A 576,716-nucleotide genomic window follows, 5' to 3' on the forward strand; every position below is an offset into this window, starting at 1 on the left:
GTAGAAATTTAAGAGAGTCCATTGGGAACCAATTTTCAGAGGGAAATAAACAGCAGAAATGTGAAGGTTTCTTAGGGACCACTTGCGTGGGTTCTGGTTAGATTTGTCCCACTAAGATTGAGAAAATATGGTAGGGTAAACAAATTATGGTTGAGAAGAGAGGTGGAACAGTTATCCAAAAAGGAAGGAGGAAGAATACATAAGGTTAATAAGGCTCATAAGGTAGCCAAAAGAAGGACTAAGGAAAGCAAGGAAGGGGCACGAGAAGGCCCTGACAAGTAGGATTAAGGAGAACCCTAAGGTATTCCACATGTATGAAGAATAGAAGGATGACTGGAGTGAGTGTAGGGATAAAGGGGGAAACATACATGTACATGGAGGTAGAGGAGGTAGAAGTCCTTAATGAATACTTTGCCATTTTGTTCATCAGGGAGAGGGACCTTGGTGAATGTTAGGTCAACACAGAGCAGCCAGACATGCTGATTCCAATGGTGAACCAATCCTTTATCTATGCTAATCGGTTACCGCAACTCCATCCATCTTTTTCCCATGGATGGTCTTTTATGTGACACCTTATCTTAAACTCTCTGGAAATTCAAGTATACAACATCCACTGTTCCCCTCTAACTGTTGTGCTCATTATATTCTCAAATAACTCCAGTAAATTTGTCAAACATGACCTGCCCTTCCTGAATCAATGCTATATCTGTCTGATGGAACAATTTATTTCCAAATGTTTGCCATTTCTTCCTCAATGATAGCTTCAAGGCATTTTTCTAACAATAAACTTTAAATTGACAGACCTATAGTTACCGCCTTTTGCCTGCATCCTTTTTGGATGTGACATTTGCTGTTTTCCACTCCTCTGGGACTTGCTTGGAGTCCAGAGGACTTTGGTAAATTATCAAAAATGCATCTATTAAAACATCTGCCATTTCTTTCATCACCCTGGGAAGCATTAAATTAGGACCTTGGGACTTTTGTGCCTTTAGATCCACTAGTCTTCTCAGCTCTACGTCTTGAGTGATAGCAATTATACTGAGGATTTCACCTCATATGACATCCTTAACATCATTCTTTTGCATGCTAACATGCCTTTCATTTTAAAGACCAACACAAAATAATCACCCTTCTCATCTTCCAGGGAACATATATTCATTTATGCCACTATTTCCTGCTTTATAATTATTTTTTAAAAATTTGTTTTTATATTTTGTGCTAATTTACTTCCCTAATCTATCTTTCTTTTCTTTATTACTTGCTTGGTGGTTGTTGCTTTTCAAGGTAGAGGAAAGCACTAAAAAGTAACAGGGGGAAAGGATTGCTCTCTGAGGAGAAGGGAAGAGGGTAGGAAGCTGGAGGAAAGGAGACAGAGGGATAAGGAAATAGACAAGGGAGAAACTCTTCCCCTATGTCTCTCTCAATCTCTATTCATCTGTCTCCTTTCCTCCAGCTTCCCACCCCCTTCCCTTCCCTTTTCCTCTCAGAGAGCTACCCCTTTTTAGCCATTTGCCCTTTCCCCATCACTTCTTGGATTTTTTCTCTTCAGCCCTCCCCCCAATATCAACCTATTACTTGTTAGCCTGAAAACCTTCCCCTTCTTCCCTCCTCTCCTCCACCCCACATCCCCCACCATTTTTTTTTCTGATTTCCAGCAAAGGGCTCAGGCCAAAAACGTTGGTTACATTTTAATTCCTATGGATAATGTGTGACCTTCTGAGTTTTTCCAGCACATTTGTCCATTGCATTTGACCCCAGAATCTTCAGAGGTTCTTACTTAAAAACAAAACAAGCTTCTCGTGGAGACACATTTGGGGAAAAGATCTGAAGCTCTGATTCCAACAAGGAAAGACAAAAAAAGGCAATTGTTTTTTTTATATAATTGTTGAAGGAATCTGTTTGTATTTGTTTTTGAAATGTGAGGATTGCAGTCAGCACCTATTGGCCATGTTCATTTATTGTTGAGAAGCCTCTTGCATTATTGCAGACAGTGATAATGATACTCTCACAGTCCTGTTTGGTTCTGAATTCTAAGATTTTGATCACTCCAAAACTTCTCACAGAAAGGATTACTGGTAAGGATGTCTACGATTTAATGGAATGGTTCCAGCTCTTCATATCTCAGCCAACATTGTGTTGATCAAAACAACTAACATCCTTTGAAGATTTTAGAGGTAATCAGTCTGATCTCTAAATTGAAGAATATCCTTCAAGAATTATTAGGGTTAACAAGCTAAGAATTGAACATGGGAAACTAATCCATTTTTTTAAAACTGGGCTACATAAATGCAGGTTCCTTCAAGCGTATATTCCTGTGAGGCTGGAGTTGCAAAAAAATTCAGAAACGTAGCATTTTCTTTAGGGATTCCACATCACCTATTATCTTTACAGAATGAAGGAGGATAACAGGATTTCAAAAATCTATGGAAAATTCCTTAAAAGTCTACCTCTGACTATAAATATTGATCATAAAATTTTATTCCCCCAATCATCTGAAAATGCATATCTTCTTTACAGCCACAAAATAACTATTATCTACGCACTTGGATGAAAGCTAGTTCTTAATTTTTTTAATTTTTCACTACCTGTACTAATGATAATTAAACTAAATGCTGCAGAAGGGGAAAGGAGATTCCGGTTCTGATTTTAAAACAGACTCAAACTATTTAATTGCTATTTTGAATAACAGCTATGTTGTCGATTGATGATGTGACATTTTTATTTGCAGTACTATTTTTGAGCATGGAGGATGTGAGGTTTCAAGGTCTTGGAATTGGAGGCTGTGGTGATAGTGATCATGTTTGCAATGCAACTAGCAATACCTTACTGTTTGATTAGACTTGGCTGCCATCAGGGGGCTGGCACACAGTCTGCAGTATCTGCAGTGGAGGCTTGCAGCCTCATGGCATGCCTCATGTGCTGTTAACAACAACTTTAAAGTAAGGAACCTTTTCCTTCATCCATGTGTTGTATAAGAACTCACATATATGAATACAAGATGAAAAATGGTGTCAGAAGTGGGATGAAGGAAATACATTAAAAGGTAAAATCTAAAGTCAGCAACTGATCAGTGAAGAGAAACTAACACAGTGAAAAATGGAAGGATTACACCCACCAGTGAAACTTCAGATGACAGGTAATGTGGCTGATAATTGGAACAGATTTAAAACAGCATTTTGGATTGTATTTAGTAACAGTCGGAGCTGACGAGAAAAGTGATAAAGTGAAAGCGTCAGTTTTCTTACATGTTGTGGGTGATGAAACCCTGGAAGTGTATAATAACTTCACATTTGCTGCTGAAGGAGACTAAGTGAAATTGGAAAAAAATAATGGAACAGTTTGAGGCGTACTGAATACCCAAACATAATGTGATATTTGAGAGGCACAGATTTTTCACATGAATACAGAAAACAGAAGAAAATATTGATCAGTATGTGACTGAATTGCGAAACCGAAGAAAAACATGTGAATTTGGTGGATTGACTGACTCACTGATAAAAGTCAGACTTGTGTGTGGTATTCCAGAGAATGGTCTAAGGGAAATACTGCTAAGAGAGCAAATTCTAGACCTGGAAAAAGCCATAGCATTTTGTAGGGCTACAGAAACTGTAAAAATGCTGGCAAAAGAGCTGTTCAGTGAAACTTGCTGCAACGTGGATGCAGTCAGCAAGACAGACATAAACAGTTTAACAAAAAGTGCACCAAAGTAGAAAGAGAAGCATGGCCAGTGAACAAAAATGAAAGGGACAATTGAAATCCATGTCATGGATGCAGTTTGCAACACCTACCAAAACAGTGTCCAGCATATGGTAAAACATGCTTTATGTGCAACAAAAGCAACCATAATGCCAGTTGCTGTAGGAACCAAGTGCAACAAAGCAAGGTTCATGCACTAGATGAAAGGGAGATAGAGGAATTCTATGAAGATATTGTGACTGAAGACAAGAAAGAAAACAGAGACTGGATGTTGAGATTAAATTGGATACTGGAGTACAAATTAATGTAATATCAGAGACTGATTTTAAGAATATTAGACTGACACCAAAGATGTATGGAATAAAAGTGAAGGTGACAGATATTCAGGTACCAATATACCAGTGCAAGGAGAATGCATGGTCAAAATGAAACGCAAGGACAGAGCACATGCTAGCATTCATAGTGGTACCAAAGGATGTACAGGCAATACTAGGTTTAACAGCCAGTGAGAAACTGAACCTGGTAAAGAATCCTCATTATGGAAAGTGAAGGAGAGACAGTCTATGATGAACTCAAAAAAGTACAATGACCTATTTCATGGTCTAGGCTGCCTTCCAGGAGAATACATGATCAAAGTGGATAAACATGTGCCACCAATAATAGATCTATGCAGAAAAGTTCCTTTTGCACTTCAAAAGCAACTAAAGGCAGAGTTGAGCAGGATGGAAAGCCTGAACATGATTAAGAAGATAGATGAGCCAAGGAATGGGTGAGTTCACTTGTCATTGTGGACAAAAAGAATGTTAAGCTTAGAATTTGCATGGATGCAAGAGATCTAAACAGAGCAATAAAGAGAGAACACTTTAAACTTCTGGTGTGTGAAGAAATCATGTCATAGTTTGCAAATGCAAATTTTTTCAGCAAGTTAGATGCATCATCGGAATTCTGGCAGTTGAAATTGGATGAAGCAAGTTCAAGACTGTGCACATTCAATAGTCAATTTGGCAGATATAGATTCCTAAGGTGACCATTCGAAATTGCCTCAGCTCCTGAAGTGTATCACAAAACTATCCATATGGACTCTGAGCACCTGGATGGAGTTGATACCTCAATGGATGGGATCATACTATGGGGAACCACAAGAATGGAGCATGATGTGAGACTAAAGAAAGTGCTGGAAGCAACAAGGAAAGCCAACCTGATGCTGAATAGAGAGAAATGCCAGCTCGGGGTGACAAAACTAACATTTGTAGGAGATATTATTGGCAGTGAAGGGATCAGACTAGATCCCAGAACAGTGCCTGCAATTGGGAGCATGCCAAGGCCAGAATGCAAAAAGGACATACAGAGGTTTAATGGAATGGACAACTATATGGATAAATTCATATCTAACCTCTCAGAAAAGATGGCTCCATTGAGAAGACTAACAGAAAAGAACATTGAATGGGAGTGAAATCCTGATCATGAAAAGTCATGGAGTGAACTAAAGAAACAGCTCACAGAGGAACCAGTTCTGAGGTTTTACAACCCAGCGAGACCCATCAGATGCATCACATAGTGGGCTCAGTACAGTTCTTCTGAAAAAATCTGATGACTGGCAAACCATTGCGCATGCATCACGCTCAATGACAGACTCAAATTGAAAAGGAGCTGCTCAGCATCACGCACAACTGTGAAAGATTTCATCAGTTTGTGTCAGGACAAGCAATCGGTGTAGAGACTGACCATAAGCCCTTGATTGCATTGTTCCAAAAGCCATTAAATGAATGTCCACTGAGAATACAAAGAATGATGATTACCAGTAGGGTGCAACCCTATACACTGAATGTGGCGTACACTCTGGGTAAGCTAATGTACACAGCGAACAGGTTGTCTAGAGCTGTTGACACGAGAGAGCCCGCAAACACCAAAAGTGCACTGCCCATATCAGATGCAAAAATTGAGCTAATAAAGTCAGAGACAAATAAAGATGAAACATTGAAACAACTGAGAAAAAACATCTTGGATGGATGGCCCAACATGAAGCAGGACTGCTCACCTGACATTTCAGAGTACTGGAACTGCAGGGCAGAATTATCAATAGTTGAAGACATCTTCTACAAAGGAAGCAAATTCCAAAGAGTCTGAGAAAAGAGATGGTAAAAAGCATCCATGGAGAACATCTCAGAATCGAAAAGTGTAATAAAAGAGCACGAGAAGTGATGTACTGGCCAAGAATCAACAATGATATAATAAATGAAGTGTCAAACTGTACAATATGCAAGAGATATCAAGCAAGCAATCCTGCAGAACCACTAAAGCTACATCCAGCACCATACAGACCTTACCAGAAGGTAGGCGTTGACCTATTCGAATGTCAAGGGAAGGACTATCTTGTAGTCACAGACTATTACTCCCTGCATCCAGAGGTGTGTAAACTGAACACCACCACTGCAGAAGCTCTAATAACAGGTATGAAAGTCATATTCTCCAGACATGGTGTGGCAAGTGAGGTCTTCTCAGATAATATACCCAAGTTTTGCAATTTAAAGTTCCTACAGTTTGCCAAAGAATGGGGCTTTGTACACACCTCGTCAAGTCCTCATTTTCCACAGTTCAATGGTCTAGAGGAAAAATCAGTACAGACAGTGAAAAGACTGATGTACAAGACAAAATGCACTTCTACCAGAGCATGCTAGTATACCACACCATGCCTCTTGAGTGTGGTATGTCACCAGCATAACGTCTGATGGGACGTAGGCTAAGATCAAACCTACCCATTTAGGAGAACCTCCTAAGAACAAAAGAGGGGGAGAAAGTGAGGAAGTTCAAAGAACAACAAAAAAAAAGCAGCAGTATTACTTTGACAGGGAACAAAAAACCTACTGGAACTCTACACTAGTGAACAAGTAAGGCTAAAAGACAAAACAAACTTGTTGACTCAGAAGGGAACTGTCCTTAGTGAAGTCCAACAAGATCATACACCATTCAGATAGATGAAGGTGCTGTTCTGCAAAGAAATTTTCACGATCTTCAAATGGGACCAGCCACAGTAGATGGAAAGACAGATATTGTTAAACAACCTGAATGCACATATGAGAAGACAACATCTGAGCAACAACTCAGATTCAAGGACAATCAATCAGGAGATCGCCAAGACATGTGAATCCTCCTAAGAGACTCGTTGAGCAAATTTAAAGACCCCGTTATAGAATGAAGTAGTGCGATCTTATTTGCTCTTCAAGTTTTAGTGTATGTAAATGTGAACACACAAAACAAGTTTAAAAAATGTTAACAATGTTGATAATGATGAAAATGTAAGTTCTTGGTGTTAAAGTTAAAGTTGCAGAGTTATACAAAGAAAATATGTTAGTTAAAAGTAAGTACTTTTGTTTTAAGAAAGGGAGATGTAAATGATAGTGATCATGGTTACAAGGCAACTAGCAATGCCTTACTGTTTGATTAGACTTGGCTGCCCGCAGTGGGTTGACACAGAGCAAGAGACAGTATGTTAGATCTGTAATGGAGGCTTGCAGCCTCATGCTATGCTTCATGTGCTGTTTACAACAACTTTAAAGTAAAGAACCTTTTCCTTCGTCCATGTGTTGTCTTAGAACTCACACATATGAATACAAGATGAAATAGAAGCCAATGAATATCCTATATCAAATCTTTAATGACCATCCTATGATTAACTTTGGTGTAGCTTTTGCATGCTATTGTTATGAATTTGATATTTTTTCAGTAATGTTTTACATTTACTGCCATTCTGTCAAATTTCTGAAAGACTGTGATATAAAGGAAAGAGTTGAAACTTGCATTTACAGAACTGTTATTGATTTAGAAATTACAAGGCTTCAAATTTCTATTCTGATTTTTTCCATTGCCTGAACTGTGAATGATTTATATTGAAAGTAATTAACCAGGGATTTATTTTTTTTCAAAATTAACTCAGACTTTGAATTCAGAAAATGTGAATTTATCTTTTGCACATGTGGTAACTAAGATCTCTTTTCAGAAGAATGTTGATATCATGTATATTAAAGCAAAGGTAGCCTGAACACATCAGTTATGTGGCCACCGTTACCAAATAAGTATTTTTCTCCAAGTGATTTTATTTCAGAGTTCCACCAGCATTTGCACAACTTGATGTTTTCCTGTGAATTTATTTATTTGTACTTCACCAAGGGAAGGTGACCAACTCTTCCTGAATGCTACTGATGAAACTCATTTGATTTCACAGCAGACGGCTAATGTATATCTCTCTGGATCAAGAAACAGTCTTCTCTGACCCCATTCGAACAGCTTTTGCTTATCAGATCCTTCACGGGCACCGCAAGGGGAAATGTTTAGGGTGCGACGAGCTTCACTAGAAAACATTATAAAAATCTATCAATGTTAATCACTTTACTGGACTGGAATTTGAGGCTTTAGCATTTACATTGTTTTATGATCATTTTTTTATATGGAAAGAGAGCAGCTAATAGAAAAGTAGTGTGTGGGTGAAGAGTATTTTAAAGCAGTGTACTTGTTGCACAATTTGATTTCCATGTTATATTATAGGGAAGGGTAGTAAATGATTTCAAATAAACACAAGAGCTCAGCTTTCATCATGAAGAGTTCTCTCTAACCTACCCCGGTCTATAAGTTCGAGTTGAAGGATTCTGTGCCACTCTGCCATGGTTTCCAGTGTGTGTTTGAAATATGACTCAAGATAATATACCAGATGGGTCTTTGTCAAAATGCCTCCACACAATTGAAGTGATTTCAGTGCAGCTGTTTAAATTCATAGTAAAAAGAGTTTCTAAAAACTGTAGTTTGATGGTCCCACCCAATAGAATGCCTCTTCAGTGTCCTGGCAGATAGATTCAGTGCAAATATAAGCAAATGACTCCATGCTATTAAGCACTGCAAAGCTGACTTATAGTTCAATTCAGCAGGAAACAGAATGGGAGGTGTTTTCATCCACCCAGCTGTCTCCACAGAAGTGAAAGCCAAGGACAAATAGAACATGAGGGTCTTGATACCTCCCTTCATGAACTCCGAAGAATTGGATATCCTCCAACACCGCCTGGCTTCTCTCTGTTACAGATTCTGACAACCCTATTGCAGATCCACCAAAATCAACAAAGTGAAAAGCATGTGTCCAATGCAACAACAGGAAAGAAAAAAAGGAAGACATATTGAACAACTGATCATGTTTTGTTATACTTAATAATATATTAGTTGATAAGGCATGAATAAAGTGCCCTGACCTGAAGCAATGAATGGCCATTTCCACCCGTGAACACTCGCTGACCCACTGAGTTCCTCCAATGGCTCACTGTTTGCTTTACTGTTTGTGTGTTTCTCTCATTTTAAATTGGTCGTGAAGTTGCAAGAGTATAGATAGTTGCCTACAGATGAGTTCTTTGATGTTCAGATCTACAGGCAGAGTAAGCTTCAACTTACTCTCAGTTTAATTCTGGAATGGTGATATTTCCTGACTTAAGAAAGAAACCCTAACCCGTGAGATCTCCTGAAACTAAGAACCTCAAACTACTTTGGATTTAGGTCGGTCCCTAATGCGTAATAACAATTGTTGCAGACCCAGAACATCTCCATTCACATTTCCACAATAAGCACAAAATAAAGAAAGTACAGATGTTTGTTGGGAAAAGCTCAGCAGGTGAGGCAGTGTCAATGGAAAGAGGGACCCGACCCTGATTGACTTGCTTTCCCTCTTTCTCAATTCTGATGACGTGTCCATGACCTGAAATATTAACTGCTGCTTCCTATCAAAAATGCTGTCTGACTAGTTGAGTTTTTCCAGCGTGTTCTCTTTATATCCTACAACACTGTTAACCTTCCTGTCCAGCTCTCGTGTTAGCCAAGTGCTGCTCTTCTTTAAATTTCAATCCCTAGCTCTGGTGTCCTGGAGAAATGCAGTTTCATTTCCAGTCCTCAAAGTCAGAGTTCAGATTTATTGTCAAGAGTACAGATGTGACATCACATACAACCCTGAGATTCTTTCTGATCAATCGTGCAAAAAACTGCACTCAAGAAAAGATACGTACACAAAAAAGAGAAATGTAAACAATGAAAGAATTGTAAACAAACTGGCTATGTAATAGAGAAGAAGAAATAAATACTCGATAATAAATAATGTGTAATGTAAGAGTCATTAAATGAGTCTCTGATTGACTTCCTTGTTTACGAGTCTGATGGCGGAAGGATAACAACTGTTCCTGAACCTGGTAATACAAGTCAAGTGGAACCTATACCTCTTTCCTGATGGCAGCAGCGAGAACAGAGCGTGTCCTGATGGTGTGGATCCTTGTTGATTTCTGCAGTTTGCCAATGGCAGTGTTTCATGTAGATTTTCTTGAAAGTGGGGAGAATTTTGCTTGTGATCTACTGGGCTACGTCCACTACCTTTTGCAGGGCTTTCCACTCAAAGAAATTGGAACCCCCACACTGGGCCATAATGCAGCCATTCAGCACACTTTCCACTAAATATCTGTAGAAGTTTGCCAAGATTTCTGAATGTCTTACCAAACCTCCGCAAACTCCTGAGGAGCTTTCTTCTTGATGACCTTAGTTTGCTGGGTCCAGTAAAGATCCTCCGAGATGATTCACAGGAACTTAAATTTGCTCACCCCTCTCTACCTCTGATCTCCCAATGGTCACCGGAACATACACTTTTGATTTTTCCTTCCTAAAGTCCACAATCAGCTCCTTGGTTTTGGTGACATTGGGTGTGAGGTTGTTGTTTGAACATCATTTAGCCCTTGTTTCCCCTCTAAAAGTTTTTGAACTTGGCCATGAATTTGTGAGGCTGAAATGTCATTACTGCAACATTTGTTTCTATTTCTACAGTTGGGGTTTTGACACTTGAAAGGAGACAGTGAGATGACCTCTTGGGAAAGTATTCCTGTAATCTTATTGGGTAGGGAGACTAGGAGTTAGGCCAGTGATGGTGAAGGAATGTTGAGGATAAATTGTGACTTCCAAGGGAATGAGCATAAAATGTTGTTGTAATGCACTTGCTGCCTTGACTTTCTTGATAGTGATGTTTGTACATTTGGGAAGTGCTTCTGAAGAAGCTTCAGTAAGATCCTGCCCTGTGTTTAGTGGCAGTGTTTGAGAGAGGGAGTTACAGGCTTAGCTTCATACATTTTCTTCCTCTTGTCCATTTTGATGGACACAGCCTCAAGATTCAGGGGAGTAGATTTAATACAGAGATGAGGAAAAACTTTTTTTTCCCAGAGAGTAGTGAATCTGTGGAATTCTCAGGGAAGCGGTTGAGGCTATTTCATTAAACATATTTAAGGTTCAGTTAGATAGATTTTTACATAAAAAATAATTAAGGGATATGGGGAAAAGGCAGGTAGGTGGAATTGAGTCAATGATCACATCAGCCATGATCTTATTGAATGGCGGAGCAGGCTCGATGGGCTGGATGGTCGACTCCTGCTTCTATTTCTTGTGTTCTTATGTTATGTTGATACGTTCTACAGCAATAATAGCAATATGTCCCCCCTTCACATTCCTTTTCTGGTGACATAATAACTGATAATTGGCTCTAGATCTTGAAATATTCATCTGTTTGTCTTTGAGCTATGATCATATCATCAAAAATAATAATTAACCACATTTCTAGGTAATATCCATGCTAAACTAAAAGCTGATTATCTTTATATTATTGCACATATTTCACCTGGATTGTACAGATATTGAATCCTTGATACATCTGTGATAACCAATAGAATTGCAATGCAGATTTCACATTGGATCTGTAGGTGGGAAAGTATTCCTGTAATCTTATTGGGTAGGGAGACTAGGAGTTAGGCCAGTGATGGTGAAGGAATGTTGAGGATAAATTGTGACTTCCAAGGGAATGAGCATAAAATGTTGTTGTAATGCACTTGCTGCCTTGACTTTCTTGATAGTGATGTTTGTACATTTGGGAAGTGCTTTGAGTTATAATATGTGTTGATTCATGAAAAATACAGCACAATAAATGTGGTCTGCAATTTATAAAGAATGTTACTAAAGATAAAGTATTCCGGTGTACATAACCTAACATTAAGTGCAGTTTGAATTTAACTTGTATTTAAATTAGAGTTTCAGCACAGTTACAGGCCCTTCCAATGTCTTGAACAGCGGAAACACGACTCACTATTTCTGTACTCAGTGCCCTGACTGATGAAGACAAGCAGGCAAAATGCATTCTTTATCAGCCTACCTCCTGCATCAGAACGTTCATAAACTATGTTCTCTATCTCCACTGTGACATTCTCCCCCTCTCACTGGTATCTGTTCTGGGTTTAGTTATTTTGTTTTAATTCTTCTCCTTTTTAACATTTTTTTTATTGTGTCATTTTAATGTCTAACTCGTGACTTTTGGGGCATTTCCAGATTTGAAGATGTTTTCCCTGACCTGAAGTGAATCATCATATTTATTCCATTTATCTATTTATTTATTTCATTTCATTTATGGTAGCATCAGTGTGGCCTGCCATTAAACCACTGATACATCATCCAGCCCACGCATGGTAAAAGGTTACCTACCCCTGCCTTAGACAGTTCAATAATAATTATAATGAATTTATTGTTAAATAGTTCTACATATGCCCAAAATTCTGACTTGCTGCATCTGAATAGATGTCTAAGTATAATAGAAAAAATAATTGAATTAAATAAAAAGAGACATTAGATAATAATTACAGTAATCCTAATGTAAAAAAAGTGACTTGCAGGTGCTGAGCTTCAGGCTTCTGTCCCTTCTGCCCAAAAGCAGTAGTGAGAAGAGGTGGTGACCAGGATGATGGGGGTCCTTTATGATTTCGGCTGCCGTCTTGAGGTAGCACCTCATAAACAAATTTGCAATGCATGGGAGTTCACTTCTTGTGATGGAACTTGCATTGTTTGCTACCTTCTGTAGCTTTCAGCATTCTTGGGCACTCAATATTTCTAAGTAGTGCAATGTTTGTGTCTGTGTCACTCTCTCACCTCCATCCAGGGCTGCAAAGAGACCAACCAGGTGAGGCAGAGCTTTACATTCATATCAACTAACATGATCTACTGCATTTAAAATACTTGGTGCAGCTTCTCTACATTAGTGAAACCAAATGAAGATTGGGTAGCACCTGCACTTCCTGTGGGTCTAAGCCAGAACTCTCTGTAGCTAGCCATTGTAATTCATTTCACCATTTCAATGCACACATGTCTGTCCTCTACCTCATCTATTGCCAGAAAGAGGCCGAATGTATACTTGAGGAACAACATTCCTCTTAGGCAACCCTAAACAGTGATATGAATATCCATTTTTCTCATTTTAGGTAACTCCATCATTATTGGTTTTGTTTCGATCTTATAGTTACCTACTCTAGTTCTTATTGTTCTCTCTAACCTTCCGACCCTCCTTGTAGTCTCTCTATCTAGCTGTCTCTGCACCCCGCACACCTTCTGTCCAATATCCTATCATCTCTTAGCCCTTCCCCAGCTTTTCCCCTTTCTTTTTCCACTTGATAAACCTGATATTATCCCCTCACACGCTAGATTCAATAAAGGATCATGACCTGAAAAGGTTTAAATTCTGCATTTAAATTTTTTAAATTTAAATTTAAACATACAGCACGGTAACGTGTCCTTTTGGCCCACAAGCCTGAGCCACCCAAATACCCCATTTGACTAATGATTTGAAAGACAGAAGGAAACCCGAGCACCCAGAGGAAACCCACAGAGATGAAAGGAGAATGTACAAACTCCTTATAGACAGTACCAGATTTTAACCTGGGTCACTGGCACTGTAATATTGTTATGCTAACTGCTATTCTAACCATGTCACCATAATTATTTCTACCTCTAGAAATCTACAGCTACTCATTGTTGGCTCAGGATTCCAGCATTTGCAGTTTTTATATTTTCTTTTTTTAATTATATTGGTTGGTTAATTGCTGCATTTTTCAAAGGTGTTTCATTAGGGCTAATAATATGAATATTAGTGTCCTGGTGAAATAGCGGACAACTGTCAACAAGTACTATTCTTTCCTGACCTGTCTTTGAGATTACTAACAGTAGGAAATTGGCGATAAGCAGCAAGGATTCTGAGACGGATTTTTTTTTTTAACCTGTTGGTTTTTCTTTTGTCTCTTCTGAAACTGAAATGGAGAAATGTCAAAATCACTAACAAATCTCTAAACATGCTATATATATTTATAATTATCTGAATAAACACATTCTTTCCATCAATGTCATGGACTATGTCATGTTTTGTCACCACATTTGTACATCATTCAATATTGAAGGTCTACATTCAATTACTTCTAATTGTATGTCCCCAATGACGGCCATGCCTTGTAGGTTCCTCAACCTAAAATGTAGTTTCTATTATATTGCCAAAAATAACATTTCAAATAAAGCAAAGATAGCTATGAACAAAATTTGTGGGCAATTGCATTCTGTCCATATTTGCTACTGATCCATTTATTTTGTGCAGTTCCATGTGGGGAATGTGCTATGGAGTTCGTTTTGTAAGCATTTGGGACTCAACACTGAATTCAACAATTTCAGATAACCACATTTTCTTATTTGTGATAGGACTAGCCAGTTCTAATGTCAGGTCATGCACTTGTAAAATTAATTCTGTTTCTCTGATCTGGTGACTCTTTCCAGCATTTTTTTTTATTCCAGATTTCCTGCAACTCACAATTTTAGCATTTCTGATTGCTACTTGCATTCTTCTTATGTCAATTCTTATTAACAAGCATTCATTTCCTTCCCCTAGACAACAACAATAGCATTTGTGTCACTTGGACCGCACTCTATCACACAGAGAACACCTTTGTCTCTTCATCTCAATCCCTCTCTGCCTTTTAAGACACTTGTTTTCTCCTTCTTCCATTTCTGATAGAGTCATTGAGATGAAATATTACAGGACCATTGATGAAAAATATGTGAGCTCATATTTAATTATGAATTAGCACAAATTTTGTTTGGTTTGAAGAAATGAGCATGAGTCATCAAACCGAAGACAAAGTCTGTCTCAACATGCACAAATGGTGTCTGACCTGCTGAATATCCCTGCTATTTTCTTTTTTTTTTAGATTTCCTGCTTCTGCAGTTTTCGTTTCTGACTTTGTAAATCATAGGTGACATCGCACTGCGTAAACTGGCCATGAATCAGTCTCCTACAGGTCATCAGAGCAATGCTATGAGATCATTTAGTAAGATCTGTTTAAGTAGTAATACACTAAAATGCTTCATAAAAGCAGAGTTTCTGCTCTTTTAATTATTATGAATAATTGCCAGGAAGGTCATTCCAATTGCAAAGCATTCTGCAATAAAACATCATCTATAAACCATTACAAAGATTTAATTAATTTTGTATTCTGTATTCAAATTAGTTGAGAGCTACATTTAAAACCAAAAATGACTGGATACCTTCAGCAGGCAGACACACTTAAAAGAGAGTAAGAGCTGATATTTCAGAGCACTTTTATCTGTGACACTTACATATCTATCTCCATCTATTCTATCTATCCATCCATCATTTTACTTTTTTTTGTATGTGTATACATATAATATATATATGTGTGTGTGTGTGTGTATGTTTGGCGGGCAGCAACCTCCTTTGAAGAAGACCGCAGAGCCCACCTCACTGACAAAAGACAAAGGAGGAAAAACCCAACACCCAACCCCAACCAACCAACTTTCCGCTGCAACCGTGTCTGCCTGTCCCGCATCGGACTTGTCAGCCACAAACGAGCCTGCAGCTGACGTGGACATTTACCCCTCCATAAATCTTCGTCTGCGAAGCCAAGCCAAAGAAGAGACATATATATAATACAGGTATGTGTGTAACTTACTCTCTTTTAAAATGCTGTCTGGCCTGCTGTAGGTGGATATATAGCTGTTGAAGATAACATTGGCCTGTATGTTTTTGAGTTGGAAGGAGTTTCAGCTGAACTTTATTATTATTAGCCTACCAAGTGACACTATTGGTCAATTTTTGGTGAGATATGATTTGTACCATAAATCAGACTTTATCTTACTCTTTTAGGAACAATATAATTTAATCTGTTGCTTTCTCGAGGTTTCAGAAAAGTTGATAAGTAATGGGAGTCCTAAACAAACAATGGCATCATTACCTCCCAACCCTAATATGTGAGTCGTGGATTGAGGAAGAAACACAGAAAGGATATGTAGAATCTGTCACTTGTTCCTGCTGTGATTTGTGATAAGACCATAGCTGGCAATAGGGCCAATTTCTTTCACCTGCCCCACATCCCTTGATTTTCTTAACATTCAAAGAGAAGGATGAGCTTTCAAATCAGGTTTCAACATAGAAATAATCAAAGGAAAAATTTACTGGAGTAAAAGAGCGAGAAAAGAGAAAGGAAAAAAATAAGAAAAACAAAAGTGAGATTTGAAAATACATATCAAAAGGACTTTTTGTATATGAAAATAAGACTCAATGGTTTTAATTGTTTCCTTTTTTGGCCAGATATGTTCATTGGCCTTGTGAAAACAACTTGCATAAGTGTTCTAAGCATACTTGTTAAGAATGAATGCTAATCATTTCAGAGTTTAAAAAGTAACTGAAGCAGAAATCCACCCAGTTCTGATGAATAGCAGGGAGTTTGAGGGCAAGAGGCAGTTGACTGCCTGGCGTAAATGACCTGAATTCCCTGGCTAACTTCCATCTATGGTTTATAGATGATGTGTAACTACAAAGTGTTTGCAGGAATGCTGGGTCTAATATCATCCACACTTCACTTTAAAATAATGAATCTTTTTATTCCCAACATAGCACACTTGCAACATCTTAAAAAAAGTGATCTGAGGGATTCTCAAAAAGACACAAAATCTGATATGATTTATGCTTTTAACAACCATGCTCAGAATTTCTCGTAAAAATTAATTGACGTATGAATACTGTTTTAATGGTATGGCTTGATTGAATGCAGGAGTGATTGGACCAAAAAAAAGACATGACATTTCAGTAGGTCAATGCAATGGGAATATTATCACCATGAAAATAACTGCTGCTGCGAGAATGTGCAGTTCTCAGCACTCTTCTCTGCCTTTTCCTCTTTGGAATTAATATCATTGGTATTTCAGTATAAAGGCCTTAGAAAGCACATTGAATTGTTTATTATTATTATTATTATTATTTATTATTACTGAAACTGATTCTAAGAAATATTATAAATCTTTAACATGGTTATTTGAAAACTGTAATATCTTTTTTCCTTTAGAATATTTTTAGGAACCGCCATTTCAATCTTTAAATCATATTTGTGGATTTATTAGAAAAGGTCAGATGTAAGCAATTTTTCCAATGATCAATTTTCAACTCATTCACAGTTTAATAATCTCAAATGAAACAATCAATAAGGGATGAATGGCCACAGGCTTCACATGTCAGCTCAGCTCCTTGTGAAGGATGAGTCGAATGCAAGATCAAAAGAGAGCGCAGGAAAGGAGAAATACTCTTCCCAATTTAAAAAGGGGCACTACTTTCCGAATTTTTAAAAAACCTTCTCATCTGGTTAATTTCTTGCTGATTTACGAAGAGATGAATTGGAACTTCACAATCACGAGAGCAATTTGCAGATGGGATGTCAGCATCTGTATATTATGCATCTGTATAAATGCTCTGAATGTAAGCATAACTTACTGTATCATTAAATAAAATATAACTGAGTTTTATACAAAAACTCAGTAATGTTGGCTCAGGTTTTTGGAGGTACTAAGCAATGTTCAGATTTAAGCCCCAGGTCCACATAAAAATGCAGTAGATTTAGAGCAATTAAGTCCACCATTGTGTTTTGTCAGTGTAGTGGGTCCAGTAAGGAGTTTGTAAGTTCTCACCATTTCCACATGGGTTTCCTTCGGGTGCTCCGCTTTCCTCCCATGTTCTAGAGACGTACAGGGGTTAGCAGGTTAGTGGATCACATGAGTATTAAGTTTGCAGATTGCAAAATAATTGTGATGTTGAAAAGTACATCACAGACAAAACTGTCCCCACCATTGAGAAATCTACATGGAACACTGCTTTCAGAGAGCAGCATTATCATAAAGAATCCACATTACTCTTCAAACAGACGGTAGTTGCTACAGCCATCAGGGAAGTAGTGAAGGTGCCACAAGATTCATACCACCAGATTCAAGAACAACTGCTACCCCTCCACCATCAGACTCCTCAACAACAAACTCAATCAGAGACTCAAATAATGCTTAATTTGCACATTATTTATTACTGAATATTTATTTTCACTTCTGTATCGGACAGTCAGTTTGTTGACATTTCTCATTGTTGTATGCATATCTTTTCTTGAGTATAGTTTTTTTTGCACTACCTTACCTAGCCAGCAAGGTAAAAGAATCTTGTGGTTGTATGGGATGTCATGTATGTAGTAAAAACATGCATGTATTTTGACAATAAATTTGAAGTTGAACATGAATTCTAGTCTTAGAGTGCAGGATGATATTGGTCAACTGGCTCTGTGTGCAGTAGGGCATGACCTAAAAATCTTATAGCTTTTTTTTTGAGGAGGTTATCAGGAAGGTTGATGAAGGAAATGCTCTGGATGTTGTCTTCATGGATTTAGTAAGGCCTATGATGAGGTCCCACATGGGATGTTGGTCAAGGAGATTGAGTAACTCAGTATCCAGGATGAAGTGGTAAACTGGATTAGACTTTGGCCTTGTGGGAGACGCTAGATAATGGTAGTACAAAATTGCCTCTCTGACTGGAGGCCTGTGACTAGCAGTGTGCCTCAGAGATTAGCACTGGCTCCATTGTTGTTTGTCATCTATATCAACAATCTTGGTGATAATGTAGTAAATTGAATCAGCAAATTTACAATGATGCAAAGCTTAGGGGCACAGTGGGAAACAACAAAGGTTTTCAAAGCTTGCAGAGGGATCTGGTCCAGCTGGAAAAATTGGTTACTAAATAGAAGATGGAATTTATTGTGGGGAAGTATGAAGTTTTGCACTTTGGGATGTCAATCCAGTGTAGAACATACATGGTAAATGTTAGGGAACTAAGGAGTGTGGTAGAACAAGGGATCTGGAAATACAGGTACATAGTTCCTTGAAAGTAGCATCACAGATAGACAGTGTAAAGGTTAAAACCTTGTTTATTTGATTCGTAGTTAATTTTGTGCCTATCCCTTGAAGAAAACATTGTTTGTAGTGTTACCATAGTGACTGTGACATCATATGCCGCAATATCCAAGCGGACCGAGAGCTTGCATCTCATTCTTTGAAGCATCATGACAGAGATTTGAGCTCGAGATACTTTTATTTGAATTTGTTTTAATTCATCTTAATTTGTCTATTTCTTCTTATATCAGCTAAAAGTTGAATATCACTATACAGTGTATGCTTTGTTAATTCATCGTTATGAGAATCTCAATGCAGTTATGCAAAATGTTTATCCGTTTTATCAATAAATTAAAGCTGCATCTACAAAGTTTGGTTTATTGGATTAATGAGATAGTAATTTGGAATATCGTTGCATTTCCTTGAAGATGACATGTTTTGAAAATGGGAAATACTAGAACTTGGAAAATGTTGTCTATAGACAGGGTTGTAAAGAGAGCTTTTGGCATATTGGCCTTCATAATATTGAGTACAGAAGTTGAGATATTTATGTCAAAGTTGGTGAGGCCAAAATTAGAGTACTGTGTGTTGATTTGTCACCTACCTACAGGATGTTGATGAGTCATGAAGTCATGAAGAGCTGGGTTATGGGGAAAGGTTGAATAGGTTAGGACTTTATTTCCTGGAGCAGGGAATGAGGGTAGATTTGATACAGGAATTCATAATACATAATTATTAGGGGGATAGGTTAAATGTCAGGAGGCTTTTGACTGTGAATGATAGACCCAAGACAGTATTGAGGAACGGGAGAATTCAATGTACAAGTGCAAAGATTCCTTCAAGTGGCAGCTGAAGCAGAAAGAGTGCTGAAGAAAGCTTATGGGATACTCTCCTTTATTAGCCAAGCATAGAATAAATTGGTACAAATTTATCAAACATTTGTTGGACCACAGTTGGAAGTCTGGGTTTGCTTTCCTTGGAATGGAGGAGACTGGGGACAGAAGAGGGGATCTGACAGTAGTATACAAAAATCTGAGAGACATAGATAGGGTAGATGGTTGGAAACTTTTCCTCATAGCTGATGTGTCTTAAACTAAATGGTTAGGGTAAAAGCTAAGAGGTGTAAAGAGAATCTGAGAAACAACTTATTTAACCAGTTGGTGGCTGGGATCTTGAATGCATTTTATAAATGGATGATGGGAGGAGGTACTATCACATCATTATCATGGAAGGCCACCGACAAGTGCTGGTTATCCAGATGGGCACAGATAGGTATTTGCTTGTCAGCATGGACCTGGAATAATCACATTTTTGTCCTTTTTATCAAATCCATCATCATGAACACCAACATCAAACCTACTTTTAAACTGTACCTCAGAGCACATAATAAAAAAAATGAATTTGAACTGCCTTAAGTGAATTTGGATAGTTTTGCAGGGTCAGCTTTGTTGGCATCTTCCCAATACACTGAAGAGTCTACTGAAGGTGTTACATAAGCAGCAATGGCAATGACTGAGATCATCAAATGCTCTCATCCTCAAATAACCAAATTCTGTGATGGCCAACGAATATGGTGGAGAATTTCATCATCAAATCCTGGCTTCACGGAATAGTGGACCAGAATATGGGAAGCACTTCATCTTTCCCAGAGTCATGTTGTGGGCTTTTATTGTCAGAGGGCAGTGTCATCAAATAGGGAAAGATTCATAGATGAACTTCATTTTGCAGCTATTTATAAGAAGCACAGAACAGTACAGCACAGGAACAGACCCTTCAGCCCATGAGTCTGAGTCGACATGATGTCTAAAACAAACTAAAAATCTGATTGATATCCCGCCACCCCTTTCATATTCATGTGTCTCTGTGGATGTCTCTTTAATATTACTATTGTATCTGATTCCATTACTATTCCTGGCAGCCCTTTCCAGGCACCTACTACTCTGTGTAAAATATCTGTTCCACATATCTCCCTTAAATACCCCCCTTATCTTAAACACACACCCTTTAGTGTGAGACATTTTTGCCTTGAGGAAAAGATTCTGACTGTCTATCCTATCAATGCCTCTATCAGGTCTTCCCTCAGCCTCCTACATGGCAGAGAAAGAAACCCTAGTTTGTCCAATCTCTCATGTTAATTCATACCCTCTCAACCAAGCAACATCCTAGTAAAACTTCCGTATCCTTTCCAAAGCCTCCAGATCCTTCCTGTAAAGGAGCAGTCAGAAATTCATACGGTATTCAAAGTGCAGCCTAACTATAGTTGCATATATCTGCAATATGTTCTCCTTACTTTTAAACTCAATGCCCTGACTCATGAAACCAAGCATTCCTTACACTTCAACCTTCAGATTCCCAATATATCAATAGCCCTACCATTAACTGTATAAATTTCCCTTATATTTGATGTCCCTGCAGTGAACTGGGATTCACTGGGAGAGTGCTGTATTGATGACTGTCCCTGCATCCCGGTTACACCCCCATTTACCCATATATAACCTTGGTTTCCCGCCTAACCCAGAACCCCTCTGAAGCCTACTAGTGAACCTTACCCATTGTTGAAAGCTAATAAAAGCGTTTGTTCTCCCTCCAGTCGTGTGAGTTTTTATCTATGCTACAATTTTATTAACTTTCAAAACAAGGATAGAGGTGTTATTCATGCTCAGTAGGCTGTAAAATACCCCTAGTTCCCAGACGCAGCTGAGGAGTTCGCATGTTGGCTAGACTGCTTCCAGGCCTACCTGAATATGACCTGGGACATCTTCCACACAGACAAAATCTGGAGGTCAGCACTCATCTCCAGGGTAGGAACGAAGGAGTTTGCATTTGTCAGAGACTGCCATTGAGGTGCTGAAGACTTGCAATGTGAAGGCCCTAAACAAGGCACCGGCTCGCTCTACATCGCCAATGGCGCAGAGAATCATTCGATGACTTCCTGCTGGATCTGCAGATGCTTGCTACGAAGTTCAGGTATGAAGCGGCTTCGGACCATGTCCAAGAAGATGTGCAGATCCGGGACACTCTGGTCGCAGGAGTCCGCTTGAGGTACGTGAGGTAGCAACTACTCGAGTCGGGAAAGAAGGGCCTCGCTGGTCATGTCGAGTTGGCCAAATCACTGGAACAGGCCAGGCTCGAAAATGATGATCTCGAAGTCAGCGAACTCGTGCTTTCAGCTGAGCACCACCAAGGACCAGCTGCTCCTACTACAGCTGTCCCTGCTCTAATGGCTGCCACTTCCTGCACCAGGGAGTGCTTTTTCTGCAAAAATGGTCAGCACCCCTGAGCCCGTTGCCCTGCTAAAAACTCGGCATGCTCCAGCTGCGGAAAGAAGGGACACTGGGTGAGGGTCCACCATACGAAGGGAGGACTGGGGAAGTCCACGGCCTGCACTGCTCCTGGCTCCGATTCCAGCACCAAACTGCCTGCCCCGAACTCACCTGAGATCGCTTGCTGCACAACCCGCCACCTTTGGAAATGGCGCAAAAAGGCTCAGCAGCCATCTTGCCGCGGCCTGAATTCATATTCGGCTTCATCATGGTCAAAGGAGGAAGGAGGGTGGTCATCTTGCCATGCCATGAGGTTGGCACCATCGTACCTGCACAAGTCGACTCAGAACAGAGGGCAAGAAACAAGGCATCTCTGGCGAATTGACATCGCTGGCCCTCGATCAGAACAGACCTCATCACCTCAGTAACTTTATGGTAATGGTGAAGGTAAAAAGACATTCTACCAAGTACCTAATCAACACGAGATCCACGGAAAGTTTTATAGACTCACAGACTGTACAAAAGTATAACTTAAAAATGTATCCTTCTAATTATCGAAACTTCCTTGCATCTCAGTCTCATTCGGCGCATGTACAAAAACATTGTATAGTTCATTTATCATTCGAAGAGGAGAAATTTTGTAAATTTTGGATGAATTGTGTGCTCCTCTACTGTTGGGTCTGGACTTCCTGTGTCACCTTAAAAACGTGAATTTGGAGTTTTCTGGTCCCCTCCCCCTGGTAACGGTTTGGAACGGAGGGCCCTCAAAATCAGGACCCACTTGCAACCTCTCCACGCTGAACATTGACCTTCCCCCTCTATTCCCAAACCTATATGCCAACTGTAAGCCCTTCACCACCGAGAGCAGGAGTACAGCACAGCAGACAGGGAGTTCATAAAGACGAAGGGGATCATCAAGCCCAACACCAGCCGGTGGAGAGCACATGTGGTGGTTGTAAAGGGGGAAAAAAGTCCAGACTAGTAATTGACTATAGCCAAACTATGAACCGATATACATTCCCCCCTCGCATTTCAGATATGATGAACGATATCGCACAATATCGGGTCTATTCAACCATCGACCTGAAAGCTGCCTATCACCAGCTGCCAATCCATTGAAAGGACCGCCCATACACAGCATTTGAGGCTAATAGTCGATTCTATCAGTTCCAGAGGGTTCCTTTTGACATTACCGATGGGCTGTCTATCTTCCAGCAGCAGATGGACTGAATGGTGGATGAGTATGGGTTGAAGGCCACCTTCCCCTACCTCAATAGTGTCACCATCTGTGGCCACACCATGGAAGATCATGGTGCCAATCTCCAGAGTTTCCTCCATGTGGCAAGACCCCTGAATCTCACTTATAATTCCGACAAATGTGTATTCAGGACTACATGACTGGCTATCCTTGGCCACATGGTGAAGAATGGCGTCATTGGTCCCGATCCCAATAGGATGCACCCCCTGTTAGAGCTCCCCCTCCCTGGGACCACAAAGGCTTTGAGGATATGCCTGGGGTTTCTTAATATGCCATCAAGGTTCACCACTCTTAAAAGCCACTAATTTCCCCCTCTCAGCTGAAGCCCAGATGGGTTTCAATTACCTCCGAAGCCACATTGCGAAAGCCACCATGCACGCTGTGGATGAAAATGTACATTTCCAAGTGGAAAGTGATGCTTCAGACATAGCCCTGGCTGCTATCCTCAACGAAGCAGGCAGGCCGGTTGCCTTTTTTTCACAGACATTACAAGGCTATGAGCTCCGGAAACCTCTGGAAAAGGAGGCTCAGGTCATTGTAGAAGCCATAAAGCACTGGAGGCACTACCTGGCTGGTAGAAGATTTACACTCCTCACTGATCAGCGTTCTGTCGCATTCATGTTTAGCAACGACAAGAAGGGCAAAATCAAGAATGACAAAATTGCTAGCTGGAGGATCGAACTCTCCACTGACAATTATGACATCGCCTATCGGCCAGGAGCCCTTAATGGCTCTCCAGATGAATGGTCCAGGGGATGCTGTGCCTCTCACACACCAGCCAACTGTGGACCATACATAATGAGCTTTGCCATCCAGGGTCACCCGCATGGCTTATTTTGTTGAGTCCCGCAATTTGCCCTACTCAGTAGAAGACGTCAGGAAGATGACCAGATCATGCCAGGTCAGTGCAGAGTTCAAGCCGCACTTTTATAGCTCCACAAAAACACACCTGATCAAGTCATCCAGGCCCTTCGAATGGCTCAATGTCGATTTTAAGGGACCTCACCCCTCATGAACAGGAACATCTTCTTTCTCTTGGTCATCAATGAGTACTCCCACTTCCCGTTCACCACTCCGTGCTCAGATATGTCCGCCTCATTGATTATGAAGACTCTAGACTCCATTTTTGTGCTGTTTGGGTATCCGGGCTATATTCATATTGCTCATCCTTCATGAGCAACGAGCTACGTCAGTACCAGCTGGTGAGGGGCATCACGTCCAGCAGGACTACCATCTACAACCTCCGGGGGAACAGGCAGGTTGAAAAAGAGAACGCCACAATCTAGAAGGCTATCAAACTTTCCCTGAAGCAAAAAGGCCTTCCAGACTCACATTGGCAGGATATACTCCACATCGCACTCCATTCCATTCGGTCACTATTCTGTACTGCGATCAATGCTACTCCTCACGAGGTACTGTTCATGTTCGACAGAAGGCTGGCATTGGGGACTACACTCCCAGTCTGGCTCACTAGTCCTAGTCCGGTCCTTCTTAAGAAGCATGTGAAGAGAAGCAAGACTGACCCCGTTGTGGAGAGGGTAAAACTGCCTCATACCAATCCCACGTACGCCTAAGTGGGGTACCCAGATGGCAGGGAGGATACCGTCTCCATCGGGGACCTGGCACCCGCCGAAACTGAGGGTTCATTGCCTGAGATGTCCCACGAGCTACCGAACTCTTTCACTCAACCCCCACTCAGGGCCTCAGGGGATCCGGTTCAGGAGGAGAGTGAACCCCCCTCCATTGTTGAGTCGGAGTCCCAGCCCACTACTTCTCCATCACAGGAGGACAAGGAGACCCATCGAGCCCAAGGCCCCCCCCCCCAATGCTAAGGTGCTCCAAGATCTCCAGACCGCCTAAATTTGTAAATAGTGTATGTACTGCATATTTTTTTCTGTCTTCTTCTGACTTCTGATCCCATGTTCTCTTCATCCACAGACCCTTAATTCTGCAGGAACTGGGATTCACTGGGAGAGTGCTGTATTGAAGACTGGCCCCACCTCCCGGCTCCACCCCCATTTACCCATATATAACCCTGGTTTCCCACCTAAAACCAGAACCATTCTGAAGCCTACTTATAAACCCTACCCGTTGTTGAAAGTTAATAAAAGCGTTTGCTCTCCCTCCAGCCGTGTGAGAGCTTTTATCTATGCTACAGTCCCAAAGTTGTCTGGATTGAACTTCATCTGCCATTTTTCTTTTCATATCTGTAACTGTTTTCTTTGATAACCCTCTACACTGTTTACCACTCCATTGATCTTTGTATCAGCTGAAAACTTACTAACCGTCATTTTCATCCAAGTCGGTTATTTATATATACAAAAAACAGGGATACCAACACTAATCCCTGCAGAGCACCACTGGCCACAGGATGCTGGAGAAATCTAATTTAAAGGATTGATCTTTAAACCAAATATTATAGTCAAAGTTGGAGACTTTTATACTAACCTCAAAGTGTTAACAGATTGGATAAATGTTAAAGAAAAAAAAATATTTGAATAGTTCAGGACAACATCATGGGCTGAATAGCCTGTACTGTGTTGTAATGTTCTATTTGCCTATTTCAGAAACAATGAGAATGTAGTTCTCCAATGCACAATATTAATCAAACATATTTTTTAGCACTTCTAGCCCTGACAGTCATCTGATCTAAAGAGCAGCATTCAAATGATAGGAAATAGGTTTTCACCGGAAGTTGGACACTTCTGGTATGGATCCAGACGTGTGCAGGTGGCCAATCTTACGGGAGAACTAATAATTTGAGTCAGTTTCCTGCCTGCAAATATGTACAGAATGTTAAAGAATTAGTGTAAGTATTTCTGTGCATTAATCAAAAGCAAATGTCAGGGAAACTGCTCTTTATATAGTAATGGTAAACAGCGAAAGGTAATTTAGCAATACACATGCTCTCATAAGTCAAAGATCAGACTTGGCATTTTGTGGCAGGATAGCAACTTGCATTTATGTAGCACCCTTTACACAGGAGATTAGGAAGGATTATGGAAAGATTAGTCACAGATTTAAGTATTAACAAGGATGCTAGAGAAGAGGAAAGTGGAACCTTGCTCAAGTTTCAATGGGGAAATGCTTTTACAGCAGATAAATTGGTGAGTTTGAGGTCTGGTACATTTTATTCTCTTACCATCTGCTGTAAATCCAGTCTAGAAATTATATTGTTTACCCACTCTAGGAATTATACGTAGAACATGGCCAGTACTTAATCTGCACTGGCCTCCTGGATGAAGAGCATTGATGTTAGTCAGCCCCTAAAACATTCTGTGTCCTTACTTCTCCCTCAAATATTATTTGATGTGCCATTCAATATGGAGAACTACTGATTGTTCAACTGATGAAAGGTTACAGGTCACAATCAAGAGTTGATATATTTGACCTAAATGATATGGTTGAATACAAGCTAAGCTATTTTATTATGAAGAAACAGTGGCTTAAATGGCACATAGCAGCAAGATCATAGAAAGACAAAGAGAAGATAATAAAGTTATTGCCTGAGAGCAAACATGAGCCACAGCATGGGTGAGATTTCAGTGATGGGAGTGAGAACAACTCAAGATTGCCAACAATAATGGTATTAAGAACATTGAAATGAAAGATACAGTGTTCTATATAACTTTGAGTGAAATTTACACTTCAAGTAAAGAGAATATATTTTGTCTTTCTTTTACTAAGTTCCAGCATCAAACATTTCTAAGTCTAGTGAAACTTTTTTTTATTTTACCCAAATAATAGCTAATGAATTGCATCCACTTTTAAAGTAAAAGTTGTGTATAGTAATGATTTGCTACAGGGAAGACTGTATAAACAATTGTGTCAAGTGAACCTACACTCATCTGGAAATCTTGGTACATGTGACAATAAACTCGAATTTGGTTTCAGCTCATAGCTCAATACTTCTCACATTTCCCAGAGTCACGCGTCCACCTAGAGATGTCCCAGGTCCTCCAATGAATGCTTCCTTCCTCACCCCAAGAAATAGGAGTGTTTCAATGCAATATGTCATCTTGATTGAGCATTCACAAAACATTGTGTTGTGGTTACCAACATGATATGAATTGTAGAGTCTCCATTTCTTATTAGCTTTCAATGTGAGGATATTCAGCACCTCATAATTAGGTGTTCCATCACTAATTGCAGTAATGCACTAATTCAGTCATTATTCTATGAATATTACGGCTGCATGCTTCCTCATTGGTTGACCTGCACCATGCAGTTGTGTGGGGACAATCAGGATAAAAGATCATATGGTGGATAACCACACTTAAAAACCACACTTCACAATGACACTAACAAAATCAAAGTTTAAAGTTCAGATCTATTGTCAGAGAACAAAAATGACATCATATACAACACTGAGATTCATTTTCCTGCAGGCCAGGCGGACTTTCTACTTATTGGTGGTGCAAAAAAATGTACTTATGAACATATACAATAGAGAAACGTAAACTAAGAAAGAAATGTAAACAAACTGACTGCAATACAGAAGAAGAAATAAATATACAGTAATAAATAATGTGAAAAGTAAGAGTCCCTAAATGTGTTTCAAATTAATTTATTGTTTAGGAGCTTGATGGTGGAGGGGTAGCAACTGTTCATGAACCTAGGGTACGTTTGTGGCACCTATACCTCTTTCCTAATGGCAGCTGTGAGAACATAACATGTCCTGGGTGGTGTAGATCTCTGACAGCAGCATTCCATGTAGATTTTCTCAATGGTGAGAATTTTTCCTGTGATATACTGGCTGTGTCTACTACCTACAACAATCTTCCTTCAACTAATATGCCACCTCCATGGTAGCATTTTATGTGTCCATACTGCAGCTGCCTTGAGGAGAGTCCATTTCAGGTCTGGCACTCTTCCCAGTGCAAAGAAGCAGCAGTTGGGAACTTCTTGTGCTGTATCCTTCAGGAACTGCACAAGTCCTATTTAATGATATGATTAATGTTATAAATCACCTCTATTTCCAACATAACTAAATTTTGTGAGAGATCTGACCACACATTAGTGCAATATGCAAGATGGGCTAAGAACATAAAAATAATGCAATATGATCTTTGGGCAAACATTTCCTTGATCTGTCCTCAAAACAGCACCTCCACTGTATATTTGTGTTTTACTTTACTTCATATTTATTTTGTTTTAATCTCATGATCAATAAAGAATTTTCCTTTGTCTAAATCAGTATCAGATCAGACATTTTCAAACTAATTTCTCAGAATCATTCTTATGAGGGAGGATAACTGTGAATTGCTACTTCTTTAAGATGAATTTGTAACTAGGTTTCAGAAAGACAAGCATCTCCAAAATTGGTTCCAGCAGCCTGAATGACAGCTCCTTGACTCACTACAACAATTTCTCACTTTGGAATGTTGTATCGTTGTTGTAAATACAAGATCTGTAGCACTGGGATTTATCTTGGCACATCCTTCAAAAATCTGCATGGCTTTTCGGAGCCTTTCCATTTCACCACAGGTGATCCTCCTGGCAAATGCTGAAACTTCCTTCCCTGCTGGATCTTCTAATTTGGCTCAGAGGAGCTGATGCAACATCAGCTATAATTATACATCCTGTTGTGATCTACAAGATAGGTGACCAAATGTCAAAAAGTCAAAATGAACATCTGTCCCAACTTCTATAGAACAGCGATCAGATTCAATCCGTTACCTAGTCAATCTGCAATACACTCCACACTCCATGGACCACAGGCTGCACATTTGAACATACACTTGCCAGCAAATTCAATATATTATTTGCCAATGTTTTGATAGATATGAAAGCATTCAAAGATTTTAAATCTGTTTCAATATTTTTATTCAATTTTTCAATAAAAATACAAAAAAGTAGAAGCCATATTAATTTAAATATGAAGAGGTAATATAGAAAAGGAAATATACAAAAGAAATAATTATATAAGAAAAATGTTACATAACACCAAATTAAAAAAGGAAATAATCAAGTAATCATTTAATCAGTTACAACAAGTGACTAATTCAAAAAGACCTTTAAAAAGTAAATGAATGCTATACGACAAATACTATTCCCTTCCCTTCCAAAGTTATTTTATTAATATATACAATTTCACTACCATTTTAAAAAAAACAAACAAGACAAGATCTAATGATCTTACAGATTATAAAAAAAAAGAAAGGATCCCATGAATTTGAAAAGTTTAATTCTGTTACTTTAGAGAACATCTGATTTTTTCCAAAGTTAGACATGCCATCATGTCACATAACCAGTGATTATGAGTAGAAGGAAAAGCATCTCATCAATGTTGATTGTCTAGCAATAAGGGAAGCGAAAGAGAATATATGGGATTGAGACAATAGTTGATCCAAAAAGAGCAATTAGAGGATTAGATATAAGGATTACATTACAAACTAAGGTGTGAAAGACATCTTTCCAAAATGTAGAAAGGAAGAAAAAGACCAAAACATATGTAATTAACTATTTTCTTCAGTCTTACATTTATCACAGAAATATTAGGATAAAATTTAGTGAATTGAGCTTTAGAAAAGAAGGCTCAATGTACTACTTTAAATTGTAGAAGTGAATGACAGGCACATAAAGAGGAAGAATTTGCCAATTTTAAGATAGAATCCCATGAAGTATCCGAGATTCTGAGGTGAAAAACTTGCTCCCAATATTTTTTTAATTTTATCTAGGGAGTTATCCCGAGATTTTAATAGTAAATCATATATACCAGATATCGGCTTTTTTTTTTTAAACAGTTTAAATTATAAATCGTCCCTACAGTATTTACAGCAAGGTCCAGAGGAAGTCTCAACAATAGTGATTTTTTTTTTAAAAACTCCTAATTTGTAAGTATCTAAAGAAATGATACTTATATTATTTGAATTTAAAATATAATTGTTCAAATGAAGCTAAATTATTATCAATCAATGAATCTTGAAAAGATTGCATGCCCAACTTAAACCATTCATGAAAAGCAGAATCTTGAACAGAAGGTGGAAAAAAAGAATTAAATATAGGAATAGTAAGTAAACATCTATGAAATCCAAAATATTTTCTAAAATGAAACTTATTCTCAGAGAATGTTTATTAGTTAATTTGGAAGCAGAAAAAAGTAATGACGCTCCAAATATCAAAATAAGAGAATACTTTTGGTACAATTCATTTCTAAATTAATCCAATTTGGAGCATCCATTCTATCTTTATAATTAATCCAAAAAATTATACATCTAATATTTGCTGCCCAATAATAAAATCTAAAATTAGGTAAAGCCAATCCCCCTTTCTTTTTAAAGTTTTGAAGGAAAACTTTTTTAAGACAAGGATGCTTATTATTCCAAATATATGAGGAAATAATTAAGTCAAGCGAATCAAAAAAGGTTTTAGGAACAAAAACAGGAACAGCTTGAAAAATGTCCAAAAATTTAGGTACTCTTAATAACATTAATTCATCCAATTAAGGACATTGAAAGAGGATACCATTGAGATAAAGACTTCTTACATGATTAACATCTTTAATAGTAACACCTAAATAATTAAATTGATTTTTAGCTATTTTAAAAGGAAATGCGGTATCTAAAGAAAGAGAAGCAACTCGCTTTTCTGAAGATTTAATTTAATTGGTCAAATTGATGAAGCAATGACAAAATGGATAGAATTGAATGATCAGGATCTGAAATGTACAGCAAAAGATCATCTGCATATAAGGAAACCTTATGAACACTTCCACCTCTTAAGATTCCAAAAATATCAATAGATTGGCAAAAGGCCACAGCAAATGGTTCTAACGCCAAATTGAATAACAAAAGGCTAAAAGGACAACCTTGCCTAGTTCCACGGTAAAGATCATAAGGTTTGGATTTTAAGTAGATGGTAAGGATTGAGGCAACAAGGGATAAATATATCAATTTAATCTCATTGATAAATTTAAGGCCAAAATTAAATTTTTCTAACACTTTAAATGATAGTCCCATTCCACCATGTCAAAATCTTTTTGGCATTTAAGGAAATAAATGGATGAGACAGAAGGAGACTAGAGAATATTCAATAAGCGACCGATAACAAACTGCGAATAATGACCCTTAATAAAACCAGTTTGAGCTTCAGAAATAATAAGAGGCATGATGTTTTCCAACTTACAGGCCAATATTTTAGACAAAATTTTAACATCAGCATTCAAAAAAGAAATTGGTCTGTGAGAAGAACAATCAGATAGATCCTTATTATTTTTGGGAATAAGTGAAATAGAAGCTTCATAAAAAGTAGCAGGTAATTTCCCATCAGTAAAATATTCAGAAAAACACTGGATCTAAATAGGGAGCCAATGATTGTGGAAAAGTTCTGTAAAACTCAGCTGAGAGGCTCTCAGGACCAGGAACTTTGCCAGATTGTAAAGAGTTAATAACTGCAATTATCTCCTCAGAAAAGATAGGCTTTTCCAACACTATCTGGTTTTCTAAAAAGAGTGAAGAAACAGTCAAATTCATTTATCTCCACATGATATGTAGTAATAATCCCATTATTTTTATGAATTCCTGAAATAAGTTGCTTAGCAGAGTAATCTTTCACTTGACGAGCTAGCAGATATCCTGCTTTATCACCGTGAATATAAAATTTAGATTTACTTTGCAAAAGTTGAGTCTGAATAGGATACTGTTGTTCAGAACAGCAAGCTAACAAGAAAAAAAACAACCATCCACCACATCTCCCTATTGGTAGCACTCCTAATTAATGGAAAAATAAACTATACTTCCATAGAAAACTAGACTTATTTTGATTAGAAAGAAAACAACAAGGATATAAAAAGTGTACCAATGGCAATATTGCCAAAGTTGAAATTATAAACAAAGTTTATAATATTTCAAAGTAATAACCTGACAAGAAGTCCGAACTAATGAAGTTCTAAAAATATCAAAAAAAAAGAGAAATGAAACATTAACAATCCTATAAAAGGAATAGAAATTATTTTTTTTAAACTGACTTTCCCCAAAAGTAGGATGGTCAAAAAAAAACCCAGAAATAACCTAATTCCAAAGAGAATTATATTCAAACAAATTTAAACAGTCAAACATAAACTGAATAATAATGATCAGAATGAGATACAGTCAAACACAGAATATCAGTGCTTTACCAAACAACTGAAGCAGAGGGGAATTTTTCCAGAAAGCGCAGAGTAACCTTAGGGAAACTCAACCATTTCCTAGACTTATCCGGCAAGGTGATACGCAGTCAAGCTGGAAAAAGCAGAAAAAGTTTGAAATTGCCTTTATAAAGTTGAGACATGACTTCTTTGCATTGAGTGCATTCCTCATAACCTCCACAGGGTAGTCATCAACAATCCAAATTTTCTGCCCATGATCAAACTAGAGGATCACATCATGGAGGTACTGTGTGAATGGGACTTAATGAAGGTAGCGACCCCTCATGCCAGCAACTCTCCCAATGATTTTACTTGCAAATGTACGATCTCTGTAAAATAAACTGAATTACATGTGGATGTATCTGAACCAGAAGTAAATGAAGGGCTGCTGCATTCTGGTAATTACAGAAATGTGGCTCCTGGACTCTACTCCAGATTCACCCATCCAGCTAGCAATGTGTTTGTTTTGATTGTTTAAGTGATTGTTGTGTACTGAGTATTGTGTGTGTTTTAATTATCCACCATGGTCCAGAGAAACACAGTTTCATTGGGTTGTGTATATACAATCAGATGAAAATAAACTTGAACTTGATTCTGTGGTATTGTCTGCACACAAAGCAGTAGAAGCTACCTCATTAAATATATTTAAGACTCAATTACATAGATTTCTGAATAGTAGGGAAATTAATTGTTATGGGGATCATGACCAGATCAACCATGATTTTACTGAATGGCACAGCATGCTCAATGGATCAGATGATCTGTTCCAGCTCCTATTCCTTAATTTCTAGATTGTGAAGGTTTTCTCTATGCTTGTTTATCTTTATAAGTTCAGTAATTGCAAAACACATCAAGGAATACTGCAAAATGTTCAATTAGGTTTTACAATCAATCATCACTTTTTTTTTCTCTTTTTTGAATATTCCAAGTTGAGGAGAAGGGGATAATACAGGCATTGTTCCATATGTTATAATAGTATAAATTGTATTATGTATTGCAATATATTGATGTTTCTATTTTTACTATTTGATTCTGTATTCTGTTCTCCTCATGTTTACTATAATATGTTTAATAAAGATTGAAAAAGAAAGGTTTTACAATTAGTAGATACTATAACAAATTTGTTCTTTCATTGATTCGATTTAACAACAGCAATGTGAGATAACTCAATCAATGCACAGTATTTCTGTGTGACATTGTAATGTTATGGGTCCAAAGGACCCCAAAACCCAGCAGCAATAAAAATTCACTAAGACAAATGGTTACTTAAATAAAAGTTGCTTTTAATTTTCTTTAAACATAAAAACAGGATAAAACTTTAACTTAACCTAACTTAACCCCCTTCTAATTCTAAGCGCACGTGTATATAATATGTTCAGGAATGTTTTTTGATTCACAGTCCAATCTCACTTCTCACTCCTCCAAGTTCACCAGTATCAGGCAATTCTTGTACTTTATGAATTTTCACCAGGCTCTGGTGCTTAAAGGTAAATGGTTACCGCTCAGGAAGGTTCTTGATTTCCTTCCATCAGTCACTTCAGTGTGATGGCTTTTCTACAGAATTCCTCATGATACCCTAATTTCAGGAGAAATACTCTAGCCAGCTATTTCCTCTTGTAAGGACTACAAGGGTTTTTCAACAGGCTGAACTCAGAATTTACAACCCATCTTCAAAATGGAGTTTTCAACAAGCCTGCCAGCTTGCCATGTTGCAGCCTCCAAGAGCTATTACAGAACTGTTGAACTAAATTCTCTCTCTCTCTCTCTCTCTCTCTCTCTCTCTGCAAAACCACATGACTCCTCTTAGAACAGCAAACTGCAACCAGGCAGATTGCTGGCATCTGTTGTTTTAAAGTCAGTAGTCCATTTACTCTACAACATCAGTCCAATTAACAACTACTTGTTAAGTCTCCATAGGCATTCTTCAAAGTTTTTGTAAAGTCACTGTGGACATGAAGTCTCTACTTCTGCATAGCTCATTTTAAATGAGATGTCTTTTATGAAGTTTTACTTATTTGTGAAGTGACCTACACACTAAACTCTCACAATCTATCTCTTTTAAAGACATATTAATATATAATATAAAATATAATATACCCCATAACAGTAATAAATTATGCAGCCTGCACTTTGTCAACAAAATGACAGGATCAACTGGATACAAATCATTTACTTTGATATTATTTCTTTCAGTGCTTCCTTAGTCTTCTACTTCGGCCTCCAATAGAAAACATTTGTTCAAACCAAATCAGTTAAAAGCATAGTTCCTATATTTATTCTGTAAATGTATTACAAAGTAATAATAAGCCTTACCATTTTTGGTCAAATGTTAGGCAGTAAAACATTACAGCTTCAACATTTCCTGTTTTCAAAATGTTGTATCTGATCATGTGGTAAAACTGAACTGTGTGTGTATTACCCATTCTGTGGAATTGGCAGGTAGATTTGCAAAATAACTAAATATAGGTCTGGGTGGCTGTTCTCAAACAAATTCAGAATGATTAAATGTTCTCTATATTTGGAGCCCTGCAAGTCCCACCCATCTTCCTTGAATTCCTGATGGCCTTCTCATCCAGAACACCATAACAAAACATTTTCAGGAAAAACACAAAAAGGAAAGGGAATAGATACTCGGGGAGAAACAAAAGGAATTATTGTTATTAAGGTCTGTTTGTGGTTGCATTGAACAGCTAATTTGTACACAGAACTTTCCACAAACAGCAATGATCTAATGACCCAATAATTTCTCCATTTTTTTTCGAAAGGAATAAATGTTTGTAAGGGAAATTCCCTCTTTTCTTCAAAATTGGTACTTGAAGTTTTAATGTTAGCATTTTGAGATGTCCTAATGCTGTGAAAAATGCTGCATAAAACTATGACTTTTGTTCTCAGTCCAAGGCAGGGTGGTAAAATGCTTCATGGTTGCATAAATCTGATCTAGAATATTTTTACCTTTATCACACACCTTTATTTTCCACCTAGCTAGCCCATGGACTTCTCACCTTTTCCTGGTACAGCAACCCAACCAGTCTCCATCCACTAATATACACCATGTGTGGAATGCTACAGTCACTTGCACGTGACTCCCTGCCTTTTCAGCATTTTGAAGGGTCTGTTGCCCCATTAGCTCTGGTAAACTAACTCTGATATCTGATCCCTTTCCTTTGGTACCTTCCCATCCATCATCACCCCTGTCTTTCCCTTCCTTTCTTCGCAGTATCCAGGGCCCTGCATTACAATTACTGCTGTTAACAAATTGCCATACTAAATTCCCTACCTTATTCCCTGTTCTGATGCATTTGCCTCTCTCACCTGAATGTCAACTAGATTGGGTAACTTCCCAGTGAAATGTTACAAGCATGAACTTCTGCTCGCCATTTTAATTCTCCAACTTCAGTACCAAGATTAGACCTCAATCACCACAATCGTTTTTCTCAAACCTTAGGTGCGAATAATTGAGGATGGCATGACCAGCCACATTGTGAAGGAAATGTTGAAGAGAGGTGTCAGGATAGGCTGGTGCTTGGTATGATCTATACCAGTTTCAAACTTTTTTTTTCCATTCACATACCACTTTAAGTAATCTGTATGCCATAAGTAAACTGTGATTAGTAAGGGATTACTTAAAGAGGTATGTGAGTGGGAAAAAAAAATAGGTTGAGAACTACTACTCAAGACCCAATTGTTACTGAAATATTTTGCTTGAGAAAAGTTGCCGTTAGCCCATTTCCTTTGGAGTTATGAAACCGTGCACATAACAAGTCAATTAGGTACGATTAAAACAGTGGTTTGCAAACTTCTTTCCACGCAGATACCACATTAAGTAACCTCTTACTAATCACAGAGTGCCCCTATGGCATAGGGATTATTTAAGGTGGTATGTGAATGGAAAGAAAAAGTTTAAATACCACTGATCTATACCGTGGGATCTAACTACTGTAGAGACCTTCTCTCTTCCAGAGTGTGAATGCATTCCACCCCTTTCCCACTATTTTTCTGCACTTAAATTTTAGAACTACTGAATACTACAGCACAGAAAACAGGTCATTTGGCCATTCTAGACTGTGCTGAAACATCATTCGACAAGTCCTACTGACCTACACTCATTCCACTCCAGACCTCTCCAATCCTTGTACCTATCCAATTTATTCTTAAAACTTAAGAGTAAGCCTGCATTTACCACATCAGATGGCAGCTTGTTCCACTCTCGGAGTGAAGAGGTTCCCTCTAATGTTCCCCCTAAACTTTTCTCCTTTCTCCTTAAAGCCATGTCCTCTTATATTTATCTCTCCCAATCTAAGTTGAAACAGCCTACTCACATTTATTCTGTCTATACCCCTCATAAGTTTGTAAACCTCTATCGAATTTCCCCTCATTCTTTTCTTTATTATCTCATTAGCAGCTCTTTCTGCCTTGCACCATAATCCATTTTGTCATTTACTCTCCTATTGCTCATCTTCTCTTTTGAATTTTTACTGTTGTCTTGTCGCCTGGCATGACATATACAAAAGGTATTCTAATATCTTCCCCTTTTATTGGAGGTCCAAAAACATTAATCCCAATTCTCTCACTGCAGATAAAACCTTATTTCTGAGAGTGATCTGCTTTTTCAGTTTTATTCTGATTTTAAAAGCTTCTTTTATTCCTTCATTTTTGTCACAATACAAATTATCTGTAATTTTGAGTCAGTTGGTATTTATGCAGAGGAAGAAATTAAGTTTGGTCACTTAATGTAAGTGAATCCAGGAGTACTATCTCCCACTTCAGCTCCCTTCTGCACATTATGATTCTTAGAAGTAGTTCAATACTGCTGACAGCCAATATGTTAATGTACTGTATGTTTAGCACTAACAAACAAACAAACACTAATTTATCCTAAACATGCTTTAAATTTACCCATATGTTTTGGATTTCAACATTATATAGTGGAGCACTGATCATGTAATTTTTATGCAATGTACATTGCAGAAAATGAATTGTATAAAAAGAGATCATTTAAGTTTGGACATATGTGTTCTATGTACCACCTTAAATTGTAATAAGCAAAATCTTGCACAAAATGAAGAAATCATCACTCCAGGTGAGAGTGGAGTACCAATCTTCATCTGAAAATGTTATGTTCAAATCTTATTCCCAATTGTTTTTAATCCCAGCCATTGAGGCTGACCTTAAATCCAATAAATCATAAGAAATGTATGATATCAATCCACACTGGAAAAAATGTAAGTTAAAAAATGAATCGACAATATTCGTTTTTGAGATTCGAGGAAAATTGGAAAACTTGAACTGAACAAAATGTCTAACTTGTAAATATCTAAAAGAAATGTCCGTTAGTAATTTCATTGCTCATTGTTCAAAAGAGGCAAAGTTATCTTGAATAAAAAGATCCTTATAACTTTGGATAATTAATCTATACCTTCCTTAAAACCTACGTCCGGCAGAGATAGCTGAAACAGATGATTATCTATAATGGGACCAACCAGAGAAAAACTAATAAACCCAAATAATTTTCTAAATTGAGCCCATATTCTCATCTTATTTCTTGAATAAAAAGATCCTTATAACTTTGGATAATTAATCTATACCTTCCTTAAAACCTACGTCCAGCAGAGATAGCTGAAACAGATGATTATCTATAATGGGACCAACTAGAGAAAAACTAATAAACCCAAATAATTTTCTAAATTGAGCCCATATTCTCATCTTATTTCTTATTAATGGGTTATGTGTCAATTTAGAAAAGGAAAATGGTAAAAAAAATCCTAAAATTGTGAATGTAGATTTTTTTTTAAACTTTATTTCCATTTCTACCCAAGAGGACAATTCACTGACTTATTCAATTCTAATAATAAAGTAAATTATGTATATTAATCATCCAATAATAGAATCTAAAATCTGGAAGTGATAATCCTCCATTCCTTTTAGTCTTTTGAATATGGGCTTCATTTATTTGTGGTTGTTTTCTCTGCCTTGTGTAAGTAGAAATAACCAAATCTATCTTGCTTTTACACAGATATTGATCCATTATGTGAGAAGCGTAAAATTTTTGAAGCTTCATGATCCATGTTTTGGGAGTGCCCAAATTTAAGAGAGATTTTGGAAACTTTATCAATGATTTTTAAGATCAAAATAGAATCATGTCCATTAATTGTTTTGTTTGGATCTGCATCTCATGAGAAAGTTTTAGCTTTTACCACATTGATACCCAGACGAGAAATATTATTGAAATGGAAGGATGACTCTTCACCTACTCAAACAGTGGTTACATGATGTAATGTCCTATTTAATCTTGGAGAAAATTAGATACAACATTAAAGATAGAAAATTTCAATTTGTAAAGATATAGGGCCCATTCATAGATTACTATCACGATTGGCAGAATTAAGAATTTTGAATGTTCCAGATTCTCTGTTCGATGCCTGGAGGTCCCTATCAGATCCATAATTTCCCTTTCTTTGACAAAGATCACCTTGATTCGAGGGAGGGGTAGATTAGATTTAGTTTTTATGTGTTTTTTGTTTGTGTTTTTTTTTTATTTTAATCAATTTTTATTTGGATTAATTTGGAAAATATGGGTTTTAACATGGTTATCATAGTTTAATTCAATAATTTCTTTCTCATGCGGATTAAGGAACTATCTGATCTAGTTTCATCATTTTTCTGGACGTATGCACTGTATATGACTTGTTATGTGTTTTCCTTAAAATTTTGTAAGTTTATGTGTTAAACTCATATAACTATTTAAAAAAGAAAAGAAAATTAATTGTAAATTTAGCTGACAGTTTTCAAAGGAATATGTGTTTAAGTTATTGAACTGATTTAAAATCTTCAATTAGATATGTCACTTGCTTCAGTCTCCACTGTGGGGAAGATGATATAAAGAATGGATGAAGTTCATTAAGAAGCAATAGAAACCATTTATTGCTCTATTTCTTTTCAGCTGACAAATATTTAAAGCAAATCTTTAACTACTGTTCAGTAGATTTGCCCAGTTTATAAAGGATGAAAAAATTTTTGTTACATTAAACCTGGTACAGCGAGAAGGGTTCATTTCACGAGCAGTCCAGCAAGTCAGCTCTAACATACAAAGTAGAAGACCAAGAGCACAATATAGAGCATTGTGTTACAGTGAGAGATCAGTTAGTACATAGCAAGGGCAGTAGAAGGTCACTATTGTAGGATTCATTTTGGAGCCTAATGGCTGCAGGGATGAAAATGACTTTGACCTGTTGCTGCATGATCACACTCTTAAACCTTCTCCCCCATGGGAGGAGGGAAAAGAGATTGTGGTTGGGGTAGGACAGGTCCTTCAGATTATTGGCTGCCTTTCTGAGGCAGAAGGAAGTGTGGATGGAGTTGATGGAGGGGAGGAAGGATGAGCGATGTTCTGAGTTGCATTCACCACTTTTTCCAGCTTTTTCCAAAGGTCAATAATAGGAGCAGAATTAATACAGGAGTCAAAATAAAAAAGAATGATTTCCTGTTGCATGAAGAAATTAACAAAGATATGTGGCCCTATGAAGTAAGTCACAAATCCATGAGATTTCTCTGGTCCAAAATGTTGATTATATATTTTTACCTTCTACAGATGCTGCAAAACCTGCTAAGTTTCTCCATCATTTTTGTGTTTTAATCCAAACCCACGAGCAGCTGGAAATATCTTCAAGTGTAATCTAAAATTCAGGTGAGAAAAAAGATGTATATGTGAAAGTTTGTCAGTGATTCTACTTACTTTAAAAAAAAATATATATATATTTATATATATATTAAGTATATATTTTATTTATTTTTTAAATTTAAATTTTGACATACAGCACACAAAAAGGCCATTTGGACCCACAAGTCCATGCCGCCCAATTTACACACAATTAACCTACACCCTGGTACATTTCGAAAAGTGGGAGGAAACCGGACCCCCCCCCCCCAGGGAAAACCAACACAGACACGGGAATACATTCCAACTCCTTATAGACAGCGCAGGATTCAAACTCCTGTCCTGATCACTGGCACTCTAAAGCCATTGTGTTAAATGCTACACCAACTGTGAAGCCCCATGCAGCACTTCATCTCAAGAGTGGGATCACAGCTGAATCACTAAAAATAACTGGTCAGTCTTGGGCTATAGGTGATGATATATGAATTGTGAAAAGGTTCCAACCTCATAAGTAAGAAACAAATTGCATTTCCATCCCATCTAAGCTTGTATATTATAGAAAGACACTAGTTGGCTCCAGATGCTGGAATCTAGAGGAAAATAAGAACTGTTGGAGGAACTCAGGAGGACAGTGACATTTCAGGTAATCCCCTCCCCCTCCATCCCTTTCTCTCTTCTTCTGATCTACTCAGGTCTGCTCACTTATGAAGTAGAAGATCTTCTTTCCAACATCCACTCCCAAGCCCACATTACCTAATTTCTTTCCACTCCCACACCTACTCCATCTGCCCATAACTTACATATTCTCTGCTTTCACTATCCAAAATACCCCACTTCCCCGTGATCCCATCTGCTCCCCTTTCTGCCTTTGTTTGGTTTCACTCTTCACTTTCCTTTGTTATCAAATTCAATCATCTACAGCCCTGCATTGTCTCCACCACCACTTCTGCCATCTCCACCCTTCCCTCCCCACCTGACTCTATCTATCAATATCAACCTCTCTTCATCTGGACCCACCTATTACTTCCAGCTCTTGCTCCATCTCTTCCTCTCATCAGCTTTCTACCCTGACTCTAGATGAAAGATGGTGACCTGAAGCATAAGCTGTCTGCTTTCCTCCACAGATACTAGAGTTCCTCTAGCAGCTTGATTTTTTGTTGTTTAACAAGCATCTGGTTCAATTGCACCAAAAGAGAACCCAAACATTTGGCTCTGTTGTATTTTAAGAAATTACAAATCTAAAAATCTTTTGATCCTGAGGGAGAACAGTATATGCATGCAAGATTGCCTCTTTCAGTCAACCTTTTTCTTTCCACTCACATGCCACTTTAAGTATTCCCTATGCCATCGGTGCTCTGTGATTAGTAAGGGATTGTTTAGGTGGTTTATGAATGGGAAGGGAAGGTTGAGAATCACTGCTCTAGACCCAATTGTTACTGAAATATTTTGCTTGAGAAAAATTGTCATTGGTCCATTTCCTTTGGAATTAAGAAACCGTGCACATAATGAGTCAATTAGGTATGATTAAACAGTGGTTTTCAAAGTTTTTCTTTCCACTCATATACAACCTTAAACAACCCCTTACTAATCACAGAGCACCTATGGCATAGGGAATACTTAAAGTGGTATGTGAGTGGAAAGAAAAAGGTTGAGAACCATTGTTTTCGAAGATGCACTAATCACATGTAAAAAATCAACGTCACTTTTCTGTTTGATTTTGGTGAATATCAGCCAATATTCTGCTGAAACTTATTAAAAGGTAGGGAGGATAGGGAAAGGGTACCCTGACAGGGAAGTTGTAGGAGATATAAGGTGTATGCAGAGTTTATTGGAAACATTAAGTAAAGGAGTACAACAGCATAGAAAAGTTAACTGGTGTCTCTTCCATAATTTTATTGCCAGTAGTGCTAATTGGAGTAAGACTAACAGCAATCTTTTGGGACTGCCTTGCACTAAACAAGTCAGACTAATTGCAATATTTCGATCAATTGGATATTAGAAGGAATATTAAACTAAGAGTGAGTAGGGAGAGGAAATAATAGAAGAGGAGGAACACAATGGAAAAGTAAGGAATAAGAAAAGGGAGACTGAACAGGAAATAGGATAATAATGAAGAAATGGACAAACAGAAGATTTAAGGTAAGTTTGCAACAAGAGCGATATTAGACCAGGGAAATATACAACAAGGTTAAAGAGGAGGAGGAGAACTGGAAGGAGCACAAGAAGGAAAGTTGTGGGAAAGATGTTGGGTGATTTGGGGGTGGGCAGAAAATAGTAGGATGAAGAGATCAGGCCCAAAATATTGATTATATGTCTTTGCCTCCTATGGATGTTGTGAGACCTGCAGAGTTTCTCCAGCACTTTTATGTATTTACTGCAATCACAGCATCTGCATACTTTCTTCTTTCACTGAATAATTAGGAGGTTAGTGGGAAGACAGTTTTGGCAGGAACAATTTCCCTGCTCTTTGATTCACTAGGCAATTAAGGTCATTTGCCAGTGATTTGATGATACTTACAAGGGTGTGGGGATAGCAAGGGGTGAGCTACTGTTCTATAGCAGAGGATGTTTGACAAAATTATTACTTAGTGGGAGACAGATTAACGGTTGAGGAAACGGAGGAGGAGACCAAGGATCAGGTTGTTGCTTAAAGGGGGAAAGTGTCAGAAATTCATCACTGTAGAGCAGTATAAGAATATAAAGGATACTTTATTCATATAGCTGCCATCAAGAGAAGCAATTAAGGGAGGTCGTTCGGTAAGCTTGTGAAAACAAGTGCAGTTGGATACAATAAAAGGCGCACAGCCTGGGTGTGAACAGGAGATCTGAGAGAATTGGCTGGCTTGATTTCTCAGTGTCAAGGTGAAGATGATAATGTGGGATTGGCTGATTAGGTCGCCGGCACTGAAAGTTTCCATGGGAAAAGGACATTAGCAGGGAGAGATGGGAGGAAGTTCAACAATGCAGAGAAAGGGCCAATATTTTTACAAAAAATATTAGATTTCCTTATGAGCTTAAATGCATACCTCCTGTTCTTATCTTCACGAACAAGGATGGTAGCTTAAAAAAAACATAAGTTGCTACACAGCAACACCTAATGGCCAAGGCTTGCAAATGCATGCTGATACAATTTATTTTGGTGTGAGCTTTCACTATCACTATTTTAAGATCTAATATTGCATGATAGCTAATATTTGAAACTATTAAGTTACCACCTAGTGGTATGACCGGTATTACCATTGGATGTTTATTGCCATTTATTATTGTCTTAGATGACTGGTATTATGTCCCAACAATAACCCATATTAACTTCAGGCTTTTCTGTGCATCTCTGCAAGTGTGTGGCACAATTTATAAATGTGTTCTGGAGTGCTAGGAGGCAGCAATGTTTAGACTTGGCACAGGGGCACCTTCTATATTAACTTCAATGAAGAAAAATGGCGATGAGAAACTAAAGTGAGACCGACTATTTTCATTCTTTCACTCGCTTTGATTTATTTAAGTTTTTAAATGTTAAAATTTTCAATTTATTTGTTTTTCATTGTTCATGTATATTAGATGCTTAAATATTATTATTAGTAAACCTAAGATTTTTTAAAATTTCTGAATGTTTTCACGGCTGAACCAAGAGGTGTGACTTAACTGGGTGTCAATGTTTTTTGGTGCAGTTTTTTGCTGATGTTGTGCAAATTCAATAATTTCAGATAATCTGCCATGCTAGTTCCATATTCACATTTCCAGCATGGTTTTGACTTGTTTCTCTCTCACCTCTCTTCTAGAATTTCAGATGTCATACATTCTTCCTGTTAACAACAGCGAGTAGCATTACCAATACCAAATACCTGCTTTCACTCCCTCCACTTCTCTTGTTCGCTGTAATTTAAAACGTATCCTTTCTAACATTTCCCTATTCCGATGAGGTCAGTGACCTGAAATATTAACTGTTTTGTTCTCTCTATAAATATTGTCTGAGCTGCTGAGAATTTCCAGTAGTCAAATTTCCAACATATGCAGATATTTTTGCTTTTCAAGCCATATTTCTTTCAATGTTGGCAAAGAATTCATAGCTTTGATGGAATGCATCCCATCAAAGATTAGATTCCACTGGTGTTTGCAAAATAAGAGATAAAATGTGAATTTTTCCTTTTGGTATCTTCATATTACCAGTATAGAGCTTTATAGGTATATTGCACTAAGAAATATGAAGGTACTCTACCTCATTCATGGCTACCGTACATCTAATTGCTGAGTACATTTACTAGAACATGACACTGATCTTCAGGTTTTCCAATGCATCAGTATTTTTAATTATATATGTACCTCAAGGTGAAAACAGAGCTTAAGAGTTGGCTTATCCAGCTGCCTGGTATATACCTCAACACTTTATTCCTGTACATGGTTGATTTAATGATCTTGAAGGCACAAATGCTTTAGGGATATAATAATCATGGCAGATAACACTGATCAGAATTTTTTGCCACGTTAATTGTGAAATCCATTCTGACATCTTCAAAAGACTGGTCTAGTATTCACTGTAAGCCTGTATACACTGTACTCTATGTAAGCCTAGAAAATGCCCATATTATATTCACTGAAAATATTCAAGTTCCAAATATAGCTCTTTAAGAGCAGGAGTTCAGCTATCTTTAGAACCTTGTCAATTGGATAATTCACAAAAGGATTCTGTTGAAATACATGATGCTGTCAACCCCTTGATGGAATACCAAGATTCTCATATCAAAAGTGCAGCAGTACTTCTAAAGCATTCTTGAAGAGGAATAAAACAGTACAGATGCATTCCATTGAAAATTAGCTCAGCCAACCTCCATACCATCAACCTCTTTAAATCTTCATCAAGTATTGGTGTACTCAACATCAACAGTAATTTTCCAATTAAATTTAGAGCTTGCGTGGACTGATGAAGCCAGTGAATTATTTTTTTTTTAATGAACAAAATCAATAATTCTGTAGAGAGTGTGGACAGTTCTAGTCTCCATATTAGACAATACTAGAAAATGTGCAAAAACCATGAACTTAGTCCCAACCCAAAACATTTCTCTCCATGGTTGTTGATTGATCTGCTGCATTCATCCAGAGTCTCCTTTTTATTTAAACAAGAATTATGCCTGAACTGAGGCTATAATCATCAAGAAGGACTAAAAAAAAACTGGGCTCTTCCCTCTAGGAGAAAACTGAAGAGTGTCTTCATTGTGGTTCTCATGACATTGTGAACATTGCAGAAGAGACTTGGATGATGCGTAGGCAGGATTCGCATGTTCCGAGGTTTAGATGTTTCAAAAGGGATAGGGCAGGAGTGGCGTTACTAATTAAAGATAGTATAAGAGTTGCAGAAAGGGAGGATGTTGTGGAAGGATCATCTACTGAGTTGAGTTTGAATTCAAGTTTATTTATCATCCGATTGCACAAGTACAACCAGATGAATCAACGTTCTCCAGTCCTCAGTGCAAAACATGCCAGCACACAACCAGGCATAAGACACATACAAACATTACAAATTTACAGATAAAAAAATAAATAGGTATGCATTATTTAGTAAATATTACAGTCTCAAATAGTTAGTGTGAGCAGTTCCTTTGGTTGTATAGGATTCTCACTGCCCAGGGGAAGAAGCTATTTTTCAGCCTGGTGGCATAAATTCTGATAGTCCTGACTGAGTAGAGATATATAAGTTTATGAGAGACATAGATAGATTAGACAGCAAGCAACTTTTTTCCCCCAATAGAAAATACAAGAAAACATCTGTTTAAGGTGAGTGGAGTAAAGTTTAGAGGAGATGTCAGTTAAGTTTTTTTTTACTCAGAGCAATGGTACCCAGAATGTAATGCCAGGTGTAGTGGTGGAGGCTGGTACAATAGTGACATTTAAAGACTCTTAAATAGGCACATGTTGTGAGAAAAAATAGAGGGTTATGGGTGTGAGGTAGAGAAGGAGTCATGATGTGGAGTAGGTTTATATACGTAGGTCGGCACAACACATTCTGTGTTATAATGTTCTTTGTTCAAAGGATTTGCCAGGGTAATCTTTCCACGTGAAGGAGTTGACAACTGGAGCCTTGAGAAAACTAGTCAATAATTAATCTAATGAAGTCAGAAGAAATCTCTTTTACATATGATTAGAATGCAAAATTGCTTCCTCAAGAAGTAGCTCAAGTTAATTGAGATTATGCATTTCAGAAGAAACTAAACAAATACATAGCAGAAAGGAATAGATAATTATGTTACTTGGATTATATATAGTAAGGTTCCAGAAGGTTATTGTGGAGCATTATAAAATTTGGACTGAATGGCATGTTTCTATGATGTATAGTATGTCTTACTTTATGTTAGAGATTGACAAATCTGGATCCTGAAACCACAGAAAAGAAAGAAATTATTTAAAAGAAACCAGTAGTTTGACTTGCATTAGCACACTTCGGGTTTGGGATATCTATTTTAAGAAGATCTATATTAACATGCATAGCTCTTTAGCTTTCTGTATCAAATACCACCCTGATTTTCTCCCCTATAATCCCCCCATCCTCAACCCCCAACCCCCTCCACATCCCGCACTAACTACCCCAGAAGGAAGAAAGATGAAAATGAGGAGCTCAACACATATAACAATCAACCAGTTGCCATGTTTGTTGCAACTCCAACAAAGGAGAAAGAAAACATGACTACATATTTAAACCCATAAATTTCATATTCGGGCTCCACACCTTGAAAAAAAAGGAATAATTATTACGTAGATTATATTGTTATGAGCCCAAAGGACCCCAAAACCCAGCAGCAATAAGCATTCACCAAGACAAATAGCTACTTAATTTTTTTTAATGATCTTTAAACATAAAAACAGAATCAAACTTTAACTTATCTCTATGAACTTAACTAAACCCAACTTAACCCCCTTCTAATTCTAAGCACACATGTATGTGATGTGTGTGTAAATGTAAGAAAATTTATTTGGTTCACAGTTCAATCTCACTTCTCATTCTTCCAGGTTCTCTGGTTGCAGGCAATTCTTATACCGTGCACAGAATTTAACATGTATAAAGTTCGTCAGGCTTTGGTGCTCAAAAGGTAAATGTTTACTGCTCAGGAAGGTTCTTGTAGGTTTGCAGAGAGAGATTTGTTGTTCCAGGATTTCCACAACTGAGGTACCACCATTAGTCACTCAATGTCTTGCTGATGAAACTTGCCCCATCAGGATTCTCCAGATGATAACCTCTTTCTTTCAGGGTATCACAGAGTTCCTTTCTGTTCTCCTTATTCCAAGAGAAACATCAGACAGATAGCACTTCCAGCCATCTGCCACTCTGGAGTTTGTTTCAGTTCCAACCAGCTTCTCCTGTTTGGTTCAGCTGTCTGTCTGTATGTCTCTCTCTCTCTCTCTCCAACTGTCAGAAAGCCCATGTGACTCTCTCACTTGCAAAACCCATGACCTTCTCCATGAAACAATAAGAGTTAGTCTTCTTGGTCAAACTGTTGCCTTTAGGTAAACAAAACCCAGGAGTGACCTTTCTGTGCACTCTGTCATAACCCTTGCTTTTAACAGGCAGAGCTTCTCCTGCTTGTTGCTTTAATAACGTCATTTTAATTAGCACCTACTTGTGAAATGTGCACAGCATTCTCCATAGTTTCTGTAAATTTACTGAAAATGAATTCTTCAATATTTCAAATAAGATGTGTTTTAAAGTGTGTATATGTATGTAACTTACTCTAATTTTACCAATTTATCGCCCAAATATTCCAGTACAATATGTTATTTTTTTCCAATGGGATACAAGACCTTATTTCCATATGCCATCTTTGGATACTTAAATCAGTTTCATTTTTCCAAGTAATAGCTGAACATTTCTCACCACTGCCAATGCTAATCTTAAAAACACAATTTGAAATGTATATTATGTACATTTATATTTTATCTTTGATTGTATGCCTTATTTTGAATAATAAATAAAATATGCAAATACCACCCCGATTTAAGTAAATGTATTTCATTAGAATTGAACAAAATTGCTGCAACGCTCCAATAAGCAGCATAGAAGTGCCTTCAGCAAGTAAACTGCAGCAGAACACAGAGAGCTCACCAGCATTTTTACATAGATAAAGAAAAAGATGGATTAATGGAGCATTTTATAGAAAATCTAGTTGCCAAATTGCAGAAGGTAATATTCCACAATCAGTGATGTGATCATGAATATCACCATCTTTCTGTTCTCATGATGAGTTGAAGAATAAACATGGGGTTGGTCATGAATGAGAGCTTCCATTCTGTTCACAACACAAAGCTCAGTGATGACCAGTTGGAACATCGAGTAGGAGAATCCCATCAGTATCATTCCTCAGCTCTTTAATTAAAACTTGAAAATCATCCTTTCTGAAGTACATTCCCAATTTTCTTTTGGAAACTGTTGTTTTTTTGATTTTCGCCAAGCCCAGATTATGTTTACTTTCTGTCTAAAAAATAGATTTTACTTTAACATTTTTCAAAATTTTATGGCTGTCCTTGAATGATCTTGAATTATTTGCTAATGGGAATAGCTTCTTTATAATGTTTCCAAGGATTCTATTAATTCACTTGAGAAGGCAAACATGGTGTTAGTTTCATCTAAAGAGCAGCATCTCAAACAATATTATGCAGGAGTGTTGAATTTGATTTTGCGCTTTATTCTCCAAAGTTCAAACCAAACCTTCAATGTTGAGTCTAAGAAGTGACCAAGCATCCATGAGGATAAATATCTAGAAACTAATTTTGGGAATAAAAATCTACTCTAGAACTGGCCAAATGTCATAGATTAATAGAAAGATCTCTTGGCTGTGAATCCTTGTATACATTCTGCATTGATCCTGAAAACAAGTTCTCAGTGAACTTGCTTTACTGCTGGGTTCTCTTTTCTATTGAGATAAATATCTATCAAAGGGGAATGCTTGGACTTTGCACTATTCTCATCTGTTTAATGTCATTTATGACTTTTGAAATAATTATATAAACCCATTTGTCTCAATAATATTACTTAAAAATTTGAGTCATTGATGCCACAGCGCAATAGAATACAGACAACAAAATGTAGATAGTCATTTATCTTTTCCTTGGTTTTCAAAACGTGGGAGTCATTGGTAAGACCAGCATTATTACCTTTCTACAGTTATCCTGTGTGGATAGTAAAGAGACACCTTCTCCATTTGACATAACTAAGCATTATGTCTAGTCATTCAAAGGCAGTTGAGAATCAATCACATTACTGTTAGATTGGAGATGGAAATTGGATGAGATCTGTAGGTTTCACTGGGTTATTTGAACAATTCAATGTGATTCTTGCCATATTTTGCTGATATATATTCTTTTTTATACATTTAAAATCTGATTCTCAAATTGCCATTGTAGTTTGAACCTGTGCACCACATATTTATTTGAATAACATATTTAAGGATGGAGAGAGGAATTTTAACTGCAAAATATCATGCGATGGAAAAAATATTCTGGGAAGGCTGGGGAAGAGTGATGGAAAAAGGATATAATCAATCCACAGTATGTGTGCATCGAAGAAAAAAAAATTTACACAATGGGTATAGATGTGAAGAAGTTATTGTTATGTAGTACCATGATATAGTAAATCTAGATTCAATTGTGTCATTCAATGGAAAGCAGCTAATTGCAGCTTGGCATTTGTTGTTGAGAAGATGCTGATGTCCATATTCAAAGAGAAAAATACTGGTCATTTAGAGAAGTTGATGGAATCAAACTAAGTCAACATAGATCAAAAAGGAGTGTTTTTGGGGCTTGGAGCTTTAGGGGACCAATTTATTCGCGAGGAGAGTGTTACACACAAGTCGGGGAAAAGAGATTAAAAAGGAGGATTCAGTTTCACAGGGCTCGGCACATTAGCAAGCCAATCAAACCATGATTCATTATCAGGAACAAATAAAAGTGAAGTAGGCATGAGTGAAGCCACCACTGTTGGAACAGCCATGGTATCAGTGATCCAGTGTAGGTATGGAGAGTTGGAGGATTTGGCTTGAGAGGCTTCAACAGCAGAGGCTGAGGATATGCTACAGGTATAGTGGAAGGTCAAGTAAGATCTTTTGGTAGTAACCTAGAGCAGTTGTATGCTCAAATTGCAGTGTGTGGGAAATCTGGGACAGCACAAGTGTCCTTGATGACGACGCCATCAAGAGGTGTCGTCATCAAGGTGCAGCTCCTTACAGACCATGTTAGGGAATTGGAGCTGAAGCAGAATGAACTCCGGAACATTCAGGAGTCAGAGGGAGTGATAGACAGAAGCTACTGTATAATGAGACAATCACATCCAAGAGGCAAGAGATGGGTAACTGGGTGACTGTTGGAAGAGAAATAGACATTCAATGCAGGGCATCCTTGTGACCATTTCCCTCAACAATAATACTGTTGGGGGAGGTGATATACCAGGGACAAGTCATAGTGGTCGGGGCTCTGGCACAGAGTATGGCCCTTCAGCTCAGAAGGGAAGGAGGAGGAGGAGGAGAAGTATAGTGATTGGGGATTCAATAGTTAAGCAAATAGATAGGAGGTTGTGTGAACAAGATCGAGACTCCTGGATGCTTCCAAGTCTCACGAACATCTCAGATCAAATCCACAGCATATTCAAGCAGGGTGGTAAGCAGTCAGATGTCGTAGTCCTAGTTGGCACCAATGACAAGGATAGGAAAAGGGATGAACTACTGAAAAGGGAATATAGGGAGTTAGGAAACTGAAAAGCAGGTCTTCAAGGGTGGTAATCTTTGGATTGCTGTCAGTACTATACACCAGTGAGGGCAGGAATAGGAAGTTATGGCAGATAAATGCTTGGCTGATGAGTTGATGCAGAAGTTCAGATTTGTGGATAATTGGAATATTTTCTGGGGAATGTATGACTTGTATATAAAGGACAGGATGCACATGAAGAGGATGGGGACTAATATCATGGCAGGCAGGTAAGAGATGTTGGGGAGAGGTTAAACCAGTGGTTCTCAACCTTTTTCTTTCTGTTCACATACCACTTAAGTATTCCCTATGACATAGGTGCTCTGTGATTAGTAAGGGATTGGTTAAGCTGGTATGTGGGTGGAAAGAAAAAGTTTGAAAACCAGTTTTAATCATACCTAATTGACTCGTTATGGGCACGGTTTCATAACTCTAAAGGGAATGGGCCAATGACAATTTTTCTGAAGCAAAATATTTTAGTAACAATTGGGTCTAGAGCAGGGATTCTCAACCTTCCCTTCCCACTTACATGCCACCTTAAGCAACACCTTGCTCACAGAGCACCAATGGCATAGGGATTACTTAAAAGTGGTATGTGAGTGGAAAGAAAAAGGTTGAGAATCACTGGTTTAAACTATTTTGGCAGGGGGCTGGGAAACAGAATGAATGGGCAATGAATATGGTAGAAGGTACACAAGTATGGTAGAAGGTACACTGAGGAGCGAGATTGTGAGGAAGGACAGGCAATCAATAGGCAAAAATGCAAGTGTAAGATTAAAAATTTAATTTGAGGTTCTTTGGAAACATAATTGAAAATGGTGATGAATCTAGCAGTGAAGGTCTTGTATTTAATTGCTTCTAATAAATAATAATTATGATCCAATAGCACAGCAGGACATTACCAGGGATGATATTGTGGCCATCACTGAGTCGTGGCTGAAAGATGGCTACAGCTGGGAACTAAATATCCGTGGATACACAGTGTATCTGAAGGGCAGGAAAGTAGGCAGATGGGGTGGGGTGGTTCTACTGGTTAAGAACTGAATTCTATCTTTGGAGAGAGGAGACATTGGTCAGAACATAGAATCCCTCTGGATGGAATTAAGAAACTGTAAGGGTAACTATACCCTGATGCAAGTTGTATACAGGCTTCTAAACAGTAGCCTGTATACAGTAGCATAGGGTGTGCAAATGACAGAGGGGTAGAGAAGGCATGCAGAAAGGGGAATGTTAGAATAGTCATGGGGAATTTTAATATGCATGTTGATTGGGAAAACCATGTTGATACTGGATACTAAGAGAAGCCTTCAGGATGACTTTTTAGAACAGCTTGTGGCTGAGCCAACCAGGGAGATGGCAATTCTAGATTGGGTATTGTGTAATGAATCAGAGTTGATAAGGGAGCTGAAGGTAAGGGAACCCTTTGGAGGCAGTGATCATAATATAATAGAATTCACCTTGCAGTTTGAGAGGGAGAAAATAAATCAGAGGTGATAGTAAGCCAATGGAATAAAGGGGACAACAGAGGTATGAAAGAGAACAGGCAAAAGTTGATTGGAAAGGCACATTAGCCAAGAGGACAGCAGAGCAGCAGTGCCTGGAGTTACTGCAAGAAATAAGAACAGTACATTCCAAAAAGGAAATGTTTATTTTTAATATATTTTTATTGATTTGGAAGAGAGAAATATTACATGTTGCATATTAACCACACATTAATCCACACAACTTTATACAATACATAATAATAATAATAATGATAAAAAGTTTATACATCATCTGATATACAATAGAAATTCCCTAAGGAAAACTTCACCTCATATTCTAATATTACAACATATGCATGGTAAATTATCTAATTAGAGTAATATCTCCTACTGACAAAGAGAAAAAGGAAGAGAAAGAAGAAAAAGAGTAATAAAAGACACCCCCAACCCCCATTCTAATCCTACCCCTCCCACTAAACACAGTCCCCAATGAATTTAATGTAAAGAATCGAGTCTTGACTCCCGGACATCAGACAGGAAATCCCCCGAGTACCCACGCCTATGTATTCAAATTATGATAACAGTCCACAAATGGGCCCCATATCTTGTTAAATTCAATCATGATCTCTTTAATGTTATATCTAATTTTCTCCAAGCTCAAGTAAGACATAATATTCTGTATCCATTGCATTCGAGTTGGTGGTAAACTATCTTCCCACTTCATCAAAATTGCTCATCTGGCTAATGATGAAATAAAGGCTACAATTCTTTTTTGAATTAAGTTCAAGGAAATATTTTCCTATTGATAATAACCAAAGTTTGGAAAAATTGTTCCCAAAAATCTTTCCGTTTTGGGCATTCCCAAAATATATGAATCAGAGAGGCTTCAAAGATTTTTCATTTATCACATAGTGGATCAAATTCAGAATAAAAACGAGATAGTTTAGCTTTGGACATATGTATTCTATGTACCACTTTAAATTGTATTAAACAAGGCCATGCACAAAATGAAGTATTATTAATCAGGTCAAACATAGTATCCCAATCTTCATCTGGAATTGATGTATTCAAATCTCATTCCCATTCATTCTTAATTCCCCACTCTGAACATATTCTTAGATCCATCTAAATAGTTTCTATCAATCCACCCTGATAAAACTTTATATCAAAAAGTAAATTAATGATATTGGTTTCAGGAATTCAAGGAAAATTAGGAAGTTTGGACTGAGCAATGTGCTTAATTTGTAGGTAACTAAAAAAAGCCTAAATATCTAAAAAAGGAAGAAATCTTTGATCAGAAAAATGACACAACTGTGGCTGATAATAAGTCATAGCCAAATTAAAAGCAAAAGAAAGGATAATAACAAGGAAGCAAAAATTAATGGGAAGAGAGTGCACAGGTAAGATTTTTTTTTAAACATTCAGAAGGTAACTAAAAAGATCATTAGGAAGGAAAAGATAAACTTTGAAAGGAGGCTAGAAAAGGGGCAGCATGGTTGGCGTAGCGGTTAGTGCAACACCTTTATGGCGCCATGTTGTCTCTAAGGAGTTTGTATGTTCTCCCCGTGTTTGTGTGGGTTTTCTCCGGGGGCTCTGGTTTCCTCCCACCATTTGAAATGTACTGGGGGTGTAGGTTAATTGGGTGTAATTGGGCGGCATGGATTCGTGGGCTGAAATGGCCTGTTACCATGATGCATGTCTAAATTTTTTTTACAAAATTAAAAATCTAAAAGTTTTCTTAAGTACATTGAGAGTTAAAAAGACCAATAGAAAATTACAATGGAGGAATTGCAATAGGAGTCAAGGAAATGGCAGAGGAACTGGATGATTATTTTGCATCAGTTTTCACTGTGCAAGATATTAGCAGTATACTAAGGGTGTCAGGGAATAGAGGTGAATGCAGTCATGATCATCAGTGAGAAATGCTTTGGAAGCTGAAAGGTCTAAGAGTAGATCAGTCTGCCAGACCAGATGAAATACACCCTTGGGTTCTGAAATAGCTACAGAGATGGTGGAGGCATTGGTAATGATCGTTCAAGAATCAATAGATTCTGGCATGGTTCAAGAGGAGTGGAAAATTGCGAGAGTCACCCCACTATTAAAAAGGGAGAAAGGAAATTATAGATCTACTAGTCTAACATTGGTGGTTGGGAAGTTGTTGGAGTCGACTGTCAAGGATGAGGTTACGAAATACCTGGAAGTACATGACAAGCTAGGCCAAAGTCAACATGGTTTCCTTGGGGGAAAATCTTGCCTGACAAGCCTTCTGCAATTTTTGCGGAACCCACAAGCAGGCTAGACATAAGACATGGAGTGGATATTGAATATCTGGGCTTTCAAACAGCCTTTAACAAGGTGCCACACAAGGCTTCTTAACAAGATGTGAACCCATGCATGGAATTATAAGAAAGATACTAGCATCTCTGCACTGTCGATGATCTGATTTTGCTTTTTGGTGTATCATTCACTCCATACTCTGTTAATATACTCCTTATAATTTCAAATCTTATTTTCAGCAAAGTTTAATATTTCTACTTCTCTCTTAATCTTATGTACCTGTCCAAATGTTTACTTTCTGTGATATGATTTATAAAAAGAATTATGATTAGTGTTTATTACTTTTTAAAATGCTGCTCGCCTGATTGATGACTTCACTATTCTTGGATTGTTGGAAGTTCCAGATAGTTACTGATTCCACCTGCATTGATTTCATCCATCGTTATTGAATGAAGATCTACCGGGACCAATGCCTGAAGAGGGCGCACAAAATCAGTGAACGGTGCGGACTCGAAATGCCAACATGGCCTGTTTCCGCTCCGTAAATGGTTATATGGGTAGAGCATTGGCTGTTCGGCAGGAAACAGACAGTGGGAGTAAAGAGATCCTATTCTGGTTGTTACTAATGGTGCTCTGCAGGGGTCGGTGTTGGGCCACTTCTTTTTATGTTGTATGTTAATGGTTTGGCTTGCAGAATAAATAGCTTTGTGGCTAAGTTTGCAAATGATGGGTGGAAGAGCTGGCTGTGCATAGGACTGGAGAGCTGCAAAGATTTAGATAGATTAGGAGAATGGTAAAAAATGCAAATGAAATACAATGTTGGAAAATGTACAGCCATGTACTTTGGTAGAAAGAATAAAAGGGCAGACTATCATTTGGATTAGGAGAAAATTCAAAATTTAGAGTTGCAAAGGGACTTGGGAGTCCTCATGCAGGATACACTAAAGGTTAACCTCCAGGCTGAGTCAATGCTGAAGATGGCCAATGTAATGTTAGCATTTGTATCTAGAAGATTAGGATACAAGGGCAGGGATGTGATGTTAAGGCTTTTTAAAGCATTGGTGAGTCCTCACTTGGAGTATGGGGTACAGTTTGGGGCTCCTTGTTTAAGTAAGAATGTCCTGCCATTGGAGAAGATTCACAAGAATAATTCTTGGAATGAAGGGATTAACATATGAGTAATGTTTGATGGCTCTTGGACTGTATTCCTTAGAGTTCAGACGAATGAGGAAAGACTATAGAAACATTTCAAATATTGAAATGCTTAAAAGACAGAGTGGATGTGACAAAGTTGTTTCCCATGGCAGGCGAATTGAGGATAAGAAGGCACAACTTCAGGATTAAAGGATACCCTTTGAAAATTGAGATGCGGTGGAATTTCATTATCCAGATTGGTGAACCTCTGGAATTTTCTACCACGGGCAAATTGTTGGGTGTATTTAAAGAAAAACTGATACGTTTCTGAATAGTCAGGGTATCAAAGGTTATGGGGAGAAGGCAGGGGAGTGGGGCTGAGTGTAACAATGGATCAGCTCATGATGGAATGGCAGAGTGGACTCGACAGGCTGAATGACTATACTCTGCTCCTTCGTTTATGGTCTTATGGTATTATAGTCCTATGATTGGAAAAATGAGACAAACAAACAGTAAGGTCACAGAATCTCCACAGATTACAGAGGAGGAGCTTGGTGTCTTAAAGTGAATAAAGGTGGATAAATCCCCAGGGCCTTACAAGGTATTCCCTTAAACTTGAGGGAGGCTAGTGCAGAAATTGTAGGGACCCTGGCAGATCTATTGTCCTCCATAATGTTTGGGACAAAGACACTTTTTTCTTCCTTTATTTTCCCCTGTGTTCCATGGTTTTAAGTCTATAATCAAACAATTCACATGTAATTAAAGGGCAAGTTCCAGATTTTATTCAAGGATATTTGTATACATGTTGGTTTAAACATGTAAAAATTACAGAACTTTTCATACATAGTCCCCTCATTTTAGGGCACCATATTGTTTGGGACATTTGGCGTCACATGTGTTTGCAATTTCTCAGGTATGTTTAGTTGCTTCATTGGTGCAGGTATAGTAGAGGTAGCCTTGCTTCTAAGCGTTTTATCACCTTTGGAGTCTGAGGTTGCCATTTTTCAACATGAGGACCAGAGTTGTGCCAATGAAAGTAAAATAAGCCATTATGAGGCTGAAAAACAAGAATAAAACAGTAAGAGACTTTGACCAAACCTTAGAATTACCAATATCAACAGCTTAGAACATCATTAAGAAGAAACACTGGTGTTCTCAGCAATCGCAATGGGAGTAGTATTCCAAGGAAGACCTCTATTGTTGACGACAGAATTCTCATCATAATGAAGAAAAATCCCCAAACACATGTCTGACAGTTCTGAATCACTCTTCAGGAAGCAGGTGTGGATATGTCAAAGACTACTGTCTGCAGAAGATTTCATGAACAGAAATACAGAGGCTACAATGCAATCCTCTGCAGAGAGACAAACCAGAGGACATGGGTTAATGGATAAAGGGGGGAAGTTTAGGGGGATCATGAGGGCAAATATCTTGACACATGAGTGGTGGGAGTATGGAGTGAGTTGCAGCTGAAGAGGTGAATGTGGGCTCAATTTTAATATTTGCAAAAAATTTGGACATATACATGGATGGGAGGGGTATAGAGGAATATGGAATGGGTGCAGGTCAGTGAGATGAGGCAGAATGATAGGTCAGCACAGACTAGAGGAGCTGAAGGCCTGTTTTCTGTGCTGTAATTTTCTGTGGTTCTCAAATCATGTTTAACAAACTTGCAAAGTTGCCTCAGAAATTGATTGTAGTTTGTCATCACACAGGAAATTAACTGTACATTGAAATGAGACCTCAAATACACTGGGAAATCCGGCGCTCTTAATCAAAAATTACTTTGAGTCATTAGCTGACCGATAAATGTTCACATATTTATTCAATAAACCAACGTTACAGTTAAAAGAACTTGGCTGTTCTTTAAAAGAAATTTGACTGTTCATTCAAGCAGCCCTATTATTTAAGATTTAAATTCTCCTACTGTCTCAGCAAGAACACTAAACATTAAGTAGAGAGCTGACATACTGGCTCTTATTTATGAAAATTCAATATTCTTGGGAAACAGGCATCAGAATACAGGGCTGAAATGTCTGATGCCTCCTGTGCACCCCCTGTATGCCACTATAGGATTTCCTTTTAAGCAGAACTGACTTTCTTTCACCCATAAAAGCTACTGGGAGAACAGCTTCCTTCATTTGAGACAGAATTTTGAGTGTCACTCTAAAATCTTAATTTTTCTTACCTGACCTGCACTGGGGTGTAAAATCCCACAATCCAGTTGAAGATAATGCGGAATGAAGTAGTAGGAAAAGTTATATTTCCAAAGTGCCAACAAACCATTGGCAAATTGATGGTGTGCACCATTCTAGATGCTTGCTAAGTTTGCCTTAAGTTTTTTGACACAATACATGGTTGTATAGCAGCTTATCGGAGGCTTAATTGAACCAGCTCAGGAGGTTCTGAGTGACGTCATGACATCACATCGCGACAATGTCATTTAGAACTTGTGGGGTTTTAAAAAGCTGTGTGATTGTTTGAGTAAATGACTTTTACTGAACTGTGACTCGACTACGTCTGATAATTTTCTCGTTCTTAATTTCCCACCTTGACACGGTTGCTACATTGGTGACCTCGACGGGCCCAAACGAATTTTGGACCCAACATAGACAAAGCAGTCATTTCGCTCTAACTCCCTGTCTTTTGGACCACTCAACCTGAACTTTGGTTTGGACAGGCATTTCCACATTCACAAGATAGTACTTAGTGGTGTCCACTTCTTCTATCATGTGGTAAGCGCCCTCAACCAGGACATGGCTGGTTGAGTAATGGATTTCCTTCGGGACCCACTAGTTCTTGGCAACCACAAAGCCCTAAAAGGCCTTCTTCTCTGGATTTATGGTTTCTCACGATGTGAGTGAGCTGCACAGCTCGTCCATAATCGATGGCCTGGGGGGCCACGCCCCTTAGGAGTCGATAAATGACATGTTGGCACTGGCAGATGGTTGTAGGCCTTGCTTGCTCTTCGAGCAGTTGTTTTTAGAGAATATGCTAAAAGACATCCGCCTCATGTTAGCTAACGATGACTTTGATAACCCTTGAAAAGTGGCTGCCCATGCAGACAGTCTGTGGCACGTGAACAGCAAGGTGAAAGGCCCACAGAAATTAGTGCTGCATCACAGCCCAGGCTCCACGACTACGAGCAACGATGGCACACATTCCCCCAGACAAGCATGACTCCATGACAATGGCTACTGCGGCAGGCCACCGTGACAGCCTACTCTATGTCTGGGACAAACTCTCCCAGCGCAAATTTTTAGTTGACACGGGTGTGGAGGTTAGTGTTCTTCCTCCTTTAGACTTTGACACCCGTACCAGGAGTGCATAACTGAATAACAGTTTGATTCATATGTATGGCACACAGACTATACCCCTGAAATTCGGCAACAATAAGTTTACATGGAAGTTCATTCTTGCTTATGTGTCCTGACCGTTGCTGGGTACCAACTTCCTCAGAGCTCATTCACTGATGGTGGACTTAAAAGGGTGCCTGGTGAACAGCACATCCTCACCCAAGTACTTCCTCTAAATACCTGAGCACGACGCCTGCCGCCCGACAAGTTGCAGCTTGCAAAACTGGAATTCCACAAAATGGAGGAACTTGGAATAATTTACAGGTCTGATAGCCCATGGGCTTCCCCACTACGTATGGTACCCAAAGCCATGGGAGGCTGGAGACCTTGCAGGGATTACAAGCATTTCAATGATGCTACCACTGCAGACCACTACCCTAAGCCCCATGTACAGGACTTTACAGCTAATCTTCATGAAACCAGGATATTTTCTAAATTGATGGTGCGTGGGTACCACCAAATACCTGTAAACCCGGATGATGTGCCATCATAACACCATTTGGCCTCTTCAAATATTTGAGAATACCTTTGGGCTCAAAAATGCTACACAAACATTCCAGTGACTGATGGATGCAGTGGGGAGTTGCATGGACATCCTTTTCATATTCTTAAACGACATACTCGTTGCCAACCATTCCCACAAAGAGCACCTGCAGAATCTGCGTTTACTCTGCTGCCACCCACAGAAGTTTGGGCTAACTGTGAACCCTGCCAAATACAAGTTCAGACAGTCCTCTATCGAGATGTTGGGACATCAAAATAGTAGCTGGGGTGTCGTTCCATTGCCTAGCAAGGTGGAAGCCATCCTCAAATTCTCAAGGCCCGATACCATCAAAGGACTCCAGGAATTTGTGGGGATGGTCAATTTCTATTATTGCTTTATACCATCTGCAGCTTATATTATGAAATCCCTCTTTGACCTCATGTCCAGCAGACCAAAAACACCCTAGCTAAAGCAACATTGCTGGTCCATCCACAAATGAATGCACTAACCGCCTTGACGATAGATGTGTTCGAAGCGGCAGTAGGTGGAGTCTTGGAACAGTACACCAACGGAGCCTCTAGCATTTTTTAGGAGAAGCCTCCACCCTCCGGAAATGAAATACAGCACATTCAATAGGGAGCTGCTGGCGCTGTACCAGGTGGTCAGACATTTCCACTATTTTTTGGAAGGTAGGGACTTCATGGTTTTTACTGACCACAAACCGCTAATGTTCACCTTCGTGAAAGCATCAGATCCATGGTCAGCCTGTCAGCAAAACCACATATCTTACATATCCAAGTCTTCAATCAGGATTAAACATATCTCCAGTAAGATTAATGTGGTGGTTAATGCCATGTCCTGCTCCTCCGTTCAAGAAGTACGTGCCCTTTCTCCAGGTGTAGACTACATGGTGCTCATAAAAGCTCAGTACCAGGACAACGAACACCCGCTTATAGAACTGCTGTTATGAACCTGCAACTCAAGGATCCCACCTTTGAGCCACAAGGTACCACACTCCTGTGCGACATTTCCACAGGTCAGCCTTGCCCTATCGTCCCTGCTGCGCGGAGTTGCTGCATTTTTGATGCCATTCGCGGACTGTCCCACCCCTCCATTCGAGTGATGGTCCACCTGGTAGCCAAGTTTGTTTGGCATGGACTCAAAAAGGAGGTCACGTACTGGGAAAAGACATGCATGGACTGCCAATCTGAAAAAGTGCAAAGGCACGTGAAGGCACCGCTTCAGCCTTTCCTGCCACTGCAGCGCAGATTCAACTACGTGCATGTCGACATTGTCAGCCCGCTTCTGGTGTCACGAGGGTCTAGGTACTTGTTAACAGTTATCGACAGATTCACTAGGTGACCGCAGGTGGTTCCTACGATGGACTCATTGACTGATTCATGAGCTAGAACTTTTATTTCTGCCTGGGTATCTCAGTTCAGCCTACCCACACACATCACCTCCGACAGAGGCCCACAGTTTACTTTAGTCTGGGATATTTTGTTGTGACTGCCAGGAATGCAGCTCCATCGCATGACAGCCTACCACCCACAGTTGAATAGCCTGGTGGAGTGGTTTCATAGGCACATGAAGACTGCACTGATGGCCCCCCTCCAGGGAACTCATTGGGCAGACAATCTTCCCTGGATCATCCTGGAATAAGAACAGCATCCAAGGAGGATCTCATCTCCTCATAGGCAGAGTTAGTTTATGGAGCCCCAGTCATTGTACCTGGGAGTTCATGCCCACAGCTCGTGCGTGCCACCGACTGAAGTCTTAGGCGGACTGCGGGAGCAGCTTGGAAAATTGGCCCCAGTTTCCACGTCACAGCATGCAACGATGACACCCTTCAACTCAAGGAACTCTGGGACTGTGAGTTTGTGTTTGTGTGTAGAGGTTCACAAGGGCCACCCTTACAGAGGCCATATGAGGGTCCCTTCAGAATGCTAGGAAACAATCATACAACTTATGTACTGGACAGTGAGGGGCACCCAGAGACATTTACGATTGACTGACTAACTAAAGCCCATACATCTTGACCTTGATCAGCCCTTGCCATGATCCCTGACGTGAAGGCGCAGACAAATGCCCAAGAACAGTGGACAGTAATGGCACCAGAGATTTAACCTCTTATTGCCGGTTCAGGGTGGGGAGGGGCACTGGAGGCTTAATCAAACTGGCTTGAGAGGTTCTGAGTGACATCACAATGCGATGATGTCATTTGGAATACGCGATGTTTTAAAAAGCTGCGTGACTACTTGAGTAAATGACTTTTACTGAACTTCAACTTGACTACATCTGATTATTTTCTTGTTCTTCATTTTGCACTGTGATACAGTTGGTACAGTTGACTGATTTCGATCTCAAATTTGAGTTTTTTTCCTCCTATGGTACTTCCATTGGAAATTCCTGGATCTCTAAGATCCTGAATCTTTGACATACAACAGGGCACAAATTTAGAAAAAAAATTCAATTGAACCTCATCAAAAACTTCATAATCTCCTTAATTCATTTTTGGAGTATCAGAGTTGGTACTTTTATTGTTCATCTTTAGTGACCAATAAAAAGGTGGGACTGAGTCCCTTTATTGAATTTGTACTGAAGATACATCCATAATGCTACAATGTAGACAATCCATTCTTTCAATCCACTGACAATGAAGAAATGGCAAAATTATGGTAATGACCTGAAGGGGGTGTGGTGGGCCATGCAATTCTCATGTACTTGCTGCCTACGTCTAACTTTGTAGCAGTCATAGGTTTGGAGATGCTGTTGAAGTAACCCAATAACATGCAAAATGTTTTGTACATGATACTCACATTAAGACAGAAGCAAAATGAATGCTTAGGATACATGTGGTGTCAGGCAAGTAGGGTGCTTTGTCATTCATTTTCTTGAATATTGTTACAGCTGTATTCTTCAAGGCAAGTGGACAGTGTTTTGGCATTCATGACACCAGTCATTTAAATCAGTCATTTAAATAAGCCTTCTCAACAGAGGGGCGTACAGCCCCTTTGGGGGCCACAGTACATTTATGGGAGACCAAGAACTAAAATCATATTTTTTTAGGTTTTTTATGTAGTCGGTAGGAGAGAAGTATGGAAGAAAGTAACTAAACCTGACTGCTTCACAGGGAAGTGGAAGGGGGGGGGGGGGGAAGCACCTCATAAACTTTGAGCAGTCCTAAGGGGACCAGCGCCAAAAAGAATTTGAGAATGGCTGATGTCAATGACCCAAAGACTTTAGGGTGGAGAATTAAATTGGTGATTTTAATTAAATTAATAGGAATTAATTAAAATTAAATTAAATTAATAGGGATCTCAGATATAGATGTTCTACAAAATAGTCACCAATATGTGTTTGGTTTCTGCAGTGTTACAATAACCATATTGTGATCACTGAATGCAAAAACTGGATTGGAAGAACTGAATCTCTGATTAACGGATGCACTACTCTCACATTCTTCTTTCTTGGACCAAACAATAAAGTTCCTCTGGTCCTCACCTTCCACCCTAGTAGCACTGCATTCAATAAGATTCCAGCACCAGCCACATCTTCCCTTCCTTGCCCTTACTGCATTTTAAAGTAACCATTTCTTTTGCAATTGCCTGGCCTGTTCTTCCATCTCCACCTACTCCCCTTCTTCCAACCCTTTCTCATGAAGACAGTGTGGATGCAATACTTGTCCTTTTACTTCTTTCCTTCTAGCCATCCAGGAACCCAGAGTCCCACTAATACGATAAATGTCAATAGGGTTTTCTAGCTGCTACTACTTTACACAACAGCACCACCAACTGGTAACACAATATAAATTTTTATCCAAATAAATACATCAGAGATGTATTCAAGATCTCAAACCAAAAAAAGTGGTTGAACTAAATGGTTCTGCAATTATAATTATACTGCATAAACAAAACAGAGTTTAAAATTCTTTTAAATCATTCAAAGTTATTTTATCCTTACCAATGATCATGATCTATTACACTGGACAACATTTTTTTTTACAAAGGTTTGCTTCCTGAAAAAAATTGGCGATTAAAATAGATGACATCACACTGAACACAAAGATCATTTCAGATTTGCTGGATCACATAAGAAGATGGAGAAATATTAAATTAACTTTTATTGTATTTGCATGTTCAATCACATAATGATGCTGACACAGTTAGCCTTAGTTCAACTGACCTAAAATGTTTTACCGCTGATTTTCGTTTGTTCTTATGATGCCTCTCATGTCAGTATCCAACAATAGTCAGCCAGTATTGATGGATTCCAGTTGCCCTGATACCACTTTTCCATGGTTTGCAGTGTCCTGGTGAAACCATTCACCGTGTTCACCACTGACTGCACCAAGATCAGAAGGGAAGAAATCCAAGTGCAAAAACAGAAAATTAATTTTCAATGACATGCTGCACTTTATGGTTTTGTCTGCTTGAAGTAGACTTAAAATATGACAGGAGATCACAAAAGTAGGTTAGAGCTATAAAAATAGTACACAATAGGAAAGTTTTAAGGCGATTTCTATGATCAGCACCCCAAAATCCATAAAGTACACTCAAAGGTGTCCAGGAAGCAAAATCTTCATTGTCCAGTGTTATTTCTGATAGCTACTTTTTTTATTCAATCACAGTCTGGAATTTATTGCTCATCCCTTATTACTCCTGAATAAAGGAGGAAGTTAAGAATCAACTATATCATGGACATGGAATCGCATTTAGGGCAGATCAGATTTCTTTCCAAGAAGGACATTAGTTAATTAGACAGACTTAAAAAGCAATTTTGTTCATTCATTATATGGTCTTGCTTATTTTAGTATTTACATATTTTCTATAAAAACTTATTTTTAAACTTTGTGGTTAATTTGAACATGCCCTTAGTTCAATGATTTGGACACTATAATTTCATTTTCAAATGAGGTAACATTGCACTTTGACATTGTATCAAAAGTTCTTTCTCTAAAATACTTCTTGCCTTGGAGTATGGTTAATTTTAAAATAATGTTTCAGCAGTTACAAGTTTAAAATTTAACATTTATGCAAACAATTGAAAACACAGCAATGGCAAAAAAAAAAGATGTTTACAATTGTTCAGTTTCACAGCTATCAACAATCACTTTAAAATTATCTGCAGTGTGCACCCATACTGAAATATAAATTCAAAGTCCTAAGAAGCAAACTCATTCTCAAAAAGTAGGAATTGGCTGCAATTCTTTTAACAGATAAAATAAAAACTCCAAAAGCAGCAAAATCCCGTTTTCAATGAGAATGTTGGTTCATGGAGAGTATTGTTCCTTTCCCAGGTTTTGTGATAATTCAGAAGGAATTAATTTTTTATAATAAATCAACTTGAATACAGGGGACCAAGGCGACACTGTGTCCTGCAGCGATAAGCGAGTTATAACAAATATATACAATAATTTTTAAAATATCAAAAATAGTTCAACTGACACAGAGTCTAAGGAAGTAAGAAAAACAAGCAGTGAGGTCACGGAGCATACACAAATTAAAGAGGAGGAGGTGCTTAAAGCAAATACGACCAGATAAAACCACAGGGCCTGACAAGATATTCCCTTGGATTTTGAGGGAGACTAGCATAGAAATTGCTGTAGAAATCTCTGTCAGAGATATTCAAAATGTCCTTAGCCACAGGTATAGAACCGTATTATTGAAGGGTAGCTCATACTGTTCTGTTGTTTAAAAAGTCTCCAAAAGTAATCCTGGAAATTAAAGACCAGTGAGCCTGATGTCAGTAGTAGATAAGTTATTGGAAGGTGTTCTTAGGGATCAGATACACAAATATTTGGATAGCTATGGACTGATTAGGGATAGTCAATTTGCCTTTGTGCATGGCAAGTCATGCTTAACCAATCTTATAGTTTTTTGAGAAGGTAACCAGGAAAGTTGATGAAGGAAAGGTTGTGGATGTTGTCCACATGGACTTTAATAAGGTCTTTATTAAGATCCCACATGGGAGGTTAGTCAGAGGTTAGTAGGGAGGTAGTAAACTTGATTCAACATTGGCTACTTGGGAGGAGCCAAAGTAGTCATGGATGATTGATTCTCAGACTGGAGGCCTGTGACTAGTGGGGTGCCTCAGAGATCACTGCTGGGACCATTGTTGTTTGTTATCTGTATCAATGATCTAGATGATAATGTGATAAAAATGGATCAGCAAATTTGCATAAGCACAAAGATTGGCAATGTAGTGGACAGCAAGGAAGGCTTTGAAAGCTTGCAGAAGGATCTGGAGCAGCTGGGAAAATTAGCTAAAAAAATGAATTTAATGCAGACATGTGCAAGGGGTTGCAGTTTAGAAGGACAAACCAAGGTAGAACATACACAGGAAATGTAGGGCACTGTGAAGTGTGGTAGAACAGAGGGAATACAGATATATAATTCCCTGAAAGTGGAGTCAAGGGTAGATAGAGTTGTAAAGAGAGCTTTTGGCATATTGGCCTTCATAAATCAAAGTAATGAGCACAGGAGTTGGGTTGTTCTAGCAAAGTGGTATAAGACATTGCTGAGGCCAGATTTGGAGTTATGTGCAATTTTGGTAACCTAACTAAAAGAAAGATATTAATAAGATTGAAAGCGTGCAGAGAAGATTTACCAGGATGTTGCCTGGAACTCAGGAAGTAAGTGACAGGGAAAGGTTAAACAGGTTAAAACTTTATTCCCTGGAGTGAAGAAGAATGAGGGGAGATTTGATAGAGGTATTTAAAATTATGAGTGTTCTAAAGAAAGTAAATGTAGATAGGCTTTTTTCACTGAGGGTTGGTGCAGCTCTATCAATTAGACCCAACAGACCAGAAGTTGAAATTAATAGGCTTTAATCGCTATAAACTTGCAGTCATAGCTTATATGCTGTTGGCCTGATTCCAAGGCAATACTGAGGGAGGGTATTGGACAATACCGCCTTTCTTAGAAATCCTGAAGGGGATGGAGTTACAGTATCAGGGACGGGCCAACCAGTACAATACCTGTTATACAGTGTTCCACCACATTCACCCCTTCTTTTGAAACAAAGTCCGGTGGGGTGAATTGTCAGAGTCCATTTACAGGTTGTCTGTCCACTGGTTTCATCTGTCAAATGAGCATTACAGTGCCGGCTGTGGTGTTGCCATAGGCTCCTGGGCAGTGCTCTGTGAGATGGGCAGTGATTTGGATGACTGAACAAAATCATTTGAGGCTGGATTGAAGTGGGGGGAAGGGGTGTGGGTTGGGGTTGGGGAGGTGCAATTGGTGCCAATGGCGGGGTTGGATCCTCAACCGTGTCTCTGGTAGTCATGCAGAAGGGGGAGGTGATGGTCGATCGACCGTGGTCAGTTCAGCGAGCTCCCCAGTGGCGGAGACTCCTGCACATGCCAGGTCCCAGATGGAGACAGTGACTCTCTGCCCATCCTGAAACTGCATGTTGGCATACTGAGGGTTCGCATGGAGGAGGATGACCTTCTCGACCAAGGGTATTGTGAATTCAGGTGTGACTCAGGAATAACACAGGCCCTGGGGTCGTCAGCCAGATTGGTAGCGTTGATCGGGACGCTGACCTCTTGGGGAAAGAGAATAACTTTTAATGCGGTGCCATGGAGCACCTTTGGTAGTACATCTTGCCACTGGAAGAATGGCAGTCCTTTTGACTTGAGGATCAGGAAGACTACCCTCCAAATGATGCCGTTCTCCCACCTGGCCATTCCCTCAGGTGTTATAACTGATGGTCTTGTTTGTGGCCAGCAGGTATTGGCACAACTCGTCACTTGTTCACGAGGACCCTCAGTCATTGTGGATGTAACTCGGGTATCGGAATAGTGTGAAGCAGTTATGCAGGGACAATGATAGTGGCCATAGTCATATCTGGGCAGGGGATGGCATACACAAATCATGAGTATTCGTCAACAATGTTGAGAAAATACACATTCCGGTTCATGTAGGGGAGGGAGACCTTCAAGTCCTTATTAGACATTTGAAGGAGCAGGTGGCCTTGATCAGGTGAGCTTTCTCCAGCCAGTAGAGGTGTGGCTTGCACTTCGTGCAGACTGGGCAGCTGAAGGTCAGCTCCCTGATATCCTCAACTGAGTATGGGAGATTGGAGTCTCTCTCAAAGTGTTAGAGCCCGGTGACCCTGGGGTGGTAGAGGCTGTTGTGCAGGGTTTGGAGGCCATCTGATCTGCTTGTGAGTTGGTGCAGGTACCCCAGAACAGGGCATCGGGAGGCTCATTGAGCTTCCTGGGCTAGTACAAGATCTTGTGGTTGTAGGTAGATAGTTCAATTCTCCACCTCAGGATCTTAACATTCTTAATTTTTCCACTCTACTTGTTGTTAAAAATAAATGCGACTGGATGTTGGTCAGTCAGGAGGGTGAACGATTTGCCAGCTAGATAATACTTCCAGTGGTACATAGCTTCCATGATGGCCTGGGGCCCTTTCTCAATGGCTGAGTGCCGGAGTTCGGGGCCCTGGAGTCCATCATATTCCATCAGAACACTTTTAAGTTAGCACTGAAAGTCACAGTTGTGACATCACAAGAAATTTAAAATTCTTGTACTTGGTGCCACCCATGGTTAGCATTATTGTGCAGCTCCCTCAGATTTCAGTCGAATGGGACTGGAGACCAATGAGAATTTACACTGGACTGAGGTCATTGTGAGGGAGCAGTGCTGTATAGTGCTGGGTATGATAAAGCTTTCGGTGCTTCCTGTGCCACACAAGCAGTTTTCAATGCAGCCGTTTACCTCAATGTCCATGGTGGACTTTGCTAATTGATGTGGGCTGCTCTGGTCCAGAACGATGGATGCCAGTGTCAGTTCATTGTCTGACTCACTGATACTGTATGTGTGCGCTTTGGCAGGACAGTTCTTCTACAGGTGCTTTATCTGGCCGCAGAAATGGCACTTTAGGTGCTCAACGATAGCGGGTGCTGTTTGGGACCCCATGATCCAAGATGACGGTGCCCAAGCTCCCCATGTGATGGCCACACTGCCAATGGAGTAAGCTTCTGCATTCTGTTGAACCATTTCTAGTGCCTTGGCGAATTCAACCATGTCCTGCAGGGTCCAAGAGCTTTTGTCTGATATGATCAGACTTGAGATCATCCACATAGGCATCCCTAATCAGCTTCTCCTGATAGACGGCTCCTGTAATGTCGGTGCAGCCACAAGCTCTTGAATGTATTCAGATTACCAGGTGCTTGGTGACGGCTGCCCAGGAGGTATCTGGCATCTATTACATTCTTCGGGGCCAGATACTGCTTTTGCAGGAGCCCCATAGCAGCTGAGATAACTGCACCATTTCATCAGATGCAAGGATCGACAATGAGATAGACAACAGACTCGCCAAGGCAAATAGCGCCTTTGGAAGACTACACAAAAGAGTCTGGAAAAACAACCAACTGAAAAACCTCACAAAGATAAGCGTATACAGAGCCGTTGTCATACCCACACTCCTGTTCGGCTCCGAATCATGGGTCCTCTACCGGCACCACCTACGGCTCCTAGAACGCTTCCACCAGCGTTGTCTCCGCTCCATCCTCAACATCCATTGGAGCGCTTACACCCCTAACGTCGAAGTACTCGAGATGGCAGAGGTCGACAGCATCGAGTCCACGCTGCTGAAGATCCAGCTGCGCTGGATGGGTCACGTCTCCAGAATGGAGGACCATCGCCTTCCCAAGATCGTGTTATATGGCGAGCTCTCCACTGGCCACCGTGACAGAGGTGCACCAAAGAAAAGGTACAAGGACTGCCTAAAGAAATCTCTTGGTGCCTGCCACATTGACCACCGCCAGTGGGCTGATAACGCCTCAAACCGTGCATCTTGGCGCCTCACAGTTTGGCGGGCAGCAACCTCCTTTGAAGAAGACCGCAGAGCCCACCTCACTGACAAAAGGCAAAGGAGGAAAAACCCAACACCCAACCCCAACCAACCAATTTTCCCTTGCAACCGCTGCAATCGTGTCTGCCTGTCCCGCATCGGACTTGTCAGCCACAAACGAGCCTGCAGCTGACGTGGACTTTTTACCCCCTCCATAAATCTTCGTCCGCGAAGCCAAGCCAAAGAAAAAAAAGATAGCAGCTGAGTAAGTCTCAGTCTCTAATCATTTGGAAAAGGTGGTGGCCGACCTGTGCAAACAGCAGGTCTCTCTTATTGACTTCTTCCTGAATGTCGTGTCACCTCATAAAAGTGTTCAGGCAGTGAAGCTACTGATCAAATTTTACAGAGGCCTCTGGATCCTTGGGTTCAATGTCCAACTTCTCCACTCAAATTGTCTTGCCTGTGGCACATAGGTATAGGGATTAAATTGTAGTGCTATCCATTAGACTCGATAGACTAGAAGTCGAGATTAATAGGATTTAATCACTATAAACTTACAGGCATATTTTACATGCTGTTGGCACGATTCCAAGGCAGTACTGAGGGAGGAGATTGGGCAATATCACCTTTCTTAGAAATCCTGGAGGGGGAGAGGTTATAGCAGACCAACCAGTACAATGCTTATAATAGTGTTCGACCACAGTAGGTGAGATACAAACCAGAGGACATGGGTTAAGGGGAAAAGTTCAAGGGGAACATAGGGGGAACCTTCACACAGAGAGCGGTGGGAGTGTGGAATGAGTTGCCAGCTGAAGTGGTGAATAGGGGCTCAATTTTAATTTTTAAGAAGAATTTGGACAGGTACATGGATTGGATTGGTATGAAGGGCTATGGTTGGGGTGCAGGTCAATGGGAATAGGGAGAATAATAGTTCAGCATGGACTAGAGGGGCCAAAGGGCCTATTTCTGTGCTGTATTGTTCTATGGTTCTAAATTCTAGCTGCAGGGGGTGATATTCATAAAGTTTTAGATCATGGAGTTGGGCTTTTCTTGCCTCCAGAAACTGATATGTTTGTAATAGATCACTATTAAAGATGGCATTAGCAAATTTATTGGTTGTTCCTAAAATGCTCCCATGCTCATAGCACATGCAACAACTGAGCAATGTTTAACTAAGGCAGAATTGAAGGATGGTTGATGATTTTAATTATTTTTTTCCATGGAAAAGCTCATGAAAGATGATAAAGATTAATATTATGAGCCATCTTAACTACGATTTGATTTGCAAATTGAGATGAATTGTTTGTGAATCTGTCAGGAAAGAAAACAGTAATTCATACAAGTGAGCCATTAAAAATCAAACTTCATAGTTCGTTTTCCAAATCCTTTTAATCCAAGATGTACAATTCATATTCATTTCCAGCTACTAACTGGAACTGGGTTTGAAGAAGTTAAGTAACTTCTGGTTCTATGAGAAACAACAAACTTACGATGTCATCACACAAAATTAGAAGAATGAAAATCAAAAGTTGCTAATTATTACACTAGTTATGAAATCACATATTGGATATGGACGAACATCATATGCGATGGTGGATCCTTTAATTTCCCCCGAGTTTTCAATCTATAAACTTGGGGAAACAGAGGGTACAAGTGCACAGCATTTCAAAAAAAACATATCGATCACAATTATTGTTAAGAAGGAAAACAAAAATTGCTGCAAAAACCAACCAGCGACCAAGATGAAATAAAGTGAATGATCATCATAGCATTTATTGCAGTTGGACCTGTGTCTCAGCTCTCCTGGATCCACACCAGCGGCAGCGCTGGCATTACAACAGTTTCTTGACCCTCACTTGTTACACTAATCCAACTCCACAAAAAAAAGGATACTGGCTTAATCACTTTTTTTTTGAACAAAGATACCTGTGAATATTGGCTTTCTTTTTTTTTCTGTGCATTGTGTCTTTTTAATTCAATTAAATATTTAGTGTGCAGTTCTTTTCTTTACAAGGTGCCGGTTCAGCTTCAGCAAGTGTAAGTGTACATTGCACACTGCACATGATCATTTCAAAATGACGATATTACTTCCATCATCGAGACCACCCACCAACCGGCCTTTTGCAGATTTACACCTTCCTTCATCGTGCACATTCTTTGCTCCTTCTCAGACTTTCCCTCCAGGTTTCCTGCACTTGTTTCATCTCCCCCCCTAAACCCCCACCCATATTGCTGATGAGCGGACACGGAACCGAAACGTTCCCTCTGACCTGCTATGTCTGCACCGCTTCATCCCTCCTGCCTTGGGCTTTTCCCTCTTTGCTTTAAAACTTTGCTCGAAGTTTTCTGGATTTCTGATGAAAGATTGAGGCTTGAAATGTTACCTCTGCACAAGGACCCGTGTTTGTTCATCGGTTCCGAAGTTTTACCTCACTCCGGGTCGCACCCGGACTTATTGAGCGTTAAATCTCCGGTCGCAGCGCCCGAACAAGCGTGACCCCGGCCTCACAGGTGCCCACCACCTGGAAACGGACCGCGCTGACCTCCCCCTGACCCGGAAGCTGCTCTCGGCGACGCGTCTCCCTGGCAACGCGGTGGCGCCGCTGTTTTCAGTGGCAATGATGTGAAATCAGCGCGTCTCCCGCCGCTTCCTCTCCCGGCCGGAGCATGATCGCGAGGTAAGCTGCCGCTCCTCGGGGCCCAGAGGAAGCCCGGGAACCGAGCCCCAGAGCAACAGGGTCGGGGTGGTTGGGGGGGGGGGTGGTTGGGGGGGGGGGGTGGTTGGGGGGGGGGGTGGTTGGGGGGGGGGGGGTGGTTGGGGGGGGGGGGTGGTTGGGGGGGGGGGTGGTTGGGGGGGGGGTGGTTGGGGGGGGGGTGGTTGGGGGGGGGGGGTGGTTGGGGGGGGGGTGGTTGGGGGGGGGGGGTGGTTGGGGGAGGGGGTGGTTGGGGGGGGGTGGTTGGGGGGGGGGTGGTTGGGGGGGGGGAGCAACACCGGTGGAAGGGAGAAGGTGAGAAAGGGTGGCAGCCAGTCAGGGGAAGGGAGAGGGGAGTGGATGGGCAAAGGGAAGAGTCCAGGATAAAGGAGGGAATCCAGGACAAAGAGATAGAAAGGAGAGGAAAGGATTAGAGCAGAGGGGAATCCAGCATAGAAGGAAAGTTGGAGAATAGATGGAAAGGAGGGATTGAGGGATAGAATGCCCAATGTAAGCATCCCAGAGCGATTCACAATCATTGAATTATTTTGTCGGGATAGCAGATTCACAGCAAGCCCCCCAGAAGCAGCAATGAAATACATTGGTTCATTTGTTACTGTGGATGGGACAAGTCTTCCACCAAGTCTTGTATCCACCTGAAAGAAGCTGACATGCCACCCTTACAGTTGCCATGGACTGTCCATTGTATTTCAGTGGCAACAATTTCCTGAGGGTTATTTGTATACCCTTTGCAAGGTTATGAGATCGGAGTATTTGAATTCTTCGCAATCACAAACAGCAAGTTATGTTAGGACATTGAATTACATCCAAATAACACACGGGGAATGAATTAAAAGATGAAATCAGGAGAGGATGAAATGATGGGTTTAAAACAAAACAAACTCGATGAAAATATGATAAAAATTAGTGAATGAAATTCCAAATGTACACAATATCATGAAGTTTGTTAGATCTTTTGAATTCACCCAAACATTTTTGGTTCATTTAGTTGGTCTTTAATGAGTAAGTGCCACTACTTCATATGTTTCAATGCCAATTCTTTTCGTGCTGAGGAATCACATAGCACATAAACCATGTTTATGTATGCTAGACATTGTTTGATTTACTCCTAGTACTGATGAATACAGTGAGTACTAGTGGGTACTAGTTATTATCTCATGTTAACATAACAATTACAGCACGGAAACAGGCCATTAGGCCCTTCTAGACCGCACCGAACCAAACACCCCTTTCTAGTCCCACCTCCCTGCACAATGCCCATAACCCTCCATCTTCTTCTCATCCATCTACCTGTCCAACCTTTTCTTAAATAATACAATTGACTCCGTTGCCACTATTTCTCCCGGAAGCTCATTCCACACGGCTACCACTCTCTGAGTAAAGAAGTTCCCCCTCATGTTACCTCTAAACCTCTGCCCCTTAATTCTTAACTCATGTCCTCTTGTTTTAATCTTTCCTCCTCTTAACGGAAATAGTCTATCCACATCCACTCTGTCTATCCCTTTCATAATCTTAAATACTTCTATCAAATCCCCTCTCAACCTTCTACGCTCCAAAGAATAAAGACCTAATCTGTCCAATCTCTCCCTATACTCTAGATGCTTAAACCCAGGTAACATTCTGGTAAACCTTCTCTGCACTCTCTCCACTCTGTTTATATCCTTCCTATAATTAGGCGACCAGAACTGCATTTTTTTTTATATAACAAGGCAACTATGTCAAGCAAACTGTTTACTTTGTAGTCATGGGAGAGGGAGCTTCTTACATGATGTACCCTCCCTGGCAAAGCCTGTTTTTTTCACCACCGCCCTTCATGCAGCTTGCACATGTGCAGAGCGCTGTTTCGAGTACGGTGGCTGCCATGCAATTGCAGTGAGTGCAGAGCAACCGATGGCAGTGGCTGCCTACATCCCCTTTCTTGAGTTCAAGCTAATGCTCTGCATTACGATGGTGATGTTCAAGGAACAAAGCAGCCAACCCAATTCAGTCTCTATACCTCAGGTTAAATTTGGACATCGCCCAAAGCATGTCCTGTAGTAGCCCTGACAGCATCACTAATAATGATGCAATCTATAAGTACTGTACTTTACTCAGGTATTAACATGAATTACATGCAAACATCTTTGAAATGCAGCTTAATTCTATGATCCAAGAAAATGTACTGTCACAAAACCAAAGTGTTTTAGTGATAAGGGATTTAAATATGAAAGTTTGCAGATACTGTGATTGTAGTAAAAACAAAAAAAATGCTGGACGATCACAGCAAGGCTCACAGTGTCCAGAGGAGGTAACGATATGCAGTGCCCTCCATAATGTTTGGGACAAAAACATTTTTTCCTTTATTTTCCCCTGTGCTCCACAGTTTCAAACTTGCAATCAAGAATTCACATGTAATTAAAGGGCATATTCCAGACTTTAGTCAAGGTTATTTGTAGACACTTTGGTTTGACCATGTAGAAATTACAGCACTTTTTATACATCGTCTGCTCATTTCAGAGCACCATAATGTTTGGGACATTTGGCTTCACAAGTGTTTGTGATTACTCAGGTTTGTTTAATTGCTTCATTGCTGATGGTATAAGAGAGCTAGGCTTGCTTCTAAGCTTTTGATCACTTTTGGAGTCTGTTGTTGTCATTTATCAATATGAGGACCAAAGTTGTCCCAATGAAAGTCACAGAAGCCATGAGGTTGAAAAATATGAATAAAACAGAAATAAGCATTGCCCAAACCTTAGGATTAGCAAAATCAACTGTTTGGAACTTCACAGGAAGAAAGAGTATACAGATGAGCTCTGTTATTGCAAAGGGGCTGGTAGGCCAAGGAAGACTCCACTGGTGTAGACAGAAAAATTCTTATCATAATGAAGAAAAGTCCCCAAATCCCTGTCAGACAGATCAGAAACACTCCTCAAGAGGCAGATGGGAATGTATCAATGACTACTGTCCACAGAAGAATTCATGAACAGAAGTACAGGGACTACACTGAAAGTTGCAAATCACTAGTTAACCTCAGAAACAGGATATCCAGACTACAGTTTGCCAAGAAGTATTTCAAAGACCCTGCAGAATTCTCGAAGAAGGTCTTGTAGACAGATGTGATGGAAAGAGCAAAGTGTGGAGGCGTAAAGAAACTGCCCAAAATTCAACATACCACCTCATCTGTGAAACATGGTGTTGGGGTGTTATGGCCTGAGCATGTATGGCACACTTATCTTCATTGATGATGTAATTGCTGATAGCAGTACCAAAATAAATTCTGAGGTGTATAGAAACCTCTTATTTGCTCATTGGATGGTGCTTTATCCATTGATAAATGGATAAATGGGACATTGATCCCAAACATGCTGCAAAAGCAGCAAAGGAGTTTTTCAAAGCTAAAATCTGGAAAATTCTTGCATGGCCAAATCAGTCACCTGATCTAAATCCATATGCTGAAGAGAAAACTTTGAAACAAGCAGGACCTGAAGATGGCCACAGTACAGGCCTGGCAAAGGATCACCAAAGAAGATACCTCATGATGTCTATGATTCACAAACTTCAAGCAATCAGTGCTTGCAAGGGATATGCAACAAAGTACTAAACATGACTACAGTACTTTAATATACATACCATTTCTCTATCCCAAATATTATGGTACCCTGAAATGAGAGGACTCTGTATAGAAGTGTTTTTATTTCTACACAGTCAAATCAAAATGTACACAAAACCTTGAATAAAATATGAAATGTTCACTTTAATCACATGGTCTGTTTGATTACAAATTTAAATCTATGGAGCACAGAGGCAAATAAAGAAAAAAGGTGGCTATGTCCCAAACATTATCAAAGGCACTGTATAACCAATGTTCAGAGCCTGAGCTTTCTTCAAAGTATGAGCAAAAAGCAGGCAGGTGCCTGAATAAAAAGGCTGAGGGAGGATGGAAGAAAGGGTAGTGGGAGGAGCATAGACCAACAGGCAATAGGTGATAATTGGACATGGATAGGAGGACAGGAGAAGAAAGGTGAGAATTGATTGGAGGAGGGGGTGGTCTATGAATACAGAGCTGGAGGAAAGGAGACAGAAGAAAATGGAAAGACAGAGAGAGAGAAAGAGACTGAGTTAGAGGAAAGGAGGGCAAGGAGACAGAGATAGGGGAAGAGGATAGATGGGGGTGAGGAGATAACATAAATCAGAGAAGTCTATATTAATGCCATCTGGTTGGAGGGTGCCTAGATGGAAAATGAGGTGTTGTTCTTCCAATTTGCGGGTAGTGTCAGTCATGGATAGATACCTCGTTGTGGGAATGGAGCAGGAAATTGAAATAATTGAGATCCACGCTATTGCAGCAATCAGAACGAAGATGCTCAACAAAGTAATCTTCCAATCTCCACCGAACCTCTTCGATATAGAGATCACAATGGGAGCACCAGTTGCAGAAGATGACCCCTACAGATTCACAAGTGAAATTTGTTTCACTTGGAAGGACTGGGTACCCGAATGGTTGTGAAGGAGGAGATGTAGGCACAAATGGAGCATCTCATGAAGTCACAGGGGTGGGTGCCAAGGGGGTGGTGGCTGAAAAGGGAGGAGTGGACAAGGGAGTCACTCGTATTTCCTCTGTTCTACCATAAACTCGGTCTTCACCCACATAGCCTCCATTACCCACACATCTCCTCTGGCCCCCTCCGCCCCCATGCACAACTAGGAGAGTAATCCTCATCTAACACTGCACCAGGCTGTGGATCCAATATATCATCCATCATTTCTGCCACCTATTACATGATTTCACCTCAACCTTCTGCAGGGACAACTTTGGTCCAGCTCTTTTTCTCTCTCTTTCTCTTTCCCTCTGTTTCCTTTCCTCTGATAAATTCTCACCTATTCCATGTCCAATTATCACCTTTTGCCTGTTGGTCTGTGCTCTTTCCTCACCCTGCCATTTCTTCCCTCCTCCTCTAGCCATTTTATTCGGGTACCTGTCTGCCTCTTTACTCATACCTTGAAGAACAACTCAGGCCCGAAATGTTAGTTATATATCTTTACCTTCTATGGATGCTGTGAGACCTGCTGAGTCCCTCCAATATTTTTGTGGTTTTAGTAATGAGGCTTCTTTGTGATCTTTACTAGATGTAATATCTGGCACAGGTGTTTGTCTTTAATTTCTCCTGAAAACCAATTTCTATTTAGGCACCCTCTAACCAGGTGGCATTAATGTGAACATCTCTAGTTTTCTAACATGAGGCCAGAAAAAAACACTGCAGATACTGGAAATGTAAAAATTTTTTTAAAGTTTATCTGCAAATATTTAGCAGATCAGGCAATATCTTTGGAGAGAGAAAATTAAGCATTTAAAGATTATGATTTTTTTAATCAGGATTGAGAAAAGTTATAAATCATACATGTGAAAAGCTGAAGAAGAATGGACAGAACTAGAGGATGGAGATCAAGAGAGGGTGAATCACACAAGTGGTTGTGGTTCCAGTGAATGACTGTCCATATAGCCATAAACATTCTGTGGGGCACATTTTGGCTCACTGCTGTTCTTATTTCTGAATTAAAGATTTGGAGTTAATTTTTGAGAGTAGTATTTATAATGGTGACACTTTTGGCTGCCTTCTCCATGCTAAATCAAATAATGTTTTTTTTAGGCTGAAAAGCTTCAATAGGTCCTTTCTTCTTTGATACATAATTTATGTATCAAACCCTTATTTACTCCTCAAACTTATTATTCTTTGATGTGTCTTTGAGTGCAACAATATAATTATTCAGTTTCTCCCAAGTTTTGATTACATGTGCTGAATGTTTAGCTCCGTGATCTCACAAACAACTTAGGATTGAAGTACTCATCTAATCTCTGGACTACAGCTACAAAAAATTGCTGTTCATCCTTCGAGAAAGTCTAATTTAGGGAGTGTATGATGCACTTCATATTTCTTGTATGATTTCACCACAATCCATAGACAACTGAATGATTCACAAGCTTTGTGATACATCCCCAGGCTACCCACGAAGCCTACTCATGGACTTCCTTTTCCACTTTCTAATCCTCTTGTTTTGGTTCTCTTCAGATTCCACCTCATCCGCCTCAATCTCTCTGTTCCTCTTTGGGTACCAACAGATTGCCTCCTTAAGAATTAAGAAGGCGTGTGCTTCCCATAAACATGGCACTCTACCAGAGGAAATTCTTCTTATGACTATAACTGCTGCATATTGAAGGTGTGCAAATCTTACCTGTTGATGAAAAGGTGAAAGTTCTTCAGTGAGTGCCCTTGTAAGCACATGGAAGCAGGGAAGGGCTGCATGCAATAATGGGCTGCAGGGAGGTTTGTAAATCCCAGTGCCTAAGATGCCATCACCTCCTCTCTGAAATGAAATAATTTCTCTGTGGATAAAGTGCCTGACTGATGTCTCAGATATAATAGTGAAGAGCAAATTGAGAATCCTCTTTAAAGACTCTCTGCAAGGAGGATTTTCTCTTGGGTATGTCTTTGTCTCTTCCATTAAGGATCCTGATCTATTTTTAGTGGCCAACAATGCCATTAACAACACCTCCAGTTAAGGAATGTTGCCTGCAGTGTCACAACTTAGACACATGGGGTGATTATCTCAGGCACTAAAAGTTGGAGAAAATTATTCCTCTCAGTTTTTTTGGAAGATGTCTGAGCAGTCTACAATCAGTTCTGAAGCTACTCAGCCAGTTCTCCCAATACCAACAAGGGTCCATTTAAATCATGAAAAAAACCAAAAAATTATTGATTCATTGTACTTATTTTACTTAAGCCCCTTTCACTCTTGCATCCCACTGAATTGGCTGTTCAGTGCCCTGAAATAGGAATAGGGGTTTGGCCTTTCACACTTGATCACTACTAACTGGGACACTGAACAATTTCACACTTGCAAGGAGCCATCCCTGGGGTTCGGACTGTTCTTCATTCTACCGATGACATCATGATGCATCGAATGATGGTGGACCTGCCCTAAATCCTGATCAATGTATTATAATCTTATATTTGAACAAAATTCATCATGCCAAATTATAACATAATTAAGCTTTATGTACAGCACAGTATGAGCCCTTCAGCCCCTGTTGTTGTGCCGACCTATATAAACCTTTATAAGGGACCGTGGGTAAGTGCAAGCATAAATAGCAATAGTGGACAATTTTTAAACAGGGTGGGAAAGTTGGTAATGCTATAGTGCTCAATTTATATACCTTGGGAAAGTTTGTAGTGCTATACCACACAATTTATATAGCATTGGAAAGTTGGTAGCGCTATCGCATACAATTTAAACAGTGTGGGAAAGTTGGTAGCAGTATCGCGTACAATTTATAAATACTGTGGAAAAAAGCGATGGTGGACCTGTCCTACCAGAATTCCATGTGACAGAGAAAGGGCAGTACGCCCAGCTGCATGCACGGCATTCTGGGAAGTCATGTCTGCTATTTCTTTTTCCCCACGGTCTTTATAAATTGTGCGCTATAGCGCTACCAATTTTCCCAAGCTGTTTAAAAATTGCTATCCATTGCTATTTATTTCCTCTTTAACTCTCTCCCACTGTGACTTTCCCACAGCAAAGTTTATACCTTCCTTTTAATCTTTTCTTCCTTCATGATCCTGCACTCAAGCAAAAACTTGGGTCACTTCAATCCTGCAATGCAATTACTCATTTCACACTTGCCTGATTTCAATGCCAGCATCTGCAGACACCGGGTATTGTACTAGGTATTGAGGTTGTTAGTCCCTGGCATGAGATGACATCATCTGACCCTGCCGTGGAGCTGATGTTGTATTTACACTAGACACTTTAAAAGCCGATTGGCAAGTGTGAAAGGGTTTTAGACTCTTTTACATTGGAAATATTGTGGAGACTTAAAATCCATTGATGTTGTTACTGGTGGAACTGGGCAAATAATATCAAAAAGTCCACATCCAGGTAAAGTGTCCGAAACCAATGTGGATCATGCATCTCAGCATCTTGACCAGTTTTGGAAATGGCATGATTTCACCCCAAAATAATTGCTCGTACAATCTTCTCAGATGAATATTAAGATGTTGAATGTCTTGACCATAAGATTTGATACTTTGTGATTGAATTTCCAATGTAGAATAGGTTCCAAACAAATGAAACAACCACACTTCTGAAGATAAAGGATAGTGTGAGTCCATTTCCATAAAAGTATGACAGGCATATCTTTTACAGAAGTGGCTGATTTTATGGAGTCCCAAAATAAATCTGTGGAAAATTATAAACTTGTATCCCCGCCCAAAATTAAAACACTACAGCTTGATTTAAGTAAATTAACGCAAATGAACTTTTTCTCTGGAATGGAACACTCTGGAATGAATTGTATAACTTTACTGACATTTTTTTTTCCAGATCTATATAAATTTATGAAGTTATCTCACCTTACTTTTTCATCATGTCACGAGCAGCACCCTTGAGAAGAACTGTAACTGATTTGGTTATCAGGAGTCAAGATCAGGCACTCAATACAACAATCTATATTTTGAGAGAATTAGGCCCTGTTGGATTTCTTCTTAAAGAAGAAGGCAAAGCTAAATGTTTTAAAGTAAGTGTAAAATAATCAACAAAAATTCTCCTTGTTTTTTTTGCAGTTGATTCAATAAATTAATTTTTACTATTTTAACTTTACTGCATTTCTCAAACTTGATATTTAAGACAATGACACAAGAGCAGAAATGGGCTATACAGCCCATTAAGTTTGCCCTGCCATTCATTCATGAGATTATTCATTTTCTCACAGCGCCACTATCGTTTGATGTTTTTTTTAATAATTTTAACTGAATTATAAAGAATTGAGCTAGTTTCTATTAATTGCACCTACCAGTGCAAATCATATCAAAATCTTTCTACGATTTAAAGTATTATCTTTTTCCCATTTTGCCTAAAGTTCTCAGCAATATTTCTGTTTTCCATTCAGTTATTCATCCCATTCAAAGAACTGAGACATAAAATATATTCAGGTTGCTTTGAATTCACACGACGAGGATCTTTGCAACTCTACTTGCATTTGCCTATTGGTAATAGTTAATAAGAACATAGATTTTACACGTGCATACCACAAAAAAATAGGCTTAATTCTGTAAACTCAGTTCTACGCAATTTTAATTTTAATTATTGGTTTGAATTCCCATATTCCTATCGCTATTCATTGCTTTCTGGAGAAGCTACTGGATTTGCCATCTCAGCTGGATAAAAAGTTGTCTGTCTTTGCTTAATCAAACTATTCACATGATGTCCAACAAACCAAAAGTAATCAATGAGAAAGGAAAAATAGACAAGTTTTGTAAAGGCCATCCATCACTGTTTAAAAAATATTGAAATCGTTGTACTTGTTTTTTGCTGTTTAAAGTAAGATTGTATTTGAACTGTAATGCAAATGAAATAACCAGTGAGCATCCATAACTACATGATCTTCCATAGAAATAAAGTGAAGAAATCTGTATGTAAATAGACAGTGTTGTTTATATTTAGTAATAAGGAAGTCCATTAATTTCTCTTCTGTTTTCTGTAAGGTAAATATAGGAAATCCTCACAATTGCAGCTGTTCCACATTTCTCAAAGAAAATGACATCTGTAAACATATCTGCTGGTGAATTAATTTTCTTGTATTGTCTCCAATTCATGGAACATTTTTTCTGTATTTAAAGGCTTGAATACTTATCAAGAATGCATCTTTAATTGATTTAATATGTTTTTACCATCTGTTATATATAAGAACACTACTATCGAATTCAAAGCTATACTGTTAAGTGGGGAACATCTGAACTGGACCCCTCCGTATTAGTCTAAATTAGATTATGTGGCACAGGCTAAACACAGTGTTGCTCTTAATTGTCTTGAAAACAATGGAAAATGACTCATCTTCAGAAAAACACAGCCATTACTAACTGGCTCTTTGGCACAGATCTTCTGAGAAAATTAATTCCATTGAATTAATAAAAGGTCATGAAAGGACTAACAACAAAATGTCCATGCTTATGCACTTTAAGCAGGAAAATCTCATTAAAATCTTCAGTAAATTTTCAAAAAAAATCCTGAAACATTGTCTTTTCAATAAAACAGAAAAAAAAAACACTTACTCTGAGCATACAATGAACACAAGGAGAAATGTTTCATAGATATATTTTTATTTTTAATCGAGCATGTGACATTGGTACTTAGTTTAGTTTGCAGATTGGAAAGTACAGCTGTTTACAGTTCTATCAATTTTAGTGTAATATTTTTTATACTCATTGTATTATGTCAATAAATATTACATAAATTATAATACAAGTAGTCACAAAGGAAAGTTTGAGGAAGAGGCAAATGCTTTCAGTAGAAATCATGTTGCTTTTTTTCCTGCCATTATGGGCTTTGTCTCTCATTAGGGAGTAGCTTTTTTGCTTGGACCTGATCAGCATTTTTTTCTTCCCTTCCTGTATCTAATTTGAAAGTATCGGAACCAGGAAATCCAACACTAATTGAGCACTGATGTGTATTTGGCCTGTCCTAAATTTTCCCAACATAGGCACCTCCCAATCTGCAGGCAGGAAAGGAAAGGATATCAATCACTGTTCCTTCCAAAGGAGAGAGTTGCACAGCTAATATCATTTGAGTTGTTCCTTAACGGGAGGGTAAATTTGAAATGAGTCTCCAGAGGACAAGAAAATAAATGTCTCTCAACTAATTAGGTAATAACCTTAAATTGAGGGGAAGTAATTTATATTTTAATTACTCCCTTTGCCCCTTTCTTTTAACATATAAGCTCTCAAAGTATATTTAGTAAGTTAAAGAAAATATCACTAAGTGTGTGAAAATTTTGCTTAAGTTCAGTGACTAATGGCATTACAGACTGTTCAACGTGGTTCAGGTTTACTCTACAGTTTATGCCAAGTTGTCTGATCTAAAGTGGAATGGACAAAATTCTGTCGTGGGCCTTATTCTCCTGCACCTATTTCCATGCTGTGGAGTTTTACAGCATGAAAACAGGTACTTCAGCTCAACTTGTCCATACAGACCAATGCTAGTCCCACAAGAATGTGTTTGGGGCATATCCCTCTGAACCAGGGGTGGCCAACCTTTTAATTTTTAATTTAGACATACAGCACAGTAACAGGCCATTTCAACCCACAAGTACATACCAGGGGTGTAGGTTAATTGGGCAGCATGGACTCATGGGCCTGTTACCATGCTGCTATGTTTAAATTAAAAATGAAAGGGTTGGCCACCCCTGCTCTAAACCTTTCCCATACATGTACAAATCTAAATGTCTTTTAAATGTTACAGTTATACTCATCTCTACCACTTCCTCTGGCAGCTTGTTCCATATATCCACGATCCTTTGTGTGAAAAATGTGCCCCTTGAGTCCCTTTCAGGTGTTTCCCCTCTCACCTTAAATTTATCCTCTCTACCCTAACATTTGCCTACCCTGGGACAATTAGCTTATCTACCATATTTAACAGCATATAGGACCCCCTGCCCTATTTTTAGCATAAGATTTCAGGAAAAAATTGTTTTAGTGTATTTACCTTCACTCACCTTGATGGAAACCCTCCAGTCTTGCATAGCCGAGATGCTAAAGCCTCCTCGCACACAAACACAGCAGCAACACGTCCTGTCTGCCACACGCCGATCCTCAGGTTGTTTCCTCACCACCCCTCCCAACCCACTGTACAAACACTGATTGATTGACAGGTGTGCTGTGACCTTCGGGCACATGAGGACTGGAGGGAAAGAAACCAGGGCAACGGGCAGGGCCCTGACCCACCATCGCGGGGAGAAAGCGATAGATTGCTTGCTTTGAGGGGAGCACTGGTCCTCAGTGATCAGGCTCCATGCTGAGCACAGCTCCTCAAACAGATTAAATCAGGCATGGGGTTGGGCTGTTTGCTCACTGCCACCCACCCCCACATCTCATTCAATTTGTTCAGGGGCTGTGCTTGTCAAACAAAACCTAATCACTGAAGCCTAGTGAGAGAAATCGTGTGAGCAAATGGGAAGGAGGGAGAAAGTGAGTGGGAGGAAGGGAGCAGGCGACTCTGGAAGGCATGGGCCACCCAATGGAAAGTGGTCCACAAAGCTGTGGGCCTGTTTCCTGGACAGACGCAGCACCTCCATGGGCTTCTTCAAGCTGGGTGAGTAGTTTGAGCCATCTTGCGGATGAAAGCTTCCACTCCATTTGTACTTCGGTGCCCAAAATGGCAGCATCAAAATGTCACCTTTGTATATAGGACCCGGGGTGGTTTTTGATATGATTTTGGGGGGGAAATGGGGGTCCTATATGACGTCAATTACGTTATACTCCTCATGATTTTCTAGGTCTCTGTGAGGTCTTTCCCCTCCCCCGTCTTGTTGTCCAGTGCTCCAGGTAGAAAAAACAGCCAATCCAGATTTCAAGCCCACATTATCAGAGATCTTATTTGCTCCCTTTTCAACTTAATGATATTTTTTGTATATCTGGCCAGAAATGTGCGCCAACTATACAGGATGTCTCATCAACATTTTGTAAAATTGAAATATGACATCCAAAACTTTTTACTTTATGAAAGCAAGCATGTCAAGCATGTTTTTCACCACTTTCATGGAATTATGTACCCCAAAGTCTCTCTGTTCTACAACACTCTCCAAGGCCTTATCATTTACTGTACTGGGCCTGTCCTGGTTTAACCAATGAAAGTGCAACATGTCTTACTCTTCTGAGTTAAACTCCATCTTGCATTCCTTGGCCCATTTTCCCCAATTCATTTAGATCTGTTAGATAGTCTTCACTGTCTTTTACCATCAATTTTGGTGTCATCCACAGACTCAATAACCATGTTAACTATATTGTTATCAAAGTCATTAATTTATAATACAAGCAACAGTGTAACTTGCAGCACAGCACAGGTCAAAGGCAATCTGAATACAAACCACCACCACCACTCTGTCTCCTACCATCAAGTTAATCCTGTATCCACTTGACCAGCTCACCCTGAATTTTCTGACCTTTTGGACTAGCCTACTTCATATTACCTTTGTCAAAGGGCTTGCTAAGGTCCCGACCTCATCAATCTACTTGGTTACCTCTTCAAAAAATTCAGTCTAATTTGTAAGATACGATTCAGTCCTTTCTTTTACAAAAGCTGTCCCTTATAATCCCCTCCATTAATTACCCACTATGATACAAATATATCTACCAGGGTTCCTGCATTTTTTCCTCTACGCTTCCCACAATATCCTAGGATACACTTGACCTGGCCCCTTATGATTTATCAATCTTTGTTTCTTAAGACCTCCAACACCTCCTCACCTCTATATTATCTCTCCTGAATATTAATTCCCTGAACTCCCTAGCATTCATTTATTTCTTGGGTAAATAAAGATATCTCCTTAGCTCCACAAGTTGACTACCTTGTTGGCCTTAAGGGAGCCTGTGGTCTTTCTAATTATTATTTTGCCCTTAATCTCTGGATTTTCCTTTTACCTTATCTGCCATCTTGAGTACCCTCTTTGGTTAAAGAATAAATAATGGTCAGGCAATAAATTACTACAGTGCCAGAAATTCTTTGGATTAATCTTCATTAAGGAGTGAAATGTTTTTAAAAGAGAGGGGCACATGGAATTCTGTAGTTGTTTTGATATTGACATTTTAGTATTTTAATATATATATTTTTTAAATTCTTTAAACAGGATTTTGTTGAAGAAGTTCAGGCTACCACGTGATCATGAATGTGAGTATGTAATTCATTTCTTAATTTAAAGAATTACAGATTGTTGCTCTCTACTTGGGTTTATGCTTAATCATTATGGAATATTCTGAATACATCTTCACAAGCCTAAGTAAATAAAACACATTAGCAATCCAGTAACTTTCAGATTAAAATAGATTTTTGTATTGTGCTAATCTATCTTGTACAAACTGAGTAGGTTTCATCAACAAGAGTTTCCCATAAACTTTCTCAGCAAAACATATTCAACAACATCCTTAAACCATGCAATGATTTTCCTTGTTATTTAGCAATGGGGACATTACTGCATCTTGATGGTGCTTCATCAATGACCATTTTACAAAAAATAATTTGGACAAGGTGTGCCTGCTGCAAATGGAATATACTCATCATATGCTGCAAGAATATGTTCTATGAATTAACTTCTCCAACAAAAAAAATTAAACAAAGATTGATATAGAATTCTCTTGCATTACTGTAATGTCTCACAATTAAATCTAAAAAATGGCTTTGAATATCAGGCTGTTTTTTTTTTTGTTTTGTTCACTATTTGAATGGATTTGGAGCTCTGCATTATAATGTTATCTGAAATGATTTCAGTATCATCAAATCTCAAGAAATACTAATAAGGCCAAGGCTCAGAGGGTGTTTTTGTTCAAAATGATTGTTGTTGCTTCTAAATGTATTATGTATGTTATAAGAGAGGGGTGGGCAACCTATGGCCCACGAGGCAGATCCAAATTTATCCGGCCCGCAACCCAAAGCGTTCGCCCAACCACCCTCAGCCACTCCAACATACATCGTTCGCTGCACTAAACTGTCAGCCTTTGTCATCGGTGGTTTTGGGGACTGTGTGCGTGGATTAAACATCCCTCAGCAAAGGAAATACTTTGTGGCATTCCTACAAGTTCATGAACTGGGCAGTAAAATAATTGTGTTCATGCGGAATGTTCACTCTCCACATCATTATGGCCAGGAATCAATCATCAACTTCATCGCTTTCTGCCCCTTGGAAAATAACTCACCCTGGTGCTCCCAGGAACTTGCCCTCAAGATGGGCTTGAGAGAAGCCGTGCATCACTGGCCAGCCGTCCTGCTCTTGGTCCTAGTCCACTCACCAGTGTATGTGGAGCCAGGTGACCAACAGGGCAATCCTTTCAGAACAACTCCAAAGCGCCCCCTCCCTTGAGCTGCCACCACCACCACCACCCTCCCTGCTCTCCCAAGCCATCCCCTCTCCCCCAAGCCACCCCCAAGCCGTCTCCCTCTCCCTGCTCCCCGAGCTGCTCCCATCCCCTCTCTCTCTCCACTCCTGAGCTGCGCCCTTCTCCCTGCTCCCCCCTCTTCTCCCCTGAGCAACTCATTAAGGTGCAAAGCCAGATGTCCATGTGTGAGACGCAGCAATGTTCCTTCATCTGACTGGCTGAAAGCAAAACTCATTTAGCCCTAAGCAAATTTCATTCACTCGGCAATGGGATTTACCTCACATACTCATAGTTCAAAACACACCTTAGAGTGCAGAGAAATTAAATAAAAGCAGGAGATCTGGATCAAAGGCAGAAGATGAGAAGAATACACAATAGCATCTGCTGGGAAAAATTCAAGATGCTGTATTCGACGAATCTGTTTGTGTCTGCAATTTTGCAAAACAATGATTATTATCGATTATTTTTAAAACTCCTGAACTTCTTGAAGAATTATTTAAAATAAACCAAGTTTAAATGACAGCAATCCAAACGCCTGTCTGAAATATTTATATCCATCAAGGGATGATTTTATCACTCCTGCTAAATAGTTCATTCTACCAGTGGTTAGATTGATAGCACAACTCCTTGAGATGATGTCTTGCTATTGGCATCAATGATTATGTCACCCAATATCTAAATGCTTTCAAACAACAAACAAAATCAAGTTTCCTATTAATTGATCTGCTGTGGTTATGGGATTAATCCTGAGGATGTCTGTCCGATTTGCCAGGAAGAGTTATTGAAAAAGAAACAACCTGTGACGTATTGCAGGTCAGATTTGTGCTTGTTAAATTATGGTCTGTTTTGGGGTTAGTTATTTTGTTTTCATTTTTCTCCTTTTTGACTTTTATGTTATTTTATTGTGTCATTTTTATGACCAACTTGTGATTTTTGGTGCATTTTCAAATATGAAGATGCCTTCCCTGACCTGAAATGCATCATCTTTTTTTTTGGAAGGAATACAGTTGATCTCATTACTTGAACTTTTTCTGATAAATTGTCATCAGTTATGTTCATAGATTGTACCATTACGTACTTCAAACTCAGAGACAATCAAAAACTTAAATTAGATAATGTCTGTGTTTCAGTGTGGCCCATCATTCATCCACTGACACACCATCTGGCCCATGCATAGTAAAAGGTTGCCTGCCCCTGTTACATGGTCACAATATAAATCTGTCTAACAAATGAAAGCAAGATGATTGCACTACAATAAATATGTGTATCTCTGAGAAGGGCTTGTTGGAAGAATTACAGTTGGTCTTATTTTTAACTACACCTAAATCTTAACAATAAAGTTGCTATATTTGCATGGAATTATTCCATGATCTTCTGAATTGAGTGACATAATTTTACAACAGTTTTTAAATGTATTTCTTAGGGTTTTCTTTATGACTGTTTAAAAAATTAATATAAATAAAATGTTTAAAAGCATACTTGCCAGTTCCACTTTTAGTTCTTGTGAATCAGTCAAGTTTAGCTGCCTTGTAGTGCAGATCACATTTATCTAAACTTAGACAATTATAGTATGCTACCACTGAGTTTGGTGAGTCTGAGCTAGGAAGAGATAACTAACTGAGGTTCATGTTGTCATCCCTATCTAGTGGAAGCTGCAGCGTCAGATACTGTCATCGAATAACTAGTGGCTAATCAATGTCAATCCTTGGACATTACAAAAAAAGCCATTTGGTTGAGATACAAAGAACCACCAGTGCCAGTAGAATGGTGCTGCAACACAATTTTGATATAATAACTGAACATGCTAGAAATATTTTGTGGGGCAAACAGTTTTTGTGGAGAGAATAACAGAGTTAAAGTTACAGAGCAATAAACTTTCCATCACATGAAAAAGTTAGAGGTCTTTCTAACCACAACTTAATACAATAGGGAAGACAAATTGAAAGCAGAATAATTTCACATTTAGTACTATGTTCAGAACCTAAGTCAATGATGGAGTAACATTGTATTCATTTTATAACTACAAGGAACTTGGTGTGGGAAAGAAGTTCTGCATTAATTGTAAATGTAAGAATCTCCATGAATTTTAGAATGAGTGTCATTTTTGGGATTGCCCTCCTTTCAGGTGCCTTCCAACTTGGCCTTGTGGACCGAGAAATTGAAATACTACTGAATAATCTCCACGCAGATAAAACACCACAACTTCCTAATGGAAATTTTAAGATTAAGCAAAATTTTGGAGAAGCAGTTGGAGGAGTGCTTCAGAAGGAAATTAATCCTGAGGATGTCTGTCCGATTTGCCAGGAAGAGTTATTGAAAAAGAAACAACCTGTGACGTATTGCAGGTCAGATTTGTGCTTGTTAAATTATGATTTTTGAACAAAAATACAGAATAAGAAAGAAACTTGCAAAATATCTTAAAATACATTTTGATCAACACTAGAAAATTAAATATGTAGATTGCTTTCTAAACTCAGATATGATGATAAGAAAACAGGTTTCTTTATTTTCATGTGTTTATCATGGTTCACAGAATAGTCAAAATGTAAATACTATTTATAATTGGAGTGTACTTATGATTTGTCCATTAATTATTAGAAATATTAAAATATTTATTCAATATGAATTTTATATATTTTTTAATTGCTTTTTTTTCCTAACATTGCTATGTTAATGAAACCTCTGATGTGCCCATAATCCCTGCCTCTTGCTTACTCTATTAATTTGAAGAAAGGTAATTTTGTTGTATTTAATAAAATCACTGCTTTAAGAACAATGTTGCTTTTATCATACTCTCTCAGAACTTTACCAGTGAAATTATGTTTCAAAAACATAGGTCTAATTTCTCACAGTTGATTTAATTATAGTTGACACTGGCTTTGATCATTATCTGAAACATCATTAAATGACTGATTGTGGAGTCTGCATGCTTACTTAACAGAGAGTACAGATTGGAGTTAAATCAAGAAGGGGAGTAGACAATTGATCACTAATGATCTCTGATATGAAATACTAAATTAGCTGAAACTGGGACCAATGAGGAAAGAAAGTGATGCTTAGATTATACAAAAACCTTATGCAGTTAAATTCCTATTAACCAGCCCTCAATCAACCAGCAAAAAAGGGTCAGGAAAATAAATAAATAAATGCATTCATAAATAGATTTTAAAATAAATAAATTTTTAAATAAAAGTTTTAAATTATAAAAGTAATTGTTCTCCAAAGCAACAAAACCCCCTGGGAGCAAACATTCCTGATTGTGTCCCACCCACAGCAGCTGTTTGAATAAAGTTTCAATAAAGTGGTGTTTGAATAAAATGGCATTGGACAGGATGAAGATCTGGCTGACGCCAACTCTCCCAAAATGTCTCCTTACACCTGCCTGATAAGAGTTTTTATCTTGATAAGTATATTAGTAAGGATTTATGTGTAAACAAGGGGGAGGCGGGTTAATTATGACCGCTGCACATTTAGCACAGCAGTTAGCGCAACACTGTTTGAATGTTAAGGAAGGTGCTCCAAGAGCCTGACTGGGACATTTGCATGGTGATTAGTTTGATTGTCAGTGCAGGGAAGGTACACTGAAGGCTTGACCGGGACACTGGTGTGGAAATGAGCCGGGTTGCACTGAGGGTCTGACCAGGACACAGATGTGGAGGTGAGTCAGATTGCGCTGAGGGGAAGGGCTTAATTATGATAGCAGCATGGTTAGCATAGCAGCCAGACAACACTTACTGCGCTGCAGATTGGAGTTCATAGTTAAATTTTGTAAGTTATGGGAATTACCTGATTAAAGTGAACTTTCCATAATCAAAGATTACAATATTGATTTTTTTTTTTTGCAAATTACATTTTGCACTGTCTTTTCACTTCTAAATCATGTATTTTTAATACAGGTGTATTAGTTAGGCATTGCAAGAGAGAGGTTCAAAATTTGCATATCCAACATCTGCAATCCCCGTAGGTGCCAGATTGTATTGTGTGGTATGGTATTGTATGGTACTGTATTACTTACATAATTACAAGTGATATTATTGAAAAATAAAACTGATTTTGATTGTTTGGTAACTGAGGGATAAATTTCAAATCATACATTTTAAATATAGCAAACTTGAATAAACATGCTGTTATCCTACCAATTTTGCAGTCTAATATTTCAGTTAATAGTCATCAAGGGAATCCTGCAATGCATTGGAAAACTAAAATCATTTTATGCATGCAGTATCAATCCTTAAATAAATGTTTGAAGACTGATGGAGATTATACTTTGTCTACTACTGTCAAAGAAGCAGGCATGCCAAAAGCTCAGACTCAGCAGAAAGCAGCTGATTGGGCAATCGAGGTCATGTGACCCAAGAAGTTGGAGGCAAGATTTAAAAAGCTCAGTCTTAGCAGAAAGCAATTGAGGTCAGGTGACCTGACAGAAAGGTGATTGGTTGGAGAAGTAATTAAGGTAAAGGGCAGTGATATATAAACAGAGCAGCTAGTGTAGGAATCAAACTCTTCCTCTGCTCAAAGATAAGATCTTTGAATTTAAATTAGGAAGGGTTCACAGAGACAGCAGCTAAGGCAGTTAGTTGAGAGCTCTGATTGCAGCATATGGGAAATCTGGGACAGCACAATTGTCCCTAATGACTGCACCTGCAAGAGGAGCATCCAGCTGGAGATCCTGTTAAGGAAGTGGAGCTGGATGAACTCCAGACACTTGGGAGATGCTTCTAGAGAGAAGCTTCAAGGAGACTGACATGCCTAAAAGTCAGGAGACCAGTAGCTGACTGTTAGGAGAAGAAAGGAGAAGAGCAGACAGTGCAGAACACCACTGTGGCCATTCCCCTTAACAACAAGTATTCTATTGGGGGACACAATCTACAAGGGATGAATTGTGGAGCTCATGTCTCTGGCAGAGAGGCTGGCCCTTTAGCTCAAATAGGAAAGGGGGAACTCGTTGGTTTCAAGAGCAGATAAGAGGTTTGGTGAATGAGATTGGCTGCCACATAATATGATGCCTTCCAGGTGTAAGGGATGTCTCTGATTGAGTTCATAGCATTTTGAAGGGGGAGGGTGAACAGCCAGATGTAATGATCCAGGTAGGAACCAATGACTTAGCTAGGAGTTGGGATAAGGTCTTGAAGAGGGAATATAGGAAGTTGGGAAATCATTGAAAATCAGCTGGTAATCTCAGGATTGCTGCCTGTGCTATATGCCAGAGAGGGTAGGAACAGGAAGTTATGGCAGATAAATTTGTGGCTATAGAGTTAGTATAGGGGGGCAAAGGTTCAGATTTCTGGATCATTGAGATCTCTTTTGGGGAAGGTCTGACCTGTATAAAAAGGATGAACTGCACTTGAACTGGAAAAGGACCAATATCCTGGTGTGCAGGTTTGCTAGAGCTGGTAGGGAGGGTTTAAACTAGTTTGGCTGGGGTGGGAATCAGAATGTAAGTGTAGAGATTAGGGTAGAAGGACAAAATATGATGTTATGTGCTCTGACTTGGTGAGGAAGGACAGACAAGGGACAAGACATAAATGTAGCCAGTTAGGAGGTTTCAAATGTGTCTATTTCAATGTTAGGAGAATTAGGAATAAAGGGGATGAACTGAGCATAGATCAGTACATGAAACTAGGATGTTGTGGCTGTTACTGAAACTTGACTGCAGGAAGAGCAGGATTGGCTGATGAAGGAACTGGGGTTTAGGAGTTTTAAAAGGAATAGGATGGGAAGTAGAAAAGGGGGAGAGTAGCATTACTGGTCAGCAAAAGTATCACAGCTATATGAAAAGGAGGATGCTGCAGAGGGAGTGTCCACTGAGTCGATGTGGGGGGGGGGGGGAGAATTCAGAAATAGGAAGGGAGCTATTACTGTACTAGGAATAGTCTATGGCCCCCAAATGGCCCTTGGGACATTGATGAACAGATGAGCAGGCAGATTTTGGAATGGTGTGGAAAATACAGGTTTGTAGTTATGGGTGATTTCAATTTACCTAATATTGACTGGCACCTCCTAACTGCAAGAGGGATAGATGGGCTGAATTTGTCAGGTCTGTTCAAGAAGGATTCCTGATACAGTATGTGGACTGGCTGATGAGAGGAGAGGCACTTGTGTACAGAGCAACAGCAGTATATGCATATCACTTCAAGTAGAATGGCCATTTTTGTTATTAAGAAGACTACATCTGTATTCTCTGGAGTTTAGAAGATTAAGTAGTCTCATGAAAAAGTTGCAATATTTCTGCCTGGGCTTGTTGAGCTGAATGTGGAGAGAATTCTTCCAGTGGCCATGGAATCTAGAATCAGGAGTCTTGATCTTAGAAATAAAAGATTTTTTAACTCAGTCAAGACCGAGATCAGGGGAAACTTTTCTGGTCTGTGCGCCAGTACTCCTGGGTCTTGACTTCCAGAGCCAGTTTTAGAATGTAACAATGGCGTTCGGAGGACCACAACTACCCATAATGGTATACAACTCCCAACTCGCAACACTCTTCCCCCCGACACCCAGCCCCCACCTGCAGCCTCTCCACCCTCTGCATATCCCCTCCGTTACTATTCAAGAACCTGACCCTGGACTGCCGGCCCATTGTGGCAAAAAGTAGGTGCTAGAGCACTAAGGATCAAGCATTTATAAAGTCCGAGGTGCAGTGATTCCTGGCGGAAGGATCATAGTTCCCACTTCGAGCCTGTGGTGGGCCCAGGTCCTGGTGGTCAGGGGCGATTAATAGATGGCATAATGAGATGAGATATTGTTTAATAATGGAAAAAATTACATATGTTTCACGTAATTATAATTTTTTTTATTAATAAGTGGTTGTTATATTCAGAATATTTACATTTCAATTTACATTGATTAGATCTTGATATGTATATTTAATTTTTCTTTAATTTTTTTTTCTTTTTTCTTTATGGCTCTCCTTAGGAGAGTTGGCTGAAGCGGGGGGGGGGGGGGGTCCTTTTCTTTTTATTTCTATATATTAAAAAAAACTTTCATGTTTATGGTTAATTGTTGTATATGTCATATACTATTTGTTTTTTGAATGAATAAATAAAGTTTTTTTAAAAATGGTGGTCAGGGGCGGAAGCAAACCCCGCATCGTGATAGATTACAGCCAGACGGTCAGCCACTTCACCCAGCTAGATGCTTTCCGCCTCCCCCAGATAGCCGATTACAGTCAATAGAATAGCCCAATACAAAGTGACCTGAAATCGGCATACCACCAACTTCCCCTTTCGCCCATGGGCCTGAAAATACACTGCCTTTGGAGCAGATGGCAGGCTTTATTACTTCCCCGGGGTCCCCTTTGGAGTCACCAACACAGTCTCAGTGTTCCAAAGGGAGATGGATCGGATGGTAGATAGGCATAAACTGACAACGATGTTCCCCTACCTTGACAATGTTACCACCTGCGGCCATGACCAGCAGGACCACGACGTAAACTTGGCGAAATTCCAACATGGTCAAGTTCCCTAAATCTGACTTAAAAACAAGGAGAGGTGTGTGTTTAGTACCACTTGCCTGGCCCTCATTTTTGCAGCGTGGCACTTGGTATCATTGCCCCCAATCCCAACTGCTTGCATCCCCTCATGGAGCTCCCAATACCACACAACCTCAAGGCACTGAAACAGTGCCTGGGGTTCTTTTCTTATTATGCCTAGTGGGTGCCCAATTATGCTGATAAAGCATAATCAGCAGAAGCCCGGGCAGCATTCAATCAAATCAGACATAGCTAAAGCCATGATGCATGCCGTGAATAAATCCATCCCATTCCAGGTGGAGAGCGATGCCTCTGACTTCGCCCTGGCTGCCACTCTCAACCAGGCGGGCAGGCCAGTAGCATTTTTTCCCAAACCCTCCACAGCCCTGAAACACGGCACTCTTCAGTCGAGAAGGAGGCACAGGCGATCATTGAGGCTGTGCATCGCTGGCGTCGCTACCTGGCCGGGAAAAGATTTAGCCTGCTGACAGAGCAACGGGCCGTCGCCTTCATGTTTAACATAAAACTGCAGATAAAATCAAGAATGATAAAATCCTGAGATGGAGAATTGAACTCTCCACCTATAACTACGATATTCTGTACCAGCCAGACAAACTCAACGATCCCCCAGATGTCCTATCCCGGGGAACATGCACGAGCACACATCGCAAACACCTCCAGTCCCTCCACGATGTCCTCTGCCGCTCTGGAGTCATGAGGCTTTTCACTTCATAAAAGCCCGGAACCTCCCATACTCCATTGAGGACGTTAGGTCCCTGACCAGACACTGCCGGGTCTGTGTGGAATGTAAACCACAGTTCTTCAAGCCCGACAAAGTGCACCCCATCAAGGCCACATGCCCTATCAAACGGCTGAGTGTCGACTTCAAGGGACCCTGCCTCAACTGATAGGAGCATCCATTTCCTTAATGTCATAGATGAGTTCTCTAGATTCCCATTTGCCATCCCCTGTCCCAACATGACCTCTGCCACAATTATCAGAGAACCTCAGCATATTCACCCTCTTCAGGTTCCTGGACTATATTCATAGTGATCAGAGGTCCTCGTTCATGAGCAACGAGCTGCGGCAGTACCTTTTGGCTAGAGGCATAGCCACTAGTAGGACTATGAGCTATAACCCCAGGGGAAATGGCCTGGTGGAGTGAGAAAATGCCACCATTTGGAAGGTGATCCTTCTGGCCCTTGTCGAAAGGCCTGATGGTGTCTCACTGGCAGGAAGTCCTGCCAGAGGCACTCCATGCCATCTGATATCTCCTATACATTGCTACAAATATAACCCCTCATGAACGCATGTTTTCCTTCCCCAGGAGGTCAGCGACTGGAATCACTCTGCCACCCTGGCTTTCATCTCCAGGACCCGTCCTGCTGAGGAAGCATGCGAGGGGCCATAAGACCAACCCATTGGTGGAAGAGGTGCAGCTCCTGCACACAAATCCACAAACACCTATTCCAGTACCCAGATGGCCAGGAGGACACAGTCCCTGTCCAGGACCTGCCGCGTGTTGCAGACACCCATCTACCCCCACTCCGACCACTACATACACATACATTGGCCCTTACAGGGACTTGGTACAGGCTATCGACACCACCCCCGGGCACCCACACCACATGCCCGGGACCTTTGCCCTGTCGAGCTGACCGCCACAACCACTCCCACAGACAACCAGACCCCACCCCCTATGGCGATAGCCTTGCTGCCCACCCCCCCCATCTCAAGACACCCGACCAGCAACTGAGCTGACCTGTATGCCCCCGGCAGAGCTGCGCAGGTCACAGAGGCAGAGGAAGCCACCTGACCGGCTGAACCTCTAGGACTGGGTCTTGTTATTTGTAAAGAGTGGGTGAATGTAGTGTTATGTATATATGTATAAACCATACATAAGTGGCTGGCCTGCACACTGATGACTCGACCCTATGTAACCCCTCCCCCTATGACCTGGCCATAAAGGTCGACCTCCCTGCCCCCTTCCATTCATTCGAGCACATGGAGTTGGGCCAGCTGAAATCTAATGTGTATTAAAGCCTATTGTTCCTCACTCACTCTTTAGAGTCATTGATAATGCACATCACTACTGGAGTTGCTGACCTGGGAAAGCAGGGAATGGAGAGACAGTGCTGCTCCAAGGGTCGAACCACCTGATCCTAAGTTGGTGGCTCTGTACAGGCTTTAAACAGCCTGTTAGAGGGGCCACCAGTGTCTAAATAATCTAATTGTTTGTTATTCGTTTATTTTGCCTTTCAGTGAATGTGCGTACATCCATCTAGGTTCCTTTAAACATCATTAACTACCCAATTTCTCACCATTTAAAAATATCTGCCTTTTTGTTTCCTGTATCAGTGTGAGTGACCTCATTTTTTCACATTACTGTCCATCTGCCATGTTCCTACCAATCATTCAGCTTGTCCTTATTCCCCAAAAGCCTCTTTACATGCTCTTCCATTTCTGCACTCTGACCTAGTTTCCTGCAGTAATTCTGTCCTATTGAAGCTCGTGCTATCCATGTTAGGAATCTTTTCAAAAATAAAATCCAGAATTATACATTTTCCCTCTTCTATCTTTGTTGTAATCTTAATAAGTATTGGAAGATCAAAATTAATGCAATCATTCTAATCGTCCAGAGCAAGATAAGCCAGATGCTAAAAATCTGAAATAAAACACAAGTTATGGGATATACTCAACAGGTTGGGTGATAAGTAATTAAAGGTTATTAACATTAATCCTCTCCAAAAATCAGTCACATCTAATGCAGTTTCTACAAAGTCATTTCTCTGATGTTAAATGTATTCAGTTTTTAATTCAGTTAGTGGGCTTTTTGAAGCATCCAAGCTTCAAGCCTACTCAGGCAAGGCCCCTCAACATTTCCTCCAGTATATCAATGACGACATCGGGGCTGCCTCATGCACCCATGATGAGCTTGTCAACTTCATCCACTTTGCAGCCAATTTCCAACCTGATCTCAAACTCACCTGGTCCTTCTCTGACAACACTCTCCCTTTCCTGAATCTCTCTGTCTCCATCTTGGAAGACAAGCTTTTCACTGACATATATTATAAACCCTCTAACTCCCACAACTACCCTAGTTACATTTCCTCACACCCTATCCCCTGCAAGGATTCCATCCCCTTCTCTCAATTTCTCTGTCTCCAATGCATCTGTTCCCAAGATGAGGTCTTCCAGTCCAGATCTTCCAAAATGTTTGCCTTCTTCCATAAGTGTGGATTCCCCTCTACCACCATCAACTGAGCCCTCACCCGCATCTCCTCCAATTCCTGCTCATCTGCCCTCACCTCCTGTCCCCAGACCATCATAACTTTGTTTCCTGCAGCTATCTGTTATCTCTTTACAGATTTACTCCTCCAATTCTCACTGACTATTGGGTATCAATAATCTTCTTCTTTGGCTTGGCTTTGCGGACGAAGATTTATGGAGGGGGTAAAAAGTCCACGTCAGCTGCAGGCTCGTTTGTGGCTGACAAGTCCGATGCGGGACAGGCAGACACGATTGCAGTGGTTGCAGGGGAAAATTGGTTGGTTGGGGTTGGGTGTTGGGTTTTTCCTCCTTTGCCTTTTGTCAGTGAGGTGGGCTCTGCGGTCTTCAAAGGAGGTTGCTGCCCGCCAAACTGTGAGGCGCCAAGATGCACGGTTTGAGGCGTTATCAGCCCACTGGCGGTGGTCAATGTGGCAGGCACCAAGAGATTTCTTTAAGCAGTCCTTGTACCTTTTCTTTGGTGCACCTCTGTCACGGTGGCCAGTGGAGAGCTCGCCATATAACACGATCTTGGGAAGGCGATGGTCCTCCATTCTGGAGACGTGACCCATCCAGCGCAGCTGGATCTTCAGCAGCGTGGACTCGATGCTGTCGACCTCTGCCATCTCGAGTACTTCGACGTTAGGGATGTAAGCGCTCCAATGGATGTTGAGGATGGAGCGGAGACAACGCTGGTGGAAGCGTTCTAGGAGCCGTAGGTGGTGCCGGTAGAGGACCCATGATTCGGAGCCGAACAGGAGTGTGGGTATGACAAAGGCTCTGTATACGCTTATCTTTGTGAGGTTTTTCAGTTGGTTGTTTTTCCAGACTCTTGTCCGTGAACTACTCTTTGCAGATGATGCCGCTTTAGTTGCCCATTCAGAGCCAGCTCTTCAGCGCTTGACGTCCTGCTTTGCGGAAACTGCCAAAATGTTTGGCCTGGAAGTCAGCCTGAAGAAAACTGAGGTCCTCCATCAGCCAGCTCCCCACCATGACTACCAGCCCCCCCACATCTCCATTGGGCACACAAAACTCAAAACGGTCAACCAGTTTACCTATCTCGGCTGCACCATTTCATCAGATGCAAGGATCGACAATGAGATAGACAACAGACTCGCCAAGGCAAATAGCGCCTTTGGAAGACTACACAAAAAAGAGTATCAATAATACAACCTCGTTAATGGGGTCATACCTTTCCCATTCCTCAGCTACACACATATAGTCTCAGTAGACGAGCCTTCTAGTCTGTCTGGTCTGAACACAGCTGTGATATTTTCCCTAGCACGCAATGTTACTCCTCCACCTTTCATCCCTCCCCCTCTATCACATCTGAAACCACAGAACATTGAGCTGCCAGTCCTGTTCCTCCTCCAAACAAATTTTACTCCTGACCACAAAGTCATAATACCACATGCCAATCCACTCTCTAAGCTCGTCTGCCTTTCAGACAATACTCCTTGCATTGAAATAGAAGCAGCTGAGAACATTATTTCCCCCACGCACAAACCTTTTGATTTTTGTTTATGTGTTGTCTTTTTCCTCCCCCACTCCCCTGTTGCTCCCCTGCAAATCTAATTTAAAATCCCTGGAGCAGCACTCACAAATCTTCATGCAAGGACATTACTATTCCTCTTGTTCAGTTGCAAACATCCTGGTTCCACCTTCTCTGGAATCTGAAGTCTTCCCTCCTACACCATCTCTTTAGCCATGTTTTAAGTTGCATTATCCTCCTACTTCTAACCGTTCTGCTAACCCTGACAAAACAAACCAGGCCAGTTCACAAGCAGATCAGGAGGTGGAGGCTAAACACAGCAGCACTATGAGACAACTTTGAGACCATGCACTGGAGCTGTTTCAGAGAGGTGGCCACCTACAACAGTCATATAAACATTGAGGAGTACACGAGCTACATCAGCAAATGCATTGAGGATGCCACCAAGATTAAATGATTCACAATTAGGGCTAATCAGAAATCACAGCAGAGGTCCAGGTACCTCTCAGAGCTCATTATGCTGACTTCAGGACAGGGATGGCAATAAAATCAGTCAGGACTGAACTCTTCAGTGCAATCCAGAAGGCAAACCGTGAGTATGCACAAAGTATCCACAGAGAGCTGTGCAACAGCGACAACACAAGGCACATGTGGCAAGGGATCAAGGTTATAACAGATCACGTCAACCTTCAAAGTTAAAGACAATGATGCCTCCCTTCCAGACAGACTCTGTGCACAGTTTAATGAGAACAACAGGACGATGCCGAAGAAAGCTCCATGTCCACCTGATGAGCAGGCACCTGCATAACCATGGCCAAGGTGAGGAGAACTCTGTCCAAGGTGAACACCACAAGGCAGTGGGATCCAACAACACACCTGGTTGGGAACTGAAGAACTGCACAGATCAATTGATGGAGGTCTTCATGTACATCTTCAACACCTCACTGCAGCCGTCCGTTGTTCTTGCGGGTTTCAAGACACCCACTATCATCCTTGGTTCCCAACAACAACAACAGACCTCAATGACTTGCGCTTTGTGGCACTGACCTCCACCATTATGAAATGCTTCAAGCACACTCCCCCCAGAGATGCTGATCCCATTTCAATGCACCTATAGGTGAAATCATTCCACATATGATGCTCTTGCCTTGTCCCTTCATTCCATCCTGATCTATCTGGAGAATTATGCCTCACATGCCAGGCTGCTGTATATCAATCTCAGCTTGGCGTTAAATACAATGAAGGTGGAGAAGCTGTCCTTGTTGGGACTCAACACACCTCTCTGTAACTGGATTCTGGACTTCCCAATGGAAAGACCACTATCCATCTGGGTTGGTAGCAGAACATTGTGCACCATCAGGCTGAGCAATAGTACTCCTCAGGACTGTGCTCAGCCTGCTTCTGATCACACTACTGACCCACAACTGCATCACCAACAATGTCATCAAGTTTGCAGAAGACACAACATAGTTGGTCTCATCAGTAACAACAATGAGTTGCACTAGGAACAACCTGACTCTCAACATGGACAAGATGGAGGAGATGATCATTGACTTCAGAAAAACCAGGACCACCCTCCACCACACATCAGCAGCTCTAGTGGAGAGCACCAAGTTCCTTGGAGTTCCCTTAACTCATGAATTATCGTGGACGCACATCTCCTCACTTGTCAGGAAGACGCAGCAGCGACTGTACTTCCTGAGAAAACTGAAGCAGGCAATGCTTCTGGCCTCGTAGAAACCATCATTCTTTCAACAGAAGGTCTATTGAAAACCTCTTGGCTGGCTGCATCAGAGTATGGTAAAGTTGCTGCAGAGAAATTGTTTGGAAATCAATCCACATGACCATAAGAGTGGGAGAAGGATAACTGGAATCTTTTTCCCCCTTCCCCCAGTTGACATTATTTATGAGGATTGCTGTCAGAAGAAGGCACGCAAAATCATTGAGGACTCCTACCACGCCACACATAGCATCTTTCAGCTGATCCCATCAGAAAAGTGATGCAGGAGTATCTGAGCCAGCACCACCAGGTTGAGAAACAGCTTCTTCCCACAGACAATGAAAATGCTGAAAGGCCAAAGTATCTCTTCACACTATCCATCAAAGACTCTCATATTTACAAAACATTATTTATTTATTTGTATATATGAGTACTTACCCTGCATGTGTATTGTTTGTGTGTTATGTCTGGTTGTGTATCCCCGGTGCAACGGAGGTTCCATTTAAAACTCCATCACGCACAGGTTTCTGTTGTGTGATTCATCTCAGTTAACCCAACTCATCAGGTGCTCCATTACAGAATGACAGGACAGGCCCTCTGCAGTGGTGACACATCAGCCTCATTTGCCATTTCTAACGGGGTGAAGCAGGGCTGTATACTACCTACAGTCTTGGACAATGTTTTTCACTTGCATGTTGCCATGTTTTGTCCAAGGTCTGGAGGAGGGAGTGTACCTCTCTCTTGAACCTTCACCGCTTGAATGCATGGATGAAGTGCCTCTACACAGTCATTCAAGAATCCCATTTTGCTGATAACTGTGTGCTCTTGGTACACAAAGTTAGTGATCTACAGTTAATGCTGAACAAATTCTCAGATACTGCTGCACTCTTTAGCCTGGCCATCAATCTGAACAAGACTGAAATTCTCCATCAGTCTGTGCCAAACACCATAGAACCAAAAATCACTGCTGATGAGACCTAGCTGACAAATGTAAACAGCTTCAAATACTTGTGGAGAATCATCTCAAGTGATGGGTCTTTGGAGAAAGAAATTGAATACATGATCAGCAAGGTCTCCAGGCTTTGGTGAGGCTGCGAACCAGAGTGCTCAATCAACACAAAGCTGAAAGACTACAGAGCTGTGGTCATCCCTTCTCTCCTATATGGATGTGAGACATGGACTCTGTACCGAGATCACATCAAACAAATGGAGAAATTCCACTTGCACACCATCTGTTCCATCCTTCACATCTGTTGGCAAGTCCATGTCTCCAACCTGGAAGTCTTGAATTGTGTGAAGTCCACCAGCATTGTCTCTGATCATTAGAGCCCAGATGCAGTGGGTAAGACACATCATCAGAAATGGACAACCACCGTATGCTTCACTAGCTGCTCTATAGTAAACTGAAGACCGGAAGGAGACCTCAAGGTTGTCCATGCAAGCGCTATAAGGACGCTGCGAAGGAAACTCTATGCTTCTGGCATCCTGCCAGGAGAACGAGAAACTGTTGCTGCTGACAGATCCCATTGGCGAGCCCTGTGCGATGAAGCCTACACCAGTTTTGAAGATGGGCAATGCCAAAAACTGGTGGAAGGTCTTGAACAGCATCACAGAGCAGCAGCCACAGTTGTTACAACAACGGATTTCCAGTGCTCCCATCGCGCTTCCACACTGGGACTAACTACACAACAACGTGTCTTCTTTGAACTGAAGGACGACTAATATAATGTATATATGTACTTTGCACCAAGGACTGTAAAACTTTGTTTTGTCACGTTGTACTTGCACAATCAGTTGACTTGACTCACCTCATTAGCACGTGGCATGGATAGCAATCCTGAGATCATAGCCCTTGAGCCCTTATCCTTCAACTTCACCCACAGCTCCTTGAACTATATGTGGGACCACATCACCCACATCATTGCTCACATTTAGCTGCAATTCCTCCCTCTTGAGAATGCCGAGAACTTGATCTGAGATAGCTGGGAGGCAGTATTCCATATCCAGGATTCTCAATATCTTCCACAGTACCTCTTGTATGTTCCCCTTACTTTTGAATCCCCTATCACTAAAAATAGTCTCTTCTCCTCCCTTTCTTTCTTTCTTAGCCACAGGGCCAGACTCTGTGCCAGGAACCTGAGGACAATGGCTTGTCCCTGGTAAGTCATCCCCCACAACAGTATCAAAAATAAATACACATTATGAAGGGAACTGCACTTTCTGTCTGTTCCCTTTCCCTCTCCTGACTGCACCAGCTACCTTCTTCCTGCCTCATCAGCAGGATGGCTTCCCTGTAACTTCTATCGATCCATCATTCTCCCAAATGATCTGGAGTTTATCCAATTCCAGCTTCACTTCCCTAACACATGTTGTATGGAACTGCACTCATCACAGATGATGACATCAGGGATACCCTGACTACCCATATTCTACAAGAGAATTATGTCCATGCCCTGGCTACTATTCCCACAATCTATGAAATAAAAAAAAGTTAGAAAAACCTGTGCTTCCTTACCCTCTGCTAACTAAAGCCTCTCGAGCTAAAGCCTCAAAATCCCACTCTTACACTGGCCTTCCCACAGTGGTGACTCCATTTAATCCACTTTCGCTCCCCTTCCATTTATTGGCTATTGCTAATTAGTCATGGAGAAATTTAAACAAACACTTCCCTTTTCTGGCGTTTCTTAAATACGCCTTGTTCCAAGTGCTGTTCTCACAGGTCCTGACAAGAAACAACATGAATAGAGTCAAGTAGTCATACAGCATGGAAACAATCCTTTTGGCTCAAGTTTCCCACACTGACCAAAATATCCCACTAATGTTAGTCCCACCTCCCTGCATTTGGCCCACAGCCCTCTAAACCTATCCTCACCATGTATTCTCATTTTTAAATGTAGACATATGAGCCAGTGCCACCTAACTGCTACACTAACCACGTCGCCCCAAATTTCCTCTAATGTTTTCACTTAAACGTGAATGTACCAAATTGAATGCTTTTTTAGCACATGTAACAGTGAAGGTATTAAATTCCAAATATTTTAATTTCTGGAAGCTGTGGCTGTGGAAATAACAATGACTATAATAATCAATATCAACCATATCAAAAATCTAAACAAAAAAGCCCAAATGTTTAAATCCTAGTGGTAACATGGGCATTTCAAGAGTTGCAACTACTAATTTGTGGTTACCCGTACTATTCTTCAGTATCACAGACTAAAATTGTTGCATAAGAATCAAAGCTTGTACTAATGGGATGATTAAACAATGGCATAAGTTTAATTCCTGTGAAATATTGTCAATCAATCTGAAATACGATTTCTTCATAGGTGCTATCTGGCTTGCTGAATATTTCGATTATTTTCTGCTTTAGTTCAGTTTTCCAACAATTGCTGTCCTTTGGTTTTGGTTTTAAATTAGGCGCTGACTTATCTCTAGAGGAGATTTTTTTTAAATTGTATGCATGGAGCTAACATTGATGACAACGTGTTTTTTTTTAAACTTCGAGCCTAGATACACCTGTGGTAACAGTGTCCATATCAAATGCATGAAAATTTGGGTGGAACACCAAATCAAGACTGAGAATGGAACTACTATTAAGTGCCCACTGTGCAGGGAGGAGTTTGCACCTCTGAGTCTCCTTCAGGAAGAATTCAGAAACTCTGCCAAATTTACCATGGCCACAGAAAGAGAAAGACTTGACAGACACCTTGGAATCCCTTGTAATAAATGTGAGATTTGTCCAATTCAGGGCAAATGCTACAGGTGAACAAACTTTTATGAATTAGCATCAATTATAGAATATAGTGCTTTGATTTTCATATATATATATATATCTTAAAATCAGTGTTTTCTTTACAATAGTCCTTAAAATCTACCCCATGGAGATTCACAAGATGCTGCTTGGTATGAAGAAATAAAAATGCAGAAATGTTTAAAAATGAGGCATTTTGTGACATTCTAGAGTATCTTGATGAATAATCTATCAAATAGATATGAAAGTTTCTAGTGATTGATTGGTCTTAAGAAGGCATATTGATTATAAAATAACATGCAGCAGATTTCCCTTTGTGTAGGGGAAATATTTTTTTACTCAGTGGCTTGTGATGTCGTGGAATGAATTAACAGTGCTACTGATTGAAGCAGAAAGCACATCAGTATAAAGGAACAGTTGAAAGATGATTGAAGGAAAGCTGAACAAAGTATATGGAAAGAGATTGAAAACTCAAGATTAGGACCCATGTTTGTGTGAAGGATAAACATTAAAGCAAATTCATTGGACCAAACATTACATTTTTATTTTTTCAATTTCAGTGGTATTACTTTTTTAATTTGTCAAATATTAATGTTAATTGTAAGGCTCTGATATCCAAATGTTGATAAATGTTAAAAGTGACAATGAAAAAAGGAATGAGACTGTGGAGATGTTATTGGACCGAAGACATTAAAAGTTAAAAAGTGAAGTAAAGGGCAGCATTAGTAATTGTGGGGAGGAAATCACTTGAGGAAAGGAGTGAGAAATGGGCACATGAATGGGTGGGGAATAGTCACAAAGCTTTTTGATGTGGATGGAAAATAAAGACGAGTCAGTCAAAGCCAGTTTTCAAATACACAACAAGGAATTTAATTGGATCTTTGGATCTAATGGATCTGAATTACCAAAGCAGAATTGATATTGGATTTGTTTATTGAAATAATTTTAGCCTTTAGTAAGTTGATACTAATGTTGTTTCTGTTTTCCCTCCTTACATTTGAAAGATGTTTGAGCTGTCCTGATTTTCACCTTTGTCAAGAGTGCTTTCCATGTCTGAGCCACCTTCAACATGAGTTCACTTTTCGGGAGGTAATTCCAGTAACTTTTGTTAAAATAATTTAAATACATGTGTTTAGAGCAAAAAGAACAATATATGTGTAAAAGCAGTAGTAATAAAAGCTTAAATGGTGATAACCATTTGTTACCACTTGGACAATAGATTAAGCAATGATAATATTAGGATTTTGTGGTTGGGGACATGGCTTAGGCAGTTTACCTTTTTTGTCATTCATTGAAAGACAACATTATAAATCAGGTCACTTAAAAATAATGCAATATATTTCCATAATATTTTAAAAGGAGTGAGATAATTTCTAATAAATAGCCATGTTCTCCATTAATGTTTTTTTCTAAATACCAAATATTGAGTATTTTCCTCATTTTAGAAGAGAAATCAGTGCTGGAAACCACTAAAGCAGGTGGCAAATGTACCTTTGCCCCTAGCAGTTATCAATGATCTAATGAATAGGGAGATTGTTGCCACTGATCATGATCTACTTCTGCAGTTGGACAGGCAAGTATTTTTTAGCCACTCCTGACATCATTATGTAGTGAATGGATCATATTAGCTCCTGTGGATCTTACAGCATACGTGTAGCACAGCTCCATTTTACTAAAGAAATTCAAGAGTAAGGAGTGATTGGTTCTTTTGAGGTCAAATGATACCAACCATAATCGCTCTCCCTCAGGACCCTACTGCCTGTTCAGATCCCATGTTTCTTCAAACTATAACTCCATCTTCTACCTGATCCTCTTTCAGTCAACCCCCATTATCATTCATTCCAATCATCAATCTCCTCCCAACCTGTCTCCTGCTCTCAAACCTTACCTCCCATCCCAGCATTAATGATCCTATCCAGTCAAGGTCCCCAAACCAGTATCACTATTCCATCTGATGTAAACAATAGCTGGAAGATGAATATTAGATCTTCAACTGGGGTCTGTGTGCTCCAGACTTTTCAGAGCTGCATCCTTGAGCAAATGTTTGTTGGCTTTTTGCACACTGCACATTTAACACACTTTGTTAAATACGTCAAATTTTAATCCACTCGAGGTAAAAATATAGAAACATATAAATTTTACCATGTTTCTTTAAACACACTTCCCAGGTGAAGTGCCAAGACCATTTTGTGCAAACTCGTACCACAGTTTAAAAATGAAGAGGTGACAAGATATGCTAATGGATGGTCATGAAGTTTTGGAAACAGGCCGTTTTGTCTGAAATACGAATTTACATTAATACTACACTATGATCCATTTTATTTTGTTCAACCTCCCCCATATTTCTTCCCCTCCATCTCCAGACTCTACCAGTCACCTCCAAACTAGAGCAATTTACAACAGCCAATTAACCTATCAACCTCCCATATGTTCCGTCCATACCTGATTCAAGAGGATTATGTGTGAAAACCACAAACACCTTTTGAACTTGAATTGTTATTTTCATATATATCTAATCCAATTAATGTAAAAAGAGTTCTTAAAAGGGACAAGACTTGGATGTGGGTTTAAGTGGATATTTATAATATTTTCTCTCTGTTCCAAGAAATAAATCTAGCACTGTGCCTGGACATGTAGTACAGGCTTTGCCCATGTTAATAGTGAAAGAGCGAAGCAAACTGCTTGTGCCTGGTCAACAGTGCAGAGTCTGTCTAAAAGCATTCAAATTAAGGCAAGAAGTTCGATGTTTACCATGTCACCACAAGGTAAGAGTATTTTCTGTCATTGATTATCAATTACTCTGTATCTGCTTCTCTTAAAAACAAGGCTTCCAATAAGTCAAAGGAACCAATTTAAGTAAAGTGAATACCAGTAATCTGCTCTTGACCCTTTCAGCGTAATCTTGGGTCTGTTAATTCACTTGTCATTGGTGTTGACCCACAGAAGTTTGCCTGCCCTGCCACAATGAAGTGCTGGATAGAAGAAAGATCACCAAATTTTCCCCAAATGCTATTTAATAATTGTCCAACAAATCATGCTTTCTCCACCATTCAAAAATGTAGGATACCCAATCAATATGTTTAACTGTGTAAAACTTGCATCCACCCAGTCAACCTTGCTGAAGACTAGAATTTTCACTACAGTCGATGCTTATAAATCAGAGTTCTGGGCAGGTTCTGGAATAGATTCACTTTTTTGTTTTACTTTCGTCTAGTAAATAACTGTGTGAGCAGGTAGTATAAATGCCACTGCATGCTTGTCCTGCTGTTTCAATCCATTCAATTCCAAAAACATCTGGGATAATCAGGAATTCTTCTGTTTAATCTGAATTTGACATCAGCTGATGACCCCTTTGCAAGTAAGTAAAATGCCAGCCACTTAATGCTGGTCTTAAAATTCCTAGACCTGGAGAAGGTGAAAAGAAGATTTTCCTGCTCAGAAAAAAAATTGGTTTGGAAATTAATGCTGAAAAGTTGCTTTCTTATTCAATTTATGTTTTTAAATATCACCATTGGTAAATCTAACATATCTTCCATTTGCACTCCACCAGTATCAAAAAGTGCAGCCTATAAAAGTAGACCCATTGGCTCCTTCCATTATAATCCTGGTAGATATGGCTGAACTCTGATTTTTTGAGAGTAGATAAGAGTTCTAATCAGATTAAAGTAATGCCTCTAATACTCACAGTTTGGCGGGCAGCAACCTCCTTTGAAGAAGACCGCAGAGCCCACCTCACTGACAAAAGGCAAAGGAGGAAAAACCCAACACCCAACCCCAACCAACCAATTTTCCCCTGCAGCCGCTGCAACCGTGTCTGCCTGTCCCGCATCGGACTTGTCAGCCACAAACGAGCCTGCAACTGACGTGGACTTTTTACCCCCTCCATAAATCTTCGTCCGCGAAGCCAAGCCAAAGAATACTGTGCAAATGAGAGGGAATTGACCCCAGACTAGAGCTAACTTCTGGGGGAAAAAAATGTATTCTTAGAAGCATTCTTAGTTTTAAAATATTTTAGCTACATCTGAACTTCATGCATACCTCATAGTACAGGTGCTGACAAAACTTTCAACCTCTTGTAGCATCATGTCGTACTGACTTTTAGAGACATTGCCTGATTAGCCACACAAGTACCCATTAAGCATTTGAATGATCCCAATCTGCAACCTAACTTGAAGCCCACTTGTAAAGTAGGATCTCAGAATTGTGGTCTTACATGGCTCATAAATTATGCACAAGGTAGTATTTCTTAGTAATTTGAAAATTATTACATTGCAGCAGATACAAATAGACGGAATTCGCATATTTCTTTCGCACTTGAATTGATTCATGCATCAATTCATCTTTGGGTATGACTTTTTTTTTCCCTAGGTTACAAACATGGAGAGGAATGACAAGATAAATAAAATTCAGAAAATTCCTTTACTTCAGTGTGAAATTTCCCCTTTGTTCTTTCTCATTTTCAGATCCTCACTTATTTTAGAGTAGACCCACTTTTCCATTATATTTGTGGGCTATATAAGCATATCCTTCAGACAGATATTGTATTATGATGTGAAATATCATTACTATGTTGTAATATCAGCTTTATTAATATCTCTAAAATTAGAGAAAAACAGACAATAGACAGAAATTTAAATTAATTATTGAAGAATCGCATAAATATCCAAATATAGCCTGAGAATCACTCTGAACTCTGTATGATGTATTTTCTGCACTGGGCTTAAAGGAAGCATCACTCCTTAAACTGCTGAAAGGACTGGTCAACCTCCCCCTCCCCCCTTTCACATGATGAGATGGTGAGATAGCAGATTACTAACCACTGTCAACCACTGCTCAGCATTCAATAATTAGTATTTTAATCACATAATAACTGTTGGTCTCTATCTCTAAATTTTATTTCCTAATGAAAAATGGAGCCACACTTGTTGATATATCTTAGAAAAGAGCCCCAAAAGAGTCGAAACCTCTTTCTTAATGATTCCTGGATCTTTAGATTTGTAGCTAATTAAACTGTACAGTATCATAATTTTTCCTTCATTATTACTGAACCACTCCCAGGATTAGGTGGGAATGCAGCAAGAAATCAGAAGATATTTAAATAAGTCTGACCTAAGAACATATCCTGTTCAATCACATTTGCCATTGGCCTTTAATGTTAACTGACATAGCTCTCAAGTGCTTATTTTTTGATAGTGTTGTACCTTTAATTTTAACTATGAATTAAATTATCTTATTTTCACTAGTTTCATAAAGAATGCATTGACCATTGGTTATTGCATGAGTGCAATTCTTGCCCAGTTGATGGGCAAGTGATCTATAATCCATTAACCTGGAAAGAAGGGCCAAGCAGAAGCAAAAAGAAAATGACAATTACCAGTTCAGAACAATCCAGGCCTCTAATCCAAATGGATCAACCTCAGCTTCTTCTTCCAGTGACTGGTTATAACTGTTCGCTGGAGAAAACAGGCAGCAATCAACTCCGTGGCCAGCAAAAGCAAGATCACTTTCAAAGAGCACATGGGAATCTGAAAGCAGTTGGTTTCACAGAGGATTTCACTGTGAATGGCTTGAGTTACTTTCATTTAAATAGTATAAAAAGTGAAACCAGTTTTTCGGCTGGACATTCAATATCTGCAGGGATACCTCAGGAACCTTCTTTCCAAATTATTTTACCTGATATACTTGATGTAAGAAATAAAAATAATTTCATTCAGGTTGCTGTGAAATCAAAGCATACTAACAGTAGACAAATAAAAAAGAGGGAGATTGGCATTAATAGGATTCATAGTACTGATTCAAACAATGCTCCTTTAATGCAAACAAACAGCAGTGCCAATTCAGAATTAATACCTCCGCAAATGATTCTACACCTGGAAGTTTGTCCTCTTGACAACAGCAACGCACGGAAGATCCAAAGTAGTGGGTTTAAAGGTGACATCATAAAACAAGGCAGAGTCCCTTCAAGAAGAATGAAATGTCCTCCTGTGAATTCGGCAGCTGAAAAGGTGACCCTTGCTATGGAGGGAATCTCAGTGAGATTCGCTCATTGTTAAGTGCAAATTTCCCCATACTTCAAAAATGATTAGAAAACTTTATGACCAGAAAACATTTTAGATCCCCAAGTTGAAATGACATAAAACTATGAACAAAGCTTTACAAATCCAGATTCTGTGGGTGTCGCTTGGGATGCATAGATCTTGAAATGTAACTGAGTAGGGATTTCAAAATTATACGATTTACCTCACTTCATAAAGTTTGATCATCCACAGATAATAGTGATTTACAGAATAATAGGAAAAAATTTACAAATGCAAGGGTATTAATAAGTGAGTATAAATATTTACATTGCATCCTTTTTAGGAATTCTGTTCCTTGTATGTGGAAATATAACTTTGTTCTTTTTTGATCATTTGCTATAAATCAGATGAAGGAGTGTAACTTATTTTGTGGTCCTGAAATAAAAAATAAAGAATTAAGGAGTTGACAATCTTTCTAACTTTTCCATTTTCATTGAATGTATCACTGATCTTAAATTGATGTCATATTACAATGGACAACAAAGATTTTGCTTCCTAAATGCTTTTGCATGTATTTTATGGATTTTGGGCTGCTGATCACAAAATCACCTAGATATTTTTTTCCCTATTACATACCTTTCTATATATATATTACCTATTTTTGTGTTTTCCTGTCATATTTTAAGTCCACTAGTATATTTCCCACAAAGCAAGCTGGTTTTGTCAGTCCAAGCATGCCTGGGCATGCACTCAGTTCAGGTGCTATGCAATGTTAATTTAGGCCTGGGCATGCTTTGTCAGGATAGATGCAGACAGGCTGTATGGATATGGATTGAATGCATGTTGATGCACCTGTTATTTAGGCAATAGCATAATGAGCGTATTTAACAATAGTATTTATTGTCTTCAGGAAGTTTTGATCCAGCAGAAATGTATTGTCAATGTTGCACCAAGATGTCCCAGGCCGACATCCCCAATTCTCCCAAGCCAACATTACTGTAGTTGTTGGGGGAGAGGACATTGATGTTGGATTACTTATCCTTCCTGTGAATTTGGGGGGATTTTATGGAGATACCATTGGTAGTACAAGTAATCTAAGTCTTGAAAGAGAAAAGGAGGGCAGAAATCATTGCAGTAAAAACACAAAATCAGAAGGAACTCAGCAGATATCACAGAGTCCATAGGAGACAAAGATATATAATTAACATTTTGGGCTAGAGCCCTTCGTCAGATAAATATATTTAAGACAAGGCTGGTTAGATTCTTACAAAGTAGGAGAATTAAGGGATATGGAGAAGAGACAAGTTGGTGGAGATGAGCCTATTATCTCATCAGTTCAGCAATGATCTCAGTGAATAGAGGAGCAGGTTTGGTGGGCTAGATGATCTACTCTTGCTCCTGTTCTTTATGTTCTTATGACCAAAAAGCAGACAGGCACCTGATTAAAAATGCTGGGGAAGGAGGAGCACAGGCCAATGGACAATAGGTGATAATGGACATGGATATGAGAGCACTATTGCCTGTTAAATCATATGTTTTGTGCCATATCTAAAGTCTTGATCTTTAAGCAGCTTTTTCCTGTATTTCATCACCAAAGTCTCCCCTTGCTGAGAAGTGGCACCCAAGATATAGCAGGTGGTCTACTTTTCCAGTGTACTTTAAAACATGGTAATAAGCTAATTGGCTTGTTTGATTAGCAGCTCCAGTCAATAGGGTCTTGTCCTTATCATTTAATCACTTTAGAATGATATGAGAATGTAATCTCTATAAAAATTTTAATTTTTAATTTAGACATACAGCACTGTTACATGCCAATTTGGCCCTACGAGTCCATGCCGCCCAATTTACACCCCATTAATCTACACTACGGTGTGTTTTTGAAGGGTAGGAGGAAACTGAAGCCCCCGGAGAAATCTCACATAGACACAGGCAGGACATACAAACTCCTTACAGACAGCGCAGGATTTGAACCTAGGTCCAGTCCCAATCGCTGGCGTTGCGCTAACCACTTTGCCATCCGTGCTGCTCAAATTTCGGAAAGTAGTTGTTTGACTGCTGCATGGCACTGATTTATGACCAATTTAGCCTGCAGTGTAATCACATTTGTGGCACAAATCATCACCTGCCAAGGTTACACATTCCTATATTCCCTGTGGGATCTGTTAAACCTTCACTCTGATTGCAGTTCAGCTACTGATTAAGCTCTGATTCAGTAGCTCTCACATTTCATGCTTGCAGATTTCTTTAATGTTTGTAATATTTGTAGAGAATTAAATAGTTGTATTTAGGAGTTTGTGATGACTTCAAGGGGTTGGCAAAGTCTCATTGCTCTCAGACATGCCTGTTTCAGGAGCGATTCCTTTCAGAGTCCAGCTTGAGAGGGTGAATGAGAAGAGGACAGAGATTGGAAGAGATCATAGAGAAAGGCTTTCATTAAGAGATCATTTCCATCAAAGACCTTCTCTTGAGAACAGAAAAGAAATCCCTATCAAACCTGTGGATTTCTTCCTGGAAATAAAATACATCCTTCAGACACATAATTGTAGAGCAATGCAAGGACGGCTTGATGAAAGATACGTGCTTCTGCAAAAACAAGCACCCTGCCAAAAGGAGGAATGGATACATGCCAGTTTGCCATGCACTATTACACTGGGCAAATCACAGAGGAAGAAAGATGAAGATCTCTCATTCCCACTAACTAAAGAACAATAGGCAGAGCAGAGCAAGTGTTTCGAGGACACGAGCAGTTCAGGACTCCTTTGACGACATCCATGTTGTTTGAAAAAAATCTGTAATTAGGAAGAATGGCTTCTCCTGATCTGCTGCATGTTGATGGATATGTGGCAATGGCTGGTATCCAGGTAGCAGTTTCAGTCTTTTTGATGACAGTAATCTCTATGCCATCAATGTTTGAGTCGCCATTAGAAAATGGCACAGTTAGCGTAGCAGTTAGCGCAACGCTATTAGAGCACCAGTGACCCGGGTTTATCTGAAAGGAGCTCGTTTGTTCTCCCCATAACTGTGTGGGTTTCATTTAAGTGCTCGGATTTCCTCCCACCCTTCAAAACGTATGGGGGTTGGAGGTCTGTTGAGGCATTTTGGCGGCACCAGCTCATGGGTGGGAAGGGCCTGTTATTGTGCTGTATGTCTAAATTAAATTAAGTGTCTATTAAGCAACAAAAAGCAACATACCAAAAAACCCAGAGATCTTCCTTCTAAGTAATATAAGAAATAAAGAACTTGGACTCGATTTGGATGGAGCACAAAAAAGATTTATTATGATAGCCTTAGCTGTAGCAAAAAAATGTATTCTGTCAACCTGGAAATCAGAAGATAGCCTGAGAATACAGCAATGGTACATAGAAATGAATAAATGTATTCCATTGGAAAAAATAACATATAATTTAAGAAATAACATCACAGTATTCAAACAAATATGGGAACCGTACATGAAACACAATTGAGAAATCCTACCACGGACCTCCACCACCTAAAATGACAGAAGGAGAAGACAACGAAATGAACTGACTCAGTATGTAAAAGTAAAGGACAAAAATTTCTTGTTTATTTTTATTAAGTGATAACATTGTTTAACGGGTTTAATGATTGAACTTTGAATAAATGGGAAGGGGGGGTGAGGGAGGGGGGGAAAAGGGGAGAAAATGACACTATATATTCAAGAGAAAAATGTCTGTGCGTATTTTGGTCAGTATGGTTCATAGTGTGAAAAATTTTTTAAAAATTAAAAAAGCAGCCCCTTGACCACAAAAACAATCCTGTCGGAGGAACTCAGTGGGACCTGCAGCATCTGTGAAGGAAAAGAAACAGTTTTGGGTCCTGCACCAGGGTTTGTGACCTTCTGGATGCTTCTTCTCTTGAGGATACATTGTTTGTTTTCCTTTTCCCATCATCCCCACTGAAGCCTCACCGTGCCATCAGGAAAACATGATGCCCCCTCTCCCATGTAATAAATCATGTTGATTTGATTAATTCACCTCTATTTACGAGTTGCATGCCTACTGTTACATCTCAGACAGCAGCAATAGAAATTCACCAAGAGAGTGTTATATTTCAATTAATATTTTTATGAATTAATTTCCAACAATATAACACCTTATCTAACTTATCTAAACTTAACCCCTAATTATGCAGAAATATACTTTTTTTGTGTGTGGAAATACCAAAACCAATACAACTTAGGCACAATTCTGATAAGTTATTCCAAAATCATTCTTAGACATCCAGTGTTGACCTGAAGCCTCTTAAATTGATGTAAAGAAGTGATTATGAATGAGGTGGGAGAGACCAGGTACCAGACCGCAGAAAACTCAAAACCTTGACAGGTTACTTCCAGGGCAAATTTCCTTTCAGACAAGTGGTGGTCACAATTCCCCTTTTCCTTTCGTAGGAGAACTGACAACTAGTGACTTTCACAATACTTCCAGAACCCAGATGTGGGTCAGTCCAAAAGAACCGTCACAATGGTCACGATCCAAATGCAATGGTTCCTCTGCTTCCAGAAACCAAAATACAGGTCAACCAAAGTGACAGTGGGGTTCAACAATTCCCCTTCAAAAATGACCATTCCTTTGGCCACGGTGGGGATCAAAATCCTCCTGACAAATAGCTAACAAGTACTAAAGTTAAGCAGTGCAGGCTGTTTTTAGCTGATGCACTGACAAACTCAGGCCCCAGTTCAGGCACTAATTAGTTGTGGGGTTAGAGCTGGCTCAGACACGGCAATTGCATTAATGTTGATCCAGAGGCAGTTCAAATCCTAATAAAGATTAGCAAATCAACAAATATTTTTTTGGTTCTGGTGATGATTGCCATGAAACCAGCAGATCTTCATAAAATCTGTTTCACTTGAGTGAATAAAACCTGCTATACTTACCAGCAGTAGCCTGCAAATTATCTAAGACCCAAAAGGTATGATTGACTTAAATGGCTCAAGCAAGTCACTCAGATCAAGGGCAATTAGGGAAGGGTATTTCCTAAGCTTTGCCAGGATGAGCAATGAACAAAATAGCTGTACACATGATGATTAATCATCTTGTTCAAAGAAAATTATCTTCAGATCCTTCATTACATCAGGAAATTGTCTGGGCTAAGTGTGCCATTATCAATCACCCTGCCCCTTCCTCAAGTACGAGGCCCATGTTATCCACTAGCTATCATTTAAGTCTTCCTATTTTAAACATGATATTTGACTCAAAACAGACAGCAGCTTTTGAAAGGGAAGAGATAGTTTTATTCAACAAGATCTAACATGACAAAATACTGTATTGTGCACAATTTTGTAAAGAGACAGCAACAAAGGGATTCAGATGTTGTCAGGTATTGCAAGAGCAATCTCATCTTCTCTTCAGGTGTTTTGCGAGCCATGATTTCAGAATACATTTCATTGGTGAGACCACTTCCCATCATTTGGTCTGCAATTTCATCCACGTTCTTTATTTTCTGAACCAGATTTCCCCAGTTTTTTTGCAGAAACCTTTGCTTGTCTGATAGAAAAAAAATGAAAGGATTGCAAGGTGAAAATGAACTCCAAACCTGAAAGGAAGATATTTAGAACATTTTTGAACAACAAAATAGTGCAGAGTTTAAAATGAGATTTGATGAAATGTGATTTAATCTTAAAATATAGGACAATAGCGGTACTTCATTTGATGCGATTGGAAGAATGGGTGTTATTTTGTCTCATCGAAGAATAAAAAAGAAACTCATTCAGCAGTTATTTTAAAACACCTATTCCATTCTTGCTCAATGCCTGTGACCTAATAACATAGTTGCATGCTCCAGTAAGGACTAAAGGTCAAATAATTGGGTTTTAAAAGTGACATGACTGAAGTTAAGGATGAGGTAATTCTACAAGAAGGAAAGGTGCTCAAGTCTGTTACACCATTGGGCAAAATCGTGCCTGATCCTCTGGCTTGCCCACTTTCCCACCATGTCCCCATTCTGTCGCATCTCCCTCAATGTCAAAAATCTATCAATCTCAGCTTTGAATAGACTCAGCCACTAGGTTGCCACAGCCTTCTGAGAGAAAATTCCCAAACAACAATTCCCAAGACTATGCCCTGAATTCCAGAATCAAATACGAAATTTATTGTAGAAAAAACACAAAATAAAAATTCTGGAGGAAATCAGCAAGTCTCGCAGCGTCTCTTGGAGGTAAAGATATATAACCAACATTTTGGTCCTGAGTCCTTCTCCAAGGTATGAGTAAAAAGCAGGCAGGCATCTGAATTAAAAGGGCAGAAGGAGGAGCACAGACCAACAGACAAAAGGTGTTCATTGAATTGGGGGAGTGGGGTTGGCTCTGTGAAAGCAGAGCTGGGGTAAAGGAGACAGGGAAAAAGGAAGGGGGTGAGAGAGAGAGAAGGGGCATTGGAAAGGAAGCCACACCACTTGTGAATCTGCAGAGGTCATCTACTGCATCCAGTGCTCTCGTTGTGGTCTCCTCTACAACCGAGACACTGGACACAGACAGGAGATCACTTTGTTAAGCATCTCGGCTCCGTCCACCACAATAGCAAGGTGGCCACCCATTTCAATTCCCCACCCCATTCCCTTGCAAGCATATCTGGCCATGGTCTCATGCTCTGGCAGACTGTGACCACCTACAAATTGGAGAAACAACTCCTCATTTCTGTTAGGGCATCCTCCAAATGGATGGCATTAACAATGACTTCTCCAGTTTCTATTAGCCACCCCCTCCCTCCATCTTTCCCAGTGTCTCCTTTCCTCTAACTCTTCATTTTTCAGTCTGTCTCCTTTACCCCAGGTCTACATTCACAGAGCCAACTCCGCATCCCCCTTTCCCAAACAATTCTTACATTTCCTCTCTCCTGGCCTCCTCTCCATATCCAATTTACATCTTCTGTCTGTTGGTCTGCACTCCTCCCCTTGCCCTTTCTTTTAAATCAGACGCCTGCTTGCTTTTCACTCCTGAAACCTCCGTTTTATATCTTTACCTCCTATGAACAATGCTGAGTTCCTCCAACGTTTCTGTGTTTTTAATTCCAGAGTCACAAACCAAAAAATCCAGAACTGCTCGGTAACAATTGATCTACCTTTTTATTGTAATCCTATACTCTGTTTACAGAAGAACCCATTTCACTGTAAAAGATCTGTTGTGACAAATAAACATAAACCTACATCAATGAGGATGATACAAGTGCAGGAGGCGGTGCAGATAGAATCACCAATGAAAAGAATTGGAAGAGGTGGCCCCAGTAGAACTGAAACAATAGCTCTTCCCGCATATCCCGCAAAGAGTCAGGTCGAAATGGGGCAGGTGTAAGGTCCCATTTCTTCAACTTTGTTTTGGAGAAAGTGAGTGGAGTTCTATGCAAGCCCAAGTTCAACCAGATGAATAAGTGTGTTGGTAGTTAGTTGGGCCTCTGTTCAGGGAAAAAGTCAAGGCCTGTTTGTATTAGAACTGGTTGGTTGTGCAGTAAGCTCATCCACCCACTACCCCAATCTGCAACATGTTTCTCATTAACCCAAAATATTATTTCTTTCTTGCTGCCTAATCTGTTTTGCAGTATTTTCTATGGAATTAAGTAAGAACTTGCTAAGGGAGAGTGGTGTTAGATGGGAAGGAGATGTACAGGCATATGTACCAAGGCTGTTTCTGATTCATGTCAATGATCTCGGTTCAGAAGCAATGCAATATATTTAGCATTACCAAATTAAGAAAGTTGGAATCAAAAGAGGTGGTTATGAGATAATAATGTGTAATGGACAAAATATTCATCGAGGCAGAATAATAGCAAACATAATTTAAAGGTGATTATGTAAGGGAACACATTAAAGGAGAAGTGTGCAACATAGAATCCACAAATTATATTGAAATTGGTGAGAATGAATTTGCAAGAGGCTTTGGGGTTTTCAACTCTACACTAAATATAACTAATGAACAGAGATTTGGAACCAACATCGTATAATCTTGAGAATTCAATGTAAAAGAAGCTGTGCCATATAATAGTTAAACTCTGCTTTGATTATTGTATTCTGTTAAGTGGATGAGGGTGCAGGAGATACTCATGAGGGTGATCCTTACATCAAAGTCTGAGTCACCGGTAAAACTGAAAAACATAAAATATTTCAATCTGCAAAGGAGGTTTCAGAAGTTTACAAGTTCAAACTAGGAAATAAATACTAGTAGTTAATGCAGGACTGGTATTGGCACAGCCTGATCAATGACCGGACTACACTTCCAGATCAAGAACTACTGACCTGGAAGCCTTAAACAGAGAAAACGAATCTGTAATAGATACTACAGAATCTGTTGGAATTATCAAATTAAATAGGCCAATGGCCTTCCTCTTCCACAATTCTCTCAAGGATCTTGTGAACTGAAAATTAAGAAAAAAAAAATTACCTTTTACTGCCTCCTCCAACACTTTGACTTTTTCTTTCAAATTTGGATCTGCAAACAAAATATAATTCAAAACGTTATCATTTCTCAGTTCACAAACTAGAGCATTCGGAATATTCAGAATTCATGGTCAAGTAGTGAACTGGATTCAACGATAGCTGGATAGGAGAACCCAGAGAGTAGTGGTGGATGTTTGGAGGCCTGTGACTAGGGATGAGGGATCAGTACTGGGACCGTTGTTATTTGTCATCAAAATCAATGATCTGGATGACGTGGTCAATTGGATTAGTAAATTTGTAAATGACACTAAGATTGGAGGTGTTGTAGACAGCAAAAAAGGTTTCAAAGCTTGCAGAGGGATCTGGACCAGCTGGTAAAGTGGGCTGAAAAATGGCAGATGAAATTTAATGCAGACCAATGTGGGGTGTTGCATTTTGGAAGGCCAACCAAGGAAGGACATACATAGTAAATGGTAGGGCACTGAGGAGTGCGGTAGAACAGAGAGATTGGATACATAATTCCTTGAAAGTGGTGTCACATGTTGATAGGGTTGTTAAAAAAATACTTTTGGCATATTAGCCTTCATAAATCAAAGTATTGAGTACAGGAGTTGAGATGTTATGTTAAAGTTATATAAGACATTGGTGAGGCCAGTTTTGGTCGCCTAACTACATGAAGGATATCAATAAGATAGAGAGAGTGCAGAGATTTACTAGGATGTCGCCTGGACTTCAGGGACTGAGTTAAAGGGAAAGATAAACAGGTTAGGACTTTTATTTCCTGGAGCGTAGAAGAATGAGAGGTGTTTTGATGGAGGTGTTTCAAATTATGAGGGGGATAATGTAAATGTAAATAGGTTTTTCCACTGAGGATGGGCGAGTTTCGAACAAGAGGACATGGGTTAAGGGTGAAAGTGGAAAAGTTTAGGGTAAGATGAGGGGAAACTTCTTCAATCAGAGAGTGATGGGAGTGTGGAATGAGCTTCTGGCTGAAGTAGTCAATTTTAACATTGAAGGGAAATTTGGACAGGTATGTGGATGGGAGAGGTTTAGTGGGCTATGGGCTAAGTGCAGGTCAGTGGATCTAGGCAAAGAAAAGTAGTTTGGCACAGACTAGAGAGGCCAAAGTGGCCTGTTTCTGTGCTGTAATTGTTCTATGGTTCTATTGTACTTACAACATTCTTTACATAAAGTGTTCAGATGTTGGATATTTTATTTAAATGCTCTAAACTCTACCACTTTTCTTGGAATGGATGATATTAATACTGAACTTTTTTCAGATTTCGATTATCTTACCATAAAAAAATTGCAAGCTTATTAGCTCTGCCAATTCCTAATATGCAACTGTGGTGAGAGGGGGAATTCAATATTCCAGAACATAAGGGCTGCATTTTGACCCAATCATTGCCTTGATCCTAAAACAAACCTAAGGGATCAGCTGCAATACACAAATGTGCTGGAGAAACTCAGCGGATCAAGCAACATCCATAGTAATTGGTTGATTTGAATGAAGGGGAAGAAGTGTGTTGTATTAGCAGCTTGACTAGGATACTTGTTACCTGGTCTTTGAGAGTCGTAGAGATATATTGCCTTGAAACAGGCTCTTCTGCCCACCGTCCAAATCTACCTGACTTTGGTCCTTCTTTTATTCTCCCCACATTCTTATCAACTCCCATTTGATTCCACTGTTCATCTACTCTTCTTTCTCTCTTTGGCTTGGCTTTGTGGACAAAGATTTATGGAGGGGTATGTCCATGTCTGCTGCAGGCTCGTTGGTGACTGACAAGTCCGATGGGGGACAGGCAGGCACGGTTGTAGCGGTTGCAAGGGAAAATTGGTTGGTTGGGGTTTGGTGTTGGGTTTTTCCTCCTTTGTCTTTTGTCAGTGAAGTGGGCTCTGCAGTTTTCTTCAAAGGAGGTTGCTGCCCGCCGAACTGTGAGGCGCCAAGATGCACGGTTGGAGGCGACATCAGCCCACTGGCGGTGGTCAATGTGGCAGGCACCAAGAGATTTCTTTAAGTAGTCCTTGTACCTCTTCTTTGGTGCACCTCTGTCTCAGTGGCCAGTGGAGAGCTCGCCATATAACATGATCTCTGGAAGGCGATGGTCCTCCATTCTGGAGACGTGACCCACCCAGCGCAGTTGGGTCTTCAGCAGCATGGATTCGATGCTTGTGGACTCTGCCAGCTCGAGTACTTTGAAGTTGGTGATGAAGTCATTCCAATGAATGTAGGCAGCAAGAAAGAAATAATATTTTGGGTTAATGAATGTTGAGGATGGAGCGGAGACAGCGCTGATGGAAGCGTTCTAGGAGCCATAGGTGTAGCCAGTAGAGGACCCATGATTTGGAGCTGAACAGGAGCGTGAGTATGACAACGGCTCTGTAAACGCTGATCTTTGTGTGTTTCTTCAGGTGATTGTTTTTCCAGACTCTTGTGTGTAGTCTTCCAAAGGCGCTATTTGCCTTGGCGAGTCTGTTGTCTATCTCTTTGTCGATCCTTGCATCAGATGAAATGGTGCAGCTGAGGTAGGTAAACTGGTTGACCGTTTTGAGTTCTGTGTGCCCGATGGAGATATTGGGGGGCTGGTAGTCATGGTGGGGAGCTGGCTGATGGAGGACCTCAGTTTTCTTCAGGCTGACTTCCAGGCCAAACATCTACACAACAGGAGTAATTTACAGGACAACATCTTTGGGATATGGGAGGAAACCTGAGCACTCAGAGGACACCCACATGGAAATGGGAAGGTGGTGCAAATTCCGCACAGAAAGCTAACAGAAGTGAACCTGGGAGTCTCTGGCCCTCTGAATCAACAGCTGGCCTGGAAGTCTCTAGCCCTGTGAATCAACAGCTCCACTAGCTGCATCACTGTACCCCCACTGTGTCAGAAAGAAAATTGAAAACAACACTTTTTTGTTTACTTAGGACAACACACACTAATTTGGACTAATGAATATAAAGCCAAGTCCTTACAGGGCAAACAGCCATCAATTGATTTAGATAAGATGTGCTGGGTCTTCAGTGGGGCAATGAATCTGCACTGGAACAATTGCCATTCGAACAATTTCATTGTGAAACCCCACAGTCACTGTACATTTCTATGGGAATTCAGTGTCACAAATATCATCGGCATCATGGGACAGGCCGAATTATATTCAGCCCACATTCAACAGAAATTTTGAATGGTCCAGGAAGAAACAAAAGTAAGTTCTACTGAAATTCCTGACTCTCCGCTGTCACAGTTTTCAAATAATGCTCCAAAACCTCCAAATTTTTAAAAACAAGTTTCCAGATTTTGGAAACATGGCCAGTTTCAAGGAAGAGTAAATTCATTACGAAGGGGATGGGCTCCATTTAAATCAGAACAGTGCAAATGATTTGTAGAGATGTCAAGCCAGCTAATGGTATTTTGAAGCTAATGTTAAACTAAGCTCAATTTTGGTCCCACGAATATGAAGGGAGATGCAGAAGTCTGAAAAATGCTCAGGGCAAACTGACGCTCAAGGTATGGAAAAATGTCAACAGGTGTCAGAATGAAAAGGTAAGGGGGTGATGGGGGCTATGCTCCTCCCCCCATGCCTCTCACCTTTCCTTTTTATTCAGATGCCTGCTGACATTTCTCAATACCTTGATGAAGGGCTCAAGTCTGAAATATCCATTATGTATTTTTACCTTTGCTATGTAAAGGACATTGTTTGACCTGGTGAGTTTTTCCAGCTTTGTGTTTTTACTTCAACCATGGTTGAAGTGTTTCATGTTTTACTTTCATGTTTTACTTCTGGAAGAATAATTTCTATTTTATAGAGCATTACTTATTGTGAGAGGCTTCATGTGATGGGACTATGTACATTTTTCAAAAGGTATATAAGGTAATTACATTTTGAATGTTTCAGCTTGAATCAATGAAACCATTTTCAAAATCCTTCCGCAAAGATGCTTCAATACAGAATATTTCAGTGTTACAAACCATGTGGGTATGGAGTCCTGGGAGCAGGCGTATGGGCAAGCATGAGTTTAAACAGAAAATGTACATGGGTAGGTCACGTGTAAAGTGAGAGAAGCAAGTCTCGAGAATATGCTGTAGAATGGTGGAGAGAGTTCCTCAAATGGGAGCTGGACAAATTCTGCACTCTTCAGAAACCCAATCACATTAAAAATAACTAACTTAATATTAAATGTAATGCTGTTCATTGTGATCTCCTGCCATGGATTTTTTTTTTCCCCTCGATAGCTTTGCGCTTCTTTTATTTTGTTGCCTTTCCCTGGATATTTCGTAGCAGTACAAAGCATCAAATATGATGCTTCAGGCATTGCAAGGAGCTAACAGCTTGATGGAACAGCTGCTCTGCACCTGCCTGTCACTCCTCCTCCTCTCTCACATCTAGGAAATGCAGAGCAGTACAAGAGACAACTCTGCTGAATTATTGGGTCATGTGACAAATGTTTAGCAGATGTAAAGCAGTGTGAAGCGCTATCAATAACTCAAAAGACTAGAGTTACTGAACTGTTTATTTAAAATAAGCTTGAAGGTCCTCCTGCACTGTGACCCAGGCTTTCTGAGGAGTGGTTATGGTGTTGGAGCCTTTATACAGGGTTAAAATCTAAATAGGTCATATGCATTAAATGGTAGGCTATTGAGATGTGCAGAGCAACAAAGGGATTTAGGAGGGATGGTAAACAGTACCCTCGAGACTGATACTCAGGTAGATGGTGTGGTGAAGAAGGCATTTGGAATGTTGGCCTTCATAAATCGGAGTATTGAATTCAAGAGTAGGGAGGTTATGATGAAATTGTACAAGGCATTGGTGAGGTCAAATTTGGAGTACTGTGTACAGTTTTGGTCACCAAATTATAGGAAAGATATAAACAAAATAGAGAGCGCAGAGAAGGTTCACGAGAATGTTGACAGGATTTCAAGGTTTGAGTTACAGGGAAAGGTTGTGCAGACTGGGACTTTTTTCTCTGGAGCGTAGAAGATTGAGGGGGGACGATAGTGGTGTTTAAGATTTTAAAAGGGACAGAGTAAACGTGGATAGGCTTTTTCAATTAAGAGTGGGGGAGATTCAAACTAGAGGGCATGGTTTAAGATTGAAGGGGGGAAATTATAAGGGGAACATGAGGGGAAATTTCTTTACGCAGAGGGTGGTGGGGATGTGGAATGAGCCGACAGACATGGTCGAGGCGGGATCATTGGTTACATTTAAGGAAAGACTAGATAGTTACATGGATAGGAGAGGACTGGAGGGGTATGGAACGGGTGCTGGTCAGTGGGACTAGGAGGGTGGGGATTTGTTACGGCATGGACTAGTAGGGCCGAACTGGCCTGTTCTGTGCTGTAAGTGGTTATATGGTTATATGGAACCATGGGTACAGACACAGGATGGGGCAAAACCACATTATTGAGTGCACAACAGTTCTCCACATTCACCCCTTTTTTAAAAATTTTGTCCAGCAGGGTAATATGCGCACAAAGTCTTACAAAAGTCTTAAAGGTTAAATCTATCCAGTGTTCTGGTCTTCTGTTGGGACTGACAAAGAGCCAGTTGCTCTGTTGTAGCTGCGCTGTTGATCTTCCTGAGCCTCCAGCACTGTGTCGACCTTCTGGGGGTATGGCGGCTTGATCAAAGTGACTGGAGCAGGGACAGGGCTAGGGCGCCATGGTATGTAGTGTGTGTCCATGGAAGGGGGGGTGCTGTTTGGTGGGTATGCTCCTTGGATGCCCCCGCATGCGCGAAGTTCTGGATGGAGGTAGTTTCCTTGCGGCCATCTGGGTAGGCCACATACGCGTATTGGGGATTTGTATAGAGGAGCTGGACCTTTTTCACCAGTGGGTATATTTAATGGCCCCTCACGTGCTTCCAGAGCAGGACTGGGCCTGGGGACATCAGCCAGGATAGCAGGGTGATCCCCAACGTGGACTTCCAGGAGGAGGAGAAAATTCATTTGTGAGGAGTAGCATTGGTGGCAATATGTAGCAGTGACCTGATTGCATGGAGTGCCTCAGGAAGGATCTCCTGCCAGTGAGAAACAGGCAGTCCCCTGGACTTGATGGCTTTCCACACAGTGGGGTTCTCCATCTCCACCTGGCCATTTCCTTGGGGGTTATAACTAGTGGTCCTGCTAGTGGCGATACAAGTATTGGCACAGCTCGTCACAAGGACCCCTGGACGCTGTGGATGTATGACAGGTACCTGACTGTGGTGATGGTTATTGTCTGGGCAAGGGAAGGCAAAGGGGAAATGTGAATACTCATCGATGACCATGAGGAGATTCACATTGCGGTTGGTGGAGGGGAAGGGGCCCTTGAAATCCATACTCAGGCATTCAAACAACCGTTTGGCTTTCACCAGGTGCGCCCTAACTGGTAGAAGTGCAGTTTGAACTCCACGCAGATCTGGCAGTCCCTGGTCACGCCGCTAATCTCCCCAATGAACTATGGCAGATAACAAGATTTGATGAAGTGGAAAAATCTTGTGACACCGAGGTGTCAGAGGTCATTTTAAAGGGTCTTGGGTTGGTTTATCTGGGCATTGGCATATGTCCCTCAGGATAGGGCGTCTGGGGGGCTCGATGAGCTTCCCCGGCTGATGCAGAATATTGTAGCTATAGGTGGAGAATTCAATCATCCATCTCAAAATTTTATCATTCTTTATCTTTCCCCGCTGTTTATTGTTAAACATGAGTGCCATGGCTCGTTGATCCGTGAGCAGAGTAAAACATCTGCCGGCCAGGTAATGCCTCCAGTGCCGCACTGACTCCACTATTGCCTGAGTCTCCTTCTCATTGGAGGAGTGTTGGATTTCTGGGCCCTGGAGAGTGTGGGAGAAAAAGGCCATTGGCCGACCTGCCTTGTTCAGGGTGATGGCCAGGGTGAAATCAGACGCATCGTTCTCAACCTAAAATGGAGCAGATTCATCCACTACATTTGTTGTGGTTTTAACAATGTCCTCTTTTATCTGACTGAAGGTTGCACGGGTCTTTCTTGTCAAGGTGAATGATGTGGACATGATAAGGGGGCAGCTTTGTCTGCATAATTGGGCACTTACTAGGCATAGTAGGAAAAGAACCTTAGGCACTCTTCGTGGCCTTGAGGCTGTGGGGAAGGGGGAGCGCCAGCAGAGGGCACATGCGGTTGGGGTCGGGGCCATCAAGCCCATTCTCCACAACACAGCCAAGGATCATCAGACAGGTAGTGCGGAAAACACATTTATTCCTGTTGTAGGGGAAGTTTAAGCAATTGGTTGTTGTGAGGAATTTCATGATCTTGCAGGTCACGACCACATATCGTAACGTTGTACAGGTGGGGATGGTGGCACGCAGATCATTTTTGGCCACCATCTAGTACATATCCTGCTGGAAAATGGAGATGCCATTGATAACACTGAAGGGGACCCTGAGGAAATGGTAGAGGCAGCCATCTGCCTTGAAGGCAGTGCACTGGTGGTCCTCCAGATGGGTGGGGAGCTGGTGGTAGGTGGATTTCAAGTAAATCGTGGAAAAGTCACGATATTGGGCAATTTAATTGGCCATGTCTGGAATGCGAGGGAGGGGTATGCATCCAGCTGTGTATAGCTGTCAATAGTTTGGCTATAATCGATCACCATCCTGGGTTTACCCCCACTGCTTGAGCTCTCCACAGGCTGGTACTGGGCTCAATTAATGACCCTCATTCAGGTGTCACCAGACCTCTGCTTTAATGAATGTCCTGTCCCCTTTACTGTATTGCCTGCTTTTAGTAGTGACTGGTTTACAGTTGGGGGTGAGGTTCGTGAACAGTGGTGAGGGATCGATATAGAGAGTAAAGAGACCGCACATCATTTGGGCCAGCGAGTTGGGGGGGGGGGGGGGGGGTGGGCGGCATGATGATGAACTGCAGGTTTCCAACCGTGAGGAGGGGGAGGGGAAACTCTTGAGGTGGCACTGAAAGTCCAACCCCAGCAGCGCTGGTGTGCAGACTGTGGCATGATGAAGAGTTTAAAGTTCCTGTAAGTCATGCCCCGCATGGTCAGCATCACAGTGGTGTAGCTGTGGATCTCGGTTGAGTGGGTCTTTGAGACCAGGGTGACTTTATAGCTTACTGGCTTTTCTTTAAGGGAGTAACGCTGCCCCGTATCGGGGTGGATAAAACTCTCAGTGCTCCCGCTATCAAAAAGGAATCTTGTCAGCTGATTATTTATTGAGATGTCCATCATAGACCAGGAGAATTGAAGTGAGCTGTTCTGGTCCATCGCCACAAAGACTAGTGTAGGTTTATAGTCTAGCCCATGTTGACTCGTAGTCTGGGAGGATAATGGCAGGGCCCAAGTGACAGCATGGTTATCCCTGGAAGTTGGCAGCATCCAAGATGGCGGCCCCATGTTGCAGTGTAGTCATCCCTGGAAGCTGATGGCAGTCAAGATGTCTTCTATGGTGCTGGAACTGGAAGGTGGCTACAATCGACCTACCTTTGGGTAGTGCCCCTTCTTTCTGCACTTCAAGCACATAGCGTCTTTCACCGGGCAGCGCTTTTGGAAATGCTTTGGATGACCACAAAAGTAGCATTTCGGGTGCTCCTGGGAGACTCCGGCTGTGGTGGGCTTATTCATCGAACGCAGGAGCTGGCTGCTGGCCTGAGTTTCAATATGGTGGTCCCCATGCAGACCCTGCGCCATTCGCCGAGCGTGCTTCCATTGTTATGGAGGATAATCTCCAACAACTTTATGAGGTCAGTTGCCCCTCTTAAGCCTAACTTACTCTGCTCGAGTAGTCTCTGGCACACATAGTCTGACCCGACGCCTGCAACATAGGTATCCCAGATCATGTCTTGTGTTCTGGGCAGCCGACACTGACTGGAAATAGCATGCTCATGCGTGTTTATGCAGGCCCCTGAAGGAACTCGTCACTTGATTCCCCCGGCCGCTGTAGTCAGCATGTGCCTGGCGTATACCTCATTAACTTTCTCCCTGTACTGGTCCTTGAGTATGTTCATTGAGGTGACCCTGATCATCAGGAACACTTGATGTGTGACCCAGGAGAAGAGGAGGTGCAGCTTGTTTGCCTCCGTAGAGTTCTATAGGAAGACCTTAAAGCAGCATAGCCAGAGTTCAAAGCAGTCTGAGGCTTCTGGTGATTGTGGGTCGATCTCAGCTTATCAGACTTCAGGAATTGTTCCATAGTTTGAAAAAAATTATTGTAAATAAAGTTGAAGTGTTATCAATAACTTGAAAGACTAGAGTTATGGAACTCTAGTCTTTTATTTACAATAAACTTGAAGGTCCTCCTGTGCTGTGGCCTAGGCTTTCAGGGGAATGGTTGTGGTGTTGAAGCCTTTATACAGGGTCAAGAGAGAGGAGCCACGGGTACAGCCAGAGGATGGGGCGGAGCCAGATTACAGAATGTACAACGGTTCACCACACAGTGCATGGGGACTAAGGAAATGAACAGATGGGGGAATTAATCACAGAAAAGTTAATGCACTGCAAATTCTATGGAGTGGACAAAATGAATACCTCAAAACTTTACAGAGGAAATTATCAATGAAGTGGCACTTTGGGCACAAAACGATCAATAACCTTTCTATGTAATGTACCATTCTTTAATCCTGCCTTTCCAGGGAAAGCTCACAGCCAGTTCATCCTTAATATTCTTGAGTGGTGAATTTTAGATCAGAATATCCATCAAGTGAGAGAACAGGAGGATTGGAAAAGAATTTGAGTGAGTTAACCATGATCTTAGTTTCCAGACAAGACAGGTTAAGGTTAAGTACTTTGCTACATTTCCATCCTGAACACTCGACCTAATCATGAACACTAACTGAATAATGTTTTTTTTTTCCCCATCTAAATTTCAGTTTAAAGTAGTTACCAAAAGGTGCTTCAACTCTAGCTCTTGGTGCTGGGTTTGTCCCCATTGTCACGTTAGGAATACTGCATCCTTGAATGTTGGGACAAAACACAGTTGAGCCTCCACTAGCCTTGATCGAAGATGTGATGTTCTGACCTGGACCACGTGAATATGCATTGGAGGGAAGATAAAGTACAGAATTAGTCAACAACACCTGCCAATAGACTTCATCAAGCTGTTTAACTTTGTAAATAGATTCAAAATTATTTTATTGTCATGTAATAAAGCAAAAAATGATATTACACTAAATTTCCTTAAGTCTACTGTAAGATTCGCTATCAGCAAAATTTTCCTAGTACCTACTCCTTACAGTTAGAGAAAGAGAAGCAAAGGAGATTTCTCCCAGAGTCACTGAATGACATCCATCTCCAGTGCTCCCGCAGCCATACAGCCTTCAAACCTAATCAGCACCCTCTCACATCCCATTTCTAATACCTGGTACCCCTTTTGCCAGTCCCCATCAGTCCTCAGCCTGGTGTGAGTACCACGACTGCAGTCGCCAGCAGTCTACAACCTGCATGGGTTCCTCATCTTGAGACACCAATTGCCCCCTGTCTGCGTGTTCTTCAGCCTCAGAGCCCCCTGCTGGTCCACCACTGTGGTCACTGTCCCATGGATCATTCTCCTTCTGAAACGGGATGGTCTCCCCATTTTATGGTGCCCTGTGCCAGTCCTTTGCTTCCCCAGAGTCCTTGAGGCCTCAGCTGATAATAGGTGTCGCCATCTTGGTCACAGGATTTGAAAATAAACCACTATTGTCTCCTTCGCTAGGTGGTTTAAAGCTTGTACGGGGCCAAGGGCAGTAGGACTGGGTGGTTGGACCCCTCAGGGAGCACGGCGTCTCCACTCCCTGCTCTCTACAGGTCCAGACCAGCGTCAGTGCTGCCAGTACAGCAGTGCAACCACTTTTTTTTTAATCATACCTGTATAATTATTTTTCCAATATTATTAATTGTGCATTTCAAATTGCCAACCTGAAAACAGATTCCTGAATTGAGGAATGTGAAGTATTGTTTTCTAACCCTAGTACACTGATTAAGAATGACTTGGTAATTGCCTGGTTTAATAGATTGAACAAGGAATGACCAATAAATAAATATTTTGAAACTTTTTTTCTTGCACTATCTTATATTTATTATCTCATTTTCTGTCTTGCCATATTATTATTATTTAATTTATACTATTGTAGTTATGTATCAGTCTGGCTGCAGCAACCCCAAGAATTCTAGTGCATCTGAACATTGGATTTAGATATATGACAATGTTCTCTCATCCCATCTGAAAAGAGAACCCTGCTCCCCTGCTGCAGCAATCAGCAACAATCAATTTTCTTTCACTCCTTGTCCACTGTCTGTGGTGTATGGTGTATGCCATAAGAGAATCACTTATTAATTTATTATTTATACCTTCAGTTTTCAGTCAGAGATCAATTGCTACAATAAACAATTATATTTCTATGGTGCTCTGTTTTAGAGTGAATTCAGCTAGAAGCATAAAGAAGAACCCACAGTTCACCATACTGGTTAATGTCGAACCAAACGTTTTTTTGGCAACCTCTTTGATTAGGATAAAAGGGCTCATGAAGGCCCTCAAGCACTGAATGGTCCTGATCATATTGAAAGCTCGGACCTGGAGTTTGGGTTGCCAATAGATCTGAACGGAGTCTGTACAGCTGCAGAGGCCTCAAGAGCGTCGGAGGTGTGATAGAGTATTTAGAGGTGGTTTAGGAGGAATTGTTAGAGCAGGTTGCACACACACATTTCAAAACACAGAATTTTTGCAGTGTGCTTTTGCAGTAAGAGCAACAAAGTTGCAGAATACAGCTGGCCTGGGAGAGCATGTGATTTTTGCAGGCAGACTCAGAACAGCTTTGCTCTCAGAGATGGAGGAAGTGAGAGAGGAGACACAAAAATCCATTCCGGAGGGACAAGCTGGCAAACTTTGGAAGGCTGCCTGATCAATGAAGAAGACTGGCGGTCTGAAAGGTGATCTGAAAGAAAGAAGAAAATCTGGAGAACCCTGAAGGGGGCAAGTTTCGTCAGCAAGACTGATTGAGAAGGAATCAGTTGCAGATGTCCTGGAAAAGGAATCTCTCTCTGAAAACCAGCAAGAACCCTCCTGAGTGGTAACCATTTGCCTGTTAAACACCAAAGCCTGGTGAACTTTGTTAATGCTAACGTCTGTGCACAGTACAAGAATTGCCTGCAATCAGTGAAATTGGACTGTGATCCAAAGAACTTTTCTAATCTTAAATATACATTACACACACCTGCGCTTAGTGTTAGAGGTGGGGGGGGGGGGAATTAAGTAGTTAGGTAAGTTAAGTAAGTAGGTTAAGTAAGAAGTTAAAGTTTAATTCTGTTTTCTTGTTCAATTATAGTTTAAAAACTACTTCTGTTTAAGTAACCCTGTGTTGTGGTGCATATCTATTGCTGCTGGTTTTGGGGGGTCCTCTGGACTCCGTAACAGAGCACCCTGAAGGAGTGACTCTGAAAAGACTCTCTTTTTCTTCAGATGACACTAATGGTGACTCTTTGACTGCCTTACAGACAGGCAGAAGGAAGTTTCATGTCACATTACATGTTCTGTACATGACAACACAGGAATCTTGATCAGGATCTGTGCTTTCATCCCCTCTAATACCATGAATACTTACTTCAATTTAGTTCACTGCCTGGTCCTCGTTTAAAAAGCAGAAGCTGCTTGTTCCTAACACAGCATGCACAATCCAATTCTTTTACCTCCTGAGAAATTGTCGCCAACATTTCACAACAATGAAAATTTAAACCAAAGTCAATTTTAATTGATCGCTTATTTTAAAAAAAAATCTTTCTGCAGTGTGCAAAAGTGCTGGAGAAACGCTGTAGGTAATGCAGCATCTATAGGAAGGGTAACCAACATCACAACAACTTTGGCAAAGGGCGCAGGCTGAAACACTGGTTACTCTTTACTTTCTTTTGATACTGCATGATGGCTAAGTTTCTCTAGCACTTTCACTCAACCCCAGCATCTGAAGATTTTCTTTTTTAACTGTAATCTTTTTGATGGATCGGTCTTCGTTGCTCTCTACTTCACAAGCTTGTTTTAAGCGTGGGATAATTCAGATTACTATTAAAATCATCATAATAAATATACTGCATGGAAATAGGCCCCTCTGCTAACTTATCCCAGCAGAATGAGTCCCTCCCTGAACTGGTTCCATTTGCCTGCATTTGAACCATGTCCCTCTAAACCTTTTCTATTGCCGGTTTAAATTACTGTACTTTAAATCGTTATAATTGTACTCGTCTCTAGCAATTTACCTGGAAACTCCTTCCAAAAGCCCACCATCCTCTGTGTGAAAATATTACACCTCTGGCCCCCTTTAACATTCCCCTCTCACTGTAAATTTATGCCCGATTTTAGACCTCTACCCTGAGAAAAAGACTTGTAACCATTCACTTTATCGATGCACCTGATGATTTTCGATACTGATGTAAGTTTACCTCAGCCTCCTACGTACCATGGGCGGATAAAAAACCTCCAGTCTATCAAGTCTCTCCTTATAACTCAAGCCCTCCGGTCCTGGTTGCGTTTTTACAAATCTTTTTCTACACCTCTCCATTTTAATGGCTCCTTCTTGTGGCCAAAGTAAAAACACAATGCTGGAGAAACTCTGCTGGTCAGTTTGACCAGCATTGTTTTTTTACTTCAACCACAGTGTCTGCAGACTTTTATGTTTTCCTTCCTGCAGCCAGGTGACTTTAACTTCACACAGTATTCTCAGTGCAATCAATGACCTGATCGATGAAAGCAAGCATGCCCAGACCTTCTTCACCACACTTTTTTGTGTGTTTACTCTCCACCTTGAGAAAAATCAATTACATCCATCTCTTCTGAAGAGGTACTCAAACTGCTAAGAATAGCACAGAGATTGATCTAGAAACCAAGGCGAAACATTTACTTTAACGAGTTATAAATAAAAGGAAACAATACCTGAACTCATCTTTGTTCTGGGAAGTAGCTCAGCACGGCAGGACCAGGTGGAGCTGCGATGAAAACACAAGTAGTTGCCTCAAGTAAATACCTTTAAATTGAACTAGCTGCCAGCTTTCCACAGTCTGAATGATTTCATTTTTACAGTGCCATAAATTTGTTAATGACTTTATTTTCACACTGTAAAAAAAGGTTTCGGTCTCCAACAATCAGGGAACAAGGATATGTCCTTGAAAGTACCATTTAGTCATTGGGCCAAAGGTAGAATTTGGAAGGCTTTGCTTATCTGGAATATTATCATTCTCCCTACTGATCCTCGGGAGGAATATAATGAGAAAAAGTTATTGTTTCAAATGGCTGTTCAATTACCCTTGTTGAAAATTGCAAGTTTGAATTTAATTGGCTCAACTTTAATCAACCTCCCATCCAACCCTCACTCACTCCTGAGGCAAATAGCCCAATAAGGTTCATTTTCTAGTTTCATTAAAAATCAAGTTTGCCAGGGGGCATGGAGGGGCGAGGTGGGTGGAGGGATGGACCGGAGAAGCAGGAGTGGGGGATCATTATGGCCTGGAAATCCTTGTTCTAGTCATGCAGGAGCTAAAGTGGTGCTGAATACTAGACTCACATCAGCTTTTTGTAGAATCAAAGAGAAACAATTATCTTGCACTAATGTCACAAACACTGTATTTTTACCCTCTGTGACCCTGTGAGGGTTCTCTCTCCCTGAAGTGAGCAGGCCAGGCCTCAACCAGGAAGACTGGGTCAGAGACAGCAGAAGAGGCCTTCATCAGAAAGTTATGGATTGTACAGCTCCCTGCACCTTCCTCCACAACCAAAAAGAAATGCCTGATTTTCAGTTCAGCAAACAGAAACAGACTCTTTGAGATCTTGCTATCAAGCCCCCATTTGCACTCATCCAATCTTTATTCTCCCCACGCTCCCTCTAAACTCTGCCTAATTTGATCTCTGAACCGCACTTCTTTGAGATGTGGGAGAATGGTATGGTCACTGGGAGAAACTCCACAAAGGCATTGCCAGGAGTCAGGATCAAACACCTATCACCCAGTGTTGTTAGGAGGCATGTTTTGTGTGGAGGCTAACACGATCTTGTTCCAGTCCCAGTGACCCAGGTTCCAATCTGGCGCTGTCTGTAAGGAGTTGGTATTTTCTCCCTATGACCGGCGTGGATTTTCTCCACGTGCTCTGGTTTCCTCCCATCCTCCAAAATATGTGGGTTTGGTAGGTTAAATAGGGGTAATTGTACAGTATGGATTTCAATGGCCAGAATCAGCTTCTGCTGTGCTGTAAATAAATAAACAACAAATAAGCTCCACCAGCTGGATTTGTTTATCATTCATGTTGGTCAGTAATGATTTCATGCCTGCTTTAGTAATGAATTGCCCAATAGCAGCACAAGTAAGATCTGCTGCTTTAAGCCTACACCCTGGCTGGCTGCCATATCTCCTTCTGGATTGGTTTTCTAGTCAAGGCCCATGTGACTTCTTAAACACTTATGTAAAACATGTGGCACGATTAGTAGAGTGGTTAACACAATGTTATTAGAGCCAACGACACTGGTTTGAATCTGGTGCTGACTGTAAGGAGATTGTACATTCTCCCCGTGATTGTGTGTGTTTCCTCTGGCTGCTCCAGTTTCCTCCTACCTAGGCTGGAAGGGCTTATTAACATGTTGTATCTCTGCAGTAAAATCAGATGCGTCAAATTCTGATCATTTTTTTTTTCTTTGCAGACTTCAGCCTGGGTATGAAGTGCACACATAGAAATCTACAATTCTGTTTCACATTGTGCATACACGTAGGCTTACAGGGAAGTAAGGAGAACTTACTAGTTTTGGTTTTATGCACTGATGACCACCATGCACTAGTGGGTGTAGCCTGCTAGCTCCATGTTAGGTTTAACCAAATGGTTATGGAACACTTACTTATCTCACAAGGGAAACTCACTGAGATCTCAGAGCAACTCATTCTTGATTCCAGAGCTCATCCATGGGAAGACTTTTTTTTTGTAGCAGTTACCCAAAGTATTTATTATACATCCAAAATTTCTAAACTACAATAAATGTTGAAGAAGATAGCCTAAACTACATTGAATGACATCTTAATATGTCTGGACATTAGCAGATAACATAACTATTGCTGAAAGTTCAGTGTTTCCCTCTTAATCTCAATACAAGTTAGAACATTTCTTCAGTTCTTAGCCTAAAATTCCCACACAAGAATTTCAATCTCTCCACCAACGTCCACATTCTGAGTTACAGCACTTATAAAACATGGTCACAGGTTCAGCAGCAGATAAAGAGGGCGGCACGGTTGGCATAGCAATTAGCACAACACTTTTACAGCGCCAGCGACGGGGACTGGACCAAGGTTCAAATCCCGCATTGTCTGTCAGGAGTTTCTACATTCTTCCCGTGTCTGCATGGGTTTCCTCTGGGGGCTCCGCTTTCCTCTCACCATTCGAAACGTACCGGGGGTGGAGGTTGATGGGGTGTAAATTGGGCGGTGCAAGCTCGTGGGACAGAATGGCCTGTTACCGGTTTGTACGTCTAAATTTAAAATCAGGTTTCTATTAGCATGACATATGCCTAAGGATGCTTACATCTGGGACATGGTTCTGCTGTAGAGTCAACATTTTCCAAAGCTGCAGCACCACATCATACACGATTTCAATTTAGCATAGTTTCTGTTGGTTACTTTTCATGTGATATTGTGGATATAGGGATAGGTATTACAAGGGAACCAGTAACATTTCTGCCATTCTTCCATGATCAGGCAGAAAACCAGCATTGCCCCCATTCCACCACTGTGTGTGACTTCCCTCTTCTGGTCGACTTGCCAGAAGAAGTTGTACCCATGTCCAGTTCTTTGAGCTGATCATCTCCTGCCCACCATGTCCAGCTTGGGGAGATGACATCACTGCCAATGAAATGAGTTCCCTGGCTATAATAGCAGTTACATTCAGGTCCATTAAGGACCTGATGTTCCAGGTCACAAAATTCAAATTGATGACAGGAAGTTGGCTCTGCATGACCATTTTAGCATTGGATGCCATTGCACACCTGTTACCACATGGACGTGAAAGAGAAAGGTCTTCATCCAGTGGCAATTGAGCTGAAGATAACTGGAGGCCAGGCTCTGCTGCATGGACATTGCACACTCAGGTAGTGGCCCTGTGAGTTGGCACATGTCAACCTACATGCACCCACATCAGTGGCTTCAGGCACAGAAGCCCTTTCCCATTGCCTTCTCCTCGCTTCCCACATCCTTCACCCATCCTCCCTTTGACCATTCCCTTCTTCAGTATTCCTAACCTCCCACCTTGTCTCCCCTCTGCCACTTGATCCCCACCCCTCTCTGAACCAGGCACACCATCACCCATCCCAGCCCTTTATTTAATCCCCTGAACCCAAGTTCCTACTCACTACACCCTTCTTCCAACTAAACAATTTCATCATGAAGTAGAATTCCAGGTAAGAGAGGCTGCCACATTTTATTTTTTTATATATATATATATTTTTTTTTCATGCTGTGAACCATATCAACCAAAATATATACAAACGTTTTTCATTAAATATACACAGTGGCATTTTCTCCCTTTTTCCCCCCTACCCTCCCTTCCCCCTTCCTCCGAAACCAATAAATATTCAACATATACAATACAATAAAACCATTAAACAATGTCATCGCACAATGAAAAATAAACAAGAAAAATGTGTCATCTACTTTTACACACTGGATCAAGTAGTTTTTGCCTTCTTATCATTTTAGGGGGTGGAGGTCCGAGGCAAGCCTATGTATGGTTCCCAAATTTGTTCAAATAATGTGACTTTTAAAAAAAATTATGTTATTTTTTTCCAATGGAATATATTTATTCATTTCGATATACCATTGCTGTATTCTCAGGCTCTCTTCCAGTTTTCAAGTTGACATTATACATTTTTTGTTACTGCTAATGCTATCATAATATATCTTTTTTGCGCTTTATCCAATTTGAGGCCTAATTCATTACTTCTTATATTACTTAGAAGAAAGATCTCTGGATTTTTTTTTTGTGTGATTTTATTTAATATCTGATTTAGATCTTCTCAAAACATTTTCACTTTCTTACATGCCCAAATTGCATGTACTGTTGTTCCCATTTCCTTCTTACAGCGAAAACACCTATCTGATAATGTTGGATCCCATTCTTTTAACTTTTGAGGCGTGATATATAACCTGTGTAACCAATTATACTGTATCATGTGTAACCTTGTGTTTATTATATTCTTCATAGTTCCAGAACATAACGTTTCCCATGTTTCATATTTTATCTTTATGTTTAAATCCTTTTCCCACTTTTGTTTAGGTTTATAGCTTATTTCATCATTTTCCTTATCTTGCAGCTTAATGTACATGTTTGTTATAAATCTTTTAATTATCATTGTGTTTGTAATCACGTATTCAAAGCTGCTTCCTTCTGATAATCTCAGTCTGTTTCCCAATTTATCCTTTAAATAAGCTTTCAGTTGATGATATGCAAACATTGTACCATGAGTTATTCCATATTTGTACTTCAACTGTTCAAATGTTAATAAATTATTTCCCAAAAAACAATTTTCTATTCTTTTGATTCCTTTTCTCTCCCATTCTCTAAAGGAAAGGCTATCTATTGTAAAAAGGATTAGTGGGTTTTGTGTCAATAACAATTTTGGTATTTGGTAATTCGTTTTTTTTTTCCTTTCTAAGTGGATCTTCATCCATATATTAAGTAAATTATGCAATACTGGTGAGCTTTTATATTGCACCAGCTTTTCATCCCACTTATAAAGTATATGTTCCTGTACCTTCTCCCCTATTTTATCTAGTTCTATCTTAGTCCAGTCTGGTGTTTCCCTTGTCTGGTAAAAATCTGATAAATACCTTAATTGTGCTACTCTATAATAATTTTTAAAGTTTGGTAACTGCAAACCACCTTGGTTGTACCTCTCTTTTAATTTATCTAATGCTATCCTCAGTTTCCCCCCTTTCCACAAGAATTTCCTTATTATTCTCTTTAGTTCATTTAAAGAATTTATCTGTTAAGGGAAATGGCAACGATTGAAATAAGTATTGTATCCTTGGGAAGACATTCATTTTAATGCAATTTACCCTCCCTATCAACGTTAGCAGTAATTCTTTCCAATGTTCTAAGTCTTCCTGCAATTTCTTTATTAGTGGCTGATAATTTAGTTTGTACAGGTGGCTTAAGTTATTATCCAACCTAATACCTAGGTATTGGATTGCTTGTGTTTGCTATTTAAATGGTGATTCTTTTTTAAATTCTGCATAATCCGCATTACTCATTGGCATCACTTCACTTTTATTTGTGTTGATCTTGTACCCCGATATTTCTCCATACTCCTTCAATTTCTTATGTAATTCTTTTATTGATATTTCTGGTTCTATTAAGTATACTATGATGTCATCTGCAAATAAACTGATTTTCTATTCTTTCTCCTTTATTTTTCCCTTTTATTTTATTTTCTGTTCTTATCAGTTCTGCCAAGGTTCTATAGCTAAAGCGAACAGTGAGGGGGATAATGGATATCCCTATCTAGTTGACCTACTTAATTTAAATTGGTTCAATACATATCCATTTACTGTTACCTTCTCCAATGGTCCATTATATAATGCTTTAATCCAATCAATATATTTTTCTGGTGATTGAACCTCTGTAATACTTTAAATAAATAATTCCATTCTACTCTGTCAAAGGCTTTTTCTGCATCTAAAGCAACAGCCACTGTTGGCTTCTTATTTCCTTGAACTGCATGAATTAGATTAATAAGCTTACAGACATTATCCGCTGTTCGTCTTTTCTTAATAAATCCAGTTTGATCTTGTTTTACTATTTTTGGTACACAATCGGCCAATCTGTTTGCTAATAATTTCACTATTATCTAATAATCTGAATTAAGTAGAGATATTGGTCTATACGATGGATCCTTCCCTGTCTTTGGTATTACTGTAACTATTGCTCTCTTACATGAATCTGGCAAGTTTTGTGTTTCTTCTATCTGGTTCATTACTTCCAGGAGAGGAGGAATTAATAACTCTTTAAATGTTTTATAGAATTCTATTGGGAATCCATTCTCTCCAAGTGTTTTATTGTTCGGCTGCTTTTTTAATATCTTGAACTTCCTCTATTTCAAATGTTTTTTTTTTTCAGTTTGTTTTCTTCCTCTTCTTGCAATTTCGGCAGTTCAATTTTAGCTAAAAACTCTTCTATTTTATCATCTTTCCTCTTATTCTCAGTTTGGTATAATTGTTCATAAAATTCCTTAAAGTTCTCATTAATCTCTCCTGGGTTTGTATGTAATTTGTTTATCCTTTTTCCTTGATGCCAATACAGTTCTTTTAGCTTGTTCTGTTTTAAGTTGCCAGGCTAATATTTTATGTGTTTTTTCTCCCAGTTCGTAACACTTTTGCTTTATTTTCATTCTGTTCTTCTCCACCTTGTACGTTTGTAATGTTTTGTTTTTTATTTTTTTGTCCACCAATTCTCTCCTTTTCATTATATCATCCCTTTTTACTAGTTCCTTTTCTGTACTTACTATCTCCCTTTCCAACTGCTCGATTTCCCGATTGTAGTTCTTTTGCATCTTAGTCACATAGCTTATTATCTGCCCTCTAATGAAGGCTTTCATTGCGTCCCATAATATAAATTTGTCTTTCACTGATTCCGTATTTATTTCAAAATATGTTTTAATTTGGCGTTCAATAAACTCTCTAAATTGTTGCCTTTTAAGTAGCATGGAGTTTAACCTCCATCTATATTTTCTTGGAACTAATAACAGGGGTGAATGATCAGATAGTAATCTAGCTTTATATTCAGTTTTCCTAACTCTCCCTTGAGTTTGGGCCGACAACAAAAACATATCAATCCTTCAGTATGTTTTATGTCTACTTTTCTTTACACATATAATATTCTTTTAATGCTCTATTTGTTCTTCAAAAAAAGCTTTATCTATATTCTGTCCATCTGTTTTACCTTCTATCTCTCTGTGAAGATCTTGGTCTTCTTCTTCCTCTTCTTCTGTGTCTGTACCTGTGTTTGTGTCTTCTTCTTTTCTTTGTATCTGTCTCTTCTGATTTTTCTGATGAGTTGCTTGTCTCACTTTGTCGGGTCTCTTCTTGCTTGGCCTCTTGCTGTTGGTCTTCTCCTTCTGAGCTGCTCATCTGTCGAGCCTCCTGCTGCTGCTCCTCTTGGCGTTCACCCAGTCAACTTTCTTTCTCACCTGACACTTCACTCTCTCTCCTGCCGCTTTCCTCATCTTCCAGCTGAGAGCCTTGATGTCGGGTGTCCATCAGCTGGTCGCGCCGTGGTTGCCCGCTCCTCGGCTGAGCCCCCCGCCCATTGGTGTTTTCCTTTACCTTAGATTGTGCAGTTGCGCACTTCTGTTTGGCTCAGAGAGCCATTTTTGCAGTCCACTGGTCAGGGGTTCACGACGCCGCAGGGCCGACACCAACTTCGGAGATCGGGTGCTCTTCTCCACCACGGCTCCTTCGTGCAGGTAAGGCCTTCTCCTTTCTTTTCCGGTGTCTTTTCTTCTTTTTTTCCCCGTTGTTTTTACTTTTTCCTTCTTGGGTGCCATTTTCTTTTACTTCTCTGCAACTTTATCTTTTATTTCTTATATTTTATATTTATTGAACTTTGTCTTTTCTTAACTTTTTTTCTTCTTTTCTGGAGAGGGCTGGTTTTACCCTACCAGCCACTACTCCATCACGTGACTCTTCCGACGCCACATTTTCATGGCTTTTTAGATCTCCAGTTTGGCAATCACAAGGATAATTTTCAAAAACTATCTTTAAAAGACTGAACACGGGCTAGATCCACTAATTAATACTTTTAGATGCATATCACCTGACCCATACCCTACAGCAGATTAGTGGAATATTGATTGTGACATACAGCAAGAACATTATGTGCTCCATATCTTTTCTGGACCTCCACACTCTGAATGTACTACTTCCATACAGTTCTTACTTTGGTTTAATTCTGTTGCAATTTTTCACTTGCCCTGTCTTTGAATTATGTTGATCCACTTTCACCCGTCTCTATTTTTATGTGTAATGCTTTGTATTCCTGTACTTACTGTTTTCTTTCCACAAAACACAAAGTGAGAGGTGTGCCTCATAAAAGTAGCTTTGCTATCAGTGTATTATTGCCACCTGCTACATGATGTTCAAGGTACAAACTGCAAGGATGAGACAAAAAAACAAAAATAAAATCAGAAACTAAACTTGAAAATGTTCACATTTCATAACTACCAACATTTCAATAGAAGCAGAAAGGCACTGGGCTAAAAAAAAATTGTAACATGTAAACAATAATATTAATGCACCATGAGAAGATCATCGAGCTAAAAGACGAATGTTGCCCTCTCTATAGGTGCTGCCTGACCTATTTTATTATCCTAATACTTTCTTTTCCAATTTTGGATTTATAGCACCTGTAGATTTTGCATCTAGATTATTAGGATGGACAAATATACCCAGAGAGTTTAAATGTTTTGCCTTGAGCCACTAATAATTTTCAGGGTTTTTTTTTTAAACAGTTTTACTTTTAAGTTTCTGTGATTGACATCTTGGTCTTGGCCTTCCAGATCTTTTACATATTTCCTAAATTTGCACATTAAACATGTCACAGGAAGTTCAGGCTGGAACTTTAACCAAGTCCTATACCTGTGCAGAAAAAGCCTGCATTTATTCACTTGCCAGCATATGGTCTCCACATATTTTATTGATGTAATAATTGTTAATGCAATGGCAATCTCGCTGCTCCAACAGAATCATCCCTTCATATAGTAAATTAGCGCTTAAAATGTAAAATTTTATACATGACATTTTAATCTATTCCTTCCCCCTTGTTTTTCTTTTCCTCTTAATCCAACCAAATCTTTCTTCATTACACTTTACTGGTCTTTGTTGATTCAAATTTAAAGAAAGTCTCCTTCTGCCAACATCTCAAAAGTGCCCAATTGTCAGGGAAAGATACTATGGAAGGTAGGGATCATTGATGTCAAGCAGACTCAGGCAGATTCCGTCACCTTATTCTTCAAGATTATTTTATTGTCATATAATTGAACAGAAAATGTGATATTACACATAATTTATTTTAGTCTACTGTAAGGCAAAGATTTGACATCAGCAGAAATTACCCAGCACCCCTTAGTCAGAGAAAGAGAATCAAAAGGAGTCCCCCCCCCACCCCACAAAGTCACTGAGTGTCCATGGATTCACCTCCAGTACTTCCGCAGCCACACAGACTTCAATCCAAACCATCAACAACCCGAGGTCCCGAAGCAACTTCTGACATGATCAGGAAGCCTCCAGCACCCTCTGCATCCTCTGTCTTCCTGGTTCAATGACCTGGTAACATTTTCAGCCATTCACAAGCCAGTCTCCAACAGTCTGCAGGTGGTGTGGGTTCCTTGCCTTGAATCACCAACAACCTGTGTTCTTCAACCTCAGAGGCCTTCGCTGGTCCGCTTCTGTGGTCAGTCGTCTTCTCAGATTCTCCTTCTCAAACGAGGGAATGGTCTCCCTGTTTTATGGTGCCCTGCGCCAGTCCTATCCTCTGCTTCCACAGAATCTGCAACCCCTCATGGCCGATACCGTTCATATTTTCCGCCAACTTGGTCCCAGACTCCGCAGTCGCAGGATTTTAAAATAAACTACCGTCGGCTCTTTTAACAGATGGTTGGTTGGACCCCGCAGGGGAGCACTGTGTCTCCACTCCCTGCAGGTTCGCACTGGCAACAGTTCTGAAATTACAGTACCCCTGCCATTTTTTTAATGTTAGTGAAGGAACGAGAATTTAGGTGAGTTCCCCCAGTCTTACTCAGGACGAATCACCAAATGGTAGAGGGACTACTCCACCCAAGACCACAAGAAACTGAAAACAGTTGTGAACAAAGCTCAGACCAGAACACAAATCCCCCTCCCCTCCCCTGACTCCAAATACACTTGCTGCCGCCTTAGGCAAGCAGATGACCTCTTATTAAAAAGCTCATCCCTGACTGCCCTCCTTCCCTCAAAAGGAGGAATTACTTCCAAACTTAACTTCTATTACCTAACAAAAATACTAGTGGACCCAATGAAAATTTAACTTTAAAAATGACTTCTAAAAATTCTTTAAGTCGCTGCCAAAAAAGATGTTACCGTTTCACCTAACCAAGTAGAGTGTAAAAAAGAACCTATTTCTTTCTGACGTCTAAAACACAAATCTGAAGAAATTAAATCTCTTCAATTTTTTGGAATTTAAATATAATTGATGTATAAAATTATGATAAACCAACCGATATCTCACATTAACAATTTTAGTCATACTATTTTCACATAAATTTCTCCAATCATCTTGATTAATTACTATTCCAAAATCTTTTCCCCATCTTAACCTAGATTTAAGCAAATCTAATTGAGGCATTTTATTCTGTAGTAGATTACAAATTACATTTTTGAAATTAACATTAGCTGTAGCTAGAAAATATTTAGTGATTACTTGGAAAAATGAGACGGATTTGAGTATACATAGATCCTGTATTCCATTGGAAAATAAATAACATAATTTACATGATAATTACTTTTTTTTTAATTGGAAAACTTGGAGCCCTTATTTGGATTATATGGGTTTAAAATTCTGAATTCTCCAGCCACACTGTAGTAATGTTACTCTAATCCATGACAATTAATTATGTTATTATGGTTTATATCTCCTTTTATTTCTTTTCTTCCTTTCTTTCCTTCTTGGAGATGAGGTTAGTTGGGTATTGGGGGGGATAGGGTGGCTGGGAGGGTTTTTATGGGAGGAGGATGAGTATATACACCATGGTATTTTTTAATTATATGTATTATTTGTTTCTTTTTCAATGGTTCATTAATCAAAAAAATAAAATATTCCAAAAAAAATGATTCACTAATTTAAAATCAATCATCTCCAGATTCAAAGGACAGGTTATTTCTCGACATTATCAGACTCCTCTTATTAGAAAACTGACGTAGCCCTATAAGAAACTGATTTCTCTGTACTTGGGTAATTCTGCACTTTGCACTGTGTTTTTTTTTTTGCAGTGGCACTATGGATTGACTTGCTGGATGGCTCGCAAATGAACTTTCTCAGTGCATGTGGCAATAAACAAACTCAAACTTATTCTAAGTATTCCAGACATACTAGGTTAATTGGGTGTATTTGGGTAATGTGGCCATGGACAGATAGGGTGTGTGACCATGCTTTGTCTTGAAATTAAAATTTAAAATTATAAAGTATGCCTCTGGGATCTCATACATCCACCTGAAAGAGCAGTCTCAATTTAACAAGGCGTTGTTGAGCTAGCATCGTCAATCCTGGAACATCCACAACTTTTTGACTCAAATTCCTAGAATGAGATTTTAATCCACACTGTCAAACTACTCACCTATTACAGCACCAGTGGCCTGCGTTCCAATTCAGCACTCTCTGAAACAGGGGTACCCAGAGGAAACCCATGCGGATGTGGGGAGAACATAGGTTTCCTCTGGGTACCCTGGTTCCCTCCCACCCTTCAAAAATGAATAGGGGTTGTAGGTTAATTGGTGTATTCGAGGGACATGGGCCTGTTACTGTGCTGTATACTCCTCAGTAAACACAGAGCCAAAATTCGTTGGCCAATGAACAACTTCTTCCTGCTTGTTGTTTGATCTTGCTGCTCCTCCTCTAGAAAATGTGTGTCTTATTGCACTGACTACATAATGATGACTGCAACTGCAGCTCTGGTGACTGATGCTGCATTATATGATCTGGGGGTGGGTTCTCAGACAGGCACTTGGTGCAGAACAGCTTTCAGCAAGACCATTGTCAGTAAAAGCTCTTATGGAAATACTTGAAATGAGTCCCTGATTGAGTTGTTGTTGAGAAGTCTGATAGAGGGGTAGCAGCTGTTCCTGAACCTGGTGGTGAGTCTTGTGGCATCTATTCCTCATTCCTGATGGCAGCAGCGAGAACAGAGCATGTACTGGGTGGTGTGGCTCTTTGATGATTGCTGATGCTCTCCAATGGCAGCACTCCCTGTAGATGTAGTCAATAGTGGGGAAGGCTTTACTCTTACGGGTATTGGTGATCCCATACCAGACCATGATGCAGCCAGTCAGCGCACTTTCCACCACACCTCTGTAGAAATGTTCCAAGGTTTCTGGTGTCATACAAAACCTCCACAAACTCCTGAGGAAGTAGAGGTGCTGACGTGCTTTCTTCACAATATCATTAGTGTGTTGGATCCAAGAAAGATCCTCCAAGATGATGACTCGCAAGTATCTAAATGTGCTCACCCTCTCCACCTCTAATCCCCTAATGATCAATGGATTGTATACCTCTGGCTTTCCTTTCATGAAGTCAACAATCAGCTCTTTAGTTTTAATGACCTTGAGGGACGTTTTCAATCTTTTTCCTGAATGATGACTCATTCCAATCCTTTATACAACCCACTACTGTGGTATCACTGGCGAATTTGTAGATAGTGTTATTGTCATACTGAGCTACACAGTTGTAGGTGTAAAGTGAGTAGAGCAGGAAGCTAAGAATACAGCCCTGTGGTGTTCCAGTACTAATGAAGATTGTGTTGCCTTCTTAAAATGGCCTCCTGAGGAAACAGTGCACTGTTTTTTTAATAAGCTGGTCACATGGTCTCTGCACATGGCTTCTCCCCTTCACTCTGCAAATGTACCAACTTACGGATCATGCTGCCTTCGAAGCCTGCTGTTAGTTCACAGTCACTTTGCAAAACCTGCAAGGTTTGTTAACTATTCTCTTAAACGGACAGTGCCACGCAAATAAAATGAACTGGAAAAATGGGAGAATGTCACAGGTAGGTTGAACTGTTCAGAAAGTTGTCCAAATGATGCAAAACAGTAATCATCAAAAAGATCTTTAAAGCATTTAATACTCCATCTATTCCATTCTTAAAATACAGAATCATGTAAGGAAGGTTGAAAGAAATCATTGGATAGGACTTGAAAGAGAGAAACCATAAAATCCAAAATATTTTCTTTTTCAATATTTTTATGTTTCATCAAATAAATGTTACATGACAATAAAATATTAACAAATCTTATATAGTAATAAAATTTGTATTGAAACCTATGTTAATTGAAAAGAAGTAGAAGAAAACTTTGAAAAACACTAATTATCAATCCCCACCCCTTGGAGGTTACTGGCTTATCACAAACAGTCCACTACTGAGCCCTTATTTGGATTATATGGATTTAAAATTGTAAAGATCTGGGCCTGTATGTGGCAGGATGTCCCCATCACATGATGATTCGTTACTGTGTTATTTTTGGTTATTTCTCCTCAGCCTTTTTTCTTTTGGGGTTATTGGGGTTTTACAGGTTTAGTGTTGGGATGTTGGGAGAGGAGGGGTTGATTAGTATAAGGGGTTGGGGAGGTGAAGACGGGAGGGTTTTTTTTTTCTTTTTCTCTATTATATAAACCATGTTTGTTTTGAAGATATACTTTGTTTAATTTTTTTGTATGATCATGGTTGTTAAACTTTAAATAAAATATTCCAAAAAAATCCACTAATAAAAAAAAATCAACATTGGGATCAAAAACCAGGAATTAATTAATCCTACAAATTATGAAAATAATTAAGAACCCCATAAAGAAACAAAGTTAAGATTCATTTCAGTAATGGAACATCTAATTTTTTTCCAAAGTCAGACATGCTATCATATCTGACAACCATTGATTATGAGTGGGATAGATGGCATCTTTGCACGTCATTAATATGGCCCTTCTTGCGATAAGGGAGGCGAGGGCAGCTATATAGGATTGTGAAGCAGTCAGAATTAAACCAGATGGCCCATTTATTCCAAAGAGAACAAGAAAAGGATTTGGAGTCAAATTAATATGAAGAACTAAAGACAAGGTACAAAATACTTCTTCCCAAAAACTGAGAAGAGAAGAACTGAACCAGAACACATGATACAGTGGACCTTCTTCAGTTATACATTTATCACATTTAGAAGATAAATTAGAATAGAATTTAACAACTGGACTTTGAAATAGTGGGCTCTACTAATCTTGCCTCATACGACTTATTTTCCATCCAGGCAACATCCTGGTAACATACATTTCGGCTTATTAGTCGAAAAAAAAATCACTCAGAAAATGGGGGTTGACTTATATGCCAGATATACTTTTGAGACCTTAAATTCAGTGATGTTGATTCAGCATATAAATTGATGTTGGAAGAACCTCCCCACCGCCGGCACTCCCCGACACCTCCCCACCATTGGGTGCCACCATAACTGCTCCTACCTGGGACCCTGACATCACTACTCCTGCATGGTAGGCCGAGGTTCTGCTCCCACCGGGAGCATGATGTCATCATTCCAGCTCAGTGGGCTGTCGCTGCTCTTGTCTGCTAGGTCAAGGTTATCTCTTCCCTCAGCAATCTTGGATATATCACATCTGGTCCTAGGGTCTTACCAATCTTAATGTTTTTAAGAAGGTCCAACATTTCTTCCCAAATCTCAACATCATCCATCACGCAAGCCTATTCTCTTCCGACTTCACCCTGATCAAGGTCCTTTTCTCTGAAACGAAGTATTAATTTAAGACCTCCCCAACCTCCTCTGCCTCCAGGCACATTGCTTCTTTTATCCTTAAGCAGCCCCATCTTCATTCTCATATTCTTCTGTTCTTCACATATCTATAGAGCACTTTGGGGTTTTCCTTAATCCTACTTGCCAAGGCTTTCTCATGCCCCCTTTGAGTTCTCCCAAGTCTTGTCTTAAGTTCCTTCCTGCTTCCTAAATCTAATGTATACTTCCTTCTTCTCTTAATTAGTTGCCTCATTTGCTCTAATCAACCACGGTTCCCTTTTCCTACCATCTTTTCCCTTTTTCAGTGGGTCAAACCTATCTTGAAACTGGTGTAAGTGGTCCCTAAACATTCTCCACATTAATTCTGTGCTTTCTCCCATCAAGACGTGTTCCCAATTTACCTTCGCTTGTTCCTGCCTCATCCCATTGTAATTAAACACTTGCCCATTTTTTTGTCTGATTTTTTTCCTTGTCTATCCCGAGATGAAAGCTCAGGAAGTTGTGGTCACTATCACTTAAATGCTCCCCCACCAAGAAGTCTGCCCCTTGACCAGGTTCTTTACCTAGTATTAGATCCAGTATGGCTTCTCCTCTAGTCATCTGGTCCACAGACTGTCTCAGAAATCCTTCTTGGACACACCTGACAAATTCTGCCCCATCTATCCTTTCCAAAATCTACCTACCTATCTGTTCCTTGGTTTCCCAGAGCTATTTGGATGCCTATAGACTACTCCCAGTACAGTTTTCCTCCCTTCCTACTTCTGAATTCCACCCACAGTGATTCAGCAGACACTCTCTCTACAGCATCCTCACTATCTGCAGCCATGAAACAACCCTTGACCAGTAATGCTACTCCCCCTCTCTCTTACCACCCATCCTATTCCTTTTAAAGCACCAAAATCCCAGTACCTGCATCAGCCAATCTTGTCCTTTTGCCTACCAAGTCTCTGTAATGGCCACTTCATTAAAAGTCCATATACTGATCCATGCTCCAAGTTCATCTCCTTTATTCCTAATACTCCTTTCATTGAAATAGACACATTTCAAACCCTCCCCTGCTTGTCCTTACAAACTCACAATACATTGCATCATGCCTTTCACCTTCTGCACTATTCTCTGCATTGACCTTCTTGTTTAAATCCTCTCCAATAGCTCTAGAAAACTTGCCTCCCAGGATATTGGTCCCTCTCAGTTCAGGTGAACCCCATCCTTTTTGTACAGGTCAGATCTTCCCCTGAAGAGATCCCAATGATTCACAAATCTGAACCCCTGCCTCCTGCCCAAATTCTTCAGCCTCCATTAATCTGCCACACTTCCTATTCCTACCATCATTGGAGCATGGCACAGGCATCAGTCTCAAGATTATCACCCTTGAGGTCCTGCTTTTCAGCTTCTTTCCTAACTCCCCATATTCCCTCTTCAAGACTTCGTCTCTACTCCTATGTTTTTGGTACAACATGAACCACCACATCTGGCTGCTCACCCTCCTGCTTGAGAATGTTGTGGACCTGATCAGAGACGTCCCTGACCCTGCCACCTGGGGAGGCAACATACCATCTGAAAGCCTTGAACACGTTCACACAACCTCCTATCTGTTTGCATAACTAGCGAATCCCCAATCACCATCACTCTCCTCTTCCTCTCCCTTCCATTCTGAGCTGAAGAGCCAGACTCTGTGCCAGATACATGACCATTACAATTTTTCCCTGGTAGATTATCCCCTCATCAGTATCCAAAACAGAATACTTATTGTAGAGGGGAACGGCCACAGGAATGTTTCGCACTGTTTGCCTCTTCCCCTTTCCTCTTCTTACAGTCACCTAGCTACTAGCCTCCTGGACCTTTGAGGGTGACTTTCTCCATGAAGCACCTGTCTATAACCCCCCTCTGCCTCCCAAATGATTTGGAATTCAATCAGTTCCAGTCCTTTAACTTGGTCTCCAAGGAGCTGCAGATGTAGTCATCAGAGACTATTGTGCTCTCCCAGATTTCCCTCATCCTGCATTTGGAGCATTCCATTGCCCGAGCTGCCATCTCCATGACCTATTCTTGTTAATATGCAATGATCTTACCTGACCATTCCTTACATGAAAGGAGCACATCCTCAACCTCTGCTCACCAAAGCTTCAAAGTCCCATTCCTGCATCGTGTTACTCACACACTGGCCACTCTGCTTGAGCTTCCTTTCATTTTATTTGTTCCTGCCCCTTATCTGTAGCACGCACTCCAACCAATCATCGGTCTGTTTAACGTTTAAACTGCCTTCAACCAATGCAATAGTCCTAACAGTGACCTCAAGGTCAGTGCCAAGGAGAGTCATTTGCAGGCATTTCCCCCCCACCCCCAAATGAGGTATTGTGTCACCCTGCCCCCACCACTAGTATCACTAGAGTGTATCAAGCACCACTAGCATCAAGTATCACTATCCTTGCAACATAAACAGCGCATTTCTCTGGAGGAGGTTCATGGTAGGCAGGTGGGCACCACCCCCACACCCCCCTCTCCCCTCTGAGTATATTTTAAAGCATCAGATTGGGCCCACTGCAGTCACCCTAATGGCTCCCGCTAAGACTTGTTCTGGCGCTGACCCGGAGTGGCTTCATCCTCACTCCGCTTCTTTTTAAACTTACTTGAACAAAGCACCAGTCCCAACAGTCACTAGTCACCGATTCCTCTCTCTGCAATGGTCCCGACACAACCCATGACCAGCCTAGGTTTTATCTGGGTGCTGTTTCCTCCCATCCTCCACAATGTTCAGGATAGGTAAGTTAATTGGGTATAATGATGTGGCACAGGTTTCAATGGGTGGAATGGGCTTCTACCATGCTGTATGGTTACAATTTAAAATAGAAAATAAAACTTGAACAAAAATTGAAATTCTTCTCTCAGGGGGGTGTTGGCGGCCAGATCATTAGATATCTTTGGCTTGGCTTTGCGGACAAAGATTTATGAGGGGTATGTCCACGTCTGCTGCAGGCTCGTTGGTGACTGACAAGTCTGATGCGGGACAGGCAGGCACGGTTGCAGCAGTTGCAAGGGAAAATTGGTTGGTTGGAGTTGGGTGTTGGGTTTTTCCTCCTTTGTCTTTTGTCAGTGAGGTGGGCTCTGCGGTCTTCTTCAAAGGAGGTTGCTGCCCGCCGAACTGTGAGGCGCCAAGATGCACGGTTGGAGGTGATATCAGCCCACTGGCAGTGGTCAATGTGGCAGGCACCAAGAGATTTCTTTAAGCAGTCCTTGTACCTCTTCTTTGGTGCACCTCTGTCTCGGTGGCCATTGGCGAGCTCGCCATATAACACGATCTTGGGAAGGCAATGGTCCTCCATTCTGGAGACGTGACCCACCCAGCGCAGTTGGGTCTTCAGCAGCGTGGATATATTTAAATATACTTAGATATACTTAAAGTGGAAATAGATAAGTATTTAAAGAGGAGGGTTATGGGAAACTGGCAGTGAAGAGAGATTGAGACCAGCAGAAATCATCCATGATCATACTGAATGTTTTTAGTGATCTGTGATCAACTCCTGCTCCCATGTTCTTGTATTCCTACTCAATATTTCAATGTCTCACATTCAGAAATTATATGATCAGTATTAGCAGTTACTTCAATTTTGGACCAGTAATGGAACAAGTTGTAATTTATTTTACAAAAATAAACACAATAAATAGCGAAATTTACCAAATTTAATGTTTGGATGTGTTTGTTCTACATCTGCGATGATGCCTTATTTATTGAGACAGCAGGAGTTGGTTGACAAATTAAAGTGAAATATACCAAACACGAAATGGTCACCGACCTGGAGGGGCCAAGTACTGATCACTTTCTGATGAAAGTAACAAGGAGAGGCTCCCAATGATTGTTCCTGATTGGGAAATCTAAGGGAACATACCTGGGTTAAAATGATCTCACTCACCCAACGACATGGAGACTTGAGAAAACCAGCCCTAGCACTGGCATGGGCAGAATCCAGGCCAGGGGAATATAATACAGATGGAGTCAGCACAAGGGTCATCTCTGCCTATGTTATTTTTGAAATGTACCCAGGAAATATTGGTGCTCCTGGGTGCAATAATGAAATTCAGCAACACATCTGGTAATTTAATTTTCAAACACGGTTTATATGCAATGTTCAGCTACTTTATGAAACAACCCAGAAGAAAGTCTTATCGAATGAGCTCTTGCATGACATAATTATTTAAAGTGCACAGTGCTGTAAACAGATGCTCTGAAGCTACATCCGTTGTTGTCACGTATCCCAGAAGTTTTCGCATTTTCTGCTCAGGTGTTTCACAAGCCATGATACTGGAATACATCTCATTTGTAAGGCCATGTCCCATCATCTGATCTGCGAGCTCATCAACCTGCTTCACTTTCTGAACCAGATTTGCCCAGTTCTCTTTCAGAAACGATTGCTTGTCTGTTGCAGAAATAGAAGCCAAACAAAACCCAGAGGTTTATACTAAATACATGACATGCAGACACAGATTTACTTTTGTAAGTATTGTTTTAAAGTTGATCCAACTGAAATTAGTCTATTAAGAGGTCATAAAATAATCCCTTTTTCCCTACAAATGGAATAAAACAAGTAGATTTCTCCCTTCAGGTAATTGAAAGAGTACTTTAGTTTTTTTGAAGCATGCACTTTTTTTTGTTTGAATAAAGTACTTTGAGAACTCCAGGACAAATTTATTAATTTTTAGAAGTTGCTTATTCTGATTCAGTCAAAGGCTTAAAATTAGCTGAAGTTTCAGGCTGGGCCGCACAGTGATGCGGCAGCTTGAAAAATCTAACAATTGCATGTTGTCAGGTAAGCTCAAGACTGATTTTCTACCTTAGCACTTATTTTCTCCATGATTCTTCATCCCTAAGTAATATCGCGCCATCTCAGACAATATACCTTACCCTCCAATGCTTGAAAACAATATCTGTGTACAGAATGGTGGAACTAATATGTCTTACTCTTTCACTTCAATCCAACTTAGAATGTAGTATGACATTTTTTTTTAATATTCCTTCTATGGGCTTATGATACTGCCTTATAATTAGCATATAATTGGTAATAAATAGGTTGCAAACAGTTCTGCATCATGTAGTGTTTAAAATCGAAACATGTCAACCCCATGCTCAATTAAAACAAGGCAACCTTTCTTCCAACATTTCAATGTTGAGCAGCTGATGTGGGAGGTCTCACAGAACCCTCCCAAATGCTGATCTATTATTTTGTATTGATCCTGGATGTTAACCATTGTGTGTGGTTTGAATTCAAACTGGATATATTCCTGGAGCTACCTAGATATGACCTAGGTGCTGGGGATAATGCAAAACACAGAAGTGCTGGAGAAACTCGACGGTAGGAAGTAAAGGGCAATCGATGTTACAGACCTGAGCTCCTCAGGCCCAAATCATGGACTGCCTTTTACTTCTTATGGATGCTGCATAATCTACTGAGTTTTCCCAAACCTTCGTCCTCTTGTTTATCCGTGCACCTTTGTCCGTGCAGTCTGCTTTTAACCCCAATGCCATTATTTGCAGAACTAATAAACAAAGTCTTCGAGAAAGTTAAAACGACACATTTTTTTTTCCATATTCCTCCCGGCTTTCCCAGACCTTGCCCTCGACATGATTGTTGGTGATTTTGGAGAATTAGTAACGCAACCTGACCATTGTATTAATTTATAGATGTCATAAAGTTTTAATCAACAGACATATTAACTACCTGTAACTTTGTCCTTCAGCTCCTTGACACTTTTTCCTTTTGTGGAACCTGAAAGTGCAACACAATTCAAATTCCTCAGTGATTTTATTTCATACCATCCATTCTAAATATTCTGTCTTTTACACATTCAATTCATTTTCGCAACTTCTTTACACATCAGTCGTTCATGATTTCATTCTGATGACTTTAATCTGCAAATCCTTTTAGACTATAATTTACTCTTTTTACTACTGTGACATTAGGAAAATATAACAGCAGGTTATAAAAAAGTAAACACTATTCTGGGTTTTTTTTTTAGAAATTATATAACACTATTATATGAAATAGTTTTAAATTGAACATAGAAGTTATAATGCACTTCTAAATTGCAGCAATTCCAATCAAAATTATCAGGCAGGATCTAAATTTCAAAATCCATCTTTATGTTCTTAAACTATTGACTTGATCAATGTGGTATGGAGATGGAATCAATCTCTAAATTCTAAAGACTCTGAGATTGTCTTGGAGAGATTAGGACCAGCGATTGAAGTCCTTGCATTTTCAAGATTATTTCAGAATCAGTAACTTGATCAGTACAGACAAAGTGGGTCAAAGGGCCTGTTTCCATCCTGTACAGCTCAGTGGTTTTAACTGACCCCTTAAAATTTTTCAATGGAGATCACTGTAAGTGTAAAAAAAAACAGCATTTTCATATTGCAGTAATGGTGATGGCATTTCCTTTCTATCCACAGTTAGTTTCACTGTGACTGGATGATGTGGAATGTGGAAACAGTTCTGGATGATGAATACCACCTTCATCCAGTTATTTTCAGTAAAAGTGGATTCACAAGAATTCAGTAAACATAAAAGAATGACCTTTGATAATGATAGAATTTAACAATGGAAACAATATGATCCCATAGCTACAGCCAAAAACACTGCAGACCATACAGAAATAATTATCAATAAAGTACATCTCCACTTTAACTATTTACCTATCAGCAGGTCCTTTTCCATACTCCTAAGATCACTGGGCAAGTTGACATTTACAGGTATGTTCACAGTTGAGGATTGACTAGTTTGGATAAGGGGGCACACCACGAAGGAACCTCCAACAGCATGAACGTCAGCTCTAATGGCTCTCTGTCCACTGGCTTCAGGACTCGAAAGAGCTTGGATTTAAAAAAAAAATTGAGAAAGCTGTAAGTAATTCTGAACGGCTTGATATTTTAAGAAGAATTGCAATGGTCAAGCGGGAGTCATCTGTTTTCTACTCAAAGAAACCCACAGCTGGAGGAACTCAGCAGATCAGGCAGCGTCTGTGAAGACAGAGGGTTGGTCAACTCAGTCAAGACCTTGCATCAGCACATGATGCAGGCCCTTGACTCAAAACCTCAACCATTCTTCTGTCTCCACAGATGCTGCCTGACCTGCTGAGTCCCTCCAGCTGTTTGAGTTTATCCTCTCTGTGCAAAAGAACTTCAAGATCATTGAAATGCTAAAAAAAAATGTACTGTAAAGATCTAATCATGTATTCTCTGTTTTGTTACCCCACACATCTGCAAAATAAATGCACCGAGAAAACAGCTCAAATATCTGCCTGCTGCACTCATCACCCCAAGTGCTTTGGGATTTGAATGATTGGACCAGACTCTGCTGGCTTCGTCAACTCGACAAAATGAGGAAATCTATGGGAATACTTCCAGGACCAAGGGTTGGGAATAAAAGACCTCCCCAGTGAGTGACCTTAATGAAAATATCACCAAATAAAGGATCACCATAATAAGTAGCCTTTGTTATTTGGGTTACCCTCTGTCTAAATATGAAATCCCCTAAGTGATGTGACATTTTGGCTAATTGAAACCGGCACACAACACATGGCTTCGGAGTGAGAGTGGATTCAGTGAAAACCTCTGCAGCGAACAAGAGACCAGCCAAATATGGCTAGGGGAAACCGAGAACAACTGATGCGCTGCTTTATCGTCATAGAAGAGGGTGATTGCTGGTGACCCCTGCACTGACTTGAGGCCATTAATGAAAAGACTGCACAGAAATGATCTGAAATGTGAAGCTAGAAAAGCAACTGCTTAAATTTGCAAATGGTTCAGCTGTTGGGTCAGGGAGGTGAAGAAAAGGGAAGTAACAGATTGAACCCAGATGGAACAGAACTCAGCAGGCAGATTTGTCCCCTTTGCACTCCAATTGCTCACAGAGCTCAAAACGCTCATTACTCGAATGCTGCTCCATTTGATTTTAGGTTCAAGTGTTTTATTTAAAAGTTGCCAAACAAAGGGAAGATTTCAGTATTTTGTTGGAAAACATGACAATCCAAGTTTTAGATGGAAAAGAAAAAGACTGCAATAATTTCCTAATTTTTACTTAGGACAGGCTGTGATGTTCACAACCAAATCCTTAAATCTGAAGAGTGTATTTTAAGCACATTTGCATACAACTCAGTTCGCAGAAGTGGGCGTAACCTCCTTTCCTAACACCCCAATCTTTACTGCCCCCTTCATGAATGGAATCATTCTTTTAATTTCAAAAAATTATCACTCAAATCAGGGCATGTACATTTTGTGTAGTGAGTGGCTTTACAGTGTAATTAACATTTAACCAGCAAGAGTGGGAACTCCATGAATCAAAACCTCTCCTGGTTAATCCCCTGCCAATGCCCATTAGACACCAGTCAATCACACAGGAGGATAAAAGAGTAACCTTTGGATGATAACAGGAAATCTCATTGGGTTTTTCCGCCAGGAGAGGAATTCTGAAGTGAAACTGCATCAAGATGCAGGTACATCGGCAGGGAACATCTGAAGTGCACCTTCTGTGATAATTCAGGTTATGTCGAGGGTAGTCTGTTGAATCCAGCTGCTCACAGTGGTGGAGAATTTCCTACGCCACTTCAATAAATTATGAAACAGTTTAATTACTGAAGTCTCCAAGATAAACAGACTGCTTGAACTTTGAAGTAGCAAAATCTAAGGTGGACCTATAAGTAAATTGTTGGGTCATTAGCTGAAAAATAACTGCATTTCTTTCATGTCAGAGGTGTTACTTGAAGGAGTTGTGCAAATAGCCTCAAATATCTGGTTGAATTTACCTTGTGGTTTACTTGAAAGCCATTTTATCAGTTTTGGATAAGTCTGCTTTACTTTATCCTTCTGTAAAACCTGGCAGAATAGTTCACAGGCAGGTTGTCCTTTCCCCATTATATTATCGAGGAGATTTATGATTTTCTTTTCAGGATCATTTTCTGCTTTTAACTTGTGATACTCCCGCTGAGTAACAAGGGAATCTTCCTGTACCACTTGCAGAATAAAGTCAGGATCACTGGTCAACCATTCAATGAGACTGGTTTTTGATTTTCGAATATCCTCCATGTTGCTTGCCTACAGCTAGGAATGGAATAATGATTACACATTCAGTTTTGTCTTGCATTGCCTTGATAAATTCAAAGAAATCTGAAGGTTGAGCAGTAAAATATATTTCAGCTTCTTGAACCATAGAACGTTACAGCACAAAACATAGCCTCAGCCATTCTAGTCTGTGCCTAGTCCCACTGACCTGCATCCAGTGCATAGCCATCCATACCCTTCCCATCTATGTACCTGTTCAAATGTTTCTTCGATTTTAAAAATGAGCCTGCATTTACCACTTCAGCTGGTAGTTCGTTCCACACTCCCACTTCTCTCTATGAAGAAGTTCTCCCTAATGTCTCCCTTAAATATTTCCCCTTTCACCCTTAACCCGTATCCTCTGGCTGGTATCTCACCTACCCTCAGTGGAAAAAGCCTACTTGCATTTACTCTATCTATACCCCTGTTGAGTAAATGAGACAAATAATTATGTGGGCCAGGGGGCTTAATTAAAGCAACTTATGCATTTATTAATTTAAAAGAACAGCTACATAAAACTGAATCAAAGAAGAAGATTTGCAGATGCTAGGGCTGAGCGTAATACACAAAAGTGCTGGAGAAACTCAACAGGTCACACAGAATCCTTGGGAAGAAAAAAAGCAATTAACGTCTCGGGCACAAGCCCTTTGTCAGGAATGTGGAAAATGTTTCCCCAGTTTTCTCAGCACTTAACAGTATTGTAGCCATGTAAAATTACTTTTCCAGATTGGACTAAAAAATATCATCAAATATTCCATGGAACTCTCATCATTGAGACACAGTTCAGTGAGTTTGGCAAGTCCCTGGGTAAGGAATTGTACGGAGTATTTGGGGAGGAAACGTTTGTTGGATTGAGCGACCCTATTCCTTTGCCTCCCAGATATTTGCTGGTGACTCTAAATGATGGCTACCGTGTGGTGCAAGAGCCACTGGTAGTTGTGAGCAATTAGCTGCTGGAGGATTCAGTGGGTCTGACAACATCCATGGGTGAAAATGGGCTGACAACGTTTTGGGATGAGAATCATGACCATTACTACTCATGGATGCTCCCTAACCCACCGAGTTCCACCAGCATCTGCAAAGTTTTCTTTTGTTTCTCTCCACTGGAAATAGTGGTGAGGATCAGAAATAGGATAGTTAAGGCACACTTGACACTGGGCCAAGTTGGGATCTGTCACATTCAGGACCACAAAACTTCTTGCTTGTTGCTAGAGTTCCTGTGCTTCCCTACCCATGGATTCCTCAAGGCTCAGATTTGGTTTTGGCACTTCATTGCCCTCTTAATACACCATCATCACCTTGTCCAATAATCTCTCCTGCAGAAAAATCCACCGTGGCACAGATCCCTTGCTTTCTTTTTTTATATAAAGACATACAGCACAGTAATGGGCCATTTTGGCCCATAAGTCCATGCTGCACAATTTACACTCAATTAACCTACACCCCCGGTAAGTTTTGAACAGCAGAAGGAAATCAGAGTCCCCAAGGAACCCATGCAGAGAATGTAACAAACTCCCTACAGACAGCGCGGGATTCGAACTCCTGTCCCAATTGCTGGTGTTGTGCTAACTACTACATCAACTGTATTGCTCCTTGCCTTCCTTTCCCTCACTTAATTACCCAAACACCATTTATCTTTACCATTTCCCACCCTGATTAACTATTTTTTGTTCCTCTGTGGATGTTGTCTAATCTTCCAGCAAGTGGTTTTCCTGTGGAGGAATTTATTTGGATCTGTTTTGGAGGAGCATTTCAAACATGTGCAAATTATACAAACCTGCATTTACAATCAGGTCCTTAAGGAGCTAAAAGATTACTTTGCTGCTCCAACCTACACTGGCCAAGATGTCTTCTTTTACTGTGGCAAGGTGGCAATATAGCACAGATTGCAGCACTGTTCACTTATACCACTCTCTTGGGAGAATGAGTCCTCCACAAGCCATCGGCCTATCAGTTGCAGATCCTGAAGACTTGTGGCTTATATTCATGACCTACGTGATACACTGCCACACTTAAAACACAAGATTAAGATTATACGAAGGGTCTGTGATCTTAGCTGCTGTGAAACACGAAAGTCTGGAGACGCTGTGATTATAGTAAAAGCACACAGAATTGTTGGAGGAACTAAGCCAGTTTCGCAGCATCTATAGGAGGTAAAGATATATTACTGGCATTTCAGGCCCGAGCCCTTCAAGGTATAAGCAAAAGCAGGAAGGCATCTGAAATAAAGCCTGGCAGGGGGAGGAGTCCAGATCAACAATCATAAGGTGCTAATTGGATATAAGGGGAAAAGTGACAATGGATTTTGGCTCTGTTAAAGAGGAAGAGAAAGATAGTTGGGCCAAAAGCAACAGGGGGAAGAAGGAGGTGGGTTTAATGGAAATGTGGACAAGACAAAGGAGATGATCATGGACTTCAGGAGGGCCAGGAATGACCACCCTCCTCTACACATCAACAACTCTGTAGTAGAGAGAGTGGAGAGTACCCAAGTTCCTTGGAGTTCACTTAACTGGTGACCTATCATGAACACTCAATGTCTCCTCCCATTTATCAGGCCTGCACTTCCTGAGAAGACTGAAGCGAGCAAGGCTACCGGACACCATTATGTCAACCTTCTGTAGGAGGTCTATAAACAGCATCCTGGCCAGCTGCATCAGTGTGGCATCAAATGGGATTAATATTTTTAATCATGAGTTCTTTGAAAAATAACACATTTGAACTGCTCAAAGGTTTTTATTTTCATCTTACTTTCTTGCACAAGAAACTGTTTTCAGATTCACGTGGATTTTCTTTTCCAAATCAACATTTAAAGATTTTCAGACTGTGAAAGATGAATATCACAAGATCTTCTCTTACACAGTGTGGAGGCTCAGATCAGGGGACAGATGTACACAACCCCTGAATTAGTGCAAAGTGCCTTTAATAGAGTGCCAAATGCACAGGCAGCCCAGAACAAGCACCCTGGACACTGCTCCACTCACCAGAGGCGCACAGCAGGTAGATAGAAACCGTCTCCCGTCTCACCACACAGATCCAATGCTCGGGTTTCAAAAACTTCAGAGAATCTGCAACTGAATCGCATGGCAGACACACACATCTCTATTAGTTCACTTACCTTTCAGAGGATTACCACAGAAATTAACCAAAGAAACAAAGAAAGATGGACTGAAAATACCTGTCTGCGGATGTACCTTGCATTATGTTTTACTTTCGGTCTATTTCCTGGATTATGAGAACTGAGGAAGGAAGTGACCAGTTTATAAACTACATAGTTGTTTCTCAAATTGCTTTGTCGCCCTCACAGGCTTACTGTACTTTGCAAGCCTTCTGTATATTTGACAGATTTTTCTGAGCACTATAGCAGTCACTCTACCCCAAAACAACAATTTGCTCCTTTTCCTATCACTCTCTGCCTTCTTGTGGCTCTCAGATTGTCCCTTTTAAACACCTAATCTGCTCAGGTCTTTTCCCGTGACTGGTAGTACAGCACAAGTGGCTCAACCCACGACACAGCCCTGCACCCCCACCCATTTCCTGCTCCTACGCAGGCTACTAATAGGCAGTTGATACCACAGCTGGTGTATGCTCAGCAGAGCCTTCACTCAGCAGAGGATGGCACAGGCACCTGAGCAGCCACTTTATTAACTTGCTGCCTTCTCAGATAAAATCGGGAAGTTGATCAGAGGGAGGTGGAGATAGAACACCCAAAGATCAGGATAGGGACTGAACATCATTGTGGGAGGAAGGGCAGGGCATGAAAGGTGGGAGCATGGAACAAACAGAGAATCTTATCCAACTATAGGAAAGTTAACACAAAGCTGGAATGGGTGAAAAAAAAATTCACTGGCAGGCTTGAATTATAAGGCTAGGAAGGGATATTTTCTTTATCTTGGAGCAGAAGAGGCTGAAGGTAATGTTATTTAGGTTTATAAAATCATGAGGGGCAAATTAAATTTTATTTTTTTAAATTTAGACATGCAACACGATAACAGGCCATTTAGCCCATAAACCTGTGGCACGGGGGCATGGCAAGATGGCATAGAGTCTAGACGTGCAATCTCGACCTCTCTGGCCAGACTTTTAAATACTCGTTTTTTAACCCTTTGTTTTCAAGTTTAAATTTTTTAAATTTTAGTTTAAAGTATTAAGGAATTATTATGGCCACCAATGGTAAAAAGACTAAACCTCAAGTTCATAAGAAGTTACATTTTCGAAGTGTTGAAGATCTGGGGCCTAGACAACTTGAAACAGCCCCAGGCTCAATTTCTTCATTGCCTAAACTCCAAAGATTGCCTGTGGGGGCTGAAAAAAAATCTATTGCTCACCAAATGAAGGATGGAGCTGGAATTACCAGTTCTCCGGAAGAAGGTGCATGTTCCCAAGAAATGGACCCCAATTTGGAAAGCCTTTCGATTTCAATGGAGGGATCACGCAGGAAGATGACTCCATTGTTGGAAATGCATCAGGTAGCATTTCAATCTGAAGAAATAGTTTTTCTTCGTGAATTGATGAGAAAACAACAAGATACAGAGGGAGACCAGCGGCGACTCCCTGAAGAAGTTGGGGTGCCGTCGCTGGGAGTCCGCAAATATTAGGACAAGAATTTTTCTCTGGGGGTTTGGCACTGGAAAGAGCCCATAGAGCTTTAAGAAGAATACCCTCAGCTGGTCAACCACCGAGACCGGTAATAATTCGATGTCTGAGTTATTTGGATAGAGAAGCAATACTTCGACTTGCAGTACAAAATGCGAGACAACGACAAACCCCATTATCGATTCAGAATAGCAGAGTCTTTTTTTATCCTGATCTGAGTCAAGATGTCATTCAACGTCGACGTCGATTCAATCCAGATAAATAAGTTTTGTGGTGTAAAGGTTATAAGTCTACTTTTCGTTACCCTGCAGTGTTGAAGGTGTTTTACGGAGACTATCAATTTTGGTTTTTTGAAACTGATTATGAAGCAATGATTTTTGCTGATTCATTGCCAGATATAAGAGGACAAAGACATAGTCCACCATTAGCTCCTAAAGAAAAAATTGGTAGCTCTGGAAACGGAAGAAATGGGAAAAACAGGAATGGAAAGAATCTACCTCTTTCTGAAATGGGATCTTCGAGACTGGAATCTTTTGGATGAAAAGAAGAATTTTCTTATTCTATTTTTTCTTTTGTTATTATGATATTTTGATGTCACTGACTGTTTGGCTGGAGAGGGAGAGATTTGGATGAAGTTCTTTACTAGTCATCAGTCACTGGTGGGTGACCCACACCCAATTTTTGTTTAGGGGATTACTACCTTTTGGAAGTTTTTTTTGGGGGGGGGGATTTTCCTTTTTTTTCCTTTTTCTTTATGATTTTTTTTAGTTTTTAAGTTGTGATTTTTTTTATTGGAGGGCCTATATACGTTGATTTGAGTTTTTATATAAAGATATTATTGGTATTTAGTAATAATAGTAGATATGTCAATGTTGAGGTTTGCTACTTTTAATGTTCAAGGATTAAATAGTCCGATTAAACGTGAGTCTTGGCGTATATTAAGAAAATTAAAATTGATATTGCCTTTTTACAAGAAACTCATTTGAATGTGAAGGAAAGCATGAAATTAAAAAGGGATTGGGTTGGGCATGTATATTCTTCTTCATTTAATTCTGGAGCTAAAGGTGTAGCAATTTTGATACATAAAAATTTATCTTTTGAATTACAATCAATGGAGGAAAAGGCAGGATGTATTCTTAAATTGAATTGAAAGAATTTTAATGAATTTTGGACTTTACTTAATATTTATGCTCCAAATACAGATGATGAAGTATTTATTTTGGATGCATTTTTACGTTTGGGTCAGGCTAATGATAATATTTTAGTTGGTGGTGATTTTAATAGTTTTTTGGAACCTTTATTAGATAAATCTTAGAAGATAGTTAAAAAATCCAAGATGGCAATCCAAATTCAAATGTTGATTAAAGATCTTAATTTAGTAAATATTTGGAGACATCTTAATCCGACAGAGAAAGATTTTTCCTTTTATTCATCTAGACATGAATCGTTTTCAAGGATTGACTTCTTTTTAGTATTGGCACATTTACAAGGGAAAATACAACAAGCGGAATATAAAAGTAGGGTGATTTCTGATCATTCTCTGTTATATTTTACATATGAAACTTCTGAGAAAATTCAAATAGCTTATCATTGGAGAATTAATACAATGTTGTTAAAAAATATGGAATTTATTGATTTTTTGAAAAAACAAATTAATTTTTTTTTTAAAGAAAAATCTAATTCTGTTCAAAGTAAGTTTATTTTATGGGATGCTATGAAAGCCTATTTGAGAGAACAAATAATTAGTTATACTTCTAAAATAAAAAAAGAATCAATTAAATCAGAGTCTTGAATTAGAGAAACAGATCGATGAGTTAGAAAAGGAATTTCAGAAAGATGCTACAGAAGATCAGAAAATAGAATTATCTAGGCTGAAATTGAAATATAATACTTTGCAATCTTATCACTTTGAATGTGATTAATAGGACTAAACAACGGTATTATGAATGGGGAGAGAAAGCACTTAAGGTATTGGCGTGGCAATTAAAGAAAGAACAGATATCGAGGACTATTAACGCTCTTAGATGGAATTCTCTTACTTATAAGCCTCGTGAGATTAATGATGAATTTTATTCATTTTATAAAAAGTTATATACATCTGAAGGAAAACAGGAAACTGGATCGATTGATTTTTTTTTAATAACAGTTGAATTTACTGATATTAGAGGATGGAGATATACAGGAGTTAGAAGAACCATTTACTGATTTGGAAATTAAAATGGCTATGCTGGAAATGCCAAACGGTAAATCACCTGGTGATGATGGATTTTCAGTTGAATTTTATAAAATTTTTTATGATGATTTATCTACAGTGTTTGGGGATGTATTACGTCAAGTTGGAGAACATTATGATTTACCCGAGTCTTGTTCTAGTGCTTTAATTACAGTAATTCCTAAAAATGATAGAGATCCTTTGAAGGTATCTTCATATAGACCAATTTCGTTGTTAAATGTAGATTATAAAATAATAGCTAAAATATTAGCGAATAGATTGGCTAAATTTTTACCAAAGTTGATTCATATTGATCAGACAGGTTTTATAAAGAATAGATATGCTTCAGATAACATTTTGCGCGTGATTAGTTTGATTAATAGATTTCAACAATCTTGAGATCACCTGATGGTGATATCCTTAGATGCAGGAAAAGCATTTGATAGAGTTGAATGGAATTTTTTGTTTAAAGTTTTGGAGAAATTTAAGTTTGGTCCTTCTTTTATTGGTTGGATTAGGGCTCTATATAGTAAACCGGTAGCTAGAGTATTGACGAATGGTTTGATTTAAGAATCTTTTAAGTTAACTCGATCAATTTGTGAAAGTTGTCCTTTATCACCAGCTTTGTTTGCGTTAGTGATTGAACCTTTAGCACAGTTGATAAGACAAAATACACAGATACAAGGTATGAAAGTTTTAGATGAGGAGTATAAAATAAATTTATTTGCTGATGATGTATTGGTGTATTTAATAAACCCAGCTCAGTCACCTTTGCATTGGAAGGAATGTTTAATACAATATGGATGTCTTTCGAAATATAAAGTTAATTGGGAAAAAAGTGAAATTTTACCGGTAAGTGAAGGAGATTATTCAGTTTATAAGAATATTATTAATTTGAAGTGGACTGATCGAATTAAATATCTGGGTATAATTTTGAATGTTAATTATCAGTCTTTATATAAATTAAATTATGCTCCTTTAATTAAAAAAATTAAAGCTGATTTGATTAAATGGAAAGATTTACCTATTAATTTAATGGGATGGATAAATACAATTAAGATGAATATCTTTCCGCGTATACAATATTTGTTTCAATCTATTCCATATTTACTTGATAAAATCTTTTTTCGAGATTTAAATAAAATGGTTAGGGAGTTTTTATGGAGGGGTACATTTTTAAGAGTAGCTTTGAATAAATTAACTTGGAAATATGAGTTAGGGGGATTACGTTTACCACATTTTCAAAATTATTATGAAGCAGCCCAACTTAAATTTATTAGTTCATTGATGGATTTGGTACGGCCTCATAGTTGGGCTAAAATTGAGATTGCAAGTATTTCTGAATTTGAAATATATCAATTTTTGTTTAGGTGGAATATAAATTTGTTACAACAATATAATATGCCTATACTAAAACATTTAATGAAGTTATGGATAAAGAAAAAGAAAATGATAGGTTCTAGGGGTAAATTATTGGCTTTGACTCCTTTGTATAATAATCAACTTATTTATTTTTCAATACATAATCAAAGTTTATTGCATTGGAGATTTAAAGGTGTGAAAAATTTGGGAGATTGTTTTAAAGAGGGTAAGTTTTTATCTTTTAATCAGATGAGGGAAGATTATGGTATTGATAAGAATTCTTTATTTCTTTATTATCAAATTCGATCTTTGGTAAAATGTATGTTTGGTAGAGATATGATTTTACCTAAAATGACTAAATTTGAGACTTCTCTTATGAAGGTACCAGAGAAGGGTTATACTTCATTTCTGTATCAAATATTACAGGATGGTATGGATAAAAAGGGTTGGGATAGATCTTGGGATATTGGTTCCAACCGTATCACCACATTTTTTAAATTTTTCAGGTGTCAAATATAATTGATGTAAAAAATTGTAATTAATCATTGCATAACGTGCATTTATTAATCTAGTAACACTATCATAACAGATATCTAACCAATCCTCTTCAGAAAAAGTAAAACCAATATCCCCTCTCACCTTAGATCAACGCCCTCATTTTAGATCTCCTGCCTGTGAGAAAAACATGATTACTTAAGGCACTGTTGGCATAGTGGTTAGCTCGGAATAACATAGTGTTAAACTCGGAATATTTACATTACAATTTATATTGATTAGATTTTAATATGTATATTTAACTTTTTTTAATATTCTTTTTTTTTCTTGGCTCTCCTTAGGAGAGTTGGCTGAAGGGGGGCGGGGGGGGAATCTTTTTTTTTCTTTTTTTTATATATATAAAAAAATGTTCATGTTCAATTGCTGTATATGTCATATATTATTTGTTTTTTGAACAAATAAATAGCTTTTTTTAAAAAAACCTGTGCCACCCAATTGGTCTACAACCACCAGTACCTTTTGAACGATGGGAGGAAACCAGAGGCCCCGGGGAAAATCCACGCAGGCATGAGGAGCTCATACAGACAGCGTGGGATTCGCACCCTTGTCCCTATTGCTGGTGCTACTGTAAAGGTGTTGAGCTAACCACTATGCCAACAGTGCCTTAAGTAGTCATGTTTTTCTCAAATCTAAAATGAGGGCATTGATCTAAGGTGAGAGGGGAAAAAACTTAAAAGAAACCTGAGGGGAACCTCTCTCACATAGAGGGTGGTGGGTGTATGGAATGAGTTGTCAGGGGAAGTGGTAGATGTGGGTACAATTGTAATATTTAAAAAGCATTTGGATGAGTAAATGGACAGAGAGCTCTGGAGGGAATGAAGGCAAATGGGACCAGCTTGTTCAGCATGGATGTTGGGCTGAAAGGCCTTTGAGTTCAGAGAGCATCAATTCATGATCCAAATAGTGACAGTGGCAGGATGGAAATGAACGGGTAATATCTCTGTCAATTAGCCAGCGGCTCACAATTTGTTACAATTCTTCATTCATTGAAATTTTCAACAGAAGTTGCTGTATTTTCTGCTGAACCACCTGTTTCCAACCCCATTTTGAAGTCTCTAGTTACTTTGGGGCAAATCTACTTTATTTGCTGCTAGATAGATGGTCTGCTGTGAACACAATGTTCTCCCCACCTCGTATCAAGCTGACTTCCTGACAAGGGTAATCAATGGTCAATACAGGACGTTTGTCAAATGCTGTCTCAAGCTGTCTCACCCCACCCCACATCCACCATTACCTAATCCTGGAATAATTGCCCATAAATCTACTTGAACCTTTGCCCATGTCAACAACTCCGTGCATGCACATGGCACCTGTTGCAGTAATGCTGATTGCATCTCTCACTTTGACTGATTGAACACCCAAAAAAGCTGGAAGATTTTGGCAAATCACACAAGTTTCAATTTCTGATGAAAAAGTCAACAGCTTGAAAAATTAACTCTGCGTCTCACTCTACAACTGTTACCTGCTGAGCACTCCTGGAATTCTCTGTTGTGTCACTCTGTTTGAGGCAACATCAGCAATGCTGTTAAAAATAAGGTAAGGGACAAACGTGATAATTATGTCGACTACCGGTTGGGAACATTAGCAAGTTCATAACCAATTAGAAGGCTAGTTGCCAATTGGAAGAGGCTGTTAATTGAAAGTCAGCAGATGTCAGGTTTGGCTATCTTCACAGAGTGAATGTTTGAAGAATTGTCTGAACTAATTCTCAAATGCACACAAATAATTAGTTGCAAACTATATACTGATGAACAGTGTGGGATTTGAGCACAGGAGCAAGTCTCATCTGGAGGGTTAAAGTCTGACCTAGCATTAGATAAAGGGGTTCAAACCTCATTTAAGCACAACTGAGGAGTCAACCTTCCTTGTCAGCTCCTTCTGTTTTATCGTCACACCTGAGCCCTGTTAGAGAAGGCTGGGAATACAACACATTAAAAGACGTCAAATACATTGCACAAGCAGCCACTGTTTATTGGTCATATGACTCAAAAAGATCGAGGTTGTGAATAGGTCAGCTGCAACGCATTGACCAGGAAAGGTGCTCTCTGCCCCAAAGCTCCATTTGGGACAGCTGCTTGCAGGGGTGAGACCCAAAGATGAGAGTGTTGGAGTGGGGCAGACCCGAGACAGATGGTTGATTAAGCAAAGTCAGATGATCAAGCCAACTGTACTTCATTTTTACTGTAATTTCCTGGACAGAGATCAGAGCTGAAATAATCCTCAGAATTTTATTAAAATAAGTAGAAACTGTTTATAATAGGATTAACCTCCATGCAGTTTCTACTTACAATTTAAACATTAAAAGGAAGTGGATTTTAATGCCAGCAGAACACCATTCGGGATCAGTAGAGGTTGAAAAGCCTACTGTGATTCTTACCTGAACAACTGTTTGCGAGGTAAAACATCTGAAAGTGAAGAAATACACATTCTGGCACTGATACTGAAGGTATTTTCATGCATGTGGAATAAGATGCAGGACAGCATGTAACATGATCGAGGGATGGCCCTGACATTTGGTTCCATGGCAAGTTCTTGAAAGTGCCACAGTTAACATGGCAGTGAGGGCACTTGGGGTCTGGTAGATGTAAATAAGAAAGGCAACAAAGCAACTTCCTAACTAATCAATTGTGAAAGTAACAAGGCAAGTCCTGAGAAGAAAGTTCAGAATGGCCATTCATAATCTGGGAGAGTTTGGATTTGTGCCAGATGCCCAGTTGTGTAATTTTTGACCTCCTTAGATTCTTATTGATCATTCTTGAAAAGGTTGTCCAGAAACAGAATGTATTCATCCACTGGAAGAGGTGCCACATCCGTCTACTCTGGGGCACATCCCCACTGCAGAAAATTCTGCCAAGATTTCATGCACAGGATTTGAATCAGCAAAGTCCAACACAATGGCAACCAACAATAAATGACATGTCCATATATAGTATTGCCACTTCCAGGAATCACTGGTGATAAGGAACTGGGTAGGGGAGAGAACCACAGCTCCCAAAATGTTCCTTCTTACATCACAACCTTACTGTCACAACTCTTCGCAAGTATGCACACATCTAAGGGGATTTCGTCTCATACAGACCAAGGAAAGATGTCACACAGTTGTAGAAATCTATACAGTGATCTGATTAAGGCAGCCCTTCCCACTGAAATATGTATTTGACAAAGGCTGCCAAACTCCTGTGCAGTGTAGGGACAAGCTAGCATTCTATAGTGCATCCTGTTGTCAAGGATGCGATAGATTTAGGAGAAATTTCAGCTCGGTTTTTGTGTGAACACTGCAGTGATCATGTGACTCCAAGCCCAAGTTCTTGCTTTCATTAACAAGCAGGCTGCAAGTAATTGGTTCCTCTCTATTAGCAGCTCACCTAACCATTGGTGATAATTACTCGCACTTTTGAGAGGCACCATGCATTTTTTGATTACTTGTTTTAACAGTAGTTCCAAGCACAAGATTAGATCAGTGCTTTTTGAGTGGCAAGGGCACAGAACAGACAATGGGGTGAGGACTTCTTCAGGAGTGGCTCTGCAGCACTATCACACAGACTGTGCTGGCCAAGTCACAAAAATGTAGTTACAGGATCGCATTAGAAGGAGGGAGGACCAATCTTCAGCGCTCATTGTAAACAAATCCCTCCTTCCATAGTGGTCAGAGTGACCATAGAACAGTTCTAGGAAGCTTCAAGTATTTATCCCAATTTCTTTTCAGTGACTGCTCTTATAAAGAACAACCTAGAACAAGACATTGTTCATATCTCCATATGTTAAACTGATTTCTTCTAGCTAATGACATACTGATCATGAATACAATTCATGACCTCACTCAAAACCAAGGCTGATTCAATGAGGGGTGAGGGAAGAACATGCAAGGAGCAGCATCAGCACACCTCAAAAATGACACATTATACTGGCCAGATGTGTGGTAAATGGTAGGAGCAAAATGCACCACAGAGCTAAGCAATCCTATAACCAGACCAGATTGGAGATCTGCAACCACATTGCAGCCACGCGTGGATGGTAGTTAACAACCATCCACAACAACCAGTCTGTGAACAACTCCATCCTTATCAAACAGAAGAGCCTGACCTACAAGTGCCAAGTTGCAAGGCATTTGACGAGAAGTGAAAAATGAACCAACCACCAGGTGGTTCTCTCCAGGTACTTGTCATAGTGCAAGTGCAGTTATTGTTTCCTCCATGCAACAGCAAAAAAAAATGGATAAACATTCTGGATGCAGCACAGCCTCTGGAATAAGATAACACTCCAGTGGCAATGCTGAGTCATTGTGCTTCAGAATTATCCATGACTCTAGCCAGGGAGTAAAAGAGTAAAGTCTGGAGACATTCCAATTGAGTGCAATACACTAATGTACTGGATAAAGTCAGCAAGTCAAGCAGCTTCTATAGAAAGAAAGGGGTAACCCCATGCTTTGGGCCAGAGGTTAAGGTTCTAAATGATGGTTACCTTTTACTTCTTGTAGATGCTACGTTATCTGCCGAGTTTCTCCAGCATGTGTCTATTGCCTCTTGCTAAGCCAGTGCAAAACTGAGACAACACTATCACTGACTAGAGGATGCAGAAAATTGCTGAGGAATGTGCAGCTATAACAGTCAGGACAAATCCAATCCAGTGAGTTATCATCCTCTCTCAATCATCAGCGATTGAAGGGACTGTTCAGTGCTATCGAGCAGCATTTGAGTCAAACACCAATGTAAACAAAACTCAGTTCAGTTTTATTGGGTTTTCAACAATGCATTAAAACAATTTTAAATATAAGTCACTACTCTTTAGAAGTACTACACAAAATACAAGGGTCTTATGGCAAATCTGGCTTGGATAATGAACAAAATGTATGAACATGCAACCATGCGTGACACCACATGGAATAAGCAAACACTTTCCTCAAAACATATAATACAACAAAATACTTTGCAATGATCTCACAAACTGCAAGTTCTTAGTTTAGTTCCTATGTCTTGTCTTTAATGAAGTGAAACTCAAGCTGTTTATCAAGATATGCTCCAGGAATAATGGATCTAACCTTTAGACCATGAAGTTGACAAGATAAGCAAGATTAGTTCAACTATTTACTGTAAGTATATTTGAGTTAAGAAAACTGTTCGGATCAAAGTAAACAAGGATAGAGTAAAAAAAAACCCAGAAATCTCAGTAAGAATCACCTCAAATTTCAAGAGTTTGCTGCATGGTATATAACATTTTAAATCATCTTATAAATATCCCACAACTCCGCAGGATCTTGACAAATGTTTCATTGAAAATTGGCATTGAAGTGAAACAAGAGGGATGCCACAAAGTGGCTGGGGAAATCAACACATGAAACGGAACAAGTACATGTCCTAATGTGGCTTGTTTCCAAAACTCTAAGGCCAATGTGTCATTGTTTTCTGCCCAAGTCTGGAAGATGGAAAAAAAATTTGAGATAGCTTTTATGATTGGATTTAGAACTCAGTGGCGGTTTAGTCTCTTTATTGTGCTTTCTAAGTTTTAAAGCCACTCACAAAAAGGGCTTCCCATTCAGCCTATCCAGATTTCACTGAGTCTCTCACATTGCATCAAACTTCTGCTCCATGTTCTAAAATATTGCTGTGTGAACATCTATTCTCACAGACACAGGAAACATCTCAATGATTAGCAAATGCAAAACTTGTGCTTTGTGGATGAGAGTTTTTAAAAACTCTCATCGTCTTATAAAACTGCCATGTGAAACTATGCATTTTCATACCAGGCTTAAACTTAAGGGGGACCATTATCAATATGGTTTTAAATTAAGTTTGTTCAAATTTAATTAAATTCCTGGATAACAAACTCATCATAAGAACATCCTCTTCTGTGGGCATCACATAAATTGATCCTCACAGAAACATATCAAACTGAACCATAAAGATACACTGGAGACTGCCAATGTTGGAATCCACAAGTTTTTGATGAGTGGGTGGTGACAAATTTTCAGCATGGACAAGTTAAATATCAACTTTAATTTTAAAGTTAAAATTTTAAACATGACCATTTCAATTAATTTCTTTCTTTCAATAGCAGAGATGAGAGATCAGGGAGAATTGCTTTGCAAAAGGACACTAAAGATTGAATTGTAAAAAATTCTATGACAGCCAATCGTATCAATTTATGAATAAGTTCTGGGGCCAAAGTCTAAAGGGCACAAATTCTGTTAACACAGTGATTGATAACTGCGTGTATTTACAGTATATTCAAGTTAATGAAAAATTTAGAAGATACACAAAAAAAAGGTCTTTATTCAGTACTATGAATTGTAATCAACAATAAAACAGGTGTGCATAAAAACCTGCTGGAACACAGAACCAAATAAAACCATGCTTTTGTTCCATGGTGAAGATGTGGAAGCAAAGCAACTTAGTTTATGGAGATCAGAGGTCGCTCCTCTCTCTTCTGCCAAACACTTTTTTTACTATCATCCCCCTCACCTTCAGTACTCATTCGGCCCTCTCCGTGGGGAGGGGTCACACTGATCTCATCCTGCAAACTCTGGTCACTTTGTTCTTCTTCTACCTCAACTAACTGGCCACTGCCCCCATCCAGACCTTGCCTGAAGGAGAGGTCCTCGGGGGTGCAGACCGTGGTCCCGCTTTCACTGCCGCTCAGCTCCACGTCTTCCGGGTAAAGGCTCTTCGAGGTAGCCGCACTTCGGATGCATGTTTTCTCCACCTTTTTGCCCATATGGTGCTCGTTCATGTCAACTCCCGAATCTAGGCTGGTGTCATTGCTGTGCCCCTTTCTCGGTTTCTGAACCAGTATGCAGGAATGTCTAATGGGTGGGATCGGTTTCCCTTCCAGCGACACAAACCATGCTCTGGGGTGAGGTGAAGGCTTGCCTTTGGTCAGTTCCAACAACGTCTGCTCGGAAATGCCCTGCAGTTCAGCGGCAAACGGGCTCACTCCCACCGCCTCATTCAGGGTTCCAGGAACGGACACAGATTCCAGTAGGTTGTTGCTGTACCTTCCCCAGTTGGCAGGCATCACCGGCTTGGGATCTAATGCCTGCTTAGTATTTACATAGTCCTGTTGTCTTTGAAGAACCTGTTGCTGTCTCTGAGATTCTGTCTGTTGCTGGGAGTGCAATGGCATTTTAGGAAGAGTCTGTGTGTAACTATCCCTGGTGAGTGGCTCAGCCAATGGGCTATATACCATCTGCCGATTTCTGGGCAAGGTAGCTGACCTAGACACCTGGTCTGGCGTACCAAAATGATCTTGTGCTTGCATGATAGCCACAGCAGGGTTATAAAGAGGCAATAATTTATTTGTAATAAGAGGTAACTGGTACATTTCTTCATTGACAGTGTGCTGCAATTTGAATTGTTCTTCAATCATTTCCTTTCTCCGTGCCAGCATCTTCATATGTTTCATCTGCAATGCATTCTTGGGGACATCGTCTGGGTTGTTGGCTGCCTGTTGACAAAGATTATCCCCACATTTTTTCCGAGATCGGACGGCGAAATTCTCAACGTAAATTCTGCAGCTCTCATTGTTTTGTTTCTCTGCAGTTTTACTCACAAGTTTGCAAAAGTCCTTCACTTCTTTTTGAGATATTTCCCGTCGCTGAGTGTGGGAAGTGACAGGTTGTTGCAAACCAGGCTTTTCCTCAGAGCTTAAACTTTCTTTGGTGCAGGGAGTCAAATTCACATGGTGGGTTGATGTGGTCTGGTCTTTCTTGGAAGTGTCCATTTGAGACTTGTTTTGCAGTTTTTTGTGTGGATGCTGATATCGTCCTCTGTTTAAAACAAAATTAGAGGAGATCAGAGGGAGAATTCAGATTTGGGATCGAATGTGAATCAAGGGGTGACTGCAATGGACGACCCCCCCCCCCCCCAAGGGGCAACTGCGACAGATATTTGAGGGAGAATTCCAAAGGAAGTTGAGAGAGAATATTGATGGCGGTCTGAACAGGAAGCATTCCACTGATAAGTTGGTGGTTATCTGGAATGAGCTGCCAGAGACAGGCATAATAAAAAGCATTAAGAGCCATTTGAACAGGTACTGGGAGAATTATGGGTCTAATGGATGGGATGAGCTTAGATGGGCATCACAAACAGGATAGGCTGAAAGGAAGGGCTCGTTTCTGTTCCATATGATAGTTCAATGACTATAGAGTTTCATTCCCCACCCCACCCCACAAACAGCAATACTGAGAGGAAAAGAAGCAAATTTAATGAGGCTAGGTTTTCAAACATCACCAAAGCAGAGGCCAAGGGAACAAACATCTTATCTTTCAACGCGTTACTTAATCCAGTATCCACCATTAGTGTTATATAATTGAACATATACTATGCTGCATAGTGAACTGTATAATCTGTGCATTCTCTGATTTCCCTCCCCCCTCCCTAAAAAATACAATCAACTGTGATGGTATAGATAAACATATTTGGACAAGATGTATACTCCATTTTGATTAGGCCACCTACATAAGCAAAGAGCCTCCTCCAATAATGGAGCTTGCTGTTTCCACTGAAGGGAGGAAACAGATTCACTTATGCAGGCCCACAGCTCCATCTCACCCCTTGCCTGGCAGCAAAATAGAGCAGCACGAGTCTACGACACAACCCTAATTCCAAACTGTAACGCTCTTAATGCCCACAGTGTGCCTCACAGTTTCATGATGTCAGTGAAAGCTAAATGATGACATTAAAGTTCACGACTAAATAGTCTGAAATTCTTAAGCTGAATTTTGTGACGACAGTGAAGTAGCTTCTAAAACTCATAACAGAATGTGCCTTGACCCAATATTGCCAATGTGAAACAGATTGTATTAATGAAACTCTGCACATGATAAAAATTTGTGCCCATCTTCCTTAATGTCTTTAATTATAAAATGTTATTTGATTTATCTACATTATAAACTAAAGATAGCTTAACACAGCAATTAGTGCAGACGAAGGATGTGTTCTGCATCTGAGTTGCATCCTTTCCTTGTGACTGTGTGGTTTTTTTCCCCCAGGTATTTGGGTCTCCTCCCACACCCCGCAGAAGTGCTGGTTAGTTGGTTAACTGGAGATCATGAATTGCCCTTAGAGAAGGAGGGAGTCAGGAGAAATGGGGGAAGTTGTGGTTACAAGAGGGAGAATAGCTTACAGGGGAATAAACAAGATACAAGACTAATAGAATGTTCAGAGCAGGCACAGATTCAATGAATCAGACTCCCACATCATGATGAAAACATATGACAAAGTGCATAGAACAATCTGGGAAATTTGGATGCATATTATGAAGAAATACAACTACATACCTGCAGTAACAGAAAAGAACGGCCACAAAACCAGCAAGAATCACTGCAGTGCCTCCTAATATAGCCACCAGAAGCATCGTATGATAGCTGCTAATGTCCTTTGCAATACGACCAATTGTACCTATATTCAAAAAGCAAGTCTGAATAAATAACAATACAAAATTACATTTGCATTATTCCCCATTGTGACTTAAATCAGTGCCAACTTACAGGCATACCACTTGTAGAAATAAAAGTTAAAACAAAAACAGCAGAGCACAGATTTTGTGGTTCTATGGACATGACTGTGGAGCATAGGTCGGTGGGTATATTTAAAGTGGAGGCTGATAGGTTCTTGATTTGTGGGAGTGTTGGAGGAGTAGGAGAATGGGTTAAGAGGGAAAATACATCAGCCATAATTTGAATAGCAGAGCAGACTTGATGGGCTGAATAACCTGGTTCTGCTCCTTCATCTTGTGGTTGAACAAGTCTGTTGTCTGGCACAAGGGAACACAGCTCCGGTGAACCTGGCTCAAGCCTGACTTTAGGTGCTGTCTAGGAAAAGCTGGTACATTACCCTTTGAAAGCTTCAGTTTCCTCCCACAACCTAGAGGCAATGGGTTAGTGGGTTGATTGTCCAGAGTATGAAGGGGTGTGGTAGAATATGAGGGTGGGGTAGAAATTACTGAAACAATAAGAGAATAAAAAATGAGAATTATGTAGGGTTAAATGAGTGGATGAAGCAGGCACAGACTTGGTGGGCTGAAAGGCCTGTTGTATATCCCTATGCCCTATATATACTAGTTTAGGCAGTTTTGAATATCATAAAACATAGAACATACAGCAGAATACAGACCCTCCCACCCATGTTGTTCTGACCTACGTGAACCCATACTCAAGATCAATCCAACACTTCCCTGCCTACTTCTTACAACCTTCCATTTTTTAATTTTTTTTTTATTTCCACATGCCTATTTAAAAGTCTTTTAATACATTATCATCTGACCATTTTAATTTTTCAGTCATTTAAATAAAAACACTTTAAACATCTCAATGATTGCTATAAAATTATACCCAGGAACTAGTTGCCCATGAAGATCCAAATCACTTCAACTTAATTAGCTGAGTGATGGCAATTTGGACCAGCAGTGGAGCAGTAAAAGCTGCTGACCTTGTCTGACAGTATCAATGCCTTCTTCAAATGAATTAGTGGAGTGTCTTTAAATACATAGAATGAATCATTCCAATCGTTGAAATATTATGAAATAGAACCAGGGCATTTTGTTTTAGAATTCTGAAGATTAGGCTACAATTATCACTGATCTCTAGTATCTTCCATGTTCCGTTGAAGCCAATTCAATTGGCAGTGAAAATAAATGTCTTTCTGCATGTATCCAGCATACAGATCACTCCTTTGATTTCATCATAGGAATTAAAGCAAATGAAACAGTATAGCAAAACCTTTCAAGTAACCGGCAGCCTCAAGCAACTGGCCAATAAAAATATGAAGAAAATAAATAGGTTAAAAATATGCATTTAAAATTGGCATGCCTCATCATTAGTTCACTCATCCATGCAACTTGCAATCTCATGCGACCTGAAAGAGAGAGGTTATCAGCTGGAGAACCCTGAGGTGGGCAGATTTTGTCAGCAAGACACTGGAGCGGCTGTCCTGGAATGAGAAAACTCTCTGAAAACCAACAAGAACCCTCCTGAATGGTAACCATTTGGCTGTTAAGCACCAGAGCCGGATGAACTTTATTAATGCTAACTTCTGTACACAGTACAAGAATTGCCTGCAACCAGTGAGATTGGACTATGAACCAAAGAACATTTCTAAACTTATATACACATCACACACATGTGCACTTAGAATTAGAGGGGGGTTAAGTAAGTCAATAGAGAGAAGTTAAAGTTTGATTCTGTTTTCATGTTCAAAGATAATTAAAAGCAACTTTCATTTAAGTAACCCTTTGTATTGGTGCATATCTATTGCTGCTGGGTTTTGGGGTCCTCTGGACTCGTAACAAAATGAAGTGAGAGTGTGTATGTATAATATATATATATGTATATATATTGAAAAACAAGAGTGTGTGTGTGTGTATACATATAAAACGAGAGAGAGTGTGTATAAAAAACACTTTAATCTGCTTGTACATGTACGGATAGATGATAATAAACTTGAACACAAAGAATGCAAAAAAATCTGGAAAAAGTAAATGCACACTGTGCTCATTCACCTGTGGTTAATGGTAACGGGGCAGCTATCCAGTGCCCCAAGTGAGGGGCAACATACGTCCAGACTAGCTGGTCACCCTCCTTTCTGACTGTCCCAAGTCCACGGTTTACCCAGGCACCTTTGATAAAAGAAGAATATCTATAAGCCAGCCACTTATCTCAGGCAAATTAAATTTATGGTGTGCTGCAATAAAAGATTAGAAATAATACTTGTTAAAAATCAGTTAAATGTCTTAAAATGCTCCTTTTAAATTAACTATCTACAGTAGCATTGCCGTTGCTCTGCTGCCTCCAGGGGCCAGGGTTTGAACCTAACCTCAGATGCTGTCCATCTGGAGTTTGCACATTCTTCCTGGGGCAGCATGGATTCCCCACAGCCCCATTCCAGGAGCTCCAGTTTCCTCCTGCATCATGGAGGCACGATGGTAGGTTAGTTGGCTGCCGTACAATAATCTTAATGTGCATACATGGCAAAAGAATCAAGAGGAAGAGAGTCAGGATGGAACTGCTCACGTACCAATTTTCAGGTCAAATGTCCAGGCTGGAAGAACATCTCCCCGTGTCACCAGGTCATTTGGACCAAGGGGTAACATCATGTGGATGGATCCTGCCACCTTCACATGTTTTCCAGCAGAAACCAACTCAACATTAATGGCAGCGAGTGGAGTTAGTTCGATGCTCTTCAGTCCTGTGAAGTATAACTTTCTATTTTAATTCAGTTAAAAAATTTAAATAAGTCCACATCAACGTTAAAGGGCATTCAGTCAAATAAGAATTCATAATTTAAAAATAGATACCATTGCATCTGTTCCTTGAACTTCTGAGAGAGGGTTGTGCAACAGAGATGGTAGGCTGGCCATTTGACATACTGTCTGTCTGTACTTGTCCACAAGGTAGGGTAGAGGTAACCAGCGGAAGAGCGAGGAAGGTGAGGGGTAGAAGAGAGGTGGGGGTGAGCCAGGGCAAGGGTTGGTCTGATATATTATAAAGACAGTCAAACCAGTTAGGAATGCTGCTATATGAATGATTAATTTGGAGTCAACTGCAGACAGAAGCATTATTTTAGGTTACCATGGATTTGTTCATTTATGTTCTGCACATTAATCTGGGCCAAACTGAATCTCACATTGTGTTCTTAAGCAAAATATTCGGGTTCTCAGAATTAATTACCTCTGCTGCGTCTGCAAAGAAAAACAAACTAATTACAACACAAAAAAAGCCCATTTTATCGTAGGATAATGATTATTTTTCTTCAAGATTCCTTTTATTGTCATGTAATAATATAAAATGCTTGAAATTTCCTTTTGCCAGTGATAATTGTAGCCTAATCTTCAAAATTCTAATTCTAACGGCCCGAGCATAGAGCCCTGCAAAAGGTAGCAGACACAGCCTAGGACATCACAGGCAAAATTCTCCCCAACTTCGAAGGTGCTGGAGGCAGATTCACAGACCTCAGTGTCTGAAGGGACTCCCTTCACCCAGCACATGCCCTGCTCTCACTGCTAGCATCAGCAAAGAGGAATAGGAGCCACAAGATTCACACCATCAGGTTCAGGAACAAATGCTATCCCTCCACCATCAGACTCAACAATAAACTCAATCGGGGACTCATTTTAAAGGACTTATGCACATTTTTTCTCTCTGTATTGCACAGTCTGTTTCCATTCCCTTATTTGCTTACATGTGTACATTGTGTACAGTTTTTTTTTGCACTAGTGATTCGACCCTGCTCACAGGCAAAAGAATCTCAAGGCTGGATGTGAAAATAAATCTGAAATCTAACAGAAAGAGAAAGAGAAGTAAAAGGGAGTCCCTTCAGACACTGAGATCTGTGAATCCGCCTCTAGTACTCCCACACACGCTGCAGCTGCTTAGACCCCCGTTTGATCCATTGGCAACCTGAGCCCCAGATCTAAACCTTCAATATAATCAGGAAGCTTTCAGTACCCAAAGCCCTTCTTGCCCTCAGCCTAATATAGAGATCAAGACTGGTCTCAATTACATTCTAGAACAATTATTTAATGAAAAGTCATGAAGCTAATGCTAAGATTAAAATAATAAGGCTGAGCTGCATTTCTGAGTTAGAGGCCCCAATTTTGACATGAACTCAATATCTAGCTCAGATGCCTGTGCAGTACTGGCAGGGCATTACACTGACAAACATGCCATCTTTAGCAACGCACACAAGCTCAGGTGGAAACAAAACCCTATTGAGCTAATTCATGGGCAGAGCATTTGTTCCGATGCCAAGGTACATCTCTCAGCCAATGTCAATAAAGCTGATATCTCCTTTCTTATTTTTGTAAGTATTTTGTTGGGCTTTTACATGAGCCTGTTCCCAAGGAAGGGAGGGGATCACGCATCAGGAAAAACAATTTAGCCAGAACCCCAAGGGACTTAGTGAAAATGGGTCCTTGAAGGGAAAAAAAAAGATGGAAAAGCTTAATACAGCGTATAAATCATGTAAAAAGGGTGGAATCCTCTGGCTGATAATTTGAGTGGAAAATTTGAAACAACGCAAAGTCCTGTTCACTCTCAGTGGGACTATTTCCAGTGATGATTTATTTCATAAACTCCACAGCTCACAAGTCAGCTAGTACCACTTTACCGTTTCACCTTGTGTAGCATTATCACCAATAAGCAGTAAAAATTATAGCAGTTTTGCTCATGGTTAGCTCCTTTCTGCATCCTTCACTCTTAAAATGGCACAATTGGCACTTGGCACCTCACGGAGCCAGACTGACTACAGAAAATTATAGGTCTACAAGTGGTTTGATTTTTTTTAAATTCATTTTCTGCATCAAATCTGTGATGATTCTTCACCCAAACTCACATCTACACCAACCAGTGCTATATATTATAAAAAGAGAAGAATTAACACCAAATTTTAACTCTATCTATAAACCACAGGCAGGCAGGCTGCGAGGAGACATTGTCTCACACTCTAAACAGCAAATGTATCTTGCACCACATTATACTGATTTTCTCCAGCACTCTGGATGTTTTGTCTACTCCTCAAGGTACCAATATGTCATAGAAATAACATTGCAATAAATCTAGACTGACAAGATGGAAAAGCTGCAATCAGAAGAAATGATTAAGCCTTTACTTGATTTGTTCATTAAAGTTCCCATTATATGGATAAAGTTGTCCGTTCGCCAGGGAGGCTGCGGAGCTGTGAGATAGGCTGTCAGATTAGAAACATATGTATTCTTCGGTAGTTTCAGCGATCCCTTTGGGAACTGGACACTAGGATATCTTCCGTCATCTAAAAAACACAAGAACTTTGATTACAACAAATGGAAAAGAAAATCCAGAACAACTGATCCAATTACTAACAGCACAGCAGTTCCGGGTGTCAATAGGAATGAAAGCTTTGCTCACAAAGAACAGTAGCTAATGTTTTAATTTTACAAAGTTGGAAATCATGTCAAGCTATTTACCACTTCCCAATGACACCTCCAGTTCACAAAGGCAAAATCTATGTTCCTGCAGATTTGTAGGATTTTACAATCGGCGTGGACTTGAAGGGCCGAGATGGCCTGTTTCCATGCCATAAACTGTTATATATGGTTATATATAAAATGCAGAAGCCCCCTCTGTAATACAGCTGACAACTTCAGATGGCACTGCCTTTTGCTGATGGTTCTGGTTGGACCTGCCATGAAACCAGAAACTCTGGACTTCTGTACTAGCAGTGAGATGTGGAAGACTGGAGCCCACTGAGAGATGAATCTGTCAGTTCAGTCCACTTGCCTGCATTAGATACGTAGCCTATGAACAACATCATTCACTTGATCAATGCAATCTTTTAGACTGGTGTTGATCATCATGGAGCATTGCAGAGAAATTTTCCTGAGTCTGCATCCATCCTTGCCTTTGACCCTCACCTCAGGTGTTTACATGGCTGAGGGAAGGGATCTGTAGATAAGGATTGAGGTAATTTGCCCAATGCAAGGATTGACCTTTCAAGATCAGACAGGGAGAGTGGCACACACAGAATTGTTTACTCATAAAACAAAGGGTGAGAGTCCACAGGACATTAATAAGACTAAGGCAATGGGTATTATTTACTAAGTTCATGTACTCAATTAGCATCATTTGGTGTTATTGGACAATCATACTATTTGATTACTTCATGTTTCAAAGAAAATCAGACCAGAAATAACACCATCTGTTAAAGCATAGCCACTGCTGCTTTGATTCCCACTGCTCATGACCATTTCCCAAAGACACCCCCAGTTCTCACAGGCACAGTAAATATTAAAGCAAAACACATACACTTCTCATCATGACCTCACTGTTAATACACTGCTCCCTCCACCCCCAGCTTTCTCCAGTGATCTCATGTACTTGTGCTGGGGAGGATGAGGGTGGATTCCACTTCACAAAACTGACTGAAATACTGGAAAATTATGAGGAAATGCAATTTAAAAAAGAACATGCTGAGTTTTTCAAAAATCCTTTCTCCACTTCTCGAGCACACAATGCAGAGTAACCCACACTTCTCGCTGATAGATCTGTATTTTCAATGTTCACTGCCCCCCTGTGGACATCCAAAGCTCAGCAATGCTTCCCCTACAGATGTTCGCCTTGGCTTTGAAACCTAGATCCAGATTCTGTTCAAATCTTCCAGGATTCCCAAAGGGTCCCAGCACATCTGCTTCCTGTCCTGGGACCCTTTTATACATAGCTCATAGATATCCACTCTTGAGAGAACTATTGACATTGGAGGATTCGTGTCTTTCTTATAATAAGTACCATGCCTTTACTGAATTGCATTTGGCTCTAAAGGTGTTTAAGTAACAGATGCTTGATGGTAGTATGCTCAAATTCAGATGAAATTTACTCCAAGAATTAAGTCCAGTGTTCTAGCTACCAGCCACGCTCATCACTACAATGAAAATTGTTTTCATTTGCATTTTAAGTGTCGTTAAGCAGCAAAATGTTGCAACTTGGAACGTGCAGGAAGAGGTTCTGCTTCAGGCAGTCATAATTAAAGAGGGAATGTTCCATTTCAGTTCAGAAAATGGTCAAGCGGAGAGAGAGCTGCACTGTTTCCATTACTTATTCGAAATGGAACCAAGTCATCTGATCAAAACTGTTTGCTCCTGATGCTCAGTAGTTAAATAAACCCCTTAAATCATCTGAACCGAACCTCACTTCTGTGTTAACTTCAGTCACGTTTTGAGAGACTGAGCAAGGAGCAGATCTTGTGGGGATGAACTATATACATCTTGGGTTTCCACTATTTTCTGTTTGTGTTCCATTGAATACAAGAGATTTGGAACTCGAATTAGGTTAAAAACAATGCCAGTAAATGCAAGGAGATACCCAAAACAGATCTGCATATTCATGGTCGTAAAAACACACCAATATGCTGGAGGAACTCAGCCTGTCTTTCAGCGTCTATAGGAGACATCATTTTTTAAAAATATATACACACAGTCGCTGCATTCCGGGAAATTATTCCCAATTTCCCAGAATGCAGTCTGTGTAAAAAAGATCAGAACGGGAACAAGGGGGTGCGTGGCAAGATGGCGTAGAGTCTAGACGTATAATCTCGACCTCTCTGGCCAGACTTTTAAGAACCAGTTTTTAACTCTTTGTTTTCAGGTTTAAATTTTTTTTAAACTTAGTTTAAAGTATCAAGGAATTGTTATGGCTATTAATGGTAAAAAAATTAAACCTCAAGTACAGAAGAAACTACATTTTCGTAGTGTTGAAGATTTAGGGCCTAAACAGTCTGCTACAGTTTCAGGTTTGCTTTATTTCAAGCCTAAACCACAGAGATTGCCTGTGGGAGCTGAAAAAATGACTACTACTCATCAGGAGAAGGACATCGCTGGAATTACCCGTTCTCAGGAGGAAGGTGCGTGTATTCCCGATGTGGATCCCGATCCTGGCAGCCTGCCGACTTTAACAGAGGGGACTCGCAAGAAGACGACTCCATTGCTTGAAATACCCCAGGATATACTCCAATCTGAATATTTTGGTATTTTTTGTGAGTTTTTGAAGCAACAACGGGTTGCGGGGGGAGAACAGCATCGGCCCCCTGAGGAAGTCGGGGTGCCGTCGCTGGGAGTCCAGACCCGTAGTAAAACTGTTAAACTGCCTGTGGTTGAGATGCAGCAGGAGCTGCAGTTACTTGGTTCTGCCACTACGCAAGAGAAAGCAGGGCTGACCTTTTCTGAATTACAATGTAAACAGCTAAGTCTTATCATTCAGCCTACGCTGAATGAAATGTCTCAGAGGCTCAGTTTGGAACTGGATACTGTTAAAATACGTGTGGAAGCATCTTGTGAGAATTTTAAACAATTTCAGGCTGATTTTTTGAAATGTCAACAAGTGGCTTCTAATACAGAAAAAGTGTTGGAGGTGGAAAAATTTGTTAAAGAATTGCGAGAACGTGAGAGGGAGTTAGAGAGGAAAGTAGATTATTTGGAGAATCAAAGTAGAAGGAATAATGTGAAGATTGTTGGTTTGCCAGAAGGTATGGAAGAACAAGATCCTCTTCGTCTTTTTACCGAATGGATTCCACAAATACTGGGGCAGGAATTTTTCTCTGGAGGTCTGGTATTGGAAAGAGCTCATAGAGCCTTAAGAAGAAGACCTCTGCCTAGTCAACCACCGAGACCTGTGATAATTCGATGTTTGAATTATTTGGACTGAGAAATGATACTTCGTTTAGCAGTGCAAAACGCAAGACAACGACAAGCTCCATTAATGATTCAGAATAGTAGAGTTTTTTTCTATCCTGATTTGAGTCAAGAGGTTATTCAGCGTCGGCGTCGATTTAATCCAGTTAAAGAAGTTTTGTGGCGTAAAGGTTATAAGTCTACTTTTCGCTATCCGGCAATGTTGAAGGTGTTTTGTGGAGACTTTCAATCTCGGTTTTTTGAGAATGAGCGTGAAGCAATGAGTTTTGCTGACTCGTTGCCAGATGTAAGAGGACAAAGACGTAGCCCACCATTGTCTCCTAAAGAAAAATCTGGTTGTTCTGGAAATGGAAGAAATGGCAGAAATGGGAGAAATGGGAATGGAAAGAGTCCGTTTCCTTGAAATGGGGTCGTTGAGTCTGGAATCTCTTGGATGAATAGAAGAACTTTTTTATTTTTACTTTCTTTTTATGTCATTATAATATCTTGTTGTTATTCTTTGTTTGGTTGGGGAGGGAGAAATTTGCTCTATGTTCTACTAGTCATCAGCCACTGGTGGGTGATCCACACCCAACTTTTGTTTAGGGATTACTACCTTTTGGTAGTTTTTTTTTGGTGGGGGGGGGGTTTCTTTTTTTTTTCCATTTTAGACTTTAATTTGTGGTTTCTTTTTCTCCTATTGGAGGGCCTATTTACGTTGATCTGAGTCTTTATATATTGATATTATTAGTTTTTAGTAATATTAGTGGATATGTCAAAGTTGAAGTTTGCTACTTTTAATGTTCAGGGTTTAAACAGTCCGATTAAGCGCAAGCATATTTTTATCAAGTTCGATCTTTGGTAAAACATGTGTTCGGTAGAGATATGATTTTACTTGAAATGATTTAATTTGAGACTTTTTTTAATGAGGGTTCCAGAGAAGGGTTATATTTTAGTTATGTATCAAATATTACAGGATGGTATGGATAAAAAGGGATGGGATAAATTTAAAGGTAAATGGGAGGTCGATATTGGTTTTTTCCGAGGATGATTGGTCAGATATTTGTTATGATAGTGTAACTAGACTGATAAATGCACGTTATGCGATGATTAATTATAATTTTTTGCATCAATTATATTTAACACCTGAAAAATTGAAAAAATATGGTCTTTAGGAATCAGATTTGTGTTTTAGATGTGGTAATACTGTTGTAATTTTTTTTCGTGCAGTTTGGGACTAGATAAACTTCAATTTGTTTTTGTGTATTTAGTGCTATCTGTAGCGAAAAAATGTATTGCTAGTCCGTGGAAAGATACGAATATGATTGATATTAATAGATGGCATCATGAGATGAAATATTGTTTAACAATGGAAAAAATTACACATGTTTCACGGGTAACTATAGTTTTTTTAATTAATTGGTGGTTGTTATATTCAGAATATTTATATTTTGATTTATATTGACTAGATTTTAATATGTATGCTTTACTTCTCTTTATTTTTTTCTCTTTTCTTTATGGCTCTCCTTAGGAGAGTTGGCTGAAAGAGGAGGGGGGGAGTTTTCTTTCCTTTTTTTTCTTTCCTTTTTTTAATATATATATATATATAATATTCATGGTTTGTTTATTGTTATATATGTTACTTATTATCTGTATTTTGAACAAATAAATAAAGTTTAAAAAAAAAAGAACGGGAACAAGGACTCATTCTCCTTCGAAATTTTTCTTCCTCGACCCCTAGTAATTTTCACGATTGCCTGCAGTCTAAGCTGAACTGTAGTTGTTCAGTGAACAACGGGCTAATGAATAGGATGTCCAGCCTACAAAAATACCGCACTTCGGGTATTCTGTCTAAACTTGCAGTGTGATACAGATAATTGGAGTTTTGGTTGTTCTTGTGTGAACGGCCACTCTGGGAAGGTAGGGAGGGTCTTCAGAACAGAAAAATCATGCACGTTCTATGCAAAAAACAGAAAAGATATATTGCTGACATTTTAGGCCTTGAAGAAGCGCTCAGACTCAAAATGTCAGCAATATATCTTGATCTCTTATGGATGCTGAAAGACCGGCTGAGTTCCTCCAGCATTTCGGAGTGTTTTTACAACAATCACAGCATCTGTAGACTTTTACGTTTCATTCATAGTCAGGGGAGAACTTGTATAACCATGATTATTATAGCCTGGATTATGCTGAGATTCAGAAACAATGAAAAGTGAAAAAAAAGGACAAATGAAGAGAAGCTAGAGGGTCTCAGCTGGTCTGGCTGCAACTGAGGAGGGAAATGGTTTCAGGTTGGGACACTTCATTGATTCTAAAAGTGAACAAAGACCGGAGGCAGGGTTTTGTCAACTGTGATCAGATTTCCAGAAGGTTGTTTTGGCTGCCTCCATGGTAGAGTGATGTTGCTGAAGAGCTCGCCATTGCTCAGAACCTCACCACTCAGCTCTGGGACTATGTGAGCCAACGGGCAGAGAAGCTGGAGCCTGAACCACAATGTGTACAATGCGCAGCGGAAAAGAGAGCAGCACAGTTAGCATAACACTATCACAGCACCAGTGACTTGGGTTCAAATCTGGCACAGCCTGTAAAGAGTTTGTATGTTCTCCCCATGAACTCATAAGTTTTTTTTTGGGGTGCTCCGGTTTCCTCCTACATTCCAAAAATGTACAGAGTGAACAGGTTAATCCTTTGCACGGATGTACTTGGGGAGCACGAGCACGTGGGCTGGAAAGATCTCTTACCGTGCTGTATCGCTAAATTTTGAATGAAAAGTATCGCAATTATTTTTGTCACTTCACATACATTTGGTTTTAACAGAGCCATCCCAATTACCATATCTTTGTCACACTCATCTAGGGAAAGGGAACCAGCTAAAGCACTTGCTTATTCTACTTACCAATTTTTCCTCCTGTTAGTAAGATAACATCTTCAAATAACCAGAGATTTGCTCGGCTTTGCGGAATCATCGAAAGTGTAACAGCTGCAAAAACTGGAAACCAGACATTAAAAAAAAAAATTCTTAATGTGCAAAGCTTCAGTGTGGAAGTAGGCAGCAAAAGTCCTCAAACAAAAGCCCAACCTTAACACAAATGGTTACATCAAGCTATATTTCAAGCCCTGAACAACATTACATCCAAGCATTCTATGGAGCAAGCTTTTTTTTAAAAAAAAACAGCATTTGCGAGGTATTTCTGCTATGAAGAGCTTCTGATATGCCAGCATTGGTGGTTCACACTGAAACGAACCGAACAAAGCTGGCATTTTCCCAGGAAAATGCACCTTTTAACACAGCAAGCCAGCATTCTGTGAACAAAAGGGGAGGGATGTATAACTCAACAGCAATGGTGTCTGTGCCAGGGTCACAGATAACATGTCATAATATTTTTTTTTAATATTTTTCACCCTATGAACCATACTGACCAAAATAAACACAAACATTTCCCTCTTGAATATACAGTGTCATTTTCTCCCCTTTTCCCCCCTCCCTTCCCTCCCACCTTCACACCCCCTCCCCACCCACTCAACGTTCAACATATATGATACATTAAACCCATTAAACAATGTCATCACACAATGAAAATAAACAAGAAATTTGTGTCGTCTACTTTTACATACTGTGTCAGTTCATTTCGTCTTCTTCTCCTTCTGTCATTTTAGGCGGTGGAGGTCTGCGGTAGGACTTCTCTGTTGTGTTCCATGTACAGTTCCCAAATTTGTTCGAATACTGTGATGTTATTTCTTAAATTATGTTATTTTTTCCAATGGAATACATTTATTCATTTCTATGTACCATTGCTGTATTCTCAGGCTATCTTCTAATTTCCAGGTTGACATAATAAATTTTTTTGCCACAGTTAAGGCTATCATAATAAATCTTTTTTGAGCTCCATCCAAATCGAGTCCAAGTTCTTTACTTCTTATATTACTTAGAAGAAAGATCTCTGGATGTTTTGGTATGTTGCTTTTTGTGATTTTATTTAATACCTAATTTAGATTCACCATGTGTTTCCTGCTGACGGATTTAAAGTAAACCTGGTGGGAGCCCTGCCCTCTAGAAAGAGGCATAGCAATCCAGAGTACCATTACTCAGCGCACAGTACTGCATGTACATGGTCCTTGCCCAGGAGAGTGCTTAACGGCCTGGTCCGCAGCTCCACGCGTTCACTGGTGAGCCACACGATATCTAACTATGTGCCCGCTTGGCCTGTTACACAGCCGCTACACTACCACCACCTCATTTTGACTGCCAATGAGGATGTCATCGAAGTAGATGTAAGTGAACTCTAAATCCCTGCCCAAAGCGTCCATAAGCCATTGGAATGTTTGAGTGGCATTCTTCAACCCAAATGGCATCCTGAGGAATTCAAACAGTCCGAAAGGAATAATAATTGCTGTTTTGGGAATGTCATCTGCTTGGACTGGGATTTGACGATATCCATCGTCGTGATCGACTTTGGAAAAATTGTGCAGGTGAGCAGTGAAATCTTGTATATGAGGAATGGGGATCTGTCAGGTGTAGTTATAATATTGAGCCTGCGGCAATTGACATAGAGTCTCCATCCACCGGTGTTCTTGGGCACCATGTGTAATGGCAACACCCAAGGACTGTTGGAATGATACCCAATTCCTCCATGGTAGTAAATTCTGTCTTTGCCTGCTGCAGCTTATCTGGCGGGAGACAACGAGCCCTAGCATAAATCAGCAGACCTGAGGTGCCGATGTAATGGGACACAACATGGACCATTGTGGAGGTATTGAAATTAAGAGAGAGCACACCATGAAATGAGTTGAGCAGGGCAGCATGGGTGTCTTTGTGTAGGATGTGCACCCCGAGCTGGGGAACTCGCCCTTTGCTACATATCAAAGGGTATGTTTGGAAAGTGGCGGAATTGACAAACTTCCTCCACTTAACGTTGACCAGTAAGTCATGGGATCGTAAGAAATCTGCACCCAAAATTGGATGCATGACAGAAGCCAAAACACAATCCTGATGGAACATCGCCTCTCCTATCCTAATTGTGATGCTTCATGTGCAAAGCTCTGGTCCTGTTCCAGCATGTAAACTTACATTGATGAATAATTAATCTTAAAAACATGAGATTATTTATGACATCAAAACACCAAGAACAGAGGCAACTGAGTTAATGCCAAAGACCATTTATGAGATAGTTTATAATTTCCTACTCAATGAAATCATTAAAAGTCAAAGAATTTCTGTCTAAAGCAACACCAAAATAATAATAACTTTATTTTTGAGCTATGGATCAATCAAATCTATTATGCTGTTGGTAGGCACAAGCCTGGGTCTTGAACAAAAAGTAGAATCTTCCATATCCTTTTTGACATCCCAAACCTTGACAGCTAGTGAGGCACTTTACAAGTGCAATACAGACTGACATGGATTAAGGATTAGGCTGCTTTCAGTTCCAGAAGATTTTGGGTGGAGCTCAACCTAGACAAAGGAAAGAACTTTGGAGTGCTTACCTGGCACTCTTTGAGTTTTCCAAGGCAAAGAAGCCAGCAAGTAGCCTCCTTTGCGCGCTGTGACAGTCAGGGTGAGGCCCAGTGTATAAGGTACTTTGAAAACCACTCCTCCACCATCCTCGGTCAGGGCCGAGTTAGTTCTTGTGAAGTTAACAAAGACGTCAACAACGGCCCTGTCGAGGTAATGACGGTTGACCACATCATTTACCTGCACCTTCAAAGTGAATGAAGGCCCTGAAACAAGAAAAGTGATTAATGCTTCACAAAAGTACATTTCACTTCAAAATTTGCTTCTGAGGAAGGTGTGAGCTGCATAGGAACTAAAAGCAGTTTTATTTCACAGATGGTGTCTTCAATGCAATAAAAACATCATTTCATCTTGCAAATTGTGGGCATCTGCCACCAGACTAACTTACAAGTGCAGCTTTGAGTTTGATCAGGAAATAATTTGGTACAGAACACCAATCAAAATTCTTAAATAGCTTGGTTGCTTGCCACTGTCTATCAGTCCAAGAAGGAGAGGCAAGCCATATGCGTGCAAACTGGAAGCTGGAATAGACAATAAAACCCCAAATATTTGGCACACTCAGGGCTTTGGAGACACTGGACAAGAAAATATTCTGGACTATTTGATAATATTCCATTTAACACATGAAAATACTTTTCATTTATTTTCTTTTTTTAAAAAAAACCTCATTGTTTTACAGAATCATGCCACATTTTGCAGTGTAACCAAGATGCTTAAAAACAATGCGGAGATCGAGGCCCTGGTGAATTTCAGGAAATGTTCCCAGATGCTAAACTATCCGGATTTGTGAATAGTCAAATAACAGGTTAACAGAATAACCGTTTAAAAATAAAACATCTCAATGACCTGTTAGGAGTGACTAGCTGCCTAGCCACTCACAAATAATTCTGCACCAGCAGATAGCAAAACATGGAACACAGGAATGCAGGAGGAACTCCGCAAGTCTTGCAGAGTCCATAGGAGGCAAAGATATTACTAAGGTTTTGGGCTTGAGTCCTTCTTCAAGGTATGGGAAGAAGTAGGCAGCCTCTGAATAAAAGGAATGGCAGGGGGAGGAGTACAGACCAACAGACAGAAGGTGATAATTGGATAGGGAGAAGAGGTCAGGAGAGATGAAAAGTGAGTATTGATAGGGGTGGGTGGAGGGGTGGCTGTAAATGCAGAGCAGGCATAAAGGAGACAGAGGGAAAAGGAGAGAGAGAACTATAGGAAAAGAGACTAGGGGGTAGGGTGGTGGCTAATGGAAACTGGAGAAGTCAATGTTAATGCCATCCAGTTGGAGGGTGCCTAGACAGAATATTAGGAGTTATTCCTCCAATTTCTGGCTGGTCTCAGACTGGCAGTGCAAGAGTCCATTGAGAGACATGTCAGCAAGGGAATGGGATGGGGATGTGAAATGGGAGGCACTGGAAGATCCCCTCTATTGCGGTGAACAGAGCTGAGGTACTCAACAAAGTGATCTCTCAATCTGCTTCCAGTCTCTCCAATGCAGAGGAGACAACAATGGAAGAACTAGCTACAGTAGATGACCCCTGCAAGTTCACGTGAACTGTTGCTTCACTTGGAAGGACTGTTTGGAGCCCCAAATGTGTGGGACCAAGAGGAGCATCTCCTGCAGTCACAGGAATAGGTGCGAAGGGGGCAATTGGTGGGAAGGGAGGAGTGGATGAGGATGTCACAGAGGAAGTGGTCCCTGCAGAAGGTGGAGATGAGAGAAGCAAGGAAAATGTGACTGGTGGTGAGCTAGCAAAACAAGATCAGTGGCCAAAATATTAATTTATTGGCAAATAATGTGCTGTACTTGCGTAATACATTTATAGGGAGCAGGTGTAATGATTAAATGTGGATTTCTAACAAATCGGGGACATTAGAAAGATGTGGTATATTCATTATAAACCAACTCCTTACACTGCAGATTTATCCACTTCAGTAGCTATTTCTAGTCACCTTATTCCATTTTACTGCTCTAAGTGTTCAACTATGAGAAAGTGACTTTTTATTTTCCAATCAACTCATGAACATTGACAGTAAAAAGAAAAAGGCAAATAAATTAAAGTCCAATAGATGGCTAAACATCTTTTGAAATAATTTATGGCATCAATTTTTAAGCATTGAATGAAAATTCCACCATATGGGACTGTTTAGAACAATGAAAACTTATAAAACTTTCCGCAGTTTCTAGTGAACTCAAGTTCTGTAAAACACCAGTTGTTGAGTGCACTGGCTCGTTACACATACAATACTTAGGAACAATGTTACGTGAAGCAAAAATCATTCCTGCAGGCAGAAGCCAGGCTTAACTATTCCTGTTAAGCACTGAAGCGTAATGCTTCAGATATTAATGATAATGTTAAATTAATGCATTGTTTTATCTCAACATATCCAAGTACTACAAAGGTCAGCCTTGGATATATTGAGAAACAAGTGGGTAAACCTTAGAATCCTGGCTCAGGAGAACAGAAAGCTATTAATTTTAATGACCAGACAATCAATCAATACTTCAGCTTCCATGACCAAATGTACATTTGGACCTTCTGTTGAGCAAGGTTCCAAATGTGGATCATATGCAAGAAAAGTTTAACATAAATTTGCACAACAAGAGCTTGGGACCAATGCAAAAATATTCTTCAGTGCACTTGCGTGTGATGTTCTAGTGTACATGTATGCAAGGATGGAAAATTGCAGAGAACCATTCTTGAAAAGCTATACTCCCAACTGTGCCATGTAAATTGTCAATAATTTCTCCAAACATTTATTTTGTGATGCAAAGGTATTATCAGATGCATCAAGAACATAACATGTGGCCAGGCAGGGGTGGGAGTGACTGGAGAGCACGAATGCCAGAAAGGCTAGAAGCAAGTACAAGAGAAAACAGACCACTAATGAATCCTTTGCACATTACTCAATTGAAATTTTGCAAAACACTTCATTTAAATGTAATCAAAAAACACAAAACCTTGGCGATGCTGGTAATTTGAAAGGGAATGTTGAAAATAAGAGGTCACCTGTCATCATCACAGGTTGCTTCACTGAGATGATATGTTAACTGGGTTTCACCCTTGATGGACACTGCCTGACATGCGGTGTTCCTCTTGCACTTCATTCAAGTAAATCCTGAACACCAGTGTCCCATAAGGTTATGTATTCAGTCCCCTATACATCCATGACTACGTGGTAAAACACTGTCCAAACTCCATCTACCAGTTTGTAGATGCATCACAGTCATCGGTTGTATCTCTACATTGAGACGGCGGAGCACAGGAAGGAGGAAGAGAGTCTGCAGCCATAGTCAGGACAATGACCTCTCCCACAATGCCAATAAAACAAAGCAGATAACTGCAGGAGATGGAAAGGACCACATGGCCAAGTATAAATCAACAGCGCTGAGAAGAAGGAAAACTTCAAGTTTTTAAAGGAGTACACATCATCAACAACTGTCCTGGTCAAATGTTACAAGCAAGAAAGTGCACTAAAGGTTCTACTTTCTGAGAACCCCTAAAAAATTCGGCACATCCCCGAGGTCTCTTACCATTTGTTACCGGTTCACCACTGAAAGTATCCTGTCCAGACTTGGTGCAGACACTGATCGGCAGAGAATGAATAAATGCAGCTGAAGTCATCCTTTTTATCGACTGTTCACATCTCCTGCTGTCTCAGGAAAGTGACCAACATATTACAGGACTTATTGCACCCCAATCTAATTCTATTTTCTCCACTTCCATTGGGCAGAAAATACATTTGCTTGAGAGCATAAACCTCTAGATTTAAGGACAGTTTTATTCCTGTTGTAATCAGTTTCTTAAACTGATCTCACTGGTGAAAGATTATTCCTTTGTACAGTTTTTTTTTTAAATTGTACTTTTCTCTATACCTTACATTACTTGACTTATTATGCACTACTCCCTACATTATTGTGTTACTTGCCATTATTACTGCTCTATAGAGATTTAGGTACAAGTTTTTTATGTGCCACCTTATTGAACAATTTCTGGAAATCCAAGTCCATAACCTCCACCCATCATTCACTGTTCTTTTTATCCTCAAATAACTCCAGTAAATTTGTCAAACATGACCTTCCCTTCCTGAATCCATGCTGCATCTGCCTGATGGAACAATTTTTATCCAGATGTTTTGCTACTTCTTCCTTAATGATCATTTCCATCATTTTCCCAATGACACACATTAAGCTAACTGGTCTCCAGTTACCTGCCTTTTGTCTACATCCTTCTTTAAACAGTGGCATGAATTTTGCTGTCTTCCAATCTGCTGACACCTTCCTAGACTCCAAAAAAATGTTGGTAAATTATCACAGCAGAGGAGACAGCCCCATGGACAGTGACCACGATGGTGGACCAGTGAGGAGCTCTGCAGCTAAAGGACATACACAGGCAGTGAGCTGTTGGTGTCCTGCTGGCGACTTGAGGTCAAAGGACTCACACCAGGCTGCGGGCTGCTGGAGACTGGCTCATGGGAACCAGGTATCAGAACTGAGACTTGAAGGGGTGCTGAAGGCAAGAAGGCTTCCCAAAGGGTCGTGGATGCTGAAGTCTTCGTCATGTTGGAGGCATGGATCTGTGCTTGGGTTGCTAAAAGTCTGAAATGAACTAGAATCTTTTGTGGCTGCAGAGGCTGCGGGGGTGCTGGAGGCGAATAGGCAGACTCTCAGTAACTCTGAGGAGACTTTCTTTTGGTTCCCTTTATCTGACTGTAACCACTGATAATGCCAAATCTTTGACTGCCTTATGGCAGATTAAAGGCAATTTCATGTAATATTACAGTTCTCTTTATTACACAATAAACAGTATCCAAAATGATCCGATAAATGCCTCTGCTATAAATTCCATTTTTGTCAGTACCCTGTGATGCATTCCATTAGGACCAGGGGACTTATCTACCTTTAGACCAACTCATTTGCTCAGCACTGCCCCTTGTCTCAAGGTGCTCACCTCCCATCACATCTACAACATCTTTTTGGCATCTTAGACGCACCTTTCACCCATGAAAACTGGTACAAAGTAGTCATTCAAAGCCTCAATCATTTCCACATTACCCAATATTAATCTTCTTCTCATATTGGGACCCCAGTTCACTTCAGCCACTGTTTTTCATTTTTATATAATTGTCAAAAGTTTTCCTATCTATTTTCATATTTTGTGCTGGTTTACTTTCATAATCTATATTCTCCTTCTGTGTTGTTTGCTTTGTGGATCTTGGTTGCTTTTTAAAGTTTTCTCAACCTGCCAGTTTCCCACCGCTCTTGTGACTTGGTATAATTGAGCTTTTAGTTTGATGCCTTTCTTTAAGTCCTTAAGCCTGGCTCTCCCCACCCTTATGTTCTTGTGTTTAACTGGAAAATACTTTTTGTTGATTACTGTGCAAAATCTCTTCCATTTCTAAACTACCATGTAGCCTATGTACCATATGTAACTATGTACCATAGTTAGGGGGATGGATAAGAGGTCTGTGATGTTGAGACTGTTCAAGGCATTGGTGAGGCCAAATTTAGAGTATTGTGTGCAGTTCTGGTCACTGAATTATAGGAAGGATATCAATAAGGTAGAGAGAGGGCAGAGAAGATTTACAAAATTGTTATTTAGGTTTCAGAAGCTAGATTAGAAAGAAAGATTGAGCAGATTAGGTCTTTATTCCTTGGAGCGTAGAAGGTTGAGGGGGATTTGATAGACGTATTTAAGATTATGAGGGGGATAGATAGAGTTGATGTGGATAAGCTTTTTTCCCTTGAGGGTAGGAGAAATTGAAACAAGAGGTCATGAGTTAAGGGGCAAAAGTTTAGAAGTAACATGGGGGGAAATTTCTTCACCCAGAGAGTGGTGGCTGTGTGCAATGAGCTTCTGGGAGAAGTAGTGGTGGCAGGTTCCATTTTGTTATTTAAGGAAAGATTGGATAGGTATATAGATGGGAGGGGAATGGAGGGGCAGGGTGCAGGTAGATGGGACTAGAGGAAAGACCTTAGTTCAGTGCGGACTAGAAGGGCCAAAATGGCCTGTTTCCGTGCTGTAATATGTTATATGGTTATAACAATGTCAGAGACCACGTCAGTTACAGCAACACGCGAAGCTATAGAAGGGTGAACACAGCTCAGAACACCACGTCAACCTCCTTCCCCTCCATCTACACCTCCCACTGTCTCAGCAACACAGCCAACACACTGAAGGAATGATTCCACCCCAGACCCACTTTGTTCTCCCTCCTCCCATTGAGATTAAAGATGGTGAAATTGACTGCAGACTTAGATTCTTTCCCACAGCCATCAGATTCTGAATGAAACCCTCAACCAATCTCTTAGGCTGTTATTTATTTTTTTCTTATTGCAATCCCATGGTCTGTTACAGTTGTCTTGCCCCCATTACTTTGAATGGCTGTTTGAATAATCCTTCTCTGAGTCAGTTAGAACCACAGAACACAACAGCACACAAACAGGCACTTTGGCCCATCTAGAACATGCTAGAAAATTCTGTCTAATTCCAAATCCCAATGAACTGCAAAAGACCACAGCCCTCCATACCTTTCCTATCCATGTACCTATCAAAATTTTCCTTAAATGTTGAAATCGAACCTACATCCACCACTTCTGCTGTCGAATATACTGAGTTGATACAGTGAATGTGAAGATAGATACGTCCCCACTGGACTTGTGGTGTATATTATGCATAAAGTATATCTTTGGAAAATAAAACAAGCCTTATTATAATTGTTTACATTGCAATTGCATGGTGAGGCAGCTGGCCAGAAGCTCAAGGGCAAGGTGGCAGGAAACAGCACAGAACTCAAGGAATGGATACATACGGCAGCAGCTGATCTCAGATTGCCAGCTGAAGTATACATTACCAGACTCCAATTTTTCCACTCATTCTCTCCAAGGCATTACATTTTAAACACTTAAATACTACAGGCAGCAGCAGGCCCTGTAGAGTCTAATTAATTGAATGTTTGAAATGCCTAAGACTCCTGAGGAACCCCCGGGGCATTTTTTTTAAGCCAGAGTGGAGTTCACACTGGAATCACACTCTTAGTTACGTGAAGCAGCAGCAGTGATAGACTTCCTCCTCAAGGGAGTCTGCCATCTCCTTTCTCTGCAGTCACTCAGAACTGAACAGCAGATTTGCACTGAGTTTTTACATTTAACAGAGACATCAAACTTTTTTTTAACTTGAAGCAGAAATACAATGTAATTCAATTTAAGGGCTTTTCAGCTAAGATTTCTCTGCTTATCTGTTTAATTCACAGAATTACATTAAATCTCTTGGTGCCTGCCACATTGACCACCGCCAGTGGGCTGATAACGCCTCAAACCGTGCATCTTGGCGCCTCACAGTTCGGCGGGCAGCAACCTCCTTTGAAGAAGACCGCAGAGCCCACCTCACTGACAAAAGGCAAAGGAGGAAAAACCCAACACCCAACCCCAACCAACCAATTTTCCCCTGCAGCCGCTGCAACCGTGTCTGCCTGTCCCGCATCGGACTTGTCAGCCACAAACGAGCCTGCAGCTGACGTGGACTTTTACCCCCTCCATAAATCTTCGTCCGCGAAGCCAAGCCAAAGAAGACATTAACTTGTAACCACCCTATTAATACCCTTGAAGGTTTCTGAAATTAACTGATCCCATGGGACCCTTTTATACTGCAATTAACTCATATATAGATACAACTATAGCTGTTTCAAAATATTAATAATAATATTCATAATTTTTAAACGCTTGGATAAAATGCACTTGTGAAAGGATTGATACAATCCATATTCGGTATGAACTGTCAGTAAAGCACAAGAGAATTACCAGATTATAATACGCATATTATAATGTTGGATCCACTGGTTCTTTATTCCTTCACTAAACAATCTCAATCACAGAGCAGACATAGCCAGATTCTTAAAAATTTTCAACACTCAGACTGTGATCTGTGGGAAAAAAATAATCACAAACTTGTTTCTGCTTATTGGGCATAAATATGGCAGAATTCATTGTGACCTGTCAGCATCACAAAAGATTTATTGCATAACTTCATTTCAAGCCCATTCCCAGCCACTGCCCAATTTTCCTGAAGAGTTTCATTTTAAGAACATGCTTGACCCTGTAGCTCATCAGTAACCCTTGTTCATGCTCCTCCTCATATGTCAAGACCTTTGGAAACCTACACTGCTCCAACTCAATAAAAATCCAGTTTTGAGAACATCTCAGCCTTTTCCATCTGGTCAAACACTGACTTTGCCTTAAGGAAAGAAGAAAACCTGTGATGTTTCCACATTGGCCGGGGTGGGGGGGGGGGGGGCAGGTGCGCAATGGGGGCACTGCCTTTTAGAGTTTTCTTCCACAAAATGAGATTGTTGGACACAAAAGTCTAAGTTTTTGTTTTACAACCTATTAAAAGCAAAACAATTGGCATTTGCCTTCATTATTCTAGAAAACTCAGCATTTTTGCATTTCTGCATTGTGGCAAGATGAAAAACAATCAATGATTTCCCTTTCGCAACAGCTTGCCATGGCTGGATTTAACTGAAATTTAAGAAGCAGGAGTCACAGAAACCTTGTGATTTGCAAAAATGCGGTAGGAAGCCCCATGCATTAATTGGGCACAGTTAACCAGGCAGCTTTGTGCAACAATCAGGGGCTGCTTCAGCAAAGGAGATGACAGGGGGGTGTTCATTTGGTCCATCAGATAAGATCCTGGGGCTTTTCTTAAGGTCCTAATACATATTACCGCTTTGAGTTTTGTGTGCCCAATGGAGATGTGAGGGGGCTGGTAGTCATGGTGGGGAGCTGGCTGATGGAGGACCTCAGTTTTCTTCAGGCTGACTTCCAGGCCAAACATTTTGGCAGTTTCCACAAAACAGGACGTCAAGCGCTGAAGAGCTGGCTCTGAATGGGCAACTAAAGCGGCATCGTCTGCAAAGAGTAGTTCACGGACAAGTTGCTCTTGTGTCTTGGTGTGAGCTTGCAGGCGCCTCAGATTGAAGAGACTGCCATCCATGCGGTACCGGATGTAAACAGCGTCTTCATTGTTGAGGTCTTTCATGGCTTGTTTCAGTATCATGCTGAAGAAGAATGAAAAGAGGGTTGGTGCGAGAACGCAGCCTTGCTTCACGCCATTGTTAATGGAGAAGGGTTCAGAGAGCTCATTGCTGTATCTGACCCGACCTTGTTGGTTTTCGTCCAGTTGGATAACCATGTTGAGGAACTTTGGGGGGCATCCGAGGCGCTCTAGTATTTGCCAAAGCCCTTTCCTACTCACAGTTTCGACAACGAGATAGACAACAGACTCGCCAAGGCAAATAGCGCCTTTGGAGGACTACACAAAAGAGTCTGGAAAAACAACCAACTGAAAAACCTCACAATGATTAGCGTATACAAGGCCGTTGTCATACCCACACTCCTGTTCGGCTCCGAATCATGGGTCCTTTACCGGCATCACCTACGGCTCCTAGAACGTTTCCACCAGCGTTGTCTCCGCTCCATCCTCAACATTCATTGGAGCGACTTCATCTCCAACATCGAAGTACTCGAGATGGCAGAGGCCGACAGCATCGAATCCACACTGTTGAAGATCCAACTGCGCTGGGTAGGTCACGTCTCCAGAACGGAGGACCATCGCCTTCCCAAGATCGTGTTATATGGTGAGCTCTCCACTGGGCACCAAGACAGAGGTGCACCAAAAAAGAGGTACAAGGACTGCCTAAAGAAAGCTCTTGGTGGCTGCCACATTGACCACCGCCAGTGGGCTGATATCGCCTCAAACCGTGCATCTTGGTGCCTCACAGTTCGGCGGGCAGCAACTTCCTTTGAAGAAGACCGCAGAGCCCACCTCACTGTCAAAAGACAAAGGAGGAAAAACCCAACACCCAACCCCAACCAACCAATTTTCCCTTGCAACCGCTGCACCATGTCTGCCTGTCCCGCATCGGACTTGTCAGCCACAAATGAGCCTGCAGCTGACATGGACTTTACCCCTCCATAAATCTTCGTCCGCGAAGCCAAGCCAAGAATACATATTAGGATGCCCCCAGATGCAACAAACATATTTCACACTACAGACTCTGTGTAGGTTAACTGGCTAATTTAGTCTGTTGGTGGGGGGTGGCAAGTGTCAGAGCCCAGCCGAGTTATCGCCTTCTGGCTGTATGAAAGCACAACCTGCTCTTGCATTGACCCCCCCCCAAAAATTCCGGGTTGCCAATTAACCAGGTAAATCATGGTGCAACAGGAAAGGCTCCTCCAAGGCCAGTATGCCCGGTAAGTTTACCCACTTCACAGGAGGGTTGGCAGTGTGAAAGGGGCTACTGAATCTCCCTCATCCTCACGGACCACCCCCCCCCCCCCCCACCACCAAAACCTCCGCATCCAACACATTATCCACTGGAATTTCCAGCACTTACTACAGGATCCCACCACCAGACACATTTTTCCTTCTCCTCACCCCTTGGCCTTCCAATAAGTACCGCTCCCTCCGGGATTCCCTCGTGCACACATCCATCCCCACCCCTGGCATTTCTCCTGTGCCCACAGGAGGTGCAACACTTGCACCCACACCTCCTCCCTCAACCAGGTCTGGGGTCCCAACAGGCCTGTCAAGTGAAGCAACACTTCTCTTGTACATCCACAGGACTCATTTACTGCATCCAGTGCTCCCTTTGTGGCATTCTCTATATTGGAGAGATCGGTCACAGATTGGGAGATCACTTTGCTCACCATCTCTACTTCGTCCGCAACAACAGTGACCTCCCAGCAGCCAACCATTTCAATTCTGTGTCATACTCCCAAGCTCACATGTCTGTCCATGGCCTTGCGTACTATTCCACCCTGACCACCTGCAGATTGGAGGAACAACACCCTATTTTCTGTCTGGGCACTCTCCAGCCAGATGGCCTGAACATTGAATTCTCTGCTTTCTGCTAAATTTGCTTGCCTTCTTTCCCTTCCCCCTTACCTACACAGCCAACCCTCTTCACCGATCGCTGCTGTCCCTCCCTCCCCCACCTATCATTTCCTGCCTTTGTGACCACCCCTTGCCCATACTCTTTTGTTCGGACACTGGACAACATTTTTCCATACCTTCATGAAGGGCTCAAGCCTGAAACATTGGTTATGTATTTTACATTTGCTACATAAAGGACACTCTTTGACATACTGAGCTATTCCAGCACTTTGTGTTTTCACTCCTAATACATAAAACTTTCTAAGCACACTCATAGAGCCACCTGCCAACTAGAAGATTAGAAATTTTTTAATCTGTTAATTAATACACTCATAGCTGCTGAAACATCGGGAAGGTTTGGCAAAGATGTGGAATCTTTTGTTATGCTTGGACCAAATGGGACTCAAAGCCCTCATTGACAACAAAGTTGCACCCCACAAGAGTCCTTCAGAGTTTCTCCATGGGTTGGCTGGCAACCATCAAGCTCCCTAGTGTCTTGCTGAAACATCTCTGACTCCACTGCAGCAAACGGTCAAGTGGCATAGAACTCAACGTTGCTCGGTACCTGATCCTGATATCACTGTGTAGTGCACTTCAAAAGAATCAAAGGCTTGTTGATCCAAACCAAGGCTTTTATTAACTAGAAGACTGGAGCGTATCACATGTAGGTCGACCAGTCCAGAATGATCTGGGTCTGGCTAGGAGCAACCCTTTAAGACCTGCCAGAAGGCGTGGCTACACTTTCAGCCAATCATGACCATCTTATACCACAATATATACATATACATATTGGTGATAGAATCCATACTATCACATTCACCCCCTCTTTGAAAACTGACCCCAGGGTGAATGGAGGGCTGTAAAAAAGAAAAGGGGGGAAACTGGTGGGAGGTTAGGGGCTGTAATGGTCGGGGGGACTGATCATCCGGCATGACCGCCGTGGTGCTGGGATTGGGCTCTCTGGAGTCGTGTCACTGGAGGGCTTGTTGGGTGCAGCCACCGCTTTGCTCAATTCCCCAACGCCGTTGTCGACAGGCTGGCCTGAGTTGGTGGGGTGGTGCTGATCCCTCTGTTCGAGCACGAAACCTAGGGGAGAAAGATTTGGAGGAGGTTGGGTTGGGAGCAATGCTGGGTTCGATCCGGCTTGAGTTAGGTCCCTTACTGAGACTGTGTCCTCCCACTCATCTGGGTAAGCATGCATAATGCGGGTTCGCATGGAGCAGCGTCACTTGGTCAACCAAAGCGTTGTTCTTTGAGTATCAGGAGGACAGACCCGGAACCGTGATCTATGCCGTCATGATTGTTCCCAATTTGGATTTCCTCGGGAAAGAGAACATCCTTTCATGGGAAGTGGAATTGGTCGCGGTGCATAGGAGGGAGCGGATGGAGTGTAGGGTGCTAGTGAGCACGTCCTGCCAGTGAGTGGTGGGGAGGCCTTTGGACCGGAGGGCAAACGTAACCGCTTTCCAGACGGTGGCATTCTTTCTTTCGACCTGCCCATTACCACCTGCGTTATAGCTGGTGGTCCTGCTCAAAGCAATACCACACTCCAGAAAGTACTGCCGCAGCTCGGTGCTCATAAATGAGGACCCCTGGTCACTGTGGATGTAACTGGGGTCCCCGAAGATGGCGAAGATGCTGTGCAGGGCCTCTATTACTGAAGAGGTGGTCATGTTCAAGCAGGGCACAGTGAACTGGAAGTGAGAATACTCATCGATCACCGTAAGAATGTAGGTGTTATGGTTGGTCGACGGTAGGGGCCCCTTGAAGTCCACGCTTAGACATTCAAAGAGTCGGGTGGCTTTGATGACGTGGGTGTTCTCCGAATGGAAGAAGTGGAGCTTGCACTCAGCACACACCGGGCAGGCTCAGGACGGAGCGAATCTCCTCCACCATGTAGGGAAGGTTGTGAGCCTTAACAAAGTGCGCGAACCTCGTGACCCCTGGATGACAGATCTCCTGTTGAGTCTCTGCAGCCTGTCCAGTTCTATGTTGGTGCAAGTCCCCATGGAGAGTGCATCTGGCGGGTCGTTAAGTTTACCAGTATGTCATAATTGAAGGTGGAGAGTTTGATTCTCCACCTAGCGATCTTGTCACTCTTGATCTTACCTCGCTTGGGTATTGCTAAACATGAACAAGACCGCACAGTGGTCGGTCAGCAGTGTAAAGCGCCTGTCAGTGAGATAGTGTCTCCAACGACGTACTGCCTCAACTATGGCCTGGGTCTCCTTCTCGACAGAGGAGTGTCGGCTCTCAGGGCCCTGGAGGGTCCTGGAGAAGGCTACCGGCCAGCTAACCTGGTTCAAAGTGGCCGCTAGTGCAAAATCGGATGCATCACTCCCTACTTGGAATGGAATGGACTCGTCGATGACGTGCGACGGCGATGTCCAATTTGATACGGTCGAATGCCGCTTTGGCTTCGGTTGACAGGGGGAAGGAGGTGGTCTTGATAAGTGGCCATGCCTTTTTGGCATAGTGTGGAACCCATTGGGCATAGTACGAAAAGAAACCCAGGCAGCGTCTGAATGCCTTTTTGGTGTGGGGGGGGGGGCAAGTACATGAGGGGATGCATGCGATCAGTGTCTGGCATTACCACCCCATTCTCCACCACACAACCTAGAATTGCAAGCCGAGTGGTCCAGAAGACACACTTGATGAAATTGTAGGTTAAGTTCAGCCGAATCGCATTCTGAAAAAAATTCTTGAGGTTGGCATCATGGTCCTGCATATCATGGCCACAGATGGTGACATTGTCCAGATACGGGAAAGTAGCTGTTAGCCCGTTTCTGGTCTACCATCCGGTCCATTTCCCGCTGGAAAATCACGACACTATTCGTGACCCCAAAGGGTACCCTGAGGAATTGATACACTTCGAAGGCCGTGCAAAGTCTGTCTTTTTGGCGAATCGGGAGCTGGTGATAGGCCAAACGCAAGTCAATGGTGGAGAACACACTGTATTGGGCGATCTGATTCACCACATCCATGATCAGTGGGAGGGGGTATGCATCCAGAAGTGAGAAGCGGTTGACTGTCTGGCTGTAGTCAACCATCATCCGCAGTTTCTCCCCATTTTTAACCACCACCTCCTGGGCCCTCCAGGGACTTGAGGTGAGTTCGATAATGCCCTCCTCCAGCAGTCTGCACACCTCACTTGTGATGAATTTCCTGTCTTTGTAACTAAGTGGCTTTTGGTGGCCACTGGTTTCCAGCCAGGGGTGAGGTCTGCGAGGAGTGCTGGAGGAGTGACCCGGAGGGTGGAGAGGTTACAAGTGGGGCGCGGGGGCTGGTGGTGTGGGTTGTGTGGGCTGTCATTGGCAGGAGGCCTCTGAGGTGGAGTGGTTACAAACAGAGAGTGGGGAATGGGACCCCCCATAGTGCAGGGAAACAGTTTGGAACTGGCACTGAAAATCCAGTCCCAGCAATACGGGACCACACAGTTGGAGGAGGACTAACAGTTTAAAAATCGGTAAATCTGATGCCCTGGACTTTCAGGGTCACCACGCAATATCCCTTTACCCCAATCAAGTGTGATCTGGTCGCCAATGAAATCTTCTGGTCAGTGGGGAGAATAACGAGTCTGCAATGGTGGGCCAGGTCTGGACGGATAAAACTCTTGGTTGACCCAGAGTCAAATAAGCAATTGGTATGGTGTCCATGCAGTTTAATCAGTTCCATTGCTTTTGTAAGGGGATGGGGGCAGTCCTGGACCAGGGTCACTGATGCAGAGACCTGTGCTGGGAACAGTGGAGTCTTACATGATGACGTCACACAGCGCCGGGCCTGAAATGCACTACATGTGCTTGGTGACATCACAGAAGCAGTCGGGCTGGAGCTGTCAGCATGGAGGAGCTGGGGCTGCTGCCTGCAGCCTGCTGGGGGTGTCAGCCAGCCAACAGTAAGTGCTGGGGGTCACTGCTTGCAGTCAGCAGTGGTGGGGCAGTCAGGCAGTGGTAACGGCGGTGGATACCGGGTCGACAGCGTCAGCAGCAGCGGGTCCCTGGTCAGCAGCGGCGGTAGCGGCAATGTCAGCGGCGGGTACCTGGTTGGCAGTGTTGGTAGCAGTGATGGCAGCGGTCGTTGAAGTCGGGGCTTGGGCCTGGGCAGTCGTTGCTCCGTGTGGGAGGTCTAAGTATTCCAACATCATCGCGGTGAGAGTGGGCTGTACCTTCCGTGCTTGACACCTGCCCCGTGACATTAGGCGCTGCTGCGCGGTGGAGCTCTCGCTCTTATTGGACAAGAGCTCTGAAGAGATGCTTGAATGGGAGGGTGACGGGCCTTACATGAGGCGCTGTGTTTGACGGTGGCCATTTTGGAGTGAGACTACAGCAAAATGGCCTTTTTTAAGGCACTTCTGGCACCTGGCTTTCCTCGCTGGACACTGGGACCTGCTGTGCTTATCCCTCCCACAGAAGTAGCACTTCAGGGTCGCATCAGGCAATGTAGCGGTGGCCAACAGGCCATCGGTGGGCCGTGGTAGTAGGGTTGAGGGAGGGCATCCTACTCACTTCATAGCTTGGGGTCCAGTCCTGAGAGTAAGCGTCCATACTTAAGACCGCATCCTCCATTGTCTCTGTGATCCAGATCACGTCCTCTAGGTTTTCTCCCCCGTGCTCTAGCAGGTGCTGCCTCACCTCATTCGATCAGGCCCGGCCACGTAAGCATCCCGAATTAGATAGACGGTGGTCTCAGCAGCAGTTCTGTCTGAGCAGGCACAGGCTCTGCTCAGTGCCCTTAGTGCTTGGCTATAAGCTCTACAGGACTCACCAGGCAGTTGCCTCCTGGTCGCTAGTTTGTACTGGGCGTAGACCCTGTTTACCGGTTGCTCGTAGAGTCCTTTCAACACCTTCATGGCTGCAGCGTAAGTGGCTTCATCCTGGATGCTCTCATAGACTCTCGGGGACACCACAGACATCAGTACTAGTAGTCGATGACCGTCCTCCTCCAAGGCAGGGTCAGAGTGTTGTAGGTAAGCTTCGAAACATCTCACCAAGTGCTTAAAGTCATTTGAAGCTGTAGCCGACTGCAGGTCGATGTTGAGGCATTCCGGTCGCAGCATACGCTCCATCCCTTGAAAACTTTCTAGTTAATAAAATTGTAGTTCACGTCGAAAGAATCAAAGGCTTGTTGATCCAAACCAAGGCTTTTATTAACTAGAAGACTGGAGCATATCACATGTAGGTCGACCAGTCCAGAATGATCTGGGTCTGGCTAGGAGCAACCCTTTAAGACCTGCCAGTAGGCATGGCTACGCTCTCAGCTAATCACAACCATCTTATACCACAATATATCTTTCTTTCTTTGGCTTGGCTTCGCGGACGAAGATTTATGGAGGGGGTAAAAAGTCCACGTCAGCTGCAGGCTCGTTTGTGGCTGACAAGTCCGATGCGGGACAGGCAGACACGATTGCAGCGGTTGCAAGGGAAAATTGGTTGGCTGGGGTTGGGTGTTGGGTTTTTCCTCCTTTGCCTTTTGTCAGTGAGGTGCACCTCACCACAATATCTTTGGCTTGGCTTCGCGGACGAAGATTTATGGAGGGGGTAAAAAGTCCACGTCAGCTGCAGGCTCGTTTGTGGCTGACCAGTCCGATGCGGGACAGGCAGACACGATTGCAGCGGTTGCAAGGGAAAATTGGTTGGTTGGGGTTGGGTTTTGGGTTTTTCCTCCTTTGCCTTTTGTCAGTGAGGTGGGCTCTGCGGTCTTCTTCAAAGGAGGCTGCTGCCCGCCAAACTGTGAGGCGCCAAGATGCACGGTTTGAGGCGTTATCAGCCCACTGGCGGTGGTCAATGTGGCAGGCACCAAGAGATTTCTTTAGGCAGTCCTTGTACCTTTTCTTTGGTGCACCTCTGTCACGGTGGCCAGTGGAGAGCTCGCCATATAATACGATCTTGGGAAGGCGATGGTCCTCCATTCTGGAGACGTGACCCATCCAGCGCAGCTGGATCTTCAGCAGCGTGGACTCGATGCTGTCGACCTCTGCCATCTCGAGTACCTCGACGTTAGGGGTGTGAGCGCTCCAATGGATGTTGAGGATGGAGCGGAGACAACGCTGGTGGAAGCGTTCTAGGAGCCGTAGGTGGTGCCGGTAGAGGACCCATGATTCGGAGCCGAACAGGAGTGTGGGTATGACAACGGCTCTGTATACGCTTATCTTTGTGAGGTTTTTCAGTTGGTTGTTTTTCCAGACTCTTTTGTGTAGTCTTCCAAAGGCGCTATTTGCCTTGGCGAGTCTGTTGTCTATCTCATTGTTGATCCTTGCATCTGATGAAATGGTGCAGCCGAGATAGGTAAACTGGTTGACCGTTTTGAGTTTTGTGTGCCCGATGGAGATGTGGGGGGGCTGGTAGTCATGGTGGGGAGCTGGCTGATGGAGGACCTCAGTTTTCTTCAGGCTGACTTCCAGGCCAAACATTTTGGCAGTTTCCGCAAAGCAGGACGTCAAGCGCTGAAGAGCTGGCTCTGAATGGGCAACTAAAGCGGCATCATCTGCAAAGAGTAGTTCACGGACAAGTTTCTCTTGTGTCTTGGTGTGAGCTTGCAGGCGCCTCAGATTGAAGAGACTGCCATCCGTGCGGTACCGGATGTAAACAGCGTCTTCATTGTTGGGGTCTTTCATGGCTTGGTTCAGCATCATGCTGAAGAAGATTGAAAAGAGGGTTGGTGCGAGAACACAGCCTTGCTTCACGCCATTGTTAATGGAGAAGGGTTCAGAGAGCTCATTGCTGTATCTGACCCGACCTTGTTGGTTTTCGTGCAGTTGGATAATCATGTTGAGGAACTTTGGGGGACATCCGATGCGCTCTAGTATTTGCCAAAGCCCTTTCCTGCTCACGGTGTCAACAATATATACATATACAATATATACATATACACATTTGTGATGGAATCCGTACTATCACGCACTGCAAACTGTATGCAAAAGTGAACTCAATCTTACTCGAGAGGCATTAAGACAGAGGTTTTGGTTGTTTCTTTTCATTTGTATTAAATTAGATTTGTGCGTAGATCTGTAATTTACTTTATATTTAGTGTGAAAGTTACTTAAACTTGTCTTTCATGACCAATTCTGTTGTTTGAAAGGAACCCAGAAGAACCAAAATCATGTTTTGATTTAATGTGGAAATCCCCAAGTTTCTGATCAACAGGCCCTTCAGCCCACTTTGTTAGTGGAAAACAGGGGTAAAACAAACTAAAATTTTGCTGCTTGAACATGATAAATATCCCTCTCTTCTCTGTCTATTCATGTGTCTCTCTAGAAGCTAGTTGCACATCACAGCTGCTGGCCTGCAGGAATTTAACTTAACTGATGCACTAATGAATTAGGGGATTCTTGGCAGGGAGATCCGTTATGGACAGAGCCCACTATCATCTAGGTCAATGGTGAGTGCTAAAGCTTTGCCACTGACTCCTGATTTTAGACGACTGTACATTCCCAGCAAGTTTATGCTTTCATATGGAGTACCTCCTGCTTTTCCTTCTACCTCCCCCATTAATCCATCTTATGTCCTTAGAATTGTTTTGTGCAGCTATATAGTCTTATAAACATTTATTTTAAAGTTCTGACTCAAATAATTCTGAACATAATTGAGATTTTTCATTGATGGAAGTACACCAATGATTTTCTGTGAGCTATTGGTTCACTCGTGTTCTTTCACCCCTCACAAAACCAATCTAATCCTCTCCAGGCTTTCAGACAGACACTAGAAATCTGCTTCCCACTAGCGGTCAGATTTGTTTCCCCAACAGCATGACTCAATTTCCAAAGCCGAGGATGGACTATCTTCAAATATTATCTTTTTTTAAAAAAACCAAAGATGGAATAAATGTTATGTATTTCCTCCATTTTTATTTAAATTCCAGGATAGGATTAAATGACAAATCAGACAACTGCCAGATTCTAAATTGACCAGTGGGAGCTGAGTACCAAATGAAATGCAAAAAGTTACTGCGAAGTAGAAAAACGGTTTCTCAAACAAAATAATTTTTTGTGTTTGTGAACAAATCTAGGTTCTGCTACATATTCAAAACTATTCAAGCATATTAAACTAATTGTATTCTGGGTTGACTGCATTCTCATTGACTGTGGACAAGCTGTGCTTGAAGCTGGTACATTCAAATGGTTGAGTGGGTTTAGGGAACAAGGATAGGCAGTGGGCATTTCAACATGGAGAAGTCTCTTATCCAACAGGGGGAGGGGGGTGAGAAACGGCAAGGTGTCACAGTGGTGGTAATGAGGCATTGAGAGAACAAATGTAACAAGATAACTGACATTATGAGTGTAAAAAGTCTTGAATGGTTTTCTGGTTTGTAAATAATTTATTGTGAATAAAGTACATTTTTGGTTAAAAGATTGTGGTGACCAGTGAATTCACTAGGCAACAGAAACTAGCAGGATATACACCAGCTCTGGTTTAGAACCAAATCCTGCATTATCAAATGAACATTGGTATAGAAATCAGAAGCAATTCAACAAAAAAAACAAAAGGAAAAATGCAGACCTGACCATTTTGTAACATCTCTCTTTATTTTAATTGCAGCTAAATAGTTTTAGATAACTCCTCCATATCTTGAGGGAGTTGAAAGAGTCACTGTACACTGAATTATGGAATAAAATTGATTATCAGACAAGTGCAAAAGCTAAGATCTCAATGAAAACACCTTTATATCAGAATGAACTTTTTTCTTTCACTGTAGATAATCATTTTCTGAAAGTTTGGAACCAAAAGGAAATTTTAAAAGTTGAAAACTGTTTTGAAGCTGGGAAATTTTTGTCCTTTAACCGCATGAAAGATAAATTCCAAATTTCTTCAAATACTTTTTTTTTGTTAATATCAAGTTTAAAAAAAAAGTTACTAGAACAATTAGGTCATGATTTAAAACTACCTAGACAGTCTTCTTTAGAATTACTACTTACTAAAGATGATCGATAAAATTTATTTCTGAAATGTATAAGTTGTTACAAAATAAATTGCCTAAACCGATCTTCATAAATCAAGAATGAAATGGGAAGTGGATTTAGATGGACAGATTGATGAAAATGTTTGGAGAAATATGTGTAAAGATAGTATGACGAAGGTAATAAATGTACGTTAAAGATTAGTGCAGTACAATTTCTTACATCAACTGTATTTGACTCCGTTGAAATTGAGAAATTTCCAGTTTAGTTCTTCAGATGTGGCCAAGAGGTCGGTTCTTTTCTTCATTCGACATGGACCTGTCCTATGGTTAAAAGTTTTTGGTTGCAAATTAAATTATTTTTAGAGCAGATATTAAAAATAAATTTACCTTTTGATCCACTGTTGTTTTTACTAGGATATACAAAATCAATAGCTTTAAGATTGAAATTAAATATGTATCAAATTGAATTTTTGCACTTACCATTGGTAGTTTCTAAAAAGTGCTTAGCTATTACATGGAAATCGGATTTGAATTTAGGGATGAAAGCTGGCACAATGAAATGAAAGCCTGTATTCCTTAAGAAAAAGATTACATACAATTTGAGAGATAAACTTTTTTTTATTAAAGTTTGAAAACTATTGATGTTAAAATGTGAGGTCCCAGACCACTCCAGTGGACGTTTCCACTCCTGCAGCCAAGAAGCTTTTAAGTTATAAAATTGTAATATTAAATCATGATCTCCTTTCCCTTTCTTTGTAGTTGGGACAGGGAGGAGGGAGGGTATCATTTGGGAGCTTTGGGAGGTGGGGGGGTGGTTATATGTAAAAATGATTAATCACACTATGCATATACTTAATTGTAGAAACTATTGTTATGTTCAATTTTAACTAAAATATTAAAATAGAGTCACTGTGCAATGTTTACTTTTGGATTAATCCATCAATATGTGACCAATATACTCATTGGTTTAATATTAACGGTCTCCAATTTATTAAAAAAAACACAATACAGGCATGAATTAAAGGGTCCAGTCAGAACTGCTTAAGGCAATAGAGGGAGCAGGGATTAGCATTTAATATAACTATTAGTGTTGGAAGAATCAAATATGCATGTGAGAAATATATTACCACACAACAAAATACAACAGAGAAATAAAGAAATTGACAATGAGGAAATAAAAACTGATTAACCATCACAATACCACAGGACAAGTAGCAAATCCCAGGAACACTCCCAATCTTTCTCACCATTCCTCAGGAAATGGGTAATATCTGCAACTGAAAATTATATTTGTACCAAATGAGAACCCATGCTAACTGGGCAAACACTAAGCTGTAGAGGACATATGGCAAAAGATGTGGAAACTGAATGACGCTTGCAGAAAGCAACATTTCTCACATTACAGGCTCTGGCATCAACCCACACTGTAGTTTTCCTGTTAGATAGCTAAATCTATTTCTCTCTTTTGATATACATCAACCTACTAAAAAATTCTAATTACATTGATATGACTATCCAGCATAATAAAAACCTGTCAAAATGTTATGAAATTTAACCAATTAAAATTGCAGAATAGGAGATCAGAAGCTACTCAGTATTCAAGGCTTATATAAATTCAGCTGAAATGAGCAAAGCCAATGTCATGTTAACACTTTCCCTGCTGCAGATCCTGTTCTTTCCTGAACCTCTAATAATGTAAATATGCATTAAGAAATTCACTTATCTTAAAGAAAACATATAGTGCCAATATATCCTAAAAATATTTAGCAGCTGCTGCTGTTATCATGCACTTCCTGCTATTTTTGCTGCCTTTTAATGATGAGTCCCACACAGTTGCTAGCTTTTTATGAACTACTCTGTCATGACTAAAATACATGCAAACCTGACAGATGCACACTTGTCATTTCTAAAGAGGTGATCCTCTGACCCTAACCCTCCCCCAAATCATAACACATGAAGAATTGGAGAATCTTACTGATTAAACAGACACCATAATTGCTTCCCAGAAGGGAAGCTTCACAGATTTTCAACTTTTCTTAGTGACAGGAAGGGTTCCTCCATTTCATTCCCACAATTTACTCATATTTTGATTGCTCTGAAGCCCCGTTCCTGACACAATAGGTTTTAACCAACTCGATAACTGCTGCAAAACATGAACCTCTGTTGCTCTGAGACCATTGCTGAGAGCTGACATCCCAGTCAGAAGCCCAAATGCAGGGTAATGCAATCGCCACTCATCCAGGGCACCAGCCAAGCTGAGAAAGTGACGAAATCCCTAGTAAAATAAATCACTGAATGAAGTGAAAATAGGAAAATCTGCAGATGCGCATTACACAAGATGAATTTATCCAACACGATTGTGCATTGTGCTAGAAAATTAATGATAATGAGTTTATTGTCATACGCACAAATACAATTTACAGGCGCATCAAAATTCTTGTATGCTGCAGCTGAACAAATGCACAAGTTACACCACCACAAAAGTCGACTTTAACTTAGCCCAGTAAGGAAAGAGATAATAAAGGATGGATCGATAGATAAATAAGTGCTGTATTCATAGATACAGTTAGTGCAAGAAAAAAGTAGTATTTCAATAGTGCAGACAGGTCCTGGAGCATTTTCAGAAATAACATTAATTGGGAAAACTGCTGCGTCAATACTTGTCCTTTGTACCAGCCTCCTCCTACCCAATTCATCTCTTCCCATCATTCCTCTTCTCTTCCTCCTCTCATCCATATGCCTATACGGAGCCCCCTTAAACCCATCCATCTGCGCCACGAGTGAACTGTGATGGAGCTTCAGCACCAACAACAGTGGCTCCTGAGCCAGCATTTCAGCAAGGCATTCCTTACGTCAGAAGACAGATGTAGACACCAAGGTTTAACACAACAAGCTCGGAAGCCATCTGGAGTGGGGTTGGGGGGGGGGGGGTGGTGGAAATGAGAAAACCTGCTTTCACACATCAGCTGCAGTAAACCTGTCATTGCACTTGGATGACACCGCAGGCTGCTTGTTGGCTGGAAGCCCAGTATGAAAAGAGTTTTGGAATACACTGCAGACCTAACCTTGGACCCGCTGCACACTTTGGTTCCATATCAACTGTGACATTTACCCAGTAAACCAATAGAGTTATGACGACTCATTAGTTTTTGACCCAACACAGGAAGTATGAAATAGCTATCCATTTTTGAAGAACGTTAGGCATGGTGTTTATGACTGGTAGGGGGGTTTACAGATTGAAAATCACTTAAGGTTGCAGCGCCTGAATTATTTTTGGGCTTACAATACAGTAGCTACTGGTCTGAGATCACTAGATCTCACCAGGCAACACCTTGCTCACAGCTATAGGTATAAATATAATTCTCAAGTTCAAGTTTATTGTAATCTGATTGTACAAGTACAGCCTGACAGAGCAGCATTCTTTGGACCTCTGTGCAAAACACACAGACATTTAACCAGGCATAACTCAAATACAGACAAACAATACATATGCAGCAAAAATATTTCATCTATACAAATGAATAAATAAATATTGTTTCATGAATATGACAGTCTTGAATGGACAGTGTGAGCAGTGCCTTAGGTTGTTCAGCATTCTCACTGCCTGTAGGAAGAAGCCGATCCTCATCCTGGCAGTGCTGGCTCTGATATGCCTGATTCTCTTTCTTGATGGGAGCAGCTGGAAGATGCTGTGTGCACAGTGGAAAGGGTCCTCAATAATTATGTGTGCCCTCATCAAACAGCGATCTTGATGGAGCACATCAATGGGGGGGGGGGGAAGGAGGAGGGAGACTCCAGTGATCCTCTCTGCCACTCTTATGGTCATGTGTATTGACCTCCGATCCATTTCTCTGCAGCAACCGCACCAGCCTGTGATGTGGTCGGCCAGGACTCTCCAGTAGAGGCTGACATAATGATGGCTGGTTGCCTTGCCTGCTTCAGTCTTCTCAGAAGTACATTTACTGTTGTGCCCTCCTGACAAGTGAGGAGATGTTGAGTGCCCACGATAGGTCACTAGTTAAGTGAACTCCAAGGAAATTGGGTGCTCTCCATAACAGAGTTGTTGATGTGTAGTGGAGGGTGGTCATTCCTGATCTCCCAACAAAACAAATAATAATTATGCACATATCCATGTAACAGTGTGATCAGGGTTCCTTCATGTCTCTTAAAACTCTAGTGGTCTTGGTGGCCGAGCCAAGAATCCAGTGTGAGCAAGTTTAAAGCCTGAGCACGCCAACATATTGAAAGGAGCAAATATTCTCTCACAAGGTGATGCAGACCTCCAGTGGGATCAAGGCAATGATGAAAGATGGGGCGGGGGGGGCGGGGCGGGGCGGGGCGGGGGAGGCTAGCAAAAGAGGTTTTACATGGAAATTCCACATTTAAGATTAAGCACAACAGATAGGATGCTATGCCCAGACATATTTGGCTAGAGTAAATTAGTTGTGATGCCCCGTGCAGTGCTGATTTAAAATTGAAGGAAGTACTTGTTCACTACTTAACCTCGTTCTCAAAACATGCACCATCATGAAAAACAGCAGAGAAGGAATTGTACTTTAGTGTGGGATTGTATGGGGTTGGGGGGTGGGGGGTGGGGAGGTTTTTAAAACTGCATCGTTCAGTGCAATTCCCTGAAAAAGAAAGATCAATTTTGCTTTGGGGAATTCCAGTAATACCCATCCATAGAAAACACCAAGTTCGAACTGCATCACAACATTGATCAGGACCTGACTGGACTTAATCTGTGAGACCCATCAGACTTAGACGAGAAATACATTATTGAAACCCGAGATGGATGCCAGATAAACTAATGAGATACTGGAGTAAAACAGGTTTGTGACAGCTCCTGTTTTTTGTCAGCTTTACAATGACCCAAGCTTCTATCACTGGAGGCCTGGAACCGCTTACTTAGGGGAAGGGGGGGGGGGGGGGTGCGGGAATCAAATCAGGAAGTGAAGACCTTATATCACTAACTGTTGTGAGGTTAATAATTGCTTGAATATACATTAATAAATTATATATTTATTCTGTTCTAAATGTAGCAATGGTTCGAGATTCATTCACCATTCCACTTCCACTCTGGCCCGTCAGTCCCCGAAACTGAAACATAAATTTGGAGAAAGAGCACCTAATTTCCCATCTGGGCAAGTTGCAGCTTTTAGGATTCATTATGGAATTAAATGTTTGCATGCAACTTGCTTTCTCTTTTCCTGTCTGTTTGTATTACAACAGGTCACTTTTTCTCTCCACAACTGCTTCTCAAAATAGCATCTCCCTTTTGGTTTCAGTATTTTATAGTTCTGACTTGTATTCTTTCTAGCTTCTCATTAATTTTTCAATCAGCCAGCTTCATTCAGTTAGCTGCATAAATGTCACTACTGTGAACCAGGTCTCACCTTGTCAGAAGCATTCCTTCTATCCTATCCATCCTTGCCGCATTCTCTCTGCAATTTACAAATCATGGGATTAATGCAGGATTAGTGGAAGTGGGTGCTTGAAGGTGATTTTGGACCTGTTTATGTGCCGTATTGCTCTACAACACTGTTGACTAAACCAGCTTGTTTTCTCATTTCTGTCTTGAAAAGGTCCTGACAGCCCAAAACATCGATCATCCATGTCCCTCCATGGATGCTGACAGACCAACCAGACCCTCCAGCTCCTCCTTGTTTGCTCAAGATTCCATCATCTGCAATCCTTGTGCTTCCCCTATTTTGTCACTTATTCAGATCAGACAAAGGGCTTCCAAACTGAGACGGCAACTGTTTATCCTTCTGCATAGTGTTTGAAAATTATAAACCAGAAATAAAAGCAGAGGGGACTACACTGCTGTCCTCAGTCCAGTGTGATGGTCAACCCTCCAGCACCCTCACTCTGACTTCTCATCAGGGACAGTTTTCCTTTCACGTTGCTATACACTCTTATTCCACCACCCTTCATATAGTGAAGGGAGTCAAACTCTCAGGAGATTAAACAGCAGGCTCACATGCAAATTGAGCCATGCAAATAAAATGATTTAGTGGGATAAGAAATCAAAAATCAAAACAGTGCTGGAAAATCTGACGAATCAGCAGCACCCGAGGAGAGCAAAATAGAGCAAAGACCTTGCATCAGAAGAATGAGTAAACATCACAGAGCCACAAACCAGGCAGGCATTTAAAATTGCCAAATCCTGGTACAGCAAGTGGGAAGAGCCTACAAACGCATATGTCGCTAATTTTTTTTAAAAACAAAGATGCTCCTTGGGAAGACAGTCAATAGATATTCCAGGGGCTGAGATGCATGTGTTGTTTCCCCGTGCTGATCAAGAGAACCACCCCCCAACGAAACTCTCTTCTTGCAATATGCCCAAGTATTAGCTGCTTTCCTAGTATTCTGGTGGATCCTTCCTGATGCCCCAATCCTGCATTTTGCCCAGAATGTACCTGGAGCTAACATCTCATAGCCCGAATATGGCTGAGATTGTCTGATCTCAGAAGCTCAGCACTAGTCAGTACTTGGAGGAGTGACCACCTAGGAACACCATGTTCTATAGGGTTCTGTTAAGGGCGCTGGACCACGTGCTGACTATCTATCTGTCTGCCTTACGGAAGACAAGGGTTAAAGAATTTCATGTATGTTACATTCTAAATGTAGTATTACATGACAATACTGGAACCTTCACCAAGAACCTGCATTGAAGAGTTCAGAAATGGTTCAGTGCTCACTCTGCCCCTGAAACCCAATTGCAGAAAAATCTCTGGTATCCGGAATTCAAGCAAACGGCAACCCCAAGCAACCAGCAAAAAGGAAAATCAGGGAAATGAATTTTTTAAAAAAAATAATTTAAAATGCAAATAAAAATTTAAAATCGTAAAGTAAATGTTCTCCAAAGCAACGCACAGACCCTTGGTGAAGATGGGAGAAAAATCCAGGCAGCAGAGTGTCCCACCCGCAGCAGCTCTTTGAATAAAATGGCCTGGCCCAGGATGAAGAGACGGCTGATGCATTTCGCCGCTGGGACGACTCACCCAAAGTGTCTCCCTACCTAGTAAGAGTCTATTTTTATTAGTATATTAGAGGTATTAGTCTATCTCATTGTCGATCCTTGCATCTGATGAAATGGTGCAGCCGAGATAGGTAAACTGGTTGACCGTTTTGAGTTTTGTGTGCCCGATGGAGATGTGGGGGGGCTGGTAGTCATGGTGGGGAGCTGGCTGATGGAGGACCTCAGTTTTCTTCAGGCTGACTTCCAGGCCAAACATTTTGGCAGTTTCCGCAAAGCAGGACGTCAAGCGCTGAAGAGCTGGCTCTGAATGGGCAACTAAAGCGGCATCATCTGCAAAGAGTAGTTCACGGACAAGTTTCTCTTGTGTCTTGGTGTGAGCTTGCAGGCGCCTCAGATTGAAGAGACTGCCATCCGTGCGGTACCGGATGTAAACAGCGTCTTCATTGTTGGGGTCTTTCATGGCTTGGTTCAGCATCATGCTGAAGATATCTCAATGAGATAGACAACAGACTCGCCAAGGCAAATAGCGCCTTTGGAAGACTACACAAAAGAGTCTGGAAAAACAACCAACTGAAAAACCTCACAAAGATAAGCGTATACAGAGCCGTTGTCATACCCACACTCCTGTTCGGCTCCGAATCATGGGTCCTCTACCGGCACCACCTACGGCTCCTAGAACGCTTCCACCAGCGTTGTCTCCGCTCCATCCTCAACATCCATTGGAGCGCTCACACCCCTAACGTCGAGGTACTCGAGATGGCAGAGGTCGACAGCATCGAGTCCACGCTGCTGAAGATCCAGCTGCGCTGGATGGGTCACGTCTCCAGAATGGAGGACCATCGCCTTCCCAAGATCGTATTATATGGCGAGCTCTCCACTGGCCACCGTGACAGAGGTGCACCAAAGAAAAGGTACAAGGACTGCCTAAAGAAATCTCTTGGTGCCTGCCACATTGACCACCGCCAGTGGGCTGATAACGCCTCAAACCGTGCATCTTGGCGCCTCACAGTTTGGCGGGCAGCAGCCTCCTTTGAAGAAGACCGCAGAGCCCACCTCACTGACAAAAGGCAAAGGAGGAAAAACCCAACACCCAACCCCAACCAACCAATTTTCCCTTGCAACCGCTGCAATCGTGTCTGCCTGTCCCGCATCGGACTGGTCAGCCACAAACGAGCCTGCAGCTGACGTGGACTTTTTACCCCCTCCATAAATCTTCGTCCGTGAAGCCAAGCCAAAGAAGAGAGGTATTAGTAAGGCTCTATCTGTAAACTTTAGGGGGGGGGGGGGGTGGAGGAGGGTTAATTATAATGGTGGCACGGATAACATAGTCGTTAGCACCACACTACTCGAGTGTTAGTGACTGGGTTTCCAATTTAAATTTTGTAAGTTATGGGAATTACCTGATTCAAGTGAACTTGACATAAATAGGGAGTACAATACAGATTTTTTTTCAAATTATGTTATATTTTATACTATCTTTTGTCTTTTAAACTATTTATTCTTAATGCTGGTGTATTAGTTAGGTATTATAAGAGTGTGTCTCAGGCAACCAGAAAATTTGCATATCTGGCATCTGCAATCCCCATAGGTGCCAGATACCAGGGATTTTACTGTTTTGTAGGACACACACAAGAGGACCATTATTCACTTAACCTCCTCACATTACTGATTCTGGATGTGCAAACATCGACCAGGAAGTAAAACCGAGTTGTCAGCTGAATTGATGAATGCAGGCTCAATATTGACATTTAAGAAAAAAAATGAACAGGTATATAACTGGGAGGGGTATGGAGGCATATGGTCCGGGTGTAGGTCAGTGGCACTTGACAGAATGATAGTCTGTCTGACACAAACTAGAAGGGCTGAAGTTCCTCTTTCTTTCTGTGCTGTCTTGTCTGTGGTTCAAAAAAAAAATGAGGCTGCAATCAAAGCCACAGAATATCCCTCTTTAAAAAAAAATGCCACAATTTCAAACTTGCAATTTTAATAGTAAAATAAAGGAACATATGGACTAATTAATTCATATTCCACTTGCACTCAATGCATTTTTTTCCCTCCTAAAAATCAAAAGACAAAGATACTGTCTGAAGTCATGTTTACATATCTCAGCGACATATCCTTTTATATAGATATGGTGCATCCACATTCTTCCTTGTTTGACTTGGGGAAAATCAATATTTATCTTTACATTAAATGTTTAATTCCTTATCCATTTGTTTCACCTCCAACTCAATTAATTTATTATTTTAAAACTAACCATGTAGTCAGTAGGCATAGATTTAAGAGACTGGCAGACCCCTTCAAATACTGACTCCTAGCTATCTATCAACACCACATAGATAAATATGGCCTGGTTTAAGAAGTTATTCATTCAATAAAGCCTTTTTCTATCTGCCTTTCAAAGGTCTGGTACAAAACCTTGATAATCCAGAATAATTATCGCAGCAAATGTCACTATTTTTCCCTAAACTTTGACATGCAAAACCCCCACAGAACAAAGATCCAAAGCCACAAAAACTAAAAGAAAAATGTTGCATAGATATAATTATCTACATCCTGATAGAAAGCACATAGAATACAGATTTTTAAAAATATAACCACCAATTTTGGTGTCAAATCATTTTAGTTTATCAGAATTTAATTTGGCTCATCTTCAAGGGAATTGCATTCTTAAAACATTTGTTAAATGATTTATAATGTTGAATATATCTTTAGATTGTAGTTTGTGGGGCACATAAACGTGCTGGAGAAACTTGGCAGTAATGCACATAAAGTAAAAACCACTTGAAGTTTTGGGCTGGAGTCATCCTTCAGGAGTGCCAAAAATATGGCAGAAGCTGAATTAAAAGGTGGTGGAACACAGGCCAACATATAATTGGTTATGGGTGGATACAGGTGGGAGGATAGAAGAGAAAACTGCAAAATGAAAGGGGGAAAATGGTCAGAGATCCAACAAAGATAGCTCTCTGATAGAAGGGAAGGGATGGGGAGCTAGAAGGGAGACAGAGCGACAAATGTAAGAGAGAGAGGTGAGGCAGTTGGAAAAGTTGATACAGTACTGATGCCATCTGGTTGGACACCGTCAAGACAGAATGCTCTTGTCTCGTCACACCAGAAAAAATGAAACACTTTGGAATATTTGAGAAAGATAAACACTGGGATATTTGGGGCATTGCATAAATGAAAGTCTCCTTCCAAAGTTCCAACTTCAGGGCTCATCCACCAGTTCTGGGCCTGGGGTGTCCACTGAGTATTGGAAATACCAATGATAGGAGCAAGAGACTCGACCTGTCCTTTTAAGATATTAAAGTAGTTGGCAACCCTGTGCCCTGCTCTGCAATGATGTCCATTCACAACTGGAATAATCCTCTCAGGCCTAAAGGAGAATCCACGGTAAACAGCTCCTTGGCACGGGTCCCCTTTCCAAATTACTGATGCAGTGCTTATTAATACCATCCCAATTAGCTGCTTATTACTTCCATATTTTAACATTCATATTCATAACTAAAACCTCTAGTACTATTTACCAGACAGCACAAGAATTATTTTGCTTTTTTTAAAAAAACCACACACTTTTGGCTGCACTCAACCAGAGGCAATAAAGGGGTTTCTCCTGTAATATCCAACTCTGTGTCAGGGCTCAAACCCTTGCAGCAGGTAGGAGAACGTGCATTTTCCCACCTTCAGCAGAGATTCGAATATGCCAGAGAGAGGGAGGGAGATGAGGCTTTAACCTCAGGAGAGGAGCAAAGAGAAATTGCTTTGCATTGAGCTCATGGCATCAGGGTGCAACACTTACTGGTTGCCCGGGATGAAAAGAAAGCAGATGATTTTTTTTTAAAGAAGCCATCATACAGCAACAGCTCTCTCTCTCTCTCTCTGTCTCCGTCCCGGAGATGCAGCGGGATAACAGGTTGTCATCGCAACAAACGCTGGAGTCCGCCGCCGCCGCCGCCACTGCGCACCTTCCCCAACGCGAGCCATCCTTGACCTGGGCTCGAGAGCCTCACCTGGCCGCCAAGAACCACGTCCGTCACATGTCCAGAACCCGGAGGCGGTCGCGCGCAGCGAGACCCTCACCTGCACTCGGGCCCGGGAGAGGCGACGATCGCTGGCGCAGGCGCTGGCGCTGGGCGGGCAGTTGCCCGGTTTCATTGTGCGCCTCCACGCCAGCCTTTGCCGACGGTGGACCCCGGAGAGAACCGTTCAGCCCATTGCAGCAGAGCAAGGCCAACAGGGCGAGGTAACTGGGTGACCCCGACATGGCTTGAGGTCGATGGTCTCATCAAGGAGGCGGCGGGATCCGGTACGTTGTTCCCATGTTTGTTTATCTGCTGCTCGGTGCGGTCCTGATTGCCTGATTGTCTCTGGAGGGAATTGATTGGCGGGGCGGAGGAGCTGGCGCCCCCTGCAGGAAACTCCCGCATGTGCAGGAACACCTGTCCATCCGAGCAGCCCGCGCAGGAGCGGGAGCGGTCATGGGCAGAGCCCCGTGCTCAACCAACGTGACCGTTCGCAACAGTTTTTTGAACAGAAACCCGAATCGACTCAAGCCCAAGCTTGTGCACCAAGTTAATTACAGAGCTATAATTTTGACTTCAGACGCCTTCCACTAGAAGGTCCTTTAACCTCTTTTCTGCAGCACATTTGTGACTGAAATTTCATCCTATTCCTTCCTCTTCCAATGCTCTCCAGGCCAGCCTCATCTTTGATCCTCTTCAAGCCTCTCATAAACTGGCCTTTAGCTCACCAAAGCATGATGCTCAAATTAAACAAAATCTCTTTTGGCTCCATTCATTGCATATTCCTATGTCGACCACAAAGTTTTTAAAACCGGACTATCACATCTGCTTGCACCACAACTGCTGGCAGCCCATTTTTTCCCAACTCATCATTCAACTTTTCCTCTCTCACCTTAAATGCATGTCAAGTCACCTTTATTTGTCGTTCATGCCATGCATAAGATAGTGTTTCTTCAGGACAACAGAACAGATTTACATAAATAGAAATAAAAATATTAAGACATATACAGTAAAAGTCCACAGTACATTATCCACATATGTTCTGGGAATTCAGGAACCTGATAACTTTGGGGTGGGGGGGGAAACTGTTGCCCAATTTGGACATAAGGGCCCGAGTGCTACCTCCTACCAGATGGCAGAAGGGAGAAAAGTTTACATAAGGGGAGTGTGGAGTCCTTCACAATGTTTATTGTTTTCCGCATGCATCGGGTGTATACATGTCCTTCAAGGTAGGAAGTCCTCTCGTATCTGACATTTTACGGCTAAGAGAATGATTATCTACCCTACCTGTGCCTCTCATACATTTATAAACTTCTACACGGTCTCCCCTCAGCCTCCAGCACTTCAGAGAAAAACAAGGGATAACCCAAGTTTGTCCAGTGTTAATTTACACTTCTGAGCAATTCAACTCATACAATATCACAGAATCATTACAGTTCGAGGAAGATAAAGGCCCAATGAGTCTGGGCACATCAGGGCCATTCTGTCTCTGTGGTTCTCTAAATTATCTTCCCCTATGTGTTCATTAATTCCCTTTACAACTCCCTGATTGGTTGTTTTCAATACCTATATGGGCAATGAGTTCCACATCATCACCACACTACATTAAAAATGCTTTACCTCCAATCCTTAGTGTAATTTATTCTGCCCATGAGTTTAAAAAATAGTTTGTAATTTCTGTAAGCCCTGTTAAACTCAAGTCTCTGCAAACTTCCAGTGTGGGCCCTTGCAGATTCAGAATTGAATTGCTTCAGCAATGGCAGATTTGAATCATGTGACCAAGCCTTAAAGCTCTGGGCATCCTTCCAAAGCAGTGGTTCTCAACCTTCTTCTTTCCACTCACATACTATTGGTGCTCTGTAAAGGATTGTTTAAGGTGATGTGTGGGTGGAAAGGAAAGGCTGAGAATCGCTGCTCAAGACCCAATTGTTACTGAAATATTTTATTTGAGAAAAATTGCCTTTGGCCCATTTCCTTTGGAGTTATGAAACCATGTACATAACGAGTGTTAGAAGTAGAAATACCTTTAAAGAAATTCATACCACCTTAATCACAGAGCACCTATGGCCTCGGGAAAGAAAAAGGTTGAGAATTACTGTTATATAGTCTTTCTTTGAGATGTTTCTTAAAGCCCACCATTTATACATAACTTTAGACACCAATCCTGCCTTCTTTTAACTCAGTGTCAAATGCCTTACAATTTCTATAATATTTTAGATATATCCTAAAATATTTCAGGTTATTTTCTGACAGTAGACATCAATGCAAGCTCTTGTTAACTTAGAGAATCAAGAAAAGCGTGTATTTAACTGTCCACTGGATTGAAATCTCAAAGTTGCTTCCTTTAGGCAGGAATTTCAAGGCATCTTCACCCATTTTGTCTATCATAATCCCATTCACTTCCTCACATGCATTTATCTGATTTTTTTCCCCCTTTGAATTTAATACTATTGGACAACTAATTTAGCAACTTTATTCCTGTTAATGTTGCACTCCAATTATATGTTGCAATGTTTCCACGGGTGGGAGAGTCACAAGCTCGGGGACTTGGAAATAAAATAAGATTGTTTAAAACTGTGTACAGAAATGTCTTCTCTCAGAGGATTGTGAACTCGGGAATTATCTGCTAGAGGGTGGTGAAGGCCACAAATTTAATGGTGGAAGTAGATAAATATTTACAAGTTCAAGAAATTGAGAGTTATGGGAAACTGGCACAGAAGAGGACAAAGCCAGCATAGATCAGTCATGTTCATATTGAATGGTGGTCAAGTTTGAGAGGAAGGTGGCTTACCCCACTCCTATTTTCAAGTACTTGTGGGTACAAGCAATATCCCAGTATATGCAGACAGCCTTCCTATTAATCCATCCATAAAGTGGATCAGTGACAATTCATTTAATTAGAAGCACAATGTTTTATGTGATGACCAGTGTTCTGACTGACATGTACTGTGTACTTAGTGGATATTTGAAACCTCTACCTTATTTGGAAATTCAAACCATAATTTCAGATGACAGCTGTACAAAACATTATTGAAATCTGGAACCAAATAAAAGATATGCACCAAAATAATAGTGAATCCTTGCAAATAAATAGGGAATAATTACAAATGATTAGATTTTTAAAAAAATTATGTGGCAGGCAAACTAGTTAATGAACCACCATTATTCCTGTCAACTGATTGTAATGCCACACCAAAGCTTATCTTGAATGTTCACACTGGTCCAAGCCCATTACTGTAAAAGAGGCCAGGAGGCAGGCCCAGAATAGACATGCCATTGATGCATTAATAAGATTACTGAAGAACTTAATTACCTTTCTTTTACTTTAAAAAAATAATCACCATCTTTAGAGCATAGAGTAAATAAAATGCCAATATCATAAACTTTTCATTGAGGCTATTTCTAGAATTGTGAGCAAAGTTCTAAGAATACTACAATGTGTAGCTACTAGTTTCCGCCTCAGTATTCTTCACTACAGGCATTGAACACTGCTCGTCACTCCTGAAAATAAACGGAATGCCTCCTTTCCAAATATAATAGCAGAAAGTTTCCATAATACTGAAGGATGAGAGTATATTTGAATGGCAAAAGATTTCTGGGAAAGCTAAAAAAAAATTGAAGGAAAGTAAGTGATCAAATAATAGAACCACTATCATTGGATTACATAACAGATTGGTCTAGGAACTAGAAGAGAAAGATAGAAGTGACAGGCTTAGATTTGGAAAGGTCACTCAAGCCTGTTCCAATGAAGTAAAGGTTCCATTCCTTTTTTAAATATTTGGCACACTAAAGGAATTTCTAAAATAGAGGATTGCTATGAAAATGGTCGATTGATGTCATTTGATCAGTTAAAAATTAAGTATGATATCCCACATAATTCACTTTTTTGTTATTTTCAATTAAGAGCTTATTTAAGAGAGAAATTAGGATGAGGTATAGTATTAAAAGATCCTACAGATTTAGAACAGTTGATTGTAGATGGAATGGTCAAAAAGTTTATTTCAATAGCATACATGATGTTACAAGATAAAGTACCTAAATTAGGTTTATTTAAGTCAAAAGAAAGGTGGGAAAAAAATTTAAATATACCAATAGATTAACAAGTTATGTCTAATACAATTAACTTAAGATATAGATTACTTCATTATAATTTTTTACATCAGTTATACATTACACCTCAGAAATTGTAGATGGAATTGAATACATTGATCAATATTTTAGATGTGGAGAAAATATTGGAACTTTTATTAATTCTATATGGTCTTCTTCAAAAGTTAAACCTTTTTGGATTTCTATTACAACAGGTTACAGGTGTTGTTTTTCTGTTGAAACCCTAAGTTATTATTGATGGGAAATTTTGAAAATACATTTATCAGGTTTTAAGTTGAAATTTGAATGCTTTGGTGATAGTAAGGAAATGTATTGCTCTTACTTGGAAATCAAATGTTTCATTAACATTAGGAAGATAATATACAGAGATTCAAAGTTGTATTCCATTAGAAAAAAAATACATCTAATTTTAGAGGTAAATATTCTGTATTTTTTTACAGATTTGGAGCCCGTATGATCGAACTATTATAAAATGATAAAATTGAAATTATAAATAATTCCTTCTGAATCCTCTGGACTGGAGAAGTCTTCTCTTAAAAATAAATAATGTTTTCTTGTGAAATGTTTTTGGGATCTTTGTGTGTTTTCTGAAGCAATCCAATTCAATATATAATCATATTCATTATGTATTTTAGTAATTTAATTTTTTTTAGTGGAGGTAGTAGGGGTTGGGGTTGGGTGTTGGGAGGGAGGGTTTAGTCAGGGTTTATTTAGATGGTTTTTTTGTGTTTTTTTTTCTCTTTTTTCTTTTTATTTATATAAATCAACACATATTTAATTAAATTTTATAATAATGTGGTATATGGTCTTTGTTTGTTATATATCTATTGATCTTAAATAAAATATTTTAAAAAAAGGTTCCATTACTGTCACATAATACTCAGGGGTTCAGTCTAATTTTTTAGGTGCTGGAGCTCATCAAAAACAGTGACAAGGAGGTGCAGGTGCCATAGCTGCCCTCCGGTGAGTCCGGAAGCACCGCACCCTGGCAATACATTTAGAAAGTAATATACATGAAATTCTTTAACTTTGTCAGCCGTAAGGAAGCCAGAGTGTCGCCACTTTGTCCAGCATCCCTCACAGAAATGAAGCCCTAGCGAGGAACAAACTCACGACCCCTAGTTTACAAGACCAGTGCTCTAACCACCGAGCTATCGGAGCCTCGGAATGATTATCGAAAGTGACTATTTCTTTCCAGTTGTTGATAAAACAGTTGCACATTTTCTTTTGTCTCTCACTCCCTGACCTTGAGCTAATTTAAGAGGCTGAACTTATGTAAAAGTTAGTGAATGCACCATCTTTGTCAGGTAGCAATATTCCACCGCGTTGATCTAGAAACCAAGAACATTTCTCGCTGACTTCACATAAATTAAACTTATCCTGAATCGAGGCTCTTTATATTTTAAACAGAAACTAAATTCTCTAACCAGTTAAAACAGCCAATGCACAATAGCATTTGGAGTGACATTCACAAGCCAAATATACAGGATAATGATTAAAAAAAAAAAATTTTTGTAATTCAGACAAATGTGGACCTGATATTGTTCATGTAGAAACCCTGCAGCTGCTAATTTGACACTTGAGCTGTGCAATCCTAAGAAATCTCAGCCAAACCCTGATTTATTCCATTTGCATCAAATTGGTCCTTTTAGCTACTCATTAAAAATATTATGTTTCAAAATTTAGATATTATGATCAAATACGATCTTAACCCTCTCCTCCACTATTATGTTGCAAGATGCATGCCCATGATTATTATAGTTTCAAAGGATGACACAGACTTTGAAATTCATAACCCATTTATTTCCTTTAAAAGGCTATGAAATACAATCATCCCAAAGGTATACAAGCTATCAAAACAACAATTTTAAATCTTAAAAGATACATGCCAAAATATTCATTTCCCTTTAAAATATAATCAAACCTACGAGAAGACAGACTGCCTGATATTCTGATCAAAGAGTTCTGAAAATATTTGTGCATTTTCTCTTTATTAAATGCAACATGTTTATCATCAGTAATCAAACAACATTATCTACATTTCACAAATACAAGCTTTTTTAAAAATTGTAGTACAACTTGGTTGCCAGCTTGGAATAGGTCAGTCTGTACAAATAGGAATTAAAGGGTGAGCTGAATATGAATCCGATGGGGCAGTGAATTGCATTTAGGTTTTTAACACAACAATCTGGGTTATGTTATGCTTCAGAGTGCAACTGAGAAATAAAAAAGGTTTCTGGTAAGAAGAGTCCACAGTAAGTAGTATCAAAATAATTCACTGTAGTGCATTGTACATTTGCTCAATAATTTCCATTGTTAATCAAAATAAAATGCAACAAAACTACAGGCCGCATTACTCTCTATTCACCCAATATGGGCAATCAAAACACATTCCAAAACATTTCTTTTTAATATAGATTCTCATTGCAAAACCATTTTGCTTTTCTCCAAGTCTATTGGCAACAGTCATGTACTATTTAAAAAAAAAAGATATTAAAGCAAAAATGTAAGCAATTAGAACATTTAAGAGGTCTTGTTCTTAAATGACTTAATTTGCTTTTCAGTGAGGATTTACTAACCTATCGTGATATTGCACTTCAAAAGTTAAAATTAAAAACACAGGTTGCTGCATCAATGCATCAGCAACTGCGGCCAAGAATTTCACCATTTAAACCTGCAGCATTTGGCAGATTTTGAAGTGCTAATCAGTGCAATGAAATACATGAACCACATCAGTAGGAACCAGCAAAGCTAAATTTATATTGCTCTTGCTCAATAATTGTACCTACACCATATCAATACAAATAAAGACGCAAGTGCAAACTGCATTCTTGGCAGTTCATTTCATACCACGTTAGTTAGGTTGTTCACTTCAAGTCCAGGATTTAGTGTTGTTTGTTTGGGATGTTTATTTAACATCAAATGGGGCTTAAATTTCTGTAGCTCCATCTCCATTCATTTCCTGTGGCTGGAGTTGCTGTCGTTCAATGGAATCTTCACGTGGTGGTCGGACTCGTTTAAAAAAGCCAATCTGTTGAGAGAAAAAAAAACACACATTCTAATCCTTCCAATTTAAATTGTGCTACTGAACAACTTGTTTTAATGAAAATAAAAATCTTTTAAAAACTGCATTTGATGAAAATATGAAATATAAATAAAAGCTGCTAACAGCAGGAGAAACAGTCAACGTTTCTGCTCTGGGAACCCTCATCAATTTTTTGGTCTTGCTGAAAATGCAGGAACTTATTGCAAGATGATGGATTTTCACCTCTCCTCAGTCATTTTACTAAAAACATTCAAAGATTTTATCTAAGAATTTCTGCAGGTTTTGAAACTAATGAAAAAGTCTGTTTTAATTTCAATGAGAAAAACTCAAGCTCTTCCCATTCTAGAAACGGAGTAAAATCCAATAAACAAGTTGCACCTTGTAAGACAATACTTAAATTCAAGAATGCTTTTCTATTTGTATTCAACTAAAGCTGGGATTCTTATCATAACATTATCTACAAACAAATGACTTTGTCAATGTTCATGTACTAAGACACTCTCCTGGGAGCTGGTGACTTACTCTCATGGAAGTCACCAGATCTTACCTATGAAGCACATGATTTAAAGTGATTCTAGTATCCCTGTACAAACACCTGTACAAACAGTATAATCTGCCCAAAAAGCATAGGTCTGCACAAAGGGATGCCAACATTAAAGCTCAATTACTGGAGTTTTAAATAATCATTACAAATTCCTGCCTTCTTTGGATTTATACAGAATTATTCAGATTTACCAGCAACAGCTGGCACCCAGCAATAAAATCTGAAAATTAAGCCCCATCTTTCAAGAGCATTATTACTCTTGGCATGACAGACATAATGTTATTCTGTGTATGTCTTTAAATATACTTTACTTAAAAATATATATCTGCTATTTAATACTCAGGTTACTAACTAAACCAACAAAGATTTTCAAAGATCCATGGTTTGCCAACTTGAGAAATTTAATTCATTTTTTACTTTAACACAACCAAATCAAAAGTGGCTGCCGGAAATTTTTGTTCCATGGGTTCCTTATTCTCCTTAATAGATTCAATGTTTTGGGTTTGGTTCATATAGGAAGTTTAAATGGTCTGCATAGAAGAATTTAATTTCCCTCTAAACTCAGTTTATGAATATTGTAACATTAATCTACATCATATTATTCTACCAATTCAATGTGACAGTTATGATAACAATAAAACATACAGCAAAGACTTATTTTTCTTCTTAGATGGTTGTCACAAAAAATTAATATGCTCTTTCCGCCAACAATTTTTGAATTGTTCCTAAATTGTGGAACAGACAGGCTTTTGTGTCGAAGTCCTTCAATGTAGTACAGCTCTCAATGGTGAAAGGTAATGTGATCATGGGTCTATTATCCAGTGACCTCACTGCAATTTTTATGCAGAGACTGCTTAATGCTAGAGGCCTGGCAATATGTAGTACGTACCTTGTACATGACAAATACGAGGAGACCCAAAAGTAGAAGGCCAGCCAGGAGTGCTAATATAATGACCCAAAATGGCACCTGATGAGGAGCTGTTGGCTTGTCCCAAGTCACTAAGGTGTTGACCTACAGTAAAAAAAAAAATTAGTGGTTATATAACAAGTTTTTAAACTTTAATTTTCAAGCAAAATAATGGTCTGAAATAAGTACATACCACAATAAATCCAGAAGGAAGTTCAGCAGAGAAATTTTTGTATGGCATTTCTATGACAGTGTACGTTGCTGAAGCATTCAAGGAGTAGGACTGATTCTTCTTCTAGTAAAGTTAAAAATAAATGGAAAAACATTAGTTTGAGGTCTTGTATGCATCTTCCAAATAGTCTTTTCACTGCTTATCTTATAAAACACTCCCAGGAACAACTATACAGTAAAAGAATAGTAGCAAATTGAACAAAGTTTATGCAGAAGTAATTTCAAAAATTGCCTGCCACTCACCTGCATGAATGTTGCAGCCCACAATCGTGACCTGATGTGCAGAACTACACTCTTGCCCTTTTCTAGCTTTCCAATCTGGCAGTTTATTTTCATACATTCAACTGTGCCACATTCCTGTGGGAATTAATACATTTCAATCCAATGACATTATGTTCTCCCAAATTTGTTCATGGACATCATGGAAAGGTTTGGACACTTGAAACACATTAAATTTTCCAACTACACTTTTGATATTTATAGATTAAAGAATCAACTGCAGTGTGTTCAATGCTCTTATTAATAATGGGGAATGCCATCTTACAGTTCTAACATACCTTGCATCTGCACCATTATAAAGCCTGACTTATCAGACGTAAAACTGCAAAATGTTCACTGCTCTGTGATGCTGCAGGAAAGGATGTACAAATACGGAAAACGATTCTTTGCTGCATTGGTTCCACAACTTGGTAGCTTGCTAACAATCATCATCTAGTCTCAGTTACTTACTGCAAGGTTTCTGGTATAGAATGTGTGGAGTCAAAATTCTGCCGCAAAGCAGCAGCTTTGGAAAAGAAAAGAAAATCTGGACATTTGACATTTATTGCATGCTCAGTTTCCCATCATTTGAATGATATACAATTAGAATAGAATTAGATTATGTATATACTTTAGAATTACGTTTCTTCCAATCCCGACTCAACTTGCCTCTTAGAGTGCTTTTTAAACCAACTAGTATTTCTATGTGAAAGGCTTTGAACATGTTTGAAGAGTGTCTTTGAACATCATTGGTAACAAACTTGAGAATCAAGCGTTTAGTTCCACTGGATACATACCAGCACTTGAATCCCCTCTAATTCATTTACATTTCTACGTTTTCTATGGTGTTGAGGTTCTGCAGTTATAGATGATGACTGGTTTGCCTTAGAATCTGCAGTCTACAATAAAATGCATAACAAATCATAATTAATATTTCTTATATGTATGATATATATAAATATAAAATACTGTATTTGCATTTAATACATCATTTCCATAAAACAACAATTTCTACCAAATTATGTACATTTCACATCACTGCATTACGAGGACAATTTCAAGTCAATATTTGTTCTTTAATATGCCTATTTTATGAGTACCATCATTGGTGTTTACGTCATCTCTTCTTCTGTAATGATGTGGAAAATTAAACTGTATTTTGATAATGTGCAAAGTTCCGCTTTCTGCTAATAATTAATGTTAAACAAAAATTGGTGATCACGGAGAACGAAAGTGTCTCAGGAGCAGTACGCTTAAAAATAATGAAGAAAGTTACACTGGCATCTTAAACATAGCAAGAAACCCAGAAGACAAGCAGTCTTATGGTCAAAATTATCAGCTAAAGTTCTCCTTCCCCACCAAATCCACAGAGATTGGCAGTAGGCATTTAGTCAGTTGATAATGAGGGCAATCCATGTACATCATCGTACTCAGCCATGCAATGCAAATGCATGTTTGCAAAATACAGTACAACTCCGTTTATCCAAAATGGACTGGGCCTATGTAGAATAAACGTTTTTTTTTCGGAGAACTGTTCATTTTTTATAAAACACCTCAGTAGCAATACCAAATCACTTGTATCAACGATTAAACAACGACAAACAACAAAGGAAGGTTTTTTTAAACATTAAAATAATGTTTAATTCTAACCAAAAAAGTGCCGGCCATTGCCAATCATCGAAATGAACCCAACGCTGTTGCTGATCATCGAGACCACTCAACCACGGCTGCCGATCCCCGATGAACCCACCACTGCCGCTGATCGCTAAAGAGGCTTTCCAGGTTAATGGAACACTCACTGGCGAGTCGACAGGCTCCTGTCCTTCTGGTCATCGGAGCTCCCGATCCCAGAATCCTCACTCCAAATCCTCCCCAAGGAAGTAGGCCGAGGGGGGGGATTCAGAGTTGGTGTCCAGTGTACCAAGGAGGAAAGAGAATAGGAGGGGAGGGAATGCCACTGAACCAAGGTCTGTGCTCCTGCCCAGGAACCCAAGGTCCATGCTCCTCCACGACACTGGGGCAAGAGATTGTGTGCCAATTTGAGAGGGAGAGTTGGAAAGAAAAGTCAATAGGAGAAGGTAAAGAAGAAATGGAAAGAGAGAGGGGAGGGAGTTACTTGAAACGAGGACAATTGTCATTCTAATTTCACATTGGGTGATTTTTTTTTCAACCTGTGAGGTCAGTACGGCTCCAAAAAAATTTCAAATATATGAGGATTTTGGAGAATATGATTTTGGATAATCGGAATTGTTCTGTACTTGTAATTATGCTGGGTTTTTTCTCCCCAAGATCACCAGCAGCTCCTCTCTTATCATCATTTTGAAGGGATTCACTGTGGCTGCAAGAGAGTGCTATGCATGTGTGCTCTATCTAATGAAAGGCTCGCTTCTCGCCTCTCCATTATTAATAATGTGACTGAATACTCACCACACTCTTAAGTGGGCACAACTGGGAAAAAATACTATTCATGAAAGGGTAGTTTGTAAATGGTCTCATTCTCCACCCCTTTCACTCCCAAAGCTACTGGAGACAAAATCAGTGATGTCTCAAGGACCTTCCACTTGCACACAGTTCTGGACAGGTATCAAGGTTTCTTCATTGGTGCTAGATTGGTGTGTTGAAATTTCCAACTTAACATTATTATTGGGGCACTATCACCAGAAAGCCTAAAGTAGTTTAAGCTCCAGCAATTTTTTGATATAATTAGGCGGTGTTCTTTCCACAAAAAATATTAAAAACTAAAACCGTTAAGTGTAATATCTACCTTTAAATTCAATGCGTTGATAATTGTATCTGAAGTACAATTCATTGGACCCTCAGCTGTATACTCCATCACATACAACAAGAAATTGTCCTTAAACTTGTACGGCCATTGCAGATCCAATATGGCTTTGCTAAAAGCACTTGGTCCATTGTTCCGTAACTTTAAAAGAGATTTCTCATTAGCATTTTACATTCTTTTATAAGCAGTCATTAGAAATTGACAAACATGACTTCCTGTGACCATCCAAGACTCTCAGTTCATGGAAGAATGTTGGTCTGCCTACAGAAACTGCCTTTGAGCTGCTGAGGTTAAAGTCAAGAGTGAGTCTGAGCTGCCATTGTACCCGACACACTGGTCTCAGCCTCTGTCAGTCACTTTTCTCTTTACATTACACTTTAACCTGATGATATATTGATATTATCTGAACTCCTGTAATGCTCTGATCACAGACTCCAACTAAATTATGATCAATTCCAAGACATGCCCAACGTATATATTCTTATCAAATTCAGTCTCCCAAATGCTGAGTGTTGTTCCTGTTTCCCCAAATTCATTCACCAGGGTTGTCCCTCCAAGTCATAATTTGGTTAATTATTTTTCAAATTAATATTTACACTTGGCAACATGGTTAGCACAGCTGTTAGAGCAACGCTGTCTGAGAGGAGATTTTATACGTCCTCCCTGTGTCTGCATTGGTTTCCTCCAAGTGCTCTGTTTTCCTCCCTCCCTCCAAAGGGCACAGGGTTTGTAGGTTAATTGGCACAGGCTCATGGGCTGGAAGGACCTGTTACCATTCTGTATCTCTAAATTAAAACTTAAATGATTTCCCTTCACTGTATATAAAGATGCAAGTTGGTAGTTTTTATTTAAAACCTGTTACTGCTGTACACTTCCTCTGGGTGTGGTGCCATTAAACAAGAATATCATCTTGGGTTTTGTTTATATCTGCCACCTTTCCAGCAACACTGAGATCATTAGAACTATTTGAACAGCTTTGGAGGACTAAGGAAGAAGCCAGAATATTAACTTTCAGGAGGTGATTGCTGAGGGTTAGACATTTATCCCTCATCTCTTGCTCTTTAGTCAAATCCTTAAATTAATGAATATTAAAGATATATTGAGTTTCAAAACTAATTATTGTGGGCAATTCCTTTGCCACAATTTTAACCAAGCATCCTCGTCCTAAACACAGTTTTCAACAATTATGTTTTCTCACAGCTCTTCCCTTGATAAAGCTGCACAACTTTCTTCTTGTGACAATTAATAATTGGAAAGAAAATTTGGTCTTGCCACATTCAGAACTTGATTGTAGGTGCAGTTACGAGGTTCAAAAGACACTTGGACTGATATATGGATACGATTAAGGACCAAATGAAGGCAAATGGGAATAGCCCAGAAAGCCAACTGTCAGAATGGATGATTGAGGCCCAAGGGCCTGTTTCGTGCTGTATATTCAATATGAAAAAAATAATTCTTAATGAAGCAATTAATCCAATGAAGAGTCAGTATTCCACATCCAAGACTCTCAGTTCATTGGAGAATGTTGGTCTGCCTACAGAAATTGCCTTTGTGCTGCTGAGGTTAAAGTCAAGAGTGAGCCTGAGCTGCCACCATTAACAATATAGTAACTGCTAACATTCAGCCCTGAGAGAACAAGACTTCTCCCACGTGTTCATGCAATTTTTATCCTTAACTATTATAAATAATGAATCCAATCTTAAATATTCAGGATGAAGTAGCAATTTTCTGCTCAAGAACAGTAAAAATTCACAATTCTAAAGAATAAATCTATCCTAACCTCATAGACATGCATGACAAATGGGCCAACGTCCTCTTCATTCTGAGGGTCCTCCTTCCAGTTTGCAATGGGTAAAAACAGCTGATCAGGAGAAGAAACACTAGCCAAATAATTTTTAAAAAATGATCAGAACAAGAATATGAATACAGCAGTGCATGCAGCATTTATACCAGTGGTTCTCAACCTTTTTCTTTCCACTCACGTAGTAATCCCTATGCCATCAGTGCTCTGTGATTAGTAAGGGATTGCTTAAGGTGGGATGTGAGTGGGAAGGGAAGGTTAAGAATCACGGTTACTGAAATATTTTGCTTGACTCTAATTACAAGGTAGTACAGCATTGTATTATTAATGTCAGCAGGGCATTCTTTATATTTTTTTTAAACTTTATTTAAAATAAAACAAAAACATAACATATAGTATAAATAGTCAAAGAATTTTTTTTTCATTAATACCCATTCCCCCCCCCCCACCCTTACAGCCAGCTCCCTTAAGGGGAGCAAAAAAAAATAAAGAAAATATTAATTATATATATATATTTTTTTTTAATTTTAAATGTTAACATTTCAAAGTATATCTAAATGCATATATTTCAAATACGGTGACCACTTACTAACAAAAGAAGAAAAATTATTATGTGTAATTATCATATTAAAGTATAAGTAATTTTTTCCATAACAACACATAACTCCAATTCATTATGCCAACGAGCCAAATTAATCTCAGTATCATCTTTCAAAGTACTTGCTATACATTTACGCTCTACTGATAGTACCAAACGTACAAAAGCAATTTGAATTTTATCCAATCCCATTCCTCTTAACGAATATGTTTCCCAACAAGAAAATCGTTGGATCTAACGGTAGTATAAAATTATATAATTTCTCCAAAACTACTTTAATACCTTGACAAAATGATTGAACTTTAACACATGTAAAAAAGTTGCAATACATGAACCACATCTAAAACAAGAATCCGAATTACTAAATCCATATTCTTTTAACTTTTCTGGGGTCAAATACAATTGATGTAAAAAATTATAATTAACCATTCCATAGTGCACATTGGTCAATTTAATTATGTCTTGACACACATTCTTCAGGAAAAATAAACACTAAATCACTCTCCCATTTAAGTTTAGATTTCTCCCAATCTGGCTTATCCATACTATCTTCTAACAAATTATACATAACTGAAATATAGCCCTTTTTCAGTATAGAGGAAATCAAAGATTCAAATCTTGACAAAGTAGGTAAAATCATCTCGTTACCATAATTATCTTTTATCAATGCTCTAAGTTGATAATACACAAACAGATGAATATCAAAGTTTTCAGTGTCATCCACCTCCCCCAGCCAGATACATATTGATTATTTAATCAAACACAATCAAATATAGTTCACAATGATTCCAAGCCCAATGACTGCTCCGGATCTTCAACATCAAGAAAATTCTGTGTCAACTCTTCTTTCCTTCCATTCTTTCCATTCTTTCCATTCCCATGTCCATTCACTCTCCTCTTAGGAGATAATGGAAGAGGAGATCCATTTCTTTGCAATTCCGGCAAAGAATTAGCAAAAACCAAGGCATCATAATCATTCTCAAAAAATTGAGATTGAAAATGACCATAGAAAACCTTCAAAATTGCTGGATAACGAAAAGCAAACCTGAAACCTTTTCACCACAAAACATCTTTAGCCATATTAAATTCTCGTCGTCTTCTAATAACCTCCTGACTCAAATCAGCACAAAATAACACCCTATTATGTTGAACCATTAACAGAGATCGATTCTGTCTTGCATTCTGTACTACCATATGTAGAATCATTTCATGATCTTGATATTTTAAACAACAAATCAAAACTGCTCTCGGTGCTTGTCCTGGAAGTGGTCTTCTTCTCAAAGCCCTATGAGCCCTATCCAATTCCAAACCTTCAGGGAAAGACTCTTTACCCAGCACCTCTGGGATCCAGTGTTTAAAAAAAATTATAGGGTCAGCACCTTCCATATCCTCTGGAAGACCAACTATTTTCACATTATTCCTTCGACTTTGATTTTCCAACAAATCAATCTTCTTCATTAAATCTCTTTTCTGAATCCCCCAATCTACAAAAGAGCCTTCCACTTTTTCCATTTTTTCTCTATTTCATTCCACCTGAGTTTGACACTCAGAGAAAGCTGTTTCAATTTTCTTAAAATGATCTTGCAAAGTATCTTCTGGTTGTATACATTTATTAATATCAATTTAACTACAGTCATTTCCTGCTTCACAGTTGACATTTCATCACACAAAGTATTCATTTTTATTTTCATCTCCATAAATCCTTGAGTCATTTGAGTTGATACTTGTTTTGACATATTATGCATTTGCTCTATTTGACCAGCAATCCTATCCAAAACAGTAAATACTGTTCCACTTTTTGAGATTCACCCTCTTTAACAGCAAGCTCCTCCTCCTGGACATATTCCAATAAGGTAAGTTCCTCTTCTTCTTCAGTCAGCACAATTCACTTAACTGAACTGCTGCGGGTCTGGACACATGACGCCGACACCCCGACCACTTCAGGACGCCGGCGGTCAGGCTCCCCCACAGCGCTGATCTTGTCCAATAGCTCCAGGGCCCGCGATGCCACACGCAGACCAGGCGAAGCCGTCAGATGCACAGAGGTGTCTTCCGACGCTACCCTGTGCGCCACCAGGCCCCCCAGCGAGGTCGCGGGCTCACGGGTCCCCTTATTGGCCATGCCACCCACGCGCACGACTACACGTGGATGCGGGTCGGCAATGGCCGAACTCACCAATGTGCCAGCGCCATCTTGCAGATACAGGATCGGTGCCGGAGTCAAAATCGAACGGGCTGGAGTCCTCTGAGGCTTGGAGACTCCCAACAATGACTCCATGGATTCAGCAATACAGGTAGGCCTCAATTCTTCCGCACTTTTATATGGTAGTTTCTTCTGAAGCTGAGGTTTAGTCTTTTTCACATTAAGATGCCATCATAAAGCACTGTTATTTAAATAACTGTAAATCTTATTTTTAATCACTTTTAGACTATTAAAAAACCGGGTATTTAATGATCCAGCTGGGGAGAGGTGGAACACATGTCTTCCTTCTACGCCATCTTGCCACGCCCACTCAGCAGGGCATTCTCTATTGATGTGATGTCATTCTCACATCTGTGTTTAACCGAGATTATTATTTGCAGGCAACTGAAAGGGAAGTGCCACAATACACACAAAACTCTTCCATGGGTGCTGCTGAATGAATAGATACAGTAATAATAATTGCAAGTGGCAGAATGCTTCCAAGGGAACAGAAAGACATGGACAAGCTGGTAAACAGCCATGGGAACAATGTTCTTCACTCAAGGGGACAATGAAGACACACACTCCAAGTTCACAAGCAGGTGCTTTTAACAGGAGGCTCACTGGACTGTTTTTGAAAATGGACTTTGGAGAAGTAGAGCAATTCTGTGTGCATCTAAGAGTTCTTTACTCAGATGGATGTTCATTCTCCCTGATTTGAAAACTTAGTAGTTTGAAACTCTCTCAAATGACATCAAACATAATGCAACACTCAAAAATGATCAGCAATAAGATTTTCATTTTCACTATTTTTGTTTATTCTCAGGAATACCAGTCTACTTTCCTCTTGAAAGCGCCAATATGACCTCAGTCTATGTATGGCTGTTCTTTAGAGAAGCTATCATCGCCATCATGGCCCATCCCTTCGTGAGCGAAGATGAACACGGTGCCTTGTAGCTCTTCTGCCCACACAGAACTTTTTGTAGTTGTTGGCACATGTTGATGTGCCACTGCGAATTGTGGAACGCCATGCAGTGCGATTTTTTACAAGGCCCTCACAGTCAGTATGGAGATCGTGCTTGATTACATCTTTATAGCGAAGACGTGTGCAGCCTACAGGGCAGGGAGCATCTGGTAGCCCACTGTAGAGGAGATCTTTGGGCAATTGGCCATCCTCCTTACTGTCAATGTGGCCAGCCCACCACAAGCGGTGAGCACGGATGATTGAGTAGAGGTCCATACTTCCAGTCTTCTCCAGGACTTGGATGTTTATGACTCTGTTGCGCCATGAGTAGCCTAGCTTGGATCTGAGGCAGCGGAAATGGAATGCGTTAAGGCAGTGTTCTTTCTTTCTGTATGTGACACAGGATTCATAGCCGTAAAGGCCTCGTAGACTTGGATCTTCAACTTGGTGGAGAGGTAGCAGTTATCCCACACGCGGGCACGGAGGCGTCCGAAGGTAATGGATGCTTTTCCCAGACGTGTGTCCAGTTCTGCATCGAGTGAGTTCGCTGTTGTCATGGTGGAGCCCAAGTAGGAGAATTTCTCTACGTTGGCAAGCACTGACCCATTGATGGTAATTGATGGAGTGTCATGGGTTTGTTGGCTAAAGACGACTGTCTTGCCCAGGCTAATTTTCAGACCAAATTCAGAGCAGGCAGATGCAAATGTGTCACACAACGCTTGCAGCTCTGGCTGGGAGTGAGCCACGAAGGCAGCATCATCTGCAGAGAGCAGGTCTTGAATCATAACTCTTCTGATTTTGGTCTTGGCCCGGAGCCGTGACAGATTAAAAAGTTTTCCGGAGCTCCTTGTGTGCAGGGCTATGCCTGAAGCTTCCAGAAAGGCACGGTGCAGAAGAGCAGAGAAGAAAATGCCAAACAGAACTGGAGCGAGTGCGCAGCCCTATTTTACGCTGCAGAGGATTGGGAACTCTTTTGATCTCGAGCCGCTGAATTGGACAGTGGCCTGCATGTTTTTATGAAACTGGATGATAATGGACAGCAGTGTTTCAGGGCAGCCAAGATGTTTTAAGACATAGAATAGGCCTGAGTGACTAACATAGTCAAAGGTCTTGGTGAGATCGATGAAGCACACATAGAGGGTTTTGCGTTGTTCGATGCATCTCTCTTGCAGTTGGCGGAAGGTGAAGAACATATCGATAGTTGATTGAGATGGTCGAAAGCCACATTGGTGAACAGTGTGAAGTTTTCCTCACAGATAGAGCCGCTGCCAGTGAGCCAAGTCTCACTGAGGGTGTAGATGTCATTGCCCAGACAAGAGAGATCCAAATCGATGATGCCAGACTTCCATGGTTAGGTGGTGTCTATGTCCGAGTTGACACCTAGACACCGAATGTTCCAGGTGGAAATAACTGTAGAGGCAGTTATGACGAAGCAGAATGACGACCTGGTCGCGCCTGCTGGAGACGATGACCTTACCGGGCAATGACAGCCTCCTGTTGAGGGGGCTCCCAGTTGCTAGTCCCTGGATTCTATTTGTTCTGTATTCCATAGAGCTTTAAGCATCATGTGCCAGGGCAAGGACTTGGAGGTGAGTGCTTGCCCAGGACAAATGCCTCCCTCTGGGTCCCACGCCACTGGACCTGGCAGAATGTGAGGCACAACAGCCAGAGGCATGTGATATTGCCCCACAGTGGTCTGTTCCAAGACCGTGCTCGCTGGCCGTTGTCCTTATGGATCCTTCAAGTTTGCTGCTGCAGACCGCTAGGGAAACTGTTTCCTGTGCTCTGTCACAGCTGCCAGCCCCTGCTGCCAGACTGGCATGTGCTATTTGCCCATAGCTGGGGCCCTTTTCAGGTACTGACAGCTGGGTGAGCTGAGCCCGCAGATTTGAAGTCAGAGTTACCTTCTCCTAGTCTTTGCCTGAAGAGGCAAAACCTGCAAGGCAGCAGGTGGTTTGAATTCAGAGTTTACCATCTAAAGAGGCTTTGCCCACAAGGCAAAGTCTGTTAAATACAATATAAACAACATAAATTTTATATCTTTTAAAAGATTTTCGGTCACAAATTGGAGAGCACCTACACTGTACTAACGCCACCCCGCTGGAACAAAACAGAACCCACCCCCCCCCCCCAGCAGTAACATGGGCAGACTGAATCCACACCCCTCCCCCCCAGCCAGCATTAAAATTCGCAGATCCCCCCTCCCCCAACCAGGAGTAAAACACACAGGACCCCCCCCCCACCCCACCCCGCTCCGAGAAGCTAATGATGTAGAAAAATGCCCATGCACACTTGGTCGGTTTGAGAGCTGAAGGAAAATTGTATGAAGTTTCCCGTTAAGAAGTATGATTTAAGTGATCTACCTAATGCAGCAGTGGGAATTGGCAGATTAACAGCAGCAGCAGTCTGGGTCTGGAATAATTTCAAGAATGCGAAGCTGAGATATGGAGATGAAAGCCAAGTTCTATGTCACAGGAAGTCACAGATCTCCAAGAGCAAAGAGTAATTTGGATGTTGCCTCTTTTAGAACAATCTGGATTAAGTGCTGCATTTGACAAAAATCCAACAGAAAATATAGGAAAGCACACCCAACAATGTTCATAGATAGGTACTACTCTGATTAAGCCACAACGTCAACAGCACAATGCTATTCTACCCCTCCCTGGTGGTCTGTAAGCAAATTTCTAACCCAAGATTTTTTAAAGACAGAAAGACGAGTAATAATATGAACAGCTTTGCAGATATAACCAAATAAATTGGTCAATATTTCAACAGATGCTCTGCAGATTTAGCAATCTCTGTTAATAGAACAATACATTTAACAATGCAAAAGGTTTGGCCAAGAGAGAAGGTCGGATCTTCTGTGCTGATGTGGGCTTGCACATTCTCGATGTGACCACATTTCCTCCAGGAACTCAGCTTTCCCTCTCGACAATCAGAAAGCTGATGACTGTAAATTGCCTTGATGAGTACAGACTCTTGGGAGATAAACAAGAAAATCTGCAGATCCTGGGGTCTAGTGCAGTACACAAAAGTGCTGGAGAACTCTTATAAAGTTGACGAGAGTGCGAGGAGAATCAAATGAGTTAGGGTAGGATTTGCATAACGCAGGTGTTTGATATTCGGCATGGACTTGATGGGCCAAAAATCCTGCTTCATTGCTGTCTCCAACCACGTCTCTATTTCTGGTCAATGTCCTTTCACTAAAATAAACTTGATCTTGTAATTTTAATGTGTTAATGTGTGCAGTCGAGGGACAGTAGATTATTCTGGACTTTCACCAAGTATTCCAATGAGCAACATTCTGCATTAACTGTTAAATATTGGCAAGCCAACCTATGCTTGGCATTATTATGGGCACATTCTATGGAATTTCAAAGCAAAGGAAAAAAAAAATCAAATTGATTATAGTAACAGCTTATTCACTTCCAAATGCTTTGCGTTCCCAGTGCACAATCTCCTCGCAAAGAAATTATTGCAATTTCATCTAAGATGTTACACAATATTATTTGTTTGCCGTCATTCCCCAACTTTGCAAATTATTTAGAATCAGGCATAATGATAGTTGAAGTTTTCATTTTTTAAAAAATACGTACCCTCTAATATCTACTTGAGCCAGGACAGTTATATCAACTGCATAGGACACCATTTCACTCTGCCCATCATGCTTGTTGGAGCTGCAAAATTAAAGGTGATAAATTATAGAAAATGTCAAATATAGTATGCTGGTTTTCTTTAATTCATTTGAATGGGAATAGTCTATCATCTCTTCAAAGCATGTGCATTGGGTTTTATTTCAATTTCACATAATACTATGCTATTAATTAACTGCAGTGTCCTATATTAAAAATATGTTGAGAACATTGTTGAATTTTTTAAATTAACTTTTCTCCTTTTTTATATTTACCACCCTCTCCCTGTTGCTCACTTATTTTTTGAGGTCCCTCATCATCAGGGAAAAGGTCTTCTGATTGCACCAGATGTCAGAAGACCAGCAGTGGGCAGGGTCATCGCACTTGCTGAACGTTGTTCTGTTGCTCACTGCACTTCGCCACAATGCTTGTGGCAGGTGAGTTCAGCCACGCAATAAGCACGAAGCAGCAAACAAAACAATCCAGCTCTGCATCAAACTCCAGAACAAGAATCAGGGTCTTTGTTCAAGTGAAGCAGCACTTCTTCACCATGTATACACAGGCAGCTCATACTTCATCACCTTTACAAAAATATTTCAACCTGTTCTACCTCACATCCAAAATAGCTGTTCTTGCACTTTCTCATTTCAAACACCATCTGCCACTGTCTTGTGTACTCATTTAATCTACAATCCTTTGCAACTTCCTGCACAACTCCACATAGCTTAATTTGATGGTACCTATTCCTGCATGCTGGTGAACAGTAAAAAGCTGATGCATTTGCAGAGAATACCAGCAGATTGGGGTTGCAAGGGGGCTGTGAAAAGGAATTAAAATTACCTCCAGCAAGATCAGCAGGAAGCAGACTCTCCCCAGTCCAGGCAATATCATGCACGTTGTTGGTTTGCCATGCTTTGACATGTTGCTACAGTGCAAAATGCAAGTAACTCTAACATCAGAACAATCCTTTTATTCACCAATTTTGACAAACACAAAAACCTACCTTTTAATTTGCAGGTCAAAGGTAACAACTGCTTCAGCCTCTTGCAATTTGTGTACGCTGAATCGCAGACCAGCCAAGAGCTGAGGAAAAAAAATAATTAATTACAAAAGTACATTTTTCAGCTCTTTAAAGGAGCATAATAGCCTTTGGACTCGTCTAACGATCTTCTGGTGACTGGACTGGCAAGTTGTTTGAGCACCTGCTCTATCAAATCTCCATCTCTTTCTTTGGACTGATATCTGCAATCACTTAAAGTGCAATAAAAGGAAAAAATTATTAAGACTACACATTCCTCGTCTGACAGGACCACCAACATTTTCTCTGCTACAAGTCTATTTAGAGCTGGTGCCCCAAGTCTCACATGGGAGTCATTGGGAGCATGACTGCAGTCAGGTTTTAACAGTTCTGTCTGAGGGGAGTCACCACAAAAAGACTGAAGTTATTCCAGTCTAGCAGTAGGGGTGGTTCAGCGATGTAGGAATTAGAGCTGCTGCCTCACTATGCTAGACTCTGGTTCAATCCAGACCGTGGGTGCTGTGTGAAATTTGCAAACTCTCCCTCTTTCTTTTCCTCCAGATGTTCCCATTTCCTTTCACATCCAAAAGATGTGACTATCATCCAGTAACATTCACTTCTATTGTGATAAAATGCTTTGAGATGTTGGTCATGGCCCGAATTAACTAGCACTCAAGTAGAGATCTGGACCAACAGCAATTTGTGGACCATGACAATTGCTCCTCAGCAGAATATCACTGGCTCGCCACTCAGCTCTGGATTACCTCAACTACAGCAATACATAAATCAGGGAACTCTTCCATCGACTTCAGCTCAGCTTTCAACATCATCATACATACCTTTAGTGCTGGTCAACAAGTTCTTAAACCTGGGTCTCTGCACCCCCCACCCCCCCCCCCCCCCCACTTCGCAAATGGACCTTTGAAGACCACAATAAGCACGAAGCAGCAAACAAAACAATCCAGCTCTGCATCAAACTCTAGAACAAGAATCAGGGTCTTTGTTCAAGTGAAGCAGCACTTCTTCACCATGTATACACAGGCAGATCATACTTCATCACCTTTACAAAAATATTTCAACCTGTTCTACCTCACATCCAAAATAGCTGTTCTTGCACTTTCTCATTTCAAACACCATCTGCCACTGTCTTGTGTACTCATTTAATCTACAATTCTTTGCAACTTCCTGCACAACTCCACATAGCTTAGTTTGATGGTACTTATTCCTGCATGCTGGTGAACAGTAAAAAGCTGAGGCATTTGCAGACAATACCAGCAGATTGAGGTTGTGAGGGGGAAATCATGTTTCCTCCTCACTGATGATCAACAAAGGGGCACCTCAAGGATGCGTGCTTAGCCCACTGCTCTACTAATTATACACCTGTAATTCTATGACTAAGCACAACTCAAAAGAAATCTACAAATTTGCCAATGGCACCACAGTCATCGGCAGAATCACAGTGGGCAATGAGGTAGCGTACAGAAGGGAGATAGGTCATCTAGTTGAGTGGTGCCACAACAACCACCTTGCACTCAACATTAGCAAAACAAAGGAACTGAATCAGGAAGGAACCCTGTGATATCTGTCTCTGAGACTGACTCCAGAACATCATTCAAGAGTGTGAACCCTTACAAGGCGTCAGGCCCTGACGGCATACCTGGCAAGGTACTGGAAATCAGTGCCAACCAACTAGCCGGAGTGTTCACGGACATTTTCAACCTCTCGTTGCTGTAGTCAGAGGTTCCCACCTGCTTCAAAAGGGGATTTATCATCCCGATACCCAAGAAGAGTAGTGTGAGCTGCCTCAATGTCTATCGGCCAGTAGCACTAGCCTCTACTGTGATGAAATGCTTTGAGAGGTTGGCCATGGCCAGAATTAACACGTACGTTAGCAGAGGTCTGGACCCACTGCAATTTGCCTATCGTCATAATCACTCCACAGCAGATTCAATATCACTGGCTCTCCACTCAGCTCTGGATCATCTAGAAAACAGCAACTCATACATATGGCTGCTCTACAGCTCAGCTTTCAACACCATTATTTGCTCAGTGCTGGTCATCAAGCTCCAAACCCTGGACCTTTACAACATCTCTGCAACTAGATCCTTGACTTCATCATCAGAAGACTAGTCAGTACGAATTGGAAACAACAGCTCGTCTTCACTATCAACACCAGCGCACTTCAAGGGTGCTAAGCTGACTTCTGTACTCACTATACACCCATGACTGTGTGGCCAATGCTAACTACAAATTTGCCAATGACTCTATGGGTTGTTGGCAGAATCACAAACGGCAGTGAGGAAGCGTACAGAAGGGAGATCAACTCATTGAGTGGTGTCACACCGACAACCTTGCGCCCAACGTCAGCAAAACCAAGGAGGTGATTGTGGACTTCAGGAGGAAGTCAGGAGAACACAAACCAGTCCTCATCGAGGACTCAGAAGTGGAGAGGATCAAGAACTTCAAATTCCTGGATGTCAATATCTCCGAGAATTTGTCCTGGAGCCTGTGTCGATGCAATCATAAAGAAGACTCGCCAGTGGCTATAGTTAGTGAGATGTTTGAGGAGATTCAGCACATCACCGAAGATTCTCAAAAATCTCTACAAGTGAAGAACATTCTGGCTGGTTGTATCACTGTCTGGTATGGAGGTGCCAACTCTCCAGACAAGAACAAAACTCCAGAGGGTTGTTAACTCGACCTGCAACATCACAGGCACCAGATTTCACTCCATTGAGGAATCTACAGGAGGCGGGGTCTTAAGAAACCAGCCTCTATCCTCAAGGAACCCCACCACCCAGGCCACACTATCTTCACTCTGCTCCCATCAGTAAAAAGTTAAAGGAACCTAAAGATGAGCATTCAGTGGCAAAAGGACAGCTTCTTCCCCGCTGCCATCAGATTCGTGAATGATCAATGAACCAAAGACACTGCCTTACTTTGAACTCGTGTGCACTTTTTAAAAAAAAGTGGTTTATATAAATGTTTGCACTGTGATGCCGCTGCAAAACAAGGAATTTTGTGAAATGTTCTGATCTGATTCTGAAAATCAAGAGAATATGGCCCAGTCCTCATCGAGGAGTCAGCAGTGGAAAGGGTTAAGAGCTTCAAGTTCCTGGGTGTCAACATCTCTGAGGATGTCATGAAGAAGGCTTGCCAGTGGCTATATTTTGTGAGGAGTTTGAAGAGATTTGGTAAGTCATCAAAGACTCTTGCAAACTGCTGCAGATGTATCATGGAGGGCACTCTGACTGGTTGCATCACTGTCTGGTACGGAGGTGCCAATGCATAGGACAAGAAAAAAAAAATACAGAAAATTGTGAACTTGGCCTGCACTGTCACAGACATCAGTCTCCACTCCATCGATGGCATCTATAAGATGCAGTTTCTTCAGAAAGCAGCCTCTACCTTAAAGGACCCTCACCACCCAGGTCATGCCCTCTTCACATGGCTATCATCAGGAAGGAGGTACAGGAGCCTGAGGACGAATACCCTATGGCATAAGGACAGCTTCTTCTCCTCTGCCATCAGATTTCTGAATGGATAATGAACCACAGACACTACCTCACTTTCTCTTCTTTTTGCATTAATTTTTTTAAAATGCAATTTTATAGCAATATTTGTACCATGATGCTGCAGCAAAAACAAATTTTTGACATGTTCATTACAATAAATTCTGATTCTGACAGCTCAGCTGAGAACTTAGTAGTTAACTTGCTACTGTAGATTGTTTCTAGTGTCTAGCTGAGTGGTAGAATCTTGGAGAAATTGATGAGAAGGTTGGGAGAGAGATGATATGTTGTGATTAATCTAGGATTTGTGCATGTCAGATGGTGGTTGTTCAGCAAAGACGCAGTGGGCCGAAGACCCTCTTTCAGTGCTATAAATTATAAAGGAATCATTTCTTCAAATATTGAGATTAGTTTCCTTACATTTGTTCCTGCCTTCATGGGGTTTCCAAGATCACAAACTACCAATTGAGTTTGATTTTCTGTCTTGTAAGCACAGGACAATCTGGCAAGACTCTGGAAAAACAAAGTGGATAAACAATGGGTCTTGAGCTGTGAGCACAATTTATAAACCCACTAAAAAAAAAGTGGTTTCTACTCCATTAATCAGAATTACATAACTTAATTATGAGGCAGCATGTGGCAACATGGACATCAGTGGAATTCAGAAACAATGTAAAGGAATCAATAATCCTTTTCACTCCATTCTGATATGTCTAACATTCTGTTTCAGTGAAACTCCACCTGAACTGAAGGCTCACCTGTCAATTAGGTGCAAACTTTACCAACACAGGAAAACCAGTGGTTATTTATTACTGGTGGTGGCCAAATGCTATGTTTATTATTCCATTCAATCCATGGAGTTATATTTACCAATCAATTCAGACTTCCAATTATTTTTACACAACCTATTCTTATTTTTCAGATGGAGAAAGTAGCATTTGATACCATTGTCTCATATGTAAACCATGGTCAGTTTTGCAAAACCATCCTCCACTGCTGACTCAGTTTGGTCAGTGAATGCTTTGAAGTTTTTATTTAACTGGTAAATTTCAATTTGGTGATTTCTAAAAAGATCCATCTTTTGTTCATTTCAAATTTCATTAATGATTTCTTGTGTCAAATTCTGTCAGCCTAAATGGTCATCTTTAAATTTAGCTTATTTCTAAAAAAATGTCAATATATGCCCCTATTTTCAAGCATTCAAAAGGTGAAATTTTATGTACATCTGAAATCTTACAGTAAAGCAGAATAATAGATCAAGCAGGATCTGTGGAGATCCAAATGGTTGCTTTGGATAAATCACCTTTCAATAATATCAAATTATGTTCTGAGCGTGAAGGAGATAAAACTTTTTCTTTAAGTTGCAGATCTTTACTGTAACGTGCAAAGGTTCAAAATACTTACCTGATTGTTGCGAACCACCCCGACATAATCCGCTTGTGGTGGTAGCTCGATGTGGAGTTCAGCTTCATAAGCTCCTTCACCTTCATTCTGTGCATTCACAATCAGGGTTAAGGGATTATCATCCCCTATGTACAGCTGCTTTCGATCCCTAAAGATGGATCACAGTTATGTACTATTTTAATTTGAGAGCCTCGAGGAATTCGGAATTCAAAATTTAGAACTGTGAGAACAGTCAGAATAAAAATCACAGATGTCAGAAATACTCAGTGGGTCAGCTTGCATCCATGGAAATAGAAGCATTTAATATTTGAAAAGTTAATGTGCAGAACTTTGAGATAAATGAGTTTTAAGATATGGAGAAATGGAAAGGGACAAAGACAAGAAAGTGTTTGTCATGGATAGAAGGCAAGGTACACTTAATCGATAACATAGTTTGGAAAGTTTTGACCACAGCCATCCACCACTGACAGACACAAAAAACCAAAATTGTCTTTAGCAGATGTAGCACCACGAATTTACTGAAACTGAAGGCACTGCACATTGACAGCCTTGTTCAACTTAAATGAATCGGAGGTGCTGTATAGAGCAAGTCTTGCCCAAGAACATCTGAAATGAACTTGGATGGTTGGCACTACCTCAATATATCAGTCTGGACTGCACGGTGTAATTAGGGGAAGCAAAATCTGTGTTCTTGACCTGAAAAGTTCACTGATTGTGGAGCACAAATACTGCCTAGCCTGCTGAGTATTTCCAGGATTTCCTGGTATAGTTTCAAATTTTCACAGTCCACAGGATGCCACTGTGAAAGCCTTCTACAAAAGAAAACTGTTCCATGGATCCAATTTAACAAAAAATCTGATCAGAAAATCAAAGCAATTGCCAGTCCTGAACCTACCCTTGCACAGAGAGCTTAAGATCAGGTTTGCAGATATCATCATCTCCACAATCGAGTAAAATGTGCGCCTGCAGGGGAGGAAGGTAAAAAAAAAAAGCACCAATCAAAACTCTGATAAATAAATGGAGCGGGTAGGTTGGCTAATTTATCATTCAGACCTCAGAATACAACTTGGCCCTGGAACAAACATAATCAAAACACAAAGTTAATTACTGTGTTAAACCTAGAAGAGAAGAGTTTGTGAAAGCTTGCCATGCAGCACACCATAAAGTGCAGACTCCACAAAATCACTGTGACAGGCACAGCTCGAGGATGAACTGTCAGAAAAACTGTTAGTTCAAGCCCTTACACAATTTCTGTTTTGATCAGTGCTCAAAATTGTGCCCAAACACATTTTACTGCAAGCTTCACCAAAAATTCTTAACTATTTGGACAAGAAACATCTTGAAATGGATGCAGATATGCAAATAAAACTGATCAGTGATCTCAAGACCGCCTGATGCCAGATACGCTTCAGAGAAATAACCGACTGGGGTAGGCAATGAAGCGTGAATAATGATGAGTTGAAAGCTTCCACTTCCCAAAATGGGAAGATAAATCTCAAGGTAATCAACATGGTTGTTCTTGCTCATTTACCAAAATGAGGCTGTTTATAATGATGGATGGGTAGAATGGGTTCCTTACCTGCTTTAATGGCCAGGGAATGGTCCATGGCCTAAATATTTGGAGGGCTTGGAGAAAAGGGACAGAGAGAAATAAATTGAAGGTACAGAAGTTAATTTTAGCAGTACTAAACATTTTAAAACCATGAAAAAATATCAGGCATACATATTTTAAGCAAAGTGCATCTCAGTTAAAAAAAAATGGATGTGTACATTACTAACCTGTTTGGTGATATTATCTGGAGTAAATTGGTTCAGAATTGGTTGCAGTCCATTCTTATCATTTGCAGTTGTTAAATCTAGGCTGTATTTCATGTAGATAGCAATTTTATTCAATTTGTCTCTGAACTCAGTCTCATCCTGTGAATCAAGATAAACAAATCTTTGTAAATTTTATGCAGTTCAATTTTATAATCCCTACCATCTGATTAATGACAAAAAAAAGCAGAACGCAATACCCAATCCATGATAAGCTCACACATTTGCAAAATCTAGAGTCTAGAGAATACCATGCAAAGACAACACTTTCCAAGTTCTAATATTTCCCAATTTCAAAACCTGTCATCTTCATAGAAACATAAGCGACAATATTCCGAATGACCATTTATTAATTTAATAAATCAAACTTCGTAGTTGCAGCTGTAAGTAGCTTTAACTCATTGATAAAAGCGGATAAACATTTTGCATAACTTTGCATTGAGATTTTCCTAATGATGAGTAACAAAGCACATTGTATAATGATAACGATATTCAACTTTAAACAAATATAAAAGAAATTTTAAAAAATAAGATGAAATTAAGATAAATTCAAAGAAAAGTATCTCAAGAGCTTACATCTCTGTCATAATTCTTCAAAAAATGAGAAAGCAAACTCTCGGTCCGCTCAGATATTATGACATATGACATTATAGTATCTATGGTAACACGACAAACATTTTTTCTTAAAAGGATAGTCATAAAATTAACTACAAATCAAAAATACAAGATTTTAATCTTTACATCATGTGTCGCCTTCACCATAAAAAAAGATAAAAATATTTTACTGCATAAATCCACTAGGGATATGCATATCACAATGTCAAATTTTTAATTTGAATTGGTTTATTTGTATCGAAATACAGTGAGAAGCTTTGTTTTCTGTGCTATCAAGACAATCTTGCAATTATAAATAACAATAGAGCATAGTGTAACAATAGTCAAATAACACAGCATATGGAGAAAGTACAAAATTAGTGCAGGAATAGTATATCAAAGACAGTGCTAGGGCATCCTGTTTTGCCAGTGCAAAATCCTTTCAAGAGTCTGTTAACAGTAAAAAGTAAACTGTTCATATCTCTCGAGATTTGTGTTCTCAAGGGACTGTTAATACATGGCAAGCAGCATTAGCAGTAATGGTAATGATGTTGCATTGACCCCATATCTGAAGTAAAATCTCAAACAGAGAGAAAGATTTATGAAGCAACAGATTAAAGCAACAGGTGCCACGTAAAGTTGCACTAGCTGGAATGAGAGCATTTTCAGAAATGGCGTTTGAATTTGTTCTCATTGTCAATCCAAATAAAAATAGCTCAGCCAAAGAATAAAACAAAACCTGAATGCTATTCATGCTGAAATAAATACAGAGAGGACTTTTTCCCCCACTTACACCAGAGCAACACAGGCACAGCAAGAGAGTGCCAGTAATCTGCCAATCACCTTGGTGGAGGATGGTAAATATATTGAGAGCATGAAGCAAAGACAGCAAGAGTCTTACTCTGCAAGCAAGAATATTTTTAAGAAAAAATTTTCTAAAAGAAACTACATACTCTCAGATAGGCATTCAATTCTTCACAAACTTTTCTTCGATTATTTTCCACTTTCATTTTCTTTCCATAAGAAGAAAGAGAACTGTGCAGAAACATGGCTCGCTTGATTGCACCCTTCTGCTTTAGTTTATCCAACTGTAATTCCACATTAAAATCTGTAAATATTCCAAATACATTAGAAGAAAAGTGATATGCAGCAAATCAATTGGAATACAATGCTTCAAATGCTTCAAACACCTGGGACAAAACATACCTTTGCAATGTGACATCGGGCTCAATTATTATTGTGTAAATAAGAAGTGGTGTTCATTGGAATAATACAGTAAAACCCATTATCTGCAATTCAAGCAGCCAGCAACCTCAAGCAAATGGCAAAAAAAGGTAAATAAAATATGGAAGCTTAAAATTGGCATGCCTCACCATTAGTTCGCTAGTCACACAACACTTCATAATCTCAAGCAACTGGAAAATTAACAGCCATCATCTACCAATGCCCACAGATGCCAGATACCAGGGGGTTAACTGTATCATACTTTCTCCAGTGGCTTTGCGCATAAAGACATTTCCTGATGAAACATCATCACATCTCCAATCTCCATTAATACAAAGAGGCATCTTTAAACTCTTTTATTTAGGCCGAAAGAGAAGGTAGTCCTGATTAGGAGGGGCTATGAAATAACAAAGAGGATGTTTCGGGGCAAAGAGAAAGCAGTAGGTGGAAAATTGACTTAATTTGAACTGTTGTAGCTTGGCGAGATCCTTTACAAACAGTACACCAGCAAAGCAACAGGTTATTCCGAACAGAAAAGGTCAAAGATAAAATTCTGAATTGCACTGGTTAGCTGGATGGAAATTGAAATGGATGTAGAGGAGCACAAAGGAAATTCAATGTTCTTCAGGATACTGCAGTAAATTCTGGAATCAAGTCACATTATAATATCCTTCTCTGCTAATTAACCAGCCAGCACTTGCTGAGGAGTTGACATATGAAAAACAACTCATCCAACTTCCAAAACAGGAACATATTAGTCTTTTAATTTGTGTGTGGGGGAGGGGGGGGATGGTGTTGGTGGCAAAGGCAGTTGTGAAATGGCCACCAGTGAACCTGATGTGACAGAAATCTTAAACATACAATGCACAGCAAATTCCCACTGGTCACATATGCCCCACATATAGGTCAATTCAACCCACTCACTCACACTTCTCCTGTAGTCCTGTGTCCAACTGTCTATCCCCAATCACTGCTCTGACAGTCAAGATTCTGCTGGCCCATACCCTCGTGTTTGCAGTGTCAATTCACCAATCTTGAATGACTGAAGAATGGGATTTCATCTGGGATAGTCCATTTAGGAAGTGACTCTAGTACTATGTAACAGTAATTTATAGCACATTGCCTGACTCAACCACTCCACAGGATCTAAGTTTAGTTGGGCAATTTAATTAAAAACTTTTTCTCTTCACCAATCATCAGTTTAAGTATTTTAAACAAATATAGCATGGGTCACTCTCATGGTAAAAAAAAAAGTACCAGAGATACAGTGAGTGCTGCAGTCAGAAACATAGCATGTGCAACTTTAAACATGACTAAAAATATTTTTGTCTAGACCTGTACAGCTAAAATAAAACAAGCATCTTGTGAATAGTCATTGAAACTTGTTTGCTATGTCAATCTGGTCCCCCCAGGAATAGTAGTGCTCCAGTCATTAAAAAGATCTAAAGACCTGCTGCAATGGTACCTTTCTGGGGTTGGAATGGAAGAAGATTTAACACCAGAACATCAAAATTTCCACCACTAAAATTAATACCCATCGCTACTATAATTTTGCAAGTATCAATTGATTCCAAAATTTCCTGGACATTTCTTCAGTACATATTGGAGTATAGCCTCTCCCTAACTTATGACCATCCACACATAAACTAAAAAAAAACTGTATAAATTTTAAATAAAGAAAAAAATACATAAATGTATAAATATAAAAATTACACTTGGTCATATGTCCACCTGTGTTAACAGCTGCATGCATATGATTGTGACCACCATACAATATCCCAGCATTGTGTACATCACAGCATCTCTCTCAGAATAAAAGAATGCTGTACAGGTACAGCGGGCTGTCGGCAGAGCGGAGGGCAGTGGGATCTATGTGGGGACTGATAGTGGGCTGTCAGGAGAGCGCGGGGCAATGGGATCAGTGTGGGGACTAACAGCGGGCTGTCGGAGGAGCGGGGGGCAATGGGATCAGTGTGGGGTCTGATAGCGGGCTGTCAAGAGAGCGCAGGGCAATGGGATCAGTGTGGGGTCTGATAGCGGGCTGTCAAGAGAGCGCAGGGCAATGGGATCAGTGTGGGGTCTGATAGAGAACTGATGGGAGTGCGTTGGGCAGTGGGATCTGTGTGGGGACTGATAATGTGGGGACTTAAGTCAGAAGTATGTTAGCATGGCATAAAGTCCATTTCGAGATACGACTGGTCAGTCAGAACAGAACTAGGACGTATATTGGGGAATAGCTGTATTACAAGGGAAATAGTGCAAATAAATGGATCAACATTTAATAGAAGAGCAAAGCCTCACAAAAAAAAAATCCTGCTTCATCAGGATTAAATTAATGCTTCTTGTCTGTATTTGCCTTGGCGGTCTTGAAAGTGAGAGAATTTGTGAACTAGAATTGTTATGTCCTGAAACATTATCTTGAAACATATTAATATTATGAAAGAAGAGGCGCCAGCATTCTTGAGCGACGCAAAGGTGGATGAAGTATCTGACCAAGAGTATCCTCGACATTGTGGAAAGCTGGGGAAGAAATTGCTGGGGCCCTGGGAGAAATTTTTGTATTTTTTTATCCATGGTCTTAGTACCAGAAGACGTGAAGGTGATTAACATTGTTAGGATTCAGGTCACTGAGCCCAACATCAGCAGAGAGAACATTATTGGAGGGGATTCTGAGAGAATTTCTCTGCATTTGGAAAGGGAGGGTTGATTTGGGATAGTTAGCATGGCTTTGTGCCTGCAAAATCATGCTTCACAAAATGAATTGAGTTTCTGTATTTGACAAAATGATTGACAATGACAGGGCAGTAGATGATGTCAATAATGATGTTTAACAAGGCTTTCAACAAGGTCCCTCATGATAGACTGGTCTGGAAGGAGAATTCACATAGGATCCGGGTGAGCTGGGAAATTGGATACAGATTGGCTTGGTTGTAGGAGTCAGATGGAAGGTGATTTTTTCTGATTTGAGGCCTGTGACCAGTGGTATAGCACAAGGATTGGTGCTGGGTCTGCTGTTTTTCATCATTTATATTGATGATATACATGAGAATGAAGATGCATGATTAATAAGAATGTTGATTACACCATAATTGGTGCAGTGGTGTATAGTGGAAAAAGGTTGTCCAAAGTTGTAACAGGATCCAGATCAGGGGTGGCCAAACTGTGGCTTGCAAGCCACATGCGGCTCTTTGACATATAATGTGGTAATACTTTAGCTGAGACAGGAATCATACGAGCCAGTGCTCACAATTACAGTTTTTGTGGGCTTGCAATTAAAAATATGTGGTGTCATAGTCGATAGCCTGTAAGAGTCAACCCCTCAAGTTTTGGCCCTGCCTGCCTGCCCTCTGGAGCTCCAAATGCCTCAACCATGGAGTACATACATGAATATTATTACTTACACACATTTCTTAATATTTATAGAACACTTTTGTAAAATATGCATGCAAGAGTAAAAATGTTTATGCAATATTTTTTCATATCAAGATTCAATTTATTATCATAGTAAAAAAAATGTCACTTCACATGAAATTTCTTTTTGCCTGCTGCAAGGCAGACAGATTCACCGCCAGCAGGAATTGGCTAAGCACCTCTTAAAGTCTTACAGTCAGAGAGAGAGAAGCAGAAAGAGAGTTCCCCCAGAGTCAACGAGTGTCCGGAGATTCACCTCCAGTGCTTCCGCAGCCCCCACAGCCACACAGAGTCCAGTCCAAACCATTGGCAACCTGAGCTCCAGATCTGAACCTCCAACAGGGTCAGGAACCCTTTAGTGTCCTCAGCACCTCCTCTTATCCCGGTTCTGATACCTGGGACCACTCCAGCCAGTTCGAGCCAGTCTGCAGCCCGACACGCATCTCCCAACAGCAGTCTCCAGTAGCCAACAGCTTCTGTGTGTTCCTCGCCTCGAGCCTCCAGCAGCCCACCACATGCACTGGTCCCTCAGCTACAGAGCCCCCTTACTGGTCCGCCGCCGTGGTTACCGTCCCCGTGCGTCATATTCTCCTTCTCAGATGGGGTGTGATCTTTCCATCCTCTGGTGCCTCCACTTCCCCAGAGTCTGTAGCCCCTTGTGGGTGCTGCCGATTAACAGGCATCACCATCTTTGGTGCAGACCCACAGTCATGGGACTTCAAATAAAACCATCATCAGCTGCCTCAACGGGCCACCCAAAGCCCATGTGCTGTCCAGTCGACTGGACAGCTGTACCCCATGGGAGCTCTGCATCTCCTTGCTCCCCATGGGTCCGCACCAGCAGCGCGGCCGCAACAGTGGCTTCGGCAGTGCCGCCATCTTTATCATCTTGCAGTTCTCAAACATCTTAAGTTTATCGTATGTGGCTCTTGCGTTAAGCCAATTTGGCCACCCCTAATCTAGATCGACGAAGAAAGTGGGCAAAGGAATGGCAGATAAAATTAAATTCTGGTAAGTGTGAAATTAAATCAGGGCAAGACACAGTAACTGAGAGAGACAGGGATTATTGTAGAACAGAGAGACCTTGAGTACAAGTGGCATTACTGGTATTCAAGCTGCTGACATGCTTACCTTCAATCAGACTGGGCACTGAATACAAGGAATGGGACATCATATTACAGCTAAACAAGGCATTAGTGAGACGGCACGTGGAACATTGTGTATAGTTCTGGCCACCACACTACTGGAAGGATGTAATTAAGCTAGAAAGAGTGCATAAAAGATTGAGTTTCAAGGAGAGACTGGAGAGGTTGGGATTGTTCTCCATGAAGTTGTGGAGTCAAAGGGCTAGAGGTTTATAAAATCATGATTAATTAGGTGGATGGTCAGTCTCTCTTCCCAGGTAGTTAAGTTTAAAACCAGAGGGCATACAATTAAGGGGAGAGGGTAAGAATTTAAAGAGAACCTAAGGGGCAAGGTGTTCAGGATAGTGTACATGTGGAACAAGTTGCCAGAGGCAGGTACAATTAAATTAATTAGAAGACACTTGGATAGATTCGTGGATTGGAAAAGATTTAGAGGAATATCAGCCAAATGCTGGCAAATCAAGCTAGCTCAGGACAGCTGTTTCTGTCCTGTATTTCTCTGACTAAATCCCCTACAATGACACAATTCAAATTAAAATCTATAGCCATCAAATCATCTTAGAAAGTGATTAATTCAACTAGATCATAGCTGATGTACAAATTACAATCAACTGGTTTTGCTTTATCCTTTAATGCCATTACTGAACAGAAATCTATTTTCAATTTTGAAATCTTCAAATGATCTAATCTCAGCATTTTAGGGGAGAGAAATGAAGGTTCCAATTGCCCTTGGACGTGAAACAATGTTTCGTAATTCACTAATGCGGCCTCAGAAAATTCTAATCCCCTTTGCTTTGGACTCATTGACCAATGACATTACAATGTCAAATCCTTCAACCTTCACCCTATAAACCAAGGGGGGAATAAAATCATTGATAGTCATTCAACATGGCCATTGTGCCTCCCTTTTTCTCATTTTAAGGTGGATGACTACAACAAATGGAAGCTTTAGTACACCTGCTTAAAATCTTGTTGCAACTTTGCATCCACTTGGACTTGCCTAAATGCAGGAAGCTCTTGCTTTGCAAAACTGAAATGTGGAGGAATTCCTTCTCACAGAGGGTGGTGAATCTCTGTAATTCTCTATGCCAGAGGGCTGCAAAGGTGGGACAAATGCAGGCATCTGAAAAAGGAGCTCGGTGCATTTAAAAAAAAACAGGGGTTTGAGGGCCATGTAGAATTATGTAGGAATTCAAATCTGAAGCAGATAAGCTCAAATCATAATCAACAATGGGGCAGGTTTAAGAGGCCAGGTGGTTGACTTGTTTTTTTGTGTGTGTGTGTGTGTGTGTGTGTGTGTGTTCCAGTGAGGATGTTCACGAGCGAAGTGGGGGCTTTGTGAAGTGACTTAGGGGTTGACAAAAATGAACAGGGAAGTCTGAGCATAATTTTTGAATTCAGGCTGAATAGGTCTGCACAATTTTAAAACTAATGTCACAATTATCCAGAATTGTCGCCAATTCATATGGATATACTATTTAAACACAAATTTTTTCTTACAACACAGGGGAGCATTGCAATGCACCAACGATGCTCACAGGGGTCAAATAAGGGAGATCTTAAAGTAACTTTCAGATTTCTGCATTTATCAGTGCATGTGCAATCCCTAGAAGCTGTAATCCGTTCTACAGAAGGATGGGGATGGCTGCAAACTGTTCAAAACTTGATTGAGAATCACACCTCATCATTTTGAATGTGCACAAGTATACCACAACATTCAGGATTATGCCATTTTCCCATGATCATGTCTCATTAGATGTCCACCTCTCATCTTACCACATTATTGCACCAGTTCATTGAAGATTGGATGAGAAATTAAATGGCTGCACAGAGTTCAAATGACAGAATATATAAAAATCACAATTATTAAAATTGTATAAAAATCACTGATCAACAAGATTGAACTCACCTATGTATTCTGCAGCTCTTTTTCCAAAGGCACTTAAGCAAAATGTAACTGTAAAGCTAATGATGCAAGAAGAGATTTATCAGCAAAACTAACAAAGCCTTAAGTGAAAACTTCTCCGCTTCAGTTTCAATTTAAACGCAAGAAAAAATATGGATTAGGTACAACTGGTGAGCTTGTTCTGAAATTCATTCCCTGAACCTCTCTACTTTTCTTGCTTTTGTAAAATCATCCCCTCAAACTTAATTCCATCTGCCCTCCTATTGCCTGTCAAATGTTGTTTGGTACAAAGCAGCATCCTGTGATTTGTTACTCAATTTAAATTGTCATATAAATAAACTTTTGCTATATTTTATAATGTTGCAACTTTTCTTTTACATTTAAGTGAAGATACAAGAGCTAAAGATTGGAACATTTTCTATTTCTAGCACTCAGGAGGAACATTGGAGTAACTGAGCAAGATTGGCATTTGACAACCATCAATTTCTATCTACGCTGCCAGCCCTACCCATCCATTGAGATCACTGAAATGCAAACTGAGTAGGGACTATAGCAGCAAAGATTAAAATCAAAAACATGATCAGTAAGTGGGATGAGTAGAGGGCACCTCAGTTCACCTAATAGCATAAAGCAAACATGAAAAAGACAAACAAGCAGAGAGTTAAGCCTTGAATGTTCTAAACATCAAGTGAAAGGCAGTAACTGGCTGGACAGAACAGACTGACAGCCTGGTTGCAGACAGTGAACAGCAAGTGTAATGAATGATAAGTCAATCTGTTCTGGTGAGAGAAAATGTTGAACTTCGCTGGGAGATCCACTATTCCATGCCAAATTTGGTAATATTTAAACTGCTTAGTTCTCATGAATCATACTTGGCTTCCCAGAAAACTTGCATTTCAGATGTACTTGAGTATTTATGGTGTGTCATCCACGCAGACTAACACAAGTGGCACTTTAACAATTGTAAAACTTGACTGACCACTCTTTATACATCTCAACACAACATTGAGAGCAAAATGTCCCAAAAATTCTCTGTTTGCCTTTGAATCTGTCTGTGCAGTAAAGATGTACTACTTTTCTCTCACTTCATTTATTCTAACAAAATGCTTTAATAAATTTAAAAGATATGATACTACTATTAGTAAATAACTGAAATTCAGTCTCTGTGCCCACTAGAAATAACACCTGCAGTGAGTGATAGTGAGCTTCAATTGAGATCATGCAACAGGAAACAAATAAAGACACCATAAATTTTGGATTTCCAAGCATTGACTAACAGATGGAAAAGGTGGAGGAATTAACCAACACTATATATTGAGTTGATGAAAAATTGAAAATGTAGAAGTTAAAAATTTCTTGCACCTCACTGGTTATGAGGGTGGGGAGGAGGGGGTACGAGAAGAGGAAGGACTAAAATTCCCAACTAAGATCCTGGAGAGTTGACTAAATGTTATTACATGCACTAGAAATTAAACAATGGACCATTACCGATCCTGTACTCTTAGCAGGATCATGAAGAATTCTTTGATACTTTCCCAAGATTTGAGACAAAAATAAGGATGAACTGATTGTCCTAGAGAACAGTGAATCTGAGAAAATTTTGCCCAAGTAATAGAGGCAGCCTCTTCAACTGCATTGAAGACACCAGATAGATTATTAAAGAGGGCACACAATGGAGAATTGCTGTTGTCTATCTGCAAAGTTTTTTTTGTTTAAAGGCTTTTTTGATCATTAAATTAATTGGCTATTTTCAAGAATCTTCAAAAGCAAAAGATACAGTACATATATACTAGTTATTGTAATAAGTATTTATGTCAGGTTAAAAAAAATCAAATCACCCATCATTATACAAGCGAACAAAGAAACATAAATGCATTTGATTCGAGACACTGAATGCTTCTTAGTATACACAGAATTGGACTTACCAGGACACCATGACATTTTCTCTGAGAGTACAGCTTTTGTTTTCTGGATTCAACACTGATGTACTGACTTCTAATGAAGCATTTACATGAATTACTGGTCTGGCTCTGAATGTTCAAAAGAAAACAAAATTAACCGTGCCTTGTTGGAGAGATTGTTCAGATATTGTCTTCTGTTACAAGTGTAAATATCAGGTATTCAAATTCACAAGTTAATTCTTCATTCAGTTCAACTAGCAAACTTTCATTAAAATGCATTATGATGGGAAATTCATTGAACTCGGTGGAGGTCATTCACCCCAGTCCTCAGGGCAGGGATCTGGGCAGGATCTGGCCACATTCAGCTTCTTCATCAGTAAACGAGACAGGATTCAGTTTATGGTTAGGCAATTTGTTTTTTTTTAACTTTAACTTTTAAAGGGATTTTTATTTTGCTTTTTAGTTTTATTTATTTATTTTGTATTCAATGCCAAGTTCATAAGGATACATGGTAAAGAGAGAACATGTCAGCTGAATCAAATTAACACATACCCCAAGACCTATATAGACTATATAGATCTACATAGTTTGATTCAAGAGCTGAGCAAATCCTTTTAATCTTGGACAAAAAGAAATAAACTTGATCTCTCTGGGATTTAACAGTAATTGTTATTTAGCTTTTATTTGAGAACCCCAAATATTTTGCCTACAATTGCTATGAAAGTACATTTTTCCTTAATGGGAACAATTCCTTTGAAAGCCTATTTGTAAACAAAACATTTTCAGTAAAATATTTAGTAGGAAGATTTCAGTAAAAGATTAAAATGTACTAAAATTAGTGTAATGTCTACATTGGGAGGTTTGCTCCAAAATCATTTGCATCCAGTTTCTGAGAAAGCAGTCCAAAGTTAATAGAACCATAAAATATTAGGGTGCAGCGGGCCAAGTCGCTGCACAGTGCAGTGGGCTGAACCGTTGCCCGTGCGGCTCGCCCAGTGGCCGTGCAGCACCACGGGCCTGGTTGCCACTCACTCATCTGGCCAGTGCTGCAGGCTGGGTATCGGCACAGAGTTGGGTACACACCTTCAAGATGGCATGGGGGTCTTGTTGTCTTTATGACACATGCCCTGCAGGTGAGTGGCAGGCACAGGGTGATGTCACTTCTGGTCCTGCGCGTCCAGGCCGGGAGTGATTTAAAGAGGAGGCAAATTCAAATAAAGTGTCTTTGCTGGCTAACACTGTGTCTGGTGAATTCATTTAGTCGCTCTATTGGAGTAGTCGCTACAATTGGTGACCCTGACTACAAGATTCAGCTGAAGCTTGAATCCAGTCAACATGGATGCAACTGCCACAGCTGCAGTTAACGCAGTAAGCATTCACTTGCCCCCTTTCTGGGTCAACCAGCCTTGAGTGTGGCTGAACTAGGCTGAGACCCAGTTCCACCTTCATGGAATAACATGAAGACACAAAATTTTGCCTCGTCGTCGGAGCACTGAATGCTGCTACAGCACTAAAGTAAATGAATTTATTGGACACCCCCCGGCACAACACCAATGCACCAGGTTCTGGCAGTTCCTTCTGGACACCCTGGAATTAACCAGGCATCAACGGGGCATGCGGCTTTTGAATATAGAGGGGCTAGGTGACAGGAATCCAACCAATTTAATGAATGAAATGTTCGTGCTAGCAGCCGGTCATTCCAATTGCTTTCTTTTTGAGACCTTATTCCTGGCAAAGCTCCTGGGTTATGGCTCCATACCATTAGCAAACATTGATTTCAGCCATCCCCATAATGTGGCCCAGGAGGCTGGCAGACTCAACCACACGCCAAGGCAAGAGTCTGTCCACATACAGCCCATGTTCTCAGCAGAGACATCTTCCATGCCCTGCACAGCGCCCGTATCTCTTTTTAAAACAAAAAGGGATGAATGTTTCGACAGGAAACAAGAATAGTGTTTTTACCACCGCCAGTGGAAAAATGACCATAGATGCGTGCCCCCATGTGGCTACCACAGTGGCAAGCCTGAAAAGTTGTCGGAAAACAACAAAGCCAGTAATGGCCTCGGCAGCTGACATGAGTACTGGCCTCCTCTACCTTCATGATGATACTTATAAGCACAAATTTCTCCCACCAAGATACAATTGCTATCAGGGACTTGCCCTTCAAACTGCCAATGGGACTTCCACTCCCAGTTTTGGCACGCAACGTAACACAATTAAGATAGGAGAGGCAGCGTTCCATTAGTTTCATTTTGGCTTTCGTTGCTCAGCCCATCTTGGGTGCAGACTTCCTATGGGCCAACTACCTGCTGGTTGACGTTAAGCTAAAGAAGCGAGTCAATGCCACTGCTTTGCAAACATACCCTTTGATAAGCAGCAAATGATGAGTCTCCCTACTCGGGGTGCACGTTCTACGCACTGACACCCATGCTGCCTTGCTCAACATATTTCCTGGTGTGGTCTCTCCTAAGTTCAATTCCTCGACTATGACCCATTACATTGACACCTCGGGCCCGCCGATTTATGCCAGGGTTCATCATCTCCCTCCAGATAAACTACAGCAGGCCAAAGCAGAATTTACTGCCATGGAGGAATTGGGTATTATTCAGCATTCCAAAAGCCCTTGGGCATCACCATTACACATGGTGCCCAAGAAAACCAGTGGCTGGAGACCCTGCAGCGACTACCACAGGATAAACAATATAACTACACCCGACAGATACCCTATTCTGCACATACAGGATTTCACTTCCCGTCTGCACAATTGTCATGTCTTCTTCGAGGTCTACTTTGTCAAAGGATATCATCAAATCCCAAAAGAAACAATTATTACTCCTTTCAGGCTTTTTGAAATCCTCAGGATGCCATTTGGGTTGAAAAATGCCACTCAAATGTTCCAGCAGCTTATGGATGCTTTGGGCAGGAATTTAGAATTCGTACACATATACTTAGACGACATCCTCATCGCCATTCAAGATGAGCAAGATCACCAACTGCACTTATGCTGTCTGTTCCGACAGCTAGATGAATTCAGACTTACTGTCAACCTTAGCAAATGCCAGTTTGGCAAAATGACCATCAATTTCCTGGAGCACAGTATCACAGCAGAAGGTGTGTTTCCCTTATCCACCAAAGTGGGCGCTGTACGCGCCTTTCCAAAATCTACCATGGTTAAAGGAGAGCAGAAATTTTTGGGCATGGTGAATTTCTATCACCGTTTCATAACAGCATCTGCTGACATTCTTCGACCACTGTTTCAGCTCCTCACCACAAAGCGCAAAGAAGTTAACTGGACCAGAGGCGAAGTTTGCATTCACAGCCACCAAAGACGCTCTGGCCAATGCAGCTATGCTTGCGCATTCTAATCCCACCGCCGCCCTGACACTCACCACTGATGCCTCAGATACAGCGGTGGGTGCAGTTCTTGAACAGTCCGGCAATGGCCATTGGCAATCCCTGTTTTTTTTTTAGCCGCCACCTAAGGCCATGGGAAATGAAATACAGCACATTTGATCGAGAGCTGTTGGCATTGTAGCTGGCCAACTGACACTTCCAATATGTTTTGGAGGGCCGCCATTTCACCACATTCACGAACCATAAGCCACTCACTTTTTCCCTTTGCAAGATATCTGACTTGAGTCGGACAGGCAGCAATACCATTTGTCGTCCATATCCAATTTCACTGCAGATGTGCGTAATGTTTCAGGAAAAAGCATCTCATCACTGACGTGCTATCCAGACCAAGAGAGCATCATATTCAAGGTGGCATCGATATCTCTAACTTGGTGAGTGTATAGGCCGTAGATCCTGATGTTCAGGCCTACAAAACTGGTATTACAAACCTAGACATACAACATGTGGCACCACAATGGGTGAGCCGAGTCTGCTTTGTGACATGTCTATGGGCTACGCCAGGGCAGTAGTCCCCACACCTTGGAGACGGCGCCTTTTTGACGAAGTTCACATCCTGTCCCATCCCTCCATCAGAGCAACAGTCAAGCTCATGGCAACTCAATATGTATGGCATGGACTTAAGAAAGACGTTGCACAGTGGGCCTGGATGTGTACCTACTGCCAAACTTCCAAAATTCAGCAGCACCTCAAGGCGCCTCTCCAGTCTTCCCCAGCAGTGCACCAGCATTTTGAGCATGTGCATAGAGACCTGGTTGGACAACTGCCAATGTCTCAGAACATGAGATATATCCTCACAGTGATAGACCGATTCACGCGATGGCCAGAGGCCATCACTTTGCCATCCAGCGACACCGAGACATGCGCCAGAGTGTTCATTGCCAACTGGATCTTGAGATTCGGAGTTCCCACACACATCACCTCAGACCATGGAGCACAATTCACCTCTGCGTTATGGACTGCCCTTGCACGCTTTTGTGGCACACAACTGCATTACACTACAGCATACCACCCGCAGTTCAATGGTCTTGTGGAATGTCACTTCCAGTCCCGGGTGTCCAGGCCAAGAAAGGTTTAAAAAAGGAAGCAAATTCAAATAAAGTGTCTTTGCTGATAAACACTGTGTCTGGTGTATTCATTTAGTAGCTCTATTGGAGTAGTTGCTAGAACAGCACAGAAAAAGGCCCCTTCCCCCCTCTCTAGCTGGTGCCGAATCATTTTTCTGCCAAGTTCCACTGACCATAGCCTTCCATACCTCTCCTATCCATGTACTTGTCCAAATTCTTCTGAACTAGTAAAATTGAGCTGCATTCACCACTTCAGCTGGCAGCTCGTTCCACACTCCCACTACACTGTGTGAAGAAGTTCCCCCTCATGCTTTCCCTAAACATTTCCCCTTTCATCCTTAACCCATATCCTCTGTGGGTATCACCAGCAATAAAGTCACCTACTCTCAATGCAAAAAACCTACCTACATTTACTCTGTCTATTCCCCTCATAATTTTTTAATACCTCTATCAAATCTCCCCTCATTCTTCTTCAGTCCAGGGAATAAAGTCCTAACCTGTTTAACCTTGCCCTGTAACTCAGTTCCTGAAGTCTGGGCATCATTCTAGTAAACCTTATCTGCACTCTTTCTATCTTATTGATATCTTTCCTGTAGTTTTGTGACCAAAACTGTACACGATGTTCCAAATTTGGCCTCATCAATGTCTTATACAACTTTATGCTCACCAGAGGCAGAATTGAACTGGCTAGGAAGGTTCCGAGTGATGTCATGATGTCACAATGCGATGGCGTCATTTGGACCATGTGGGCTTTTAAAAAGCTGAGTGTGACTTTTACTGAACTTTGATTCGACTACGTTTGATCATTTTCTCATTTTTCAATTTGCACTGCAACACAGTTGCTATATTGGTTACCCCGACGTGATTGCTACATCGTAGCATCCCAACTCCTATTCTCAAAAAGCTTTCTTTATAACCCTATCCACCGTGACACCACTTTCATGGAAATATGTATCTGTATTCCCAGATCCCTCTATTCTTCCTCACTCCTCAGTGTCCTACCATTTAGCATGCTTATCTCTTCTTGGTTTGTCCTTCCAAAGTGCAACACCTCACACTTGTCTGCATTAAATTCCATCTGCCATTTTTCCAGCTGGTCCAGATCCCTCTATAAGCTTTGAAAACCTTCTTTGCTCTCCACAACAACTCCAATCTTTGTGTCATCTGCAAATTTGCTGATCCAATTTACCATACTCTCATCCAAATCATTGAGATAGATGACAAACAACAATGGTCCCAGCACTGACCCCTGAGCTACACAACTAATCACAGGCCTCCAGTAAGAAAAGCAAATCCTCTACCACCACTGTCTGGCTTCTCCTGTCCAGCCATAGTCAAATCCAGTTCACTACTTCACCATGAAAACCAAACATCAGAACCATCCTGACTAACCTCCCATGTGGGACCTTGTCACAGCTTTTCCTTGATCAACTTTCCTGGTAACCTCCTCGAAATACTCTATAAGATTGGTTAAACCATGCACAAAGCCATGTTGACTATCCCTACTCAGTCCCTTGCTATCATCTTTTCCCTCCTACTAGTTCCCATCCCCTGGCAAATCTAGTTTAACAACCACCACCCCCCCCCCAACCCAGAGCAGCACTAGCAAATTTTTCCACAAGGATATTAATTCCCCTCCAGTTCAGTTACAAACCACCCTATCAGAAAAGGATCCAACTTCCCTGGAAGGGAGCCCAATGATCCAGAAACCTGAAGGCCTCCTTCCTGCACCGTCTTTAGCCACATGTTAAGCCGCAGTATCCTCCTATTTCTAATCTCATTGTAACCTAATACTGTGGGTATGACTCCACTCCACTTGATAACTAGCTCGAATTTTGAGTTCAACCATTGCTCTCCCTACTCCTGCATAAGCCAACTGTGCATAGAGTTTAGCATGATGAATCAAGAATTATCAAACATTTTTACCTCTAGTTTTGAATATAGGAACTACAAGACAAACCCAAACACAGTTATCCACAGAATTAAAAAAAACCCAGCTGGACTGAACTAAATGAATAAAAATGTTGTTTTAATTTATTTCTAAGTTAAAACAAAACTGAACACAACAACTATTCTAGATCAACCCACTCGCTGGACGTTAGAAGATTGAGGGGGGATCTTACAGAAACGTATAAAATTCTTAAGGGATTGGACAGGCTAGGTGCAGGAAGGATGTTTCCGATGTTGGGGAAAACCAGAACTAGGAGATGGGGGATGTTTTTTAGGACTGAGATGAGAAAAAAAAAAATCTTTTCTCTCAGAGAGTGGTGAATCTGTGGAATTCTTTGCCACAGGAAGTAGTTGAAGCCAGTTCCTTATCCATATTTTAGAGGAAGTTAGCTTTGGCCCTTGTGACTAAGGGGATCAGGGGGTATGGAGCGAAGGCAAGTAGATGATCAGCCATGATCAAAATGAATGGCAGTGTTAGCTTGAAGGGCCAAATGGCCAACTCCTACACCTATTTTCTATGTTTCTGTTTCATGAAGATACAAAAAGGAGTAACATTATTCTGCTTATGTCATAGTAACACAAATGTAACAAACAGAAGTCCAAAAATCTAGATGCCATAAATCTGGATTTCCCAAGAATCTGGACTTTTCGAAAACATTCAAACTCTGTGAGCATGCATGCATGCACAAGCACCACACCAGCATTTTTATTTCACACTGCTTGTTTTGATAAGAAGCATGCTGTATTTGCTAATGAATAAACTATCAAAATTTACCTGTTCATCTCTTCGTTATTCCTCCTTAAATTTGAATTTTAAAAATAATGCCCAAGAATCCAGAAAATCCATAAATCCAGATCGACTCATTCCCTGAGCAATCAAGATTTTCAGTCTTCTACTGTCGAACAGTTGTGCCTGACTGCGGACTCTGTCCCCAATTTTAGAGAGTTCATTCATTTTTCTCCTCCTTACACTCCCCCATGGCATAGATAATGGCTGGCTATTGTTCAATCTCTCTTCACCTCCACCCATCAATGACATTTAATTTTGCTCTGTTTTTCCCATTTTCTCTGAAATTCAAAACCTGATTTCTCACTGTTCCCAGCACAGATTATAGATCTGAAATGTTAACTCTGTGTTCCTTTCTGTGTTTATTGCCGGCCTGAGAATGCCCAGCATTTTACTAGCTTTATTTCTCCTGATAGTCCACTTTAGGAAAAATTGCTTGCACAGGACAAAATCCCTGAGTGATCTTCTTGGTAGAGTTTTCAAGGTTGCCATCTCAATTTCTTAAAAGGTGGTTTACAATTTTCTTCTTTTTACTTGGAGGCGAAATCCTACACTTTCTGTGCTGAGCAGCCTGTGACTTTTTAAACAAGATGTCAAGTCAAGCCTGAACTCATGTGCTTATTCTTAGAGGTTAATGATTCACAGATAATAGATCATTTCAGGATAATTTCCCATTTGCTTACTAACCAAATGAGAACAGAGCCCATTTTTAAAAAACATGTCACTGATGTTGAAATCAAAAATCAGTACAAACCCACCAGGCAAATGGTGGAGCCTTATCCATCAAATCAACAGCAAACAAAAACCACATTCTTTAGGGTAGCCAGAAAGCTGCTCCAAAATCCAACTCCACAATAGGAATCCTTGCACTGACAGGTGGACCTTATTGGTGGTGGTAAAGAAAAACAAGTTTCTAAACTATCAATTCACTGTGAATCATGAAAGACTCGTCAAATGCCTTCCTGAAGCCCATGTAAACAACATCCTCTGCCTCATCCACATCATCTTTGTTATCTCTTCAAACAATTAAATTTGAAAGGAGTGACATGCCCCACACAAAGCCATGGTGACTGTCCCTAATCTGCCTTTCAAATATGTGCAAATCATATCATTAAATATCTCCAATAGCTTCCCTCCCACAGTTGTGAGGCTCATCTGCCTACAAGTTCCTGGGTTATCCCTATTTCACTTCTTGAACAAAGGAAAAACATTAGCTACACTCCAGTCCTCTGGGACCTTACTTGTTATGAGGATACAAAGATCTTTGTCAAGGACAAGGCAATCTCTTGCTTCTTTCAATAAACCGAGTTATATTCCATCAGACAATGGGGTCTTATTCACCTTAATGCTCTTCAAAAATCCCCACATCATCTCTTTTTTGATCTCAAAATGTCCCAACGTCCTCCAAAATGCTCTAATTACAGATGATATGAAGGTAGGTGGAGGATTAGGGAGGCTGCAGAAGGACTTGCACAGATTAGGAGAATGGGTAGAGAAGTGGCAAATTAAATAGTTAGAAAAGAGTATTTAGAAAAATATAGGCAGATTATTTTCTAAATGGAGAGAAAATTGAAACTACCCAGATGAAAGGGACCTGGTGTGTGAATTGTGGAAGGTTATGTGCTCTCTCACTCTCTGGTGGGAATGTGGCCTCCTAATCAAAGTGAGACTCTGCCCACCCATTAATGAACACCTGACCACTGGCTCCTTTAAATCACTCACTGCTGACCATTGGTCTCTTTAAATTACTCACTGATTACATGGGCTGGACTCTCCAGCATACTGCACTTTAAAAGCCCTCCTTGGTTCTGACTGTGAATGCTATTCTATGCCAGATCACTAACTGTGGACATTGCTGGAGGAGTCAATGGTAAGGTGAGTTCTACACTTTGAGTGGGATTGTTTATCAGTACTTAACAATGAACTCTTTTCCACCCTTTCCCCCACACCCCCCCCCCCCCACTTCCTGGTTGGTATAGGGAACCAGAAGTACGTTTAAGTCACTGACTTGTAAGAGTGTCAATAACTATATATTACTGCATGAGGGAGATGGTGTCTACTGTTATCAGAGATTGCTCTATCTGATGAAAATGCCTATGAAACTTTTAGCATTGTGTTGCTTTATCATCCATGTTACAGTTTTCCTGTGTGTACAATAAAGGCTACTTATTACTGGCATCTATACAATTTCACTGAGTATACTGCTGCCTTGTTAAGCCATCTAGTGATTACCATCTGACCTCCAGGGGGTGTTTTTGGCCTTGATGGGACTAGTAAGACTCTGGGAAGCCATTGCCCTTTGAGGTGCTAGAATACATGGAGTAGGGAGCACCCACTTAGGTTTGCAGGGCTGAGGTGAAGTTTGGCAACCTCCCCTGCTGGTGATTCAAAGACATGCATGATCCCTAGATGGAAGCCTTGTGGAGATGGACCTTCCAGTAGACCCAGTCCAGCCTCCCATCTGTTCCTCACCTAACAGAGGTGGTCCCTAATTAATCTATCTTTGACTTCTCCAAAACTCCACCCCACCCCTCTTCTCTCCACTATCTTCCTCACCCCCACCAACCCAACAAACGACTACACTTCAACCTGTGCTGTGAGAGCCTATGAGTGTGCACCCAGCATCAATATGCCAGACAGTGGTGCCTACTTTGGCAAACACAGCTGAAGGTCTTCAACCTACATGGACTACCCTGCTCAATGATAGTTACAGGAACTGTTTGTACCCTTTTACAAGATAACCCTTTGGTAATGAGTATTCCTCCATTAACCACCCCATAACACCACTCCTACTAATTCCCCATAAGGTAGATGTTTCAGGATCCTTTTAAAATGCTCTTAATTCAGATAATACACAATCCTGACTCTCCTTGTGAGTCCATTAAGGGAACCAGAGCAGGCAATAATGTTGCATCTATTTTAGTAGATACAAGTCCACAAACTGAGAAACTGACCAGGAATGGCATCCTGGTGCCAGATGGTAGCCCAGAAAATGAGGGCACTCCTAGGGAAGTACTGGCATGCCCTGGATGCACACCTGCTGGGCTGACCCCTGCTTCCCCATGGGATGGCATGGTGGCGGTCATTTGGGTTGTGTGCCTCATAATGATGGAAGAGTGCCCAGATGGATGGCTAATGTACAGGAGGCACTGGTCAAGGCAAGGCTATGGCACTGGAAGGATGGCCTTGCACTACCTGCTTGCAGATGGAAGTAGCATTGGTGCTGCTGTTGGTGGCAAAGGTGCAAAGATGTGTCAGCCAATTTGGAGAGACCATGTGACTATTTTTTTTCCCTTCCATCACACTGGAGAGTTCTTCCTGTAGCATCCTGTTTGGTGGGGTGGGGGAGGGGGCAGAGGAAGAGAAAGAGGAAAGGGGAGGAGGTGGGGGGGGAAGAGAGAAAGAGGAAGGGGAGGAGAGCTGGTAGAGCATTGTCATTTCAAAAAACCTCAGCTTCCCCTGCTGATCTGCCTTGTCCCTCATTTTAAAGGCACTTGTGTTACCTCTGTATTTATTGTATATTTTGATTTCCATGGTTTGTGTGCACAATCTATTATAAGTATTGTAACCTGTCAGTTGAAGATTTTTTTTCTGTTAATCATTGTATATAATGTTGTTGATCATGTTTATAGATGACTGGCAATTGGTGCTACTTCCAAGGGGTGGAATGTTTGGATTGTGTGGCCTTTCTGTCTGGAACTTGTTGGGAATGTAGATTGTGGAAGGTTACATGGCCTGTCTGCCTAGAATTTAATTGGAAGTTTCATCTGCCAATCAAGGTATGATCTGCCCACCCATTAGTGCACAACTGTTCATTGGCCCTTTTAAATCACTTGCTGATTAGCTGGACCAGACATTCCAGCCTATTACCATGCGCTTTGCATGCTCTGTTTCTTGGTCCTGACTTTAAATGATACACTATTCTAGATTGCTAACTGGACATCACTGGAGGAATCATTGGTAAGGTGTGTACAACACTTGAGAGTGGGACTGTAGTATTCTTTGCCAGCACTTAACATTGAGCACCCCCACCCTGTTGTATAGGGAAATGGGAGTTTACTTGTAAGTGTGTTAATAACCATATTACTGGACATGTGTAATGAAGAGGGATAAAGTGGCCACTGGTATGGGAGATCACAATATCTGATGTGAATGCCTATGTAATTTTCAGTACAGTGTTTTGTCTACCAGTTATTTTCCCATGTGTACAATTAAGATTACTACTTGCTTGTCTGGGCTTGCTTCTGTGAACCCACCATACCTGACTTAAATCTCACAACAGTTAACCCTGAAGGTAAAGTTTCAGGTTGAGTTGGTGGTGAAGGCAGCAAATGTAATGCTGGCATTCATTTCAAGAGTAATTAAATATAAGAGCAAGGAATTATAAGGCTCAATAAAGCATTGGTGACCCCTCACTTGGGAGTATTGTGAGCAGTTTTGGGCTCATTTAAGAATGGATGTGCTGACATTGGATGGGATTCAATGGAGGTTCTCAAGGATGATTCTGGGAATGAAAAGATCTGAGGAATGTTTGACAGTTCTTGGCCTGTACTCATTGGAATTTAGGAGAAACTGAGTTATCTCAAATATTTTGAAAGTTGAAAGATGTGGACAGAATAGATGTAGAAAGGTTATTTCCCATGATGAATCTGAGATAAGAGGGCAGAACTTCAGGGACTGAATGATGTCTGCTTAGAACAGATGTGGGGCAATTTCTTCAGGTAGAGGGTGGCAAATATGTAGAAATTGTTGCCTCAGGCTGTTGTGGAGCCTTGATCATTTCAGGTTTTTGGTTATCCATGGCATCATTAAGTTATGGGGGGGGGGGGGGGGGGAGAAGGTTGGGCACTGGGGCTGAGTGGGAAAATGGATCAGCCCATGATTAAATGGTGGGGCTGAATAGCTAATTTCTGCTCCCATGTCCCAAGTTCCTTTTCCTTTATAAAATTTGACACAAAGCACTCGTCCACTTCTGATTGAGCAGAAATCCCCTCTTTTGTCCCCAAGTGATCCTATCCTTTGGAGAGTTCCCTTGTTTTTTTAGTAAAAATCTTATTGATGATTTGATAAACAAGAGACACTAATACAGGATGTAAAAGTGGGACCAGCAGAATCTGATTATGAAACCATTAAAATTAGTTTTTCAAATAATGTTTAATGCTGCAAATTAGAGCTGCATAGAGATTTTAAAAAAAAATTAAAATAGTTTACCTGTAAACTGCTGCTTTGTCAACACCAAAAGCTCCCACAATCAAATCTAGAAGGAAAAAAGTTATTCCGCATAAGCAGATTGTGGAAATCAATTTCTTATCACAATTATTTTCAGGTTTATTTCTTTGATTCCAGGTTTTCTAGACAATAGGTGCAGAAGTAGGCCTTGCAGGTTAACATTGAGCCAGCACTGCCACTCACTGTGATCAACAATCAGTTCCCTGTTCCTGCCTTTCCCCATATCCCTTGACTCTGCTATCTTTAAGAAGTCTATTTAACTTGAAAGCATCCAGGGAATTGGCCTCCACTGCTTTTGCGGTTGTCTTGGTTAATTACATATTCAACCACACAAATGTTTCATGTACTGCACATGGAACCATTTCATCAATGATTTCACCAATCTTCCTAATGGATTCCAAGCAATTGCTTGTCACAAAGCCTTTTGCAATCTCATGCAAGAACACAACAGTACTCTCGCTCCCACTCAGAACATGTTTCAACTCCGGCAGTTGAAGTCGATGTCCAGCTGCCGGAAGATCGTGTGCTTGTGTTCAGAACTTCTGAATGTGGATTGTCAAAGGCTCAAGAGTTTATCCAGTGAACACAGACTGCAGGTTTGATTGGCTTTGCTGAGTTCCTCCCTCTTGGGATCAGAGCTAGGATGGTTTTTAATTCAGGATGAGAAAGGGAAAAATGTTACCTTCCTTGAAACATACAAGTGTAAAGTGATGCATTTTCAAGGTTAAACTTGAAGGCAGATTACATGGTTAATGGCAGGATTCCTAACAGTGGAAAAAATGAGACTTGTGGTCCAAATACATAGATCTCTCAATGGTGTCATGCAGGTTGATAAGATGGTTAAGAAAACTTGTGGTTTGCTAGCCTCCATTTGTCAGGGGATTAAGAGTAATGAGGTAATGTTGCAGCTCTATTAAACTCTATTGGAGCACACTTGGAATATTGTGTTCAGTTGATCTCATTACAGGAATAATGTGGAAGCTATGACACACACTTACTTTGTTGAGTTGGTTAATAAACCCCTTTATACCAGGTAGATCAATATCCTGACTAAGCTAGTAAATCTTCATGGCACACCACACAATGTCATACAATAAAGATTGTGTGAAATGTCCAAAGGAATCCAGTCTAGAAATTTATTAAGGCTGCCCTTCCAGTCAACAAAATTGAATATACATGGACATCAGAATGAAATCCAGGAATCTCTGATTCAGAAGCAACTACACATTAATAATTGGTATTAATTCACAGTTTAGTGTCATAGAATCCCTCCCCAGGTTTTTCATGAGAACACCTTCATGGTTTTAAAGTTGATTTTGAAATTAAATTGCAATCGGGCATTTCCGACAATTCGGTTTTTGCACAAATGATTTTGTGATGCTTGTGATCATACAAAAATGAGGGGTAGTTTTGATATATGGTTACCCCAAACCCATGTAAACTTTCAGCAACCTTGTGAATTGTATAATAAAAATTAATAAAAAGCTTTTAGAACCTGATGCACTGCATTCTGTTTCCCAGAAATAACATTATACGTTATGAAAGATATATTCAGATCATGTTTCCAAGAATACGGCTGTGTAAATAAGGTTGGTAACAGATTGGTCTTGTTGAGACAAACTTTATTGAAGCAGTATTACATCCAAGCTTGTTCTACACAAAAAAATCTAAATTTGGATGATTACCAATTTAGGATCATTTTAAGATGCTTGACCTACCTGGATATCCATTTGTGTCAATATCAACAGCACCATGCATGGCATAACCAAAACTGGCAGGCATTCTACCAGAAGCCCACTGTCCTTCTAACATCTGAGAAGGATGAGGATTGAGACCAGAAGATTTCCCATTATAAATGTAAACGAGGCCTTCGTGGTTTTTTCCTCCATAAGGAATTCCTATTGCAACATCTGCAAATAAAATTGAGCATAGTTCAAATCTTTAGTGCCACTATTACAAATGTCTTTCTAAATGAAGCTTTCTATGCTACAATTTACTTTCTCAGCTATAGACTGAAATATCTAGCTAATTTCAAAACTCAACACCAACTTGTCAATTTGATTTGGCTCAAAATTTTCAAATCCTATTGGTCATACCAAGTCAGATGCATAGAGGCAGATTTCAGCCAGTGACAAAAGCTGCACTTAGCCTTGCAAGGTGTGAGTGAATACAAGATTGCTGCCTATGCATTGATGGGATAGGTAAGAGGCCTATGGTATGCTGGGCTTCACTGATCAGGGGATTGAGTTCAGGAGTCATTGGGTGATGTGGCAGCTCTACTGATGTCTGGTGAGACCACACTGAGAACATTGTGTTCAGTTCTAAATTTTAAATTTGGACATGTAACAGGTCCATGAGCCTGTGCCCTGAATTACCCTACAACCCCTAGGTTTTGAATGGTGGGAGTTGACCAGAGTTCCTGGTCAAACTTGTGGACAGTGTGGGATTTGCACCCTGGTCCCAATCACTGGTGCTGTAACAGCATTGCACTCTGTTACACTAACTGTGCCACCCTGGTCACCTAATTATAGGAAGGATGTGAAAGTGGGTGAAGAGGAGATTTACCAGGTTGCTGCCCAAATTTGAAAATGTCTTGTGAAGCATAGTTATCAGAGCTAGTGCTTTTCCCTTTGGATTAAAGGATGAGAGATGACTTAATAGAGGTCTACAAGATTGAGGCATAGTGGATAGCCATCATCTTTTTCTTTCTCTCCCCAAGATGGTAGCAAATACCAGAGGACAACTGTATAATGTGAGGGGAGGAATAGTGGGTGCCTAGAATGTGTTGCCATGGCTGGTGGTGAAATCTGAAACAATAAGGACTCTTATGCAGGGACATGAATGAAAGCAAAAGAGGGTTATGAGGTAGGGATGGGTTTTTCATGGGTAAATATGGGTTGGCACAACATCATGGGCTGAAGAGCCTGAAGTGTGCAGCAGTGTTCATGTTAAAACATTACATCCAGAATGCCCACTTGTTACTGCTTCTCCTCAAACATGAAAAAGCATTTGTCTATAGTCCTCTATTAAAGATTAATGTGGGCTAAATTGTGCAGGCCCCTTCTGTAGGCATTCACATCCAAGGAGTCAGGACAAAGAGACAAGGGTATGTCTGGCTTAAATATAAATTGTACCCTTTTGGAGATCTGAGACAAATTAAACATTTTAAGAAATCTTAAGTCGTGATGTAGAATCTCAATTTTATTTTTTTTAATGGTTGGATAAACCACCAGAATCTCCAAAATAATATACAAAGTAAAACTATACCATAAAGAACACCCACATGAGTTGCATCTGTTATGAGATACTTTTTTGATTCCAATCAACCAAATATTCATTGGAACAGAACCAAACCAATCATGGCATTAAAACGATGTGTGACATGCACGAACACTTATATTGCCACAGATGGATTGCCCTGGGCAGTGTAGAATTCATCTGTACACCAGGTTGTTTCCATTATGGCAAAAAAAGCTTTATAAAAAAAAAAAAAAAATCATTTGACTGTTATAGATAAATCTCAAAGCAACAGCACTTTGTTATTAAACAAAATTGTGGCAATTATTGCATTTATTACTAGCCATCAGAAAGTACATGTAGTCCACCATAAAAGAAGAAATAAAACAAACACCTTTCTGTCCTGAAAAGGTCATTAACCCAAAAGCTTCACTCCAAATCTCCCTCTGGACATGCTATCTGACTTATCAAGTTTTTCTATGATTCCCTTAATTCAGATTTCTTACACCGTTACTGTACTACTTTTTCCAGTTATCAATTTTTTTAACTTTATCAATTTTAAATAAAAAAAAACACAAAGTTGTCTTTCAAACTGGATCCTATCCCTCCCCACAACTACTGTTCTTTTATTCCCTGAAAGTGTAATCATTTGCAAAAGATCTCGTCTTATTTGGTTATGATTTATCCTCAACAGCAATATTTCTGCAAATTATTCAACTACATTCCCTCCCCAAACCATGTAACCAAAGGACCAACTTAATTATGTCACTTGGTCCAGAAATCCATTAAAAGCCACAACCCCTCTTAATAAGATGTTAAGCAAATGGAAGAGGTAAGTAAAACTGGTGACATTGCCACAAATACTTGAGTGTCACCATAAATCTCTGGCTTGCGTTTTATAGACATTGCAGTCTTTTTCTTTGCATCTCTGGGTTGAGGAAAAAAATCTTAAGAATGGAACCCAATTGAGAAAAGACCAATTCTGGTCAAGGTTAGGCAGATGGGATGGCTTTTCGGAGGGTACAAAAGAGATTCACCACAAGAATTCCAGGTATATTTGGAAACTAATCATATTTGGGAAAGGGGTCAAAAGCTAAGGGACACAGAATAGAAGTGATTGGGATTTTTTAAAATCTTTTGCAGAGCAAGAGGTTCTGATATAGATATAATCACACCAGTAGTAGTGGAGGCAGATACAACTACAGCATTCAAAAGAGAGTAGGACAATTATGAGCAAGGCAAGATTATTAGAGAAGTCTGGAAATGTGATGACTGGGGATGCTCTTGTAGTGACATGACTGGTCAAAAGGACATTTTTCACCTTGCCAATTTTCTTTTAAAACTCTTGACAATCATGCAAAAATTCATTGCCCCATCAATAAATTGCCCAGTTCCCTGCCACAAATGTTCATGAAATCACCTCTGAGCACTGGAAGTCTTTGCAACATTTAACCAAGAGTATGTTAGATTTACTCCTAGGTAATTTCAATAATTTATTCAGTTACTGCTATAAAATTAACAATGATAAAATGAGAACAGAATCCAAAAATTTGCAAAGGTGCTTCTTGAATTCACAGTGAAGGAATCCATTCAACAAAATTCTCAGTTGCCAAGCTAAAAAGAAAATAATTTTTGGTTTTTTTGCCTGCTGCACACTGTTTACTTACTACATTAAATTTCTATAACCACAAGGTCAATTATGCATCTTGTACAAGATCACCACTCAAAGGTTTCTGTGACAGGGATTGTTTTAATTGAAACCTATTTTGTGTAGCATTTCCACAGTTGTCCATTTTGCTACAACTGCAGACTTCCTAACAGCTTCTCTTCCAACTGCTCACATAAGCAGCCCATCAGTGACTTTGCATACCCCTTTAAGTGCATGTTAAGCTAATGGCATCTGCACACTCATCTTGGCTTCAGAATGCTTACAGTGTGCTCCATTTATATTGTGAAAGTGCATGGCTCATATCTCATATTTCCATCTGTGGTTTACAAATTTTGGACCAGGATCTGAGACATTCAGTCAAAAGAGCACAGATCCAATCATCTGATCTTGCTAATGCAAACTTGATTGCAATCTGGAATTAAATAATGATTTCTGGCAAATTCTTATTTTTCAAACACACTAATGAAACAATGCCAATAGACACATGGAACTGAATGTAACCTGATCACAAGTTGAAAGCACAGTACAAAAAAAATCTCTCCTGTTCCTAGATGCTTTATTTTGCATATCCAATGACATCACTCATTTCTTATACAGGAAGAATCTGTGAATAAATGTGCAACATCACTTTGTATGATGGCTGGCCCAGCTATAAAGCATAGAAATGAGACCTCTCGTGACTTTTCTGACGTTGGCCAAGCTATTTGTTCGTGACAGTTTCTAGGTTGGACTGCAGGAAATGACGACTACTTCATGGCAAAGTGTGCGGTCACTGCGTACAATTTGTTTCTGTGGTGATGCTTACAATGCATAAAGGATACAAATCTCAAACATTGCCATGCATGCAGGCTGATGGTTGGGCCTTGTGGATTATATTACATATGATATTGGGAATGAAACTTTTTTACATCATTTCAAGGGAAAATCAAGGGATGAAGTAATTGTGATGCATTCTTTGGCTTGGCTTCGCTGACGAAGATTTATGGAGGGGTATGTCCACGTCTGCTGCAGGCTTGTTGGTGACTGACAAGTCCGATGCAGGCGCGGTTGCAGGGAAAATTGGTGGGTTGGGGTTGGGTTTTTCCTATTGTGATGCATGAATAATTTTTTAAAAATTGGTTTAGATATAGATACAAAACAGGGTACAAGTGGTCACCAAATTAGAGCTAGTCTATTAAGGGAGGAGACATTTGGATCTATCTCCTCTTTTCCCCTTCCCCCCCCCCACCCCCAACTTCTGAAATTAGTATCGAAGTCAAGATGAATAGACTTTCTTGAACAAAAGCGTCACCATTCAAGCATTAAATACTACAAAGTAAATACAACTAAATGAGTGCAAGAGTCAAAAAGATGCATTTCTTCAAGCTTGCAATGAATAAAACTTAAGGGTGGTTTAACAGACAACAGTTAAATAGAAGGTTGCAGATTGGCCCCTGTATCCTAGTTAAATTCATTTTCAGCAATGAGGTTGTTTTTCTGGATGGAGAATAAAAGGAACTTTTTTCTCTCAACAAAGGTCCCCACACCTAATTTGGCCCTTAAGTAGTAGTTGATGTCTTCAAGGGCAAAGTCCCCACATCAATAGCACAGTCTCTGAACAAAAGCACAGTACAATCCTGGGATACCTTGGATTCCCCACTCTAGATTCTGCAACAAGAACAGATGAATGGGATAGAATATTTTCAGTCTTTTTCTAAGCTCAGCAAAATGCAAGTAATTTTTTTAAAATTCATGGTGGGGAAGGATTGGGCAACTGTAAAAAAGCCGGCAGCAAGAATACATTTACCTCAAAATAAGCCTACATCAAGCAGCTCGAGAGAACAGGCAGCTGTGATAATGATGTAAATGTGCTCACTTCCAATCTCAGCATGTTGTGAAGAACCACAAGACAAATCGCTTGTGCTACTATTGTCCACAGAACAAGTATTCACTTCAGCAAGAACCTTTCAAAATGTTAATATGCTAATTCTCCCATCAAAATAATTTTATGGAAGCAGATGGTAAGGGTGAATTTAAGGAATTCATGGAAATTCAAGAATTTATCTGGACAAAGATGGGAGGCTTCCAGTCAATCAATTATCACAATTGTGTTTTATAATGTAAAAATATTAGGGGGGCCAATCCAGGAGCAAATTTGTAAGGAAACTAGATAGATCACTTAAAGATGGGAACCATCTCCTTCAAACAATCACTAAAATAAGTGATGTTTAAAATCATTTAGAGAAATCTACACAAGGCCTAATTACAAGTCAAAGTGCAAGATCATTAATGTACTGAGATCGTGTGAGTATTTTACATTATGCACCACTTGGGCAACCTAGAACATCAAACACTGCAGCACCAAAACAAGCCATTTTCACCAGCATGTTCTGCACTGACCTTGATATCATTCTACTGATCCCATCTCCTGAAAATCATGAGTATCCCTTTATTCCCTGACTCTTCATGTCTGTCCAAATGCCTCTTTAAAAAGTTGCCATTGCAACAACTTTACCACCTACCCCAGCAGCATGTTCCAGTTGTCACACATCTTTAAACTTTACCCCTTTCCCCTTAAACCTATGCCCTCTTCTATTTTACATGTCTAATTACAATTTACCTTCTATATACCTCAATCTTTTTAATATGTACTTTAGGTTGCAGCTTGCTCCACAGAAACTAATCCAAGCTTGTCCAACCTTTGTGTACAACTCTTCAATCAAAATGGCATCTTGGTGACCTCTTCTGCATCCTCTCCAAACCCTCGACATCTATTATTGTGCAGTGAACAGAGCTCCACACTATACTCCAAATGTAGCTGACCACACTTTTATACAGCTGCCGACAACTTTTAAACTCAATTTTCTGATCAATTTAGTTAAAATCGGTTGTGTTTGCTTTACTACCCTGCCCATTTTGGTTGCGACTTTCATGGAGCTATGGATTTGCACCTCAACATTCTTCCAATGTCTACATGGGCTACCTCCAGTTGCTTTGGTTTCCTCCAAATGACAGGGGTTATAGGTTATTTTGGCGCCGAGGACTTGAGAACCGGAAGGGCCTGTTGACCTCCCAAAGTACAACACCATGCAATTTCTTGCACTGTTTAAAATATTCTAATAGTGCTGTGATAGTACAGATCTATCACCAATGTGCATAGTGTATATAGTTACTGTATCTAGACTGTGCTTGCAGCGATTGGCTGAGAGCTAAGCCACACCTATTGTCTGGGCCTTAAAGGGTTGTGTCCCTCGCCAGGTCGGATCATTCTGGACTGGTCGGCCACCTGTGAAGAGCTCCAGTCTTTTGCTAATAAAAGCCTTGGTTTGGATCAACAAGTCTTTGGTTCTTTCAACGAGCTCTACAAGTGCTACAAGACTTGACCAATTTTACCCCAGCTGGATGAGTTCAGGGTGAATTTGGGGTAGTTAGAGTTGGGGCTGAACTTACAATTCACAAGGCTTTCATTAGTAACAGTCTCAAAGGTTGTACATCAATGAAGCAAGGTTTATTTCTGGTTAATTTCACAGAATTACCAATGCAAGCTGTCCAGGGCACAAAATGTGAATTTAAAAACTAAATATTAAAAGGGAGCAACTAAACAAAAATATTTAATAAAGAATCTAGAACTCACCATTAAAGCCATCTTGATCAAGATCTCCCAAAGGTGCAATTGAAGACCCAAACCTAGCATAAGTCTCTGTGCCAGTCAGTTTCATAGCATTTCTAAAACTAGTTGGAGTGTCTTGTAAGTAAATGTGTACTTGTCCCACTTCTCGATATTTCCCGTCAGATCCACGAACCATAAAAAGTGGTGCTCCAATCAAAAGGTCATCAAATCTAGAAGACAGAATACAACATTAAGAGTTGGTGGGACTAAATGGTTTAAGAATTACAGCACACCTGTACAATATACTTCAAAGAAACAGGAGTAAATTTGTGAACTTTATCAGTATTTTGATAATACTGTAGCTGATGCATTTATTTTTAATCACTGGGCTAATGTGCAAGCTTTAAGCTTCATGCAAACCTATTACAAAATAAATAATACTTATTCCTAATTTTGCAATACACAAAAATGCTAGAGAAATTCAGCAGGTCCATGAATGCTGCATAATCTGAGTTTCTCCAGCACTTTATGCAATGTGCTGAAGCCCAGCATCTGCAGATTTTCCTTATTCCCTACTTAGTCAGTTTTGACTGAAGTTTCCAGGAGCATTGCCCCTCTCGTGCCAGAATTTGTTAAAGCCACAGCTGTAGGAGAGCCACATGTCAAGGAAAGAAGCTCACATAAACATAATGGGTACTCTAACATCTTTTCAAGATGGTCTGAAGATTGAACTACAGTAACTTCTCTCAGCATTGGCTGGATATATTAAAACCTCTTCCATGGCTTATAGGAGTGTAACTAAGTTTTTAGTGACACTGCATTATGTTGTGAAATTAGTGATCGAATCAAGGGTGAGATTTGTTTCAAATCTCCTGAATCGTATATGCACTTAAAATATGAATCAGTTTGAAATGGTTGAACTATGGTGCAAAACTAGCCATCTGTAGAAAGCTGCACTGGGGATAAAGCTTTGGAGATCAAAACTGCAGAAATGTCTTAACATCAGATCTGCCTTGCATTTTTCTAAACTCATTAGCACTTTGAAACTTGCTGTGAAATATCATTTGAGGTCCTTTGTTTGTGTCAAGGTCAAGCTTGAAATACAAGATTTAGCAGCTATTTACAAATTCAATAGAACTTTAGTTGTTTTTGTTAACTTCTTTACTAAAATAAAGATTGCATGGTAAACAAGACCAGATCTCTTCCTCACACAAGGTTAGAAAGAGACAAAAGAGATTGCCATTTCCAGAAATCAAGTTTCAGAAACAGTTAGTTTCTCCTAGTGTCAGGCAGTGGCGTATCTACGTCAAGTGGTGCCCTAGGGCTGTAACTCACAAAAAAACCGCGACTGCAGCCCGACATAGTTCCCATCTTAAGTGCCCATCACCACCACCATGCACACGTTGCAAGATGCCAATCTGTCTTTATCCCTTCCCTCCTGATCACTGGGAGCCCACACTCCAATGATGGACATCTGTCAGAAGTTTGAAGAGCAGGACACAGGGCAGGAGGCCAGCCTTCACAACCATGCTGCTTGCCTGGAACCAATTCCCTTTAGTGGTCTCATTAATTTTCCCCAAACAATCCTTGACCCCCCCCCCTTTTTTCCACTGACTTGCACAGACAGCAGCCACCCATCATGCCCCAAAAACATTTCCAAAGCCTACTGGTTTCCATCTCTTGGCAGCTCCCTCCATGCACAATCCTCACAGAAGCCAGCTGTTCAGAGGGGAAAGCAAGCTGTGTGACCATGTGCAGGCTGCAGGGAGATTGGTGAGGCAGTCAGTGCATGGCTGGAGTGGGTTGTGACACGCCTGCAGCACCACAGTCTGGCAGGCAGACAGCTCCCCCAGGCAGCTGCCAAGCCTGACTGAGCCCAAGGCACCACAGCTAGCCATCTGCACTAGTATGCCACAGTTCACCAAGCTGTGCATAGTGTGGTTGACCTGAAAGTTGTGGTGCTTCAGGTTGTAGCTGCTGGTCATGAGGATCTTCATGGCAGCCAGTGACAACCACACCACTCCTTACCTTGGTCATGGGCACCACCTTCATGATCTGCTTGACCATCATGCAGCCAAATTTCTTGTGCCACCTGGCCTCTGCTTCACTGTCTGGTGTCTCTGCCTTCTCTGCCAATTCTGGAGGAGGGTGAGGAACTGGCTGCCTTGGAGAACTCTGCACCAGTCTCTGCCATCTGGTGCTCACTGCAGCTCTGCTCAATGTGGGATGAATGGACAAAATGGTTGTCTTCTACCTTACCCATAATCCCCCTCGCTGCTGGAACTGTTGTGCCAGGAAATGTGGTTCCAGCTGCATGGGGATTATGGGTAAGATGTCCATTTTGCCTGTTTATCCTGCATTGAGAGAGGTACCGGAGTGACCCTGAAGTGGCCTGATAAGATGCTGGCCTGGAGCAGTGCTCTGGGACGTTCAAGTGAACTCCAGCAGGACAACACTGCACCCCAGGATGGAGATTCATTATTGGGCTAAGGACTCTGATATTGGGACACTAAGGTGAGGACAGTGGTGCTCTGCTTCTGTGTGCAACCTGCCATAGCCTAGATCTGCCTATGGTGTGCAGCAGCAGATGTTACATTGTGAGGTTGCACAAATAAGGCAATAGCTTGCTTTTTCATGCCTCCCTTCACATCAAGTACATGGTGCAAACAATATGATCCATTTCTCTATTGATGGTGACATTCAATATTTGTACTGCAAATAGCAGAATGAAAATGGGCCAATAACGGATTCTTCATCAGACTTGCTGAAGCTTTTCTTCATGGGAACTATGTCTGAATATGGTTGCAGGATAAACTGAGGAGGAAAGCCATTTGTTTCATCTCAAATGGTGCATTTAAAATAAGAACACAAATGTTCTCAAGTCAAAAGCCAATTATATTGATGTTTTACTTTATGAACAACTCTGGTTCTTGTGGTAATCGTGCTAAAGAATATTTAACTAGTTTTCTCATACCTTATGCTTTTTATAGTACAGAATTCAAGCAACTGGCAGCCTCAAGCAAATGGCAAAAAAAATCACAGAAAAATAAATAGGTTTTAAAAAATTCAGGTTTGTGCCTTGCCATTAGTTTGCCAATCATGCAACATGTAATCTCTAGCAACCAGAAATTCATTTATCAGCATCCACCAATCCCGATAGATGCTAGATACCAGGGGTTTTACTGTAATTAGAGATTTGCCTTTTCCATTGCTTCTACCATCTTGCAGGTTTAAAAAAAAAAGTAACCCTTATTCCAAATTTTCAGAAAAGATCAAGCATGTTGAACTTTTTTAAAATTGCCTTGTTTCCACAACTCTTAGTGCCAAAACCAGGATTTTCCCTAGTTGAAAGAGCTAGCTGAAATCCTAAATGACTGTTTCCATTCAGACACCATCAACTACAACTATCTGCATTCTGCTTAATGAATAGAGTTCAACAGGGTGGTGTGATCTGTAGGCTTCTCTGATCTCGATCTGAAGTCAATCCATAGGAAAATGAGAGCAACAGAGGGGATTATTGGAGTATCCTTCCCTCATCGATGCGATCCACTGAGATCGTTGACTGGAGAGGGTGCACAAAATCATTGAAGACCCCTTTCACCTTGCGCACAGAATTTTTCAGCTGCTTCCATCGGGAAGTGATACAGGAGGATCAGAGCCAGCACCGCCAGGCTGAGGAACAGCTTCTCGCAGGCAGTGTAAATGCTGAACGGCCAAAGGATCTGCTCACACTAACCATCCAAGACTTGTATGCACAAAAAATATTTTTGTATAGAAAAAAAATATTTGTCCTGCATGTTTTGTTTGTCTGTGTGTCCGGTTGTGTCTGTTTTGCAACATGGACTAGAGAACACTTTCGTCAGGTTTGTACTTGTACAATCAGATGACAATAAACTTGTTCTGAGGCTGACAGCTTTACCCATTGAGCTGCCATGGTTTAAACCAGGCACAAGTATTTGTCACTATTAAAAGGAACAGGAGGAAGGAAACCAGCTGCCTTTGTATTATACAAAGTGAAGTAAACCAATTTAATAGTTTAATTTTTTTCTTTTCTTTTCTGTGCTATTTCAATGTCTTTTTGTACTTGCCTTGAATGTTGGATGTTTACTAATGTCAAGTGTTTAGCAACATTCAGTACCAAACTGTACCAAAACCTTTGACAGTACAAATTGGAATCAACGTCTCCTCCTCACTGATTATTGACACTGGCACACCTCAAGGATATGTGCTTAGCCGACTGCTCTAATCACCCATGACTATGCGGCCAGGCACAATTCCGATGCTATCTACAAAAATACTGATGATGCCACGGATGTCGGCAGAATCATAAATGGCAATGAGAAAATGTACAGGAAGGCAATGGATAAGCTCATTGAGTGGTGTTGCACCAAAAACCTTGCACTCAACATTAGCAAAATGAAGATGATTGTGTACTTCTCATCAAGGGCTCAGTAGTGGATAGTCAAGAACTTAAAATTCCTAGGTGTCGACTTCTCCAAGGATCTGTCCTGAAGCCTCCATGTCAATGCAATTACTAAGAGGACTTGCCAGCAGCTATACTTTGAGGTGTTTGAGGAGATACAGTATGTCACCAAAGACTCTGGTAAACTTCTACAGGTGTATCATGGAGAACATTCCAGAGCTGCCAACGCTCAGGACAAGACTAAACTCCAGAAGTTAGTTAACTTGGCCTACAACATCACTGGCTCCATCGAGGACATCTACAAGAGGCCGTGACTTAAAGCAGCTCTATCCTAAAGGACCCCCAATACCCAGCCCATTTCCCTTCACTTTGCATTCAAAGGATAAAGGTACAGGAGCCTGAAGACAAGCACTCAGTGCCACAAGATCAGCTTCTTCCCGACTGCCATTTGATTCCTGAATGAACAATGAACTGAAGACTGCTTTTTTGACTTTTTGCGCACTTGTAGTGGGCTGAGTGGCTGCGTAGCATGGTGTTGCGAACTGTCGCTTAGGCAGCTTGTTGAGCAGACAAGAACCATGGGCCAGGCACGGGCCAGATCACTGCTCACTCACCTGAGTGAGGAACCATGTGCACGCAGTGCTGTGAGCAGAATTGTGGCAAATTGGACCGTTGTGCCTCTTTCTAGAGGAAGTAGGATGCCCATATTTAAACACTCCTGCCCTGCAGATTAGTGGCAGGCACGTGGTGGTGAGACTTGGACTCATGAGGCTCTGACTGGGAGGAATACGAAAAGAGGAAGAAAATTAAAATAGTCTTTGGTTGACTAACCCTGTGTATGTGAATTCATTTAGTAGCTCTACCAGAGTAGTCACTACAATTGGTGACCCCGAATGCAAGATTCATCTGACACTTGAATCTACAATAGTCATGGACATAACAGCAGCATTAGCTGCCACCACAGCTGCAGTTAATGCAATGGGAATTCAATTGCCCCCTTTCTGGACCCACCAATCTCTGGTATGACTTAACCAGACTGAAACCCAGTTTCGTCTTCATGTCATAACAGCCGAGGATACTAAGTTTTGGCACATCATCATGGCATTAGACAATGCTACAGCAGCTAAAGTGTGTGAATTCATTGCACACCGCAACAGAAAACCAATACACCAGGTTCCACCAATTCCTCCTGGACACTGGAATTAACCTGCCATGAGCATGGCATGCGGCATTTGAATATGGAGGGGCTAGGCAACAGGAATTCATCCAATCTGATGAATGAGAGCTTATGTTAACAAACAGTCATTCTTTTCGAGACTTTATTCCTGTTGAAGCTCCCAGGCCATTGGTATCTCCATACCAATAGCAAACATGGATTTCTGCTGTCCCCATGACTTGGCCCAGGAGGCTGACATTCTACTCTCTGCCAATGCAAGAGTATGCCCACATACTGCCTATTTTCTCAGTGGAAACATCTCCCATGTCTTGATTCAAACAAAAAGGGAGGAGAGGAATGTACTGATGGGTGCTGAGAATGGTGCTTTTGCCATCACTGGTGGGAGAAAAATGCCTGTAGAGGTGTGGCCCTGTGTAGCTACCACAAAAAAGTCAGGAAATGAGTCAGCTGCCAGTAGTGGCCTCAGCAACTGGCACAAGTACTGGTCTCCTGTATCTTCAAGATGATGCTTGTAAGTTTCTCGTAGATGCAGGCACTGGACTCAGCTCGCTCCCACCAACATACTTTGAGGAGACACAAAAGTGACAGAACATTGCTCTTCTAGCTGCAAACGGGACTTCTAATCCTAGCTTTGGCGCACAATGCATCACAATTACGATCGGAGGACCAACATTCCATTGGGATTGCATTTTGGCTTCTGCCACACAGCCCATTTTGGGTGCAGATTTCTTACGATCCCATAACTTGCTGCCTGACGTTAAGTGGAGGAAGTTGGTCAATGCCACCACTTTCCAAACATACCTGTTGATAAGCAGCAAAGGGAGAGTTCCCCAGCTCTGGGTGCACACCCTACAGATACCTATGCTGCCCTGTTCAATGAATTGCCTGGGGTGCTCTCTCAATTCAATTCCTCCACAATGGCCCATGGTGGGTCCCATTACATTGACACCTCAGGCCTACTGATTTATGCCAGGGCTTGTCTCCTGCCACATAAGCTACAGCAGGCCAAGGCAGAATTTACTGCCATGGAGGAATTGGGTATTATTCAGCATTCCAATAGTCCTTGGGCATCACCATTACACATGGTACCCAAGAACACCAGTGGATGGAGACCCTGCAGCGATTACCTCAGGCTTAATAATATAGCTACACCTGACAGATACCCCATTCCTCAATCAAGATTTTGCTGCCCATCTGGAAAATTGCTGTTTTTTTTCCCCAAGTCTATCTCATCCATGCAAATGGCATTCCTAAACAGAATTATTACTCCTTTCGGACTGTTTAAATTCCTCAGGATTTCATTTGGGTTGAAGAATGCCACTCAAACGTTCCAATGGCTTATGGATGCTTTGGGCAGGGATTTGGAATTATTATATCTACTTAGATGACATCCTCATCGCTAGTCAGAATGAGCAAGATCACCAACTACACATATGCTGCCTGTGCCAATGGCTGGATAAATTCTGACTTGCCATCAACCCTAGCAAATGCCACTTTAGCAGGTTGACCATTGATTTCCTGGGGTACAAGATCACGGCTGAAGGTGGACTGAGTCCGTGCCTTTCCAAAATCTACCATGGTTAAAGGACTGTAGAAGCTCTAGGGTGTGGTGAATTTCTATCAGTTTCATTCTGGCAGCCACTGACATTCCTCAACCACTATTTCAGCTCCTCACCACAAAGTGCAAGGATGTTACTTGGACCAGAGGCAGAGTTTGTGTTCAAAACTGCCAAAGATGCTCTGGCCAATGAAATGCTCATGCATCCTAATCTCACTGCTGCACTGGCACTCACCATGGATGCCTCAGATATGGTGGGTGCAGTTCTTGAACAGTCCATAAATGGCCTTTGCCAACCCCTGGCTTTCTTTAACCACCTATGGCCATCAGAAATGAAATGCAGCACATTTGATAGAGCTGTTGGCATTGTATCCAATACATTTTGGAGGGCTGCCATTTTCCCTCTTTCATGGACCATAAGCCACTCACTTTTAAATTTGGCAAAATATTGAACCTGAACACCACTTGTCGTACATTTCTGAATTCACAACGGATGTGCTTCATGTCTCAGAAAAACAATCTGGTCACTGAAGCGCTATCCAGACCGACTGTACATCATATCCAGGCCATGGATCCTGATGTTCAGGCATACAGAACTGCCATTACAAACCTGGACATATAACAGGTGGCACCACAACTAGATAGGCCAACTTTGCTTTGTGACATGTCTTTGGGCAACCCTAGACCAGTGATTCTGGTGTCTTGGAGGTGGTCTTTTTGACGAAGCTCACAACTTGTTTCATCCCTCCATCAGTGACCGTCAAGCTCTTGTCAATGAAATAGATTTGGCATGGATTTAAGTCATTGTGCAGTGGCCCAAATGTGTAGCCACTGCCACTTCCAAAATTAGGCAGCACACCAAGACACTCCAGCCTTTCCCAGCAGTATACTTGTATTTTGAGCATGTGCATATAGACCTGGCCGGACCACTACCAGTGTCTCAGAACATGAGATACATTCTGATGGTCATAGACTGATTCATGTGATGGCCAGAGGCCATCCCATTGCCATCCAGCGACACTGACAGGAGCCAGAGCGTTCATTGCCAATTGGATCTCGAGTTGGACTTCTCACACACGTCACTTCAGACAGCAGAGCGCAATTCACCTCTGCATTATGGACTGCCCTTGCATGCTTTTGTGGCACTCAACTGCATCATGCTACAGTGTACCTCCCACAGTCCAATGGTCTTGTAGAACATAGCCACCAGCAACTCCAGACTGCACTCAAAGCCCGACTCACTGAGCCCCATTGGGTAGATGGGGCTAGGAGTATGGAAAGACATGACAGTGTCGTCCATAGAGATGGTTTATGGTTCAGTTCTCTCAGTTCAAGGTGATGTTCACTTCTCATCCAACTCCTGCTTCTCTGACCTGGACATGCTTTGACACAATGTTGGAGTAAGAAAACCCATTCCAAACAACTGGCATGGAACGCCCAAGCAGTATGTGCCTCCACCTCTTCTCGACACTGACTTGTGTGTAGACGGGCCCTGGAAATGCCATTGCAATGCCCCTTCCGTGTGGTTAAAAAGGGACAGGGTTGTGTATACTTTGGACATGGGGTGGCCATTCACAATGGTGGTGGGGGGGGGGAACGGTGCCAGAATCAAACCAACAGACCCAGTCCAGGAGACTAGGAGGCCCACCCAAGGCACATACAGCCAGTTCATCTTTTGGGTGATTATTCTGTGGGGTGTAGTGTAGCAGGCCAAGCAGCCATTTAGCAGGCTGAGTGGTCGTGTAGTGCAGTGTTGCGAACTGTTACCAGGGTGGCTTGCCAAGCAGATACAGAGCCACGGGCTAGGAGGGGCATGCGGTGCTGCAAGCTACTTTAAACACCCGAGCCCAACAGATTAATGGCAGGTACATGGTGACATCTCTCTCATCTCATGGGACTTGGACCAGGAGGGATATAAAAGGAGGAAACCAATTTGAATAGATAGTCTTTGCTGACTAACCCTGTATATGTGTATTCATTTAGTAGCTCTACTGGAGTAGTCACTACACACTTTTATTTTAGTACAGTGGTTTTCATGAATGTTTGCACTGTAATGCTGTCACAAAACAATGAATTTTGTGCCTTGTTCATAACATTAAATTCTGACAGTCTGCAAGTGGGGCCTCACGAGCAGTTGGCTGTTCTGGGATTCCAGCCAGATGCCCATGTCAAGAAGACTGCTCATGCTGCACTGGGTTTATATCAACTTGTATGGAGCTACACTCTAAGGATCTGACAGCAACATTGATTATATTATTGCTGTAGTGATCCAATATTATTGGCATGCTTCACCACCCAAGGTACTGAGCTTTTGGAAAGTCTCTAAATCCCTCCTTCTTTCTTCCCTTAAGGTGTTCTTGACTGTGAAGAAGGGGTCAGGGTTGAAATGTTGGTAATATATCTTTACCTCCTGTGGATGCTGTAAGACCTGCTGAGTTCCTCCAGCATTTGTTTTTACTACAATCACAGCAGACTTTTGTGTTTCAGTCTTTAGAACAAAATTCCATTTCTACTAACAGCATTCTATTCAGCTCTGGATCAACTTTGTGGCAGGTCATGAGGCACTTTGAGACATTTTATTTCATTGAGAAGTCAGCATCCCAAGTATATAAAGACTGATTTTATTGACTTTCACTGCACTGAATTAACATCCCAAGATTCGGCTGCTGAGCCCAATTCTCAACTTCAGCTGGCCCAAATGCAGGCATGTTTCAAAAAAAAATCAAAGATGTTCTAAATGTTGACTGCTTTTGTATCCAATAGTTATCTTCAACTTTGCCACCACATTTACTAATAATTAATCCACACCTCCTGGATTTTCACTTCCATTGAAAAGTCTGTTTCCACTTGCTGTTTAAAACAGACTATTTTATCTTGCCACACATTCTCTGGCTATAAATCTGGATCTCATCTAATTGTTTCTTTTCCCCAAGAACATGGGAGTTGGGGTGTTTTACAACTTTGCATTGTTGTTAATGCCATTTGCCATCAAATACAGTAAACACACAATCACCCATTTTTCTTCAGGAACTGTTCACCAAGTTGTCATGGTGGCATTAAGTTTTCACCTAATACTGTCTGCGCCATAATTCTAGCAACCCATTTTACATTTTCTAAATTATCCCATCTGGTGTAGGATCATTTAAAAATCTACACAATTTGCATTCAGTCTCTTAACATAGCGGCAATTAGAATAAGCTTCAGCCCCTAAATCTAAACTCATCATTTCAACATTTTTAATGAATAAACTGCATTTAAAATTGAAGAATTCAAGAAGGATCTCTAAAATTTCAACAGTGCAACCCTTATACAGCTTATTAAATTAGAACTAACCCCTCACCCACTAATTTCAGCTTTTAAATTCAGATAAACAAATCAGTCACCCAAATGATCAGTCTACATGGAAGAAGGCATTCTTTAAAACCAGGATTTTTTAGTACATTGTGTCAAATCAGGCCATTCCACAAAAATATAACTTACCCATCACTGTTGACATCAGTAACAGCCACAGAATAGCCAAAATATGCAGCCATCTGTGGAAAGTGACAGAAATCATATTTCCAGTATTGATAAACATAAATTGCAATTTTAAATATAACACCAAGGTTTACTTACTTGCTCCCCAGTAAAATTGTAGAGTGATTCCATGTTGACTCCATTTAAAATTGTCACCTGGCAACATTAAAACAGTGAATATATTGAAATGTGGACTAATCGCATTGTAATTTAACTTCTGATCCACATTTGATTGTCAGAAAGCTGCAGGTTAAATGGCCCAATTAAGTATTCAGATGCATAATTTAGACCAACACATCCATGCTATACTAAATGAGTGCCTTCCTTGCATGTCCTATTAAGAGTGCAAAAGATCACTTGAGGAAGGGCTCAACCCCAAAATGTTGCTTACCCTTCCAATGGATGCTATGTGACCTCCTCAGATGCTCCCACTTCAGTGTGAAATCAACAAACTGCAGCCAACCCACTCCCTATATATCATCGTCATTAGCTAATTTGGTCCCAGTGTGATATTGCTGCATAGAAATAGTCCGTGCATCTCTAGTCACCACAATAGAAAGATAACAGTTGTACAATACACAAATGCTGGAGAAACTGCAGGTCTCACAGCCTCTATAGGAAGTAAAGAGTAACCCATGCTTTAGGCCAGAGTCTTTCATCAAGGTATGAGTAAAATGTAGGCAGATGCCTGAATAAAAAGTTGGGGGGGAGGGAGGAGGAGAAGAGAGGCAGGGGAGAAGCACAGGTTAACAAGCAAAAGATCATAGAAGCTGGAGGGCAGAAGAAAAGTTCCTCTCTGGATGGAAAGAGGCAGTTTGTGAGGTGGACAAAAGGAGACCCTCTTCCATCAGAGTTTAGAGAATTACCCTTCTCCTGTCACTTTTCAGTGTTTTTTCTCTTCTATCCTCCCACTTGTATCCATCTATGAACTCTGTGCTCCTGCCCCTGTCTACCTCCACCCTCTCCCACCTTTCTATTCAGTCTCCTGCCTACATAAGCCCAAAATTTTGGTTACTCTTTAATTCCTATAGATGCTGCAAGTCTGGCCAAGTTTCACCAGCACTTTTGTGTTGCACAATAATCCCAACATCTGCTTTAACTAAAGATAATAGCTGGTAAGTGTTATATTGACAACTACACTGGTGCTAATTCCTGCTCCTTCAGTATGAGTTCCCCGCCGCCGCCACTAATTCAGCCCGCCGCCGCCACTAATTCAGCCCGCCGCCGCCACTAATTCAGCCCGCCGCCGCCACTAATTCAGCCCGCCGCCGCCACTAATTCAGCCCGCCGCCGCCACTAATTCAGCCCGCCGCCGCCACTAATTCAGCCCGCCGCCGCCACTAATTCAGCCCGCCGCCGCCACTAATTCAGCCCGCCGCCGCCACTAATTCAGCCCGCCGCCGCCACTAATTCAGCCCGCCGCCGCCACTAATTCAGCCCGCCGCCGCCACTAATTCAGCCCGCCGCCGCCACTAATTCAGCCCGCCGCCGCCACTAATTCAGCCCGCCGCCGCCACTAATTCAGCCCGCCGCCGCCACTAATTCAGCCCGCCGCCGCCACTAATTCAGCCCGCCGCCGCCACTAATTCAGCCCGCCGCCGCCACTAATTCAGCCCGCCGCCGCCACTAATTCAGCCCGCCGCCGCCACTAATTCAGCCCGCCGCCGCCACTAATTCAGCCCGCCGCCGCCACTAATTCAGCCCGCCGCCGCCACTAATTCAGCCCGCCGCCGCCACTAATTCAGCCCGCCGCCGCCACTAATTCAGCCCGCCGCCGCCACTAATTCAGCCCGCCGCCGCCACTAATTCAGCCCGCCGCCGCCACTAATTCAGCCCGCCGCCGCCACTCCTCTGTTTCATGCACATCTGCCTTAGGCCCTCTCCCATCATTCCTTTAAGCACCTTCACTCTGTCTGCTGAAACAGCAAGTTCTTCCCAGTGGCCAACAATTCCAATTCCAGTCTTTTCCCAGACTGACCTGTCTGTCCATGGCCTCGTATACTGTCAAGTTGAGTTCTTTCATAAATTGAAAGAACACCCATTTTCAACTTGCCAGCCTCCAACCAGAAGGTATCAATATTGATTTTTCTAATTTCTAGTAACCCCTTCACCTTGTTTCTTTCTTTCACCCCTTTACTTTTTCTCATCTCTGAATCCACACCATGTTCTCCTATCATAGTTTCTTTCTCATCCCTCTGCCCCCTTGCCCCATCACCTTTTTGTCGTCTTCCCCCTCATTTGTATCCACCTATCACGTGCAATCCTGTGCTCCTCGCCCTTCTTCTCCCCACTCACCCCACCTTCACTTTTTTGGCCTTCCTGATGAAGGGCTGAGATCAGAGATATCAGCTGCCTTTTGCCTTCCATGGATGCTGGTTGACCAGAGTTCTAGAACTTCATGTAGAGTAACAATTAAAGTACTTCCAACCACCCTTGAGGAATTATAAAATGTACAAAGTGAGTTAACTTTTATTATTCTAATATTTTAAAATTTTCCATATACTGTTGTATAAAATCGACATTCCTTACATAGCCCAGGGACTTTGCTCCTCTTGGAATACCAGTAACAAAATCTAAAAGGAAGTGAAATGTTTTATACATTTAGTTAAGAATAATCACAATGTACTTACAACAACCTAAACAGAGTGACTGTTCACAAACTGAAATCAGGTTCCCACTGTCGATATGGTTTCTATGTATAAATTCACTGACAACACAAACAAGAACTGTTGCTGCTTCAGCCTTTGCCTGTACTTTCACAGATTACTAGGTCACAAATTGTTCTGGATTGTAAAGATGCCTGTGTGGTGCAATAGTTTAAAAAAAACAATGACCCAGTTGAAGCCTAATTGACATGGCACAACAGGAATTTCAAAAATGTCGATACGATGTTGCAAAATAATTTACTTCAAGGAAATGGAGTCTGTGGAATTGGTGGGAAAACCTTGGGTCAACTAAGAACTGGTTGCACTTGCAGTAGCTTGGAGACTGTCAGGGTTGATGCTCTTCACTCTCTCACTCTCTCCATCAGTGATAGTGATGAATCATTAAATTTGCAGATGATACAAGTTGAATGTTCTAGACTTCCAAAAAGGCTACTAACAAACTCTGCAGATCTAGATGACATGGGAGAATGGATTGGCCTCAGGCAAATTCTCAACAATGTGGAAAAATTGCATGGAGTTGTTCATAATTATTTTTTAAATTCAATTTAAGTTTAAATTAAAAATTTTAATTTACAGGAACTCCATGCAAGGTTGTTTACCGGGACTGTTGAGTGGGAGACAGGTCCAGGTCATCTTGTGCATCATTCACTGAGAACCACAACCAAAAACCTCATTGCTTAAATTAAATAAGATCCATTAGCACCAAATTTAAAAAAAAAGATACTTTGAATGTGACATTGACAAGTTTCAAGTGTCCAATTACACATCTAAGTATTGCATAAAGGAAATTGCTACATAGCCAGGTCAAATCAGAAACCATGGCAAGACCGAGCTTTGTACATTAATCAAAGCTCATGTCACTACCTTCAGGTCAAGTGACATGAAGATCAGCAAAGGATGAACTTGCTGCTGTAATCCAGAAGACAAAGCATGGATCCACACAGAGAATCCATAAACAACTGTTGACACAGGCAAACCAAGGCACATGGTGTTCAAACTATAACTGACTGACTATAAGCCAACCCTGCAGGTCAGCAAAAATGATGCATCATTTCCTGACATGTTGAATGGGGAAAAAAAAACAATTAACACTTAAGAAAGTATCATCTCCTGTGAAGGACTGACACCTTGCATAGCCATGGCTGAGGTGGGGAGGAGCCTACTCAGCGTTAACCCACACAAAGCAGAAGGACCAGACAAAATACCTGGTTGTATGATTGTCTGTATTGCCCAGCTGATAGAAGACCTAATGAAAAAGTCTGCAATAGCCCACTGTCCCCACAGGATTTAAAGCAGCCACCATCATCCTAGTGCCCAAGAGAGCTGGTAACTGGACTAAATCTATTGCCAGTGACCATCATCCATCATGACAAGCTTCTGAGTGGTCACAAAACACATTAAATCACACCTTCCATCCATATTGGACCCATTCCAGTTAGCCTAACCTCCAATCCAGTCCACAGACTGTGCAATAGCCTTGACTGTTTGCTCCAGCCTAATCCACCTGATACCTCATGTACCAGGCTGTTGGTCATTGACTTCAGGTCTGTGCAACACAATCAATCCTCAGAAGCTGGTGGATAGATTGTCCATGCTGGGACTCAACACCCTCTCTGCAACTCACTTATGGCCGCTATGTCGGAAAGACCACAGTCGGTCCGGGTTGATGGTAAGATCAAAACCCATCTCTCTGAGCACTGGTGCACATCAGAGCTGTGGGGTCAGCTTGCTACTGATCAGTCATGCTGCTAACTCGTGTCTGCACTGCCAGATTAAGTTCAAACAGAATTATCAAATTTGTGGTTGATGCAATAAAGTTGGCCCTTATCAGCAACAACGAGTTGGTCTTACAGAGATGAGGTTGGAGGGTGAACAACCTGAATCTCAACATGTACAAGACTGTGGACTTCAGGAGGAAAAAAGGTCAACTCTCTCTCCATTATAGAGAAAGTGGAGAGCACACATTATGTATATAAAAGATGACCTATCCTGGATCCACAACATCTCATCATTAGTCAAGAAGGCACAGCAGTGCCTACATTTCCTTAGGAGGTTCAGGCAGACATAGCAACCATCTCTGTCTTGATAACATTTAGCAGGAGCACAATTGAGAGTGTCCTGTCTGGTTGAATCATTGTCTAGGTTGGCACATCCAAAGCATCAGATAAGAAGTCAATAAAGAGAATATCAAAACAGCAGAGAAAAATCATTAGGGTCTCCCTCTACTACTGATGACATTTATTGGGAGGTATGCTTAAATAGTGCTCAAAGAATTATTGAGAACCCTTTCCATTCAGCACACAGCATCTTTGACCCTCTACCATCAAGGAGGTACAGGAGCATCAAAATCAGTACTGCCATGGTGGGAAATAGCTTCTTCCCACAGGTTGTGAGATTGATGAATGGTATCATGTAACCGAGCAATATCACTAACTTTTCTGAATGTTTCAATAAAAATACATTCAGTGGGATGAAGTTCTTTATATGGATTAAAAACATCTAAACCAGAAGAGTACAACTTATCATTTGAAGCCATTACTCTAGTTAAGAAACTTGGAGAACTGGGACTTTTTGGTGCAATAAAGCAGAGTCTTCAAGGATAGTCAATAAAGAGCTCCAACGTAACACAAGGATTGTACTTAGTCCAGAATGGTGATAACAGGTTTCCAAAGACAAGACAGATATGCAAGTTACAGATGCATAGAACTTGGTCAAGCTTCTGTAGTGATAGAAGGCTACTGCCAGGAAGAGTCAGGGACAGAGTATGTGCATCTTGGGAATGCTGTTGCATCTTGGGTAGATTCAAGATGGAAACCTCCACATGTGGTCTGGCATCTATATGTTCTGTCCTTAGGGCTGTTTGCTTAGTTAATAAATCTAGTTGTTAATAAATCGCCTTCCCAAGATCGTGTTATATGGCGAGCTCTCCACTGGCCACCGTGACAGAGGTGCACCAAAGAAAAGGTACAAGGACTGCCTAAAGAAATCTCTTGGTGCCTGCCACATTGACCACCGCCAGTGGGCTGATATCGCCTCAAACCGTGCATCTTGGCACCTCACAGTTTGGCGGGCAGCAACCTCCTTTGAAGAAGACCACAGAGCCTACCTCACTGACAAAAGGCAAAGGAGGAAAAACCCAACACCCAACCCCAACCCACCAATTTTCCCCTGCAACCGCTGCAATCGTGTCTGCCTGTCCCGCATCGGACTTGTCAGCCACAAACGAGCCTGCAGCTGACGTGGACTTTTTACCCCCTCCATAAATCTTCGTCCGCGAAGCCAAGCCAAAGAAGAAGAAATCTAGTTGTTTTAAAAAGAACCCAAGTTTCTTTATTGTAATAAAAGAAACATCACAATGTCAGCAGCTAAATGGACAGGTTTCTGGCTCCAGGTGAAAATGTTCACAAAAGTTAGCGATGGATTCCTGAGTATTGGTATACAATGTACTAATGGCAGACAGTCAGAGGTTTTTCCAAACAACGTGGTCACCTGAAAATATTCTGAATGCCTTGGGGTAAAAGATGGTTTGTGTATTTTCCCCAAATTGTTCCTTAGTGCCTTGCCCGTCTTTTTCTTTTCTCCCCCTTCTGGGAAATTGTGGAGCACTTTGGGGGTGGGAGATTTGGAGAGTATGCATGTACACTGGGGGTAGGAACTTAGGTATTCATAGTTAGCTCTATGGTATTATGTCATGTGCTGAATTCAGAGACTCCTAAATAAAACAATTTAAAAAAAAAAAAAAATCAAACTACAGAGGGTTAAGACATCATGATAGATCCTTTTGAACAAGTAAGACACGAATGTAGATTAAGTGGTGTTCAAGAACTCAGCAGAGGATCTGAAATGATTACATCAGGAATGTTACAGACTTCATCAAACTATCTGTGGACAAGTTTGCCCCCCCCCCCCCCCCCACCACAACCCAAAGCTTTGGATGAACAATGAAATCTGAAACCTGCTGAGAGCCAAATCACAGGCATTTCAGTCCAGAGATCCAGAATACCACACAAGAAGCAGGTACAACCCAATAAAAGCCATCTCTCAAAGAGGAGAATCTGGATGAAAATGAAGGATACACGACAGCAGTGGCAGGGCCAAAATGATCTAATCTGCTACAAAACAAAATTTTGTGTAGTAGGAGATAGCAAAGCTTCGCTTCCAGATGCACTCAATGCTTTCTACACTCGATTTGTCCACCAATTTGAGGATGAGCCACTGCGCACCCTCCTGTCCCCTGTTGTCAGTATTAGTGGATGATGTACAGACTGCCTTAAGGAGAGTGAATACAAGGTAAGCATATAGTCCGGATGGAGTACCTGTCTGAGTACTTAAACCCTGTGCTGACCAATTTACCAATGTATTCACAGATATCTTCAACACCTCAATCTGGCAGGAATTAGTAAATTGGTCATAGGTTTTTAAGTCCATTTCAAACAGGCCTCATTCACATCTGTGCCCAAGAAGAGTGTGGTAAGCTGCCTAAATAACAATGGACTAGTGGCACTCACATGCATGGTGAGGAAATGTTTTGAGAGGCTGGTGTTGAAGCACATCAGTTCCTGTCTGAGTGGCGACATGGATCCATTCCAATTTGCCTACCGCAGCAAAAGGTCTATGGCAGATGCTATCTCTCTGGCTCTACACAAATCCCTGGAACACCTGGACAACAAAGATGCTTACATCAGGATGCTCTTTATGGACTCCAGTTTGGCATTCAACGCCATTATCCCCTCAAAACTGATAAGCAAATTCCAAGACCTGGACCTCAATACCCCACTGTGCAATTGGATCCTGGATTTCCTCACTTCCAGAACACAATCAGCGAGGATTAGTAAGAGCATCTCCTCCACACTCTCCATCAGTACCAGATCACCACAGGGCTGCATTCTTAGTCCTCTGCTCTATTCCCCTTATACCTATGACTGTGCCTTTTAATGTGGGCAATAAAATGCTGATGATGTAGTGGGTTGTATAAAGAGAGGCAACGAGTCAGGAGGAAGATCGAAGACTTCGCCGAATGGTGCACTGACAACAACCTTGCACTCCGTGTCACCAAATCCAAGGAGCTGATTGCGTACTTTAGGAGGGGAAGACCAGAAATGTACAGTGCCCTGTTCATTGCGGGATGAAGAGAGGGTGAGCAAATTTAAATTCCTGGGAGTTGCTACCTATCTCAGAGGTTCTTTCCTGGACCCATCACACGAGCGTCATCATGAAGAAAGTACATCAGCGCCGTTATTACCTCAGGAGTTTGCAGATGTTTGCTCTGGCGTCAATAACCTTGGAAAACCTGGAGAGCTGCATAATGGATAGCGTGCTGTCCAGCTGCATGATGGCCTGGTGTAGGAACACCAATATCTCTGAGCAGAAAACCCCGCAAAAGGTACTGGGACACGACTCTCCCCACTTCTGAGAAAATCTACATGGAACACTGCCATCAGAGAGCAATGGTAATCATCAAGGTTCTACCTCCTCTGTTCTTGCTGCCGTCGGGAAAGAAGTATAGATGCCACAAGACTCATATCACCAGGTTCAGAAACAGTTGCGACTTCTTAACCATCACACTCTAAAACAAACTCAATCAGAGACTCATTTAAGACTCTGCACATTATTTATTATTGAATATTAATTTTCTGTATTACATAGCTTGTTTACATTTCTTTGTTTATATTTCTATCTTTTGTATTCATTGTTCCTTCAGTACAGTTTTTTCGCACTACCGATAAGTAGAAATTCTGGCTGGCCCACGGTAAAAAGAATCTACCACCTTTAAATCGTCACATTGAATGTAATCTTACCTTCCATTGAATCATTGTTAAAGTTTCCAACAGCAACGGAATAGCCTATGGAAGAAATTTGAACACTCAGAAAAATCATGAAATTATTTTGATCAGCCTCTGATTCAGAACCAAGTTAGCAAACAAAATTACTTCCAGTATCTTTCATATTGATCACAAGAGTCATCTCCAAGTCTTTTGGATATCAAAATTGAGAGCCACTGTAAAAGATATTTACTGTAAGTATATTCTAATGGTTTGAATAACATTAAAATAATTATCAACTACTTTTAAAACCAAATATCAAAATTTCAGAAAAGCCCATTGTAAAAACAAGAGTACCGGGTAAACCACACCTGATCATCAGATTTGAAGCATTAAAAAATTATCAGAATAGACAGATGTACTACTCACTAAAAGTAACGTACTTCCATTTAACTACTAATACTTTCAATACATATTCAAATCCAAATTCTAGATGAACCTTCTCTGAAGTATTAAAATTATTTTAAGTAACTGAAAGATAATATTGCATCCTAGCTACATTTCAAAGTGTTGTTACACAGCATTATGAAATGCAAATCCTACTTACCGAGGTAGCTATCGTCATATGCAGCATTAGCCCCATGGGTTGAAACTTGATTGGGAAACTGTGTGATAAACTTTGAAGAATTGTACATTGTCACAATGTCTTGAATTTCATCGGAGATTAACTGCCCTATGGAATGTCATAAATTGTTTTTTGGTGAGAAAGTATTTGAGTAAATGTTTCAATTTACTACACTAAGATTCCAAATAAGTTATTCAATTTAGGTTGACATTAATTATTATAACTATGAATGATAAATAGATTATAATGTTCTCCCAAAATTACAAACTGTTGGTTCATTTTAAAAGCAGGATAGCATATTGAAATCATTACATAAAAAAAAAAACAGGTCATCAATGGTATACGACTAACATCAGCATGTCTGCAACTAGAAATTCTTCATCATAACCAAGTATGATTGTGTTTTACCTTGCCAGTAAAAACTGCCAGGTCCACCCAGAACCACTCTACCAGCCTGCAATTCAGAAATGGAATTTTTTTTAAAAATGAGCTGCATTTCTGACAATTATCATATGGCATTTTACATTGTTCTCCTTTCAGAGCACAAAGTTTTACAAATAAAGAATTCAAGCTCTCAATGATTCTGCAGTGGTGAATGTTCTCAACATTAACCACGTGTCTTGGAGTCAAAATAATTTAAATGGACTCTAAAATTGGTCAATAAAAAAATATCTGAAACTATGATTCAAATTAGGAACATGCAACTTGTCGTCCTTGGAATTGTGTTAGCCACAGTCAAAGTGAATACAAAATCTAAAAAGAGATACAAGAAGAGACAAAAAAATGAAACACATACCAACTATGTAAAAACCAAAATCATATTGGCTTATTATTAGCTCTGAAAGTTTGCAAAAACACAAGATGATAACAGATTTTTGAATGAAATTTTAACCACAGGAACTTTAATTGTCCAAAAGAAATTTTATATCTATTTATGTCAAAAATTATCTCCACATATCAGTTAAAAAAAGTTATGCTTCACTTTTAGGTAACATGGTAAAATGGCAAAACTAGAATGAGTGAGTTAATAGGTTACATCATTCTATTCACATTTACTGGCCTTTAAAATAAAGATTTAGCCAACATGCATGAGAGCAAAACACATCCTACCGTTGTAAAGTCAATGCTGAAACCTCCCTGACAAAATCCTTGACCTTCAGCTTCAGTTTTAGCTATATATTAAGAAAAAATGCAGAAGTCATGAGATGCTGAAGATTATTCTTTTTAAGCAATTCCCACAGCACAAAATAATCCAATCTGCTAGGTGAGTTTAGGTCCAATGTGAAATAAAAATGAAGCTGCCAAATCCTCGTTCCAAAGGAGCCACCAAAAAAGGTCTTTGACCATTCTATCCAAAAGTGAGGTCATTTAAACCATTTTAAAGGGCCTATCATTTCCACTTTAATACCGTTTCTATTTTAACTTAACAGTCATGTTTCCTGGGAAAAAGGCAGATCAAAAGAGGAACACAAGGAGCAAGATTGCTACCTCCAAGGTTAGCAGGCTTTTTTTTTTAAATCCAGCCAAAACTTCAAAAATATTCAGTTCTGCTTCTCGATCTCCGCTCTTGTGATAAATTAGGTTGCATTTTTACGTGTACATTTATAAAGAATTGAATCTGGTAGCAAGGATTAAAAATGGCGGTTACTTTCAAATTGGTGCAGACAATCGAAAAGAACCAGTAAATGCAATAGTGGGAATCTGTTTCCACAGAACCTCTGCTGCTGCACTCAAAAAAGGTTACAGTATGGAAAAGTGCCTAATATGTTCCACAACATCTGTTCTTACTTAAATAAAACTGTGCAATATAGTCTATCGAATCATTTTGTGAAAGAGTCAACTTTCATTTGTGAAGACCTTATTCACATGTGGATAAGAGAGGAAACTGCTATTACATGGGAATGAATGCAGAGAATGTAACCTCAATAACCTGAGATTACAACTATCAGTGAAGTTTATCTCAAAGCCACTGAAAAGCTGGCTCGAAATAATTCACACTAATTTTGGCAGCTCTCATGTTTTTCCACAGAATTTGAAGGGGATATTTTTAAAACTATCACTGACATCATTATCAGGGGCAATCTGGCTCCAATGAACTATTAAGCCTCAAAGCATTACCAAACTGAATGCAGGCAGTTGAGAGAAAAGTTCATGATTATCTCTGCTGGTGGTAATTTTGACTGCTTTTCAGCGCCAATTTTAACAACCTCCCACTCCAACTAATCACCACCAGGTAGAGAAAAATGAATTCCAGTATTTAGTCTATCCTGTCCTGTTCACCCAGAAGTAAAGTTGCACCCCCCACCCCAATAATCCTGCTCTGCTGAAGAATCCAACTGTTTTTTTTTAATATTTTATTTTTGATTTTCCCAGACTCACACAAATCCAAAACCATAATACAATCTCTCATCAGTGATGTATTATTGGAAATATTTACCACTAACACTGATAGGAAGGGTAAATTGCATTAAAATGAATATCTTCCCAAGGATACAATACCTATTTCAATCGCTACCAATTCCCTTAACAGAGAAATTCTTCAATGAGCTAAAGAAAATAATAAGGAAATTCTTATGGAAAGGGGGGAAACCGAGGATAGCGCTAGATAAATTAACAGAATGGTACAAACAAGGTGGTTTGCAGCTACCAAATTTTAAGAATTATTATAGAGCAGCACAATTAAGATATCTATCAGATTTTTACCAAACAAGGGAAAAACCAGATTGGACCAGGATAGAGCTAGATAAAATAGGGGCGAAGGTACTAGAACATATACTTTATAAGTGGGATGAAAAACTGGTGCAATATAGAAGTTCACCAGTACTGCACCATCTGCTCAACATTTGGAAGAAGATTCACGTAGAAAGGAAAAAGACAAATTACCAACTACCAAAATTATTATTGATGCAAAATCAACTAATCCCTTTCACAATAGATAACCTTTCCTTTAGAGAATGGGAGAGAAAAAGGATTAAAAGAATAGAAAAAATGTTTTTTGGGAAATAATTTATTACCTTTTAAACAAATGAAGTACAAATATGGAATAACTCATGGTACAATGTTTGCATACCACCAACTGAAAACCTACTTAAAGGACAAATTGGGAAGCAGGCTGAGGTTACCAGAAGGAAGCAGCTTTGAATATGTGAATTCATACATAATGATAATTAAAAGATTTATTACAAACATGTACATCAAGCTGCAAGAGAAAAAAAAATGATGAGATAAGCTGTAAACCCAAACAAAAGTGGGAACAAGATCTAAACATAAAGATAAAAAATGAAATATGGGAAAAGCTATGCTCCGGAACTATAAGAAATACAATAAACACAAGGATACACATGATACAATATAATTGGTTACACAGGCTATATATCGCACCCCAAAAGTTAATAAATGGGACCCAACAGAATCAGATAGATGTTTTTGCTGTAAGAAGGAAACAGGAACAACAGTACATGCAATTTGGGCATGTGAGAAAGTGGAAAAGTTTTGGGAAGATCTAAATCAGGTATTAAATAAAATCACAAAAAGAAACAAACCAAAAAATCCAGAGATTTTTCTTCTAAGTAATATAAGAAGTAAAGAATTAGGCCTCAAACTGGATGAAGCACAAATAAGATTTATTATGATAGCCTTAGCTGTAGCAAAAAAATGTATTATGTCAACCTGGAAATCAGAAGAGTTACCCTTCTGGTAACCTCAGCAATGGTACATAGAAATGAATAAATGTATTCCACTGGAAAAAATAACATAATTTTTTTCTCTTGCAGCTTGATGTACATGTTTGTTATAAATCTTTTAATTAACATTGTGTATGAATTCACATATTCAAAGCTGCTTCCTTCTGGTAACCTCAGCAATGGTACATAGAAATGAATAAATGTATTCCATTGGAAAAAATAACATATAATTTAAAAAATAAAGTCACATTATTCGAACAAATTTGGGAACCGTACATGGAACACAACAGAGAGGGCTTGCCTTGGACCTCCACCCCCTAAAATGATAGAATGAGAAGAAGACGAAATTAATTGACCCAGTGTGTAAAAGTAGATGACACAATTTTCTTGTTTATATTCATTCTCTGATGACATTGTTTAATGGGTTTATTGTATTGTACATGTTGAATGTTTAGTGGGTCGGGAGGGGGGTGGAAAGGAGGGAGGGAAGTAAAAAGGTGAGAAAATGACACTGTATATTCAAGAGGGAAATGTTGGTGTGTATTTTGGTTAATATGGTTCATAGTGTGAAAAATAAAAAATTATAAAAACAATGATGTATTACATTCAGAGTCCATTTTCCCCTCACCCACCCTCTCCCTTCCCTAATACCACAAGGAAAAGATTATGTAAATTAAACAAACAAAGAACCAAACATAAACCCAGAGTTACATAAAACAGATATGAAACCATATAACCATATAACCACTTACAGCACAGAACAGGCCAGTTCGGCCCTACTAGTCCATGCCGTAACAAATCCCCACCCTCCTAGTCCCACTGACCAGCACCCGGTCCATACCCCTCCAGTCCTCTCCTATCCATGTAACTATCTAGTCTTTCCTTAAATGTAACCAATGATCCCGCCTCAACCACGTCTGCCGGAAGCTCATTCCACATCCCCACCACCCTCTGCGTAAAGAAATTTCCCCTCATGTTCTCCTTATAATTTTCCCCCTTCAATCTTAAACCATGTCCTCTAGTTTGAATCTCCCCCTTTCTTAATTGAAAAAGCCTATCCACATTTACTCTGTCTGTCCCTTTTAAAATCTTAAGCACCTCTATCAAGTCTCCTCTCAATCTTCTACGCTCCAGAGAAAAAAGCCCCAGTCTGCACAACCTTTCCCTGTAACTCAGACCCTGAAATCCTGTCAACATTCTCGTGAACCTTCTCTGCACTCTCTCTATTTTGTTTATAAGAGCACATAATCTGCGGCACGACCCACCCACTTCGTTTATCTCAATCATTCTACTATTACTATGAATTTTTACCTTTCTTATATTTAGAAGGGGTGTATCTATATCTGCATACCTCTATGTTGCAGATACAGCTGCCAAATGTGTCATATTTTCTCCTTAAATTGTACGCGATTTTCTCCAGGGGAATACAACTCTGTATCTCTTTATTCAATTGTGGAATGTTTAGTTGGGAGTCGGACTTCCACGTAACCGCTATACATTTCCTGGCTACTGCCAAGACGACCTTCACAAACTAAATTTGGTATCTGGACAGTTTAAAACTCACATCCATAATGTTTCCCAGAAGTGACAATTCCAGATCCGGTGGAAAATCCACTTTTGTGGAATCCACCTGCTTTAAAATGAGTCCATTGTGACTGTTTTCACTGACCAGTCCAGGAGACTGAACTTGTGTTTTTGGGTCTTTGTGTTGAGAAAGTACAAATTGTATATGGACTTCTTACCAATCCATCCACCCGCAGACACACAAGACTTCAGAGCAGTATTAAGTCATTCAGCCCATCAAGTTGTTGCCATTCAAATGATGGTTGGCACATGCACACAAAAACGTGGGCAAATCTTTAGCGCTACTCATCACTGCCATTAATGGTGGGGGGAGAAAATCATAGACAATACACGATTTTCTGGTGAACTTTCCACAACATGAGTAGAGTAGGCCTTAAAGGTTCTGGAGTTCCTGGATTTAAGAAAAATGGTGTTGTCCTTTGGTCATTGTTTAAAAATACAATAAACATGGACAGAAATAAACCACTATTTGACATCCTTCTATGGTTTTAAAAGCATTCTGTGCTTAATGACAACTTCTCAAGCCAGTCTTAAACTGACATTCACTGAACATTAGTAGACAAACAGTAGTTTATTTTTAACAAATCTTTACTGAAGCATCTGGTTACGCTGACCTGATCGACATGGTGCGTACTCCACTATCTTATCTCCATTGGCGAGGTAACAGGTCCCCACTGGTTCACGTTCTGGGCGATTCCACGTTCTCCAGTGATATCGAGGTGCACAAGCCTAGACACACAAACATGAGTGAAACCTAGGACATTCCATTAACAGTAATTGCCATTCTTAATCAATACACAATTAATAAATCCTGAATTAAGTAATGAAAAGCTGGATTGCCCAAAACATATTACAATTTATATACAGATTTGTTTCAAGGAAGATTGCCAGCCAATTTAGAGAGGAAAAAAATGATTAAGGCATTGTTAAATATATGATATTATGGTGCTTGTGCAGTAGAGAACAGGCAAAGGAAGATGATAATGGACATGCATTTCATAGGACAAGGATGTAATCAGGTAATGACTGATAGATTGTTTTTTGATGATAATGAAGAGTTAGCAACAAACTAAATTTGAACACTACATCAGGATGTTTGAGCAACCTGAAGATTAACAGAGGTGGAAGAAGGGCAAGGCAAGCTGTTCTGGGAGTTGGAAGACTTGAAACTAACTTAATGGACTAGTTGAGAGCCAGAGAAAATAAAGAGAATAGAACAATGGGCAGTCTTTATGCAGGACGTCTGGATGAGTCAAATTTCACCACAGATACTATTAACGAAAATGATCGGTGAACTAACAGTGTTTTGATAATTTAGTCAACAACGAGCAATGAATAAGAGCCTGTGGACCAGATGTCAGATATGGGGGATGCAATACAGTGGAGGTTGGTGGAAACCAATGTTTTTAATTATAATAAATTAAATCACATTCCCCAAAAAAACCCTTTGAAACACACTAGTTACAACAAGCACATTGTTAGACTTTCGCCAAGTACCCCATCTCAGCTCATTGTCAGTAAACAGTTCCTCCATTATGCTACAATGAAGCATTAGTGAAAATCACTATTGGAAATTCCATTCCAACAAAGGGAAGAAGAAAAGTACCAAGAAGGGGGCCCTTCCAATAGGGATAGTTACAAAGGTGAACATGAACTAAATTTAAAAACAAAAAACTTTGGAAATATTGAACAGTTTAGGCAACAACTGAAACCAAGAAACAGAATAATCATTTCAGGTCAACAACCTTGCAGCTGGAAAAGGAACTTACAAATACAGAGAAAAGTTGAAAGCAGAACAAAATACACGCAAGAGAATGTGCTTGGATGGGTGGAGAGTGAGTGATTCCCAAATGCACACTAACATAGACTTTTGCATCCCCCACTAACATTAAGAAATGTAATGGTTTCTCAGTGCTAAACCTGCCTCTTACAGTCACATGTAAGATACTGCCACAATTGAAAACTGGTGCATTAAAAAGTCACGCTGCCAATGCCAGATCTGACAATAGTGGAAAGAGTGGGGAGCTTTGCTCTTATCTCTTGGCTGTAATACTGCTTATTTATATGCTACATTGAGGTATTTCTTTATGCAGGTGTTACATTCTCGTGTGGCAAATTTTGGTTCAATGACCAAAATGGTGTATTTGTTATGTTGATGATCATGGATTGAAAAAAGTATCAAGTAGATCACAGATTCTGAATTTCAGATTTATTGTCAGAGTACATACGTGACATCACATAAAACCCTAAGATTCCCTTTTCCTGCGGGTGCAACAGAATTATCACTAATTGGTAGTTCAAAAAATAACCGTTAACAGATATAAACACAATGACTTTGCAATACAGAGAGAACAAAAAGAAAATCAATAAAGTGCACAAGTAAGAGTCCTTAAATGAGTGTCTGATTGAGTCTGTTGTCGAGGAGTCTGGCGGTGGAGGGGTAGCAGCTGTTTCTGAACCTGGTGGTGCAAGTCAGTTTTCATTCTGTGGTTGCATTCTGGAAATGCAAATTTCTCAGTCATCTTCATTATTGACCACTTATTCATGTATGAAACTAATATGAACAAAAATTATTGTAATCAATTTCCTCCAAATTGTTTCCAAGGCAAATGAAGTATTGGAAACAACATAAGTGACATGAAGTAATTAATATTCAGTTTGGTTTACACCCAGCTCCTCACTGTCTCTACATTCAATCTCAAAGTGGTAGTGGGCATTTCTCAGGAGGAGAAAAGGCAACTGCTGATAACTTCAAGGGTACATTCAAATGAACAGAGATAAAATCTGTCAGAGCTAAAGTCAGATCTGGTAAATAATGATAATTTTGATGGTCAAAAACCAACATTCCTTCAGTAGCTTTCTGGAGACAGAGAGAGACAATGCAGAATTAGATGGATATGTGGGATTTGATATTCACACCAAAGAATCATCTCCAACAAGTAGTCCAACAATCTGATTGCCATCGGCCACACCACCAAAACTAAGCAGCACGACACCTCCTCCCACTCACTACTCCAACTTCTAATTAACCACAGCCAGAAAAAGGCCAGGGTTAATATACCACCGAGAGAACAATCTTGGCAAACCATTGAGCATGGTCAGGTAGCAACTCCCGACTATTCTCACAGGCCAACTGGACCAGAAATAAAACCTTCAAGAATCATCAACCTCAAACCAAAGCACATGATTGGAGCTTCTCGTGGCTTTTGATTAAAGAATTGAACAATTCACTCAAACATTGTGCCTCAGCTGATTTATGGCAAGATGAAAAAAATCTGCCAAGATTCTCAATGAGGATTGCCATAGAACAAATTTTATGGCACATAATGTGCACATACAATAAAAAAAATACCATTGTATGTTGCTGCAAATCCCTCCATTCTTCCCTGCCAAAATAGTTGATTATGCTACAGGCTCATTGATTCGCATGAATCAGAATTCTTGGAGTCCTCTGAAGCAGACTTGCAGAATTACTGGAGTGGTTTCCTTTAAAAATAATGCTTTGGAATAATTCCTAATTTTCAATAAATCTTGCAGTTACAGTTACTAAAATGTGAGTTACATAATTTTTCAGCTGCCATTACAAGTGATTGCTAATTATAAGTACCAATGGAAAAACTGGAACTTGCAAGAATTATGCAATCATTTAACTAATTTCAGGTACCTGTATAAACTCTATATAAGACAACCCAGAGGAATGTAATTACTCACCAAAATTTTATCGCCCTGAGTTCTCAGTGATGCTCCAAACCACTGGTAAGATTTGAATTCCATCAGATCATCCTTGGTTAAAAATCTGTTACCTGGAGGAATACATTTAAATGTCATTGGAATATGTTCCCAATGCAGGTCATTTCAAAGTTGCCCTAATACCAAAAGGACAAATTCCTATCCAGGGATAAAAGATATTTCAAAATCAACAGGCAACAAATGCTTTTGGCAAAATTCTTCTCCAGCAATTCTGGATTTCACAACACACATTTATTGCTCAATTATTATTACTTTGCACAAGGAACAAATATTGACCAAATATGGTTCAGGACAGTCAAAACAATTTTCACTTTTTGGTCAAAAAAGACAGAAATTCCCTTGAACCGAAACAAATAATTTCACACTGTCTTTATTTTACACCAAGATTAGTGCAGAAACAAAATTGAGCTTTCTCAATGTCATAAAAGCACACTGGAGTCAAAACACTCAATGTGTATTTGAAATACAATCTCACTGTTCTAGTTGTAATTTTTGATCGCTGCGCTGGGTGGGTCACGCCTCCAGAATGGAGGACCATCGCCTTCCCAAGATCGTGTTATATGGCGAGCTCTCCACTGGCCACCGTGACAGAGGTGCACCAAAGAAAAGGTACAAGGACTGCCTAAAGAAATCTCTTGGTGCCTGCCACATTGACCACCGCCAGTGGGCTGATATCGCCTCAAACCGTGCATCTTGGCGCCTCACAGTTTGGCAGGCAGCAACCTCCTTTGAAGAAGACCGCAGAGCCCACCTCACTGACAAAAGGCAAAGGAAGAAAAACCCAACACCCAACCCCAACCAACCATTTTTCCCCTGCAGCCGCTGCAACCGTGTCTGCCTGTCCCGCATCGGACTTGTCAGCCACAAACGAGCCTGCAGCTGACGTGGACTTTTACCCCCTCCATAAATCTTCGTTCGCGAAGCCAAGCCAAAGAAGAAAGAAGAAGAAGAAAGAAACCACGAGAAACAGCTGAATTTCCAATCATACATATTAAACTTAACAATATAGTTTCAATTTGTAAAATTATATCAAGGCTTTACAACAATCTTGATTCCTCAGCAAAAGCATTAACTCGTCAGGATCCATGATGTTTAAGGTTAACTTGCCACATTTCTAGAGTTTTTGCTAGGGTGTGGTATTTCAACAAATCAATTTCTTCACAAATTTCCTTCCACTTTAGCATGAAGTCTTTACAACAGGAGTATACCTTAGACAACTTCAGAATTTATGCAAGCCTAGATGACACCAATAATAAATTGGTACATTTGACCAGCAATAAAATGACTAACTGGCAATTATCAACTGAGAGGAGGGAGCTCCAATTTCATCATTATTGTCAATGATATAGCAGGGCCCATAACAGGACTGTCAAAGTCAAGGCTCATCAGCTTCCTTCTCAGATCATCACCACAGAAACCCATCTTGTCCATTTAATCTTTGCGTTCTTCTCGACATGGCATAAAGAAGTAAATGAGTACAGAAAAGGCTACAGGAGTAGACAACATTCCAGCCATGGGACAAAAGATTTACCATCCTGAACTTGCTTCATATTTACTGCTCCAGTACAGTTACAACACAGATAACAGAAAAAAATTAATTGCCTACAATATTACTTTTTTTTTAACGGTTAATTGAGATGCATAAATAACGTGAAGGTTTTTATGACGAGCAAATAGGAGTGTACGTTTATAAACTCTATTTCTAAACCCTTTCAATGTTTTGCATAAATTATTTTGGAACATTGATTTCATTACTTAAGTTATGGACCTTTGTATTCTGCTCTATTTATTTATCAATCAAATCTTGGTAAGTGGCACTGACAGAAGAGCAGTTAGTGCATTGCTATTATCTTCTTCTTTCTCTCTTTCTTCTTTGGCTTGGCTTCGCGGACGAAGATTTATGGAGGGGGTAAAAAGTCCACGTCAGCTGCAGGCTCGTTTGTAGCTGACAAGTCCGATGCGGGACAGGCAGACACGATTGCAGCGGTTGCAAGGGAAAATTGGTTGGTTGGGGTTGGGTGTTGGGTGTTGGGTTTTATTACAGCGCCAACAACCCAGGTGTGAATCTGCAACTGTAAAGAATTTGTACATTCTCCCCAGGACCATGCAAGTTTCCTCTGGGTGCTCTGGTTTCCTCCCACATTCCAAAGTTTGTAGGTTAATTGGTTATGTGGGTGTAATTGGGTGCAGCGGGCTCATGGTCCGGAAGGATCTGTAACTCTGCCCTATCTCTAAAAACAAACCCCAGCAAAGAATGATGTGGAAATAAATAAGTTGCAATCTCAAAACATTAAATAGGATTTAGTTGATGCAGAGAACACAGTCACAGTAAAGGATCTCTTTACTGTATAATTATTTACATTCTGAATCCACATTTTTCCAAGGACCCTGCTTTAAAAAGGGTAACTCTGGCAAAGCACAACAGTGATTGAAAGGCAGGAACATATTTTAAATTGTTTTGTAAACTTTGAATTTAAAGTTCTGAACTAGAGCTCCAATGTCTTTGGATTAACTTATTTGATTTTGTAGCTCTCAATTGCGAACTTGCATATCTCAACACGATAAAATATTTTTACCAAATCAAAAAAGAAGTGTGTTCATCAGCTGTTTCAACCTGATTTTGAAACGGTAAAATTCTGCAAGTTATTTCCTAGTAAATTTGTTGAGTTACATTTTTTCTTGGTCCATGTATGGAAATATGTAGTATATTGTAAGCTTCAATTAAATTTTTAATTTATTAAATAATTAATTTGCCTTAATAGTTTAGCTTGCAAATTCTCAAGTTAATTATATAATTGTTATATTTTGTGTTATAATGCTGTGATATCAGTAAATCAAAAGGTCATCAAGAACAGAAAGTGGGCCTTTACACATAAGAGGAACACAGTGATTGAGGGACTCTGTACTTACTGTGGGAAAAGTCATCCAAGCCAGGACTTCAAGGAAGAGGACTGTGATATTTTGAAGTATATCCACATTACAAAAGCAGAGGTGATGGCAGTCTTAGCGCATAAAGGTAGACAAATCCCTGGGCCCTAATTAAGTGTCTCCTTCGACATGGAAGGAATTCAAGGAAGAGAATGCAGGAGCCTTTGCAGAGATACTTATACCATTGTCAGCCACAGGCAAGGCCAGACCAGTGAGCCTAAAATTATTGATGGGAAAGTTCCTAGAAGGGATGCAAGAGACAGGATCCACATGCATTTGAAAAGGCAAGGACTGAGTAGGAGTAGTCAACATGCCTTTGTGCATGGGAAATTGAATCTCTTGAATTTGATTTCTAGTTTTTAGAAGAGGTTATCTATGAAGATCTTTGCACGGTTTTCACAAACTACAGCATGATAGGCTGATCTGGAAGGTAAGGTCACATGGGATCCAGGATTAGCTGGCTCAATTGGAGGCCTACTCTGTGGTGTACTTCAAGGATCAGTACGGAGTTTGTTATTGTTTGCCATCACCATTAACAATTTAGATGTGAATTAGCTGTCACGATTAGGAAATTTGAGGACAATACTAAAATTGGCATCAAAGCAGACACTGAAGAGAGCTATCCACACTTACAATAGGATCTAGATGAACTTCAAAAGTGGGCCAAGGACAAAAGTTTGGATGTCTTATTACAACTATACAAGACTATAAGGAGTAAACATTTGAAGTATTTCTGGTTACCTAACTATAGAAAGGATGTCATTGGCTAGAAAGGGGAGCAAAATGACTCAACAGGACTGAAGGGCCCAAGTTACAAGGAAAGTGGACAAGCTAGAGCTTTTTTACCTCCAAGCCATAGGAGGCCAGGGCAAACCTTGTAGAGTTAGACAAAACCATGACTGGCATAATATACAAGGTGAGTGGTCACCATTCTCGGGTAGCGGAGATTAAAATTAGAAGTTAAAGCTTTAAGGAGAGAGAGAAAAGATTCAGAGGACTGAAAGGTGAGGTTTTCATACACAATGTGATCTGCATGTGGGAAAAGCTGTCAGAGGATGCGGTTATAATGAATTACAATGTTTAAAAAGCATTTGGCCATGTATGTCGAGATAGAAAAAGTTTGGAGGGATGCAGGCCAAATAGGTCAAGCTCTGGTCGGCAACATGGCTAGCATTGAAGGGTTGGCCAAAGGGCTTGTTACCATACTGAATGTAGTAAATTGTCCAATGGGCAATCCTTAAACAGCAACAAATTCAAACTACCTACAGTAAAATTCCAATAATTTGTTCAAAAATTCCAATAGTCTAGAACTTGGCTCACCTGGTGCTCGATCCCATTCTTCTTTAAACTCACAGTAACCTCCACTTCCCCATGTGCCTTGCTGCTGCATTCCTCAAAGCAGCTGGGACCCTTGGACAATTTTAAATTACTGTCCAACCTCAAGACGAGAATTAAAAATCAGTTGGGGTATTTATAGTCCTGAAGATTTGCCAGTTCTGTGCCAAAAACATCCAGATGGTATTGATTTTGAGTTTTACTGCAATTTTGTCCCAGTCTATTCTCAAAAGAGGAGTCACAAATAGTGCTATCAAGTTGCACTTATGCATCAATAACTTCTCACTGAAGCCCATTTGGCTTTCACAGCAACATGGACCAAAACTATGAAATTCAGAGGTGAGGGAAAGCAGCATACAGCCTCCCCCTCGCAACACTTCCCCATTGCTTTTCTCTGCAATCCCCCCAGCACCCTCACAACTTTCAACTCTTTCCATTGTCTCAGTCTTCCTCCATGATTCTGGTCTCTGATGTTTAAATAAATAATAGGTAAATTGGTCAATAGTGCTCTGTATCACAAGACTAGGATTATTGGGATACAGACACTATTAGGATAAATCCAAGTTTTGCTTAGACATTCATTGCTCATGAAGATTTCTCACACTTCTCTGAAAATGCCAACGCCTCATCAGAAAAGTGATTTGCTAGGATGCTTAAATCATCAAATATCCCATCAATTATGACCCCTTTTCTGCCTGAGATTTTCACTTTTGTATATTTTCACTATTTCATTTTATGAGAACACCCAAAATCACACTTTTGAGCTGCAGGTACTTTTTAACTCCTGGAAATCTGCATTGATAACCAAAAAAAAAACCACTCCTCCACTTATTCCACCACCATCAAGTTGTTAGAGTCATGCAGCAGAGAAATAACCTTCAATCCAACTTGTCCATGCCAGTTAAATTGTCTAACTGAGCTATTTGACTGCATTTGGGCATATCCTTCATAGTGTTTCCTCTGTCGAGCACCGTCGTGCTGAGCATTGGTGCACCTCAGTGGTGTGTGCTCAACCACTTCTGTTCATGCTACTAGTAGGCGCAAGACTGCATCATCAACTCCAGCTCCAACAGTATAATTAAGTTTGCAGATGACACAACAGTAGTTACCCTTATCAACAATGATGATTCGCACTACAGAGAGGTGGTGGAAAATCTTGTGATATGGTGCGAGGATAACAACCCAAGTCTCAACGTGGACAAGGCAAAGGATTGAAGAATACAGGAGGATCAGGATCGACCACCGTCCACTACACATCAATAACTCTGTAATAGAAAGAGTGGAGACCACCATGTTCCTTGGAGTTCACTTAATTAGCGGCCTATCATGGACATACTTGTCAGGAGTCCACAACAGCGACTGCACTTCCTGAGAAGACTGAAGCGGGCAAGACTATCAGTTCCCATCACGTCAACCTTCTACACGAGCTCTATCAACAGTGACCTGGATGGCTGCATTACAGTGTGGTGCAGTTACTGCAGAGAACTCGATTGGAGGTCAATCCACAGGACACGAGTGGCAGACAAGATCACACCATCGACGTGATCTAGTGGGATTGTGGTCTGAAGAGGTCGGGCAAATTAATTGAGGACCTCTTTCACCCCACACACAGCATCTTCCAGTTGCTCCCATCAGAAAAAAGATACAGAAGTATCAGAGCCAGGGACACCAGGCTGAGGAACAGTTTCCTCCCATGGGCAGTGAGAATGGCGAGTGCCCAAAAAGAACTGCTCACACTAACCATCCTAGGTTAGTGTGGGGGGTGGGGGTGCGAGTGTGAATTGCACTGATGTCGAGAGAATCTTGTTTAATTGCATTCTACTTGTGCAAACAGATGAACTTGACTATCCATATAATGTCTTCCAAACTGTATCCTTTTATACCATTTCCACTAGATGCTCCTTCCACATATCTCTGTGTAGAAAAAGATGCCCCTCAACTCCCTTCTCCCATTTTAAATCATCCCTTTGGAACTCTATCATAATTCAAGACACAACAAGCAATTACAATGTATTTAAACCTTCCTCTTATTTTGTTTGGGGTTGTTAAAATAAGATTTCAGATTTATTGTCAGTGTACATACATGGCATCACATACAACCCTGGAGGTGAGGCAGAATTACCACTTATTGGTAGTACAAAAAGCTGTACACATCATATACATGTATATAGATAAAGAACTGTAAACAGATAATGTAAACAAATTGATTGCGCAATACAGAGAGAATTTTTATTTAAAAAAATCAATAAAGTGTGTAAGTAAGAGACCCCGATTGATTTTGTTGTTGAGGAGTCTGATGGTGGAAGGGTACCACTGTTCCCAGAACCTGGTGGTGCAAGTCTTGTGGTACCTATACCTCTTTCCAGATGGCAGCAGTGTGAAAAATGTGTGCTGGGTGCTGTGGTTCCTTGATGATTAGTGCTGCTCTCATGTTCCCTGAAGACGTTCTCGATAGTGTGGAGGGTTTTACCTGTGATATACTGAGCTGTGACCAATACCTTTTGGAGGGCTTTACTCTCAGGAGTATTGGTGTCCCAATATCAGACTATAATCCAGCTGGTCAGCACACTTTCCACCACACATCTGTAGAAATTTGACAGGGTTTCTGTGTCATACCAAACTTGCACAAACTCCTGAGAAAGTAGGGATGCTGACATGCTTTCTTCATGATGCCATTGATGTGTTGGGTCCAGGAAAGATCCTCCAAGATGGTGACTCAAGAATTTAATCACCCTCCCCATCTCTGATCCCCACAATGATTGTGTACCTCTGGCTTTCCCTTCCTGAAGTCAACAATCAGCTCCTTGGTTATGGTGACCTTGAGTGTAAAGTTATCGTTGGTGCACCGTTCAGCCAAGTTTTCAATCTCCCTCCAGTATGCTGATTCATTGCATTGTCAGCAGTCATCGCCATATCAAGCCACACAGTCATAGGTGTAAAGCGAATAGAGCAGAGGACTAAGAATGCAATCCTGTGGTGATTTGGAACTGATGCAGAGAGTGGAGATGTTCTTACCAATCTCACTGATTGTGGGAGAGGTGAGGAAATTCATGATCCAATTACACAGTGGGCTGTTAACCCCCAGGGTCTTGAAGTTTGCAGGTCAGTTTTGAGGGAATGATGGTGTTAAATGCCAACTGTAGTTAATAAAGATCATTCTGATGAATGCATCTTTACTGTCCAGGAGTTCCAGGGCTTTGTGCTATGATAGACAAACTGGAATGCATCCGTGTTACTGCTCATACAAGAATTGTTATGCTTCAACACCAGCTTTCAAAAACACCTCATCAAATGCTACTGATCTATAGTCATTAAGGCAGATTACTACGCTCTTTTTGGGCACCGGGATGTTTGAACAGGTGGGTACCATGCCCTGCTGGAGTGAGAGATATTGAAGGTATCGGTGAATACATTGGTAAGTTGGTCAGCCCAGATTTTTAATACTCAGCCAGGTCCTCCATCCGAGTAGGACACTTTCCTCAGATTCATTCTCCTAAAAGCAGCAGGCACGTCATCCTCAGATACAAACAGGATGGGACCATCGGGGATGTGGGGACGCAGAGGGGTGGTTCTTTGTTGTTTCTGTTGTCAAACCAAGCTAAGAAGGCATCAAGTTCCTCTGGGAGCAAAGCTTTGCCATCTTATGCTTTACCTGATATGATTTTGTAGCAGGTTATGGCATTTAGCCCCCCGCCCCCCCACAGCTGTCAGGTGGCCCTTGTTTCAATTTTAATCCAGAATCTCCACTTCATCTGGGAAATAACTTTTCACAGGTCATAACTGCTCCTTCTGTTTTTAATCTGTTCTATTATTAGATCTAAATATTGCACATAGATTTATTAGAATATTTGGAACTCTATAATTTGTATTTGCAAGTACACAATCATAATGCAATATTGATAATAAATAGCTCTTTTTTTAAGATCAAACCCAGCAAAATAGAGGAAAGATGTTTGTTTGGTTAATATCTAATTAACTGTCAATTCCATCAAAGCACAGAAAGAGTTCATATCTATATTCTTCTCTCATGAGTTCTCAGTCCAACAAGAATATGCCCAATTCCCTTTTGAACATTGACATTATATCCAGTTCCACTACACAAAAACAACTCATTTGAGATTATATAGTCAAGATTTAATAAAGTGAACTATTTTGTTACCATGCAAGAATACACCCTTTTCATTGTAGCAACTGTAGAGCACCACTGTGGGCGCATGTACATGTATAGATTGTTTGGAACAGTTTCCCGAGATGGTGGAAAGCAACAGTAAGTCAAGTTTTCTTTTGCTATTTGAATCTTGCATCTCTAAGTCATTTAAGAAGCCGCCCAAGTAACATAGAGGCATAACAGATACACTGCATTCAATGAAAAAAAAATCACTGCCAGATACGTTGTTTGTGTCTATAAATTAGTGACTCAAGTAAAGTTACAGAAAACCAGGTCAACAAATGTTAACAGAAATATTGAATTGTGTTACAGATGGAAGCTGCTACTTATAAATTTAAATAAGTACATAAATGTAACAAATATTTCAGGCTGGTGGCATCTGTGGGAGAAGTGGACATTTCAGGTCAATGAGTTTTATCCTGAATCAATTATAGATGTAATATGCTTCTGGCAAGGACAGAGAAAGAGCAGCAGAATCTCAGATCACAAGTACTTTATTTTCCTTAAAATAAAACCTGCTGCTGACAATATCTCTATTAATCCCATTTAAACGTCCTTGGTTCCACCTTCCTTTTGTGTGTCCCATTCTTATCCCTTTGGTTTTGCTCACTCACCTTTAAATTTCTCCCATCTTGCTGCCTTTTGATCTTTCCTCTTCCCTTTCCCCTGGCTCTACTCTTGCTTGCTTGCTTGGTGTTAATATTTTCTGGTTCTGAGGAAAGGTTGTTGAGCAGGAACACGAATTTGGTTTTTGACAGAGGATATTGACTTTGCATACTTCTTTGATACCACATTGAATTTTGCCACACTAGTAATAATATTCTCCTCCACTCACACTCAGGCATCAATGATGATTTGGCCTGAATACACTTGTATGACTGATGAGTGCTATGTGGTTAGATTCTTGCATGTGCCTTCCTTTGCTTACCCCTACCTAAGTACTCTTGTCAAATGGAAACAAAATGCATGTGACATTCTTGGATGCTTCTCTAATAGCTTGAATGGTATTGCCCAAGGATTTACAAATGTACATTCTTTTCTTCCTCCTCCCCACCGCCCCCGCCCCCAACAATATGGACATTTTGTGGAGGTCTTGGAAGCCCTTCACTGTCCTCCTAGCAATTATACTGCAGGGATGTTTGGAATACACTGTTAACTCAAGACATGTAGGCAACATAACTCATCAATTGGATCTGGGTGAGCATTTCTTGAGGCTCGATATATTAGTCTATATTAGTCTCCAATGGAGGTTGTGGATTGTGGGGAATCCACATTGATTGCATATCTCAACCGTAGGAAATGCTGGCTGCAAGTTGATCACATCGCTGACAGATACAGGAGAGTAGGGATCACCCAGTAGACCATGTTAATAGGTTCAAAGTCTAGACTTAAATTGATCTTGGTGCACTAGAGAAGGTGGTGGCATTTGATGTCTGCCCATTCTGTGAGGTAGCTCCCAAAATATAGGTGATTCATGGTGACCATCATTGATTGATAGATAGATAGACAGAGAGATAGATAGATAATATAGCACCAGATTTATGCCCAACCTCAGGGCATTCAGATGTTCCAGAACCATTCTCTCATGCACTCCCATGGTTTGGAGGTTAACCCATCTACGTACTGTAACTCAGTGAGTGCATTTGATTAGCCTTTGATTATGGAGTAGGAGATGACAACAGTTGAATTATTCTCCACTCCATCCTAAAAATTAGCTCAAAGCAGAGATTTTTAAAAATAATGGAGACAAGGCAAAAGTTGCAAGAAAAATTGAGTATTATAAATACTGAGATTGTGTCAGAGGTGGAACTGTTCACAATCGGAATTTATTGTCACGAATAGGTCACAACATTAATTGTTTTCCAGCAACATCACAATGCTACTACCATTCAAATGAGCAGAGAAGCATCTTAGAATGGCCCATGCATTTTGGATCCATCTGAAAAACTAATAAAGATGGTGCAAGGAAAAGAAATATTCAAAATAAGGTAGTGTCTGTGGTTCATTATTCATTCAGGAATCTCATAGCAGAGAAGAAGAAGCTGTCCTTATACCGCCAAGTGCTTGTCTTCAGGCTCCTGTACCTTTCTCCCCCGATGGTAGCAGAGTGAAGAGGGCATGGTGGTGGCAGTCCATTAGGATAAAGGCTGCTTTCTTGAGATACCACCTCTTGTAGATGTCCGCGATGGAGTGAAGTCTGGTGCCTATGATGTCGCAGGCTGAGTTAACAACTTTCTGGCGTTTTTAATGTCCTAAGCATTGGCACCTCCATAACCAGCCAGAATGCTCTCCACGGTACACCTGTAAAAGTTTGAGAGTCTTCAGTGACATACTGACTCTCCTCAAACTTTTCACTAAGTATAGCCACTGGTGAGCCTTCTTCCCAATTGCATTGATGTGGAGGCTCCAGGAGAGATCCTCAGAGAAGCTGACATCCAGGAATTTGAAGCTCTTGACCCTCTCCACTGATGAACCCTCGATCAGGACTGGTTTGTGTTCTCCTAATCTTCTCCTGAAGTCCACAATCATCTCATTGGTTTTGCCAACACTGAGTGCAAAATTGTTTTTGTGACACCACCCAACTAGCCGATCTAGTTCCCTCCTCTACTGTTCACCATTGCCGCCTGTGATTCTGCCGACGACCACAGTGTCATCATCAAATCTGTAGATAGCACTTGAATTGTGCCTAACCACGCAGTCATGGGGTAGAGCAAGTAGAGCAGTGGACTAAGCACGCATCCTTGAGGTGCGCCTATGTTGATGATCAGCGAGGTGATGTTGTTTCCAATTCTTGTTGACTGTGGTTTTCCGATGAAGAAGTCAAGGATCCAGTTGCAGAGGGGGATGCAGAGGTTTTGCTATGAATCATGGCTTGCACATTATTGTGCAGCAGGCAAAGGTTTGTGAACCTTTCCAAAATATGAAGAGAAACAGAAATGCAGAAACTAAAATACCAATTACGAGCACTGGCTCTTTGTATGGCATTACTCCCAAGATAGAAAACTTATTGGGAAAGTATCTAGAATATTCTCTGACTAATACAAAACTGAGAGCTACAGAAGACAAAGATGATGTAGTATCTTTATATTCAAATTATTAAAATCAAATCCATGGTACAGAAAATAAATCATTGCAACTAGGCAAGAGGTCCAGATTACCTGTGTGTAGATGGGTGGTGATGTGGGCAACTATTAAGGAAAGGTAGTTATTAGTAGATGAACATTCCCTTTGGGGTTGCATTCATCAAATTTTGGGAAACATTGATATTTGATACATCACAGCATAGGTTCAGCAGATCATACAAGTCCATTGCATTAACATGGAAAGGTTGCATGAAATTACATGGCATTCCTTGAATTTACAGAAGTTAAGGACCAGTTCCAATGGAGGTTTTTAAAGTTATGAAAAGAATTTGATTTTTTTAAAAAATGTCCACAGGGAAATCATTTCCATTGGATTAATTCTTCACTAAGCAAAATCAGAAACAGTGTCCCCAGACTATCTGGGAAATCTGGAATCTCTTCCCATGTATATGCTCGCTTGGTCTATTATAGAAACATAGAAGATAAGAGCAGGAGTAGGTCATTGGACCCTTCGAGCCTGCTCCGCCATTCAACGAGATCATGGCTGATCTTAAAGTTCAGTACCCCGTCCCCGCCTTCTCTCCGTAACCTTTAATACCCTTATACTGAAGAAATATATCTAATTCCCTCTTAAATATATTTAATGAACCTGCCTCTACTGCCCTCTGTGGCAATAAATTCCACAGATTCACCACCCTCTGGGTAAAGAAATTCCTCCTCATCTCGGTCCTAAATGGTTTGCCTATTATCCTCAAACTATGGCCCCGGGTTCTGGATTTTCCCATCATTGGAAACATCCCATCTGCATCCATTCTGTCCAGTCCTGCCAGATCTCTATGAGATCCCCTCTCAATCTTCTAAACTCCAGCGAGTTCAATCCCAATTTGCGCAATCTTTCCTCATAAGTTATTCCTGCCATTCCAGGTATCAGCCTGGTGAATCGCCACTTAACTATAGAACATCCTTCCTTAGATAAGGTGACCAAAACTGCACACAATACTCCAGGTGGGGTCTCACCAAGGCCCTGTACAGCTGCAGTAAGGTATCCTTGTTCCTATACTCAAACCCTCTTGATATGAAGGCCAACATACCATTTTCCTTTTTAACCGCCTGCTGTACCTGCATGCTCGCCTTCAGAGACTGGTGTACAAGTACCCCTAGGCCTCTCTGCACTTCCCCATCTCTTAATCTATTGCCATTCAAATAGTAATCTGCCCTCCGGTTTGTATTACCAAAGTGGATAACCTCACATTTATTCACATTGTAGTGCATTTGCCATGTATCTGCCCAGTCCCTCAATTTATCCAAATCACACTGGAGCTTCCTGACCCCCTCTTCCGTGCACACAACCCCTCCTAGCTTAGTGTCATCTGCAAATTTGGAGATATTACATCCAATCCCCTCATCCAGATCATTAATGTAAATTGTGAACAGCTGGGGTCCCAGTACAGATCCCTGTGGCACCCCACTGGTCACCACCTGCCACTCAGAAAACGAGCCATTTATCTCAACTCTCCGTCTTCTACCTGCCAGCCAGTTCTCAATCCACATCAATACTTTGCCCCCAATCCCATGAGCCTTGATTTTGGAAGCCAGTCATTTATGCGGGACCTTATCGAAGGCCTTTTGGAAGTCCAGGTACACCACATCCACTGGCTCTTCTCCATCTATTTTACCTGTCACCATCTCAAAGAATTCCAATAGATTTGTCAAGCACGATTTACCTTTTGTAAATCCATGTTGACTCCGTCCGATCCCTTCTCTGCTAGTCATGTGCTCCACTATTACATCCTTAATAATGGATTCCATCATTTTGCCCACTACTGATGTAAGGCTCACAAGCCTATAATTCCCCACTTTTTCTCTACCCCCCCCTTTTTAAATAGTGGGGTAACATTAGCTACCCTCCAATCCATAGGTACTGATCCTGAGTCTATAAAGTTCTGGAAAATAATTCTTAAAGCATCTGCTATCTGAATGGCCACTTCCTTAAGTACCCTAGGATGTAGATTATCAGGCCCTTGGGATTTATCTGCCTTCAATCCCATCAATTTCCCCAAGACCATGTCCTTAGAGATACTGATTTCTTTCAGTTCCTCCCTTGCATTAGTCTCTATGTTTCCCAACATCCTTGGGAGGTTATTTGTATCCTCTCTTGTAAAAACAGAACTAAAGTAAGAATTTAATTGGTTTGCCATTTCCTTATTCCCCTGATTCCAACTGCAAAGGACCTCCTCTGGATTTCACCAATCTTTTCCTCTTGACATATTTATAAAAGCTTTTGCAGTCGGTTTTTATATTTGCTGCAAGCTTACTTTCGTAATTTATTTTTGCTCTCTTGATTAATCCCTTTGTCCTCCTTTGATGCATCTTGAATTGCTCCCAGTTTATATTATAAATATAAACAGAAAGCTGCAAGCACAACAATATTGAGGGATGCAAGATAAAGGCAGTCAGATAATGTTGCAGTGAAGTTTATTCACATCTAACCAGTTTCAAAGGCTCACCATGATCCTATCTTTTGAGTAAAGCAGCAATAACCAAACATTTCTAATGCTATGGATTATAATTAAACATTTAACAGAGAAACTTCAATTTTTTGGAAAATGTCCTAACTTTTCCCCCATGAAGTGAAACACAAAAGTCTGCAGATGCTGTGATTGTAGTAAAAACACAAAAATGCTAGAGGAACTCGGCAAATCTCACAGCATCCAGAGGACTAAAAATATACAACCAACGTTTCATGGTTGAGCCCCTCTTCAAGGTACGTTTCTCCATCCTTCGTATGCTTCAGATCACTTAACTATAGATAATATATTAGTCTGGCATTAGAACTGTAATTGTATGCATTGTATATGCCAATTGGTTCAGGCTAGCCCACCCCCTGATGACACTCTTATCTGGACTCCTCCCCTGGGACCCACAGGCCATAAAGGTGGGGCCACCTCTTCCTTCCCTGGTTTGGATCCAGGCCAGCTCAAGACTTCTGTATAATAAAGCCTAACATTCCCCTCAGTCTTTGTCATTGCAATTATTGGGGCAAATGATAGTGCCCAACAATTTATTGTACAGAAATTTTAACGTCTCCAGTATGGAGAAGTTGCTGCACCCCAATCGGCTAGAAGTGGATCCCAAAGTCCTGGGTGCATCAGAACTCTTCGAGCAGTGGGTCAATTGCTTCAATAACTTCCTGGAGGCCGCTGCTGGAGTGGTCGATTCGGACGAGAAGAGCCTGAAAGTCCTACAGGCAAGAGTCGGCCAGAGTGCTTTCCAGGCCATCAGAAGCTGCACCACCCACACAGAGGTGATGGCTGAGCTACGGGCGCTATACAAGCCCAAGATCAATGACCTCCTGGCATTCAGAAAACAGCAGCCTGGTGAGTCAGTAGAAGAGTTCGTTCAAGCTCTGATTACACTGGGAAAAGACTGTTTGGGAAACCCTACGGTCCCTGTGCCGGGGGCCCAGTGCGTGGAAGACCTGGTCCAGGACGCTTGTGTGTCAGGATTGAGGTCAGACTATATCTGACAATGTCTCCTCAAGGAGGAGCAACTCCCACTGAAATGGGCGATCCAACTGGCCAGGACCTTACACTCGGCCCAGGACCACACGGAGTCGATCGCAGGAAGAAGCGGCCCTATCCAGTATGCACCGTCACGAAGGCCGCCATCCTGGGAGTTAGCATCGGTCAGTGTTACTAACAGTGTCTCTGCTTTTCAGAGGGTCATGGATCGGATGGTGGAGGAGCACAGCTGACGGCAACATTCCCATATCTTGACAAATGTCACCATCTGCAGCCACGACCAATAGGACCACAATGTGAACCTTGCAAAGTTTTTACATACGGCCAAGTCTCTCAACTTGACGTACAATAAGGGCAAGTGTGTGTTCAACACAGTCCGCCTGGCCCTTCTCGGGTTGTGTCATGGCACATGGTGTAATTGCCCCAGACCCCGACCGCATGCGACCTCTTTTGGAGCTCCAAGTACCAAACACCCTAAAGGAGCTGAAGAGGTGCCTGGGGCTGTTTTCCTATTATGCACAATGGGTGCCCAATTACGCCAATAAGGCCCACGCCCGGATTAAGCCCACAATTTTCCCGTAATCGACGGAGGTCCAAGCTGCATTCTATCAGATCCGAGGAGACATCGCAAAGGCCACGATGCATTCCATGGACGAGTCCATCCCGTTTCAGGTGGAGAGTGATGCCTCCGATTTCGCACTGGCCACCACTCCTAACCAGGCAGGCAGGCCAGTAGCATTTCTCTCGCACCCTGCACGGTACTGAGGTATGTCACTCCTCAGTCGAGAAGGAGGCCCAAGTGATCGTTGAGGCAGTGTGCCACTGGCGACATTACCTGGCCGGTAAACGTTTTACCTTGCTGACAGACCAGAGGGCCGTGGCCTTCATGTTTAATTCTAAACAGCGGGGTAAAATCAAGAATGACAAATTCTTAGGTTGAGGATTGAGCTCTCCACTTATAATTACGACATCTTGTACCAACCAGGTAAACTCAATGATCCCCCAGATGCCCTATCCTGGGGGAGGTGCGCCAGCACGCATCTCGACTGCCTCCAGACCCTCCAAGACAGTCGGTGCCACCCCGGAGTCACAAGGTTATACCACTTCATCAAGATTCAGAACCTTCCATACTCCATTGAGGAATTGAGGACGTCCGGTCCACAACCAGACGCTGCCAGATCTGCACTGAATGTCAGCCCGCAGTTCTACCGGCCCGAGAAGGCACATCTCATCAAGGCCACATGCCCTTTTGAATGGCTCAGTGACGATTTCAAGGGCCCCCTACAAATAGGAACACCTACTTCCTGACTGTGGTGGACGAGTTCTCCAGGTTCCCCTTTGCTATTCCCTGCTCGGATATGACCTCAGTGACAGTAATCAAGGTGCTGTGCAGTATTTTCACCCTGTTCGGGTACCCAGAGAACATCCACAGCGATCAGGGGACCTCGTTTATGAGTGAGGAACTGCGACAGTGCTTCTTGGCCAGAGACATAGCCACCAGCAGGACCACCAGCTATAACCCCAGGGGTAATGGCCAGGTGGAAAGGGAGAACACCACCGTCTGGAAGGCGGTGCTCCTGGCCCTTAGGTCCAAAAACATGTCGGTGTCCCGCTTCACGCCATTCGATCATTCCTGTAGACTGCGACTACCACCACCCTGCATGAACGTTTGTTTGCTTTCCCTAGGAGATCAGCAAATTATGCCTCTATTCCTCCTTGGTTGGCAATCCCAGGGCTGGTCCTGCTACGGAGACACGCGAGAGGCCATAAGACGGATCCACTGGTGGAAACAGTACATTTCTTATAAGCCAACCCGCAATATGCGTTTGTGAGGTACCCCGATGGCCACAAGGGTAACTGTGTCTATCTGAGACCTGGCAAGGGTGGGGGATTCCAAAACCACCCTGCCTGCCTGCTACAGCCCATCCTACGGAGCAGACCACCCCAGACGGGAGCGCAATACTGGAGGCCAAGCCACCCGGCTCTCCTCTCCAGGAGTCGGTCCTCCAGGAGGCAGGGGTTCTGTTTAAAAAGAGGGGGGGTGAATGTAATAGTATGGCTTGTGTAAGCTAATTAGCTCGGGCTGGCCTGCCCCCCTGATGACACTCTTATCTGGACTCCTCCCCTGGGACCCAGGCCATAAAGGTCAGGCCACCTCTCCCTTCCCTAGTTTGGATCCGGGCCAGCTCAAGTCTTCTGTACAATAAAGCCTATTGTTCCCCTCAGTCTTTGTCTTTGTAATTATTGCGGCAACTGGTGGTGCCCAACAAGAACAGAAAACAGTACAAAAATATTTCATTTGAGCGAAAGAGAACTTTTTTTGTAATTTGTGCAAAGATTATGGATTCATTCAATTTTTTTTAGCTGGCCTCATGACAACTACGGTTACAGTATTCAAAGTTCAAATGTCTTCCACAACATAATGAATGCTATCTTTCTAGTAGAGTGGATGGGAGATCTGCAAAACAAAAAGGATGTGCAAGAGAAACCATATTTAGGCACAATTTGGCTCCAGTAATAGATAGAGAACAGATGTCTAAATGATGTTTGTTCAGCTCAGTCATACCAGAGGAACTCAACATACTGTGTCTTATTATTTTTGTTCATTCTCTTTCTAATTTGTGTGTGATTAAGCAGTATTCACATTTGATAAAGTTGTTTTCACATTTCAGATGTTTTAGCCACATGGATGCAAGTGAGTGGTATTCTAATTTCCAGCTACCATTAGGGAAATTAGCTTCCTCACATCAATGCCCTCCTGCAGCCAAGGCAGGATCTAGACCTGGCTGCAGCTAAGCCACACCCTCTGCCAACAACCAAAATGGAAGGTCAGGCTTCCAACAGGGCTGAATAATCACAATCACACAACATCTGGGTTTGCATGTTGGAGCATGAAAATTGAACACTTGCAGTATATACAACACAACCCTGGAGTTAAATCTGATAAAATATCAATCTTCTATGCAAAATAGAAAATTGAACAGCAGCGCAAATTCCCCCCCCCCCCCCCCGACCGTGTCTTTATCACAATGAAATCACCAAAGGTTCTTTCCAATACCATTAGCAAATAACATTCTACAGGGAGCCACAGAAGGAAACTGGAATCAACAGCCAAAAATTTAGCCAGTCACTAGTTTTAAGGACTGTTCTAATCATTAAATAAACATTGATGTAGCTAATGTTGCATTTCACTTGAAATCACTGAGAGGAAAATGGTAACAGCAGCACTGCTGCTGGTGTGGACCCACGGAGAGTGGGGAGTGGAGACACAGCACTCCCACGGGTCCAACTGTCCAGCCCGACTGCCATCACTCTGTACAGGCTTTAAACAGCCTATTAAAGGAGCCAACAGTGGTTTTATTTAAAATCCCAAGACTGCGGGGTATGTGCCCAAGTTGGCGATGCCTGCAATCAGCAGTAGCCAGGATGGTTGCAGACTCCAGGAAAGCGGAGAACTGGGGAGACCACCCCCCCCCCCCTTCATCTGAGAAGGAGAGGCAGAGGAGACAACCCACAGGACAGTGATCATGGCAACAGACCAGTGATGGGTTCTGTGGCTGAAGAACCCAAACAAGAGGCAGGCTGTTTATGACTCGAGGAGACTGTGGGCTGCTGGAGACTGCGGGCTGCTGGAGACTGCAGTCAAGGGACTCACACCAGGCTGCAAACTGCTGGAGACTGGCTTGAAATTGGCTTAATGAGTACCAGGTATCAGAACCGGGATGCAAAGTTATGTCGAGGGTGTTGAAGGGTTCCTAATTGTATCGGAGCTTTGGATCTTGAGCTGGGTTAGTGATGGTTTGCACTAGACTCTATGTGGCTGTGGAGGCTACAGGAATGCTAGAAGAGAATCCTCTCAGTGACTCGGGGTGGGGGGGGGGATCTCCCTTTTCCTTCCTTTTCCCCTCTTATTTGGGGAGCCTAATGGTGACCCTTTGTCTTGCGGCAGACAAAAGTTGAAGTATATCTTATATATTATACTTTTAATGTATTATTATATGACAATAGAAGAAACCTTTGATTTTGTACATTATACTTGGAAGTTCTTAGCTGGTTAAATGTTTTTATAGGATATACTTAACACTTGGTGCTTGGGAAGCAAATGTCAATCATTAACACCACAGCATTAAGACATTAACCTTTTCTCTACATTATGATTTTGTTGCTTCATTCTTATAGGGTTCAAAATTTATTTCAATCCAGCTCCCCAAATATATGAGAGAGAAACATACAGAGAGGCAGACATTTAAATTCTTGATGTGGATGAACCAACCAAGTGGCCCACCCATGTAAAAAATGTTTTAGACCATGCCAGAATCTCAACAGTTATTGCTTCGATAATACTATGCCAAAGTACAGAAAGTTCAAGGAAAGCACAAGCCTCCCTCAGTTCCTTGAAGTGCTTCTTTAAACACTGTGCTGTATCCCGCATTTCACAAACATGTAACAAAACTTTCTCGTAATCTATAAACTGTGATTATTCAAAGATCCCTTTCACAACACATTCATCCTTTAACATTTGGTAATACTCAATGCATATTGTATGGTTAAATCTTCCAATTACTTGAGCTCAAAGATTATGGAAACTCCAAATATTGTTCAAAACAAGAGTTACATGGCTCAGACAATATGTTTCACCAAAGCAGTGAAACAGCAGGCTTGGCAGCAAACTTGCTCCGGTAAGACAATTAGAAGTGAATATTTAATTACAGGACTAATACTGGCATTTGAATAGGTCCTGTTGCCCTTCCAGGGATTCCATTTCAAAAAAGCAAATAGGAGAAAAGAGGAGAAAAATGCAGATTAAAGCCATTTTTTTTAAAAATAAACAGAATTTGGATTTACTATTTCATATACAGTGAAATTTCATTCAAGCCATCCCATCTGTTAGAAAAATGAAACCAACACCACCTGAAAAATCGAAGAAGGCAAGTATTGGTAACACAAATAAAAGAGTTATTAAACAGTACTTTGGGAATCTGCCAAAGTATTTTTCGGTTATTTAAGTGCTCAGAATTTCCCCATGACCAATTTGTGTCATTCTGATGAGATGTAGTCTACAAATAGGTTCTGCAAAGGTTAAAATGAAACCAGAAATGCTTAGCAAAATTACTGTTCACAGAGGTCTGACTTCTGGAGGTAAAGTTTAAAAATAGAACTGGCCCTCTTAAATTAGTTGCTCCTGGTGACAAAATTCATTCTCACTAAACGTAACATGCTCTGGGTTACTTCTATTCAGTATTTCTTTCTTTCTTTCTTTGGCTTGGCTTCGCGGATGAAGATTTATGGAGAGGTAAGTCCACGTCAGCTGCAGGCTCGTTTGTGGCTGACAAGTCCGATGCGGGACAGGCAGACACGGTTGCAGCGGTTGCGAGGGAAAATTGGTTGGTTGGGGTTGGGTGTTGGGTTTTTCTTCCCTTGTCTTTTGACAGTGAGGTGGACTCTGCGGTCTTCTTCAAAGGAGGTTGCTGCCCGCCAAACTGTGAGGCGCCAAGATGCACGGTTTGAGGCGATATTAGCCCACTGGCGGTCATTAATTACTATGTAAATGCTGGGTTAAAAAACAAACTGCACTGAACAATCTCAATTGCTGTCCAATGAAAAACAAGGAAGCATCACTGAGAGAATGTGTTCACCATAAAATCTTTCCATAATTAAGTCAATTTAAGTCAAAAGACATGTACAATTTAAGTCAAAAGACACTTTCACAAACAAAATTAACTGTGCAATAATTACACACTGGTTTTGTAAAAACATGCATTACACCACAAGGACCTAAACATTCAAAGTAGTATGGGTTTCAATGACGTGAGTGTCATAATGAGGGTTATAATGGGAAGAATGTTGGACAATAAAACATGTTGTTAGCCTCCCCTCCATGGAGTTTTCCCAAAAAAAAATTTTTGTTATAAGTTCTTAATCTGAATTGTTTATCTGGAGAAATGAGTTGAGAAAAAAATGTTTTAGGAAAATAAGAACAGACAACCATGTGAATCCCTTATGTACATCTGCTTCTAATTACTGTAAGTGCAACATTTAACAAATGTCTGCTCGCCTTTCCTTGCACAATTATTTTTTTTAAATGACAAATTAGGGCATGAGATGCAGTAATAATAAGTTAAATTAAAAATTTATTTGACCCTGGTAGCTAATTTTTAATATTAAAAAAAAACTTTTTGCTGCATAGTAAATCCTTGTGTAATTTCAATGTAGCTTTACTAAATTTTTAGTAAAAAAAAACACACACACACCAAGTTATATTAACAATTTATTGCTGCCAAGAATATACTTACAAGAACTGTACACCCTTTGTTAGTACTGGCTGGCTCCAACTCAAAAATATTAATATTAAGATTGTCACATTATGACAACTTCATGGATTTGACAGAATAAAAGACAGAAGTTACATTACCCACCGTCATCCTATCATGGAACTTTGTTCCAAGCTGGCAAGAGATTTAACTGTTTTCTACATGTGCTCTTGTGGCTTTTTTAGCAGGCCTTACAAAAAGGGAAATGTTTGCCACACAATCAATGAGGTGCTCTCCAATAAAGTAAACATTTTAAATTGAAATAAGCACCGACTTGGAAGTTTCATTCTGCTTTCACCAAATCAATTTCAAACCAGCTAACCTGAAGAAAGAAAATGCAGCAAAGCTTCAGTGAGTCAGACAGCCTCTGAAAAGACACAGACTCAATAGTGAAGGTCACTGCTCTTTTAATCATATGAGAGATAGTCTGCTTTATCCACAGATCTGCTGAACGTTCACTGTATTTTCAGCTTTACATTTGGCCTCAAGCAATCCTAATATGAGTAAAACAGATACCATCCAATGATGGAGGCTGATACTTAAGAGGAACAAAAGTGGAAAGAGTCTAGAATAGAGACAAAATATTTTGGTTTCAAGTGGAAGAAGAGTTTCTGTTGTGGGAAACCACAATGCGACATCCGTGACAACTTTGCAATAACCAAACAAAAAGTCAAATGGAATTTGATTGGATCAGCTAAATTTAAAAAAAAATCAAATTTAGACATCGAGCACAGTCTCAGGCCCTTCTGGCCCATGAGCCCATACTGCCCAATTATACCCAATTGACTACAACCCTCAGTAGGTGGGAGAATACGGAGCACCCAGAGGAAGCCCAAGCAGACATGTGGAGAAAGTACAAATTCCATGCGGACAGCGTGGGATTCAAACCCCAGTCCCAATTGCTGGCGCTGTAGTGTTGCACTAGCCACTACGGTAACTGGGCAGTGCTGCCTAACCTTTGCTTCGACTCATGTTTAACAAAATATACAATGCAAGCTTGAAACAAACTCAAATTCCTTTCACATCTTTCAGTAAGTCATCTGCACAAATTGGATAGATGCTTTTTCCATATCAGGAAGTATCTATGTCAAAGAACTACTTGGTTCTTTAGATATTTATAATTTCAATCCTTTCACCTAAAATTGTGTAATAACTTAAAATGTTCGCTGTTTCATGCAAAGCGATCATGCAACAAGATCATTCCTATTACCCTGGAAAATGTTTCACTTGCTTCTCCTTATTCAGCCTTGCATGTATGCTGGTCACGTTCAGATAAGATTCAACCCACAATAAAATGTTACCAATAAAAAAAGAAATGTTTTAAGCATTTTTAAAATCAGGACGAGCAGTAAATATGACATTCAAAACAACACTGAATTGTTTCCTCTTGGCTCTTTGTCTTAATCTTTGCATATATACTCAGTATTTCTCTACTTCAAGGTAAACAGGCAGCATCAACATCCTTTAGATAAAACAAAATCAGAATCAGAAGTTACTGTCATGAACACGTCACAAAATTTGTTGTTTTGAGGCAGTGCAAACATTATAGAAAGATTATAGATTTCAAACTAAATAAATCAATGTAGTGCAAGAAAAAGGAAAGGTCAAAGTCAGGCAGTGTCTGTGGTTCATTATTCATTCAGGAATCTGATGGCAGAGGGGAAGAAGCTGTCCTTGTGCATATGGGGACTCTTTGGTTAAAGGTGGGGGGGGGGGGACAGAGGGGTTGATTTGCCCAAAATTTTACACAGGGCCCACACTGCGTCCAGGCCACCTCGCATCTCACCTCCAGGCCTGGACGCAGACCACTGCCTCCTCTGCGAACAGCTGCTGGTGCAGGCACCGAGTGAAGGAGGGCCATCCCCGATCACTCTGATCCCATCCGTCCGAGGCAGAGACTCACATCCATCCCCAGGCCCGAGATGCTTCATCATCCGGGGGAAGGCACCTTGCTGTGGGAACAACACTGGGTGACGCTACACTGCCCTTCTGATGTCATCATGCAGAGACATGGGAAGATCACGATAAATCATTCCATCCATCAGTTGCAGTCCTGCACCCAGGCTGTGACCAGCCAGCCCCAGGACCTGAAAACTGATGCTAAGTGCAGTTGTCCAGCAAAAAGCCACTTCCCAGAGGAGGCCATGGCCCATGTCTGGACACTGGGTTGAAGCTGAGATGCACAGCGCCCTGGGCATGAAGGTGCCCAGGGTCAGGACGTGGTGGAGCGGGGCCATCGTTATTGTTGATTTATCTTTTTGCTTTCTCTGTCTGATTTTTTTTTCTTTTTGCTTTGCCCGAATTTTCCCCACTATTTTGTCCGAATTTGGAAGGGCAGTTGCAAGTTCCCCACCCGCACACCCCCCCCCCCAACCGGGTTGCATGCCTACACTGCTGCTGAGTGCACTTCTTCAGGCCTAGGGTAAAGAGGGCATGGCTTGGGTGGTGAAGGTCCTTGAGGATAGAGGCTGTTTTCTTGTCACCAATTCTTGTAAATGTCCTCGATGGAGTGAAATTGATGACCATGATGTTGCAGGCCAAATTAACAACCCTCTGGATTTTTTTTCCTTGTCCTGATCATTGGATCCTCCATACCAAACAGTGATGCAACCTAGCCAGAATGCTCTCCACAGTACTCCTGAAGAAGTTTGAGTCTTCGGTGATATACTGAATCTACTCAAATTTCTCACAAGGTACAGCCACTGGCGAGCCTTCTTTGTGAATGCATCCACATGGAGGCTGCAGGACAGGTTCTCAGAGATGTTGACATCTAGGAATTTGAAGTTCTTGTCCCTCTCCGCTGCTGACCCCTTGACGAGGACTGGCTTGTGTTCTGATTTCCTCTTGAAGTCCACAACCATATCCTTAGTTTTACTAATGTTGAGTGCAAGGTTGTTATGACACCACTCAACAAGCTGAACCATCTCTCTCCTCTATGCTTGCTTCCTCATTGCCATCTGTTATTTGCCAACAACCATAGAGTCATCAGCAAATTCCATCAGCAATGTTTGACCAATTGGATATCTTTGAAGGAATGTGCTTTATGGATAAAGGGGAGCATATGAATGTTCAATACCTAGAATTCCTGAAAGCATTTGGAAATTTACTCCATCAAAAGATCATTGCAGGACAAATCCCAGCACAGTAGGCGACATGTTGGTTTAGAGATAAGACTGGCTGGAAATAATAAGGAATAATTTCTGGTTGGCATGAATTCACAAGAGATCTGTGTGGGTGCTTCAACCTTTTATACCTTATACAAATTATTTGAATGAAGGCTCTGAGGTTATGACCCTAAATTTGCTGAGGACATAAATATGAGCAAGATAAGTAAGATTTCAAGAGGACATATAGAGTCTATGAAGAGATAATGATAGAATAATTGATTAGGCAAATCGAATATCATATGGAAAAATGTGAAGCTGTCCGTTTTGGCAGGAAAAAAAATAAAGAGCCGGCTATTGCCTTTTGCATTCTTTCATCATTTCTTTAAATAATGAAAAACCAAAAGTTCCAAGAAGCAGAGGGATTTGAAGTACCAGTGTGCTATTCCCAGAAGGCAGCTAACAAATAATCAGTAAAGCTAACATAATGTCCTCATTCATTGTTAAGGATACAAAGCCAAAGTAAGAGGGAAAGGTTCCATTATTGTCACGTAATACTACATTTAGAATGTAACATACATGAAATTCTTCAACTTTTGTCTCCAAGCACTGACCAGTCCTGAGGCTGCTTAGCTTCACAGACATTATGCTTCTGTTATGCAGGATATAGGGTATTAGTGAGGCTTCTGTGCACAAGAAAGCTGTTGTGTTCTAAATAGTTCAGAGATTTTTTTTTTGTTGATTAATACCTGAAATGGGTGGGTTATTGTATGAGAAAAGATTGGACAGGCTAGCTTGTATCTACTAAAATTTATCAGAAAGAGTGAACTTTGGTGAAACATACAAGATTCTAAGGAGGATGGACAGGCAGATGTGGAGACTATGCTTTCTTTTGCAGTAGTTTCTTGAGCTAGGGGTATTGTTTATAGTTGTATCCTGCTATCCGAAAGTAGAGTGTTAACCTTTCATAAGCTGAAATGGTGTAAAGCAAAGAAACAATTAGCATAATTATATACAAAATAAATTGTGTTCCCAGACCCCAAAAAAAACAAATCATACCATGTAACAAATAAAACTTAAAATAACACTAACATATAGTAAAAGCAGGAATGATATGATAAATACACAGCCTATATAATGTAGAGTGTAGCTTCATTACCAGAAACGGGAAGACAGCGAGTTTTGACCACCCTGCCAGCCGCTTTTATCGTAAAAGCCAAAATCCTTCGTAAAAGTGAACACAGGTTTCTTCATAAAAGCGAATTTGCATAAAGTGAGTATTTGTAAAGCGGGGTATACCTGTATTTAAAAAGTGGTTTCCCCTTTTGGATTGATGAAGTGAAAGGTGCCATGAGTTTTTCTTTTAAACTCTTCTCCAAATGCTGATGAAAGCAGACTCTTTCAATATTAGGCCAATTCTTGATAAGCAAGAGCGATATGTTATCATGACTTAGTGGAACCCGGTGTCAAGGTTACAGTCAACTATTAAGAGTTAGAGCAGAGATGCTAAATGGCAACTTCTGCTCATAATTTATATGTTTATATGTACAGTATTTGCATTTAGCACAGCAAGTCTTTGCCCCATTGTGCAAAATCTTGTGTCCATCTACACTAAATTAGTATCCTTCCATGCCTTACTGATTTAAGTTCCTGTCTAAAAATCTCTTAAATATAGCAAATGCCATTCCACCACAACATCTAGCAATGTTTTCCCATAACTTTCATTTGTAAAAGATGTATCAAACAAGTTCCCTTTAAAATTCCTTAAATCTAGACCCTCTTGTATCAACATCTCTACCATGAGAAAAAGATTCCAATGGTCTTCCTTGCTCCTCTCAAAATCTTATATACACTTCCATCAGGTCACTCTTCAGCATCCTTCACTCCAAGAAAGCCAAGCCCATCCATTCTCTCCCTATTACTAACATCTTCCAATCCAAACAACATCCTGGTAAATCTCTTCTAGACTCTCTCCAACAAAATCACATGCTTCTTCCAGTGTGACCACACCAACTGAGGCCCAGTGTTTTATAAAGTTGCAATGTGACATCCCAGCACTTATTTCCTTGCCCTGACCCATGAAGAGAAGCATACCATGTGCCCTTTCTGCCATTATATGTACCCATGCTGCCACTTACAGTGAACAATGGACAAAGACCTAGTTCAGTGTATTCATGTCCTAAAATTCCCAAAATGCATCACATCAGGTTTGATTTAATGAAAAAGTAATTGATATACCAGCACCAGCTAAATTCCAAGCATTTAAGAAAGTGTTCAGCAGCATGACTAGTGGCATCTTGAAGTTGGAGGAAGTTTCACAGATCATGACTGCCATTTATTCTAAACTGCCATTGGGAAACCAAGTAGGCTATTGCAGGTACGGGTCATCAAAACCAGGTTAGTTTAAAAATGGCTGCTACAATCAGAGAATCATTCCAAGAAGAGGTTGGTCTTTGCACATATCCTTTGGGGCCATGTTATTTATACACAAGAAATCAAGCTTTCCAACATTAATCAGGTGCAAAACGACTCAACTGCTAAAACATATTCCACATGAAACTTCAAAAATGCCAAATGAAATGTATCGAAGTATTATTAGCCATCTAGATTATTTTTGCCAGTTGACATAACACTGGCACCATTGTCTAAAATTTCTAAACCAGGGTGTTATACTTCACTCCCAGTCTTGCACTGATTTTCCAAAATGAATCGACTCACAGTATTTGATAGATGATCCTTTGAGAAATCTTAAACTGTCCAAGTTCCAAACCATATGCTCTCATTCTTAATGAAGGGCTCTGATCCAAAATGTCAGTAATTATTTTTCTCCCACTGATGCCTGCTGAACCTGCCGAGCTGCTCCACTGGATTGTTTCCTACCCTCAGCAGAATTCTTTTGAAAAAAATAGTTAATTTTGTGTAGGCCCCTGTGCTGCTGCACTGCAATTTCATTTAGAAAAAAACTAATTCAGTGCAAAAACTGAACAAATGACAAGTGACCTTTCATAATTTCACCAGCGTCCAAGGAATCACTCTGGGAGAACTGTTAACATTTAGTGCTTTAGAGTTTTCAAAATTGAACGATAACTCTAAATAACTTTACAGTCATTGCTCGTTTATGCACGTTATTCTTGTGTTACTCCTAGAATAAATTCTTGAGTCTCCATTATGAAAATAAAAGTCTCCTGAACCCATTATCATTATATTGGATGAGGAGAAATTTTACAGGTAAAACAGTAGTAAACCTTTTAGTATGCAGCATGTTATTTTCAGATTAGGTTGAATATCACTTTTGGCGATGGTGTGTTTAGAGCTTCAGGTCAATCTCTGGTATGGTACTTGCACAGTTCAGAAGCATCCTTCAATACATGTCCATCTTTAAATTTAATCCATTCAATTTTGCATTTTTGAGAATGGATGAGGCCGTATACTGTCAATGAGAAATATACTTCCAATTTCGAGCTCTTGTGATGGAGTTCTGACCACATGCTCCTTTAAGATCATCAACATGGTACTCCAGGGCACCTCCTGCAGCTAATTAAAACAATATATTCTTTCACAGATCCCTGGCTTGGGGCAAGGTCTAGTTATTAAGGTCAAAACATAAAGGGAATGACTTTTCTGACATACACAATGCAGGAGCTTTTCCGGTATTAATATAGTTTGGGAACCATTTGTCCTTTTCTTCCCAATGCAAACTTGTTTCTGAACTTTTGATTTTAATTTTGTAACTTAATTCCCTTCTTAGAAATCTGATTGATTCACAAGACCTCCAATTTCAGAATCTTTCTGCTTTTTAATGTATTCATTAAGACGCAAATATTTTGTGGATTTAAGCTAATTTTCTCAGGCCCTCAAAAAAGAAAATGCTACTTTCTTGTAATAACCCACACATTGCAGCAAATCAAACAATACTCCTTGTTTACAAAAAATAAACTGATTAATCAGCTTTCATAAAGACCAGAACTTAACATAGCATATTCATTACCAATGGCAAATGAACTTAATGTCACTTCCTTCAAGGTTGTGCCACAAAACATGCCTAAATTGTGTAAATTATTTTGCTTAAAGATTCTTGGAACATTTCAGCGTACACCAACAATTCTTAGAGGATTGTTGTATTTTATTTATTCAGGATCAGATGATGGCCTAATAGTTCATGAAAGCATTTTCCAATAATTCTTACCCCCACCTCTGCTGAGTTTTTAACCATCCAACAACAAATGTTTTTCATTCATCTACCAAAGTATTCATTCAATTTCATTTTCAAATTTTCTCAACCAAAGCTGAATTTTTTGACAATTTCAACAGTGGCCACCAGAGCACAAAAATGTGCTTTGCAAGAAACCATTGATCTTTTGATTATTTGTACCATTAATATTCTCCATGACTTTGAACATCTCTCAATAAATTTACTTTTTAAAAGAATCCTCTGCTCAGATGGCAATTCTTATTTTCTAGTAAAACTGTGTACTTCACAGTGGGCTGAGGCCTGCTTCTATGTAAAAATGTGTGCTTTATAGCCAGCAGGAACACAGTGGGCTGAGGCCTGCTTCTATGATGCATGTCCATGATTTAATGAAATTGACGCTTTTTTTTCACATTTTTGCTGCACATTTTTGCTACCATTTGAGTCAATATCTGCACTTTTTTCTGCATCTGCATCTTTACTGGATTTAAGTGAAGTGACCAGAATTGCCCAGCAGATTTCAGCTGTTTAGTAAATGGTTAGAACTTGTCCCATGCCAAAATTAATAAATCATTGTAGCCGGCCACCGAACGCGCCACACTCGAAGCAGCAACTTGACACAGGGAACCCACAGCCTACACCTCCGGCTGAGACGGCCTTCGCACTTCGAAGTTGGCGCTCGATTCAACAGCACGCAGCTGCAGCAGCCCACTCCGATGGGCTGGCCAGCAGCAGCCAATCGGGTGGAGCTAGGGAAGCAGCCACACACACCGATGAGAGGGGCTTACTGATTGGTGTTAGGTCTGCTTTGTTCATGAATGAGTGAGACAAACACCAGACTGAGTCGAAATCAGGGTTCTTTGTTCTTTATTACCGGATTGTAACACTTGCGACTAACAATGTTAGTCGGAGAATGCATTCTGCCGTTATCAGCAAAATGGTGATTTTTTATACCCTTGGATACATGCTTAGAACATCATCATATCATTACTTGTCCAATGACTAAAACTGTTGCTATCCTTTCCCTGCTAGCTTCCTGCCTCTCAATCCATCAATGTCTCTCTTATCTTGTAAGTACAAGGATGCATTCACATCTTGTTACAGCCCTGTACAGGGTAACTCCTTACACATTCCCATCTCATGATGTTTTACCTTACATTGGCCACTCCCCGGATAGTGCTAACAACCAATCCCAGGAAGCAGATCGTAACACCACCAGTCAGAGATGGGCTTCTGGGCCCTTTATAAGCAGAGCTGCCAGCACAATAAAGCAGTGTTGAATCACTCCCTTAGTGTGTGTCTTTTCTTTGAGCATAACCTCTCCTGCAGTGACAGCTGCTACAGTGATGACCCCTGGCTGGTCCAACCAGCATCGTCGACCTAAAGAGTGAGCGACCAGCCTGCAATCAACACGGTCTCATTGAAGCATCCCAACTTCTGGACATCACAGCCATGGGTGTGGTTCCAGCAAACTGAAGTGCAGTTCGACGCAAGGAAGATCACCGCTGATGACACCAGTTTATACTATGTGGTTGGCACCTTCTAGCAGGAACGGCAGCACACATTACCAACTTCCTCTAGAAACCTCCAGAATAAGGGAAGTATCAGGCCATCAAGGAGCTACTAACCCAAGCTTTTGGGCTTTCACAGTGCAAGTGTGCTGCCCGTCTGCTATACATAGACGGTTTGGGGGATATTGCCCCATCCACCCTCACGAGCGACACGCTCGCCTTGAATGATGCGCTCTATTTGAGCAAATTTTCCTGGAGAGGTTACCTGAGGACATCAAGCTACTCATAGCTGAAGAGGACTTTGTGGACCCCAGAAAGGTAGCCACCAGAGCCTAAGTTCCTGGGCGGCAAAAGGGACACCTGCATTTCGTTAGACCACGTAACCTCTCCTCGTCAACATCGGCCTACCAGGTGGCCACTCGACAGACCGATCAGCATTTGCCTCTAAGCCTGCAAACCCCGGTGAGCTGTATTACTTCTACCATCAGCTGAGGCCCGCCGTTGCCAATCATCCTGCAGGTTTCCTGGAAACGCCATCGCCAGCCATCGTTAGTGGCTGCGGCAGTTGGCCTACACAAAACCTTTCTCCATGTCCGGGATACAGTATCAGGCCGACGCTTCCTGGTCAGCACCAGGGCAGAGGTTAGCATCCTCCCCCCCCACCCCCACCTCCGACGTACGCCACCAGAAGGCAGGGCATATGTTATGGGCTGCCAATAATTCTTCAATACAGACTTATGGCACCCATACTATCCCCCTCCATTTCTGCAACCACTGCTTCTCTTGGCAAATTGTTTTAGCAGACGTCCAACAGCCTCTCCTGGGGGCGGACTTCCTGAGAGCCAACTCCTTACTAGTCAACATCAAGGGCCGGGGGCTAGTACACGCAAAGACCCTTGTACTGGAAGGCACCAAACTGACTGCTCCCCACCTATACTCAGTGGCAAGTCCAAGCAATGAGTTTGCCAAGATTCTAGCTAAGTTCCCCTCCATCGCAATGCCGCAATTTAACTCCACTGAGCCTGAACACATCCTCACTAAAGACCCCCCACTTCACACCAGAGCACACCACATCCTACCAGATAAATTCAACCTCGACAAGGAGGAGTTTTTTTTTAAATGGAGGAACTCTGCATTGTCCACCACTCCAACAACCCCTGGACCTCCCACCTTCACATGGCCCCTAAGCATCAGGGGGTTGGAGACCATGCAGGGACTACAGCCAGCTAAATAAAGCCACCATGCCGGATAGGTACCCCGTCCCCCATATTCAGGACTTTTCCCGCAAACTTGCAGGGGGCACAGATATTATCCAAAATTGACTTAATCCGTGGCTATCATCAAATCCTCGTCCACCCTGAGGATATTGCAAAGATTGCCATTATTACACCATTTGGGTGTTCGAATTCCTCAGAATGCACTTCGGCCTAAAAAAAATGCCACAGTCCTTTCAAAGGATTATGGATGCTGTGGGCATGGATTTGAAGTTTGTGTTCATCTACCTTGATCACATTCTGATTTCAAGCCATGATCGTGCCGAATACACTGCTCACATCAGACAGTTGAGTCATAGGTTGAGTGAGTTTGGCCTGACAATTAATCCGGCAAAATGCTAATTCGGCAAAGACGCAATTGACCTTTTAGTTCACAGGATCAACTGCCACGGGGACAAACCACTACCCAACAAGGTATAGGCCATTCGAGCATTCCCCAAGCCTGCAACGGTAAGTGGATGACAAGAATTCACCAGCATGGTGAATTTTTAAACTGCAGATTCCTGCCAGGGGCGGCTCACACCATGATACCTTTATTCTCCCTCATGACTGATACGAAGAAGTGATTTTGTGGAACCAAGAGGCATTAGATGTGTTCCAGGCAACAATGCTACCCTCCTGATACACACCCCCCCCCCCCCCGCTCTTACAGTGGAAGCATCTGACACAGCAGTAGAGGGAGTGTAAGAACAGTGGGTGAATGGACACTGGCAACCCCTTGCATTTTTCAGTAGACATTTAAAGGCACCTAAACTGAAATATAGTGCTTTTGGCAATCAGACATTTTAGTTACTTCCTTGAGGGTAGGAAGTTTCAAATTTTTGCAAACCACAAGCCCCTCACTTTCACCTTAATTAAGGTTTCTGACCCGTGGTCAGCCAGGCAACAAAGGCACATTTCATATATTTCATAATTTTCTACTGACATTCAACATATTGTGGGAAAACCCAAGTGGTGGCCGATTCCCTGTCATGTCCCACATTACAGGTGGTACACACCTCAACATCTAGCAATGACTATAAAGCTTTGGTTGAAACACAGGCAGTGGACAAGGACATTTACGCATATCACACTGTAATTTCCGGCCTCCAGTTGGAGGACGTACAGCTTGGCCCTGGGGAATAGACAGTCCTGTGCGACACATCTACAGGTAAGCCTCATCTGATCATTCCCACTACCTGAAGGTGCATTTTCGAGGCTATTCAACACAACCTGACACACCCCGCTTTCAAAACAACCTTTAAAATAGTTCCTAGTCAATTTGTTTGGCCTGGCCTCCGCAAAGACGTCTGCTAGTGGGCCAGGTGCCAGGTCTCGAAAACCCATATCCACACTAAACCCTCTGCACAGTCATTTTAACCGCCACGACTCCATTTCAGCCACATCCACATGGATCTGGTGGGTCCCCTACCAATATCCAGAGGCACATGCTACTTACTGACCCTAGTAGACAGGTCAACCAGATGGCCAGAAGCCATCCCATTGCCAGAGACCTCTACAGAAACGTGAACCAGGGCCCTCCTGCACAAGTGGGTGGCTATGTTCAGGGTTCCAGAGCATATAATCTTGGACAGGGGCTCCCAATTTACCTCTGGTCTCTGGTCTAATCTCACTAATGCCCTGGATACTCTGTTCCACCATACCACAGCTTACCACCCTCAGGGCAATGGTTTGGTAGAGCGATTCCATCGACAACTTCAGCAGCTCTCATGGCCAAACTCAATGGCCCTAACTGGTTGGACAAGCTCACATGGTACTTCTGGGGATCCGGACCACTCCTAAAGAAGACCTAAAGGTTTCTGCAGCCGAAATGATGTATGCGCATTATTAGTGATTCACCCCAACAAAGCCAAAGCAGCATGGCTCACAGACAATATTCATACCTAAAGAACAAGACCTGTAAATAAATATGTATGTCAGACGTGGGGCACACAGACACCCCCCCCCCTCCCCACTACAGAGACCTTACGAAGGCCCAAAGTTATTCGAAACAACAGGTCAAATGTCTTTTGGATATTGGGGAAGGAAGCGAGACTTTCACCCTGGACCAGCTCAAATCAGCATTCCTTGACCCTGACCACCCAATCCATGACCCATCCCTACACCAAAGGGGCAGGGCTCCCAAGCACAAGGCCTTGCTCAGTGCTGATTCTGGGGGGCGGAGGGATCCTGTAGAGGGCCACTAAATGAACCACGCTCGAAGTGACGGCCTAACACCAGGTGCCCGCGGCCTACACAGCCAGCTGAGACGGGCTAAGCACTTTGAAGTTGGCGCCAGACTCAGCAGTACGTGGCTTCAGCACCCCACTCCGATGGGCTGGCCAGCGGCAATCAATAGGGTGGAGCGAGGGAAATAACCACACCCGGGGATGAGAGGAACTCACTGATTGGTCACTCCCTGGGTAGCACTCAAAAAACCAATAGCAGGAAGCAAATTGTTAATGCCACCAGTCAGGTGGAATGATAAAGTCAGAGATGGGCTTCTGAGCCCTTTATAAGCAGAGCTGCTAGCACAGAAAAGCAGTGTTGAATTCACTCCTGTAGTGTGGGTCTCTTCTTTGAGCATAACCTCTCCAGCAGTAGCAGAAGCTACATCCTGTAATTTTAATGCATCACTCCGAATTAGCATTTTCACCTATAGACAGAAGTACACATTGCATTTCTTCACTCTACATTTAAAATAGCATGACAGCTTGTATTATCTTCTCCACTGATCAGAGCATGAAAAATTGTTTCACATGTTTCATCATTGAATATCTGTCTGTCTATTTCTGCCAGAATGCATTGCATCCTTAAGTCTGGTACTCAAGACCTTTATTGTTTACTGCTTTCGAGATTCAAGTAATTGGCAAAATAGGAAAGTATGCCATTAAACCCAAGACTAACTCAACAATATATTAAAATTATGTGCTTCATGCACAGATTGCCCCATCCTGATCAAGTCAAGTCATTTTTATTTATCATTCATTACATGTTCGCATGGTAGAGATGAGATAACGTTTCTCCAGGACCACTGAGCATATTTACATACATATAATAGAAGTTAAACACAGAAAATATCAAGATGTATACAGTAACAGCCCATGGTAACCATCCACAAATTTCTTAAAATTCAGGATTCTGATGCCTTCGGGGGAGAAAAACTGTTGCCCAATCTGGACGTAAGGGTGCGAGTGCTACGGTACCTCCTACCAGATGGCAGAAGGGAGAACAGTTTATATGAGGGGTGTTTTCCAAACTTCAACTCAATTATCAACAGTATCAATATTAACAATATCAGCATTGACTATAGTTTACAGTTATCAATTCTATGCAAAATTCTCTGCAGAGTTCAAGCTCTTTTTCCTTCCCCCTCCCTTCCTGTGGTGGTACACCACCAGCCAACTGCAGGGGGAAACCTCTGTACCTGCAGGAGTGTAAGGGGACCTGTCAGCCTGAATGGATCAAGCCCCACCCGGTCAGGTGTCAATCACCCTCTGGGCTATAAGCCTGTGCCGGCTGCCCAAGGCCTCACACTGAGTTGCTGCAGCCACAACCAGCCTGGCTCTGTGGAGGTTTTTGTGGATTAAAGCCTGTTCAGTCTTTACCTTGTGTGTGTCTGATTCTATCTAACAGCGCATCACACTTCCCCTCACCTCCCCCCCCAACCCTCAACACTTATCTGATCAGAGTTACATACAATAATGAGGACATTTACAACAAGGGTGTGAAACATACATCAGGGTTTTGTGGGCTTGTCAGGTCACAGCGGCCAGAGTTCTTCACAATGTTTATGACCTTTCGCTTGCATCAAGTGTTGTAGGTGTCTTTCATGATAGGAAGCGCGCCCTCAATGATCGTTTCTGCTGACTTCACTATCCTCCACAGGGTCTTGCGGTCCAAGGCAGTGATCCAGTTCCACAGGATGCTCTTGATACTTCCTCTGTCGAATGTAGTGAGGATGGAGGGTGGGAGGTGAACTTTCCTCAGCCATTGCAGGAAGTAAAGGCACTGCTAGGCTTTCTTGGCTATGGATCTGGTGTTAAGGGACCAGATGAGATTCTCCATCAAGTGCATTCCAAAGAACTTGATACTCTTCGCAACCTCAATGGTGGAGTCATCAATGGTCTTGGGAGAAAGGTCGACAACCATCTCTTTTGTTTTATTAATGCTCTGCACCAGTCCATTAGCGACTGCAACTCATCGCTGTATGCTGACTCGCCGTTCTTACTGATCAGGCCCACCTCGGTCATGTCATCAGCAAACTTGATGATGTGTTTCAAGCTGTACAGTCATGGGTCAGCAAAGTGAACAGCAGTGGACTAAGCATGCAGCCCTGGAGAACCCCCGTGGATCTTGGAGAGGCTGTTACCAATCTGGACTGCCTGAGGTCTCCCCGACAGAAACCAAATGCAGAGGGAGGTCTTTAGACCCAGAAGGCTCAACTTCCTTATCAGGTACTGTAATATGATTGTATTGAATGCTGAGCTGAAGTCAAACAGCATTCTAACATACGAGTCCTTATTTTCCAGGTGGGTGAGGGCTCGATGGAGGGTGGTGGCGATGGCATAGTCCATAGAGCGGTTGGGTCTATATGCAAACAGCAGGGAGTCTAGTGGCAGTAGTCACTGAGGCAGCATACAGATGACTTCTTCAGCATGGGGATAATGGTGGCGGCTTCGAAGCATGTTGGGACCACAGCTCTTCTCAGGGAGATGTTGGTGAGAACATCTGCAAGCTGAGCCGCACATCCCCTGAACACTCTGCCGGGAATGTTATCTGGTCCAGCAGCTTTCCACAGGTTGACCTCTTCATGTCAGCCATTGCAAGACACAACACCTGGTCATTTGGAGGAGAGGCCATCTTCTTCACTGCAACATCATTTTTTGCTTCAAAGAGCGCGTAGAAGTTGTTCAGTGTCTACAAGGGAGGTATCACCAGCACAAGCGGAAGGTGTAGTCTTGTGGTTGGTGATGTCTTGGAGGCCCTTCCACATTGTGTGTCCTAGCTGTCCGGGAAGTGACTTGGAATGCGCTGGGCCTGCGCACGTTTTGCTTCCCCAATGGCTTCCCAAATGATTTTTTGAAAATTATTTTAATAATTTACAATCAAGTTCAAAAATTGTTGTATTCAATGCTAAATATACAAAATGACATAGTTCACAACAAAACTTTGTGCTTCTAAGAAATCTTTCATGTTTCCTTCAAACTTTCTGAACCACTTGACAGCAAATGCATGAAATGGGTCAGCCAATTTTGTACACCGCTAACATGATAAATAACAACATGATCACAACCAAGAATCTAATCATTGATAGATACATATTCACTGAAACACTGGGCTCGTCGACCATGAGAACCAAGTAATAGAATTTCTCATGACTTTCTAGTGAACAATCAGTTCCTCAATTCATCAACTCATCTAAGACTCATTCCAACAATGCAATTGCATGAGGAAGTGCTGCCAATAGAGTCTCAGCCAATACTGAGATTGTCTAATACACTTCCAGATACAGTCCAGCTGTGATGGCAAAAATCTTCTTACTTCTATTAGGAACACATGGAATTACTTCACTATTGTTTGTTAACACCAATTTGAATACATCTAACTTGCTTAAATTGATTTAATAAAGAGCAAACCTATCCAATACGTGTATTACTGCCTCACAGCTCATCTAAACAATGGCACTTCTACAAGACAGCACTTTTTGTAAATTATGCTTCACGACCAACGAGACTGCTGATCTGTTCAATGTCCTCAAATCCCTGACGAGGTCTCGAATTCACAACTTTCAAACAAAAGCACTGACAGCCAACAAGCCCACACTACCACTTTGGAAATGTACAGCAATCAGATCGGTATCTCCTCTGTAAATCTGCAAATAATAGCAATGAGTATTAACTGTCACATTTGCATAACACTACAATCTACAATTTAGTGGGGACCCAATGTTTAAAAAAAAATACATGGGAGAAAATCTGGTTTTATTTTGATCAACAAAGAAAAATAGGTGACCTTATTTTCTTCAATGAAAACCGTTAACATAATTGCACCAAGTCGACACTGAAAAGGGGTCGACTGTTCCTCCGACTACAGCTGCTCCAAACACATAAAATGTAGTCAGAACACTGCATGATCATTCAATAACTCGTGCAGGATGCGAAAGGAAAAAGAGTCTACAATCAGGCTCTGCTCCATGCCGAGTACAACTTGAACCAGACCTGAAATGAAATCCAATTAGGTGAAATTACTACATGATTGACGAGGACACGATGGCCTGACAGTCATAAATCCACATACCTGTCTTGTCAAATTCGAACTGCTCGCAGCTGGTGCGCCCCTTATTCCAGGGGCACTTGTACACTGCTCCACCTTCAACTATGTCTGGCTGAGAAGTATTTGCCTTTGGGGCTCCAACTAAAATGTTCATTCTGGCAATACACATCCAAAAGAAAAAGCAAAGAAACAAAAGCCTTTGTTCAGTTTACTGGGTAGTCACTTTTTTCCAATCAGATTGCATCTCAGAATTAAGACAGATCACAAACTGCAAGGAGTTCGTTCAACAGATTTACATTAAGGTTCGGCAAGTATTTAAAGATCACAGCAGGGAACAGTATCTACTCTATTTTAACATTTGGATTTTTTTGGTTACATCTGCGTTTGCAGAGAGAGAGGGAGAGGGAGGGAGGGAGAAAACAAGACATCAAACCTCTTCAGAGAATGGTTTTGACCTTCCACTTACTGCGTCGGGGTAGGGGTGAAAAAGTCGACAGCAAATCCGAAATAACTGCCTTGGGGTCCGGAGTAAACAGATGGGCTGGCGTCCAAGTTAAAGCAAGAGCCACGGATCAGAGAGAGCCAAAGCACGACAAGAGCCTCCAAACCCCCGAGTGCCATGGTTCAGAAGATCCCTTTTCTTCGCTTTACAGCGTGCCGAGGTTGGGGAGGAGGAGGGGAGGGGGGGGGGGTCGATCTCCGTTCCCCTTCTCAGGAAGGAAGCGAGCGGCTGAGGAGATGCCGGTGCGTGCGCGGCGAGGAGCCGGGCCAAGTGTGCCCGTCCCCGGCGCCCCTCGCTGGGACCTCGCGCGTTCGAATCTCCGACGTTCCGATCCGGCTCTCCAGCCCAGAGCTGCCCCGTTGTCAGCGGACGGCCGGCGCGCCGCTCGTGTCAGGAAGTGAAGTGGTGAGCGGCGCTCGACGTGAATCAGTCTCTCCGAGCCCCCAGACCGAGGTTTGGAAGGCAGCTTTCCACCCACGTCAAGCTCCACCCACCCGGTGTTGCGATCGTTCAGGGCTCGTCACACATTTTCCTCCGTCTTGCATTGTGCCCTCCCTCCCTCCACGATGCGGCGACCAGACTCAGTGTTGGCTGGAACCCATGAGTCAGCAGTTTCCCATGCTACAAGGCGGGTGAGTTGTGGCATGAACCGTGGTGAATGGCTCCAGGAGTGGCCGCTGGTGCTAGAAAGGGGGCTGGACTCGGGACACATCACCAGCACTTCATGGGAAGGGCGAAAATCCTGCACATCAGTTGAAACGTCGAGCCACAGCACCTCAAGTCCTCACCTGCACTGTCAAGACGAGAGCGTGTTTCTCCACGACCAGATGTATATAAATAGGAATTAAATATTAGTCATAATACACTTTTTTTTAATCCATGATATATTGAGGAGCCTAATGGCTTGTGGGGGGGGGACTTGCAGAATCTGGAAGTGTGGGCCTGAATGCTAATGGTACCTCCTGCCAGATGGGAGAACAGTTGACAAGAGTGGTGTGAGCAGTCCTTCATGCTAGTGGGGGGGGGGGGGGGGGGGGGGGGGGGGGGGGGGGGGGGGGGGGGGGGGGGGGGGAAGGGAGTGTAAAGGCGGATATTTTCCGCCTTGACATCGCTTCGGCTTTCTGCATAAAACCTCTGCGTGCGGATCCAGCACGTGAACTCCGATCCGTCCTGAGGTTAGTCTCAGAGGTGGAGTGCTTCACTCCTCCCCTCCAGAAAGGCCGGAGTGGCTGGAAAGGGGCAGGCTGGGGACGTGGCGATGGTGTCGTCAGCCCGTGACCCAGGAGCGCGATTTTTAAAACCCTGTAGGTGTGCATGGTGCCTCGGATATCTGCACGCTGAGACTGCTTGCGCACCTCGTAACCATCATTCTGACCTGCTCTAAGGTCGCCATTGTCTGGGACAGGGTGCTTTCCTGTTGGGTGCGTATGCACAACATCATGTTAATGGGTGGTGGTATGGCACCGGTCACCCTGCTTCAGAGGATGCCTCTCGGTGCCACTCTCCATAAAAGGAATGCTGCCACAGCCTTATAGGCCTCTATAAAAAAAGATATGTCCACTCTTCCCCCCACCCCCCCCCCCCCCCCCCCCCCCCATGGAGCTGGCTTCAATGCGGCTTCACTCTATAAAAAGCACCTAATTTATTTTCCCTTTCGTATGCATCGTCGGGCTGGTGCCAGACTATTTCATAACCTAGGCAAGACCAGCTAATTGCAACCCCACCCCCCCCCAAAAAAAAATTGCCAACTTGGATTTAAAAAAAATAGATGTTCTGTTGAAAAAATGAAAAGCACAAAACTTGAAACTGCTAAATTTTCTTTAAATTGCAAAAAAGAATAAAGCAAAATTACTGACCTAGAAGAATTTAACAAACTTTGCATTTCTATTATATTTAACATAATATAAAATACATCAGCGTAAAAATTATTTTGCATTGACAGTTAACAAAAGGTAAAAACATGAGTTAAAAATGCAAAAGACATCATGAAACAAGAAAGCTAATAATGAACCAATTAATTTAAAACATAGTAATGTATCTTTTATCAACAAGCATTGAAACTACTGACAGACCTGACAACTCAAAGTGATAGTATTTATCTGCTGTCAAAGCCAAGTTTCCTGAAATTTAATAAATATGTTGTGAATGTCTGTGGGTGCTGCACAGGCTCAGTGCAGACATCTATAAACCAATTACACAACACAACAAATCTATGAGCAAAAAGAAACTGATGGGAGAAGACAGGCTCTTTCAATCTACAGCTCGATAGCAAGGCAGGCATAATCACTCATTCCTTCATGATGCGCGTGCACAGTGCACGTTGTGGCATTTGTAGGAAGAGTGCTAAAAGATACTGTATATATTTATTTGGGTGTGTGGCCACCACAAGACACATAATAAATCAAAGTTTCAGTTACCTGCATTTATTTCTCTATATTTTATCTGTATTAATTTTTATGAATCTTCTTTAAAATATTAATATTTTCTGCCAAAGGATCCCCCTTGACCCTCTTTACAATATCAATATTCTTTACTAAGGCAAAGGAACCCCCCTTTGCCTCTACCAGGAGTAGGTCCCTTCAAAATCCTTGTCTACTTTCTTCCCCTGTCCTGCTTGGTATTGCCATTTTTTGGTATGTTTGTTTCATCAAAAACAGAACAAGTACTCCTGAACCTGTGGTCCACAGTGGTCTATTAGTTTGTTGTGAGTCCCCAGTGAAGACAAATATTACTGATATAATAAGCAAGTAATGCACGAAAATCTGCAAACACTGTGGTTGAAGTAAAAATGTAAAGCTGCAGAAACTCAGCAGTCCTTTACATTCTTCTTTGGCTTGGCTTCGCGGACGAAGATTTATGGAGGGGGTAAAAAAGTCCACGTCAGCTGCAGGCTCGTTTGTGGCTGACCAGTCCGATGCGGGACAGGCAGACACGATTGCAGCGGTTGCAAGGGAAAATTGGTTGGTTGGGGTTGGGTGTTGGGTTTTTCCTCCTTTGCCTTTTGTCAGTGAGGTGGGCTCTGCGGTCTTCTTCAAAGGAGGCTGCTGCCCGCCAAACTGTGAGGCGCCAAGATGCACGGTTTGAGGCGTTATCAGCCCACTGGCGGTGGTCAATGTGGCAGGCACCAAGAGATTTCTTTAGGCAGTCCTTGTACCTTTTCTTTGGTGCACCTCTGTCACGGTGGCCAGTGGAGAGCTCGCCATATAATACGATCTTGGGAAGGCGATGGTCCTCCATTCTGGAGACGTGACCCATCCAGCGCAGCTGGATCTTCAGCAGCGTGGACTCGATGCTGTCGACCTCTGCCATCTCGAGTACCTCGACGTTAGGGGTGTGAGCGCTCCAATGGATGTTGAGGATGGAGCGGAGACAACGCTGGTGGAAGCGTTCTAGGAGCCGTAGGTGGTGCCGGTAGAGGACCCATGATTCGGAGCCGAACAGGAGTGTGGGTATGACAACGGCTCTGTATACGCTTATCTTTGTGAGGTTTTTCAGTTGGTTGTTTTTCCAGACTCTTTTGTGTAGTCTTCCAAAGGCGCTATTTGCCTTGGCGAGTCTGTTGTCTATCTCATTGTCGATCCTTGCATCTGATGAAATGGTGCAGCCGAGATAGGTAAACTGGTTGACCGTTTTGAGTTTTGTGTGCCCGATGGAGATGTGGGGGGGCTGGTAGTCATGGTGGGGAGCTGGCTGATGGAGGACCTCAGTTTTCTTCAGGCTGACTTCCAGGCCAAATATTTTGGCAGTTTCCGCAAAGCAGGACGTCAAGCGCTGAAGAGCTGGCTCTGAATGGGCAACTAAAGCGGCATCATCTGCAAAGAGTAGTTCACGGACAAGTTTCTCTTGTGTCTTGGTGTGAGCTTGCAGGCGCCTCAGATTGAAGAGACTGCCATCCGTGCGGTACCGGATGTAAACAGCGTCTTCATTGTTGGGGTCTTTCATGGCTTGGTTCAGCATCATGCTGAAGAAGATTGAAAAGAGGGTTGGTGCGAGAACACAGCCTTGCTTCACGCCATTGTTAATGGAGAAGGGTTCAGAGAGCTCATTGCTGTAGAGGAACCACTGACATGGTCTTTGCCCTCAGACAGCTCCAAGAAAAGTGCAGAGAACAAAACAAAGGACTCTACATCACCTTTGTTGACCTCACCAAAGCCTTCGACACCGTGAGCAGGAAAGGGCTTTGGCAAATACTAGAGCGCATCGGATGTCCCCCAAAGTTCCTCAACATGAGTCCTTTACATAGCAAAGGTAAAAATACACAACAGATGTTTTGGGCCGACCACTTCATCAAGGTTTGGAAAAATGTTGGCAGGCCTCCGAACAAAAGAATAGTGGGGGAAGGGGTGGTCGCAAAGGCAGGAGGTGCTAGATGGAGAAAGGAAGGAGGGGACAGCAGCGATCAAGGGGAGGAGGGATGGCTAGGTGAACAGAGGGGGAAGGGAGGGAGGAGGATTGGAAGGGGGAAGGGGAAGAGGAGAGCATGTTAGCAGAAACCAGAAAAGTTGATGTTCATGCCATCTGACTGGAGAGTGCCTAGACTGAAAATCAGGTGTTGTTCCTCCAATTTGTGGGTGGTCTTGGTGGGATACTACATAAGGCCATGGACAGACGTGAGTATGGGAGTGTGACACAGAACTGAAATGGTTGAATACCGGGAGGTCTCTGCCACTGGTGCGGACGGAGCAAAGCTGCTCAGTGGGGCAATCTCCCAATCTGCGCCCAGTCTTTTCAATGTAGTAAAGGGAACACCGGATGCAGTAAATCAGTCCTGTGGATACACAAGTGAAGTGTTAACCCTTTTTATGGTGTAACCGTGTATTAAAGCCAGCCCAATGAAAAAAAGGTGAATTTACCTTTTATGGAGAAGGAAATGTTATGACTGATCCAGTGTTGCCTTCATACTGAGTAGTGTCAAGAGCCATCTTCCAGACATGAGGGAGGCAGGGCAAGTGGTGCAGTAATGCTGCCTGTTGCCGAGACCTCAAACATATGCTGCGAGAAGGGAAAGCAGCCTATACCCGAAATGGTGACTGAAGAGCAGGTAAGAATGCTGGTGGAGATCTGTTCAAGCAGTCTTAAGCATCGGGCAGATCTTCTGTGCAATGTTCCCTGCTGTGTACACATAATGGGGTTTTAAAAACTACGCTTCAGGGTCGTGGGCTGAAGATGTCATCGCAACATCATCATCGGCATTGCCTTTATGAAGGAGGTGGAGCAACCTCGATCCACCTCTGAGTGCACCCTCTAAACAGATCCGAGTTTGTCTGCTGAATCCACCTTCAGGCTTTTATGGTAAATGAAGCGATGTAAAGATGAAGAATATCCACCTTTACATTCACTTTTTTTCTCACTACAAAAAGACCTGTTGCTTCACTTGAAAGGCCCGTTTAGGCCCTGGACTGTGGTGAGGGAGGAGGTGTGGGCACAAGTGTGGCACCTGCTATGGCCACAGGGGAAGATGCTGGGGGGGGGTGGGTGAGGAGAAACAATTGATGGGGAGAGATGAGTGCATGAGGGAGTCATGAAGGGAGAGGTCCCTATGGAAGGCAGAGAGGGGAGGATGTGTCTGGTAGTCAGACCCTTTTGTAAGTGCCAGAAATTCCAGCGGATAATGTGTTGGATGCGGAGGCTGTGGGGGGGGGGGGGGGGGCTGCGTGGTGGTAGATGAGGATATGGAGATTTCTATGTTTGTTGTGTCTGAGGGCAGAGGGGGCCCAGGCAGGGCAGAGCAGGAAACTGAGGAGATGTGGGTGAGGGCTGAATTGATGGTGGTGGAAGGGAAACCATGTTTGTTGAAGAAGGCACACATTTCAGGAGATCTGGACTGGAAGACCTTAAGTGCAGGGTACAGGAGGTGCTACACTCTTGCCCACACCTCGTCCATCACCACAGTCTGGGGCCCCAAACAGGCCTTTTAAGTGAAGCAACACTTCACTTGTGAATCTGCAGGACTGATTTACTGCATCCAGTGCTCCATTTGTGGCCTTCTCTACATTGGAGAGACTGGGTGCAGATTGGGAGATCGATTCACTGAGCATCTCACTCCATCCGTAGCAGTGACTCACATGTCTGTCCATGGCCTTAAGTACTATCCCACCAAGCCCACCAGCAAATTGGAGGATCAACACCTTATTTTTCATCTGGGCACTCTCCAGCCAGATGCCATTAACATTGACTTTTCTGGTTTCTGATAACCTGCTCTCCTCTTCCCTTCCCCCTTTCGCTTCCCCTTTCCAGTTCTCCTCCCTCCCTTCATGAATCATCAGTTATATATTTTTACCTTTGCTATATAAATGACATTGCTTGACCTGCTGAGTTTCTCCAGCTTTGTGTTTTAACTTTAATATAATATGTGAAACAATGTCGTAAATTTGATAACAAACAAAGCAAAAATTATCCAAAAAAAATGTTTCCACCAAAGCAAAACAAAATTCGTGTCTGTGGTTCAAAAAAAGGTTCGAGCTTCCCACAATGCCCCTTCCCCGATACATTATGTTTCAGTCACTGATTTTGTTAAAGGACCTAAAAAGTGCCTCAGGGAGAGAGTTCAGAATATGTACATCAGAATTACTGCTATGAACATTTAGTGCTATTTTTAAAAATGCTCGAGTAAAAGACTCTGCAAATTACAGGATTGAAGTCTGCAGATCCTGTGATTGTAGTTAAAACCACAAAAATGCTGGAGGAACTCAGCAAATAAATAGTGTCCATAGGAGGTAAAGATGTATAACCAATGTTTTGGGCCTGAACCCTTCTTCTAGGTATGAACATAAAGCATGTCTCATCCTTTCTGTCATTCCCTCCAATCTAGAGTGAGCTATTTTTTTGTGCAGTGACTAAGGTTTTCAGCCTTCAAAGGCCTCCAACTACCAAGTGCAATAAATTGCAGATAATAACAATCCCAACCAAGATAAAATATTTGTATGCTGAAAAGGTGTAACCAGACCATGCATTATAAAAGACAAATGAGCACAGATCAAATTCCAAGAATTTTTTAAAATCACAAGTTTCTGTACATGCATACACACATATCCATCCCATAATATCAAGAATATCAAAAGCAAGCAAATGAAATTCCTGTGCACACCCAAAGACACAATTATTGTCAATACATTCTCGTGACCAATATCTTGAGGATTAACATTTACTGGAAACTGAACTAAAAAAAATCACCATATATAACAAAAATATTTAAAAATTCTTCCTTTGTTCTTTTCTGATCCAACAATAATAGGTGATGTGCAGGTTATTACTTCTTCTGATGCCTTGTTTATGGGGTCAAGCCTCCTCTCTTATCAGTGATCCAGATGTCCATGTGTCTTTGAACTACCCACGTTAGCTATAATGACGCAAGACTGCTATAACTCTTGACTTCTGCATGTCATACAATTAGGAAGGTTTGAACCTTTAAATTTTACATTTTATACCCTTCAAAGCCTAACATAATTGTTATCATATTCTTCGTCCATCCCTATAATATAATATCTTATCTCTTGCGACCTTTGGCCTAGACACACATCTTAGAAACAGAGACAAAGAGTGTGCAGATAGGTCTTTTTCAGGAACGACCCTCAATTAACATGCTGGTGACATATACTTCACTCAGACCAAGGAGAAATCACACAATACCTTTTGTAAAAAAAATCTCAGCACCATAGTGTCCCTAAAAATGCAGGTCCAGTGAGCTCAGATCAATATTTTAAGGCTCTTCAGAAAATAAATCAGGAATGCAGTGGAGCACTAACCACTTGTTTGGATGGATGGATATTCTAGGCTGTGGGAGTATGTGCTGAGGGATGCACTGAAACTTGGTGTAGCCAACGCAAGGGCACTATGTGGAAGGTCCACAGTCTAGAGTCTTTCTGTTACTGGACATTGAGGGGCTGAGACCAAGGGGAAACCCCTCAAGCAACACAGAGGGGAGGTAATGATGAGTGGTGTTAACAGAGAAAATACAAATGAGTGATGGAAATGTATGGATACAAAACTAAAGGTAGGAAGAGAGTGAATGATTTTCCCTTTGTAAATATTGAATAAAGTATTTTGGTCATTAAAAAAAGATGCATCACAAGGAGACTCAGTCAGTGAACTGCATGTTGGATAGTGCAGTTCACTTGAATGGCATCTGTGTCACTTAACTCAATACCCACCTTCACTCGTATCCTATATTCAGAATAAACAATGTAATTGAAAGTACCCACAACCTGGGCCTACGATACCATGTTGGACCTTGACCTGCCCTATGGCTAGTGTCCAGCAAAAAATACATCCTCCTCAAACCAGGAGACCACTGGGAGAGCTGACTGCTTTATGTTGAATCTAGCATCCCAACACAAACAAATTAATAAATCCTCCTGTTGTCCCTCCTCTGTTAACTCTCCAGGTGTGCCTTCTTACAAACCTTCCTAATCACCACTTCCATGCAGGGTCTAACTGCCCAGTCTGAGTGCCACCAGTTCCATGCAGAATTTAAATGGCCTGTTAAAGGAGCTGCCAGTGGTTTATTTTAAAATCCCACAGCCTGGGCCCAAGATGGCGGCAGAGGGCACCAGAAAACGGGGAGACCTCCCACGGGATGACGACCATGGTGGCGGATCGGCGAGGGTGTCTGCGGCTGAAGAACATACAGGGAGGCTACTGGTGACTTGAGGCAAGGAACCTCCGTAGGCCAAGGGCTGCTGGTGACTGTGGTCAAAGGACTTACACACTAGGCTGCGGACTGCTGGAGACTGACTCAAGACTGGCTGAAGGGGTACCAGGTATTAAAACCAAGATGTAAGAGGATGCCAAGGGTGTTGAAGGCTTCCTTCCTTATTGTGTCAGAGGTGTGCATCTGGAGCTTGGGTTGCTGATGGTTTGAACTGAAAGCTGTGTGACTGCGGAGGCTGCAGGAGGTGCTGGAGGTGATGCCGTGGACGTTCAGTGATTCTGTGGGGATTTTTGCTTCTCCTCTGGCTGTGAGGAGTGCTGGGAAATTTCTGCTGATAGCAAATCTTCGTCTGCCTTATGGTAGACTAAAGGAAATTTTGTGTAATTTCACATTTTCTTTTTTATTACATGACAGTAAAATACTGTAATCTTGAAACGAATGGTTCAGAAAAGGAAGTTTGAGATTGTGAATTCAAATCTTTTATGGCAAGTTATGAAATCTAATTTCATAAGTATTATTGTATTTGGCATCAGCAAATGACAATGAAGGCCACAGTTTTTCTGTAAAACCCAAATGCTTTGATAATGTCCTTCAGGAAATGTGGCACATTAAGTGAGAATACATTAAAGCTATTTGAGGTCAACTCTTAATGCCTTTGAGGCATCCTGCCAAAGTACCAGAAAGAAGTATTATTTTGTCAGAGAGAAAGTATTTGACATTCTTTCTGGATTTTGTAGATTCAAATACAATACAAAATTCAAAAATGAACTCATCCATCAGATTGCTTTGTGCTTCTTGGTGCCTTCAATACCTGAACATCAAACTGGCTAATCTTGGATTTAATATTTTTGTTTGATAGATTCATTTGTTGGCTGTATTTTTTGTAGGAGAAGCATGAGCCGCTTGCCAGGATATCAATGTACAATAAACAATCAATGGAGGAATTTGGAGGGTCAGGCATCAACCATGGGGAAAATTGGTTAGTCAGTGTTCCAGGTCAGAACCTTTTGTTGAGACTCCTTTACAACATCTTGACCATTTCTGCCCATGGATGCTCCTGATTCACTGATTTCCTCCAGCTCATTGTTTGGTCAAGCCCCTGAAGTATTTTGTGATCCATAAACTGCTCGATTTAGGTGTTAGAGTACAGTCATGGTCCCAGGCCATTGTAGGTCATGTAACCTGGAGGAAAAACATGAGATGAAATGACAGTCCAGAATATTAATCTAATTTCCGACCCAACAGTGTAGCATCTTGACTTTGAATTGTTCTGGAACACATTTAGAGTAGCGGTTAGCACAACGCTGTTATAGTGCCAGCAACGTGAGTTCGTACGTGGCACTGCCTCTCAGGAATTTGTACGTTCTTCCTCTGTCTGTGTGGGTTTCCTCCCACCCTTCAAAACGTATGCCGATTTTAGGTCAATTGTGCATAATTGAACGGTACAGGTTCGTGGGCTGAAGGACCCGATACCATGCTGTATATCTAAATTTAATTTAAAATATGATAATCGTTGAATTGAGTCAGAAAGGATCATGATGGTGAAATTCACTTGATGAACCAAAGGCCTAAAAAGGAATTTTATAATGTGTGATTCTGGCCCAAACCATGCACCAAGCTCACTGTCCTGCACACAAGTGCCTGATCCGAACAAAACTCAAAATGTTTCACCACCTTTGCTGCCTTCACCCTGCTCTCACTTTCACGTAGTGCATCTTTGACTTTTCTATCTCCTTTCAGGGAATGTGACAGTGACCAATATCCAATCATGTTGGGCATCATCAATCTTCATGGATATTGGTTGACCTGCTAAGAAATTTCAACGTTTTCAATTTTTATTCCACAGATTTTTCTTTTGTTTTTTGAAAAGAGCACAAGGAGATGGTTGCACATCAGTCTGTACAAAACTTGAATCAGAATCACAATGTGCAAAACCAAACAAGAATCCCATCATCAATAAATGATTGTGAGGTTAAAATTCCAATGATTGAGCACGTCCAACTCTTCATTGTGTTCATGTGCCCAAACTCTAATGTGCAAAATTAAGTTTTTAAAATTAAATTTAAATTTAAAATGTTTAAATTTAGACATACACCACAGTAACAGGCCCTTCCGGCCCACGAGCCTACAATTACACCCAACTGACCTACAATCCCCATACCTTTTGAAGGAGAAAACTGGAGGAAATCCTTGCAGACACGGGAACAGCATACAAACTTCTTACAGATCAAACCTGGGTCACTGGAGCTGTAACAGCCTAGCGCTAACTGTTCACAGAAAACTGAAAGCATACAAAAATTAAAATGTACCTCTCTTCAGAGAACTAAAAACAAAAGACAGATACAGAGTCAATGGCTTCTATAGAGTGCGAGACTCAGGACTGGCAAGTGGAGGAACTTGTTGCAGTGTTATGACTGAAGAGACAAGCTGAAGACATACTCCAGGTCTAGCTAGGTCTCCTGCCAAGTTGTTCCAGTAGAATGGCAGCACTGACATCTCTCTAACAATGTGCCCGCAAATCCAGCCGGGTTAATTATCACCCAGTCAGTCAACTCACAATCATCCACCGAATGATAAAGGTTGTCACTGACATGGCTATCAGGCAGCTCCAAGTCGATCCACCAATGCCCAGTTTGAATTCTGCCAGGACCACTTAGGTTCAAACCTCATCATAGCCAAAGAGGTAAATTCTAGACTGAGAGTAGAATGACTCCCTCAATACAAAGCCAGAATTTGGCCATGAGGCATCAAAAAGCTCTGGTGAAGCTAGTTAATTAGCATCAATGGTTGCAGTCAAAGGAAGGTGGTTGTGGTAATTTATGTCAGGAGTTCAGAGTCAATGAGTCAGCCCACCACATCCATGCTGACCTATTTGCCCATTTACCCTAATCCTATTTTGCTTGCATTAGGACCACATATTTCTGTGCCTTGCCTGTATAATTGTCAGTTTAAATGCCTCCTGATCTCACTCCTATGGAAATTCATTCCATATCTCAATCACTCTCTATATATAAAAAAAACACTCCTCATGTTCCCTTTAATGCTCATTCATCTCACCTTAAATGTGCCCATTGTTTTTGATATCAACATGAGGGACTATCTGGCAAGTAACATTTGCTCAAACGTGACAAGCAATGTCATTCTCCAAGAACACTACTATTGCCATGTCCTCCACCATTACCATCCTGGGGACTTACTATTGACTAGAAGCTCAACTGGAGCAACTACTTAAAGGCCATCACTGTAGAATCTGGGTATCCTAACCTCCTCACACTCAAAACCTTTCCACCGAATGCAATGCTCATGCACTCTTTATGAACTAGTAAATGCCATGCCAGGGTATTCCAACAACACCTTCTGAACTCACAACCTCTACCACCAAGGCAGATAATGCAGTGGGCACATGGGAGTACTATCATGTACAGGCTTCCCTCTAAGTCACACAGTGTCCTGATATAGAAAATGTACTGCTGGCCTTTTATTATTTGTTGGATCTCAGTCAAGGAATTTTTACCCAAGAGCACCAAAAATATTGCTTTCACAAGAAGGCATCTTCTCAAGGGCTAGTATGATTCAGCAATGAATGTGATGCACAGTTTCCAAAAAAAAATTATTATGAAACAAATACGAAAAAGGAGGTTACAGTCCGGTGGGGAGTGAAGAGTGGCCTGTTCAACAGAAAGTAAAGCAGTCAGGAATGTCATAATAACTTGCTGAATAAGCAGTTTTCAGTTCTGAGAAAGGATTCACCAGGGAGGGTGGCAAGACCTAGACTACAGCACCAGGGGATGGAGAGGTGATCCATGGGAGTTCTAGTGGCTGAAAGGTTGTGGCCTGGGCGTCTCTAGCAGGTGCTGTCGTTAGTTCACTTGCTTTCAGTGGTGAAAAAGTTTACAAAGGATAAAAAAAAACCAGACTATGGTTGAAGGGGAGGAGAACTTTAGTCTGCAGGGAGATGATCTGATCAGTTGGGCGGTAAAATGGCAAATGGAATTTAATTCAAAGAAGTGTGAGGTAATGCATTAGGTAATGACAGGGGAATGAGCAATAAATGGAAGGATATTGAATGGTTTAGAAGAACAAAGGCACCTTTAACTGTATTCAGATCCTGACAGCCGCTGAATAGGTCATTAAGTTAAGACAACTTTTTTATAGTAGCAGACATAGTAAGTAGAGAAATGGGGGGTTATTCTAGACTGCAACATGCGACAGATCACAGTTTGAATAGTGTGTGTACAGTTCTGGTCAGGAGATCATTGGAAAGATGTAGGTGCTGTGGTGAGGTGCAGATAGGAGGACAAGGATTTTGCCAGAATTGGAACACTGCAGCTATGTGAGAAGATCAGATAACTGCCAAGTCAAAGGGGTGACCATAGGTACCCTCATGTGGCCCCAGCTATACCTGCCTTTTTGTTGGTCATGTGGAGCAGTCCATTCTAAAAGCCTACACAGGCAAGGCTTTTCAACTCTTCCAAGGCTATATCGATGACAAATTTGGTGCTGCCTCGTGCACTTTGCGGCCAACTTCCACCCCAACCTCAAATTCACTTGGCCCCTCTCTAACAAAAGTCTCTCCTTTCTCAATCTTTCTGTCCCCATCTCAGGAGACAAATTCTCGACAGACATTTTCTACAAACCCACCAACTCCCACACCTGCATCAACTACAGCTCTATTCTCTCTAACATTCCTTTCTCACAGTTTTTCTGTTTCAGTTGCAACTGCACCCAAGATGAGGTCTTCCTTGTGAAATGTCCTCCTTCAAAAAGCCATCCCAGGCCCTCCTCCTTCCCACCCCCCCACCCCATCTCTATCTCTTCCCTTCCCTTATCCCTATGTCTTCTTTCTTCTAGCTCAGGGATGTCAAACTCAAATTCACGGAGGGCCAAAATTAAAAACTTGGACGAAGTCAAGGGCCGAACTAAATATTTATTGAAAATTTTCAACAATATCTGCATGTTTTCTCTTCTTTCAACATATGTAATGTTAAACTTTTTCTTATTAAAATAAATGTTTAATAATAGTTTTGGATAAACTCTTTCCAGAAGCATTAACAAATGAGAAATAAAATATTCAATAAATAATATTTCTCTATAGAGGATTTGTCAAATGTTGCTAGTGTGCTGTCGAATAGTAAAATCTGAGGGCTATTGAGAATGTGGGAGAATAACATGATTCCTGAAACAATCAAATGGGTGACTAATTGTGGGCATGAACTCTAGCAGGGTTATTTGCCATGCCCTTTTTCCATTGGTACAGATATCCTTTGATTTACACACTTTTCAAGTTTTATGCCTAATGAGCTTGTATCCAGGTGCAGGACCATTTTTAACCAGGAATATATTTATCACTGTGACATGAAACTATTGGAAGATTGTTTTATCCTGAGATTAAAGTTCATAATCCTTACTCAGGCCTGTGTGCGGGAGGGCGGGGTTTGCGGGCGATCGGGTTGGACAACGACAGTGCGGGGGCATCAGCTCTCGCTGCAGGGCGGCATCTCGGCGGATCAGCGGCCCCGTCAGCATGAGTCGCGGGTCGGCCTGCGGTAGAGAGGGGGAGTAGGCAACGGTCCTGGCGAGGTCAGGCCCGAGGCCTCCAGTTCCGGGCGCTGGGAAGTGGCCTTGGCTTCCCCTGACACCGGCCAGGCCCCAAAACCAGAGTCCAAGGTGAGACCCTGCAACGTAAACAGAGGAGGTGGGGGTGATTAGCGGGCTGACTCCAATGCATTCTGGGATTTATAGTATTAGCTGTGCATGCGCTATACTGGCGCGGCGGCCAGCGGGCCACCTCTAATACATTTTTGAAATGATCTTGCGGGCCAAATATGTGTGTTCTAGCTCTAGACCCGTTCATGCCAGGCCTCTGCCTGGAGGCCGGCTACAAGCGCGGATGTAAAATATAAAACTTACCTTACGTGGAACAGCCCTAAAAGGCTGCTCCTGCACCACATTCATGTCGAGCAGCACCTTGTAGCACCCTCCAGAGCCGATGGAGGCTGGGTGACTGGTGTCGTAGCGCCGCGTGGGCAAGCCCACAATTTACTGTGACTCTGTGGTGTTCTAATGAGAAGGACATTTTCAGATTGGAGGTAAACACATCCCCTGGTGCAAGATTTGAATTATTTCATGAATTTTGGAGATATGCTACTGTGAAGAGTTTTTAAAAATCTCTTTCCTGAGTTAATTTTTGAGGCATGTTTTGACATGATGCATCACCAGGTCAGGGTTCTTTAGAAACAAAAGGAAAATTCTTTGGCAATTTCTCCCACCAAAATGATGACATTTTTCTGGCTGGCCGCTGTCAGTCAGCATTTTAAATTGAGCATTGGCTGTGATTTTTCATATTGTCTGCTATTCCAAGGCACAATTTGTTATCAATTTCACATCTGTCTTGTAAACATTAAAAGTAAGAAATTATTCATGGAATCATTAAGATATTCCAGGACTCTCACTAGTCTGCCTTTAGAATAGCCTTGGAACTTACCATACATAACACAGATGACTCATTCTTTTCCATGGTTTAATTTTCAGTTCCCCCCCCACCTCCCTGCCCCAATGATAAGCTGTGACTTAAGTAGCTCAGGGTAGAGGGGGGTTTTCAGGGTGTTTTCAGCTCACCCTGTAACACAAAGCAACAATGAGAGATTTGTTTGAAGTGACTGTCTGCACTGTTCGAGACCTACAACTGAAAATAATAGTCCAAATGTTCCCATTACATAACATTCTAGCAGAGTTTGTTTCCTGAGTCATTCCACAGAGATTTCTAATGTTTCAGCAAAAGTTGTGATAATGTTTGGCCGTGACATTGTGCAGTATCTTCAGGACTTCAAAATTCACTTCCCCTTAGCATGTGCTGCAGCTGCTCTTCCTTAGACAAAGAAGTTCCCTTTGATATCTTTGTGAATCCTTGCATTTATAGAGGCTAAGCACACTGCTACAGAAAAAATAAAAAGAATCTGGTTATCTTATTAAAAATAAAAATGTCTTGATAGCCAATAAATTAAGGATAAATAGTTTGCAGTGATTTGAATAGAGGCATAACCAGGACTTCCAACAATACAGACTCTGTCTTTTAAAATGTGAATAAGATACTCAGATTAGGGAATATATGTAAAGAGGAAAACAGAATTAGCATTTCAGCTGAATTTTCATCAGATGTTGTAACAAAGCTTTTTTTTTCATTTGTGTTCAGTCCAATTGGGTTCCTGGAAACCAGGGGGAAAACCCCAAAGCAAAGAAGTTGGAATGTTGGCAACTTTGTCAGGGACTTGTGAAGTATGGCAACTCGACCTACTAAGCAGGAGGTCTCCTTCCAACATCTGGTACATGATGTCATATCCTGAGGTTCCTGAGATCCTGCTGTTTAGATAGGTCAGGAAGCTTATCCCCTGCCAGCAGGATCTTGTTGGGCAGATGGTACCTGCTGAGAGCAACACCTCAGCACTGACACCCCACCCCTGCGCTCCCTCCCCCCTGCAGCTGCAAGGACAAAAGGAACAACCTGCTGCAACTCCCTGAAGCCTCTGATCAGGTCTCCCAGGGCAGCAAAGGTGCAACTCACCATTCAGAGTAGCAGAAAATACACACAGAAAACTTCAACATTTGGCAACTATCCACAAACTTTACAAAGATTATTACTGAGTTTACAAAGTTTGTTCTTGCCACAGGTTCTGTGAAGGGAGCCTTTCACTGCATCATTTCCAATGAGATTGAAGTTGATTTGACTGTCAAGTTTTCATCCACCTCCAACTCACTATGCTCTTGCTTTGTTTTTAAAAGTGAATTTGGGTGAGCCCAAGAACACACTTGGAGACTACATTTGGAGACTAAATTTAAATCATTCTGATTATGTGATCAACAATTGGAGACAGTAAGTACCAAAGACAAGATGTTTAAACTTCTTCCCCACTATCCTGTTCAACAAATATATTCAAATATTTAGTCCAACATGTTCAGCATATCTTGTATCTCATTTTGCTTTAGACAGCTTCTTACCTTGTCTAAGATTTAAGAAGATTTCCTGTAGCATTACATTTGACAAAGGGCTCAGGCCCAAAACATTGCTTTTCCTTTACTTCTTATAGATACTGCATGATCTGTTGAATTTCCCCAGTCCTTTTGTGAATTGCACTGCAATCACAGCGTCTACAGACTTTCCTGTTTAACTTAATTTAACAGCTTGTTATGTAGTACAAACCAAATGCCTTTTCTGGAAGTCAAAACACCCCATTACAGAACTTAAAACAAAAGGTCAGAATTCCCCCATGTAAAACAAAACCAATACTTGCTATTTTTGTTGCTCAGATAAACCTGAAATTATAACTGATCGTTGTGAACCTAAACATGTCATAGTTTGCCTTTTGTCTTCCTTAAAGATGGTTTGGTTTCTGTTTGGCATCTCAGTTCTTTTTTTTGGAACATTTTATTTTTAATTTGCATCAATGCATACATATAAATTCTTCATCATATAACAATACAAAATAATAAAAATGATACCAAATGATATATATATTTTTCTTTTTATCCCTCTCCCTCCCCCTCCCCAAAAAAAATAAAAGAGAGAAAAAACGGAAAACACCTGAATTTATTATCATTCACTATTCATATATTCCTAACATTTTATTCTATCCAGAACATATTAATTGGGAGGAATGGGTGTTATGGACAATGTGGATGGACTCTTACGAATGAAATCCTTATGGTTTCCAAATCGTATAAAAATTCTCAGGATGATTCCTTAAATTATAAGTAATCACTTCTAATGGAATACAATTTTGAATTTCCGTATGCCGTCGATCCAACCTTATAAAATTATCTGACTTCCATGTTACTGCCATACATTTCCGTGCCACTGCTTTGCTACACTCAAAAACTTTTGTTGATATTTGTCTAACTTTAATTTGGTATCAATGTCATATAAATCACCAAGCAAAAATATTCTGGATCTTTTGGTATCTGTATCTTCATAATTTGTCCCAATAATATATTCAAATCTTCCCAAAATTTTCTCACTTTTTCACAAAACCAAACTGCATGTAATAAGATTCCTGTTTCTTTGTTACATCTTAAATATTTGTCAGAACAAATGTAATTTATATGGAGGGTAGTATAATTTTTTTAATTTTTTTTATTTTTCACGCTATAAACCATATTGACCAAGATACATACAGACATTTTTCTTCTTAAATATATACAGTGTCGTTTTCTCCCCCTTTTTCCCCCTCCCTTCCCTCCCTCCCTCACCCCTTTCCCCATTTATTTGAAGTTCAATCTATAAGATACCTTAAACCCATTAAACAATGTTGTCACTTAATAAAAACAAACAAGAAATTTTACTGAGTCAGTTCTTTTCGTTATCTTCTCCTTCTGTCATTTTTGGTGGTGGAAGTCCATGGTAGGATTTCTCTATTGTGTTTCATGTATGGCTCCCATATTTGTTCGAATATTGTGATGTTATTTCTTAAATTATATGTTATTTTTTCTAATGGAATACATTTATTCATTTCTATATACCATTGTTGTATTCTCAAGTTGTCTTCTAATTTCCAGGTTGACATAATACATTTTTTTTGCTACAGCTAGGGCTATCATAACAAATCTTTTTTGTGTTCCATCCAAATCGAGTCCAAATTCTTTGTTTCTTATATTACTTAGGAGGAAGATCTCTGGTTTTTTTGGTATATTGCTTTTTGTCATTTTATTTAATAACTGGTTTAGATCTTCCCAAAATTTTTCCACTTTCTCACATGTCCAAATTGCATGAATTGTTGTTCCCGTTTCCTTTTTACAGCGAAAACATCTGTCTGATACTGTTGAGTCCCATTTATTTAACTTTTGAGGTGTGATGTATAGCCTGTGTATCCAGTTATATTGTATCATGCGTAACCTCGTGTTTATTGTATTTCTCATAGTTCCGGAGCATAGCTTCTCCCATGTTTTATTCTTTATCTTTATGTTTAGATCTTGTTCCCATTTTTGTTTAGGTTTACCGTTTGTTTCCTCATTCTCCTTTTCTTGCAGTTTGATGTACATGTTTGTTACAAATTTTTAAATTATCATTGTGTCTGTAATCACATATTCAAAATTGCTTCTTTCCGGTAACCTCAGACTGTTTCCCAATTTGTCCTTCAAGTAGGTTTTCAGTTGGTAGTATGCAAACATTGTATCGTGAGTTATATTATATTTATCCTTCATTTGTTCAAAGGATAATAATTTATTTCCCGAAAAACAATTTTCTATTCTTTTGATCCCTTTTCTCTCCCATTCTCTAAAGGAAAGGTTATCTATTGTAAAAGGGATTAGCTGATTTTGCGTCAATATTAGTTTTGGTAGTTGGTAATTTGTTTTATTCCTTTCTACATGAATCTTCTTCCAAATGTTGAGCAGATGATGCAATACCGGTGAATTCCTACGTTGCACCAATTTTTCATCCCATTTATATAGTATATGTTCAGGTATCTTCTCCACCAATTTTATCTAGTTCTAATCTGGTCCAATCTGGTTTTTCCCTTGTTTGATAAAAATCTGATAGGTGTCTTAATTGTGCGGCTCTATAATAATTCTTAAAGTTTGGTAGTTGTAAGCCTCCTTGTTTGTACCATTCTGTTAATTTATCTAGTGCTATCCTCGGATTCCCCCCTTTCCATAAGAATTTCCTTATTATTTTCTTTAACTCCTTGAAGAATTTCTCTGTTAGGTGTATTGGTAATGACTGAAATAGGTATTGTAGCCTTGGGAAAATGTTCATTTTAATACAGTTTATCCTTCATATCAGTGTTAGTGGTAAGTCTTTCCAATGCTCTAAGTCATCTTGTAATTTTTTCATTAATGGATGGTAATTGAGTTTATATAGATGGCCGAGGTTTTTATTTAGTTGTATATCTAGGTATCGCATTGCTTGTGTTTGCCATCTAAATGGCGATTCTTTCTTAAACTTTGTGAAATCTGCATCATTCATTGGCATTGCTTCACTTTTATTTGCGTTGATCTTGTACCCCGATACTTCTCCATATTCCTTCAATTTCCTATGTAATTCTTTTATTGATATTTCTGGTTCTGTTAGGTATATTATAACGTCATCTGCAAATAGACTGATTTTATATTTCTCTTTTATTTTTATCCCTCTTATTTTATTTTCTGTTCTTATCAGTTCTGCTAGTGGTTCTATAGCTAATGCGAACAGCGAGGGAAATAGTGGACATCCCTGCCTTGTTGATCTGCTTAAGTTAAATTGTTTTGATATATATCCATTTACTGTCACTTTCGCCAATGGTCCCTTATATAATGCTTTAATCCAATTAATATATTTCTCTGGTAGGCTGAATTTTTGTAGTACTTTGAATAAATAATTCCATTCTACTCTGTCAAAGGCCTTCTCTGCGTCTAAAGAAACCGCACTGTTGGAGTTTTATTTCCTTCTACTGCATGAATTAAGTTAATAAATTTACAGATATTGTCTGTTATTCGTCTTTTTTTAATAAATCCAGTTTGGTCTAGATTTAGTATTTTTGGTACATAGTCGGCCAATCTGTTTGCTAATAGGAGGGTAGTAGTTTGAGCAGTCTGATTTCTCGCCTTTGTTTTTGTACAGGGTGATGATGGTGGCATCACGAAGATCCTGAGGCAATTTACCTTGGTCCCAACAAAGCTTGAAAAACTCATGCAGTTTGGCATGCAGAGTTTTGCCGCCAGCCTTCCAGACTTCTGGGGGGGATTCCATCCATACCTGCTGCTTTGCCACTTTTCAGTTGTTCGATTGCCTTATATGTCTCATCCAGGGTGGGAACCTCATCCAGCTCTAGCCTTAGGGGCTGTTGAGGGAGCTGGAGCAGGGCGGAATCTTGGACTGAGCGGTTGGCACTGAAAAGAGATTGGAAGTGTTCTGACCATCGGTTGAGGATGGAGATCTTGTCGCTGAGGAGGACTTTGCCGTCTGAGCTGCGCAGCGGGCTTTGGACTTGGGGTGAGGGGCCGTACACAGCCTTTAGAGCCTCGTAGAAACCCCTGAAGTCGCCAATGTCCGCGCTGAGCTGGGTTCGTTTGGCGAGGCTAGTCCACCACTCATTTTGGATCTCCCGGAGTTTGCGCTGAAGATGGCTGCATGCTTTGCGGAAACTGCCAAAATGTTTGGCCTGGAAGTCAGCCTGAAGAAAACTGAGGTCCTCCATCAGCCAGCTCCCCACCATGACTACCAGCCCCCCCACATCTCCATCGGGCACACAAAACTCAAAACGGTCAACCAGTTTACCTATCTCGGCTGCACCATTTCATCAGATGCAAGGATCGACAATGAGATAGACAACAGACTCGCCAAGGCAAATAGCGCCTTTGGAAGACTACACAAAAGAGTCTGGAAAAACAACCAACTGAAAAACCTCACAAAGATAAGCGTATACAGAGCCGTTGTCATACCCACACTCCTGTTCGGCTCCGAATCATGGGTCCTCTACCGGCACCACCTACGGCTCCTAGAACGCTTCCACCAGCGTTGTCTCCGCTCCATCCTCAACATCCATTGGAGCGCTTACACCCCTAACGTCGAAGTACTCGAGATGTCAGAGGTCGACAGCATCGAGTCCACGCTGCTGAAGATCCAGCTGTGCTGGATGGGTCACGTCTCCAGAATGGAGGACCATCGCCTTCCCAAGATCGTGTTATATGGCGAGCTCTCCACTGGCCACCGTGACAGAGGTGCACCAAAGAAAAGGTACAAGGACTGCCTAAAGAAATCTCTTGGTGCCTGCCACATTGACCACCGCCAGTGGGCTGATAACGCCTCAAACCGTGCATCTTGGCGCCTCACAGTTTGGCGGGCAGCAACCTCCTTTGAAGAAGACCACAGAGCCCACCTCACTGACAAAAGGCAAAGGAGGAAAAACCCAACACCCAACCCCAACCAACCAATTTTCCCTTGCAACCGCTGCAATCGTGTCTGCCTGTCCCGCATCGGACTTGTGAGCCACAAACGAGCCTGCAGCTGACGTGGACTTTTTACCCCCTCCATAAATCTTCGTCCGCGAAGCCAAGCCAAAGAAGAGAGGAGGGTAGTATAATTGATGTAAAAAATTATATTGAACCATTTAATATCTAATATTGATTGTATTGGTTACACTCTCCTGGCATAATCTTGACCAAACCTCATCATGAATCTGTATATTTAAATCTTTTTGCCATTTTTTTTCTGCATTGTGTCTTGTAATTATATATACATATTAGTAATAAATTTCTCAATAAATATATGAATTATTAAATACTCAAATGGGCTCTGTTTCAGAAGTCTAAAATTTGCACCTAATTTCTTTTTTTAAATATGATTTAAGCTGATGGTATGAAAAAATAGTTTTATTTGGTGTATTGTATTTCTCTTTTATTTGTTCAAAAGTCAAGAAAAAAGAACTTAAGAAACAATCTTTTATCCTCTTTATCCCATTATTGTGCTAGATATCAAAGAAATGATTATTTAAAGTAAAAAGAATAAGTGGATTCTGCTTTAACATCATCTTAGTTATTTGATAGTTCTTAATTCCTCTTTGTATATAAATTTCATTCCTTATCTTGAATAAATGTTTTAAAATTGGTACTCCTTTCAAAAGTTCTTTGTTCCATTTATACAAAAAATGTTCTGGATTAGTTTCTCCTATATTATTTATTTCAATATGTACCCACGTTATCTTCTCCCCAATTTGATAACAGGAGGATAGAAATTTTAATTGCACTGCTTTATAATAATTTTTAAAATTCAGCAACCGTAATCCTCCCTGATCAAATTTCCAAGTTAATTTTTCCAAAGCTATCTTTGGCATTTTATCACGACAAATAAATTTTCTTACATTTTTATTTAATTCTTGAGAAAACTTCATTGGATTCGGAATAGGTAACAACTGAAATAAATATTTCAACCTGGGAAAAATATTCATCTTTATAAAATGTATCCTTCCTATTAAAGTTATTCGTAAATCTTTCCATCTCTTTAAATCTTCATTGATTTTTTTGTGTAATGGTACATAATTCAATTTAAATAAATTATTTAACTTTCTATCAATATTAATTCCTAAATATTTAATTGTTTCCTTTTGCCACTTAAACTTTATCACCTGCTTTCTTAATGTATAGCCCCCATCATTCACAGGCATCACTTCACTCTTACCTACATTGAGTTTATAACCTGATATCAAACCATATTCTGCCAATTGTACATTTATTTTCTTCAATTATATTCTGGTTCTGTCAGATATAATATAACATCATCTATAAACAAGCTAACTTTAGGTTCTCTATCTTCTATCATAAAACCATTAATCTCATTATCTCTTCTTATCACTTTTGCCAATGGTTCTATATCCAATGCAAATAAAAATGGTGATAATGGGCATCCTCGATAATGGAAAAGATTTAGATATTTGCCTATTCATGGCCACCTTAGCCTTTGGATGATAATACAAAGCTCCTATCCAATTTATAAAATCATTTGGAATTCTGAAAACATTCAATACTTTAAATAAAAAGTCACATTCTAGTCTATCAAATGCTTTTCCCTCATCTAAACATCTTGGTTCTTGTTTGGGTCTGCAGAGTAGGGGAGTGTGGTGCATAGTCTATGTCCCATTAGAAGCTCAGCAGGTGACATGCCACATTGAATTGGCGAAGCTCCGGAACTCAATAGAGCTAGATATGCATCTGAGCCACTGTCTAGTGCTTTCTAGAGCAACTGTTTAATTATGTGAACTCCTTTCTCTGCTTTGCTGCTTGACTGTAGATGCAAAGGACTTTTGAAGTTGCATGTTAGAAATCATACTCTTCTGCAAATTCTGGAATTTTTTACAACTGTAGCATGGTCCACTGTGACTGTAGACAATTTGAGGAATTCTGTGTCCTGCAGAGTGATTTCATATATTTGATCATGCAAGCAGCAGACATGCTAGGAAGCCGAGCAATCTCCAGATAGTTCGATAGATAATCAATAACCAGCAAGTAATTCTTCCCATCCATGTGGAACAGATCAGTCCAAACTTTCTCCCATGGTTCTGCTGATACATCATTTATTATCATGGGTTCCTTTGTCTGCTTTGTGTGATGTTTCAAACAGGTCACACAGCTTGAATCCATCCTGTTAATGTCAGCATTTATTCATAGTCAATAAACAGCAGTTCTGGCTCTCCTCTTGCATTTTTCAATTCCAAGGTGCCCCTCATGCACCCTTTCCAGCATCTCTTGTCGTAGTGATTGAGGAATGATAATTCTGTTCTGTCTGAGTAGAAGCCCATTGACAACACTCAGCTCAGCTCTGATGTTGTAGTATGGTTGACATTCATCTCTAGGTCATTCTTCATTCAGATTCTTTACCTTCTGTAGAATTGTAACCTTTTCTGTTTCCGCTGTGATCTGCTTAGATTTCATGTCAGATACGGGAAGAGATTTAGTGATCAGATTCCTATGGAGATTCACATCTATCTCTGTGAACTCTCATTGGGTGCTTCACTCTGTGTTATTGCCTTGGATAACACATCAGCTAACACAATAAGTTTCCCTGGTGTGTACACCAATTCAAAGTCATAATATTGTAGCTTCATCATCAGTCTTTGGATTCTTGGTGACATTTCACTGAGATTTTTCTTGATTATTGCTATTAATGGCATATAGTCTGTCTCTGCCACGAATGTTGGTATACTATACACATAACTGTGGAATTTCTCGAGTTCACAGACCAGATTTGGGCATTCTTTCTTGATCTGTTCCAATCAACATTCAGATGTGGTCATCATCCTTGATGCATAAAGTCTGAAGTAGTACAGCACCTATTCCATCTTTTGAAGCATCCATGGATATTTTTGTCTTTCTGGATGCATCAAAGAATGTCAAAAGTACTGGTTCTGAGGTTAGAATGGTCTTCAGTTGGCCCCATTCTTCCTCGTGGTTATCTGTCCACTTGAATTCACATTTGTCTTGTAACAACTTCCTTAGGTACATTGTTTTGGAAGACAGGTTTGGTGTGAATTTACCAATGAAATTAATAATTCCCAGCACTCTCAACATGCCTTTTTTGTCAGTGGGTCTGGGCATCTCTAAAATTGCTTTCACCTTACTCTACATCTGCCTCTGACATCTGTAAGGTAAAAACATCATGAGATGGGACCGGAGAAGGAGTCACCCAGTTCTAAGGAGTAACAGAATGCAGATGTGACCTTGTACACTCAAGATAAGCTTTGCACTAACAAGAATGATGTGCAGCAGGCTAACAGAGAAGGATAGCAACAGTTTATTCATTGGACAATGTAATGGTATGATAATTTACTAAGTACGTATCCTGAGGTATAAAAAAAACACCACTTGCTGATAACGGCAGAATGCGCCTTCTCCAACTAACACTGTTAGTTGCAAGTGTTACAATCCGGTAATAAAGAACAAAGAACCTTGATTTCGACTCAGTCTGGTGTTTGACTCACTCATTCATGAACAAAGCAGACCTAACACATCTTGTCTTCCAGAAAGGTGATTTCATTCACACCAACTGGCATTTTTCTCTGTTTAACTTTAATCCATACTTCTGGATGTGTTGTGTTGTTTTTGTGTGGATCCCCATTGGATCATGTCATCCATGTACACATGTACCCCATTTATGCCTTGTATGATGTGCTCCATTGTTCTGTGGAGCACTTCCGGAGCTGAGGAAATTCCAAAAGGCATCCTCAGACAAGAGTATCAGCCAAACGGTGCTATCATCATACAGTTTTATTTTCCAGAAGCCCTGGGATGCATCCAATTGAGTGAAAAACTTTGTACTGGCCATCACACTTGTAATTTCATTCCTGGTTGGAATCTGATAATGTTCCCTCTTTAAATTGGCATTCAAAACTTTTGGATCCATGCACTCACATAGGTCACCATTCTTCTTTTTGACACACACCATTGAATTCACCCATTCTGTGAGCTCTTCCGCTTTCTTTATGACTCCTAGTGTCATCATTCAGTCGACTTTCTGCTTGAGCTTTTATTTTAGTGGTGCTGTGTTATGGATTTGTGTTAACCCTTAGTTTAATGTTAAAACTATATTTTATCTAGATATGTATTCTAAGTTAGTTAGTTGTGGGCTGGTAAAGGGTCACACAGGTCAGCACACTTACACAGAACCATTGTTTTCAGAGAAGAGTGTTCATTTTCGGAGTCACCGTGTCTTGGAAGGACAGAACCAATGGATTTTAAGTAGTTCCTTAATTATTGAAGAACAATGGAGTGTTTGCTTTGCTAAAAACTGAAGTATTTAAGTACTCAATAAGAACTGTTGAGGAAGCCATCTGTTTTTAAACAAAGCCACTTAAACCTTTTGAAACAGAGGTGAAGTAATCTTTCAGAATCATGTTGTCTACAAGACGGAACTATGAAGATCACATGTTTTACAAGAAACTGGGGTTGGCAACTGTTTACAGTTACAGCCACCTGATTTCAAGAAATATATTATCGAATTCAAACATTTTTAGTTCAGTTCATTTTGGAGTTGACAGAAGTCAAAACCCTGTGACACACAGGGTTTGAAACCTTGTGAAGGACAGGGTTGAGTTACAGTAATCAGAATAGGTGCTGTTGTGTGTGTTACTCCTGGGAAAAGGGGAACACAGGATCAGTGGCTTTTGAAATAAGGAAGACCACTTCACTGTCTTTTTAGAAAAGGACAGAATTCTACTGGGTCTATTTTTGGAAGGCCACTTCATTTAACTCTTGTCTGGGTTTGTGAATTCATCATGGAAGAAAATAGCCACATTCCTTGTCTCCTGGAAAAGAGGACAGAATTGTGAGTAAAGAGGCCTGAGATATGATATTTAAAAGCACATTGTAGTGGCACTATGGTGGCACTACAACTTCCAGAATGAAGTGAACTGGCCACGTGACATCAGCACGTAATGACATCAGTGCATGTCGAGCACGTGATTCAGGCTTTTAAAAGGTTGCGAGGGTGATGAAGATAAAATCCATTTGATTCACTCTGAAAAAACCTTGTGTAATTATTTCGTCATGTCCACTGTGATTCCAGTGGCCACAATTGGTGACCCTGATGAGCCCAAAAATGTATTTTTGGACAAACATGGACTCTGCAGCTGTTGCTGTGAAGCTGCCACCTTTCTGAACAGCTGAGCCGGAACTGCGGCTCCAACAGGCTGAAGCACAATTTCACCTTCACAAAGTCGAATTGGACACCACTTATTATTACCATCTTGTCAATGCCCTGAACCAGGCTGTCGCTAAGAGGGATCCATCATGTACCAGCAAGTACGACACTTCAAAGGAACTTTTATTACATATATATGGTAAGTCCCATAGGGAAAGGGCAGCCAAGCTATTACATCTTGATGGGTTGGGAGACTGGGCCCCTTCAGAACTAATGGATGAGATGCTTTTTCTGACACCTGGTGAAAGACCCAATATGTTATTCGAGCAGCTCTTTTTAGAGCGAATGCCAGATGATATTAGACTCTTGTTATCCAATTGTTCATTTGAAGACCCAAGAGCTGTAGTGGAGGCTAAAAAGCACAGCAAGGCAAGGCAAGTCTTCACCACCAACCTCTCCAATATTGACCCCCGTGTCACACTCTAGTGCTCTTAGCACATCACTCCCTACAAACTGGCAAACCCCCCAAGACAAGCAAGAAGCCCGTGGACACTTTGTCTTGGTATTATTACCACAGGCATTGGGGAGTAAATGCTCACAAGTGCCTTCTGTCCTGCTTGCTCATGGGAAACACTCAGGCCAACTGCCAATAAGAGCTTCAGCAGTTGGCGAGAAAGCTGCAAGCCTACTGTGTGGATGGGTCCAGTTGTCCCAGTGAAAATTTCTGGGGACATGGGTTCAGAAGTTAGTGTATTTCCACCCACTGGTTTTGACACACACCATCCTACCCCGGACTGGCAACTACGAGCAGTTAACAGTTCCAACATTCCAACCTTTGGCACCAGGAAGATGAATATCAAGTTTGAGAATCACCTCTACACTTGGCTATTTATTATAGCAGCAGTATCCCGACCTTTGCTTGGTGCAGATTTTCTTCAGGGTCATTCATTCCTCGTCGACTTAAAAGGGCATCAGCTAATAGATGGAACTACTTTTCAGTCTATTCCTCTGGCAGACGCCTATACCCTGCTCTGTGCCTTCAAACATTAAGTAAACCAGTAGATGAATTCTCCAAGCTGTTGGAAGATTTCCCTGAGATTACTACTCTACAGTTTTCTGCCTCCACTGCAAAGTATGGTGTTACTCATCCCATTTGTACCAAGGACCCTCCTATCCATGTCGCTTTCCTCCAGAGAAGCTGTATTTAGCTAAGGAAGATGGAGGAACTAGGCATAATTCGTAGGTCTAACAGCCCCTGGGCATCTCCATTACATATGTTCCAAAAACACAATGGAGGTTGGCAACCTTGTGGAGATTACAGGTGGCTTAATGATGCCACCAATCTGGATCGTTATCTGATACCTCATATTCTGGATTTTTCAGCTACTTTTCATGGAGTAAAGATCTTCTCCAAAATAGACTTGGTGTGTGGCTATCACTAAGAACCAGTAGAGCCAGAAAAATTTTCAAAAACAGCAATAATTACCCCATTTGGGTTGTTCAAATTTTCATGGATGCCATTCAGATTAAAGAATGCCACTCTATCATTTCAATAGGGCAATGGATGCTTTAGGTTGTGGTATGACCAATGTCTTAATTTACCTCAATGACATTTTAGTGGCCAATGCAACTAAGGAAGAACATTTGGAACATCTTCAAACTCTTTTTATTCATCCTCAAATCTTTGGACTGACCTTCAATACAGATAAATCCATTTTTGGACAAGAAATGATTGATTTCTTGGGACATAGGATTTCTCAGGAAGGCATGTCTCCGCTGCCATTACCAAATACTCAAGACTTGCTATGGTTAAAAGACTGCTGAAATTCTTGGGATTGGTAAATATTTACCTTCGGTTTCTTCTGGAAGCAGCTCATATCATAAAGCCTCTTTTCGATTTACTGTCCAGAAATGCCAGAACCATCCATTGGAGTGAAGAGGGAAACAATGCCTTCTTGAAGATAAAAGATTTGCTGACTCACGTCACTACGCTCAGCTCTCCAGTTTTAAATGCAACCACTACCCCTTCACAGACACTTCCAGTATGGGGGTAGGAGGTGCACTTCATCAATATGTCAACGGGCAATGGAAACAGTTAGCATTCTTCAATTGCCATCTTCCTGAAGCAGAGAAGAAATACAGTGCTTTTGATAAAGAACTTTTGGCCATTTACTGATCTATTCAACACTTCCATTATTTTTTGGAGGGCAAAGATTTTACTATGTACATCGACCACCAGCCCTTAACATTTGCATTTTCCAAGGTCGCAGAGCCCTGGTCAGCTCGACAACAATGGCAAATATCAATCATTTCAGAATTCTCCACAAAAACCTTACATATTTCGAGAAAAGGCAATGTAGTAGCTGATGTACTTTTCCGCTCTGCTCCACTCGAGTTTTCGTCTATAGATCAAAGTATTGACTACACAGATTTAGGCGTGGCCCAAGAACATGACCATGAGATAAATGCTTATCGGACTGCAATCACAAACCTGCAATTGAAAGATGTCCAGTTTGCAATTAATGGCAAACTACTCCTCTGTGGTATATCAACTGGACACTCATGTTCAGTAGTTCCGGCATCATGGAAACGTACAGAATTTGACTCAGTACATAGTCTCTCACATCCATTGATTAGATCCACCATTCATATGGTTTTGGATATGTTCATGTGGCACAGTCTTAAAAAGAGATGTTACACAAATGGTAAGGTCCTGCATTGTCTGCCAAAAAGCAAATGTTCAGTGGCATATTAAGGCTCCACTGTAGTCCTTCCCAGCAGTTACTCGGCTTTTTGCTCACGTCGTTGGTCCATTTCCTGTTTCAAGAGGATACCATTATTTTTTTACAGTAATAGACAGGTTTATGCAGTGGCCCGAGGCTGTGCCTATGGTAGATGCTACTACAGACACTTGTGCTTGAGGGTACCTCAGTTCCTGGGTGTCTCATTTTGGTTTACCGGCGTACGTCACTTCAGATAGAGCACCACAATTTACTTCCTCACTGTGGACGGCCTTGTCTCGCTTACTCAGTACAACAATTCATTATACGAATGCCTTTCATCTCCAGCCCAATGGAATGGTGGAAAGATTTCATCGACATCTCAAGTCATCCTTGATGGCTCGGTTAGAGGGCCCGAACTGGGCTGATGAGCTGCTCTGGGTATTACTGGGCATTAGAACAACTCCAAATAAGGACATTGAAGCTTCATTTGCGGAGCTCGTGTACGGCACAGGCTAAGGGAAGCTGTAGGAAAATTGATCCCTATACCACCATCGTCGCACAGAGAACACTCTTCCTTTGACCTGAAGACCTCAAAAACTGAGAATATGCCTTCGTCCAAAGGGGAACATTTGGTCAACCTTTATAGTCACCCTATGAAGGACCTTATAGGATACTCAGACAAACTAGGTTGAACTGTATTTTGGATATTGGAGGGAAGCCACCATCTTTCACTATTGACCGGCTTAAATCTGCTCATGTGGACAACCCTCCCCCACTGCAGCACCCAACAGCCCATCACAGAGGTTGACAACCTAAAAGACAGACAAACTTTCTGCCGGTTCTGGGGTGGGGGTTGTGTGTAATGGTGCTATGGCAGCACTACAACTCCCAGAAGGGAGCGAACTGGCCACCTGACGTCAGTGCATGATGGTGTCAGCATGTGTCAAGCTTTTAAAAGGTTGCATGGGTGATGAAGATAAAATCCATTTGATTCACTCTAAAAATACCTTGTGGGGTTATTTCGTCAAGCCCACTGTGATTTCAGTGCCACAGCTTTATAATTATTTCAGAACTGAGAATTTAAGACCGTCAAGTAAGACTAAAATGATGCTGAAGTTTTAAAAATTGACTTTTCAAAGTGGGACTTTATGACACACACATTTACATTTTACAATTGCTCACAGTGGGGTTAAATTTAGATTTAAGTTTATAGAATATTAAGAAATGTTACATTATCAATAGTTTAATAAGGTGAATTTTACATTGGTGTTGTTGTGTTAGTACTAACAAAGTCCCTTTAGTCCCAAAAATAATTAAGATAGTTGCTAGTTTGTAACAGCCGGAACTCGCCTTGGGGCATGCACTACTGGCTGTGTGTCCTCTTTTAACTGTATCTTATAGGTAAATGGAAGAAAACTCAAACACCTTGAAGATGTCGGGAAATTGATTCAGTATTTCCTCTATGCATGCTCACTGTTAATGTGATACACCCTCTTGACTAGGTTTAAGATTTCACATGCTTTATCACCAGGCAGTGAATAATGTCCATCTGGGACTACTGTGAACCTGAAGTGGAGCTCTTTATCTTTAACTTTCATCTTGAGTTTACATGTACCTTCTGTGCCGATGCTCTGTCCATTGTAGGCTTTGAGCAGTACAGGATTTGCATGGATATATGGCTTTATCTTCATTATCGTCATGGTCAGAGATCAAATTGTACTTTGCCCCTGTGTCAAACTTGAAAGGAATAATTATTCCATTTGAATGCAATGACTCAGTCCATTTATCCTTCTTGACACTGTTCACTTCTTTCACCACTATGCCCACAAAAAATGTATCACTGAGAGCACTTTCTTCTATAGTGCGTACAGTGTCTTCTGTAGTGTATTCTTTAGTGTGTCCACTTTTACTTCTGTTTCGTTTCCCTTTGGAAAGATGTTGCTTTGCATAGTGATTCTGCCCTTTGCACTTGTTAGACTTTCCCATTAGCTGGGCATTGCTTTTTCACATGTTTAATGCCAAATCGTTTACAATTGAATGTCTCTCCATCTTTTTGTTGGTTCCTGTATCTCATTTTTTGTTTGTGTGTGTGTTCAGACACTGTGGCTATGACTATGCCTTAATTTTCATTGGCTTTTATACTATCACTAATTATTTTTGCGTGCTGCAGAGCTAATTCACTGGTGTGGCATATCTTCACAGCTCCAGCTCTGTCTTTTGCAGCAACCTCTCTCTCACTTTCTTACCATTAATTCCGAACACAATTTGATCATGGATCATTGAACTTTGCAGCGATCTAAAATTGCATGTTCTTGCTTTTAATTTTAAGTCGGTTTTAAAAAGTATCAAACTTCTCTCCCTGCATCTGCGTGCGCGAATGAAACATGAATATCTCGAAGGTTTCATTTTTCTTTGGTGAACAGTGTTCATCAAACATCTCAATAACCTTGTCAACTTTGCTCTGATCTTCTGCCTTGGCAAAAACAAATGTGTTGTAAACCTCTAGCGCTTGAGGTCCCACCACAGTAAGTAGCAGTGCAATCTTCCATGTATCCTGTTCGATATCGATTCCAATGGTTTGCAGGAACAGCATAAAGCTTTGTTTAAACCACTCATGGTCAACATTTCCAGTCCATTTTACTCACTATGTACACTGTGTGTTTCTTTTTTTATTTCACTTCTGTGTACAGCAGAACTTGGTTGTTACTTCTATTCTTGGCTATTTATTCGACTCCTGGCTGTTTCTTCCACTCCTGGTACCATGTGATGTTTCTTTTACTACAGTAAAGAAACTTTGGTTCTTTTTAAAACAACTAGATTTATTAACTAAGCAAACAGTTCTAAGGACAGAACATAAACATGCCAGACCTCATGTGGAGGTTTCCATCTTGAATCTACCCAAGATGGAACAGCATTCCCAAGATGCAACATTCCCCAGATGCTGCACACTCTGTCTCCAACTCCTCCTGGTTTTTATTATCCCATTTAAATATAAAAATAACATTTTTTACGTTGTGCCTTCCCGACACTGGCGAGACCATTGCTGAACACCTATACTCTGTGAGCCTAAACTTGAGTTTACTGTAACCAATCATTTCAATTTCTCCAATCATTCCTACAATGACATGTCTATCCTCGGCCTCACCCATTTTCAAGATGAGGCCAAACGTAAACTTGTGAAACAACACAGCACATTCCTCTTAGACTGCTTTAAACATTGATTTTTCAAATCTTAGACAACGCCCCCCACCCCACCAATTTGATTCCAATGTTTTCATCTCTTCTAGAAACATAGGAACATAGGAAGTAGGAACAGGAGCAGGCCAAAAATGGCCCATCGAGCCTGCTCCGCCATTCAATAAGTTCATGGCTGATCTAATTTATGACCTAACTCCACCTACCTGCCTTCTCCCCATATCCCTAAATTCCTCTATCATGTAAAAATGTATCTAACCGAATTTTAAATAACTTTAATGAAGCAGCCTCAATCACTTCCCTGGTTAGAGAATTCCAAACATTCACTACTCTCTGGGAAAAACTATTTTTCCTCATCTCTGTCCTAAATATACTCCCCCGAATCTTGAGATTGTGTCCTCTCGTTTTAGTTTCCCCGGCCAGCTCAAAAAACCTTCCTACATCTATCCTATCCATACCCTTCATAATCCTATATGTTTCTATAAGATCTCCTCTCATTCTTCTGAACTCGAGTGAATACAATCCTAGATTATTTAATCTTTCATCATAAGTCAACCCCTTCATCCCAGGAATCAACCTAGTAAACCTCCTCTGGACTGTCTCCAAAGCCAGTATATCTTTCATCAAATATGGAGACCAGAACTGGACACAGTACTCCAGGTGCTGTCTCACCAGTACCTTATACAGTTGCAACATTACCTCCCTACTCCTGAATTCAATTCCTCCAGCGATGAAGGCCAACATTCCATTTGTCTTCTTAATAACCTGCTGCACCTGCAACCTAACTTTTTGCGATTCATGCATAAGCACTCCCAAGTCCCTCTGCACAACAGCATGCTGTAGTTTTTCACCCTTTAAATAATATTCAGCTCTTTTATTTTTCTTGCCAAAGTGGATAACCTCACACTTACTAACATTGTACTCCATCTGCCAGACCTTTGCCCACTCATCCAGCTTAACTATATCCCTCTGCAGACTCTCCAATTCTCATTACAATTTGCTCTTCCACTCAATTTGGTGTCATCCACAAACTTGGCTACACCACATTTTGTCCCCTCCTCCAAGTCATCAATGTAAATGATGAACAGTTGTGAGTTTCTTTTTGTTTAGTGCAGGATCAATGGCTGTCTTTGTAACTCTGCATTTCCCAGTGGTTCCAGCTGCATGGGGGATTGTGGGTAACAAAGAAGGCCATTGCTCGGTACGTATGTTTGACCTCACGGCAACGGGCGGTGCTACTGCACCACTTGCCCTCAACTCCGGAGGGCAGCTCCTGATGCTGCTCTCCATAAAAGCAACGCCGGAGCAGCCTTGTAGGCCTTCTCCATAAAAGATAAGTCTGCTTTTTTTTTCTGTATACAGCCAGCTGCAACGCGGTGTCGCTCCATAAAAAGGGCTACGTTCTCAGGACACAGCTATCAATTAAAGCATAGCCAACTAAAGTAAGCAGCTAATTCCATACAGCAAATTAAATACATTTTATATGGTTTTCTTAACTAAAGTCTCAACCAAAACTTAGCTCTTTCATAAATACTTGTAAATGTGTTCAAAATTAAAATTGTCATTAAGTTTTTTTAATTCGCTAGTCAACACATTTATGAGGACTTTCCTGCCAATATACATTAATTTACATCCTGAGGTATTATTAAAATCTGCTTCCAATATAATTATCAACATGAGCTGTATATGTCATGAAATATATTGTCTCAAACACCATATCTAATCACCTTAATCTAATCTATTTTAGTTTCAGCTATATCTGCAAAAAGATTTGAATAAATTGTAATGTAATACAAAGAGAACATTTTATTTGTTTTCATACAACTTAATATTAATGATGATTTATGTTCAGTGATCTTGTTAAAGCATAGCATTTCATAGAACCATACAAACTACTTCATCAGAATTATCACCTGATCCAAGGTGGCTTGCAGGAGTGGTTGGCATCTGCCCTTTATTACAACAAGCAATATTTTTTACAGGACACTTCCGGCCATTTCAAGGGAACATTTTACAAATGATTTGAGTTGCCCTGCATGGAAGGAAGGTGGTTAGTACATTTTCTTACTTATCCAAAAGATTATTTTTGCTTAATTTTTTTTAATTTGAAACAATATATAGACAGCACATGTAATTAAGTATAAAGATTTTTAACTCATTCCAATTTTCAAATTACTTCATACCACGTGTTTGCAATATTATATCCAGTGAGATTGGGCTGGTCATTAGGAGTCATTTAAAATTAAAACAACAAGCTGTTAGATAATGATGTGTTATGTTTTGTAAAACCAATAAATGTTCCCAGTGGTTTGCTGTCATGCCTCTAGCAGGAAACCATCCAGTCAGTTGGGCGAAAGCTTTGCTGCATTACACAATCATACGGTACAGTCATAGCCAGTGACTATATTGATTTCCATATATGGCTGCAGTTCTCAAATGCCAAAAGACTGTTTTGATATTGTTTAAAATGATGCTGCCTTTAACTTAAGTAGCATCACTGATGATTTAATGTTATCTTACTTTTAAACACTCTTTTGATTGGCTTGCCTTCACAAGTGAATTGTACATTTTTGATTCTGTAATACTAGATGGTTTTTAATCAAGTATAAGTAGAACTGAATCCGGAGAAATTATTGATCACAAGATGGCACAGGAGTCAAGTTACCTCAAACACAAACACATGAGCAGGAGTTCAACATTGTGTCCCTCAGGCCTATTCTATCATTAAGAAGACCATCGCTAATCTGAATGTCACCTTAAGGGCCACATTTCCAACTACCCACAGTAACCATTGTAATTCTCTTGCTACCTCTAGAGATATTTTTTTTAAAACTGTTTCCTTGGCCCTCTAAAGAAGAGAGTTAAAAAACTGGAACATTAAAAAAAAGTTTAATCTCTGTCTTAATTGGGTAACCCTGTATTTTTAAATGGTGACCCACTCATTTTAGATTGTCCTACCAGAGAGGAAAAAAATATATATCCATATTCAGTTAAAATTAAATGATCACTGAAACAAGCCCTTTGACAAAGAAGTTTGGGTGTGGGGAGTCGAGAAGTTGTTCTCTAATTATTGTTTTACTTCAGCAGTTTGCTTTAAACCAACACAGCTAGTGATTCATTTTCACAGACCTTGGCAGTCTTCCAGTTCTCATCCAAGTGACTGTGATGGAACCTAGACAATACTAAATCACTGTTGGCAAGTCAGGGCATAACATTTCATGTAATTTTGTATTAACCAGTCAGAAACACTGATGAAGAAGTATGAAGAATGATTTCCTTTCATTATATACTGCTGCTAATGCAGGGAAAATAGATCAAGAATTTTCACAAAGGAGCGATCAGACAAAATGGATTTTGAGACAAAAGAAGGAAATATTATGATAAATGTCTAAATGCTTGGACAAAAAAAAATCTTAAGGAATCATAAAAAAAAGTGGTGAGGCTTATAAAGGGATAAAAGAGTAAGGTGGCACAGAAAGGATCATTCAGTCCATTATGCCTGTCCCATCTATCTGAAAGGAGCATTCATCCTGATTTCTTGTTCTTTCCCATTTTCCTGGAATATTTACCCTCCACCCCCAAAGTATTCAGTCAATCTTCCTTTGAATATTGTTTTGACTTCATCTAATACCAATGCAGACAATACATTCCAAACCATAACAAATCTTCAGGAAGAGATTAAATACCAGACCAAATATCCACGCTGAAAATAAAAAAAGAACTGCAGATGATGAAAATCCAAAATAAAAGTGGAAAAGGCAGAATAGATTTTGCAGGTCAGGCTGAAACTGTAGAAAGAGAAGCAGAACTAATATTTCAGTTCCAAGACTGTAAAAGAGAGAAAGCAACTTAATTTTCAATGACAGAGAAACTGTTTATAAAGGAAGGATAGGTAGAACCAATGTAGTTATCTCTGATAGAGTGAGACTAAATGGGTTAACAATGGGGACAGGGGAGGGGATGGAGGGCTCTCAATGGCACATTATTCATTTTGGGTTATACTTTGCAAACAGCAGGGGTATGGGGCATGCCCACCGGCCCAGGATTCAGTAATGAGGAGAGAAAATCTGAGCTGAAATCACACATGGAATAAAAAGAAAATGAGTTACCCAAGTTGGAGAATTCTATGTTGAGTCTACAAGGCTGTTGCATCCCCAGATGGAAGACAAATTGCTCTTCCTCAAGCTTGCGTTGTGTCCTTTCGTGACGGCACAGGTCACAGAATGATAGGTCGGACTGGGAGGAAGATAAAGAATAAAAAGAGCAGGCAGCCATTCTGTCCTGCAGATTGAGTGCACATGCTCTGTAAACAGATCACCCAGTCACTGTGTGATTTCTTGAATGTAGAGGAGATCACATTGTGAACACTGAAATCAGTGCCCAAGATTGGAAGAAGTGCATATGAATTCTGATTTCACCTGGAAAGACTGCTTGGGTCCATAGGTCATAGGAGCCGAATTAGGCCATTCAGTGCATGGACAGTGGAAAAAGGATAAGGACAGGCTTTGCATTGCCTTTGGAGGCTTGAGAAGGATGAGGAGCTAAAATAAATGATTTTGATTAATTTCACTTCCAAGAACTTAGTCTATAGACATTAATAAATGTCGCTATCAGTGGGGTGACTATTTTCACTTCACCAAACAGCAGCATGGTTAGCCTGGCAATTAGCATAATGCTATTACAGTGCCACAGTGCTGTCTGTAAGGAATTTGCACATTCTTCCATGACCTCCATGCGTTTTCTCCGGGTGCTCCAATTTCCTCCCTTCTTCCAAAAACATATGGGGTCAAAGGTTAATTGGGTGGAATTGGGCAAGATGGTTTCAATGAACAGAATTGACTACCACTGTACTGTAAATGAAATAAAAAAAATAACTTTCAACCATTGACTTCCAAATGCCCTCCTTTGGTTAAACGTAAACAATTTCCTCACTCCCTTTTATTCATACATTTAACTTTTAAATCTATGATTTCTGTTCACTATTAAAAGTAAATAATTCTTCCTGCCGATCTTGTCGAGGCTTCTCATTAATTCCAAGTACCGATGCCTTTTACTTGGCAACTTTGTCAGGTATTGCAATGGGCACACCCAGTCTCGTGTGATTTCAGGCTTGGCATGCATGAAGATGGGAAATTGCACAGGAACATCAGCAAGCCAATACCATCTTATAATAGACGGTGAGTCCCATCACCAATCTTCTATTCTTCCACATCAGATTGATGTGTTCTCCTGAGTGTCCTGGGATGGAAGCAGGAATTGTTGATGATTGAGAACAGGATATGTGGACAGTAAAGTCAACAACAATTTACAGTAATAATCCATGGCCTTCGGATAACTCCAATCATGTCTGAGTAAGAGAAAGTTATTTAGTCTTTGTTAACAAAAGAAGCCTTGCCTTCTCTTTTGGCTATGACTATGAGTAATCAATTCAGGTTTTCAGATTTATTGTCAGTGTACATTCATGACATCACATACAACCCTGGGATTCTTTTACCTGTGGGCCAGGCAGAATTACCACTACAGGTAATGCAATAAAACTGTACACAATGTAAACAAATTTAAACAACTGGCTGTGCAAAAAAACAATAAAGTGCAATAAATGAGTGTGTTGTTGAGGAGTCTGATGATGGAGGGGGAGCAGCTGTTCCTGAACCTGGTGGTGCGAGTCTTGTAGCGCCTATACCTCTTTCCTGATGGTCGCGGGGAGAACAAGTGTGTGCTGGGTGATGTGGATCCTTGATGATTGCTGCTGCTCTCTGATGGCAGCATTCCCCATAGATGTTCTTGATGGTAGGAAGGAGTTTGCTTGTGTGTCCTGGGCTGTGTCCACTATCTTTTGCAGGACTTTACATTAGCGTCCCTATATCAGACTGTGATGTACCAGTCAGCACAGTTTCCAACACACATTTGTAGAAATTTACTAGGATTTCTGATGTCATAGCAAACCTCCATAAACTCCTGAGGAAATGGAGGCACTGACGTGCTTTCTTCACAATGCCATTAGTGTGTTGGCCTCACAAAAGATCCTCCAAGATAGTGACACCCAATAACTTAAATTTGCTCACCCTCTCTACCTCTGATCACCCAATGATCAGTGGATTGTACACCTCTGGTTTTCCTTTTGCTGAAGTCAACATTCAGTTCCTTGGTATTGGTGACATTGAGTGTGAGGTTATTGTTGCTACACCATACCATCAAGTTTTCAATCTCCCTCCTGCTTGCTGACTTGTTGCCTCTTTTTATACCACCCATATTGTAGCATCATCAGCCACAGTCATAAGTGTAGAGAAGGGGGCTGAGAACACAGTCCGGTGGTGCTCGGATTCTGGTGGAGATCGTGGAGATGCTCTTACTAATCCACACGTCAAAAATGGGCTATGTCTACCGTACATTTCGGGATATAATTCAAGTCATGAAACCCAAAAAAACTCTCAAAAATGGGGGTCAACTTATACGCCGGATATATTTTTAAGACTTTAAATTCAGCTCAAAATCCAATCCACATAATCCAGTGTATAAGTTGACCCTTTAAAATAAAAAAAACCCCAACTGCAATAGAATGGTTTCTGAAAAAAAAATATTTACAAGTTTAATAATTACTCAGAGGTATGTACGTGAATGGAGTCAGTCAACCTTACAGACTATAATTACTTTTATGTTGCTTGCACAGATGTGTGCTGGTAGGCATGTTGTAGATGATTGATGAGATAGTTGGTCAAACAGCATCCTTAATGTAGCAAAGGCAAAGATACATAGCTGACGTTTTGGGCTTGAGGCCTTCACCAAAGTAGGAGAGAATGCCAGCAAGCATCCAAACAAAAGAGTACAAGGGGGAAGGGTGGAAAGGCAGGAGATGATAGGTGGAGAAAGGAGGAAGGGGACAGCAGCAGAGGGGAAGGGGTGATGGCTTGGCTGTGTGGGTGAAAGAACTGAAAAGACATGAAAAGGGGGAGGGGAAAGAAAAAGCAAGCAGATTTAGTAAAGCAGAAAAGTCAATGTTCATGCCATGTGACTGAAGGGTACCCAGATAGAAAATAAGGAATTGTTCCTCCAACAGTGGGTGGTTGGGGATGGATATTACATAAGGCCATGGACAAACATGTGAGTGCAGGTGCGTGACCTGGAATTGAAATGGTTGACCACTAGGAGGTCGCTGTGGTTGTGGATGGTGCAGAGCGAAGCGATTTCCCAGTCTAAGACCGGTCACTCCGATGTAGCGAATGCCACAAAGGGTGCACCAGATGCAGTAAATAAGTCCTCTGGATGTACAGGGGAAGTGTTGCTTCACATGAAAGGCCTGTTTGGTGCCCCGGACCATGGTGAGGGAGGAGGTGTGGCTGCAAGTGTTGTGCCTCCTGTGGACACAGGGGAAGGTGCTGAGGGGAGAGATGAGTGCACGAGGGAATCACAGAGGGAGTGGCCCCTGCAGAAGGCCAAGAGGGAAAAATGTGTCTGGTGGTGGGATCCTGTAGTAAGTGTCGGAAATTACGGCAGATGATGTGTTGGATGAGGAGGCTGGTGGGGTGGTAGGTGAGGATAAGGGGGTTGTGAGGGAGGAGGTGTGGGCGCAAGTATTGCACCTCCTGCGGTCACAGGGGAACGTGCCGACGACTGGGTTGCAGACTGCAAAATTGGTTCACGAAGCACCTCCGCTCCGTTCACAACCACAGCGACCGCCCAGTGGCCAACCATGTCAATTCCGGGTTACATTCCTGTGCTCACATGTCTATCCCATCCTGACCATCCATAGATTGGAGGAACACCACCCTATTTTCCGTCTGGGCACCGTCCAGCCATATGGAATGAAGGTTGACTTTACTGCTTTCCATTAATCTTGCTCACCTTTTCTCTTCCCTCCCCCTTTTTCAGTATTTCCAGTTCTTTCACCCACAGAGCCCTGCCATTCTCCCTCCCTCCTTTCTCCACCTGTCATCTCCTGCCTTGCCACCACCCACTCCCCACCTTTCCCCACTACTCTTTTGTTTGGATGCTTGGTGGCATTTTCTCATACTTTGATGAAGGGTTCAAACCCGAAATGTTGGTGATGTACCTTTGCCTTTGCTACATAAAGGACACTGTTTGACCTGCTGGGCTTCTCCAGCATTTTGTGTTTTTACTTCAGCCACAGTGTCTACAGAATTTTGTAATTTACACCCCATGAGATAGTTGGTGTAATCTGCAGACCTTGAAGTTTTGTGTGGTCGTTCATTCTGTGCGCATAAATTAAACCTGAAAAGTGTTTTAAAATCTTTTGAGACTATTGGTGAAAAATATTAGTTATTTAAAAGTTGTCAAAACCATTGAAATGGATATTCACTACTAACTAGTCAAAGTATTCCACATTTACGTTGGAATATATTTTGACCTTTCATTTGCCCTTGAATGATTTTTCTATAGGATCGAATGGAATGTGTTTCAACGATTCAGACATCATGTCCAATCTGTCACATTTCGGTTTCCTGGTTTTCAGTCTGTAGTTGCTAGTAGAGTCATATAACATGGAACCTTTCAGCCCACTAAACATATATTGAACACCAATCCAACATTAATTTCATTTTGTCTTCCGATATGCACAGCTTCTTCTCCTAGGTCTGTCAGGACTATTTACAGCAGCCAATTAACCTACCAATCTGCACCTTTTCCAGGAAGTGGAACAAAACCAAAACACTTCGCGTTAATTGCTTCTCATATACTTAATTTTAAAAGAGCCTTTGAAGCAATGAGTTTCATAACCAAATCATCCGAAAATCATATTAGGAACCTTTTTAAAAAATTCCACAAAAAGCCCTCAAATCTTGGTTCCATCACTGGCAAATGTGTGTCCTTCTTATCCACTTTATCTAGACTACTCACAATTTTACAGACAAGTTGAATTTCCCTATATAATCTCCTGTTTGAAGGAATAACCACAGACCAATGTCCCTTTATGAATAAAGTCTCCAATCTTGGCAATGTCCTTGTAAACCTGTTCTGAACCCCCATTGGCAATTTCATATTATTTCCACAATGTAATCAGCAATCTATCTTTGTGGCCGACTTATTGATCTATACAATTAAAATGCCTTTGACCTCTATGTCACCCATTAACAACAAAGTATGTTGACTTAATAAAAGTTTAATTGGCACGTTAAAATTTATTTAATACAATAGAATCTTGTTTTTGTACATTAGGATAATGTTTGCATTATAGCTTGTTAAAAAGCTGAATTGATAACATCAAAGTAGAGGAAATTTCATTTAGAACATTGGCAAAAGAGTTTTATCCAGTCACACTTGATTTGTTAAATTAAAAAAGCAGATTAAAAAGGAAGAAAGACTGCGGTAATTCACAAATCTGCAGATGCTGAAAGACTGGAAAAGCACACAAAGTGCTGAAGGAATTCAGCGGGACAGGCAGCAGCTGTGAAAGAAATGGAGAGTCGACATTTTGGGCCTAAGCCCTTCATCAGGAATGAGGGTTCTGCCCCAAAACATTGACCGTCTATTACTTTACATGGATTCTGTCTGACCTGAGTTCCTCCTGCACTTTGTGTGTTATTTGTGCTAATTCACCATCAGATTAAGTACAGAATAAAAAGCAACATTGATTAGATTAAGAGTGAGAAAGGGGAATAATACCAATGACAAAGTTATTGTTTTAAATTAAAGTCTCCAATTATTTTTGATATTTCAAGGATGGACATCACTCATTTAACATTTATTTCTCAATGTCAGAAAAAAAAATTGATTGGCCCTAATTAAGGCTATGCACACCAGTAAATATAAAGATTGAAATGAACAAGTCTCAAAACACCATTGTATTTCACAGGTTTGGATGCTATTAATGGATCTCTTCATTATCTCACTCTGGCAGGGTGTGGTATCCACCTGTTTCAAATGGGCCTCATTTATGCTGGTGCCCAAGAAGAGTGTGGTAACCTGTCTTAATGAAAGTGTTTTAAAAGGTTGCTATTGCAGAGTGGCGAGATGGATCCATTCTAATTTGTTTACCGCAGCAACAGTTCTACAGCAGAAGCCATTTCTCTGGCTCTACAAAAAGCCCTGGAACACCTGGACAGCAAAGGTACTTACATCAGTATGCGCCTTATTGACTATAGTTCAACATTCAACACCATAATTCCCTTAAAACTCATCAGCAAACTCCAAGACCTGGGCCTCAAAACCCTACTGTGTAATTGGATCCTGGATTTCCTCATCTCCAAACCCCAACAAGGCCAACCTTTAAACCCATTGCTCCCAATGTGGCCCTTCGCTAGGGTAATATCTGGTCTTGTCAAATACACACACACAGAAAAAAAAAAGCAGGTTTTATAGAGAACAGCAATGATTTTCATTTGAATTTTTAAAAAGTCAGTAGTGTTTGCTTATACTGTTTATAACCATATAACCATTTTCAGAGTGGAAACAGGGCATGTTGGCCTTTGGAGTCCGCACCAGTTCACTAGAACAACTCCACTAGCTCAATCCTCCGGCTCTCCACCAGTGGACCATGTGTCTTCTTAACTATCCTGTCTACCTGGGAATCCACCTTCAAGGAACTCTGTGCCATAACTCCAAGATCCCTCTGTTCCTCTACATTCCTCGACGTCCTCCCCTTAACTGCATATGTCCTATTTATATTATTTTTTCCAGAATGCAGCATTTGAAGTGATTAAAAGTTTAAAGATTGAATGAATGCATTTATGGAAAATGAAAGAAATAGTAAAAAAAAGTTAGATACTCTTAAAGATGGTTTAGTCAAGGGTTATGGGGAGAAGGCAGGAGCAGGGCCAGATCATTGGATATTACCAAAAGCATTAAAAAGTCTCACATGAAGGAGGTTAACACCCGAGAACAGGAGATAGCTCAAGAGGAAATGGATTATCAAAGAGCAGGTATAGAAGAAAAATATAGATATCTGGTGGAAAAAAAAGCTCAAATATATATTTTGAAATTTTTTTGTTATACAGTAGAAGTCCAAAATAACAACCTCCAAAGATTGCCAGAGATAAACTTTTTAAAACTCAGTCGAAATTTGGATTTAGTGCCACTGATGCTGTTCACTTACATTTTGAATTTCTAAACAAAAAATAAAATTAATGTGTTTACTAAGTCATTTTACAGTCACTAAAACAAGTGGTTTTGTGACTATTTACTCTTCAAAGGCAATCTACACATTGTTTGCTTACGTGTATGTCATTTTATATTAAAATATGCTTAGATCCATTAACTCACATGCACTTTTTAAGTGCACATTTTGATTGCTTTTCATTCTATCATAGAGATAGAAAGTCTATAATAAACTTTATTTATTTCTCTGAGATTCTAGACCTTGGCTGTGAACCTGGAGTCCTGCAGCTCCTAAGGCTGACCCTGAACCCCAATCAGTGAGAATTAGTAAGAACGATCTCCTCTACAATCTCTATCAGAACTGGAGCACCAAAAGGCTGTGTTCTTTGTCCCCTGCTCTACTCACTTTACACTTATGACAGTGTGGCTCCATGCAACAATAACACCTTCTACAAATTTGGTGATGATACCTTGTATAAAGAAGGGTGATGGGTCAGCATTCAGGATGGAGATTGAAAACTTGGCTGAACGGTGCACCAACAACAACTTTGCACTCATTGTCGCCAAAACCAAGGAACTGTTTGTGGATTTTAGGAATGGAAAACCACAAGGGTTAAAAAAGAAACCGTGATTATTGGAGGTGGAGAGGGTAACTAAATTTAGGTTTTTGAGAGGCTATCTCAGAAGACCTTTCCTGGACCCAACACATGAATGTCATTCATGTGAAGAAAGCACGTCAGCACCTCTACTTCCTCAGGAGCTTGTGGAGTTTTGGTATGATGTCAAAAACCTTGGCAATCTTCCACAGATGTGTTGTGCAAAGTGTGCTGAGTGGGTGCATCACAGCCTGCTATGTGGTTACCCGAGTTGAAAGCCCTGCAAAAGGTAGTGGACATAGCCCAGAACATCACAGCCAAAACTCTCCTCACCTTGGAGGAAATTTACATGGAACGCAGCCGTCCGATAGCAGCAGCAATCATTAAGAATCCACACCTCCCTGGACATGCTCAGTTCTCGCTGCCACCATCTAGACACAGGTATAGGTGCCACAAGACTTGTCTCACCAGTTTCAGGAACAATTGTTACCACTCCTCCATCAGGCTTCTAAACAACAAACAGAGACTCATTTAAGGACTCTTAATTTGCACGTTATTTATTCCAGAATATATTTTCTTTTGTATTGCACATTTTGCTTACGCATACATATTTTTTAGAGTACCATTCTTTTGCATGACCATCAAGTAGGAATTCTGCCTGGCCCACAGGAAAAAGAATCTCAGGGTTGAATGCAAGTCATGTATGTGCTCTGTCAATAAATCTGAACTTTGATATTTCTTGAGAACATTATAAAGCAATGTTGAAATTAAAAACAATAGAATAGTAATTCCATCTGCAATGCTTAGAGAATGTGAGTTTCAACACAAAGTGAGATTCTGCTCACTCAACTCTGATAGCATTAGGCTCAGTTGTAGTGCCTGCTACGGCAGAGCAACGGAATAAATAGACATCCACGTAACCATTAAACTGATTTGATTGTTTGAATTCACCGCATTGCGTGAAGGGGACACCCACTTCTGGTAACGTGTGAGCCGGCTTCCGGACGCGACGTCAGTGCATCGCGGAGTCACTCCTTGGCCGGCAGTACGCCACCTGGAAATGGGGAGTTCCCTTAGTCCACACGTGGCATCAACCGCAGGTTTCTCCTCGGTAGTGAAGGGGGGCTCGTGTCATCTTGGGTCAGCCGAATGGTGCAGCGATTTGGCCCGCTACACAGTGTTATTTTGAGATCAAAGTTCAGCTCAGGGTGTATGAGAAAAGGTCAAAGCAAAAATAAAATAGCCTCATTAGAATTCAAAGTAATGAAAGAGAAAAATTATTGTAATTTTCCAACTAGTTCAACTCATCCTTCTCATCTCAGTGCCCCTTTGTTTCATAAAGGTGGACTATTTTGAACACAAGCTGAATGCTCGGCCAATAGCTCCATCAGATCCAATTGATGAAAATTAAATGCCTACAATCAGCTAAAATTCTGTGGATTTAACACAAATGTTTCAGATTTAATGTGTGGGAGACTTGAATGACTTTTGCCGAAGGCATCACGCTGTGATTTTCCACAAACAATTATGTAGCCCCTTGACTGTTTTAAAGGCTGGATGATTACAAGTTACCGGATGTGTGCAGCCCATACAGTTTTATGACACACAAAGTAAAACTCATTAGTTGATTGACATCCAGCTATTGTTCTAAAGCAAACCATACAGTACTCTCTTCACCTCAAAGCCTTTTTAAAGACTCATAGGATTTCCTACTGTATGTAATAAAAATAATTTATTTGCTGTTTCTAATCAAATAAAAGCCTTCAAGTAGGCCAACAAGGATCAATGTTTGCATGTTTATGACTGATTGTTCTCAAAGTGACTTTTATTTCAAGCTTGTCTAGTCGAGGAGGTAGATATATTTGAAAGAAATTAAATGACAGGATTGTGGGGTGAGGGCATAGGAAAATTACCCTGATCTTATGCAGAGTTAGTACCAACTCTGTAGGCCATGTAGCATCTTTCCTGCTGGTACATTCCGGCAATTCTCTGAACTATTGTAGGTTCTTGGTTTTCCAGTAGAGCTTTTATTCGAGTTAATTTTCCAAACAAAAAATGGCTTGGTTTGCATTGAAAATTTGTTCCCCAACTCTCTATACTTCAGAAGGCTGCAAGGATGTTGTTGACAATTGGAAGGTCTGTCAGACCATTTCTGAGGGGAGTTTACTGTTAACTCGTTGCAAAGAGCCATAAAAAAGGTTGCAGATTTCTTTGCTGAGTGGAACGCATCAATAATGCATTTTTTAAAATAACTACAAGTACACGATCCTTTATCGAGACATCTAAAATCTGGAAAGCTTCAAAATCCAGCAAGTGGGGAAAGAGGCGGCAGCGGGAGTCGGGCGGGCGGGCAGAAGACCAGCAGGGAGAATCTGGTAGCACACGTTGGGTGGGCGAGAGACTGGCAGCGCATCGGGCAAGTGAGGGGGAGACAGCAGGGCGACTGGAAGGGGTGGGGGTGGAGACGGCAATGCTGAACAGAGCTCATCTCTTTTCGATTCAGTCCTTTCAGTACTGTGCTCGGATTTGACGGTGCCTCAGGATTACTAAACCCTGACAACCATAATGTCCTTGTAGACAAGTTCAGGCTGTTCATTATTTCAAATCTGCCAAATAATTCAGTGGAGCAAGTTAAAGTTGCCATTGACTACTCCGAGAAATGTAACTTTGTTTACCACCTTCTTGGTGAATAGGAATGGAGCAGTATTTTATAGAGAATATATATGGACAAAATACCAACTGAAGGCTTGCAGTCATTACCTTGACAGAATCTCACCCTGAAACAAGCACAATCAGCCTTTTGTTTTGTACTCGACCTGGTACATCATATGCCAGCTGGTGCTCAGTACCATGTGACTGTAGCAGCTGAGTTGCTTTAACTCTCAATGGTCTCTGTAATTCCCTAGTAGCTCAAGGCAGAGGATTAGCAGCAGTCACTCAGCCTTTCCAAAATGGCAAATTGATGTTTCTTGCATCTTTTCAATTTAACCATTTAATTACCTCCAGGCTATTGAAAGAGAACGACTTAATGGCTTTTTGATGAAATTTCCTCTTCCACCACCACCCCCAGCCGCACATCAGCATTGAAAGCAAGATGGTAAGCCATTCTGCTGTGATCTAATCTGATGAAGACATCATTGTGACCATCAAACAATGTGCCTTCTCACTGGAGCAAAATAAGCAGGCTTCTTTTAACGTTTCCATGTCCTAGTTTTTACATGTAACCTTTGTATAATCACTGAAGGGTCATTCAAATTCCTCAGGGCTTGCATTTGGCAGTTTACAGATTGAACTTTTGGAAAAATGCAAAATGGCATTTGTAAATGTAATTATTTTAATTACAACAGTTGATCAATAATGATTTTTTTTTTAAAAAGAGGACCGCTTTCAATGGTTAATTACCAAGGTAAACATTGGTAAGCCACAACACAGGTCCTCCCTCCTCACTTCATGTCAAGTTTGATCTCATTAAGGTTAGAGGCACAATATTTTCTCACCTCGGGAGAGCTAGTTCAATTTTTTTTTAAAACATAGCATTTCCCAAGAGGAGAGCCAGTAACAATGATCCAGTCTAGTCCAGATTGGATGTTTTCTTTAATCACTGGTCTGTGGCAAATTCAGTAAAAGTGGGAAAAAAAACAATTAAAACTCAGCCAACAATTTTCAGACACTGGGGAATCTAAATTGAAATCACGAACCAATAATTTATTGTAATACTTTGTAACAGCTGTTCTCAAAGGGGACTATACAGCCCCCAGTGGGGGGGGGGGGGGGTGTCATGGTTTGAAATCCTTAATAAGAGGGGCCTCAAGATGAATGGGAGGGGAGGAAAGAAAGACATGGAAATTGAATGGATTGAACATTTTTGGGGGAGGGGGGGGAGAAAGAAGACTTTGCTGCTGAGTTTTGCTCTAGTTACCAACACAAGATTTGTTTTCCCCCCAAGGTTGTCTCCAATGAGGGTTATCTTTCTATAGGGTGCCCCAGAGTAAGTAGCAGGTACAATAGTAATATTTAGGCAGGTAAATGAATAGAAAAGGAGGAAATGGGCCAAATGTAAACAAATGGAACTAGCTTAAGTAAACAACTTGGACAAAAGGGCCTGATTCTGTGCTGTAAACCCATAATGCTTTCAGAAATTCTGTAATCCCACAACAAGCAACTCCTCCCCAAAGCCTTTATTTTACAAACCAGATGTGCAAGGATTGTGATGGAATGTTCAACATGTGCTTGGTCGAGTACGGTACCAACAGAAGAAATTTGAACCACACTGACATTGATCAGCACCTCATTCTCCAACCTAAATAATCCCTCCCTCCTTCGCTACCACACATCTGAAGAACATCCTATACAAGATGTACTTCAATTGCCTTTTGAACATAGGATCTCCACCACCTGGAAAGAGAAGTGCAGCCCAAGTCGCACATCACCATGACTGCAAAATACATTACCGATCCTTCATTGTTGAAGTTGCATCATCATACAAGCTGGCAGCTTACTACCATGTTTAGGCCAATTATCAGGATCATTCAAGTTTTTTCTACAACTAGTTTCATTTGTGACTACAAAATTTACTTCTATTATTTCCTTCAAATTACTTTTATCACATCTAAGAGAACAATTAAGCATTCCACTGTAACCTAAAATACTACTGCATTTGGGCAGAACAATTTTAGTAATTTCCTTGTGATATTGAATGACCTCATTTTAAAACTCAATATCCCCTAATATCGTAGCACAAAGTAGGTGCCACTTCTAGAAAGGAGATAAAATACATAAATAACATCAGTTCCCTTATACTGAATTGACTGTCAGAAGCCTAATAATTCTTCACCGTAAATCAGATGGTCACAGGAGAACATGGGTTTCATAACAAAAAAAATGTTAAAGATGTTTGTATTTGTTTTTGCTTTCTGTACAACCATTATCCAGAGAATTCTGGTGTGCATCCCGACTTAAGAATCAGTATTCACTCTTCCATCCACATCTCAGGTTACTACAAAATAAAATTCAGATCATTGTACTGCTCTGCTTGTATTATATGTGAAACAGGGCATGTAATTCACAAGAAATGTTCACATCAATAAAAAAAATCTCAAAATGTTTTTGTAATTCATGACAAAAGCTAACCAAAAGAACTTAAAATTTCCATAAAACTGAAGTTTGAACATTTTGGAGTATCCCTGTAAAGCTCTGACCAATTTATTTTTACAGGGCAAAATTTATTTTTACTAGCTTGTGTTAATTGCAGAATATTATTTTGTCACTAGAAGCACTTCTCAAAGTTTGGCTGGGAATTTAAATTATTGGTGAATTACTTCATGTAATAATTTATTGATGCAAAGTAATAAATAGTAGAAACTTATTTCATTTGGGTAAGAAAATATTCCTTCATATGCAAAAGTTCAGTTTTAGTTATTAAGTCAAAGCATTGGGACTGCTGGATCATGCAGTAGGCTACCAGAAACCTGTTATTTCTCAGGAATGCCTGTTTAACATCAAGGATGACATTCAGATGACAGTCAAGAATTTAAGATGAGATGATTACAGCATGATTCAAGTGCGCTGGTATGCAGAGCTGGAGAGTTTTTAGCTTTAAGGGACATATGGTCGCATTGGAATGTTTTCATACCCAGGCTGAGTTCCTTTCGATGTGTCTTTAAAAAGCCTTTGGGAGAAATAAAAGCTCAAAGATACACCACTTCCAGAAAGGCAGAGTTCTGAAGTCTTTACATCCTAAAAGTTTAAAACTTGTAATAAGCCATTGGTTACACCTGTGACAATAATAATCACCAAATTGCCAGGTTCGAGTGCTCCACTCCTACTTCCTGATCTTAATACAGACCCTAATGTCAGCAATAGAGAAATTAACTAATGCAGGAAGATAGAAACATCACATTTCTGGAAACAAGATTCAATTCCAAAATGCCATTGCTGATCAACTTAATGACATTTATCAGAATCCTTCAAATAATCCACAGGTTTTAAGATGTTCCACATCAATTGTAAAATACATAATCAAATGTTGTGCAACAACTTCATGCTGCTAATGGTAGACATTATTAAAGGATAATCCACCAGGAAATTGTATATCAAAATTCCTGGTTATGAAGTTGTGCCAAATGATTTTTGATCTTTTTACTCTGAAGTCTTCTGAACCTCTGAACAGTTTACTTTGTCAATAAGTTAATTTTATATGGAACACAATTTTGTTTCAGATGAGCTTTTCATTGCACTAGGCAAAATTATCAAATTGCAGAATGAATACCATTTAAGGTCATGCAGCTCTTCAGTTATTTTTTTTTTAATCGTTGCACACGACTGAACATTATCGGGATATACTTACAAGAGAACGGGGAAGAAGATAGCTCGGGGAGCCTAAAGCCAGAGATCGTGGAAATATCAGAACCTGCCCTCTCAAGAATGAAATCAGAAAGCTAGAAATTTGGAATGTGTCAACAATTCCAACTTGTCACCAGATCACCTGCTAAGTTTAAATATCAGACTGAAAGATTTTTGATAATCAAGGATATCATAAAAATGGACACAAGGTAGGTATATGGTTATGAGGTTATAGAACATTCACAATTTCAATGAATGGTTCTGCTTATTTCTGAGCACTACTAAAGCTCCCAGTAAATAAGAAAGTCACCTCGCATCCAGAGGAAGGAGAGAGCAGCAGGGATTACAGAGGGGTAGCATATAAAATACTTCCTTGAGTTTACTGCACAAACATTCTGGAGCAACTCAGCATACCTCTCATTGCTACCCCTAAAATGAACTCTGCTGACTGAGACTAGTAGGCCTGAACAGTGGTGGCAACCATCTGAAAACAAATTTGCTCTTCAATCATGCCAATTTTTGTGCTTTGAACTGATTTTCTCCTGGAGAGTTGAGTGGAAGACTATCATATATGAACCTTTTGTAGATAGAGTAGCCGCTCCTCACACTAATACATCAAGGTCATTGGACAATGAGCAGGGACCAAGCTGACTAGGGTTTGGGTACTGCTGAAACTCACACCTTACCCACGCTACTTTTCCTTAGTCCCACCCCACCTGCATATCACTTTGAATCACTGGCTCCTTGTTCCCATTTCTGCACCTGTCCTCATCAACCATCTTCCTCTGAGCTTTTCCTCCTCAACTTTTTCTTCACAATTCCATTCTTTCCTATCCAGACCATGGACTCCTTCACTCCATTCACTGCCACCCACTGACAACTGCTATTCACCCTCCTTGGGGTCATTTCCCAATTGCTCATCAACCCGATTCCACCAGCCCCCTGGGGCTTGACAATTCATGCAAGCTACAGGTTCTTCATCCTCTGGACTTGAATGAATGGGAGGCAAGGGGGGTGGTGAAAGCCTTTTATAATTACTACAAGTATCCAAACTTAGAACAAATGTTTTAGTTATTACAAGTTGACATTGAAAGGTAACATTTGCAAAGGGAAATGGGTTGCAAAGGCATTTAATAATGACATTTAATAAATAACCAGAAGCCGCACACAAAAAAATTACACTGGAAATTTATACTTTGCCTTTTCAGATGTTCTGCATTTAACTGCTTGGGGCCATTACCCATGATCGCTGCTAAAATTCCTGAAGAACTTCTTGCAGTACCACGGCCTCACATTGTCATCAAGATACAGAGGTGGGCTGAACTACTCTCATGTACAAAATTGCTGTGAAACCACTTCAGCGATTTCTCACATCTCTGAAAGGCCATGACATTTAGAACATTCAAAAGCTAACCTGGAGAACATGATTTCTTTGGATTGTACTTGTGCAAACAAATGACAATGAACATAACTTGACAATATTCTGTAAATATTTACAACACTATTGCAAACAATATTACACCTGGTCTCCCTCAAAGCTGTATGTTTTGAAGCAGAAGATTGTTAGAACTCAGCCAGCAAGTTTGGAATTCTGCATTTGTGCCAGAGTCCTCAACAATGTTAGTATGCACAAAAAGTAAACTCAGGAAGTTTTGAGGAAATGCTGGCAAAAATCTTATCTTTTGTTTCGTTTGCAAAAAAAATAATTGCAACAAAAAGTTGGTCCTCCAGAAAAATTAAATTAATTGGCCTCAAAAAGATGATCCCCATCTATTTTGGTTTCATAAATAAGAGGCAAATATGCAGTATCACAGAAACCCATAGCACAATTTTCAAAATTCTGAATATCATTGTAAAAGGAACATTTCTATTTCAAACAAAACCAGAACTTTAGTCCACAAGCTACATTTTGATGACTGCTTGACAAGTGCTAGAAGTTGCATATTAGCACAATGTCAACTGTTTAAACAAAGATTTATGAAATACATTTTAGATGTACATTAGAAAATCTTGTAGTTATAAAATTTGTAAACAAATTTAAATACAGATGCAGAGCAGTCAGTTTTTTCAAATACACTTTATTTACAACCAGCACAGAATGTCTGGTGAGGAAAATTTAAAATATTAGACACTTGCATCATTCATTTCAAGCTGTTCAAATTCAACACTGCCAATTTTAGATTCTGTGACTTGATGAATTTGTAAACTATGGGTTTGGCAGTGGTGCTTGATACATTGTAATGTAGCAATTGGCATTACAATAGCCTTTATCAACACTGTTTTTTCTCCATGTAACAATTTATAGAATAATTTAATCAGAATGGTTAACTTTGTTTTTCTTTCCTCTCATATTCTATGTTCAGCTGATTCTCCATCTTTTTTGCCCAAAATAATAAATTCAAGCCTACAATTTAAAAGGAATATTGTTATTGTTCTTCAAGTGGATCACATTTGAATTAATTAAATGTGTGCAGCTCAACAGAGCAAGGTGAGGCTGACTATTCTAGTTGATCATGTCATCGAACCTCTGTACACTCAAATTTTAGCCAATTTAGAAAGATAGATTTCCACGACTGGTGGTCTCAAGGGCAACATTACAACCATGGCAAAGGCAAATATATACCAGGTTTCAAAAGCAGCACAGGAGAAGTCTATGGGGTCAAATATTAAATAAACATCTGACTGATTTCTTTAACATGAAGTCTTTAAAATTTGAATCTCCAAGTCTATAGTTAACATGCTCATATCCATGTTCCTTAATCTTCCAGCTCCAAGTCTTCTAACTCATCTTCTAGCTCATCAAGATCTTCACCAGTAAAAAGATTTTCATCTACCGGAACACCATCAATATGGCCATCTGCTAATTCTCCATCCAGTTTACCATCTTTTTCATGATCAACTCCACCTGAGGCTTCATCTAATTTATTTTCTGCAATAAATGAAAATGTATCATTTTCTCCAAATAAGTAGAATATTTCCATGAAAAATTATAAAACCAAATCTAAAACTTCAGATTGTATCTACAAAGGAATGGAGATATCCAAACATTTATCAAATTTGTGATAATACACATCAACAGGGAGGATATGCTGATAAACTTTAATATTTGGGCATTTGCCATCTTTTCAATTAATGCTTCGTTAGATAATAATTACTTTGAGGCAATGTACTATAATGGATTTAATTTAAGCTTCTCTACTTTTTCCCCCCCCCACTTTATATACATTTTCTGGCAAATTCAATAGATCTTCGTCACAAAAGAGGGAAAAACTCAAAAAAGAAAAAAATGGAGATAATTTGATCAGATCCAGTCAAAGTCCACATTTTCTGTAAGAGTGCACACATGACATCATATACAAACCTGAGAGGTTTTTTTTGACATTGACCTTTGAGTTTGAAAGAACCGGTTATTCTTTTAAGATGAGGACAGCGTGGTTAAGAGTAGCGCTAAGTCCCAGCAACCTGGGTTTGAACCCAGCACTGTGAGGCATTGGTATGTTCTCCCCGTAACCCATGTGGGTTTTCTTTGGGCACGCATTCTCCAAAAAAATTACAGGGTTTGTAGGTTAATTTGGGTGGCACGGACTCGTAGGGCCTGTTACGGTGCTGTATCTCAAATTTGCATAAAAATTTAATAATGAAATAAACCATTAATTAATATCAGATGGTAACCACATGGCAAGCAGAGAACCAAGAATTTTTTGGCTCTCAAGCAACAGAAAAGGCTGCAGATGCTGGGATTTGAGACAAAAAAAAATTGCAGGAGGAATTCAGCAACCGAGAAGAATGGAAGTTTTGAATAGTTTCATCCCAAAGCACCTGACTATTCCTTTCCCTCCAATGATGTTCAACCTCGGGTTCATCCAGCAGATTGTTTTTGGTCTTTTGGATCATCAACATGGCCTTTTCAACTGATGTATACATTACTGAAACAGGTCCAGAATGTAAAATGTTTAGGACACATGTAATACAAGAGTTGAATTCGTGTCACACACAGAAATGAGCATCCTAATGGGCAACAGGGTGACCAAGTTAAGGAATTAAATATCCCAAAATTCTATTCTGAGAGGAGACAGGCAAAATGGAAGAGAACACAGAACAGCCATCTTATTAAAGACATGATCAATGAGAGGGAAGTAGAAGTTTGGCTCAGATCCAGTTTGATCACCTGGATTTCAAAAGAAACATCTGATTGAATCCACTCACCATCTGTTTCATTTGACATTTCTTTGGGTAAACTTGCAGAGTGTGTTTCTCCTTTCCGGTCAAACCCAGTTGAAACTGTAATGCCAGTCTGATCTATTTCTATTGGCACAAATCGGGAAACATCAATGTCATTGATTTGAGCTGCCTCTTCAACCTGGAAATGAGGAGAGTAAGTCAGAGACCTAATATGACAGGAAAGGTGCAAAAGGCATTGTGCAGTGACAGTTACCTCTTCATTTTGTTCCTGAGGATAATGGGCATCATCTGCTTCATCATCATCAGCATTGATCAATTCAGGTCGGAATTCGAAGACTTCACGCCCACTCACCTAGAGACGAAGAATCGTTTCACAAACAAGTTCGTTTGAATAAGTAGTAAACAGGATCAATTCAGTAGGTGATGAAATCAGCAAACTATACATACACCAAAGGCTTTGCCAGCATTGAAATCTGCTTTCCTCTTTTCTAGATCTTGCAGAGATTTTTCAATTTTCTCACGTCTTTTCCTTTTCTTCCATTCCAGGAAGGTTTCAAGAGTAATTCTAGTTACTTCTGGACCTAAAGCTGCTCTCTTAAAATTTAAAGACAACATCTTACTTTTATTGTTAAAGTTTTTTTTTAAATTATATGATAGCTTCAATTGAATAGTACAACTTGAATAATTATCTTGAACGACTACAACGTACAGAAAGTTGTGCAGTTAAGGAATCAAAATATGAAAACCGTTCAAAACTAATACAATCAAATCTCGTTAGAACGTGGTAGTTGGGGTCCAAGATTTCATACCGCGTTACAACCGAGTCGCAGAACAGATACATATATGTCGTGATTCTGGAAGCAGGAAAACAGAATACTGTGACTTAAGCCCTAGAATAAGACCTTTAATCTCCACATATTAACATACACATCTTGTAAATGAGTCATAAGAGCCCATTTTTGAGTTTGTGGCTGTTAGCCACAGTTAGCCTGATATCCGAAAATCAATGTTTAGGGTCTACCGACACCAGCGCTATAAGCAATTCCGCAGATTAACAAATCCCATTGCACTGAGGTTTCACTGTATTTGGTTGAAGCCCTTTGATAGATCAGCAAAGGAAAAAAAAATTACTTTGTATGACATATATACCCATTAGATATTTTAATATCTAGCGTCACCATGTGGAGAGGACATGTACAGCAAACACTGCTTGGAACAGAACAAATTCAAAATTTGAAGCCCACGTTAATTGCGAGATATCCTTTGTTACAATAACTTTTCAGCCTATTCCAGATACATAACTGATTCAATGAGAATGTGAAAAACTCTTTTCCAAAATCTTATGAAATGTCGTTGTTCTAAAAACAATTCTTCATTCATGAGATTAATTAACAAAATGATCTCTACCTCCTTTTCTATCAAATCTTCTAATGAAATCTCCTCTTTTACTTCTTTTTTCTGGTTTTTCTTTAAAACAAAGCCTGGTGGCAAGGCGTGACGATACATACAGCTGTCTCCTCCTCCAGGACAGATCCAGAACCAGCCGTACTTGTTGTTTTCTATGGCTTCAAGAAAATGTTTGCATACCTAGTCCAGGAATAAGAGGCTCAATCACACACTTCTGTACAATTTATTTCACTGCTGTGATTCCAATAAATTAAATTTTAATCATAACATGAATTAAAACATACTTTTTATTAAATATGAACTAGTTCTGCTCATTGGAATGAAATGGTTGCAAATATAGTCAGTGGAAAAGAAACAGATTAAAAAAATGTTATTCATGTTTATGAGAGGAACTCACCATTATGTTTTGGCACATAACTGGGAAATTTGTTAAATTCATTTTTTTCCCCAAGCTCATGCTTCTTGCATCTTATGAAAAAACAATTGAGACTCATTATCCTCAATACCTTGCAAGAATTGATGGAGGTGCCAATATTTGCAGCCCTAGCCATTCTTGAAGCATTAAGTGGGTTTATGTCTTTACCTGCCCTTAAATCACATAAGCATGAATGTACAAAGTTCAGTCTTTGCTGTTAAAGTTTACTTACTATTGAGGTTTTCTTGTGTTCTGCATCGCCATGTTTTTTTTGGACTACTTCTTCCAGTTTCTTCACATCCCAATTATCCATTGTATCTAAAGAAAAAATATTTTTTTCACTGACTAACACCAAAGTATCCTAAATTGTTTAGACTAAAAATAGAAAAATCTTATTTTAAACGTTCAAGGCAATGGTATGTTCTGCACCAAACCTGGTTCAGCAAGTGCACGTCATTGGCAGGGACCAGCAGTACTGGTTCCAGGTTTGATGTGGCGCAAACTATTAACTCTCTGCCCCCTTACCTATTGGCCATAGATCTCTCTCCAGCCTGGAGATTTTGCTCTTAATCTCAACAGCCGTTGAGCTTGATGATACAAATCTCCAGTTCCATGCAGTTGTTATGGACCATGGACAGTTTTATTTCTGACCAGGGACAGTTATTGACTGGGGAGCGGGAGAAAGGAGTGTGCACTCTGTGAAGCTCTACAGCAGCGAGCTGGGAGAGTGAACAGATGTGTGGAGCACAAGAACTGCGTGCTGAAGCTGGTGGGCTCACAGAGCATGCCCGCTGCTGTTTACCCCTTCCTCCAATCAGAAGTGCCAAAGACAAGTGCTGTGGCAGTTAAACTGTCCAGTGCACTGAGGAACCAACTGTCAGTATGTTCACCCTCCAGCTAAACGGCAGAAGGCTGAGCTGCTCTCTTCGCGGGTGCACAGTTCTGACAGCAGATTTTACACTGATTCCCAGTGTGTACGATCTGTGCTTCTCCAGTCCCCTTTCGAGAAGAGAACTGTGTGACAAAAGTCACGGTATAACCCAAGGCAGGGTTTTGGCAGAGAAGACTTTGTGTGACAGAGGGTCACCTGGTGCAACCCCAAAGAGGGCTTTAGAGGTGGAGACTTCATGCTAGTGACTAGGAGGTCACTGTGAGAAACTCCCTTGTGAGAAAACCACAAAACTAAGGAAAGTCTCCTGAATTCACCTGCCAAGGTCATAAGTCTGCTCAGTGACAAGTCATCTCTCTCCACTTTCAATTCAGACCTGTGCACAACTGAACTAAGTCATTAAAGCCTGGAGACCAGATTCTGTGGACTGTTCTTTTGACAGACTTACTTGATGAGACTGACTTGAGCTTTTATTTTGGGAGTTTATTTTGGGGCATTTGCCCCCCCACCCCCCCACCCCACATACACACAATAAATATCCATTGTTAGTATATAGTTACCATAAAGGCTTATGTTTGGGTGTTGAGTTTATTGAGATTATTATATAATTGACAATTGTTAATAAATTTTGAGTTAAACTTAACCCATCTTTCAATTGCTGCTGGTGAGGTGTAACACAGTCAAATAAAGGAGAGATACCAAAACCAACTTCCATTACACGCAGTTGCATGATCTGGATGATATATTAACATAAGGAGAAGCTACTTCTTGTCACCAAGACTATGCTAGCTATAGTTCATACAAATCCCATATCTCAGTCCTAAGAACTTCTTTTAGTGCCCCCCCCCCCCCCCCCTGTAATGGAGGATTAAAACCATGTACCCAGATGCTTTTTGCTTATGTGGAACTGACGACACTGGGTCCACACGCAGGTCACCTTACTTTCAGAACTAGCCAATGTAATTAAACTCAGCCATGGGGACTTATCTGAAAATACACTTTGAAATGGAATTCCACCGTGAGGCCCAGGGAAAGCAGTTGTCAAATACGACACTCTGAAATTGACGTATTGGTCACAACCTGTCTTGCTCAAGAAGTTTTAATGAGTCCTTGTATCTACGAGATAAACCAGGCTATCATAGCATCCTGCTCCATAATAATTAATCTTCTAAATTGTAGAATAGTATGCTCAGCTTTGATTTTGACTGACAAATGTTAGAGGGAGTGGGTGCATGATTAATTGTTTTTGGGGTATAAAAGTCTGTGGTCCTGCTGCTGAAGTTTAGACTCTCCGAGGGGTGGGAACACCCCTTATCAAGAAGGAAGAACAGCCAGAGTCCGAGCAACGTCCCGGTCGGGGGAGGTGGAGAAGCTGCTACCAGAGCCCTGACAACCTACTACAAGTGTGCAGTTGTTGCCTCGCTTCGGCAGTTGGGACCAGTCCAAGCGTTGATAAGTATAGTTGGGAAGGGCTTGCATATTGTAGTGTGAAATCAGCTTTTGAATTAGTAATAAACATTTGTATAAACTGAACTGCTCTCGGTGTGTGTGTCTATTTTCTTTCGGTAGCTCAAACACTGTGACCAATCTAAAATGAACAAAATGAGAGGTATAAGTTTACCCAAGACACCCCCCTACTTTCAAAATTGCATAGGTTACTCACACCATACTCAGCTGCACAATGATGACATCAACATTTTTTTTAATGAACACAAAAATCTGCAGATGGTGTATGATGTAATACTGAAAAGTGATGGAGAAGCTCAGCAGGTCACACAGCATCCATAGGAAGCAAAAGGCAATCAATGTTTTGGGACAGAGCCTTCACTGGGAATGTGGAAAAAACACTAGATGCCCAAGTAAAAACATTTTTGTTGTGAGTGTGCTGGCAGAGTGCTAGAATGTGCACCAGGTTCCCACCCCAGTTGAACCCAGTGCTAGCAGATACCAGTTTTAAACTACAGAATACACATTTGTGGATGGTCAGACTTGAAGCTTAACTATGCTACATGAATCAGCCATCTGCAGGGCAGTACAACCATGTGTATTTACTTATGATCTCTCGAATCCAGAAGTGTTCATTGGAAAAAAGTGAATGGTACGTGAAATGTAATCAGTAGAATCAAATGGGAGAAAACAACCAAATACAACAAATGTTAACGGGCTGTCGAAATCCCCAAGACCAAATGCTTTGCCTCCATATGATGGTATCATTCTAGCTTAAATTAAAAAAAGAAATTTAGAAAATGTTGTCACTGCTGTTTTTGCTGTACAACAGAAAAGGTTTTGGAATTGGGCCCCACAGAAATATCACTTGTGAATATTTCCATGACACAGAAGCATTCCATGTTGTCCATCAAATCTATGCCCACCCAAAGAGCAATCATCTTCCCATAATAATTTTCCCTGTTAACCTACCAATATTCCCTCATTCCCATTGCTAACTTACAATCATCGACACACCAAGGGCAACTTGGATTGGCTAATTAAATGTACCAATTTACACATTTTTGTGATGTGGTTACTGAGAGAGGCAAACATAGACAGCATCCCATGCCAGGAATGAAATGGAGTTGGTTGAACTGTGAGGTGGCAGTTGTAAAGTACTGCACCACTGTACTGCTTAATAATTCTTTATGCTAGTCAGTCAATAAGCAAGGCGGCACAAAAGATTTAAAATTTAAAATAAAGAGAAAATGTCAGAAATACCTATGGATAGATGTTAAAATTCTCAAAGATACGCTACACTTCAAATCACCAATGCCTGAAGAGGGCGCACAAAATCAGTGAACCGGTGCGGACTCGAAAGGCCAACGTGGCCTGTTTCCGCTCTGTAAATGGTTATATCGTTATGGTTAACACTCATCAGATCAGGAGGTATTTATAAGGGAAAAGAGAATTATAATTTTAGGTTGGAAACAAGAAAGTGCAGATATTGGAAATCCAGCAATTTCTAGCTAACATTTTAGGTTTATGAGCTTTGATTGGAATTGTTTTAATACTTGTCATCAAAGGCGACTGTTTACAAATTGCCAGATGCCGTCAGAAATTAGGATTGTTCTCCAATGGCGAATTCAAAAGCTATATAAATATTACAATACACCTTTATCAGCATTATTAGATTAAATAGATTAGTGGGAACAATCTTGATGTTCAAAAGACATTTGCACATAGAATAGGCAGGCCTTAGAAGGACATGGGGCGAATGCAGGCAAATGGGAGTAGCCCTGGAGAACTTGGTCGGCATGACGAGTTGGGCCAAAGGTCTGTCCCTTCTGTATGGCCAAGACTCTACAACAGTTAAAATACATTTACAACATGACAAGCAAGCCTCATGTGGAAACAAAAAAACATATTTGCAAAGACCTTGCAAGACCTAGAGAAGTGGATACACGTGTATCAGTAATATTTGGCCCATAAATGTATTCCTGAAATTTATGAAATTCTAAACATAATGTCAAACAAGATACAAAGAGGAATCGAGATTCAATTAAAAAAAATACTGTAATTATTTAAGATAAATGATGTATGCTTTTTGTTTTCAAAATGTGTTGATTCTAAATAAAATATTTTAAAAATGTTCTGTCAACTTACCCTTTTCAAGCTCTTCATCTCTGGCATCTACATATATACTGCGCTTTTCACTCTTTCTTTCAAGAGTCAGGTCATGTGAAAACTTGCATTTGTCACCTTTGGTACATTGACCTTGTTTGAAAAATGCACAGACCACAGATTTGGGATCTGCTCCTGGAAAAAATAAATTAACTTCTTGTCATAACTTTTAATCTCAATTGGCATTTAAAAACATGTTATGCCCATTAAATAAATGTTGGCACAATATTAAAAATGTCACTGGGGATTTAAGATAAATATTTAAAAAGAGATGCAGCTATAACAAATTTATTTCCACTTTACAGCAGAATAATTAAAAAAAACTCAAAGTTTGGCTATTATAGCTTAGAGAAGCTGTTAGTTGAGGGTGGTTAGGGAACGTAAAAGCGAAACATTAATGTGGCCACTATCATGGGGTCCGGAAGTAAAATACCTCTATGTTATATTAAATTCTGATTACCCCGAAAGTGGATTATCTGAAATTCTCAGTTATCCAAAAAAATTTGGACCTGGAAGTAATATCTGTTTGGCTCCAATTTTTTTTCCCAAATAATTGAGGATTTCAGAAAAATAAGAAATCCTCAGTTATCTGAATTTTATTCCCCCAGTGCTGAAATGATGTCAAAGATTGAAAAATTCTTGAAATTTTGGAAAAAAACTGAGAGGAATTTTGAGTTTTTGGTGTAGGATTATCTTATTTTGTTTAGGTTGCTTTTTGATGAGAATTAAACATTATTTTATGCTTTAAAAGCCTTCTCTTTTTGTTTATTGTTGCTTAAACACTGTTACAAGTGATTTGCTGTTGCTATTGGGCTGTTTTTAAAAAAAGTGACCAGTTATCCAAAAATACCATTTATCCGAAATAGGCCCAGACCCGACCATTTCTCAATGGATGAACAGTTTGTACGAGTTCACTAGAAACAAGGGATTAAATTTTAAACCAACCCATGGGCGGTTTCATCATTGCTATTCCCAGGAAATCAAGGTGGTATGCAAAATGACCTCCAAGAAGGAAGGTTCATCGTAGAAGAATGCAAATGTTATAATAAATTCTTTATTCTCGTGCATGAGTTTATTCTAAATAGATTTTTCCCACTGTGGATGTACTCAACAACCACTATTTAACATCCAACAATTTACTATGGCAGGAATTAGTACAACAGAGAATTTAGACAAACTAAAAGTTTCAGGTTCAAATGAAAACATTTTGGACAGCCATTAAAATTCTTTTCCCTCTCTCATCATTCTCAGTTTCTGATTCCCTTCATAATGCCTTATTTTACAAAAAGATTTGTTCAAGATTGGCAATGATTGTCGTACAGGTACACGATCCTTTATCCGGACATCTAAAATCAGGAAAGCTCCAAAATCCGGTAAGAAGAAGCGGCTGGTGCTTGGGGAGGCGGCCGGACGACTGGAAGGGGGTGGATACGGCAGCACAATTCGGGTGTGCTTTCCAAAATCTGGAAAAATCCAAAATTCGGAACACACTGTCCCCCAAGAGTTCTGGATAATGGATTGTGTACCTTTAATTACTATTTAGCTAAATGTATAACTTTCAACTGCTTAATTTCAGAAACAAATAACCCAAGTTGTCGACTTACAACATTCTCAGGAATTGTACACAAATAAATAAGTACCAAAAAATACAAATATTCTGTGCACACATTCAAAACTAAATACTGATGAGTAGAATTACAAGTCTCCATTATGATGATAGGTAATTTCAAGAGTCCTCATGGGGCTAGACAGGGTGAATGCAAGGACAATACCACAATTTCAAAATATGGGTTCGGCCATTCAGGACTCAATCCAAAGAGCAGTGAAATCTTTGGAATTATTTACCCAAGAGCTTTGTAGAGTCTCAGTTGCTGAGTATAGATTAATAGAACTCTGGATCTAAAAGAAATTTAAGGTTAGGAAAATCGCATGAAGACGTAAAAAAAAAAAAAATCAGTGAAAATCTTATTCACAGAGCAGACACAACAGGGTGAAAGCTTGCTCCTTGTTTCATTTACTGCATTATGTTACAACATTTAGATAGTTTCCAAAATTCTCAGCATTCTCACAAACATACAGTATATGTTGGTGTTGAGAAGTTAGGATTGGGTGCTGCTGTGAATGTGGCAATGGAGGTAGATGGGGCAGGGGGTGGCAGTGATACGAAATTGGATGTCAATGCAGCCAATGTATTTAAAGGCACCAGCTGATTTCTGAAATACATCTCTCTCCTACCAAAGTCTCTGCAGGTCTATGAAGAACGGAAGAATCAATGAGACTGATATGTTGGACTATTCCTGCTGGCCCAACGTCTTGCGATGCTGTATTGTAGATGCTACTGAAATAGGAGAACAAAATATAATATGGGAGACAGACAGTGAAAGATAGTATCATAATTGGGAAAGAAATAGACCAAATCTAAAATGAGAAAGGGATGTTAAAAAAACTGATGAGTAGATCTACAGACATGAAAGACATGATGCACAAGATCTGGTGTCATACAGGTTGGAGAACTCTGGATATTTTCTTTTACATAGTATGATTTTAAAGGAAATGTTTAGGCATAAATTATATTCTGTATGTTTGGAGACAATGTGGATAATTAGAAATTAGAACATCACTTCTCCCGGTTATTTCTTGTCTATTTCCACAAGTTGCTTTGAGGTTGCAGAATAGACAAGCCCTATCTAGCAAGTAAATGATTTATTGTATCAATGTCAGCTACAGTGCATCATTTGAGCAAAACCAATATTTAGCCATGACTATTTGTAGCCAACATTTTAGTAAAATGCTGTTAAAGTAAAGGAAAGAATAATTGTAAGGAAAACAATATTTTAAGTACTGGCAGAGATGATTATATCATAATTTAAGTAAAATTTCAGAAATGACAACTGGATTAAAAGATACCTTTACTGATCTTCTGAGCAACTACAACTGGCTTGAAAAGTTCATTAAGCTCTTGGAGTTCTTTCTTTTTATCTTCCTTCTTAGATTTCCTTTCATCACCAAAAGGTATCTAAAGAACATAAATACACTATAAATAAGGAAGATAGACACTTGAAAGTCTCATCAGGGCACCAAAAGCATATACATTTAAAATTCACACCCGTGGTTCAATAAAAGCCAAGGGGGATAAGATAGTAGTTACGGGGGAGGAGGGGAGAATAGATAGTAGTTATGGGGGGGGGGGGGTGAAGAATAGATAGTAGTTAGAGATAATTTTATACTTAACAGTCTGGAGGAGGAAAGGGAGTAGAAAGGCAGAGCAGGGTTCTTCGGGTGGGAGTCCTCTGAAGAACAAGTATGCCACTTTAGCTGGTGTTGAGGTGGTCGATGTCCATGGTATACCGAGGCAAGAGAGAGAACAGCCAGATGTCGTGGTCATGACATGGGGAGGAAGGCTATGGAGGTCATGCAGGGCAAGTTGAGGGAGCTTGGTTAAAGGACAGGTCCTCCAGGATAGCAATCACAGGATTGCTTCCAGTGCCACGTGCAGGTGAGGCAAGAATTAGAAAGATAGTGCAGCTAAACATGAACAGGAGGGAGGGCTTTAGATTTGTAGATAATTGGGTAATATTCCAGGGAAGGTGGAAACTGTTCTGGTGGGATGGTTTACATCTTAACTGGAAAGGGACAAATATTCTTGCAGGTAGGTTTGCTAGTGCGGCTCTGGTGGGCTTAAACTAGTTGTGAAGGGGAAGGGAAACCAGAGTGATAGAAGTCAGAGAAGTTGTATGCAGCATTAGAGCAAGAGGATATTTTCTTAAATGTATTTACTTCAATGCTAGGAGCAATGTGAGAAAAGTAGATGAGTTTAGAGAATGGATAGATACTTGAAATTATGATGTGGTAGCCATTAGTGAAACATGACTGCAGTGGGGGGGTGATTGGAAACTAAACATACCAGGATTTTATTGTTTCAGGTATGATAAAAGAGGGAAGAGGGGGTAGGTGTTGCATTGCTTGTTAGAGAATTACAGCAGTGCTCTAGAGAAGCACAATGGGTGGAATTGAGGAGTGAGAAAGAAATGGTAACATTTATGAGGGTGTATTATAGACCACCTAATATGAAGAGAGAACTGCAAGAACAAATTTGTAAGGAAATAGCAGATATCTGTAGTAAGCATCAGGTTGTGATTGTGGGATATTTTAACTTTCTGAACATTGACTGAGACACCCGTACTGTTAATGGGCTGGATGGCTTGAAGTTTTCTACATCGATATATAGAAGTATCAACTAGAGAAGGGGTAGTGTTGAATTTGCTATTAGGAAATGAGATAGGTCAGGAGATAGAGGTGTGTGTTGGGGAGCACTTTGAGTCCAGTGATCAGAATACTATTGGTTTCAAAATAATTATGGAGAAAGAAAGGTCTGGACCCAGGGTTGAGATTTTTGATTGAAAAAAGGCTAATTTTGAGGAGATGAGAACGGATTTGGAAGGTGTGGACTGGAATAAATTGCTTTATGAGAAGAATATAGAAGGAAAATGGAGTGTTTTCAAAGGTGAAACTTTAAGGGTACAGAGATGGTTTATTCCTGTTAGGATGAAAGGAAAAATTAAAAGTTTTAGGGAGCCTTGGTTTTTCAAGAGTTATTGAAAATATGGTTCAGAAAGAGAGAGGTGTACAAAAAGTATCGACTGCATATAAGTTAGAGGAATATAAAGAATGTAAAAAAATCTTGAGGACATTAGAAAGGCTAAGAGGAGATACGAGGTTGCTTTGTCAAGTAAGGTGAAAATAAATCCAAAGGGTTTCTACAGATATATTAGGAACAAAAGGATAGTGAGCGATAAAAATGGTCCCCTAGAGGAGGAGAGTGGAAGGTTATGCTTGGAGCCAAAGGAGACTGGGGAGATTTTGAAAACATTTTTTTATTCTAAAGGATATTGATCTGCGTAAAGTAAGGGAAATAAGTGGGAAAGTTATGGAAACGATGATGATTAAAGAGGAAGTTCTGGTGCTCTTAAGGAAAATAAAGGTGGACAAGTCTCTAGGTCCTGAAGGAAGTTAGTGTAGAAATAGTAGGGGCTTTGACAAAGATATTTAAAATGTCTTTTGTAATGGGAATGGTGTTGGAGGATTGGAGGGTAGCTCATGTAGTTACATTGTTTAAAAAAAGTTGCTAGGAGTAAAGCTAGTAATTATCGGCATGTAAGTTTAACATCAATGGTTGGCAACTTAATGGAAAGTATTCTTAGAGAAGATATACATAAATATTTGGATAGGCAGGGTTTGATTAGGAACAGTTAACATGGATTTTTGAGGGGAAGATCATGTTTGACAAACATTATCAAATTTTTTGAGGTTACTATGGAAGTTGATGAGGGTAAGGCAGTGGATGATGTATATATGGACTTTAGTAAGGCCTTTGATAAGGTTCCTCAGGGAAAGTTCAATCATTAGGTATTAAGATTGAAGCAGTGAAATAGATTCAACAATGGGTGAATGGAAGGTGCCAGAGAGTAGTAGTAGATAACTGCTTGTCAGATTGGAAGCAGGTGACTAGTGGTGTGCCTCAGGCTTCAGTATTGGGTCCATTACTGTTTGACATATACATTAATGATCTGGATGATGGGGTGGTAAATTGGATTAGCAAGTATGCAGATGATACTAAGATAGGTGGAGCTGTGGATAGTGAATAAGGGTTTCAAAGCTTGCAGAGTGATTTAGGCCAGTTAGAAGAGTGGGTTGAACGATGGCAGATGGAGTTTAATGCAGATAAATGTGAGGTGCTACATTTTGGTAGGGCTAATCAAAATAGGACATATATGGTGAATGAGCACTGAAGAGTGACGTAGAACAGAGGAAAATGGTACATAATTTGTTGAAAATGAAGTCACATGTCGATAAGGTAGTGAAAAAAGCTTATGGTATATAGGCCTTTATAAATCATTGCATTGAGTATAGGAACTGGGATGTTATGTTAAAATAGTACAAGGCATTAGTGAGGACAAATTTGGACTATTGTGTGCAGTTTTGGACACCGAAGTACAGGAAAGATGTCAACAATTTGGAGAGAGTTCAGAGAAGATTTACTAGAATGTTGCTGGGGTTACAGGATCTAAGTTATAGGTTAAATAAGTTAGGTCTTTATTCTTTGGAGCATAGAAGATTGAGAGAGGATTTGGTTGAAGTATTTAAAATTATTAGGGGCACAGATAGACATGGGGAGGCTTTTTTCCCTTGAAGGGGGAGATGCAAACAAGAGGACATGAGCTGAGAGCTGGGGGTAAAGTTTAGAGGAACCATAAGGGGAGACTCCTTTACTCAAAGAGTGGTGGGTATGTGGAATGAGCTTGTGGTGGAGGCGGAGATGATATTGGCATTTAAGGAGAAGATGGATATGTATATGGATGGGAGTGGAATGCAGGGTTATGGGTTGAGTGTAGTTCAGTGGGGTTAGGTGGAAGAAAGTGTTCAGCATGACTTGAAGGGCCAAATTGGCCTGTTTCTGTGCTGTGATTGTTATAGCTTTCAGATGGAAGTATGTATCGGTACTCATTCTAAAACAAATGTTTCTGAAACTTTTCATTTCAAATAATTATACTAGTTATTTTGTTTGTTTAATGGTTCTCATAAGAATCAGAATTGATTGTCATGAACAAGTCACAAAATTCATCGTTTTGCAGTAACATCACAATGCAAACATTCATAAACCACTTTACAAAAATAAATGAAAATCATGCACAAAAATTCAAAGTAAAGCAGTGTCTTTTGATCACTGATCATTCAGGAATCTGAAGGCAGCAGGGAAGAAGGCTCCTGTACCTTTTTCCCCAATGATAGGAGAGTGAAGAGGCCATGACCTGGGTAGTGAGGGTCCTCGAGGAGAGAGGATCTGAAAGCACTTCTCTAGACAATTTTTGAAATAAACAAGGGTTTTGTATTGGTTTCTTTGTGAATTGACTCATTCTACTTCAGTTTATTGGCTCCAGCCATAGCTCACCATGGAGAAACACAAACATCAGATGCAGAAGTCACTGTACCTGTTTTCCACCTGCTTGCCCATGTTTGACTTGATTTGTGACGGTTTTAATGAACTTCTGCTGTTTTGCTCCTTTCTTGTTCTTCAGACCAAAAGTCTTATCCTACAATAAATCAAAAAGACAATATTTGAAGTGGATGCATTTCAGGCAATAACCTGCCATGCCTTTGCTCTTGATGGGTGTTAAACCATGCAGTTCAGTGTCTCCTACTCACAGCTTGCTGAGCTGATGACAGCAGACGGTACTATGGTTTGAGCTCTCCATCAAAAGGCAATGAGGTGTGATAGCATAGCCTTGTAGCTACACATTAAGGGAAGCTTATACAAAGTACAATTTCTGATTTTTGAAGGAAATATAGTCAGTCACTCCATTGTTTTACCACAAGAACAGTTTTGCATGAGGAACTGCATCGATTATCAGGAACTGCAAGCTTATGATCAGTTTAGAGTAGCCATTCTCAACCTTTCACAAGATAAAGCAACAGAAGTAAGTCACTCAGCCCATTGAGTCTATTCCACAACCCCACCCCAAGCTAAATCATTCTCACATCTAGTTCCAAATTCTGGCCTTTACCCACATCCCTTGATACCCTGACTAATTAGATACCTATCAATCTACTCCCCCAAATGATCAGGACACCACAGCGGTATGTAGCAACAAATTCCACAAATTCACGACTATCCCCTCCCACCCCCCAGGACTCTGCTCAATGTTTATGGGAAAAGTCTTTATCATTGCGACATAAAGAACACTGGTTGGCCAGCTGAGTCTATCCAGCATTGCATTTTTACTTCAATTGTGGTGTCTGCAGACTTTAATGTTTGTTCAAAGTTTATGTGGCCCCTTCCCTGTGAAGCAGTTATGTTTTGGTTTCTTCCATAATTTTTCTCCTACTGCTCACATCAAAAAAAACCCCAAAAATTTGTTATGCAATATGCAAAGAAAACAAGGCCTTTACTGTTCAGAATAGCTGCTTTAGAGTATATTTTCCCTGTGAGTGGTCCTTGAGTAGATGAAAAAGCAATGATCTTTTCTTCACAGTAGTTTAAAAAGGGGGCTCATCTAATAAGATAGGCAACAAAAACTGCAAAATATACTTGGATTTTACCCACACCAATGAACAATGGCACACACACCTTGAAGAAACATCAAATATAAAAAATATAAAACCAGTTTAAGAAATACATCTCCTTCCTGGGTGAGAATTCCACAGGTTCATCACAATATGGCTGAAGAAAGTTTTCGTAATCTCTGTCCTAAATGGCACATGCATGCCCTGTGGCTGATTGGTTGTTCTGGACTCTCAATCCATTAGGAACATCTTCCTCACATTTAGTGTATCTAGTTCTATTGGTATGACATTGAGAAGGAATTGTATTAAGCCCATTCTTCCAAACTACAGTAAATATTGAGCCAATTAGCTCAACTTCTTACAGACTCATCTTGCCATTCAGGAATCAGTTGTGAACTTTTGTTGAACGCTCTCTGACAAACATCATTCCTTAAGACAAGAATCTTATAGCATGGAAACAGGTCTTTTGGCCCAACTTGTCCGCACAGACCAAACTGTCTCTAATTTACTCCCATATCTCTCTGAACCCAAGTGATCCACATAACTGTCTAAAAACATTGCCATTCTATCCACCTCCATCAATTCATTCAGCAGCTAATTCCACATACCTACTACACTTTGTTAGGTGGGGGGGGGGGGTGGGGGAGTGGGTGGCAAGAAAAGTTTCCCCTCAAGTCCTTTTTAAACCCTGACCCCCTGCAAAGACATCTATTTATATCAATGCCCCATATCCCTTATTTCATATACCTCCAAGGTCACCCACCCCTAACCACCCTACAGCCCAGAGAAATGCTCCAGCTTATCCCTAGAGCTCAAGTACTCCAGTCTTAGTTACATCCTCATGATTTTTATTGCACCTTTTCTAGCTTGATGGCATCTTCCCCATTGCTGGGTGAGCAGAACTTCACACAATCCATGAATATCTTTCAGTTATAAAATCACATCCTAACTACTAATTGCCGACTGATGAAGGCAAGCACACCAAATGCCTTCCTTGCCATCCCCACTACCCGTGTTCGACTTTCAATGAACCATGCACCTATATGTCCTTTTCTACAAAATTTTCCGGGGCCTACCATTTACTGTTCAAGCCCTGCCCTAGCTTAACTTACAAAATGCAACAACTTGCACTGCCCAAGTTAAATTTCACCTGCCATTTCTTGACACACTTCTCCATTTGATCTAAATCCTATTGTAATCTCAGCTATTCTTCTTTACTGTCCATATCACTAATTTTGGTGTCACGAACATACTAACAATACTAACTGCAAATTAAGTTGTTAATATAAATTACATTCAGTAGAGACCCAGCATGGATTCCTGCTGCACACCATTGGTCTTTGCCTCCAGTCTGAATAATAACCCTAAATTCATTGCACTTGATAAGGTTCTACAAGATACACTGCTCTGGAAGGTTAGATCCCATGGGATCCAAGGAAAGCTAGCTGAATGGATAGAAAATTAGCTTCATAAAAAAGTAGGGGGTGATGCTGGAAAATTGTTTTACTGACTGGAGGCCCGTGCCAGGTAGCAGACCTCAGAGAGATCAGCGCTGGTCCCCATTGCAGTATGTCATCTATACAAGTTTTTAAATGATAGTACACAGCATGTTTAGCAAGTTTGCAAATGACACTAAAGAGATTGATATTGTAGATAGTGAAGTAGACAAAACAGTTGTGAAAAATTGTAGCAGGATTCCAATAGGTTGAGCAGATGGGCAGACAAATGGATAATGGAATTTAATACAGAGAAATGTGAGGCATTGCATTTGGAAACTAACACATGTAGGAGTCACAAAGTGAATAATAAGGATCTGGTGTGTTGTTGAGCAAAGAGATCTAGTACCGTTTACAAACCAGATAACCACCTCTCCTCCATTATATGGGTGTGCATGCTATATGAGAATATTTCACACATTGAAAGGACACACAATTTAATGGGAACATAATTACGGCAATGAAAGTTCATGCCAATTTATAGTGGCCGTGGGAAATTTTGATTTTGGGAATATCCTCGGCCTGAGTGCCATGGTATTCCAAGAAACAAGCTATTCCAGCTAGGGCACTGCACTTTATCAATGTTAATTGCCCAGATGTGTCTGCTGAGGGAGGAGATTAACATATCAAGTGCATCTGATCTGAGACATTAGGATGTTTTTGCCCTATGTCATCAATTTAATCCTTATATCAAATCAAACCATAAAATTCTCAATTGCACACTATTTTTTAAACAAGATAGGCTTTGAAGAAAGGCTTTTTATATCATCAATATAATGGGTGATTGAGACCTCTGGGGGAAGTTGATTGGGTGTTAATTGCTTGAGATTAACTGTGACAGTGGGAGTATGGAATAATCAGAATATAGAATGCTACACTGCGCTATACAAAAATATCTTAATTTATGATTGTGTGCGTTATATGCGTGATACATTATATGTCTGAAATATGGTACATAATGCCTTAGAAGTGGCATCACAGGTTGATAGGTTTGTCAAAAAGCCTTTGGGACATTAGCCTGTAGAGTACCAAGTGCAGAGGTTGGGAGGTCATATTGCAGTTGTACAGGATGTTGGTAAGGCCTCATCTGGTTTGTGTTCAGTTTTGATCGTGAGACAGGAAAGATGTTGTTAAACTGAAGTAGGTGCAAGGAAAATTTACAAGGTTGCCAGGACAATACAGCTCAAGCTGAAGTGAGAGGCAGGATGAAGGGGTGATCTCAGAGGTATACAAAATCATGTGGGGTGAGTGCAGTTTTTTTTTTGTTGCCCAGAATTGGAAAATCAGTTACCAGAAGACATAGGTTTAAGGTGAGGGGGGGGGGGGGGGGGGAAGAGAAAAGATTTAAGAGGAATCCGATGGAACAATCTGCCAGAGGAGGCTGAGACAGGTACTATTACAATGTTTAAGAAATATTTGGACAGATAGATAGGTGGGGCTTGTGCAGGTGGTACACTTTGGGTAAGTTGGGCTGGAGGGCTTGTTTGCACCTTCTAATTCCAAACATAAAGCCAATCCTGTATCCAAATGGCCATCTTACCCTGGATCATATTCAATCACATCTTCCAGACCTGCTAATAAAGGATTTGCTAAAGTCTACATAGATGATATTTATTGTACTTCCTTCATTAATCCTCTTGGTCAACTTTTCAAAAGAACTTAAATTTGTGAGACAATTTCCCATGAACACAGCCATGCTGATCAAACCTTGCCTTTTAAAATGCTTCCAAGTCCAATATCTCACCCACTGCTAAAGATGAGGCAATCATCTTTGCCAGGGACCCTGCCTAGTTTCTTACAATGTCCTTGGATATGGACTTGATCAGCTCCCTGTTACTTGTTCACATTTACATGCTTTTGGATCTCCAGGACCTTCCATTTTGTAAGACATCACTTTTCACAAAAGCCCATCAGCCTGAAGTAATGGGCTACATTATGTTGGCAAGTTTACAAGTTCAAATTTTCAAACCTGCTCACAATCTTACAGCAAATTAGATCCTGCTGCTAGACATGGAGTCCAGCCATGAACTTGATAGTATTTATTGATATTTTACCTGATACATTCAATTGCACCACAGTGCTTTTTTAAAAAAAAATGGCTTATTTAAAAATGTGACCATACATGCAATTACAAAATTAAAAATTATAAGTAGAAATGCAAATCCAGTGTTTACTCCATGATGGTTATGCCCCAAACCCCACCCAAGAATAAAACCCAAAGAGTAGATATAAAAAAGCATGAAAAGGAGAAAAAGAAAGCAGAATGAATTGTTGAAATATGCCACACACTCCATGGATCATAGATTGATGTTCTATTTAATTTTCTTTGGAGAAGATCCATGCAGGTAATTTAAAGATTTACATTTGAAAATTGTAAATATAGACACCAAACTTGTAAAAATGTTGTATTTATTTCTCAAGTTATAGGTAATTTTCTCAAGAGAATACACTATGTTTTTCTGCATTCCAACGTGCCATACCTAGATGTGAATCTGACTTCCATGCAACTGCAATACATTTTCTAGCCACTGCCAATGCAATTTTAAAAAAAAATCTATTTGATATTTAGATAGTTTCAATTTAGGACTTGTTCCTGTAATATTACCCAGTATCGTGGAAATTTAATTCCTGTAAACTGCTCTAAGAAATATCTTAAATCAACCAAGAACACACAATGCTCTGGGGATTGTCCACAAAAATCGTAATCTTGCTCTCTGTACAAGCAGAGAACAACCTAACATTTACATTGTATTAGGTATTATAAGTAATCTTGCAATGATTTTAAGCATAGATACGTGCTGCCAGACACCCTGTGTGGACAGTGGCCCCAACTCAACAAAATCTGGAGCATTTACTCAGATTTCCTCTCAGCAATAAATGCTTGATCTGAGTAACTTCAACATGCAATGCTTTAAAAAGGACACCAGGTCAAGTACACAAAAGATGCAATTCATCAATCATGTATACAAGTTGCTTAATACTCTCATAAAATCATTAAGTGGGTTGAACTGTGCAATTTAGTGGATAATCTGGCAGTGTGAAATGGGCAGGGTGGGTAAAAGTCAATTAGGCTCTGACACTTGGAAGGGGGTTTGCCAGAGCCCTGGTGAGTTGACGAAGATTTAAATTGATACCTGGTAGACTGCAACGTGAACAGGGAACTGACTTTACCATGTACCTTTAGTGACGTCAGTGCCTGCATGCGTCAGTCTGGTCGTTTTAATATCAGAGCAGTTATATTTTAACCACGTACTTATGCTTAAAATCATCACAAGATACCTAATACAATGTAAATGTTAGGTTGTCTTTCTTTACCTAGAATGATTATAGAACTTCCATTCATGCTCAGTCCAATGTCCTCTCAGTTCCCAAGTTTAAACAGTCTGAAGCCCACTGCAGTAGATTTTCCCATTGTCTTTTATACATTGTGCGCTTTCCCCCCCATGCTCTTTTATACATTGTGTGCTAATGTACTTTTTACCCCCGCTACCATTTCACTACCCTGCAAGTACATAATACATCATTCAGATGTCAATCACTGGAGCTTGGGCCCCCATGAGATTAGAGATATCCACATGACCCATGTGAATGGCTTACCGGTACAGCAACCTGGGTTGTTTAATTGGCTTTTTGGAGGGTTGGCAGTGTAAAAGGGGTTAGTGGGATCTCTTTCCACAGAGGGTCTTGAAAACAATGTGCCACTTTGATAATGTTAACGGATTCCTATTTTTACCAACATTACAGAGGCTTGTTGAAAGAAAGGAACCAAAACTCTTGCAACCATAGCATCATACAGATAATATTCAAATCCCAAATTTAAATTTATTTTCAGAGTACATAAATTACATCACACACAACCCTGAGATCCTTTTTCCTGAGGGTGAGACAGAATTACCACTTACTGGTAGTGCAAATAACAGTACTCAAGATGTGTGTGTGTGTGTATATATATATATAAAATACACACACACACACACACACACACACACACACACACACACACACACACACACACACACACACACACACACACGTATAACTGCAAAAGTAAAAGTCCTTATATGAGTCTCTGAGTTTGTGGTTTAGGAGTCTGATGGTGGAGGAGTAGCAGCAGTTCCTGAACCTGATGATGCAAATTTTGTCGTGCTTATAACTCTTTCCTGACGGAAGTAGCCAGCAGCGTTCCCTGCAGATGTTCTCAATGGTAGGAAGGGTTTTGCCTGTGATGTCCTGGACTGCATCACTACATTTTGCCAGGCTTTCCGCTCATGGGTATTGGTGTCCCCATACCAGACTGTGATGCAACCATTCTGCATACTTTCCACCACACATCTATAGAAATTTACTAGGGTTTTTGACATCACACCAAACCTCCACAAGCTCCTGAGGAAGAAGAGATGGTGACGTAGTTTCTTCACAATGCCATTAGTGTGTTGGGTTCATGAAAGATCCTGAGATAGTGACTCTCTGCTCACCCTCTCCACCTCGGATCTCCTAATGATCACTGGATCGTACACCTCTTGCTTTCCCTTCTGGAAGTCAATAATCAGCTCCTTGGTTTTGGTGACATGATGTGCAATGTGCACAGACAGCAGTGGAGATCAGAAATAATCCCAGGTTATTGGAGCAGTGGAACAGCTGCACAACCTGTAATGGCACTATGCCGTCCAGTGCCACTAGATTTTTTTTGAAAACTAACAGATAGGAACAGAATGAAGCCATGTACAAACAGCTCAAGTGGAAATAAAATTGCTGGAAGAATTCAGCAGGTCAGTCATCATCCACGGTTAGAACCTCTCATCAAGAGTAAAAATAAAAATCAGTATGATTACCTATCAGAGGTGATAAGAATAACGATCAGGAGTTGGAGGTAGATAAACAGGTAAAGGGAGAAACCATGGGGGGGGAAGGAGTTAAAAGTTGGAGAGAGAAAAACAATAGAGTAGGTATACAGTGGAATGAACATGTCACTGTAGGAATGGTTGGAGCGTTAAAATAAGAAGCTCAAGTTTAGACCAACAGTGTAGACACTTGTAAAAACCATTACCCAATCTACACTTGATCTCACAGAGAGGCTATACTGAGAATATCTCGTAGCTATTTATGTTGTGGAAGTGAACTTCAAATCCCTCAGAATGAACTTCCCATGATTTTCTATTCTCATTGATCTGAAACTTGATTCTTTTTTAAAAAACTCTTCTTGGCAATTATTTTGTTGGTGGTGGGTTGAGAACACGTTCGTACCTTATTGCATCACATTTGACTCATGGGCCTGCATGTATTTTTCATCATATTCAAACTATATATTCCAATTTTCTGAAAGCCAAAACATGGAACTTTAAGGGATTCTATTTAAAGACCCATTAATCTAAGGTTCATTTAAATAGATGTTTTATTGAGCAATGTACAACAGGAAGGCTGCAAATTCAATATATCACAAGTAACAGTTACAAACAAGTACAGGTACATAAACCTTTATTGGAAATTCTGAAAACCGAACTTTTTTCCTTCCACAGATGTCGTCTGCACACCAAAGCTTGTTTATGGTGCCAAACGTGACCTGATGTGACGCACCCCTGTCCAGCTCTGTGTCTCAGTGCTCCTACCAGTCAGACATGCTTCTGCTGCTCATGGACTTTGAGGACTGCAAATATTTTAAAAAATGAGCTGCAGAGACCCCTATGGGTAACAGAGAAGCAGAAAAGGAAGCAACTGTCATTATCAATAGCGCAAAAAGTAGAGTTATCACAGAAGCTTGATTGTGAATAGATATGGCATCTGACTGAAGAACTGACTGGGAACAACCACTATATATATGACTTAAAGAAGCAGAAAGTTGAAGTTTTACAGTGACAGTGATGACCAGAAACTAACGAAAACTAGGAAAATATTGCATAGGGCAGAACTTGACTGCTTGCTAATTGAGCAGGTTTGACAACGAAGTGAACATATACCACTAACTGGTTTGAAGAGACTTCGACAGAAACCTTGTTAATGAAACAGATGACACTGGAAGAAGTCTTTAATAAGACTCCAACCTGAAGATGATGATCACCATATTTTCAGGTGTTTAACTTAGTTTGAGCCAATTTATGTTTGAAGTTTTACTTAAAAAGGACATTAGTTATTTTATGGTCTATCTTTATCTCATTTTATTTACCACCCCTCCCCACTGTCCAGCGCTGCCGCAAACCACCCACCCCACCCCAGTCTCCCCGAGAAAACCTCAGCCTTGATAAAGATGAATCTTGACTGAGCAGACAATTCGTGAGAGCAATAGTGTCATGCAGTGGCAGAGAACAGGAGTCATAGGTAAGACCAAAAATTAAATACGAGTTTCCCCTCTGCCCTCTCGATGACGACACAAGTTATGAATATTGTCCTAATTGGCCAGACTTGCAGGATGACAGAGAAGCAGCCAGGGAGGGTAGAAATCATGTTCCATTTCTAAGGGTGTGATTACCTGTCCCCAGTAGAGAGGGAAGAGGGGAGTGGAGAAAACCACCAATGCCCATGAACTGCAGGAATGACCGAAACTATGAGAGAAACTATTATGGCCCACCTCTTAACTGCCCCAAAAATACCCGCTTTAAATGTGGGGGAGAGGACACTGGGGCAAGGATTCCCCCACCAGGGATGCCAATGATGATGCCCAGGCCGTTTACCTCTCAGGACCCCTTCCAACAGTGACTAGCGCAGATTCCACCTCACTCTCTCCATGTTCCCCTTAGTGGCAAAGGGAGAACACGAGCCGATCATGATAATGAAGGTAGAGAATCCCAATTTTGATTGATACTGGGCAACTCTCTCAACCCTAGATCAGGAACTTGTGGAACAATATGGGTTCCCTGTATCCAACCAGTCTTCCTGTCTGGACTAGAGGGACACACCCCTTGAATATAGAACATGGAAAAATGATATACTGTTTACCCTTCTCCATCACCTATAGTCTGCAATGTAACATGGCTGGATGGAGACTTCCTCTTGGGAATAGGACTGGAAATTGTACAAAGGAGTTTACGTTAACGAACACGTCAAGGTCAGAATGAAATGGCCGTCAGTGGTGGTCAGTTGACTTCACGCCATCATTCACCTTTCTTGACATCCCCAACCTCCATGTTCCATTCTGCTACGATCAGTCAGGAATAGATAGAAATGAAGAGGATCATTTTACGTGCTTTGAGGGGTGCCAGGTTGAAGTCTCAATCCATGGAATGGTTAAAGGACCCCCTGGAATGGCAATGGTAGTAGAGGAACCAGAAGATCTATGGCAGCAATTGAGCTTAGACTACCCCCTCTCCCCACCCCATGCAACCTTAGAAGTAAATGAGGCCCATGAGGCTAAGAAGCTGTGGTTCCTCACACAGATCCTGATGACACAAGCTGATTTAACTTCTTGGAACCCCCAGACTTTACTGCAAGGGAGTTGAATTATGGCCCCACGTAGTAATAGTTTGAAGAACTGCCACCCGACGGAGTGCCTGCAACTGGTGAAATTACTGAACAACTATGGTCCGCCTCACCTTACGAGGTAGGAAAGACAAATTGGGGTGGCTTTGAAGCCTTCGGTACAGTTACCATCTATACCCTAATATCCTCTGAAGCCAGAGTCAAAGAAAGGAATTTGGCCACTGGTTCAGTCCCTGTTGGCCCGGGGATTTTAGTTCCTTGCCAACCACCTTGTAACATGCCTATATTCCCCATCCCCAGCATGGAAGGACCGATTGGCATGTTAGTACAAGACTTATGTGCCATAAAGGATATGCACCCATGTACTCGATTGTCCTCTCTGCCACAATATTAAGTCTGATATTGGCAAACACAGTTGTCTCTACAGTGGTAGATTTGCAACATGCCTTCCTCACAGTCCAATTGCATCTGGACAGTCAATATCTTTTTACATTTACTTACATGGACCAGGTTACCACAGGGTTTTGTGCATTTGCTTACCTTATTTTCCTGAATCTTGTAACAACAGCCGGGGGAATTGACTTTCCCTAGCGGATCCACCTTACTCTAATATGTTGTCGACTTGCTGGTGGCAATTTCGTCAGAATTACCCTGAGTCTCACAGATAGGAAATTGATGCCATCTCACCTGGAGCCAATTGCAAGGTTCAAATGTCCACAGTCCCCAAAACAAATGCATGGATTTTTTTTGGTGTATATAGGCATAGAGGAAGGTATGAATGAGGTACACAAACCTGTCTGAAAGGGGTGACCCAAAGGCCCGTGGCACCATCAGTGGCACACCCCTGTCATTTCCATTTGGAATGCTGCTTGGCAGAGATATCCATCTGCATCTGTATTACCTCACCTATGTCAGGCAAAGTCAGTCGATTTACCATCTAATATGTATCCCCCAGGAAAACGAGAAGGTGGCATCTTCCAGTTGTGTCATCCACAAAGGCATTCCCGAGGATGACAGGATCAGTACTGTTAGTTTAGGTGTCATAATTAATGACAACCAGGGAATGGAATGGCCTGCAGATGGTTCTGCACAACAACAGAATTTATATTAAAAAAAGTCTCTGAGGATGCCAGGTACACTCTGTGACGCCATGATACCCCAAAATCGTGCGTCACCCTAAAGGAATATTGGGAATCGGTGTAAATGTTCAGACACTGATCATACATGAGAATGCAAACGTGTTAATGTAAATAATTCTGCTTGTTGGGCAGAAGTGGGTGTCTAAAAGGCCGCTGCCTCAATGGCTTTGGAGCCATCTTTAGCGAGGGCGTACCCAAATCTCTTCTGTCCAAATTCATCCACATAGGCAGATCTGCCTACAAACCAAGTTTCTGCTGCCACCAGAGAGGTGTCCTGTAAATCTGTCCTTGCTTCTGTAAGCAGTCTGTTCCTCTGGAGACAACAGCCCCATTTCCACTGGCACCTTGTTCCAGGAATTAACTGGGACAGGGTCCAGTGGAAAAGGAAAACAATGAGCGCGCCAGCATTAAATGACATCAAATCACGCTGAGGATTGATGGCCTCTACCCCAACTCATAACCCTGGCATCAGCTTATGCCAGGGTGCTGATTAAACCAGTGGAAAAAGGACAACTTCATTCATTCAATTCAAAGGTAGACTCTCTGATCCCCAGGAATGAGTGTGTGCAGTGGAAAAACAGTGTCCCAGTTAAAACAGCACCAACAGCTTCCTATCCCGGGACAATGCATAGCCAATTAACTGGAATGCCAGTGAAAAAGGGGGTAATCATGGTCGGAGCTGACTTGTTCAGTCAGAGGATGGATTAGGAAAGCTGACAGGTTGATTGTAGTTCAATGTTGGAAAGTCAAATAGGGGCTGGATAGAAGTGAAATCTTGTAGCCTGGGTAAAGTGGCGTGTCTGTTCGATGTCAGCAGGGTAGCAATAGAGTGCTGAGTGCAGACCTGAACTGGATGGTGAAGAGTAGTCTTCACTGAAAATTATGCCACCACCTGGAGCATTCATTTGTTTTGGGGTCTATATGATACATGCTGGTAAGGAGGGAATGTTAAAAATGGCCAAATACGATCTCATCAAAAATTTTGTCAAGAAACTCAAACAGGTATCAGAATGTAATATCCAGGAAAGGCATTGTAATGCCCAAAGGGAGTAACGCACATGCCAGATTGACTTTATCGAGCTACCTAGAGTCCACTGTTATATAGTTTAGTAATAATAGATCCACGCTGCTGAAGATCCAGCTGCGCTGGGTGGGTCACGTCTCCAGAATGGAGGACCACCGCCTTCCCAAGATTGTGTTATATGGCGAGCTCTCCACTGGCCACCGTGACAGAGGTGCACCAAAGAAAAGGTACAAGGACTGCCTAAATAAATCTCTTGGTGCCTGCCACATTGACCATCGCCAGTGGGCTGATATCGCCTCAAACCGTGCATCTTGGCGCCTCACAGTTTGGCGGGCAGCAACCTCCTTTGAAGACGACCACAGAGCCCACCTCACTGACAAAAGGCAAAGGAGGAAAAACCCAACACCCAACCCCAACCAACCAATTTTCCCATGCAACCGCTGCAACCATGTCTGCCTGTCCCGCATCGGACTTGTCAGCCACAAACGAGCCTGCAGCTGACGTGGACATTTACCCCCTCCATAAATCTTCGTCCGCGAAGCCAAGCCAAAGAAAGGAAAGAAAAATAGATCTTTTCAGCAGATGGATAGAAACTGTACCCACAGTAAATGCTACAGCAGAAACAACAGTTGAGATAATACTGCAACAGCTAATCCTTAATTTGGATTACCAGTTACCATAAATTCAGATAATGGGCCGTATTTTATAGCTAAAACAAACGAGGAAATGTCAACTTTTTGGAAAAAGGCTGCAATTTCACATTGTCCATTACCCACTAGTGGCAAGGGTGGCAGAATGAGCCAATGGAACTTTGAAAACAAAGCTTGCTAAACTGACTGAGGAAACAAGATTAAATTGGGTAAAAATTTTGCCGTTGGCAATCTTTGAAATGAGGACAACTCACTCAGCTATAGGACTAACAACAGTAGAGGTAATTATATAACCATCCCTTGCACACCCCATGGGGGGCAAATAAAATACATGGAGGTTGGTTTTGATTTACATATCCTGAGTAAGAGTATGATTGAGTTCATACAGAAATTGACTGATATCTTGTCAGCCTTACATTTGCAGGTTGTGGAGGTGCAGAAAGCGGCCCCTGAAGTCTAGGGCGAAAACTACATTCAGCCAGGAGACTATGTGCTGATACAGAATTGGGAACATAAGAAACTACACCTGGGGTGGAATGGACCGGACCAAGTTTTGCTTACTTCATCTGCGGCAGTCAAAGTTGAAGGACAACCTCAGTGGATACATCGGATAGATTGTAAAAAGAGCAGCCTCTGAGGAAGACAACATGGCACAGCATAAAAAGGATCCTCCCGAGTTGCAAAAATGGACAATAATAACTTTTTTGGGGAAATCTAAGAGTCTATTTTGGATTTCCTGGTAATGAGAAAATTAATAAGAGGAAGCATCAGGTTATAAGCTTAAATGTGAATGGCATTTTATTACCTATTTATGCATATCTCTGATGTATGTTGAAACTCTATGTCCTGCTGATGGATCAATACCCATATACCAACCGCCAGTGGTCAGGGGATTCCCACGGTGGCAATACCCTTTAATTTTATAGAATATCTAGCATGGATATGTCATTTTAATTTGACATCAGAAATGAAGGTCACAGGCTACTTGACAGATTGTAGGACCACAGGAAATCTGTTCTGGGGTTGGCATAAGCCTCAGTACAACCTGTCCACACAGCTCTCATTTATCACACTGAATAAGTTTACCAATCTATTTTTGTAAAGGAGATAAAAACATTACAGATACTGATCATTACACCAGGACTAGAGGCCAGTTTGGATGTCTCTTTAATAACACCCAGAACACTACTTACTGGTCTGATGGGTAAAAAGAATATCCATGGCTACCATACTATTGGAAGGGGTGTTATTATTTAGTCTATTTCACACCAGCCATACAACATTTTGAGAATATCACTGATCTTCTCTTGGTATGGGACAGAGTGAAGAGAGCCATTTGTGAGACTGAAGTTCTTTATGATTCTCTTTCCCAACTTTATGGAAATTGATTAACATGGTCAGCATCCTAGAAAAGCTTGCCAATGAAACTGCCATTATTCAGAAAAATACAGACCCAGATTTGTCAACTTACAGGTGAAGTAGTGCCCATACGAACAGTGGCCTTAAAGAATCGTTTGGCTTTAGACTTAGTTGTTGCAGAAAAAGGAGGGACCTGAACAGAAGTGGGGCAAGAAAATTGTACATACATCCCCAATGCTTTAAAAATATCACTCACTTAGCGGCCCATATTAAAAACAAGATACATGAAGTACAAACCATAGGGAGACAATTATCTTCCACAAGGACCATCTTGATGGCCCTTTAAGGGATGATGGATAACTTTTATCCAAGGATTGTGAGTCCTAGCAATTATCCAACTAGTAGTGCTACTCTTGCAATTCTTTTGAATGATCAGAATCAGAATTTATTGTCATAAACAAGTCATGAAATTTAGTGTTTTGCAGCAGAATCACAGTACCAACATTCATATAAACCACCCTTACTATATATATATATATATTTTTAAATAGTGCATGAAAAGGCAGGCAGTATCTTTGGTTCATTGATCATTCAGGAATTTGATGGCAGCGAGGAAGAAGCTGTCCTTGTGCCACTGATGCTCATCTTTAGTTTCTTGTAACCTTTTCCCATGGTAGCAGAGCGAAGAGGGCATGGCCTGGGTAGTGGAGTTCTTTGACTATTGAGGCTGTTTTATTAAGACACCTCCTCTTGTAGATGTCCTTGAAGGAGTGAAGACTGGTGCCTGTGATGTCACAGGCCAAGTTAACAACCCTCTGGAGTATTTTCTTGTCCTGAAGAGTTGGCACCACCATACCAGGCAGTGATGCACCAGCCAGAATTCTCTCCATGGTCACCTGTAGAAGTTTGAGCATCTTTGGTGACATACCGAATCTCAAGCCCCTCACAAAGTATAGCCACTGGCGAGCCTTCTTCGTGATTACATTGAAATGGAGGTTCCAGGACTGACCTTCGGAGATGTTGACACACAGGAATTTGAAGTTCTTGACCCTCTCCACTACTGAGCCCTCAATGAGGACTGGGTCACGTTCCCCTGACTTCTTCCTGAAGTCCACAATCAACTCCTTGGTTTTGTTAACATTGAGCGCGATTATTGACATGACACCACTCAATAGCTGATCTATCTATCTCCCATACGCATCCTCATTACCATTTGTGATTCTGTCGACAACCGTGGTGTCAATGAGAAATTTGTAGATAGCGTCAGAATTGTGCCTGACCACACAGTCATGGGTGTATAATGACTAGAGCAGTGGGCTAAGCACTCTTCCTTGAGGTGTTCCTGTGTTGATCCACTTGTGCCTTGGGATTACTGAGGAGGGAATATGAAGGAATGCCAAACAAGGTCAAACATTAAGGGAAGGCACCTCAGCTCTATTTATAGACTTATAAAGATTTGCTAACCTTGCAGTTCAAGATTCACAATTAGACAATAGACGAGCAGTTTCATAAGTACAAGATTGTTTGATATGTCTGAAAACAAAACAAGATATGGCTCAAATAGACAAATATAAACTGACCAAAGTCGAGTAAGATTAACCTATCTGAAGTTAATTAAGTTGCAAATCTAGAGAAACTACAAGGATATATATTAATGAAAAGCAGGAACAATCAACTGCAATAAATCTGTACAAATAACTTGTGAAACTACAAGACTATTATACAAGTACCCAAATGCTCTACGAATTGAGTGAGGCTCAGTGCAGGGAATGAGTGCCACTGTCTACTCATTCTTTGTATCCCTTATTTCCGCGAGCATTATCAAGGCTGAATATGCTTAACTGATTTGGGTGTATTTTGATGTTTGTTTTATTACAGCGCAAGCTGACTTCCGCAGAATAACACCCAATTTTCTGTTTGGGCACTCTAAAGATGGCATTAACATTTACTTTTCTGGTTTCTGCTAACCTGCTCTCCATCCCCTCAGCACACCATCCCCTTCCTCCTCTATTCACCAAGCTATCCATCCTCCCCTTGTTTAATGCTGTGCCCTTCCTCCCTTCTCCACAGGTTGAATATCTGAAATGATCCAAAATCCAAAATTTTTTGTCCATGCTCCTATAAGGTAATACGTAATAGAACTCAGAAATCCCCATCAGAGAACAGGACATAGCGGATGCAAGTAGCACATTACAGACTGAAGATGTATATGTAAATATTTGTATTGTAATGTGATTGCAAGTATTGCTTCTTTTAAAAAATGGTGTTCCAAAATCAGAAATCCTAAACACTTCTGGTCCCGGGCATTTCAGATAAGGGGTATTCATCCTATACCTCTTGTCTTTTGGGACCATGTTCCTTTTTATTTGGAAGCCTGTCAACGTTTTTCAATAGCTCGAAACGTTGGTTAAGTATCTTTTATCTTTGCTACATAAAGGACATAAATTTCTCCAACATTGTGCTTTCACATCCCCCCCCCCCCCCTCCTCCAGCATTTTTACTTGTTCCCAAATCCATCATTATTTCTAACTCATGACACTTCTTCCAAATTTAGGCGAGAAGTTCAATACGGTGTCTCCACTGGCAAAAATAAGCAAGCTGGGGACAGGACATCAAGAAAGGGACAAGTGTCAACACACGCCCATTCAATGGAGGTAAAAGAAAGCCAAATGCACTTGCCAACTTGTGTGATACTAGCCCGTGTTAGGAATCCGAATGAGCACGAAGGCAGAAGCCGCAAGGGAGAACGCCAGGGTTGGAAGAGCGTGGCGTTTGGGAGGAGCGAACGACATGCTCCTCCGTCCATTCCCGACCGCATGGCCTGGGGGCGGCTGCGAAGGGAATCAGTGCTGCCTTTGTTCCCCCAACGCGGGACACCTCCACTCCGGGCACGCAGCCTCAGGGCAGGAGGCCATGTTAAGGCGCGACCCCGCCCGCTTGCGCGCCCACGCTCGCTTTCTGGATTTGGACCCGGCTTCTGGGCCGAATTTGCTCGGCTGATAACCTTCTTTCCGCCCCGCTCACCTCGATAATCTTCTCCTTCTTCTTCTGCTCGATCTTCTTGCTGGGCTGGCTGGACGACTTCTTGGGGGGCATGTCACTTTGTGTGCCGCTGACTCGCTCGCTCCGTCGTCGTCGTCAAACTCGACGATTCACTTGCTCTCAACCCAACCAGGCCGTTACCGCCGTCGCGCCGTCTTCTGGGTAATACCGGCTCGCGTGGACGCCCTGGCAACGACAATGGGAGGGGAGGTGCCTGCGGTCGAGCAGCGTGCGGTCGGACCAAGTGTGGCGCAGGCGCACTGCGCTGCTCGGGTGGCAGGAAAGGAAGGAGGTGCTGAGCCGGTCTCGCAGCGTCCACAGGAGGTTAAGCACAGGAGGTTAAGATGGATTACCGACGTTTCGGGCCTAAACCCGAGTCAAGATGTCAGCATAAAGCAGGCAGGAGTTTCAGTCAAGACTGTGAGAGAAAGGTGGATGAATGGGAGGGGGAGGAGTCCAGACCAACGAGCAGAAGATGTCCACGAAAGTCTGCAGGCACCGTGATTGAAGTTAAAACACCAATGCTGGAGAAACTCAGCTGGGCAAATTTTGCAGACAGATTGCTCAGCGAAGCAATCTCCCTGTTTGGAGAGAAGGCCTCAACAGGAGCATTGGATGGAGTAAAACGACTCCTGCAGATTCACAAGTGAAGTGTTGCTTCACTTCAGTCTGGTTGGGGCCCCTAATTGATATTGGCTCTGTGAAAGGAGAGCAAGGCAGAACTGAAGGAAATGGGGCAGTGAGTTTAATGGAAACTGGAAATGTTGATGTCAATGCCATCCAGTTGGAGGGTGCTCAGATGGAAGATGGGGTGGTCAGAAAGGGAATTTTTACCTTTCCTCTTCATATCCAATTAACACATTTTGTTTGTTGGTCTGGACTCCTCCCCTCCCTTTCTTCCACCTTTTACTCTGTCTTTATTGCAATGGTGCTCAACCTTTTTCTCTTCTCATCTTTTCTCTCACATACCACTTTAAGTAATTGATATGCCATTGGTGCTATGTGATTAGTAAGGGATTGCTTATGGTGGTGTGTGAGTGGGAAAGGAAGGTTGAGAATCACTGGTCTAGATCCAATTGTTACTGAAATATTTTGCTTGAGAAAAATTGTCATTGGCCTATTTCCTTTGGAGTTACAAAACTGCGCACATAACGAGTCAGTTAGGTATGATTAAAACAGTGGTTTTCAAACTTTTTCTTTCCAGCCACATAGCACCTTAAGCAATCCATTACTAATCACAGAGCACTGATATGTGAGTAAAAAGAAAAAAAGGTTGAAAAATACTGGCTTACACTGAAGGGCTCAGGCCTGAAATGTTGGTAATATATCTTTACAGCCTATGGATGCTATAAGACCGGTTGAGTTCATCCAGCATCTGCAGTCTTCCATGTTTCACTCCAAGTGAGAATCTGCACAGCCAACTAAATAAAGCAAGCACTAAATGCAGAGTGAAATTAAAGAACAGGAAGAAAGTCCAGGGAATGAGGACAGATAAGCAAAGGCAGGATTTGCTCACACTGCAAAATGTGATTAAATTTTGGAGAATAAAATTATGAATTTGAGTTTTTTACGAAGCATTGACCAACCAGATTCTGGAGGGAAGGTCAATACTTGCAGTTTAACAAGTCCTTTGACAAGGTCCCTCATGGTAGGCTAGCCAGGAAAATCACATTGCATTGTATCCAGGATGAGCTGGCCAATTGGATACAGGATTGGCTTGAGGGTGGTAATAGAGAGTTGATATTCATATTTAAAACCTGTGACAAGTGCTGTGCCACAGGGATTAGTGCTGGGTCCACCATTGATTGTTATCTACAATAATTTGATTGACAATGTTGTTAACATGGAAGGTAAGTTGACGGATGCTCCCTGGCAGTTTTGTGGATAATGACGAAGATGAAGATTACAATAGGATCTACAGTAAAACCCCCGATTTCTGGCACCTATGGGGATTGGTAGATGACAGACAGCTGTATTTGCCAAATGCTTTAGATTGCATGTAGCGCGATTGGCAAAACTAACCATGAGGGGCATGAATTTTAAACTTACGTATTTTTTTACCTTATTTATTTTCTGCAATTCTTTTTCCTGTTCCTTGAGGCTTCCAGTTGCTTGAATATGGAGATTTTACTGTAGTTGAAAAGGGAAAGCGGGCCAAGGAATGGCAGATGGAATTTAAATTTTTTAATAAAAAAAAATATTTACAGCTCGGTAGATGCTGATTCTGGCAATTTAAACTCCTGCCACCTAATTACACTCAAATTAATCTCCAATCCCTCTTCATTTTGAAGTGGGGTGGGGGGGAAACTGGAGCACCTGAGGAAAATTCACACAGACATGGAGAGAATGTATAAATTCCTTGCAGACAGCATCAGATTTGATCCCTGGTCACTTGTGCTGCAACACCCTTGTGCTAATCATTCCACTAACCTGTGATACTTGGACAAGTGTGAGGTATTGCATTTTGGTAGGTTGAAGGAGGTGAGAGTTTGTATAGAGAATGGTAGAGATGTGGCATCGATAAGCTAAGTAATGTGGGTGAAGCCTCATGCTATTGCAAAGTCTCTGAATCTCTTGCTGGTGAACTGCCTGCCATTGTCTGTTAGCAGAGTGTAAGGCACCTCATGCACCGAGAAGTGTCGTTTCAGCTTGGTTATGACCACAGAGAAGGTCGCGTCGCACAGCAGGTCTATCTCAAACCAATTAGTGCCAAGTATTGTTGTTTCTGCTATTCGAAAATGTCTGTTGCCACAGTTGACCAGAGTAGGTCTGGTACGGGGTGGAGTTGCAGTGGCTCTTTCTGCTGGTGTGGCTTAGTGCTGTTGCACACCCCTTTGGTATATTTTTTCCATCATGCCTAGCCAGAAAACAATGTCCTTTGCCATGGGTTTTGTCACCTCTGAATTTGAGTGTCCTCTACAGGATTTTGATTTATGTGTTCTGCAGTGAGCTGGGCATTACTGCTCTTTGGCCCTTCGTCATGACCCCTTGGTCATTGAGTAGCTCCTTACGGAAGGGAAAGTCAGGTTGTACTACTGGTGACAGACAGTGCTGCTTGTTCATCCAGCCACCCTTGATGAAGGTGCCTAGGGTGTTTCGTACCATCTTCCACTGTTTTTTTTATTTCCTCCAGCCAGGCAAAGGATACGTGGATGACCGTCATAACATCAAAACTGTCTTCTTCGACCTGCTGGACCATGCATTTTTTGGGGGCACACGATAGCACGTCGGCTAAGTGCATCTTCTTAACGCACTTGGGCACCAGAGTGATGTTGTACTTCTGGAGTCTGAGCATCATTCACTGTAGTCTTTCTGGCACCACGTGTATTAGTTTGATCAGTATTATCACCAGGGATAGATAGGCGATCAGTTTCTATAGTAATCGGCCTACCACAGACATAGTCATTGAACTTAGAGGAGGCAAAAACAACTGCTAATAGTTGTTTTCAATTTGTGTGTACCTGGTTTCCATATCAGTGAGTGACCCTGAAGCATATTGCCACCGGTTTTCTGTCTTGCAGGCATGCTGCACCGAGGCTATACTGTGCAGTGTCGCAGGTCAACATCACTGGTCTTGGTACATTGTAGTAGGAGAGGACTGGTTGGCAAAACATGTCTCTTTAAAGTGCCAAAAGCATTCTGCTGCTGTTCGTGCCAGGTCCACTCTTCCTCTCCATGTGTCAGCTGCTTCAATGGGGGTGTCAGCTCACTCGAGTTGGGGATAAATAGTTTACCATGCTAAGGAATCTGCAGGGCTGCCACGTCCACGGGCATTAGCATTTTGCTAATGGCCCTTGTTTTGGAGGGCTCCACCTTTAGGCTTTTGCTGGTGAACACGTAGCCTATGTAGCTGACTTGGTTTAGGCAGAACCTGCACTTCCGAGGGTTGAGCCACAAGTTTACCTTATGTGCTCGGTTGAGCACCTTCTTTAAGTTTGCGTCATGTTTCTCTTGAGTTTTGCCACCTACCAATATATAATTGACTATGATGGCACAGGGGTACCTGGCAAAAATTTGCTTCATGGATCTCTGGAATACTTTGCTGGCTGAATTGATTCATTATGGCATCTACAGGAACCTGAACGTGGTTAGTAGCGATGAGTTACAGTCGAGTGCGACTTGCCAGAATGAGTTTTTCGCATCTAGGTCTGAGAATACTGTTGTGCCAGCCATCTGTACAGCAACTTCTTCTACGGTGCGTCTGGGGCAATGCGGTCTCTTCAGAGCTGAGTTGAGGTCTCACAGGTTTATGCAGATACGGATCTCCTGTCCGTCTTTCTTCTTGGTGGTCATCATGGAGGACACCAATTTGGTTGGATCCGAAACTGGTTTGATTATGCCCAAGTCCTGCATTCTGTTCAGCTCGCCCTTGACCTTGCCCTTCATCGCCACTAGTAAGCAGTGCACTGGATGAATCATGGTCTTCCCTCCGGGTCGAGCCGCATGGAGTATGTCATCGGCAGCCTCCCAAGCTTGTCTGTGGAAAGCTCACCGTATTCGGAAAAATATTTCTGTCATAGGTCTTCTTCAGAGGGGCTTATCTGGTGTTCCTCGATGCTGAACAAAACGAGTCTCATGTCCATGCATGTGCTCAGGCCTAGCAGAGGCATGACGTCCTTGTGGACCACAAAGAACTTTAATACATGTAACCGTCCCTGTACATAGCACCGTAGCTGCGCCGTGCCATTGGTTTGGATTCTGCTGCCTCCATACGCCACCTCATTGGCCTAACACATGGTTTAACCTGTTCTGCTTTTTTCATCTGGTTGAATGTCTTTAGTGACATGACGTTGCACTTTGCTCCTGTGTCATCCTTCATCTCTGCCATTGCCATCTGCTGTTGACATTCATGAATACGAAGGCCTCGATGTTTCCTCTGATCCAGGTTTCCTCTGGGTTTCCTGCTATCTGTGGGGTCAGCCCATCGACATAATACTCATCATCGGGGTTGTCTCCCTCCATTCTGGCTCTAACTGGTTGATTGTCCTTTTGGGCCTGTTCCGTGTTGGTTTGCTGCCTGGATCTGCAGTGTCTGCTGAAATGGTTCCACTTTCTGCAGGTTCTGCACTGCTGGTCAAACGCTGAGCACATTTCTCTTCTCAGCATGTGATTGCCTCTGCAGTTACTGCACGCTGCCCTGGACGAGGGTGTGGAATGGCCCCGCTGGTACTTCCTCCTGGCCACCAGCCACCGAGTTCACCAGTCCTGCCTGGATTGTGTTGATGCTGGTGGCCCGCTGTTGTGGAGAAGCCATCTTTTGGCTGTTTATCTCAGTGGTTTCATACACTAGACAGGTAGAGATGGCCTTTGCTAGTGTTAACTCGCTGTTGCACAGAAGTGGGATCAAGAGCATCCAAAGCCTGACAAAGAAGCACACTGCTGTCACAAATACCACAAACCATCCTATCTTTAATTCCTCATAGAGGATTCCAAAGTTGTAACTGCCTTCATCTTGATTTTCCAATTTCTGACTGATGAGTGGATTGATTCGCAAGACCTTTGGCCTTTCCATCACCACGTTTCTCTGTGGATTGCACATTTCTCTGAATTTTCATTTTAAACTTTTGGGGTCCTTTCTTGGCTCAGCCGGGCTGGTAACTAGTTCCCCTTCACGCACTTTGTCTGCATACATAGATGACCTCTCCCTTTCAATGGCTTCCGGGCCAACCAAATTTAACAAAATGTACACTCTGGTGCAGGCAGGCTGTGTGCTGCCGCAATAAATATGTCATACTCTTGCTCAAAAATACGCCAGTTCTCTGCTACATTTCCTTCAAACGCAAGTGGGTCAGACCGTTTAAATCGATCCGCCATTATGGTGACTGTTGCAAACATGATTCTGGTTACTCACTGCAACTGATTGGAGGGCCTCAGGCTTTGGATGCTCTTGATCCCACTTCTGACACCATGTTTGTTATTGCGTGCTGAATAACTAAATGAGTCGGCAGATGAGGTCACCAAACAACTTTATGGTACACAATCAAAGAGAGAGGGAGAGAGGGAGCCCGCAGCATGGCGTTTGCTCCCTGCTAGTACTCAATTCAACTAACACGACCTTGTGGACCTCGTGCATGTGCAGTGTGCTGTTGCGATTACAGCGGCTGCAATGCGATTGCAGCAGATGCAGAGCAGCCAATGGCAGCAACTCTCTACAGGATCTGATGTCCGTGTCCAAAAGACCATTAACTATGGGAGATGATGCTCTGCATGCTTTTAATGATGTAAAGGCTGCACTTGCAAATGTCACAATGCTTGTAAATCAAAAGCCCAACGCCTTGCTCTCCCTTACCACAGATGTGTCTGTCAGCTCTGTGGGAGCAGTGATGGAGCAACAAGTCTGTGGAAAATTGGAAGCTCACGTGCTGTTCAGCCAAACCGTCACCAGCTCAGGCTAAGTATAGTATGTTTGGTTGAGAACTCTGGCCATCTACCCCACAGTGAAACATTTCTGCTTTTTATTAGGAGGTCATTCTTTCAACATTTATACAGATCACCAGCCTCTTACGCATACTGCGAGTATAAATGCACGTCTCTACTCGCCCAGACAATTTTGACAGTTGGACGTCATCTTACAATTTTTATTGGACATACAGCTCATTTGAGGAAAAGCGAATGCTGTGGTCAATGCTGATGTCTTATGTACAACTACTGCCATTGATTTCACGGCCATGGCTCGTACTCAGCATGCCGATCCCAATCTCATTCAGTATTGCTGGATCAACTCTGGTCTCCATCTTCGAGATGTGACCCTGGATGAATTGGGTGAAAAGTTAGTCTGCGATTTTTCCACAGGAAGGCCTAGACCTTTTGTGCCAACGGCTATGATTTGTGAGTCTCTTCACAATCTATCACATCCTGGGAGAAGCGTATCAATTATTTTTCCTGGCCTCGTGTTAAATGGGATGTTCAATTATGGGCAAAGATCTGCTTGCCATGTCAATGCCTTAAAGTCTCCAGACACACAAAATTCAAGCTGAGGGATTTTGTTGTTCCAGATTCCCATTTCTAGCACGTGCACCTGGACTTGGTAGACCTGCTTCCACCATTTGAGGATATACTTATTTGCTCACATGTGAAGACCAAACTACCTGGTGGCAGGTATTACTGACATCTCTGCTGAGATGGTCACTTTGGCTTTCGTGGATCATTGGATTCCATCTTTTAGTGTTCCAGTCACAATTACAATGGATCGAGGGTCTCCGTTCGAGGCAGCATTGTTCTGAGCTCTTATCTTCTGGGCACTACCCATATTTTCACTACAGCTTACCATCCTCAGGCCACCGACCTCGTTGAGTGTTTCGTCAAGAGCAAGTGGTGATGCATCGACACGGAGTGAACATTTGCCCATGGTTCTCCTTGGTGTGTGTACTGCCGTTAAAGTAGATCTTGGTTGTTCAGTGGCAGAGCTAGTATATGGCACTACGTTAACCTTGCCAGGTGAATTGGTGAATCTGAGTCCAAGGACAACACTATTATCCGGCTAATTATGTTGATTGACTACAGGAAAACATGAGATTATTCCAACCTACTCCTATGGGCAAGCAACACCGGCAGTGTATGTGCCAAATGATTTACAACACTATTATCATGTTTCTTCAGCATGATGCTGTTTGAAAACCACTTCAGCCCATTTATGATGGCCCTTTTCAGGTCCTACGATGCTATCCAAAGACAATTGTGATCACCAGGAATGAAAAAGCTGATCTGGTTTCTATTGACAGGTTGAAGCCAGCATATATTGATGAACCATGTTCTGGAGTAGAGTCAGAGGACCAGTCACACCCTTGCCAGTTGGACCATGCATCGCCTGTCTTGCACTATTGTATGAGGTCAGGCTGAACTGTCAGCCCTCTGGACCATGACATAGTGGGACAGTTCCATGCCTCTTGCATGGGGTGTGTGTTGCGAACTTAACTTCGTCGGGTGTGGTGCTGGTTGCCACTGATAATGTAAGCGAAGCGAAGCACGGGAGTAATAGTTCGCATGCGCGGGTGTGTTAAGCGTAATGATGTGCTGTAAGAAATGAATGAGTATAGTCTTTATTTGTTTGTAAGCCATGGTAAATCATTGCTATTACAATCCTATAACTGGTTCACTGATAAATCTGGCAGGACCATCTGACTCCAGAGCTTGTCACAGTTTGGCCAAATCCCACACCGAAGGGGTGAGTTCTAAATTAAATGGGTGTCTGCTCTTCAGATCAAAGCAGCTCTGATAAATAAAGTGGATATCAAAGGAAGACACTCTTAGAAAAGAGGAAATGCTGGAAGAACTCTGCCAGTGTCACATCATCCATAGGAAGTAAAGATATATTACCAACGTTTTGGACCTGAGACTTCCTCGAGGTATAAGTGGGAAAAAAAATAGGTGAGTTAATGGCTGGGGAAAGAAAAGAGGAAGAATAGAAGTGGGAAGAGATAGACCAACAAACAAAAGGTGTTAATTTGATATGATAAGAGGAAAGGTGACAATTTATTTTGGCTCTGTAGACCCTGTAATGGAGGATTAAAACCATGTACCCAGATGCTTTTTGCTTATGTGGAACTGACGACACTGGGTCCACACGCAGGTCACCTTACTTTCAGAACTAGCCAATGTATTAAACTCAGCCATGGGGACTTATCTGAAGATACACTTTGAAATGGAATTCCACTGTGAGGCACAGGGAAAGCAGTTGTCAAATGCAACACTCTGAAATTGACGAATTGGTCACAACCTGTCTTGCTTGAGAAGTTTTAATAAGTCTTTGTATCTACGAGATAAACCAGGAAATCATAACATCCTGGTTCCATAATAATCTTCTAAATTGTAGAATGTAATGTTCAGTTTTGATTTTGACTGACAAATATTAGAAGGAGTAGGCGCATGATTAATTGTTTTTGGGGTATATAAGCCTGTGGTCCTGCTGCTGAAGTTTAGACTCTCCGAGGGGTGGGAACACCCCTTGTCAAGAAGGAAGAACAGCCAGAGTCCGAGCAACGTCCCGGTCGGGGGAGGTGGAGAAGCTGCTACCGGCGCCCTGACAACCTACTACAAGTGTGCAGTCGTTGCCTCGCTTTGGCAGTTGGGACCAGTCCAAGCGTTGATAAGTATAGTTGGAAAGGGCTTGCATATTGTAGAGTGAAATCAGCTTTTAAATTAGTAATAAACTTTTGTATAAACTGAACTGCTCTCGGTGTGTGTGTCTATTTTCTTTCGGTAGCTCAAACACTGTGACCAATCTAAAATGAACAAAATGAGAGGTATAAGTTTACCCAAGACAGACCCAAAGTTCAAATTTGTTGTCAGATTACATGCATGACACCGCATACAATCCTGAGATTCTTTTTCCTGCGGGCCAGCTAGACTTTCTACGTAGTGGTGTAAACTCTACTCAAGAAAAAGTGTGTGTATGTATGTATATATGTATATATATATATATATATATATATAAAGATAGAAATGTAAACATACTTATTGTGCAAATACAAAAACAAATATTCAGTAATAACTTTTGTGCAAATTAAGAGTCCTTATATGAGTCTCTGATTAAGTTTGTTGTTGAGGACTCAGATGGTGGAGGGGAAGCAACTGTTCCCGAACCTGGTGGCATGAGTTGATTGGCACCTTTACCTGCTTGGCACCAGCCCTTACAGATAGGGTCTCCATACCAAGTCATGTGAGATAATGAGATTTGCGTTAGGTTCTTGGGACAGTGGCAGCAAAGAGGGCTTGAGTCCAAGCCAGGTACCCAGAGCAGCCACAGTGATGAGGTCAGGAGCCCAGGTCATATTTCTGGCATAGGACCAATAAGGAGGACACAGACACACACACACACACACACACACACACACACACACACACACACACTCGTGTGTGTATATATATATATATTTATGTGTGTGTGTATTTATATTATCAAGTCAAGTCTCATTTATTTGTCATTCATACAATAACTATTGCAGTATACAGTGAAATCGAGATAGCATTTCTCTAGACCATAAAACTGGTTATTTATTTACATGGCTAAATGATCTCAGAAACCTTTTTATAAATAACATATCACTTACAATATCATGTTGCATATGCTAGCCCTGTGTCTCCGAAGTTCAGAAGCCTCACGGAAAAAGCTGTCTCGTGATCTGGTTGTGAGCGCCCGAATGTGCCGCAGGGACTTGTGTTCTGAGATGGTACAGTTCCAGGGAGTGATGCAGTTACATAGGATGCTCTCAATTCCTCCCCTGTAGAATGTAGTGAGGGTGGAGAATGGAAGATGAACTTTCCTCAACCATCGATGATCAGCAGAGAGTGATTCACCCCCCACCCCCCTCCGGGCTCTCCGGAAGTCCACCACTATCTCGTTTGTTTTGTTGATGTTCATATGTAAGTTGCTGTCTCTGCGCCAGTACATTGGTGATTTCACATCCTTTCTGTAAGCTGACTCGTCGTTCTTGCTCATGAGCCCACCATGTTTGTGTCATCAGCGAACTTGATGATGTGATTAGAACTGTATCTCACTGCACAGTTGTGGATCAGCAGAGTAAACGGCAGTGGGCACCTATCCAACTTTTTCTTAAATGACAAAATTGGCCCTGCTGCAACCACCTCTTCCAAACGGTCATTCCACTCAGCCACCACTCTCTGAGTGAAGAAGATCCCTCTCATGTTACTTCTAAACTTTTGCCCCCTAACCCTTAGCTCATGACTCTTTGTTCCAATCTCACCTACCCTCAAGGGAAAGAGCCTATTCACATCTATTCTTCTATCCCCCTCATAATTTTAAATACCTCTATCAAATCCTCCCTCGACCTTCTACGCTCCAGTGAATAAAGACCCAGTCTACTCAATCTTTCTTTGTATTCTAGATACTGCAATCCAGGCAACATTTCAGTAAATCTTCTCTGCACCCTCTCTATCTTCTTGATATCCTTCCTATAATTTGGGGACTAGAACTGCACACAGTATTCCAAATTTGGCCTCATCAATGCCTTGAATAGTCTCAACATCACTTCCCAACTCCTATACTCTATGCTTTGATTTGTAAAGGCCAGCATAACAAAAGCCTTCTTTACCACTCTATCCACTTTCAAAGAGCAATGGATTTTTATTCCTTCTGTTCCTCTGCATTCCTCAATGCCCTCCCCTTCACTGCATATGTCCTGTTTTGATTATTCTTCTCAAAATGAAGCACTTCACACTTATCAGCATTAAACTCCATCTGCCACCTTTCAGCCCACTCTTCTAAGCAGTCCAAATCCTCTGTGGTCTTTGAAAAACATCTTCACTATCCACAACTCTCCTTATTTTTGTATCGTCTGCATATTTACTAACCCAATTTACCACACTGTCATCGAAATCATTAATGTAAATGACAAACAACAAGGGACCCAACACCGTTCCCTGAGGCACACCGCTCATCACCGGCCTCCATCCTAACAAACAGTTATCCACCATGATTCTCTGGCATCTACCTTCTGGCCATCATTGAACCCATCTGACGATCTCAACATTAATACCTAGCGCCTGAACCTTCCTTACCCACCTTCCATGTGGAACCTTATTGAAGGTCTTACTGAAATCCATATAGACTGCATCTACTGCTCTACCCTCATCAGCCTTCCTCGTCACCTCCTCAAAAATTCAACAAGATTTGTCAAATATGACCTTCCCTGCACAAACCCATGTTGGGTGCCTCTGATCAGTCCCTGCCTCTCTAGATACTTATGTATATTATCTCTAAAAATACTTTTCATTAGTTTACCGACCACCGATGTCAAACTTACTGGCCTATATTTGCTGGGCCTACACCTGGAGCCCTTTTTAAACAGAGGAACCATGTTTGCAATACGCCAATCCTGCGGCACTATGACCCCCTTTAGTAACTTTTGAAAAATCACTGTCAGAGCCTCCACTATTTCCTCCTTGACTTCTCTCAAGGTCCTGGGGAAAATCCCATCGGGACCCAGGGACATCCACTTTTATATACCTCAAAAGTTCCAACACGCTCTCTTTCCTAATCCCTACATTTTCCATAATCACCCCTTTTGTTTCTCTTATCCTACACGAATCCATATCCTTTTCCCTAGTGAATACTGAAGAGAAGAACTCATTCAATATCTTCCCCCATCTCATTTGGCTCTGCACACAGTTGTTTGTTCTGATTCTCGAAGGGACCAATTTTATCCTTCACTCTCTTGCTATTTACACATTTGTAAAAACCCTTTGGATTTACTTTCACCCTGTTTGCTATAGCTACCTTGTACTTTCTTTTCACTTTTCTAATTTCTTTCTTAAGCTTCTTTTTACTGTATTTTCCAAGCATCTTGTCTATACCTTGTTTCTTATATTTAATGTAGACCTCCCTTTTATTTTGAACCAACTTTCTAATCTCCTTTGTAAACTATGGAACCATATGCACCCACATATATACTGTCGATGTGTATTGTTTGTTTCTACATGTGTCACATCTGTATGTGTGTTTGAAGTGTTTTGCACTGAGGATTGGAGAATGCTATTTCATCAGGATGTACTACCGGCATCACCTATGGCTCCTAGAACGCTTCTACCAGCATTGTTTCCGCTCCATCCTCAACATTCGTCGGAGCGACTTCATCACCAACATCGAAGTACTCGAGATGGCAGAGGCCAACAGCATCGAATCCACACTGCTGAAGATCAGACTGCGCTGGGTAGGTCACGTCTCCAGAATGGAGGACCATCGCCTTCCCAAGATTGTGTTATATGGCGAGCTCTCCACTGGGCACCGAGACAGAGGTGCACCAAAGAAGAAGTACAAGGACTGACTAAAGAAATCTCTTGGTGCCTGCCACATTGACTACCACCAGTGAGCTGATATCGCCTCAAACCGTGCATCTTGGTGCCTCACAGTTCGGCGGGCAGCAACCTCCTTGGAAGAAGACCGCAGAGCCCACCTCACTGACAAAAGACAAAGGAGGAAAAACCCAACACCCAACCCCAACCAATCAATATTCCCCTGCAACCGTGTCTGCCTGTCTCGCATCGGACTTGTCAGCCACAAACGAGCCTGCAGCTGACGTGGACTTTTACCCCCTCCATAAATCTTCGTCCGCGAAGCCAAGACAAAGAGAGAAGAGAGAGACACATGGATACACGGGGAAATATAGTGATATGTATAAGTGGCAAGTTCAAGTTCAATCTTATTATCCATTGCTTCTTAAATGCTGCCCTTAAGCCCAGCAATCTTTGTGTTATCTGCAAACTGACTAAGTTCGTGGACCGAACATACTAATGTCATCGTGAAAAAAGCATTCTAGTGCGTTACTTCCTGAGGGATATGAGGAGATTCAGTATGACATGGGAAACCTTGTCAAATATCTACATATGTGTAATGGAAAGTGTGCTGACTGGCTTATGAGCTAGTATGGGAGCATCAATATCTCTGAGCTGAAAGCCCTGCAAAAGTTAGTGGACAAAACCCAGTTCGTCACAGGCAAAATTCACCCCCATCATCGAGAAAATCTACGTGGAACGCTGCAGTTGAAGAGCAGTAGCAATGTTCAAGAATCCATACTACCCAGAATGTGCTCTATTCTAGCTGCTGCCATTAAGAAAGAGGTGTAGGTGCCACAAGACACATACAATCAAGTTCAGGAACAGTTGTTAGCCCTCCATCATCAGTCTCCTAAACAACAAAGTTAATCGGAGACTCATTTAAGGATTCTTACTTTGCACATTATTTATTATTGAAGATTTATTTTCTGTACTGCACAGTCAGTCTGTTAATTCTTTCTTGGTTTACATTTCACTCTTTTGTTTATGTATCATTTTTGAGTGCAGTTTTTTTTACACTCCCAATAAGTAGAAATTCTGTCTGGCTCACATGAAAAAGTAACCCCACAGTTATATGTTATGCCATACTCTGACAATAAATCTGAACTTTGAACTTTGATCATCAAAGAACTGGATCTGGTGTATGAAAGAGTAATAAACATGGGTCTCTATTGATAAAGAGTTTTTAACACCAGTATTCTTGGGGATAGTCAATGTGATATCCAATGATTCTAAGAAAATGTGGTGTTGTATATTATTCCTGTTAGGGTCTAATAAGCACCATCCCATTGTTAATCCCTGGTTATCAATATTGCCAGGCCTACATTTCCCCTTAGTGCTGCCCACTAAGGGAAATGCAGAGCAATGATTAAAAAGGCCTTCCCTCTCTTTTCTCCTCACAGCTGCAGATTTCTGGTTTGCTGGCCAACAAAGGAGGATGAAAAATTACCCAAAAGACCTTTACCTTGGAGTAAGTGTGCCGAACGCAACCTGTGCATCACTTACACAATGTTCAGACTTGCAAACAAATACAAAAACTGGCACGTACTTGACTATGTCATAGTATGTCAGTGTAACCTCCAAGACGTCACCCTTACCTGGGCCACGCGCGTAGCTGAGTGTTGGACAGATTACAGGCTGGTTCGGTCGGACTTCAACCCGCACATAGCCCCTTTGCATCGTAAACAGTCAAAGACTGCCAGTGTCATTCTACATTGGCAGACTAAAAGATCCAGGTCAAGCCCAACGTTTTCAAGATGTACTTTAATGAAAAATTCTCCAGCAATTCACCGCTTGTAGGTACCTGTTCTGAAAAGTGGAAGCAGTTCAAAGATGTCGTCATGCAGACCGCAAACCTTATACTCGGAATGAAAACCCAAGTGCATCAAGATTAGTTTGATGAAAACCACAAGATCATTTCAGCAGCCCTTCAAGCCAAGAACAAGGTCTGCGCAGACTGGCAAAATGACCCATCATCTTTCTCAAAGAAAGGCAAGTACAGGCAGAACTGTGAGAAAAGAGCGACAAGTGGTGGCAGAGAAAGGCTGAACAGGTGGAACATTATGTGGACATACATGCTACCAGAGAGTTTTTCAGCACTACGGAGTCACTTTATGGTCTTTCTTAGACAGGATGCTTCCCCTTGCTGTCATCTGATGGGTTGAACCTGATCAAAGACCAGGAAGGTTTGAAAAACCGCTGAGCTGAACAATTTTTCAACCTATTCAATAGGCCACCCACAGTTGATCCTAATGTCTTATAGCATATCTGTCATCAGCCAGTCTTGGATGGCCTAGACCTGTCACCCTCTACTGATGAGATCAATAAAGTGATCTTGCAGATGACTTCAAATAAAGCAACAGGGCAGGGTGGTATTCTTGCCAAGGTCAGAAAACTCTAAGCCCAAACACATTACAGGCATTCCAAGACACCCTGGAAGACATCTGGATCAAAGAGGAGATGCCTGATAACTTCCTCGATGCCCTCATCATGGCTCTCTACAAAAATAAAGGAAGCAAATCAAACTGCTGAAACTATAGGGGTATCTCACTGCTATCCATTGCAGGCAAGATTTTCGCCCATATCATCCTGGACAGACTTGTCACTGTCTCAGAAAGGTATCTCTCGAAGATTTTGGCCAAAACAGAGGTCAGTGGATGTGATATTTACCGGGCTTCGAACAGAACAAGCTTCTTTATTCTATTTTCATTGACCTAACAAAGGCATTTGACAGGGAGGCTCTCTGGATCATCCTGAGATGTTATAGATGCCCAAGGAAATGTGTAAAGATGATTCAGCTGCTCCACGATGGAATGATAGGACAGGTCCTCTACATCAGCTGTGTTTGCCATTTCTAATGGGGTGAAGCAGGGCTGTGTACTAGCCCCAGTCTTGTTCAATTTGTTCTTCACTTGCATGTTGTCACGTGCTGTCCAAGATCTGGAGGAGGGAGTGTACATCTCTCTCTTTGACCTTCACTGCTTGAACACACAGATCAAGTGCATCTACACAGTCATTCAAGAAACCCTTTTTGCTGATGGCTGTGAACTCTTGGCCCACAAAGATAGTGATCTATAGTTAATACTAAACAAATTCTCAGCACCATGGAACCAAAAATCACTGTTGATGAGACCGAGCTGACAAATGTAATGTGATGGGTCTTTGGACAAAGAAATTGACTCCAGGATCACCAAGACCAGTCAGGCTCTGGGGAGACTGCGACCAGAGTACTCAATCAACACAACATCAGGATCTCCACAAAGATGAAATTCTTAAGAGCTGTGATAATCTCTTCTCTCCTATATGGATGTGAGGCCTGGACTCTGTACCGACGTCACATCAAACAACGGGAAAAATTCCACATGTCCACTCTCCGTTTCATTCCTTAGCATCCATGAGCAAGACCATGTCTCCAACCTGGAAGTCTTGGGTTGCACAAAGACCATCAGCATTGAGTCCCTGATCATTAGAGTCCAGATGCGGTGGATGAAATACGTCAGCCTTGTCAGCTGCTCTATGGCACACATGTCAAACTCAGGCCCTCGGGCCAAATTTGGCCCTTGATGTAATTATATTTGGCCTGCAAGATCATATCAAATATGTATTAGAGCTGGCCCGCTGGCCGCCGCGCCAGTATAGCGCATGCACAGCTAATACTACAAATCCCAGAATGCTTTGCAAATGCATTGCCACCGGCCCATCAGCCCGCTAATCGCCCCCACCTCCTCTCTTTACTTTTATTAGCATCTGCGACCTGTCGCCCAACTCACGTGTAATAAACCCCTTACGGAAAATGGCCAAACGAGAGACAGAAAACAGGACCTTTCAAGACAGGTGGGAGGGAAACTCTGACCCCAGAGTTTGATGAACTTGCATCTAAGAAGAGATGCCAAGTATTTGGTTTAGACCCAGGTGCATCAGAGTAAATCACAGTGTAGCAAGCTAAGCTGGATTCATATTTTCTTTGGTTAACTTTGGACTGTTCATAGTTGAAAGATTGGATTTTCATTGAAGCAAGTTGTTATTTTTTTGACTTGTTGGCTTGTGAACGAAAATACATTTAAAAGGAGCTTAAAGGCTCTAGAGAAATATTATTCATTGAATATTTTATTTCTCATTTGTTAATGCTTCTTCTGGAAGGAGTTTAACCAAAACTATTATTAAACATTTATTTTAATAAGAAAAAAATTTAACGTTACATGTGTTGAAAGAAGAGAAAACATGCAGATGTTGTTGAAAATTTTCAATAAATATTTAGTTTGGCCCACGACTTAGTCCAAGTTTTTAATTTTGGCCCTCTGTGAATTTGAGTTTGACACCCCTGCTCTATGGTGAACTAAAGACCAGAAGGAGACCTTAAGATCATCCACACAAGCGCTATAAAGACGCTGTGAAGGAAATCCTAAGCTACTGTGACATCCAGCCAAGAGAACTAGAAGCTGCAGCTGCTGACTGATCCCATTGGTGAGTCCTGTACGATGAAGCCTACACCAGTTTTGAAGACTGGTGCTGCCAAAAACTGATGGAAAACTGTAAAAAGTGTCACAAAGCAACAGTCACAGTTATTACAAAAACAGACTTCCAGTGCCCCATTTGTGCTAGACTCTACATTTCCAGATTGAGACTGCAAAGTCACCTTTGTGTCCACAGATGAACTGCAAAATAATGTGTCTTCTTTGAGCCGAAGGGCGACCAATACTTAAGGTATGTGAGTGGGGGAAAAAAAAAGTTGAGAATCACTGCTCTAGACTTAAATGATACTGAAATAGTTTGGTTGAGAAAAATTGTCATTGGCCCATTTCCTTTGGAGTTATGAAACCAAGGGAAGAGGCCAGAATAGTGGAGGATGCCAGAAAAGAAGGGGCGGGAAGGCCAGAACAGAGGAGAGGGAGGGGGCACTAGAAAAGAGGGGAGGGAAGCCTGAACAAGGGGGGACCAGAGGTAGGGGGGGACATCAGCACAGATTGGGGGGAGGGTGCAGGTGGGTCAGTTGTCATGGGTCTATGATTTTGAGGGGGCCTACTCCCCCTGTAGATGTAACAATATTGAAAATGAATGTTGATATTGTAACATGAGTCAAGGTGAATCCTTTAGCACAAAATATGAATATTTTAAAGAAGACTCCTAAAAGAATCTGTAAAAATACAGATGAAATATAGATAAATAAATGCAGGTAACTGAAACCAACTTATGTTTGATTTATCATATGTATCTTGTTCTGGTGGCTACATACACAAATAAATATATACAGTATTTTTCCCACTCTTCTCACAACCACCACAACACTTGACAAGCACATGCATTGCGTGGGAAAAAGTGATTATGTCTGGCTTACTATCAAGCAGTGGCTTGATAGAATCTGTCTTCTCCCATCAGTTTCTTTGTGCTCATATATTTGCTGTGTTGTGTAATTTGTTTATAAATAGATATCTGCGTTGAGCCTGTGCGGCACCCACACACACTCACAACACAACATATTATCTTTATTAAATTTCAGGAAACTTGGCTTTGACAGCAGATAAATACTATCACTTTGAGTTGTCAGGTCTGTCAGTAGTTTCAATGCTTGTTGATAAAAGATTCATTACTATGTTTTAAATTAATTGTTTGATTATTAGCTTTGTTGTTTCATGCAATCTTTTGCATTTTTAACTTTTTACCTTTTGTTAACTGTTAATGCAAAATACTTCTTATGCCAAAATATTTTATATTATGTTAAATATAATAGAGCTGAAAAGTTTGTGAAATATGGAAGAGATTAAATCCTAAAAAAGATTTTTAATTTCATTCATTTCAATACGATTCTTATTCTAGAATAGATTTATTTTTGGTGTCAGCACAATTGCAAGGTTGCGTATTGAAGGCTGAATGTAAGTGTAGAATTTTATCTGATCATTCTTTGTTATTAATAACATGTACAGGTTCAGAGAGAAATGATAATACATATTGATGGAGATTTAATTCTTGTTGAGAAATGTAGAATTTTGTTATTTTATAAGAGATCAAATATGGTTTTTTTGAAAATAAATATGGACTCAGTTAACAGTAAATTTGTTTTATGGAATGCTTTAAAAGCATATTTGAGGGGACAAATTATTAGTTTTACTGCTAAAATTAAGAAACAACATGTAGCTGATGTAACTAAATTAGAGAAGGAGATAGAGATATGAGAAAAAGATTTACAGCAGAATTCAATGGAGGTTAAGAAAATACGTTTAACTGATGAAATTACAATATAATTCATAACAAACGTAAGTTTGAAAAGTTATTACAGAGAACGAGACAAAAGTATTATGAATTAGGGGAAAGAGATCAAAAAGTTTTAGCTTGGCAGTTAAAAATGAAACAAGTTTCTAGAACAATAAATGCTGTTAGGGATGACTAAACCATATAAACCTCAGGAGATTAATGACGTGTTTAGAAGAATTTATGAAAAATTATATACCTCTGAAGTAGTGGAGGATGAAGTTAAAATTGACAATTTTTTATCTGATCTGGATTTACCTTTTTTGAATGGTTAGGATGTTAAAGATTTGGATGCTTCATTTACTGCTAAAGAAATAATAGACGCACTTCAATCCATGGCAAATAGGAAGTCTCCAGGGGAAGATGGTTTTACTTCTGAATTTTATAAAATATTTCAGGATTTATTAATTCCATTATTGATGGAAGTATTGAAACAGGCGACAAGTGTTCATTCTTTTCCAGACTCTTTTACTCAAGCAATTATTACAGTTATTCTTAAGAAAGATAGGGATCCATTGAAAGCTGAATCTTATAGACCAATTTCGTTACTGAATGTTGATTATAAAGTTGTAATGAAGGTTCTAGCTAATAGATTGGCTAAATATTTACCAGATTTAATCCATTTAGATCAGGAGGTTTTATTAAAAATCATTATTCAGCAGATAATATTGTGAAGTTGATTTCTTTGATTAACATTTCTTGGGAAGGATCCAACCTATGGTTATTTTGTTGGATGCAGAAAAGGCTTTTAGTAGAGTAGAGTGGAGTTTTTTTTATTTAAAGTTTTAGAGAAATTTAAATTTGGCCAAATTTTTATTGGTTGGATTAAGGTTTTACATGGAAGTCCTACTGCTAGAGTTGTGACAAGTGGACAGTTATCTTTACCTTTTATGTTGAGTAGATCAACTAGACATGACTGTCCTTTGTCACCTGCTCTATTTGCATTAGCTATTGAACCTTTGACTCAGATGATTAGACAAGATAGTAATATTAAAGGTATATAAGCGAAATCTGATGATTTTAAAAATTAATTTGTTTGCAGATAATGTTTTGATATATTTAACAGAACCTCAGAATTATTTGAAGTGTTTACATGACAGATTGGAAGAGTATGGTGAGATATCAGGTTATAAAATCAATTGGGAAAAGAGTGAGATTATGCCATTAGCTGAAATGGATTATTCTTCTTGTAAGCATATTGTGAAATTCAAATGGTCAGATCAGATTAAGAACTTAGGTGTCAAGATAGAGAGTAATTATAGTCATTTAGGTGAATTAAATTATTTGCCGTTATTGTCTAAAATTATATATGATTTGAATCGATGGAACAATTTACCGATTACATTAATATGAAGAGTTAATTGTATTAAAATGAATATTTTCCCTCAAATTCAGTATTTATTTCAATCTATTCCTTGTCAGATTCCTCAAAAATTTTTAAAAGGATTGAAATGCTTTGGTAAGGAAATTTTTATGGAAGGATAAAATGGTAAGGGTATCTTTACAAAAATTAACTTAGAAATATGATTTAGGAGGTTTACAGCTCCCTAATTTTCAAAATTATTATGATGTGGAACAATTGAAATTTATTAATAGGATGTTTGAAGTGGACAAACCTTTGATATGGGCTAATATTGAATTATCTCAAATTTGTGAGAAGAGGATGGATCAGTTTATTTATAGATGGAGCCCTAAATTATTGAGTAATTATAATTTACCCGTTTTGAAACACAATGGATTTATTGTATAAAAAAATGATGTTATAGGTACTCAAGGTAAGATTTCAGGCAAAACTCCTTTGTATCAAAATAAGCTTTTCCCCTTTACACTTAATAATCAGCTTTTGAAGTTATGGGATCAAAAGTGTATTAAATTTGTGCAAGATAGTTATGAAGTAGGATATTTTATTTCTTTTCAAAGAATGAAAGAGAAATATATATATTCAAATACTCTTTTTTTCTTATCATTAAATCAAAGCATTATTGTTGGATAATTTTGGACCTTAATGGTCTAAATTTGAAATTTTACTTACTGAGGGTGGTAAGAAGGGATTTTTAACTGAGATGTATGCTTTATTACAGAATAAAATGCCTAAATTAGATTTACATAAATCTCGATTGAAATGGGAGAAAGATTTAGGTATAGTTATTTATCGGGATTATTGGATGAATTTATGTAGTGATAGTTTGACTAAAATTATAAATGTAAAGTATCGATTAGTTCATTATAATTTTATTCATTAATTATATTTAACTCCAGAAAAATGAAGGAGATACAATTTCATTTCTTCGGATTTATGTTTTAGATATCATAAGGATGTAGGTTCTTTTTCACATTCTACTTGGTCATATGAAACTGTAAAACCTTTTTGGAATAGACTTAAGGATTTTTTTAAAAAGTTATTTTGAAAGTGAAATTTTCATCAGATTCTTTTGTATTTTTGTGGGGTAATATTAAGAGGATTAGTTTAGAATTAAGATGAAATAGATTCCAAATTGCATTTTTGAGATTGGCATTAAAATGTCTGGCAATGGTATATGGAGTTGAGGTCTTCTATTCCATTGGAGAAGATAGCATATAATTTGCGTGATAATTAATTTTTTATCATAAAATATGGAGCTCTTATTTAGATTTTATGGGTTTGAGTCTTTCAACCCCTTGGCCACACAGAAGTGGTGTTACTCCGATCCGTGGTAATTAATTGATGAATTCTGTTGTTATGGTTGATCTCTTCTTTCTTTTTTTTTGTGGTAGGTTAGTGGGGGTGGGGTTGGGTGGGTGGGTTATAGAGTGGGGTGGGGGGATTGTAGGGGGTTAATTTATTGTATTTTTGAATTGTTTTTATTTTATTCATTAATTGTATGTTTCAATATATGCTTCATGATTAATAAATAAAAATTTCAAAGAAAAATCAACGTAAAAGGGATAGACAAATATTTACAGTTGCAATTAGTGCAAAAAATAGTGATGTTTCATTAATGCAGACAGATATTTTGGTGATCTTGGAGAAGGTTAGTGTAGTACAGGGAGGTTCACAAGCCTGATAGCAGTTGGGGAAGAAAACTGTTTTTGAACCTAGAGGGGCGGGACTTAAGGCTTCTGTACCTTCTGTCTGAAAGTAGCAGTGAGAAGACTGTGACCAGGGTGAAGGGAATCCTTTATGAGGTGGGCTGCCTTCTTGAGGCTGCCCTTCACATAGGTGTCTTCAACAATCTTCACGTGCCACCTTTCAGATGCAGTGTTAAACTAGTCCTCTTCCTACCCTTGTAGTTCAATGCAAATTCTTTCATGTGGAGGGTCAAGTTCATAACCTAAAACCAGGTAAATGTGAATAGGATTATTTTCAATATGTATTTGATGGTAGGCAAGGTATGGGTGGGCTGAAAGGGCTGTTTCTCTGCTGTAGGGCCCTCTATGATTTTCATCACTTTTGAGGAATGTGCTATGAGATAGTTATTATCTTACCCTCTCATAACCAGATACTGAAATGTTTAGTCCTGCTTCGAGAAGAACAGGTACTTGCTAAATTCATTTTTTACTCAGATTGCTACTAAATGAAACCATCTTATAATACTGCTCATATTCAATATACTGAAAAATACGTCTGCAGTTTATATTTGCAAATGGAAGTATAATTTGCTTGAAATTACTTGTATTGCACTTCCCATTTCTGATGCTTTAATTACAGACAAGGTTTTTAATATAACTGACATCTTATCATTGATTTTAAATATTAATTGGAAAAATTAAAATGTTTAGATTATTTAAAGTGCTATAAACTAACCAATGGATATTTTTTAAGGATAAACAAATTAAATTAAATACAATGCTTTACTTTCCTTTCCCAGCAGCCTTTTCCTCCCATTTATTTCAATGGGATTGCTGTAGTTGCACCAGATTAATTTGTCATTGTTTCAGCATGTGAATTTCCTGAGAGCTGCAAACTCTGAGCCACTTGTGTGTGGCCCCATTTCTTCATGGCTTACACTCTTGTGAGATGATGACAGATTACAGCTGCTGTTTTAGAAATGCCCAGTGACAGGGAGTGTGAATCTCAGCAGAAGATTTGCCTCATTGGGTTCTTTGAAGACCATAGCAACCCACAAGAATTAGGTGTGCATCATACAGAAATAGGATTGACTGAGAGAACAGGTTGAAAGTTCAGATGGTCATATTGGAAGTTGTGAAAACTTGTCTTTGCATTTCCAGTTATGCTGTATGTGATATGCTGCTGAGTATTTGTACAGTTTGATCAATTTGAGACTTTCTAATTTCATTCCTTAACTTTTTCTGCATCATTGTCTGTGACTTTAATGTATCCAAGGCTATGACAACATCACAAAGTAAGTTAGAGCAGATGGTACTGTCATCCTGCTGTCACATCCTAGCTCACAGCACTTTTCCATTCTTATAATCCCTCTGATTCAAATTAAAATCAGACAGTCTAATCTCATACCAAGACCAGAATGCTTACTGTCGACGAGGTTCCATTGACATTAAAGGCAGCAATTTCTACAACACATGGCTTGTCAAGGGGTTGTCTTAAGATGTGTTGCAAACGAACTGATTTTAAATGGAATAGCATCAAATTTCAGTGAATTAAAAATTAATGGATCCCCTGACATCATCTTCCCTAATGATTAAACTGAAGGTATTTTTTCTTCAATTAGTTCTCAACTTGCATCACATTGCAAGTGCAGTTTCAAATAATGCGATTGATATTACATTCCAGCAGAGAGCAGTAGCTGCCCAGCAATGAGAACTCGCAACAAAACACCCCTTCACAACTTCCAGTGTTCCGGTTATCTATATATAAAATAAATCCAGTTTCACCTCTTCACTGATTGTATTCATGGTGTAAAGAAAAACAAAGTGAGGTTTGGATGCACCATGGTTATAAAGAAGCCATCATCCTATTATGAGTTACAGCTCACATCCTGGCCAATATTTATCCCACTTTCAATATCACTCTAAAAAATAATTGGTGGAAGTAGCTGTGTGCAAATTTGAAAATCAATGTTTAGTGGTACCCGACTCTTTCATGCTCTTGGATGTAAAGCATTTCCAAATTTTGAAAATTGTACATTCTTTTCTTTTGCGATTCACGTTATAAATCAATTCTGAGGATCAGCTATGAGAAACAGATTTTATTTTGTCAAAACTATTTAGAAACATATACAAAATACAGGTATTTCTTTGCTTTCAGAGAGAAAATATTTTTGTTCCCTTCCACCAAAAATTTTTCATAAAAACTGGGACAGCTTCCACAAACACAGCTTGATCCACAGATCACTTATGACATTTTTCTTTTGTTTTATTCCATATATAATTGTGGACCAATTGAAAACAATGCTTGAGTACCTTTTAAAAATCTATCTGGCATGGTCCTGGAGGACTGGAAAATCATAAATGTCACCCCACTATTCAAGAATGGAGGAGGCAGCTGAAAGGAAATTATAGACCAGTTCGCCTGACCTCAGTGGTTGGGAAGATGTTGGAGTTGATTGTAAAGGACAAGGTTACAGAATGCTGAGAGACACATGATGAAATAGGCCAAACCCAGCATCTTCTTCTTAACACACCCTCTCCAGCTCCAGTTTAAATCCCATATGGAATATTTTGGAGGATCAAGAACCAAGTTACCTTAAGGTGACAAGCAGGCTGGATAAGGGAGAGGCAGTGGATGTTGGGTATTTTAATTTTCAATAGGCATTTGACAAGGTGCCACTCACAAGGCTACTTAACAATATAAGAACCCATGATTTAATGGGAAGCATACGAGTGTGGATTGAGCATTGGCTTATTGGTGGAAGTAGTGTTGGAATACAGGATCATATACTTATTGGTTGGAGGTTGCTAGAGGTGTTTCACAGGGGTCAGTGTTGGGGCCACTTCTTTTTATGTTGCATGTGAATGATTTGGATTATGTAATGAATGGCTTCTTGGCCAAGTTCGCAGATGATACAAATGTATGAGGAGGAACAGGAAGGGTAGAGGAAACTGAAACTCTTAGACAGATTGAGGATATAGGCAGAGAAGTGGCAAATGGAATATAATGTCAGAAAGTGTACGGTCATACTCTTTTGTAGAACAAATAAACAAACAGGGTATTTTCTAAATGGGAAGAAAATTATAAATATCCAGATTCAAAGAGACCTGGGAGCCCTCGTGTAGGATAGCCTGATGTTAAACTTGCAGTTTGAGACAGAGGTGTAGAAGGCAAATGCAATGCTGGCATTAATTTCAAGAGGAATAGAAAATAAGAGTAGGATGTGATGTTGAGTCTCGATAAGGCACTGATGAGATCTATTGTGAACAGTTTTGGCCTCGTCATTTAAGAAAAGATGTGCTGACATTGGAGAGGGTTCAGAGGAGGTACACTAGGATGATTCCAAAAATGAAAAGGTTATCATATAAGGAGTGTTTGACAACTTTTGGCCTGTATTTGTTGGAATTTAGGAGAATGAGGGGGATCTCATTGAAATATTCTAATGTTGAAAGGCATAGACAGAGTAGATATTGAAAGGTTATTTCCTATGGTGGGAGAGTCTAGGACAAGAGAGCACAACTTCAGGATTAAAGGGCATCCATTTAGAGTAGAGTTGTATTATGAGCTCCCGTATAAGTAAAATGGGATTATCACTGTAAGGGATAATATAGACAGGAGGAACTGAATGGTCATAGTTAACATTTAACATTTCACACAAACATCGACACAACACAAGTCACAGCCCAGCGACAATTCAATACATTGGAAGAAATGAAGGAAGGTTTGTCACTCTGTTCCAGATTCAATACATTTGCACAGATGTTGTGATTTTGCGAGGGAGAACCGTTTTGACGGCTGAAGAGTAAACAGCTCTTGTGTCCAGCCATTTTTGTGGAATTCAGAGCAAAGCATGTTCTGTGAATGACTGGACCTTTTCGGTGGATTGACCCTGAATTTTTTGGGAAGAAAAGTGCTTCATTTTGATTGTGACTAATAGTGAAGTTACTTGGAGACTGAAATGCCAGTTGATGAAGTAGACAAAGATGATGTGGTCAAACAATAATCATGGCTTTTATTAGCAGAAACTCATGGTACAATAATGAAAGACAATAGGTGCATATACAGTTATACCCAAGGGGAGTGTCCTTAACTAGAGATAATGCACAGCCAATGTTAGTACAGCAAGGCTCACCAGAGGGGAGACAGGCAGCTTGGCAGACATTCACCACAGTCTCACCCCGGCAGAAGAAGGGTTAAAATAAAAAAGACAGCTGCTAGGAAAGACTGAAGTAAGCGATACATAGATACCATGTTTGGCATTGAGAATACTCTAACAGCCAAAATACGCCAGTATCTAGCAAGCAATTGAAATATAATGAGATGTTTTATGAATATGTCAGCCTATCAGGTTGTTTATGAATTTTGGTGCTTCTTCTCAAAACAGGTGGCTCCTTTGCAACCTTGGGAACTGGTACAGTTCTTGGGTCTGTAGTGTGGGAAGGACTGGCTTCTGGACCCGCTCCAGAATCGCCAGCGTGAGGCAGTGGAGCCTCAACATGGTCATCTGAAAGCTGACTAGTGGTCACAGGCTGGGGTGGGGGGGTGAGCCCAATCTCTCAGGCTCACTCTGAGTAGGGGTAGGAGGAAGGGGTGAACCAGGCGAGGCCAGATCTCTTAGGGGTACAGTGTCAGTACTCCTGTCTGGAAATTTAACATGAGTGTAGTTGGGGTTGGTATGCAGTAGCTGAACTGGTTGGACTAGGGGGTCTGTTTTACGCGCCCGACCATGGCTCTTCAGCAGAACGGTTCCAGGCTCAGATAAACAGGCTGGCTAGTCCATCACAGTTTCTGATTTGCTAGGAAAGCCAAACATACGTTCTTGAGGTGTTTGATTTGTTGCAGTACACAATAATGACCGATAGAATGTAGCACCTCAGGCAGCACCTCCTGCTACCAGATAACAGGGTAACCATGTGTTTTTAAAGCAAGATTAACAGTCTTCCAGACTGTAGCATTAGCCCTTTCAACCTGCCCATTGCCCTGCGGGTTGTATCACGTGGTATGGCTGGTGGCAATCCCCTTCTGTAGCAGGGCTCGCTGCAGTTCAGCACTCATGAATGCTGAATGTAAGTGGGAAAACCAAAAATGCTGAAAATTCTGTCAAGTGACTTAATGACAGACGCTGACAAGACATCAGGGCAGGGTATTGAAAAGGGAAACCTGGAATATTTGTCAATTACAGTAAGGAAATATACATTTTTGTTGTTGGAAGGAAATGGTCCTTTAAAATCTAAGCTAATCCTCTTAAAAGGTCGCATTGCCTTGATGATAGTGGCGTCCAGAGCTTTGAAGTATTGCGGTTTGCATTCTGCACAAACGGGACAGCTTTGAGTCAGTTTCCTGACTTCTTCCAGAAAGTAAGGAAGGTTGTTAGCCCTTATGTAGTGGAAGAACCTCATGACTCCTGTGTGGCACAGTCTGATATGGATCTCTTTTAGCCCCTCCAGCTGAGCACCAGCAGCAGATCGTGACAATGCGTCAGAGGGATCATTTAATCTGCCCGGTCTGTACTGGATCTCATAACTATAAGTTGAGAGTTCTATTCGCCAGCGTGCCATCTTATCGTTCTTGATTTTACTTTTGTGTTTAGTACTGAACATGTAGGCTACAGATTTCTGATCAGTGATAAGAGTAAATTTTCTGCCGGCTAGAAAGTGTCTCCAGTAGTGAACAGCTTCAGTAATAGCCTGGGCTTCTTTTTCAATGGCAGGATGTTTAAGTTTAGGACCGCATAACGTGCAGGAGAAGAATATCACAGCTCTGCCCTTTTGATTAAGGGTTCCTGCCAAGGCACAACCTGAGGCATCAGTTTCCACTTGAAATGGGACATTCTCGTCAATGGACGAGAGTGCAGCTTTGGCGATATCAGCTTTAATTCTCTCAAAAGCCTTCAAGGCCATTGGAGGGGGAGGAAAAGATTTAGTGTTAAACAGAGGGCTTGCCTTCGTGGCGTAGTCCCGAACCCATTTCCAATAGGAGGAAAAGAATCCCATAGACCTTTTGAGGGCTTTTGCTGAGTCTGGGGGTGGTAACTTCTTAAGGGGGGCCATTCTTTCTGGGTCGGGGCGGATTTTGCCCTTGCGGAAAATGTAGCCCAAAATGGGTAGCTCTGTTGCATTGAACACACATTTGCCCTCGTTAAATGTAAGGTTGAGTTCTTTAGCTGTTGCTAAAAATTTCTTAAAGTTGTTGTCGTGCTCAGCCTGTGTTTTCCCACAGATAGTGACATTACCCAGATAGGGAAACGTACCCTGTAATTCATACGTCCTAAAAATCTTATCCATTTCCCTCTGAAAGAAGGACACACCATTAGTGACCCCAAAAGTTACCCTTGCGGATGGATTGTGATGGACTGGCCAGCCTGTTTATCTGAGCCTGGAACCGTGCTGCTGAAGAGCCACACTCGGGCTGACCCCCTAGACCAACCAGTTCATCTACTGCATACTACGCTCGTGTTATATTCCCAGATGGGAGTACTGACACTGTATCCCTAAGAGATCAGGCCTTGCCTGGTTCGCCCCTTTTCTTTCCTTCGGGGTTCCAGCACTCCTGGTTGTTTCCTTTTCGGTTTTTAGCATTTCACTGGACCGCATGGCACTTTTCAGTGTTTTGGCTAGAGTGACTGCCTGGTCGTAGGTTAAGGGCTCCGCCTCCAGCAGCCTCTGTCAGATGTAACTGGAGTCAATCCTGTTGACTAAACCATCCAGGTTAAAGGCATTGCGGTGTTGTTGCACATTGACTGCCCTGATGTCACATTTGTTTGCCAGCGAGTCGAGGGCCAGTGCATAGGCAACATCACTTTCCCTGGGTTTCTGGCGTCTAGTCAGCAACTGGTGTCAAGCAAGCACCACATTCCATGGCGCTGCATATTAAGCAATCCGATGTTCCTGGGCTATGGCCAGAGTGGTAGCTCTTTGCATTATGGTGAAAGGGACCTCACCCAATAGAGAGTTCAGGTGGTCCCACTGTATCGCCTCATCGACCACGTTGTTTCGAGCCATGTCGTAATCGAAACAAGCAATCCAGTGGTTGAAAATCTCTCTGGCCCTCGGGGCAGACTGGTCTATTATCAGCCGCTCTGGCTTGAGTGCTGCATCCATTCCTGCCTATAAAATTGAAGTGCCAGTTGATGAAGTAGACAAAGACGATGTGGTCAAACAATAATCATGGCTTTTATTAGCAGAAACTCATGGTACAATAATGAAAGACAATTGATGCATATACAGTTATACCCAAGGGGAGTGTCCTTAACAGTAAAGATAATGCACAGCCAATGTTAGTACAGCAAGGCTCGCCAGAGGGGAGACAGGCAGCTTGGCAGGGTCTTGGAAGCTTCATGGATGCTGCCCAGTTTGAGTCTCACCTCAAAAGGACCAGGAGTATTAAGACGACAGCTTGTGTGGATGGACATTTCTTCAAAGGCAACGCAAGGAGAATTCGTGAGTCTGTCGCAGCTTCAACTCCAGTCTTTCATCATTAATTCTGGGCATCAAATTTCAAAGGCCTATGTTTCAACACTGAATTTGAAAGACTGAACTTTAAAGTCTCTCTCTCATGCGCACATAGTTGGGAATAGATTTAGAGTTGATAGTTTAAGAGTTAGAAATAAAATTAGTGTTTTGAAATTAAACACTGTCTGGTTCATTGTCTATTGTTTGTCACACACAGTTCGTAACAGATGTATAAGAATTTCTTCAGCCAGAGAGTGGTAAATTCATGGAATTTGTTGCCACAGGCGGTCGTGAAGGCCAAGTCACTGGGTGTATTTAAGGCAGAAATTGGTAGTTGCTGGTTTAGCCAGGGGATCAAAGGTTATGGGGAGAAGGCCGGGAAGTGGGCTGAGAGGGAAGATGGATTAACTCTTGATTTGAATGGTGGAGCAGACTTAATTATGCAACTTTGTCTTAGGGTCTAAAATAACTACACCACCAAAACTTCTTATAGAAGAGTGGTCTTTCTTTAGTCCTGCTCATTAAAATAGAAGGAACTATATTGTAAAGATCAAGCATTTCTCCATAAGCCAGGAAATGGATGAATGCTTGCTCCAAACCTATCATTGAATGGTGGCACTAATCTTCTTCTTCTTCTTTGGCTTGGCTTCGCGGACGAAGATTTATGGAGGGGGTAAAAGTCCACGTCAGCTGCAGGCTCGTTTGTGGCTGACAAGTCCGATGCGGGACAGGCAGACACGGTTTCAGCGGCTGCAGGGGAAAATTGGTTGGTTGGGGTTGGGTGTTGGGTTTTTCCTTCTTTGCCTTTTGTCAGTGAGGCGGGCTCTGCGGTCTTCTTCAAAGGAGGTTGCTGCCCGCCGAATTGTGAGGCGCCAAGATGCACGGTTTGAGGCGATATCAGCCCACTGGCGGTGGTCAATGTGGCAGGCACCAAGAGATTTCTTTAGGCAGTCCTTGTACCTCTTCTTTGGTGCACCTCTGTCACGGTGGCCAGTGGAGAGCTTGCCATATAACACGATCTTGGGAAGGCGATGGTCTTCCATTCTGGAGACGTGACCCACCCAGCGCAGCTGGATCTTCAGCAGCGTGGACTCGATGCTGTCGACCTCTGGCATCTATTATGTCACCTACTCTTCTACTTTACCATAGGATGGCATACTGACTTTAGAAACTGATAAGCAAATACTTTAAAGAGAGAAGAGAATAAAATCATGGCAAGAATATCTAGAGGACTGGAAGGACCCATCATAATAAACTAATGATGACAAACTTAAAGATTGAGACGCAAGAAGAAAGATAAGCACAAGAGGACGCTGTCACATTATTAATTATTTCAATCTCTGCTTGGATAAAATTACAAGAGTTACAAGGCATATTTATTAGGTCCAAGCTTACTTCAAGTGGCAATTGTAATGGAAATCTATGCTTTACTTTCCCTTTTGGCAAAGCCCTGCAGATTCTATTAGATGTAAATGCTACGTATATCTGGGACCCCTGCTCATTGTGATTTTTTATAAATGACTTGGATGAAGAGGTAGAGTGATAGGTCAGTAAGTTGGCAAATAATACAAAGGTGAGTTGTAGATAGTAAAGAAGGTTGTTGTAGGTTACCAGAGGATATAGACAGGATGCAGAATTGGGCACAGAAGTGGCAGATGGAGTCCAATCTGGATGAGTGTGAGGCTTTGGAAAGTCAAATTTGTATGTGGTAATTGCAGGATTTCTAATAGTGTGGAAGAACAGAGAAATTGGGTTCCAGGTTATAGCTCTCTCAAGGTAACTGTAGAAGTTGATGTGGTGTCCTCCACTGTCAGAATCTGAAGATGACATATGAGCTGCCATATATGAATCTGAGGAAAGCATCCGGTCTAGGCAGAGTACTTGACTGAGTACTGAAAACATGTGCTGGCCATATCTTCAATATCTCACTCTAACAGATATAGAACCCAGCTATTTCAAACAGGCCTCAATTGTACAGGTGCCCAAGAAGAGTGTGGTAACCTGCCTAAATGACTACCTCAGATCCACAGGGCTAAAGTGTTTTTAGAGACTGGTATTGAAGCATATCAGCTCCTGTTTTAGTGGTGACATCAATCCATTCCAATTTGCTCTCCACAGCAACAAGTCTGTGGCAGATGCCATCTCACTCTCTCTACACAAAACTGGAAACACCCGGACAGCAAAGATGCATACATCAGGATGCTCTTTATTGTCTACAGTTTGGAATTTAACATCATAATTCCGCCCCCCCCCAAAAAAACTGATCACAATCTCCAGGAAGTGGGCCTCAATACCCAATTGTGCAATTAGATCCTGGGTTTCCTCACTTCCAGATCCCAATCAGAGCAGAATGGCAAGAGCATCTCCTCCACAATCTCCATCAGCCCCTTGCTCCACTCATTTTACGCCTACCGCTGCATGGCTCGGTATGAAAACAACACCATTTACATACTAATGTCATTGTGAAGAAAGCACATCAGCACCTCTTCTTCCTTGGAGTTTGCATAGGTTTGATATGACATTGGAAACCTTCGTAAAACTCTACGGATGTGTAGTGGAAATATAGTGACCGGCTGCATCATGGTTTGGTATGGGGGCACCAATAGCTCTGTGCGGAAAGCCATGTGAAAGGTAGTGGAGACAACTTAGTACATCACAAGCAAAATTCTCCCCATTAATGAGAAAATCCACATGGGCAGTGCTGTTGGAGAGCAGGAGCATTCGTCATGGATCCACACCATCCTGCTCTGTTCTTGCTACAGCCATCAGGAAAGAGGTATAGGTGCCACAAGACTCTTATCACCAGGTTCAGGAACAGTTTCTACCTGACTACAATTCAGTCTCCTAAACAACACTCAGTCAGAGAATAATTTAAGGACTCTTTGCACATAATTTATTACTGAATATTTTTTTCTGTATTTGCAGTTTCTTTACATTTATTTCTTTGTTTTACATTTCTTTCTTTTCTTTTTTCTTGAGTACAGTTTGCATTATCAATAAATAGAAATTTACCTGGCCCACAGGAAAAAGATGTTATTTGTGTAATCTGACAATATATCCGAATTTTGATTTTGACTTGATCCAATGGCATGCCAAATTTCCTCAGATTTTTTTTTTCTGGCGAAGAATTGAATAAAAAAAATATGGAGTCATTCAAAAGCTAAAAGGGAAAATGAAACTGAAAGGGTGTGCTATCCTCAAATCGATTTTCTAACCACTTACAGACCTATTGCGACAAGGTTTATTTTCCAGTGTGGCCAAGTGCTAATGGGTGATAAAGGTCTCTTTTTGCATTAAGGACCAAGCTACTTCCATTCAAACTGAGTTGGTGCAAAGTACCTTGTTCAGCATTTTCCTGAAACATTAGCTTTACTTTCATACCACACAAATCAAATATTAAACATTAGAAGCTTTTAAGTGAATTGGTTGTGAGGAAGAACTCAAAAGAATGAATCATCCTTTTAAAAAAAATCTGCTGTTGGCTAATTTAATTAAGGTTTTATTTAAAATCTTGAATATTAATTATTATTTTAGTTACCCCAGATATGTCTTAAAGACAAAATGTAGGAAGATTAAACTCCTTTATGTCTGTTTCACATAAGTTTTCTGTTTATTTTGCAATATGTATTATTCATTGTCTCAATGTTGAACTGATTATATCCAAGACAAGCTTTATCTATTTTTACTATAAAAGTAGGTAATGACACCATGATATTCTTAGCATCTTCAAGGAAATCTTGATAGGTCAAAGATGATGTTGGAAAGACATATCTTAATCAATTGATAGATTCTCTGAAGTATTAACTGTTGAGTGATTTTTATTTAAATATATTTCATTCAGATTCTTAGACTTTAAGAGCCAGTTTTCTTTTCATGATGAGCAGATGTTTGTCTCACTTCACCTTTAATTCTCTTTGTCGCCAACACACACTGTCAAAACTGTAAACCTGTCAAATTCTCTCAGCCCAAAAGCAGTGGGGCATTTTCCTTCCTTGTCACTTATAACTGCTCTCATTTGCCTCTAGTGCTGGAAGGGTGGGTATTGGAAGGAACCTATTCTTCAAACCTGTCATATCCCATGGAGCAAAGGCAAGAAACATTCAAAAACAATTTTCCAAACTTTTCTCAATTATAGTGAGGAGTCAAACGTGAAACATATTGTCACTGACAATAAGATTTAAAGACCTCTTTTTCAGCTTAGTACTAACATCTGAAACTAAATGTTATTTTAATCACTAATTTAATTAAGTCATCTGCACATTGATTCTATGAAGCCGAAAGATAAATTTCTTCCACTGATCCATTAAAAAAAAATTCTGTTGATTGAGAGACAGGCAGATGAAAAGTTCACATTTGAATTCAGCAAAATGCACGATGTGGCATTTCACTTAGAAAGAGTGATTTAATTGGTATTATATACCCAACGGAAATGTCTTGTACATCCCAAGTGAGCAAGGCTATCCTGACTTGAATCATAGATAGGATCTTGGTGGCACTGTTAGAACATAGCAAGCTTTTAATTTGCTGTCATTCAGACAAAAAGAATTCAGGAATGGAAAGAGTACAATATCCAGTGGTCAGGATTCTTCTTCCTGTTCCAAGCCAAAATTGTGCAGGATTGCGGCAAATAATGACAAATGGTTGATGCTGACCCTGCATCGTCATCCAGAAGAACCATCTCATTAATACGTCTTCCTTGTCTGCTGCGTTAAAGCAGGAGCTGGGGTGGAGAGATGGGATGATGGCAGCAAGCCTTGGTCTCAGCTCTGGGATTTCTCTTAGATAATTTGACTTTGTGCCCTGATTAAAAATTCTCAAGAATGGCCCAGGAAGTGTCCTCATCTCTCTCAGTGGAAGGCAGGGGTATTTCAGCATCCATTCCATATGGCCCTTCAGAATGGACTGTGCTCACTGCAGGGGTCTGCTACTTTGAACCTTTTTTTGTCTTTGAGGTCTATACTTGCAGGAGAGTAGCTACGTCATATACCCTAGACCGGTGGAGCAGTCCTCTTCTAGGGGGACATCCTCTGCGACCGAGCGCTGAGCTTTGGGAGGGACACACATGGAGCTGTGAGGAAAGGGTGACACCTGCCTAGCCAGCCAGATCAGCTGAATCATCCCTAGCAATCAATGGGGTGACAGATGTTGCAGCTAGATCACCGTCACACCCTGAATCTGTCTTGTCCATTTTAGATGATTTGGTAATGATTCTGCTGCATTCAGCAGTATTTCCTTTACAGCCGATAACCTGTGGGGGGCAAGATCCCACACAGAAGGACAAGTCTGCATTGTTGATAAGACAAGAGCTAAAGAAATGGGTTAACATTGATCTGAAAATCCAAACGTTTTTATTCTTGATTCTGGCTACTTAACCACTATTTTGGCAGGAATAAATAAACCTAAGTGTAGAGGACATGACATTTTATAGATTGAAATGGTTATTCTATGACAATCTGCAATAATCTTCTCATTTTAAGAGCTAGTCACATATCCAGTGGTATGAATTGGGCAGATATAAGCTGAGTAGTTTAATATGACATCACATAATTTAGATTGGTTTGCAATTCCCACAAAATTATTATTTTGAACCTAAAAACGCTTATTGTATAACAGTTTCCAACATCAAAAATGTTGATTGCAGTAATATTTTTCTGTCATTGGAGAAATTATAGACCATATTTAATTGAGGAAGGGCAAATTATGTGGTTATGTCTAGAACTTGAGGGTGTAAATTGGGATGACATTTTTGTAGGGAAATGTACTGTGGAGATGTGGTCGATATACAGGGATCTCTTGCAGGATGTTGGGGTAGAAAATCTAGTCAGGTGAAAGAAGGCTGCCTACATGAGGTTTAGGCTGCAAGGATCAGATAGGTCTCTTGAGGAATATTGGGTAGCAAGAAAGGTGCTTAAGAAGGGGCTGAGGAGAGCAAGAACGGGACATGAGAAGGCCTTGGCAAATAGGGTTAAGGAAAATCCCAAGACATTCTTTACTCATATGAAGAACAGAAGGATGACAGGTGAGAGGGTAGGACTGATTAAAGAAAAAAGATGAATGATGTGCCTGGGGGCTTTGGAAGTGGGAGAGGTCCTCTATGAATACTTCACTTCAGTATTAACCAAGGAGAGGGACCTTGATCACTGTGCGGACAATATGGGTGAGGTTAATGTTCAAGAGCATGTTGATATTAAGATAGAGAATGTGCTGGAGCAGTTAAAATGCATTAGGATGGGTAAGTCCCCAGGGTCTGACAGAATATTTTCCAGGCTGCTCCATGAGGCGAGGAAGGAGATCGCCGAGCATCTGGCTAGGATCTTCATGTCCTCATTATCCAGGGGAATGGTACTGGAGGATTGGAAGGTGGAAAATGTTGTCCCCTTGTTCAAAAAAGGTAGTAGGGAAAGTCCAGGTAGTTATAGACCAGTGAGCCTTTCGTCTGTGGTGGGAAAGCTGTTGGAAAGGATTCTTAGAGATAGAATCTATGGGCATTTGTCTGATCAGAGACAGTCAGCATGGCTTTGTGAGAGCAGATCCCGTCTTACAAGCCTGATAGAGTTCTTTGAGGAAGTGACCGACATATTGATGAGGGTAGTACGGTGGATTTGGTCTACATGGATTTTAGTAAAGCATTTGACAAGGCTCCACATGGTAGAATTATTCAGAAAACTGGAAGGCATGGTATCCAGGGAAGCTTAGCCTTGTGAATTTAGAATTGGCTTGCCCGTAGGAAGCAGAGGGTTGTGGTGGAGGGAGTGCATTCAGATTGGAGGGCCGTGACTAGTGGTATTCCACAGGGATCAGTTCTTGGACCTCTGCTTTTTGTGATTTTTATTAATGACTTGGATGAGGAAGTAGAAGGGAGGGTTTACATATTTGCAGATGACATAAAGGTTGTTGGTGTTGTGGATAGTGTGAAGAATTGTTGAAGATTGCAGAGGGACATTGATAGGGTGCAGAGCTGGGCGGAAAAGTGGCAGATGGAGTTCAATCCAGAGAAGTGTGAGGTGGTACACTTTGGAAGGACAAACGCCAAGTCAGAGTACAAAGTTAATGGCAGGATTCTTTGTAGTGTGGATGAGCAGAGGGATCTGGGGGTCCATGTCCACAGATCCCCAAAAGTTGCCTCACAGGTAGACAGGGCAGTTAAGAGAGTTTATGGGGTGTTAACTTTCATAAATCGAGGGACTGAGTCTGAGAGCCGCGAGGTAATGATGCAGCTCTACAAAACTCTGGTTAGACCACACTTGGAGTACTGTGCCCATTTCTGGTCGCCTCATTTTAGGAAAGTCGTGGAAGCATTGCAAAGGGTGCAGAGACGACTTACCAGGTTTAGAGATTATGCATTACAAGCAGAGATTAAGGGAGCTAGGGCTTTACTTTTTGGAGATAAGAAGCATGAGAGGTGGCATGATAGGGGTATAGAAGATATTAAGAGGAATAGATAGACAGTCAGCACCTCCTTCCCAGGGCACCACTGCTCAATACAAGAGGGCATGGCTTTAAGGTAATGGGTGGGAATGTCAAGGGAGATGTTGGAGGAAAGTTTTTACCCAGAGAGTGGATGGTGCGTGGAATGTACGACCTGGGTCAGTGGTGGAGCAGGTACATTGATGAATTTCAAAAGACTACTGGACAGGCATATGGAGGAATTTAAAGTGGAGGGTGATGAGGGATGCAGGGTCTAAAGGTCAGCACAACATTGTGGGCTGAAGGGCCTGTACATGCTGCACTGTTCTATTTCTATATTTTAAAAAGTCAGTTTTACAGTAGATTTCAAAGCACAGTTTTTTCAATGTACCCTTTTATAATTTTATCCCTATTAATATTACCGCAGCACGCTCAGTCTAAGATGCCTATGTGCTTTTTAAAAGAGCATGTTTTTTTTTATAATTAGTTCCTCCAGGCCACAGAATTAATTATCTTCGGAAAGTAAACTCCTCATAGGAGGTGAAAAAATAATCCAAGCTGGCACATTTGATTCCACATGTTCCTGCCCCACTGACTGGTCTCCACTTATCTCAACTCCATTTTGTCCTCCCTGATCGAGTCCTTCCCCACCTACATCTTTGATGCCCTCCGTCGCTTCAACAAATTCCAGCTCCCCGAACTCAACTGCCTCATCTTGGCTACACCTCTTCACACACTATCCCCTATAAGGATTCCATTCCTTTCTCTCAATTCCTTCATCTCCATCTCATCTGCTGCCAGTACGAGAGCTTCAATGGCAGATCATCAGAGATGTCCTTTTTCTACAAACAAAGGGACTTCCCCTCTATCACCATCAACTCAGCCCTCACCCGCCTATTCTCCATTACCTGCACATCTTCCATGGCCCCATCCACCCTCACATGCAACAAGGACAGGATTTCTTTGTAGTGTCTAATTTTAAGACTATGTCCTCGGTTCACCCATCAAGGGAAACATCTTATCCACATTCACTCTGTCAAAACCTTTCAGTATTTGAAATGTCTCTATGAGATCCCCCCTCATTCTCCTATACTCCAACGAATACAACCGAAAAACTGCCAAACACTCCCCATATGCTAACCCTTGCATTCCAGGAATCATCCTCGTAAATCTCCTCTGCATGCTCTCCAACAAAATTGCATCCTTTTTAAGATAGGGGGCCCGTAACTGTACACAGTACTCTAGATGGGTGTCTTGGGTAAACTTATACCTCTCATTTTGTTCATTTTAGATTGGTCACAGTGTTTGAGCTACCGAAAGAAAATAGACACACACACTGAGAGCAGTTCAGTTTATACAAATGTTTATTACTAATTCAAAAGCTGATTTCACACTACAATATGCAAGCCCTTCCCAACTATACTTATCAACGCTTGGACTGGTCCCAACTGCCGAAGCGAGGCAACGACTGCACACTTGTAGTAGGTTGTCAGGGCGCTGGTAGCAGCTTCTCCACCTCCCCCGACCGGGACGTTGCTTGGACTCTGGCTGTTCTTCCTTCTTGACAAGGGGTGTTCCCACCCCTCGGAGAATCTAAACTTCAGCAGCAGGACCACAGGCTTATATACCCCAAAAACAATTAATCATGCGCCTACTCCTTCTAATATTTGTCAGCCAAAATCAAAACTGAACATTACATTCTACAATTTAGAAGATTAATTATTATGGAACCAGGATGTTATAATTTCCTGGTTTATCTCGTAGATACAAAGACTTATTAAAACTTCTCGAGCAAGACAGGTTGTGACCAATTCGTCAATTTCAGAGTGTTGCATTTGACAACTGCCTTCCCTGGGCCTCACAGTGGAATTCCATTTCAAAGTGTATCTTCAGATAAGTCCCCATGGCTGAGTTTAATTACATCTGCTAGTTCTGAAAGTAAGGTGACCTGCGTGTGGACCCAGTGTTGTCAGTTCCACATAAGCAAAAAGCATCTGGGTACATGGTTTTAATCCTCCATTACATTCCACCCCTTGGTCACAATCTGTCATTTGCGAGGCCTAACCAGTATTTGAGTACAGAGGGAGCGAAAAAAGAGAAATCAAAACAACAATTACAAAGATAAGCAATGACGCGAGCAACCAACGGAGGATAGTGTGGCCCACTCCCCCAAATGTAGCAGTTAGCCATGAGAAAGGATTCCAACCAAGGCTCAAATTATCCTTGTTGGCCACAATACCCAGGTACTGGAGCTCACGAACAGATTTTGAAACATGCTGAACAATAACATATTTATATAAGCTGCACTTGAGGCTGGTGACTGAGGACTTCCTTGGTGTAATGCATCGGACCGTGTTTCCCACGGGGAACTCCCTTGGAACGTCCTCGACATTACAAATCCAATTGCTGGCATCAAAGCAGCTGTTAAGCCAGATCACCATGAGTGTAAAATGGAGAACCTGGAACAAAGAAGCCTGACACATGTCACTCACGATACCATAAGCGTTCAGTGTTTAAACAGACTAAATCATCCTGTCCCTCAATAGCTACCCACCGAGTGTTACCCTGGGCAGGTGTCACTATTTCCCCTTTTACAGGAGGGCCACTACCTGGTGGTGCCACCCATACCTTTTGTCCAACATTCTCTAGTTCGGGGATGGGGGGCAATGACTGTTATTCCTCTGGAATAGGCTGTAATTCAGGAGCGTGAAGAAGTCGGTAGAAAGGTGTACCTCCTTTTAAAGGGCGATGATTCAAATTGTCGACTGCCTGCTGCAGCACATGGCACCATCCCTTCTGGGTCCCCAGTGATGTTTCCAAACGAATTTGTTCCTTCAGTAAGCCGTTCATTTGTTCAACTAACCCGGCAGCCTGCGGGTAATAAGGAATATGGTGGACCCATAAAATACCGTTGTCATTTGCCCAATCACAGATTGCTTTCCCGGAGAAGTGCGAGCCATTATCAGAGTGAATCTCCTCTGGAACATCATAACGATAAATCAAATGGTTTAGTCCTTGGATAGTGCTAGCTTGGTCAGCCGTCTTGGTGGGAAAAGTAAAAACCAGGCCCGAAAAGGTGTCAACCATTACTAGGATGTAATATTTACCCATACAGTCTAGCATGGGGCCTATGTAATCAATTTGCCAGACCGCAGCTGAGTGAGCACCCCGTTTTATTCGGCCATGTGGACCAGGTGGAACGGTATGGAACTTCACAAGCTGACATTCTGGGCATGTACGTACGACCATGCGGACATCATCCTGATGGACGGATAAAGCATGTGTACGGGACCACATAGCTGATCCCTTCTCCCCCAAATGACCACTCTGTTCATGTGCCCATCGAGCCAGGGGGACGGTATCAGCACAGCTGATAGTGGCAAGCAGATCTGCTACTGCATTATGTTGAGCCATGTTAGTCGCCATATTGGTATGGGCATCAACGTGATAAACGGTTATCTCACGATGGTGGGAAGCATCCCACAACAGCTGCCACAACTCTTTGCCCCATACTGGGCGGTCATGTATCATCCAGTTGTTCTTTTGCAAATCAGGCATCCATACCACAAGTCCATTAGCCAAAGCCCAGGAATCAGTAAACAGGCGAAGAGGGTGATCATGGGGATCTAGTGGTAAAGTGACTGCCTTCAACTCAGCATACTGACTGGAGCCACCATCCCCCTCCTCCGATAAGTGAGTTCCTGACCTGGGATGGTAAGCCACCTGTTCGTGTACGCGGCCCACCCCTTCAGGCCCTCTGGTCGCACGACTCTGAATATACCACTTCCATTTAACAATAGAAGACTGCTGAGCCCGCCCGATCTTTAGATTAGCATCATTAGCCAGGACCCAATTCATTATAGGAAGTGTAGGTCGCAATTGAACATCTGCATCGCCTGTCATTCTTTCAGTCTCTAGCAGGGCCCAGTAACAGGCTAGTAACTGTTGTTCAAAAGCAGAATAACGAGTGGCAGCCTCAGGCATGGTACGTGACCAGAATCCCAGTGGGACTCGGCGACCCTCTTGTTTCTGCCAGAGGCTCCAGGAGGCCACATCATCAATATAATGGTGAATTGAGAGGGAAGGCGATACTGGAAGGTGGGTGAAGGTATACTGGCGCCCCTTCCAGGTAAAGGCGAACTGATCCTGTGAGTCCTCAGCTATAAGAATACTGAAGAAGGCGTTAGCAAGATCAATGACAGCATACCATGTTCCTGAGTTCCCAGTAGCAATGTTTTCAATAAGGGTGACAATGTCCGGAACTGCTGAAGCAAGTGGTGGGGCATGTTTGTTCAAAAAACGATAATCAACTGTCATTCTCCAGGAGCCGTCCGGCTTCTGGACCGGCCAAACAGGGCTATTAAAGGGCGACGTTGCGGGCCTCACTACCCCTTCTTCTTGCAGAGCATCGATGGTGGCAGTAATCTCTTCCTGCCCTCCAGGGAGACGATATTGTGGAATGCACACTGGTTTCATGGGGGCTGGCACCATCACAGGATCCCACTTAACCTGACCCACTACTAGTTTTTTTGTAATAGTTCGAATTCCAAATTCAAATCCCCCTTGGCTAGTATTAAGGGCCATACCGGCCAACATATTAATACCCAGGATACACTCGTCAGTAGCAGCCACCAGGGCATGTAACCAGACAGGGGAAGGGCTATCACCCACCATGGCACAGACTTTTATTTCCTTTGCCAGGGTGACCGCTCCTCCCAACCCCTCTATTCGAAAGGCCGGTCCAGTCCAGAGGTCGGTGCACCGGTGTCGACCAAAGCCAAGTATTGGCGATCATTACCCCCACCCCAGTGGATTGTTAACGGTATGTAGGGCCGCGGATCCCCGTGTGTGCGCCGTGTCTCGATGGAGTAGACACGGGAATCCTGCCCACACCTTCAGGCTTCAGAAGGGTTTGGGGGCTTCCAGGACCACATGCTATTGTTATCTTTAAGAGCCTGTTTAACCCATTGTTTTACCTCATCATGAGTAACTGGAGCAGGAGAAGCCAGCTCGATAGAAGCAGCATTGGGAGCAGAAAGCACAGCTGGGCCAGGAGGACTCAGCAGCTGGGGATGATGTTCCCCTGCTTTTTGCCTAAATCGATCTCCAATGGCAGCCAGCTCTTTTACAGAGAAATCACGGATCATAGACTCCTTCCGACCCCTGTTCCCACTTAGGCTCACAGGGTCCTCCACCCAGTCTAGGGGAGGAGGTGGAGGCCATCCAACAGAGGGAGTAGGCCATAGAGCATAAGCAGGGGTTTGGGTATTTTCCCCTGGGTCCACATGGGAAACCGGGGTATCTATCCCTTCCATCTCTACCCTTACATCATCCCCCCTTCTGTCTGTTTGGGAAATCTGCTGCCTTATAGGGCGGGCGTGAACAGCAGATGGAGAGGGTAGTATGTTAGACACATGCTGAGGAGTATCTGCATTATTACCATTGTCATTCCAGATATTCCCATCCCAATCCTCAATTACATCAGGATCGTCACCATTCCTTATCATGGCATGAATACGATATGGATCGGGTTCTACTCCATGCCTTTCCTTATCTGCACAGAGCTGCTGCCGGAGTTTAATATTACGGCAAATCATTTGGACATGCTTATCTTCCCATTCTTTGGCTCTGTCCTGACTGGTGCGAACAATCTCGCTCATCATGGAACAGCATTGTCGCAGGACTTCTAGCTCCTCCTCTAATTGCTTTCTTTTGCACTGAGATTCTACTTCTCTTTGAATTAATTCTGCTTCACGCTGAACGGAGTGGCGTAATGCTGTGGCCAGCAACCAAAAACCATTCGTCAGCGTTCCCTTTTTATCAGGAAATTTACTTTCTCGAAGGAGAGTGGCAACCCGCTCTCCCAGAGGTGCACTTGATGAGTCTAACTTCTCACCCAACTAATGGGTGGTCCCAACAAAGACAGGGTATTGGCCAACATGCCAAACCCATCGTCTTTGGAAGTTCATCCAGGAATCAAGAACTGCTCAGGGCTCACCTCTTTCTTTCGGCGAAACATCTTGAGACCAATCCTGCTCGCAGCGCCAATTGTCTTGGGTAAACTTATACCTCTCATTTTGTTCATTTTAGATTGGTCACAGTGTTTGAGCTACCGAAAGAAAATAGACACACACACTGAGAGCAGTTCAGTTTATACAAATGTTTATTACTAATTCAAAAGCTGATTTCACACTACAATATGCAAGCCCTTCCCAACTATACTTATCAACGCTTGGACTGGTCCCAACTGCCGAAGCGAGGCAATGACTGCACACTTGTAGTAGGTTGTCAGGGCGCTGGTAGCAGCTTCTCCACCTCCCCCGACCGGGACGTTGCTTGGACTCTGGCTGTTCTTCCTTCTTGACAAGGGGTGTTCCCACCCCTCGGAGAATCTAAACTTCAGCAGCAGGACCACAGGCTTATATACCCCAAAAACAATTAATCATGCGCCTACTCCTTCTAATATTTGTCAGCCAAAATCAAAACTGAACATTACATTCTACAATTTAGAAGATTAATTATTATGGAACCAGGATGTTATAATTTCCTGGTTTATCTCGTAGATACAAAGACTTATTAAAACTTCTCGAGCATGACAGGTTGTGACCAATTCGTCAATTTCAGAGTGTTGCATTTGACAACTGCCTTCCCTGGGCCTCACAGTGGAATTCCATTTCAAAGTGTATCTTCAGATAAGTCCCCATGGCTGAGTTTAATTACATCTGCTAGTTCTGAAAGTAAGGTGACCTGCGTGTGGACCCAGTGTCGTCAGTTCCACATAAGCAAAAAGCATCTGGGTACATGGTTTTAATCCTCCATTACAATGGGGTCTCACCAGTGCCCCATAGAGTCTCAATAACACCTTTTACACTATTCCTCTTGAAATGAATGCAACCTGGGCATGAACAGTGAAGATTGCAGAGGGACATTGATAGGGTGCAGAGGGATTGCAGAGGGACATTGATAGGGTGCAGAGGGACATTGATAGGGTGCAGAGCTGGGCGGAGAAGTGGCAGATGGAGTTCAATCCAACCTGGGCATGAACTTTTAGATTACTCTGGACAAGGATACCCAGGTCTCTTTGCACCTCCGAGGGTTGAATTTTCTCCCCATCCAGATAGTTCTCTGCCTGTTTATTTCCGCTGCCAAAATGTAGAAATGAACACTTCTCAACATTGTACTTCATTGCCATATTTTTGCCCAGTCTCCCAAACTGTCTATATCCCTCTGCAATTTTACGGTTTCTTCAACATTTCCTGCTCCGCCACCTATCTAGATGTCTCCTTCTGAGATCAAGAATGTGAACTCCAAGGCACAATAAAATTTGTTCAACTTACCATGATTAGAATTCAAGATTCCATTATTGTCATGTAACAGGTCTGAAAGGCAATATGACACAAAATTTCCTTCTACCGTCAATAAGACAGACAAAGAGTTGACATTGGTATTGCCTGCCCCCCCCCACACCCATTACAGTAAGAGAGAAAGAGTAACAAAAGTGAGTCCCTTCAGAGATAATGAATATCTGTGGATTTGCCTCCAGCATTCCCACAGCTTCTGCAACTGCACAGACCTCTGTTCAATCTATTGGGAACCCGAGTTATAGCTCCAAAGCTCTAGCACGATCAGGAAGCTTTCAGCACTCGAGGCCCTTTGGATGCCCTTCTCACCCTCACGAATTCCAGTTCTGTGAATCCCTCAACTACAAGTCACTGGCTGCCTGCAGCCTGTGCGGGCTTGGCGTCATGGGGGGGCATAAGCGACCCGTGCCCCCCAATGAGTTATTGTGGCACCACCCCCAGCACTAGCATCACTAGAGTCACTAGTGGTTTTGTCTCCACGTCTGTTATGTTGGAGGGAAGGGGAAGTGTGACAGCGGAGCACAGAGGAGGTTCGTGGCAGGTATGGCACCCTCCCCTCACTCCACTGAGTGAGTCTTCAAATGTCAGTTTGTGACTCCCCAACCCCTCCCCCCCCCCCCCCCCCCCCAGTTACCGTAATGGCCCCCTGATTAGACTTGTTCTGACACGGACTCTGAGTTTGTGTATGTCCTTAAGCCATTGAACTCCCTGCTGGTCCACTGCCATGGTCACTGGCCCACTGGACTTAACTCCACTGCAAAAGAATGTAATTGGGGCACTGTCAATGGCAGAAACAAGATTTACAAAGATAATACAGGAACTAAAGTTTATAGATATTGGGGCAGAGTTGACTAAACAAAAGACTTGACAGTCTTTCAAATTAAAATGTGTTTAAAGGTAATTGTGGAGATGCCTCCTTTGTTGTTAACTACATCCATTGTAAGTGGTTAAGAATGACTTTGAGTGCCCATCTATTTCTGCTTTCACTGTCGGAAGCGATTGAGACTGGTACAGTGGAGGCTGAAAACTTAATGAATTGTTGTGTGGGATGTATGGGGGTGCTGGAGGATGAAGGTGGTGCGTATGCAATGTCTGGCCCAAAAGCAATGCTACTAAATCCAGAGATGCTCTTCTAGCTGCAAAAATCATATCTTGATGAAGGTTTTATATCTTTACCTTTGCTATTGATGCACGATCAATTGCACAAAGGCTGAACCCGGACTTGAACTAGGGGCAGGCTTGTGGTATGACAGCCTTTATGGGGGAGAAAGGGGAGGAGTCACAAGCCAGTCAGGGTTGTGGGTCAAACATAAAAGGTCATGTAATTTACATATATAACTGGTTTCACCACATTCACCCCCTCTCTTTTAAAAAGAAATCCCGGGGAAATGTGAGGTTAGCCGACCTCATAAGTTCAGTCTGTCCAGCGGCCTCCTTTGGCGTTGTGACTGGGGGTCCATGGTGGTCTCCATCGGGTCTAGCTGATCTATCTCAGTTGGCCCGGCTAGGGTACTTTGTTGAGTCGGGACGATGGGTGTGTGTGTGTGTGTGGGTTGCTGAATTGGCAGGGATGGTGGGGTAGGGAACTGAGGCCCTGGAGAGCTGGGGGCGGGGGGGGGCATGTACCTGTCGGCTGGTTTGTGAGAGGTCCAGTTGCTCCCATGGTTGCACGTGAAGACGTGGATACTGTGTCTTCACGTCTGTCCAGAAATGCCACATAGATCTACTGTGGGTTTGCGTGGAGCAGCTGGACCCTCTTGACCAGAGTTTCGGACCTTTGAGTCCTCGTGTGCCTGCAGAGTAGGACTGGTCTGGGGAACATCAGGCAGGTAGATAAGATGGTTCCCAACGCCGATCTCCAGGGGAATGTAAAGAGTCTTTCGTGAGGTGTCTCATTGATGGCTGTGCACAGGAGGGACTGGATAGCATGGAGGGCCTCTGGGAGGACCTCTTGCCAGTGGAGGACAGAGAGGCTCTTGGAATTTAAGTCCAGTTGTACTGCCTTCCAGACCGTTGTACTGCCTTCCAGACCGTGCCGTTCTCCCACTCCACCTGGCCATTCACTTTGTGGTTATAGCTGGTGGTCTGGCTAAATGCAATGCCCTTGGACTGCAAATATTGGTGAAGCTTGTCGCTCATGAAGGACGAACCTCTATCACCGTGGACATAGAAGGGGTATCTGAAAATGGTGAACAGATTGTTCAGAGCTTTTATGACAATAGCTTCAGTCATGTCCGGGCAGGGGATCACAAAGGGGAACCGCGATAACTCATTGATGATGTTGATGAAGTACACGTTACGATTTGTGGAGGGTAGTGGTCCTTTGAAGTCCATGCTTAGATGTTCAAAGGGTCGAGTGGCCTTGATCAGGTGTGACCAGTCGGCCTAGTAGAAGCGCAGTTTGCACTCCGTGCAAACCCGGCAATTTTTGGTCTGCATTCTGATGTCCTCAATGGAGTAAGGGAGATTACAGGCCTTGATGAAATTTTTAAAATGGGTGATCCCAGGGTGGCAGAGGTCATTGTACTGTGCCTGCAACTGGTCCATCTGTGCACTGGCACGTCCCCCGAGACAGGGCATCCGAGGGCTTTTGAGCTTTCCGGAATGGTACAGAATGTCATAATTGTAGGTGGAGAACTCAATTCTCCATCTCAAGATTTTATCATTTTTGATTTTACCCTGCTACTGATTGTTAAACATGAAGGCGACTGCCCATTGGTTAATCAGCAGGGTAAAATGCTTACCAGCGAGATAATGTCTTCAGTGGCATACTGATTCAACAAAAGCCAGGGCTTCTTTCTTGATTGAGGAGTGCTGAATCTTGTGTGAAAATAATGCCACAGGCCTGCCCGCCTGGTTAAGGTTAAGTGTGGCGACCAGGACAAAGTCCAATGCATCACTCCTCACCTGGAACGGGATGGACTCGTCCACTCTGTGTATCGTGGCCTTTGCAATGTTGGCTTTGATACAGTCAAATGCCTCGCAGGCTTCTGCTGACAGGGGGAGAATGGTGGCCCTGATGAGGGGTTGGCCCTTCACCTTGTAGCTGAGCGTAATAAGAAAAAAACCCCAGAAAAAAATCCTCAGGGCCTTGAGGCAGAGGGGGAGTGGATGTTCTAACAGGGGGCACATACGGTCGGGGTCAGGGCTGATGACTCCATTCTCCACAACGCAGCTTAGTAAAGCCAGGCGACGTGTGCTGAAGACGTACTTCCCTGTGTTATACATCAGGATGAAGCGTTTTGTAGTATGGAGGAATTTTTGGAGGTTCCTATCATGGTCCTGCTGATCATGACTTCAGATGGTGATGTTGTCGAGGTATGGGAAAGTGGCCCACAGCCCATGTTCGTCCACCATCCGATCCATCTCCCTTTGAAAGACGGACACCCCATTCATGACCCCAAATTGATCTCTCAGGAAATGGTTCAGTCGGCCATCCGCCTCGAAGGTGTTATACGGCGGTCTTTGGGGGAGATGGGGAACTGGTGATATGCAGACTTAAGGTCTATGGTCAAGAACACCCTGTATTGTGTGATCTGGTTCACTATGTCGGCTATGCGGGGCAGGGGGTATGCATCCAGTCAGGTGAACCTATTGATGATCTGGGAGTAATCTATGACCATCCGGTGTTTCTCCACCCTCTTCACCACCACTTCCTGGTCTCTTCAGGGGCTCGTACTCTGCTCTATCACCCCTCAGCGAGGAGACATCTCACCTCTGACTTAATAAATGCCCTATCCCTGGCGCTATATCGCTGACTTTTAGTGGCGACGGGCTTACAGTCAGGGGTTGGATTGGCGAACGGGGTGGGGAGGGAGTAATCCGGAGCATGGAGAGTCGACATGTCGGATGCAGTAATTGAGTTTGTGGCTGCTGGTCAGCCACGTGGTGGGGGTGGGGGGAAACGGACAGGCAGTTTAAAAACTACTCATTATAGACTGTGAGGGGAGGATGGGGCCCGTCGTATTCCATGGTGTCTCTTTTTAAGTTGCACTGGAAATCTAATCCAAGTAGATTGTAGGTGAATCTTGGATTACAGATTGTAATCCAAGTAGGTGAACAGAGCTGTGACAGTGCTGGGAACCTAAAGTTACGGTATACCTCTCTATTCTCTGCCTGTTCATGGCCTGACCAAGTACCTGTTAAACATTGCTTTCGTATCTTCTTCTACCACAAACCCTGGCAGCATGTTCCATATACCTACCATTTGCCTTGCAAATCTCCTTTCAACTTTCTTCCTCTCATTTTAAACCAAAGCTCTCTAGTGTGTGACATTTCTACCCTGGGAAATATCAAACATGAGGAGAACTATTAACCCTATTTATTGCTTCTCACAAGTTCTGTCAATTTACCCCTGAGCCTCTAACCCTCCAGAGAAAATAATCCAAGTTTATTCACCTTTCCTTTTAGCCCCAATTATTATATGAGGTTTGAAGGAATTTAGTTGAGCATCGAGACAAATTTCTGAGTACTTTATTACTCAATGAAACAATTCTGGCAATTGCTTGAATCATGGAGTTGAAAACAACTGAGCTTGTCTTGATTTTAAAGCAAAAAGTAGCAGTTTAGCTTGCATCGACAGAGAGAAATGAGCAGTCAAAGTTTTGGGTTGGGACCTTTTTCAAGAAAAATTGTGAAAAAGTGTCCCGACCTGAAACTTTGACTATCCATTTGCCTCCATGAATGCTAAACTCGTATCCAAGCTTTGAGGTGAAATCTGTCATGGATAAAAAGACAAAAGTTTCACATTATGTTTTCTGAGGTATCAGATAAATCCCTCCTGTATCAAGGAAAAAAATCCTGTAGATACTGGAAATCTGAAATTCAGCAACATATATGGAGAAAGAAAAGGTTAACATTTTGGGTAAGAGATCTTATTTCGTATCTTATCTATTGCATTTTAAAATTCATGGAGGTGGCAATGATTCTATAATCAGTAGAATGCGCACTGAATTGGTTCAGCAAGCCGCTTGGTTCAAGACATCTAGGGTTGGGAAACATAAACATCTTTGTTAGTGATGCCACCTCAACAGATTAAAATTTGTTGAGTGCTGAGTGCTAATTAGTCGAAGGTTATGAATGCACACCAAAAACAGCATACTGGAAGTAGATCAAATTTCCAACTACTTCCGATTCTCAAGATTCTTTAATGGTTTAAAGGGGTTGACAAATAAATTCCATTTCTACAGTTTTTATTTCAGCTCAATAATCTACATTTACCCATTTGCTTGAATTTTGTCATGGCATATGACTCCTTCAAGAAGGAAGCTGGTTGACTTTCACACATTGCATTCTTTGTTATTACATCTGCTGTTTAAATACAAATACCCTATAAATGGGGAAAAAAGGAAGAACATCATTTTCTCACAGGAGTCAATGATGTTTCCCTTGAATTTTTTGAGAATTTTATAATAAATATCTGTGCCACTAAAATTATGCACCCAGTGTGTGAACAATATTACTTTGAGGTGAAAAGATTGAGGTATTCTTCATTCATGATGTTGCTGTCTGTACATGGAATTTTCTCTTGAATATTCATGTTTATTGTGATAACCACAAAATAAGAAGGCAAAGACTGAATGATTCTGGCATTTAAAAGCTTGACAGTGAAATAGCTTTACGGGCATGAAGCTCTGGGGAAATAAACACATTATTTATTAGACAGCAAAGACAGCAAAAAAAAGACCTCCTCCTCCCCCTCCCCCATTCTTAGGCTATATTAAGTAAGACAACCATCTTTCCCAAGTACTGGCTGAAGCTGATCTTACCATTATGGAACACAGTCTTCAACCAATTCAATTCACTCCCTACTCAATGTGATGTCAATAAACAAGATATTGAATATAAGAAAGGCATTGGGTCAGACCACATTCTGTAGTCATGAAAACCTGAACTCTGTAGTAGTTAGCTGTGCATCTTGCTAAGATTTTCTAGTGCTGTTGCAGTGGCAATCAAGTACTAAGCTGCCCAAATATGTCATCTACAGAAAAACAAGGCAAATCTAACCTCACCAAGTAAGAAAAGGCAAAACATCTACAAAAGAAATATGCCAGAAGGTATCCTAACAGTTTAACTTAAATCAACAAAATCAGGAAACAAACTGCTGGAGCAACTCAGTGGGCCGGACAGTGAATGTTTCACAAAGCTCCTGCACTCTGACCACAGTGGTGATCCTGAGATCCTGCTTGTTTGACATTTCAACTCCTCTTCCCAGCTTAGAGAAACAACACCTAATATTCCACCTGGTAGTCCCGAATTAACCTGAATTTCCCATTTTCAGGTTAACAACTTCTGTGTTCCTGCCTGTTTCTTCTTCCAATTCACCTCTGATTCCTCCCTCCCCCCGCCCCCCCCAATTTTTCTCTCCTTCCTGCAAACGAATTCACCTGGCAACCACCCAGTTGTGCCCTTTTCCCTCTCCTGGTTCCATCCACCTCTACCCACACACTTCACCCATGCAAGTTTCTCCTGTTTCTAATTCCATCTATCTTTCACCTCTCCTTTGTTGGATCCCATTGCACTCATCATTTTTTTCCCAGCATTGGTCGACTATGTTCCCACTGATTAACTTCCCCCATTTATCTCTATCTTCAATCTTCCCTGGCTCGTTTTGCTTCATCTGCCCTCTTTTTTTCACTCACAGGCCATTATTTTCTACTGCTTCTTCAAAGATGTTCTACCCCTCATAATTTTTACTGATGTCCAATTCTGCTCAATGTGGTGTTGCACTCTGAGGGCTAGATGGCTTCCTATTGAACAATATCAACTGAAGAATGTTCCCTTAAAATTTCTTTGTTTAACAGCTAAGAAACCACTCTTAAATATTACTAAGAACCCTATAATTCTAAAAATGTTTGCAGTTTGGCAAGAAGCTCACACAGTTATTGGTATAAATACCTCATGATTTTGGAAAATTCCTTTGTGGAATAACTTCAATATCCCCCACCTGACTGCAGATGGAGTATTTTTTAAAATGGGTTACTAGTGGTATAAAAACAATTGAAGATATATGTAAGCAAGATAGCTTTGCCAATTTTCAACAATTGTCTTGTAAATTCATAATTTATTCAAATATTTTCAGATTGGACATTGGGACCGTAACAGTTATACAGATTATCCTCAATGGCCAATGGATTACCTGTTTGAAAAGCACTTGCTTTGTGAAGCCCTGTACACTACAAAGGGTCTGACATCATCTATTTATTTATATTAGGTTAAACACTCGCTTGCCAATCTATAATAAATAGGAATCAGATTTTGAACACAATTACGATGATACTGAATGGTGTAATATTCTTCAAATGTCTCAAACTGTATTAATCTCAAATAAACATGGACAAATACAGTTTAATATCTTTAATAGGGCTACTACACTCCACATAGACTGCACAAAATATACCATAACCCCTTTCCCAATTGTCATAAATGTAAAACTTTAAAATTTGGAAGAGTTTGACTCTTGGGACTTTACTTTTCCTTATGAAGCTGGACATTAATTTGTTTAATTCATTAAATAGACTTTTGGGAATTTTAAATGTGACACATTGGAATAAATATAAAAATTTGGGGAGTATATTATTTTTAATCAAGTTTACTCTTCCAATTAAAGATAATGGCAGTTCCCTCCATTTCTGTAGATCTAATTTAACCCAATTCAATAATTTGATGTAATTATCTTCAAGGATTTTGTCTACAGATCTCCTAATTTCTAAGCCTAGATTCTTGATGGTATTATCGCATATATTAAAAAGCACGACTTCACTTTTTAAAAGGTTTAATTTTTATCCAGAGGCAGTACTGTATTGTTGGAAACATTGTAGAAGAGAGGGTAATGATTTTGTTGGATCAAAGAGGAAAACAAAAAGATCGTCAATGTAAAGGGCTAGTTTGTGTTCATTTGAACCAAATTTAATGCCAGTAATGGTAGGATTAGAATGAAAAGCAATAGCCAATGACTCAGTAGCTATTGAGAACAGCTGCGGAGCACTTGGACAACCTTGGCGAACGCCTCTGTATAATGGAAAGGCACCTGTCAGGACTCCATTAGTTAAAATTTGAGCTTGAGAACCAGCAAAAAAATGTTTCAATGTATTGAACAAATCTCTCTCCAAAATTCATTGCTTTATGAGTTTGCAAACGGAAATTAGTTCAATCCTGTGGAACACTTTCTCTGCATCCATCAACTTTATCAACATGGAATCATTTTGCATATGAGTCACTTCCATTATGTGAAAAGTATCCGTACATGACAGATCCATATCAGTTTCTGACAAAGCCTGTATAATCAGTGTTAATAATTTTAGGGATAATGTCATGCAATTAATTTTGATAAAATTTTGAAGAGCATCCTGGTGAATATCCCATTACGCCCGGGGACTTGTACAACTACGCCCGGGAACTATCCCATTACGCCCGGGGACTTATTCGATTACGCCCGGGGACTTATCCCATTATGCCCAGGGACTTGTACCATTACGCCCGGGAACTATCCCATTACGCCCAGGGACTTATCCCATTATGCCCGGGGACTTATCCCATTACGCCCGTGGACTTACTGTCCTAATGCATTTTAAATGCTCAAACACATTCCCTCTCTTAATATTAACATGCTCTGGAAAATTTACCCCACCCATATTGTCCACACCATCATCAAGTTCCCTATGTTTTGGGCTTGAGCCCTTCATCAAGGTGTGGGGGAACATGAGAGATGTCCGAACAAAAGGGGGGAGGAGGAGTTGGTGAGGGTGGGAGATGATAGGTGGAGGGGGGAGGAGACTAGGCTTGGTGGAGAGAGAAAGGAAGTAGGAACTGGAATAATTAGGGGGGAGGGCGGGAAAAAGGCAAGCTGATTAGTAGAATGCAGTGAACTCTGTGTTCATGCCCTGGGGTTGGAGGGTGCCCAGACGAAAAATGAGGTGTTGTTCCTCCAATCTGTGGGTGGTCAGGGTGGGGTAGTGTGAAAGGCCATGGACAGACATGTAAACTTGAGAGTGTGACAGAGAATTGAAATGGTTGGCTATGGAGTGGTGGCTTTTGTTGCGGACATCTAATCTGTGACTGGTCTCTCTAAAGTAGAAAAGGCCACAGAGGGTGCACTGGATGCAGTAAGTGAGTTATTTGGAGGTACAGGTGAAGTGTTGCTTCACCTGTGCCCACCATTTCAATTCTGAGTCACGCTCACAAGTCTGTCCATGGCCTTTCACACTACCCCACCCTGACCACCCGCAGATTGAAGGAACAACACCTCATTTTTCGTCTGGGCACCCTCCAACCCCAGGGCATGAACATTGAGTTCACTGCATTCCACTAATCAGCTTGCCTTTTTCTCCCTACCCCACCCCCATCCCCAACTAGTTATTCCAGTTCCTACTTCCTTTCTCTCTCCACCTAACCTAGAATCCTCCCCTCCCCCACCCACCTATCATCTCCCACCCTCATCAACCCCCCCCCTTCCCCCTTTTGTTTAGGCATCTCTTATGTTCCCCACACTTTGATGAAGGGCTCAAGCCCAAAACGTTGGTGATGTATCTTTATCTTTGCTACATAAAGGCACTGTTTGACCTGCTGAGTTTCTCCAGCATTTGTGTGCTTTTTCACTTAACCACCAACCGGTGTCAACAGAATCCTGTGTTTTACCCCATCATCAAGTCCCCTCTCCTTGGTGAATACTGAAGAGAAGTATTCATTGAGGACTTCACCCACTTCCACAGCCTCCAGGCACATCTTCCCACCTTTATCTCTAATCGAACATACCTTCACTCCTGTCATCCTTCTGTTCTTCACATGAGTGAAGAATGCCTTGGGATTTTCTTTAACCTTATACACCAAGGCCTTCTAATGTCCCATTGTTGCTTTTCTCAGTCCCCTCTTAAGCTCCTTTTTTAGGTACCCAATATTTCTTGCTACCTCAACCTCATGTATGCAGCCTTCTTCCACCAGACTAGATTTTCCACCTCTCTTGTCAACCATAGTTACTTCACCCTACCATTCTTTCTCTGCCTCACCGGGACAAATTTATCCCTAACATCCTGCAAGAGACCCCCAAACATTGACCACATTTCCTTAGTACATTTCCCTGCAAAAATGTCATACTAATGTATACCTGCAAGTTCAAGCCTTATAGCCTCATAGTTTGTCCTTCCCCAATTAAATATTTTCCTGATCTCTCTAACTCTGTCCTTGTCCATGATGATGCTGAGGCCAGGGAGCAGTGGTCACTGTCCCTCAAATGTTCACCCACTGAGAGATCTGTGACCTGACCCAGTTCATTACTTAATACAAGATCTAATATGGCATACCCCAACTGAGACAGGAATCCACCCTGGACACACTTAACAAACTCTGCTCCATCTAAACCTTTGGCACTAAGCAAAGTGCCAATCAATATTAGGGAAGTTGAAGTCACCCATGATAACAATCCTGTCATTTTTGCATTTTTCTAAAATATGTCGCCCCATCTGCTCCTCGGTATCTCTGCTGCTACCATGGGGCCTATAGAATACTCCCACTAGAGTAACTATTCCCTTCCTGTTCCTAACTTCCACCCATACTGACTCAACAGAGGATCCTGTTTCATTATCCACCGTTTCTGCAGTTGTAATAGTATCCCTGACCAGTAATGCCACCCCTCCACCCCTTCTCTCCCCTTCTCTATCCCTTTTAAAACACTGAAATGGAGGAAAATTCAGAATCCATTCCTGTCATTGTGTCAGTTAGGTCACTTCGGGCTCGGCCATTGAAAAATGCTGCCCCCATTTGCTCCACTTGGGCGCTGCTATCTTGGACCGGCTGACTTCCACCCGTACCAAACATGTCACTTCTGCCCCACCAACCCGACAACATCATTAGCACTTGCACATACAGCCAGCCCTGGACTGTGCACTCGTTGCTCCCTACGCTGCCACACACAACGGACCTGACCTATGCTGCACAGATGATAAAGCTTCCACCATCCTGGCTCATCAGGACTGCACCTACAACTGCTACTCACTACTGTCAGCTGGGAGCAGTGACTCAGACCCCGAGTCGGTACTATCATCCACCATGCTGTCAGACAACATCCCCCATAGACTTGGACGCTCAATGATGGACATCTTTGTCAATGGGAAGGTAATAAAATGTCTGTCTGATAGCAGTAGTACTGAAAGCTTTGTGCACCCACACTGGTCCGTAAACTGGTGCTCAAAGTACGTCCAGCGAACTTTTCCATTGCCTTTGCAGCCCAGGACTACTCCATCTCAGCACTAGGGTGCTGTTCTGTAAATTTGACTGTGGGAGGGGAAACCTACAAAGGGTTCAGGCTCCTGGTAATGTCAAACCTCTGGGCCCCGATTATCCTGGGTCTTGATTTCCAGGGCCATCTCCGCAGTGTCACATTGGTCGCCGGTGACCCACTCCCACTCTCACCGTCCACAACGCCATACCATGCAACTGCCCCTGCTCTACCTTCAGACTGTCCACCCTATGGATCACCCTCCCTTCCTCTTCAGTCACCTGACCCCAGACTGCAAGCCCATTGCAGCCAAGAGCAGGCATTACTGTGCAGCCAACAGGACCTTCATAAAGGTCAAGATGCGACGGCTTCTGGCAGAAGGATAATAGAGCCCAGCACTAGCCCTTGATGAGCCCAGGTCTTGGGGATCAAAGGGGGCAATAAACTGAGGATGCTCATCGACTATAGTCAGACCATCAACCAATACACCCAGCTGGACGCCTACCCATTACCCCGCATTGCCGACATGGTCTTTTCCTTCCCCAGGAAATAGGTGACAGGAATCTCACTGCCAGCATGGCTGATGTCTCCAGAACCAGGCCTCATCTGTAGGCACGTGACAACCCTCAAATCCAACCTCCTGATTGAGCAGGTGCACTTCCTCCATGCAAACCCACATTATGTCTATGTGGCTTACCCCAATGGACTTGAGGACACCATCTTGACTCAGGTCCTGGCACCAGCTGGAGCCCAGCACCTCCCCCCCCCCCACAATTCCAGGCACCCCTAGCATCTCCAGAACCCTCCCGGAGCTGACATCCTACCCCCGCCCACCGTCAACCATGGGACGCAGCTGCCCACAGACCTAACCTTGACCTACACCCCCTCACAGCTTTGTACCACCCCACCCGCACCGCTGGCTGCTCCGACCACCACTGACCCAGCCAACCTTCAGGTGGCCCCGTCTCCACCGACTATTGACCAGGAGCTTGTCCTGTGAATGTCTCCGAGGCAAAAGCAACCACCAGATTGCCTGAGTTTGTAAACTTGTAAATATGTGTTTTTCCTCCCAACCATTCAGCGTCTAGTGGACACTTGGCACGAAGACGGTGTTGGACACAGTTTTTCTCCCACCCCAAGACTCATTTTAATAAAGGGGTGAATGTGGTGATACACCTGCTGGACAGTCGGTCGCTGCCTACACTTGTCTGCACTCCTGCACTGCCTACTGCAGGGGGCAATCCATTGTACCTGCAGGGAGGTAACCTGAGAGACTGGCACCACCTACTGTCAATCACCGGTCCCACATAAAGGGTCATGCTGGCACTTGGGCAGGAGCAGAGCACACAGAGCCAGAAAGGATACAAAACCTTCTGTGCGTTTAAGCTAATTAAAGCCTGAAGTACAGCCTTTTGTTTTTTTGTGCTTGTTTGTTCACACTGCAGTGCACCACAATGGTGCAGAGGGACTTCACCACCTGTATTGTCACACCTGATGCTTACATGATTGAAATCTTGAAGTGTTTTTTCCATTTACAAAGAAGACGGTAATTCAAGAAGGTGTCTCATCAACACCTTCCATCAGGTAATTAGGGATGAGCTTTAAATGTTGCAATTAGGCAATGCCTCAATTGCATTGATTAATGGTTTATTGAATAAAAAACAAATGGCCTATGGTTTTAAAGGATCTTTAAGGATTTTCTATAATGTTGAGGTAATTTATGGCTTCTAAGAGGACCAGTAAATGAATGTCAGAAATGAGCTTAGAAAATTGCTTCACATTGCCAAGCTTACATTTGTTTTTTATTTTAAAGGTTATGTCAGGATAGTTTAATTAATTGAAAGAAACCTTTCCCCTACTTTTGTAGATGTAGCACGTATAACATACAAATAGGATAGCTCCATTAATCTATCCCTGTCTTTCAGGCCCACAGGAAATTCCTCTCATCTTTCTCCCAACTCTATTAATTCCCTTCATCAAGCTTTCTGTGAAATGCATGAACGCACCATGTATTAGCCCTGAATTCCATATACCCACCATTTTACTTGAAAAGCATTCAATCCATTTTATTGATTCATAGCTATGTTTATGGTTATCTGCCTTCCACTCTCCCAAAAGTAAAAACAGTTTTGCAACATGCATCCTTCCAAACTTTTTAATTGTGTCAAGTATCCTCTAGGTCTAGGTCTTCTCCTTCCTCCTTCCAAGGAGAAAAATAGCCCCAGCTTGCTTTTCTCCCATACGTACGGCTACCGTTCATCGACTGCAGCTCAGCCTACAATACCATTATTCTCTCAGTGCTGGTTAAGAAGCTACAAACACTGAGCCTCTATACCCCTCTCTGCAACTGGACACTTGACTTTCTCATCGGAAGACTACAGTCAGTATGAATTGGAAACAACGTCTCCTCCTCACTGATTATCAACAAAGGCACCTCAAGGATGCGTGCTTAGCTCACTGCTCTACTCGACTGTGTGGCCAGGCACAATTCCAACACTATCTACAAGTTTAACACATTTAACACAGATGGATATTTGCAAAATGATAATGAGAATGTACTTTTTCCAATGTAGGAAACTAAATTAGTAATGTTTTCCAAATTTTTATATTAAAATGCTTTTGAGAGGTTATCATTTGATTAATGAATATGAAGATGATTGCGGATCATATCCTTTTGGGCATTTGTAGAGAAATCTTGAGTAATTGTGAAGCTCTTGCAGTTGAAGGATTCCATGTAGATGGATTTTCTTCCATCTATAGCATCAATAGAACAGGTAAATAAATATAACCAATATAGTTCAAATCGATTTAAGCTTAGCACATTTTAAACCAAGCTTCTGTCTGGCACCTACTGAATGTAAAGCTTCTCTTGCCACTGAATCCAGGTCACTATTTATCAGAAATGCACAGGAGATCTTGTGAATATCTTAGCTAATAATTCCCCTTCAACTAAAAAAGATAGTCATTGCAATCTGAGGAACTTTGCTGTTCACTATTGCCTCTGTTTCCTTATTACTTATGTTGAATTCACACCCTATACTTGAGATTTGAGAACAAAATTCTAGACCAGTGGTCCTCAACCTTTTTCTTACCACTCACATACCACTTTAAATATTCTGTATGCCATAGGTGCTCTGGAATTAGCAAGGGTGGTATGTGGGTGGAAATAAAAAGTTTGAAAACCACTGTTTTAATCGTACCTAATTGACTCATTATGTGCACAGTTTCATAACTCCAAAGGAAATAGGCCAATGACAATTTTTCTCAAGTAAAATATTTCGGTAAAAATTGGGTCTCAATCAGTGATTCTCAATCTTCCCTTCCCACTCACGTTCCACCTTAAGCAATCCCTTACTAATCACAGAGGACCGATGGCAAAGGGATTACTTAAAGTGGTATGGGAATGGAAAGAAAAAGGTTGAGAACCACTGCTCTAGACTGACAATGGGACCAAAACAAATTACTAATTTTGAATGCATTTTTAAGACAAAACCTTGTTTATTCTCAGAGATTAATGCCAACACAGTTTACATACAATGTAGATTTCACTCCTATATGGTAGACCACAGAACATGCATATTCAGAACATGTGGTAAACCTCCTTTCCCTCCATTGACTCAGTCTTCACTTCAAAAAGGCAGCCTATGTGCATGTACATCATACCCTCGAATCTCTCTTCTTTGGAATGCAGGCATATATGGAATCTCATGCCTAAGCTTGATGTATGAAGAGGGATTATGCATCTTTTCTGTCCAAGGGCATTAATTTGAATGCTTTCATGGGAAAGATGGTTTGGATGCACAAAGAATTGGTTGTACACTGTTAGGCTAACCTGACTTTGGCTTGGCTTCGCGGACGAAGATTTATGGAGGGGGTAAATGTCCACGTCAGCTGCAGGCTCGTTGGTGGCTGACAAGTCCGATGCGGGACAGGCAGACACGGTTGCAGCGGCTGCAGGGGAAAATTGGTTGGTTGGGGTTGGGTGTTGGGTTTTTCCTCCTTTGCCTTTTGTCAGTGAGGTGGGCTCTGCGGTCTTCTTCAAAGGAGGTTGCTGCCCGCCAAACTGTGAGGCGCCAAGATGCACGGTTTGAGGCGATATCAGCCCACTGGCGGTGGTCAATGTGGCAGGCACCAAGAGATTTCTTTAGGCAGTCTTTGTACCTTTTCTTTGGTACTAGCAGCACGAGATTGTATGGATCACATAGGTGTCCTCACAAAGTTGTAAAGAGCCAGACGACCTGCTTTTTGGCGGTCTTGGACACTTCTTTGCAAGGGCTTGGCATTAATCCCTTCACATGGGACATACTCGAGAAGATGGCAGCTTTTGAAGGCAGCACCAAGTTTTTTAAAATTATTTTTGTGCTATCACCCTGATCCCGTCAGATGTTGACCTCTGCTGTGTGAATTGAGCTCTCGGCGAACATTTACATGCCTCCGGGAAACAAACTAATGACCTTGTGCAGCAGAGAAATGGCACTCATGAGCAGATTACTGACGTTGGTGAGCAGTAAGATGCTATTTTACAGCTGATTGTGGTTCAATAGGCCCAATATAACACGCCAAGATCTCTCTGGCACCAAGAAATACTTCACACAAGCTCCAGGATATATGAGCAAAGAAATATCATGTGTGAACCGATTGCTCTTCCACAAAAGAATTGATATCGCATGCAGGAAGTTATTGCCAATCTACAGGAGGAGAGACTATCAATCACCACCCTCCCCAGAACCCCCACCACTCTTCTAGTTCTTCATTGTAACCAGACCTCTGCTCATATTGGGCACAGAACTGTCTCTACGGTATGCAAATTTGGCTGTTGCTCTCCCCTCAGAAAGGGCACTGAGTCTTAGGCTGCACATTTGTCACCACTAGCAATGCTATATTGTCACTCCCTTGACTTTTGGTATCAGTCTGAGGCATCTCCTTGAGAGAAGTAGTTTCTCGTGAGTCAATAAGGATGTCTATGCAGACTCCAAGTGAAAGTTCAGTCCACATCCTACAAATGAAGCACAAGGAATATCAGAGAATTCCAGAGAATTTATTACTTTTACTGCCCTTTTTTTTTGTTTGTTATGAGTCCAGAGGACCACAAAACCCAGCAGCAATAGAAATTCACCAAGACAAATGGTTACTTGAACAAAGATTGCTTTTAATTATTTTTAAACATGAAAACAGAATCAAACTTTAACTTATTACTATCAACTTAACCCCCTTCTAATTCTAAGCACACGTGTATGTAATGTGTGTGTGTAAGTTCAGAAAAGTTCTTTGATTCACAGTCCAATCTCACTTCTCACTCCTCCAAGTTTACTGGTCGCAGGCAATTCTTATACTGTGCACAGACTTTAACATTTATGGATTTCACCAGGCTTTGGTGCTAGAAAGATAAATGGTTACCTCTCAGGAAGGTTCTTGTCAGTTTTCAGAGAGAGATGTGTTGCTCCTTGGACACCCACAACTGATATCTTCTGAATAACCACTTCAGTGTCTTGCCGAAGAAACTTGCCCCATCAAGGTTTTCCAGATGATAATCTCTTTCTTTCAGGTCACCACAGAGTTCATTTTTGTTTCCCTTATCTCAAGTGAAACATAATGCAGCCAGCCATCTCCTCTTGTATGAACCATAAGGGCTTTGACCAGGCTGAACTAAGAACTCACAACCCATCTTCCAAATGGGGTTTTCCACAAGCTTGCCAGCTTGTCAAGTTCCAGTCCCAGATGTTGCTGCTGAACTCTCTCTCTGAGAAAACTACATGACCCTCTTAGAACAGCAAACTGCATTCAGACAGACTGTGGCACTGGACCTAATCTTCTGAATTCGTTCATCTGTTGCTTTCCAAAACAATAATCCATTACTCCACAGCATGTCCAATTAACACCGACTTGTGAACTCTTTATAGGCATTCTTCAAAGTTTTTGCAAAGGCAACAGGAGCCTGGGCTGTTTGGGTTGAGCAGAGCTCTGGCATTTTAAATGAGATCTGTTTTGAAGTGTTTGTTGTGACCTACACTAAAAAACCTGCCACAATTTATCTTCATTTAAAACATATTTATATACAATATAAAATATAACATAATCTGTCACAGGTTGTGTATATACCTGTACTTTTAAAATGTGCTTGCATTTTATGCAAAGAACAATCCTAATTGTGTACAGATAAAATGCATCAATGTGGCAGCTGCATTGTTGTAAACCCTATCATGTCTCACTGAGGAAAGATACCACTCATAAAAAAACACATGAATGGACTCAAGGTTAATTTAAAATTATAGCCTCGTTGCTGCAGAGCCTATGATTATGTACCTTTTTGTTATGGTCTCCAGGTAATGACTGCCCTTTTCCTAGATGATGCCTTTCTTCAAGCTCTTCTTGCTATTTTCTTTGTTAATGGCCACTCAAGGAGAAAATCCTTGTAAAGACAAAGAAATATGAGAGTGGCGATATAGTGAAATGGAAAACCTGGTCCCTCATTTCCATTTTTGCAGAAGCCCTCCATTGCACAATTAAATGAAGGGGACTGCATTAAGTTGAGGGAGTTTTGGTGAAAGTGATATCTTGTGCAGGGAAGAACGACATGACATTGATCAGACTGTTTTGTTGAGAGCGAGTGTTTCTACCCTTGATAATCATCTGAAATGGTCAATTGGAGCAGCAGTTTCAAATGAACCTCGGTTGGAATCTCATGAGTGATTTTTCAGTGTTCACTTATTGTGGATTAGATTGGCTTGATTTGCTCGGCCCGCAATGCATCTGTCAGCATTGAATGCCAGTTTGATCAATCTGCTGTTATGTGCTGTTCGCTGCTGAGACTAATAAGGCCTGATCAATCACCGTTGATATTAAGATTTGGAACAAGGTTAAGGAAGCAGCATTTGGTGTGGAGTTCAGTGTTAATTTAACTAGGTGCCAGTCGGGGAAATAGATCCTGTAGCAAGCTACTTCAGTATTTGATCAGGGCTCTCATTGGAGGATGTGAGATGATCAGTTCAGGTTGATCTGAAAAAGAGACTGAAGTATCTTAAGGTATAATTTTTGCTACTGCAACTGATTTTCCAAAACTTATGTGATAGGGAGAGTAACTGAGGGCCACCTTTTCCGATTTCTAATCAAGTATGGCCCCACTCTATGCCTTTGTAGTCACTGTATTCTCTTGTGTGCTCTCTTATTTGATGAGGCTGTGGATATTCAGTGAGGAGATTTATTTATTCTCTAGGAGATTTCATTGTTGCTCTGCACCTCTGTCTCATCGTTCTAGTCTTACCTACCAGTTTCCAATCTATATCATAATTTTATGTTTCTTTAACATCCTCTCTCCTCCTTCTAAACGTCAATGAGTGCAGCCCCAGGCCATTCAATCTCTCATCATAGGCTAACACTTCATCTTCACAATCAATCTGCTGAACCTCTTCTGCCCCATTTCCAAAGCCAATATATATTTTTTCAAGTAAGACCAAAATTGCCCATAGCAATCTAGGTTCGGCCTCACCAATACCCCATACAGTTGCAGAAAAACCTCCCTGCTCTTAAACTCAGTCACTCTAGCAATGAAGGCTAATATACCATTTGCCTTCTTGTATATAAGACACTATGAAGAACCGAGCTCACCTGATTGATGTGCACTACAGGGATGTGCCTGGACAGATCTCCCTTTCAGGAGACTTTTTTTATATCACCTCCTAGTGCTTACGTGGCCTTCATTGCAACAGGGATCTGCAGCTTTTCATTGGCCGCAAAAATGCAATGGAATTTCCTCTTCTGGGTATGAAGAGCCCAGGAAGTAGAGGGTAGTCTTTTTACCCCAGGATCTATTCCAAAGGGCAATACTTAGTCACTAAAAATGCCTGGCAGCCTATTCTCTTTGAGCATTTTCCACAATTTGAGAACAGATGAATCTCAAGATGCAGAAAATCCTTCCTGTTATCCAAATCCAGGTTATCAACAGGAATCCTAATCAATACATTTAATGATGGCTTGCACTCTTGAGAACCCAGCAATATGTTCAAATCACAGTGAACTAGATTTCTCCAGATCTTCACTGCTAAAAACTACACCAGAAGTACAATCGTTAGCAGCAAATTGGGAAACATGGTCAAGATCTTTAGCAATTGCTTGGAGTGATCGTGGTGGGAAAGTCAACCTTTACGTTGGGGTAGCCGTGAATGAAGATCTTCCAATAGAATGTCACTTCTCCATGATGACAGATTAAAAAAAAAATTGAGCCCCAAATCACTGTTCAGCAGCAAGAACGTGGTCCTTCAATAGATTCTGTGGAGTAGGTCATTCTGAAAAGGGACCTGCTATTTTGAGATCCCCAAACCATCTTGTGGAGCCAACTGTTGCCATCAGGACAGTTCCAGTAATTGATTGTTGCTGGAATTTTAAACTTTGAAGACTCCATGAATTAGGGTTAACTCAGTGAAGTGCACTTCCTGATAGTTGCAGGACGCCCTCTGGTGACTTTGGAAGGTGAGCAGCCTGCAGTAAATTCAATGTGTGTCCAATGAGCTGCCTCAGTGACAGTTAAATTATGAATGGAGCTCCAAGTGTGTTCTTGGTGGGATTGTAATGTCCAGTGAAGGTGAGAGATTGGGCACTCTTGCTCTGATTGGTGATGATAATGGTGGAAGAGAACTTTAGGTGCATTGAACATGTAAGGAAAGCATGCTAACTTTAAGATACTTTGTTTTTAAAAAACTTTTCTAAATAAGTACTTCTTTTACTAATCCCATGGGAGTCGTAAAGTTGTGTGTCATCCCTCATGGCATCATGTGACATCCCATGTAAGGAAAGCATGGGTGCATTAAGGAGAATACTACCTAAAAGTGACTGCTCCAGATTTATATGCGCACGATGCTGATGTGAAATCATTTTTGTTGAGCTAAAATGTTTGCAAAATACAATCAAAGGTGTTGCATACAATCTACAAACTACTCTGAAGAATTTTATCCCCAAAGTACAGGACAATGCTTAACCCTTAATCAATTTTTCATGAAACAAATTATTTGGATTTGTCGGGTCTTGTGTTTGAAAAGTGCTCCTGCGTTTCCAACGTTACAATGACACTTTCAAAACCTTCGTTAGCTCTAAAAGGGATTTGGATTTTTTTTTGAAAACCACACGAAAAGTCTTGGAAAAATCCATTTTGTTGTTTATCAAAAGATACTATGCAAGTGAAAGTTGTCAGAGCAACACCTAGGAAATTAGATGGAATTTCATTATAATGAAGAGAGTTAAAGAGGAAAGTTCACTTGCAATTGGAGAATTCAATGTTCGTGTCATTGGGTTGCAGGACCCAGGTGAATATGAGGTGTTGCTCTTCAAATTTGCATCTGGCTTCATTCTGGTTGTGAAGGAGGCCAAGGACAGACAGGTCTGCGTGAGAATGGAAATGGAAATTAAAATGGCTGGCAACCAGAGTGCAGGGGCTTGGCAAAACAGAATTCCAAATAACTTGTTCCTCCTCAGTCCTTTCACCTTTTCCTCTTCCCTTCTCATCCAACTCCTCCCCATCTGCTGCTTCCTATTTTCATTCCCATTCCTCACCTTCTGCACCCATCCACCACTCACACATTCAACCCTTCCCTCACTTTCCATCTGCCCCCCCCCCCCCGCCATGCCTCCTTTATGCTACCCATCTCCTTCCTTCAGAAATGGTCTCCTTAGCCCCTGCCTTTACCCTGCTCTGGCTCCATTTGCCAATTTTTTTTCTTCTTCTTCCATCTGTCGCTCTCCTTCCTTTGTCTCCAAACTCCATCCCTCCTGCTCCCATACCTGGCCCCATCTATTATTCATCATATTTCATGTCTCTACCTATCACCCTCTGACCCCTCTGCCTTCTAATTCTGCCAATTCTGAAGCGGTTTCAACCCAAAATGTTGACTAACCTATTTCTCTTCATGGATGTTGCCTAACCACTGAGTTCTCCAGCAGTTTGCATTTTGCTCTAGATTCCAGCATCGATAGTGTCTCCATAAAATAAAGTCACATTATTCATGAGTTTTAAGATTTAGTCAAAATTGTTAATATCATGCCGCTCTGTTGAAACACATTCTGGCTGAGGTGTTCAGCTGTGGGTACAATTTAGTATAGTCACCCTATGCATTTAAACATTATATCTGTCATTTTAAATTTAATTTTACATCTTTTTGTTCAAGAATAACTATTTTGGTCTGGCTTCTGGTCAAACCAAGGAATCAGATATACCAAGCTATGAAAGAAGTTTGAAGTTTACCATCTATCCTCTACTTCACAACCATTGAAAAGGGCATTTCTGAGCAAAATTATGCATGTGAAGGTACTATTAGTGCTACACTTTTGATGCAGGAAACGATATTTGTTCAGGATGTCATTGTTCATGACAGGAGTGGTTATATGTCATGACAGAGAGAAGCTTTTTAAAGTCTTCCTTGTTATTTTTAGTTCCACAAGCCACCTTGATTTGTTTGTTGATGTCAGCACAGTTTTATCTTTTTCCAGTTTCTTCTTGCTGAATTCATGCTGCGGTAACTTGTTTATCTCAAAGATAAAATGCCCAGGTTTATCCCAAAAGGGTGTCATGTAATTCATGCATAGTTAAAAATAGTTACAATGAATATGTTAATCTAGAATCATAAGATTTTTTTTTTAGGTCTCTCATGGAATGTTGGTGACACTGCCCAAGCTTGCATTTAATAATGAGTCTAAAATTACCCTTGAGAAGTCAAGGGGAAGCTACCTTTTTGAACTGCAGGCCATGCTGAAGATACTCACACTATGTTACTCAGCCAGGAGTTCCAGAACTTTGAGCCAGCCTTGCTGAAGGATGAGAATATTTCCAAATCGGGATGTGTTAGACTTGGAAGAGAGCTTAAAATGTACTTGAGTAAATACAAAGGTCTTAGATTTATTTCATATAGGTCCAGGTATTATCTGAGTAACATTCAGAACTGCAAGTAGCAAGTCTCAGAAAGAAACAAAGTTAGTCGCGTTAATTCTAATAGTTTTTACATGTCTCTAAATGTCAGAGAGATTTTAAAAAATATTAAATATCCCTCACAACCTTTTTACAGTAGGCAAATTTGTGGCTGGGCTTTTCTCGTGTTAAAGGCTCTTGGTCTTTTGGGAGAGGACCTCCTTCCCTGTTGTTGGGATCACATCTCAGCATCTGGTTGGCCCTCTGCACTTGAACTAGCTATCTATGGGCTTGGGGAAACCAAAATCACCTGTTCTAGGAGGATGTGTTAACAAGCAATATTTGGTCTTTTTTATCATGATGGAGAATGTCTTTTACAGATTTACCTAAATATACTAAAAGAGAGATTTATCTTCACATGAGGTTCTTTATTGCTGAACTTTTGTTGTTCCAAATGGTGCTTCAGAATAATGGTGGATCAAACACTTTGCCTCAAACTCTTCCAGGTGCAAGATCAAAAACATTTGTCCCTGTGGCTTGAAAAGGATGGGTTAATATTTACAATGTTACTACTGTGAGTGGCAAATTATTTATTCTCAGGGTCCATCTGTCAGTGTCAAGACATGGTGAGCAATTTCAATGCCTCCAACAGACAGTAAGAAGGACACTAAAATTAGAGTGGTAAATATGAATTTCACTTTTAGGGCACATTTTCTGAGACCTTCAGTTGGGTGACCGGTCATCGGCCTCTATTTTCCATCTGTGTTATCCATGGTTCAATGCTGAACTTATAACCAAAATAAAGTTTCTATTGCACACATGTAGCTGTAAAACCTGGCAGCACCTTATTGGAGCAGATCTTTGGTTGCTCTGTTTTTGTGGGCCTCACCATTGTCTCTGCTGCTTCTTGCAGTAATAATGGGGAAGACGGTGCTCTTCTTTGAGCACAGTTCCATCACATCAGTGTGGGCTAGCCGTCCAGTGCTTTTTAGCTGGAAGACTTTGCTTGGCAATAGCCCATTTATAGATTCATCTGTGACAAGTCCAGATGGATCTCAGTGGGACATCTGCTCCATGATTTTCAGACCAGCTGCAGAAATAGCAAGGATTCACAAGAATAATGGGAGGAAACTGTGAAGGAGGCACGCCAACACTTCTACCTTCTGAGAGTCTGAGGACATTTGACATGCCATCAGATGCTCTATCAAACATTTAGAGGTGCACTGTGGAAAGTACAGTGACAGGTAGCATCACAGCCTGGTTGGAGAATTCAAGCACCCAGGAAAGCAGGAGGCTCTGACCTCCCATCCATTGAATGCATCTATGACAGGTACTATATCAAGAAAGCAGTCAAAATCATAAAGATCCCCATCACCCTGGTCACAATCTCTTCTCACTTTGTGCAGAAAGTACAGAAGCCTGAAGACCAGCGTCTCAAATTTTAAGAACAGTTGTTTTCCAAGTTACCAAGCTCTTTGAACCTCTCCTGCTCCAGAAACAACAAAAGGATTATCTCCACTGTTGCTCTGTTACTTTTCTTTGCAGTAGGGTAAGTGAATAATTATCATCTCTCATTTTTTGTATATTTATTGACTTTTAAATTCATATAAGTATTCAGTATGGAATAGAGTTTTTAGTTGTTTAATAATAAAATAATAAACTCATCAAAACAAATCTCGATCATCTTCACCATTGCTTCCCCACTCAAACACCAGCCTCTTACAAACATGTTGTGTCTGACAATGACCAAAATGCAACGTGGTCGTCTTTCCTTTGCCAGCATTCTTTACTCCATCTCATTCCTCTCTCCTAATGGGATTAGGACACAATTTACTTGTAACATCTAAGACAGTTAAAAACCAATATAAATCCCACTAAAAAAAAATCCAATGCTAATAAGATTCAATTTCAGGTATGTTTATTTGAATAATAATTCATAATGCTTTGGATCATTGTTTACATTGCTAGTAATTCTCATCTCCCTAAAATATAACATTTTCTGATAGGCTGAGAAAGGATAATATCAGTGGAAGGAGAAAACTGTTTAAAGGCAGAGTGAAACATTCGAGGTAAACAAGGAAAAGGGCAGCACAGTTAGTATGGCGGTCAGTGCAATGCTATTCCAATGCCTGTGACCTCTGTTCAGATTCAGCGCTGTCTGTAAGGAGTTTGAATGATCTCACTGTGTCCACATAGGTTACCTCCAGGTGCTCCGGTTTCCTCCAATGCTCCAAAGAAGGTGAATCGGTCACATGGGTGGAATTGGGTGGCGCCGGAAGGGTCTGTTACCGTGATGTATATCTAAATTAAAATCTGCAGATGCTGGGATCTAGTACAGTACACAAAAATGCTAGAGAAACTCAGCAACTCAGGTAGCATCCATAGGAAGTAAGAGGCAGCCTTGTCTCAGGAGGTCAGGGTATGCAACGACTTCTGCTGCTATTACCCCAAGTACCATGCAAAGATGTCCATGAGAGAATGATGCCACCTATCACATTCCAAGTTGCAGGACTTGACGTCAAGTCATGCGCTGAAGCTTTGTGCACCCGTCCCAATGGTTTTATGGGGACAGGCTGCAGGCTAAGGTTCAGCTACCATCAGACACTAAGTGGTTAGGATCTATGGAAGAACCTCTCAAACCTTTGAAGTGTGCATGATTCAAAGAGGCCAAATCATTGACACTGTGCCTTGCACTTAAACTGTACTAATACTACAAACATATAATATATAGACCTTATTATACTAGAAATGTCTGGACTCCACAACACCATGAATGTAAAGAAAACTGCATGCTAATTTTGGAGACCGCATGTGTCTGTGTTGAGTGTGTGTGTGTGTGTGTGTGTGTGTGTGTGTGTGTGTGTGTGTGTGTGTGTGTGTGTGTGTGTCGTGCACAACATCTGCTCTTCAAAAGTGGTTTTTACACATAAGTAATGTTAATTTCTCGTAATAAATGAGCATACTTATCTCTAAAATGGCCATTCACACAGACAGGGCATTGACACTAAATAAGGCTGAGTTGCAGTGATTTTGGAGGAGGGACATTTGAAGTGGGGTAGGTTGAATAAAATATAATAGAGTTTTTAAAATGTTGTGGAAATATCTCCATTTTTAGAGGAAGACTGCCACCGGTCCCCTGTCCCCCATCATCCTTGTTCCTGTCATCTCCGCTCTCTCTTCAGTGGGAAGATGACTTAGCACCCTGTGGGTGAGAAGCAGACGGCAGCTGGCTCATGCAGCTGGAACCGCTCAGCCTGGACAGCACCCCACCTGCTCAGCTTGGTCAGCCACCCCCCCCCCCCCCACCCCGTGCTCAGCCCCCTAGGTGCAAAATAGTCTGGCACTGGCCCTGGTTGGGGGGTGATGGATGGGCGGGATCGGGGGGGTGGGGGGTGACGGACGGCATCAGGGACAGGTGGTGGGGCCAAGGAGCACCATTTTAAAAAGATTCCGAGCAACAGCAGGTGTCCAGGACCAATGACACACACACATGTGTACCTTGCCATTCAGCATAGGCGATCAGGTCTCTCCATCCATTTTTTTCTGAACCTCCGAATTGTAGTTGTTGCCTCCTGTTTCTAATCCTGATGTTAATCCATCTATCATTTTCATTCTTGTCGACCTCTGCTTCTTTTTCCTTCCAGCTTTCTAGTTATAACTAAATGTTTTCATGTATCTCTTGCATGACGTGTTCAAAGAATTTTGATTGCTCTTTTCTGATTCTTTTAAATAATGTACATTTTTTTTCCGTTCTTTGTCGAACTTCTTTGTTTGTTATTCTGTCTGTATATGAAAGGTATAGCATTCTTCTAAGAAACCACAAAAGGGGTTTGCTTCATTGCTCATTGGAATGGAACACCCCTCCCCTTTTGGGAGGTTTTTAAAGTTGTAAGGAAACTGCTGAACCCCGTTTCACTAGGTCTGTGGTACTGTAATGTTGGCTATGTTTGCACACAGCTGCAGTCTGGCTATCAACAGCTGTTAGCTCACTAACTGCTTATTCCACTGGTATTTCAAAAACTTGGTGGAGAAGGACTGCAGTCTCAGGTCCTGCTGCTCTTGGACACTAAGCGACAGTTCTTGTGCACCAGCCACACAAACAGGTGGATTGTTCAGAGGAGTCATGAAAGGGATTGGAGCTTTGTAAATAGAATGTATTGATTTGATAGACGATACTTTGAATGTCAAGAGAGGCTCGTACAATTTGTATTGTATTGTGTTTCCTGTAAATGGTTTTTTTGTGAATCAAGTTTATTTTCAATCTAAATGAAGATCTGGAAAAAGAACCTTTGGTCTAATATTCATGTCATACATGAAAGAGAGCACTTATTCCTAGCTGACATTCAAGAAGGAGATTCTTGTTGACTTGATCATCTGGCAGCAGAGGCTTATTTGATAATATTCTTGGATGGATATGGGATTGAAGGATATACCCTTTACTTGCAGCTGGTGCTGGTGTCCAAGTTTACTATGTTAAAGGAAAAAGAATATACTCTGTGTCTCTGTGGTCTGATGCTCCTGGCAGTGGTCATGATGAAGGAGACTTCAAATGACAGGGATTCATGAGCATTGAAACATGACGAAATATCCAACCTATTCCAGGTTAGATTTTCAGACAGAAGCATTCCTCCTATGACAAATGTTTGTAATTAAACAAAGGTAGATTACTCACATCTCAAAGGATTATAATACTTTAAGCAAACATATGCACGTCGACCTTTTTACTGTGGAGTAGGGAGATATTTGTAATAATTATCCTGCTCGGAATAAATTCTTGATTTAAGCCAGTGATTGTTCCGGAGAGAGAAAAAAATAGTGAAATATTTTAATTGTGAACATTTTGTCAAAGCCGATGCCTGTTACTTGTTAAATTGCCAGCTGGGCAAGAGCAACGTAGTCCTATCCTTAATGAGAAATCTGCCTTTCTTTCAATAGGGTCAATACTGGGACTTACTAAATGGTGAAGTAATACATTTATCCATTTGAAAACTTTGCCTGAACTGGGGATAATGGACAAAGAAAAAACAATCATTAACACATATTCAAAAGGTTATTGTTATTCATCACTTGGTCTTGCGTAAGACCAAGTCTGGTCTTTAGTATTGCAATGGATATGAAAATTATCAGGTGAAGCCAGTTTGGGATTGGTTTTTTTCACACAGGTGACAGAAATGTATGGATTCTATAGTATGAGTTGATTTACATATTTCTCTTTTGCTCTTTGCTTTCTCCATTCTGGCTTCATCACATGATGACCACAGCTTTTAACGCAGGAACGCCAAACAGAACAGTCCAATGCTTGTTGTTCCTATTGGCACTTTCAGTGCTGAAGTTCTTCAGGGATATTTGAAGAGAGCCTTTGAATGTTTTCTGTCCATCACATAATCGATTGCTCTCCGTCCATACTCAATAAAGTAGCTGCTTTGTATTCTATCATCATATTCTTCTAACGTGTCCAGCTCTTCAGATCTGCGAGATCAGCAAAGGTGGTGAAGAAGCTGCCATTCTGCTCTTGGCATTTCTCTGGAAGTTGTCTTCCCGTGCAGATCAGGGCTGTTCTTCTACTCCCTACTCAGGAATTTCTGCAAGGAGGCCTCCTTACAATCAATTTTTCACAAGACTCTAGAGGGGATTTTATCAGCATTTGAGAGCAATGAGATTCCTCTGGGATTGTCACAGACTTGATAGTTTCCTATGCTTGGAGAGGTGCTTAATTCACACATCTTTGAAATCCCGTGGTGCGTTTTTCCAGTTTCAGAACACTTGAAGTAGATCTGTCAGCTTCTCAATCAATGCTGGGCTCCTCTAAGGATGTGTGCTAGTATTCCATCTTCTCCTGGAGCTTCTCCACATAATAATTGTGACGCTGGGTTTTGAACTTACACCAGATCTGGGGGATTTCAAGAGTGAGGTCTGTTGGCAGCTCTGATGTCCAACGTATGGCTTCTTCGGAGCCGGCTTTTGGAGTGACATGGCACAAGGTGTTGAGCAGAGTACAAGTAAATTAATCCTGACTTCACTTTGTTAGCAATGCCAGTCAATTTTTTTTCCACAGGAGCTGCTTCTGCATTATTCCAAACAGAATTGATCAACTGCTTCAGTGATTAAAAATTCCACATCTACCTGGAAGATACCATTGCTGTTATCTGCGGGTTTCTTTCTTCTAATATGTTTCTTATATATTCTGTGTTTCTCCTTTCTCTTCTTTAAACTTGTTGCTCATGATTATATAAAGCCCAATGACAAGTCCCCAGGAGATCCTGTTCCACCTCATTCTGGCTTGATGGAGATTCTGTCCGACAGTCACGTGTGAGTTACCAGAGTTTTCCTGACTACTCAGGACAAGGTCCAATGGACAGTAAGTTTCACTATATCTATATTTCTCTGATTGATTGTACACGCTCATTTATCATTCAGTCAACTACTATTTGCTTACTCAGATTGGCTGGATTGGAGAGTGTTTATATTCACCACAACCAAATCTAAACTTGGAATGGAAATTATTGTCAAATTTATTGTCAGGGTACATACATGACATAACATACAACCCTGAGCTTCTTTTTCCTCCAAGCCAGGCAGAATTTATACTTAACAGTAGTGTAAACTGTATTCAAGAAATAGATACTGTATTGACACAAAAGAGAGAACTGGAACTGAAGAACAAAATATAAACAAATTGACTGCGCTAATACAGAAAAAAATCAATAATAAATAACGTGCAAAGTATGAGTCCTTAAACAAATCTCTGATTGATTCTGTTGTTTAGGAGTTTGGGAGTTTAGGGGTAGCAACCATTTCTGAACCTGGTGGTGTGAGTCTTGTGGCATCAATAACTCTTTCCTGATGACAGTAGCAAGAACAAATCATGTCCTGGGAGGTATGGATCCTTGATGATTGCTGCTGCTCTCCGACGGCAGTGATTTTCTCGATGGTGGGGAGAGTTTTGCCTGTGTTGTACTTGGCAGCATCCACTAACTTTTGCAGGGGTTTCTGCTCAAAGGTATTGGTACCTCCCTACCAGGTTGTGATGAGGCCAGTCAGCATACTTTCCACAACACATCTGTAGAAGTTTTCCAAGATTTCCATTGCCATACCAAATTAGGACTGCCAGGCTGGGAAACAGCTTCTCCCCACAGGCTATGTAATTGATGAAAATTATCCTGTAAAATAGTCAATCATCCCAAGATATTTTGTATATTTATTTTCAATTATATGTTTATGTATATATGAGATTGTTATGTGCCATGTATTTGGGTGTACCTTGGTCCGGAGGAAATTATGGAGAGGGTGCAGAGGAGATTTACCAGGATATTTCCTGGATTGGAAAATTAATCTTATGAAGCAAGGTTAGCAGAGCTGGGACTTTTCTCTTTGGTGCATAGAAGGATGAGAGGAGACTTAATAGAGGTCTACAAGATTAAGAGAGACCTAAATAGGGTGGACAGCCAGTGCCTGTTTCCCAGGGCAGCAAAAGCAAAAACAAGAGGACGTGTTCAAAGTGAAAGGAGGGAATTTTGGAGGAGACGTCAGTGGTAAGCTTTTTACGCAGAAGGTGGTGGGTGCCTGGAATGCCTTGCCAGGGATGATGGTGGAGGCTGAAACATTAGGGGCATTGATCAGACTCTTAGACAGGCACACGGATGAAAGAAAAATAGAGGATTACGGGGTAGGGAATGTTTAGTACTTTTTAAAAAGAAATATATGGGTCGGCACAACATCGAGGACTGTAGCATTCTATGTTCTAAACATTGTTTCGTCAGGTTGAGTATCTGTAGTCAAATGATAACAAACATGAACTTGAACTAGCTCAATGCACATTGGGTGTTTTGTTGATCAACTATTGTCACCAATGGTGTCAGTTCATGAAATTGCATTATGAATTATCTTTTAATTTGCTTGGCAATGTGCTTCAACATTATAACTTCTATACCACTGCACATGATCAGGTTCTCCACTCTTTCAGGTAATTTTCAGCCTCTCTGGAGCTTGCAGCTAGACAGTCACTCTAGCTGGGGATGTGGTGGAAGGAGATGAGCACAGGAGAAAAGGAAAGATTGGGTTTGGGATGGTTTGCTAAATGGGAGAAACTGTGGGTCCCTCGAGAGAGCAGCTCAAACCTATTGACTTCATGATTTAAGGGAGGCTGGAAGAAGATTGGGAAAGTAACCTGCTCTCAGAAAACAAACCATCTTCAAGTATGACATTGGCAGCCACTGATTCAAGTGCTTTGTAAATTTTGCAGTGGTGCCTCCATTTCCCACTCCTTAGGAAACCTAGTCACGAGTTCAAAATGTAGACACCATTGGAAAGAATATTTTCATCACACCTAGAGGGAACCTAACTGAACCTACCTTCTCCGCACAGCCTCAACTTATTTTCAATCAAATTCCCAACTCCCTCTGCAAACTCCCTTGGAGTCAGGCATGAGGCATCCCTGCTCCCTTCCTCACCACTGGGATTGCTGACCTGATTTGTCTGGTTTAGTGCCAGCTCTGGAATGCATCCCACCCATATCAGGCTTGCTTTCCATTGGAGGAATTAGAGAAGTGGAAGACCTATGTTAGACAGGAAATCCAAACCTATTGGAATCCTATCAAAGTCTCCACTACCTTCCTCCACCCTACCACATGAGCAGTCATGCAACTGTAAGCAAGGCAACGTACATCTTATAACATGTCCCAGCTGATTCATATTTGCACATACAAAAGATGATGGGTAATCAAGTGATTCCATGAAGCAGTAGGTCGGAATCAAAAGGCTTTTATTAGCTTAGATTTTAGCTGGGGCTCTGAGAGCATCTGGCCTGGATCCGAGCAGGAAGTTATCTGGGGTCAAGGTCTTGGGTCAGGACCTTTATTAGGGAATCTCCTGGGAGGGGTCAGAGGGAAGGAAGGGGCGATCCAGGCCAGTGTGTGCAGTTATTACAGTGGTGTAATACCTCATAGCATCATTAAAGATATTAATGTAATTGGATTTTTCAATAGTTGCTGCTCTTTTCAAAGAAACAGTTAGATAAGCTACTGCCTGGTTCATAATTAAAAAATGAGCCAATCATACTTTGTGACTTGAGGCCATATGCTTAAAGCACCATTTTAAGAAAAGTAGATTAGATAAAAATAGCAAATAGGGAGACCTGATAATTTTGCAACCCATACACAATGAGTATTCCTGATTTTATTTTAAGATACTATTGGAAATATGTATTCAAATAATTATCAGTATTTTTCTGTCCTGTAAAACTTAAACCTTTAAACTCTATTGTTGGATTAATTCCTTAATGCAAAAATGCAATTGATATGTGAGATTACCATACAGTGCACATTTATGTATAAATGAAATTTCTATTTCATTGAAGCAATGCATTGTAATAAGCATTCATGCTCTCTCCAGGGAGTTTCTAGCTGATTTCTGACACAACCTGCTTGAAAGTTGCACTTTCCAATTTATATTCATGCTCACCATAAGGAAACACATGTGTAATCCCACCCCCTCTCCCCTGAGCTCTAAAGGTCACATGTGTCTATTCAATTATTTTTGACTTTTTTTCTTCTGCACAACATTGCAAAATGTTGCAACAGGGCAGAGAAATATTTTCATTTAGCTTTATCAGCAGAAACAGCAGGAGCGGAAACATTGTAAGGTGCAGAATAGTGTTAGGAAAAAGACTTTAAATTAATTATAAAGACAAATTTAAATGAGTTTGTCATAAATATTGTAGTTCCTCCCATGCTTTGACTTTAACTAAGATTAGAAGTAATGCTGATCATTCCAAGAGACAAAAATGTTCTGGATGTTTATCCTTTTTTACAAATATGATAGTTAATTACAACAAAATATAGTTCAGGGCCATGTGGGATTTACCTTCTGGCGATTGGAGAAAGATCTCAGGTAGAAGGCTTTTGAACTGTTGTGGGTTTAACTCAGGACTATCCTGGGTGGTGAGGCAGGGAGGTGAATATAAGCTTGCTTACAAGTGAATCCAAATTTTGTACCTATTTTCCTTCTTGTCTGATGCATTTACTAAGTATTAAAAATAACCATATAACATATAACAATTACATTATGGAAACAGGGCATATTGGCCCTTATAGTCCGCACTGATTTACGTAGAACTCCAACTAGTTCCACCTACCTGTTCCCTGCCATAACCCTCCAACCCATGTACTCATCTAACCTTTTCTTAAATGCCAGAATTGACCCTGCCGCAACTACCTCTTCGGTCATTCCCCTCAGCCACCATTCTCTGAATGAAGAAGCATCCTCTTATATTACTTCTAAAGTTTTGCCCCCTAACCCTTAACTTATGACCTCTTGTTCCAATCTTCCCTACCCTCAGGGGAAGAGCCTATTCACATCTACTCTATCTATTCCCTTCATAATTTTAAATACCTCTATCAAATCCCCTCTCAACCTTGTACGCTCCAATGAATAAAGTCCCAGACTACTCAATCTTTCTCCATATTCTAGATACTGCAATCAGACAGCATTTTAGTAAACCTTCTCTGCACCCTCTCTACCTTATTTATATCCTTCCTATAATTTGGAGACCAGAACTGCACACAATATTCCAAACTTGGCCTCACCAATGCCTTAAACAGTCTCAACATTACTTCCCAGCTCCTATATTATATGCTATGATTTATAAAGCCCAGCATACCAAAAGCCTTCTTCACCACCCTATCTACATGGGAATCCATCTTCAAGGAATGATAAACCATTATTCCAAGATCCCTCTGTTCCTCTGCATTCCTCAATGCCCTCCCCTTCACTGCATACGTCCTATTTTGGTTATACTTCTCAAAATGAAGCACCTCACACTTATCTACATTAAACTCCATCTGTCACCTTTCAGCCCACTCTTCCAAGCAGTCCAAATCCTCTGCTGTTCATGAAAACCCTCCTCACTATCCACAACTCACCCTATTTTTGTATCTTCTGCATATTTACTCACCCAATTAACCACCCTGTGTAGAGCTCGTCGAAAGAACCAAAGACTTGTTGATCCAAACCAAGGCTTTTATTTAAAAGACAGGAGCTTTTCAAAGGTGGCCGACCAGTCCGGAATGATCCGACCTGGCTAGGGACACAACCCTTTTAAGGCCCAGACAGTAGGTGTGGCTAAGCTCTCAGCCAAATGCTGTAAGCACAGTCATTACATGCTCTAGATACTGTAACTATATACATTGGTGATAGGTCTGTACTATCACACCCTGTCATCCAAATCATTAATATAAATGACAAATAACAAAGGACCCAACACCGATCCCTGAGGCACACCACTTGTCACTGGCCTCCATTCTGACAGACAGTTGTCCACCATGACCCTCTGGTGCCTATCTTATAGTCACAGTTGAACCTGTCTGACTATCTCTATATTAATCCTTAGTGACTGAACCTTCCTCACTAACCTTTCATGTGGAGCCTTATCGAAAGCCTTACTGAAATCCAAATAGACCACTTCAACTGCTCTCCTTCTATCAACCTTTCTAGTCACTTCTTCAAAAAATTCAACAAGATTTATCAAACACGACTTTCCCTTCACAAACCCATGTTGGGTGTCCCTGATCAATCCCTGCCTCTCCAGATATTTATACATATTATCCCTAAGAATACCTTCGATTAGTTTCCCCACCACTGATGGTGCCTGGTAACTAGGGGCAGTGGTGTCACTTCGCAACCTACGTTGTGATTTGGAACGCATGCGCAGATTGCCATCGCTCTCTGTCCCTCTTCAATCTTTCTCTCCCTCCCCGGTGACAAAAATCTGTGCATGTGTTCCAAATCACCTTTTTTTTTAAAAAAAACGGCATTGGGTCTGACAAAGCACATTTCCCACAAGAGGAGCACTGACATTGTGACGTAGTGGGGGTGGTGGGGGGTGGGGGGGTTGGTGGCAGTGGAAAACGATCTGCTTGTGTTGATTAGATGGAAGCATTTCCTTCAGAGAAGATACAGGTAGACCCTGACTTACCTTTATTCAAAATGGATTCTGATCATTGTAACTTCGAAATATTGAAATTTGGAACATCATAAGTCAGGGTCTCTCTGTATTTAAATTTGTATCTGCCAATAAGTAATAAATGTGCCTCACTCACAGGGAAGAATCTCAGGGTTGTATGTGATGTCACGTATGTACTCTGACAATAAATCTGAAACCTGAATCTGAATTTATATATGCAAGTGTTTCTTCGCTTATCATAGCATCGTCCTGACCGTAGGACAACCCAAATGAAGTTTCCTTTCATTGTTGTCACATTATCAGTGTGGCAGCCAGTTGGCATATCTGTAGCTAACTTTTGTGCTGAAGCAACTGGAATGGGATGAGTACATATGACCCAGTGAAACAAGGAAAACAAAAAGTGAGACTAGTTCGATTGTAGGTAGCTACTTACAGTCAGCTGATTATTTAATAACAGGTGTGATAAAATAAATACTTGTGGTCTAAAGTTACAGAGTTACATACAGAGCAGCAGTGTGAAATTAATTCTTTTACATTTTCAGCCTTGGTTCGTTGGTTCAGGTTTCGCAGAGAGGGCCTAAAGCAATGTAAAGCCCCTGCACACTCATGCAGTTCTCGCTAAAGGGTGGAAGGAATTCAAGTATTTGCATCTGTCCATTTGTGAATTTCACAGCAAGATTAATAAGAGAACCTGTATCAATAATTTCTCTCTGTCAATTTGCTTTGAATAGTAGTGATATCCTGAGAAGTGAATGGAAAACCTTCAAATCCTAAAATTCAACTCCAGCTGACAAGATGCCTGTTTGATACTTGCTATCAGAGAGTGGTTAACAACGAATGTTATTGCTCTGTTAACTTAAAATATGAATGTTATAATCAGAATAACCATTTGTAACAATAAACATAAAAGTCTATTGTTTGTTCTCCAATTTGATTAATCATGGATCATATTCCCAAGAGTCAGAAGGGATGTTGCATTTTTCTTCTAAGAAGGCTTTGAGCCTTCTTTTCCCCTGACCCATCAGGTAATATTTATAATGATTCTAATACTATAAAATTGTAAGATGATGTAGTAAAAACAAATAAAAAAATTGCCTCTTGTAAATGCTAGGGAAATGATACAGGTCTATCCAAGATTGGAAGAGCAGGTGGGTTTGGCACATGCACAGTATATTCTCAGATTAGCATGAAGCAAAATGGAGGGAGTTTATTTCCCATGTAGAGAGTGTCCATGCAGTATCTCAATAATTCTTTAGACTTCCTGACTCCACTGAACTCTTGGGTGCTGGCATGTGCCTGTCACTGACATGCACTGCCAAACAAAGGCCACCCGCAAAATGGGGGAAAAACACCTAATATTCAATCTAGGAATTCACCAGCCAGGTGGCATTAACATCGAGGCAATCTCCAGGTTATATCAGGGTTCTATTCTTGAGAACTGTTCATAACCTGAATTTCTTTTGGATGTTGGAAATGAAGATTAAGCATTAGGTAGGAGAGGATTGTAAAAAGAGTTGTGACAGGAGAATGAGTTAGTGCAGGAAGAGCAGCTGCCAGCGAGCTTCAATGTGTGTGTTTATACTAAGGACACCTCGCATCACCGCGATTTTTTTGTCCCTCGCATCACCGCACATTTTAGGACTACCCAAACTGTTTCTACCGAGCGATGAATACGCGGTGATGCAGGGCGATGCGAGGTGATGCAGGGTGATGCAAGGTGTCCAGGAAGTCCGATGAGCAATTGAAAACCGCGGGTGAAAATTGCAACTTCTGGTGAGTCACCCGCGGTGTTTCCACTGCGAGGTCGTCCCTCGCATCACCCCGCGTCGACCACCTCAAAAGTAGGACGCCGGAGCACCTTGAATCACTGCACATCGGCCACAACCGGATGTGTTTACAGTGCGGCCAGATTCGAGGTGTCACCACGCATCACCGCGCTTCACCTCGCATCACTGCGCTTTTCCCGACTCAGTAGAAACACCCCCATTGACTCAGTGAGTGAGGGAGTGAGACTGCTCAGGGCTCCCAGCTCAGCTCGACACGGCTGCCCCCATTGTTGTGGCTCTTTTGGATGCGTGAATGTCTGGAAAAGGTTAGTTAAGGTTTTGAAGATGCTGAATGAGAGATCCATTCTGTCCCATGCTTCAGTTAGCAAGTCAATGATATCGTGTCATCACCTACTGTTATGGCAGTAAAAGGGAAACTTGTCCCTACATCTTCTCCATCCGGAGCCACAGGCAGACCTATCAGCTGAGGTAGAGCTTGACATGCACATTATCAATCATAATCTACTGCATTGTGGCCTGTTCTGCATCAGTGAGATCAAACACAGATTGGGTGACTGGTTCAAGGTACACATTCCCATCTATACCTTTGTTTCTGAACTTCCCCATCCCAGTGATTAAATATTTTTAAATATGCACCTTCCAAGCTGTTTTCACTGTAATCAACTGTTTGTCCTTTGTTTCTGACTGAAGAGCTGCTGATCAGAATTAATAATCTACAAATCTCCTGGGTAACAGGAATAGGCCGGCTGGAATGCAGAGACCTTAAAGCGCCAGGCCCCTACTAAGGTCAAGGTCAGAAATGTGGAGTGAGGACCAGGATTCAAACAAGGCTGAAGCACAGGAGTCTGAGTCCTCCCCTACCATTCATATTACTGGTGAATGTCCAGTCACTAGAGAATAAAATTGATAACCTGAGGTCAAGGCTGCTTTATGAGAGACAGGCAAGACAAATCTCAGTTGTTCGCTGCACTGAGACCTGGCTAATAGAGAACACACTGGACACTGCTATCTGAGCGGATGGTTTCACCATTCATAAACTGGATTGGAACTCGGATTCTGGCCGGGGGTTGGGGGGGGCGGGTTGGGTGGAGCACAGACATTGGGGTTATGCCTTAGAGCAAATTTCATTTAAATGCAGACCCTTCAATTAACCCTGAGTGCACTCAGCAGTAATTCTCACTGCAGTTTAGATCCCTCCTAATGCCAATTACAAACAGGCACATGCGGAACTGCATGATGTGGTCAGTAAACAAGAGACTGCCAACCCCAACATACAACAAATCTTACTTGGCAACTTTAACCAGGCCTGGGTCAAGAAAACCCTGCCCAACTACCATCAGCATGTAACATGTTGTACCAGAGGTCCCAGCACACTCGATCACTGCTACACCAAGATAAGGAAGGCTTACTACCATTTTTTCCCAAGAACGCATTTGGACAAGTCGGATCAACTGGCTGTGCTCCTTCTGCCTTTATACGGATCTTATAAACAGAATTTCCAGAGATCAAGACAGCTAGAAGGTGGGTGCAGGAAGCTGAAGCAGATTGTGTGGTGTTCAAGGACTCAACTGAGGATTTGAATGATTACCTTGGGGGCTGTTACAGACTTTTTTTTAATAAAAAACAGCTGTGAATGAGGGTGTCCCCACCAAGTGGTTCAGGGTTTTCCCAAACTAGAAGCATGAGATGAACGATGAAATCCAGAGCCTGCTGAGAACCAGATCACAGCCATTTAAGTCCAAAGATCCAGATCAATACAGAAGGAACAGGTATGATCTATGAAAAGCCATCTCCCAGACAAAGGGGAGATTCCAGATGGAAATGGAAACCACAAGGGACACCTGACAGCTGTTGAAGAGCTTAAATGAGATAACCTGCTACAAACCCAAATCTGGTGCAGTAGTAAAGCTTCTCTCCCAAAGGAACTCAATGCCTTCTATGTCTGATGCAACAACAGTAACAATTAAGATGTGAATTTTCTACATTTCTGCATTTTTTAAATCCATTTTTCACATTTTTTAATGATTTCCACATTCATAAGCTCAGATCGAGGCCCATCAATCTCACTGCTACCTTCATGCAGAAGTGTAGCGGATCTCGTGCTTCCGGTGGGCAACAGCGGACCTCGGGCTCCCAGAAGGGGTGGGGCCTCAGTGGGGAGGTGTCATTGATTGGCAGTGGCCAGCATTTTTTTTTTGAAAGTCAAGAACAAGATAGAATAAAGCAGCGAAGTGATCATTGTAACCGGGAACAAGGTGAAATAAAGCAGTGAACTCACTATGAAGGTAACAAAAAGGTAAGAAAAAGAATAAATTGCAAATGACTGAAGGCTAAGCATTTTGAAAGTCAATAAAAATAATAAAAATGTTATTAGTATACAGACGTACGTATTCACATTATTTTGTAATGTCCATTTTTACATTGAAATGCAATAAAAGAGGCTTGAAACTGGTAATTTGGTGTGTAAATTTTGAAAAATTTTCCAAATGGTGGGCGCAGTCCTTCAAATCCCCAGCAAGGGGCACTGCACCACCTTGACGCCCGCTGAATGCCTCCATCAGTACTGGAGCACCACAGGGCTGTGTTTTAGCCCCCTGCTCTACTCACTTTATACCTATGACTGTGAAGCTCGGTACGACAATAACAACATCTACAAATTTGTCAACGATCCCACTGGAGTGGGTTGTATAAAGAAAGGTGATGAGTCAGCATACAGGAGGGAGATTGAAAACTTGGCTGAATGGTGCACTAACAACAACCTTCCACTCAATGTCACCAAAACCAAGGAGCTGATTCTTCAGGAAGGGAAAACTAGAAGTGTACGTTCCATTAGGGGATCACAGATGGAGACGATGAGCAAATTTAAGTTCTTGGAAGTCTTTATATCAGAGGATCTTTCCTGGAACCAACAATAATGTCATCGTGAGGAAAGCATTTCAATGCCTCTACTTCTGAGGAGATTGTGGCAATTTGGTATGACATCAGAAACCCTGTTAAATTTCTACAGAGATGTGGTGGAAAGTGTGCTGACTGGCTGGATTATGCTCTGGTATGGAGACACCGACACTCCTGAGCATTAAGCCCTCCAAAAGGTAGTGGTCACAGCTCAGTACATCACAGGCAAAACTCTCCCCACCATCGAGAACATCTACAGGAATGCTACCATTGGAAAGCAGCAGCAATCATCAAGGATCCACACCACCCAGGAGATGCTCTGTCCTCGCCACTGCCATCAGGAAAGAGGTATAGGTACAACAAGACTCGCACCAACAGATTGAGGAACAGCTACTCCCCCTCCACCATCAGACTCCTCAACAAACTCAGAGACTCATCTAAGGACTCTTATTTGTGCATTTTATTAATTTTTAAAAATTCTTTCTGTATTGCCCAGTTTGTTTACATTTTTTCATTTGTTCACATTTGTACATTATGTACTTTTTTTGCATTACCAATAAGTGGTCATTTTGCCTTGCATGCAGGAAAAAAGAATCTGGATTATATGTGATGTCATGTATGTTCTCTTTAATAAATCTGAAATCTCTACCTATGTCTCCACCTCTTCCACCTTCAGTCCAATATCCCATTATCTCAGTCCACTCTCAGCTTCATTCATTCCTTGATATCTCCCCTTCCCACTTTAGTCTCAGTAAAGTGTATCTACCTGTAATGTTGACTGACTATATCTACCCACAGATGAGGCCTGAACTTCTTGGTTTCTCTGTTAGTTTGTTGTTTGCTCAAGATTCCAGTTCTTATATTTCTCAACTATGCGATGGTTGTTTGCACATACACAGGGGCTGAGTTCCAAACTCAGAGACATACTGTCGCACCATTACTGTGGTTCATGTGAACTTGTTTCTGGAGTGTCCTTAATAATGGCAGACAACCAATGGATTTTTTACAGATCCAATCTCAGTAAAGGCTGGTGTTAAACAGAGCTGCATCTCTGTACTGACACTTCTCTCAATATCCCCATCATAAAGCTCTCATCACTCCCATAAACCCTTAAGGAATGGAACTAATCTTCACAAGTTATACACAGTATTTGACTGGTTGTCATGGTGTTTATTCAATGATCACAACATTGTCTCACAGGGCTTCAGGAACCAAACGGAACCATGGAATCTCTTGGCTGTGGGCCTCTAGAATTATGCTTCAGTCATAAGCTTTCTTTTCCCCATTACATTATAGAGTATAAATGACGAAAGCTATTACTGTGCTGTGCAAAGTTTCACTTTAAGATCTCATTTATTTTTGAGCTGCTGATCACCTTGCAACTGAAAAATGGCACCTTTCCAAATGTGTGACCTTTTGGAGATTGTTGAGGGACCAAATCCTGAAAATTAATTAGTTCTGTCAGCTTACAAACATGTATTAGGTGATGAAAAATGGGGGAGGTGCCTGAATTCCAGAATATAATTTACTTTTGGTCTTCTCAATCTCACATTATATCTTTTCTCTATCTTGACAGCCACTCTTTTGGAATCTTAAATGCATGGCATTGGAGCAAAGGACTATTCGGCTTTTATCCCTATTAGTCTGCCTAATACAGATTCTCTTGTGGATGTGATGGTAATTAATGCCTTCCTTTCAATAATCAATATTAGTGGAATATTTATTACATCTTCCACTATGAAACCTAATGGTTTAAGTCCGACCATGTGATCGCTGTTTGTGACTTCTTCCAAAGTTTTCTTTCCTTTGCAATTTTTATTTCCACCCAAATGGATCTTCTGGGCCAACGGAAATCAAAAAACTGCTAATACCGAAAATCAGAAATAAACACTGAAATGAACGAATGAATGAGTTTACTGACAAATACATCAGTATGATGGACAGATATAATGAAAGTCTTACTTGCTGCAACCACCAAATTATGTAAAACAGATGAACAAATTAAATAAATAAAGAGAAAAATGTAATAAATATAAAAGGAAGAAAAATAAATAATAAATAGTCCAGGTGGATAAGTAATATCAGAATCAGGATTTATTATCATGAACAAGTCACGAAATTCAATGTTTTGCAGCGGCCTCATCACAGGGCAAACATTCATATTATAACCATCTTACAACATTACTATAAAAAATGAATAACAATAATCGTGCATGAAAAGTAAGGCAGTATCTTTGGTTGATTGATGGCAGCGGGGAAAGAGCTGTCCTTGTGCTGCTGAGTCCTCGTCTTAAGGCTCCTGTACCTTTTCTTCCCCCCCCCACCCCGATGGGAGAAGAGTGAAGAGGGCATGGCCTGTGTGGTGGGGGTCTTTGAAGAAAGAGGCTACTTTTTAAAGAAAGCACCTCATGCAGATGTCCTTGGTGGAGTGAAGTTTGGTGCCTGTGATGTTGCAGGCTGAGTTAACAACCCTCTGGAGTTTATTCTTGCCCTGAGATTTAACGCGTCCATACCAGGCAGTGATGTAACCAGCCAGAATACTCTCCACGGTACACCTGTAGAAGTTTATGGGAGTCTTCAGTGACATACCGAACTGCCTTAGACACCTCACAAAGAATAGCCACTGGCGAGCCTTCTTTGTGATTGCATCAACATGGAGGCTCCAGGACAAATCCTCGGAGATGTTGACACCCAGGAATTTGAAGTTCTTGACCCTCTCCACTACTGAGCCCTTGAGGACTGGGTTGTGTTCCCCTGACTTCCTCCTGGTCCATAATTGGTTTTGTTGATGATGAGCACAAGGTTGTTGTCATTACACCATTCAACAAACTGATCGATCTCCCTTCCTCATTGCTGTTTGTGATTCTGCCAACAACTGTGGTGTCATCGGCAAACTTGTAAATGTCATTGGAATTGTGCCTGGCCACACAGTCATGGGTGTATATCAAGTAGAGCAGTGGGCTAAGCACGCATCCTTGGGGTGTGTCTGTGTTGATGATCAGTGAGGAGGAGACATTATTTGCTATTCGTATTGACTGTGAGTACATATTCACACTCATGAATAACACTCAGTAAGGGCAACATCTATGGAAAGATAAAAGTAGTTAACATTTGAGGTTGAAGACCCTTTGTCAGAACATGAGAAAGAAAAATACTGGAAAACAGCACCTCATCTCAAGACTGGGCACATCATAGCCTTCTGGATGGTATTGAGTACAACTCAAGTAATGCACTTTCTCACTGGCTAATTCTGCTGCTAGTTATCCATCTATAACTTTGGCTCAGTTCTATCCTCTTTAATAGCACAGCCTGTCTTGCTGGGTGTGTCCTGCAGCCTTCTATTTTCTAATCTTTTATGTTCCTTTGTTTTGTATTCTCACCCTTTAAACACTCCAATTTCATCTTTCTGTTCACCTCTTTCTAATTACACTTGATCAAGCAACTCCGACAATGTATCCTCATGTCATCTCATATCAAAGATATTCCCTTTGTCCTACCTATTCTTTCCCCCCACACACAGCTCCATGACCTCCACCCCATCCCCACAATGCCTCTGCAACTTAAAATAAACTTGTTTTCCCTCTTTCTCGATGTTGACAGTTCTTCAGCCTGGAACATTACGTGTTTCTCCTTCCACGGATGCTGCTTTACCTGTTGACTATTTACAGCAACTTGAGTGGCTGTATCTTCTGAACCTAGATCAACTGTCACCTCTGCTCTTATTTGATCTATTATTTACCAACTATTACCTTTTGCCCGTTGGCTGGTTCACCTTCCCCTGCCCTTTCTTCCCTCTTCCCCCAGCCTTTTCATTTTAGATGCCTGACTGTTTTTTGCGGATACCTTGGTGATGGGCTCTTGCCCAAAACATATATAGTATCTTTACCTATCATGGAGGTAATAGTTCCTCCTCCAGCACTTTTGTGCTTTTACAACTATTCCTGAATTACTTTCATAGCCTCTTGGTATAATTTCAAATTTTAATATTTGCTGTTTTACTTCATGAACGAAGTACATTTTTTATTTAGTCATACACCTTGGGTTAGGGCAGGGCTTCCCAAACTTTGTAGCTCACGGAACCCTTTTGGGGAGCACTTCGAAATTGAAATACACCAGTTTTGATCCACCCTTGCAGCCATCTCCATAATGCCTGTCATGCCTGTCAGATTCGTCCTGTTTATTTATACGTGCTCTTTATTCTTCTATCTTATTACAAATGCTTTATCTATTAATAAGAAAATCCATTAATCCTGCCTTGTTGCCATTGTTAACTTATTTCATACAATGGCCTATTTTTGCCTCTTCAACTTCATTTCCCTGTATTACCTTTGTAATGGGTTTGCATAGGACAATGGTTCTCAAACTTTTTCTTTCCACTCACATACCACTAAGTATTCCCTATGCCATAGGTGTTCTGATTAGTAAGGGATTGCTTAAGGTGGTATGTGGATGGAAAGAAAATGTTTGAAAACTACTATTTTAATTGTACCTAGTTGACTTGTTGTGTGCACAGTTTCAGAACTCCAAAGGAAATGGGCCAATAACAATTTTTCAAGCAAATTATTTCACTAACAATTGGGTCTTGAGCAGTGATTCTCATCCTTCCCTTCCCACTCGTATATCATCTTAAGCAATTCCTTACTAAGCACAGAGCACTGATGGCATCGGGATTATTTAAAGTGGTATGTGAGTGGAAAGAAAAAGGTTGAGAACCAGTGATTTAGAGGAATATGGATCAAATATTAGGCAGTATGGACAAATTGGTCTGTGCTGTAGGACTCTATGATCTTGGGGGTGCACTGATAAATGACCCCCAAATCAATTTGTTCTGAAGTGCAGTTTAAATTTCCAATGATTCATCTATGGCCCAGGCTCTTCTTCAACCGTTACCTGCATAACTTGTATATTTTTGTTTTGCCGTGACTGTCAGCAACGTGAGGCTATCTTCAGTCAATGTAATCTGTTCATGGTATTTTTCATGCTTTAGAATAAATCTGAAATCTAGGAGGACATAGAATGGGGGGAAACAAGGGCACAGGTCTCCTTAACAAGTTGGTAAGGCAGGAGATTTAAAATTCTGTATGCTCCTCTCCCTACTAGTGCATACTGCTCTTCCCCAATAATTTCTGTGGAAAATTACAAGGGACTGGAATAAGTGTCAGTAAATTTGATTCTTTTTAATGCTTTGAATTTATTTTGAAGTATTAAACTTTAACATTGTTATGAAGTCATATTCAATATTTTTAAAATGCAAAACAAAGAGAAACATCCCATGTGCAAAGAAAACTTAATGGAGGAACTCAGCAGACCAAGCAGCATCCATTGGTGGGAAATGGACAGTCAACACTTCAGGTCAAAAATCCTAGTTCAGGACTGAGGAAAGAGAGGGAAAACAGGCAGTATTAAAAAGAGAAGGTGAGGGAGTCAATGTATTGAATGAGGAGTGAAGGATGATGGACAGGTGGAGCTGGGGAGTGTTGAGATGGAAGACAGTGACAGGTGGAAGAAATAAAGAAAATCCATTCTATCTAGTAGAAAAGATGCCATCTCTGGAATCAGAGATAGAAATAGACATGTTGGAAGAACTCAGCCAGCATTTGTGGACCCTTTCTGAGAAAGGAGGAAAGAAAATAAACATACAGTTTGTTTGACAGTCATAGTAGCCCACTGGGTAGCATTGATGGCTCAACCACCCAATAGTTTCCCCTCCGACACTCATGGGCAATTATCCACAATCTAATTTAAGCAGGGGAAGATCAATTTAATAATCTGTGCTTTTGGATCCCTGATGAATGAAAGCCCAGCTGTAACACCTATTTATAATGAGCAAACATTGGCAGCAATAATGAGGAGTTAACAAGCATAATTAAACTAATGCATTGTATCAATTGCTGCAGACCATCACCAGCTTCAATCTGCTCCAGCAGATTCTATTCGGCGTACAGCAGGTGGAGCTGAGGTGAAATAGTGAATCCTTGGGAATGCAGCAAAGTCCATTTGGTATTAACAACCATTTCAAGCCAATGTATATTATTTAAAAAAAACCTTCCAAGGCATATATTTAAATTTTAAGTGGATTTATTATAACAGATGTGCCCTGATCAGATGTTTTCCCACTGAGCTGATGAAATTTCCTTTTCTGAAATAGGATAGTTGAAATGTATGTATCAGCATAATTGCTAAAAATGATCAGTTATTACCATAAAAATAGGTACTTTTCCAATGTTTCTTCTAGAAGAGAAAAATCCAACTTTCAATCTGAAATTATTGATAGTTCTATGTTGCTGAGTCAGGTTCAACTGAAATTCCCCAAATGTCCTGAATTCTTTAACCATTTTTATTTGGCTGGGAGCCCAACATTTCAGGCTTCATTCACAGCTGGAAACTCCACTGGAAGGAAGTATGCTGCATGTTTCCAGAACTCACTCACTTTGGGGCCATTTGTTGTAGCAATCCTTTGACTTAGGTAGTATTAATAAAGAGGAATAGCTTTGATGAGTTGCTTTTTAAAATCAGCTCATCAGTGGAGTGAAGAAATTTGGCTGTTTTATGCAATCTCTCATCAGCTTGAGACCAGAAATAAGCTCAGATAAGGCAAAGAGCAATATAAATGTTTTTTTTTAATTTCTGTCAAAATATTCTGGTTACAAACAAAATAAAGGAAAATGTCAAGCCAAATTAAATAACCATTTTTTAAAACTAGTATTCATATAAAACAACCATTTAAAAAATTTTTTTAAATTTTTCACACCATAATCCACATTAACCATGATACATACTTTTTCCTTTTCAAATATATACAGTGCCATTTTCTCCCCCCCCCTCCCATCCCACCCTCCCTACCTCCCCCCTCCCTACCTCCCCCCTCCCATCCATTTAAAGTACAAAATCTAGGATACATTAAACCAGTCAAACAATGTTGTCATTCAATAAAAATAAACAAGAAATTCCACTGAGTCAATTCTTTTCATTTCCTTCTCCTTTCGTTAATTTAGGTAGTGAATGTCCCCGGTAGGTTTTCGCTATTGTGTTTCATTTAAGGCTCCCATATTTGTTCAAATATTTCAATATTATTTCTTAAACTATATGTTATTTTTTCTAATGGAATACATTTATTCATTTCTATATACCATTGTTGTATTTTCAAATTATCTTCCGATTTCCAGGTTGACATAATACATTTTTTTGCTACGTCTAGAGCTATCTTAACAAATCTTTTTTGTGCATCATCCAAATCAATTCCAAATTCTTTGTTTTTTATGTTACTTAGGAGGAAGATCTCTGGATTCTTTGGTATATTGTTTTCTGTAATTTTATTTAATATTTGGTTTAGATCTTCCCAAAATTTTTCTACTTTCTCACATGTCCAGATTGCATGAATTGTTGTTCCCATTTCTTTTTTACATCGAAAACATCTATCAGATACTGTTGGGTCCCATTTATTTAACTTTTGAGGTGTAATGTATAGCCTGTGTATCCAGTTATATTGTATCATACGTAACCTCGAATTTATTGTATTTCTCATCGTTCCAGAACATAACTTCTCCCATGTTTCCTTTTTTTATCTTTAAATTTAAATCTTGTTCCCATTTTTGTTTAGTTTTACCATTTGTTTCCTCATTCTCCTTTTCTTGCAGTTTAATATACATATTTATTATAAATCTTTTGATTATCATTGTATCTGTAATCACATATTCAAAGTTACTTCCCTCTGGTAAACTCAGACTGCTTCCTAATTTGTCCTTCAAGTAGGATCTCAATTGATAATATGCCAGCACTGTATCTTGAGTTATATTGTATTTATCTTTCATTTGTTCAAAGGATAATAATCTATTTCCTGAAAAACAATTTTCTATTCTTTTGATCCATTTTTTCTCCCATTCTCTAAAGGAAAGATTATCTATTGTAAAAGGGAGTAACTTATTTTGCGTCAATATTAGTTTTGGTAATTGATAATTTGTTTTATTTCTTTCTACATGAACCTTCTTCCAAATATTGAGTAGATGATGTAATACTGGAGAACTTCTATGTTGTACCAATTTTTCATCCCATTTATATAATATGTGTTCAGGTATCTTTTCCCCTATTTTATCTAATTCTAATCTAGTCCAATCTAGCTTTTCCCTTGTTTGATAAAAATCTGATAGGTATCTTAATTGTGCGGCTCTATAATAATTTTTGAAGTTTGGCAGTTGTAAGCCTCCTTGTTTATACCATTCTGTTAATTTATCTAATGCTATCCTCGGTTTACCCCCTTTCCATAAAAATTTCCTTATTATTTTCTTTAACTCCTTGAAGAATTTCTCTGTCAAGTGTATTGGTAATGCCTGAAATAGGTATAATATCCTTGGAAAAATGTTCATTTTAATACAGTTTATCCTTCCTATTAGTGTTAGTGGTAAATCTTTCCAATGCTCTAAATCGTCCTGTAATTTTTTCATTAGTGGATAATAATTGAGTTTATATAGTTGGTCGAGATTTTTATTTATTTGTACACCTAGGTATCTTATTGCTTGCATTTGCCATCTGAATGGTGATTCCTTCTTAAATTTTGAGAAATCCGCATTATTCATAGGCATTGCTTCACTTTTATTTACATTAATCTTGTAACCCGACACTTCTCCATATTCCTTCAATTTCTTATATAATTCTTTTATTGACAGTTCTGGTTCTGTTAAGTATACTATAACATCATCCGCAAATAAACTGATTTTATATTCCTTGTCTTTTATTTTTATCCCTTTTATATATTATTTTCTGTTCTTATCAATTCTGCTAGTGATTCTATAGCTAACGCGAACAATAAAGGTGATAGTGGGCATCCCTGCCGTGTTGACCTGCTTAAGTTAAATTGCTTTGATATATATCCATTTACTGTCACTTTCGCCAATGGTCCCTTATATAATGCTTCAATCCAATTAATATACTTCTCTGGTAAACTGAATTTTTGCAATACTTTGAATAAATAATTCCATTCTACTCTGTCAAAGGCCTTCTCTGCGTCTAAAGCAACTGCTACTGTTGGCGCTTTACTCCCTTCTACTGCATGAATTAAGTTAATAAATTTACAAATATTGTCTGTTGTGCGTCTTTGTTTAATAAATCCAGTTTGGTCTAGATTTACCATTTTCGGTACATACTCTGCTAATCTGTTTGCTAATAGTTTAGCTATTATCTTATAATCTGTGTTAAGTAAAGATATTGGTCTATATGACGCTGGTGCGAGTGGATCTTTCCCTTGCTTTAGTATTACTGTAATTATTGCTGTTTTACATGAATCAAGTAAGCTTTGTGTTTTATCAATCTGGTTGATTACTTCCAGGAGGGGAGGAATTAATAAATCTTTAAATGTTTTATAAAATTCTATTGGGAATCCATCCTCTCCTGGTGTTTTATTATTTGGTAATTTTTTTTATTATCTCTTGTATTTCTACTATTCTAAATGGTTCTGTTAATTTATTTTGTTCCTCTATTTGTAGTTTTGGTACTTCAATTTTAGTTAGAAATTCATCTATTTTCCCTTCTTTCCCTTCGTTTTCAGTTTGGTATAATTGTTCATAGAATTCTCTAAAGTTTTCCTTGATCTCCTTTGGATTATATGTGATTTGTTTGTCTTTTTTCCTTGATGCCAATACCATTTTCTTAGCTTGTTCTGTCTTAAGCTGCCATGCTAGAATTTTGTGCGTTTTTTCCCCTAGTTCATAATATTTCTGTTTTGTCTTCATTATATTCTTCTCCACCTTATATGTTTGTAGTGTTTCATATTTTATTTTTTTATCTGCCAATTCTCTTCTTTTAGTTGTATCTTCCTTCATTACTAATTCTTTTTCTATATTTACTATTTCCGTTTCCAACTGCTCTGTTTCCTGATTATAGTCCTTCTTCATCTTGGTTACATAACTTATTATTTGCCCTCTAATGAACGCTTTCATTGCATCCCATAGTATAAACTTATCTTTCACTGATTCCGTGTTTATTTCAAAATACATTTTAATTTGTCTTTCAATTAATTCTCTAAAATCCTGCCTTTTGAGTAACATGGAGTTTAATCTCCATCTATACATTCTTGGAGGGATGTCCTCTAACTTTATTGTCAATATTAAGGGTGAATCGTCCGATAGTATTCTAGCTTTATATTCTGTTTTTCTTACTCTATCTTGCATACGAGCTGATAACAAAAATAGGTCTATTCTTGAGTATGCTTTATGTCTAGCCAAGTAATATGAATATTCCTTTTCCTTTGGGTGTTGTTTCCTCCATATATCCAAAAGTTGCATTTCTTCCATCGATTTAATTATAAATTTGGTTACTTTGTTCTTTCTGTTAATTTTTTTCCCAGTTTTGTCCATATTTGAATCCAAATTCTGGTTGAAATCCCCTCCTATTAATATGTTCCCTTGCGTATCTGCTATCTTCAAAAAAATATCTTGCATAAACTTTTGATCTTCTTCGTTAGGTGAATATACATTGAGTAGATTCCAAAACTCCGAATATATCTGACATTTTATCATTACATATCTCCCTGCTGGATCTATTATTTCCTCTTCTATTTTAATTGGCACATTTTTACTAATTAATATAGCTACTCCTCTTGCTTTTGAATTATACGACGCTGCTGTTAGGTGTCCTACCCAATCTCTCTTTAATTTCTTGTGCTCCAATTCAGTTAAATGTGTTTCTTGCACAAATGCTATATCAATTTTTTATTTTTTCAGTAAATTTAGCAGTTTCTTCCTTTTAATTTGGTTATGTATTTCGTTAATATTTAAAGTCATATAGTTCAGCGTAGCCATTTTATACTTTGTTTATCTTCCCTTTCCGTTTCTCCATCATTACCTTTCCTTCTTATCCATTTCTGCTTTCTTGTTTTGAACACTTTATAAGACAACATTTCTAAAACATCAAACATTTTCCCTATTCTCCTATTTAAAACTTCTTTAACCCCATTCTCCCCTCCCCCTCCTGAGTTGTCCTTTATCCCTTGTCGGACAACCACATCTCCCCTCTCCATTTGGATTTGCGAATTCACTCGCAAACGTCAGCTGATTTTGCAGTGACCGTAACTCCTCCCCACCCAGCCCCCCCCAGAAAAGATTTCAATTTTCATATGTAACAAAGGTCACTCTTTTAATTCCCTCCTTATTCCCTCTATTCCATTTCCCTCCCTTATTAATTCTTGTCTATACTCTATATATTTTCCTCTAAATACAGATACATTCATGTATGCACACTATATATACACACATATACCCCTTTACACACATACATATAGATCGTGGTCATTTTTACTCTTATTACATGTCTTCATCTCTCTGCTTGTTTTGTAGTTGTTCTGCAAATTTCCTTGCTTCCTCTGGATCCAAGAATAGTCTGTTTTGTTGCCCTGGAATAATTATTTTAAGTACCGCTGGGTACCTTAACATAAATTTATATCCTTTTTTCCATAAGATCGTTTTCGCTGTATTGAACTCCTTCCTCTTCTTCAGGAGTTCAAAACTTATGTCTGGATAGAAAAAAAATTTTTGACCTTTATATTCCAGTGGCTTTTTGTCCTCTCTTACTTTCTTCATTGCTTTCTCCAATATATTTTCTCTTGTTGTATATCTTAAGAATTTTACTAAAATGGATCTTGGTTTTTGCTGCAGTTGTGGTTTCGGAGCTAAAGTTCTATGTGCCTTCTCTATTTCCATTTCTTCCTGTAATTCTGGTCTTCCCAGGACCCTGGGGATCCAATCTTTTATAAATTCTCACATATTCTTGCCTTCTTCATCTTCCTTAAGGCCCACTATCTTTATATTATTTCTTCTATTATAGTTTTCTATTATATTATCTTCTGAGCTAACAGCTCCTGTGCCTCTTTAGCTTTTTTATTAGATTCTTCTAATTTCTCTTTTAAGTCTTTTACTTCCATATCTACAAATGTTTCTCATTTTTCCATATTTTCCACTCTTTTTGCCAATTCTGATATGGCCACTTCCATTTTATTCATTCTTTCTTCTGCATTCTTAATTCTTCTTTTTATCTCATCAAATTCTTGTAATTGCCATTATTTCACTGATTCCATATATTCTTTAAAAAAAGATACATCCATTGTCTTGCTTTTCTCTTCTTCTTCCACTTCTTTCTGTTCTTCTTCTTCTTCTTCTTCTTCCTCTGGGTTGACCATCTGTTGTTTCCTTGTTTTCTTTTTACCCTCTTCTTTCTTGTTGTCGTTATTGTCTGTGTTCTGCACCTGCTGCTGTGCTGCAGGTGTCTCTCTCAGCTGTGGAGATCGACTCCGCAGCTGTTCCCCCCTCCTGTCAGTGTGTTTTTTTTCATGCGCATCGCGCATGCGCGACTCCTCGCGCATGCGCGGTTGCGCACTTTTACTCGGCTCTGCGAGCCATTTTTGTAGTCCCAAGCCCGGGACCTCCATTGACCTGTGGGAGCGGGCCTCTCTCTCTGCGGCGGGCCTCTTCGGACAGGTAAGGCCTTCACCTTCTTCTTCCGACATCTTTCCTTCTTCTTTTCTTCCCGTTGTTTTTGGTTTTTCTTTCTTCGCTGCCATTTTCTTCACACTTTTACTTTCACTTTGTTTTGGTTTTTAAGTTTGTGCCTTTGCTTTTTCTCTATCTTTTTTTAACTTTTCTGGAGAGGGCTGGAGTTCCCCTACCGGCCACTACTCCATCATGTGACTCCTTCATAAAACAACATCATTGATCACATTTTGATAATAATATATTGCCTCAGGAAATACAAAACATGCTGAACTAATTCAGACTTCTTCCAGTTTCTATAACAGGGTGATGAAATTTTTTCTGTATTCCTTCCAACTTAATGTATCCTTCTTGTAGCTGGGTGATCTGAACTGTGCACATTACTCCAAGTATGGACTCACCAATCCCATCTATCATGAGGTTCTATCCTTTCTAATCAATACCCTATTTAATGAAGATGAGCCTGCCAGATACCTTCTTCACCACCCTGTCTGTATGAAACATTCCTTTCATAGAAATATGCACCTGTACCCCTAGGTTTCTCTGTTCCACAATATTCTGCTATATGTGGTGTAAACACTGCCCTAGTTTGACTAATCAAAATACCACACTTCATAATTATCAAGATTAAATTCCACAGCCCAGATTCCTGCTGTAAACTCAGATATCCTTTCTAAATGTCCACTACGCCATCAATATTGGTGTTATCTCCAAATTTCACCTTTAGTTATGATTTTTTTTATAATATGACAAACTAAAGGTATTAGATGTCTTCAAGATCTTTATACAGAAGGAGTATTGTTGTGAGTGAGGAAACAGGTTTGGAAGGTTTCAAAGGCAAATACTTAGAAACACAGTTTTGATGGGGAACTATTTTATTTACAAAAGGCAAGTGTGGGAAATGATAACTGATGCAACACACATAAAATGAACTAGTACATACAATGATCAAGGAAAAATCACTACAATGCCCCACCACCCCTTGACTCAGTGCAGGCATGGCTCTATGCTTCAAGGGATACTAATTAAATGCTCCCAACCCTTTTAACAGTGCACATCTTACCAACAGTTTCTCCAGAACCCTTCCACATTTCTAGGCCTAGAGTTAATCAGGGTGGTCCCAAGCTGGCAAAGAGAGAGAACAATGAGCAAATGGCACCTTTATAGAGCTGGATTATTTACAGGGCTCCAATGGCTCAGTGCCAGGAGGGTTAATCCAATTACAACAGCCAAAGGCTAAGGCCAAGTACAGATAGGCTGGAGAGTGCAGTCCAGGTAATTTACACGGAACAACAGCAAGATGTGCATTAATGGGTGAACAGCAAGGTGTGCATTAATGGGTGGGGTGGAACCAAATGTTGATTGGCAGCTGGTATATTCTCTGACTAGGTAGGGGGCAGTGCTGTCATGTGACAGCCACAAAACTTCCCAATACAAGTGTTTAGCAGCTTCACATCTCTGTCACGCACATATGGCTAACCTGTATCATACATTTCATTACTTTCAAATTTGACATTTTATTTCAAAGACTTTCCCAAACTTCTGTCAGTTACCTGCAAAACAAACCTGGGAAGATCTAATATCAGCTTATTCAGGAGTGAAAGGGACAATTTCAAAAATTTGTAGCTCTATTTGGTCAATTAAAAATCATTCACTTTCCAAAATAAAGACACAATGGGAGCAAGAATTGAAAATGGAAATTGAGGAAAATTGTGGGAAGAGACTTTTGAGGGAATTCATTTTACCACCTCCTGTACTCACTTGGGATTTATTCAGTTCAAGATGCTGCACTGGGGTCACTTTTCAAAATCCCGACTGTCACCCATTTATCCTGAAATAAAGGACAAATGTGTAATGGCTCCCCTTGTCACCTAAGTCACGTGTTCTATCATTGCCCCAAAATACGAGGATTCTGGAATGGAGTCTTTAGCACATTATCCAAAATATATAAAGTTAATTTGCAACCCTGCACATTGACTGCAATATTTGGAATCTCTGACAACTTCCTAAATTCCCTGCAGATAGTTGTTTTTGTTATTGTTCGTCCTTCGTAGTCAAAGATGACCATGGCTTCAAAGTCAAATGGAAGATTGATGGCTTTGGGTCTGGAGCTAATGGTGAGGCCAATCCAGGCCCTGAAGGCTCGCCCACTTGTGGGACACAAGTGGATGGGTGCTCTCGTGGCAGTGGATGCTGGTCAGGCCTTGCGCACACACGCTTTTGTTGCGCCTTGATGATGCGCCTGACTTCAGCTGCACGGGCTCCTGTGGTGATCTTGCTATGCCAAGCTAGACGGTCAAGGGCAACCATCTCCCATGTGTTGATGTCGACACCCAGGCCTTTGAGGGACGCTTTGAGGCAGTCCTTGTAATGTTTCTTCTGTCTCCTGACTGAGCGCTTGCCCTGACACAGTTCTCTGTGCAGCAGCTGCTTAGGCAATTGGCTGTTTGGCATTCTGGCCATGTGTCCAGCCCACCTGGCTTGAACTTTCAGCAGGAGGATGTAGATGCTGCAGAACCCAGACCAAAGTTATGTACCAGCCTGCCCCAGGAAAGCTATACCAGGAGCCATGCATCACGGTGAAGGGCCAGAATCTCCAGGCAGTCAACAACTTCATCTACATGGGCAGCACACTCTCTCACGCAGTAAACATAGACACTGAGGTCAACAACAGGATTGTCAAAGCCAGCACCACCTTTGGGAGACTCTGTGAGAACGTCTGGGTGCGGAGAGGACTCAGCCTTACCACCAAGCTGAAGGTCTACTGTGCAGTGGTCCTTACCACCCTCCTTTATGCCAGCAAGACCTGGACTGTCTACAGCAGACACACCAAACCACTCAACCACTTTCACCTGAGCTGTTTTCGCAGACTCCTCCTCATCAGGTGGCAGGACAAAGTCCCTGACGCAATAGTATTTACATATCTATTAGCCAAGCATCTAATTTTGTTTCACTGGAAATCTGATAGGGGCCCCTTCTATTGCACAGTGGATAAAGGATATCAGTTTCTTTATTAAAGTGGAGAAAATCATATACACATTAAAATGGTCCATCTAAAAATTCTATATGCTTTTTTTTCCCTCTGAATTATGAGTGCTTACAGAGTAAAAGATTATCTGTGAGATGATTCTACCAGAACAATCAATAATATACTGATGATACTATCAGCAAAGGTGACAAGGTAGTCAGCAGGTGGGGCTCCGGGCATGTGTCTGAAGGTAACATCTATGCGTATGTGTTTGTTTTACTGTTAAAAATAGAAAATAGGAGCACTTCCATAATGTGTACAAAGTTTTTTTTTGGTGCTCATTAAATAGATATTCAAAAAACAATTCCAACATCTGTCATTCTTGTGCTTCTCTGGAAGAAAAGCTGAGATCCAGTGAGAAATTGAAGAACAGGGCAACACAATTTTAATCCTCACCCATTGAGGAGGTTTATCTATTCAACAAATGATGGAGCAAAGAAACTGATATATATCCATTCAGTTCCTTTCTTGATTTCCATTAACTCTCTGAGACCAACATGATTTGGTTTTGCTAAAGTAACTACAAAGACTTAACAGATTCTTTTCTGGTTGTTCTCACATGTAATCACTTTGAGTTAACATTGAAGACTTGAAAATCTAAAAGCCAAAATATTTTTTGTAATGACCATCTCTAGGGAGGTAAGTACAAAGATTTCACTCCTCCATCCATTGTTATGAAGTCCTGGATCAGAACGTGTTTTTATGGAGGGCCTCCGCTTCGAGGCCGGTTCCATACTTGGAAAATTTTTAAAAATCTTTTCATAGATCAGCATTAAAAGGTTGCTCCAGCATCACTTATATGTGGAGTGGCGCCTCGGTGCGTCCTCTGGAGCCGCTGTAGGCAGGCCGATTGTTGCCATGGCGCCGCGCGACATAAATATGCGGTGAGCAATGACTGACTTTGATACCCATAATCCCCCAAACAGCTGGAACTGCTCTGTGTTTCCCAGAGCAGCTCCAGCTGTGTGTGGGATTATGGGTAAAGAAGTCAGCCATTGATCATTTTCACAGGGCTTATATTTCACTCTCACTCTCACTCACCTGTAAGTTCTTGGTTCTGGATATTGCAAATCATCAGTGAAAATAGTCATCATCTGGGGTTAGGGAGGGTTTTATTTATTAAGGGGAGGGGATATATATTTGCTTTTGTAGTCAGTATTCATTTGTATTTAAATGATGGGTGTATATGGACTATATATTCTACATGTAGGAAAACTTTAAAGTATTTAAAGAAAAAGAAAATGTCATCATCGGTGTGGCCACCGCCATCACCCACCACTGGCACCCGCTGCTTGACCATCGGGGCCCCAGCTCTGTAGTCCTGATCCGCTGCAACTGGGGGATTGAAAAGGATGAAGGAGCGGAGCAGCAAGTCTGGGGCCGAAAGGTGGGGTGACGGGCACACCAATAATGACTATTCCGCGATCCTCTGGCATAATATATTCACTAAACAGTCCACTCCACCTCTGACACAAGCCTACAGAAGGATCAGAGTCGGCACCTTGGAACCACTCACAGACCATTTACGAAGGTAAGGTTTTCGACGTGAGGGCAGAGGATCTCCACCTTTAGATTTGGATGTTTTTGCTTTATAAAAGGGCCTTTAGACTTGCCCCAATGGAATTAATCACAGAACAGTTGCACCACACAAATGATGTTCTTTGACACCTTGGCATTTCAGACAATTCTGGTTTGGCATATCTTTTTAATTTTAGAACATACAAAATAAATAGAATGAGATTAATTAAAATAAAATGAAATTCTAAATATACAGGTTTATAATTCAAGTAATTTAAGAAATGCTTTTTAAGATTATTTATTAAATTCAAAATTGTGCTAATCACTTATTCAGTTTTCTGTTACAAACTTTTTAACTCATAGAATTTCAAAATACAATTCTCAAATAATTTACAACATGAAATTTAAATGATCGAAGATTAACTGCTCTTTCTTATCAATAACCTACTTTACAAATTTATTGAACTTCAAAGTGCATCTGTTATAATATTGTGCAATAGAGGGACAAACTTGTGGGAGAAAAGTGTACTATTTTGCTAAAACAAGAGAAAATTATCACAAAATGCCATCATTTTGAACATTACTTTTACTGGCACAGCTTGTAAAGGTGTGAGAACTTTTGCACTTCACACTTTTACAAGCTGTAATATTATGCATAAGTTGGTGCTAACTTCCAATCAAACAATGATCTCTTCTTAAATCAACATTGGAACATTTTATATATTTAAAGTTATATGGCTCATGCCAGGCTTTGTGGAGATGACCATTTTAGAAAGCTTAAAATTTCAGATTTATGCATTTGTATTTTTATTTAAGATTATTTTCTAGCTAATATTACAAGAATAAATAAATAATTGTAATGTGTTGTTATAAGGTACAGATTCCTAACACATGCATATATTTTTCCATTCATTAAGAGGCATTTTCTATTGGAAGGCTTTTATCTAGGAACATAAAATTTGATTAAACACTATGACATACATAAATTCTTTTTAGACATACAGCTCAGCAACAGGCCCTCTTTGCCCACGAGCCCAATTATACCCAATTGACCTACCAGTATGATTTGGAGGGTGGGAGGAAACCAGAGCTCCTGGAGAAAACCCACACGGACACAGGGAGAATGGACAGACTCCTTACAGACAGAGTGGGATTCGAACCCTGGTCCTGGTCGCTGGTGCTGTAACAGCGTTGTGCTAACCACAACGTCAACCATACTGCCTGTATGCTAAACGTGCTGCCTGTAAGCTAACCATACACTAACTGTGCTGCCCTTATGGGTTATTTGGTTAGGGATAAAAGACACTGATTCTATTGTATGTCATGTATTTCTGGACACATATAGAATAATTTCAATGGTTTCTTTCCAATTGGTTAATTTCTATAGGTTCTTGAAATGGGTCATATTGATTTTGTGTTTCTTGTCTTTCCTGAGAGGAATGAAGCCCTGTGTAAAATAAAAACAAATCCATGGCTGTTCATTTCACATTGCCAAATACTTTCTGCCTTACCACAGGTATATTCAAAAAATCTGCACGTGTCTGAATGCCTTGCAGTTCTGGTGTTACTAATTATTCAGAGGAATTTCTGACATAATATAAAACAATTCTCTCTGTAGGATTCAAGTTAATTGTGTTTATGCTGATTTTTTTTCACAAATTATTGCATGAAATGCTACTGTACCAGTTGCATGACAATTGCCAAATTATCCTTTAACAAAATGGGTAATTTGGTAGGAGGTAAAACCTGGCAGTGTGGGATTGGGAAACAATGAGGTTAGAAGCTCCAGAAGGGAGATTACTGAAAATGATAAGGTCAATGATGGTGTGGACAATACCCTTGACCAACTGTGGATATCTGAATATCAGCATTATCTTAATATAAATATTCAAGTAAGATCCCAAGATAAAGGAAGAGAAGTAGGCCATTCAGCCCATCAAGTCTGATCTGGCTCTCCACCATGAGCTAATCCATTTTTACATATCCTTCTAATTTCCAGCCTTTCCCCCATATCTCTTAATACCCTGACTAATTAGATACTTATCAATCTCCTCCTTAAACTCCCCAAATGATCGGGCCTCCACAGCTGTATGTGGCAACCAATTCATCAAATCCACGACCCTCTGGCTAAAGAAATTTCCCCTCATCTCTAGTCTAAATGGGTAACCTCTAATTCATAAGACTGTGCCCTCTTGTCCTGGACTCCCCCACCAAGGGAAACCTCTAATTCACATCTACTCTGTCCAATTCTTTCAGCATTCAAAATGTTTCTATGAGATCCCCTCTCATTCTTCCATACTCCAATGACTTCAATCCAAGAACTGATGAACGTTCCTCGTATGTTAGCCCTTGCATTTCAGGAATCATCCCCGTAAATCTTCTCTGAACTCTTTCCAACATCAGTACATCCTTCTTAGATAAAGGGCCTTAAACTCCAAATGAAGTCTCACCAGTGCCCCATGGAGCCTCATCAACACCTCTTTACTCTTATAAACTATTCCTCTTGAAATGAATGCCAAAGTAGCATTCGCTTTCTTTACTGCCCATCTAACCTGGTGGTTAATCTTTTGGGTATCTTGCACAAGGACCCGCAAGTCCCTCTGCACTTCTGAATTTTGAATTTTCTTCCCATCCAAATAATAATCTGCCTGCTTATTTCCTCTTCCAAAATATACAACCGTACATTTCTCAGCATTGTATCTCATCTGCCATTTCTTTTCCCACTCTACTAAGCTGTCTAAGTCTCTCTGCAAACTTTCATTGCCCTGATGGCACACTCAGATTAAATTGACCTTTGATCCTGTGCCTAACTTGAAAGGATTATTAGTTCCATTTGAAGGCAATGGCGCAGACCATTATCCTGCTAGTATATCACTGTTCACTTCCTGCACCGCCATGTAGTGTCTTCTATAGTGTGCATAATTTTCCTTCTGATTCATTTCCCTTTGGAAAAACATTGCTTTGCTTAGTGATTCTGCCCTTTGCACTTGTTAGACTTTCCCATAAGATGAGCATTGCTTTGTCGCATGTTTAGTGCCAAATCGTTTACAATGGAATGTCTCTCCATCTTTTTGTTGATTCTTGTATCTCATTTTTTCTGTTTGTGTGTGTGTCCAGACACCGTGGCTACGACTATGCCTTCATTTTCACTGCCTTTTACACTATCACTGAACTTGCTCACATGCTGCAGAGCTAGTTCACCGGCGGGACATATCTTCACAGCTCCCGCCAAAGTAAGCTCTATCTCTTGCAGCAACCTCTTCCTCACTTTCTTATCAATAATCCTGAATACAATTTGATCACGGATCATTGAACCTTGCAGCAAACCAAAATGTTCAGAATCAAAACCATTCATTGGATGTAGTTGAGGACTGTGGAGGACCTAAATTTCATTCCTCACCTGAGGCAAGCTAGCTCAGGATTGACAGGTGCCAGGAGGTTGCCTCTAACATCAATCTTATGCCTGAGGCCAAGATTTCAGTGAGATGTTGCATTTGATTTTATGTAATTGAGTAGATTGCAGATAGCAAAACCAATTCCTACTGGACAATATTCGGCAAGATTTAAACAATTTATTAAAGCGATTTCTCTTTGGATTCTTGTCATTCAGAGTGAGAAACAAATCTTCTTTCTGATGAATGTTGAATATGCAATTTGGCTGGATAAAAAAAAAATGTTTTGTTCTGTAGTAAAAATTTACCAAGTTAATAAACAAAACAAAACATTGCATGGATATTAATAGGCCTATTACTATAAGTTGCAGATGTCAAATCATCAGTCCTCCTAAAATCAGTCCTTAGGCATAAAATCAATTGTTATTACAGCTTCTGCATAGAACACTTAGAATTCTCTTTATTTAAATATGGAATTGACCAAGGCATCTAAGATAAATATCACCAATGGAATTTCTGTTCAATGAAACATAGCACATGCACAAGCAAATTAAATTTTGCAATATAAATGATGCTTTGTATTAAAATTAAAATGACATGGGCAATATGGTCTATTAGAATCCAACAAATCTTCAGAGAATTCTTACATAAAAATAATGAATTTGAAAGAAAGGAATGAAATCCTCAATCTTACTAATAATAGTAAGGGAAATCTTGTACACATAGAGTCTTTTTTTACTAACCTTGTACGAGGTCAGTTCACTCCAAAAGAATCCTACTGATAGTTTGATTGATAACTTTAGATGGTTCATCATTAACTTTAAATCCACACCTAATGCAATTTGACTCTGGAGATCTCATTGGATGTCTTTTAAGGATAACATTTTAATTTCATTGACAATAGTTGTACCTTTTGGAAATAATCTCAATGGATGTAAAATTGATCTGATGTGTGAATGCAGTTTGACAGCAGAGTTCCTTTTGCATTCACCTTCCAGGAGGGAATTGCAAGGTTTGAGACAGTACTCAGAAAAACACATTTTTGCACTTGCCTCCCAGCATTGCTGATTTTGTGGCTCAAATACACGTTAAGTTAAAAAAAAAATTTGAAATGCCAGATCATACTCTTTTCTCTCTGGATATTCTTTCAAGTTCAAATAGTGCACTCATGAATAATCTCTCCAAGCTCATCCCTCTGCAACTGTAGGAACCAAATTGGCATATTAGGTGTGCTTATATCAGTGTTGGTGAAGGTCACTATGATTAACAAGGCAGCCAAGGACATCCATAACCAACGCACATACTTCTAACATTGAGGAAAGATAAGCAGTGAACATTAGAAAACCATTTTTCCCAGAGGTAAATAAGAAAGACAGCTTCTTTATAATTGTTTATTTAAAGAATACATTAAAAACTGAACCCTTGTATCAATTAGGAAGAAAATATCTGAGCATTAATTTAATAAAAGATGTGATTATGTAAAAAGGTGTGGAGCATATCTAGAGTAATATTAAAATTTTACTGCTGAGAGATTCTATATTTTAAACAGGTGCCAGGATGATTTAGTTGTGGTGGGACTATGACAGTATTGATTTTTGCCTTACATTATTAAAATTTAATTGCAACCAGAACAATCAGTTGGGCAGTGGACATTTTCTGCTTCAGAGTTATGTGGCCAGTTCTTCCTCTCTTGAGGCTTCGTTTGCAAGGTTTGTGATGAGCTAGATTGAAGTTGAGGCCATTGGGTATGTGGGGTCAGAATGACCTTATAGCAAGTAGCACTCCAACACAGCCTAGTTATGTTAGGGCATGGAAGAGAAGGGACAAACTGGTACAGTACATGTTGTGGAAGGAAAGGAAGGAATAGAAAGGCTGGTGTGTCTGACAGGGGAATTAAAACAGGGCTGGTGTGAAAGAGTGGAGATATTGGAGGTGGAAGATGGCCAAAATTGGGGTGGAAGATCCACAAAATTGTGGAGATTTTTCCTTTCCTTTGGGCTAAGCATTCAGGCAATAGATTTGTCAGATTACATACATGACATCACATACAACCCTGAGCCTGAGATTCCTTTCTTCTGCAGGCACTGCAGAATTACCACTAATTAGTAGTGCAAAAGTAAACTGTACTCAGTTTAAAACATGTAAACAAACTAATAATGTAAACAGATAACAAATGTAAACAAACTGAAATTGCAATACAGAAAGAACAAAACGAAAATCAATAAACTGCACAAGTAAGAATACTTAAATGAGTCTCTGATTGAGTTTGTTGTTGAGGAGTTGATAGTAGAGGGGTAGCAGCTGTTCCTGAAACTGGTGGTACAAGTCTCGTGGCCCCCATACCTCTTTCCTGATAGCAGCAGCGAGAACACAGCATGTGCTGGATGGTGTGGGTCTTTGATGATTGCTGCTGCTCTCCGACGGCAGCATTCCCTGTAGATGCACTCAATTATGGGGAGGGTTTTGGCTATGATGTCCTGAGCTGTGTCAACTACCTTTTGGAGGGCTCTACACTCGGGGGTATTGGTGTCCCCATACCAGACTGTGATGTAGTCAGTTATGATGTCATACCAATCCTCCATAACCTCCTGAGGAAGTAAAGGTGCTGACGTGCTTGCTTCATGGTGCCATTGGTGTGTTGGGTCCAGGAAAGATCCTCTGCGATAGTGACTCCCAAGAACTTAATTTTACTCATCCTGTCCACCTCTAATCCCCTAATGATCACTGGATTGTATACTTCTGGCTTTCCTTTCCTGAAGTCAATAATCAGCTTCTTGGTTTTGGTGACATTGAGTGCAAGGTTGTTGTTGTTGGTACATCATTCAGCCAAGTTTTCAATTTCCATCCTGTATGCTGACTCATCACCTTTCTTTATACAACCCACTCCAGTGGTATCGTTGACAAATTTGTAGATGTTGTTATTGTCATACTGAGCCACACAGTCGTAGGTATAAAGTGAATAGAGCAGGGGCTAAACACACAACCCTGTGGTGCTCCAGTACTGATGGAGATTGTGGAGAAGTTCTTACCAATCTTCACTGATTGTGGTCTAGGGGTGAGGAAATCTGTGATTTAATTACACAGTGGGGTGTTAACTCCCAGGTCTTGGAGTTTATTATCAGTTTTGAGGGGATGATGGTGTTAAATGCCAAACTAGTCGATAAAGCATATCCTGATGTATACATTTTTGCTGTCCTGGTGTTACAGAGTTTTGTGTAGAGCCAGTGAGATGGCATCCACTATAGACCTGTTACAATGGCAGGCGAACTGGAATGGATCCATGTCACTGCTCAGGCAGGAGCTGATCTGCTTCATCACCAGCTTTTCAAAACATTGCATCATTGTTGATGTAAGTGCTACTGGTCGATAGTCATTAAGGTAGGTTACTACACTTTTCTTGGGCACCAGTATGATTGATGGCTGTTTGAAACAGGTGGGTACCTTGCCCTGCTGGAGTGAGATATTGAAGATATCCATGAGTACCTTGGTAAGTTGTTCAGCAGAGATTTTTAATACTCGGCCAGGTACTCCATTCTTGCATTGTGCTTAGAGATTGAGGAGGGGGGAAGGGTTTCAGTTCAGGGTTCAGTGCTGTCATACATTTTTAAGTCTATGTTGTCCCAGGACAGTTCAATGATGGACATTACCAGGATAATTTGGTCCACATTGCCCTTCAGTGTTTCATGGAGCATTAAGACATTATGTGGACCAATAATAGGGAAATTGCAACAACATTATCAGTGTGACTCATCACAGGAAATGTCCAGTCAATTTTTAAATTTGGATTGATGCCACACTGAAATAGTCTCTTAGACAATTTACTCTGGTTTGCATTGATTTTTAATCACTTAAAATGTACTGAGAAATAAAACATTGCATTGCAATTTCAGGTAAAGTCTACTGACACAATGTATATTTTCCTCTTTTTTTGGCATTGAATAATGACTAGTTTAAAATTTAAACACATCAAGTAGTAGATTTTAGCCCCATGGGTACTTGATGGACAAATAACAAGGTTGGGATTGAAGGTGGAACCAATGCCAAGCACATCTTGCTCCGAAACTAAGGACTAAACTAAAATCACTTGACTGCAAAAACTGGTGAAAGTTGTTTTTGGACTCACTGAGCCACAGATTATTGTTTTAGATGTTCTTGCAGAAGATTCTTGCAGAAGTGACTATTGTAGTCAAATCTTAAGTTGACTGCTTAGCATGGAGACCTGTCCTCCCATCACAGTCAATCTTGACAATTTGTTCCAGTATTACACCTTCAATATGCACCAAAAGTATCTTTTAATGGTTGCACCAAAAATATAAATTGAGTGTAAAATAATTTTTGTCTCTCTTTGCATTTTCTTCTGCATTTTGTGTTTTTGGGAAATGCACATAGGCTGGATTTTTCGAGTACATCATTTGTTCCAAAAAGAAAATTTAAGTTATAAAACTACATTGGAGCGCACAATTCTGGGGGTAATTTACAGGCATGGATTCGTTAATACACAATAAACAGAAAAGAGAAAGAGGGAACTCAGCAGATCAGGCAGCATCCATGGTTAGAAATAGTCACACAATATTTTGGGTGTGAACCCTTTATCAAAACAAAAGTTAGAAAAGGTGAATTATAGTGGGAAAGAAGCTGGGGGAGGGCCTAGACCATAAGACAATAGGTATGAGAGGTGGAGAGACAGGTAAAGGAAGAACCCATTTGAGAGTGGCGAAAGAAATATTTGTGTGTGTGTGTGTGTGTGTGTGTGTGTGAGAGAGAGAGAGAGAAAATAAAGAAGAGATGAGAAAAGAGGAATCCGATGGGAATGTGGATTACTTCCTTGGTTTAAGGCTGTCCAGCAGCAATATGCTATGTTGTTCTTAAAGTTTACATCCAACATGGGAGTGGTTTGGGGTGGCTACAGGAAGCTCAAACTTGAACCCACAAACAGAGCACAGATGTCTGGTAAAGCAGTCACCCAAGCTGTGTTTGGTCTCCCTGATGTAGAGGAAACTGCATTGAGTACACTTGCTGAGTTTCTCCAGCATTGTGTTTTTACTTCAAATCACGGTATCTGAAGATTTTTGTGTTTTACTCTTAGCATCATGGAAGTTTTGATAGCCTGAAACAAATCTTTCTTTTCCAAGCTTTTAATTAATTATATTGTAGGTAAAGAATACATGAGGAGAAGAGGAGTACATAATCAAAAAGGGAAAAATGATCACTACTCAACACTTTGAAATCAAAAAGTGATTCCATTTCAAAAGTAGTTTCCTGACAAATATGAGAGTGAGAAAGTAGAATGGCAGGGCCTGAAATACAAACTCTGGTTGGTGTTCAGGCTGGAGTCATTCAGCAGCTGACCTCTGAAACAGCTCATTTGCATGAAAGTAAGTAGATCAGTTTGGTCGGCGTGCATGTAAAGCTTCGTCTCACATGGTGAGGCAACGGGATTGAGGAAGCCCAGCTCCAGAAAGGATCTTTCTATACTCAGATGATCCTTTAAAAGACATGAGGTGCCCTCCATAATGTTTGGGGAAAGACCATTTTTTCCCCTTTATTTGTCCCTGTGCTCCAGAGTTTTAAATTTGTACAAAAGAGACAAGCAGCAGAAAATATATGTAGATTATTCCATATATTGCATCTGGTACAATTGGGCATGGATCCAGGTGTGGCCATAGCTCTGGACATGAAGAAGGGCTTTGACAGACTGGACTGGGACTTCTTATTCAAAGTACTGGAGAGATTTGGATTGGGACAACCATTTATTAATTGGGTAAGGATGCTCTATCACAAAACCCCAAGCTAATATTATTACAAATGGGCAAACATTTCCAGTGCTCCTGTTGGGTAGGTTCAGTAGGCAGGGCTGCCCACTGTCCCCAGCATTGTTTATACTACTTATTGCAGAAGCTATCCAATGGGATCCAGACATAAAGGGGATCAAAGTGGGCCAGAAGGAGCATAAAATCAATTTATTTTTGAATGATATGTTAGTATATTTCACTGACCCGGGTGGGTGTGGCGGGGGGGGGGGGGGGCATGGGGTAGTTGGCCAGGCTATGCATTATGACAAGATCTCTGTGTATAAGATAAATCTTGATAAGAGTGAGATCATGACCTCGACAAAGGGAGATTACAGATAATACCAACAAGGGAGTCAATTTAAATGGCCGCAAGAGGGCATTAAATATTTGGGGGAAAATCAGATAAGGATTTACACAATTTATATAAACTCAATAATCTCCCTTTGAAGATTGAGGAGGATCTTGGTAGATGGAGAACCCTGCCCATAACATTGGTGGGCTGAGTTAATTACATTAAAATGAAGGTGATGCGAAGACTACAATATCTATTTCAGTCCTTATCCATTTTGTTGCCCCAGGACTTCTTTAAGATGCTCAAAGGATATGTAAGAAAGATCTTGTGGAATGGTAAAGTGGCTTGAATCTTCATGGAAAAGTTGACTTGGGATTATAAATTGGGTGGTCTGAAACTGCTGGATTAAAAAAAAAATTCTTGGGTGGCCCAGTTGAGGTTTATCACCTCACTCTTTGAGGGAGGTTGAACCCCTTCTGGGCACAAATTGGACTATACACGGTAGGAAAAAAGATAGCAGGAGAATTCATATATAAATGGGACTCTAAATTGATATCAAAGTAAACAGATAACCCCATATTAAACATGTAATTCAGACATGGCAAAAAATAAATCAATGTATCAGAATAAAGGTGGGGATATCTCCTAAAGTGCTCTGGATCGAGAACAAATTAATACCCATGACTCTGGATAATATGATCCTGGACACCTGGTGCCAGAAGGGGTTCAGGTGTATCGAGGATTGTTATGATCAAGGGCAGCTTATGTAATTCGAACAGCTAAGGAATAAATATGATTTGTTTAATAAAACTTTCTTCTGCTATCTCCAGCTGAGATCTTTCTTAAGGAATAATTTGGGACCGTCTATGGCCCTGCCCATGTGAGTGACATGGAGATTCTAATTCAAAAGGGGAATACGTGCAAGTTCATCTCTATGATGTTTCTCCTATTCCAAAGTGAGATCCAAAAGTTGGGCTTACACAAGTTGAGAGAAAGGTGGGAGTCAGACTTTGGCACAACAATCCACGAGCAGTGCTGGTCAGATCTGTGTCTGGACAGCATGACAGCAGTTATTAATGCCAGGTACAGATTAGTGCAATATAGTTTCCTGCATCAACTGTACCTCACACCACAAAAATTACATAAATTCAAACCAGAAAACTTAAAAATGTGTTTTAGGTGTGGTGTGGAGATTGGATCCTTTATCCACCCAACCTGGCTGTGTACAAAGGTGAGACCCATCTGGGAGGACCTGGGGGACATTCTGAAAAAAATTACAAAGGTGAATTTTCCACAGGTTCCAGAATTATACCTTCTGGGAAACATTATGGATATGAGTTTTAAACTATCCAGATACCCAATTCAGTGCATGAAGGTCACCTTGTCGGGTGTTTCCAGAGGGTAGATTCATAGAGTGACAGCTGTTATGTTACATCATGAAAGGAAGACAGGTTTGGTCAGAGTATTAGAAACACTGCACCAGATTTTTGACTTGGGGCTAAAAAAGGATTTATTTTGTATTTTCAAGTGCAAATATATAAATGTTTGTTGAATGACCCTTTAAAAGCGATATCAAGGTCCCTAAATTAGCCAGCAATTGTATAGCGATCGCATGGAAGTCTGACTCCCAACTAAGTATTACACGATGGAATACGGAAATGCAGAGCCGTATTCCCATGGAGAAAATCACTTACAATTTAAGTTGGAAATTTCATCCATTCGTTAGGCAACCCTATCTACAACACATTGGTTCGCAGATATAATGATACCCCTTCTGAATAAAGGAAATGCAACAATCCATGCCAATAGAGAAATGATTGAGATCAATTAAGTGGGTCGTGAAGATGTGCTCTTGTATTTTGTTCCTTATCTCTTTTATTTTAGGTTTCTTTGGGTTTTTCTTAAGTTCCCTTAGGGGCTTGTGACTTTACTGATATTTGGTTCTTTGTATTTGTTTAACTTATATAATCTTTTCTTTGTTGTATTAGGGTGTGGGAGGTAGGGGAGAGGGGCAGGGGAAAAATAGACTCTGTATGTTATATACTATTGTTGAAAGAGATTGTGTTATTTGGATTTGTATGAGTCTTTGAAAATCAAAAATGAAATATTCAAGTGATTAAAGTGCACTTTCCAGTCTTCATTCCAGGTTATTTGTGTACGTTTTGGTTTGACAATGTAGAAATTACAGCACTTTTTATATATAGTTCCCCCATTTCAGGGCAGCATAATGTTTGGACATTTGGTTTCACAGGTATTTGTGAGTACTCAGGTATGTTTAATTGATTCATTGGTGCAGGTGTAAGGGAGCTAGGCTTGCTTTGAAGCTTTGGGTCACTTTTGGAGTCTTTGCCCATTTTTCAGCAGGAGGACCAGAGTTGTGCCAATGTAAGTCAAAGAAGCCATTAGGAGGCTGAAAACAAGAAATCAGTACGCTCTTTCTTCTTAATGATGTTCCAAACAATTGATTTTGGTCATCCTAAGGATTGGGCGATATCTCATGCTGTTTTATTCAGTCTCCTAATGGCTTCTTTGACTTTCATTGGCACAACATTATGTTCGTTTGTGCCTTTATTCCTGATTGTACAAAAGTGTTCACCAGCAACAGGGTCTCAGTTAAGAGATTGTTTCCAGAGGGTAGATCCATAGAGTGACAGCTGTTATGTCACATCATGAAAGGAAGACAGGTATGGTCAGAGTATTAGAAACACTGCACCAGATTTTTGACTTGAGGCTAAAAAAAGAATTTATTATGTATTTTCAAGTGTAAATATAGAAATGTTTATTGAATGACCCTTTGAAAGCGATATCAAGGTCCCTAAATTAGTTTAGGGAGATTGTTCGATAGGGCCAGGATAAAATTAGAATTGGAGTGGGGAGAACAAATACAAAGATAAAGTTTTTATTCCATATTTATAATTTCAGCTGGAGAACAGGGTGGGGAGGGAGAAAGGCCAGCAGAAAATGAATCTCACTGAAGTGGGGGAATAGGAAAAATCACCAGAGTTTTCAGTAGCAGATTACGTGGAGATTTATGCTCAGTTTCTCAAACTGCCTTATCAGTAATATGACCGAGGCATGATAAATAAGGGGAGCTTTTATGGGAAGGTGTAATAAAATTGCAATATCAGATCTTTTATTTCTGACAGCGTTAAGAAGAAACCAGGAGTGTTTATCAGATGAGATCAGAAGATTACAAGCTTGGAAGAAAATGTTGGTTTTTCTTCAATAAGGCCAATCGAGATGTGGTTCTCCAATGATCCTAGGATAAGATTTATTCATGGATCTTTCCCCAGGTGTTAGTATGTAGTAGAGTTTCCTCAAAAAAAAATGATTGGGCAAAGGAACACAATCAGGCTTGAATTCTCACTATCAATATCAAATCTGATCTTCATTTCAATTTCAATTTTGTCCAGCCAGGTGGGAGCAGCCAAATAAAATTTCCATTGGGGGAACATGCACAGAAGATATCTCTCTGGTCATTGTGCTAGGTTAGTCTGGACCCATCTCAGCAGCATGGAGTGTACTTTATATAGCAAAGATAAAGATCAAGGTAAGGGCTCAAGCCTGAATCACTGGTTATGTATCTTTATCTTTGCTATATAAAGTACATTGTCTGACCTGCTGAATTTCTCCAGCATTGTGTTTTTATTTCCAATCCACAGACTTTCATGTTTTACTCTCAGCAGCAAGGAAGCCTGAGACAAATCAACACTGATTGCAAAATGTGATTCTATTTCAAAAGTAGTTTCCCAACAAATCCAAGAGTGAGAAAGTAGATTGGCAGGGCCTGAAATACAACCTCCAGAGTTTAGGCTGGAGTCATTCAGCAGGAGCGCAGTTGACAGGCTCCTTGCTCCTCACTGCTGACCTTTGCGGAGTTTCTGAGAACGCTAATTAAGCATGAAAGTAAGCAGTTTCCTGCAGGGAAGTTGTTAATCCTGAAATCCCTGAACTGTAATTGGGGATGGATGAGTAGGAAGGAAGTGACTTCAGAGTTAACACCTACAGCAACTTGAAGGGAAAATTGCCAACTTCGCTGAGAAATTTACCTGAACAGGTTTTACTTTCAAAAAAGCTAGTCGTGTCCAAAAATGGAAGCCATGTGACTGGCAGGATTTTCTGGCCTTGAGTAACTGCATTGCATAACTGCCTTCTTCTGCAGCAATCAATCGGGAGGAACTTTTAAAAATTAGAGCCGTGAATATTTAGTAACCCTGAGGTTTAATGGTAACATTTCCTCTTGCAAGATAATTCCTATATTCCCAGTCCAAGATAGTTGCAGACTGAGTGAGCAGGGGAACTTGTTTCAATATTCCGTGACCTTTCTCGACCAAAGCTAGAGTAAAACTTGAGTTGCTGGTTTAACATTCTGTGGGTCAGTGGGAGACAGGCTCCCTCACACCCTCATCATTATTTGCTTTGTTTGAACTTTGAACCTGTCGCCCTCCCCTCACTGGTTCCCCATGTAGTGTATCTTTCCCCCATTCCCCCATATCAGCTGATGGTTATGGTCAATGTGACCATCACAGACTGTCAATCTTTATGTCAGCCCTCCAACATTCTATAGGAAAGTGAAGGCTCAAAACAAGAAGAACAAAGGGAGAAGCCACCCATTCAACAGCCAATTGATGGTTATTTTGGGATATTTCGTGCATGTAATAAGATAGACGTCCTAAAGCTGCTGCACATAGTTGACTTTTCACCTGCACCTACTGTAAAATCCCTGTTATCCGGAGTTCAAGCAACCAGCAACCTCAAGCAACTGGCAAACAAATCACGGAAAATAAATAAAATTTAATTTCATTCAATTTTTTAATGAACGTTTAAAATTGGCACCCCAGCTAATCAAGCAACATACAAGCCCAGCCAACCAGAAAATTCACTTATCTGACATCTACCAATCCCTATAGGTGCCGGATACCAGGGTGTAAATGTTAAAACCTTATGTTTTTGATTTGTAGTTAATTTTATGATTATCCTTTAAAGAAAGATTGTTATTTGTAGTGTTGCCATAGTTATTATGATGTCATATGCTGTAATATCCAGGCAAACAGAGATTTTGTATCTCATTCTTCAAAGAACCATGGAGAAGGCGTAAGCATCGAAATACTTTTCTTTGAATTAATCTTATCTATCTTAATCATCTTCTTAATCATCTTCTTATCATCTTATATCGTTATGTCTTTAAATATAGCTGAATGCTCTGTTTATCCATCGTTATGAAAATCTTGATGCAAAGTTATGCAAAATGTTTCTATCAACGAATTAAAGCTACTTACAGCTGCAAATACAGAGTTTGGTTTATTGGAAATAAGATAGTAATTCAGAATATTGTCGCTTACTTTTCTGTGAAGATGACATTTTGAAATTGGGAAATATGAGAGATTGGAAAGTATCATCTACATAGGGTTTTACTGTACATAATCACAGGCACACCAAATTTATTCTACTTAAACCCTATTTGCCAGCTCTTGAGTGTCACAATTAGACTTGACATGAAAATGCACTTAATGGACTCAGTACTTGATGTGCTGAGAGAGAATGTGATATTGTCTGCATACGTTCTGTAGAAAAAGACAGCCTGTAATGGCGGAGATAGAATAGACAGGGACTGAGGGAGCCCTCACACACACTGCTTTGATGAGACAAAGGCGTTTTCCGCATAATATGTTGTGCGACGATTGATCAGTAAGGGATGCAGGCAGGCCTGCAAGCTGGAACATATGGAAATCAAACAAAACTGACATTAAAGAGGTCAGACAGGGCAATGTAGTCCTCGCACTTAAAAATTGATCAAGCTTCATATGCTGGCATGCAGGGAGGAACTAATGAGGCTTTTAAATGAACTTTTATGAGCATAGATCAGTACGTGGAACTATGATGTTGTGGCCGCTACTAAAACAGAAAGGGCAGGATTGGCTGATGCAGGTACCAGGGTTTAGGTGTTTTAAAAGGAATAGGATGGGAGGTAGAAAATGGAGGAGGAAGTAGTGTAACTGAACAGGGATAGTATCAAGTCTATAGAAAGGGACGACGCTGCAGAGGGAGTGTCCACTGAGTCGGTGTGGGTGGATTTCAGAAATAGGAAGGGAGCTATCACTGTGCTGGGAGTAGACTTTTGGCCTCCTAATAGCCCTCAGGACACTGAGGAGCAGGTAAGCAGGCAGATTTTGGAATGGTGTGAGAAATACAGGGTTGTAGTTACGGGTGATATCAACTTACCTAATATTGACTGGCACCTCCTGACTGCAAGAGGGATAGATGGGCTGAATTTGTCAGGTGTGTTCAAGGAAGATTCCTGGTCTGGTTAATGAGAGGAGAGGCAATACTAGATCTAGTTGTGGGTAATGAACCTGGTCAGGTGGCAAACCTCTTGGTGGGGGAGCATTCTGATGAGAGTGACCACTACTCCCTTAGCTTCAGCATAGCTATGGAAAAGGATAAAATGGGAAAGTGCTTAACTGGGGAAGGGTTAATTATGAAGGGATGAGGCAGAAACTAGCGAGAGTAAATTGGAAACGGATGTTCAAGGGTGAAAGCATAGATGTAATGAGGAGGAAGTTTAGGGACCACTTGGTGGTGCGTACAGGATAGGTTTGTCCCACTGGGACAAGGAAAAGATGGTAGGAAAAGAGAACCGTGGTGATAAAACAGGTGAGGCAACTAGTCGAGAGGAGGAAGGCAGCATATGTTAGACATAGGAAACAGGAAGTGCTCATGATAAATATATATGGTAGCTAGGAATGAGCTGAAGAAAGGACTTAGGAGAGCTCAAAGGAAGTATGAGAAGGCCTTGGCATGTAGAATTAAGGAGAACCCCAAGGCGTTCTATGTGTATGTGAAGAAATGAAGGATAATGAGAATGAAGGTGGGGATGTTAAAGGATAAAGGAGGTCACATGAGCCTGGAGGTGGAGGAGGTCCTAAATGAATACTTTGCTTCAGAATTCACAAGAGAAAAGATCCTTGATCAGGGTGAGGTCGAAATAAAACAGGCCTGTGTGCTGGATAATGTGTGGAGATTAAAGTAGAGGAAATGTTGGATCTTCTTAAAAGCATCAAGATTGATATGTCCCTGGGGCTGGACACGATATACCCCAGATTGCAGTAGGAAGTGAGAGAAGAGATAGCTGAGGCAGTAGATATGATCTTTGAACCCTCTTTGGCCACAGGGGATGTGCAGAAGGATTGGAGAATAGCAAACGTAGTCCCCTTGTTTAAAAAATAGGAAGAATCCTGGGAAATATAGACAGGTGAATCTTACATCAGTGGTGTGCAAATTATTCGAGAAGATTCTTAAGGATAGTCAGTATAACTTTGTGAAGGGAAGGTTTTGCCTCATGAGCCTAATGGAGTCTTTTTGAGGAGGTAACAAAGAAATTGATGAGGGTAGGGTGGAAGATGTAGTCTATATGGATTTTAGCAAGGGATTTGACAAAGTCCCCCACAAGATATTTATTCAGAAAGTCATGTGGCGGGGGATCAGTGGAACCTTGGCTGTGTGGATTAAAAATTGGCTAGCAGGAAGAAAACAGAGAGTAGTAGTGGAAGAAAAGTATTTTGCCTGGAGGTCAGTGTCTAGTGGAGTGTTGCAAAGATCTGTTCAGGGGACTCCTGCTCTTTGTGATTTTTATAAATGACCTGGATGAAGAGGTGGAAGGATAGGTCAGTAAGTTTGCAGATGACATGAAGTTTGGAGGAGTTGTGGATGGAGCTGAAGGTTGTTGAAAGCTACAAGAGGATATAGACAGGATGCAGAGTTGGGCAGAAAAGTGGCAGATGTAATTCAATCCGGATAAATGTGAGGTGATGTATTTTGGAAGGACAAACCATAAGGCTGAGTACAGGGTTAATGGTTGGTTACTTAAGAGTGTGGATGAACATAGGGACATTGGGATTCAAATCCATACATCCCTCAAGGTTGCTGCACAAGTTGATAGGATAGTTAAGAAGGCCAATGGGATGCTGGGCTTCATTAATAGGGGGATTGAGTTCAGGAGTAGAGAAGTCATATTGCAACTCGACAGACATCTGGTGAGACCACACTTAGAATATTGTGTTCAGTTCTGATCACTTCATTATAGGAAGGATGTGGAAGCTATGGAGAGGGTGCAGAGGAGATTTACCAGGATGTTGCCTAGATTGGAAAATAAGTCTTACGAGGCAAAGTCAGTAGAACTGGGACTTTTCTCTTTGGTAGCATAAACGGATGAGAGGAAGCTTGATAGAGGTCCATATGATTATGAAAGGCATAGATAGATAGGGTGGCAGGAATAGCAAACGCCAGAGGACATATGTACAAAGCGAAGGGAGGGAAGTTTAGGGGAGAAATCGGGGTAAGTTTTTTATGAAGAGAGTTGTGGGTGCCTGGAATGCCTTGCTACGGTGCGGTGTTACAGTCACAGAGTGCAGGGTGTGGAGTTACAGTCAGAGTGCAAGGTGTGGTGGCATTTAGAGACTCTTAGACAGGCCCATGGATTTAAAAAAATAGAGCATTATGGGGTAGGGTGGGTTTAGTACTTTTTTTTAAGGAATATATGGTTTGGCACAATATTAAGGGCAGGAGGGCCTGGACTGTGCTGTAGTGTTCTATGTTCAATGCTTGTACTGTGTGATGATAGAAAAGTAGGATTTACTCATACTGAGACACAAACATGAACAATTTTACAGTGACCCCAAGAACTAAATCACACAATGACATGCTTGCTTAAAATTTAAATGACTGTTTTTGCTATCCAATCAGATATTTGTCCTTTACCTGGACAAGTTCAGCTGCAGTAAGTAAGAATTTTGGTACATCTGTACATTGTAATTGTGCAGATGACAATAAACTCTCATACTCACATATCCATACCTTTTATTGATCCCGGCTCTATCCCTCCTTTCCCACATTCAGGAAAGCCTTTTAAAATGTAATGCTTGTAGGTAGTCTTCTCCTTTGACTGTCCCTTAGGATTGACGATGACTTGCTTCTACTCCATTCCATTAGGGCAGCATTAGGGTAGCACAGTTAGTGTAGTGGTTGGTGCAACACCTTTACAGCTCCAGCGATTAGTACCAGGTTCGAATCCTGAGCTGTCTGTATGGAATTTGTATGTTCTCCACATCTCTGCGTGGGTTTTTCCCAGGGGCTCCAGTTTCCTCCCACTGTTCGAAATGTACCAGGGGTGTAGGTTAATTGGGTTTTAATTGGTCAGCATGGACTCATGGACTGAAATGGTCTGTAACTATGCTGAATGTCTAAAAGATAAAAAAGAAATTCCTGTGGGTTTAGATTTTAGATTTATTGTCAGACGACATACAACCTTGAGATTTTTTTTGTGCAGGCAAGACAGAATTACCACTTATTGGTAGTGCAATAAAAACTGTACACAAGTAAACAAATAAAGAAATGTAAACAAACTAACTGTGCAATACAAAGAGAAAAAAAAAACAAAATGGAAAATTAAGAGTCCTTAAATGAGTTTGTAGTTGAGGAGCCAGATGGTTGAGGGGTAACAGCAGTTCATGAATCTGATGGTATGAATCTTATGGCACCTATACCTTTTTTTTGTTGGTAACAATGAGAATAGGGTGTGTGCTGGTCGATGTAGATTCTTGATGATGGCTGCTGTTCTCTGACAGCGGCATTCGTTGTAGTTGTTCTAAATTGAGGGGAGAATTTTGCTTGTAATGTCCTGAGATGTGTCCACTACCTTTTGCAGGGCTTTCCACTCAGAGATATTGGTGTCCCTATATCAGACTGTGATGCAGCAGATCAGCACACCTTCCACCACACATGTCATACCAAACCTTCGCAAACTCTTGAGTAAGTACAGGCACTGACATTCTTTCTTCATGATGCCATTAGTTTGTTTGGTCCAGCAAAGATCATCTGAGATAATGACTCCCAAGAACTCAAATTTGTTCACCCTCTTCATCTCTGATTCCCCAATGATCACTAGATCATACATTTCTGGTTTTCCCATGATGAGGTCTTCCAGTCCAGATCTTCTGAGATGGTCTGCCTTCTTCCACATATGTGGTTTCCCCTCCACCACCATCATCTCAGCTTTTACCTGTATTTCCTCTATTTCCCAAACAGAGAATCCCCCTTATCTTCACAAACCATCCTACCAGCTTCTGCATCCAACACATTATCCTCCAGAATTTCTGGCATTTACAATAGGATCCCACTACAAGACACATCTTCCCCTCTCCTCCTCTTTACAGCTGCTCCCTCCGTGACTCCCTTATATAATCATCTCTCCCCACCAATTGCCTCCTCTGCACCTTCACTTGTGGATGCAGGAGAAGCTACCACACCTCCTCTCTCACTACAGACCATGGCCCCAAACAGGTCTTTCAAGCGAAGCAACACTTTACTTGTGTATCCACAGGACTGATTTACTGCATCTGGTGCTCCCTTTGTGGCCTTCTCTACATTGGAGAGACTGGGTGCAGATTGGGAGATCACATCGCTGAGCACTCTGCTCCATCCGTACCAGTGAAAGAAACCTCCCAGTAGCCAACCATTTCAGTTCTGTGACATACTCTCACACTCACATGTCTGCCCATGGCCTTATGTACAATCCCACCAAAATCACCCTTAAATGGAGGGAGAACACCTGATTTTCTGACTGGGCACTTTCCAGACAGATGGCATGAACATCAACTTCTCCATTTTCTGCTAATCTGCTCTCCTCTCCCCTTTCTCCCTCACCCTATCAGCTCTCCTTTCCCTGTTCTTCTCTATTCACCTAGCCATCCCTCCTCCCCTTGCTTGTGGCTGTCTCCTCCCTCCCTTCTCCACTTATTACCTCCAGCTTTTGCGACCATGCCTCTACCCCCCACTTTTTTTTCAGACGCCTACCGACATTTTCCCATACCTTGAGGGCTCAAGCCTGAAATTTGGATACGTATTTTTACTTTTGCTACATAAAGGACACTGTTTGACCTGCTGAGTTTCTCCAGTTTTGTGTTTCAACAATCACCTTAGCTTTGGTCACATTGTCTGTAAGGTTGTTGTTGGTGCTTCAATTATCCAAATTTTCAATCTCCTTCCTGTATTCTTATTCATTGCCCCTTTTTATATAACCCACTACCATGGTGTCATCAGAGACTATGTAGATGATATTGTGTTCATACTGAGCCACACAGTCATAGGTGTATAGTGAGTAGAGCAGGGAGCTTAGAACACAGCTCTATGATGCTCCAATATTGATGGAGATTGTATAGGAGATGTTCTTGCCAATTTTCATTGATCATGGTCTAGAGGTGAAGAAGTCCAGTGGGGTGTTGAGTACCAGGTCTCTGAGGTGTCAGATGAGGCCAAGGTGCAACTTCTGGGGGTCCCTGAGAGGTTGAGCTGGTGGGTAGTTTATCTGCTCATTACTCTTATGTTCTTTTCAGTCTCCATGGCTGGCCTGAAAACATTATTCTGCATGCTGCTTCTCCACATTGATTGTTCCCCTGTGAGAGATTCCCAGGTGTCGGTCAGAACATTGCATATTTTTACCACATCTTTTAATCTTTCATTGTTCATCTTGCAATAATTCTCAAGAATTATGTCATGATTTCAAGCTTCTCACCAGATTTTCTTTTAAGAAATGGATTTATCTCCTTTAAATTCCTCCCAAGTAGAAGCTGTAAGTACCCTAAACATTTGACAGGACTATACTGTTAATATGGAAGAACAGAAGAACCAAGTGTTACAAAATCAAACCAGCAACCACAAAGAAGGCATATCACACAGGAGTAAAGTTGAACAATTACTTTATTACAAAAATTCACCTTCAAACTTTAATTCAAAATCCTCCCCCCCCCCCCCACTTTTATAACAATGCCCACTGGTTACTATGCAAATTTCTATTAACAGTGTAAAACTAATAAATTCCAAAGCCTAAATATAACATATATAATTAAAGTCTAAATCATATTTCCAACCAGCCCACAGAAAAAAACTGAACAAACACAAAACACAGAAGACTCACAAAACTTCGATCTCAACCGAAGCAAAGATCATAAACAAAATTCAGTTTGTTTGGTAAACTGAAGCCAAAAGATCTTTGAGAGAGAGAGCACAAAATTCAAAGTTGTCTTCTTGTGTTGCTTGTAGAGAGAGGAACAATTGGCTTGGTCTGGAATGCCTTCAGAATGTTCATCTTTTTTGAAATCCCAACATTCTAAACTGTCTTCCGGACAATGACTCATGTTTTGGGCCTTCTTCCACTCCACAGCACCCCCCAGTGATGGTTTATCGTCCAAGTCCAGATATTTTTAGATCATTTTCTGCACATGCTCAGTCCATCTCCCACTCTCTCAGCAGTCCACCTTCACATTGGCTCTCTAAGGGAAACTGTCACTTTTCAACACAAAACCACACAACACATAGGCCAATACACAACACAGAACTCTGTAACACCAAGTAACATCAAATAATAGCAATCTGAACAATCTAAGTGAGACTGTAGATGGCAAGGTTAGTAAGTTTATGGATGACATTCAAATGGGTGGCCTAGTGAACAATGAGGTGGGTTTATCGAAGATTACATCAGATAGGCGATTACAAATGATGTTGTGGGGAATTAAGTTCAAGAGTCACGTAGTAATGTTGCAGCTCTATAAAATTCTGTGTAGACCACTCTTATTGTGTTCAATTCCAATCACCTCATTTCAGGAAGAATGAGGAAATTTTAGAGACGGTGCAGAGGAGATTTACCAGGGTGTTGCCTAGATTGGACAATGTGTCTTATGAAGAAAGGTTGACCAAGCTAGAGCTTTTCTCTTTGGAGGACGGAATATGAAAAGTGATTCAATAGAGGTATATAGATTCTGAGTGGCATGGATAGTGTGGACAGCCATCACCTTTTTTCCAAGGAAGCAATGGCCATTTTTCTTTCAATGTGATTGGAAAAAAATTTAAGGGAGATGTCAGAGGCAAGTTCTTTCCACGCCGTGTGATGGATGCTTGAAAAGTATTGCTTGGGGGGAGGGGATGTGTGATGAATCTGTGTCATGCTGTCAGTTTTTCGCTGTGCTTATTCTGCTTTCTTGACATTGGACATGTATTGTCAGAAATAAAACTTCTCACACATGAGTCTCTTTAAAACTGATGACACGACAAGCTTTATTTACAAGTCTGCAGAGTTGGACTCAACTGGCTTCTCACCAGTTAAGCTCCGATACATACAGTGCATTGATTTTTATACCCTTGTTGTTTGCCCTTCCCCTTCTTATTAATACTGTTTTAATTGGTTAGTATTGCAAAAGCATTCTAAGTACAACTGCATTTTTAATTATCACGTTCGTTACGTACGCTGCGAACTCTACATACACTAAATTCTGTTTCTCACCCTTCTTATCAATCTTTTGTCTCCTGCATGTCTCTCACTATGACCATGAAAAGATATGTTTAAAAAACATATCCAGCTGAACTTTTTGTCCTTGGCTGCTAGTAAGCTCCCTGTCCGTTCTGGCTTCCCTTTTTATGATTAATCATCACATTTTAACTTAAGCCATTTTAACCTAAATTCTCTATCTATAACATGTATTATCTCTACCACTAAAGACACTCCCCTTGGCTATAACTATGTATGCACCCATTATCATTCATTATTGTATTATTAAGTTTCCACTAATAAAAGCCATGATTTCTGGTTAACTACACAGCCTTCAATTTCTTCATTAACTGTCACTTCAATTTTATTAGTAGAAATGGATGCAGCACTCAAGCTAGAACGGATGATGGTCGACCAGTCTGCCCCGAGGGCCAGAGATATCTTCAATCACTGGATTACTTGTTTCGATTACTACATGGCTTGGAACAACGTGGTCGATGAGAGGATACAGTGGGGCCACCTGAATTCCTTACTGGGTGAGATCTCTTTTGCTGTAACTCGAGGAGCTGTGATTCTGGCTATAGCCCAGGAACGACTGACCGCTTACTATGCGGCACCATAGAATGTGGTACTTGCCCAGCACCAGTTGCTGACTAGATGCTGCCTATGCACTGGCTCTCGAATCGTTGGCAAATGAATGCGATGTTGAGGCAGTCAATGTAGAACAACACCGCAATGCTTTGAACCTGGATGCCTTTGTCAACGGAATTGACTCCAGTTACATCATCTATTAGAGACGGAGCCTCTGACCTATGGCCAAGCAGTCATGCTAGCCAAAATACTGAGAAGTGCTATGCGGTCCAGCGACATACTGAAAACTGAAAAGGAAACACCCAGGAGTGCTGGAACCCTGAGGGGCATTAAGGGACAAACACCTGGTAAATGTTACATCTGTAATAAGAGCCTGTACCCCTGTCAGAAGTGTTTGGCTTGATTCGCTAATTGCAGCTACTGTGGGAAACATGGCCACTTTGCTGAATCATGTAGGGCGAAGAAAAGTGCAGAGAAAACTCATCCTAGAGCTGTTGGAATGGAAGACGACTGCGAAGTGGGGGGATCTTCAGACAAGCCCGCTGAATTGACTTCAAGTGACATTGAGGTGAGATCAACACAAAGTTCCCCTGTGATAGCTCAACTGACTGTGAAGCTTGGGGGTCGTTACGGACCGGAACGGTCGACTATAAAGGGAGAGGTGAATGGTGAGACTGTCGATTGCTTAATGGACTCCGGCAGCACTGACAGCTACATTCATGAAAAGGTTGCTAAAGCCTTAAATTTGCGGAAATATCCAGTGAACCGACGGACCTGAACTTAAACATCCGGCCTTTGAAAAAGAAGCCCAGGCTATCATTGAAGCTGTTCGCTACTGGAGACACTTTCTAGCTGGTAGAAAATTCACCCTGGTCACTGAGCAGAAATCTGTAGCTTACATGTTTAACACTAAACACAAAAGTAAAATTAAAAATGACAAGATGGCCCGCTGGCGAATAGAACTCTCAACTTACAATTATGAGATCCTGTACAAACCTGGCAAGTAAAATGATCCCTCCAACACATTGTCACGAGCTGCTGGAGGCTAGTACAAAAGGAACATATAAAGGACTCTTCAGTAAGCACATGGATGTAAGAAAAATTGAAGGTTATGGGCTTGAGATTGGGAAGAGTTATATTGACACTGGAATAGGGGTTTATAGTTCGGCACAAATTTGTGAGCTGAAGAACCTGTACTGTGTTGTACTGTTCTATGTTCTGGAACATATGACACAGTACAAGCTCTTTGGCCCTTGATGTTGTGCCAATCTATCTATTCCTTTCAAAAATAAAATAAACCCTTCGTACCTCGTAGCCATCTATTTTTTCTTTCACATCCATGTGTCTGTCCAAGAGTCTCTTAAATACCCCTAATGTTTGAGCCTCCACCACCATGCCTGTCAAGGCATTCCAAGCGCCCACAACTTACCTGTGATATCTCCCCTAAACTTTTCATCTTGTACAGATGTCCTCTGGTGTTTGCTACTCATGCTCTGGGAAAAAAAAAAGGCCTTGCCTGTCTACCTCATCTATGCCTCTCAGAATCTTGTCAACCTCTATTAAGTCACCTCTCATCCTTTGCTCCAAAGAGAAAGTCCTAGCTCTGTTAACTTTGCCTTGTAAGATTTATTTTCCAATTCAGGCAACATCCTGGTAAATCTCCTCTGCACCCTCTCCATAGCTTTCACATCCTTCCTATAATGAGGTGACCAGAACTGAACATAATACTGTAAGTGTGGTCTCACCAGAGATTTTCAAAGTTGCAACATGACCTCTTAAGTTTTAAACTCAATCCCCTGACTATTGAAGCCCTGCATCCTATAGGTCTTCTTAACTATTCTATCCTGATCACTCTAACTTTCAGTGGACTAAGGAATGGCAGATGGAGTTTAACTTAAATAAATGTTGAGTTTCTCATTTTGGTCAGTCAAACAGAGCCAGACTTACACAGTAAATGTAGAGTTTTGAGGAGTGTTGTCAAACAGAGTAGAGTATAGTTGCATAGTTCCTCATAAGCATTGATACAGGAAGGCAGAGTGCTGGTAAACATGGCCTTCATTCTTCAGAGCAATGAGTACAGGAGATAGGATCTCATATTACAACTGTACAAGACATTGGTACAGCCACACTTGTGTGTTGTCTGGTCATTTTGCTCTAGGGAGGCTGCCAATAAACTAGAAAGGGCATAAAAAACATTCACAATGATGTTACTGGGAATGGAGGAGTTGAGTGATATGGAGAGATTGGAGATGTAATGACTTTTCCATGATTCCCTGGAAATCAACACTATCAATTTCTGTTCTTTCATAACATGTGAGGTAGATAATGTAATAATGAACTCTTAACAATGCTGTCTAGAGTCTGTGAAGCAAAACTTCATGGGCAAAATATTCCTTCATGCATCTCCAAAAAAATGGCACTCTTCTATTAAGGATGTTTTGATACCTGCCAAGAAACTCTTTATATTTTTTGTTTGCCCTGGTATATTTATTTCTGCTGTAAAACTCTACAATAACATCAGCAATTGTGCAACATGAACAAAAATCATCCCCAGTGAAATTATCAACATATGTCATTGAGACAAGGGCACTGCCCTGAGAAATTCCTTTGCCCCTAATAACTACAGTCTCCATCTCTTTCCCATTCATGGATGGTTTCCCATATATTCCTGTGCAATACATAAATGCATTGGAGCAAGTCAGCAGGTCATGTAGCATCCATTCTTCCTATGGATGCTGTATAACCTAGTGAATTTCTCCAGCACATCTGTGTATTGTACTTGACTTCAGTATCTTTTTAACCCTGTTGATTCTCATTGACTTTAGTGATAGAGCTCCTTTTTTTAAATTTTTCACACTATGAACCATACTAACTAAAATACACACAAACATTTCCCTCTTGAATATACACATTGTCATTTTCTCCCCTTTCCCCCCCCCCCCCACCCACTCAACTTTCAGCCTATATGATACATTAAACCCATTAAACAATCTCATCACACAATGAAAATAAACAAGAAATGTGTGTCTTCTACTTTTACATACTGGGTCAGTTCATTTCGTCTTCTTCTCCTTCTGTCATTTTAGGGGGTGGAGGTCCGCGGTAGGACCTCTCTGTTGTGTTCCATGTACAGTTCCCAAATTTGTTCGAATACTGTGGTTTTATTTCTTAAATTATATGTTATTTTTTCCAATGGAATACATTTATTCATTTCTATGTACCATTGCTGTATTCTCAGGCTATCTTCTAATTTCCAGGTTGACATAATACATTTTTTTGCTACAGTTAAGGCAATCATAATAAATCTTTTTTGTGCTCCATCCAAATCGAGTCCAAGTTCTTTACTTCTTATATTACTTAGAAGAAAGATCTCTGGGTTTTTTGGTATGTTGCTTTTTGTGATTTTATTTAATATCTGATTTAGATCTTCCCAAAACTTTTTCACTTTCTCACATGCCCAAATTGCATGAACTGTTGTTCCCGTTTCTTCTTACAGCAAAAACATCTATCTGATACTGATGGGTCCCATTTATTTAACTTTTGGGGCATGGTGTATAGCCTGTGTCACCAATTATATTTTATCATGCGTAACCTCGTGTTTATTGTATTTCTCATAGTTCCAGAGTATAGCTTTTCGCATGTTTCATTCTTTATCTTTATGTTTACATCTTGTTCCCATTTTTGTTTGGGTTTACAGCTTGTTTCCTCGTTCTCTTTCTCTTGCAGTTTGATGTACATGTTTGTTATAAATCTTTTAATTATTTTTGTGTCTGTAATTACATATTCAAAATTGCTTCCTTCTGGTAACCTCAGTCTGCTTCCCAATTTGTCCTTCTAGTAGGTTTTCAGTTGGTGTTATGTAAACATTGTACCGTGAGTTATACCATATTTGTCCTTCATTTGTTCAAAAGATAATAATTTATTTCCCAAAAAACAATTTTCTATTCAACTGATAAGAACAGAAAATAAAATAAGAGGGATAAAAATAAAAGAGAAGGAATATAAAATCAGTCTATTTGCAGATGATGTCATAGTATACTGAACAGAACCAGAAATATCAATAAAAGAATTACATAAGAAATTGAAGGAATATGGAGAAGTATCGGGGTACAAAATCAACGCAAATAAAAGTGAAGCAATGCCAATGAATAATGCGGATTTCACAAAGTTTAAGAAAGAATCACCATTTAGATGGCAAACACAAGCAATTCGATACCTAGATATACAACTAGATAATAATCTAGGCCATCTATACAAACCAAATTATCAGTCATTAATGAAGAAATTACAAGACGACTTAGAACATTGGAAAGACTTATCACTAACACTGATAGGAAGGGTAAATTGCATTAAAATGAATATCTTCCCAAGGATACAATCGTTACCAATTCACCTAACAGAGAAATTCTTCAAGGAACTAAAGAAAATAATAAGGAAATTCTTATGGAAAGGGGGGAAACCGAGGAAGCGCTAGATAAATTAACAGAATGGTACAAACAAGTGGGCTTATAGCTACTAAACTTTAAGAATTATTATAGAGCAGCACAATTAAGATACCTATCAGATTTTTATCAAACAAGGGAAAAACCAGATTGGACCAGATTAGAGCTAGATAAAATAGGGGAGAAGGTACCTGAACATATACTATATAAGTGGGATGAAAAGCTGGTGCATCATAGGAATTCACTAGTACTGCACCATCTGCTCAACATTTGGAAGAAGATTCATGTAGAAAGGAATAAAACAAATTATCAACTACCAAAATTAATATTGACGCAAACTCAACTAATCCCTTTCACAATAGATAACCTTTCCTTTAGAGAATGGGAGAGAAGAGTGATAGAGGTCCTTGATGTAACACTTGCTATAAGGTCTGTCATTCTTCCTTCATCTCTGTAATTCACCTCATTGATTCATGTTTCATTCAATACTCTAATGAGACCTGTATCTGAGTTGCTTGGGCTGATCTGAAACATAGCATTGGTATGCAGATTGATGCTGAGTAAGTACCATTTCAAAGTATTGTCAAGGATCTGTTTCATGACTTATCTGATGTCTGAAGGGGCAGTAATTGTCTAAAATAAATCTTTTTTTTGTGGGCAGAGCATATTTAGGTGCTTTGGTACAGAACTGGGCTAGAATCAGTCTTATACCATGGCAGCGCAGGAATAAATTGGCTGACGATCAGGTCTTCAGCAACACATTTGAAATGTTGCCTGATACAATCTGTTAAATACACAGTATTCTGCATAGGCCTCTAATCACCCAGAAGGTTGTGATAAATTAAGAGATACTATTGCTGCATGGTGTAAAACTTATTGTCTTGAGTTACCTTCGTAAATTATCTCAGGTTTGCACTGATTCAGTAAGCTGATTAATAAAAATTCATGTTTACAATATAACGAATAACCATTTTGAAAGCACTTTATTCACCTGCATTACTGGAACACAAGAACACAGATCAAATTAATTGAATCGCTTTTCACAGAATCAAAAGCTTTTTCAAAAGATAACATAAAATAAAATTGCAATCTTAAAGTGGTTTTCAGCTTTCCATTTTGCAGTGAACTGAGATTCAGTGGTAGTGTTTTGTGCTGATGGCTGGCCCCACCTCCTGGCTCCGCCCCCATCTTCTCACATATAACCCTGGTTTCCCATCTAATCCCAGGGCCCTTCTGAAGATTACTGTTGAACCCTACCCTTAGTTATGAGATAATAAAAGCATTTGTTCTCCCTCCAGTCGTGAGTGATTTTATTCACGCTACAGTTTTATTAGCTCATTCCCTAACAATGGAAGCGCTTCTCAAGCCAGGTATGCTACTGATAGACCCTCTGTCCCCAATGTGGCTGAGGAGTTCACGTCCTAACTAGATTGTTTTCAGGCCTGCCTGAATGCGACCAAAGACATCTTACATACCAATGAACTCAGGAGGTCTGTACTCATTTCGAGGGTAGGAATGAAAGGATATGCAATTATCAGGGACTCCTCTACATATGACGCTACTATCGAGGTGCCGAAGGCTCGGTACCTGAAGTCTCAGAACTAGGTCATAGCGAGGCACCGACTCGCTCTACATCGCCAGCGGCCGGGGAGACCATCGATGACTACCTCCTGGATCTGTGGATGCTTGCCAAGAAGTGCAGGTACGAAGAGGCTATGGGCCATGTTCATGAGGAAGAACAGACCCGGGGCATTCTATTCGCAGGGGTCCACTGAAGGTACATGAGGCAGCAACTACTCAAGTTGGGTAAGAAGCACCTGGCTAGCCACCTTGAGCTGGCCAAATCATTGGAACAGGCCAAGCTTGAGAATGATGATGTCAAAGCAGCGGTCTCGCTCACCTAGGTGACCCCTTCCAAGGACCGGCTGCTCCTGCTACTCCTGCCCTAATGGCTGCCGCTTCCCATGCTAGGGAGTACTTTTTTTGTGGCAAGAGCCAGCATCCCTGATCTTGTTGCCCGGCAAAAGACTCAGTGTGTTCCAACTGTGGCAAGAAAGGGCATTGGGTGAAGGTTTGTCATGCAAGATGAAGCTCAGGGAAGTCACGCCTGCACTGCTCCTGGATCTGATTCCAGTCCCAAGCCATCTGTTCTGAATTCTCCCGAGCCTGCTTGCTGCATGACACACCAACGGAGGGTGGCGGTGAGGAAACGGCACGAAAAGGCTCAGTGGCCATCTTGCCGCAACCCGAATTTAAACTTGGTGCCATCATCTTCGGAGGAAGAAGGAAGGTGGCCATTTTGACGCGCCACAAGGTTGACACCATCTTACCCATGCAGGGTAACACAGGATGGTGGGGGCCACTCAAATGAAGAGCATGGAGTCTCCGGGGATCTAGCTTTGATGGTCCTAGATCAGGACAGACCTCACCAGCTCAGCAACTATATGGTATTGTAAAGGTAAATAGACATTCCACTAAGTGCCTTATCGGCACGGGCTCTACTGAAAACTTCATAGACTCACGGACTGTGCAAAAATACAATCTGAAGATCTATCTTTCTAATTACCTCCTATTTCTCGTCACATTCAACGCAAGTACAAAAAGATTGTACATCTATTGTTCAAAGGGGGGAATTCTATAAATTTTGCTTGTATTTTCTTGACGAACTGTGTGCTTCGGTGTTGTTGGCTCTGGACTTCCTGTGTCACCTTAAAAGCATGGCTTTGGAGTATTTTGGTCCCCTTCTCCCCGTAACAGTTCGGAACGGAGGGCCCCTAAAATAAGAACCCACATGCAACTTCTCCACACTGAATATCAACCCCCCTCCTCTCTTCCCAAGTCTGTCCCCAGACTGCAAGCCCATTGCTACTAAGAGCAGGAGGTACAGTACAACAGACCAAGATTTTATAAAGTCTGAGACACAACGTCTGCTCGATGAAGGTATAATTGAACCTAGCACCAACCTGTGGAGAGCGCAAGTGGTAATGGTAAAAGAGGAAAACAAATCCAGGCTAGTAATGGACTATAGCCAAACTATTAATCGGTACACACTCCTGGACGCATACTCCCTCCCTGGAATTTCGGACATGGTGAATGATATTGTGCAGTATCGGGTCTACTCGACCATCGACCTGAAAGCTGCCTATCAACAGCTGCCAATCCATATACGGCATTTGAGGCTATCAATTCCGGAGGGTCCCTTGCAGTATTCAGGGTTTCTATCTTCCACAGGCAGATAAGGTTCACCCTCTCTTAAAAGCCACTGATTTCCCCCTTGGCTGAAGCCCAAATGGTTTTTAACTACCTTCGGAACCACATTGCGAAAGCCGGCATGCACAGGGTGGACAAGAATTTACCTTTCCAAGTGGAAAGTGATGCTTCAGACATAGCCCTGACTGCTACCCTCAATCTGATGGACAGGCCTGTTGCATTTTTTTCATGGACATTACAAGACCATGAGCTCCGGAACCCTTCGATGGAAAAGGAAGCTCAAGCCATTGTAGAAGTCTTAAGGCACTGGAGACACTACCAGGCTGGTAGAAGATTTACGCTCCTCACTGACCTGCGCTCGATCGCATTCATGTTCAATAACATGAAAAATCAAGAATGACAAAATTGCTAGGTAGAGGATTGAACTCTCCACCTACAGTTTTGACATCGCCTACTGGCCAGGGGCCCTTAATTAACCCCTAGATGCCTTATCCAGAGGAAGCTGTGCATCTGTACCCACTGGCCAACTGTGGGCTATGCATAATGAACTCTGCCATCCAGGTGTCACCCACATGGCTCATTTTGTCAAGGTGCGCAATCTTCCCTACTCCATGGAAGATATCAAGGAAATGACCAGGTCTTGCCAGGTCTGCGTGGAGTGCAAGCTGCAGTTCTATCGCCCACAAAAGTGCACCTGATCAAGTCATCCAGGCCCTTTGAATGGCTCAGCATTGATTTTAAGGGACCTCTCCCCTCCATGAACAGAAACACCTTCTTCCTCTCTGTCAGTGACGAGTACTCCTATTTCCCATTCACCATTCCATGCCTGGACACGCCCACCTCATCTGTTATGAAGGTCCTAGACTCCATTTTCACTCTGTTCGGGTATCTCAGCAATATTTATAGTGACCGGACTCATCCTTTATGAGTGACGAGCTGCATCAGTACCTGCTGATGAGGGGAATCATGTCCAGCAGGACTACCAGCTACAACCCCCGGAGGAACGGGCAGGTTGAAAAGGAGAATGCCACAGTCTGGAAGGCTGTCAAATTGGCCCTGAAGTCAAAAGGCCTTCCAGACTCACGCTGGCAGGATGCCCTCCCCATCATGCTCCACAGTGTGGTCGCGACTATGTACCATGATCAACGCTACTCATGAGCTTCTATTCACCTTCAAAATAAGGTCGGCATTGGGAACTACACTCCCAGTCCAGCTCAATACTCCTTGTCCAGTCCTTCTTAAGAAGCACGTGAGGAGAAACAAGACCAATCCCCTGGTGGAAAAGGTGAAACTGCTCCACCCCGATCCTACGTACACCTATGTGGAGTACTGAAAGGCAGGGAGGACACCATTTCCATCAGGAACCTGGCACCTGTTGGAACAGAAGGTCCATTGCCTCAACAGCCCTGCGAGCCAGGGAGCTCATTCTCACCACCTCCAGTCAGGGCCTGGGGGAGATGCAGTTCAGGAAGTATGTGCACCCCCCTCCATCATCGAGCCAGAGTCCCAGCCCGTCTTTCCTCCCTCACAAGGGGACCAGGAGACCCAAGGAGTCCAAGGCCCCCTGGTGCTAAGGTGCTCCACCAGGATCTCCAGACTCTCGGACCTCTTAAATCTTTAAATTTGTAAATAACTGTATATTTTTGAACCCATGTTCTGAACCCATGTTCTCTGTCTTCATTCAAAGACCTTAAATTCTACAGGAATGGGTGAATGCAGTGAACTTGGAATCACTGGTAGGGTGTTGTGCGGATGGCTGTCCCCACTTCCCGGCTCTGCCCCTATCTGCCCACATATAACCCTGGTTTCCTGCCTAATCCTAGGACCCTTCTGAAGACTACTGTGAGACCCTACCCTGAGTTATGAGCTAATAAAGCTTTTGTTCTCCCTCCAGTCGTGAGAACTTTTATTCACGCTACACATTTACACCTTATAAGTCAACAATTTTATGTGTAAAATCTTTTGAATTGATCCAAAATGTGATGATCATTTTATCAATTTCAATGGTAAAATACAGGAATCTGTTGACAACACGGTTAAGTGAAAAAACATACAAATGCTGGAGAAACTCAGCAGGTCAAACAGTGCCTTTATGTAGCAACGGTGAAGATATATCACCAATGTTTCAGGCTTGAGCCCTTCATCAAGGTGTGGGGGAACATGAGATGTCTGAACAAAAGAGGGGGGGGAGGTGGTGAGAGTGGGAGATGATAGGTGGATGGGGGGAGGAGTCTAGGCTAGGTGGAGAGAGAAAGGAAATAGGAACTAGAATAACTAGTTAAGGGGGGAGGGGGGAAGGCAAGCTGATTAGTGGATGCAGTAAACTCAATGTTCATGCCCTAGGATTGGAGGGTACCCAGATGAAAAATGAGGTGTTGTTCCTCCAATCTGCGGGTAGTCAAGGTGGGGTAGTGTGAAAGGCCATGGACAGACATGTGAGCTTGAGAGTGTGACTCAGAATTGAAATGGTTGGCTATGTAAAATATGTTTTTATTGCGGACGGAGAGGAGATGCTGGGTGAAGCGATCTCCTAGACCTCCGATGTAGAGAAGGCTACAGAGGGTGCACTGGATGCAGTAAATGAGTTATTTTAAGGTATAGGTGAAGAGTTGCTTGATCTGATAGGTCTGTTTGGGACCTCGGACCGTGGTGAGGGAGGAGGTGTGGTGCAGGTATTGCACCTCCTACGTCCACAGTGGAAGGTGCCGGGGGTGGGGGGGGGGGGGGGCGGGGTTGGCAATGAGTGGGGAGGGAAGAATGCACAAAGGAGTCATGGAGGGAGTGGTCCCTATGGAAAGCTGAGAGGGGAGGAGAAGGAAAAATGTGCCTGGTGGTGGGGTCCTGTAGTAAGTTCTAGAAATTCCGACGGATAATGTGTTGGATGTGGAGGCTGGTGGGATGGTAGGTGAGGACGAGGGGGATTCTGTGTTTATTATTTCTAGGGCCAGTGGGATAGGACAGATGAGCGGGGAATGGAGGAGATACGGGTAAGGGCCAAGTTAATAGTGGTGGAGGGGAAGCCATGTTTGTGGAAGAAGGCAGACATTTCTGAGGCTTTGGACTGGAAGACCTCATCTTGGGAGTAGATGCGGCAGAGACGGAGAATTTGAGAGAAGGGGATGGAGTCGTTGCAGGGGACAGGGTGTGAGGACAAGTAGTCCAGGTAATTGTGGGAGTTAGAGGGTTTGTAATAAATGCTAGTGGAGAGTCTGTCTCCTGAGATGGAGACAGAGAGATCCAGAAAAGGGAGAGTATGATCAGAGATGGACCAGATGAGTTTGAGGCCCGGGTGGAAATTGACCGCGAAATTGATGAAATTGACGAGCTCTTCACGGGTGCATGAGGCTGCCCCAATGTAGTCGTCGATGTACCAGAGGAAGGGTTGGAGGGAGGTCTTTCCTGTGTAGTCTTGTAGCACGTTTTGCTCCTCAAAACCCACAAACAGGCAGGCATAGCTGCAACCCATGCATGTACCCGTAGCTACTCCTTTAATCTGGAGGTAGTGGGATTAGTTAAAGGAAAAATTGTTAAGGGTGAGGACAAGTTCTGCCAGGTGGAGAAGTGTGGTGGTGGCAGATGACTGCTCAGGTCTGAGGTCCAGGAAAAAGCGAAGTTCTTTGAGGCCTTTTGTTTTGGGAATGGAGGTGTAAAGGGATTGCACATCCATCGTGAAGATGAGGGGGTCCGGTTCGGGGAATCTGAAGTCTGGAGGATGTGTGAGGTGTCACAGATATAGGTGGGAGGGATTGAACTAGGGGAGAAAAGATGGAATCAAGATAGGATGAAATTAGTTCCATGGGGCAGAGACAGATGGTGAGGTTTATGTATCTTGGGTAGAAGGTAGAAACAAGTGGTGCAAGGATGGAAGACAATGAGGTTGGTGGCTGGGGTGGGGTGGGGGTGGGTGGGAGGTGCCCAGAGTTGATGAGGTGAGAGATGGTGTTAGAGATGGTGGCTTGATGGGTGATGGAGGGGTCCTGTGGGAGGGGTTGATAGGAGGAGGTATCTGAGAACTGTCGACTGGCCTCAGCAAGGTAGAGGTCAATTCGCCAGATGACAATGGCACCACCCTTGTCTGCAGGTTTGAAAGTAACAAATTCAATGCTTGATGTTACAAGAAAGAATGAAATAATGATTAGGAAGATCTGTTAAATACACAAAGTTGAACCAGAGCAAATTTGGTTGTAGTTAACTCTGTAAATGTTCAACATTTCTTATTTTCAGTTTGTTTGAAAAATCAATTATGTAGGACAAAGATCAACTTGTTCAAAGCAAAATTCTTAATATTCAACATTATTTCATAAGAATTGCAAGTTATGATTTGGCCCTCTGAATAATGATATTGCATTAATTGCCAAGAGGCTGTGAAGATCTAAAAGGAAAGTCTGAAGAGCTTTGAAAGGTGTGATATAAAATTTACCTGACGGCTACGATTGACCACTACTGTTATTTCTTCCTGACCCTGATAAGTATCCATTGCCTGCAAGCGTATCTGATACCACAATGTGTCACATTGTATTTCTTTGGAAAGAAGCTACTAAAGACTCGAGATTAAGAAACATCTTTTAACAAGGTCAATAGTTGATACATATATTGGCTCACTTCCAGCACTGCACTTTCCTTTAGAAACCTGAAACTCTATGGATTAATCTCTTGTACATACATAGAATGAAAATTCACTAAAAACCACGAAGAGGATGAAAAAAGTCTGTTTAGAAAATTGTGAGACCCATCTAAGATGAATGATAGACAGATGAATGTTTCAACTGACAGATGGACTATGCTGCACCTATGCAGGTCTCCCACTGTCTCTTGTCACACTCTTGGCTGCAATGAACAGGCCATGCCTTGTGTATGAGGGATGGCATCTGCTGCAGAGACTTTGGGACTGGTCTCCTGTGCAACATAACTGAACTCGTCTAATTAACAACCACTGGTTGATTGATTTACTTTCATGGAAATATCTGGCTACCCTTTTAAAAAGTAGATCAACTTCTATTTTGTTACAAGTTCCAGACACAAAGTTTCAGCTTAGAAAACCGAACCCATATATGTGATGTTTGGCAATTTGTGCAGATCATTTTTGAAGTCTGCCAGCTGTTAACTTTGGAGAGAAGCAAGTGTTAAGACCAACTTACTGGAATGGTCCCACACACAGAAACATTCTGATGGTAGAATAGCAATTCACAAAGTTGCTTTGGGAAATGATGATAGATATCTTTTAAAATTGCACCTTTCAAACAAATATCCAATAAAATCCAAATTGTTTAGCAGCCCAGACTTTCACAATGATCAGATTATTGAAGGGTTTAATTCAGAAGGGCACTTAGTATTTTAATTTTTTTCACTAATTAGATGTAGCTCCAGGCCAGCTCTGAATTTCTCTTTCCTCTCAGCATCTGTTTTGCTTGTGCATAGAACCATAGAGAATCACAGCAGAGAAACAGGCCAGTGACACCGCCAGTGTCTATGCTCCAACCCTCCAGGCGGAACAAGCAGAAAAGGACAAGTCCTACGCTGACCTGCGCAACCTCATTCAACGCACCCCTACAGCCGACAAGGTTGTCATTCTTGGCGACTTCAACGCTCACGTCGGCAAAGACTCAGAAACCTGGCCAGGAATCCTGGGGAAGCATGGTGTCGGCAAGTGCAACAACAACGGGCGCCTCCTGTTGGAGCTCTGCGCAGAACAGCGGCTTGTCATTACAAACACCCTTTTTCAGCAGAGGGACAGCCTGAAGACTACCTGGATGCATCCCCGATCCAAACACTGGCAATTCCTGGACTACGTCCTGGTGCGAGAAAGAGACAAACGAGATGAGCTCCACACCAGGGTCATGCCCAGCGCGGAATGCCACACTGACCACCGGCTGGTTCGCTGCAAGCTCAACCTTCACTTCAAGCCAAAGTCCAGGAACAGTAAAGGCCCCAGAAAGAGGTTCAATGTTGGAAACCTGCAGTCAGACGAAGTGAGAGGAAACTTCAAGGCAAACCTCAAAGCAAAGCTCGAGGATGCAATCCACCTCACGGACTCGTCCCCTGAAACCCTCTGGGATCAGCTGAAGACTACCATACTGCAATCCACTGAAGAGGTACTGAGTTTCTCCTCCAGGAAAAAACAAGGACTGGTTCAACGAAAACAGCCAGGAAATCCAGGAGCTGCTGGCAAAGAAGCGAGCTGCCCACCAAGCTCACCTTACAAAGCTGTCCTGGCCAGAGAAGAAACAAGCCTTCTGTCGCGCATGCAGCCATCTTCAGCGCAAACTCCGGGAGATCCAAAATGAGTGGTGGACTAGCCTCACCAAATGAACCCAGCTCAGCGCAGACATTGGCGACTTCAGGGGTTTTTACGAGGCTCTAAAGGCTGTGTACGGCCCCTCACCCCAAGTCCAAAGCCCGCTGCGCAGCTCAGACGGCAAAGTCCTCCTCAGCGACAAGATCTCCATCCTCAACCGATGGTCAGAACACTTCCAATCTCTTTTCAGTGCCAACCGCTCAGTCCAAGAATCCGCCCTGCTCCAGCTCCCTCAACAGCCCCGAAGGCTAGAGCTGGATGAGGTCCTCACCCGGGAAGAGACATATAAGGCAATTGAACAACTGAAAAGTGGCAAAGCAGCAGGTATGGATGGAATTGCCCCAGAGGTCTGGAAGGCTGGCGGCAAAACTCTGCATGCCAAACTGCATGAGTTTTTCAAACTCTGCTGGGACCAAGGAAAGCTGCCTCAGGACCTTCGTGATGCCATCATCATCACCCTGTATAAAAACAAAGGCGAGAAATCAGACTGCTCAAACTACAGGGGAATCACGCTGCTCTCCATTGCAGGCAAAATCTTCGCTAGGATTCTCCTAAATAGAATAATTCCTTGTGTCACCGAGAATGTTCTCCCAGAATCACAGTGCGGCTTTCGCGCAAACAGAGGAACTACTGACATGGTCTTTGCCCTCAGACAGCTCCAAGAAAAGTGCAGAGAACAAAACAAAGGACTCTACATCACCTTTGTTGACCTCACCAAAACCTTCGACACCGTGAGCAGGAAAGGGCTTTGGCAAATACTAGAGCGCCTCGGATGCCCCCCAAAGTTCCTCAACATGGTTATCCAACTGCATGAAAACAAATAAGGTTGGGTCAGATACAGCAATGAGCTCTCTGAACCCTTCTCCATTAACAATGGCGTGAAGCAAGGCTGTGTTCTCGCACCAACCCTCTTTTCAATCTTCTTCAGCATGATGCTGAACCAAGCCATGAAAGACCAACAATGAAGACGCTGTTTACATCCGGTACCGCATGGATGGCAGTCTCTTCAATCTGAGGCGCCTGCAAGCTCACACTAAGACACAAGAGCAACTTGTCCGTGAACTACTCTTTGCAGACGATGCTGCTTTAGTTGCCCATTCAGAACCAGCTCTTCAGCGCTTGATGACCTGTTTTGGGGAAACTGCCAAAATGTTTGGCCTGGAAGTTAGCCTGAAGAAAACTGAGGTCCTCCATCAGCCAGCTCCCCACCATGACTACCAGCCCCCCCACATCTCCATCGGGCACACAAAACTCAAAACGGTCAACCAGTTTACCTATCTCGGCTGCACCATTTCATCGGATGCAAGGATCGACAACGAGATAGACAACAGACTCGCCGAGGCAAATAGCGCCTTTGGAAGACTACACAAAAGAGTCTGGAAAAACAACCAACTGAAAAACCTCACAAAGATTAGTGTATACAGAGCCATTGTCATACCCACACTCCTGTTCGGCTCCAGATCATGGGTCCTCTACCGGCATCACCTACGGCTCCTAGAACGCTTCCACCAGCGTTGTCTCCGCTCCAACCTCAACATTCATTGGAGCAACTTCATCCCTAACATCGAAGTACTCGAGATGGCAGAGGCCGACAGCATCGAATCCACGCTGCTGAAGATCCAACTGCGCTGGGTAGGTCACGTCTCCAGAATGGAGGACCATCGCCTTCCCAAGATCGTGTTATATGGCGAGCTCTCCACTGGCCACCGTGATAGAGGTGCACCAAAGAAGAGGTACAAGGACTGTATAAAGAAATCTCTTGGTGCCTGCCACATTGACCACAGCCAGTGGGCTGATATCGCCTCAAACCTTGCATCTTGGCGCCTCACATTTCAGCGGGCAGCAACCTCCTTTGAAGAAGACCGCAGAGCCCACCTCACTGACAAAAGACAAAGGAGGAAAAACCCAACACCCAACCCCAACCAACCAATTTTCCCGTGCAACTGATGCAACCGTGTCTGCCTGTCCCGCATCGGACTTGTCAGCCACAAACGAGCCTGCAGCTGACGTGGACATTTACCACTCCATAAATCTTTGTCTGCAAAGCCAAGCCAAAGAACCATGCACATTACTATGTTCACTATCTGAAATGCCAGTTGAAGTAGACAAAGACGATGTGGTCATACAATAATCATGGCTTTTATTAGCAGAAACTCATGGTACAATAATGAAAGACAATAGGTGCATACACAATTATATCCAAGGGGAGTGTCCTTAACAGTAGAGATAATGCACAGCCAATGTTAGTACAGCAAGGCTTGCCAGAGGGGAGACAGACAGCTTGGCAGACATTCACCACAGTCTCCCCCCGGCAGAAGAAGGGTTAAAATCAAAAGGACAGCTGCTAGGAAAGACTGAAGCAAGCGATGCATGGATACCATGTTTGGCATTGAGAATACTCTAACAGACAAAATACGCCAGTATCTAGCAAGCAATTGAAATATAATGAGATGTTTATGAATATGTCAGCCTATCAGGTTGTTTATGAATTCTGGTGCTTCTTCTCAAAACAGGTGTTTTGCATCCTTGGGAATTGGTACAGTTCCTGAGTCTGTAGTGTGGGAAGGACTGACTTCTGGACCCACTCCAGAATCACCAGCGTGAGGCAGTGGAGCCTCAGAAAGGCCATCTGAAAGCTTACTAGGGTTCACAGGCTGGGGGGGTGGGGGGGGTGAGCCCAATCTCTCAGGCTCACTCTGAGTAAGGGTGTGAGGAAGTTCAACACGACAGGTTGTTCAATGGCAGAATGTTTAAGTTCAGGTCCGCGCAACGTGAAGGGAGAAGAATGCCACAGGTCTGCCCTTTTGATTAAGGGTTCTTGTCAAGGCACATTCTGAGGCATCAGTTTCCACTTGGAATGGGACATCCTCATCAATGGACGAGAGTTCAGCTTTGGCAATATCAGCTTTAATTCTCTTGAAAGCCTTCAAGGCTATTGGAGAGAGAGGAAAGGATTTAGTGTCAAATAGAGGGTGTGCCTTTATGGCATAGTCCCGAACCCTTTTGCAGTAGTTGGAAAGAATCCCATCGACCTTTTAAGGGCTTTTGCTGAGTCTGGGGGTGGTAACTTCTTAAGTGGCGCCATTCTTTCTGGGTCAGGCAGATTTCACCCTTGTGGACAATGTAGCCCAGAATGGGTAGCTCTGTCGTGTTGAACACATTAAATGTAAGGTTGACTTCTTTAGCTGTTGCTAAAAATTTCTTTAAGTTGTTGTCATCCTCAGCCTGTGTTTTCCCACAGATAGTGACATTATCCAGATAGGGAAACGTACTCATACGTTCTAACAATCTTATCCATTTCCCTCTGAAACATGGACACACCATTAGTGACCCCAAAAGGTACCCTTTTAAACTGGTATAATCCCACTTCAGCCTCAAAAGCCATATAGGGCCATTCCCTTTTCTTAATGGGGATTTGGTGATAAGTTGCTTTGAGATCGATAGTGGAGTACACTTTGTATTGTGCTATCTGATTAATCATTTCATTGATGCGTGGCAGGGGGTAGGCATCCAGGTTAGTGTAACGGTTGATTGTCTGGCTGTAGTCAATAGCCAGTCGTCTCTTAGTGTGATTTTTCATGACTACCACTTGGGCATGCCACGGACTCTTACTAGGTTCAATTACTCCCTCTTTAAGCAGTCTCTGGGTCTCCGCTTTGATAAACTCACAATCCTCTTTGCTGTAAGAACGGCTCTTAGTGGCAGTCGGCTGACACTCAGGTGATAAATCACTGAAAAGAGAAGGAGCTTTGATCTTTAATGCATCAGACCTCAGTAACTAGCGTGGAGGATGGTAAGTGTGGGTAATGGCCCACCGAAATTTAACACTACACTGTTCATCTGAGATTGAATATCTAACCCCAGTAACATAGGGTCGCAGACAGCCATACATCAGCCAGGCAATGTCCCTGCAAATTTAAAGTAACTTTACACTTGTCCTGTACAGTTTTTGTAAGTTCACTATAAGCCATCGATATCTTTCGGTTCGCTGGCAATTTTAAGGCTCTGGCAACTTTCTTGTGGATGTAGTTGTCAGTACTCCCCAAGTCTATTAGACAATCAAGAGTTTCACCATTCACCTCCCCCTTCATAGTCGACCGTTCCAGTTTGTAACATCCCCTAAGCTTTACAGTTAATTGAGCTATCACAGGGGATTTCACCTTGCCATCACTTGAAGTCGATTCAGCCTGCTCGTCTGAAGATTCCCCCTTTTCACTGTTGTCTTCCATTCCTGCAGCTCCAGGAAGCATTTTCTTGGAGCTTCTCTTCTTTTTTTTTTATCAGTGGGAGTACTTTTTACCTTACACTCTTTAGCGAAGTGGCTGAGTTTCCCACAATAGCTGCAGGTAGCAAATTGAGCCGGGCACTTCTGTCTGGAGTGCTAGCTCTTATCACAGAAGTAGCATTTTTCAGGAGTTTGCCCTTTTCTTTCCTTCGGGGTTCCAACACTCCTGGATGTTTCCTTTTCGGTTTCTAGCATTTCACTGGACCGCATGGCACTTCTCAGTGTTTTGGCTAGAGTGACTGCCCGGTCGTAGGTTAAGGGCTCCGTCTCCAGCAGCCTCTGTCGGATGTAACTGGAGTCAATCCCGTTGAAAAAAGCATCCATGTTCAAGGCATTGCGGTGTTGTTGCAAACTGACTGCCCTGGCATCACATTCGTTTGCCAGCGAGTCGAGGGCCAGTGCATAGGCAGCATCACTTTCCCTCGGTTTCTGGTGTCTAGTCTGCAATTGGTGTCGAGCAAGCTCCTCATTCCATGGCGCTGCTTAGTAAGCAGTCAGATGTTCCTGGGCTATAGCCAGAGTGGTAGCTCCTTGCGTTACGGTGAAAGGGACCTCACCCAGCAGAGAGTTCAGGTGGCCCCACTGTATCGCCTCATCGACCACGTTGTTTCGAGCCATGTAGTAATCGAAACAAGCAATCCAGTGTTTGAAAATTTCTCTGGCCCTCGAGCTGACTGGTCGATTGTCAGCCGCTCTGGTCTGAGTGCTGCATCCATTTCTGCTAATAAAATTAAAGTGCCAGTTGATGAAGTAGACAAAGACGATGTGGTCAAACAATAATCATGGCTTTTATTAGCAGAAACTCATGGTACAACAATGAAAGACAATAGGTGCATACACAGTTATACCCAAGGGGAGTGTCCTTAACAGTAGAGATAATGCACAGCTAATGTTAGTACAGCAAGGCTCACCAGAGTGGGGGAGACAGGCAGCTTGGCAGACATTCACCACCCTATCCCTATTCAGTCCTCGGCTATCCAAATACTTGAATATTCCATCTCTTAGAACACTTTCCAATAATTTATCTACTACTGATGTAAGGCTCACTGGATTATAATTTCCAGGGTTACTTTTGCAGCTTGGTTAAACATGACCTACCATACACAATGCCACGTTGACTATCCCTTTTCAGATCTTGGCTATCCAAATCCTTGAATACTTGAATATCCCATCTCTTAGAACACCTTCCAAAAATGTACCTACTACTCATGTCAGGCTCACTGGATGAGCCACCCTCCAGTCCTCCAGCACCACACCCCTGGCAAAGGACATTTTAAATATTTCTGCCAGAACCCCTGCAATTTCTACCAAGCACCACTCAAGGTCTGAGGGAATATCTTGTCAGGCCCTGGAGGTTTATCCACCCTTATTTGTTTTAAAATAGTAAGCACCTCCTCCTCTTTAATCTTAAAATGTTCCTTTACCTCACTGCATGTTTTCCTAACTTCCATTGTCTCTGTGTTAATTTCCTGAATAAATAATGATAGAACAAAACTATTTAAGGTCTCCCCCATCATTTTTGGCTCCATACATAGCTGACCACTCTGATCTTCAAGGTGACTAATGTTGTCCTTTACTCCCCTTTCACTCTTAACATCTGTAGAAACCCATAGAATTTTCCTTCATATTGCCAAAGTAAAGAAACCTTTCTGATTTCTTTCTTGAGTATTTTCTTGCATTTTTTATACTTCCAAGTACCTCATTTATTCCCCATTGCCTATACCAGCTATACACTTCTCTCTTCTTCTGAACCAGATCCTAATATCCCTTTAAAAACAAGGTTCCTTATACCTGTTAACTTTGCCTTTAATACTTACAGGGGCATACAAACTGTACTATCAAAATTGTTACCTTTGTAGGTCTTCCACTTACCTCGCACATCCTTGCAAGAAAACAACATACCAATCCACACATTCTAGATCCTTTTTCATATCCTCAAAATTGGCCTTTCTCCATTTAGAATCTCAACCCAAGGACCAGATGTATCTTTCTCCATAATTAATTTGAAACTGAGAGCATTATAATCTCTGGACCCAAAATGTTTCCCTGCACATACTTTTGTCACCTATCTTGTCTCGTTCCCTAATAGGAAATCCAGTATTGCACTCTCTCAAGTTGGTACCTCTATATATTGACTTAGAAAAACTTTCTTGAACACATTTGACAAACTCCAAGCTATTCTGCCCTTTTACACTATGGAATCCTAATCAATATGTGTAAAGTTAAAATCTTTGACAATCACAACCTTATGTTACTGCAACTGTCTGCTATCAGCCTATAGATTTGTTCCTCCAATTCTCATAGACTATTGGGTGGTCAATAACACAACCACATGAGTGTGGCCATACTTTTCCTGTTCCTCTGCTCCATCCATAACGCCTCAGTAGACAAGTCCTCTGGCCTGTCCTGCCTGAACAGAACTATTATATTTTCCCTGATGAAAAATGCCACAACTCCCCCTTTCATTCCCCACCAGCTGCCCCACCCCCACCCCCTCTCTTTCACGTCTGAAACAACAAAAGCCTGGAACATTGAGCTGCCAGTCCGGTCTCTCCTTCAACTAAATTTTCACTAATGGCCACAATTTCATAATACCATGTACCAATCCGTGCTCTAAGCTCATCTGTCTTTCCTAGAGTACTTCTTGAATTGAAATAGATGGACCTGAGAACATTTCCACCACAGACAACCTTTTGACTCCTGACATTAAATGCAATTTTCACATTAATCTTTTCCCTCCTCCGCTCCTCTATCTGCTCTGGCACTCTGGCTTCCATTCCCTACAAATCTAACATTTTTGCAATGTGGCAATTTCTATGTTCAAGGTGCATAGTATTATGAGCCCAGAGGACCCCAAAACCCAGCAACAATAGATATTCACCAAGACAAATGGTTACTTAAACAAAAGTTGCTTTTAATTATCTTTAAACATTAAAACAGGATCACACTTTAACTGATCACTGTTAACTTAACTTACCTAACTTAACTCCCTTCTTATTCTAAGTGCACGTGTATGTGTAGAAAAGTTCT

General features: G+C 41.0%; 5 protein-coding genes, 4 long non-coding RNA genes and 1 pseudogene across 20 annotated transcripts; 3 read left to right on the forward strand and 7 right to left on the reverse strand.

Annotated features, from left to right (window-relative positions):
* Nucleotides 1–56,452: 56,452 nt before the first annotated feature.
* Nucleotides 56,453–72,031, reverse strand: LOC138761864 (uncharacterized). Of its 2 annotated transcripts, none has more exons than XR_011356550.1 (2): nt 71,769–72,031; nt 56,453–56,750 (listed from the first exon to the last, which is right to left on the reverse strand). It is a non-coding gene; the product is annotated as an uncharacterized lncRNA (long non-coding RNA). The 2 variants fall into 2 exon arrangements; XR_011356549.1 differs by having other exon boundaries at nt 71,724–72,031.
* zswim2 (zinc finger, SWIM-type containing 2) lies at nt 71,909–111,134 on the forward strand. Of its 3 annotated transcripts, XM_069934760.1 has the most exons (11): nt 71,909–72,017; nt 78,101–78,248; nt 80,412–80,604; nt 81,572–81,648; nt 85,708–85,748; nt 89,076–89,295; nt 104,405–104,656; nt 105,650–105,734; nt 106,091–106,218; nt 107,251–107,410; nt 109,889–111,134. In XM_069934760.1, exons 3-11 carry the CDS (start codon nt 80,455–80,457, stop codon nt 110,696–110,698), a joined length of 1,923 nt encoding a protein of 640 aa, XP_069790861.1. In that variant the 5' UTR covers nt 71,909–72,017; nt 78,101–78,248; nt 80,412–80,454; the 3' UTR covers nt 110,699–111,134. The 3 variants fall into 3 exon arrangements, with proteins under 3 accessions (XP_069790861.1, XP_069790862.1, XP_069790863.1); XM_069934761.1 differs by lacking the exon at nt 78,101–78,248; XM_069934762.1 differs by lacking the exons at nt 71,909–72,017; nt 78,101–78,248 and adding an exon at nt 78,418–78,512.
* A 4,852-nt stretch (nt 111,135–115,986) lies between these two features.
* On the reverse strand, nt 115,987–166,864 carry LOC138761865 (uncharacterized). Of its 6 annotated transcripts, XR_011356551.1 has the most exons (9): nt 159,793–160,137; nt 159,599–159,688; nt 156,323–156,617; nt 154,215–154,391; nt 153,241–153,288; nt 132,903–132,955; nt 128,889–129,023; nt 119,052–119,099; nt 115,987–116,166 (listed from the first exon to the last, which is right to left on the reverse strand). XR_011356551.1 is itself a non-coding variant. In XM_069934764.1 (6 exons), exons 3-6 carry the CDS (start codon nt 156,600–156,602, stop codon nt 151,688–151,690), a joined length of 759 nt encoding a protein of 252 aa, XP_069790865.1. In that variant the 5' UTR covers nt 156,603–156,617; nt 159,599–159,688; nt 166,802–166,864; the 3' UTR covers nt 151,619–151,687. The 6 variants fall into 6 exon arrangements, 5 of the variants coding, with proteins under 5 accessions (XP_069790865.1, XP_069790864.1, XP_069790869.1 ...); XM_069934764.1 differs by lacking the exons at nt 115,987–116,166; nt 119,052–119,099; nt 128,889–129,023; nt 132,903–132,955; nt 159,793–160,137 and adding exons at nt 151,619–151,941; nt 166,802–166,864; XM_069934763.1 differs by lacking the exons at nt 115,987–116,166; nt 119,052–119,099; nt 128,889–129,023; nt 132,903–132,955 and adding an exon at nt 151,619–151,941 and having other exon boundaries at nt 159,793–160,133.
* On the reverse strand, nt 135,147–135,712 carry LOC138760097 (DNA-directed RNA polymerase III subunit RPC10-like; annotated as a pseudogene).
* Nucleotides 166,865–170,048: 3,184 nt separating the features above from the next.
* On the reverse strand, nt 170,049–220,158 carry fam171b (family with sequence similarity 171 member B). Its single transcript, XM_069934769.1, has 8 exons — nt 219,869–220,158; nt 188,953–189,186; nt 186,365–186,457; nt 179,940–180,098; nt 177,348–177,518; nt 176,833–176,949; nt 174,614–174,734; nt 170,049–173,101 (listed from the first exon to the last, which is right to left on the reverse strand). Exons 1-8 carry the CDS (start codon nt 220,050–220,052, stop codon nt 171,727–171,729), a joined length of 2,454 nt encoding a protein of 817 aa, XP_069790870.1. The 5' UTR covers nt 220,053–220,158; the 3' UTR covers nt 170,049–171,726.
* On the reverse strand, nt 213,788–215,257 carry LOC138761867 (uncharacterized). The gene is made up of 3 exons (XR_011356552.1): nt 215,226–215,257; nt 214,200–214,247; nt 213,788–213,903 (listed from the first exon to the last, which is right to left on the reverse strand). It is a non-coding gene; the product is annotated as an uncharacterized lncRNA (long non-coding RNA).
* A 5,543-nt stretch (nt 220,159–225,701) lies between the features above and the next one.
* itgav (integrin, alpha V) lies at nt 225,702–347,228 on the reverse strand. 2 transcript variants are annotated; one of them, XM_069934770.1, is made up of 30 exons: nt 346,624–347,228; nt 346,182–346,312; nt 308,440–308,531; nt 305,343–305,457; nt 300,572–300,633; nt 299,870–299,915; nt 299,444–299,569; nt 298,873–298,917; nt 292,938–292,981; nt 290,508–290,564; nt 290,373–290,425; nt 279,759–279,964; nt 272,958–273,149; nt 271,222–271,267; nt 258,820–258,924; nt 256,898–256,953; nt 250,162–250,316; nt 248,579–248,716; nt 247,695–247,762; nt 246,800–246,947; nt 245,816–245,908; nt 241,869–241,948; nt 240,830–240,910; nt 233,469–233,568; nt 231,671–231,829; nt 229,704–229,805; nt 228,892–229,005; nt 228,611–228,712; nt 228,400–228,522; nt 225,702–226,951 (listed from the first exon to the last, which is right to left on the reverse strand). In XM_069934770.1, exons 1-30 carry the CDS (start codon nt 346,776–346,778, stop codon nt 226,850–226,852), a joined length of 3,096 nt encoding a protein of 1,031 aa, XP_069790871.1. In that variant the 5' UTR covers nt 346,779–347,228; the 3' UTR covers nt 225,702–226,849. The 2 variants fall into 2 exon arrangements, with proteins under 2 accessions (XP_069790871.1, XP_069790873.1); XM_069934772.1 differs by lacking the exon at nt 346,182–346,312 and having other exon boundaries at nt 346,624–346,698.
* LOC138761871 (uncharacterized) lies at nt 346,598–399,712 on the forward strand. Of its 3 annotated transcripts, none has more exons than XR_011356554.1 (4): nt 346,598–347,291; nt 363,089–363,179; nt 381,310–381,377; nt 398,523–399,712. It is a non-coding gene; the product is annotated as an uncharacterized lncRNA (long non-coding RNA). The 3 variants fall into 3 exon arrangements; XR_011356556.1 differs by lacking the exon at nt 398,523–399,712 and adding an exon at nt 393,979–394,418; XR_011356555.1 differs by lacking the exons at nt 381,310–381,377; nt 398,523–399,712 and adding an exon at nt 366,900–367,086.
* Nucleotides 397,280–432,202, reverse strand: zc3h15 (zinc finger CCCH-type containing 15). Its single transcript, XM_069934773.1, has 10 exons — nt 431,983–432,202; nt 414,809–414,910; nt 410,727–410,835; nt 407,802–407,954; nt 403,551–403,636; nt 402,904–403,083; nt 401,944–402,090; nt 401,750–401,848; nt 401,521–401,674; nt 397,280–400,243 (listed from the first exon to the last, which is right to left on the reverse strand). The coding sequence occupies exons 1-10, from the start codon at nt 432,052–432,054 to the stop codon at nt 400,071–400,073; spliced, it is 1,275 nt and encodes a 424-aa protein (XP_069790874.1). The 5' UTR covers nt 432,055–432,202; the 3' UTR covers nt 397,280–400,070.
* On the forward strand, nt 431,802–433,553 carry LOC138761870 (uncharacterized). Its single transcript, XR_011356553.1, has 2 exons — nt 431,802–432,399; nt 433,337–433,553. It is a non-coding gene; the product is annotated as an uncharacterized lncRNA (long non-coding RNA).
* Nucleotides 433,554–576,716: the final 143,163 nt, after the last annotated feature.

Source organism: Narcine bancroftii, chromosome 4 (genome assembly GCF_036971445.1).
Source record: "Narcine bancroftii isolate sNarBan1 chromosome 4, sNarBan1.hap1, whole genome shotgun sequence".
NCBI lineage: Eukaryota > Metazoa > Chordata > Chondrichthyes > Torpediniformes > Narcinidae > Narcine > Narcine bancroftii.

What these genes read in the sequence shown, in the direction of transcription:
- zswim2 (XM_069934760.1), top strand. Translation starts at nt 80,455, where the DNA reads ATGTCACGAGCAGCACCCTTGAGAAGAACTGTAACTGATTTGGTTATC. An exon ending in GCTACCACGTGATCATGAAT is followed by an intron (nt 85,749 to 89,075) that starts GTGAGTATGTAA and finishes CCCTCCTTTCAG; the next exon opens with GTGCCTTCCAACTTGGCCTT. An exon ending in ATTCAGGGCAAATGCTACAG is followed by an intron (nt 104,657 to 105,649) that starts GTGAACAAACTT and finishes TACATTTGAAAG; the next exon opens with ATGTTTGAGCTGTCCTGATT.
- LOC138761865 (XM_069934764.1), bottom strand. Translation starts at nt 156,602, where the DNA reads ATGGAGGATATTCGAAAATCAAAAACCAGTCTCATTGAATGGTTGACC. An exon ending in GCTTTCAAGTAAACCACAAG is followed by an intron (nt 154,392 to 156,322) that starts GTAAATTCAACC and finishes TTTAAATCCAAG; the next exon opens with CTCTTTCGAGTCCTGAAGCC. An exon ending in GGAAAAGGACCTGCTGATAG is followed by an intron (nt 153,289 to 154,214) that starts GTAAATAGTTAA and finishes TTGCACTTTCAG; the next exon opens with GTTCCACAAAAGGAAAAAGT.
- fam171b (XM_069934769.1), bottom strand. Translation starts at nt 220,052, where the DNA reads ATGTCGGGGTCACCCAGTTACCTCGCCCTGTTGGCCTTGCTCTGCTGC. An exon ending in GACATTTGACCTGAAAATTG is followed by an intron (nt 176,950 to 177,347) that starts GTACGTGAGCAG and finishes CTTTTATCAAAG; the next exon opens with GTGCCTGGGTAAACCGTGGA. An exon ending in CCCGTTACCATTAACCACAG is followed by an intron (nt 174,735 to 176,832) that starts GTGAATGAGCAC and finishes TTTTGAATATAG; the next exon opens with GTACAATTGGTCGTATTGCA.
- itgav (XM_069934770.1), bottom strand. Translation starts at nt 346,778, where the DNA reads ATGGCACTCGGGGGTTTGGAGGCTCTTGTCGTGCTTTGGCTCTCTCTG. An exon ending in ACTGATGTCAACAGTGATGG is followed by an intron (nt 279,965 to 290,372) that starts GTAAGTTATATT and finishes TCTGTCTTCTAG; the next exon opens with ATTTGATGACCTTTTGATTG. An exon ending in CTTAAGCTCTCTGTGCAAGG is followed by an intron (nt 246,948 to 247,694) that starts GTAGGTTCAGGA and finishes ATCCATCTTTAG; the next exon opens with GGATCGAAAGCAGCTGTACA.
- zc3h15 (XM_069934773.1), bottom strand. Translation starts at nt 432,054, where the DNA reads ATGCCCCCCAAGAAGTCGTCCAGCCAGCCCAGCAAGAAGATCGAGCAG. An exon ending in AGAAGGAGAAGATTATCGAG is followed by an intron (nt 414,911 to 431,982) that starts GTGAGCGGGGCG and finishes GATTTATTGTAG; the next exon opens with GATAAGACTTTTGGTCTGAA. An exon ending in CTCAGGAACAAAATGAAGAG is followed by an intron (nt 401,675 to 401,749) that starts GTAACTGTCACT and finishes CCTCATTTCCAG; the next exon opens with GTTGAAGAGGCAGCTCAAAT.